This window comes from Homo sapiens, chromosome 4 (assembly GCF_000001405.40).
Source record: "Homo sapiens chromosome 4, GRCh38.p14 Primary Assembly".
Lineage (NCBI taxonomy): Eukaryota > Metazoa > Chordata > Mammalia > Primates > Hominidae > Homo > Homo sapiens.
Window position 1 is genome coordinate 101,636,501 of NC_000004.12, and position 576,716 is coordinate 102,213,216.

The 576,716-nt window shown below is 36.3% G+C and overlaps 1 protein-coding gene, 2 long non-coding RNA genes and 2 pseudogenes across 6 annotated transcripts, besides 8 other annotated features; 4 read left to right on the forward strand and 1 right to left on the reverse strand.

The window, feature by feature from the left end:
• Window positions 1-4,886: 4,886 nt before the first annotated feature.
• LOC124900741 (uncharacterized) lies at window positions 4,887-8,596 on the reverse strand. Its single transcript, XR_007058204.1, has 2 exons — window positions 8,483-8,596; window positions 4,887-5,312 (listed from the first exon to the last, which is right to left on the reverse strand). It is a non-coding gene; the product is annotated as an uncharacterized LOC124900741 (long non-coding RNA).
• A 44,350-nt stretch (window positions 8,597-52,946) lies between these two features.
• On the forward strand, window positions 52,947-117,788 carry LOC107986297 (uncharacterized). Of its 2 annotated transcripts, none has more exons than XR_001741778.1 (3): window positions 52,947-53,033; window positions 53,765-53,870; window positions 117,533-117,788. It is a non-coding gene; the product is annotated as an uncharacterized LOC107986297 (long non-coding RNA). The 2 variants fall into 2 exon arrangements; XR_001741779.1 differs by lacking the exon at window positions 117,533-117,788 and adding an exon at window positions 84,864-84,933.
• RNU6-462P (RNA, U6 small nuclear 462, pseudogene) lies at window positions 87,376-87,480 on the forward strand (annotated as a pseudogene).
• Window positions 94,112-94,406: a silencer, noted in NCBI's record as "tiled region #13477; HepG2 Repressive non-DNase unmatched - State 12:CtcfO, and K562 Repressive DNase matched - State 13:Ctcf". NCBI's record gives its function as "represses a minimal TATA promoter and a strong SV40 promoter by Sharpr-MPRA in HepG2 and K562 cells {active_cell/tissue: HepG2 | K562}" and the evidence as "EXISTENCE:reporter gene assay evidence [ECO:0000049][PMID:27701403]".
• On the forward strand, window positions 154,230-438,312 carry BANK1 (B cell scaffold protein with ankyrin repeats 1). Of its 3 annotated transcripts, none has more exons than NM_017935.5 (17): window positions 154,230-154,450; window positions 193,308-193,706; window positions 218,535-218,689; window positions 226,026-226,164; window positions 234,005-234,144; window positions 258,805-258,910; window positions 281,493-281,689; window positions 385,014-385,092; window positions 388,701-389,009; window positions 393,460-393,765; window positions 407,339-407,407; window positions 423,711-423,889; window positions 426,575-426,638; window positions 434,775-434,804; window positions 435,845-435,900; window positions 437,184-437,248; window positions 437,505-438,312. In NM_017935.5, the coding sequence occupies exons 1-16, from the start codon at window positions 154,381-154,383 to the stop codon at window positions 437,241-437,243; spliced, it is 2,358 nt and encodes a 785-aa protein (NP_060405.5). In that variant the 5' UTR covers window positions 154,230-154,380; the 3' UTR covers window positions 437,244-437,248; window positions 437,505-438,312. The 3 variants fall into 3 exon arrangements, with proteins under 3 accessions (NP_060405.5, NP_001120979.3, NP_001077376.3); NM_001083907.3 differs by lacking the exon at window positions 154,230-154,450 and adding an exon at window positions 177,342-177,438; NM_001127507.3 differs by lacking the exon at window positions 193,308-193,706.
• Window positions 154,317-154,506: a silencer, noted in NCBI's record as "silent region_15594". NCBI's record gives its function as "represses an Ori minimal core promoter by ATAC-STARR-seq in GM12878 lymphoblastoid cells {active_cell/tissue: GM12878}" and the evidence as "EXISTENCE:reporter gene assay evidence [ECO:0000049][PMID:35858748]".
• Window positions 238,019-238,219: a silencer, noted in NCBI's record as "peak5084 fragment used in MPRA reporter construct". NCBI's record gives its function as "represses an SCP1 promoter by STARR-seq MPRAs in K562 erythroleukemia cells {active_cell/tissue: K562}" and the evidence as "EXISTENCE:reporter gene assay evidence [ECO:0000049][PMID:32103011]".
• Window positions 317,304-317,854: an enhancer, noted in NCBI's record as "OCT4-NANOG hESC enhancer chr4:102874961-102875511 (GRCh37/hg19 assembly coordinates)". NCBI's record gives its function as "activates a minimal SCP1, AML or CMV promoter by ChIP-STARR-seq in naive and primed H9 embryonic stem cells {active_cell/tissue: H9 hESC(naive and primed)}" and the evidence as "EXISTENCE:reporter gene assay evidence [ECO:0000049][PMID:30033119]".
• Window positions 317,432-317,726: an enhancer, noted in NCBI's record as "tiled region #773; HepG2 Activating non-DNase unmatched - State 24:Quies". NCBI's record gives its function as "activates a minimal TATA promoter and a strong SV40 promoter by Sharpr-MPRA in HepG2 cells {active_cell/tissue: HepG2}" and the evidence as "EXISTENCE:reporter gene assay evidence [ECO:0000049][PMID:27701403]".
• On the forward strand, window positions 335,922-336,302 carry MTND5P5 (MT-ND5 pseudogene 5; annotated as a pseudogene).
• Window positions 340,639-340,839: a silencer, noted in NCBI's record as "peak5086 fragment used in MPRA reporter construct". NCBI's record gives its function as "represses an SCP1 promoter by STARR-seq MPRAs in K562 erythroleukemia cells {active_cell/tissue: K562}" and the evidence as "EXISTENCE:reporter gene assay evidence [ECO:0000049][PMID:32103011]".
• Window positions 573,551-574,149: an enhancer, noted in NCBI's record as "H3K27ac-H3K4me1 hESC enhancer chr4:103131208-103131806 (GRCh37/hg19 assembly coordinates)". NCBI's record gives its function as "activates a minimal SCP1, AML or CMV promoter by ChIP-STARR-seq in naive H9 embryonic stem cells {active_cell/tissue: H9 hESC(naive)}" and the evidence as "EXISTENCE:reporter gene assay evidence [ECO:0000049][PMID:30033119]".
• Window positions 574,150-574,748: an enhancer, noted in NCBI's record as "H3K27ac-H3K4me1 hESC enhancer chr4:103131807-103132405 (GRCh37/hg19 assembly coordinates)". NCBI's record gives its function as "activates a minimal SCP1, AML or CMV promoter by ChIP-STARR-seq in naive H9 embryonic stem cells {active_cell/tissue: H9 hESC(naive)}" and the evidence as "EXISTENCE:reporter gene assay evidence [ECO:0000049][PMID:30033119]".

Below are 576,716 nucleotides of genomic sequence, written 5' to 3' on the forward strand. Positions count from 1 at the left end.
ATTGGTCCCAATGGCTTAGGATGCATTTCAATGGTGAGCCTGTTGATGCCTGAGTGTTTCCCATCTGAAAGACGGAACTGCCCATGGTTTTGGTTTGTTTGTTTCTCCCCCTGCCCAAGAACCCACAACGGTCCCTGGACCCTGCTGATTGGAATAGTTGCGCTCACCGACGCAGCAGCAGAAACACTAGTTTTCCTCCTAGACCACAAGGAGGACTGAGGAAGGTCAGATTTAGTGGTCCTTACTGACGCATTCTCAAAAACCTCCACCCTTGCCTGTCCTCCTAGACCACAAAGAGGACTGAGAAAAATCAGATTTAGTGACCCTTACCACTGACACATTCTCGAAAACCTGTTAGAGTCCTAAGCATTCTCCTGTTAGTATTGAGACCTTACTCGAGTCAATACCCCAAAAATGAAGTGGAGGGCCATACCCTGAGGGAGGGAATGGATCTTCAGAGTTGGAAGAGTGGAGCCTTTTGTCTTCACTTATATGAATAGGAAGGATATAATTTCTGAGGCTTCCCATATCCTACCTTCAGGAATAGCTGTTGTTAGGCCTGTTTGTCTGAGGAGGGATCCTAAAATTCCAGATAGTCCCCACTATGACAGGGCTTTGGGCAAAAATTATGTCTTTCTGATTGGTGAGCCCAGGTGCCTAAAGAAGGTAACAGAGTCCTGGAGTATATAGTAGAAATCATTCTTATAGGAGAAACTAGAAAAGTACCAGAGACAGGGAGTGGTTTTTAGAAGCGGGACTAGCCTCAGAGAAGAGAGGCGAGAGGAAGTTTGTCTGACAGGCATTAGGACCCAGGAGGCAAGGGTCAGGACAGATAGGATAGATGGGCGAGTCTCGCTTCGGTGACATGACTTTGAGAGTTCTGCTCATGGCCACAGGGTCAACCAAATTGCTGTCAGGACCCCGGAGCTGAATGGCTTTCCTCTCTGTCAACTCTCGGCTCAGCCCAGAAGTACAGGAAAAGTGGAAACTGGTTCCAGGCAAACCAACGCTCTGAACTCCGAAGAGTCAGGGGTTATTAGAGAGCTCTTTCCCAGAAAGCCTGACATCCATGTCTTTAGTCCAGCAGCCACGTTAATCACTTTTAATGGGCTGAGAGATGCCTGATATTTAGCCCCCAAATTCTAAGGAAAAATAAGACAGAATAGCAAGCAAAAGGGTCCGATGGTACTCACTGCTTCGTGATTGTCCCATCTGGGTCACCAAAATGTGTCTGGAATTGGTTCCTTCCGGTGAGTTCTTGGTCTCGCTGACTTCAAGAATGAAGCCACAGACCCTTGCGATGAGTGTTACAGTTCTTGAACATGGTGTGTCTGGAGTTTGTTCCTTCAGATGTTCAGATATGTCCAGAGTTTCTTCCTTCTGGTGGGTTCGTGGTCTCGCTGACTTCAGGAGTAAAGCCACAGACCTTCACAGTGAGTGTTACAGCTCCTAAAGGTGGTGTGTCCAGAGTTGTTCATTCCTCCCAGTTGGTTCATGGTCTCACTGACTTCAGGAGTAAAGCTGCAGATCTTCACAGTGAGTGTTACAGCTCATAAAGGTAATGTGGACCCAAAGAGTGAGCAGCAGCAAGATTTATTTCAAAGAGCGAAAAAACAAAGCTTCCACAGTGTGGAAGGGGACCTGAGCATGTTGCTGCTGCTGGCTCAGGTGGCCAGCTTTTATTCCCTTATTTGGCCCTGCCCATGTCCTGCTGATTGGTCCGTTTTTACAGAGAGCTGATTGGTGCATTTACAAACCTTTAGCTAGACACAGAGTGCTGATTGGTGTGTTTTTACAGAGTGCTGATTGGTGCATTTACAAAGCTTTAGCTAGATGTAGCACTGATTGATGCGTTTACAATCCTTTAGCTAGACAGAAAAGTTCTCCAAGTCCCCACCCGACCCAGAAGCCCAGCCAGTTTCACCTGTCACTCCCACCTCAGCCTTGCCAGTAGATAGAGGTGTGTGCCACCACGCCTGGCTTATTTTTTTATTTTTTGTAGAGGTGGGGTCTTGCTTTTTTCCCTAGGCTGGTCTCAAACTTTTGGCCTCAAATGATCCTCTCATCTCAGCTTTCTAAATTGCTGGGATTACAGGTGTGAGCCTGTGAGCCACTGTGCATGGTGAGTGACCTGATTTTGTATTCCACAATGGAGAAGTGGAACAAAGATATTGGGAGTTTGTCTTATTATAGCAAAAAGCTTGAGTGTGAATATACAGTTCATATTAGTGACATTTGTGTACTTTGATGTGATAGTAAATTCACAGTTCATTGCAATTCTACTTCTAATTTTCATGCACATCAAAGAATAGAATGCTCAAATATCTTCATTTTCTCAGCTAATAACTCTGCTCTGCATAAATCACAATGCTGAGCACAACAAATCTGAGGATAAAAAGAATTTTAATTTCCACATACTTTAAAAATGCATATTCTTTTAACCTGCTAGTGTCATTTGTGCAGTTAGTTATGACTACTTAAGTACAGAGGACTGCTTTAAGTTGTAAAGGCTACAATGGGCCCTCAATAAGGTGGGACAGGTATGCATTACAAAGAAATTATTTTCTATTCACTTAGAACAAAGGCTTTGTTTTGACAGATTATGATTTAAGTTCTGGCTCTACTGTGTACTAGTTGTGGTTTTCTGTGAATTATTTAAACTCTATGGAGATTTAATGAAAAAAATAATACTTTCCCTAAGATTTTCTACTAAGTAATATAGGTAGAAGATATAACCTCGTGACTGGTACTTTATATGGCATTGGTGATTGTCATGATGCCAATTATTGTCATTAATTCTAACATCATGTAAATTATCTGCCATATTGAGTAAGTCTATTTCGACTAGGTTGTCAATTTTGGAATTAAGTAAGGGATTTTTTAAATGTAAACTTGCCTAGGTTCTTCAATTAAAATGTATGCCAACAAGTGGCTAGTAAATGTGTCAGTGTTGGGTGGGGCAGTACTTCTTCCCTACTCTTGATGTCTCCTTTCATGCAGAGATATCTTTAATAGTGGAATTCTCCTGGCCACTCTCTACCTCCTTGCACACTTTGCCCTATGGAGGATGTGTGATTTAATTTGAGGGGTGAGTTTGGTAGCAGGAACTGTGTATGCATATCTCCTCCACTTCTTCTCCTTGGACAGTGAGCTGCATGTAAGGAATACACATTTTCCTTTCTCCATCCACACTGTTCATCCTGTGGGGCAGCCCTGCAGGTAGGGAGGTCTAGTCAGGACCAGTACTGGTATGCTGGTGTGTGCATGTCTATCTTGTTCTGGGTGTCTATGTTAGGTAGCCCACTTGCCCATACATTTAAACCACATTTTTCACTTCTTATCTCGCTGATAGAAATTACACTTTTAGCAGTATTCACCCTTATGTGGGAGACAAATAACAGGTGATTAGTAATCAAAGATTCACATATTAAGGAAATTAGGACTTTTTCTTTTCTTTTCTTTTTCTGAGACAGAGTCTCTCTCTGTCGCCAGGCTGGAGTGCCGTGGCGCAATCTCAGCTCACTGCAACCTCTGCCTCCCAGGTTCAAGCGATTCTCTTGCCTCAGCCTCCCGAGTAGCTGGGACTGCAGGAGCATGCCACCACGCCCAGCTAATTTTTATATGTTTACTAGAGACGGGGTTTACTAGAGACCACGTTGGCCAGGATGGTTTCGATTTCCTGACCTTGTGATCCTCCCACCTTGGCCTCCCTAAGTGCTGGGATTACAGGTGTGAACCACTGTGCCTGGCTAGAAATTAGGACATTTTGAAAAAGCCATAGATGAGTGAGAAACCTTGGACTATGAAAGCATACCAGCGTTCATATTGAGAAACATATCATAGATGTTTCTTCCAATGGAAAGTACTTTATACCTCACCATGTGTCTCATGTAAAAGCAGTTAAAATCTCCAGCCATGGCAATCTTATGTTGCCATTTTGGCCACGGTTTAGAATTTACAAAGTTGACCCATAATTAATGATGTCTTTTGGTATTAACTATATTTCTTCTAAATAGGCACAACAAAAGTAAGCAAGCCGATAGGTGACTGAATTAGCTGTGGTTGCTATTTGTTTTCTATGTTATTTCTCTAATTTCTGTAAGATTCTCCAAGCTGGATAGTGTAAATCCCATTTTACAGATGTTGAAGCTAAGGCTTGAAATGGTTAAATAACTTTATTAAGGAAACAAGTGGATTTTCAAATCAGGATTTTTCAAAAACTCATACCTGACCTGTGTTGTTTTGCTATTTCCATGCTCATGTTCTTTCTATCATACTTTCTCTTTAGAATTAATATGATGTGAATTCAAATCCCATTCTATTTACATTTTTTGATTAGGGCATTGAATTTGTTTACATATCAATGACATTTTGTTTACTTTGCTCTGATAGTAACTTCAGAGTTAATTGTAATTCCAATTCTAATTTTTATACACATCAAAGAATAGAAATATAGAATACTCAAACATCTTAATTTTCTCAGCTAATAACTTTGCTTTGCACAGACTACAATGCTGAGCACAACAAATCGGGGATCAAAAGAATTTTAAATCCGACATACATTAAGAATTCACGTTGTTTTAACTTGCTAGTGTCATTCGTGCAGTTAGTAACATGACTACTTCAGTACAGAGAACTGTTTTAAGTTGTAAAGGCTACAGTGGGCCTTCAATAAGGTGGGACAGGTTTGCATGAGAGAGAAATTATTTTCCAAGGTGGTTGTCAAAAGAGGGATACAAACTAATGGTTCACAAATAGAAGCTGTGATGAATCTAGGATCTAAGGCTGCCCACATACATGGGGTGAATTTCTTAAAAGGAGTGTATAGGCTAAATACAACCATTGTTCTGAGTTCTAAATATACACTGCATTCAAGAAGTAATAAATACAAACAATATCCCTTTTATTTAGCGTTTTAGACCACTTTCATTTCTACTATCTTACAGAAAATGAATGAAAAATACCTCTTCAGATGTGGTGAAATATTTTGAAAAATGTGATAGGGAGAAATCTGATAGTTTTATCATTCTTTCTCTTATCAACTTTGCTATTCTCTTTAGGGTAGCCACCCCTGGGTAGGGTAGTCTTGAAAGCTAACGAAACAGGTTTATATCATGTTTGTTTTTCATACAACGAGTGTTTCCTTCCTTTGTAAATGTCTCTTGAGCCAGATACGTTGAACAGAAGCAGGGATACAGAAGAGTATAGCTCCCAAGAGGACAGGGAATGGCACAGTTTGGGTGCCTGCTCTCTCCTTAGTGACTGTGCAGCCCAAGACAAATTCCTTCTGTTCTCTGAAACTTGTTCCTCATCTGTAGAATGAAAGTAATGATATTACTTATTCAATATTTATGTAGTTATTATCAAGAATAAATGGAAGGCATCTAAAATCTCAAATACATTGCAATGACTTCAAAACATGTTGGATATTATGATGGTAGTTATTGGCTATATTGTTCAAAACTGCCTTTAAAACTGTTATGATTTATGAAGATTTTAAAGAAAACTAGAAAAATTCAGTACCTCTCAAAGTAATCATTAACTTTCATCAACTTATCATCATTGACATTGTTATTCATAATCCTTGATTAGGATTTATGTTTACCAACCACACTTAGATGTCTATATCTGAGTGTTTCTGTCTAACAGAGGAAGTATTTTCATGTGAATCAACTTCAAAGCTTTCCTTTTGCCTTTTCCCAAAATGTATAAGAAGGCTTGCCCAGAATATAAAGATGCTATTAAAGGCAACAAACCCTAGGGCAACCTTCCCTAACACAAATTTTTTGGCTCCTTTTCCTTGTTGGAATATAAATGACAGACCACGTTGTATTCTCACTTTAGCTTTGTCTCTTTTAGCTAGAAATTTGCATATGATGAGGAAACTTGCTAGAACTGTCTCATTTGTCCAAATCCCTTCAATTTAAAGATCAGAAAAGAAGGACTTGAGCACTAAGAGGCTTTGCCAAGGTTGTACAGCCAGTTAGTGAGGGAGCTGAGGTAAGACCCAAACCTTCCCGACTCTCAATCTAGTGCAGTTCCCACGAATTCCCTGATGCCTCTCAGCTGGCTTCCTAGCTGTCATCCTACTACCAGATTTGGCATAGGCACATTTTTGTTAAAACTAGACAAGCAAGAACAGAAGTATTGTCTTATTCACAACATTATTTACCACCCGACTCCTCTCTCTTCATACCATTGTCTGCTGGACATGAGCATAAATTAAGATGTAGGTCTTGAAGGTAGAGCTAACAGTTGCTCTTCCAAAAACTTAGAAATTAGGAATTTTAAGGATGCAAATATAGATGTTTGCTATGGCTCTGAGAAAGTTGCTGGTACATTAAGTTCGTCTCTATACCAGATAAGATCCCTTAGAGCCTTTACTCTCTTCATCCCATTTCCTTGCTATAAGAGCCTTTCAAATCATTGATCAGGACAAATTCTCCCAGCTAAATATAATTAATTAAAAGAAATCTCCATCCATGTATTTAGAACAAATGCATACAAAATTTATCTTTGGGCTTTGGATCCTAATGTATTTTTAAAGGCAAAATAATTTATGGAAGGAACCTGTGGTCACCCTAGCCTTAAACATTTTTGGGGGAGAAATTTTAGATTTTTTTAGTCTGTGTAGAAATTAATTAGAAAAATCAGATTGTTCAAAGTTAATGAAAATGCTGCATTCAACTTTTAAATATTGGTATGTGTTGCTGAATTTCCTCAGCCAAGTTTCTGAGTCAAAGCTGAAGGACATCATTTCCCAGTTCTGGTTTATAAAGTCTCTTCCTCATAAGGTCTTCCTTCAAGAAGAGCAGCTACTCAAAATGAGAAGGGAGGAATATTGAGTAGAAATGATGACTCATTACCGCAACTCCCAGCAATAGAATAATCCATTCACACAGTTCTGTTTTTCTACGCCCTTATGCTAATGAATCACTGCTGTTTACTGTTTGGGGAGTAGCACCTTTCAACACCTGTAAGAAAGAAATGCTGTTTGAAAGCTTGCTTCTTGGGTAGAATGCCAAGATGTTTTGTGACATGCCCTACTTCCAAAAAACCTCATAGCAGAAAGGACTACATTCATATTCTCAACTTGCAGACTTCTCTTAGGTAGGGACTGCATTCCTCCTGGAAGTGTCTTACTGGAGTGAGGTCTGAACATGTTTGCATCACTGTCACTGTCAAGCAAAACAGACTTGATTGGGAATGAATTTGTTCATATTGACTCTGGCTTTTTAAAAGTAAACAAGTACAAATAAGGAGGTATAATATTAATGGTTTTGCATCTTAAGGAGAATTTATTATGTTTTGAATTTATTCTCTTGGCAATATTTGTCATTCATTCTTTGAACTTTCCAAGAAGTTTTGGATCAAGATAGTAGTTATCTCTTTCCTAATTAATCTTGGTCTGCAAATTTAGACATCTGAAATCAATTCTAGAAGCATCCAATTAAAAAAACAAGTTGAAAAATAAGTAATTTGATCTCTGGGAATATCACATCTAGCTATATTAACCTAGAATTGCTCCGTTTTGCTCAGATATTTCGTTCCATCATTTTGATTCTTATGATTGCATAATAAAGAATAACAAACTCTGTCAGGTTTTTTGGAACTGATGAATAAGGTATTTTGCTTCCCAATTTGACAGTTTATCAGAGTATGGTAATTCACTATGATGTTTCTCTAAGAATGTGTATTATTATCTCAATAGAGTTTTTGGTAAGGAAACAGGTCATCAGCATATAGATATTTGAGAATTCTATCTATAAGAAAGTAAATGTGAGTGAAGAGATTCTCTTTGAGAGTAGGATGTGATGTCCTCCAAAGAAATAAATAAGTTTGGAATACAAAATTGGAGACCAGCATAAAAACTGTGTTTCCTTAATGATGCTGGGGCAGTAGTAGCCCTAGAATCCTGACCTCCCAAGTCTCACAACTGGCAGAAAGAATTCTCCTAGAGAAAGGCAGTATCTCCAGTTGGACAGGAAAAAGAGCAAATAATACAATGAAATTGTTGGGGATTAAATGGAGGCTCAAATAATCTCTTTCCTTTTAGGTTGAGTACATTTGTTTTCTAAACAAATGGAAAATTGGTCTTAGAAATATATTTTAGCTAGTGTGGTGTTTCTACTTAGAAACCATTTTAAGCCTAGTCATAGTTCCAGATGGCCATGATGGAAATCATTCAACTCAATCAAGAGGTAAAACTAAAATATACAGCTGGGCCTTTGCCAGGATTTTGTTGTATTCTGGAAATACTGAATGTTTTAGGATCTCTAATATGTGTGGATGTGGTGCAGGGATATAGTACCTAGGCACGATGTGGCTATACTATGACAAAAACAGCTACATCAATGCCTGGTCACTCATAAAGCAAGTGGATCTATGGCAATGTAATATAGTCTCCATTTGTGTTCCTTGGGTGAACTCATTCTATCAGGGACTGCTGGCAAAAACAACAACAAAAGATTGACATACTGACCATTTCCATAGAGCTGTTCTTATTGTTGTAGTCCTGGTGCTCTGGGGATGATGAAAATAGATGGATTTTTGTGGCCCTTGTTCACTGGAAATCCATGATAACACAGCTGCACATCTAAAATTATAGTAATTTAAATCTTTCTTCCTCGTATGCTAGCCAGAGACTAATTCATGTCTAAATTTTCCATAATCACTTGTCATTCCAAGACACATTAAAGCATCTAATGTATTATCTTTGAGGATTACATCCGGTCAAAATATAATGTTCCTCCATAGTTTGGACTTTGATTTTTTAATTGAATTTAATATTTATTTAAAATATATACACACCAGGTATTTGCCAGGTACTGGCAACCTAGGTTTCAGTATTGTGAGCACACTAGAGCATAGGAGTGAGTGAGAATGAGAGGCTTTTTGTCTTTAAAATAGATGTCTTCCTAGGAGTTGCAGGGGCACACAAAATCTCTGAAATATGTTTGAGCTACAGGATCCTTAGTTTTGTAAACTATGGAATATTATTTCCTTTCTCGTGGCCTCATGTTTCTTTGTAAAATGGAGATAATACTTATATTACATGGTGCTTCTTAAGATTAAATTTAATGTATATAAAGCACCCAGTGCCATAACTGACAGAGAAAATGCTCAGTGGAAGGCATTTATTTCCATTGTTACTCTGGTTTTTGAGAGGAACATGCTTTTCTAGAAACTGTAGGATGTTTTTAATACAGCATCAAGATTTTGATTTGTGTGGAACTCTTCGGGCTTATTAACTCAGATTTGAAAAATCTGTGGGGCATAAAGGACCCTGACACCAACCCAAATCCCTCACAAAAAGAAACGGAGATAACAGAGATTCCTCCTGAGTACAGGAGATACAAAAAGATACGTTTCCCTTTGGGAAAATCAAGTGAAGGAGTGCTACTGATAGCATATGGAAGAGTGACACAGCTTTTGCCCCTGGTCCAGCTCCTAGGGACTCATGCATCATTCATTCAGTCCACAAATCTTTGTTGTATGAATGCTACCTACTAGGCATGGTTCCTGGTGCTGAGAATAAAGAAGTAAAAAGGCAATTGATAAAAATCACGGTCCTCATGAAACTTACACTGTAGTGAAGGGAGAAATAAACATGGTAAATAAATAATAATGTATGAAGCTGAGCACCGTGGCTCACACCTGTAATCCCAGCACTTTGGGAGGCTGAGGCAGTGGATCACTTCAGCACAGGAGTTTGAAATCAGCCTGGGCAACATAGCGAAACCCCTCTCTCTACCAAAAATATAAAAAAATTAGCCGGACATTGTGGTGGGGCCTGTGGTCTCAGCTAATTGGGCGGCTGAGGTGGGAGAATTACTTGAGCTTGGGGAGGCAGAGGCTGCAGTGAGCCAAGATCACCCCACTGCACTTCACCCTGGGCAACAGAGTGAGATCCTGTTTCAATGATAATTAGTAACAATAAATATAATAATATATGAGGTATATTAAATCTGATAAGTAGGGTAAGCATAAAGGAAGATTGTTGGAAGAGATGATAGGAAACCAGATCACATAGGACATTGTGGACCCTCATAAGGATTTGGCTGTTCCTCTCAATCATGTGGGGAGCCATTGAAAGGAGCAGATGGGCATTATGCTTTGACTTCATTTGTTTAAGTCTTCCACTAACTACTGTATGGAAACAGACTTAGGGGAGGATGCATAATGGGATGAAGAGCAGAAGTAGGAAGATCTCTTAGAAAGATACTGTTTCTTCTATAGAAGAAATTGTCCACCCACAATAGCCAAGGTATCTTGATATTGTATTATAGGTCAGACCATTTGATGTCAGTAGAAAATCTATTCTGCCTGAGCAAAAGGGCTGTGACTTACAGGAAACATTGAGAATTAAAATTAGATTCTTGAGGATCATGATGTTTGGAGTCCTGGAGGACCATGCTGAGCAACAGTGGTTGCAATGCCTCAGTGCTAAACAGCCACTGAAGCAGTCTTAGAGAGCAAGCAGTGGAACAGGTGGGTAGTGGTGACTTTGTGGGAAAGCAGAGCCTGCAGTGTGACTGCAGCCATGGGCTGTGCACCGTCTGGCCCAGGCTGTGGGTGAAGCTCGGATCACCATCCTGTTTGGATGTATCAGTGTGGTTAGTTTTAGAGTAAATGGAAACAGACATTGTGGCAGGATGGTATTTTGTAGTTTTAACAAGTAATTTGGGTATCTAGAATGTGCAGCATCAGTTGCCTTAGGGAAGGAATGTTATAGCAGAAGCTCAGTGGAATTTCAAAAGCCCTGTACCCCAGGAGACCTCAGGGCAGAGACAGTGTTTGGTAAGTCAGAACAAGTCTTGCAACTCCCTGAGGATTGTGTGTGTGTGTGTGTGTGTGTGTGTGTGTGTGTGGTGTGTGTGGTGGCCGCGGAAGTGAGAAGAGGCAAAGGTGAAGCAAGAGGGGCCACAGTGTGGGTATCTGAGAAAGGGGAGACCTGTTCCCTGCTCCACAGGAGTGTGCTGAGATTTAACAGGCATGACCAAACCCTAGAGAAATTTGGGGAGGAATGTGATAGCAGAAGGTGTGTCTCTTTTGCCAGATAGAGCCCAGGGAGATTAGAAGACCCCTGAGAGGAAAGGCTTGAGCAGTGTGTTTGGGCTGACTGGGGGTGGGAATAGGGAGAGACCCAGAGAAAGGGAGAGACAGAGACCAAAAGGAAGGAAGGAAAGAAGGAAGGAAGGAAGGAAGGAAGGAAGGAAGGAAGGAAGGAAGGAAGGAAGGAAGAGAGGAGAAGGGAAGGAGAGTGAGAAAGGGAGAGGGACAGAGAGGGAGTGAGGAGGGTAGTGAGAGAGGAACTCAGAGGGAGAGGGAGAGATTGTGAGTAGAGGCCTGCTGAGCTCTGAGCCCTGCTCTGCCTCCTGGATAGAGAAAAGAAAGAATGCATCTGTGACTTTGTGGGACAATCACTGAAGTCAGGGATGGTGGGCATCTCAGAAAGTGGTAATTAAGGGTCTGATGTCTCCCATCTCCCAGAACATAGATCCTCCTCCTCCCTCTGCCCTGGCCTGTCTGCCCTGCCCCACTTTCCCCCGAAAAAAGGAATCCCATGGAGCTGGGAAGAGTGTCAGATTTCCCCCTCTATTCTCAGGTAAAAGGACTTCACCTAGACACAGAATTTCTTATATAATTCAATTTTTGAATTCAGACTTAAATTTGTGATACATTTGTAGAACTCAATTGCATTTTAACCCTCAGGACTAATAAATACGGAAATAGAAAATATCTTTTTCCTAACTATTCACATTTACTACATAGAACCCCAAACCAGCCACTACTAAAAATAAACAAACAAAACTGGGTGGATGCTTCAGGCAGAGATTTCATAGATTATAATTTAGGCTTTGATATTTTTTTCCCAGAAGTGAGAAAAGAGGGTGGGGGTTGTGGAAGAAAGTGTGATTCTGTTAAAGGTAGAAAGCACATGTATAAGGGAAGACTGGAGATGCTAGTGGGGAAGGGTAAAATGAGGGCACAAAGTGCCCCAAATGAGGGAGGAGCAGGTGGAGTAGGAAATAGAGGGGTGTGAGAACGGAGTGTGGGGGTCAATGAGGGAATCCGTGCTGCTTGCGCCCTGCTTCTCTGGTGGGGCAGGAGTCAGGTCATCTGCTGAAAACTGGGGTGAGGTGGGAAGAAGGGGGCTGGCACAAGCAGGATTGGGATCTAAGGAAAACAGAAAGATCAGAACAGCTGCTCTACAAAATGGGTTATGAAATGAACAAGGAAGGAAAGTTTGCCAAGCACCAGTGAAAGCACCTTTGAAATAAGATAACATGAATTTATAATATGCCAAGGTAGCTATTCGTCTCTTTAGTTCTGTATTCAACTTTTGTCTTATTCTAATAGCAGAAATTTGACCTGTTTTTGTAACACAAGAAAACTATTGGGTCACTTTAATTTTTCTTTTTAAATATACTTTTTTGTTCTACAAGAACTTTGCAACCAAATTATCTGTTTTAATTCATTGAAAAATCATAAGATACAGGCCTTAGGAATATTTCATATAGTGTTATTAGCTTTGGTATGTAATAAATTTATATAGACCACATTTATCTTTTAAATATATTTGCCATGTTATCTTTGTGAGCAGTACTGTGAGGACCTGGGGAGAAATGGAAGGGAAGAGAAGGGAAAAGGAGAGGAGGAGAGGAGCAGGGAGGAGAAGGAAATAAAAGGAAGGAAAGGAAAAAGAGAAGTAGCGTGGCCCAGGAGTTTGAGGCATCCTCCTCACAACTGTCCTCTTGTATATACACATAAGCATGAGACAGTTGAAATGTCTGAGGAGTCCTTGGGTAAAGGAACCTTTTCAATTTTCTGCTGCCCTGCCTTAAAAAAATACCTATAGCCTACAAAGAGATATTGACCAAAAATAGTACATGTGGTTCCAAAGCAAGAGAAGAGCTTTTGGAATTGGGTGGACCTGAGGCAGGCACATAATAGGCTTTCAATAAACAACTATTGTTGCTAATTTATAACAGTTTGTCAAGCTGGCTTTTCTAAGGCCAGCTCTTGTATAGCAGGAGTTGAGGCCAAGAAGAGGACTAGGAAGTGAGGGTTCTATAGTTAGTATCCTGGGTGCCACTCATGACATATCAGGGGCTGATCCCCCCTATTATAAGAGGCAGAGGCAGAGGCATTAGTCAAAGCTGTGGGAAGAGAAAGGTGGGTGGATGTTGTTTGTCTGTTTTTAGTAGTGACTGATTTGGGGTTCTATGTAGCACAAGGCAAAATGACAAAGAGAGTAGAATTGATCATTGATGGATTTTTATTGCAACAACTTCCCTCTGTCAAAAATTTTTTTTTAAAAAAAGAGCAAAAAGAGGAAAAAACCCTTTCACATTAATACACTCTTTTCTTCTATTTATATCATATTCACAGAATCCACATACCTCTTGTCTTTCCATTCTTCAGTTTCTTGCGAAACTTATTTAACAGCAACTGAGATCATGTTGTAGCACCGTACAACCAGGGCAGTCTTGTCTGTGGGGTGCACTGCCTTTCTTCCTCACCTGGCTCAGTACATTGCTTTTGTCTTGTTTTGAGCAGATTCTGGGAAAATGTAGCTTATCTTCACCCACATTTTTAAGGGTGGAGGAAGAGAGCCTTAATACCATTTTGTACTTCCTCCTTGAATCATAATCATCTTAGCTAGATAGACAGCCTAGTAGGAGTCCAGCATTCCCTGCTTGTTCATACTCGCCCTTCCTCTGCTCACTTCACAGCCCTGCCAAGTCCTAGTCTCTATGCAGCTTGCTTTCATTTGAAGGCAAAAAAAACACTGAAGCTCAGCCTTTAGCAGCTCATGACTATACAGAGGAAGCCTTTGGTCTGGCAAATCCATCACTCTCATTTGGTTTCCAAAAGTCACTGGAACCTTGACAGAGAAGACTTAAAGCCTCTAGAAGCTATACTGGAAACAAAACAGTTTTTCACTAGAGCTGTTGCTGTTTTATGAAGAGCATTCTGCAAAATGCCTTATGAGTACATACTAATAATGTCTAGTATGTAAATAAATTATACCTAATAAATTCTCAGAGGGCTGTTAGCTTCTCTCTAATCCAATCAAAGCTGCCTGATTCTTGCACTGGGCACAAATGATGATGTTCCTTGGAAATTTTCCAGGTAAAATAGTTTGGAATTATGGAAAGGGCTCTCATGGCATTAATAATGCCTCCCATTAATTCTGGGAGCTTCTCATTTCATAGCCACCTCTCATTTGACTAATTTTAAAAAGATATTTTTTTCTGAAAATATATTGAATGTAAGTCACATATCTAAATAACAGCACATAAAAATGCTTATGATATAGTAAGTGCAAGAAAAATAAAATTATATGCCATGATTACAACTATTTAAAATTCTGCATGGATAAGGACAAGGATTAGAAGAAAGCATGACAGGTCACCTGGGACATTGAAGGTTGCCAATAAATATTGATGAGTGAATTCTCAATGTACATAAATAACAATTACTGGATTTGATAAAATTATTCAGTTTTCTCTTGAATATTACATTTATAAAATGAGTAAGTTCCTAAAAACTGGTTAGATGCAGTTGTTATTAAAACACTCTATCTTCTTTATAACTTCCAATTTTTCTCTATCTGAAGTTTTCCCTACCTGTTGATCTTATAGTCATTCTCTGGTACTAGAAAAGCAGATCTGAGCATTCTAAAAATGTCAGGGTTGTTCAGCTGATGCAAAGCAAAATATTATCAGATTATATCAGAATATAGCAGATATTATCACTGTCTTCTCAAATCCAACACTGGCCAATAGGATGGCCTAATTCAGGTGATGTGGTTTCAAAGACTGTTGGTCCCCCAGCTACCTACCAGTAATTTAATAGTGATGCTTCAATTTAGACTTCTATAGATACATTCCATTTTTAAGGTTTGGTCCCCAATAAATACAAATACCTGGAGAAATAATACTTCAAAGAATCTTGGTTATTTGTATCTGAGCTTAAAAAAGATTACTGGATTTTTTTTTTTTTTTTTTTTTTTTTGTGAGACGGAGTCTTGCTTACAGGCATGTGCCACCACACCTAGCTAATTTTTGCATTTTTAGTAGAGACAGGGTTTCACCATGTTGGCCAGGATGGTCTTGATCTCCTGACCTTGTGATCCGCCTCCCTTGGTCTCCCAAAGTGCTGGGATTACAGGAGTGAGCCACCACGCCCAGCCAAAAAAGATTACTGGATACTTTCTAGACATTAAGTTTTGGTCAGGGAGATGAAAGATGACATAAGAATTCTGAAGGGGGAGGTGGGTTTCGGAGATGGCTTGTTCAAGGGAAAAAGTGGCAAAGAAAGGAGAGATGACCAAAGTGCCATTTGCCTGCCCAGAGCTGATCCTTCTGTCTAAGGGTGAGTGTCATGACTGAGGGGCAGCTGGGACTGCTTAAGTGGCTGCCACTATATTCAGTCATTGAAAGCATGCTCCGGGAATTCAGGTTTGGCTGCAGCTGTGACAGTGGGTGAGGGCAATCATATCCAAGCTGCCATGTGGTCTGTGAGATTCCTGAGTCAATAGTGAGTCTATTTAGGGATTAGGACCTTGCATTCTCATACGAGATTTAGTAGTCATAATACACAGCCAGGATCATGGCACATTTAACAGGTATTAAGAGAGTACTAGGAGAATATGAAGATCAAATGTCAGGGCTTTTAATATGGTTTTTTTGTTTGTTTGCTCGCTTTTGCTGTAGATTGTGAATATATAGATTCCAACCTTTCACTCTTGATAACAGAAAAAAAATCTTTGATATCAATTACAAGTTTTTGCCTGCGTTATTAACCAGCCTCCAAGCAATCCAAATTGTTTCCTTCTAGTAATTGTTCAGCTGTACTATTTTAAAAAATTAAATGAACATTTTCTGTTGAACAGAAACAATCTGTTGGGTTTACTTGAAAGAAATTCGTACTTAGGGCCAGGCACAGTGGCTCACACCTGTAATCCCAGCACTTCGGGAGGCCAAGGCAGGCGGATCATGAAGTCAAGAGATCGAGACCATCCTGGCCAACATGGTGAAACCCCGTCTCTACTAAAAACACAAAAATTACCTGGATGTGGTGGCGCGCTTGTAGTCCCAGCTACTCGGGACAGGCTGAGGCAAGAGAATTGCTTGAACCCGGGAGGCAGAGGTTGCCGTGAGCCAAGATTGCACCACTGCACTCCAGCCTGGCAACAGAGCAGGATTCCGTCTCAGAAAAAAAAAAAAAGAAGAAGAAAAAGAAATTCATACTTACCTGCTTAATTAATGATATAACTGGCCCTTGTTTGAAGTAATCAAGAGTGAGACCTGGGGAGAGCTCATGCATCAAGGATCCTGTAAGAGTTGTGTTCCTTAGTTTAAAGAAAGTCAGCATGTATTCAGGTCTATGTGATCACACACATACATACTCAAAAGTGTGGGCATTAGGATGAGAAAACAAGACAGATGTAATACGTAGTAACATTTTAAGTGCTTATCATTTGCAAGGCGTTGTTTTAAGGGCTTTTCTCATTAAATTCTTAGATTATCATCATAGCTAACTACTATTATTATTCCCATTTCATAGATTATCAAAGTGAATAGTTAAGTCCTATGAGTATTTTTTTTTAATTACAGAAAAGGAGAGAGAAAAACAAGAGAAATTAGAAGGGAAAGAGAGAAGAAACTGTCATTTTCTGTCTTTCGGAGCCATTTCTAGTCATGAGAAAAAGAAAGGCAATAGATTTTCAAGGAGCAATAGCCCATCTCATGGTCAATATTGAAAAACTAAGTAAGTTCTACATGGCTTTTGAGTACCAAGTTGACTTCCTTATCCATTTTATTTAAATGCCACTGAAATAGTTCCATAGTTGTTTTATTTCTTTTGTGGTAGATGATATTGCTTATGACATGACATTAATCCATATCAACTGAGAACGTTGCCCATAATTATAATGTTGCTTTTGATAGAAATATCCTATAAGACTGAAATAAGTGAAATATTGCTTTCAGAAGAAAGAAAAAACACCTTGTATTAATGTAGTGCTACATCAAGAAATTGTATCCCAAGGCTTGGCTCCAAGTCTGTAAATGTGGTATTCAGTGAATATGTTTTGTTGTTTATTGTCAGACAAGCAAGCATATACATAATAAATATATAGTGTTTGATTCCATTTAACACATAACACACACACGTATACACATATGTGTATGTGTGAGTGTGTATGCCTCTGTGTGTGTGTATCTATAAAAAAGACTACACCATCAAAAATACTGAGTGGTGGCTGGGCGAGTTGGCTCACGCCTGTAATCCCAGCACTTTGGCAGGCGGAGGCAGGCAGATCACGAGGTCAGGAGTTTGAGACCAGTCTGGCCAACGTGGCACAACCCCGTGTCTACTGAAAATACAAAAATTGGCCGGGCATGGTCACGGGCACCTATAATCCCAGCTACTCAGGAGGTTGAGGCAGGATAATCACTTGAACCCGGGAGTCGGGGGTTGAAGTGAGCCGAGATCATGCCATTGCACTCCAGACCGGGCGACAAGAGTGAAATTCTGTTTAAAAAAATAAAAAGGCCGAGCGCGGTAGCTCATGCCTGAAATCCTAGCACTTTGGGAGGCTGAGGCAGGCAGATCACAAGGTCAGGAGATCGAGACCATCCTGGCTAACACGGTGAAACCCCGTCTCTACTAAAAATACAAAAAAATTAGCCGGGCGTAGTGGCAGGTGCCTGTAGTCTCAGCCACTCAGGAGGCTGAGGCAGGAGAATGGCGTGAACCCGGGAGCAGAGGTTGTAGTGAGCCGAGATCACGCCACTGCGCTCCAGCCTGGGCGACAGAGCGAGACTCCATATCAATAATAATAATAATAATAATAATAATAATAATAATAATAATAATGTATTATGTAAACTTCCTGCCTTCTAGAAATTGCTTATGTATTGTAGAGTTAAGCATGAAAATCGAAGGTATTACGTGAGTGTCATGGATACTTATTTCTTCATAACAGGAGGGAGCAATCTCTAAGAATTGGGTTGTTAGGGGAAATTTCAAAGGGGAAAATGAATCAGATTAAACTTGAAAGATAGGTGCAGTCCAAGAGGACATATGAGTAGGAGACAGGGAATGCCTGCTGGATGTAATGACTTTTATTTAAAAAGAGATTAAAAAGTTCTACATTTCTTTGAAACTGAGAAATGGAATTAGTGGTAAAGAGAAATAGTAAGATTGATTCCAAAGATGGCAGCCCTTGAAAGTCAGATTAATATTTGCTAAGAGCAACCTTTTAAAATACTTCTAGCATGCCCTCTTCAAGAACACATAAACCAGATAGGATAATCCCATATTCTCAGAAGTTTTCAAGTCTTTATTCTCCCCACCTACATCACTTTTAAATTTTCTCCTTTGTCCAATCTCTCTGTTTTTTCCATTTGAAAACAGCATGTTAATTTCAAATTGTCTACTTTGTCTTCACCTGCAACTTCCTTAAGACACTGCTTCTTGAAACTACTTCTGGTTGCGACAGGTTAGCAATGTCATACTTCTACACCTGGCCCAGGAATATAACATGCTGTACACCAGCCAAAGCCTTATTTTGTCCTAGCATGTACTTGCCAAAGGAAGGAGATAAGAAAGTATATTTGTTATTTTTGATATGTAACAAATTACCCCAAGGCTTAGCAGTTGGAAACAACAAATATTACGTCACCAATTTCTGAGGGCCAGGAATCTAGTGGTACCTTACCCTGGTGGTTGTGGCTATGGTCCCTCAAGCTGCTGGTGTTGCCTGCTGTCTCTGGAGACCTGACCAGGACTGGAGGATCTGTTTCCAAGTTCATTCAAGGGTCTATTGGCAGGACTTTCAGTACCTTGCTATGTGAGCCTCTCCATAGGGCTGCTGACACATGACTTCTCCCAGAACAAATGAATGAGAGGAAAAGCACCAAGAGAAGTAACAAAAATGGAAGCCACAATATATTTTATAATCGAATTTTAGAATTTACATATCACCACTCTGCCTTATTCTGTGGGTCACATAGATCAAGCCTGGCATAGAATAAGAGGAGACTGCACACCAGTGTGAATACCAGGAGGCGAGGATTATCAGGAGCCATCATGGAGCCTAGTTACTGCAGACAGGTATTTTTGTCTAAACCAGATTATGGTGCACACAGATCATTTAGAAAGATGAATTTGACAACTGCGTGTGTATTTCTGCATTTAACATGATGAAACAAAGTCTTTAAAGAGTTATATATCTTATCTATTTAGTATTACTTAGTTACACTGAGAGACACATGCTTCCTTAAAATACCAGTTTCCAGAAGAGTGATACAGTGTTATGTGCAGAAATGTCCACTATGAAGGAAAACCTATATTGTGGTGTGTATCTAAGCAAAAGAACTCTTCACTGCTTCCTGAGATGGAGCATACTTTATGGAAACATGGGCCTGGAGAAAGTCTGATTATGCAGCACAGCCCATGGAAGAACGCTACACTGTGACAGAGCACTAGGTCAGGAGGTCAAACTCCATGCTACTCTGTGACACTTAGTCACCTAATAAATAATTTATAAATTGGCATAGATAAAACATTTACTCCTTTAACTACTTGGGATGTCTGCCCTTTCTGCTCATCAAATGACCTCTGTAGCAGAGGATTGGTTTCTATAGTTTTGGAGATACATGAGTCACCCTGCAGGGCTAATGGGGCAAGTAGGCTGCCCTACTTATTCTTTTGGCTTATGAGTTTGATAATGGAAGTGAAAATTGAGAATTGAAGAAATAAGAAATTGAGACCCAGAAAGATAAGAATAAGGTAACTCTTTTTTTTGGAAATGGAGTCCATGCTGGAGTGTAGGTGACACAGTCTCAGCTCACTGCAACCTCTGCCTCCCAGGTTCAAGCGATTCTCCCGCCTCAGTCTCTTGAGTAGTTGGGACTACAGGCATGTGCAACCATGCCCAGCTAATTTTTTGTATTTTAGTAGAGACAGGGCTTCACCATGTTGCCCAGGCTTGTCTTGAACTCCTGAGCTCAGGCAATCTGCCCACCTTCACCTCCCAAAGTGCTGGGATTATAGGCGTGAGCCACTGTGCCCGGCTGGTAACTCTTGAATTTCAAAAATTAAAGAGAAAAGAATACTACAAAGAACTTCTTACACTCAGAGAAGTCAATTAGATTATAAATAAACAAGTAAATTTTTTTAAGTTTAGAATCTACTTGAATAAATGACATTTATTTTTATATGTAATTTCCATAAAAGTAATGGCTTCAAAATAATTTCTCTCTCATATATGTAATAGAGTTCTGTGACTAGGTTAAGTTTTGCATTGTCAGAGATTAATTTATTCTTAAATATTTGAAAAATATGACTCATGGGCCAAGTATGGTGGCTCATGCCTGTAATCCCAGCACTTTGGGAGGCCGAGGTGGGTGGATCACGAGGTCAGGAGATCAAGACCATCCTGGCTAACACGGTGAAAACGCGTCTCTACTAAAAAAATACAAAAATATTAGCTGGACGTGGTGGTGGGCACCTGTAGTCCCAGCTACTTGGGAGGCTGAGGCAGGAGAATGGCATGAACCTGGGAGGCGGAGCGTGCAGTGAGCCAAGATCGCATCACTGCACTCCAGCCTAGGCAACAGAGCGAGACTCAGTCTCAACAACAACAAAAAAATCTGACTCATGGTCCTATTCCATATCTCATTTGGAAGGCTAGTATCTTTCCTCTAAATTCTGGACATTTTCAGGATTTGTGTGCCCCATTACAATTCCCAGTCCCCACCTCAGTCTGACCAGCATGTCCTTCCGTGGCTTGTGTTGATCTCTCCATCCCAGATCAGCACAGACATGGACCGTGAGCCCTCTGCTGTGATTTTTACAAAGCATACAGGAGAAACAGTATGCAGTATGGATTTTTCTGGATATTATTTGGAAGGGGAAGGGGGACAGGTACAAACTGGAGAGGTTAAATACCATCACATAGCTGAGAAAAAATTTAAATTTAAGAGTTTTCTTAAAATATTCTGCAGGGTTTCCTACTACTAAGGTATCCATTGACTGCAGCCTGCATGTCGCTGGGCCAATTTCCTTTACAGCTACTCATGATAGACCCCTCACTTCTGCCTCTCCTGTTGTGACTTATTCCTGTGTTCTTCTTGACTCGGTAAGCCTCCCTTCTCCCCATGTTCATCCTCCTTTTTATTTTTAAGAGACAGTGCCTCGCTCTGTTGCCCAGGCTGGAGTACAGTGGTGTGGTCCTAACTCACTGCAGCCTCAAACTCCTGGGCTCAGATGATCTTCCTTCCTCAGCCTCCCAAGTAGCTGGGAGTACAGGTGCATGTCACCATGCCTGGTTAATTTTTAATTTTTTTGTAGAGATAGTGTCTCAATATGTTCCTCAGCCTGGTATTGAACTCCTGACTTCAGGCAATCCTCCCACCTCAGCCTCCCAAAGTGTTGGGGTACAGGCATGAGCCACCTGCACCCAGCCCTCAATTTTTTTTTGTTCTGTGTTCGTCTTCAAGAATAGTGCGCAAATTCATGAAAGGTTTCTTTTATACCATACAAAGTGGCCACCAAGTATTCTCCTGAACAAAAGTCCATTTCTGAAATCCACTGCAATCTATTCTTATAGAGCAATTTTTCTTTATTCCCAAATGTAATAGAAAAATATGAAATTGTAAGCAAAAATTAAGATACATATTAGTATATATGATTAAAGTTCTATTATTCGTAACACTGGTACTTAATACTATTATTTTATCAATAAGAATTCATTGAAGCTACTTAAGCTCATTGGAAGTACAGCACTTTGAACATTTTACCTGGTTTGACAAGAATAAGCCTTTTGAACAGTTGACAACTTAACATAATTGCAAGTACCTAACAACTTATTCCTATTTTGAATAACCATGCATTATTACTTTAAATCCAGCGTGTAAAGTCACACAAAAGGAAGTAATTGACAGTGAAGTACCATAGAACAGTTTTTTATTATTTGTTACAATAATTCTTTTAAATGTACACTCACCTGCTAATGTATAGCATTTATTCAGTACATTTCATCTTCAAAATACTTCATCCATATGAATTAATTCATTTCCATAAACACCTCAGTGAAACAGATGATAACTTTTATCCTATTTTCCAAGTGGGAGTATGAGACAGAGATAACTGTCTAATATCATACAAAGAGAGAATTAGGACAAAGATATAAGCAAGACTTTCTACTCTGTTCTAACACTGGTTATTATACATATGTAGTCTTCTTTTTACATAAAAGAGAGGGTTAGTTTGGAGATTAGAGTTTAGTGCAGAGATAATGATGTTGGCTCCATTTTGTGATTCTTCCTTGGATTTTCTTTACAATATTGCTTATCCCCAACATTCACCTTGCCTTAATTAACAAGAGTTAATTAAGGAAGAGTAACAGTTTTAGATCCTTATGCATGTGTGTTTATCTGTGAAGATACACATAAAAAAGCAGAAGACAAATTTGATTATATGTAAAGCTTCCAAAAACATCCTAGGAAACTCCCTGTGCCTCAAGAGCTCATGGGAAGCTCATCAAGAGCAAATGGGAAGACCCCAAACCAGGTGATCGCTAAGGTCTAGCCTGTCATAGCTGTGCTTGTAAATAATTTTTTGTATGACTTGAAACCCTCTCTTCATTTGAATATCAGTAATTCTTCAACTATCAAATTTTAATTTTTATTGTGTAAGTAAGTGATTTCAGAGACAGAAAAGCTTATAATTTTTTCACTCAGGTAGCTAATAATTGATGATCATTTTGAACATTTGCTATATTTAATAAATTTCAAGTCAGATTATCTTACTCATCCCAAAATCCTCTGATGACTTACCATTCCACTCAGAATAAAATTTATACTTTTTCCACAGCCTATGAATTCCTCCTACAGGTCTCCCTTTGTCTCCTGCATTATGGTCACATAGATTTTCTTGCCCATCCTCAGAAATGAAGAGCACATCCCTCCTCCTCCACTTGGTTTTCCCTTTGCTCGGATTCTCTAACAATGGTCTTGTTTTGGGGGGTACTCTGAACACTGACAAGTGAGTCTGCACTAAATACATGTTGAGCTGTGTTTCCTGACACGAAGTGCTGATAAATAGTCCTTAACTTTTGACAATCCTACTTATGTCTGGTTGTCTAAATGTAGCACTATGGGCTTGTAGTGTAAACATGCACCTAGAAAGAATAGCATTTCCACCTAATTATGAAAATCATATCCTTTAAAAAATACAAACGGGACACTCAAGTAGTATACACAGTTTCCCCCTTAACCCATATTTTAACACCTAGGCATAGAAAATACTAGAAGGGATTTTCTAGTTCTCCCCCAAATTCCATAAAACATTTACAAATGGGGGCCAGGCACGATGGCTCACGCCTGTAATCCCAGCACTTTGGGAGGATGAGGCGGGCAGATCACGAGGTCAGGAGATTGAGACCATCCTGGCCAACATGGTGAAACCCCGTCTCTACTAAAAATACAAAAATTAGCCAGGCGTGGTGGCATGTGCCAGTAGTCTCAGCTACTCAGGAGGTTGAGGCAGGAGAATCACTTGAACCCAGGAGGCAGAGGCTGCAGTGAGCTGAGATCATGCCACTGCACTCCAGCCTGAGCGAGACTCTGTCTCAAAACAAAAAACAAAACAAAACTTGCAAGTGGGCCAATCAGTCAATCTCTGCACACAAATCAGAATATTCTTTGAACTTAATGTTCAAGTGTTCAAAGTGAAGAAATAAAAGCCACAAGTCTGCCTTCAATGTCTATTTCCCTTTCAAGTTACTGACCATTCAGTGACTTAACATAAAAAGCACATAAATAATCAGAGATCCTTCCACCCTTCTCCTCTAATCCCAGTATCAATGATAAAAATGTTCTAATAGTCTTAAAGATTGACTTTATCTTTGAACATCTGTCAAGGATAAAAATTACCTGTGCTTACTCATTCAGGTATATGAGACCAAAACCATTTAGAACATATTTAATGACCTTTTATACAATTTAATTTAATTGGAAGGTTTGTTTCTAGATATTGCAGTTGTATTCTATCAGTATACTTGCATATATTTATAATGCCCTGAAAATGTGAATTCAACACAGTAAAAATATCAATTACCACAATGTTCTAACTACACTACACATGGTACGTGGGCAAATGACTAGCACAGATACTTGTAAAAGTCAAGTTTGCAATAGCAATAGCTTCTTATTCATTCCTACAAATCCCAAGGGATGCTGTAGCTGTAATGTAATGCCAAGTAATGTAATGCTGTTCTGCCCTTTCCTTGAAATTACTGCTATTATAGACCCATTAGCACTGCAGGTATTTCTATTCTGCTTTTCAAAAGGCTCAAAAGATGTGTGCCAAGAGTTCCTTGAATGAACTGAGCAGCATCTTCCAGCATGTTTCAGAATGTCAGTTGCAATATGACAGATTTTATTGTTCAGGAAAGTGGAAATGTTTACTTGGTTAATGATGTTTCTTTAAAGGAAGATCAGATGTAATGTGGAATTTTTCTAGGGAGCCTACCCTCAGAAACAGAAGAAAAGTCCTAATTTTATTAGTTAATGGGAGAAGGAGCAGTTTAATCAGCTCTAATATCTTCAGAAATTAACAAATTACTGAGTAAAATTTCTCAACTTTTGCTTTTCCCCATTGAGACCTTAATCATGTCCTAGATATATCAGTAAACTGGGATTAAGAAGATGGGTTCAGGCCAGGTGCAGTGGATCATGCCAGCACTTTGGAATGCCAAAGTGGTTGGATCACCTGAGGTCAGGAGTTTGAGACCAGCCTAGACAACATGGTGAAACCCCATCTCTGCTAAAAATACAAACAATTAGCTGGGTGTGGTGGCACACACCTGTAATCCCAGCTACTCTGGAGGCCGAGGCAGGAGAATCACTCTAGGCAGGAGAAACTTGGGAGGTGGAGGTTGCAGAGAGCCAAGATCGTGCCACTGCACTTTAACCTGAGCAACAGAGTAAGATTCCATCTCCAAAAAAAAAAAAAAAAGATGGGTTCAGACAGCAAGATTCAGTGATAACTACTCTGTAATGATCTTCCTGAAGAGCTGAAGAATGGAAATACTGGTGATTTTAGGGTCATACAAATAACAATGCCAGGAATCTCATCTATAATTCATAGGTTGAAAACAAAATAAAATTATATCTGAGAGAGTAGAAAATAGTACTTGCAAAGATGACAGTGGTTACCAAATCCTCTTCTTAGACTTCTTTTTCAAATAAAGTTTTGCTCTAAAAACAAAAGAATAAATATTTTTTACTAAATACTTTTAGCTAATTTTAATGGTATTGCATATCCATACTTCATAAATATATCTGCTTAATAAATCAAAATGAAATTGCTTTAACGATGAATTTAGCACTGGGGGCTAGTGTCTGACAGGATTTCTGCAATTTCAAAATATGGTGAAACCTCTCTCTGAGATTTGACACCGGCCCTGGGTTGAGAATATCACAGAATTGTTGGAGATCTTACAATTGTGCCATTATGGAGTTTTCTGAATGGCCATGGAGAAGAGATGATGTTGAGGTAATTAGATGGTGTATTTATCTTGAGGAAATTTGGTAGCATGGTTTCACCATTATTCCTAGGCATGTGTTGAAGCACACCATGAGTGAAATCAGCGGGATGATAACAGAGGTAAAAGAAACAGAGATCTAGAAAAGTTTAGGAGCTATTTCTGTTAATTTTTGTCATTTTCTCAAGGGTTCCATTTATGGGGTTCTTATGTCATCAATAGGGTTGGGATTCTTAAAGAAATTTGCCAAAGTAGACAACTCTACACACTGGGGAGACATCCATGCGGTCTAGGACAGAAGAAAATTTCCTAGGTGTTTTTTTGTCAGGGGTTAGGGGAGGGTGGATGCTGCTGTTATAACACTGGGTGTCTCTGGAATCTTGGCTGAGCTTCAGCCTGTACCAACCTCCCCCCAGTCAGATAGTTCACTTGAATTCTACAATCCTAAGAAAACTAATATCAAGTATTCCAAGTTTCTTTCTTCAAGAGACAGAGTGGTTCATAGGAAATTTATTAGATTGCTTTAGGCTGCAAGTAACAGAAAATCCATGTAGCAATGAGAAAATGATAAGGAAAGTCTCTTATGATAAGAAAATTTAGGGACATGGCATTTCCAAAGTTGATTAATTCAGCAGCTTAGTGACAATGTCAAAGACCCAGGTTTTCTCCATTTTTTTCTTTTTTTTTGAGTTGGAGTCTGACTCTGTCACCCAGCTGGAGTGCAATGGTGCAATCTTGGCTCACTGCAACCTCTGCCTTCCGGGTTCCAGTGATTCTTCTGCCTCAGCCTCCCGAGTAGCTGGGACTACAGGCACATGTCACCACGCCCAGCTAATTTTTGTATTTTCAGTAGAGATGGGGTTTCACCATGTTGGTCAGGCTGGTCTCGAACTCCTGACCTCATGATCTGCCCACCTCGGCCTCCCAAAGTGCTGGGATTACAGGCGTGAGCTACCGTGCCTGGCCTGGTTTTCTCCATTTTTACATTTTGTGATTTTCAGCTTGTCATCTGTCTTCTCCATGGTGGCAAGGCATTTACACCAACTCAGGTATCACATCCAACAAAACAACATCCACAGGTCAGAAGAGAAGAAAGTGCATCCTGTTTTTCAGGAGTGAGGGAAATTTTCCCAGAAGCCTCTCAGCATTTCCACTCTTATATCTTATTTAATGGAATTTTACTTTTTCCCTTGTGCTAAACCAGTGCAATGGAAAAGGAATTGGTAAAATTGGCTTAGACTGGTCAAAGGGCCAAGAATCCACTGAAGTTTTTCTTATACTTAAGAAAATGAGGATTCTTTTGGCAGAAATGAGGGATGAAATGGATACTATGTCAGCTAACAAAAGTGGCAGGCCATAAGCTTAGTTTCCATTATTCTCAGCATAACACAGAGGAGTAGAAAGATATAGGACAGGGCTTCTCAACCCTTGCTTTGTGGACATCTTGGGCCAGATAATTCTTTATTGGGAGGACTGTCCTGTGCCTTGTAGGATGTCTAGCAGTAGCCCTGACCTCTACTTACTAGGTGCCACTAGCATTCACTGCCCAATTTGTGACAACCAAGTTATATGCCCTAGGAGGTGTTAGGGGATAAAACCACCTCCACTGAGCTGTCCTGATGTAGTAAATAGACATGGGAGAGAGGAACTGCCCATGAGTAGAGTATTGCACTAGGCTTGACCAGGAGTCTATTACCCTGAGCATAAACTGGACTAGGTTATCCATGAGTGACTTGAGGCAAGGTATGCCTGGTGTGTCCTCCTGAAGGCCTCTGGCTAGTGTATGGGGCTTGCTGGTCACAGACTCACATCTTTCTTGACTCCATGTAAGGTGACCTATGAACCCTCTCATGTGTGGGAAAATTTTCCAGGTATTAGTCGAAGCCAGGAAATATTCTAGTGCAGGGGTCAATGGGGGAAAAGGCAGAGGCTGAAATCATGATTTCAGGGGGACAAATATACTCTGGATGGGAATGTAAAGTGAATTGTTATAATGTAATTCCATTTAGGGGAGGTATTTGGCCTGTTTAACTTATCAGTAAGAGTCATAGTACCTAATGAATTATCCTAGTAAATTATTTAAATGCTGTAAAATGGGCATACCTGAACTAAAGAACTTTAAAAATGCCCTTCCAAAATTAAAGCAGGACCTGGGGTTTTGGGTTTGAGACACCTTAACCAGAATTGGTAGAGTTTAAAAGTCCGAATTTCTTGAGCTTGATGGTGAAAATAGTCAATGTATTAGATAAGTTGAATAGCTTAAATGAGCCTGTTATTTAGAGGGGATTTTACTTCAAACTAACTAATAATTCTGACTACAATGGATCCCCTCCCCTTTTTATGACATTTTATCTATTTTTTCAGTAGAAGAAAGCAATTTAAGTTTAAATTTTCACTTCAGTAGTGTCCTCTACTCTTTTCAGTTAAGAAGAGAAACACTAAGTATATGTTTTATTAGTGGAGAGTGCTGGCATAATTATACTGACTGTACATAATTGTGGAAAGTTCGAAAGGGAGACATTTGGGGAATAGAAAACAGCAGAGATATCTCATAAGAAAAGAAAAAGAGGCAGGGCGTGGTGGTGGGTGCCTGTAGTCCCAGCTACTCGGGAGGCTGAGGCAGGAGAATGGTGACACTGGGAGACGGAGGTTATTGTGAGGCGAGATTGCGCCACTGCAGTCCAGCCTGGGCAATAGAGTGAAACTCCGTCTCAAAAAAGGAAAAAAAAAAAAAAAAGAAAAGAAAAAAAAAAGAAAAGGAAGAGAGACATAAAAAAATAGAAAGGATGAGAGAAGATACATGGAGAGGCACACAGCAAACTAGCAATGGTACCACCCAGTGCATAATTTATTCAGTTAAATTCACATATGTTTTTAAAATGTTGGCATTTATATTTTACAAATAATAATCTACTACATGTTCTGTGCATCAACAAGAAAGATAGTTGCTCCATGAATTTGTTTTAATATTCAGTTATGTATGGAATAGTGGATAACAGTGGAGTGTAAAGCAGTATCATCACCACTTAATAGCTGTGTGACACTGGGAAAATTGCATATAATTTTGTCTTAAGTCTTTCATCTCCAAAATGAGGCTGCTAATAAAACCTAGTCCACAGGGCTGTTGTGGGCATTACCTGAGTTATTTCAGGGTGAATTGCTTATAACACTGGATAACATAGAGAAAATGTTTTAAAATGTTGTTTGTGTTTTGCTATTATTTAAATTCTTGATTCTCACTATCCAGCTGATCTTGATACTTATCTAAATTTAATCACAACTAAAGGTGCCAGCAATCTCCACTAATCGAATATATACTTAGTGTTTCTCTTCTTAACTGAAAAGAGTAGAAAACATCCCTGAAATAAAAATGGCCAAACAGAAAATATTAAAAGTCACCGAATCAACAGTAATTAAAGTTTGGAACACAAACCAAACTTTGGTTTGACCAAATACCAGTTTGTGAAGAGGTAATAGAAGCTTAAGAAAAAAAAAGAATTACTCTGCTACTTATTTAGATAATTGAATATATATATATATATGGTACGTGTATATATATATGGTATATATATATATATGGTATATATAAGGTACAAAGACTAATAAAACCAGCAGCACCCATGTTCTCATAATAGTTTCTTCCTTTTTTTTTTTTTTTTTTTTTTCAGAGGCAGATTCTCACTCTGTCACCCAGGCTGGAATGCAATGGTGCGATCTCTGCTCACTGCAACCTCCGCCTCCCAGGTTTAAGTTATTCTCCTGCCTCAGCCTCCTGAGTAGCTGGGATTGCAGGCGCCCACCATGCCTGGCTAAATTTTGTTTTTAGTAGAGACGGAGTTTTGCCATGTTGTCAGGCTGGTCTCAAACCCCTGACCTTCAGGTGATCTGCCCGCTTCAGCCTCCCAAAGTGCTGGGATTAAAGGCATTAGCCACCATGCCCGGCCTCATAATACAGTTTTAAAAAATAATGCACAGCATTGTAGTTCAAGACCCCATGTGTTCCTCAGTGAATTTTGTGCTTAACATTCTGTTGCTTTTCTTTATAAATTTACAATATATTAGTAACCTGTGACTTAATTGCTTCATTGTACTTTTATTTGAACTTTGTATAATGGTATCTGCTCTATGCATTTTTCTGAGACCTGCCTTTATTTAAAAATTCACATTATATTTTTGACATTCATCCATTTGGGTATGTAGAGATGTCATTCATTCATTATTACTGCTATAAATATTTTATTTTGTGACTGTACCACTTCTTATGTATCTGTTCACAATTTGATGGACATATGGAGTTTTTCCAGTCATGTGTTTTCACAAAACCACCGTATATATCTTTGGAAACACATGAGCAAGAGGTTTTGGAGTAAAACTGCTGGGTCAAAGAATGTAAACATCTTTTTGGGTACAAGATAATGTCAATTGTTTTCCAGTGTGATATGGTTTGGCTGTGTCCCCACCCAAATCTCAGCTTGACTTGTATCTCCCAGAATTCCCACGTGTATGTGAGGGACCCAGGGGGAGGTAATTGAAACACGGGAGCTGGTCTTTTCTGTGCTATTCTTATGATAGTGAATAAGTCTCACAAGCTCTGATGGATTTATCAGGGGTTTCCACTTTTGCTTCTTCCTCATTTTCTCTTGCTGCTGCCATGTAAGAAGTTCCTTTCACCTTGCACCGTAATTCTGAGTCCTCCCCAGCCATGTGGAACTGTAAGTCCAATCAAACCTCTTTTTCTTCCCAGTCTCGTGCATGTCTTTATCAGCAGTGTGAAAACAGACTAATACTCAGTGTAAATACACTAATTTACACTCCCACCAGTAATGTAGTGAGTTTCAATTTCTCTACATTCTTAACACTTAGTATTGTAAGACTTTTTAAGTTTTGCAAATATGAAGATGTGATATGCAGTCTTATTTTGGCTTCTCTGCAATAAATTTGACCTTTTTTAAAAAAAAATCACTGGCATATTTTCTTTTCTATAAAATGCATGTGTTTTGCCCATTTTAAATCATATTGTTGGTTTCTCTATCAATTTGTAAAAATAAGGTTTTTTAAAAGATATTTGAGGGACTAATTCATAGTTATATGTGGCAAATATCTTCACCCAAATTTTGGCTTGCTTTTCATATGGTTTGAGGTGTGTGTGGTTGATAAGAATATTGGTGTCAATTCATCAATCCCCTGTAATACAGTCATACCCTTTGCCTTGTAACTGTGCGCCCACCTCTAGAGTAGTGAGAGTATGATGTTCTTCCACATGAATGTTGACTTGGTCAAATATCTTGCTTTGGCTAATGAGATTTAAAAGATGTGACACAAGTATGGACATTAAATGTGCATATGAGGTTCAGCTTGACATCTTGTTTTCCTACCATTCTCCATAACAACAGGCCCTAGTTAGCCACTGGTCCAAGGAGGACACATGGAGCAGCCTCAACCCAGTCCCGAGTCTGGAACCAAGCCCAGCTGACTTGGAGCCTGACCCATGGATTGAGGCTACAGGCCCGTGAACAGGAAAAATAATGCTTGTGGTTATAAGTCATCCGATTGTGATGTGATTTGTTACACCGCATTATTACAACAAAAGCAGACTAAGTCAGAACTAATGGACAGAAGTCCTTAATTTAATATAGTTGAATTTATCATTGTTTTCCCTGAGGGTTTGCACACTTTTTGTGTTGTTTAAATTTAGTTTTTGGAATTCTTCCAAAGTCATAAATATGTTCTTTGCATGTTGTTCACAAACATGTTTTCTGTCCCAAGGTAATCAAGATTATGCATTAACGTTTACTAACAGCATGGAATTGAATTTATTTAGTGTTTGTGTGAAATAGGACTCAATTTTATTTATATTTTTACATGAATACCATAATTATCTCAGCGCAAGTGTTCATGCATCCCCCACTAACATAGAATGTTATCTTATTTCCGCAATGTGTTATCTATACCTGTGCCACTACCACATTGTCATAATTCCTGTAGCTTTTTAGTAAGTCTTTCTATCTGGTAGGGCAAGTCTTCTGTTCTTCTTACTTCAGGATGTGTTAGCTACGTTCGATCCTTCATTTTTCATATGCAGCTTAATTGACAGTAAGTCAAATTCCTTAAAAACCCAGATACATGTTGGATGTATGAATGTATTTGGAAATCTGTGACAATTTTGTAGCATGGTTATACTATCCAGAAGAATCATCTTTTTATGTTGTTTATATTTTATTTAACACGTCTTCATAAAGTTTTATAATTTACTTAAGCTCTTGCACATTTTATTTTAAAAGATTTTTTCCTGATTACCCTATACTGTGTCTCTATTTTACAAAGTATCTTTTTAAAGTTACTAAATGTTTGTAGTTATCATATGGAAATACAATTAAGTTTCATATTGATTTTTATCCAATAATTTTCTTAAAATTCATGATTAATTATAATAATTTATCTATATGGTCTTTTAGATTTTCTGATCAGAAATTTATGTCATCCAAGGTTAATAACTAGATTTTTAAAACTCCTTTCCAATATTTATAATGTTCATTTCTTTCTCTTTTTTCTTATCGTCAAGGGGCCCTCCAGTACAATGTTGAACAGTAGTAAAATTGTGACCCTCTTTCTTATTCATTAATTTAAAGAAAGTGAATTTAATCTTTCACTATTTAGTATGTTTTCTGTATGATTTTTGTTTTTATTTATATCAAATTAAATATTTGATATATATTTCTATTTCTATTCTAGGCGCTCTGCAGAGTTGATGAATTTTATTAAATGCTTTTACTGCATCTATTCAAGTGATGGCATGGGTTTCCCCCTTTAATTTGTAAATGTGGTGAATTACATTAATAGATGTTTTTATAATGTTGACTCAACCCTTCATTCCTTGAATAAAATTAATTTGGTCATGACATTGGCTATATGTTATATATATTGCTGAGTCTTGTTAAATCAAGTTTAACCTAAAGCTGCCTCCTTATATTTTAAGTTTGGCTTAAAGGCTTCTCTGTATATGGTGAAATATAGCCTAAATGGAAGTGTAAACAGACGGTAGTCTATGCTTGTGCCAATCACCAAGTTTTGGCTGATCAAATGTGGCCAACTCTTTGAACCATATTCAAATAAGGCAAACACTGAGCTATAACCAATCCAGCTGTTTCTGTATGTCACTTCCATTTTCTGTACATCACTTTCCTTTTTCTGTTCATAAATTTTCTTTCACCACGTGGCTGTGCTGGAATCTCTGAGCCTACTCTGGCTCAGGAGGCTGCCTGACTCATGAATTGTTCATTGCTCAATTAAACACTTTTAAAGTTAATTCAGCTGAAGTTTTTCTTTTAACAGATGGTTTCTGAAGTGAGATCAGAAGTAGAGCTTCTAATGACCCCCAGAAGCACTGAGTGACCAAGTGACATACCTGCCAGGCCCATTGTGTCCATCGCTCTCAGAGCAGCTGGGGATTGTGGTAAGTTCTTTCTCAGATTCCAAAGCTCTATGGATTTGTGTTTTGAGCTCTCCGAATTTATTTGAGCAAATTTCTAATCCAAACTGGCTTGGAAGTCATGACAGAAACTGGACTAGGTCTAGGATTGGATTGGATCCAGTGATTAACTGACTTGGATCCAGTTAGAGGCCTCTTACATCTGACTGGGTCAGAAAGAAACCAGTAGTATATGGCAATATTGCATGGGGTGTAAAATTTGGCTTTTGGAAATTCACAGGAATTTTTGTGTTCTATCCCTTTGTTTCATTTTTCATGTGTACTTAGGTAGGAAAAAAAATCATTGGCTAAATTGATCAAGGGAACCTGAGCGCAAAACCAGTATCTTAGCTAAAAATGGGATCCTTAATTTCTGAAGAACTAATTTCCTTTTGGCTGATACATGCATAAGTGTTAGGCCCTGGAAGCAGCAAAGTCTTACAGAAATGGTGAAATCTTACTAAAGATAACTTAGAATGGAATGTTCCAATTGAACAACACTGAACTGAAGTGCATTTAAAAATGAGGGCTCCCAAATTAGTCTTATCTAGGGATGCCTATTGATATGCAGAAACTTCTAAAAAGATTTCAGTATTTCTATTTAAAATTTCTATTTAAATTTCTATTTACAAAAGGCAAATGAAAATCTTAAACAACTGATTTTTTAAAAAATTAAATCTGCTAAACTTTTGACTTGGTTACTATCCTAACCCAAATAAATAGACTGCAGTACCAATTGGCTGACTTTGGGTAAATGGTGGGGTATATTTTACCCAGGTAAAGGATGGGAGTGGATCAGAGGCCCAAATTGGGAAGTTTTAGAGTCCCTCCTAAGACATAGCTGGGATTAGAGGGCCCTCCCCTCAGTAAAGTCTCTGTTAGTTAAAAATGGATTTGACATTATGGGACGTTAACCACTATTCTCTTTGGATTAATCTGCCTTGCTTTCTTTGCTGCTGGCAGTGGATGACAGGATTAGGCAAGTACAGGATCATGGGACATGGGGAACCTTTTCTCCCCAATCGGGGAAACTTGAGAGCTGATGGGACTGCTGAAAATGATCCCTCCCTTCGTGACAGACAAGCAGTTGCATGCAATTTTGTTTCAGTGTTGCTGCAATGGGTGGACCTTTCTCTGGCCTCCCTGAGCTCTTTGCCTTCCCCACCACACCACAGAGATTGCTTTTCTTTCTTTCTTTCTCTCCTTTCCCTTTCCCGTCTTTTCTGTTATTCAGGGCAACCATCTTGCCCAGAGACTACATGTTGAAACTCCTGGCTGCAGGTCATTCCACCCCACTCTAAATGGATTAAAGATGACACAGCCCAACCAGGGGCAAGTTTGAGCCTTGCCAGTTTGATGGGCACCAAGAGCAGAGGCTAATGTCTATTTTGTCACACCCATTTTGCTCTGGCCAGAATGGAAAATGTTAATTGGGTTACCCCATGCAATCCCTCAGGCAGCATCTTACAAAATTGAGAGGCTTTTGCCTGTGGTTCCACGAAACAAAAAAGGATAATTTTCCTTTGTGTTGCAGCTTGGCTCCCAGAGCTATGGTGCAAAAGGCGGGGTCGCTAGGGCCACTCAGGGAAAGAGAACCCAGAAACATGGCATGCTGACAAAAGGGTAAGAATTTCTTAATAGTCAGACTTCTGGCCTCTCTCCCTTTGTGCAATTGTAGGAATGGTAAAAATTACTATCTCCTCTGCAAAGCTTTAATTAATGAGAAAAAGGATTTGTGAGGCTAGTCTTAAGTTGTAGTGAATCTGGTGTAGTTTATGCTGTGAATTTGTCTTTCTGTGTTGTTCTGTCATAAAAAACGGGTACCATAGGATAGAATGTGGGCCTACGACCCCCATAAGCTCCCTGTTTAAGCCATCCTGGCAAACTGGTCAGTTACAAACTTTGTGGCAAGTCTCTGAAACAAAAATAAAACTGGACGTCTTGTTTTATATCCTCGGGAGCTTGACCTTGTAACCACATGGCAGTACTTTCTCTTGGTCTCGTCCATCCAGGGAACAGGAATTTTGGGGTTCATGTCATAGCTGGCTCTAAAATATCTTGAGCAGTTAAAAGCCGTTGCAAGATCAAAATTGACTGCTCTAGACTCCTTCTGGGAAGAGCAATGGAAACTGCCCAGTGCTGTAGCTTAGTGCCTAAGGCTTTGTCTTTTCCCAGTGACAGTCAAGGTTCAATTCCTGGCTTAAGGAATGAGTCTTTTTGGTTTGATATCTTTGTGACCTTTGCCACTTATTGAGTCTCTTCCCCACCATGAACAACTTCTCTTCTTGTCTTGAATTTTCCTTTCTCTGAGCACCTGGGAGGTTACCTTTGGTAAAGGTCAAAAGCAAGAAATATTTGCTGCTTGTTCTGGCTAAAGTCTGGTAATAAGATATTTGGTTTAAAACTCAGCTTAATTAAAAACAGATATTCAAGCTATAAATATATGTAAAAGTGCTTTACAGTTTTTTCTCTTCTTAGATCTTGTTTTTCTGGGGAAAAATAGTTTCATTGCTTTTCAGTCAATTGAATTGTTTTTCTCCATTTTGCCTTTTTGCCACTCTTCATGCACACATGAGAGGACCTAGGATAATTTCTCACACTCTGGGACTCCTTGGGAAAAACAAAGGAGGCACCACAGACCCCGTTTTGGGAAAAACCTCTGTTTTCCTCATGAAACCCCAGGAATTAAAGCAGATAAATCCCTCTCACAATCTAAAGCTAAATATACTTTTGGGGATGGCAAATGGCAGTGATAGGAGGATACTCGGCTCTTTGCTAGTTTGGGTCAGAGAAGCATGCTCTTGGCCACCTATTGAAATGTCCCCATCCCCATCCCCCACCGAGAGATAAGACTGCAAAGGGAGATGGACTGATCACAGAGTGCGCTGATCGGCTTTCAAATGCTTTGCAATGAAATGCACACTAAAATCATTGCACTGTCTTGTTCCATAGCATTTCTCCTTTGGGGATCCAGGATCTGGTGTAAAAGTAGGACCCTGAATTTGGGGGGATCTATTTTGCCTTGCATCTATGCGTGCCTATTAGGCCCTAGAAACTGCATGTTTTCCTCATTCTGTTTCTCAGAGGACCCCACCATGAAGCCAGTAATCCAATTAAGAAGTTTAAAAACTGGCAAATAAAAACTCCTGGCCAGGTGAGGTGGCTCACACCTGTAATCCCAGCACTTTGGGAGGCCGAGGCGAGCAGATCATGAGGTCAGGATATCAAGACCATCCTGGCTAACACGGTGAAACCCCATCTCTACTAAAAATACAAAATTTAGCTGGGCATGGTGGTGGGCGCCTGTAGTCCCAGCTACTCGGGAGGCTGAGGCAGGAGAATGGTGTGAACCTGGGAGTGGAGTTTGCAGTGAGCCGAGATAGTGCCACTGTACTTCAGCCTGGGCAAGACTCCCTCTCAAAAAAAAAAAAAAAAAAAAAAAAACACTTGCAAATACTGCTGGATCTTCTTCTGTATATGTATTTATATGTGTCATGCATGTGATGTTTATATGAAAAAGGTCTGATTAATTGGCTTAAAAATAATAAGCAATTAAATATTTTGTCAGAAAAATAAAAACTGTACTGCCTTTAAGTTCACATGACTTTAATAAGCTTTGGGAAATAAAGAGTTTTAAAGATTACTGGTAAAATAAAGACATTTGGTCTAAATTAGGCAGGTCAGATACTAGGTTTCCTAAATGCTTAAAGGTCATAAACTGCCTCTCTGACTTCAACTTTACCTGCTTTGGAACATTAGATTCTAGGTAAGACGTGGGGACATGTGGAGTTAGCCATGCCCCCTGGCTATGCTGGAAAGAATCAAACCTTATCTGCATTTCTCTCTGGTATCATAGGCTGCACACCTACTGCACATTAAAATTACTTACTTATCAGGTTTTTCAACAAAAATAAAAATTGCTAAGAATTATCATTGTAATATGTAATTGAGACTACTAAAATAACAATTTTATAAGCAAGGTATGTGAGGAAAGTGAAATGTGCTTTTGGTAAAAGACTAAGAAGGCCTGGGAACATGGATTTTTATTGCCTAGATTAAAGGGTTAAAAGATTATTTTAAGTTAGATAGAATTAAGCTGAAGGTTTGAGCAGGTTGTAGAAATTTGTGAAAGATTTTCTTGTAAAAGAAGTTTTGTGTGTGAACAGATTGCTTAAAGTTAAAGAGGTATTATTCAGTTTTCCCATAAATTGAACATTAAAATAAAAGCACACTGATGCAAGGCTTGAATCAGGGCCTACTTTTCTGAATGACAGGGTTTTCTTAGAGCATTGTTTTGCTTTTTAACATAAAATTGTAAAGAGTTATAGATGGTTTATGAGAATCTTACCTCATGGTCAAACTGATTAAAATTGGATAGATTTGTCTATAAGATTTTATTAAAAATTGGGGTTGAAATTAAAAGTATACTAATCCAAGGGTAAAATTTGACTTTCTCTCTTGAACAAGATTTTCATGTCATATTAAAGGATAATGAAATATTTTTGTTTGCCTTTTGAATAAACTATAGGAAAAAGGAAAGAAAGACAAGAGACATTGTTTGGAAAGTGAAGTCTTCCCTCTATCAATGAACAAAGGTTTTTGACTTTTTAAAATTTTTGAGTTATCATTTTGACTAAATGAATGACTTATGGTGACCTGGAATTCTATTTCATATTATCAAGTGTTTTAAGCCTTTAACATATTTGACAGGCTTCCCATAATCAAATTTTAGCTTCAACATTAAGTCTTTTTTGACCTCTAACCCTGGGATGCTGCGGAGGGCCCCTGAAGCATCCAAAAGAGAGAGAAACAGTGTTATTTGACATGTTAAGTTCCATGGGAAGCATTGTCAAAATAAGAAATAATACTTGGCTGAGCATGGTGGCTCATGCCTGTAATCCCAACACTTCGGGAGGCTGAAGTGGGTGGATCATGAGGTCAGGAGTTCAAGACCAGCCTAGACAAGATGGTGAAACCGTGTCTCCACTAAAAATACAAAAATTAGCTGGGTATGATGGTGGGTGCCTGTAATCCCAGCTACTCAGGAGGCTGAGGCAGAGAATTGCTTGAACCCAGGAGGCGGAAGTTGTAATGAGCTGAGATTGCGCCACTGCACTCCAACCTGAGCAACAGAGCAAGACTCCATCTCAAAAAGAAAAAGAAAGAACACTTAACCTTCAGGATATATATATATATAACATATATACAATTTATATATATATATAATATATATAATTTATATAATATATAAATTATATATATATGTAATTTTTTTTTTTTTGAGACAGAGTCTTGGTCTGACACCCAGGCTGAAGTGCAGTGGCATGATCTTGGCTCACTGCAACCTCCACCTGCCAGATTCAAGTGATTCTCATGCCTCAGCCTCCCTAGTAGATGGGATTACAGGAGCTCACTACCACTCCTGGAAAATTTTTGTACTTTTTTAGTAGAGACAGGGTTTTGCTGTGTTGGCCAGGCTGGTCTCAAATTCCTGAGTTCAAGCAATCCACCTGCCTCAATCTCCCAAAGTGCTGGGATTACAGGCATGAGCCATTGCACCCAGCCTAGGTTATATTTTAGTGAATGATATTAATATATGTTCCAAAATTGTATGAGATTTCTAAAATACTAGTATGTCTGAGTATATGCTATCAATCATAATTATGTTTATTATGTTATTGTAGACTACAGAAATCACCAAATTTCCTTGTCAAATGTGTCTTTAGCTGTGACTATTTAAAGTCATTTCTATAGTTAATTGCTTAATTCTGATGCAGTTTCTGAAAACTTCAAAGCACACAAAATCCTAGAATATGGTATATTTTAGGAGGTTCCTGAATGGATGGAAAGGACCCTGAAAAGTACTCTTGAATACAGGTTTCTGACAATTTTAGGATCATATCATTTGGACTGGGTAAGAATTCCTGGAACTTTAATGAAAAAAAACTGACTGTTTTATAAAACTGCTAACCCAAGTAGAACAAAAACTAATTGAATACCACGAAAATATTTTGCCACATTTTCATGCTAAATCAGCCAGTACTGAAATGGTTTATATATACAAGTTGAAAGACCTCCATGATCTAAGGCAAATTACCTATGATAACCCATCGGTTTCAGTGCTATGCACCTAAATTGGAGAGACAACTGGTATTCTCTGCAAGAGGACACAAATCCAGTGTTAATGATGGACTCATAGAGAACCTGGACAGCTGCCTCATCCTTCCTGAGTACTTAAAGCTTCTGTTATTAAAAGTTCTGCATTCCATGACTCATCATGGAAGAGATAAAATAATCCAAATTAAATACATATTGGTGTGATGGCTTCTAAATTGCTAAAATAGTTTATGACCAATGTTTGGTTTGTCAAACCCATATTCCTGGGAAGACAATCAAAGCTTCAAGTAGATTCTGCTACCTGATGGGCCACTTAAACATTTATAGAGGGATTTCATTCAATTGTCATTTTCAAAGCATATGTTCTGGTTGTATAAAAGCTTTCCCATGCAAGAGAGCCGATGTTATAACAGATTATTATGCCACAGTGTATTTCACCAGGTAAAGAAAGCTTTTTATGGTTCACTGACTGAATATAATCAATCAACCCCTTCACAGTCTAGAACACGAAGATTGGATCTTCTGAGAACATCAGAGAAAGACTGCCCTTGCCGTCCACACCACAGTAAAACTTTGGGACCTTGAACCTTGGGTTCATAATCTCGCAACTGACAAGGGCCCTTCCGCATTCTTGGAACTGTACACCCATTGGCACTCTTAAGCTAAAGCTAACCAGAGGAGTTTCTTTTCAGAAAAAGATGGCATCCTTGATGTGAACAGCTTTTTCCCAAGACTACAGATCAAGACTTCTCTACCACCATGAGACACTTATCTTTGATTTTTTCCCTTGGTTATGCCTCTATGAACAATAAAAGTGGAAAGGGGGTCTGTTGTGTGCACTCATGGGGTGTAGTTTTATTTGTGAAGGATTTTTCAGCCAGCCTTATACATGGATAACCTTATAACTCGATAGATGGAAGGTGAAGGCCCAATGTAGATGAGAAATTTTAATGGTGCCTATGTTGCCTCATAGGCAGTCAAAAACAGAGCATTGGCTCACTCCTCATTTTTTTTTTTTTTTTTTGAGACGAAGTCTCATTCTTCTCACCCAGGCTGGAGTGCAATGGCACGATCTCGGCTCAGTGTAACCTCTGCCTCCTGGGTTCAAGCGATTCTCCTGCCTCAGCCTCCTGAGTAGCTGGGATTACAGCCACCTGCCACTACACCCAGCTAATTTTTGTATTTTTAGTAGAGACGGGGTTTCACCATGTTGGCCAGGCTGGTCTCGAACTCCTGACCTCAGGTGATCTACCCGCCTCGGCCTCCCAAAGTGCTGGGATTACAGGCATGAGCCACCGCGCCTGGCTGTCTCACTCCTTTTAACCTATGTCATGGGTTAAAGAGCACATTGCCTCCAGGCAATGTTCTCTTCTAGAAGGGCATCATTTATTAGGTCATTTTTTCCATTATTTGGAGAAAAAGAGGCAACGATTAGAAATGTATCCCTCATGATAGGCTCCATAGCAGATTCTACTGTAAGGGCTATGGATACGCAAGATACTTTAAATTCTCTTGTGAAAGTTATGCTAAGTAATAGAATTTCTCTAGATTACTTACTGGCTAAACACAGAAGTATCCGTTCAGCTGCTGGCCCTTGTGGCCTATGGAAAAATACATCACATCCAATATATTATAGGGATTCAATTGTAAGATATTAATGCAGAGACTGTTAAGTGAGTAGACTTTTTAGCTCATTCTTTGATCCATTTGATTTTAGATGGTTTGGTTTATGGGGACCCTGGGTAAGACACATACTCCAAACTCGTGATATTATCCTCCCCAATGATAGTAGTATATAGTACTAATAGTAATAATAACAGTAATAATAGTAACAGTAACTAACAGTAATAATAGTAGTCTCCTTGGTGCGCTGTATTCTTTCAAAGTTTTTAAATGTTTGTATGCAGCCGTCTCTAGAATGTCCAATGGTCTCTCTTCAATTGGAAAGACAAGAGCTGAAAGAATGTGTGACCATGAGGGCACCATAACCTATGAATGACTGGAAACCAAAAATGATGGTGACTGAGGGTGGTGCTAAGACCCTAAGTTTTGGTCACACTCTCACCTAAATGAGAACCTGACAAAAAGGGGGAAATTTTTAAACAAAATTATGGGAGGCCATTGTTTTGGACTGAGCTTATGCACTAGGTCCAAAAAGACCAGACCAAACCAAAATGGAGTCACTTGTGCTAAATATGACATAATCAAAGTAAGACTTTAAGGAAACTCCTAGATCCTAGAACAAACCAGGTTTTGTTTTTTCTCTTGTAAACAGGACGTTCCAGCATAAGGAGGTACTCTCTACTGTAACCCTTAAAAAAATAAGCTGAAGCACACCCAGCTTGCAAAAACCCACTGTTCTTCTGTTTCCCAGTGGGTGTCAAGACTGAATAAGTACTTTTATGATGGCAATAATGACATCAGTGACTTGAGTCAATTTTGAGAGGATGACCATAAGGGGGGAATTGTTAATTCAAGTTTAACCTGAAGCTGCCTCTTACATATTTTAAGTTGAGCCTAAAGATTTTCCTGTACATAGTGAACTATAGCCTAAATGGAAGTGTAAACAGACTCTAGTCTACTCATGCCAATCACTAAGTTTTGGCCAATCCAATGTGGCCAACTGTTTGAACCATGTTCAAATAAACCCTGAGCTATAACCAATCCAGCTGTTTCTGTATGTCACTTCCGTTTTCTGTCCATAAATCTTCCACCACGTGGCTGTGCTGGAGTCTCTGAGTCTACTCTGTGTCCGGAGGCTGCCCAATTTGTGAATCATTCTTTGCTCAATTAAACTCTTCTAAATTTTATTCAGCTGAAGTTTTTCTTTTAACAGTCTGTTTTGCTCATATGTTTACAATATTGGTTTATAATTTTTTTCTTTTACTGTCCTCTAGTTTTTGAATCAGAGTTATGTTAGCCTAACCAAATAAGTGAACTATTTCCCTTCTCTTTCTAGTTCTGAGAATAATTGGTGTAAAACTGGAATTATTTCTTCCTTGAATGTGTGGCAGAATATATTTGAAAAGACATTTGGGCCTGCTGTTTCCTTTATGGAAATATTTTAAAATATTGATGAAATATCTTTAAAGTTTATAGTATTATTCAGGTTTTCTATTTATTTTTCACTTTTTTTATTAAATCCTATTTTTCTAGGCATCTGTTCATATTATATTAACTTTCAAATCAATTGACTTAAACTGATTTTTAAAAAAATCTCTGCTGCATTTGCGATTATATCTTCAATTTACTCACCAAATTTTGTTTGGCTGTTTAACAACTTTAATATTTTTTCTCTAAAAAAACAACTTTTGACTTATTTGATGTTGTAATTTATTTTATTTCATGTATTTTATATTTGCTATTTCATTAATTTCCCCCGGGACCTGTTTTACATGTATGTGCTATAAATATCACTTAGGTGATTCTTACAGTTGATGTAAAATATCTGAGAATCTTAAATCCTTACTCAAAATATTCACATTTCATTGTGTTCTCTGATATGTTTGGACTTATTTCTATCATCTTATTTTATGCTTTCTGTTTTTCTTGCCTGCTTTATTTTTTCTCGCAAAGATTATTTTGCATTAATATTGCCCTCCTATCATTACATTTTTTCCTTCTATTTGTTTGAAAGTTATACAGTATCTTAAATATTTTTATGGGTTATGCTAGAAATTATAATGTTTCATAGATAACTCTGTGAACCTAAATTTAATAAATGTATTTGCCCTTTTTTTCTAGAGTGCTTTAGGTACAAATAACCTATCTAGACTTCTAAGCTATAGGTTTTTAATTCAGTTCTATTTTTTAATACCCATAAGTTTTTTGTTATTACTTTTCTTTTTTTTTTTTTTTTTTTTTTTTGAGACAGAATTTCACTCTTGTTGCCCAGGCTGGAGAGCAGTGGTGCAATCTCGGCTCACTGCAAACTCCGCCTCCCAAGTTCAAGCAGTTCTCCTGCCTCAGCCTCCCGAGTAGCTGGGATTACAGGCATGTGCCACCATGCCTGGCTAATTTTGTATTTTTAGTAGAGGTGGGGATTCTTCATGTTGGTCAGGCTGGTCTTGAACCCCCGACCTTACTATTTTTATATGTTGCTTTAGATTTAACAATATCCATATTTTTTTAAATTCACCATATCTTCTTGCATTACAAACCTATGTCCTGGGATCATATTCCTTCTTCATAAAGTATATTTCTTATAAATTATATTAAATCACTTTTGGTGGTAAACACTCAGGTTTATATTGTTTTTCTTATTGTTTACAAATATCTTTTGTTGTATATATGATTTTAGGTTGACAGTTATTTTTTTCCCAATACTTTAAAGAAATGTTTGCATTGTTTCCTAGTTTTCATGCAGTTAAGAAATCAGCTGTCATTCAAATTTTGATTTGTTGTAGGTAATCTGTCTTTTCCTTCTGGCTGCTTATAAAACCATTTACTGGCTGGGTGCGGTGGCTCAAGCCTGTAATCCTAGCACTTTGGGAGTCCGAGCCATGAGAATCACTTGAGTTCAGGAGTTCGAGACCAGCCTGGGAAACATAGTAATACCTCATCTCTATAAAAATAGAAATTTAAATTAAATTAAAAAATAAAACCCTTAGCTTGTTATTTGTGTTTTGGAATCCATGCTATGTTATGTCTAGGTGAAGATTGTTAAAAATATATATATCTTGCTAGGAATTTTCTGTCCTCTAAATTTAAACACTTATTCTTTAATCAGTTATGGAAAATTACTAATATCTTCTCAAATGTTACCATTTTTCAATTTTCTGCATTATCACTTTCCAGATCCCCAGGCAGAGGTTTGTTACATCATTTTATATACTTTTCCTGCATCACTTAATCTCTCTTCCATGATTACTATTGTTGCTGTTTTAAATTCTGGGTTATTTTCGAAATTGAATTTCATGTTTCCTTATTATTTTTCAGATATGTTTAATCAGATATTTAAGATTTTATTGAAGTAATACACATATTCAAGGAAAATACCAATTATTCATTTCAATAAATTATCCCATCCAGTGGCGTTTTTTTAAATAGACCTTATTTTTTAGAGCAGTTTTAGGTTCACAACAAACTTGAGCACAAGGTACAGAGATTTCCCATATACTCTCTATGCCTACATATGCACAGCTTCCCCCATTGTCAATATCCCCCACCAGAGTAGTACCTTTGTTATGTTAGATGAAACTACATTGAAACATAATTATCATTGAAGGTTCATAGTTCCTTTGGCATTCATTCTTGGTGTGCATTCTATGGATTTTTACAGACATGTCATGATATATATCCACCATTATAGTATCATAACAAAAGAGTTTCTCTGCCCTAAAAATTCTCTGTGCCTCTGGTGGGAATATTGATAATGGGGAAGACTAGGCATGCTTAGGGGTAGGGAGTATATGGAAAATCTCTGTACCTTCCTCTTACTTTTGCTGTGAACCTAAAATTATTCTAAAATAAAGTCTATTAAAAAAAAATCTCTGTGCCCTGCCTATTGATCCCTGGAAGCCACTGATCTTTTTACTGCCTCCATAGTTTCACCTTTTCCAGAATGTCATATAGTAATAAGAAATATAATCTAACAGTATGCAGCCTTTCAGATTGGCTTGTTTCACTTAGTAATATGCATTTAATGTTCTATGTCTTTTCATGGCTTGATAGCTCATGTCTTTTGCATGCTGAACAATATTCCATTGTCTTGCCGTCCAAAGTTTATTTATCCATTCTCCTACTGAAAGACATCTTGGTTGCTTCCAAGTTTTGGCAAGAATGAATAAAGCTTCTATAAACACTTGTGTGCTGGGTTTCGTATGGTCAAGGTTTTCAATTTGTTCAGGTAAATGCCAAGGAGTACAATTGCTGAATTGTATGGCAAGAATGTTTTGTTTTGTCGGTCGTGCGCAGTGGCTTATGCCTCTAATCACAGCACTTTGGGAGGCTGAGGTGGGCAGATCACCTGAGGCCAGGAGTTCGAGACCAGCCTGGCCAACATAGCAAAACCCTGTCTCTACTAAAAATACCAAAAACTAGCTGGGTGTGGTGGTGCATGCCTGTAGTCCCAGCTACTCAGAAAGCTGAGGCACAAGAATTGCTTGAACCTGGGAGGTGGAGGTTGCAGCGAGCTGAGATCGTGCCACCGTACTCCAGCCTGTGTGACAGAGTGAGACTGTCTCAAAAAAAAAAAAAAAAGTTTTCTTTAAAAAAGAAAACCTGGGTATTTCCCTTCCTCCAGGTTTGTTAGGCTCTAATAAAACCCCAGTAGTTTAAGCTTGGTAAATAGTTTGTCGCTAAGTCAGGCCTTGTTATGAAGGATAGAATTTTCTGGTGTATTTCAAAGTTGTTTCCATTTCTTTCCTCCTGATAGATGCATGAGAGGACTTTTCTTCACTAGTCACTACGACAGCCTAGTTGAGTTCCTGGAGGTAAAACTCACAAAAGTGTGGGGATATCCAATGACTTTTATCTCTCAGTCTTGTCCACATTGAACCTCTAGCAATTGATTACAGTTCATGCATCCCTACACTGGCATTGGCTCCAAAGGGTATTTCTGCTGGAGGGTTGATATGATGGCTCGTGGTGGGGTGGAGGAGTGTGTTCTGCTTCTGCAAATTATGGTTCTCTGTATTCACTTGTCTGCCCTTCCAATTGGGGTAGTGTCTTGCCCTGTGATATATGACTTCTCTCATGGACCTAAGAAGAGTTTATTTTTCAGTTTCTTCAGCTTTTTACTTGTTGTTCAGAGGAGTGACAACTTCCAAGCTTCTGCATGGTGGACGGGAGCCTGGAAGCCTGGAGTTCTCTCCATCTAGTGAATTTTAAGTTTCACATATATTTTTTATTTCTATAATTTCTATTTGTTCCTTTTCAAACTTTTCGTGCTCATTTCTTATTACATTTTTATTGCCTTATTATTTTGTTAGACATGATAAGCATGCTAATTTTGCTTTCAAAATTTAACGTTTTGGAAAATCTGAAATATTTATGGATCTACCTCTATTTACTTAATCTAGTATCCTTGCTCATGTACTCTTGTCATCTTACATCTTAAAGAAAACATCTCATTGCAAACCTATGGTTACTGGAACTTGCTTTGTGAGGATTTTCGAGACTTTGATAGAGTGTATATTCCTGCAGAGATGATTTGCTTCTAACCTCTGCCAGCAACGCAGATTCCTTTCACATTTGGGCCACCTTAATTTCTTTCCTTGGTGTTTTTTGGGGTCATGTAGATACTGTAATTTCAGACCTACAATTACTATATAACGATTGACTGATATTCATAAAGTTTCAGAGAGTTCCTCAACTACTCCATCTTTCCACCTCACATACCCAGAGCTGAAATTACCGTAGACAAGATTCTCTGCTGAATTCTCTCCTGAGGCAGTTTTATTCTAGTTTATCTTTTCACAGAGGATGTAGCACATTAGGGCTTCTAGACTTATGGCTGAGTGCCCAATAGAACACTCCAAATATCTTTTCTTTTGTCTCTCATGTGGCTTTTGAAATTACAATTCTGTGTTGCTGGAGATTGGCAGATGCCATATGGCAGCTGCTGCTGGGTTTAAAGCCCGCTTTCCTCTCAGATTCATAATGCTACTTCATTTTTGGCCTTTGAGAATTAATTTTCTTCATTTTCTGCTAGATATATAGTTTTGATATAGACTAAAATATCGTTTTAAAAATACTTTGTACACCAATTTTAGGTCTATTATACTGACAATGTTTTTCAGATATATAGTGGCATATTTAACTTGAAAGGAACACTTGAAAATTTAATTTTGAGCTTGAGTATTTAATTTTTATGTAGTAAAGAATAAATCATTCTATAAAGCAGGTATTTAAACAGAGTAACTCCCTATTTACCAATAGTTTTAGATGTATTTTGGATTTCCTTCTCCTTAACTCTCTATGTGCTTAAGTGATTGCTTTTTTCCAACACACACACAGACACACAAACACAAGCACATGTGAATGCATAATTTTTTTCTCACTGATTAAAAGTACTTCTATTACTAGAACTGAATAGACTTGACTTTTTGACCTGCATCGGTATTGAAGAGTTGGCTTTCATATCCTAAAATCCCTAGTGCAAAATTTAGATACTTATTGAAAAAGTTATGTATTAAGTACATATTTGATGTGTTTAACTTTGGAACTAAGAATAATTTGTTGTACACAGTAAAAAACAATATATTTGGAATATTATTGTGCCTCCAACATTTATATAAATTAAGTGGATAGTTTAAAATATAGAAATGTAATATTTCATTTTTTTTGGCCTTGATTAGTTTGTTGGTTGTAGAATTTGGTGTATGTGAGAGGAAATCTGTGGATATTTATTATAGAAGCAATAATACAAGATAGCAGCATTTAAGAGGGATAGGGATGTTTTAACCCTGATTAATGTAGAAGTAATCAGGATAATTTTTATGGAAATACAATTGAAAAACAGCAGAAACCTTCCTTAAAGTCCATTAAGTATTCTTTAATATATGTGATAAAGAACTATCAAAGAACATTTTAAAATATATTATATTTTTAGAAATTATTTTCAAGGCAGGCAAGTTTAGTGACATCTCCTTATGAAAAATCTGTATTTTGTACATATTTTTAGAAAAAACACTATATTGACTACTCAGTATTTGATAGTGTGATAGGCATTCGCCAATGTCAATTTCTCTTCTATTTCCTGGCATTGGAAGACTTTGCTTCCTCGCCCTCTCAAATTTATACAGGGCAGGATGACTTGCCTTGGCCAGTAGAATGTGCGCAGGAATGAGTTATGTCACTTCCAGGCAGAAATGTTTAGTTGCTTGTGCTCTCTCTCCCCTATCAAATGATGCTCATAGGAATGTAGGATGATACCCAACTACCATGAGATGGGTACAACCCAGAATTCTGAACCAACACAGCACAGCCACCCTGAGAGTTACCCAGATCTGCACCTTTGCCTGGGAAATAATTATACTTTTGTCGTGTAACAGCACAATTATTTGAAGTTGTTTGTAACTGCAGCATAACCTAGACCACCCTGGCCAATACTAAGTAGTAAAACATGAAGTACTTTAGACAAATACAAAAAGAAAAATTGAGAAATGTAGACAAATTGAGAACAAATGAGGTAAAGTATTTCATACTGAGGCATTACACAAGTCTTAAAATGCACCAAATTTCAGATAAAATTAGTTTATTTTTTAGAGTGCTTATTAAAGCAAGTTGAAATCTAGTTCATTCCATTTGCTTTTTGCTATATTGTGATATTTTATTCTCAGATGAGTTCTAAGCATATGGATTAAGTATTTTTATGCTAGTATTCTTTGTTAGGCACAATAATTATTTATTGAATTTAATTATTCTGATCTGTCACTATATATCATATTCTTTCCAGCCTGGAGTTAACATTGGAACAAACCTCAAATGAAATTTTGGAGGGCGTGTGTGGGAAACAATGTGATTTTGTAATTATGTACAGGTGGAGGGGACATTTATTTTCAATTTGTTTTATTTGTTTTATGTTTTGCTTGCTTGCCTGCTTGGCATTTAATTCTCTTGTTCATGTTGGGAACTTCTTCACCCTCAGTGTCTTGCTGGGAGAGATTTATTTGCAGGGATAGTACAGTGCCGGCTGGAACTTCCAGTGACAAACAGTGGGACAACATGGTTCCTGTTGCTGGAAGTCAGCTATTGTTTCCTACTATTTTGGCCTCCCCTCCATCTGCCACCTATTCTTCAAGCCTGCTTCTCTAGCCATGCAAATGGCTTTTGAAGCCTATTCTGTCAATAAATTCCACTTCTTAGTCAATTTCAGTTTTTTAACTAAGCACACTTACTAATAAAAGATAGCACTCAGAATTTCTTTCAGTTTCTATGTTGACAAAATATTGAGATTTTTTTCACTTTCGTGCAGAACAAATAATGCTTTGGCTTTTACAGTTATGTGTCTCATTTCACATGTGTTATGTTTCCCTTATTTAACCACTTATTTTGTCGTACATTACTATGCTCTGTTGGGACACAAGAATGGCATATAATATCATATATATTATATAATAATACATAATATGTAATTATAATGTGGGTAAGGGAGGCACGTGTGGCAATTTGGAGAAAAATTCTATATGTGCGTGTTAATATGTGTGTTTGGGGGGTCATTACATGTAGCACCTTCAGTATTAACATGATATGGTAAATTTTTTATTAAATGGATCTCCGTTTAAAGTGAGAAAATGATCTTTAACCTCATATAAATCTCTAAGGACATAGCTACCCTTAGGAGAAACCTTAAGACCTAATTGGGAGCAGATTTGATTCAGTTATCAGTCTATTTGTAAAAGCTGATACAAATCAGTGAAGAAAATATTAATAGTCCCTAGAAAGATAACGTTGAAAGAGTAGAACTATTGGTGCTTCATATTAATTGGAGTTCTGATTCCATGCTGTGAGGAGAGAAAAAAGTAGGAAATGTAAAATTGTAGTAAAATCTAGTTCTTCAGTTTAATTCAACAAATATGTATTGGTTGCCTACTAAGTATAAGCTACTGTTGTGAGTGCTATGGTAATCCAAAAGAGGAGTGATCCCTGCCCTTGAGCAGTGTATTATTCAATTGAATAAGTGCTTGAGCCATATGTTTGCCAAGTACTAGTTAGTGGCAATACCAATATATATGAGAAAAAATCTCATCTCTCAAAGAGCATACAGACTTCAAGATGAAATAAATACATAAGCCAAAATCTATAATATAAAGTGATGATATTATCCTAGACATGTCATAGTTATGGGGACATCTTTAACTGCTAGATATAATTACTATACAATAACAATAGGATCAATAAAATAATCTCTTTTCAGCTGCCAAAGGAAACATTGGATATACATGCCGCTTCTTTTCCCAGGCACACACTTACTTCCTAGCTCATTCTTTCCTTCATTCATACATGTGTTCATTTAAGACTATGTGTTAAAGGTCCACTAAATATCTTTTTGTTGGGAGTAAAATGATGAACAAGATAGACAAGCTGGAGTTTACAGACATTTTCAGGTTCTTAACTGTGCTTTTTTTTTACTTAAAGTGTATTTATATGATACACCTTCTACTTGTACTGTCTCTGTGCACCACTGCTATTTTTACACCTAGACATACAATGCTTTTTGTACATCATTTCTATCCTTGTAACTGGTAAACTCCATTTCATCCATCAAATCTTAGCACTAAGAGAAACCATTTCTAATGGTTCATTGTGCCCTGCAAATTTCATTCATAGCACTTTAGACATTCAATTGTATACATGTGGATTATTTTTTATTCCCTTCCACGTTCCCCTTTTGCTCATCATATCCTCTCTCCCTAGCAAAACAATAGCTTTCATGTAAGTATACAAACAATATTTGTTCAGAAAACAAAGGCAATACACAGTCATAATACATGCTATGCTACAGGGTCCTGTGGATTCACATAGATGGTCACCTAACCCAGCCTTCAGGGATCAATGATGTATCACATGAGAAGTAAGTAGTGAATCAGGCAGGTAAAGCCAGTGGAGTGGGGGAGGAGTGGAAATAAACGTGTCTTCCAGGTAAAGGAAACAACATGCAGAAAGGCCAGGAAGTGAGATACTTGGAATTTTATGGGACTCCGCAGAACATACCACATTCAGTTACCCCCGGGGATGTACTTTGGGCACATACTCAGGGTCGGGGGTGGGATAGTGAGCTCACATGCCCATGATAGAGCCCACATTCATCTTAGCACAGCGTAGAAACAAATGTCCTACGTCAGTCCCAGCCAAGTTGCTGTGGCTTCTCCCTGCAATGATGGTTGCTTCTGCTTTCTCTGATCTTCTCACTCAATAAAATTGGGAAAAGACAAATATCTGCAGCTATGAAATTGGTAGCAAAGGTGCAAACCTGGCTAGTCCTCTGCCTCGTGAAAGAGCCTAAGATTCTTGCCACTTTTCTCCAGGATGACATGATGATTAAACTATTATAGATCCTCTCCTTCAGCACTGCACTTGCTCTCGCAGGCAGGCATCAATGCCCAGTTTAGGCAGCCCATACACATGAATGATGGTGTTTCTTGGTCTCTATCTCCTTTTCTTCTGTTGGAAATTCTGGGATTTATTTTCCATTTAATTCCTTTCATGTATCTATATATGTTGTATATCAAAATTTATAGTTCATATTTTAGTAGTGGCTTTTCATTTTCAATTTTATTTCTAAATTGAAGTATTGAACACATAGTAATTATAGTGTGATTTTTGTTTGGTCAGGCATCTTACATCTTCCTGTCAACTTATTGACCATAATAAATATCCATGCTACAAGTCAGCAAGCCTGTAATTGACTCAGAGTTTTCAGTGATTTCCCAGTGAAGAATAAGCAGGAGGTTTTTTAGTACAAGTAGCCAAATTCTTTACCTATTGGCATACTTCACCTGGCGTTCTGAAGCTTACCAATGTCTTCTATATGCATGTTGAGTTTTCTCTTTTCTTCTACACAAAGGGAGGCAGGGTTGAGTGACTAAATGAGTAGTTAGAAGATCTGTTTTAAAATATTATGCATGCTGTAATCTTTGCCAGAGGGTGTGTGCCAGGATCCACAGTTCTCTTACCTGCAGAAGGAGATAAGGGAATAATCCCATGTGCATCACAAAAATTAAATGAAAAGTTCTAACACATAGTAGGTATGTAACTAACTTGTTGCCTTCTTTGTCTTATTATTAATATTTTGACTAATCCACATATAAAATTTACCAATATGGGCATTCATTTTGTCAAAATTAAAAAATAATTCATCATAAAATATATTTCCAGAATTTCACACTGTGGTTATGGAGTTCCTCAGGCTCATAAGTAGAAGGTTCATTGTTTAAAAATAGACTCAGTCTCAATTTCTCTAGAATAAGGTTCTGGTACTTGGGATGTTATTTTTTTTTTACTCTCCCACTTTTTTTGGGCACTGTTTTCCATGATTCATTTCCATGGCTTTAAAGACCAAATATTGATAGACAGAATCTTTATTTCTGTACCAGTTTTAACCTTATATTTCTTTAAGCCTGATACTGGTTGGTAAATACACATGGTAGTGAAAAAGTACATTCTCCTGAGAAAAAGAACCTCATTGTCTATGGTTATATTTTTCAGTTAATAACAAATAGAAAAGTGATTTGCATTTAGAAGACCTTTGTTTTAGACCCATCGTCCTTCTTAACCATCTCTAAAGCCACAGACACATTCCTACCCTCTCTGAAATTCAGTTTCTTTCTCTGTATACTTAGCACTCATGCAATTGTTTTTAACAGAGTAGTGTATATCAGAACTTTTTGACTTAGAAATTACTACATAAATGTTAGTGTCTATTATTATGAAAGTAATAATTGGCCTATGTTGTTAAATAAAATGAAAGTAGAAAAAGACTGAATTAGTCTTTTGTTTGGTTGGAATATTGTTCTGATCAGAATTGGAAAGCAAGCCCAGTGAATAACTTATTACCAATTTTGCATTTTCTCAATTTTCTATTTTTACTTTGTTTTAATAGAACCAAGATATTGTATTTATCAGGGACAAGGTCAATTGTAAGAGCTCTGTAAGGCTAATTTATCACCAGCGCCTTCAATCTCTATTTCTTTTTGGCTTGTTTACCCTGGAATACCAGTATTTTTAGGTGTACTTTCAACCCTCAGGGTTTTCCACTCTGGCACTGTAGCTGAAATAATATCCTTATTTTCCTCCTTAGGTGAGCTAAAAATTAACCTTCCTATTTGGCAACTGAGAGCTGATTCAGTCAACTAGTCTGTTGAATGGACTTTGTCAAGGTGTTAAGACAGGCTCATCCTAGAAATAGAGGAAGAATAGTATTAGGTGCAGAAGGTAAGTCCTTTGTGAGGGTGGATGTGGTTAATATTGGTAAAGATTATTCAGATTCATGGAGAATGTGAGGAGATCTAGAATTTCTAAAGATAGAATTGTATTTGAATACAATTTGATCTTCTAAGTATTTGATGGTTAACATCTTACTTGTGAAGATGGAGAAAAAATATTTTACCAGTGGAAAGTGTGAGAGAATATTGTTGAAACCACAACATCATTGAGAAGATGCTTTACTAAGCCTGTCTCGGGGTGGAAGCTGAACTGCTAGGCTTTTAATGTGAGCTAAACTCTTTTGCTTGAGTCCAGGTGAATGCTTTGCTTGTTATACTAGAAAAAAGAAGAGAAAACTTGTGAAATGTGGGAGTGCAGCTAGTAAGATAAGAAAATGGGGAACTTCTACATGATGCCTTTGGTCCTTCCCTTGCTTGCTGAATCGGGTTACTAAGTTCACAAAATGCTTGAAGTTTTGGGGGTTAAGACATAGATCTTGCACTTAGTCTAATATTGGTGATCTGAGGCATCATGTCCCCACCCACCCGAAAACATGAGTTAGAACCATGAGGAAGTTAGTGGCTGAGAACTCACAAAAATCACAAGCCAAGCTCTTGACCTTTCCATGGAAGGAAGACCAACTAATTAGAAGGCAAGCTAAGTTTAACCAGGCCATAGGGAGCCAGTGGACCCCTGGATAGCATCTAAACAACAATAGTAAAAGTTATTTCTGCCTGCAGGTTGCAAGGTTCTATCTATTTTTTTGAAGACAAGAAACTGGAGACCTAAGTGTGTGACATGTTTTAATTCACAACACTGCACTTCTGGTCCAGAAATACAATGAAGGTAAACATAATTCATTCATGTACTTTTTCCAATAAGTGAGGAGAGTCCTGCAGATGAAGTGAGCTGATCCCATCCTGACTGGCTTATCAGTTCTGGGACTTTCTCTAAAGGTAAAGTGATCCAGGGTGGTCCTCAACCCTCATTCCAACTTGAAACTAATGTTTTTGATAACCGGCTGTTGTTCTTAAAACACTTTATCTCACATCTTTATCCTTTGGGCACCCTTATTTGTCCATCACTGCCCCTCTCTCAGGCCCTTTGTCTTCTGCAGTTCTCCTTCCTGGTTCGACCCAACCTGCTTTCCTTTCTCCTCCAAGTCTTTCCCTTCCTAAGTCCCTCTTTTGCAGTGAACCGATGTTCCTGAATCCTAAAACTACCCTGAATACTTCTACTTTCTGCCTTAACCAACTCCTCTCCTCTGTTATACTTCTTGGTTTGCTGCAACCTGGCTTCTACCCCAGTCTACTGGAAGCATTCTTACAGGAATGGTTGCATTTGCAATAGAAACTAACAATAATTCTATGAGTTAGTTACCATTATTCTCATCTTATCATGGAGATAATAATAGAACTGAATTCACAGGGTCTGTGTGAGCTTCCAATAGTATGCACTTAGTTTTCAAAGGACACTCTGTCAATTGAAATAGTCTCGCTCTGTCACCCAGGCTGGAGTGTAGTGGTGTGATCATAGCTTACTGCAACCTTGAACTCTAGGGCTCAAGTGATCCTCCCACCTCAGCCTCCAGAGGAGTTTGGACTACAGGCGTGCATCACCACGCCCAACTAAATTTTTTTTATGTTTTTATAGAGATGGGGTATCACTGTGTTTCCTAGGTTGTTCTAGAACTCCTGGGCTCAACCAATCCTCCTGCCTCAACTGCTCAAAATACTGGGATTATAGCCATGAGCCATGGCACTCAGCCTGTTGCTACTATTCTTATTACTATCATGTTGTTGTGTGTTTTAATTTTTTACTTTTTCCTTCTTTGGAAATGCTCTTTTTCCTTATTTCTGGAGCAAGTTTATTTTTGGATTTTCATTCTTCTTATCTGGACACTTCCTGTGTTTCCCTTATAGCTCTTCTTCCTTTACCATTCCTTGGAAATTTAATGTGTTTTGGAGCTCTTCCTGGGCCAAAGGCCGTAGAAGAAATATCTTCTTCTTTCACCATTTCTACTATTATCTACTTGTTAGTTATTCTCAACCCTTTACCTCCAGATGGTAACTTCACTGAGTTCCAGAATCATTCATGTAATCACTATTTCTCTATTTTTCCCATCTCAGTGAATGGAAACATTTGCCAGTTGCCCAGGACAAAAACTGGATATCATTAATGACTCTCCATCATATTTAATCAATCAATAAGAAAAGAAAGAATAAAAAACGTTGAGATCAGATTGCAAAAGGCCTTTAATACAGGGAATAAAATTTAGAAGTAGAGGACTAGAGATATGTGTAGCTGAGTTTGAGTCCTGGTTTAGTCTCTCACTGTTTAAGCTTAGACAACACAAACAAGAGAGAAAGAGAGAGGAACTTTCCTGAGCTGCAGTCAGTTTTCTGATTGACAGATTTGGGCAAATAGCATTGTTAGGAAGATTGAAGAAAATATACTGCAGGCACTTGAAACACAAAAGCTATTATTGTAACAATCTGTAGGTGATAGTTCCTGTTATCTGCAATTGTATTTCTATATTTATTGGAAAGTTAGAGACTATTGAACTAAAGTTGCATAGAAACAGATTATCCCTCTTCCCTGCGAGTATATAGAGACCTGCCTTGGGACTCTCTATGTCTATAGTGTAATCAGGAATTTAGTATAATGAAGACACTCTTAACTGGAGTAAGTGGCCCTGTGACTCCTGAGACATTCTCAGAGGTACTTAAGGATTTATGGAGATGCTTAACCTGCAATTTCTGCTTTAAGCCACATCTGGCCCAGCTGTGTTTCCAAACAGGGTGCTAGAGCCCTGTTAAACTCTAACTCGGAGCAACTCCTATTAACGGTAATTAAGCTCTTTACCACTTTAATAAACACAGAAAATATACTTTTAAAAGTCTTCACCAGCCTATTTATTTTGTTTTTAAGAATGATAACTCAGTTCCTTATTTGCTTTCCTTTTAGAGAGAGCCTATAAATTATATTACAGTTGCATTTTTAAATCTTTTCTATAAAAAAATTACAAATCATATGAGCCAAGAAATTATAACAGTTTGAAGCTGGAAGAAAGTAAATCTTCAAACGTTTTTGGGAATAGTATGGCTTGGTCTAATATTGCCTCTAAAGTTTTGTAATGAATCACTTTTCCATTGTCCTGGAGGATGGAATTTTGCCTGACTTCTGTTCAAGAGTATTCTGGAGTTAGTAACCTAACTACTAACTCATTTTTTGTCTCTTTGAGATATTTCTCCTGACAGTCTATATTTTCTTTTCTGAATTTCATATCTGGCCCTATTCCCTTGAACCAAACAAAATGACTAATTTCTTCCCCATTTTAACTTTTTTTGTAACATATGACCTGTTATTCTACTCCCAGTTTGTTCTACCTTAACCAAACTGTCCACATTTAGGGGCTTGAATCTTCCTTTATTTCCTTCATTGTTTTATTCTTGATTGTGTTACTGGTACTACTGATAACTACAGTGTAAAAAGCACGGAGTTTTCCAAGTTTGAAAATTAATTTGGTAGCTATCGTTGCCAAGGAAACTACTTTTACTGTATATCAGTTTTATTTAGCACATAGAGTCCACTATGAGATAGATTTAAAAGAATCACAGCCAAATTTCTTTGTCTCTCTATTATTTTTTTTCTCTCTGTAATTCAGAAAATTGGGCCTCAGTTCCAAGAAGAAGCTGAGGAAAATAATAACTTCCCTGAGCACCAACTTTAAATATACACATTGTTTATGAAATACCAGTGGTAAACTGAGACAGTCGCTGGTGAGATTCCTAAAATAGGAGCTGGGGAACCCATATTTAACACTGGATTACTGAATGAGCCTGTAAGGATTTAAGTTTTGCAATATTATTTATGTTTTATTTTACAATATGGTCTGTCTCAAAAAACTATACTCCATAAAGGTAACCCATTCTTTGGCATAAGAGCAGAACAGTTTTCCCCATAAATACATGCTTCCTGTTACTAAATTTTAGGAAATGTTAAATGATTATGAAAATGCTATGTAATTATATATTTGCATATTTATATTTATATACTACACTCATTAATTTAAAATTTACCATGCTTAGTTTTAAATTAGTTCAGTTAACTGACCAGATGGTAACAATGCTATTTCTGTCAAATCCTTAGGAGAATACTTGATACATCTAAGAAGATATATCAAACACACGTGAAAAGGATAGTTATTGAGTGCGGTGTCTTCTCATGAAACAAATCACTATTTTCAGCCTTTAGCAGCCCAGATTTTTAATGTATCTGCCTCAAATAGCCAGAGGCAGGCAGGATTAAAAACAAATGAGATCAGCCTTCTTCAGTTATCACTAAACACGAGTAGCTGTTCACCACGGGCAAGTGGCTACTTGCAAAGCGGAAGTCCCATCCTGCCATCCTCATCACACCTCCCTCCCTTTATTATTCCTGTTAATAGGCTTGCATGAATAGTCAGGCAGGGGAGATATTTTTGCTCACAGCGTCTATTTGTTTTTGCACAGATGACTATTTAGATAAACCAGCAGGTCCTTGTTAAAACTGTGAAGGAGTCGATATTTATCTATTTTCTTCCTGCTTTGACTCATCTGTGGCATACCCACCCACCCTTTTCTGACTACCTTCTGCCAATCCATTCCCCCTAATAAAACAAGAACATTACACTTTGATTGTCATACCTTCCCACCATACAATACAATTACCCCCAAGGTATTCGCCTTAATTTAAATGTTTACTTTTCAGTACCAGAAAAATTTCACTTCCCTAGCTGCTTTGTCACTGATACTTTCACATCTGTTTATCAGTGAGATGATGAGGAAATAGTTTATCTCCATTTAAAAAAGATAATACTTCTAAAAATATTTTTCAGAAGCTAGCAAACTGGAACCACTCAAGTGAATATTTCTTCCTTTCTCCTGCTTTCCCTTTTCTCCGAAACTCAAACATCTAAGTATTTGGGTAGTTTGTGGAAAAATCCACCCTCTAATTGTTTTTGCCTTGGTTTCTTTTTTTATTTATTTTTTTGAGACAAAGTCCCGCTCTGTTGCCCAGGCTGGTGTGCAATGGTGCGACCTCTGCTCTCTGCAACCTCGCCTCCTGGGTTCAAGCAATTCTTCTGTCTCAGCCTCCTGAGTTGCTGGGATTACAGGCACATGCCACCACACCTGGCTAATTTTTTTGTATTTTTAGTAGAGACAGGGCATCACCATATTGGTCAGGCTGGTCTTAAACTCCTGACCTCAGGTGATCCACCCATCTCGGCCTCCCAAAGTGCTGGGATTTCAGGCGTGAGCCACCGCGCCCGGCCATTTTTGCCTTGGTTTCTTAGAAAACTGTACAGGAGCGAGTAATGTTCTCTGAGCCTTTCCCTACTCCTGACCCAGAAACTACTTCTCAGGGAATGATAAACCTCAGATGTAACTGTTTACAGCCCCTTTCCCAGGAGCTGATGGATACACAGGAATATATCTTAGCGTCTAGTCTCAGAGTATTTTGACTGGGCCTTGCCTTTCTGTTGTCTCTTTAAATCCGTATACTCTTATATGCACCTACTCACTATTTGTTTTCTCATTTTTCTGTGCCAGACAACTAGCAGCATTTAATCAGTAGGACCTTGCTTCAGGTACTGTGCTGACACTGGCAGTTATAAGGACAAAAAAGAAAATTTGGTCCCACCCCCATGAAATTGACAGTATAATGGAAGACAGGCACATAAGTAGGTATTTAAAATGTCTTATACAATGATAGGAATAAATTCAGAGAGCTATGGGAGCTGACTTGATATGAGTCATGGAACATCAGTTAAAGCTAGCAAGAAAAGGGGGCAGAGAATTGAGGGGCATGGTCAGGAGGATCCTGAAGAGTGAAACAGCACATACAACTGCCTAGGAGGGGTGAGTCAGTGGGCAAATTGGCAGGAGTTGGAGGTATTTCACTATGGCTTAGGCTTTTGCATTTTACCATGAGAGAATGTCAATGTGAGGATGGTAATGATGATTAATTACTAATGTTCAAAGTAATTGCAGATGCTAGAAAAAAACTTTAATCTAGAATAGTTATACAAAAGTAATACTAAATATAGATATTTATAATAACTTTTATACTTTGTATCTAATTAGAATAGATCATGTGTGTTGAGAATCATGCTTCTAGATCTAAAAGGGACCTTGTGGATCAACTAAGCCACTTACTCAGTTTACAGATAAAGAAAACGAGGGTCAATAGTAATAAGTGACAATTTCAAGGTTGGCCTGCTAAAAGCAGAATGAGGATACTGGATTATTTAACATGTACACTATCAACTTAGTTGTAGTATAATTTTACTATAATCATAAACTCTATTTACATTTATTTCAATAAATGGTATTATTCATGGGGCACATTTACTTGTTCACCTTCAATTACTCCTATACTTCAATTGAAGTTTTCAGGGCTTTGGTTATAACATAATGATCAGTCATAGAGCCTATTTTATGTTATTCCTATTCCAGTTTTCTATATAGGAATTTGGATAACTAAAATACTTCCACTAAGTTTTCGGAGAATATGTGGACCATGACTTATCAAAATAAATCTGTACATATATAGAATAGTGAGAATCCACATAACACAATTCTGAAATTAATCAGTTCATTGTTGGGCTTTGTAAAGATAAAAGCTAGTGTTTGCATTATTTAAGCATTATCATCATTGGCAAATGTATTATAGTGTGCTCCAAACAGGATTCACCCTAATAGACAATGAGATAAATCATTTATTGAAGCAGTAAAGATAGTACTGCACTAGAGAGAACAAATGGAAATCTCAAGAGAAACTGAATGGGTATTACACAGGCTGATACCACAGTTTAATCCTCCCCTGTTCAATCACCAAATGCAAATGGAAAGTTGTTTTAAGGCAAAATTTAATCTCTTTTGCATCTGTTCTCTAAAGCCTTGTGTTAGACGGATATCTCACCGCAGAGCTGACATCCAAACAGGTTCAGAAGAATGCAAATCTAGCAGTAGAATGAAACCAAAGAACTCTGAAATTCGATTATTATTTCCTCCATTGTCATATTTCAGATTTCAATTTCCTGAATTGAGGAAGCAAGACAGCAAAATTCTCAATATCATCATTAGTGGAGAAGGTTACATAACTCCTGAAATGTCTTTTCCTCAGTAGAAGTATATTGAAAATCTAGAGAGAGAGGAACACAGGGCCTCAGTTACAGAATAACAGAATATCAGGTTTCTATCCTTGACTAGCCACATACCACATTGTTCAGTCTCAAACTATATGTACACACACAAAAAAGAAGACAAGAATAACACAATGCTTCTTTGTTAGATGGGACATTACCTTAAGTCCCAATTAAGTTTCCCAAAAGCTAGTCTGGACCATGTGGAAACCCCTTTTTGCTTTGGTAGAGGTGCTTTTTACCTAAAACCAAATTTTTTCAAGTGGAGTACTTTGTATTTCTTTTAAGCTCACTCTGAATCTCAACTCTTCACATTCCAACTGTGAGAAAAAGCTGGCCTAGAAAGAAAAAAAAAAAAACTGGTAGCAAGAAAGAACCGCAAAGAAGTGCAAAGGAGCTGGGACAGATGCTAGGACTCTTCTCAAGTGTGACCTCTTTGTAAGGCACTGGAGTGCTACCCTGCTGGAGAGGAGAGCATTCAGAGAGCCAGAAAGAAACAATTGTCTTCACGCAGGCTTCGTTATACCTGTAGTACTTTGGTCAATAAAATGTTCTTGGCATCTAACCATGATTATCCTCAGGGCAAGAAGCAGGAAGATCCTCAATCTCTCTCCCCTAAGGACTACTGGAGTACAAGATGTGATCAGCAAGATACCAATTAGTGGTTATCAAAATCTTCTGCCATCAAGTTTGTTTTACCGTAAGCTAAGTTTGCATAAGATCTCTAGCACTGGCTAGCATCTGGTGTGGGGGCCTGTGGATCACTCTTCCACCTACTTACTTCTGGAATTAGAAGCATAGGTTCACAGTATGTTGGAGTTGGAAGGGACCCTGGAAGGTAGTCTAATTTATTAAATGTTTGAATCCCTTTCACTCCATTCTGGCAAGGTGGTTATCATTACTCCTTGAATACCTCATGAAGAGTGAATGAAGGATGGAAAGATGGAAGGAAAAGAACATTGATTAATAGATACTATGTAGCAAGCTGTGTGCCAAGAAGTTGTACATATTTTATCATTTAAAATTTACATCAGTTTTGTGGATTATTTTATTTAATAAGTTTCAACAGATAAGAAGAAAAGTTCAACTTGCCAAGAGGTCCAAGTATAAGTAGTCATTCTAAGATTTGTTATCCAGTCTTTCTGGACTCCAAATGTCATTTTTTACACAGCAACTTTTACATTTTTAATCTGAGGAACACCGTTTACTTGGCATGTTTAAGGTATTGTTGAAAAAGGATAATGAAGCAATTTTGATAAACACTGAGACGAACACATCAGAATACCATGTATATATATTTTAAATCACAGTATTTATTGGGTAAGTGTTCTCTGTGTTTCTCTCTATTTAACGTTTGTTGACTGTTTATGAAGGCACTGTTCTAAGGATTTTAAGAGTGTTATTTCATTTACTATTCACTGCAGTTTTATCATTAGGTGATGTCATCACAGGCACAGGGGTTGATTAACTTGCCCGGGGTCGCCCTGTTGGTAAATGGTAAAGCCATGATGTTTAACCTAGGGTTACTCAGTAGTGTAAACTTTTAGCCACTACACTATACTGACCCCCTGGATGGTATTCTCTGTTTCCTTAGCTAAATGTACCACAAATATGAGGACTACTATTCCCTATGTCACCTCCAGTGCCCAAAGTAATACCAGAGAAAATCTTGAAGGATAGAAAATACCAATATATTCAATAGTATCCACAGAGGATAGCAGAGACTGTGATAGATACTTACTATTTAATATTTTATCAAGTGGCTGACCATTTTTAACATATGTTAATAGTTATATTTGCAGAAGAGAAAATTATTGTGATAAAAATTAAAAGCAGAATGCTTAATGTAACAATTATTTAAGGAAGCAAGTATTTTACTAGTTAACTATTCTTTTTGCTATGATTAAGAATTAATTTTAATAAAAATGGAGGCAAGTAATATTTAATTGGAACTTCTGAAAGATTATTTTAAATTTTGACTAAAAATGTGATACAAGTATTTTATAAAGTTAAAAAAATTCTACAATACAAAGGCAACTGCTTCAAATCTACTTTTATTTAAAATATAATTAATAATTATTATAGCAACTATTTGTTGAGCTCTTACTAGTTGCAAAGCACAATGAAAGTTGCTTTCAGAAAATCTCTATAAAGTTGCTATTTTATCCCTGTTTTGCAGATGAGGAATCAGGCCAATAATTTGTTTGTTTTGTTTTTTTAAATAAGTATGAGGGAGAGCTGGGAATCAAGTTCAGATCTCTTTGAGAGAGCACTTAAGTTTGTCTACGGAAGGATAATTGATGTCCTAATTGGGAGTGGAAGGTGCTAAATTTAGTTCTAAATGAAGTGTGTTTGTGGTTCATGTGAAACTTGCTGGTGGAGATCCTTAGTGGGAACTTGAAATGTGAATCTGGATTTAGGAGATTGTTTGATGAGTGCTTAGCATATAAATGGTGATAAAAACCCTGAGTTCAATTGTAAGAATCATGAGAAGTGTGGGAGCAGAAATGAAGATCAGACTCTAAGAAGAATGAACTCATTAAATTGTATACTTTCATATAGAACAATTGATGAATAATACTATGTACAGATAGTGTGCAACCAAAGAGAAGCTGGTTACAATATGCAATTCATGTTACATAAATATGTTACATAATTCTTTTATTCACAATAAAATATGCTCAGGAAAGAAAACATATGGGGTTTTAACTTTCACACCCAGTAAGTCTTCAGTAAAATAATAAAAACATAAAAGCTCAATATCTTTAATTCATTTTCAGTAAACCATATATAATCAAAGTAAAAACGTAGGTGTAGTTACATCAACCATGAATAGGAAACATAACTTAAAATTTCCAACCAACATCGGCGTGAGATAACCAAAAGAAAGAGGAACTCATTTTACAATATTTTTAGTTTTCAATGCAAATCGTAAAATAACAGCAGATCTCTTGCTCGAGTCTAGCCTAATCACAACACAATGGCCACAATGCTTCTTTAAAAATTTAAGTCAGATTTTCTTCCTCCTCTTCTTCTCAAATCCCTTAGTGGCTTTTCTGGCTATATCCAAAGTCCTTACATCTACCTATCAGGTCCCACGTAATTGGCTTCCCATTACTTCTCTGCCTTCTTCCCTTTCTCTCCTTCTTCTTCAATATTCTCCAGCTACAGTGCTGAGTTTGCTGTTGTCTCGAAAATGTCACGTGGGTTTTTGCCTGAGTGCCTTTCCCCTAGCTGCTCTAACTGGCTGAATTATCTTCCCCAGGTATCTGCTTGTCTACCTCCTGCACATCTTCAAGGCTTTGCTCACATGTCAGTTTTTTAAAAAGTCAGGGTAAGATTTATTTAAAAAGACCCAAACTACCACTACCAGTTGCCCCTTCTGTCTGTCTTCAGCCTTCATCCCCTTACCTTACTCAACTTTTTTTGGTACCATTAATATCTTTAATATACTATATAATTTATTTGTAGTATTTTATCAGATTTAAGAATCAACAATTTTAAGCCATTTTTATTTTATGTACAACTAAGGAAGAAAAAAAACTGCCTATGAAACCATGATATTCCATCAATGTTTAGATAAACCTAGGTTCTATAGATGTTAAAATGTGAAAAATTCATCTAGGACTTAATGAAATGCATATTTATTATGTCTCTTTTTTTTCTCCATTTCCCTATGCCAGAATGTAAGTCCATAATGGCAAAGATCTTTGTCGTTTTTTTTAATCCACTAATATATACCCCAGATGCTTAGAATAATGCTTGGCAAGTAATAGGTTCTCAATACATATTTGTTAAATGAGTTATTATTTAGAGAGAAGTCACCTTGGACTAAGTAAAAATCAAATAAGAGGAAGAATAGATGTCACCCAGAAATTATAAGCTGGTAGCAAAGGGGCTTAAAGATATTTCTTTTGGATGAATCATCTCATGACTTTAGATAATTGCCTTACAAAGTTGAGGATGAGCACAGTTATAGTAGTATATGAAAATGGTAAATCATGTTATCTACATTAATTTCTACATTAGTTATCTATTGCTGCATAACAAGTTGCCCCAAAACTTAGCAACTTAATACACATTTCTTACCACATACTTTTGTGGGTTATGAATCTGGGCCTCGCTAATAATATGGCAACTTGCTATATCGAAACATGCAAACCAAGAAAATAGTAGAGAGAATCTCTTGGCAAGATGAAAGTCATAATCTTTTGTAATCTAATTATGGAAACATCATTCCATCACCTTTGTTGTAGTCTATGGGTTAGAAACAATTACTAAATTCAGCTTACACTCAAAGAGACAGATTATACAAGGTCATGAACAGCAGGAGATGGGGATCATTGAGATCTATCTTAGAAGTCTGCCTACAACATTAGGTAAAGACATCCAAATTACATGTACAGGAAGGAGGGTGTGTTTGCCTATGGAAGTTCTAGGAAGATGCTTTAGTCGACACATCCTAGAGTACATATTGAAAGATGTTCTAAGTGGGCCTCTTCTCCCTCACTTTCCATCGTTAGTGGTGAGTTTCTGATATTAATCCCTCTCTGACCGTAGTTGATTGAATGATGGGCAGATACCTGACTCAAACCAGGCTGGTTAAATTCTGGCCAATAGATTTTGAATTCAGACTAACAAACTCAGTATTGCTCTGAGAGGTGCCATAAACTTGGGAATTGTGACTTGATAATCCTCTGTCACATGGAATGAGAAGCCAGAAAAAGATTTGCAGAAAGGAAAAGACAAAAATGTTTAGATAAACCTAGAGACAAAAAAAGTGTCTAATGGATTTCCCATTCACATTTTTAGCCATTTCTGTAATAAGTTTTCGTGAGATCCTTCTATTTTGTCACACATTTCCACTTTCTTTTAAACTAAAGCAATCTCAAGTTGGTTTTGTAACTCGCAACTAGAGTTCATACTAATTATCTCTTTAGAAAGACCTTCAAGATGCCTTTGTTACCATCACTGTGAATATGGCACACTGTGGTGCCATTCCCTGACAAAGGCATAGGAAAATCTTGAAGAGAAAAGAAGGCCTTGAGCCTTCAGTCTAAATTACAGCACAATTTAAATTCTCAGCAAAGTGGTTATTTTGTTTCTTTACTTCACTCTTTATAAGATTTTGAAAGAGAGCATGTCAAGCAGGAATAGGTTAATAGGTTTTTAAGACCCCCTGTGGAATTAAATAGATAGGAGTCTGAATGGTGGAATTGTCTCAAGGCACAACTAAAGCATAATGGCTTCTGTCTAGTCATCTCTTATGCATGCAATACATTTGTTTACTCAAAACTGGAAACAAAAGAAAAATAATATAATATATGGTTCTTAAAAATTGGCTTAAACTAACAAAATAATATTTGTAGGGTTGAATGCAAACTTTATCTGTAACCATGATTCTGTAAAGGTTTTTCAGATTTTCTGCACTGCAGGAAAAAAAAATCACAGAATGTTCTAGGAATCTGAAAATACATAGACTATAAAAGAATGAGTAATACATGAAGTGTTGTCTACATTGCCATTTCCATTTGAATTGTTTAATCAGCCTCTAATCTTTTTCCAAAACATTCTTAAATACCAAGTCCCCTCTCTAACCAATATTGAGCCAAAAACTGAGTTTGGAGCCATTGTACTAAAGTGTCAACTCTGTTTATTTTCTTTCTTTTATGTGTGTGGCTCATATTTTATGCTCAGTTGCTCTTATGAATACTAGGTGCCTATCTTTACATGCAGCAATCTTCCATATCTTTGGCCAGTGATTTCCAAGACAATGATAGCTGCATAGTATTGATTTGCTTTGATATTGTTGACCCAGAAGAGATCTTGTCAAAAAGGTCAGATTACATGCCAAGACAAAATAAAATACTGAGAAAGGCAATTTTAAAAAAAGAACACTTAGAACTCAGTGAGGTATGTTAGAGAACTTTTCCCATCATTCATATTCCCATTTAGGACAAAAGGGTTGTCCTTGGTGAAAGGGGTCAACTAAGCCAAGAACTGAAGTTTCAATGAACAGATCTTGTATTTACTGTGTGTTCCTGAGCAAGTTACTTCAGGAAAAAGTTTTTGTGGGAAAAAAAATCTCTGGGCTTAATTCACTGATGATTGACATAATCACATTAGTGGAGGAAATTTGCCATCTGTAAGTGGCATCCGCTGGGATGCGTAGGTGTGTGTGGGTTGCCCACAGGCCTCATGGGCAAGTTTCTGCTGAGCTGTCTTCAGCTCAGAGGCTAATTAAAGATGAGAAACTGCCATATTGAAATAGAGCCATGGAAAGATCAGAAAATATTATTAGCTTCATCATAAATCAAAATTGTTATGGAACATGGCAATATTACTTTAATACAATAGTATCTTGAAGCATATAATGAATTTCTGTAAATTCACAATTTTCTATCAACTTTCAGTGCTACCACCTTAGATTAGTTTCTGGTGATTCCACATATACATCACTACAGACATCCTAGTGGTTATACCGACCTTTAATTTCTGGTGTTTCTAGTGCATTTTGCAGGATTCTACCAGATTATTCCACATTTATGAGAGCTACTTCTCAATTGAGGATCACCATTTACTTTCAAAGAATAACAGCATCATACACAAGGGCTCACCTTTGTATTAAACTCCTCTTCCTCTCCTCCCTGTTCACTTTCTTTTTCTTCACTGTTTATCTTTCCCACTCCTTTTCCTCTTTCCTCTTCTCTCCTCCCTTTTTTTCCTTGCCCTTCCCTTTTTGTGTTATTTCCACTTATACTATGTCTTGTCTTTCTTTCTTTCTTTTATGTAATATGGTCATTACACTGCCTTTTATTTAGAAAAAATTTCCTTCCTTTTTCAAAATTCTAAAACTGAAAAACTGAAAACCAAAATAAATTTCCAAAAAATGCTTTTGGAGCAAAACTAAACTGATGTGTCTATTTTTCATCCTTATTTATCTCACTGAGCGTGAATAGTCAGACACTATTCCTGCAGAAATACAGATATGTTTGACTACTTAAACTTCACTTAAGCCTCTGAGGTAAGCACACTCTGCTACCTTTATAAAATTGAAAAAATCTGAGTTCTAAAAGACATCTGGCCTGGAGAATTTGATAGTAAATTTTCGATCTATCATCCAAACAGTTTTTACGATTGTTACTGCTACTGTCATGCATCACTTAGTGGTAAGGATATGTTCTGAGAAATGCAACCTTAGGTGATTTATATGATATCTTGAGAACATCATAGAGTATACTTCCACAAACGTAGACGGAATAGCCTACTACTAACCAAGGCTATATGGTATAGCTTATTGCTCCTAGGCCACAAACCTATACAGCAAATTTCTGTACTGAATATTGTAGACAATTGTAACACAATGGTATTTATGTATCTAACCATATCTAAACATAGAAAAGATACAGTAAAATACAGTATAAATGCTAAAAAAAAAAAAAAAAGTGATACACATGCATAGGGCACTTACCTTGAATGGAGCTTGCAGGACTGGAAGTTGCTCTGGGTGTCAGTGAGTGAGTGGTGACTGAATGCGAAGGCCTAGGACTTTACTGTACTCTACTGTAGACTTTATAATTACTAGATACTTAGACTACATTAAATTTATAACAATTTTTCTTCAATAATAAATTAACCTTAGCTTACTGAGCTTACTATAAATTTTGTATTTTATTAATTTAATTTTTTTTAACTTTTTGACTCTTTTGTAATAGCATTTAACTTAAAACACAAATGAAAATACTTTATTTATTTATATCCTTATTCTACAAGCTTTTTTTCTATTTCAATATTTTTTTTTCTTTTTACACTTTTTTTTTGGTTAAAAACAAAGACACCAACACATATTAGCCTAGGCCTACACAGTGTCAGGATCATCAGTATCACTGTCTTCCACCTCCACATCTTGTCTCACTGGAAGGTCTTCAGGGGCAGTAACTTGCATGGAGCTGTCATCTCCTGTGGTAACAATGCCTTCTTCTGGATGCCTCCTGAAGGACCTGCCTGAGGTTGTTTTATAGTTAGCTTTTAAAGATATATAAGTAGAAGGATTATGCTCTAAAATAATCATAAAAGTATAGTATATTAGATACATAAACTGGTAACATAGCCATTTATTATCATTATCAATAATTTTGTATTATACATAAATATATGTGCTATACTTTTATACAGTAGGTTTGTTTACATAAGCATCACCAGTAACGTGTGTAATGCCTTGTGCTACAACATTAGGATGGCCTACAATATCATTAGGCAATAGGAATTTTCCAACCTCATTATAATCTTATGGGGCCACCATTGTTTATGCAGTATGTTGTTGACCAAAATGCTGTTACGTAGTGCATGACTGTGATTCTAAACTGTCCATTGCTTCCTTTTTTCCACTAGCATATTACATTTCTATCCAAACATCATTTACATTATAAAATGAATAACATCTCTCCACAAACATAAGGGGGAAACCACCCATAATTACACAACATTTTAATACAATAATAAGCAAAAGGCCAACATAGAAATAATAATAGTATAAAAGAGAGCAGGAGGAAACTTTTGGAGGTGATAGCTAGCTTTATGGCACAGATTATTATGATGGCTCCACAGGTGTGTAGTTCTCTCCAAACTCGTCAAGTTGTATACATTAATTATATACAGGTTTTAATATGTCAATCATAACTCAATAAAGAGGTCTTTTTTTAAAAAAGTAGGCAAAAGGCTAAATGCTACCCAACCAGAGTAATTACTGCAAGAGTTTGGAATGTAGCTTTTTAGTTTCCCCAAGTTTGCATAACAGTATGTCTATGAGTTATACATACTCTAACATATACACATATTTATAATGAAAACTTATGACTGTGCTATTTGTGGTTTCATATGATATTATTTTATAATCTTTCAAACTTAGCACCAACAGATCCCCACAGTTCCTTTTAATGACTGCACAGCATTCTAATATTGCAGTTGCAGCATAATTTATTTTTTCTCTCACAGATGAACAGAATATACTATTATACTGTGTAAACACCCTTAAACATATATCTCTCTAATGAGAATAGACTTATAAAAGGAAAACTGCTTAGTGAAATAATAGGTAAATTTTAAATGTTAACATTTAATTACAATATTTCAAAATATTGTATTAATTTGCATCCTTACTAATAGTATATTAGAGGGCCTAACACCCTGAAAGCACTTGATGTTGTGAAACTTTTTATCCCCTGCCAATCTGATAAGTGGAAAAAGAAGTCTCATCTTTATTTTTATTAACATTTTCCTGTTTACAACTCAGGCCAACCATATTTTCATTTTTTCTGCTCATGCTCTTGTTCCAACTCCTTCTCTTTCTTGCATTTCTAGTTTCTTTATCAGAGCATTCTCCTTTCATTAAAAAAATTAATTTGTGGAAGCACTTGGTAAAGTACAAATACCAACCCTTTTCCATCTTTTGCAAAATAAGATTCTCATAGACTTTCTGTTGCCTTAAACATTCTTTATGTTGTTTATAGATACTTTCTTCTGACTGACATAGTCAAGCTCTCTATTTTTCCCTCTTGATAGCATTTTGATTTTCTGTTTTATTTGAGGTCACTTCTCAGAACTTTTATAACTATTCTCCTATATTTCATTCAAATATATTTTTAGTTTTATTTTTAAAATTTGGACCTTTAATTTATCTGGAATTTAACCTTTTATATTGTGTAAGGATTTTTTTTTTAAAACAGCATCAGGTGGAGGTTTAACTTCTTCCAATCTTCAAATCAATTATCCAGCTGTCTCAATAACATAAGAAACCAGTCCAATAGTCCTATAGACATATTTTTGGATAAACATAGAAATGGACCCTTCTGGTCTTAAAATTTGAAACTCACATTTGTTTTACCTGAGTTCCTTCCTCAGGAAATAACCTTCAGATCTTTCAAAAACCATCAAATAATGAAACTCTTTGTATCAGCACATCCAGACAATGAGATGCCAGATTCCTCAATCATCATGATTGCTTCTTTACCCCTCCATAGTTCCTATTTTCCCACACATAGTTACATTTCTTCCCTGCTATATAAACCCCTAATTTAGTCTGTCAGCGAGATAGACTTGAGATTGATCTCTCATCTTCTTGGCTGCTGCACCTAATTAAAGCCTTCTTCCTTGGCAATACTTGTTGTCTCAGTGATTGGCTTTCTGTGCAGCAAGCAGCAGGACCCAAAGCTAACCCCTCATGTTTCAGTAACACCTATATGGAATAATCCAAATTTCTTCAGTAATTTGACTTGCCACATTTATGAAATAATATATTTCCTGCTACAATGAGTTACTTGTTTGATCTTATTCTAGTAATCCATTTATTAGGATAGCTTCATAAAGTATTTTACAATATGTTAGGTCACATTATTTTTCAAGATTTTCTTGAGATTCACATAATTTATAAACATAAAAAGTTAACTTTGACTAATTAAAATATAGAATTTTATTTAATACAGTGTTGTGTGTATATATTATTTTTCTTAATTTTTGATATTTTTATGAAAAATATCATTTCGTGAATTTTTTCAGGTCATGCTTTGTGTCCTTAATTTGCATGGTTTTTCTCTTGATAAATATATTTTAATTTTAATATATTTAGTATTTTATTGCTATTGTGGAAGTATATCTCCAGCTTTATTTTTTTTTGAGTGGCTATTGAAAGAGTAAATTAAAGCTGTAGCTCCTTGTAAATGTATTTTATGTACATTTGTATTACCATATTCTTTAAAGTTCTATTTTTGTTGTTTAGAGTCATTTAGATTTTCTAGCTATATAATTTGATTGATGAGAATGGATAATGATTTTGCTTCCTCTTTTGCAAAGCATATATTCCTTGTGACCAACAGAGTAGCCTAGTTTACTGTGCAGTAACAAATAACTACAAAATTTCAGTGACTTGAAACAGCAAAAAGATACTGTTCACTCAAGCTACATTTCCATTTTGAGGAGCTGTGCTTGGCATTATTCTCACTGAGACCTGTGTAAAAAAGGTAACCACAATCTTGAATAGCTTTGAGCTCTGTGTCAGAGGGAAATAGAACCATCGAGAGTCATGTGTTTTCTCTCAAATTACCAACTGGAAGTAGTATATATGGCTTCTGTTTACATTCCATTAGCTTAAGCAAGTCACATGTCCACATCTAATTTCAAGGTTGTAGGAAATCCAATTCCTGTGCCCAAATGGAAAACTTGATAATTAAAACAGAAACTATTCGGGAGTGAACAACAATGAATACATTGCGTATTATAATTTGTAGATTGCAGCTAAATAAAAATTTACAGGAAGTATTTCTTAGGCAAGCAAATGAATTAAGCATTTAGTTAAAAATCTATAAGCTCAAAAGTAATGAAAACATGTGTCCATATAAAAAACTGTACATGTGTTCTGGTCAGTATTATTCATAGTAACCAAAAAGTAGAACAAACCCAAATGACCATTAACTGATAAATAGATAATTAAAATGTGGCTTATCCATATAATGCAATGTTATTTGGCAATAAAAAGAAATGAAGTACTGATACATGCTACAACATTAATTAACCTTAAAAATATATGACAAGTGACAGAAGCTATATTCAAGGACCATATATTGTATGATTCTATTTATATGGAAGTCTAGAATCAGAAATCTATAGAGACAGAAAGTAGATGGCAGTTACCTAGGCCTGGTGGAGGTTGAAGGGAATGGAGAATGACTGTTAAGGGGTTTGCTTTTGTGGTGACAAGAATGTTCTGAGATTGATTGTGGTGATTGTTGCACAATTCCAAATATATTAAAAGCCTATGAATTGTGTAATTAAAGTGGGTGAATTGTATGGTATGTGAACTATCTGTCAATATAGCTGTTACTTAAAAACTATAAAAGGGATAGTGTATCTAAATAAAGTAGATGAAGGATACTATGAATATGACAGAGATAATAAATAAAACCAAAGTGCACTGCTTGAAAAGATGCAGAATGTAGTCTAGCGAAACTGAACAAAATAGGGGAAAGGAGAGAGGGAAGACACAAAGAGAAAACACTAGAACTTAAAATAAGACTTGGAGAGCTATATGGATAATAAACATATAAACTATGCCCAACTGCATTAGTCATCAAGGAAATGCAATTTAAAACTGCAATCTGATACTACTTATGGATTCATGAGATTGGCTAAAATGATAAAATAGAGTACCAAATGTTATTGAGAATACAGAGAAAATGAGACTCTTATATGCTGTGATGGGAGAGCAAAGGCATAACTTCTTTGGAAAATTTCATTAATATTATACATTAAAACTAAATATTTGCATAGCCAATGATCTGGAAAATCTATTCTCAGGAGTCTATTTATTTTCCCATTAGCCTATGATTTAAGTGGTTTTTTGTTTCTTTTCTTTTTTTATTTAAATTTCCAGACATATACATTAATAAGTATATTATTATGATTTATTTTTAGTTTTATAGTATAGCAATCAGAGAATGCATTCTACATTACCTTAATTCTTTGGAATTTATTCTCTTGTAGCCTAATACATGGTCAAATTTTGTAAAAGTTTCATGTATTATAGAAAAAAATGTATCTTTGTTCAGTGGAAGATTCATTATATAGCTATTAGATCAAACATTTTCCTCTTCCAGTATTATTAATTTTTTGTTTTCTCATTAGCTAAAATGATTTCTTTTAGAAACAAAGTGTTGGCCAGGCCTGGTGGCTCAGGCCTGTAATCCCAGCACTTTGAGAGGCTGAAGTGGGCAGATCACTTGAGGCCAGGAGATTGAGACCAGCCTGGACAACATGACAAAACTCCATTTCTACTAAAAATGCAACAAATTAGCCAGGCATGTGGTGCACACCTCCAATCCCAGCTACTTGGGTGGCTGAGGCACGAGAATTGTTTGAACCTGGGAGGTGAAGGTTGTAGTTTGCCAAGATCACGCCACTGCACTCCAGTCTGGGTGACAGAGTGAGATTCAGTCTCAAAAAAAAAAAGCAAAGTATCAAATTGTTACTGTGATTGATTATACATTTGCCCATACTTCGTTTCTTTTCTTTTCTTTTTCTTTTTTGAGACTGAGTCTTGCTCTGTTGCACAAGCTGGAGTGCAGCGGCTCAGTCTCAGCTCTCTGCAACCTCCGCCTCCTGGGCTCAAGCAATTCTCCTTCCTCAGCCTCCTGAGTAGCTGAGATTACAGGCACACACCATTGTGCCCAGCTAATTTTTGTATTTTTAGTAGAGACAAGGTTTCACCATGTTGCCCAGGCTGGTCTTGAACTCCTGACCTCAGGCAATCCACCTGCCTCAGCCTCCCAAAGTGCTGGGATTACAGGCATGAGCCACTGCGCCCAGCCTTTCTGTTTGTTTTCTTATTTTATAGTCCCAGATTATGTAATTGGGAATCATGTACCTTCATGTTTTCCACAAATTCTTGATCGATTGTCCCCTTTATTGGTATTATGAAAGATCCCTCCATCTCCCTGTAAAGGTTACTCAACTGAAGTTGTTTTGTATTTATTATGTTGGTGTTATTGTATGCATGTATATATGGGCAATATTTCCTAATATAGTAAATATATAGAATAATATATTACTATAGGCAAATATATGCTGTTCCTGCATATATATATATATATATATATATATATATATATATGTGTGTGTGTGTGTGTGTGCGTGTGTGTGTATATGGGATTATATATATATGGGATTATATATATATGAGATTATATATATAATATATATATCCTTCTCCCTTTATCTATACATAAATATATATATGGAAATATATGTTTCCCAACAAAGATATATTTTGTACATTACAAAGTATACATTTCCCTCTCCCTTATTTGTCTCCTACAAATAGCCAAAGCTGGATTTTATCTTTTTATTTGGCTTTAGAAGTTCCATCTTTTAATCGGAAATTTTCACCTATATGCATTTAATATTATTATTAACACACTGAGGCTTATCCCTCTAATTTTATTTTATGCTTTATATTTGCCATATTTTTTCTTCTTTTTTTATTATCTTTATTTCTCCTCTTCTAGTTGAGAAATTATACATAATATTTTTATTCTTCTAGTATCATCCCAAACTTTTGTAACAGAAATATTTAAATTTATATTTATCTACCCAAATCTAAAGTCTATAAATATCTATATCCTTTTCCTGAATAAACAAACACTTCAGCATTAAGGTTTAGAAAGTTTAAATTTAGGGCAATCTCTGAAGGGTCATCTCAGCTTCAGAGCTCTGTGTGACATTGACTAAGGCTGCTGTTGCAAAAGAATTTCAGCTTAACTTCTCCCTTTGCCCAATCCTACTTTCATTGTTTCCTCATGGCACTTTTCAACAAACATCAAAACACAAATCTTAGCAACTCAGAATATGCCTCCTAGGAAAGCTGACCTGCAATATAGAGGCGGTCTTTAATCTGAGCACATTTTTATCCTGTGCTTTTAATGATTTGCACCTAATTCAGCATTTGAGTTAATTCCCTAAAATACACAATTTACTGCTTTGAAGTTTTTTTTTTTAATTTCAGTTTTTATTTTAGATACAGGAGGTACATTTATAGGATTGTTACATGGATATATTTGACCCAGATGGTGGGCATGGTACCCAATAGGTAATTTTTCAATCAACGCACCCCTCTCTCTCTCTTGCCCCCTCGTCCAGTAATACCCAGTGTCTATTGTTCCCATGTTTATGTCCATGTCTGTTCAATATTTAGCTCCCACTTATAAGTGAGAACATGCGGTATTTGGTTTTCTGTTCCTGCATTAATTTGCTTAGGATTATGTTTCTAAGTTTAATATGACACAAACTCTTCAGACTTGATCGTTTTACTCTATGAACAAAAAGAAAAAAAAGGTGCAATTTAAAATATATTCATATTTTAAAGAAAGTGTTTAAAGATAAGTTTATTTTTATGTTTAACATTATTTCCAAAGATTTAATACTGCACACAAAGTACATATAATAGGGGAAGATCAGCAAATATATAAAACAAAATAATTTGATTTACAGTAATAGCAGATGGTGGCCACCTGCCGTTTGTGTTAAATATGAGTCATGTTCAGCAATGCCATCATTTATGAAACTAGAGATAGTCCCTATTTTCTATTTCTAATTTGCAGAATAGGCATAAATGAATAAAGACATGACAGGTTTGGTGATTAAAAGAGTGGCAGAGTTTTAAATTCACTACATTAGTGAGTTCATTATGAGTTGCTTCATTGCAGCTTAGTAATGCAGGGACAGTTGGTATGGATTAAATTGGATATTGTATAGTTATCATCCTTTTGACATATGGGCTCCCTGGTGGGGTAACACCTGCTTGACTTTATTCAAGGAAATCTAAAGAAAATATGGAAGAATAGGCATAAAAGCATACTGAACACTAAAATGTAGATTAAATATGATTTTAGTCATGCTACTTGGCATTTGGAGACCCGTCAAGCACCAGGGGGTGTGATCATTGTGACTAAGATACCAGAGTAGTGGATGTCAAATTACCCATAATATAAAATATCTTCAAAACATAAGTAAAGTCTTCCTGTAATAAGCCTCAATTCTACTATGTAGATGTAAAATTAATCTGAGTTAATTCCAAAGACAGCTGTTGGTGGATATAATGACAAGAGCATGGGACTTCGCAGTTCTGCCCACCGAAGATAAAGTTCTGTTCCACAGGTGAATTTTACATCTCTGGCAATTTGTTTGCTATAAAATATATGGAACCTAAATTACTGCAGAATTTTGGTGGGTGAAATAATATTGTATGTATCACACCTCCTACAACAAACTGGGGACCCATCAACTATTTCTTTAAATTATATTATGAAAATAAGGAAATATTTATGTATTACCAACCTTTTCCAGAATAGGACTGTACTTTACAGTGATGCATAAAATATGACTGAAGAGCATGTATTGGAACTTAATGAAAGATATTTAAAAACAAACAAGAAAATGGAGAAAAACAGAAAGCAAGAAGAAGACTATGATGAAAATTTTAGCAGCCTACAAATAACCTATATTTATGCCTCAAATTTTCTGAAGCTTACATGCAAAAGGAGACCCTGTTGGTTATACAGTACAATATTATTTACTCGGGGTAGTACGGAATATCTGTTCTTGGTATAAGAGCGGGAAAAGATTTCTCTTGAGGGTCTTCATAAAGAGAACATTGTTGGAAATGATAAACAGCATCCTCAATGGAATTCTTAAAATAGATGCAGTAGCAAGAGCTTTATAGAATTGTTCTAAATAGGTTTCTTGAATTATTTCAAGGGGTAACTCAATAAACATACTTCTGTACATGGAAAGGCGAGGGCAAGTCTAAGTCTTGCTTATCTGCTGAAGGGTACTGAGAAAGGGCAAAAGAAGCAATTGCAATCTAGGTAACTGGCTTAAAATAAAGACATATTTTAGGATATCTGAAAGAGTGAATGGCTTGTGCCCTGCATATAATTTATCATGAATTTGTTTCTTTCACAGATAAATTTTGAACAAATATAAAAGGGCAGTGAACTTAAAATTGTAATTTTTAGAAAATTCAAAATGAGGAGCTACTCTGTTGCTTGTTCTTTTTATGTAACAAAAGTTTGAGCCCCTACTATAATCCAAGTACTGTGCTGGGGACATACAGGACAATACTGTGATTTTGAATACTATATTTATCTATATGTGTATGCACATATGCCTATACATGTCAATGTATATCTATGCATCTACCACCCACAGATACCCCAAAGCCACTGCCTTTGTTGTCCCATAAAGCTGAAATTTAGTGTCCTTTGTCTACTGCAAGGCTGTTGTCCCATTTTTTACTACTGTCATATGAGTCACCCTTTAGCCCTTGTTAGCTGGGAAATCAATGGCAATCTTTTAAAAACCATACAAAACAGATTAAGAGGATCTAAAAGACTATGGAAGAGGCTCTCTTGTAACAACAACATGAGATTTGTGCATCAATATTGGCTTCCCAAAGACATTTTATATTTTCTCACTTGATGGGCTCTACACAGTTAGTGTGTATACAAATATAGTCAGACATATTAGATGAAAGATGTTTGGGTAATTTAAGTTTTATCCTTATTATAGTTGCATATTTTTCTTAACTTTGAGATTTGTTACTTATTTTGCTAAGGAGTAAAGAATGAAATTAATATAAACTTTTAGGGAATAGAAGTTGCTAAAAAAGATATTTATACATAAGATTATAATGAAAATGAAATTGATAATGATGGCTAGCATGTGCCACACACTTTAACTTTCAAATTTTCATTAATTCTCCCTAAATACACAGATTTATATCCTTTGTCTAAAAATGTCCTTGTATCATTCTCATTCTCAAGGACAGTTAGTTACTGAGTACACAATGCTAGGTGACATTTACTATAAGTTAGTTTTGCTGAATGTAAAAATACAAATCCCTTATGGCCAATGTGTCCTATTATCCATACAAAAGGTGCATACAATAAGACTTTATAAATATAGCATATGGCCTCTTTAATTCAGTATAATCCTGTGAGATTCATCTGTCTTATTGCATGTATCAATAATTTATTGTTAATGAGCAATGTTTCACAATAAGAATATATCACAAAAATTTTTTTCATTTTTATGACAATAGATATTTGAATTATTTCTAGTTTCTAGCTGTTATGAATAACATTTTTGTGAATTCCCAGTCTGCCAATCCACTATGAGACCACATCCATGGCCAGAGAAACAGGTCAATAGAGATGCCCCAGCAGACCCACTCATAAGTAGCCAAATAGCTATGTGCCCATGCCCCAAGCCACAGAAAGAGCCTAGTGGCCTCACTCTGTAAGCCAGTCTCCAAAGACTCACCATATGCATGTATGTATCACTGGCCTGAGAATCAGCATGACAAGCCCACCCCTGGCAAAGATGTGTCACCATTGCCCAAACTCCCAAAGCCTTGGCCACTGAGGCACTCATAAATATAGCTAGTATAGTTTAGAGCTGCAGAAACTACACAGAGCATATTACTATGTGCATCTAGAAACATAGCCAATCCACCCTACCCGACTAGATCACAGGACACATCTACAGGAATAAGTCTTTCTCTATGAAAGCTACTCCATAAAACTGGAAGAGGTGAGTGTTCCACCACATGCACAGATATCAATGTAGGGGCACAAGAGACATGAAAAAGCAAGAAACAATAATTATTTAGTAACAGAACACAACAATTCTTTAGTAACAGAGTTAGTAACACCCCCAAAGGAAATTTACAAAATGACAAAAAGGAATTCAAAATAATGATATTAAGGAAACTCAGTAAGATACAATACAATAGATATAGATAATTCAACAAAATTAGTAAAGCAATTCATGATCTGAATGACGTATCATTAAAAAAACTCCAGAAATCATGGAGCTGAAGAATTCAATAAATGAAATGAAAAATAAAGTCAAGAGCCTCAAGTGGAAAAAAGAATTTCTGAATTTGAAGAGAGGTCTTTTAAAATAACTCAGGCAGGCTGGGCACGGTGGCTCATGCCTATAATCCCAGCACTTTGGGAGGCCAAGGCAGGCGGATGACCTGAGGTCAGGAGTTTGAGACCAGCCTGACCAACATGGAGAAACCCTGTCTCTACTAAAAATACAAAATTGGCCGGACATGGTGGTAAAAGCCTTTAATCCCAGCTACTTGGGAGGCTGAGGCAGGAGAATTGCTTGAACCCAGGAGGCAGAGGTTGCAGTGAGCTGAGATCATGCCATTGCACTCCAGCCTGGGCAACAATAGTGAAACTCCATCTCAAAAAAAAAAAAAAAAAAAAAAAGAAAGAAAAAAGAATTTTTAGCAAACCCAAAGAAAGAAGCCTACAGGGATTGTGGGACACCATTAAATGAACAAATGTTTGCATTATTATGAAAGTTCCAGAAGAATAGCAGGAAAAAAATGTAGAAAACCTACTTGATAAAATAATAGCTGAAAACTCCCTATGTTTTGGGAGAGATATGGATACCCAGATCCAGGAACCCCAAATAGAATCAACCTAAAAATGTTCCCTCTGAGGAACATTATAGTCAAATTGTCAAAAGTCAAAGACAAAGAGAAATGTGCACAATAGGAAGAGAAAAGTGTCCAGTCACATATAGGGGAATCCCCTTTCAACTTAGAGCAGATTTCACAGCAGAAAATTTACAGGCCAATAATTGGGATGATATATTCAAAATGATAAAAGGAAAAAACCTGCTAGGCAAGGATACCATACCCAGCCAAGCTATCTTTCAAAAATGAAGGAGAAATAAAATCTTTCCCAGATCAGCAAAAATTGAAGATATTTATCACCAATAGATTTGCCTGACAAGAAATGCTTAAGGGAGTCTTACATATTGAAGAAAAAGGACTGTAACTACCACCATGAAAACACACAAAAACTATAAAATTCAATGGTAGAGCAGATGCACAAATGAAAAAGAGAAAGGAATTGTGCACTGTCACTACCGAAAACCTCCAAACCACAACGATAAACAATAAAAAAGGAAGAAAGAAACAAAGGATATATAACACAACCAGATATGATAGGAGTAAGTCCTCACCTATCAAAAATAAACTTGAATGTGGCCAGACATTGTGGCTATGAGCCAGATTCAAGATTTTATTTGATAGGTAAGGACTTACTCCTATCAAACACTTTGGGAGGCTCAGGTGACAGGATTGCTGAGCCAAGGATTTCAAGACCAGCCTGTGCAGCATAATGAGACCTCATCAAAAAATACAAAAAAAATTAGCCAGATGTGGTGGTACTTGTTTATAGTCCCAGCTACTCAGGAGGCCAAGGTGGGAGAATTGCTTGAGCTGATGAGATCATCAAGGCTGCAGAGAGCATTGATTGTACCACTGCACTCCAGCCTGGGCAACGAGGTGACGTGCTGTCTCTCGTCAACAACAAACAACAACAAAACCTAAAACTTGAATATAAATAGATTAAATTCCTAAGTAAAAAATATCACCTAGATAAAAAAGCAGGACCCAACTATATGCTGTCTATAAGAAACTCACTTCACCTGAAAAGAAACAAACAGTCTGAAAGTGAAGGGATAGAAAAGATATTCCACACAAACAGAAACCAAAAGCAAGCAGGAGTAGCTATACTTATATCAGATAAAGCAAACTTTAAGTCAAAACTGTAAAAACTGACAAATAAGATCATTATATAATGATAAAGGAATCAATTAAGCAAGAGGATATGACAATTGTAAATATATATGCACTCGGCAATGGAACACCAGATAAATAAAGCAAATGTCATTAGATCTAAAGGGAGAGAGAGATTTCTATACAACTTTAGGTGGGGACTTCGACATCCTACTTTAAGCTTTGGACAGATCATCTAGCCAGAAACTGAATAAAGATACATTAGTTTAAACTGCACCATAGAAAAAATGGATTTAACAGACTTTAAAGAACATTTGATCCAACAGCTGCAGATATAGATTATTTTTATCAGCACATGAAATATTCTGCAGGATTGACTGCATGTTAAGCCACAAAACAAATCTCAACAAATTTTCAAAAATTCAAACCATATCAAGTATCCTTCACAGTTAGAATATTCTAAAACTAGAAATTAATATAAAAGGAATTTTTAAATTATATAAATAATGGAATTTAGACAACACAGTCCTGAATGACAAAGAAACTAGGAAGGAAATACAAAAATGTATTGAAACAAATGGAAATATAACATGACATACCAAAACCTATGGAATACAGCAAAAGCAGTGCTAAGAGGGGAGTATAAAAGCAAGAACAACCCAAGCCCCGCAAATAGAAAGATATTCTATGGTTCATAAATTGGAAGGAATAATACTGTTAAAATGAACATACTACCCAAAGAGATCTACAGATTCAAGGCAATCCCTAATAATATACCAATAACGTTTTTCACAGAAATAGAAAAAACAATCTTAAAATCTGCATAGAACCACGAAAGACTCAAATAGTCAAAGCCATTCTGAGAAAAAGAGCAGAGCTGGACACATCACTCTACCTGACCTTAAAATATACTACAAAGCTGTAGTAACCAAAACTGAATGGTGTTGGCATAAAATCAGACACATAGACCAATGTAATGGAATAGATAACTCAGAAATAAATCACATATTTACAGCCAACTAATTTTTGACAAATGTACTAAGAGCATTAATTGAGGAAAGGACCGTTTCTTCAATAACTAATGCTGGGAAAACTGGATATCCAAATGCAGAAGAATGAAACTAGAGCCCCCATGTCTCACCATATACAAAAATCAACCCAAAATGGATACAGACTTAAAGGTAATACCAGAAACTATGAAATGACTAGACAAAAAAACATAGAGGAAATGCTTCAGGATATTGGTCTGGGCAAATATTTTATAGAAAAGACTTCAAAAACACAGGCAACTTAATCAAAAATAGACAAATTGGACCTTATAAAACCAAAATCATACTGCATAGCAAAGAGAACGATCAACAGAGTGAAGAGATAACCTTCAGAATGGGAGAAAATACTGTAACCTGTTCATCTGGCAATAAATTAATACCCAGAATATACAAAGTACTCAAACAACTCAGCAGCAACAAACAAACAAACATAAAAACAATCCAATTAAAAAATGGGAAAATTATCTTAGTATATTTTGTGTTGCTATAAAGAATACTTGAGACTAGGTAATTTATAAAGAAAAGAGGTTTATTTAGCTCATGGTTCTACTGGCTGGGAAATTCAAAGGCATGTCCTTGGCTTCTAGAGAGGGCTTTCATGCTGTGTCATAATACGGTAGAGAAGATCAAAGGGGAAACAGACACTTATGAAGAAAAAAAACCCAAGGGGCATTTTGACTTTATTACAACCAACTCTCATAGAAACATTCCCAAGAGAATGAATTGAATTGAGAGAGAGTGAGCGCGAGAGAGAATTCACTCACTCCCACAAGAATATCACAAGCCATTCATGAGGTATTCACTCCTATAACTCAAAAACCTCCCATTAGGCCCCACATTCCAATGCTGTCACATTGGAAATCAAATTCCAACCTGAGTTTTGCTGACGACAAACATCAACCATAGCACGATTGAATAGACATTTCTTAAAAGAAGATATACAAATGACCAATAAGCATATTAAAAAATACTCAGCATCACTAATTGTCAGAGAAATGCAAACCAAAACAACAAGGAGATATCATCTCACTCTGGTTAGAATGGCTATTATCAAAAAGACAAAAAAAAATAACAAATGCTGTCAAGGAAGCAGAGAAAGGGGAACTCATACACTGTTGATGAGAATGCAAATTAGTGTAGCCATCACAGAAAACAGTATGATGGTTCCTCAAAAACCTAAAATTAGAACTATCATTTGATCCACGAATCCCAATATTTGATATATATCTTAAAAAAGAAAATCAGTGTGTTAAAGAGACAACTGTACTTCCACGTTTATTGCAGGACTATTTACAATAGCTAAGATATGGGATCAACCTATGTGTCCATCAGCAGACGAATAGAAAAATAAAATTCGGTATATGTACACAATGGAATACTACTTAGCCATAAAATAGAATGAAATCCAGTTATTTGCAGCAACATCAATGATCCTGGAGCACATTAAGTGAAATAACTCTGGCACAGAAAAATAAATACTGTATGTTCTCACTTATATGTGGTAGTTTAAAAAGTTGATCTCATATAAGTAGAGAGACAAGTGGTTACTAGAGGCTAGGAAGGGTAGGGTTAAAGGAGATATAAGGAGAGGTTGGTTAAAAGATACATGATTATAGCTAAATAGGGGGAATAAGTTCTAGTGTTCTATAGCACCGTGAGTGATTATAGTTAATAACAATTTATTGTATATTTTCAAATAGCTAGAAGCCAAGATTTTGAATGCTCCCAACACAAAGAAGTGATAAATGTTTGAGGTGATGGATTTTCTAATGACCTTCATTTGATTATCACATATTGTACACATGTATCAAAATATCACACTGTGCCCTATAATTATGTACAATTATTATGTGTTGATTAAAAATAGTATTTTAAGAAAAAGAATAGTAGTTCACACCTCAGAAAATTATTGTAAAAATAAAGTGACTAAATATTTAGGAACTGCATGATCTGTTCATAGATAGCACATTGTAAGTATAAGTATGTATCCCTGTATTTTTCTGGAGAAATTTTTAATGAATTCTGACTACTGTGAACATTTTACTTACTAGATTCTATATGATGATACCTAAAGATTTTTTTGTAATTAATTATGCTTTGGGTCCAGTAAGGTGGATCCATGCCTAAAAAGTAATCAGAAACATGTATTAGCATTCAGTAGATTCTAATATTTAAAATGATACTAAATTAGTCTGGAGAGGAAAAATCTTTAAATATCAGTTGCATAGCATGAGGAACTCTTATGAAAAGCAGATGGAACTTTACAAAAATGGTGCCTGATTGCTTTGGTCTACAGAGGCTGGATTGCTAAGCCTACCAGATATCAGTGGCCGCAGACTACCATTTCACTCACTAGATTTGCGTTTTGTGTCACTATGACCCCAAATCTGCTTTTATTGCCTAATTATTTGGTTGCTGCCATATAACCACATGATACAAGAATATTAAAGTTTTTGTTTCTCTTTTGAGAAATAGATAAATTTACAATTAAAATCTATAAAGTCTGAAGCAATTATTACTGATTTTTGTTTCAAATGGAACCATACTGAAGTTTTTGTTTGCTTGTGCTTTTGCTTTAAATGACTCAAGAAACCTTTTCAAACCAGGACCTAGGAAAGTGAGAGTGCTGTTTTCAGTGACATTTAGGGCTTACATGAGATATTATATATCTCTGAACTGCTGGGGAAACAGATGACAACTTTGTCTGAAAACCAGATTTTATAAAAACTGGGAATATGGGAGTTAATATAAAACCCGATTTCTTATAAACATATATAATGTTAAATTCCTTCAAACAGTCTGAACTTGAGATCCTTAACTCTGGAGCCAAAATTGATCAGGTTTTAATAGAAGAATCTTAATCTTTGTGGCAAATACTCCAGTAGATTTTAAAATGTGCATGTATGGATGAATATCTTGTCACTTTTCAACTCTTGTATTGTACGGAATGTCCTTTTATTCCTTAAAACCCCATCTTTGCTCACAAAATCCCAATTTTGTTCCAATACAGGAACAAAATTGGGATATGGATCACTCCTTAGGATGTGGATCTACATTAGTCTAACAATCAAAACAATTCCACAATAATCCTTTTTTCCAGTGTCTGGTTTAGGTGGAGGAAAGTGAATGGAATGCAATTATGCCCACTGGAATGTAAAGAGAAGTTTGGTGAGAGGCTTCTAGGAGGTTTTCTTTACTCTTAAAAAGAGACTAAAGCAAAATATTCACTGTCTTCTGGCCTTCAGAAATTACTGTGCAGTGAACTAATGCCTTAAATTGCTGCAGCCTTCTTGCAACCATGTAGGAATTAGCTATTTAATTTCAGACAGCAGAGCAGAGAGGTCAAATGATGACATTGTGGAGTCATTACATTATTGAATTTTTTAATTGTCTTACCTTCTGGACTTCTTGTTATGTTTATGTTATGTTATGCTTTTTTTGTTTATGTACAGTAGTCTCTGCTTATCCAGCTTCACTTTCTGCTGATTTAGTTACCCATGGTCAACTGCCATCTGAAAATAGGTGAGTGCTATACAGTAACATATTTTGAGAAAGATAGAGCGACCACCTTTACATAACTTATTTAGAGTATATTGTTACAATTGTTCCATTTTACTACTAGTTATTGTTGTTAATATCTTGCTGTGCCTGAGTTAAAATTAAACTTCATCATATGTCTGCATGTATAGAGTTCAGGACTATCCATGGTTTCAGGCATCCATTGGAGGTCTTGAACAGTATCCACCTGGCATAAGGCGGGCACTATCATATTTTTTTGGGTCTTTTGCTTTTTGAAGTCAATTGCATTCTAAATAACACAAAAATAACAAAATAACTCTGTGTTTTATACTATATGTAGGGAAAAATGAAATGCAAGGCCTGACCAAGTCAGATACGTGACAGGTTTTGAAAATTTGCATAAGCTATTTACTTAGGAACTTATTGCATCTGGCATACTGATACAGTCATAATTCTTAAAAACATTTTTAATAAATATTAAATTAAAGCATTTAATGTAGGAAATAAAATATCAAACAAAGAAAGAGGAAGATTTTTTTGCTTATTACATTTTTAAGAAAGATTTCCTTTAAAACTTAATGGCAGCAAAATATTGGGGATTATTTTTTAAAATTCACAGTCTTGAAATATTTGGGTATGTCTAGATACATTTAATATTGTAATTAGGACTTTTCTTTTTCTCCAAGAACATTGGAATGCACATGGGCTTTTTCTGGGTCATGATGGGTTTTAGGGATTTCCTGAAGTCTTACTTGAGGTTAAGGGCTACACCAGATAATCAGAGTTGCATATTCCATTAGGCAAAATCACTCAGGCAGATTTCACATGAACACTTCCATTTTAAGAGAAAAATTTTAAACTGAAGGGTAATGGTAAGACCATTCCTTGCCATTTACACCACTGTAAAAAAATGCTAATTATGTAGGCTGCAGTAATGGTGAATGGATTTGTGGAGATTATAGGAACCTGTATATAACATTTTCTGCTCATATATGACAATAGCAGTCTATTCCACACAAAACAAAGTTAATGATCCTCAGCCCAACTTTCAAAGTTTTCCACAATTTGAACTCTATTAATCTATCCCCTTGAGAGAGTGTATGTATGTGTGTGTGTGTGTGTGTGTGTGTGTGTATCCTTTACCACAGCCCATAAGTCCACTGTCACTTCATAATCTCACTGTACTTTAAACTAACCTCTCCAACATACTCCTGCACCTGCTGCCTTGTCATCCTTATTAGCCCAGGTTGAAGTTCTATCTTAACAAAAGGTCAGCCATTAATTAAACTCTGTTTTCAAGAAATACAGTTTATAACTAATTTTCTTTATGCAAAATTATATACAGAATTTGGGGGCAGCAGCAGAGAGAAATAGTGTTGAGAGATTTGCCATCATTGGGCAACCAAAGGAGATTCATAATAAAGCAATTTTAAAATTTATGAAGTTAATCATTAAGATTTTTCTATTTTTGTTTACAATTGTTTTCTGAACTTAGCTTATCAGAGTATGGAATCATTGTTTTTCTTCCTAAATAAAATGAGGAATAATTTAATAAAGAGCAAATTCCAGGTTGTTCAATAAGTTATTGATCACAAATGTTATGGATATATGAGCAGATACTACGTACCAGGAATATGTTACAATTTATAAAACAATCTATTTTCCATTTGAAAGCAGGTTAGACTTCATTGCTTTACTTCTTTCATGATTTTCCCTATTTAAATACAGGAGAGTAAAACAAAATGTTGAACACATTTTTCATAAGCCCTCCCTGATACTGTATACTGCATGTACTACTACTTGTTTCTTCGGAGTCCAGAGGTTAAAAAAAAGAAAAAGAAAAGCTTTCCCTATATCAGACTAACAGTAATAATTAATACTTTTTTACCAGTAAAGTTGAAGACATCCATGGAAATGTAAACCTCCTACTTTCATTTAGAAATAAAGGAAATATGTAACATAATTATTCTCAAATGAGTCTAACATTGAATTTCAGAAACTTAAAGTCCAATGTTTTATCTTAAAGTAGCTTGTAGGAACAAATTTAAAAGTTATCCATAGTTAAAATTTGAAAATACCAAATCCTTTGAGTGCCACTTTAATCCCAGATCAAACAAGGCCTGCTGGTCCAAGAACTAAAATTGATTTTGTTACTCATATCAGAGGCAGCTCATGATTCCTTCCATCCTTTGCTGAAAGCAGATAGTATAGGTAGAAGATAATTATTCCTTTAATGCTAACTTTGTAATGCCTAGATGGAATCAGTGCTTCAAACAATTTCTGTTTCCTATTTACATTTATAAATGCCCTTTGCCCCCTAAGTTTCCCCATATGTAAGAATTAATTTAATAAAGGAAAGTGTCCATAGCTCTGCAGAAAAAAATTTCTCTTCATAACAGTGTTAGTCGTTTATCTGTTACCTTTTTCTGAGAAGTTTTATTGTAGCTTGGTATTATTAAGAGAGCAATGAAAATTGGAACAATACAGAAAAGATTAGCATGGCCCCTGTACAAGGAGGACATGCAAATTTGTGAAGTGCTCCATATTTTTTAAGTAAAATATAAAATTATATAAAAAAACAGAGTGCATTGCAGCCATGTAACTGGGGCCATGGATGAAGTGATATAATCTAGGCTGCAGACATCAAAGGTAATGGAGGGAGTATGCTAGGTGGTAGCAGAACTATAACTGGACTGGGACAGTGCACATCAATTCCTCTTCCTTTTTCTGAAGTTGTGCAGAGTGGCAACAGGGCTGTCAAAGTCAAAGCATTGTTCACAGGGTAGAGGGAGGATCATGGATGCAGCCTTGTCGGTAAAACTGAGCTGTCAGTTGAGGAGTTGTCTCCAACGCTATCACCTGCCTTAGAAAATGAAAGCTTAACTCCCACCTGTCTTTCAGGAAGTGATTTCTTCACATTCTAAATGTCAGTAAGGTGTGATGTCAGTAATGAGGGCTTGGCTCTTTCTTTACTCTGAATGGCTATGAGACAGCTGTGAAGAGATGGCTGTGAACAGAGAGCCCTGCACAAAGTTGTGAATTACAGGTTTATTTTCAGTGCAATGTTCTCACGTTCTTAAGGCTCTGTGTTCCAATGTTCTCTCTTGCAAAGTCACATTCAAGCTTATTTCTCACCCATCAACTGACCTCTACCATTTCTCAATTCCCAGAGCCCCTGTGTCTTTCACATACACTAATCTGTCAAGATAATTATTAATAAATATTAGCATTCACAGTTCTATTACTGCTGGAGGGAATTTAGATACTCTTTAGCTCCACACTCTCATTTTACAGATAAGGTGAATTGGTATGCATATGACCACATGGTTACATGAGAGGGGAGGGGAATGGTTATTATTATTAGTAGCAGCAACATCATAAGGCATATGTAGTTAAACAATAACTTGTTGAAATTGAAAGAAAGCAGAGACAAAATTAGGTGTTATCAGGGAAGGTTGACGGAATGGCTAACCAGAGACCTCTCTCATACCCGAGATATATATATATATATATCTATATATATATATATATATTTTTTTTTTTTTTGAGATGGAGTCTCGCTCTGTCGCCCAGGCTGGAGTGCAGTGGCGCTATCTCGGCTCACTGGAGGCTCTGCCCCCCAGAGTTCACGCCATTCTCCTGCCTCAGCCTCCTGAGTAGCTGGGACTACAGGCGCCCGCCACCTCGCCAGGCTAATTTTTTGTATTTTTAGTAGAGACGGGGTTTCACAGTGTTAGCCAGGATGGTCTCGATCTCATGACCTCGTGATCCGCCCGCCTCGGCCTCCCAAAGTGCTGGAATTACAGACGTCAGCCACCGCGCCCAGCCTTTAATTAATTAATGGCAATACAGAGTCTTCTTAGCTTTGCAGAATCTCAGTGCTGCAAGGGTCAAAGAGTTGACTAAATTCAGGGCTTCTGGGTTACACCTGCCAAAATCACAGAAGACTCAAGTAGAAAGTTGAATGTCAATGTATTAATTAATAAACAGAAACACAAATGTCAAGTCAAGTGTAAAGAATCATTGGTCTGTCAGACAGTATGAGGTAAGTGAAATTAGTAATCATATCATTGTTAATTCCAAATTTTAATAAAACATTATGTACCAGGTCTTTATTGCTGAGCTTTATAAAAGTTGTCATTGAATCTTCTCAACAAACACCTATAAAGTAGATGTCATTCTCACCACATTATAAATAAGAATAGCCGAAGCACAGAGAAGTCAAGAAACTTGACCATGGCCATATAACTAATAAATGGCACAGTTAGATTGTGAACCCAAGTAATCTGCTTTTACCCACTCTTCAATGGTAATTTAGTAGATGGCTCAGTAAGCACAAAAACAGAACCATTGTTTAGATCATTGGTTCAACTCCTTAGTGACTGGTATAAGGCAATGGTTCTCAAGCCGGAGAGAATTTGCCCCCAAGGGAACATTTGACAATGTCTAAAGGCAGTTTAGATTGATACAACTGGAAGAGGGGATTGCTACTGACATAGCAGGTAGACGCCTGGAATGCTATTAAGTATTCTGCAGCACATAGGACAGCCCCCAACAACAACAAAAAATCCCATCTGAAATGTCAATAGTGCTGAAGCTAACAAACCCTGGTACAAGGCAGCAAGAGCTGCATCCCCCTGCACAGTAGGGTTTCATTTCCCATTAGGGCTTGCTTGTTGAGTTCTTGGGCTATAGTGCCCTGTTATTTGTGTAGTATTTGAATGTGCACTCAATTTATCTTTGACTTGTTTTTTCATGTTTCAAACTTGTTAACTCCCATTATTGTCAATAATTTATCTTATTAGACATATATAAGCAATACTGTGCCCCCTCCATTTCCCTCCTAAATTTATTTGCAACTCAAATACTAAAACTATTAAAATCAGCTACAAATACTGAAATCAGCTACATGTACTATGTAATTTAAGCCATGTTTTTTCATCAGGATGGAAAAAAACAAAACAAAGAACACTTTAACAACATTCAACCTAGGACATTTCATCCATGTAATCTATACCATGCTGGTGTTTTCCCCTCCAGACTGCAAATTTTGTTGGCTCATATTGCGACCTATCCAGCTTTACATCATTGTTTGGTGGACAAATGTACTTTTCTGCTCTAGTTATCTAATATTGCTGCTATGCTCAATTTTGATTGCCTTCTTTTTAAACATCATTATTTTTAAATTGTGGCAAAAAGTGATATGATAATTTTCACCAAAATTTATAAAATTTTGTTAGTGAGTCAAAGGATTATACCAAATTGCTCTCAAAAAGATTTCAACATTTATATTTCCCCTGAGAGTACAGAAAAATACAGTAAGACTTTAGTATGCTAACACACATTATTAATCTCTGAAAAACAGGCATATTAGAAAGAATTTTTCCAGGTTTATTTGACCATAGAATCATTTCACCATTGGATACTTATTAATATTTTCAGTGAGACACGATGATCTCCATTAGACAATTTGAAAATTTTTGATGAGAAATGAAAAAATCCTGAAATAGTCCTATTACTATTGAAAAATCCTGAAATAGTCCCATTACTACCTTGTAGAATATTGTTCCATCTTGAATAGACTAGAAAAATTTCAAAACATTTGTAAGCTAAGAAAAGTCATAATCTCCAGAACTTTCAGTACTTTATTTCATTCTATTTTTTAAATTTTAATTGACACATAATAATTGTACATATTTATGGGGTAAAATGTGATACTTTGATATATGTATACATTATGCAATGAAGAAATCAGGGTAATTAGCATATTCAAACATTTACCATTTCTTTGTGGTGAGAACATACACAATCTTCTCTTCTAGGTATTTTGAGATATGCTATATCTTATTGTTGACTATGGTCACTCTACTATGCAATAGGACACCAGCATCTATCCTTCTTTTTTAATTGTAACTTTGTGTTCCTTGACTATACTCCCCAAGCTCCCTTCCACCCACCCTCTTCAGTCTTTGGTAACCACTGTTCTATTTACTATTTCTATGAGATCACCTTTTTAGGATTTTGCATATGAGTGAGAACATGTAGTATTTGTCTTTTTGTGCCTGGCCCATTTTGCTTAACATAATGCCTCTAGGTTCATTCATGTTGTTCCAGATGACAAGATTTCATTCTAATCATCATGGAAATTAAAATCAAAACCACAATGAGATACCACCTTACTCCACATAGAATGGCTTTTATTAAAAAGAGGAAAAGAAGGTTGGTGCAAAAGTAACTGCGGTTTTTGCCATTAAAAGCAATGCAATAGTTAACAAATGTTAAATAATAACAAACGTCAGTGAGAATGTGAAGACAAGGGAACCTTTACACACCGTTGGTAGGATGTAAATTATTACACTCATGGAAAACACTACAAAGGTCCCTCAAAAAATTAAAAATAGAACTATATGATACAGCAATCCTACTACTGGGTAAATGTGTTAAGGAAATGAAATCAGTATATTGAAGAGATATTTGCACTCCTATGTTTATTGCAACACTATTTAAAATAATCAAGATAAGAAATCAATCTAAGAGTCCAACAGTAGGTAAAATTGATAAAGAAAACGTGGTATATATATACAATGGAATAATATTCAGCCATAAAATAATTAACTAGTTTATTTTAAAATGACTTTAAAACATACATCATCAGGAACTTCTGTAAGTTTTATCAAACACAGAGGTGGCTGGTGAATTGAGTATTTTGTCGATATCAGTTTTCAAATTTGAGTTCATTTCTATATCAAGTGCTAAGTTTTACAAAAATATATTTAATGACCTAAACTGTAAAGATTATAGTTTTTATTTCCATTTAAGAGCTGAAAATATGCTTTTAAAAAAATCATCTCCAGCACTTTGGGAGGCTGAGGCAGGCGGATCACCTGAGATCAGGAGTTCAAGACCAGCCTGGCCAACATGGTGAAACCCCGTCTCTACTAAAAATACAATAATTAGCTGGCCATGGTGGCAGGCGCCTGTAATCCTAGCTACCTGGGAGGCTGAGACAGGAGAAACGCTTGAACTCAGGAGGCGGAGGTTACAGTGAGCCGAGATTGCACTCCAGCCTGGGCGACCACGAAACTTTGTCTCAAAAAAAAAAAAAAAAAAATTAGTTGAGAAAACAACAATTTTAGAATTATTTGACAAGGTAAGGAAGAGGTAGGTCAAAAAGAATCTATGTTCTCCAGGTTCATCTACATTGTTACAATTGACAGCATTTCCCTCTTTTCAGGGGCTGAATAGTATTTCGTTGTGTATATATACAACGTTTTTTTCATCCATTCATCTGTTGATGGACATTTAGATTGATTCCATATCTTGGCTATAATAAGCCAGAAACAGAAAGACATTACTGCATAGTCTCACTTATATTTGGAATCTAAAAACGTCATCAAATGCATAGAAACAGAGTAAAATTGGCTGGGCGCGGTGGCTTACGCCTGTAATTCCAGCACTTTGGGAGGCCGAGGTGGGCGGATGACGAGGGCAGGAGTTCAAGACCATCCTGGCTAACACGGTGAAACCCCGTCTCTACTAAAAAAAAATATAAAAAATTAGCCGGGCATGGTGGCGGGCGCCTGTAGTCCCACCTACTCGGGAGGCTGAGGCAGGAGAATGGCCTGAATCCGGGAAGCGGAGCTTGCAGTGAGCCGAGATTGCGCTACTGCACTCCAGCCTGGGCGACAGAGCGAGACTCCGTCTCAAAAACAACAACAAAAAAAGAAACAGAGTAAAATTATGGTTACCAGAGGCTTGGAGTTGGGGGATGTTGGTCAAAGACACAAAATTCATAGGAGGAATAAGTTCAATAGATCTATTTTACATCAAGGTTAAAAACAATATATTGTATACTTGAAAATTGTATACTTGAAAATTTTAAGTGTTTTCATCACAAAAAATGACAAGCAGGTGAGGTAATGCATACGTTAAATAGCCTTATTTAGCCATTCTGCAAGGTATACATATATAAAAACATCACATTATATACCATAAATGCATACAATTTTTATTTGTCAATTTTTAAGTCTTTAATTAGGGATATTAAAACAAAATTCTTCCCTTAGAGCTACACTTTCAGCTATATGGTAGATTAGTTTAACTATAAGTCCCTCTCACTACAAACCCCTACATTCTGAGTAAAATATACTTCTTAGTACATTGTTAAGGTTATAAAAAGAAAGGGAAATCTCTAAGCTCACCCCCAAAATATTTATGAGTAGAAACCAGAGCTGTGATCTCAGACCAATGAGCCGACAGAAAAGGCAGGGTTGACCTTAGCTAAGCACTTCAGTAAAAGCAAGGTAAGGAACTCAGCCTCAGACTCTCATTGAGCCTGGATTTTCACAGAAAGAAAAGTGGTCCCAGAAGAGCCATGTCCTCTGGCTATAAATAAAAGCAAATTCAAGTAATCTTGCAGAAAAGCATTTCCAATTTCAACTCTAGAGATTTCCATAGATTAAGAACAAATAACTGTGAGCTCAAAACAAAAAAAAATAATAATAAAAAGCACAAGGATATGAGGTAACTTTTCTCTCTTGGTTTTTCTTAATGGTTTTTGGATGTTAAGAAAGACTACTTAAATCAAAATCATTTTTTCCCTGTTTTTCTTCTGTCCATAGCTAGACTGAAGTTGCCAGCCGTCCCCCTAGTAGTTAGTTATGGCCTTGTGACTAAGTTCTAGCCCCTATAACGTGAGCAGAAGCAATTTATACAACCTCTGGGCCTTCCATATGCCCTCCTCCATGTTCTTTCTTCCTCTAGCAGACACTGATACCAATAACAAGATGACCTTAAAAGCCATTAAATATAGATAACAAAGGCTCCATTTCCACTTTCCTGACAAGTGATCATGTTGGGACAGAGCAGGGAGTCTTCACAATACCTACTCAGCAGATGGATGTGACCAATGGGTAAGGTTCATTCTTCCCTTGGGGAACCTTCATTGTGTTTATTCTTCCCATACTCCCTCATTATCAGACCGTAAGGATCTGTTCCTGTTCCTGTACCTGATGCAGAACAGTGATGGTTTCGAAGATATCTGAACATTTGGCTGGATGGGGTGGCTCTTCAGGACAGAGTGAATATGTTCTAAATGAAGCAAGAAAAGCATGCATAGATTCTGTTGGTTAGAGCTCTGGCAAAGACTGCTAGCTGTCCACTAAAATCTCTCACTTATCTTCTTGAGCATGCAGTAAATTGGCCCTTCCCAGCATCCCTGGCCATGTGGCCTTGTGACTAAGTTCCCACCCCATGGGATATGAACAGAGGTTAGGCATGCCACCTGCTGGCCTGACCTATAATAACTTCCTACATGCACTTGTCCTCTTTCTCTCTTCTGGTTAACCTGGATAGAGAAAAATCCCAGGGTGAATTTGAAAACTACTTGTTGAAAATGGTACATCTATCATTAAGCAGAGCTGCCACAGACTGGGAACCTCTACCGCCGATCTGGGGACTGTGACAAAAAAGAAATACTGTACATTTTTTTTTCCTTTCTTTTAGCTAACAAAATAGTTTTGTTGATTAAAGTTGTTTAGCTTTCTCTATTGCATACAAATTTCTTACCTAAGCTTATTATGTGTTATATTTTAGTGGAACTCAAGTTTCAAGATTGTTTGCTTGTATTCTAGCTTACAATTTAAATGCCTTACATTTGTATATTACTCTTACATTTCATAAATTCTATTTTATTTGATGTATACCATAACCCTCTGAGATAGGCATGAATTAACATCTATATTTTAATATGTGTTCATTATAATACATGTTTAAATAACTCAGAAATCTACATAAAAGCATATCACCAGTCAGAGAGATAGATATGCTATCATCAGATAGCATGCAAATGTTTGACCATACATTTTTAATAAAGTGAAGCCAAATGCATGTAATTAATTCTATGTGTACTTTTACTTAACAATACATTTTTTTCAATATTAATATTCTATTCCATCATTGGAATGCTTAGTATCCTAAAAATGTAATCACAAACATTTGTATACATACATCTTTATTAGCTTATCTACTTATTGTTTCTTTACGCTATCACAAAATTGTACGGTCAAATGGCATGTTTACAGCTGTGATGTACATTGCCAAATTGTTCTGTAAAAAGGCATGAGTCAAAAGTTCTAACAATGTTTGCTATATTTCCTTATTCCATTTCTAATACTAGAAATTATTAATCATTTTAATACTTGGCAATTGTTAGAAGATAATAATACTTCTTTTTTACTGTGAATGTTTACTATTAGTAATTCTGAATATTATTTCTTTTTCATAGGCAATTTATACTTACTTTTAAAATTAATTTCCTAATATTCCCAAATTTCTTTAGCTTTTTTATTTCTATAAATTCATTTGGTTTGATTAGTTTACTGTAGTTCTGTATATTTTAAGAATAATAAAATCTTTGCGTTTTGCATATCACAGATTTCATCTTTGACTTACATAAAAGAAAGTAAGGTTTAAAGAGGTTAATTGACATGTCTAACATATATGCTGCAAAATCATGACTCTATGCTAGGTGTTCTGACGCATGTTTTGTTTTTAATTAACCTTCGTCATCACCTTTCTTATAAAGAGGCAACTAGAAATAAGGTAAATAGATGAGAGAATGATTGCACTTTGAATATGTGTTCCTTTGAAAATATTCTTAGTGTATTTATTCAAGTAGAATTTATTCTACTCCATAGGAAACTAATCTTTCTTGCTTTTTCCTGAAGACCTGATATAATTCCTGGCACATAGTAGGTACTTTACAAATATTTGTGAATGGGTGAATGAATGTACTGTATCCTGTGGTGACAGAAAAATGAGTCACAATCTCTGAATTAAAATAACTCTCGATCTTGTGGAGGTGAGAAAACAGACAAAATAGCACAAAATAGAAATAGGCATAGGATGCATCTGATGTCTAAGTAAATATTAGAAACAAAGACTCCTTAATCCTCTTCCTCAAATATATTAGCTAGGAGCACATTATCTTATAATGTGACTTGTTTCTTCTTTTTTTAGTGAGAAGTCATGAGGGAATGGAAACCATACTGGTATTGGGGCTTTGGATTCAGATATACTTGGGCTTATGATCAGCTTTACCACATTACCATGTTCTATCTAAATAATCCTGGATGGAGTAGTCTCTGTGAATCTAAATTTCTTTACCTGTAAATGTCATTAAAATGTCTAAATCCTCAACAACTGGGGGGGTGTCTAACTGACAATATATATAAAGTGCTTAGCTCTTACAAGGTACTCTAGAGGCATTGGCTCTTTTCAATGTTCCTCAGATAAACTATCTTATAAGTTATACAATATTAAAGATTATTTACCATTTTATGCCCGTGATCATAGCCTTTTGAAATCCATTAATAGTTTATTATCCAAATTTAATCTTCATAATTAGCAGAGCTTTGGACAATCAGCAGCATACTTTTACCATGACACTGTGTACCCCTGTCTTAAACAGAATAATTTAGAGGAAGATATTATGTACTGAGAGTTTAAATTATTTATTTATTATTTATTTATTTATTATTATTATTTTTGAAATGGAGTTTCGCTCTTGTTGCCCAGGCTGGAGTGCAATGGCACGACTTGGCTCACCGCAACCTTCACCTCTCAGGTTCAAGCAATTCTCCTGCCTCAGCCTCCCGAGTAGCTGGGATTACAGGCATGCACCACCAAGCCCAGCTAATTTTGTATTTTTAGTAGAGACAGGGTTTCTCCATATTGGTCAGGCTGGTCTTGAACTCCCGACCTCAGGTGATCTGCCCACCTTGGCCTCCCAAAGTGCTGGGATTACAAGTGTGAGCCACCGCGCCTGGCCAAGAGTTTAAATTCTTAAAAACATAAATATACATATGACACAAACTTTTAAGTTTCCCAGAACATAGAAAACACCAAGTAATAATATAAAATACTGATATGCTGTTTATTTAAGAGAAATTATATGTAAATGCTGAAGAGATGACTTTTAATAAAGATTATATGGTATTACACTGCCTGTTCTTAGACCATAATTTTATTTTCCAAGTGGGTGTTAGACACATATTATTGATCAGGGCATGCTATTCAGAATAAGTAATAATTGGCAATTCACTGAAGCTTGTGTGTGTGTTGAAATTTTATGCACTTCCCTGCTGTGGGAGTGTGACAAGGATAGCCCTTGGGAGCCAATGTTCACATTCCCCAAGATGTAATTCTTCTCACTCACGAGGAACTACCCTCCTTCCCACTTTGGTACTGAATAATGACCAATTCTTTTCTAATTTCTGTCATTTTTCCAGGAAACTTTGGACTAACCTGATTTATGTTATGTTCAATTACTTGTGATTCATGTTGCAATATTGAAAACGGGAATTTTATCAGCTTTAGATAAAAGATGTAGAGAGTACATCGAGTGTTCCTGAAATCACTAAATAGCTTACTAATTTTGTGGTAGAGGAAATAAAGATAATGCTTTTTTTAAAAAGCATGTAACTCATTATCTTAAACTGAGCTGGTCTTATCAAATTTTCTATATTCATTTTTTCTTAAGCTTCACAAGTCTTAATTTTCAAATTATTTGCTTCTTTACTAAAGGAAAGTTGTTCTGGATTTCTTTCTCTGCTATGATATGGTTAAAAGAGTTACAGTGGGATCTAGTACTTATGAAATATTTTAAAAATTGTGTTTACCAATATAAAAGCATGATATGCTGTCTTCATACTTTGAAATATTATTCTTTAGGAAATTTCATTTTTTGGTTTAAACAAACTTCATTGACAATAACCTTAATACCTCAAATTTGTGATGATTACGCCGATGTTGATGAAGGAAGAAAAGATTATGAAACTGTCCTTCAAAAAAAAGCTTAAAAATTTCTTATTACCCTTTTATTTGAAGTCTGTAAAATGCATTCCTTTAATGATATAAAATTTAAAAAAATCTCAATTATTGAAGCAAATGACCAGCTTTCTTCTTTTCCGGTAAAGACAAAGTATCAGAAATAAGGTAGAATGAAAGGGTTTTTCTTCCTCTATCACCAACAAACACAGTACAAAAGTTATAAACAAGTAATAAATCATAATGTAGTCAATCAGGGCAGCACAGGGACCATGTGTCACATGTAAATGTTTTTTCTCTGTTACTAAAATAAAAATCTTGTCCAGTTTTCTCTGTAATGTAAGAATTAGCTTTCCCTCCTTCTATTTGTCTTTCCTACATTTAACTTGAGTTAGATATTTTTGTTTGTTTGTTTGTTTGTTTGTTTTTTGAGCTAAAAGAGGTAGATAAGGTAGGTAGATATGGAAAAGCTCCAGATCTCAATTCATAGTGGTTGTCTTGTCCTGGGTACTACCCAGAGGAAGTGGAACAATGGGACTTTTGAAAACTTGTACAAACTATCAAAAATCAAGCACAAAGAGAAATATAACAAAAATTGAGAATGGAGTCTCAAGTGGTCTACCATGTATGAAATTTAAGTTCCATGTATGAAATAAAGAGTGGGAGAAAGGGAGTTTCTTTCTACATTGTTTCTACATTGTTTCTACAATTGTTTCTACATTGTTTCATTTGTAGAAACAATGAACAGCTGAAAAACTTCCAATTTTTATTAAAACTGTAAGCCCTCAGATCCAAGAAGTAGAATAAATATCAACAAGAACAAACAGAATAAATAGCATACCCGAATATAATGTAATCAAATTTATGACAACCTCTTAGTCATAAAAAGAAAATATTAAAAGCATTCAGAGAAAAAAAAACTACATTACAAACAAAATAACAATCATAGACTTCACATCATAAAACATGCAAGCCAGAAGGCATAATATCTATCATTAAAGCACTGAAAGATATTGTTAACCTATAATTCTATTTCCTGCAGTTCTTACAAAGTATAATATAGTCTTACCATTAATCCAGAAATTGTACTTGTAGATTTTTTGTTTGTTTGTTTGTTTTCTTTTCTTTTAGACGGAGTCTCGCTCTTGGCCCAGGCTGGAGTGCAGAGGCGCGATCTCGTTTTACTGCAAACTCCGCCTCCTGGGTTCAAGCGATTCTCGTGCCTCAGCCTACCAAGTAGCTGGGATTACAGGCGTGTGCCACCACGCTCAGCTAATTTTTGTATTTTTAGTAGAGAAGGAGTTTTACCATGTTGGTCAGGCTGGTCTTGAACTCCTGACATCAAGTGATTCACTCGCCTCGGCCTCCCAAAATACTTGTAAATTTTTTGTGGAAAATTTATCTCCACATAAAAATCTCACAAATGTTTATAGCAGCTTTATTGATAGTTTCCCAAACCTGGTAGCCACTGAGATATTCTTCAATAAATGAACCAATCAACAAACTGTGGTGTATACATAGAATGGAATATTATTCAGTGATAAAAAACAGAAATGCATTATCAAGCCATGAAAGAACATGCAGGAACCTTAAATGCATATTGCTAAATGACATCAAATCAACCTGAAAAGGCTACACACTGTATCACTCCATCTATATATCTAATATTCTGGAAAAGGCAAAACTATAGGAAGAGTAAAAAGATATATGGTTGTCAGGGCAGTGGTGGTGGGCTAGGGATGAGTATTAAAGAATCCCAGGGAATGCATAGAGTGGTAAAATTAATCTGTGTGATACAGTACTGATAGATAAATAATATTATGCATTTGTCAAACAATGTAGAACTGTACAACACAAAGAGCAAACCTTAATATTACCTATTGGCTTTAGTTAGTGATAATATATCAATATTGGTTTGTTAATTATAATAAATGTACCTCACTAATATAAGATATTACCATTAGGACAAACTATGTATGTTTGGGGTAAGGGTGTATATGGTAACTCTGAACAGTCTGCTTTTAAATTAAAGAATTAAAAAAATAAATGAGAGTGGAAGTTATAGGTTCACTGTGCTAATAGGAAGGTAAGGATTATGACTTCCTTTAGAATTTAGTAAAACTTTTTCATAAATCCACTTGAGTGCTATTTCTTATATATATTTTGATTATAGATAGAAGATCTTTAACAATCATTGATCTATTAAAATTTTCCATTACAAATAGAAATTTTTGGTAATCTACACTTCTTCTAAAAAACAATACAAAAAAACTCCTCCTCTTTGGAAGCCCACCATAAAGAAAATGAGTCAAGCCACAGACAAAGTTATTTAATACAACTTTTTGTATTAAATAACTTGTTTCCAGAATATATAAAAAAGTACAAACAACCCAGATTTTTAAAAAATGGACGAAAATTTAAACAAATACTTTAAAAAAATACACAAGAGGCCAAAAAGCATGAAAAAGCACTAACATCATTACTCACATCAATTAAAATTAAAGCCAAAAGTGAGAGGCCACTGCGTGCCCATTAGAACAGCTAAAATTAAACTTGACAACACCAAGTTTTGATGAAGATGTTCAACAATTGTAATATTCATACATTTTATATGGTAATATATAATGACACAGTCTCTAGACACAGTTGGCAGTTTCTTGCAAGTTACCATATGACTCCACAATTCTACTCCTAGATTCTTCCCAATAGAAATTACAGCATAAGTCCATACAAAGGTTTTCCATGAATATTTGTGCTACCTTTTTCATCATAGTCAAGTGCTGGAAGTGACTCAAATGTTCATCAACAAGTGAATAAATAAACCATAATAAAATTTTAATCATCCATAACAAGGAGAAATTATTAACATATACAGTAACATAGATAAATCTCAAAAACTGAATGCTGAGCCAGACACAAAAGAATACATATAGTTCAATTTACATGAAACTTACAGGAAGGCAAAACTATTTTTCATAATAAAGAACATATTAGTGGTTAACTGAGTCCAGAAGAAGGGATTGATTGGCAAGGGGCACATAAAATCTTTTAGGATGGTTTTGGTGAGAGTTACACAAGTGTATTCTTTGTTAAAACTTGTCAAACTTTGCACTTACGCTGAGTTCATTTAATTGCATGCTAATTAGACCTTAATACATTTAATTTGACATAGGCAATTAACAGTATTATTTACATCTTAGATTGGTAATAAAAGGTTTAACAATAAATAGCAATATCATAATATGGGAAAACAAACACTTTAACACATTAATGCAGATTGTTGTATGGAGGACTATTTAGCAATATCTATCAAGTTAGCTCAGTCTTCATTTTATTCTAAGAACAGATAATGAAGTTTCAGATATACTTTGTATGAACTTTGTATATACAAGAATGAAATTTACAGTTATAGCTCTAAAAGATATTTTAATCTAATAGGGATATTTTTAAAAAGTTAGGAATAGTCTTGTACATAGAAAGTAGTGGCTGAATGAAAACAGAACCAGCACATGAAGCTTCAGCTTTGAAATTTGGAGTGCTCCAGCTATTAGAAAGTAAGATGATTTCTGAAGATATAGATGTAGATGTAGGGAATTAATGACCTATTATTGGGTCATCCTTTTTCACCTGAGCTCTGACTTTTCATAAAGAGTAACAGCTAACATGTATAGAGTGATTACTTGAAACAGGCACCACACATTGATTTAAATGCATTTTTATCTCACTCAACTTTCACAGCTCTAAAAAATACTCACTATATTCTTATACATACCTATTTTATGCATGAGAAGTAGAAGCTCAACTAAATTCTATAACAAGTCTAAGAAATCACACTTATACAAGTGGTAGAGCTGTCATTCAAAGCTAGGATGTTTAAGCCTAAAGCCACTGCCCCTAAGATGATGGCTCATTGCTATAATTTCTCATCTTAAATGATCAGACATGCCGACTTGAGAGGAGAGGTGAAATAATTCAATGATGAATTAATGATTATTGATGTTAGGGAAAACAGTTTCTGTAAGTCGTGTACTTCTAGTAAGGCCATATTTATATCTCTAGAATTTAATATGGGAACTAATATGATAAAGCCACATTAACTGTTTTGGGGAATTGTGTTTACGATTGCATTTAGTTTTCCTTCTTTATGTTCTTGTCCCAGTGTTTCCTCTAAATTGACACTGATTAAAAATCTTAACTGATACTTCCAGATGAAACCCTATCTCTAAAGGCATAAAACTAATAATCTTTATTAGATTACTAAAATAAAATTTGTATTGAATTTCCAATTTGAGTTATATTCAAATTAGGTACACTTCATTCAAGGTCTATTTCAACTGTTTTGGATTTTCTGGCTTTATAATATTTCCATTATCCATAATTTTTATGGTTTTTTATAATCCAAAAACCAAAGAGTCCCAAAGTAGAGAAAATTTATTTTGCTAGTTATGAAGATTTAACATATTTATATACTTTTCTCTAAACTGGTATTAAAAAGTAGAATACCAAATATATTGATAATAGGCAAGAGACTTGGAAGTTGAGAGAAAATTTTTAAATTATTTTGTTATGCAGTGCTTAACAAATAATTAAATTATATCAGAGACTTTGAAACACTGATTACCTCACTTAGACTTGTACAATATTTAATCTATTAAGACTTCTTTTGTATTATTATACTTTAATTTCTAGGGTACATGTGCGCAACATGCAGGTTTGTTACATATGTATACATATGCCATGTTGGTGTGCTGCACCCATTATCTCATCATTTACATTAGGTATATCTCCTAATGCTATCACTCCCCTCTCCCGCCACCCCACAACAGGCCCCGGTGTGTGATGTTCCCCTTCCTGTGTCCAAATCCTATTGTTCAATTCCCACCTATGAGTGAGAACATGCGGTGTGTGCTTTTTGGTCCTTGCGATAGTTTGCTGAGAATGATGGTTTCCAGCTTCATCCATGTCCCTACAGAGGACATGAACTCATCATTTTTTATGGCTGCATTGTATTCCATGGTGTATATGTGCCACATTTTCTTAATCCAGTCTATCACTGATGGACATTTGGGTTGGTTCCAAGTCTTTGCTATTGTGAATAGTGCCACAATAAATATACGTATGCATGTGTCTTTATAACAGCATGATTTATAATCCTTTGGGTATATACCCAGTAATGGGATGGCTGGGTCAAATGGTATTTCTAGTTCTAGATCCTTGAGGAATCACCACACTGTCTTCCACAATGGTTGAACTAGTTTACAGTCCCACCAATAGTGTAAAAGTGTTCCTATTTCTCCACATCCTCTCCAGCATCTGTTGTTTCCTGACTTTTTAATGATTGCCATTCTAACTGGTGTGAGATGGTATCTCATTGTGGATTTGATTTGCATTTCTCTGATGGCCGGTGATGATGAGCATTTTTTCATGTGTCTGTTGGCTGCATAAATGTCTTCTTTTGAGAAGTATCTGTTCATATCGTTTGCCCACTTTGTGATGGGGTTGTTTTTGTCTTGTAAATTTGTTTGAGTTCATTGTAGATTCTGGATATTAGCCCTTTGTCAGAAGAGTAGATAGCAAAAATTTTCTCCCATTCTGTAGGTTGCCTATTCACTCTGATGGTAGTTTCTTTTGCTGTGCAGAAGCTCTTTAGTTTAATTAGATCCCATTTGTCAATTTTGGCTTTTGTTGCCATTGCTTTTGGTGTTTTAGACATGAAGTCCTTACCCATGCCTATGTCCTGAATGGTATTGCCTAGGTTTTCTTCTGGCATTTTTATGGTTTTAGGTCTCACATTTAAGTCTTTAATCCATCTTGAATTAATTTTTGTGTAAGGTGTAAAGAAGGGATCCAGTTTCAGCTTTCTACATATGGCTAGCCAGTTTTCCCAGCACCATTTATTAAATAGGGAATCCCTTCCCCATTTCTTGTTTCTGTCAAGGTTGTAGATTTGTGGTATTATTTCTGAGGGCTCTGTTCTGTTCTATTGGTCTATATCTCTGTTTTGGTACCAGTACCATGCTGTTTTGGTTACTGTAGCCTTTTAGTATAGTTTGAAGTCAGGTAGTGTGATGCCTCCAGCTTTGTTCTTTTGGCTTAGGATTGTCTTGGCAATGTGGGCCCTTTTTTGGTTCCATATGGACTTTAAAGTAGTTTTTCCCGATTTTGTGAAGAAAGTCATTGGTAGCTTGATGGGGATGGCATTGAAACTATAAATTACCTTGGGCAGTATGGCCATTTTCACGATATTGATTCTTCCTATCCGTGAGCATGGGACGTTCTTCCATTTGTTTGTGTCCTCTTTTATTTCATTGAGCAGTGGTTTGTAGTTCTCCTTGAAGAGGTCCTTCACGTCCCTTGTAAGTTGGATTCCTAGATATTTTATTCTCTTTGAAGCAATTGTGAATGTGAGTTCACTCATGATTTGGCTCTCTGCTTGTCTCTAATTGGTGTATAAGAATGCTTGTGATTTTTGCACATTGATTTTGTATCCTGAGACTTTGCTGAAGTTGCTTATCAGCTTAAGGAGATTTGGGGCTGAGACAGTGGGGTTTTCTAAATATACAATCATGTCATCTGTAAACAGGGACAATTTGACTTCCTCTTTTCCTAATTGAATACCCTTTATTTCTTTCTCCTGCCTGACTGCCCTGGCCAGAACTTCCAACACTATGTTGAATAGGAGTGGTGAGAGAGGGCATCCCTGTCTTGAGTCAGTTTTCAAAGGGAATGCTTCCAGTTTTTGCCCATTCAGTATGATATTGGCTGTGGGTTTGTCATAAACAGCTCTTATTATTTTGACATACGTCCCATGAATACCTAATATATTGAGAGTTTTTAGCATAAAGAGCTGTTGAATTTTGTCAAAGGCCTTTTCTGCATATATTGAGACAATCATGTGGTTTTTGTCTTTGGTTCTGTTTATATGATGGATTACGTGTATTGATTTGCATATGTTGAACCAGCCTTGCATCCCAGGGATGAAGCCCACTTGATCATGGTGGATAAACTTTTTGATGTGCTGCTGGATTCACTTTTCCAGTATTTTATTGAGGATTTTTGCATCGATGTTCATCAGGGATATTGGTCTTAAATACTCTTTTTTTTTTGTTGCGTCTCTGCCAGGCTTTGGCATCAGGATGATGCTGGCCTCATAAAATGATTTAGGGAGGATTCCCTCTTTTTGTATTGATTGCAGTAGTTTCAGAAGGAATGGTACCAGCTCTTCCTTGTCCCTATGGTAGAATTCCGCTGTGAATTCATCTGGTCCTGGACTTTTTTTGGTTGGTAGGCTATTAATTATTGCCTCAATTTCAGAGCCTGTTATTGGTGTATTCAGGGATTCAACTTCTTCCTGGTTTAGTCTTGGGAGGGTGTATGTGTCCAGGAATTTATCCATTTCTTCTAGGTTTTCTACTTTATTTGCATAGAGGTGTTTATAGTATTCTCTGATGTAGTTTGTATTTCTGTGGGATCGGTAGTGATATCCCCTTTATCATTTTTTATTGCGTCTATTTGATCCTTCTCTCTTTTATTCTTTATTAGTTTTGCTAGCAGTCTGTCACTTTTGTTGATCTTTTCATAAAACCAGCTCCTGGATTCATTGATTTTTTGAGGGGTTTTTTGTGTCTCTATCTCCTTCAATTCTACTCTGATCTTAGTTATTTCTTACCTTCTGCTAGCTTTTGAATGTGTTTGCTCTTGCTTCTCTAGTTCTTTTAATTGTGATGTTAGGGTGTCAATTTTAGATCTTTCCTGCTTTCTCTTGTGGGCATTTAGCACTATAAATTTCCCTCTACACACTGCTTTAAATGTATCCCAAAGATTCTGTTATGTTGTGTCTTTGTTCTCATTGGTTTCAAAGAACATCTTTATTTCTGCCTTCATTTCGTTATGTACCCAGTAGTCATTCAGGAGCAAGTTGTTCAGTTTCCATGTAGTTGAGCGGTTTTGAGTGAGATTCTTAATCCTGAGTTCTTGTTTGAGTGCACTGTGGTCTGAGAGACAGTTTGTTATAATTTCTTTTCTTTTACATTTGCTGAGGAGTGCTATACTTCCAACTATGTGGTCAATTTTCGAATAAGTGTGATGTGGTGCTGAGAAGAATGTATATTCTGTTGATTTGGGGTGGAGAGTTCTGTAGATGTCTATTAGGTCCACTTGGTGCAGAGCTGAGTTCAATTCCTGGATATCCTTGTTCACTTTCTGTCTCGTTGATCTGTCTAATGTTGACAGTAGGGTGTTAAAGTCTCCCATTATTATTGTGTGGGAGTCTAAGTCTCTTTGTAGTCTCTAAGGTCTTGCTTTATGAATCTGGTTGCTCCTGTATTGGGTGCATATATGTTTAGGATAGTTAGCTCTTCTTGTTAAATTGATCCCTTTACCATTATGTAGTGACCTTCTTTGTCTCTTTTGATCTTTGTTGGTTTAAAGTCTGTTTTATCAGAGACTAGGATTGCAATCCCTGCCTTTTTTGTTTTCCATTTGCTTGGTAGATCTTCCTCCATCCTTTTATTTTGAGCCTATGTGTGTCTTTGCATGTGAGACAGGTTTCCTGAATACAGCACACTGATGGGTCTTGACTCTCTATCCAATTTGCCAGTCTGTGTCTTTTAATTGGAGCATTTAGCCCATTTACATTTAAGGTTAATATTGTTATGTGTGAATTTGATCCTGTCATTATAATGTTAGCTGGTTATTTTGCTCATTAGTCGATGCAGTTTCTTCCTAGCCTCAATGGTCTTTACAATTTGGCATGTTTTTGCAGTGGCTGGTACTGGTTTTTCCTTTCCATGTTTAGTGCTTCCTTCAGGAGCTCTTTTAGGGCAGGCCTGGTGGTGACAAAATCTCTCAGCATTGGCTAGTCTGTAAAGGATTTTATTTCTCCTTCACTTATGTAGCTTAGTTTGGCTGGATATGAAATGCTGGGTTGAAAATTCTTTCCTTTAGGAATGTTGAATATTGGCCCCCCTCTCTTCTGGCTTGTAGGGTTTCTGCCGAGAGATCTGCTGTTAGTCTGATGGGCTTCCCTTTGTGGGTAACCCAACCTATCTCTCTGGCTGCTCTTGACATTTTTTCTTTCATTTCAACTTTGGTGAATCTGACAATTATGTGTCTTGGAGTTGCTCTTCTCGAGGAGTATCTTTGTGGCGTTCTCTGTATTTCCTGAATTTGAATGTTGGCCTGCCTTGCTAGGTTGGGGAAGTTCTCCTGGATAATATCCTGCAGAGTGTTTTCCAACTTGGTTCCATTCTCCCCGTCACTTTCAGGTACACCAATCAGATGTAGATTTGGTCTTTTCATATAGTCCCATATTTCTTGGAGGCTTTGTTCATTTCTTTTCACTCTTTTTTCTGTAAACTTCTCCTCTCACTTCATTTCATTCATTTGATCTTCAATCGCTGATACCCTTTCTTCCAGTTTATCGAATGAGCTACTGAAGCTTGTGCATTTGTCACGTAGTCCTTGTGCCATGTTTTTCAGCTCCATCAGGTCATTTAAGGACTTCTCCATATTGATTATTCTAGTTAGCCATTCATCTAATCTTTTTTCAAGGTTTTTAGCTTCTTTGCAATGGGTTCGAACTTCCTCCTTTAGCTCGGAGAAGTTTGATCATCTAAAACCTTCTTCTCTCAACTCGTCAAAGTCATTCTCCATCCAGCCTTGTTCCATTGCTGGCGAGGAGCTGCTTTCCTTTGGAGGGGGAGAGGCGCTCCGATTTTTAGAATTTTCAACTTTTCTGCTCTGTTTTTTCCGCATCTTTGTGGTTTTATCTACCTTTGGTCTTTGATGATGGTGACCTACAGATGGGGTTTTGGTGTGGATGTCCTTTCTGTTTGTCAGTTTTCCTTCTAGCAGTCAGGACCCTTAGCTGCAGGTCTGTTGGAGTTTGCTAAGACCATCGGAAAAATGCAGTATTAGGGTGGGAGTGACTTGATTTTCCAGGTGCCGTCTGTCACCCCTTTCCTTGTCTAGGAAAGGGAATTCCCTGACCCCTTGCGCTTCCCGGGTGAGGCAATGCCTCACCCTGCTTCAGCTCACGCTCAGTGGGCTGCATCCACTGTCCTGCCCCCACTGTCCGACAAGCCCCAGTGAGATGAACCCGGTACCTCAGTTGGAAATGCCGAAATCACCTGTCTTCTGCATCGCTCATACTGGGAGCTGTAGACTGGAGCCATTCCTATTCGGCCATCTTAGAACCTCTATTAAGATATTTTACTCAGTCTTTTTTTATTAGAAAAAGTGTAACAATTTTAATAAACCTTTTAGTTCAGATCTAATGAAGTGCATCACTAAAAGAATTCTTTTATTTAAAAAATGGTGTATTTCTTTTCTAAAAATTACTTTTCCCTCAACTTTTACTACTTTTAATCATGTTTTAAAAGAAATTTTGTATTTCTCATTAAATAAGATGTATGAAAAACTGTGATAAACAAGGTATCAGAAAAACCAGGCAAATTAAAACTGTCATTTGAATCATTTGGGAACTGTTAGGTTTCTAGATTCTTAAGAGTCTGCCCTAACTTCCTCTCTTTTCTTTACTGACCTCTGTCCACAAACAAATAAATGCAGTGAAACCCAAATCCATCCACTTTTTACAAGATTTTCATTTTCTTAGGCATTGCATCGCATTGCATTTCCTAGGCATGTCTAGTCACTTAACCTGTTCTGATGTGGGTGAACTCCTTAGAGAAGTATATCATTTTAACTAAAGTCTCATCATCAACACTCTTTGCTTTTCTCTACCGGACTCAGTGTCTTTGTTCTGACATCTGGTGGCACCAGCCTGGACTTTCTCTTCCTTTTGACTCCTCTTTCACAAATGGCTACAACTTGACTGACTTTCTTCCTTGCTTTTCCTTTTTCTGCTGAGTCTTCATGGCTATAGAACACATAGATGATTCAGACCTTCCAAACTACTCTGCCTCATAGTGTTTATCCAAATGCTGGACCTTCGTTGTTTTTTTGTTTTGTTTTGTTTTTTGAGATGGAGTCTTGCTCTGTCACCCAGCCTGGAGTGCAGTGGCGCGATCTCAGCTCACTGCAAGCTCCACCTCCTGGATTCATTTCATTCTCCTGCCTTAGCCTCCTGAGTAGCTGGGACTACAGGCACCTGCCACCATGCCCAGCTAATTTTTTGTAGTTTTACTAGAGATGGGGTTTCACTGTGTTAGCCAGGATGGTCGTTTCTGTTTTGATCACTGGACTTCCAGTTGTACCAAACTTTTCTGCCAATGTCCTTGCTTGGCTGCTTCCTTTGCCATTACTGACTGGGTTCATTCATTGTCTCTTTGGTCTTAAATATTACATTTTTGTACAAATCCTAGCAAAAGATTAAATTGGAAAATGACGGGTTGAAAAATAACAGTTATCGTAGATAAATGAAATTTCTTGTTTTCATAAATGAAATTCAGACTTTGGATGACAATGATGCTGCCTGAAATTATAGTTATTTCTTTCCCAATTGGAATGGTCAGATTCCTGGACATACCTTAAGGTAGGAAAACATAGTTGATAAATGTAAGAATTTATGATGAAAAAAATAACAGTAAGGGAGTAGACATCATAAATGAAAGCTTTTAGAGTATTAAAGTATTATTTATAATCATTAAAAAGATAGCACACAAAATCAATATAATGTTGGTGACATTTTACACATATCAGATGGCTAAAAACAATACCTACAAAATTACTTCCATTTATCATCTCTTGCTTTCTATAAAGCATAAAGATTTATTCTTCTAAAGTCTGCATGTGCTCCTAATAAAGTTGTTCCATTATTACATTGTTTTCTTAAATATTGGGAGGTTTCAATTTTTTTTTCTATACTTTTTGTCTAAATATCCAATGCTTGTACCAGCTCTAATCTTCCTTAGTAGGCACTTAAAGTGCCTTTATCAATAGTCCAGTGAGTCAGTATTAAGACAATTTTACTATTTCTTTTTATAAACTTATCCTCCAATTCAACAATAGGGTTTCCATAATACCTTAATTCTGTGATCACAGGCTTAAAAAAAAATCCCAGGTGTATGGATTGACTTTCTACCTTATTCCCCTTGTACATGATTCTGGACCTTTATAACCTGCTTATATCCTTTTATTTTCGAAATTTGGTCCTATCTTGCTTTCTCCAGGCTCTCCCTGAGCCTTCTTTTTGTTGTCATATGTCCTCTATGTCCTCGCCCCCCTTACTCCTTAGGTAATTGCCCATTATCTCCACCCAGACTCTGCAAATATTCCCCTCCTCACGATTATCTCTAAATGATATGGTTTGACTCTGTGTCCCCACCCAAATCTCACCTCAAATTGTAATCCCTACATGTTAGGGAGGGACCTGGTGGGAGGTGATTGTGGGTGGCTTCCCCCATGCTCTTCTCATGATAGTGAGTTCTCAGGAGATCTGATGGTTAAAAAGTGTGGTACTTCCTCCCTCATTCTCTCCTGCTGGCTCTTGAAGAAGTGCTTGCTTCCCCTTCCCCTTCTGCCATGATTGTAAGTTTCCTGAGGTCTCCCCAGCCATGAAGAACTGTGAGTTAATTAAAGCTCTTTTATTTATAAATTATCCAGTCTCACATAGCTCTTTATAACAATGTGAAAACGGACTAATACACTAATTCTATTACAACTCCCTTCCCATCTATTGGCAATGCACATAGTAGCGCCTTTAGATCACACTGGATTTAGCCTATGACCATGAGAGAATACCAGGCTTCAGATAAAGAGAAAATAGGATTTAAAATTGTAACTGTTTTGGCTTTCCAACATGCTCAAGAGGCAGGAGGTGACTCTGACTTTTCACTATATTCCAGTGAAGTGATAGCAGGTGTGAAAAAGAAAGGATGGATTCAATTTCTGTTTAGGACGTTACCTTGACAGAACTTGGTGATGGTTTCAATGAGGGAGAGGAAGAAGTTGAGGATGACACAGGTTTCTGGTTTGGGGAACTGGGCGGATACTGGCTCACCTCTTATTTAGAACGTGACTTCCTATTTAGTGTTACCCTCTGCTACTCTTGTATTACCTTTCTAAATCACATTTCTTGCATTTACTTTTTAAATCACATATTTCCTGCATTGAAACCTCCAATGGTTTCATACTTGCAGGATAAAATCTAAATTCTCTGTAACAACTGAGTTTCCTCACAATCCAGTGCTAAACATAATGTCCTACCCCACACATATCATTATACTATAACCAAATCACCTTCTGAGTATACACTCTCATATCTTTGTGCTTTTGAACATGGCCATCCTTCTGTCTGGAATATTCTCGCCACCATCACTGCTCCCTCTTCAAATCCTAGCCATCTTTCAAGGTCTAGTTCAAGCGTCACTCAGGTTGAAGTAGTGTCTCCATCATCTCCATCATGTTCTAATATTTCTGTGTGTAGAGTTTTATTATTGGTTTTCTGATATCACATCAAATTTTTTTTGCTTACATATCTCTATTATAACTTGATGTAATTAATTTGTAATTTTATTCTCAAAGGAAAATTTTAGAGCATTTTTAGGTCTACTAGTCCTGTACTATCATATGTTATTAGTGATTTCATATATACATCTAAATGGCTCATTCAAAATTTTCAAAAATTAAATATATAAATAGACTCATTGCAATAATGAAATTTATACAATTATTTATTGCCCTACTGTATTAAATTTTGGATGTTATTGTTTGCTAAATAGCATAGGGATAGAGTCACTGATCTGGCACATAGGGAGGACATTTTAAAGAGCAACCTCCAAGTAATAGGGACTCCTACCCCATTTTTTGTGGCTGGATTCTGAGAAATAAGCTTATCTGTGAATCTATAATAAGATATATTTGTAATAGGATTAATTTGCACCTGAAAGATGTGGAAGAAAGGGGGATTGAAACAAAAATTCATGTCTAAAAATATGCAAGGAGTCAAGAAGAGAAATGCGGAGTTTGTAACTGAGACAAGAAAATTGAAGCATGTAGCTTTAAAAAGGCAAACTTGAATTTGTGCTAGGAGAGATTTTTTCTGAAATTTCTGATGAAGGAAACTTAGAGAGTGTTTGCAATGCTCATGGATGGAGGAGAGTGAGCTGCTAAGAAAGTGATCATGCAGTTCATAAGAGGTCAAGGGTGACATATTTCTGTATCAGGAAGGAAGCTTCTTTCATTTCTAACAGCAAAGTGTGCTGTGACCATTAATCATGATGTTCAGTCAATTTCATGTTCCTGTGGCTTCGTAGAAGTACTCCCATTCTTTGGTAAAGAATAGTGGCTTATTACAATTACCCAGGTAAGAGGGGTAAGAGGTGGTGTTGAATTGGCCTAGAATGTGGCAAGAGCAAGTTAGATAAGTGGTTCAAGTAAAGAAATATTTGGCAGTTTTAATTCACATAAATTAGTGATTAATTGTATGTACGAATGTGTATGTGTGTATGACTATGTGTATATAGGTGTCTGTGTATATATATATACACAAATATATACATATATACACATATATACATATATACACATATATACATATATACACATATGTATACATATATAGACATATATACATATATACACATGTATACATATACACACATATATACATATATACACATATGTGTATATATGTATATATACACATATATGTATATATGTATATATACACATATATGTACGCATAGGTACACATATGTGTACATATATACACACATATATACATATATACACATATATACATATATACACATATATAATATATATTATATATACACACATATGTAATATATATTTACATATATATATCATTATATTTTTATATATTATTTATATATATATAAATAATATATAAATATATATATAATATAAATAATATATAAATATAATATAATAATATATAATATATAAAGTAAATATAATATAATAATATATATAATATTTATATATAAATATGTATATTATATATGTGTATATATAATATATAAATATGTATATTATATATGTGTATATATACTATATATTATATAGTATATATGTATTATATATTATATTGTATATATTATATACAATATAGTATATAATATATATAATATATGTATATATAATATACGTATAATATATGTATATATAATATACGTACAATATATGTATATATAATATACGTACAATATATGTATATATAATATACGTACAATATATGTATATATAATATACGTACAATATATGTATATATAATATACGTACAATATATGTATATATAATATACGTACAATATATGTATATATAATATACGTACAATATATGTATATATAATATACGTACAATATATGTATATATAATATACGTACAATATATGTATATATAATATACGTACAATATATGTATATATAATATACGTACAATATATGTATATATAATATACGTATAATATATGTATATATAATATACGTATAATATATGTATATATAATATACGTATAATATATGTATATATAATATACGTATAATATATGTATATATAATATACGTATAATATATGTATATATAATATACGTATAATATATGTATATATAATATACGTATAATATATGTATATATAATATACGTATAATATATGTATATATAATATACGTATAATATATGTATATATAATATACGTATAATATATGTATATATAATATACGTATAATATATGTATATATAATATACGTATAATATATGTATATATAATATACGTATAATATATGTATATATAATATACGTATAATATATGTATATATAATATACGTATAATATATGTATATATAATATACGTATAATATATGTATATATAATATACATATATGTGTATATATATTATATATTATATATGTATATATAATATACATATATGTGTATATATAATATACATATATGTGTATATATAATATATATATTATATATGTATATATAATATATATAATTATATATATATTTCCTCTTAATCACTGAAGTAATATGTACTCAAATCAGAAAATTTCAAATACAATGAAAAGCACAAAGATTAAGAGAAAACTCTGTAATGCCTTTCATATGCATTGTTAGAGTTTTGACATGTTTTCTTTTTTTCTATCACTCTTTTTGGGTATACAATTTTTTAAAAATATATATATTAAATACCATGTAGAATTTCAAACTGCTTCCAGAGCTTGCCTTCTTTTTCCCTCTTTACTTAGCTATCTCAAATATTTTCCTGCATCAGTAAGTATTCTTCCATTTATGGCATTTAGATTTTTCCATAAGTATAAAAATACTTTGAAATAAATAAAAATATCTGTAGAAAATTTAAACATTTTTCTTAAGGATTTAAGACACTCAAACCTTTATCGAATGAAGACAAAGATTATCAAATCTTTATCTGAGAGTCTGCTTTTTGAGTAATTCAATTTAAGATTTACTTTCTCTCTTCCTGTATCTCTAAACTTCTGTTAGCTATATCATTTCTGCATTGTTGGGCATGTTACTCACTTTTATTTTAGTCTTAGACTGACAGCTATAAACAGAGGCAATGCTTACCACTTTAATATTTCATTTATCTCTTAGTTGGCCAGAGTTAACATGCAACTAGTTTCTTCAAGCAGGTATCAGTGCAGCAATACTACCTAAGTGCTTTCATTTGGATAAATATGTATTTGTTGCCTTTATATTAAGAATGGTTTGGCTGTGTTGACATTTTTGAGTCAAAATTAAATGCATAGCTCCATGGTCTTGTGTTTAATATTGCTGAGGAAAGGTATGAGGGCAGCCTGATATTCTCCATCCCTTTTTATGTGTATTAGTCTTTAAAGAAACTTATCCTTGAAGTTTAAAAATTTTAAAATTTTATTACAAAACAATTAATTTTTATCAGTCTAAGACATGATATGCTATTTAAACATGTAGCTTCAACACTTCTTTGAAAGACAGAATTATTTATTTATTTATTTTTTGAGACAGAGTCCAGAGTCCTGCTCTGTTGTCCAGGCTGGAATGCAGTGGCCCGATCTCGGCTCACCACAACCGCTGCCTCCCAGGCTCAAGCAATTCTTGTGCCTCAGCCTCCTGAGAAGTTGGGATTACAGGCATGCACCACCATGCCCAGCTAATTTTTGTACTTTTAGTAGAGACAGGGTTTCACCATTTTGGCCAGGCTGGTCTCGAACTCTTGGCCTCAAGTGATCCAGCTGCCTGGGCCTCCCAAAGTACTGGGATTACAGGCGTGAACCCTGAACCTGGCCCAGAAATTTTTTATAAGTACTTATTTGGGTTTTTTTTGGTTAATTTAAATTTATTTATTTATTTTATATATAGATATATATTTTTATTATACTTTAAGTTCTAGGGTACATGCGCACAACATGCAGGTTTGTTACGTATGTATACATGTGCCATGTTGGTGTGCTGCACCCATTAACTCGTCATTTACATTAGGTATTTCTCCTAATGCTATCCCTTCCCCCTCCCCCCACCCCACAACAAGCCCCGGTGTGTGATGTTCCCCTTCCTGTGTCCAAGTGCTCTCATTGTTCAATTCCCACCTATGAGTGAGAACATGTGGTGTTTGGTTTTTTTTGTCCTTGCGATAGTTGGCTGAGAATGATGGTTTCCAGCTTCATCCATGTCCCTACAGAGGACATGAACTCATCATTTTTTATGGCTGCATTGTATTCCATGGTGTATATGTGCCACATTTTCTTAATCCAGTCTATCAATGTTGGACATTTGGGTTGGTCCAAGTCTTTACTATTGTGAATAGTGCCTCAATAAACATACGTGTGCATGTGTCTTTAGAGCAGCATGATTTATAATCCTTTGGGTATATACCCAGTAATGGGATGGCTGGGTCAAATGGTTTTTCTAGTTCTAGATCCTTGAGGAATCACCACACTGTCTTCCACAATGGTTGAACTAGTTTACAGTCCCACCAATAGTGTAAAAGTGTTCCTATTTCTCCACATCCTGTCCAGTACCTGTTGTTTCCTGACTTTTTAATGATCGCCATTCTAACTGGTGTGAGATGGTATCTCACTGTGGTTTTGATTTGCATTTCTCTGATGGCCGGTGATGATGAGCATTTTTTCATGTGTCTGTTGGCTGCATAAATGTCTTCTTTTGAGAAGTATCTGTTCTTGTCCTTCGTCCACTTTTTGATGGGGTTGTTTGTTTTTTCTTGTAAATTTGTTTGAGTTCATTGTAGATTCTGGATATTAGCCCTTTGTCAGAAGAGTAGATTGCAAAAATTTTCTCCCATTCTGTAGGTTGCCTGTTCACTCTGATGGTAGTTTCTTTTGCTGTGCAGAAGCTCTTTAGTTTAATTAGATCCCATTTGTCAATTTTGGCTTTTGTTGCCATTGCTTTTGGTGTTTTAGACATGAAGTCCTTACCCATGCCTATGTCCTGAATAGTATTGCCTAGGTCTTCTTCTAGCATTTTTATGGTTTTATGTCTAAGATTTAAGTCTTTAATCCATCTTGAATTAATTTTTGTGTAAGGTATAAGGAAGGCATCCAGTTTCAGCTTTCTACATATGGTTAGCCAGTTTTCCCAGCACCATTTGTTGAATAAGGAATCCTTTCCCCATTTCTTGTTTTTGTCAGGTTTGTCAAAGATCAGAGAGTTGTAGATGTGTGGTATTATTTCTGAGGGCTCTGTTCTGTTCTATTGGTCTATATCTCTGTTTTGGTACCAGTATCATGCTGTTTTGGTTACTGTAGCCTTGTAGTATAGTTTGAAGTCCGGTAGCATGATGCCTCCAGCTTTGTTCTTTAATTTACTTTGATTTTATTCCTTTGGAACTCCTCTCATGCCTGTATTTGAATATTTTTCTTGAAGCTTCCCTAACTAAATATTTTCTATTACATTTTGACTCTTTATTTCCATTCTGTTTATTTTACTTTTCTTAATTCAGTCCTAGATGTTTCTTATATATCTTCAACAGTTTCTCTTTTCGTTTTCTTTTATTTTTAAGACAAGGTCTTGCTGTCCCACTGTTGCCAAGGCTGGAGTACAGTGGTATGATCATAGCTCCTTTGCAGCCTCGAACTCCTTGGCTCAAGCAATCCTCCCTCCTCAACCTCCAATTAGCTGGGACTAAATGCACATGCCACCATGCCTGGCTAAGTTAATTTATTTTTATTTTTATTTTTATTTTTTATTTTTTGGTAGAGACAGGGTCTGGCTTTGCTGCCCAGGCTGGTCTTGAACTCCTGGCTTCAAGTGATCCTCCTGCCTTGGCCTTCCAAAGTGTTGGGATTATAGGCGTGAGCCACCGCACCCAGCCCAGATTCTCTTTCCTTTTATTGCTTTCAATTTTACTTTTATTTCCATTATGATTTGTCATTCTCCTCCTACCTCTTTTCTTAGCATGAACAACCTCATTTTATCTTTCCCTCATATCTTAATATCTCTTTTCTGGGGTTCTGTATCCATTCATTGTACTCTTAATATATAAGGGAGATATTAGGTGTCTGGAATATTAATGACAAGATATCTGGTTTCAATTTTCATTTTTTCCATGGCAATATTTTTCTAATGAGTGTTTGCCATCTGTCTTGCTTTCTGGTTCTTTCCTCCTTTTTTTCTCTTAATATTTTGTACTTACTCAGCTTCACATGACATGATTTTTCCCGTTTAAATATTTGAAGAATTTCACTTGAGGAGTGACTATAAATTCAGAAGTTTTCCACTTGCGCAATTCCCTAGAAGTTGAAGGAAACACTACTCAACATACTACTGGAAAATCTATCTAATATGTTATTAAAATCAATCCTTCTATGTGTTTTTGGCTTCCTCAGACATGCTGAATGTTGACAGAAGGACCACAAGATATGCTGATGGATCAGATGTGTAATGTGAGTTACCCCAAGGAACTATGTTCATGATAGTTTAATTCTCTAAGATAGAAAATTCTGAACGAGAAACAAGGAAACAACATTTTGTTGGGGGCTAATACAGAGTTTTCTTTTGAACATGGTAACAGGATGACAAAAAAGGGATTAACATCTTTATGTGGTTTTGATGTATTGGAAATTGAAAAATACAAAACACATTGATACACATAAGCTTATTAAAATTCAAGAACAGTGCAAAATATAAAAAAATACATAAACTGTCACAATGTAGAAGTGTTCAAATTTCAAATGTGCAGATCAAAAAATAATGGAGAGACATAAGGAAAAATGTTTCTTTGACTGGATAGCATGGTAAGTTTCTTTTGATTATTGCTGTTCTTTCTGGCCCAAACGGTCTGGTTGCCAAGGTGGCCAGCATTCAATTACTGGCTTTCTACTGGGGTACTTGTGTGGACACTTTGGAAACCCTTATGTGAGGTCTCCCAACAGTACAGTTCCTTGATGAGAGATATTTGGCTTTGGCTTCAACTCTTCCACAAGCTCTCACCCCCAGCTTCAGTTACAGATGGTCCACCTATAGTCATTCATTATTGAGTTCTATCACCTAGTGGGCAACTTTCTTGAAGGGTAATGAAACAATGGTTTGAGCTCCACTCAGATCCTTGACATCCTCTCAACTTTTGCAAAATTTTGCTTGTATAATAAACAGATGGAACTCAGGATGCTTCCTTGTCACCTCTTTTTGACTCTGCCTCTTCTGATGCCTTATCCCAGAAGCATTAGTCACTCTGCAGGTTGACTGATGTGCCACATTTCAGAGGGAAGATAACCACTCTCCTTGACCTAGTAGAGGATGGAAGTGATTGAGGTTTTCACGTAATTTCGGGTAAGAAAGAGCCCCACGGGAAAAAGTAAGGGGAGGAAATACTGTTCTCCCTCTCAGTTCTCCTTTATTGTTTAGAGTGGGAGTGGGGTGGGGATAAGGATGATTGAGAGTGGTGGGACCAGACTCTGCCCAAGTACATCTCAGAAAGCCCAGCTGGGTGATGGAGTTGCCCTCAACTGTTCAAAGCTCTTTGAACTTGTTACTTTTGCTATGTCTCAGCTTTGAACTTTAGCCACAATTAATGAATATATAAGCAACATTACCTTTTAATAGTCTATCATAAATGTTTTATGATTTCAATGAGATGATCTATAGTGGTAGAATAATTATCTGTTTGTCTAGCTGCCAATTTCGTTCTTCTGTGTATGTTCTCCTCATGTTAATTTAAAACCATCTTAAAACTCTTGTGACTTATAATGACAATTCCCAATTATTAAATAATAGAAAATATTACAAACATGTAATTATTTTTTCTACCATAAAGTACAAGAAGTATAATCTGAAATAAAAATTATTTAACTCTTTTTTAACTCTTTCATATCACCTCATGTTATAGATATACAGAACTATAATCATGTGGTTTTTAAACATATAATTCCTTAGTAGTATTTATTGAGTCATTCTGCCATTTTATTTGAAATAAAACATCTTATAAGCCATCCTTCAATGTTTTGAAACTATTAGTTAACATTTTAAAACTCTGTATTAATATTGTCTAAACTATATATTGTACCTACATATTATTTTCTGTTATAAGATGATTTCAAAAACTAATACTGAGCCTGTCAGTAGAGTATGCTAGGTTGAATTCCCTGATGGCCACATTTCTATGCTTTAAATTAATGTACTGATTTACAAAGATTAGTTTCTTGGTAATTGGAATGGGGATATCTAAAAGGAGGCAGATAAACTAAGAAGTCTTTATACCTGTGCTCTTTCAAGATATTTCTCAGAGATACCACTGCCCAGAGCTCTAAGTGAAGCACTATTCTACATTATATGGCAAAATAAATAAATAAAATACAAGTAACTAAATTTCCAAGAAGAGAGAACTATATATAATGACAGAATAAGATAAAAGATTCCATGTGACTTAACTCTAGGCCTTTGTTTCACCAAGGGAGCCATGAGGAATCAGTTTTAAATGGAAGGATAATACATAAAAAGGAGTATTGTGTGTGTGTGTGTGTGTGTGTGTGTGTGTGTGTATGCCCACACACAGATGGCATATATGATTGATCATTCTAGAATTGTGACTGTTGTTATGGATTAATAGCGTAAGGAAGTGTTCCAAGCACAACTCAATGCCTTTCCTGTATTAACAAGAAAAACCCTGTGCTCAACACAAAACATTCTGTCAAGCTAATAAATTGTATTGTATGCAAAGAGCTCAAAGCACAGCCAGTACATTCTTGTTCCCTCTGCAAGCTGCACAGGTAAACTCTTTTCAGAACTGCCTAGTTATGTGTGCATTCATGACCCTCAGACACACACCCAGCTTTCTGTATTTCAGATCTCGTGGGGTAAGTCCTTCTACTGCAGCACAAAGTGGAATGCATATAACCACACCACCCACACATTGGCTATGGATCTGATCTGCTAGCCATGGGTTATTGATGCATTGCAAGGGGCTGGACCTATGTACTCTCTCCTCTTTCTGTAAGTAAACTCTGTACTCCTTGAGCCTGGTATGCAAGTTTTCTGTTCTCAGCAATCTCTAGTCTTGCACTGGAAGAGGCAGAGGAAGGTGTATTTGATTGAGACAACTTTATCTAGTTGTATTCCACTCTGCACATCCCTGCTGATGAAATAAGAGATATTAAGGCAGAAATGAGGGGCACTGTCAAAGAAGAGTCCCTAGTGGAAAAAGGGACCTATACCTTACTACCATTCTACCTTGACTTGACCCCCTTCAATAAAACAGATTGGCATGGAGCCAAAGTTTCTGGGCCCCACAAGGGAAAACAACCCTATTCCTCAGTAAAAGTAGAAGAAGAAAAGGGTGGCATGAATACTTTAATGGGTATCTTAGAGACAGGGCTCAGGTAACCATCATTCCTGGCCCCTACCATGGGTGGAAACAGCAGATGTCCCTAGGGACTTTAAAAACTAATATTGTCACATATGGAAAGGAAGTGACCATGTGCTTAGCTATTGACTTCTTTGGCCCTTTTTGCATGACAGTGATGGTGGTTTTCACTACTGAATGAATAATAGGTATATATGTATAACTGCTGTGTACAAGGCATCTATCACTGACTTTGAAGTTACACTCCACCTAATTCAGACAATTACAGTGGAGCACATTGCCTCCTGAGACTCCCTTAAGCTGTGCACATCGTAAAGAGTGGTCTAAATAATATTTCATCCAGGGTGGAGAAAAGGAAATAACTGCCCTGATTCAAGAATTAATGGATGCTGGGGTTTTGAGATCTACCATTTCCCAATACAATAGGCCAGTTTGGCCTATAAAGAAGACATTCAACATATAGTGGCCCAAGATATACTACCACCAGTTCAACTGCCAGTTAGCATCATTTGCCCTATCTGTACTGGACGTTATTTCAGTCAAGGAGCAACTGGCAAAACATGACAGCATTTGGTATGCTATTGTTAACCTGGTCAAAATGTTTTTCTCCGTTTTGATGAGGGAAGAGAACCAGACCAAGTTGCCTTTACATAGCTGGGGATGCGATATATGTTTACTGTCCTTCCTTAGGGATATGTCAGTTCTACTGCTATTTGCCATCTGTAGATAGGGCTGGATTTACAAAAGTCTGATCTCCAAGCCTCAGTTTTCTGCCTATATTACATTGATGACATTATTCTGGTTGGACCAGATAAGAGCATAATTAAAAGGGCCCTGGACAATGCAATCCAGGCAATGATCTCAGATGACTGGATTACTGACACTGATAAAATCTAGGGATGGCCCAATACATCACCTTTCTAGGTGTGATTTGGGCCAAGGCCCAATGGGACATTACCACCAAGATTAAGGAGAAATTTCTGACTTCAACACCCCTGAATTCAAAGAAACAATCTCAATGATTAATGGGGCTGTTTAGGTACTGAAGACAGCACACTTGACATCTGGGAATTTTGCAGTCTCCCTTCAGTGTCTCTGAATAGCAGCTGCTGCCACACTAGTAGGCACTAATAAAGATGGAACAAATTATCCTTGAATCTACTGTGTTGCTGAGGACTTATCTATTAATTTTGAACTGAGTTAGCACCCTCCCAACAAATAAAGTATGGCAAGCACAATGAAACTCCATCATCAAACAGAAAAGGTATATTCAACATAGAGACTGACCAGGACCCCAAGGGAGTCACCTGGTTAGAAAAACTCATGGCTGACACCCCAAAAAGTACCCCCACTGGATGCTGCAGAGGCCCCAGTGTCCCTGATAGTACACCAGGGATGCTGTCTTTAGAAAGTACCCCTAGAGGTATTGTGACTTTGTTCACATATGGGTTTGCCAAATGGAAAGCCAATAGATTCCACTGGGAAGTAGCTACCATCTGCCCCTAGGATGAATACATCATCATTGACCAAGGTTGAGGCAGGTTGGCTCAATGGGCAGAACTGGCACCTATATGGTTAGGCATGTAGGCTACTCCCAAACTTCATTGTGTTATGTCTTCACAGACTCCTAGGCTATAGCCAACAGCAACCCAGTGTGTGTACAAGAGCAATGAGATATTAGCTTAATGGGAAGTTACAATATTCATCACATATGTGGATAGGCATAAGAAAGGCTTTTACCAAACAGGGAATGACTTGGATGAGCAAGTAGTCACAGCCTACACCAGAATGATAGCCACAATAACCACTGGATTTACCAGTGAACTGGGCACATACCCATTTCCTTCCCCTAGAGGAAGCTGAACAGTCTATAGTCACATCGTATTCATGCAAGAAAGTTCAATAAAGGAAAGAAAGTGAACTGGGTCACATTTGTTGTAGACTAGCCCCAATACAAGTCTAGCAAATGGACCATGCCCAACTGATGCCCTTTAATTGGGGCTTTCAGTGGTCTGATAATTGTAAGTATCTATTTCAAGCTTTGTGCTGCAATCTTGGTGTACTTCGTAGACTCAGGAACCACGATATTGGCCATCAAGAACCTTTTTGCCATGTAAGCTATCCTGACATTATGTAAACAGACCAAGAAACAGCCTTCACAGTGAAGGCCATGCAACAGTGGACAGCATCCCACATCACTAGGTGGATTCTGCACACCCCACAACACCCTCAAGCCACCTGCCTGATAGAACAGCAGCTGTGATAGGAAACACCAGAGTGTACTCTCTACAACCATACAGCAGAAGAAAACCACAGCAATAAATGACTTGCTTGGTAATGAGAGTAGGAGTAGGCAGGAGAGGCCAAGTCCTGTCTGTATGTGAGTCCTGTCACCTACACTCAGTATCCCTACTTTTTCCTTTTACCCTTTGAAATTGAATAGAAACAGATGGGTAATAGGTGGTCCTAGTGGCAACCCTGCCAGATAGTCAAGTCACAGCCAACCTAGAATTCATGCTACCTGAGGGCACTTCTTTGCTCTGTACCCTCCACACCCCAAGGAGGGATCTATGAAATGTCACAGGGAGGAAGGCATTCCTAACCAGGCCCACTGAAGGGAATGACACTATAGGTGCAGTTACGAGTTACATTGGGGTGATTAGCCTCAATGTTAACCACCTGGTGGGCCTCCAGGATCATGGATGTAAGGTACGGGTATTCATGGTCAAATGCTGGGTACCCAGTGAAATCGTCACTCCCAGATAGAGCCAAATAAACTAGATTGTGCAGAACAGCTGGGAAATCTCCATATTGTTGGACTGAGACACCTGAGACCTCGAGAAGCGTGTGTGTGTGTGTGTGTGTGTGTGTGTGTGTGCACACGCACATGCAGGGGGAATAACTAACCTTCCACATCCTTTTACCTCCAGGTTCCCTTGGATTAGTCATGGTGGGACAAAGCAATGGTTAACATTAGCCAGGCAGTAGCCCAGGAGGCATTCTGATGAGGTATTGGGTTTGTCACCTTTGGATCCAGTGGGTGCTGCCAAACTTCCCACTGTGCTGGAATAGCCAATCATCAACATCATTGGTGTCCCCCTGCCGTCCACGTCTTTGAGCGATGTGTGATGCTCCTGCTTTGCATCCACATTTAATGACCACCCAGTATCCTATGCATTAATACCTTTTTGAGGTAGGACATAATGCTAAAGAAGACTTTAAACATTGTTGACACTTTGGGAAGACCAACACTCTTCAGAATTTTTAATGCCCACCTATGTATGCATGAATGCCTCTACAACTGGATTAGTATTACTTATAACAACTGCTCTTTTATCAGGGTAATGTGAGCTCCTTTTGCTACGTGTTTCTTTGCAGGATACATTGACCACAGAGTGCTTGCCCCCAGAGGAGGAAGCCTGTTTTGTAGAGGTTTGGGTACCCAAGGTGTTCTACACAATAACATCTATTGGTGAACGAGGCCCACCCTACTTGCCCACTGGGTATCCTGCAGGTTCCACCTCCCTCAGGGCCAAACAAATAGCTTTTTACATTCCACTGCATTTTCATACCCAGGATGGGTGCCTATACCTTGGAGACTGTGGTGCAGTATCTATCTCTAAGTATGACAGCTGTGGCTAACACTACACCTGTTGCAATGCAAAAACAACAGGACTCATTGAAATTCCTAGTAAAAGTGATCTCGGACAACCACATTGCCCTAGACTAGTTTCTAGTTGAACAAGAAGAGGTATATGTCAGAGCTAACACATCTTGCTGTGTGTACTTCAATAACACTAAGGTAATTAACATTAATACATAACACTAAGGTACTAAGGCCATAAAAATTTAAAAAAAGAAAAGAAAAACAGCCACAATTTATGTCCTTGAGTCCCTCCACTCAAGGACATAAACATCAGTAACTTTATTTTATAGTAAAAACTACATAGGTAACTTTCTTTTTGTTTCTACCCCCAAATAAAATTTTTACTCTTTTTTAATGACTGCATATGCTTATGTGTGTTAAATTATTAGAATATAAAAATGAATTATTTGTTTTTCTTTTTCTTTTTTTTTTGAGACAGAGTCTCGCTCTGTCACCCAGGCTGGAGTGCAGTGGTGTGATCTCTGCTCACTGCAAGCTCCGCCTCCGGGGTTCACGCCATTCTCCTGCCTCAGCCTCCCGAGTAGCTGAGACTACAGGTGCCTGCCACTACGCCCAGCTAATTTTTTTGTATTTTCAGTAGAGATGGGGTTTCATCGTGTTAGCCAGGATGGACTCAATCTCCTGACCTCATAATCTGCCCGCCTCGGCCTCCCAAAGTGCTGGGATTACAGGCGTGAGCCACCGCGCCTGGCTGAATTATTTCTTTTTTGATGTTCCATCTTATTTTTATCTGTAACTATACCCTATTTATAATAGAGTCAGAGTTATTTCTCCTTATCCTACTTCTTTGGCTAATAAAATCTTATCATCTTGTTAATGGAGTTTTAATTCTTGCACAACTAACCTGCTCTCAGAATGCTCACACAGAGTTATTTTGCTTCAGGCCTCACCCAGTTCCCACCCAGCCCAAAAGGCTGGTCTTACTTGGACCATGCCTCCTGCAACAGCACCAACTTCCTTTTCCAGGCAGCCGGTGAGCAGGGTGAGAATTTTCTCCAGGCTACAAGCCTCCCTGGGGAGAAAGCAAGCAGGGCTTTCAGGTTTTGTGCCTTCCTGCCTGCTGTGACTTCTGTGTTTGTATCTGCACTCCCTGTTCACCCCTTCCCCAGATTCTGCCCAGGAAACTTCACATTTGGTTGAAATTGTTACAAGGTTCAGCTGGAAGTTTCCTTCTTCCTGTGATCTTTCCCAATTCCACTGTCAGCCCTCCCCAAGGACCCCTGCGAGATGAAGTCAGAAATGGCTTCCCTGGGGACGGAGAGTGCCGACAGAGTTCTTCCTGGTGCTTCCTCTACTCCTATACTTCACCCGGCGCCCCAAATTCATCTCAGCTTCAAAAAAAATCAATTCCTTCTTTTGTGATCTGGACCTTCAGGTTCCCCAGTGAGGATGTGTGTTCAGAAGTGGACGTTCCCCCTTTCACGCTTTGGGCACTCACAGTTTTTCAGCCATTTCCTGGAGCCTGCAGTGGCAAGTTGCTTCTTTCAAAAATTCTGTGGATTCTCTTGGCTTTCCTGGTATGTTGCTGTGGTAGTTCTTGGAGCAAAAGTTCATGTTGTGAGTCTCCACACACTGCTCTCTTGGGGATCTCTTTCAGTCAGATGGTTCCAAAGTTGTTAAATGGCTCAGTTCTAAATATTATTTTTTCTTTAATATAGTTGGAGCAATCAATAGACTGAGCAATACCTTTGTCAGCTACATGGCTATCTTGTTTCAAAAAATCTGTGTTCTTTTAACAATCTCCATGATTATCTGCAGATTAAGCTCTAACCTTTCTGCTAATTGTAATTATTGTGTCCATTTAGTTTCTGATGGCTAACGTGCTGGATTGATTATTTTGGGGTTGTATAATCCCCTTTGATGTCCGGGATTCTTGTTATGCAAAAGCCCTGGTATACAGTTAACTGTAGCTACAAAGCTGCTTAAGAATTCTGGTTTCCTTCTCAGTAGGGCATTTTTTATCACTTTGATAAGCAGAGCATACTCTGGGTATCCTCACAAAATGTAGTCATCTCTTGAGTTTTCTGTTTTCTGTAATAGCTCTTCTCTAGCAATCCTATCTGAAATTTTAATCTCTTTACTCTGCCATTTGCCTTAGCAGTTTTACTTTATGGAGTAGAGGTCATAAATTTTTCCAAGCTTCTAAGTGCCAACTAAGTATATTAGCACTGTGTCTCTCTCCTGAGACGTTGCCAGAATGTTAAATCCTATATACATCACAGGAAAGTGATCCCATTTGATAAACCCTATGTTATCCAACTTTATGTTTTACTTGACTTGATTCGTCTCCTTCATGATCCAGTCCTATTTATACTTTTCTAAATCTTGTAGGACATGTTGACTAGATATTTCTACTTTTATGATTTATAGAATCTTTTTTCCTTTAGGAGATCCAACTGTTTCTTTACCTGGTCATATTGTAGTTGGTAGTGAATTATTAATCTGATGCCCAAGAGGGGAGAGAGGAAAAGAACTGAGGGGGAAGGTATATTGAGTCTTGTAAGGCATAAGCTTGTGCATTGGTGTTAAGCAAGGAGCAAGTGCTGGCATTTCACACGGAGAAGAGGTGTCCTTCTCCAGGCACAGAATTTGGAGAAATCTGGGCACAAAAAATTTTCAGGTGCATAGACCCAGAGACCCAGATATCATCACCACCCCATGTTTCAGGATCTGTTCTCTTCCAATCAGGGCCCTGATCTTGGCATAGCAGGCTCATTGGGGTTGAGAATTTGAACTTCTCTAGAGCTCTGATACCCATAAAATTAAGTCTTGGCCCTGATCTTTAGCCTTTTCTGAACTCCAGCTACAGGAAGAGAGAATCCCTTTATTTTTTATATGCTGCCAGGAGGCTCTCTTTCACATTTGTTTTACATTGGTGATTACTCACCCTTAGCCATTTGTTGTATTCCTCCATGAAGCAATGGCCCTTGCCATTGTCATTCAGTCCCATACTCCTTATAATTACTATTTTTCCCAAACCTCTCATATGCCTGAGTTACTGGATCTGTCAATTCATTTCTTTCTATTTGGCATCCCATCCTAGTTCGCCACTGTAAACAGTTATATCAATGACACTGAAAACCATATGCCAGGAACTATCAGTGCCAGCAATGATGTCCTGAAGTCCAACTGACTGGAGTGGGATGCAGCTCCAGATCTTATTATAGAGTCTGCTTCCTGATACTACACCTGCTACCAACTGTTGCAAGTTCCTTGGGAAACAAATCCTGATATTTACATGCAGTAAATTTTTTGAGAAATATTCTCAGGAACAAAACATGTAAAGGGTAAAGGAAGTAATATTGGGCAAAGGGAAAAGTCAGACAAAGAAGCAGTTGCAGTAGAAACCGCAGGCCATACTTTGGAGGGTCCTTGAGCTAGATGACCTTTCAGAATTGTCTCAACTGGGTAAGGGACCTAGCAGTTGTCTTCCCATATTAACAACTTATTGGATGCAGATTGCCTCATTGGAAAGTAAGTAACCCTGAGCAAGGCAGTTTCTTTTGATGAAGGGCAGTTCCTGAAGAGAATGCAGTTGGGAGTTGTCACTAGCCAAGATTCCCAGGAGCTTGGCTAGAGTTGAATAATAGAACTGAAGAGGTGTCTATGCAGTATACCACAGTATGAATTCCTTGAACCCACTGCTGGAGTCATATGTGGACTTTTCTAGTTGGTCTCTTATAGTGCACATGTATTTTTCAATCTACCCACACTTCTCTCTTTTTTCTGTTTATAACCACCATGTTTTTTTCCTGGAAAAATGTTTTTCTCCTAATTTAACTATGTGATCTGGGTTTGTGAGGCCATGTTCCTATATATCTTATCCCTCCAACACAATCATTGTTTATGGACCCAAAGATGAACACTTCGACCCAGCAAGATAAATCAGCATGCTTCACATCTCCTCTTCCAACTGAAAAGATTGGTTTTTGAATCCATCTATATCAATTAAAGCCTTTCCTCATGAATTTTTTTTGCAACTTTTAGATTCAAAGGGTACATGTGCAGGTTTGTTACACGGGTATATTGCACTCAGGTAGTGAGCATACTACCTAATAGGTACTATTTCAACCCATTTCCCCTTCCCTCTCTCCCTCTATAGTAGTCCACGGTGTCTATTATTCTCATGCTATGCCCATGGGTTCTCAATGTTTAGCTCCCATTTGTAAGAGATAACATCCAATATTTCATTTTCTGTTCCTGTGTTAATTCACTTGGGATTATGGCCTCCAGATCTATCTATGTTGCTGCAAAGGACAAGATTACATTCTTTTTTTATGGCTGGGTAGTATTCCATGGTGTATATGTACCACAGTTTCTTTATCCAATCCACCAGTCATGGGCTCTTGACTCCATGACTTTGCTACTGTGACTAGCATGGCAATGAACATACAAGTGCATGTGTGTTTTTGGTATCATAATATATTTTCCTTTTGATACATACTCAGTAATGGGATTGCTGAATTGAATGATAGCTCTGGTCTAAGTTCTTTGAAAAATTTCCAAACTGCTTTCCACAGTGGCTGAGCTAATTTCATTCCCACTAACAGTGTATAAGCATTCCCTTTTCTCTGCAACCTCACTGGCATCTGTTGATTTTTGACTTTTCAATAATAAGCATTCTGACTGGTGTGAGATGGTACCTCATTATGATTTTGATTTGCTCTTCTCTAATGACTAGTGGTGATGAGCATTTTTTCATATGTTTTTTGGCCAGTTGTATGTCTTCTTTTGAGAAGTGTCTGTTCAAGTCCTTTGCCCATTTTTATGGGGTTGTTTTTTGCTTGTTGACTAGTTTAAGCTACTTATAGATTCTGGATAGTAGATGTTTGCCAGATGCATATATTTTATTCTGTTCTGTAAATAGATTGTCTGTTTATTGATATTCTTTCTTGCTGTGCAGAAGCTCTTTAGTTTAATTAGTACCACTTGTCAATTTTTGTTTTTGTTCCAATTGCTTTTGGGAACTCCACCAAAAATTATTTGCCAAGGATGGTGTCAAGAAGAGTATTTCCTAGGTTTACTTACATTTAAATCTCTAATCCATCTTAAGTTAACTTTTGTATATGGTGAAAGATAAGGGCACAGTTTCAACCTTCTGCGCTTACCTATCCATTTATCCTAGCACCATTTATTGAATAAAGTCCTTTTCCCATTGCTTCTTATTGTCAACTGTGTCAAAGATCAGATAAGTGTGTTATAAATGTGATGCTTTATTTCTGAGTTTTTACTCTGTTCCTTTGGTATATGTGTCTGTTTTTGTACCAATACCATGCTGTTTTGGTTGGTATAGCCTTATAGCTTAGTTTGAAGTCAGATAATGTGATGCCTCCAGCTTTGGTCTTTTTTTCTTAGGATTGCTTTGCTTGTTTGGGCTCTTTGTTGGTACCATATGAATTTTAGAATAGTTTTTCCTAATTCTGTGAAGAACGATGTTGGTAGTTTGGTAGAAATAGTGTTGAATCTGTACATTTCTTTGGGCAATATGGCCATTTTTTTCTATGTTAGCTTTCAACTTTTTAATTTTTTTAATTTTGAGGGGTACATAATAGGTGTATATATTTATGGGATACATGAGGTATTTTGATACAGGAATGCAATGTGTAATATTCACATCATGTAAAATGGGGTATCCATTCCCTCAAGTATTTATCCTTCGTATTACAAACAATCCAATTATACTCTTTAGTTATTTTAATATGTACAATTACATTATTATTGACTATAGCCATGCTATTGGGCTATCAAATACTAAGTCTTATTCATTCCTTCTATGTATTTGTACCCATTAACTATCCCCATCTCCCCTCAATCCTCTCTGCTACCCTTCTCAGCCTCTGGTAACCATCCTTTTGCTTTCTGTCTCCATGAGTTCAATTGTTTTGATTTTTAGCTCCCACAAATAAATGAGAACATACAATTTCTTTGCCTTTGCCTTTCTGTGCCTGACTTATTTTACTTAACATAATGACCTCTAGTTCCACTTATGTTGTTGAAGATGACAGGATATCATTCTTTTTTATGGCTGAATAGTACTCCACTATGTATAAGCACACTACACTTTCTTTATCTATTCATCTGTTAATGGACACTTAGATTATTTCTAAATCTTGGCTATTGTGATGAGTGCTGCAACAAACATGGGAGGGCAGATATCTCTTTGATATACTGATTTCCTTTATTTTGGATATATACCTAGAAATGGGATTGCTAGATCATATAGTAGCTCTATCTGTAGTTTTCTGAGGAACGTCCAACCTGTTACCCAAGGTAATTGTACTAATTTACATTCCCAACAACAGTGAGCAAGGGTTCCTTTTTCTCCACATCCTCACCAGCATTTGTTATTGCCTGTCTTTTTGATATAAGCCATTTTAACTGGGGTGAGATGATATCTCATTGTAGTTTTGATTTGCATTTCTCTGATGATCAGTGATGTTGAGTACATTTCATATGCCTGTTTTCCATTTGTATGTCTTCTTATGAGAAATGTCCATTCAAATCTTTTGCCCATTTTCTTACTGGATTATTAGACTTATTCCCATAGTGTTGTTTGAGCTCCTTATATATTCTGGTTATTAATCCCTTGTCAGATAGGTAGTTTGCAAATATTTTCTTTCATCCTGTGGGCTGTCTCTTCACGTTGTTTTTTCCTTTGTTGTGCAGAAGCTTTTTAACTTGATGTAATCCCATCTGTCCATTTTGCCTTGGTTGTCTGTGCTTGTGGTGTATTACTCAATAAATTATTGCCCAGACCAATGTTCTGGGGAGTTTCCTGGATGTTTTCTTCTAGTATTTCCAAAGTTTCAGGTCTTAGATTTAATTTTTTAATCCACTTTCATTTGATTTTTTAACATGGTGAGAGACAGGAGTTTCATTTCAATCTTCTGCATATGAATATCTTGTTTTTCCAGCACCATTTTGAAGAGGCTGTCTTTTTCCCAGTGTATATTCTTGGCACCTTTGTCAAAAATGAGTTCACTGCAGGTGTGTGGATTTGTTTTTGGGTTCTCTATTCTATTCCACTGTTCTATGCATCTGTGTTTATGCTAGTGCTATGCAGTTTTGCTTACTATAGCTCTGTAGTATATTTTGAAGTCAGTTAATGTGATTCTTCCAGTGTTTTTCTTTTTGCCTAGAACAACTCTGGATATTCTAGGTCTTTTGTGGTTTCATATAAATTTTAGGATTTTTTTTTTTATTTCTGTAAAGAATGTCATTGGTATTTTGAAAGGGATACATTGAATCTGTAGATTGCTTTGGGTAATACAAACATTTTAACTTCATTGGTTCTTCCAGTTCATGAACATGGAATATCTTTCCATTTTTTGGCATCCTATTCAATTTATTTCATCAATGTTTTATAGTTTTCATTGTAAAAATCTTTCACTTCTTTGGTTAATTCCTAGGTATTTATTTGTGCCTATTGTAAATGGGATTACTTTTTAAATTTCTTTTTCAGATTGTTCACTGTTGGCATATAGGAATGCTACTGATTTCTGCATGTTGATTTTGTATCCTGCAACTTTACTGAATTTATTTATCATTTCTAATAGTTTTTTGGTGGAGTCTTTAGGTTTTTCCAAACATAAGATCTTATCATCTGCAAATAAGGATAATTTGACTTCTCCCTTTCCAATATTGATGCCCTTTATTTCTTTCCCTTGTGTGATTGCTCTAGCTAGGACTTCCAGTACTATGCTGAATAGTAGTGGTAAAAGTGGCCATCCTTGTCATGTTCTGGATCTTAAAGGAAAGTCTTTCAGGTTTTCCCCATTTATTATGATACTAGCTGTGGGTCTGTCATTTATGGCTTTTATTATATTGAGATATGTTCTTTCTAACCCTAGTTTTTTGAGTGTTTTTATCATGATGAAATGATGAATCTTATCAAATGCCTTTCATCATCAATTGAAATAACCATATGGTTTTTATCCTTCGTTCTGTTGATATGTTGTGTCACATTGATTAATTTGTATATGCTGAACTATCCTTGGGTGTCTGGGATAAATCTCAGTATGACCATTTTAATAATATTGGTTCTTCAAATCTACAAGCAGAGCATATTTTCCCATTTATTTGTGTCATCTCTAATTTCTTTCATCAGTGTTTTGTAGTTCTCCTTGAAGAGATCTTTCACCTCCTTGGTTAGCTGTATTCCTAGATATTTCATTTTCTTTGTGGCTATTGTAAATGGGATTGTGTTCTTGATTTGATTCTCAGCCTGGACATTATTGGTGTATAGAAGTGCTACTGGATTTTGTACATTGACTTTGTACCCTGAAACCTTACTAAAGTCATTTATCACTTCTAATGGTCTTTTACCAAATTCTTTAGGGTTTTCCAGGTATAAAATCATACATCAGCAAAGACAGATAGTTTGATTTCCTCTCTTCCTATTTAGATATCTTTTATTTCTTTCTCTTGCTTATTTATTTCTCTGCTAGGACTACCAGTACTATGTTGAATAGGAGTGGTGAGAGTGAGCATCCTTGTCCTATTCCAGTTCTCAAGGAAAATGCTTCCAGCTTTCACCTGTTCAGTATGGTGTTGGCTATCACTGTGTCATAGATGGCTCTTATTATTCTGAGGTATTTTGAGATTCCTTTGATACCTAGTTTGTTGAGGGTTTTTTATTATGAAGGGTTGTTGGATTTTATTGAAAAAATTTTCCACATTTATTGAGGTAATTATATAGTTGTACTTTTTAATTCTATTTATGCCATGGATTGCTTTTATTAATTTACATATGTTGAAACAACCTTGCACCCCAGGAATAAAGCCTACTTGATTGTGGTGTATTATCTTTTTGGTATGCTGCTGGATTTGGCTTGCTAGTACATCAATGAGGATTTTTTCATCTATGTTTATCAGAGATATTAGCCTGTAGTTTTCTTTTTTTATTGTGTCTCTGCCAGATTTTGGTATTAGGCTGATGCAGGCTTCATATAATGAGTTAGGGAGGAGCCCCTCCTCCTCAAGTTTTTATAATAGTTTCAGTAGGATAGGTACCAGTTCATCCTTGCACATCTGGTAAAATTCAGCTGAGTCCATTTGGTCCAGGGCTGTATTTGTCTGGTAGATTTTTTATTACTGATTGAATTTCAGGACTTGATATTTGTCTGTTCAGAGATTCAATCCCTTCCTGACTCAATCATGGGAGATTGTGTGTGTCCGGTAATTTATCCATTTCCTCTGGATTTTCTAATTTGTGTGCATAGAGTTGTTCATAGTATTCTCTGAGGATCTTTTGTATTTCCGTGGGATCGGTTTTAATGCCATCTTTGTCATTTCTGATTATACTTATTTGAATCATGTCTTTCTTTTCTTTTTGTTTGTTAATCTAACTAGTGGTCTATCAATGCTGCTTATATTTTCTGAAGAACTGACTCTTGGCTTCACTTATCTTTCATGTAGATTTTTGCAGCTCAATTTCATTCAGTTCATTTCTAATTTTAGTTATTTCCTTTTTTCTGCTAGCGTTGGGGTAGATTTGTTCTTTTTAACTGGTTCCTTTAGGTGCAAAATTAGATTGTTAATTTGAGATCTTTCTAAGTTCTTGATGAAGGCATTTAGTGCTATAAACTTTCCCCTTAACACTGCTTTAGCTGTCTCCCACAAGAAGATTTTGGTAGTTTCTGTCCCTACTTTCATTAATTTGAAAGCATTTTAAAATAATTTTCGCCATAATTTCAATGTTCATGCATGAGTTATTCTGGAGTAAGTCATTTGATTTCCATGAATTTATATAGTTTTGAGAGATTTTCTTGATATTGATTTTGATTTTTATTGCATTGTGGCCTGAGAGTGTGCTTGGGATGATTTCAATTTTTTGAATTTATTGAGACTTGCTTTATGACCAAGCATGTGCTTGATATTAGAATATATTACATGTGCAGATGAGAAAAATGTATATTTTAGGGTTGTTGGGTGGAGTGTTCTGTAGATGTCTTTTAGGTCCAATTGATCAAGTATCAAGTTTAAGTGCCAAATTTCTTTATTAGTTTTCTGCCTCAATTTATTTTACACTTAGTGGGATGTCGGAGTCTCCCACTGTTATTGTGAACTTGTATAAGTCTTTTCATAGGCCAAGAACTTGTTTTATGAATCTAGGTGTTCCAATGTTGCATGTGTATATATTTAGGAGTGCATATATATTTAGTTCATATACAATTACACTTAACTACATGTATTTGTTGCATTGTAAACTTTATCATTATGTACTATCTTAATTTTTGTTTGTTTATAATAAGTCATCTTATAAGAATAGTGACCCCTGCTCTTTGTTGTTTTTCATTTACATGATACATCTAACTTCATCCTTTTACTTTGAGTGTATGGGTGTCATTACATGTGAGATGGGTCTCTTTAAAAGAGCAGATGGTTGGGTCTTGACTTTCTATCCAGATTGCTACTCTAAGTCTTTTAAGTGGGCTGTTTAGCCCATTTACATTCAGGGTTAATATAGATAGGTAAGGTTTTGATCCTGTCATCTTTTTGTTATCTGGCTATTGTGTAGACTTGATTATGTGACTGCTTTATAATGCTTGTGGATTATGTGCTTTGGTGTGTTTTTGTGGTAGCAGGTGTCATTTTTTCAGTTCCATGTTTAATACTTCCTTAAAGACCTCTTGTAAGGCTGGTCTAGATAAAATGTATTCCCTCAGCATTTGTTTGCCTGAGAAGAATTTTATTTCTCCATCACTTATGAAGCTTGGTTTGGTGGGATATGAAATTCTTGCTTGGAATTTCTTCTCTTTAAGGTGCTGAGGATAGACCCCCAATTTCTTTTGGCTTGTAAGGTTTCTGCTGAAAGTTTTGCCACTATCCTGATGAGGTTCCCTTTGGATGTGACTTGACCCTTCTCTCTAGCTGCATTTAAGATTTTTTTTTCTTTTGCATTGACCTTTGATGAATCTGATGACTATGTGCCTTGGGGATGGTCATCTTATATAGGATCTTGCCAGTGTTCTCTGTATTTTTTTGATTTGCACGTCTACCTCTCTTGCAAAATTAAGGAAATTTTCATGGACTATATTTTCAAATATATTTTTCTGAGTTGTTTGTTCTCTCATTTTCTCTCTCAGGAATGCCATTGAGTCATAGATTTGGTCTCTTCATAATCTCATATTTCTCCAAGGTTTTGTTCACTTTTTAAAATTATTTTTTATGCATGCTTGTTTAAATTTATTTGAAGAACTGGTCTCCAAGCTCAGAGATTATTTTCTCAGCTTGGTCTATTATGCTGTTAATACTTTCAATTGTATGATGACATTCTTGTATTGAGGTTTTTAGCTCTAGGAGATCAGTTGGTCCTTTCTTAAAATGGCTCCTTTGTCCTTCAGTTATTGGATCATTTTACTGGAGTCCTTAGATTGCTTGATGATACGGTTTGGCTGTGTTCCCACCCAAATCTCATCTTGGTTTCCCATGTGTTGTGAGAAAAAACTGGTGGGAGGTGGTTGAATCATGGGGGTGTTTTTTTCCTGTGCTGTTCCCATGGTGGTGAGTGGGTATCATGAGATATGATGGTTTTAATGGGGGGAGTTTTCCCTGCACAAGCTCTCTTTGCATACTGCCATCTATATAAGATGTGACTCACTCCTTCTTGCCTTCCACCATGATCATAAGGCCTCCCTAGCCATGTGGAATTGTAAGTCCATTAAACCTCTTTTTCTTCCCAGTCTCAGGTATGTCTTTATCAGCAGTGTGAAAACAGACTAATAGACTTGATTAGGTTTTAACTTTCTCCTAAATCTCAATGAGTTTCCTTGCCATCCAGATTCTGAATTCTGTCTCTTATTTTAGTCATTTCTGACTCATTAAGAACCATTGCTGGGGAGTTAGTGAACTCATTTGTAGGTAAGGGGACACTTTGGCTTTTTGAATGCCAGAGTTCCTGCTCTGATCCTTTTTCATTGGTGAATAATATTTTATTGTGTGGTTATACCACATTTGTCTGTCCATTCATCAATTGATGGACATTTGAGTTGTTCCCACTTTTTGACCATAAAAATAATGCTGCTATAAATTTTTCTGCCTTTTTTTATTTGATACCAGAGAAAACAACTCTTAATCTTACTCAGTTTGCCTCAGTTTGAACACATTTTTGACTTTTTGAGGGAACTGTTATAGAAGAAGAAAAAAAAAGTGGAGGGAGAATTTTTATTTCTATTTCCCCAATGTCCAGTTATATCATTCCCCTTCCCATAGATTAGTTACATACCCTACTATTAAATCTATTAATAGTTGCCTCTGGGAACTCCACCCCAGAGAGACACAGAGATACTGCCTCAGGTTAATGAGTTGGGGGTTGGGTGGCTGCACTGTAGGCTCAAGCCAGGGGTCTTGCCTGGTGCAGAGCAGGGGAAACAGAGGGCTTACAGGGAAGACAGTCTGTCATCTCTCCATAGGACAACTGTGGTGTGCTGGAAATAAAAGCAAAGGAATCAGGGTCTTTGTTTCTTCCCCAGCTTGTGGAGAGCAAGAGTGGGTATCACAGACATGGCAGTGGCACAGGGCCTGTTGGTTTTCTCTGAGAACTTCACCACAGAGAAACACGGAGCTGGTGCCAACTGAAGTGATCAGGTGGGGGTAGGGCAGTTGTGCTGGTGGCTCAAGCCAGGTGGCCCTACCCAGTTAGGAGTAGCAGGAGCAGGGACTCAGGTGGAAAACAGTCTGGCTGCATTTCCACATGGCAGCTGGGTACACTGGAGGCCCAGAATGGTTCTAAGGCTCTTCACTTCCTCCCCAGCCTGAGAGTAGTAGGGGCAGGGAGCACAGAAGCAGCAATCAGCAATTGCAGCAGGTTTGTAGGTTACCTCTGGGAGCTCCCACTCAGAGAAATGGAGAGCCATGACCAACCATAGTGCTTAGGCAGGGGTGGGATGGTTGCACTGGGGTCCCAGGTCAGTGAGCTTTGCCTGGCAAAGTGCAATGCAGGTGGGGTCTGTGGTCTGTCTGCTGCTCAGCACCATGGATATGGCTCCATTCTGGGGGTGTATGAGAAAGCCTGGCCTCCCTTGTTCGTTGGGCTATGGCAGGTGGTGCTGAGGTGCTCAGGGATCCAAGGCCCCTGGAGCTCCATGTGGGCCTGAGCAGTGGCTCTGTGCAGTCTCCCAGAAGTTCTCTGTGTCAATCTGGAGGGTCTGAGGGGTCAGGGGAATCTCCCATGCCCAGGATTGCAAAGGTCCATGGCAGAAGTGTGGGTACCAGGGAACACTCACTCATTCACCCTTTCCTTGCAGTAGGGAGCCTCCTCTGGCTCCACACCAAGCCCGGGTGGGTGGCTGTCCTTCCTTGCTCCTCTCTGCTCTCCATGAGTTGCTGTGGCTTCCTTGATGAATCCCAACGTAGCCTCTCAGTTAATCCACTTGGAGAACTAGTATTTAGTTGCCAGTCTCTCTCCTCTCTATCACAGCAGTTCACACTAGCTGATTCTAGTCAGCCGTCTTGGCCAAGACTACTATGAATCTTTTTTAACAGTTTTATTGAGATATAATATGCATACCATAAATTCATCCCTTTCAGGTGTGCAATTCAGTAAGATGTGCAATTTAGCTTATTAGTATAGTCACCTAGTACCACAGCCACCACTACTATCTAATTTTAGAATATTTAATCACCTCCAAAATTACTCCATAGTTATTAGCAGTCACTCTCCATTTGTCTCAAACCCACAACCTTTGGCAATCACTAATCTACTTTCTGTTTCTAAAAATTTGCTATTCTCAATATTTCTTATGAATGGAATCATACAATATGTGATATAAGTAGCTTCTTTTACTTGGTGTAATGTTTTCATGTTGTAGCAGGTATCAGTACTTCATTCTTTTTCATTGATGAATAATATTTTATTGTATGGTTATACCACATTTGTCTATCCATTCATCAATTGATGGACATTTGAGTTGTTCCCACTTTTTGACCATAAAAATAATGCTGCTATAAATATTTCTGCCTATGTTTTTAAAATTTGATACCAGAGAAAACAACTCTTAATCTTACTCAGTTTGCCTCAGTTTGAGCACATTTTTAACTTTTTGAGGGAACTGTTATAGAAGAATAAAAAAAAAAGTGGAGAGAGAATTTTTATTTCTATTTCCCCAAGGTCCAGGTACATCACTCCCCTTCCCATAGATTAGTTACATACCCTACTATTAAATCTATTAAAATACCCCACTTTACATAAGCTACTTCAAAACAGCTTTCTATTATGTACATACAAAAATTCAGACTAAAACATGACTTCTGATGAAACCTTAAACAACCGCACATCTGAAGCTACTTAAATAATAAAAGTCCAAAGTTTAGAAGTGACTCACAGCTGTTTCCTCATTCTACTCACCATTATCTCTCTATGGAAATAATCTGCCTATTATTGCCTCCCTATGGAATCTGCCTCTTTATGGAAATAATCCCCAACATAAAGCAGCAACTCCAAAACCTACTTTGCTCTCAGAAGGCTCCCTGATGATATTTAATCACCTCTTCTGTTTTTAAGCTTAAACAATTTGCTTTGCACCTTTATTTGGAACTTATTTCCATTTGAATTATTCATTTACATATATGCCTTCTTTATTAGACTGGAAGATTTTTTGAGACCTGGGATTTTTCTTGTCCAATTTTGGGTTTCAGTTTATGTGTGTGTGTGCATGTGTGTGTGTGTGTGTGTATGCATATATATATATATGCATATATATAAATATAATATATATATATTTATATATATACTATATATATAAATTCTGTACTAGAAATTATGATAGACCTGGGAATAAGGAAAAAGATCCTTTGGTGGGTATATTAGTCAGGGTTCTCCAGAGAGACAGAACAAATAGAGGATAGATAAATAGATAGCTAAGAGGAGGTTTATTAGGGGAATTGGCATGTGATTATGGAGGCTCAGAAGTCCCACAACAGATCATCTGCAAGCTGGGATGCTGGTAGCATGACTGAGTTTGAGTCTGAAAGTTTCAGAACCAGGGAAGCCAATGGTATATGCTCAGTCTGAGGCAGAAGGCTTGAGAACTTTTGGGTCACTGGTATAAGTCCCAGAGTCCTAAAGGCAGACAGTCTGGGATTCTGATGTCCAAGATCTGAGACAGAGAGAGAGAGAAAGAAAATGGAAATCCTGTTCTCTGTCTTTTTATTCTGCCTTGACCCCCAGCTGAATGAACCCACATCAGTCTCTAAAGGAGATAGATGTGTGAGTCAGTGAATGGAGTGGGGGAAGATCCCCCACTACATTGAGGGTGGATCTTCCCCAACTCCGTTCACTGAGTCACAAATCATCTCCTCTAGAAACACCTTCACAGACACACCCACAAGTAATGCTTTACCAGTTTTCTAGGTTTCCATTAATCCATTCAAGTTGACATCTAAAATTCATCATTACAAGTCCACCACTTGTCAACTTAGCACCCATGAATCTCTTTAAACCATACTTAATCTCCAAATAAAGACAAAAACAAGGTAATATGAAACAACTCTCTTGTGTACAACCAAAAACACATTAATCCCTTCCCCCGAAGAGAAGGTTAGGTCTCTGGGTAATGTTTACTCTTCTCCTGATATGCAATAACATAAATACTATGATAAAAAATTAACAGTACACTCATGTATAGGAAATGAGACTGGCCAACAATGAACCATATATATGATGGTGGTCCTGTAAGATTATAATACCATTTCTATAATTATATATGTTTGGATACACAAATATTTATCATTTTGTTACAATTGCCCACGCTATTCAGTACAGTAACATGCTGTATAAGTTTGTAGCCTAGGAGTAATAGGTTATGTCATATAGCCTAGGTATGTAGTAGGCTATGCCGTCTAGGTTTGTGTAAGTACCTTTGTTATGTTCACACCATTACAAAATCATGCAAGGATGCATTTCTCAGAGCATATGCCAGTTGTTAAGCAACATATGACTATAGATAAATACTGATACTAAGTCAACTTATTTTATGTTACGTGATAAAGAAATGAGAGGAACAAAACCAACATATTTGCTTAATGTGATGGTTAATATTGAATGTCAACTTGATTGGATTGGAGGATGCAAAGTATGGTTACTGGGTATTCCTGGTGTGTGTCTGTGAGGGTGTTAATCTGCCAAAGGAGATTAACATTTGAATCAGTGGACTGGGAGAAGCAGACCCACCCTCAATCTGAGTGGGCACAATCTAATCAGCTGCCAGTGTGGCCAGAATAAAAGCAGGCAGTAGACTAGAGTGGCTGAGTCTTCTGGCCCACATCGTCCTCTGTGCTGGATGTTTCCTGCCCTCAAACATTACACTCCAAGTTCTTCAGCTTTAGGACTCTTGGACCTTTGACCACAGACTGAAGGCTGCATTGTTGGCTTCCCTACCTGAGGTTTTGGGACTTGGACTGGCTTCCTTGCTCCTCAGCTTGCAGATGGCCTATTATGAGACCTCACCTTGTGATTGTGTGAGTCAATACTCCTTAGTAAACTCCCTTATTAGTTCTGTCCCTCTAGAGAACCCTGACTGATACACTTAATATACGTGTATATACACACAAATGTATTTTTAACAAAATGTGGAAGAAATTACTCATGACACAGTTATTATTTCTGTAATGGATCACATGGTCATGGTTGGTATTTATAAGTACCTTTTCTTACTACCCATTCTGTATTCCTTTGCCTTCAGCAAACTTCTCAGCTGGTCATAGTTCTTTACATGGTAGGGCAACCCAGATCTTCATCCCTGAAGTGTCTGGATCATTTGTAGTCCTGCCTGGATTGGGTTGTTTTAATTTCCTATTAACCTTAATCATGGGGCATGGTAACACTAAGAGATGCCCTAAGGGATCATCTGTATTCTAAACATATTCTTTCTTACCATTCTGCAGTAGTAGTCCAATTTCCCCTGGGTAATCTGTATCAATCACCCTAACAAATACGGTAACCCCCTTGGCCTGTTGACTCAGATGCATGAGGAACTCTGTGACCAGGTGTCAGCCTTAACTTTCAGATAATAGATTCATTGTTGTGTCTTCTGGTCTCTGGAACTAAGCTTTCTAGGCCAGCAGAGCACAGAGTTGTAGAAACAAAAAGCATAAATTTTGCTTTTGGGTCACTAAGGGTAAGGGTAAGTGGTACTATTCCCATTTCCACCCCTTGATTTCTGGACCCATAAATCCTGGATATGAAACAAACAGTGCCATACATAAGATGCTTATTAGAGAATATACAGCTTTCTGGAGGATGTTGTCCCAGTCCTGCAAAGTAATTTTACCTAGCTGGTACTTTAAATGTGAGTTCAAAAGGCTATCCCACCATTCTATAAAGCCAGCTGCTTCAGGGTTACAGGAAACTTGCTAAGACTAGTGAATTCTATGCATATGAGCTCATGCCACACTTTTTTTTTTTTTTTTTGGCTGTGAAGTGAGTCCCTTTGTTAGAAGTAATGTTGTGCAGAATACAATGGTAGAGAAGGCATTCTCTAGGTCCATGGATGGTAGTTTTTCCAGAAGCATACAGGGAAGAAAAATCCGTATTTTGTAAGTGCCTATTCCAGTAACGACAAACTGCTACCCCTTCCTTGATGGAAGTGGTTCAACGTAATCAATCTGCCACCAGATAGCTGGGTGATCACCCCAGTGAATGATGCCAAATAGGAAATGTAGTGTTGGTCTCTGCTGCTCGCAGATCAAGCACTCAGCGGTGGCCATAGCCAGACTGGCCTTGGTGCATGAAAGTCCATGTGGCTGAACCCATGCATAACTTCCATCCCTGCCACAATGACCAGTTTGTTCATGAGCCCACTGGGCAATGACAGGAGTGGCTGGGGAAAGAGGCTGATTGGTGTCCACAGAACAGGTTATCCTATCCACCTGGTTATTAAAGTCCTCCTCTAGGGTTCACATGGGACAGAAATATCTTAGCATCTTTTGCCAATTCAGAGAGGTCTATCTACATACTATTCCCCAAATTTCTTTGATACCAAATTTCCAAACATGTTCCTTCCAAATCCCTGATCATATGGCTAAACCATTGGCTATTGCCCACGAATCAGGATATAATTGCATGTCTGGCCATTTCTCCTTCCACACAAAGTGCACAAGCATGTGTACTGCCTGAAGTTCTGTCCACTGAGAAGATATCATTTTACCATGCTCCTTCAGGGATGTTCTAGAAAGGGGCTGTAGTGCTGCAGCTCTCCACCTTCAAGTGGTGCCTGAATATTCTGTAAAGCCATGTGTAAATCAGGCCCTAGTCTTTTTCTCTGCCAGATGATCATAGAGTGCTTTCCATAAGGCTATAGATGCTGTCTGGGAGAGAGAAGTCAGCGTAGCAGAAGAAACCATGAGCCTCTGGGCCACTTCTTCACGTGACTTACGCTTGGTACCAATCGTATATATACCACTTCCACTTGATGATGTAGTGCTGCTGTGCATGGCGAACTTTATGGATTGATGGGTCAGATAACACCCAGTTTATGATAGGCAGCTCAAACTGCATGGTAGCTTGGTGACCCATGTTCAAGTGTTCAGTTTCTACTAAGGACTTGTAGCAGGCCAAGAACTGTTTCTCAAAAAGAAAGTAGCAATCTGCAGATGATGTCAGGGCCTTGTGCCCAAAATCCTAAGGACCTTGCCTGTGATTCACCTCTGAGAGTCTGCCAAGTGTTCCAGCCAGCATCCCTATCTGCCACTCACACCTCAAGTACCATTAAAACTGATGAATTATATGGCCCAAGTGGCAGAGAAGCTTGCACAGCAGCCTGAACCTGTGGAAGAGCATTCTCTTATTGTAGACCCTACTCAGATCTAGCAACTTTTTGAGTCACTGGGTAGGTGGGCAGGAGTAACAAAGTGAAATGGGGAATGTGTTGCCTAAAAAAAAATCTAAATCGGCCTGCTGGGTACTGTGCCTCTTTCTTGCTTGTTGGAGGTGTCTGATGCTACAACTCATCTTTCACCTTAGAAGGGATAACTCAACATGTGCCACACCATTGGACCACTAGAAATTTCACTGAGGCAGGAAACCTATAAATTTTAGTTGGATTTATATTCCAACTAAACACAGAAATGTCATCAATAAATCCAGAGTAGTTGCTACTTCGTGCTCACTGGGCCCAATCAGCATAATGTCATCAATGCATTGGACCAGTGTGATATCTGTGGAAGGGGAAGGCAATCAGGATCCCTGCAAACTAAACTGTGATTTAGGACTACAGAGTTGATATAGTCCTGAGGTAGGACAGCAAAGGTATATTTCTGACCCTGACAACTGAAAGCAAATTGTTTCTGGTGGGGAGTTATGGACAAGTACGGGGAAAAAGGCATTTGCCTGATCAATAGCTGTGTTCCATGCACCAGGCGGTGTGTTAATTTGCTCAGGCAAAGAAACCATATCTGGTTCAGCTGCAACTTGGAGTCACCACTGATTAAGCTTACAATAAACCACTGTCGTTCTCCAGGACGCATCTTTCTTCTGCACAAACAAATAGGATAGTTTAACGGGGATGTGGTTCAATCACCAACCCTGCATCTTTCAACTTTTTGATGGTGTCACAATTCTCTGCCATCCATCCAGGGACATGGTATCATTTTTGATTTGCTGTTTTCCTAGGTAGAGGCAGCTATCATGTCTTCTATTTGGCCTTTTCCAGCACAATAGCCCTCACCAAACAGGTCAGAGAATCAATGTGGGGATTCCGCCAGCTGCTAAGTGTGTCTATTTCAATTATGCGCCTGGAACTGGGGAAATAACCATAGGATGGTTTTGGGGACCCACTGTGAGATGAAGCTGAGCTAAAACTCCACTGATCACGTGACCTCCACATACGCCTACTCTAACTAGAGGGCCACAGTGACATGTCAGGTCTCCTGAATCAATGTCAATTCGGAGCCAGTGTCCAGCAGTCCTCAAAAGGTCTGATTATTTTCATTTCCCCAATACAGTTACCATGGTAAAAAGCTGTAGATCCCTCTGGGGAAGGGTAGAAGAAAGATTAACAATATAAATGTTTTGGTAATTACTGGGTCCTTCCTGGAGGTGAGCTGGCAACCTCTCCATTCAAAGGGTTCGGGGTCAGTAAACTGGCTTGATTCTTGGAACTGATTGAGGGGCTGTAATTCTCTGTTTTTATGATTCAAGTTTGCCTTGTGTTCACTTGACCTGAAAGTTTTCTGCTCATACAGATTAAGTAATAATTCAATAGGCTTTCTATCTATTTCACTTCTAGGAGCACCATGGCTAACTAGCCAACTCCACAGTGAGAGTCAGACTATTCTAATTGTTGCTTTGCCTCTGCTTTCCATTATGGTAACAATACCCCCCTTGCCTTTGGGTTGAGTGTTACTATTTGGCCCCTGTCACTCTGGGATTCAATTACTAAGTTTTCCAATTGAGTGACTGTGGTTCCCACTGTAAGATCTGGCTTACAGAGAAGAGCAATCACAGAGCTCTTCAGGGATACTGTGGTTCCCCTCACAAATCTATTTCTCAAAGTGCTGTTGAAAGGACTCTCCCAGTGTGGGTGAGTAGGTTGTAAGTGACATGTCCACTCTAGCATTCCAATCTTCCTAAGCCTTTGAATCCTTTCGTGTACATTAAATCAAGAGAGATTGGACATTTCCAAATAGTGCACAGTGGGCCATCTTGATCCATGTCTTAGCCAACCAAAGAAACTGTTAGCACCTTTCCTAATTTCCCAAGCTGCAACACTGAATGCAAATTATGTGCTTAGTGGGCCCATATCAACAAATTTGGCCTGATTCAACTTTATGTTCCTTCTACTATTACTCCATGACTTTATTATACACACATATTCCCTGGATTTCTGCTTGTATAAATTGAAAAACTCAGGTAGCTCTTTTGGAGCATGGTGCAGCTCCTCATGGGCCACACTTTGTACCTCACCTTAGGGTCCTGCTAGGACTTGACTCCAGTTACAAGTCTAGAAGCAAAGAAGGGTGGTGGGGGTGGGTCCTGAGGAGAATCAGCATTGTCTTTCTTGGCAACTGACTCAGGGGAGGCATTACTGTTTCCTCAGGCAATGCAGGGTTAACCCTTCAGAGGTGGAATGGCCAATACCACTGTGGGTAGATATGCTACTGGCACTTGAAGTAGGGAAGCCACTTCTGCTGGCAAAGTAGACTTATCAGAATATAGGAGCTCAATGCCCTCCGTCTCATCAAGGTCTTCCCACATATCCTCACCCCAGCATACAGGATCCCATTCTTCCCTAACGAATGCCCTCACATTAACAGTAGACACTGAGAAGCTGAGAGCCCGTCTTTCATTTTAATTCAGCCAATCAAATGACCAGGGCTTGCATTTGACTTTCAGCAATTTCAGCCCTATGACTACAGGAGAGAAGATTCTGGATCAGGGCACACTTAATAAGCTCTTAGGCTATTTATGTGGGACTGGAGCCAGAAATTTGAATACCTGAGCTCATCTTTTTTTTCCATCATTTTTTCCAGTAACATTAGAAGCAACCAACCAACATCATTGTATTCCTTGGTTTTCCACAAATATTCAAAAGTATCGTATATAGTTACCAAGTCCTTGCCTCTTATAAGTGACTGATTAGGAGTATCACAGGCAGATAGATATTTTATATTTCCATAAACAATTCATACCATGGGCTATGAGTGCTCTCTGTACTGTTAACAGTAGAGTCCTTAGCATTTTTAGGTCTAATCAGACTACAGAGCCAACTCCAGAATCCCTGAAACCAATAAAGGAAACTCATTCTTAAATTCTGTTCCTCTAGATCACTTTTGGTACCAAAATCTGTATTAGCCAGGGTTCTTCACAGAGATAGAACAAACAGAATAAGATATATAGATAGATGATAGACAATAGATAGATAGATAGATAGATAGATAGATAGATAGATAGATAGATAGATACATAGATAAATGAGAGGAGATTTATTCGGGGAATAGGTTCTTGTGATCATAAAAGCTGAGAAGTCCCACAACAGACTATCTGTAAGCTGCAGAACCAGGAATTCTGGTAGTATGACTCAATCCAAATCTGAAAGTCTCAGAACTAGAGAAGCTGATGAAGCTGATAGTGTAATTCTCAGGCTGAGACCAAAGCCCTGAGAACCTGGTGGGGGAAGGGGCAGCTGGTGTGAGTCCTGGAGTCCTAGGGCCAGAAAGCCTGGGGCTCTGATGTCCAAGGGCAGGAGGAGGAGAGTGTCCTACGTCCAGGAGAGGAAAGAAAAAACCCTTTTTTTCTCCTTTTCTTTTTTTTTTTGTTCTATCTGGGTACCCAGCTGAATGAATGGTGCCTGTCCACATTGAAAGTAGACCTTCCGCACTCAGTCCATGGACTCACATGCCAATCTCCTCTGGAAAACTCTCACACACATACCTAGAAGTAATGCTTCACAAATTATCTAGGTACTCCTTAATCCAGTCAAGTTGACCTCTAAAATCAACCATCACAAGGGGCTTACAGTTTATTACAAGAAGACTATATTAAACAAGTAAAAATAAACTATGTAAGTGGTGCTACTATAAAAACATCAATAATTACAGGGGATAGGAAAGTCACCAGAATAGGGGATCAGTTCATAGAATCTTGGATTTAGAGGCAAATCCACTGTTAAGCCCATGGAGGTAAGCCTTTAAGTTTCTGACAAATGTAATATAATAAAAATACAATGCTTAAATCAGGATTAATCTTACTAGTTCATTTCAGATTCACAAAGTGTCCACAAGTCTCAAACTTATCTATAGTATGATTCTAGTTAATCTGGACACCTATCAGAGAATGAGATCTCTTTTGTGTCTGTATGAGAATCAGGTAGCTAGGCCTCCTCCTGGGAAGAGCAGGCTTACTGGTTATATTTGTGTAGGAGGAATTACCCCGATCCTTGAGTAATAGGTACTTATGCAAAGGGTAAAAAAATGACAAGCTTATCTCACATGTCGGTTTTTCCTGTCTCCTTTAAGGTACTATTTCTGATTATTTTAAAAAGTGGCAGACAAGATAGAAATTGCAATCTATCAGTGACTGAAAACAGAGCCATTTTTACAAAGCATGAAAGGTATAAAAGAAGAAAACTCCCAACATAGTTGGTATTCGTCCATTCTACTTCAGAGTTTGAAGAGAAGGCTGAAGAAATAATTACCCCTTGCTAATTGTACTACAATATTGACAAAATATAGCAAATATTTTAAAAATAACGTGCCTTAAAAGTGTTCTACACAATACCTTTACCGATTTATCACACACACACTCACACACACACACAAACACACTAGTGTAGGTTAAAGTTCACTTGTAAAAAGAGTTTTGATGCATGAAGGGGCACTTGTCTTTTCCTGAATTGAGACTATTTGAGTGACTATATTTTAATTAATTTAAATTGTTCCTCAGTAAGGAACAGGGAACATTTCTCTTATTCTAAGGCCAGGCTAACTTCCATTTGTCCTGCCCTAACCTGCAAAGTATTGTATATAGTCCAGTACTTTCTCTATTATATTATCCCTTCTCTATTATAATATTGGAATACTCTATTACAATTACTTTATTACAATTGCTCTTTTTTGTCTTTTTTTAAAAACTCTAAGGATAAAAACTGTGGTACATAGTAAATAATATTTCATTCCAGAATGGCTACATAATAATCTCTCATAATTTTTTTTAAATATTTACTTTTTAAAAATATTGTAGTACAATTTCATGGCAAGTATTCACTGAGTCTATATATTGAGATTCATTTATTTTCAAGTGGAATTTTTACTGTGTCTAATGATTATACCATTAAGGTTTCATTATAAATTATGTCTTTTAGTGCATAAAATGTCCATCTTTTAAATGCCATTATTAGAATATTATACACATAGAAGATGCTCGGTAAATATTTACAGAGTAAAAACTTTTGTTTTTAATCTTACATTTCTAAATTTCTTTTCTATTACTTTTAAGTATTATTTTTAGTTTGTTCCAACATTTTTTCAACAGGAAACAAATGTAACACAATTTATACAAAGTATATTCAATGCCACTCATGAAATTAAATGTTTTCTAGATCCCTCAGCAGAATTTTTCAAAGTACTCTTCCACTCACCTTTGTGCCATTAGACAAATTCACCATACCCCTCAATTTCTCTGTATTTTTACCTATTCAAGCTATCACCTAAGAGGTAGCTAGACTTATAAGCTAAACTCTTATTTATCCTTCAATGTAATTTTAAACATCCTTCTCCTATGCACATTTGACCTAGACTCAGAAAGACATCACCCCTAAGTAATGTCTTCTCTTTCCTTCAAGCACATACATGATGTTTCTGGTACCAAGATCTTTATGAAGAAGTACTTTTCATTGGTCCCAATAAAGATGGCCTGAGCATTCCTCAATGGCTCAGCATCCATGAACTCTAAACAATGTCTTGAAACAGGGTATAGAGCCTGAGCCACTGAGAGCCCTCTATCCTGAAATCTTATGATGGCTTACTAGGGCAGCAGGAGCTTTCCATAGGTGTCCTCTTCAAAAGACTAATTGTTACCACACAGCTGGTCCCTCAGAGGGTGGGGAATGCACTGTAAACTAGCCACAGGAAAGGAGCAAGAGAAGCATTCAGAAGATCTGCAGGAGATGCTATTTTCTTGGCATTGGTTTTTTGTTTCAAACATTTCTGTAATTTGTTTTCAGTGAGAATTTTCACCATAAAAATGTCGCTTTCTGCTTGTATTTCCTTTCTTAGTGCTTTGGAAAAGTGTTCATTATGCTAACTGCATTTTCTTCTCTGAATGGGTGTTTCAGATAGTGACTACAATAGCTTTTGTTTTTCAGGTCATAGTTCACTATGATTTGAAAAGAAACTAACTTCACTTGCCTCAAGTAAATGTCTGCATTTTTTTTCTCCTAAACTATTAACAGGCTACTCACTACCCTATGAAATTATGAGGTAGATATTCTATATTCTCTTCCAATTCTTAGATCATGTCAAGAGGTACAGTTCTTGGAACCTGCCCTAAGCACAATAGTAGCTAGTTACATCACTGACTGAAACACATTATCTTTGTTTCTCTTCCTGTTGAAATTTTTCTCCAACCGCTTCCTGTTGCTATCTTCTGGTTCCAAACACTCCCACTTTCAATGTTTCTTTAGTATGAATTATTTATAATGGAACCTGCCCTAACAATCACATTACTTACAAGAATATTCTTGATCCTTCTAATGGTCCAAAAGTATTTTTCATTTATCATAGAACTATTTAGTATTATTTTACCCTACACAATTTTCCACAAAAACTGAAGCAGAATTTCTAGAAGGAAGATACTTTTGGAAGCAAGGGCTATATCTTATTATCATTGTATGCTCAGTGCCCAACATATAGTAGGTATTTACTAAACTCTTTTTGAATGAATTAATGAATAATAAAAATATGAAGAGCAATGCTGTTTTATCAATCCTGTTGATGAATGAAGCTAATAAGTTTGGAATAGAGAGCTCTGTGTTATTATATGTTAGGTAAAGAGTGGGGCTGAAACTCTAATAAAATCAATAATTATAGGGTAAAAATGGAAGTAACTTACCATAGCTTACAAAAAACAACTAAAAAGAGAAATGGAGATTTTAGCTTTCTTGACATTCAAGTGTTTTATAGTATTGTCTGTTAAAAGTCAGATCTAGGCCGGGCGCGGTGGCTCACGCTTGTAATCCTAGCACTTTGGGAGGCCGAGGCGGGTGGATCACGAGATCAGCAGATCGAGACCATCCTGGCTAACACGGTGAAACCCCGTCTCTACTAAACATACAAAAAATTAGCCGGGCATGGTGGCGGGCGCCTGTAGTCCCAGCTACTTGGGAGGCTGAAGCACGAGAATGACCTGAACCCGGGAGGCAGAGCTTGCAGTGAGCCGAGATTGCGCCACTGCACTCCAGCCTGGGCTACAGAGCGAGACTCCGCCTCAAAAAAAAAAAAAAAAAAAAAAAAAAAAGTCAGATCTACGGAGCAAGGTTCCTTCCAGCAAACTCACTGTTGCTTGTTAGCACAGCCAGGAGTCTAACTGGAGGGGCAGTGGTGGTGGTGTGTGCTATGGTATAAGCAGAAAACCTGCTTACTTCTACAAGTCAGACTCAATATACTTGAAAAGAGAAGAATCAGCACATTTATACAATCACTAGAGAACAAAAGCAAGTATATAATGCAAACAGCCATGCAGGAAGGAATATCAAATAGCTACCACAATCACCAATTAACAATGAGATATTGCTCCATGGGGACTTAGAACATGAATGGTGAAGGGAATTAAATGTTCTTTAATGTATGTTTAGTTAGAAGAATGCACAAAGATTTACCCTATTAATGAATCTTCCTCCAAACTCATCACTGTGAATTATGTGTTAGCTTCCTATCACCATAAATTAACGTATTAGCTAGCTACTGCTGCAACGCATTACTACAATTTAGTGGCTTAAAGCAAACTAAATTTATTATATTAGAATTATAGATGTAATAAGTCCAAAATCAGTCTCACTTGGCTAAAAGCCAAGATGTCAACAGGGCTGGTTCCTTCTGTAGGCTCTGCAGGAGAATTCATTTCTTTGCCTTTAGGCTACCTGTATTCCTTGGCTTGTGGCCCCTTCCTCCATATTCTAAGCATATTCCTCCAATCTCTGTTTTCTCATCACACCTCCTCTCTAACTTTCACTTTTCTGCCCCCATCTTATAAAGACTCTTGTGATTACACTGGGCCCACCTGGATAATCCAAGATAATCTTCCCATCTCAAGATCCTTAATTTAATTCCACCTTCCAGGTAAATACATATATACACAGGTTCTGCAGATGAGAATGTGGACCTCTTTGGGGGGTTGCTACACAGATTAGTATTAAAGAATTCAATTAAATGTGAGGAAGCAAAAGAAAATAAAGCCTCCCAGTAATGACAAAAAAAAATTGCTAAAAATTCCTTCAGACATCCCTGGTATTTGGTTTAGTTTTGAGGGAGTAAATAAGAAGTGTAGTTAACACCCTGGGGGAATAATATAATTCAATGTCTAAAAATCCAGACATGATTGTCAAGAGGAATATTCCCCAATTAACAAATAGCCATGAAGAAGCAACTATTTCACTTTTACAATAGATTACTGCTTTAGAAAAGAACCAGTTTTGTTCTTTAAACATATCCAGAATCTAAAGGCAGAAATAAAGCCATTAGCATGCACAACAGCATCTGGTCTGCAAAGGACACAAGAAATCAGCCATGGCAACTGCAGGGCAACACCAAACAGCTTTAGCTGTCCATTTATTGGAACACAGGGCCAGTGTGAGGCTTTTATAATCTTCACAGAGTGGGGTAATAATATTGAGGCTGTCAATATGCCGCTAAAAAAAATAATGCAAGGGAAGAAGTCAATGGATCCAAGAGTTTGATATATTGAGAAATGAGAAACCTACTGTGACTAGCATTTTCTTGTCATTCTGTAACAGAGGTAAAATCAGAAACCTGCGATTACACACTGCTGGTGGTATTTTGCCTGAAAAAGCCTCTCGGTGTGAGAATTGCTAAGTGCCTCTTTCCTGAGAACAAGTATGAACCAAGAGATAACCCAACATTCCAGATGGTATCATCTCCTTAAGGGAGAAAGCAGGGGAAAAATAAAGTCAACTGTGATTAAAGACGTACTTGACACAGAAACAAGACCAAAATGAGTAAAAAATCTTTTAAAATATATTTTTATAAATGCATCAGCAAAGTATGAAAACATGTAGACTTAAGTTATCACGTGTATGTGTGTGTGTGCGCGTGTGTGAACATCTATATATCCTCAACCAAATAGCACCAAAATTGTAATAAATTATAAGTACAGTTCATACCTATTTTTAAGGATATTAGTATTTAATTGTATGGGCTTATAGTTCTGTGGAAAAGTGGATAGGGAAACAAAAAACGTTTTCAACACATATATGTATAACCTATCCTATTATGTTCATGTAATCTTTAGCAAGGGCCTTATGTGACCTTAAAAGGAAGCGGTGGGGAGGGGGGCAGTTATAATTAAGAGGGCAGGCTATGAAATCAGATCTAGGATTGAATTCCAGCTCTGCCACTTACAGTTTTCAACGCCCAGATTCTTCATTTGTAAAATATGGTTAAACCTTCCTTGTTTTGAGAACCAAATGACATGAATATTGTGAAACTCTTACATAGAACATAGGATATAGAATACTTAAAAAAAGAGTAGTTGTTGACTGCAAACAGTAAAACAAAAGAATAAATAAGTCAGTCAATGGGGTAGTCAATGGCTATTTTCTTATTCAAAAGAAAAGTGAAGCTAGAATAATTTTAATGGGAGATTTTAAAGATTTTCTAACACATAATCTTATTTTTTTTAAAAAAAAAACAGCCCACAATTTTCAGCAGTTTTTACTTTCTTTTTTCTATTTACTAGCATCATTTGACATAAGTAGTGGAAATGAGCTTCTGAAAATATACTTAATTTTCATATTATAAATCTTATTTTCTATAGTTTTATTAGGAGACAGTGTTATAACATTTTATATCTGGCAGAAACTCGAATACAGTAATTTTAATTTATTCATTAATAATGAATAAATTAGATGAGATACGCAAGGCTCAGAAATATTAAGAATTGCTCCAAACACCCAGATATTGTGGAGCAGAGTCAGGATGGCAGCTGCAACCTTCTGACTTCCAATCCAGGGCTCTTCATACAAGAAGGCTGTCCTGTATATGTGACAGATACAAGTTCCTATCTGAACACTGTCTTTATTAACAAGTTTTCGTGTGCATAAATGGGTGCCTTTGAAGATCTGGATACTTAATTGGGGAGCATCATCTGGAGTGTTCATGTTGGCTAAAGTAGCTCTTGTCAGGAATACGTATACCAGCAGATGCATCAGTTAGAATATTCTTTTCTCCAATGGGTTTAAGACATACTTTCCTAAGAATTGAGTTTCTGAAACACTGAACAACACCCAAACCCTGCAATCCAAATTTGTTTTTGCCTATTACACTGAAGTCTCTCTGTTAACAGGCATATATAGAAGACAACCATTTTTTTCAATATAATATTTCATAAGTTAGATGAAATCTTTTGTTCCATTATATAAAGTTCAGAAAATCAACATAAAATTAATAATGATGTTAAAGAAACTACTGGAAACCAGATAAATACAATACAATCTATAATTGTTTTCAAGTTTTTTGGACATTTCGCATACTTCTCCAAGTTTTCTACATTATGTTATAAAGTTCTAATAAGTTCATTTATGTGAAAAAATTAACTTTTTTTGATACTTGATATTTATATTATTACTAAAAAGCACTTCATCCGAGAGAAAGTTTCAAAGAAAGCCTTCCTTTTATAGGAAGAGGAGAGGAACATTTAAACTATGTATTATTACCAAATTGATATTCAAAAAATATATTCAACTTCAAAAGGCAAATGACTAGTTTAGACATGCTTGAGAGAGAGACATTCACTTTAAGGTTCTGGGACAACTCCTTTGATATATCTCCATCTTAAAAACAAGCAAACAAACTCTTGTTTGGAGAGGGTATTTAGAGCCATAAATAATTTTTTACTGGGTCTATTTTTGAGTTGGAGCAGGAGTAAGAAATACATTTTATATGGAATTTTAAATCACTTTTCAATTTATGAACCTAGCCTAGAAAGTCTGTGTAAAATGAAATATTTTAAAAGTTACAGTATTATCTGTATCTTCATTTCTATATGTATGTATCTATCATCTGTGTACCTACTCATCTATCTATCTAATTATTCTTTCTTTCCAGCAAATGTTCACTTCTGGTTTCCCTACGTCTGCCTGGAAGTGGGGGCAGTATGGCAGTATGGAAGACCTAGAAAGGGACAAGGAGAGCTACAATAACAGCGGTCTAAATATATCCTAGGATGAAAAGGTGAGGAAGGAAACAGGCGCAGAAGTGTTATAAGAAACCAAAGCGGCCTTTTGAGAAGGGATGTAAGAGCAGGCCCCTGAGCAGTTTCACTTCCTCTGGGCGCCCAGCAGAGCGGAGCCCTGGCCTTGCGGGCATGAGCCCCGGGGCTGCGTTTCCTGAGACCTGGCCGCAGCCTCCGCGGGTGGCAAGCGGGCTGGGGAGAGCCGAGGGCCAAAGGAAGAGAAAATCGCGGGGAGTCTCTGGCCGGGAGAGTCCAGGTAGCGCTCGGCGGGCAGCAGTGCGCAGGCCCCTCGGCTTCAACCGCCACAATGCTGCCAGCAGCGCCAGGCAAGGGGCTTGGGAGCCCGGACCCCGCCCCCTGCGGCCCAGCGCCCCCAGGTGGGTAGTCGCGCATTCGGAGGGGCTTGACGCCGAGGCCGGGCTACGGGGCTCTGCGGAGACCACGGGCCATCGTTAGACAACTGCACTCGGGCACTGAGGCCAGGGCGTCCCTGAGACAGGGCTTCTCCTTTTTATCCTGCCGCCAGGCAGCCCAGAGGGTTCTTCTGTCCCTGACTTCTCTGAGGGGCATCTGGACGCCACGAGGAGGGAGCGCGCTGGGAGTTCTGGCCAGCGGGCTACCCTCAGTGTCTGCAACTTCTGAGGAGCTGGAACTTTCCCCAGCACCCGGGTCAGGGTCCTGTAGTTTCTAAAATCACTTTGCAACCTGTTTTAAAGCAATGCGCGTTTAAAATTATACGTAATTATTTTCAACAGTCGGTAAGCACAGAAAAACCGCTCATGTGTAGCGTCACGCATTTACCTGCCCGGCCTGACAAATCCCAGCCTGGTGAATTGGTAGCCCTGCTTCTTGGCAGGTGGCTTTGCAGAGAAACTCTACCAACACCACCTCCCTACTCCACTGGCTTTACTAACTTGGTCAAAGGAAAACGGTCAACTTGGTTGAATGCAGAAGTAGATTTATATTTTCAAATGGACGTTAAGGCAGTTTTATTTAGTTCTTTTTGAAGCATTTCAAATGCATTTGCAAATTACTCAGTGATATAAAAATGTTTTTTAAATTAAAAAACTTCACTTAGGTATTAATATTACTGGAGTGTTCGTGGTGAGAAATGCAACAAGAAAGTATATTCTGAGTGAAAGTTTCTTAATTTGCTGAATAGAAATAAATTTCTCATACCTTTCTAGAATTTTTTAGGTAATGTAATTTTGGTTGTAGCTATTTCTGTTGGCTAGTGCATTTTTACATAAATAAGCTTTAGGGATTGCTTTCAGTTAAATAAGAAGTATATTTGTGTCAATGAAAAGTGACAAGAAAGGACTTAGAGCCCATAACTTAATATTATTAATATTTTAACTATTGCATATTGACATTCTTGAAAACTGTGGCTCTGATGGTCTTCAGCAGAGCAGACTTTGCTAGCATCTATAAATAAACCAACCATGTCTTTCAAACTTTGAGCAGGTTACCTCTTTTGTAATTTCAGTTTAACAATTTTGTTAGAGAATGGGGTACAGTTTGTTTCAAACTTCTAGATTAAACAGTTTAGGCAGAAAATGCCTTTTATTTCACTTGATACTAAGCAATACTTTGAGGCACTTGCTATTGTGAATAATGCAAGAGTAATGTGAATCAATATTTATAGCATTCCAATTATTCTTGTTCCTCCCATGCATTCCGCTCCCCCCCCGCCCCGCCCCTCCCAACTCCTTGGGTCCTTCTCCATGCAGTATTTATCACTTGCTTCAGTTACTTCCTTTTCTGGCCAACATAATGAAACTTTTCTAAAAACGAATTGTCTTTTGACATTATCCCATGCCCATATTCTTGATATGAGTAATCTTCTAGCTTTTATAAATCCAGTGGTTTGTGTGTGTGTGTGTGTGTGTGTGTGTGTTTTTTTTTTTTTAATGAAGAGCTCCCTCTCTCTCCAACAACTATCTTAATATGGCACATTGGGGGTCAATTGGTCCAACTGCCTCATTTAGAGAAGAGAGCACTGAGATCCAGAGTGTGAGTTGCTCATGGTTTCATAACTAGTAATTATTTGAAGGTCACCCATTCATTAACTTAACAAACTTTTATTCCCTGCCAAGAGTCATGTAGTAGTAATAAGAATGTAAAATGGTAAACACAGTTTCATGCCCAGGAAGGTATATTTCTAGCAGGAGATAGAATGTACTGCTAGACAACATTAGTGTATACTGCCATCAGAGATTTATTAACTGTTGAGTATCGACTTGTTCTTTAATGGAAGCAAGAAAAATAGAATACCCAGTTCTCTAAAACAAGGTAAAAATGATGCACAATGGGTGAAAGTTCTAGTTAGAATGTATTTTCTGGTTTGTATTTAACTATATATTACTATCAATGTCCAAAAGAGAGATTCTTCCTGTTGTATTCCAAAACTAATGATTTTAAAAATTTAATTTTAACTGCTGTTTTAATTAGGGAGTGATTATTTATTAAATCACAGATTTTTCTCCACACCATAGTTTTTTTTAAATTTTTATTGATATTATTGGATGCATCTGATGAAACTTTAATAAATGATTTGCTTAAGAACAGAAAGCATGAAAGGGTGGAATTAGCATTTAGACTGTTTCACCTTACGCTGGATGCTTATACTTGTAAGGAACATGGTTTGTCTAGGTCTCTGCTCTCTAGCTTGAAGTTCTTAAAGATTTGAAGCTTTTTGCTTTGACTGCAATCTTCCAACATAGCCAACGTCCTACACTTGTTCCACTAAGGAAATAACCTGGTTCCATGCTGGTGGCTGGAAAAACTTGCTTTCTTCAGACCAATCTGGAAATGTTCTGATAAGGTCACTTTTGCTAGGATTTTAAAGACAAGGAGTGCTTTCAGGATATCTTCACCATAATAAGGAATAATTCTGAAAAATGCAATTGCTGAAGATTTCAAGGTTAAATATCAGCATATTCAAAGTTACACTTGGGACAGTAGAGGAACCTTTTCTGCAATATCTATCTGAGGATGTATTGTAGGTGGTTATGCCCTACTTATGATGGTCTTTTGACTCATACTGCCTCAGATCTAGTCCCAGCTTCATTGCCTGTCTCATCTGTGACCTTGAATAAATAATGAAATCTGTCACTGTCTTAGTTTTTTATTTTGTTTATTAAAAAGCAAAATCCAAGAGAAGAAATCCTGTATATGAAAGTTGTTTAGGGGATTAAATGGGTAAATGCAGGTGAAGTCCTTTTCAGGGTCTTATAACAAATAGTAACTGCTTTATACATGCTAGTTGTTATATTAATTCTTAGGTCATTGATCAGTAGTGTCATATTAGCTTATATAAGAGTGGGAGTTCTTAGTGAAAAACTGCCTCATACTGATTGCCTCATACTGACTTGAAGGACAACTTGATGGGTGAAGGAATCAAGCTCTCGTATCAAAAAAAATAGGAGATATGGCCTCTTGTATAAAGATACTGCAATATCCTTGGGGATATATTGTGGTTAATAGTTCTGAAAGGAGAAAAGAATTCATAATGAGAAGAACTAAGGATAGGTTGATTAAAAGGGAATTAAACTATAGCAGTTGCAGGAAAGAATAAAGAAGGAATTTAATAGGACAAAATGAGAGCGTGCTCTGTTTTCTCATATCTCAGAGTACCAGTTGTGACTCAGTTTACATAATATATAAATATATTTGAAAAAAATAAGCATCAAACAGAAAAACTGTGGAGTATTTCAACTTACAAGAAGATGAGAATCTATTTTACCAAAATATTTACTACTGGGTTAAAACAAAATTACAATATAAAATGAGGAACATCATTCCTGACAAAAATAAATGACATGTTTTAAGAGTTTAAATGGTTGTTGCTTAATCACCTAAGTTACACTTATTAATTTACTGCTTTCTTCATAGAATATAGAGTATCTTGCAGTAATTTTGGAGATAGCTATGAAATAAGAATAGAAAAGGCAAACATTTCATAAGTCATCATTTAAAAAGTAAGTTATTATTTGGCCTTGTAATCCTTTCCTTTCCTGTTTTAAATATAAAGAATGGTATCTAAGTTTTAGTGCAGACATTGAAATAGTCCCAGTGGTGGAAATATCAGATATCATATGGAATTATACCCCTGCAGTAATTAGTTTTTAGTCAGAGAAAAACAATGAGCCTTTTAGGCATTTACCCCTGAATTGAAATCTCTTTGTTGTTTCTAAGTGTTCTGCACTGAAATAATCCAGAAAGATGACTTCCCTCTTTAATCATGAAGAGTAATTAATCAATGCTTTTGATCTTTTACAAGATTTCCTTTATATCTGGTTCATTAAAATATGTTTTTATGTTTCATCATACTATGTGTCATATCTTTGTTTCTTCTAAGTGTCTCTGCCATTTTCCCATATTATTAATTCCCATTGCCTTGTTTTCACATGTGTTCTACATTATAGAGACACACTGAAAAGTATAAGAACAGTCTCTGACTTGGAATTCCATTTACTATATGCCTCATTTTTTTTTTCATCTGATACATGCTGAGAATAAAGCCTCCTTTGGTCGGGAACAATATTCTCATTCCTTTTTTGTTACAGGATCATGTCTAATTTTCAGAGGAATAATATAGTGTCAAGACCACTTGAAATTTTAGCCTTCTTGTAATAGCTTCCGTTTATTGTGTTTCTACTTTGAATTCATATGAAATGGGAATCATACTAGTTGATAAGTAAGGGTGTCAGAAGAGTAGTGTCTACTCTGGACAACAAGTCATATTGTTCAGTATAGTCATATGAAAATATTTAATAATTCACTGTGTTCTTTTATCTATGGAGGCTTTTCTAAACTGTTAAAGGTGAAACTTTTAAGTCACCATGTTTTTTTTTCTAGGATGGGGAGTGGAGAAACACAAAAGGGCATGATTCTATAAAATCATTGAAATGGCAATTGTAGAATATTTATTGTTACTGTCTGAAGAATCTCTAAGGTTACACATTTTCTATTGATTGCATTTTATTTAGATTTAATATATTGATACAGTTTAAAATATTGGGAGAGGAGTGTGTTTTTAGTACAGTTAGTAAATTATTAGGTCACTATTGTAAAAAAGTGAGTGACATAAAATTGAGGCAAAATCTACTCTGGTTTCAATTAATGGGATAATTTCTTTAATTCTCTCATGATTTCTCAGTAAAAATGTAGAACTTTCACTACTTTAAGTACTTATTTGTAGGTCAGAGACCTTTCCTTTATCACTTCCTATAGATCCACAGCCATGTAAATCAAGTAGAATGAGGACAATTATTCAGATTCCCAGAAACAGTCACCTGGGCCAAGAATAGGCACATGATGCAAGCCAGCCAACTGGTTGCTTAATGGCCAGTGCCCTGTGTTGTCAGGCTTATACAGAGTTGTTGAATCTGTGTAAGTATAAGCCACATATATCATCTGTATAAGCCACAAAGTCCTTTTGTCTTATTAAATGAAAGAATAAAGATTCTTATCAGTAGAAGATTGATGAAAGATGAGATTATTGTCAGTGGAAGATCCAGTATACAGTTTAAGATGACAGTTAGTTGCCTCATGTTTAAGATGCATAAGTAGAAAGAAACTGTGATGAAAAAACTGAGGAGACCGAAAGACAAAGAGAGTAGTCTCAATTTCTGATTTCTAGTGACGGAGCAGCTGCACTTGTTTTTCTGATCTTATTTGCCCATGAAATTGTTTATAGTATCCTTACATGAATTTCTCCTTACATGAACTACTTTGAGTGAATTTCTCTTTTTGGGAGGAAAAAAAAAGTTTGGGCTAGCATACCTTTATTTATCAAAAACTGCCAGCTATCAGCTTCTCTTTTCAAAAGTTGTTATTGTTAAAATGATGTCTTCTACGTATCTTCCATTGAAAATTAAACAATCTGAGAATGAAATCTGTTCCTTTCATGCACTAGGAATAGAGTATGAGTAAGTCTGGTGGTCCTGCAGATGAGCATATTTCGAGAGTCCTGCCTTTATTAGTGAAATTTGAAGAAAGTCCATGCATTTATTTTTAGGTTTTCAAACTTAAATCCTTAGAGCTGGAGAGAAAATAATTCACCCAAAGGTTAGTATTATAAGAATTAAGCACTGTTAAAAGGTTTAGAGCTTTGAATTATGTAGCTATAGATTTATAACAACAACGTTTTCCCATGTTTTGTTAACAGGATATTTTTACTTATCTGAAAATTTTATAGCATACTGTTTCTGGCAAGTTTTTAATATACATTTCAATTGAGGCATACATTAGTGAGAGAATGGTTGGGGCATTTATCTTAGTAAATGTCACAAAACATATTTACTTAGTAAAACAGGAAGTAAAAGAGTAAGATGAGATATAAAACTAGGGATTATCTTCAACTCCTCTGGTATATGAAGAAATATGGCACCATTAACAGGCCATTAATAAAACTTTATATACAATCTCAGTGGATTAATATCAGTATGAAGCAATACAATACTGTGTTTTAGAGATTAGTCTTTTACCAGCCTATTTTTCTGCAATGGAGTAGAAAGTATAGTATCTCCATTAAGTTATACATAGTGTGTTATTAATGTTCACCTTAGAAAACAAGAATTCAATGTGTTCTTGCTAAACTTCAGTGACAGGAACAAATTAATAAAGTTCAGATGTGATCAATTAAGTCCAATGATGTCAGTGAAGAAATGAGACACAGAAAGACAAAATTTTTTCAAGATGTGACAAGGTTACACTCACAATGTTATTATAATGAGTGAGGAGAAGAATCTGAAAAGTAAACCAAAACCTAATTGCATAAATTTGTGTAAAAAATTCCCCAAGTATAATGAGGAGCTCTTGAAGAGTTTTTAATGAGGGATGGCACATGATTAGATTTTGTGTTAGAAGATCACATGAGCTGCTCTTGATACAATTAATTGGAAAAGGGCAGCAATGGAAGTTAGTGAACAATTAGGGGTTTGCAATGAGTAAAAATACAGGGAGAAGTGGACAGATTTATTAAGAACTATTACTTACATACCTTTTGTGATATAGTAGATTTGGAGTCTGAAGGGGACAAAAATGTGAAGAATGACACCAAGGGTTGTGGTCTGTAAACCTAAGAGAATCAAGAATGTGTCATTTACTCCATTGGAAAGGAGTGAAGGAACAAGAGGACACCGGGAGGGCATGAGAGAATGTCATTTCAATTTCAGATCTGTTACATTTGAGGAGCATGAGAAATAGTCACATTAAGATGTCAAGTAAGCAGTTCGATTTTAGGATCTGGATATCAGAAAGGCAGTTCAGACTGGAGATATAAAATTAAGAAAAACATTGTATTTAAAACTACAACAATGAATAGGATAACATAGATAAGGTGACTCAGGATAGAGACCTGTGGAAAACAAACATTTCAGTGTTGGTAGAGAAGGAGGAGTTGCTCAATATGACTGAGGAGAGGCTAAAAAGAAGGAAAACGAAGATACAGTGAGAAGAATTCAAAAATAGAATGTTTCAGGAAGGTAAGAATGGTGAACTGGCCCAAATTCTTTTGATAGGTCAGGCAAATTGAAGCCTGAAATTTAGCCAATGGATTTGGCATCATGAAACTTACAGATGACCTTAGAGAAGTAAGTAGCTTTAGTAAAGAGGATGAGAGCTGAATGGGAATGAGTGGAAGAAGGTAAGGTGATGGAGGCCATGGAGACGCCCTTTAGAAATATGGCTGTCTGATAAGCAGCTGAAGATGTGGCATCAAGGAAAGGATTTTACTTTCATTGTTGCTTTAAGATCAGTGTCACGGCAGCAATTTAATTGTTCTCAAAAGCCGATGGCGTCACACCAAAGGGGGGTTTTCTGCTATGAAAACTTATAGAGAACAGCTCCATGAATTCCATTAGTAATACATTTTAATGTGTAGATTTTCTTATGTGTTTAAGAATTTCTGTCTCTTCAAATGGTATTTCTAGTTCTAGATCCTTGAGGAATCGCCATACTATCTTCCACAATGGTTGGACTAGTTTACAGTCCCACCAACAGTGTAAAAGTGTTCCTATTTCTCCATATCCTCTCCAGCATCTGTTGTTTCCTGACTTTTTAGTGATTGCTATTCTAACTGGTGTGAGATGGTATCTCACTGTGGTTTTGATTTGTATTTCTCTGATGGCCAATGATGATGAGCATTTTTTCATGTGTCTGTTGGCTGCATAAATGTATTCTTTTGAGAAGTGTGTGTTCATATCCTTTGCCCACTTTTTGATGGGGTTGTTTGATTTTTTCTTGTAAATTTGTGTAAGTTCTTTGTAGATTCTGGATATTAGCCCTTTGTCAGATGGGTAGATTGTAAAACTTTTCTCCCATTCTGTAGGTTGCCTGTTCACTCTGATGGTAGTTTCTTTTGCTGTGCAGAAGCTCTTTAGTTTAATTAGATCCCATTTGTCAATTTTGGCTTTTGTTGCCATTGCTTTTGGTGTTTTAGTCATGAAGTCCTTGCCCATGCCTATGTCCTGAATGGTATTGCCTAGGTTTTCTTCTCAGGTTTTTACGGTTTTAGGTCTAACATTTAAGTCTTTAATCCATCTTGAATTAATTTTTGTGTAAGGTGTAAGGAAGGGATCCAGTTTCAGCTCTCTATATATGGCTAGCCAGTTTTCCCAGCACCATTTATTAAATAGGGAATCCTTTCCCCATTTCTTGTTTTTGTCAGGTTTGTCAAAGATGAGATGGTTATAGATGTGTGGTATTATTTCTGAGGGCTCTGTTCTGTTCCATTGGTCTATATCTCTGTTTTGGTACCAGTACCATACTGTTTTGGTTACTGTAGCCTTGTAGTATAGTTTGAAGTCAGGTAGCATGATGCCTCCAATTTTGTTCTTTTGGCTTAGGATTGTCTTGGCAATGCAGGCTCTGGGTATATACCCAAAGGATTATAAATCATGCTGCTATAAAGACACATGCACACGTATGTTTATTGTGGCACTATTCACAATAGCAAAGACTTGGAACCAACCCAAATGTCCATTAATGACAGACCGGATTAAGAAAATTTGGTGGCCGGGCCTGGTGGCTCATGCCTGTAATCCCAGCACTTTGGGAGGCCAAGGTGGGCGGATCACGAGGTCAGGAGATCGAGGCCATCCTGGCTAACACGGTGAAACCCCATCTCTACTAAAAACACAAAAAATTAGCCGGGCGTGCTGGTGGGTGCCTGTAGTCCCAGCTACTTGGGAGGCTGAGGCAGGAGAATGGCATGAACCTGGGAGGCGGAGCTTGCAGTGAGCTGAGATCGCACCACTGCACTCCAGCCTGGGTGACAGAGTGAGATTCCATCTCAAAAATAAGTAAATAAATAAATAAAATAAAATAAGGAAAATGTTGCACGTATACACCATGGAATAATACTATGCAGCCATGAAAAGGATGAGTTCATGTCCTTTGTAGGGACATGGATGAAGCTGGAAACAATCATTCTGAGCAAACTATCACAAGGACAGAAAACTAAACACTGCATGTCCTCACTCATAGGTGGGAATTGAGCAATGAGAATACTTGGACGCAGGATGCGGAACATCACACACCAGGGTTTGTTGTTGGGTGGGGGGAGGGGGGAGGGATAGCATTAGGAGATATATCTAATGTAAATGACAAGTTAATGGGTGCAGCACACCAACATGGCACATGTATACATATGTAACAAACCTGCATGTTGTGCACATGTACCCTAGAACTTGAAGTATAATTTAAAAAAAAAAAGAAAAGAAAAAGAATTTCTGTCTCGTATTTTTCATTCCTTCTTCTATGTTTCTGGAGCTCCTCCTTCTCTTCTTCCCATTCCTCTCCTCTTTCCTTTTTTCTTTTTTTGTTTTTTTGGTATTGATCTTAATGGAGAATAAATAGTTGACACTTCTTTCTGTGAAAGCCTTGGTACAGTGTTGAATTATTCCTTAGCTTTACTTTCTATATATCATCCCTTCCTTTTTATCCATATTGGAATCCATTCATTCTCGTTAAAATCCTGTTTTTGCATTTGCTTAGTAGTTACTGTCACAACTACTTGATAAAGCTCTACTCCTGAATAAATCTTTCTGGCTCTATTCTTCCTGTGTGAATCTAAGAGACTGACTATTGCTAGATAAAAACACATTCAAACAGGTTGGTAATATAAATTTAGGCAATTCTTGTTACACGTTACTTGTTTCAGACAAGATTTGTTTTTAAATTTTTCAAATTTTTTGAGATGGTTTCTCGCTCTTGTCACCCAGCCTGGAGTGCAATGGTACAATCTCAGCTCACTGCAAACTCCACCTCCTGGGTTCAAGCGATTCTCCTGCTTCAGCCTCTCAGATAGCTGGGATTACAGGCGGCTGCCAACACACCTGGCTAACTTTTGTATTTTTAGTAGAGACGGGGTTTCACCATTTTGGCCAGGCTGGTCTTGAACTCCTGACCTTAGATGATCCACCTGCCTTGGCCTCCCAAGGTGCGGATGTTTCTGTCATGTCAGATTGCTATAATCTTACATGTTTTCTATATTCTGATGGGCAAAAAACTGTATGCTTTGCTACCTAACACTGTACCCTCTAGACATGTGGCTGTTGAGGACTTAAAATATGTCTGGTTCAAATTGTGATGTGCTGTAAATGTAAAATGCACACCAGTTTTCAAAGACTGAGCACAAAAAATAGAATGTAAAATCTCTCAAGAATGTTTATATTAATTGCATGTTAAGATGATACTATTTTGAATTTATTTGATGAAATAAAATTAGTATTATTGTAATTAACTTACTTTTTATTTGTTGCAATATGGTTGCTAAAAACATTAAAATGACATATGTGCCGTGCATTTGTGATTTGAATTAAATTTTCTGTTAGATAGCAATGCACTCAGCTTTCAGAAAAAAAATTCCAATGAAATAAATTAGAAATTTTATTTCTCTCTCATGACATATTGTTGAATATGTATTATGAGATTACTCTCATAAAAATGTGAGCAAAATTCACAGTTCCTCCAGCAGTTGAGAGAGAACCTCTGTCTATTCATGCTCACCACACAAGGCATTTTCATAGTGATATTTTGCTACTATTTTAATTAGCATTTGTCTCTTGAAATTGAGTGTTTTTCATATATTTCTTTGGCATTTTGATTTCATCTGTGTGTTATATATTCACATGATTTATTCATATTTCTCTTGTGCTTTTTGTCTTAAAAACTTATAAGACCACATTACATATTTAAAATGTAAACTTTGTCTTATGCATCACAAATATTTTTCTTTTATCACTTATTTGTTAAATAATTTTGATTGTAATATTTGCTGCTGTTGAACACTTTTTAACACTCATTGTGTCAAATATACTTTTCTTTCATAGCTTCTGTTTCTTGTCTTGGCTGAAGACACCAGTGCGTTCCTCTTGAAGTCCAGCCACCTGCCTGCTAGGGTCTAAGGGTCTTTTATAGGCACAGGATGGGGGCGTGGCAAGCCAGGGTGGTCTTGGAAAATGCAATATTTGGGCAGGAAAACAAAAATGCCTGTCCTTACTTAGGTCTGTGGGCATAGGCCCGGGGATAGAGCCCTAGCCAGGGACCACACCCTCCTCTACCCAGTACTTCCCTTCCCACTTTCAGTATCATTTAAAGGACCACGCCCTTCCCAGTACTTCCCTTCTGTATCAGTGTCTTAATGATTTTTGTGATGAAGGCATTTCTAACATCATCATACAGGTAAAAGAGTAATAGTTGATATAGTTCTATGAATAAAGCTTTAGTGACATAATCAGAATTGCCTAATTGATGCCTGAAGTAATTTATTCCCTACAGGTTATAAATATATACAATGTCTCACCTAGATCTGTGAAGGTCAACAGAATAGTAGAAAGCTTCCATTAAGCAAATTTCTATTTCTGAGCAACATATGGGTAATTAGGAAGCATTTATAATTATGGAAAGAAAACGGGCTGCTTTTTTATATATCTTTTATGAGGACTAGTCTGCTAAGAAGTTAGCAATTAGCACACATTACATTTCTGCTTTCACTAAGGATGTATTTTGTGTTTGTATGTAGTAATGACCTCTTAGAGTCATATTCTGATCTGTTGCAGAAATGATCTAATGGCTGCTTTACTTAGTGGTTGTAGGACCGTATGTAACTTCATTATAAGACCTCTCTATACCTCACGTTTTTTTCTTTTGGAAAAGATGAAAAAACAAATAGTATACTTGGAATAAAATTGGTGCTCTGTAATTGACAGTTATGGCTGTTGCTGGGTGAGTAGGTGAGTTACCATGTGGGACATTACGAAAGTTGACTTGTACTTTTGTTACCTGATAGTCAATTCCTGAAATATGTGGACACAGACTTCCATGGCTTTATTCCTTTAGTACTCTGTTGCCCAAACCGTGTTCTGTAGCATATACTGTGTGTTCTTTGGAAAAAAAATTTCTGTGGTGAAATGTTCTGAATATGCATATTAGGATATTTAAATGTGTGAGAGATTCTGCAACAATGTCTCTTCAATTTCCTCTAAGACATTGTTTCACAAATATTTATTTAACTATGGGATGCATTGTTGTCTCAACATTGATAGAGAAATAAGTTCTTTTGAACAAATTTGTCATCTCTATTAAATGGCAACTAGTTCTTGAGAGAATGATTGTTTCAGGCAGAAATTGGTAGTACTGCTTTCAGTTATATTTTCTTTAGTGTTATGCATGCCATAGTGTAAATAAAGTTATGATCCAGTCTTGGTGGCCATATTTTCATTGAGTGAGAGGGAGGGAATTAACAGGAACAGAAAATTAAGGGGCTATAGTATAGGGAAATTGGCATTGGTAGGCTGAGTAGTGGGGCACACACAATTTTTCTATTTCTTAAATTCCTTTAGATTAATTCCAGCTATTTAGTTGGGGTAAGTTAGGGTTGTGCTAGCGAAAATGAGAGGAAAATGAGAAAGTGGTTATCTATTAGGGAAAGTAAAGTGTGTGTGAATGAAATAGAAGTAGGAAAGCACACAGAGAATTGTAAATACAGTTGACTCTTGAAAACACAGATTTGAACTTCATGGGTCTACTTATATGTGGATTTTTTTCAATAAATATATTGGAAATTTTTTGGATATTTGCAACAATTTGAAAAAACTTGCTGATGAACTGGGTAGCCTAGAAATATATAAAAAGGCCGGGCGCGGTGGCTCACGCCTGTAATCCCAGCACTTTGGGAGGCCGAGGCGGGCGGATCACGAGGTCAGGAGATCGAGACCATCCCGGCTAAAACGGTGAAACCCCGTCTCTACTAAAAATACAAAAAAATTAGCCGGGCGTAGTGGCGGGCGCCTGTAGTCCCAGCTACTTGGGAGGCTGAGGCAGGAGAATGGCGTGAACCCGGGAAGCGGAGCTTGCAGTGAGCCGAGATCCCGCCACTGCACTCCAGCCTGGGCGACAGAGCGAGACTCCGTCTCAAAAAAAAAAAAAAAAAAAAAAAAAAAAGAAATATATAAAAAAAAGAAAAAATTAGACATGTCATGAATGCATAAAATTATGTCGATACTAGTCTGTTTTATTATTTACTACCTTAAAATACATACAAATCTGAAAAAGCTAACATTTATCAAAACATAGTCACAAAAATACAGACCATACATGTTGTTATTCACATTTAAGAAGAATGTAGACAACTATAAAGATGCAGTATTAAATCATAACTGCATAAAATTAACTGTAGTAAATACTGTCCTGCTGTAATAATTTTGTGGCCACCTCCTGTTGCTACTGCAGTGAGATCAAGTGTTGGGAGTATCTGCTAAAATGGTGTATGATGACAGTCATCTCTGAGTGAGTAGTTTGTCTGTCTAGGAAATTACATATTACAGTACAAAGAGATGTCTCATGGTTCTTGTATGTTCTTCATCTTGTAAACCTTGAATAATGCCATGGGACTCATGGGAAGTACCACTAGTGATGCTGGTAGTACTCCCAAGAAGAAGAGAAAAGTCATGACATTACAAGCAAAAGGTGATTTGCTTGATACATACTGTAGATTGAGGTCTGCAGCTGCAGTTGCCCACCATTTCAAATGGTGGGCAATTCATCCTGTAAACAGATGATGTAAACTTACAGTATTGATAAATACAGTACAGTATTGTAAATGTGTTTTATCTTCCTTATGATTTTCTTAATAACACTTTCTTTTCTCTAGCTTACTTTATTGTAAGAATATAGTATATCAGACATATAAGATACAAAGTATGTGTTGATAAATCGTTTATGTTATTGGTAAAGCTTCTAGTCAGCAGTAGTTGAGTTTTTGAGGAATCAAAGTTATATGGGGATTTTCAACTGCTCAGGGGTCATTGTCCCAACCCCTGCATCGTTCAAGCATCAATTGTGTAAGAATATTTTGAATGTGTGTGTTTATGCAGTTAAATAGCATGTGTGCATCTCAACTAATCAAATTATTTTGAAGGTATTTCACATGTTAGACTATATAAATCTGCCACTATGTCAATAATCATGTGAACTATGTAAGTGACATCTCATTTAAATATTGGGATTTCATACATCAAAATGTTCTAAAATTAAGAACTATTTGACTGCAGTGGCTATAAACAGATTTTTTTCATGTTAGAAATGTTTGTCAATGAAACATATTTAAAGCAAACATATGGGCTGTTAAGAGTCATCTAAGCAAATTATTGTTGAAATATTTTTCTATCTAAAATGACATTAACTTACATAAATGCAAGTAATTTAGACAAGAATGAATTTTATGTCTTTGAGGTTAACTAACTTAACAGGACATATAGAAAACAACATTAATATGACAGTAGCTTTAGTACTCAGGTGGGATGCTCTTTAAAGAAAAGGGTAACCTCTGGCATCAGTTCAGTAGACATAAGCATGTTAATAGATGCTGGCTGACTAGTTAGTACCAAGAGTGACATTAGAGTAGCTAATTAAGTATCTGAAAAAGGACAAATAAAGCTGTAGCCGTTTCTGAATGCCACATGAACAGCCTCAGATAAATAAATAATAAATATACAAATATTTATTATTTGTATAATAATACATTATATACATTATGTATTATATACATATAAATAATATACAAATAAGTTTGTATATTATTTATATGTACAGCCTCAGATAAATATACAAATAAAGTCGTAGCCATTTCTGAATGCCACATGAACAGCCTCAGAGTTCTTATGTCCAATCTTAAACTAACACCCTGGTTTTGGCAATCTTTTTCAAACTCTTTGGTTTGTGGAAGAGCTTCATTTGATTATGAAAAAAAATCTTTAAAATTCATGAAGCCTTTTACACAAAGATAATCTTAAGGTATTTTCCAATATGAAATTAACTTTTAATCTGATAACAAGTAGTATATTTTGGCTAAGATTCCTACAGCCTTTTAATATAACTTTGAATATTTAGTGAACTATAATATCTTCTAGGGCAAGTAGAGAGAAAAAGTGTGATTAGGGTCTAAAAGCAAATAAAACTTAATATCCTCTATGTGTGCCTAGAATATTAATATATTTTCTTTTATTTTTCTTTTTCTAAAATAATACATGAACATAATTGAAAATATGTAATAAAAACAAAAAACTGGAAAAAACTGTCATATATGTACTTCTAGGTTTTTTATACATTACTTTTATTAGTTTTACTTGTTCAGTTTTGTAGCTTTAATATATTTAATATTTGTACATGCTTTAATGTTACATTTTCATGGCTATTTGGTGAGGTGTCATTTTTCAATATTTTAGTTTTGCTCTCGCTCCATATAAATCTATTATACAATGTTTAAAAAAAAATAAAAAATTAAGATCCTTGATGACTTATTGAATAATAGGATAGATCATCCTCCATATAAGACGACTATTAATTAATCTACAGAAAGACTGAGTAGTTCTTAATAACATAGAAATACGTTGCACTGGATTTGAAGTTGAATAAGTACAGGATGAAGCCTTGGCTCTGTCACTAACAGAACTTCACTTTTTGCCAGCTATGCAACCTCTCTGATGCCTAGGAGAGGCAATATTATGTATATTGATACTCACATTAATTATCCATGAGAATACTTGGTTCATAATACATGGTGCATAATAGTAATGCAATTAATATCTCTGATCTGAACAAAAACACTGCAGAGATGAAAATAGCTTTTGCTCAGCACTTGGAATTTAGTATATTCATTGAGAAAGAGTAGACTAAAGGCCCCATAATCTTATGCAGGGATAATTATCCATCATTCATTTATTCTTCAACCATTTATTCTTGTACTCCTGTGCTCAATTCAGGGGATACACAAAAGGTGGCTACTCCCATCAGGGACTGTATTTAAGTGAAATAGGAATAGAACAAGTTGAACAGCTCTATTTCATTTTATCTTTACCCTAACCCAATATCAGATGACTCAAATACCCTAAGTTCACAAAAGTCTGAATAATTCAGCCATGAGAACTAGTTAGCAAGGAGAAGCAACAGCTAAGAGTGTTTTCTTTAGCAACCGGGGGTGACTACTGATGCATAACTGCTGTTCCAGAAAATCACCAGTCATTTCAGAAGGCAGTCATGAGTACAGTCCCCTGGGACAGTGCTTTGCAAATTTCAGTTATTCTCATAAGACCTTCCTCAATTTTTGTTATTCTACCTGTCCTCTTGTACAAGAAAAATTTTTCTTAGACTGACTTTCTTTTTTAGCTTAAATGTCAGATATTTTAAAGGAGCACTTTATATCACTGCCGTAGATAAGAAAATCACTACTGCCATAAGTAGAAGGTAAACATACAAACATACAGATTGAAAATAAAATGGTTGAAAAAATTATAGCTAAGGACAGGCTCTGGGCATAAAGTTCACTCTCTTTGATAGTGTTGGAATTCATGAGGAACCAGAGCTCCAAACCGAGACATTGTCCTGGAAGTCATCAGGATTGGATAAGTATTCTAAAAAGAAACTGACTTTCTCCCTCTGTGACTGCCTGCCACTATGTCTCCTGGAGATTGGATCCCTTCCACTGTTCTCCAAAAGGAGGTTTCACTTTCCAGAAAGTTGAAACAAAGTTTTGTTAGCAGCAGGTGTCAGGCACTATGATAAATGCTCTACATGCTTTATCTTCCTTAATTCTCACACTGATTCCATAGGTGGTGTTATCCACGTGTTACAAGCAGGAAATCTAGGCACAACAAGGTTCATTATTTGCTTCAGGCCATATAGTTAGTCAGTGATAGACCTGGATTTTTAAAATTCAGGGCCGGGCGTGGTGGCTCACGCCTGTAATCCCAGCAGTTTGGGAGACTGAGGTGGGTGGATCACCTGAGGTCAGGAGTTCAAGACCAGCCTGGCCAACATGGTGAAACCCCGTCTCTACTAAAAATAAAAAAAAAAATTAGCTGGCTGTGGTGGCGCACACCTGTAGTCCCAGCTACTCGGGAGAGTGAGGCAGGAGAATCGCTTGAACCCGGGATGTGGAGGTTGCAGTGAGTGGAGATCACACGCCACTGCACTCCAGCCGGGGTGACAGAGCAAGACTCTCAAAAAAAAAAAAAAGAAATGAAATTTAAAAAAATAAAAAATAAAATCCAAGACAGCCTGACTTGAAAGCCTGGCCTCTTAACCACTATATGTTTATCTGAAATAAACTTATTTAATTCTCTTGCAAATATATATTTGTGCTCATACCAGAAAGGTTTTCCTCCCGTGTAGACATTTCTGTTTTTTAGATAAATAAGGTTCTAGTTTTTTAATAGAAAAATATGTAATATAAAATATTGATATTGTCACCTACTAATAGATCAACATAGAGACATTCTTTCCAAGGGATAGAACAGAGAAGCACAATTTCCAGTTGATAAAAGTAAAAATTTATAGAGTTTTGCTACTTTCAAGGTCCTTGGAGGTGAACAGGAAGCAAAATATCTACAATGTAAGCTAGAAAAATTGTGTCTTTAATGATCACCATTAGGTTATTTAAAAATCATCAAAGCTGTAATACAGTTGTGATTAATCACTAGAGTAAACAAACAATCCACAGCGTGGGAGAAAATATTTGCAAACTATGCGTCTGACAAAGGACTAATATCCAGAATGCACAAGGAACTCAAATCAGCAAGAAAAAAAAAAATCCCATCAAAAAGGGGGCAAAGGACATGAATAGACAGTTACCAAAAGAAGATATATAAATAGCCAACAAACATATGAAAAATGCTCAACATCACTAATTATCAGGGAAATGCAAATTAAAACCACAATGAGATACCACCTTATTCCTTCAAGAATGGCCATAATTAAAAAGTTAAAAAAATAGATGTTGGAGTCCATGTGAAAAGTGAACACTTTTACACTGGTAGTGGGAATGTAAACTAGTATAACCACTATGGAAAACAGTATGGAGAGTCCTTAAAGAACTAAAAGTAGATCTACCATTTGATCCAGCAATCCCACTACTGGGTATCTACCCAAAGGAAAAGAAGTCATTATATGAAAAAGACACATGGACACATCTGTTTATAGCAGCACAATTTGCAATTGCAAAAATAGGTAACCAACATAAATGCCCATCAATCAATGAGTGGGTAAAGAAAACTGGTATATATACACCATGGAATACTGCTTGCTCATAAAACAGAATGAAATAATGGCCTTTCCAGCAAACTCGATGGAGCTGGAGGCCATTATTCTAAGTGAAGTAACTCGGGAATGGAAAAACAAATATTGTTTGTTCTCAGTTATAAATGGGGGCTAAGCTATGAGGATGCAAAGGCATAAGAATGATATGATGGACTTTGGCAACTCGGGCAGAAGGGTTGGAGGGGGATGAGGGATAAAAGACTACATATTAGGTACAGTGTACACTGCTTAGGTGATGGATGCACCAAAACCACTAAAGAACTTCTCCATGTAACCAAAAACTACCTGTTCCCCCCAAAACTACTGAAATAAATATATATAAAAAATAAAAAATAGTGGATACTGTTACAAATACATATTATAAAATGCCAGTAATAAAGAGTACTTTAAAAATGGAAAGATAATAATTTGCATTTCCCTAATGCTTCGCATTCTCAAAGGAACTTTCAAGCTCCCACTAATTGACTCCTAGAAAATTTTTCTAATGTGTTATTTGCTTTGACTCATGGAGAAATCTAAACAATGATCATATAAGCCACTTAATCAGGGCTATGCTACAAATACTGTGTGAAGTGAAGCAGAAAGTATACTGCACATATATCCATTTTACTTCAAAAGGCTTTAGGAAAGGAAGAGAAGGAACTATAGCTGAAAGCAGTGTTCGGATGGTGTGGTAGACAGAACAATGGTACCTCAAAAGTGTCTGTGTCCTAAGCCCCAGACCTGTGAATATGTTATGTTTTATGGCAGAGAAGAATTAAGGTTGCAGATAGAATTAAGATTGCTAATCAGCTGACTTTGAGATAGGGAGATTATCATGGATTGTCCAGTTGGGCCCAATATAATCACAATGATCCTAAGAGTGAAAAGGGAGGCAGAAGAGTGAGCACCAGAGAAATGGCAGCATGAGAAGGACTTGGCCCAGTATCACTGGCTTGAAGCTGGAGGAATGGGACCATTGGTCAAGAACTGTGGGTAGCCTTCAGAAGCTGAAAAATGCAAGTAAATATATTGATTCCTAAGGCCTATAGAAATAATGTAGCCCTGCAAATATCTGGATTATTGTCAAGTTGAGACCCATTTCAAACTCCTAACTTTCAGAACTGTAAGATAATAGCTTGTGTTGCTTTAAACCCACTAAATTTGTGATTAATTTTTTTACAGGAGCATTAGGAAACATACAGATATCTAAACACATGTGGGCTATGCAAAAGCAAGAGTACCATAAATACTGCAGATAGGACCTTCCGCATCAGGCATTTATACACCATCAGTCTAGTTAAAAAGAAAAATAGATGTAACCATGAAGAAATAAGCTTTTATAAAGTGTGAAGAACATATCAATGTTACCCTTAGGTAGTCATCTTTGGCAAGATATATATTTATACATTATTGGAACATCTTTCAGGAATTCACTGTTATATTTTATTGACCAAACAAAATAAATAAGAATGTCCCATTATTGTTTATTTACAATCAGTGGTTTTATCAATTTAATTATTCTCATCAATAATACTGTTGGCTACTGCTGCTGTTATAATTCTTACTAGTACAAATATGTATTTATTTTATCAGTGGTTCATTTTCCACAAGTGCCAAAGGGGATACAAAGAGCACAGGATTGCTATGAAGTTAAAGTAAATTAATGCTTATAAAGCATCAGAACATTCATTAGCATATATTAGGCATTTACTGCATTTTGGTAGCCTTTATTATAGGTATCATGATCATTATCATCATTATTACTGCTGTACGTATCAATGATTGCTGGTCACCAGGTCTTAAACCAGGCATGCGGGCTTCATATTTTATCTCTACGAATGAGGGATCAGTATCTCCATTTCTTCAGCTCAAGCAACTGAAGCTCAGAGTATAGGAAGTCACCTAACTAAAATTAAAGAGCTTTTAAATGACAGGGTCAGGACTGTTCCTGAAATGTTTTGTGAAACTTCTATGAGTCTTTGTGCTAGCTGCTGTGTGCTTCCATTAAATAAGGCCCCATTCCAACCCAAGCCCCCAAACAAAATTTCTAAGACAGACAACTTGTTAGATGTACAAGTATTATTCTAATCTTTTTAAAAGGTCAGCAATATTATTTTATGGTCTCACTTTATTTTAATATCTTAGAACATGAACCATTTTTAACCCTGGTAGGGAATTTTTTTGAGACCATTTTCTCCTAGTGGTAAAATTTCAGTTGGGATAGGATCATATGGAACCATAAGGCATAATTTAAAAGCTACTCTCTTATAAAAATAATGTTTACACATTCTAGAATATTTGAGGAATAAAAAATGTAAGAATAATATTATAATATACTGCAGCCCTCCACTCAGAAATATTGATAATATTTGTCTTGAATTGTATTAGTTTTTGTGTATATACATAAAGAAGCTCATATTGTGTTTATGGTTTTGTAATTCTCAATATTGTGTACCCATTCATTCATGATACATTTTAAAAATGCCAAACCGTGAAAAATCAGGGCCATTTGTCAAACAGGGACATTTTATAAAATTCAGATCTTTTTGATTTGTAAATTTTTCAGTTCTGCACTTTGTGATACTTAAAGATTTATTGACACTTTCCTTCCAAGACAATACTTTTACATGAACCCTGGGATAAATAAGATAAGAAGATTCCTTCACCACAGGTCTTAATGAGATATTAGAATAAACTACTTTGTGTTAAAGTAATTTATAGAAGTCCATTTCCTTTTTATAATATGCAAGTTTTTTTAAGGGCAGGAATTGGGCTTTATAATCTTTTATCTCTTAAAGTCTGAAAAATTGTTCTTTATAATAATCATTAAATAACTATTACATAAACATATAAACAAAAGTTTAAGTGATTAGAGAATTAATATTGAGGTTTTTTATCAACATTATAATACTTATGAATGATTATGGTAAGTTATCTTGTTGAATTTTAAAATACCTGGTCTGAAAATTCCAGTGATGTGTGAGAACTAAAAAATGTTAAGGTAATGAAGATTAGAGTCATAGATGGGTAAAGAAGATTATTCTGTGAAATATAACTGGAATTAGTAAGAAGTTCCAAAGAATAAACTGTATCTTTAATTATATATATTTTTAAGTGTCTGTTGCTGATTTTCAACTTTGATTACAATTATAAAGTACATTAACATAAAGGAATATCTTCAAGTTCAAGTGGTGAAATGTTAAAATAATAGTATCTTATTTTTACAAACTCAGATTAAAAAATCTAGGGAAACATTTAATATTTGGATTGCTATTTCTCTACACTATATTTAAAGGTAAATAATTAAGCAGTGAGATTCATTAAATAAAATGAATTACTAAAATTTAAGAATAAATGTAAAACGTTTATTTTTATATATTCTTGACATAGCTCTATCTTTAAGACATTTATATGATGTAGAGCTTCGGTTTTTGATGATACTATTCTATGCATTTTAATAGGAGAGAAGAAAATATAAATGATTGGAATATTTCTCCCTGGTTCTTCATATTCTAAAATCATTTTTTAGAGGTTCACATTTTTTATTAAAATTATGCCTAGATATTATTATATTGCATACTTCTAAGTGTCAAATATTAATCAAAGCAACCCCACCAGGAATTTCCAATGCTTCATTATTTCAGTTCAGAAAAGAGTTTGGTATTCAATCTTGTACAAAATGTTACCCAGGGACAAAAATAATTGAACATTAATTTTTTTAACTTTGGCTTTTGTAAACAGGTTAGTGCCTAAATTCTGAACTGTGAATTTTCCTAATATGACACCTGGAATGTGGGAATTAATAATAGTAAAAAAGTAATCTTTGTTAAAGTTAGTATGAATTTAAATACTCTTTAAAAATTGCTTTTATTTAATCACATACTGTATTATAAACACCCCCCTGAATCACCATTGATATTATTTTTTATAGTTTTGGATAAACATCATATTTGTATTTATATACAATATTCACTTCAGAATTGCAATCTAAGTTTTAGATACATAATGTTAAATATTGTGTTCTTTGTCCGTAAATAGATGATTTGGCCCTCATCTAACAAAAATCACTTTGGTGAATTAAGGTAGATTTTGGGCAAGTTAATGATTTTAGTGAATTTAATAAGTCACATGTATTTGGTTCCTTAATAAATAACATTTGAGCTATTTCAATTTATTTTCCTCAAAGAAAAAATCCTAAAATATTTATTTTCTTTTTTCACATTAGCAAAACTTGAGAAATAAAAAAAATTGTGACTGTAATCATCTACTATGATACTGGAAATACTGTCAGTATAAAAAAGCCACTATGGTGATTCTCAAACTTGAGTGGACTTAAGAATTACCAAAGTGCTTAGTTACTTGATAATCCTTTCCTGAACCCCAATTCTGGAAATTCTGATTTGATCAAGTGCCCAAAAGTGGTTCTGATGGGTGTGCGTCCTTGACCGCATTATGTAAAGACAATGTCACTCTAGGAGAAATGTAGTCGTGACCAAGTGCTGCAGCAGAACTGAGGATTGTTTTAGAGTTACCTAGAATTTTTAGCCCTTGCTATCTTGTAAACTCCATGCAGAAGTTATGTTTACTGTGAACATAGGCCGCAGGAGGCCTTGGGGAGCTTCTGCGGGTGGTAGGAGACACACTTTGCTAGGTCTGCAATTTCCCTTCTGGCCAACAAGGGCTGCAGAGGATGCACACATCAGGAAGAGGGTGGGGGACTACTTGCTTGCTGGTTTTGCTTGCATCTGATGAGTAGAAATTCAGCCTATTCTTTGTTTTGGTATGTATATATCTTCTAGTATATAGCTATTTCTAAGATATTTTACCATTGATACGTATGATATAAATTTTGAGATGATATTTCTTTAGAGGGGTTTGCTAAAGTTATGTTTTAATCAGTTATGTTTCCAAAGTGTGACATCCCATGTAACTCTGTACATAAAAAAGCCCTTGAAAGATATTAGTGTCACTGTACACAAATACTTGCCAATGTAATTAATTGCAAGATCTCATTGCAGTTAGTTAGGAGTGTATTTATTACATCCCTAACTTACATGCTTTAGTAATACAGGCTAAAAAGCATTCATTTTACAGTTAAATCTGCCTAAAGCCCATGAAAAGTATTCAGGCAGGTAAAACAAATTTTAGATCTTTTAAGTACTCTGTTTGGGTCATTGCTCTCAAGTCATGATTATGCTTACTGTCTTTTTTCCACCACTGCCACCATCTTGTGTTCTGGAAAGAAGCTGTTGAATTAAGTAGAGAGAAAGAACAAGGAAACAAGGGAAATGCCAACAGAGTTTTCTTTTTCTCGGAACTAGGAAAGCAAAATTAGATTTGCTGGTGAAACTAAAGTTATTCTCTTTTTAATCTGATCAGCTGGTCATATGCTTTATCCGTTGAGAACCTCAAGAAACGGACTGGAGTTTTATTTCATTTTGTCAATAATACTGCCTGTGGTATGGTTTGATACTTGAAGTAGAGTTGGCAATAGATGATGTGAATTTAAGTCCAGCTTAATGACTTACTATTGGTGTGACCTTGGGCAAGTCTCTTAAACTTTCTAGCTGTGGCTTTAACGTTTTTGTTTAACATTTTTGTTTTTTCATTAACTTGAGTTAAAATTCTTTCCTTAAAACTGTAATACTAAGAATGGTATAAAAACACACCATAATATTCATGTGAATGTACTTTGTATATTATTACTATTGAATGGAATTCAGTGTACTTTGAAATGTGGCACATTTATTATATAATAGAATGTAAAGACACTTTTCAGCATAAGAGTTCAGGGACATGTATTGGGTATAGGGGTGAGGATTGAGCAATAAATAACCCTCTTCAATGTTTGAGTTGTTAAGCAGTATTAAGAAATATGACAAAGAATAAGGGAAGGGGGAAATCAAATATTGCCTTTGTTACTGATGAAGTTGATAATTGGCTCAAATGGCTTATATCTGTGAGAAAGTGGAGTTTATAATGTGAAATCCTAGAATTAGAGAGATATACCCACCCAGCCACAGGAGACCCCGGACCATAGGTCAGGAACTGTCAGAACATATGCCCTCATGCTACAGGAGCTTAACAAAACAATTACAGGTAAAATTGGGGGACTGACTACAAGCATATTCTGAATCCTGCCCCTCCAGGGTATTTGCCATCTTTTATATGGATGTAATAAAACTGGAAATATAAAAATTGAGGAGTAAGTAGAAACTACTACTAATTTATCACAAAATAAAATTGTAAGTATTGCACCTGGGATTTTTAAACATATGTCATTTTGAGGTCTGAGTACTATAATCTACATTTATTATTGGTTAAAATGTCAATTATTTCTTCAAGAAATAATTTTCACTTTTAAATTACACCAACATCCACTAAGTAATTTAAAGAAGATTCTATTTTCAAATCAGAGATGTACTGAAATTATTATTGATAGATATAATAGATTTGGATCAAGTTCTGACTTTATACATTTTTAGGTTTACAAAAGATATTTAAAAATTAATAGGTTTTAAAATGTATTTTAAATACTTTAAGTACTCTGTTAAGGAGTTGCCACCAGAGCTCTAGACATGTTTTTTTAAATCCAATTTTATGATTTTTACTAATTTTTGTCACACTCTTGTTTTTTATAGTCAAGAATATTAAGGTATAATCTACATAAATAAACTTCACTTTTAAAAGTGTACTTCTAAAGGATTTTTAGAAATTTATACACTTTACAAACTATTACAAGTATTTAAAATTAGTCCATTAGCATAATAATGTCTCTGTTCCATGTATTCAAAATATCTACCCTAACTACCCTAACTTTTATGTAATTATATGTTTTTTCCTTGAAATGAACTTTTATGTGTTTGTGGAAAGTGCTTTGCCAGAGGACAAGGAATTTCCAAGATGAGTTTTCTTACAACCATATAAAACCTATGAAACTTTGATCCTATTGCAGCCTCATCTGTAGCTCTAAAAGTTTTCAGTGGGCATTTGTTGATCACCGATGTGGTCAAAGGCTTGTTATGCAGGTATAATTGCTCGCAAAGGAAAACTGAGAAACATGAGTTCAAGTCTAATTTTCCTTTGTATGTCACAAAAGGCATAGGCTCATGTTTCCTAGCTATCTTTTCTTGTTTAGTAATTTAGTTTGTATATTTAATTCTGAAATGAAATGAACATGTCCTTTCCTATTTCTTCTTAGTTTGTTCAATGTAGTTCCATCCATAGCTCAAGCCATCTTTTCTCTAAATCAAAGTGGTCTCTCAAATATATTACATGAACTTCCATCAACTGGAAGAATTTCCTTTCACCATGAGTGGGGCTGTGATGTAGCAACCATTCACTTTGGACTGGTGCTGGCATATTTTTCAGAATGATCTGGAAACTAATGCCATGCTTCTTTTTTTTTTTTTTTCTGTTAACAGGTTTAGTAATTCCTCATGAGGTTACAGATGTATGTTGAGGGAGGAGTGGTAAAGCGGTAAGATTTGGTGTCACAGAAGCTTAAGCTACAGGCTCATGGCACTTACTTGTCCCATCCAGAATTGCCTGAGTCTGGTTTTGTATATATCATACTTTTTTCTAATGGAATATTATTTCTTACAACCAAATTATAATTTGCTAGATCACATAACACCCAGTTTATTAATGGCCAGTTAGACTACATAAACACTTGGTATAATATAAGCAGACATTAATCTCAGTCTGGATCCAATAATAACTCACAAGTTAATTTTCAAATAGAAAGGAGTCAACGGAAGAATAAGGAATGGTATTCCTCCAAAATCTCAGGGGTATGTGTTGTGGATCTCCTATTGAGAGTTGCCAGAAATTTAATAAAGCTTTGTTATAAAGCTCAAAGGACAGTGTAGTGTGCATTGCAGCCTGACTGTGTAGTAGAGCCCTTTTTTGCTCCTACTCAAAACTGGTATTGTTACTGGCTACCCGGTAAATGGGCCCAAATATGTTTGTTTCCTTCAAAATGCAAAGAGGCCCATCTAATGGTGAGATTCAATAATTTATATACCCAAAGGAGTGTAAATTGTTCTATTATAAAGACACATGCATATTTTATGTTCATCGCAGCATTATTCACAATAGTAAATTTATGAAATCAACCCAAATGCCCATCAATGATAGACTGGATAAAGAAAGTGTGGTACATGTACACCATGGAATTCTATGCAGCCATAAAAAGGAATGCGATTATGTCCTTTGCAGAGAAATGGATGGTGCTGAAGGCCATCATCCTTAGCAAACTAATGCATGAGCAGAAAACCAAATACCGAATGTTCTTACTTATAAGTGGGAGCTAAATGATGAGAAAACATGGACACATAGAGGTGAGCAACACACACCGGGCCTGTTGGAGGGTGAGGGGTGGGAGGAGGGAGAGGATCAGGAAGAATAACTAATGGATGCTGGGTGATTAATGCCTGGGTGATTGGATGATCTATGCAGCAAACCATCATGGCACACGTTTACCTATGTAACAAACCTGCACATCTCGCACACGTGCCCCTGAACTTAAAAGTTGGAAATAAAAAAAATTGTCTTTCGGTATACAGGGCTATCCTGATATGCCTTAAAGGAAGCTTGTGCAACCTGAGACCCAGGATGGCTTTGAATGTAGCCCAACATAGATTTGTAAACTTTCTTAAAACATTATGAGATTTTTTTTTTTTGCAATTTTTTTTTAGCTCATCAGCTGTCATTAGTGTATTTTATATGTGGCCCGAGACAATTCTTCTTCCAATGTGGTCCAGGGAAGTCAAAAGATTGGATACCCCTGCTATACCATTGGCTGTCTAGAAAGACGGATGATATTTCAGGTTCCTGAACTTCAATATGGTTTATCCTTCACACTCTGGCACAAATGTATCATATTATGACAACTAGAGCATTTGCTCTTTTGCTATGAGCAAGTTTATTTAATCAATTTTATATTTTACATATAAAATTATATACTGTATGGCATATAGATATGGTCAGTATTTATACAGATGTTATTATGACATGGGGCATAGCCTTGAGGTAAGTCAGGGAAAGGTTACTGCTGTTTCTACCAAGTGACTGCAAACTGATTATTATCTTTATTCATTGCAATTATAAAGAAAATAATGACTTGATCAATATCCGTTTATAGTTTACATAGGCTAGTTGATTTGCTCCAGTAAATATATCATCTGTGGAATAGCAGTTAATATGAATACCTGGTTATGTTTATGAAAATCAGCAGTTATTTTACAAGACCCTTTGGCTTTTGTACTGGCAAACTAGAGAGTAAAGCAGAGTTGTGAAGAAATAACCACCATTATATCTTCATCTCCCAAGTCTTTGTTGATGGCAATAATCTGTAATTCCTTCAGGAATGTAGTACAGTAGTCCCCCTTCTCTGTGGTTTTGCTTCCTGTGGTTTTAGTTATCCGTGGTCAGCCATGGTCCAAAAATAGTAATATATTTTGAAAGGAAGAGAAAGAGAAACCACATTTTCACATAACTTTTACTATAATATACTGTTACAGTTGTTCTATTTTATTAATAATTATTGTTGCTATGCTCCTACCGTGCCTACTTTATAAATTAAACTTTATCATAGACATACATTTATAGCAAAAAAGCTTAGTATATATAGAGTTCTATGCTATCTGTAGTTTCAGGGATCCGCTGGGGGTCTTGGAAGGTATTCTCCACGAATAAAGAAAGATTACTGTATTTTTTTTTTTTTTTTTTAGTTTACTGTGAGAATGGGATTCGACAGTTTCAGATACATATATTTTGCCTTTCCTACAATAATAGTCCTCATTCTCTGGTAGGATTCTGACATTTGCTATGTATATGCATTATCACCAAACATTTCTGGCATAAAAAATACCCACAGGATACCTCTGTGGTACTCACATGGGCCCACTGGAATCATTATCATATATATACTCAAGGCAAGATGTCATTTATTATTACACCTGACTTCTATAAATTCCCAAAAAATACCATGGTGGTATTTTCAGTCTTTGGGAATTTTTTATCAGTTAAGACTAGTAACTAATAATTGCTAGAAGATATTCCTGAGTATTCTGAGTATTATTTTTTCCCTAGTACACGTGCCTTTAGGTCACTCTGACAAAGGCTTGGAGGAAGATTTATGGTACCCATGCTTAGCAGCATAGAAAACCCCTTTTTCAAAGGGACCTGAGCTCCCCTCAGTCAAAGTCCTCTAAGTCTATAAATTAGGGTGCAGTCTATGAATTTCCATTATAGCAACTTAAGTAAGTTTTTGCACCCCAAACAAGAATTGTTTTGTTTATAAAGATGATATAGAACCTTCATAGGCTATACATTTCAGGTTTACATTACATTTGTAATCTGTATTACAAATATATACCCTATATATTTCATTCCTAAGGACCCTCAGATCAATTAGATACCACCACAATACCTGCAGTGAAAAACACTTTGATTATTTATATTGTCTCTAATGATTGAGTGTTACCATTTGTTCTCTACCAACTCAGACTTCATTATTCTCCATCGACATCAAAAGTTCAGTTCAAAGGTCTAAACCTAATCATTGTGTCTATGCTGCAGAAGACAGACATCACAGCACTTTTCATGAATACATTTCTTAATGCTAGCGAAGGGAACATCAGAACACTCTAGAGTAGAGGTCAGCAAATGATAGTCAGTAGACGAAATCCAGCTGGTGTCCTATTTGTGTATCATCTGTGAGCTAAGAATGGTTTTTACACATTTAAAGTTGTAGAAAAGAAGAGGAGAAGGATAAGGAGGAGAAGAAGGAGAAGGAGATTCCAAGAGTGCCACAAAGCCTAAAGTATTTACAGAAAGTTTGTCTACTGACTCCTGCTCTATGTCATAGCAGGGAAATTCTGGCATTGCAGCCTCATTGACTGTAGGCCACCATGGAATCCAAGCTTTAATTAACCATTCTAATAGGCTGTTAATACTACCACAGGTACTTGAGATAACACATTAAATCCTGAATGCTGTTAAAATACAACCATATTGATAAATTCAGTCAGATCCAATCTTCTGATTCATCTTTCTCAGTCTAATAACCCTTAAAATTCATTCCATACATACTTTCCAAACTCATGCTGATACATATTGGCAATATCCATGAACAATTTCTGAGTATTAAATCGTTTTTTGTGGAATTTTCTCCCTTCCCTTGTGGGATCTAACTCTAGTTACTGATTCAAGAGGCAACCAGTGAGGGATGTTGGCATCTGTACTAAGAAAAGTTGACATTACTTGTAAGGCAATTGCCTCAAGTGAAGTTTTTAAAAATGTTCCTTTTTTAAAAACTTTTATTTTAGTTTAGGGCCTACATGTGATGGTTTGTTACATAGGTAAACTCATGTCATGGGGGTCTGTTGTACAGATTATTTCATCACCCAGGAATTAAGGCCAGTACCCAATAGTTATCTTTTCTGCTCCTCTCCCTCCTCCCACCCTCCACCTTCAAGCATACCCCAGTGACTGTTGTTTCCTTTTTTGTGTTCATAAATTCTTATCATTTAGCTCCCACTTATAAGTGAGAACATGTGGTATTTGGTTTTCTGTTCCTGAATTAGTTTGCTGAGAATAATAGCCTCCAGCTTCATTCATGTTCCCACAAGACGTTATCTCATTCTTTTTTATGGGTGCATAGTATTCCATGGTGTGTATGTACCACATTCTTTTTATCCAATCTGTCATTGATGGGCTCTTAGGTTGATACCATGTCTTTGCTATTGTGAATTGTGCTGCAGTGAACATTCACGTGCATGTGTCTTTATGGTAGAATGATTTATATTCCTCTGGGTGGGTCGAATGCCATTACTGTCTTTAGGTCTTTGAGGAATTGCCATACTGCATTCCACAGTGGTTGAACTAATTTACATTCCCACCAACACTGTATAAGTTTTCCGTTTTCTCGACAGCCTCGCCAGCATCTGTTATTTTTTGACTTTTTATTAATAGCCCTTCTAACTGATGTGAGACGATATCTCATTGGGCTTTTGATTTTCATTTCTCTAATGATCAGTGATATTGAGGTTTTTTCCATATGATTGTTGGCCACATGTATGTCTTCTTTTGAAAAGTGTCTATTCATGTCCTTTGCCCACTTTTTAATGGAGTTGTTTGCTTTTTTCTCTTGGAAATGTGTTTAAGTTCCTTATAGGTGCTCGATATTTGACCTTTGTCAGATGCGTAGTTTGCAAAATTTTTCTCCCATTCTGTACGTTGTCTGTTCACTGTTGATACTTTCTTTTGCTGTTCAGAAACTCTTGTTTAATTAGATCCCATTTGTCAATTTTCACTTTTGTTGCGATTGCTTTTGGTGTCTTTGTCATGAAGTCTTTGCCCATTTCTATGTCTAGGATGGTATTGCCTAGGTTGTCTTCCAGGGTTTTTGTAGTTTTGGGTTTTGCATTTAAGTCTTTAATCCATCATGAGCTGATTTTTGTATATGGTATATGTTTGGTTTGGGTTTTTTTGTTTGTTTGTTTGTTTGCTTGATTTTTTGAATCGAGGAGGGATAGTGAAGCATTCAAACTAACAACAAAAATTCTTTACTACACTAGTGAGATAAGGGAAAGGAAGATGGTTATTGGAATTGCATGAAAACTGGACCCATGAAAGAAAAGTCGTAGAAAAATGGCCATACAGGAAAGCAGCCACTGTCCAAACTAAAATGGAGGAGTGGGTGGAGGGCCAATAAAAAACCCTATCATTCTTTCTTCTCATCTGATATTCTGATGGTGCTTTCAATCAAGGTAGGCATGGGAGCCTAGGTGATGTAATCCATAAGGGCCATCCTCCGGGAAAGAAATCAGTCTGGGGGGAATCATAGAAAATAATAAGATTCTGAGGAGATCATTCTTGATGTTGAATTGGAGAAATGAGAAGCACTTGGCAAGGCGTGGTGGCTCATGCCTGTAATCCTAGCACTTTGGGAGGCCTAGGTGGGTGGATCACTTGAGCCCAGCAGTTTGAGACCAGTCTGGTCAACATGGGGAAACCCTGTCTCTACCATTAAAAAAATACAAAAAATACAAAAAATTAACTTGGCATGGTGGTGCATACCTGTGGTCCCAGCTACTCGGGAGGCTGAGATGGGACGATCGCTTAAGCCTGGGAGGCGGAGGTTGAACTGAGCCCCAAGATCACGCCACTGCACTCCAGCCTTAGTGAGACCTCAGAAAAAAAGAAAAAAAAAAGGCACTTAAGAGACTGTATGAGATAGTAATGTTACTGATTCTGACAATTTATTTTATTATTCAAATTCTCTAAAGTTACCATATTTCATTGATTCTGACAATTTATTATTCAAATGCTCTAAAGTTAAAATTTATCTTTAAATTTGTAGTACATTATAGTTTTTTGATCACAGCATTCTCTTCTTAAAGAAACAAAATAATGGGTGGTCTTATGGTCAGTGTTGTCTTGGAATCAATACTTTTTTTTTTTTTTTTGAGACAGAGTCTCGCTCTGTTGCCCAGGCTGGAGTGCGGTGGTGCAATCTCCCTTCACTTCAAGCTCCACCTCCCAAGTTCATGTCATTCTCCTGCCTCAGCCTCCCGAGTAGCTGGGACTACAGGTGTCCGCCACCACGCCCCACTAATTTTTTGTATTTTTAGTAGAGGCGGGGTTTCGCCACGTTAGCCAGGCTGGTCTCAATCTCCTGACCTCGTGATCCGCCCGCCTCGGCCTCCCAGAGTGCTGGGATTACACATATGAGCCACCGCGTCTGGCCACCACATTTTCTTTATCCAGCCTATCATTGATGGTATTTAGGTTGATTGCATGTCTTTGCTATTGTGAATTGTGCTGCAGTGAACATTTATGTGCATGTGTCTTTATGGTTGTCTTTGTACTCTGTTGATAGTTTATTTTGCAGTGCAGAAGCTGTTTAGTTTAATTAGACCCTATTTGTCATTTTTTGTATTTGCTGCAATTGCTTCCTAAAACCCATTTCTAACACAATACCTTTCCCAAATCATCATTCACATTTTTTCTTCCCTTAATACAAATTATTGGTAAACTTGGAAAGGTGCAAGATGTTCTCAACCATGATATCTATGACTTGATAAAAAATATATTTTCAAAAAATTTTCTTTTAATTCCCATTCCAATGTATATAAATCATGTAGACAATATAGAGACTTAAGAAATAATCACGTATTTTATGAATATATATACTTACCTTTGTATACCTTATTATTGTGGTAATATTTTGAGAAACTTTTGAGTATGGCCTTCCTGCTCTCAGATGTAGACAGTCTTACTGGTAAGATCTAATATTTCCTGACTCCTATTGGCCATGCGTGTGATAAGCACATTGTATGAATTTTTTCAGTTGGTACTTTCAACAACCCTATTTAGGTACTTGTGTTTTATTCAATTTTATGAATGGGCCAACTAGACATAAAAAGTGATTAGAGGTGGGATTAGAACATTTTCAGTTTATATATCCAGGGTTAGGAAGACTTCACAAAATAATACTGTAACAATTAATGCCAAGCTTTTTTATATAGAAAAAAATCCCTTCCATGGTTGCTCTATGAGACATAAAAGTATCTGTTTGCATCTTAAAAGAAGAAAGTGGAAAATTCTGAATTTGCATAAAAATTTTTGCTGGTTGTTCTTCACCATAGCTGAAAAGCATAATCTTAAAATTATGTGTTGGTACCTTCCTGCATTTGAAAGAAAGAACTAAGTTAAATAATGTATATGCATAGAAGAGTCCTGTAGAAGATTTGTAAAAATGGACTTGAGTACAGGTATTTGATCATGAGCCCATGAAGCTCTAGTGAGGAAATGGAGAAAGATAAGAAAGGGAGAAAAGACAATGTGTGTATTAATAAGTAGAATAACACAGCGAGGAGTTACAATTCAATACCATTGGGACTCTCTGGTTACTGTGTAGAACAAACCTCAGAATTGCCCCATTGCAGGTTGGATAAGCTGAGTTATTTACACATTTACTTCTGTTCCTCACTGCCTGAGGTTGTCTCCCTATTCTTGGTACACTAAATCCCTGGAGCTAATGAGCTGCTGGGCAGGTGCACAGACTGAGGAAGTACTCTTAGCACCAGCGAAAGTCCTCAGTCAGTAAAGCAGAGGTCAGAAGTGGTCAATAATAACTGACCACTAAGCAGTAGCTGGTGTCCAGGAAGATGTGGGATGTACATCCACAGCATCCACTACACAGATATATACAGATTATACAGGAAACACTTCATATATGAATGTCCCACTATGAATAAGTGGAATTAGCCACTTTCCCAGAGGAGAAATATGAGTTATGATGTTTCACTACATTCAAACCTTTGAAAAATCCCCAGTTTTGTTCTCATGTTGTACTAGAAATAACAGTACAAAGTTGGAATGTAAACTCAATTGAGTTATACTTACTGTGTAATGTAAGTAATGATATATGTGTGTGTGATTATATTAAGATTAATGTTCTTGTTGTTATTGCTGAATCCATTATGGCTGTAACTCATTTTTTTTTTTTTGTAATTTTTGGCTTTCTTTTCTTCTGCCTTTTGGTTACCAGTTAGAAAAATGTAATACTGGAAGGATGCATTATGCAATCTTTTTCCATTATGCACAATCAAAACATGGGTATGAGATTGGATTTTATTCAAAAAGAAGAAAATCTGCCATTTGAAGCTGTGCATATGGAATAAGAAGAATTTTAATATATGTTTAGTCTCATTCTTTTGGTAATATGTAATGTAGTCTGGTTTTGGTGGAAAAGCAATTGTTGATATAAATTATTGATAAATATTTCTTTCAGGTTTAAACATTTGTTATAGTGTATTTAAGACAAATAAGGCATTATTGAATCTGAAAGAATATAGTAAATTTATAAAAATTAATATGGCTGTATTTTGTTCCTACAGAACCATTGTATAATGCTGTCACTTTATGATGCAAGACTGAAGATGTACATTTAAAATAATTTATTTGCAGATCTTGATTCCATCTTCAATAGTAATGTCTTTTTATTATGATGCAACTTTCCAGGAATGGAAATTTTATATTTCTGTGCTTCAAGTTTATCATTTATTGTTTCATTGCAAAGCCTATAATGACAGTAACCCTCCTTAAATGGGGAGAATTACTTAGGGTTGATTTAATTCAAATGTATAAAATGAAGTGCAGTTCAAGGCCACTGGGCTACTTTTGAGAATTTATCAAGAACTATTTTGGGGTCTGTGGTCCTAGATATTATTCAGTTACAAACTTCTATTTTCTAGAAAAAGGGAAAAGAAAACCATGGCTTATTAAAAGAGTTTTTATTAACTTTTATATTTCAACACAACTTAGCTTCATATGAAAAGAAAGAAAGTCAGCATAAAGATCAACAACTATCTTTGTGGCTCTGATAAGTAACTTAACCCCTCTGAGCCTCGATGAGAACATCAGTAAAATAAGACTAACAGGACCAACTTCCTGCAGTTTGGTGAGGATTAAATGAGGTAATACATGTCAACTGCTTAGCAACATGCCTGGTACATAGAAAGTCTCAGTAAATAATAATTGAGAAAACTAAAGATTAAAATACTGAAATGATTTCATCTGTAGAGAAGAAAGGAATGATATTTGATGTCAAATTCAGGTTTTTGAGAATTGTCATATGAGGTTATTGACAAAATATAAGTCAAATAAAAAGGCTCAATTTTCAACATAAGTAAAAATGCATCTAGAGTATTGAGAAAGACTACCTGTGTAATTTTCTTGGGCTTTGAAAGACAGGTTATGATTGTCTCTATTTTTGATTTCATATAGTTGTCTGCCAATTGTGATACCAAGCCAAATAACGTGGGAGTATTTATTCTTTACATTAACATCTACTCATAGCTTATTCTACAATTTTCTTGATTTAAATTATAGAGTCAAAAAGTCAATTCTGTAAATTCTTCATAGATTACTCTACTGTTAGAGTACATGATATGTTCTGTTTCCTCTTTCTCCTTGGTAGGAACCCAGACTCCCAGTAAGCCTTCACATACTGTGCATAGTTAAGACTACCCCATAGGCTGCTTGATATTGACTAATCTAACTCATATCCCTGCAAATAATCTACTGTAATCTTTTAAATAATATTATTGTGTCCTTTGCTGTTAGAAGTTAAAAGTATAGGGTATAGGGCAGACTGCCCGCATTGGAGTCCTGATTCTAATACCACTTCAGTTTTCCCATCTGTAAAATGAGGAAAACATTAGTACTTACTTAAGAGTGTAATTGTGAGAATTAAATGAAACAGCATGTGTGAAACACATAGAGACCTAATTTATTTTAAATGCTTGATAATTTTAATTATTATTAATTTTATTTATACTCCTACTATTTTTATAACTGTAGACCAGCTTATTCTGGCTATATGCAATATGAAGAAAACCCTCCTCCTACCGTTCCTCAAACATAAAAATACTGAATTATGGCATAATATTTCTGTTTGTTAAACAAGTTATTTAGCATCCAGGCTAGATGAGATACTACACTACTATACACAGAATAACAGAACTATATTGATGATTCATATACAACTTACGTGTGATTCCCATATGTTTTCTGCCAGATGTTTTTTTCTCATTCTACATACATAAATATGTAAAAAAAAGTTGTTGAATATCTGTTCAAGAAATTGTGCTTGGCATTGTGTAGGAATTTGGATTGAAAAATAAAGCATCTGCCCTCAGAGATAATATTTATATCACGAGAAAAGACAGAAATACATAAACCCAATAATTCAATAAAATACAAAAGCTCTCAGAATCATTATGGTTTTCTTCACCACATCAGTGGTGTAGAAAATACATGCTCTGTTTTCAGAGGAAGAAGATGACAAGAGTTTGGCGTTTCACTCTTTGTACTCATGATAATACTGTACAAACTGATCTTTAAAAATGATTATGTTTTGTAAAATAATATAAGTTTATTATAAAAATATAAGCAATATGGAAGAGTGAAGAAAAAGAAAGCCATATATCTCTCAAAGTCCTCTCTCTCACATAAACAATTGTTGCTAATGATAGAATTATTTTAGGTAGATAGGCATGGAGGTACTATTTTATTAAAAATGAGATTTGGGTTTACATGCTATCTTTAAATATAAAGTTAATTTAAAGTAAAACTAATGATATATTTTAAGATAAAAATTTCTTTGACTACTTTTTAGATTATTTATTATTGTTTAGGGAAAAATGATACAAAAAATATTGAATGAAGTCATTATTTTAAATTAATGTTTCAAATTTAGGCAGTGTTAAAGGATTAAATTCTATTAAAGATGAGGTTAGAATGTTTTACTTTCTCCTCCCCAAATGCTCAGTTTTTCCCACTGTGTAATCACTTTTATTTCATCAAGTTAAAATGTGCGTTTTGTAGTGCAATCATAATGCCCTCAGCATTTGGTTGTTGTTCTATATGTACGTGTATTCAACTCACCCTATTCTTTTTCCAAAGTTTTTTTAATTTCTGTTTACTTTACTTTGGTTCTGCTATTTTTTGGCTGGATTTTCCTCTATTATTTAAATTTTGATTACAGTTACACTTTCATATAAAACAATGATAAAACATAGTGAAAATCAACAGTTCTTCACTTTCCCTTTCCCCAAATACTATTCCACACTTCTAAGAACCTTAAAAGCCATAGTTTTTTCAAAGTTTCTTTTTTTATTCCTTTGCATATTTCAAAAAGATACATTTATATTATGATTTCTTGATTTACTAATTTTAGCTATTATCTATTGTCTTCCTATAAAACATAAGATAAGTATTTGTATACTTTTGTTAGTCTGACTCTTCTCTTATTCTCCAGGATATTTAAATCTCAACTTGTCATTAATTAATCAATTTTTATATTATTATAACTATAAACACATGCACACTATTGTTCCAAATAGTCTATAATTATCCTGCTTTCTTTCATAAATTTTGGGGCTTTTTTCCAGAATTAATATTTACTTCATTTTTGTTTTTTATGCAAAATATTGAAATGTACCTATCTTTAATTCTTTTTGTAAATGCCCTATTAGACCTGTCCAACCTCCATTATTAGCATATTTTCTCTAATTTTCAAATACATGTGATAATGTTACAAATGCTTTATTTATTTCCTATGTCTTTCCCTCCCCAAGTCATATAGCTTTTGCAGGTGTATTGCAGTATAACTTACAAACACAATCTAAGATATGTAGATGAGTGAATTTATATATATATATATATATATATATATCTCCATATATATCTACCACCTAGATCAAGATATAGACCATATCCAGAACTCCAGCAGGCTCTCTCATACCTATTTTGTTAATTCTACCCTAAAATATTCAGATCTGTATCACTGTGAATCAAGTTTTCTGCTTTGGAACTTTACATAAATACAATTATGCAATATATACTCTTTCTTCTTTCACTCAATATTATGTCTTTCGATTCATCCATGTTGCATGTAGCATTGTTACATTCTTTTTCATTGTTATGCAATATTTTATAGTATGAATATACTGTGAAAATTAGTTTTGTAAAAATTTTCTTATAATTCATCTGGCCTTGAAAATGCTCTAAAGAAATCAAGACCAACCTCACATTTCTCTTATTGTGGTGACTTTGTTTTCTTTCCTGGATATGTGAAGAAATTTTATAATTATCATTAAGTTAAGGACAATTTAATCAAGATCTGTTTTCTCTTCTTTTTTTTTTGAGACAGAGTCTCACTCTGTTGCCCAGGCTGGAGTGCAGTGGCATAATCTCCGCTCACTGCAAACTCCGCCTCCTGGGTTCAAGCCATTCTCCTGACTCAGCCTCCCAAGTGCCTGGGACTACAGGCACCCACCACCACACCCAGCTAATTTTTTGTATTTTTAGTAGAGATGGGGTTTCACTGTGTTAGCTAGAATGGTCTCGATCTCCTGACCTCGTGATCAGCCCGCCTCAGCCTCCCAAAGTGCTGGGATTACAGGTGTGAGCCACCGCGCCGGGCAAGATCTGTTTTCTTTAACAGTTTTAGCTGGAGCCTGATTGTTTCACATTGATCCATAGAGCTGGTTCCTTTATCTTTCTTATTTCAAGGATTTTAAAAATTATTAAAAATTACATGTTTTACAGTGTTTTAATGTGTATATTATTCTCTTCTACGTCAGGCTTTTGGATCATCCTTATACTGAATCTTTTCTGTTTTTGACTCTCAACTAAATATATCGTATTTTCAACAATTGTGTTAGCCTTGTTCTGTTTCTCCTCCTTTGTTTTTTTTTGATTTACTATGAAAATATCAAGCTTTTCTTTTGGGCCAGAAATTAAAATATTATCTATAACATTATCTATGTCTAATCTACTTATTTCTTTTTCTAATTTATTTATTATCTGGGTAATGGTATTGTTTTGGCTCGTTTCCTTATTTATTATACTCTTTCATATCATTCTTTTTAAAATTTAAATCAACTTGTCTTTGAATTCTAGTTTTATTTAATCTATGATTTTTTATACTATGAAGGACTTTCATAGAGTTTTTCTCTGGTATAAGCAAATTAATATATTGCCTAGTGAGCATATTAAAATTTTTGAGAAATAATAATTTAACCTGCTGATAGCATTGCAAATATAAGAAAATATTTTTTCTTTTTCCAGGAAATACAAAAGATATAATAATGATATATGAAGAAGATGCTGAGGAATGGGCTCTGTACTTGACAGAAGTATTTTTACATGTTGTGAAAAGGGAAGCCATCCTGTTATATCGCTTGGAGAATTTCTCTTTTCGGCATTTGGAGTTGCTGAACTTAACGTCTTACAAATGTAAACTTTTGATATTATCAAATAGCCTGCTTAGAGACCTAACTCCAAAGAAATGTCAGTTTCTGGAAAAGATACTTCATTCACCAAAAAGTGTAGTTACTTTGCTTTGTGGAGTGAAGAGTTCAGATCAGCTCTATGAATTACTAAATATCTCTCAAAGCAGATGGGAGATCTCAACTGAACAGGAACCTGAAGACTACATCTCTGTAATCCAGAGTATCATATTCAAAGGTAGTGTTGCCAAACCTTGTTTGTTTTATTTTTATTTGTTTTTTTTTTTTTGTAATTAAAGAATTGCAAGTTGTTTTAGAACCAATAACTGGTGTCAGGATAGGAATAAGAAAAATGAGAGCTGATTTTATTCAACAGTATGTTGTACTGTCCACAAAATACATTAAGTTTCTTAATTTTTAGCTCTATTCCAATCAAGGCTTATTCCTTGTTCTAAACATGGCTTATAAATATATTCTTTAGGGCAGCCTGGATGAGATCATGGCAGAACAAGTATGGTATGCTCAAGTCATATGACAGTTTGGTTCTGGAAGCTGGTTTCTTATGTAACTGGTGAGGCATGAGTTAATATACTCTAGTGGTGTTACCAGTCAGTAGCAGTTCAAGGTTTGAAGGTCTGGGTTACAATTACAGAGCTTTTAAAATTTTAAGCATGTAACCTTTAGATAAAAGAAAATACCAGGTCCCATTAATTAATTAATTACATTTCCATGTAATAATAAAAATGCTGCAGCTTACAATGTTAAAGCTTCTCCCTTCCACAGTTTTATTCTGCTAGGTGTGAAAGGGGTGCTGTGGTCAGCTGCTTCCCTGGTTTCCTTAGTCTGCCCTTTGCTCTCAACTCCCAGTCTTCTAACTATGGTTTCATGGCTTAAAGGGAAGGAGTGAAGCTATCATTTTATCTTGGCCACACCAGATTAAAAGTTGGCTATTTTTTTTGGAGCAAATTTCTGAGTTTTGGGAAATTCCTTATTCGCTGGGAATGTCTCTCTTGCAGTTTCTTAATAAGTCAAATAGTCCCTCTTCTCTAAGATCATAGCTGTGGTTGTCTAATGCATATAGATTCTTACTGTTGAGTTCTATGGCTCCTTCATGTGTCTCTCATGATGAAAATGGCACTGAGATACCTCCTGGCTGGGTGTTTCTCCTACCTTGTCCACATCTATCTGAAGATAAACCTTCCTTTATCTTCATTTATCTTTTTCCGGACAAACTCTGGGCATACAAGCCATTCCCAGAGTAGCTATCACCATCCTGCCCTCAGAGCAGCAGTACAGCCACAGTCTCTTGCCTTTAGTAATTTCCAAACCTGGATCCAGCATAAGTGTTGGAGTTCTGTAAATCCAGGGAACCTATATCAACCCCAAATGGTTCGCTGGAAGCTTTTCTCACTATACTTCTTCCCTGGTGGAAAACAACTTTCTTCTTACCAAAATTCCTTCTTATTTTCCAGTATTGTAACCTCTTCAAATTCAATGGTTTTTTTGTTTGTTTTGTTTTGTTTTGAGACAGAGTCTCGCTCTGTCATCCAGGGTGGAGTGCAGTGGCATGAACTTGGTTCATGGCAACCTCTGCCTCCCAGGCTAAAGCAATTCTCGTGCCTCAGCCTCCTGAGTAGCTGATATTACAGACACGCACCACCATGCCTGGCTAATTTTTGTATTTTTAGAGGAGATGAGGTTTTACCATGTTGGCCAGGCTGGTCTCAAACTCCTAACCTCAAGTGATCAGCCCACCTTGGCCTCCTAAAGTGTTGGGATTACAGGTGTGATTAAAGCATTGTCTTAGTTGTCTATTGTTGCATAACAAGTTTCTCTAAATTTTAGCAACTTATACATAATGGTTATATCAGTTTCTATGATTCAGGAATCTAGAGGGGTTTAGCTGGGAGGTTCTGGAGCAGGATTTGTCATGAGGATGCAGTCAAGCTGTCCAGAGCTAAGATCCTCTGAAGCCTCCACTAAGTGAAGATCTGCTAACAGGGCTTACATTGTTGACAGTTTCCTTTGTTATTGTGATTTTAATAATCCCTTGGTTGGCTGAAGGTCACTTCTAATCATTCCTGAGGAAGGTGCCTTGGAAGCAATGTTTCTGAATTGCTGAATGTTTAAGAGTTTGTCTCTTGTCTTACACTGAAGGTAGAGTTTGTCTGAGGACAGTATTGCTCTTGCTCTTCTGTCTCTAGCACTGCAGAATTTACAGAATTTTTATTTGCCTAGCTGACTAAAGGATTCTTCATTTATAGTTGAAGTTTAGTGACTTTACTAGAATATTTTAGTGCTGACTATTCTGGATTATTTTTCCCAGGGACATGCTTTCTTATTTTTGTTTGTATCTTTTTCCCAAAATGTAGAGTCAAGTCTTCTTTTATTTCATGAAGAATTTCTTAACTTATATCTAAGTTTACGGTTTATTTTTCAGGGACTCCTTTTTTATGTATTTTGGATTTCTTTAGTCTGCACTGCACTCTACAATTTCTCTCTAATCCCTTTGAGTCTATTAATATCTAATTAACTTAGTTTGCATTTTCACTTTAACTTTTGCTACCATTTTATACTTTCATGAGTTTCTCTTTCTCTGTATTACTTCCAATCTCTTTCGTTTTCATAGTACTTTTACTTTTTCTCATTGTACCTTTTGGTTGAGCACTTATAACTTAAAATTCATCTCTTGTTCTTAATTCACTCACCTCTCTCTAACTTCTTGCATATCTGCACTATATAATTGCTTTCAAAAGGTGATTTCTATTCATTACATTTTAAAAATTCACGGTGAAATGTTTGGTTACAATTTTCAACTTTGTTTATGGTAACGTGTTTAGTTTTTGCTCCCCATCTCCATTGGTTTTCTCCTTTCCTCTTTTCCTCCCTCCCTCCCTTCCTTCTTTGCTTTCTTTTTCCCTCCCTTCCTCCCTTCCTTCCCTCCCTCTCTCCTTCCCTTTCTCACTTTTTCTCTTTTAGTATCTTTATATAGATTCTATGCTTGTTCAGGTTTCTTTCTTTTTTTTTTGAGACGGAGTTTTGCTCTTGTTGCCCAGGCTGGAGTGCAATGGCACAATCTCAGCTCACTGCAACCTCCACCTCCCAGGTTCAAGCAATTCTCCTGCCTCAGCCTCCTGAGTAGCTGGGATTACAGGTGTGTGCCACCATACCCGGCTAATTTTGTATTTTTAGTAGAGATTCGGTTTCTCCATGTTGGTCTGGCTGGTCTTGAACTCCCGACCTCAGGTGACCCACCCACCTCAACCGCCCAAAGTGCGGGGACTACAGGCGTGAGCCACTGCACCTGGCCTCAAGTTTTCTTATGTGTCACTGAGAAAAGTGAGTTTTTTTTGGTCCAGCCAATGGAGATAGACAGAGTGGGTTTTGTTGTTTGTTCTGTTTTGTTATTGTTGTTGTTATTTTACAATAAAAGACTGTACTTCTCTGCTTCCACAGATGTAGACTGCTTTCTGTAATATGATTTTTCTGTATAGCTCTTAATTTAGCCTCACTTTGTCTGCTTTTTAGAACCAAACTGCTTCCATAGATGCTTCTCCCTCAAATTGTTGCCTCATATCTACAAGGTACCCTTAGCCTTATAGGAAGTAAGTTTGCCGGCTCTTTTTTAAAATCTGCAGCTTCTGGACTGTTTCTTCAAAGTGTCTTTTCTCTGTTTCCTCCTGTACACCCTCATGCTGTATCATCACTGTTTTAGGAAACAGTTCATTGAATTTGGGTCTAGGATTTCACTGTTTCCTATTTCCTCTAAGTAGGACATTTGCATAATATTTCCTCATTGTCTATGTGTTGGGATGATTTCCAAGAATAAAAAGGGGAAATATTCACAGTACACCATAATGTTCAAACTGGAAGTTTTCAAGTTTCTTATGATCTCTTTTTCTCTCTCTCTTTTTAGTATTCCTCAAGTATATTAAACTTTTTTGACTGAAAAGAAAAAAGTGTTACAATAGGAAAATTATTTTTTTAAATCACAGTAAAGCACAAGTAAGTTTATGCTACTCTTCTCCCTGAAGATTGTTAGTAAAATTTTAGATGGCTCTCCACACCCATAATTTCTATTTATTCAAAGAACTCATGTTGTTTTGGCCACTTGAGCTATAATGTCACTATTATGTAAAAATATTTGATATATACCTTTTTGTTGTTTCAGTTGTTTTGTTTTATGATGAGTATTTTTAGGTGGATATGAAAGTGGTATTCTGCTATGTCTTCAAATTATATTTCTATTCATGCTCGGTAAGAGGAAAAACTCACACCTTATAGACAACACAGCACTATTTTGGAGACACTATTATCTCTCATCTGCCCACATTGATTTTGGACTCTGATTTCTTAGAGTAACTTAGATGTGCCAATTGGAAAATATAACCATCTTATTTGGAAAAGGGTGTTCAAATATAGTGCATTTTTGTCTGAGGTACAAGAATGCAACCAGAAGCATATAGTTGTATTTCCAAGTCTACAAATGGTAGCAATCTCCAAACTGCATAAAATAACTTTTATATGTGGGTTGTGTCCTTTGAAGAAATTGGTTCTATTTGCTGTAGTCTATGCAGTGATAAATTTGCTTAAGTGCTCTGCTAAATTATTTTATGTTTATGTTGCCAATCATGTTGAAGACATAAAGTCTTGTATTTAAATTGAGATCAGTACAAAAAAAAATGGGTGAAATAGGACAAAGAATGTGGAATTCAGATTTTACTGTCCCTTTTCTATTTTTCCTCATTCCATAAAGAAATTATACAAAGAATAAGGGAAACTTATTATTCAGAAACAGGCTATGAAAAAGAGAATGATAACAATGCCAGGAAAGTCATGGAAATAATTAAATGTTCTAATATATTAATATAACACAAAGAAAAATCAGAGGAAATTTTAAGAAAGAGAAAGCTATTTTATAATTAATCAAGGCTCCAGAGAAAAGTTTTTAACATTAAAATTTTTTTAAAAGACACAGTAATTTATATTTTCTCCTAGTATTTTATTTCCTTTAAAGGAATTAAGAAAACCAAATTTCCTGTCTTCTTAATTCCCAAATTGGGAGTAACACAAATCCAGCTGTATTTACTCTTTTCTGTGTGTTTTATAATCGTTTGTATGACATTCCTTCCTTTTTCTGTCTTCTATTTGTTAGTTTTGGTGTTTTACCTAACTTGCTTTTCTAGTCTTTCCACATTTATAGGCTTCATACAGCATTGTTTATATGTGATATAAATAAGCTGATCTGAAATTGTTATAAAATCAACTGCCGTTTCTGAATATCACCAACATGTACTTGAATCCTTCTGGTTTTCAGGATCCTGGCACCTCTCCAAGGCCTCTGTCCTCCCTTGTTCTTTGTTCTCAACTCTGCCCCCGTCACTTCTGGACCAGGCATGCTGGTTTGCTTGCAACCCCTGAGCTACCCTTTACCAACAGCTCTCTCCATGGCTTATTTTCTCATATTTTCTTCATTGTCCATTAACAGGAAAAACTTCTCTTTCTTGAAGAACCTTAACATTTCCATTTTGTTTTTCTGTTACCAAACCAAGGATTTCAAATTTTTAGCTTTATTTTACACTTTTTAAAAGAAGGACAAAATGAATAGTAATGTAACAGTAGAATTATTGGAAAGGCAAAACAAAACAAACAACAGAACAGAAACAAACTATGCAGAAGCATTGTTTTCCTTTCTTTCTGTCTGTGCTGTGTATTGCTTAAGAACTCTGACTCACTGGACCTTCCTAGAACTAGTCAGTGAGATGTTGTAGCCTTTCAAATGAAGTCCTTCCTTTTTGCATGGTCTTTCAGCTCTTTGAAGGTATGGCTCCAGCATGGGTGTCCAGGCCATTTCTGTCACCAGCATTAGTGTAGACATACTGTATACTAGGGTAATTGTATCATTCACCATTGAACAAACACAGCCTTTCCATTTTTGCGTTCACTCCATTGTTTTTTCACTTTTCTCTTCATCTGGAGTATCCTTCCACATATTTTCAGTTGAAATCTCAACCATCCTTCAAAGTCAGTTGACAAGTTGCTTTATTAATAAATTCATGTCATATCGTTTCTGCTTGAAAAATATTTTCCTCATCTAATTCTATTAATTTTGATTATTGCATACTTATGACTCTCGTTACATTCTATATTCTCCGTAACTATTTTTTTAACCATTTCTTTTCTTCTCCTTATTGCTGTTTTACAAATGGAATGTTGTTAACTTTCTTTTATGCCTGGCGCGGTGGCTCACGCCTGTAATCCAAGCACTTTGGGAGGCTGAGGCAGGCAGATCACTTGAGGTCAGGAGTCGAGACCAGGCTGGCCAACATGGTGAAACCCAGTCTCTACTGAAAATACAAAAATTAGCTGGGCATGGTGGTGCACACCTGTAATCCCAGTTACTCAGGAGGCTGAGGTAGGTGAATCACTTAAACCTGGGAGGCAGAGGCTGCCGTGAGCCCAGATGGTGCCACTGCACTCCAACCTGGGCGACAGAGCGAGACTCTGTCTCAAACAAAACAAACAGAAACAAAAACAAAAAAATTTCATTTTAAAAATATTTCAGCATTCTCAACCTCAAAAAAACCCCACAAACCTAGAAAGGACAAATTGTGTTTTTAAGTACAGATTTATAAATGTTTCTGGTACAGTTTGGTTTTTCTCTTTATTGAAACCTCTTGATGAAAGGTTTACTGTGGGATTCTTGTCAAGAATACATAACCTCAATCTAATCATGAGGAAATATCAGACAAATCAAACTGGGAGATTTTTGTGGAATCAAGGAAGATTCTACAAAATAATTGCTCTGTACTCTTCAACAGTATTAAAATCAAGAGGTTAAAAGAAAGGGTGAATTATTATTTCACAATAAACTAATCCAAAGCCATCGGCTCGGCACTATCCCAGAGCTTTCCCCATCTTCTACATTCAATTAATTTCTGTGGCTTAGAACTGTATCTCCGTGCCCATTTCTCATCCATTGGCCTAGATCTTCATCTTCCATTTCACAGTCTACTACTAGAACCTCCCAGCTGGTGGCCTTTTTCCTCCCAATTTTTCTAAAACACATACTAAATTATGGGGCTCTACGTCACCTATGGAATAAAGTCAAAATACCTTAAAGTAGCAGGCAAGGCCTCTCATAATCAAATATTATGTACAATTTTTTTTAAATTAGCAGGATTTAAAACACTTACTTTGATTGTTCACAAATTTAGACAATAATCAATTCTATCAGTAAATGTGTAATGATAATTTAGTATATTTAGGACTAAGACCGGTACAACTGTTTTTGTGCTTCTAGAATTTATTAAGGTTTGAAAAATTGTTAGCTGCCAACTTTAAGATTCAGGGATTGAATACTGACTTTTTTTCTTTCTCTAAGAAACTAATAGTTCATTATAACTTCAGAATTCCAATTAAAGTGATGGATTGTTTGAAAAGAATATTACTCAAAAAGTCTGAATTATAAATTGAGTTCAGGTATCTGATACTTTACACAAGGGTTTTATTTTGTCCCAAAGAGTTTCTCTGGCTTGCATGATTTAATAATGTCACTCAAATTATTTCTGAGACTGTAAGGACTAAGGTTTCAAGGATTTTTCCCTCAATGTATGGTACATATTCAATTTCTCTTTAAAGAAGCTTTTTATATATTAATCAATTTATCTTTTTAAATTCTATTTTTAATTCTTTCATTTTGTTTTTTAAAATATCATGTTTGGTCATTCTCATGTATATTGAAGAATGAAACTCAAACAACAAAATGGTTAGTAAACATTTATTAGTCCTAGGCAGCAGACTGTAATTATGATTTATTTATTGCTAATAAAATAAGATAAAGACATTTGATCAGGATATTTTTAGCTGTGTTTGTAAAAGCATTCTGTATACGACTCTGGATAGCTTTTCTCCTCTCCCTCTCCCTCTCCCTCTCCCCCTTCTCTCTCCCCCTTTCCCTCTTCTCTCTCCCTCTCCCTCCCCTCTCTCTTCTCTTTCTCTTCTTTTTTGAGACAGGGTCTTGCTCTGTCACCCAGGCTGGAGTGCAGTGGTGGGACCTGGGCTCACTGCAACCTCCACCTCCAGAGTTCAAATGATTCTTGTGCCTCAGCCTCCTGAGTAGCTGGGATTACAGGTGTGTGCTACGCCCGGCTAATTCTTTTGGATTTTTAGTAGACACGGGGTTTCACCATGTTGCACAGACTGGTTTTGAACTCCTGGCTTCAAGTGATCCACCCACCTCGGCCTTCCAAAGTGGTGGGATTACAGGCATGAACCATCATGCCCAGCCTCTGGGTAGCTTTTAAACATATTCTTATTATGAATGTATACACCCTATTTCTGAGTTCTACTGCCTCCTTTTTTGAATCAAAAACTAAGGTACACTGTTTTATTACTCAGGATCATTGTGTTATTAACAACTTAGAAGTTAGCTTATATTATTCTTTGCTTTCCAAAAATCTTACCTTTCTTTAGATGATTTCCTCTTTATTTTTGCTAAAAGCTGATTTTTTTTTAACATTTCAATTCCACATGGGAAATGATCATCTGCTGCATAAACAGCATGATTCCAAGGCTTTTCTGAAAATTAACTCTAGTGTTAAAGGGCAGAAACTATGTACAGAGCCCAGGAAAAAACAAAATTTTACTGTCTCTTATTATAAAATATCTAGTTCTGAAATCTATGCCAAGACAGTTGGTATCCTGAAGTCTACCTGTAATCCAAGGTCCAAAGAAATCTACCCTTATGTGATGATTGAGCCATTGGAGGGAGATCATACCTTTGAGCTGTGTTTGACTTGAACATGCTCTCCCTTAGCTGGTGACCAGCCACTTGGTAACCTCAGTAATTATTTTTCAAGACAGACACTTTAAACTTTATTTTCTTAACATCAGTAACATTTTCTTGTTCACACGTATTTATGCTGGAAGTTAAGGTATAGGATCATGTGAGATTAGTTAACAGCTTGATTCAAGATGATGTATCTGACACTGTTTTGCCATATTTTTATATTTCACACAGGAATAGAGTGAGAAACTTATATATTTTAACTTTATTCTTGACTGAGAAACACAATAGGTAGTTTAAACTAAATTAAAAAATAAAGATTTTAAAAGTCAGACATTTTATGATATCACCAAATGAGAATTCACTTACATTCATTTATTGAGGATATGTATTTTTAACCTTGAGTTTTCATGAGTGATTTCAAATTACTTTTACTAGTGTCTTAATATTCTCATATGTTGAGAGAGCTGAAATTTTTAGTATCCCATTTTATAAGTTGCATAATAGAAGGGTTGAAATTACATGGTTTTTTTCAGGAACTATATTCATTAAATGTTTATGGTTGTACTCTTTACTAGGCAATTATGATTTCCTTTTGACAGTAAGAGAAATATTAAGATATGTGGAAATCATCACAAGTGCTCCTCTAAAGCTCATCTCATACTTGTATTTTTTTGACTGTTAGTAGCATCATAATGCTACAAAATGTATTTCTAGGGAGGTAAGTAATGCTCGTCAATCCATTTAATAGCTTCCCATATGAGGAAGCTTACTCTTATTCAACATTACTTTTTATTCAAGTACTTTTGCAGGAATTCAATTTGACTAACATTATGGAAATTGAGAACCTATATTTTTCAGCCCCGTTATTATGCTACCCTATCCCCTAATAAATGCTCTATCATCCCTTCAATTCTTAAGCAGGGAGGATTTGTCTGAATCATTGCTTCATTATTCACAATGACCAGCACCATATACAATAATAATTTTTTTATTCAACTGGCCAAATTCTTTACAACTCTTGAACTTCTTTTGGAATATGAGAAAGTGTGATTTATATCTAATGTGTAATTGTTTCTTAGGCTTTCATAGCTTTTTAGAAACTAAGACAAAGGAGATATACAATTGCTTTTTTTCCATATTCTTTCCAAGATAGCTACTATATAATTTCAAATATTTAATTTTTTTTTTTTTTTTTTTTTTTTTTTTTTTTTTTTTTTTTTTTTTTTTGAGACAGAGTCTCGCTCTGTCGCCCAGGCTGGAGTGCAGTGGCGGGATCTCGGCTCACTGCAAGCTCCGCCTCCCGGGTTCACGCCATTCTCCTGCCTCAGCCTCCCAAGTAGCTGGGACTACAGGCGCCCGCCACTACGCCCGGCTAATTTTTTGTATTTTTAGTAGAGACGGGGTTTCACCGTTTTAGCCGGGATGGTCTCGATCTCCTGACCTCGTGATCCGCCCGCCTCGGCCTCCCGAAGTGCTGGCATCACAGGCGTGAGCCACCGCGCCCGGCCAAATATTTAATTTTATAGTGTGTTTAATCTCAATAAATATATGATGCCTGACTTTGAATTATGGACAATAATTTTTAAATTTAAAGAAAAAAATATATTTTTGTTGGGAACAGGCCCCCCAAAATCTGGCCATAAACTTGCGCCAAAACTGGCCATAAACAAAATCTCTGAAGCACTGTGACTTGTTTGTGATGACCGTGACACACATGCTGAAGGTTGTGTGTTTACCAGAATGAGGGTAAGAAGCACCTGGCCCACTCAGGGCGGAAAACCACTTAAAGGCATTCTTGTGCCTTAAGGACATGCTCCTGCTGCAGATAACTAGCCTAAGCCCATCCCTTTATTTCAGCCCATCCCTTTGTTTCCCATAAGGAATACTTTTAGTTAATCTATAATCTATAGAAACAATGCTCATCACTGGCTTGCTGTTAATAAATACATGGGTAAATCTCTGTTCGAGGCTCTCAGCTCTGAAGGCTGTGAGACCCCTGATTTCCCACTTCACACCTCTGTATTTCTGTGTGTGTGTCTTGAAATCCTCTAGCACCTCTAGGTTAGGGTCTCCCCCACCGAGCTGGTCTCAGCATATTTTGAGTGAGGGTCTCACTCTAGAATGCAGTGGTGCGATCTCAGCTCACTCTAAATTCTACCTTGCAGGTTCAACCAATTATACCTCAGCCTCCCAAGTAGCTAGGACCACAGGCATGCGCCGTCACGCCCAGCTAATTTTTTTATTTTTAGTAGAGAAAGTGTTTCACCATATTGGCCAGGCTGGTCTCAAACTCCTGGCCTACGTGATCCACCTGCCTCAACCTCCCAAAGTGCTGGGATTGCGGTCATGAGCCACCGTGCCCAGCCTAAAATTAAAACATGTATATATTTAAAAGCTTTTTATTTTTCTAATTATAAAAATAATACTCATTGTAAAAAAAAATCTGAATAGTACAGAGAACATAAAAGAAGCAGGAAGAAAATGTCACTTAGAATGACAATACCCAGAGGCAGTCACTGTTAACATTTTGGCATATTTCATTCCATATATAATTCTGATTGTGCAGAATATAAACTGTTTAAAAGTTGAGAGAATCATAATATGTTAGAGGAAAAAGCAAGGCATAAATTATAAGTATAGGACTAAACTTAAATGAATATATGAGTATCTTTTTTTAAATTAAACAAAATCTGAAATGATAGGCCAAGATTTCATATGGCCCAGAGATGATATATTGACAACTATTCCATGGGAAATGAAAATCTCACTGAAATCAACAGTGAACTCCAATGAATGATTCCAGTTTGGAATGAATAATTCAAAATAATGAAAGCATAGATTCTAATGGTAATAATCTTTTATTATTATTATTATTATTATTATACTTTAAGTTTTAGGGTACATGTGCACAATGTGCAGGTTAGTTACATATGTATACATGTGCCATGCTGGTGTGCTGCACCCACTAACTCGTCATCTAGCATTAGGTATATCTCCCAATGCTATCCCTCCCCCCTCCCCCCACCCCACAACAGTCCCCAGAGTGCAATGTTCCCCTTCCTGTGTCCATGTGTTCTCATTGTTCAATTCCCACCTATGAGTGAGAATATGCGGTGTTTGGTTTTTTGGTAATAATCTTAATTACACAGAATTGTTCAATATGTTGATGTAGGGAGGAGCAAAAATTTTATAGATAAGCTACTCACAGATGAATTATTATGAAAAATAGAATAACATAAATGAATATGAAGAATTTTCTGGTACTTCATATGAAGAAATTTAAAAAACCTTTCTTATAAATAATTAAACCAGTTATAGCATTAAAAGTGGTCTCAAATAATATCTCCTCAAACATTGTTATTTGACAGATTGTGAAATTGAAATTCTGACACCTTGCATTCTTTGTGCAAGACCTATGGTCCAGAAGTGGGGAAGAATCTGGTAGAACCCATGTTGCGTCAGAACACTGGCTTCTCCTTTCCAAAGTTCTAAGCCAAATGGCAATAGCACTTAGACAAGAGATTATATGATTTCTCTTCCATTATTTGTTCACGATTGATCAATTCCTTTATTCCTTCCATTTAAAAATTAATTTCTAACATTCATTAATAAATTCTATGAGCCAACCACCAATAAAAGAACTTTCTACACATTTTAAAGTTTAATTGTCACAAAAACATTAGGTGCAGTTACTAGTACTATTCTCATTTTTAAGTAAAAACACAAACAGAGGAGGCAACTAGAAAATAACAGAACTGGAATGTGGACCAAATACTTCTAGCATCCCCATTTCAAATAACTATACTCTTGGACAAATTTTGGTTTGACTTTGAAAAAATAATTTTTAGGCTACTTGCAGAGAACTAGATCATTTCTAATTTCTTAGATATATACGTACTCAAGTCTAATCTATGTGTTTGGGTTTTTATATTTCAGAGTCTAGGATGAAATCTGAGGTGATAATATTGTCATCTTGAAATATAAAAACCCGGGCACATGGACAGCTGAGCTAATGCTGTCACAGGTGGTGAATTTTCCCTTTCCTCATCACCTATATTTTCAGTCATGAGAGATTCTCAGCTTTTATTTGCACCTCTGCATTCTAGGTTTCACAAGAGTGTCACAATTTAACATATTTAATGTCTTAGACATCATTTCTTGATTTACACGTATAAACTTGCAATTTATTTTATTTGAATCCAATTTCAGTTATCTTCTCATGCTAAATGAGCTTTAGAAAGTTTTTCTGTCTGGAACAGTATAGTGATACTTAGAAAAATTAAAACTTTTAAAGTAAATGATTTTCTGAATTTTCTGTTGGAAACATTTTCTTTTTCATACAGAAAAATGTATTTCCTTTCATTTTAGGCTTTACATTTCAGAATTTCAAACAAAAAACAGTGTCCACTTTTTTAATGTACCATCTTCTTAGTACACCTACTTTCCCCTTTGGTCTTATTATAGTAAGGTTTAGTTTCACTTTTCCTTATCAGTATTACTTCCCTATTTTGTACTTTTTTGATAAATATTCCACTATATTAATCTTGATTCAATGACGTAAAATGGTGCCCCATAGTGCCTTCTTCAAGAGCATATTAATCATACCAAATTACTCTGCTCAAAATGCATTCAGGCACTTTCTTCATATTATCCTTTTGATCTCTGGGATGTATTTTCCCATTGTTAATTGAAACATTAGTGTTACACATTTTATCATTTTTTCCTTTATTATTATATTCAAATGTTAGGAATGCTTTCCCATAACCCTGGAACCCACTTAGATATTAGTGATGCTTTGTCCATCAACCAGAAAATTCATATTTTCTGTGTCTAGTATATTGTCTTTGCGTAATTTTCTTTTAAATATATGGCTACAGCCAGGTTTGGTGGCTCATGCCTGTAATCCCAGCACTTTGGGAGGCCGAGGTGGGTGGATCACGAGGTCAGGAGTTTGAGACCAGCCTGGCCAACAAGGTGAAACCCCATCTCTACTAAATATACAAAAAAAAAAGATTAGCTGGGCGTGCTGGCACGCACCTGTAATGCCAGCTACTTGGGAGGCTAAGGCAGGAGAATCGCTGGAATCTGGGAGGCGGAGGTTGAAGTGAGGTGATACCACACCGTTGCACTCCAGCCTGGGTGACAGGGCAAGACTCGGTCTCAAAAAAAATAAAAATAAAAATTAATAAATAAATATATGGCTACAAGAATAATTACATTCTTTTGGAATACATATATTCCCCTTTGGCTTGGCTGCTTATCCACTAAATAATGGTTTTAGCTAAATCAGTGGATTTTATTGAGCTTCTACTATGTGGCAGGCCTTTAATCCATGGAGTTGAGGTAGATGTAAAGATTATTGATTATGGACATCCAGATATCACTATCTAATGAAAGGGACAGGAAAGTAAATAATATGTAAATAATGTAATGCAGTGTGACAATAGTTCTAATGAGGTGCAGTGCATCCAAAGAGCTATTGCCAAGTGGGAGATAGGAAGGATCTTCCACTAGAAGCAACCATTGATGTGAATGTTGTAAAGTAATTAGAGGGAAAAATGGGGTTAGGCACAATAGGCGAAACAGAAGAGCCTATATGAAGGAATGAAAGATTGTGGTTTCAGGAACTGGTGAGAAGATTGGAAAGACTGCAATGGCAAACCAGGTGGGTCATGAGGGCCTTTCCTATCTCAGAACACAAGCAAGTCTGCTGACAAGGCCCACTTGCTAGAACTTCTCTTGTGTGAGGCTGAGGAAGGACAAGATGTAGGTGGATCTGCCAAAGGTCTTTTACCCTCAGTGCAAAGTATGACTTTGTGACCAAGAGCAGAGGGTTTGGAGTCAGACAGACCTGGGTTTAAGTGAAGCTTTGTGACTTATGACAATTTATTTAACTTTTTAAAAACTCAATTCTTAGTAAAATCATAATTCTTCTCAGAAGATAATGGTTGCATCCCTTGGGATGAGTGTGAGGATTAAATATGATTATGGATATAAATTTCTACATAGGGCATTTGAGACATAGTCAAAACTCAGTACTTACTAGCTTACTTTTACACCAACCCCAAACAAGCTTCTTTTAGGGCTTTATCTATCAATAGAGTGATCCTCAAGGAAAGTTTTCCTAGACCTAACTGGGAAGGGTCCTTTTTTAATTTAACATACCCTACTGAATAAATGGGGTGATAAACAAAACTTATTTCTGTCTCAAAGGTGAGTAGACTCAGTTTCTACAATTTTTTAAGCTGAGGATCGGATATACTTATATATAATATTTCTGAGAAAGTGAAAGGAAATTAAAATATTATTTAGAAGGTTGCTTTATATGGAAGCAAGCAGTTTCAAAATCATTTTACCTAGTCATATGAAAATATGAAACTAAATACTATTCCGTTCCATGATGTGATTATTATGTATTGCATGCTTGTACCAAAATAGCTCACATACCCCATAAATATATATACCTACTATGTACCAACAAAAGTTAAAAATTAAAAAATTAAAAAAGATACTACATCACCAATTTATTTATGTACATATAGCAGTCAGATATTTTAAATTTACAAGTTAAAATCCTCAGATATAGCATCCCTGAAATTTTATGAAAATATTCCTAAATATATCAGATTAATATGTTGATTAATATTCTGAAAAACATGCCAAAAAAAGCCTGCTGTCAAAATTCAAGTACTACCTCTTAGATAACTGTAAAGAATTTGAAGCTACTTGAGAGAAAACAACTGAGATATTTACCTGTCTTTTTCAAATCCATTTTAGACCAAGAAGAATCATTATTACCTATTGGTAAGGATTACACATTTGACACAATAAAAATAATCATTTTCTCTAGCAGTGAAAACCAATTGACAACATATAGCTGCCTCTGGGAATTCTTTGTAAAGTAAATCATCCTTGTGAGATATTTCAGTGAGAAACAAGAACTGATAAGCATACTGACTTACTCATAAATTGTCATTTCTATGTAAATTAGCAATCCTAACTGAAACATCAATGCAATGTCAAATAAGGTATAATCTTATGCTATGGTAAGAATTAATGCCTTAGACATTTTTACTAGAGATTTGGGCCATAGGGTTTTTGTTTTTGTTTTTGTTTTTATTATACTTTAAGTTTTAAGGTACAGGTGCACAACGTGCAGGTTTGTTACATATGTATACATGTGCCATGTTGGTGTGCTGCACCCATTAACTCGTCATTTACCATTAGGTATACCTCCTAATGCTATCCCTCCCCCCTTCCCCCACCCCACAACAGGCCCCAGTGTATGATGTTCCCTTTCCTGTGTCCATGTGTTCCTATTGTTCAATTCCCACCTATGAGTGAGAACATGTGGTGTTTGGCACACGTATGTTTATTGCCGCACTGTTCACAATAGCAAAGACTGGGAACCAACCCAAATGTCCAACAATGATAGACTGGATTAAGAAAATGTGGCACATATATACCATGGAATACTATGCAGCCATACAAAATGATGAGTTCATGTCCTTTGTAGGGACATGGATGAAGCTGGAAACCATCATTCTCAGCAAACTATTGCAAGGATATGTTGTTTTTAACAGCTCTGAAAATTTTGTGTTTTTGATTCCATCAGATAATTCCTGTGATAAATTGACTGCTGTATGCATGGATAAAACTGTGGGTTGGGAAACAGTATAGGGTAGTGTATTAGTCTGTTTTCACACTGCTATAAAGAACACTCAAGACTGGGTAATTTTTAAGACTGGGTAATTTTTAAGAAGACTGGGTAATTTTTAAGACTGGGTAATTTAAATAACTCACAGTTCTGCATGGCCAAGAAGGCCTCAGGAAACTTAAAATCATGGTGGAAGGTGAAGGGGAAGCAAGGAATATCTTACATGGCAGCAGGAGATAGAGAGGGCAGGGGAAGTGCTACAGTTTTAAACAAGCAGATCTTGTGAGAACTGACTCACTATCATGAGAACAGCATGGGGGAAACCACCCCCGTGATCTAGTCACCTCCTACCAGATTCCTCCCTTAACACCTGGGGATTACAATTCGAGATGAGATTTGTGTAGGAACACAGAGCCAAACCATATCTAGTAGTGATCAAGGTTCTCTGAAGTCTGACTAGCTAGGTATTCTCCTGACTTCAGCAATAACTAGCTGTGTGGCCTTGAAGAGTTCATTTATTGCTCAGAACCTTATTTTCCTTATTAAAAATGGCAACTTCCATCCCTTTTCCTCACCCTCCCTGTCAGCATCTGCTGCGCTCCAGATTTTACTCATATATCGTTTGCCTCCCCTCATTAGATTGCAAGTCGTATGAAGGAAGGCTTACCACCATGTCCTCTGCATCCTGAATAGCACCTGGTACATAGTTGGCTGGTAAATATTTGTTCAAAGAAATCCATATAACAAGGATAATATTATTGCCTGCCTCTTGGGTTGGCAGAGTGTGTGTGTGTGTGTGTGTGTGTGTGTGTGTGTGTGTATGTATATAGTGAGTTAATATATGCAAGGCACTAAGAATAGTACTGGCACATAGTCAATGTTCAGTAGTTGTTAGTTGTTATTCATATTCATGAGAAGTTTGGGGTATTTATTTTTGTATTTTGTCTCTTTTTAGTTTTTTTTACTATTATTATTTTTAATTTTTCCATAAGTTATTGGGGTGCAGGTGGTATTTGGTTACATGTGTAAGTTCTTTAGTGGTGATCTGTAAGATTTTGGTGCACCCATCACCCAAGCAATATACACTGCACCATATTTGTAGTCTTCTATCCCTCACTCCCACAGGTCCCTCAAATCCATTGCATCATTCTTATGCCTTTGTCTCCTCGCAGCTTAGCTCCCAGATATCATTGAGAACATACGATGTTTGGTTTTCCACTCCTGAGTTACTTCACTTAGAATAATAGTCTCCAATCTCATCCAGGTCACTGCAAATGCTGTTAATTCATTCCTTTTTATGTCTGCGTAGTATTCCATCATACACACACACACACACACACACACACACACACACACACATATGTCTCACACAGTTTCTTTATCCACTCGTTGATTGATGGGCATTTGGGTTGGTTCCACGATTTTGCCGGATTCGCTCCCTCCCCTGAGTTCTGGCCAGGAAGCTTCTTGCCCCGTTCAAATTGTTACAAAGTTCAGCTAGAGAATTCCTTCTCCCTGTGGAGTTTTACCCCCTGCTCCTCTGGCCATCTTCCTGATGGATCCCTTTGGCGCCAGCGAGGAATGGCTGCCTGGGAACCCAGTGAGCTCCCAGGGCCTTTCTGCTACCTCCTCTACCTCGGTGTTTTGCTCTGCTCTCCAAATTGACTCAGTCAGGGAAAGTTAGACACTTCTCCCGCAAACAGATCTTCAGCTTCTCCAGTGGGGCTGTGTGTTCGGGAGAGGAGGGTCTCTCTTTCCCACTTCCGCAGTTGGGGCACTCATAGTTTTGGGGGGGGTCTCCTGGGTCCTGTAGGAGCAGTCCGCTTCCTCCAGAGGGTCTGTGGGTCCTCTCGGGATTGCTGGTTTGTTCTTGTAGTTAATCTGGAGCTAAAATTCACAATGCGAGCCCCCGCTTGCTGCTCTGTCTGGAGTTGCACTCTAGTCCTGCCTCCTCCTGTCCGCCATGATCTCCGGTATTCATTTTAGGTCAAACCCATATTTTAATTTTTTTTCTTTTAGGCAATAAATTAATTATGGCTTCCATTTCACTTGCTAGCTAGAAGTCATCACTAAAAACACTCCAGTTTCTACACAGTAACTTAAGGTTTACCTTGCTACACTGGGAAAGGAAAGATTAGGCACTAGATCCATTTGCTAAGATAATACAGTCATGCACTTGAGATATAAGAGAAATACAATCCAGTGTCAAGGGCATGCAGTTTAAAGTGAAGAGTAATATTATTTTGTTAATTGCTTCATGCTTTATTATTTAATTTAGCTATTCAATCGTGATAGTAAAAACAAAACAGAACAAAACAATTCTATTGTTACTTAAACATAGGTAATTTTAATATACAGCCTCTTTTTCATACTTTTTGCAATGGCAAGGGTCTCTAACTTTTAGGCATTAGAGATGGATGTCCCTTCATTCTCTTCCTAGTCTCTCATTCCAGGATCTTGTTTATGCCCTTCTAGCATCCTCCCACCTCTCCCTTTCAGCGATGCAATCACTCCCCAAGTTCTAGCTGCATCATAGGCTTATCCCCTTATCTGCTGAGCCACGGAGGCAACTGGGGCTGGACATACATGCCTTGCTCTTACTTCCCTGCACTTAGCCCCCTTGTACTTTACTTAAGCCTATCACACTAGGTTCCACAGTTACATGTAAAAACCTGTAGTGTACTGAAGGCAATACCAGAAATTGAAACATTAAAGTTGTCATTACTTCCTGGAGTCTCATGGCAATTGCAGGTAGGCCTTTCTCAAAGAGAGGTTTGGTACTTTTTTACTCTTAATCCGCTTCTTCCAACCTCATCTCCTTGAAGTATGTTCAGTTGATATACAATAATGCATTTATTTTACCAATAGTTATTGAGTGCTGGTCACTTCCTGGATCTCATGGAGACTGGAGAAAGGAGTTATGAGAATATAGGTCCAATGGCTAGAATGTTCTCTCTCTTCTCTTCACCATTTTAAGTTTCAGACCCACTTCTGAGGAGGCCAACCTGAATGCCCAATACATGTCTTTAGCTTAACAATGAACATACAGTGGTGGTGGCGTTTTTAGTTAGGACATGGAGATACACACGCACACACACACATATACACACACACACAAATATATAAGCATATATATGTATACACACACTCATATTCTTAGGACATGGAAATATAGGTAATTTGTATGTATTAACACATACTATATAAAAAAATTTATGTGTGTGTATATATACACAATAAAATTTGTGTGTGTGTATATATATGATTATGTCTATCTAATTACCTTCTAAACTATTTAAAGCTTATATAAAAAGGAAAATTAACTCAAATTGTTATCTAAACATCAGTGAAGTTTCATTTTCTACCCAAGGGCCGGAAAAACTTCGTCATTTATTTACTTTGGAAAATTTGGGATTTTTCTATTGAATTTACTACTTATGGCTCTGTTACTTTATTCCTAGGTTAATTCTATCTGCTTTTTAGTTTTCTATGTCTGTTTGATACAAAATACTATATTCTCTGCACATTTTAGAAAAGTGTTAGAAGAGGAAAGAAAGATTCTATTTGGCTTCACATTTTATTGAGGAGGAACAGTTTCTCACTCACAGAATATAAGAGCTGTCTACAAATAGTTTTAAATGTTTGACAGAAATTCAGTAATCCATCACTGGATAGGGATTATATTTTTAAGGGTGTGTTCAGAATGAAATACAATGTCAGTAAAAGTCTTGATAAACTGTAAAAACTCATTAGAGTATAAAATATTTTTATTATTGCACTTAATATGAGCATACCTTGATTTGTTCTGCTTTGAATTTGTGTTTGGGTGTCTTTTTGTTTGTTTGTTTGTTTGGTTGGTTGGTTTGTTTTTTTGAGAGGGAGTCTTGCTTTGTCACCCAGGCTGGAGTACAGTGGTGTGATCTAGGCTCACTGCAACCTCTGCTTCCTGGGCCCAAGCAATTCTCCTGTCTCAGCCTCCCAAGTAGCTGGGATTACAGGCGTGTGCCATGACACCCAACTAATTTTTTTTTTTTTTTGTATTTTTTGGTAGGGACGGGGTTTCACCATGTTGGCCAGGCTGGTCTCGAACTCTTGACCTCAAGTGATCTGCCTGCCCCAGCCTCCCAAAGTGCTGGTATTACAGGCATAAGCCACCGTGCCCGGCCTGTGCTTTGCTTTTTTGTGCTACACAGACACTGCATTTTTTACAAATTGAAGGTTTGTGGCAACCTTTTGTTGAGCAAGTCTATTGGCACCATTCTTCCAACAGTATGCACTTGCCTCATGTTTCTGTGTCACATTTTGGTGATTCTTGCACTATTTCAAACTTTTTTCATTATCATTATGTCTGTTGTGGTGATCTGTGACAAATGATCTTTGGTGTTACCATTGTGATTGTTTTGGGTGCCATGGACTGCACCCATACAAGACAGTGAATTTAAGCAATAGACGTTTTGTGTATTCTGACTGCTTCACTGACTGGGTATTCCCCCATCTCTCTCCCTCTGCTTGGGCCTCCCTATTCCCTGAGACAAAACACTATTGAAATTAGGCCAATGAATAAGCCTACAATGGCCTCCAAGTGTTCAAGTGAAAGAAAGAGTCACACATCTCTCGCTTAAAATAAAAAGCTAAAAATAATTAAGCTTAGTGAGAAAGGCATGTTAAAAGCCAATATAGGTAGAAAGCTAGGATTCTTTCTTCAAACAATTAGCCAAGTTGTGAGTGCAAAGGAAAAGTTCTTGAAGAAAATTAAAAGTGCTACTCCAGTGAACACACAAATGATAAGAAAGCAAAACAACTTTATTGCTGATGTGGAGAAAGTTTGAATGATCTGGATAGAACATCAAAACAGCCATAATATGTCCTTAAGCCTTTTTCAGAGCAAGGCATGTGGTAGATAGAATAAAGTACTGTCCTTGAGATATAAATCATTTAAAAAAACCTAACTAGGCGTGGATTTATTTGATTATTAAACCAGGCAACAAGTATTTATTAAGCCTCTACCATGTGCCAGGCACAACTGTATGCACTAGAGATATAGAGGTGTCAAGTTCGACTAAGGTGTTGGTAAGAAAAGGTGCCTCAAAGGAATAATGAGTGAATTTGGGTGGGAGATAGAGTAGAAGGAGAGGGGAAGGATAATCTTGGGTGGCGGTTTATATTTTTAGTTGAGAATCACTGTCAGTTAATAGTTGTTGCTCCTATGAATATCCTGGTCAAAACACCTACAAAGCAGAGAGCCAAGCCTACACATTTAACCCTTGGAAAAAAATTGCTGGAGTTAGCCCTTCTCTTATCAGTTTTTCTTTCTCTGTTGTCTTTGGGAAGGGTGGTAAGTGCAGGTTCCATTCTGTTCCCTTATTCAGTCCCAGTACTAGCTAATTTTGTTTTATAAAATAGGCTTCTTTTATTCTTAGGGCAAAAGCAAAACTTCCTTTTGCTCAGTAGAAGTAGCAGCTGGGAAAGTCCCAGTTATCTCTGTTCCAAATTAGGTTTTAACTTATTAACATTATCTTTGTCCCAGGACCTTCTTCTGCTCTTTGAATTTTGAGTTCGTGGTTTCTTCAGTTTTGGAAAGTAATTAGTTTTGGAAAACGAATTTTCTATTTGAAGTTGTCTTTTCCAAACATGTTTTGGACTCCGTTTTCTCTGTTGTGATGTCTCTGTTCATTTAGTTCCAGATTAACTTTTATCTTTGAGAAACTCCTCAAAATTTGTTCTTATGTAATTGCACCATTTATCAATTTCTAGTGCTTTAATACATTCATTATCTTAAAAGCAATCTTTTCTATTATTGCATTTATATGTTGTAGAGTAGGAAAATAGATACATGTTCTCAGTCTGCAATCTTCATCATTTCATTCCTCTACTTGAATTAAATATACATACATAATTTAAACCTGTAAAATAAATACATTTTCAGTGTAGAAAAATCAGAATATGTATTACATATACTGTATTATTAGATGTTATTAATATTATATATTTATATCTATTTAGTAAATTACACATGACCCACAAGCCAGAAAGAACCACTCAATATTTTTCGGCTATATATATATATATATATATATATATATATATACACACACACATATAGTCTATTCTCATTCATTCAAGCCTATGTCTTTAATTCCTACCACATAGCTCTGTATATGTACAGTTTTTATTTTACTAGAATAGGAGCCTACTAAATTGACAGTTTTGTAACTTGAATTTTTTCAGTTATATCGTAAACTTCTTGCTGCCTGTTAAATACTCTTTGATAGAATTATTAGTTTTATCAATTACAACTTTTATCGCATAAGATATTTTTATCTTATTCCTTATTTCTTAGATTGCTTCCAATTTTCTCCATTACAAACACTACTTCTGTGAATATTCATAGAGATAAATCTTTTTGTACATTTGTGATTATGTCCCCAGGGTAAATAAAATAACTTTTTTTTACCTAATATCACAGAAGAATTAGCAGAAAATCCTGGATACTGCCATGGTGGAATGACTTCTCCTTCTTTTAAGGTGTATTAAATAAAATCCATTTCTTAGTTTTTCTACAAACTCACAAAAGTATTGAGCCAGTTTTATACAACCTTTCACTGTTTTGATTTGTGTATGTCTATGTGTGTGTGTATAAGCCAGGAGGAAGAGAGAGAGAGAGAAAGAAAGAAAGAGATTGCTTATGAAAGTGTTTTAAATTGTTAGTGAAATAAGGACTGTTTTTCATTTCAAACAAGACTAGTACTGAGAGGAAGCTGGAAGTCCTAGGTACTGTTGTGCCTTAGTTCTGCAACTTTCATAAGACAGAAGAAAACAAGAAAACTTTTCTTCTCAGAAACAGCGTGGAGACAGCTCCTCCCTCTCAAGGGAGGCTCTCTTTTGTTACTCTGCTTTTCTGATAGAATTACCTATATGGAGCTGGTGACTTCTCTTTTTTTTGGATACAGTGAGACCAATATTCTAACTACTTCCAAATCTACTGCCTTTGACTCTTTCTTTTTACCCTGTCAATGCTGCTTAGCCAAAGAGCACCAGGAATGTACCTGCACTTGAAGTATTTGGATTTTTTTTCTTGTTGCAATAAAGAGAAGGCACATCAGGGAGAACCATGGGGTATCTCAGGAAAAGGGCATTAGAAAGGACTTGGAAGATTTAGACTTGTGTTCAGTGATTTGAGGAGGGTTCAAGGAAGCAGGGCTTGGATATAGTTTGCCTGCTATCAAGAAGCAGGCGTAATTTTATGATTTGACATATTAATGGAATATTAATGACTCTACTTGGAAGTAACGGACCAACTTTTCTGGTCTGCTTGAGACTGAGGGGTCTCCTGGGGCAAGGCATTTTCAGAACCCAAACCAGGAAATTCCCAGACAAACTAGGAGGAGTGGATCACACCGCGTAGAGGGCAGGAGAAATGAGATGAGGCTACAGCTGGAATTGCTAAAGAAGCAGTCATTCATACTAGCCAGGATTTGCTCATTTTTGTGGTTTGGGCAATGTTCATTATTTTGTCTAGATTCTGACATGATTACAACGTGGTCTTGTCACTCTCTTGGTTCATCATGGTGACAGAGTGGCCTTGTCTAATTTCGATGTTGTTGGTGCTCAGTAGAAAACCAGATTCCGCCTCTGAGTAGCAGGCTAACTTCCGGAAAAGCAAGGCATTCTCATGTTGCCAGCCTAGTTTCTAACTGTCAGGGGCTGCTTTTCTTTTTTCCAGTTCCCTTCTTGGGGGGTTTCAGGGCTGCTTTTGGGTGGGCATGAGTTTATAGATGTGACCTTCTCATTTCAAGAGTTTTAATTTTAGCCACATTGGTTCTGTGCCATAGTGAAACATTTTGGGCTTTGAGACACTGAATAATAATAAAACATGATCTATTTCTCTTAACACATTTTTTCAAATAGAGAACAATGTTTTAATGATTAAGACTAAATGCTAAATTACTGTTAAAATTTTTAAAATCAGATGCTATGCTGCTTCTTTGAGATTCAAAATTTACATTAGCATATTTCAGTGTTCTTAGTAATACTGCTATAAGGAAACCCAATTTATTTGATATAGACACTTATTTCCATAGAATGCATTAACATTTTGGTAAGTACTAGTATTTCACTATTAAACCAGTATTTCCTAGAAATAAATACTAGTCTAATTTATTTAGTGATTGTCCCATAATTGTGCTTTCTGTTTTTTTTTTAAATTAGAAATATGTAAGGGGCAAATAACTATTCTGATTTAAATTGTTCTGACTTAAAATAAATGTCCTTAATAACCGTCATGGAAAACAAATGGTTTTATGTTTTACAGATCTACTGTTTTAATATTAAGAGAAAATAGATATGGTGACTGGATTCTATTTTTTGGAAAACACTTAACTAGTAGATGAACATAGTATTACATAGTTGATTTAGTTTAGTCATAAAGATTATAAAACTAGTTAAATTGTGAAGTATTATTTTAATTATTAACATTGGTTCAATTATTTCAGCTATCTTAAACTCAGTTCGGTTTCCCGTATATTAAATTGGTTGTTTAGCAATTAGTCTTTATAGCAATGGAGGAAATACTGTGGCTTTAGTTATATTATAATCTACATTCATAAAATTTTCTCTAGATTCTGAAGACTACTTTGAGGTCAACATTCCAACAGACCTACGAGCAAAACATTCTGGGGAAATAAGTGAGAGAAAGGAAATTGAAGAACTATCAGAAGCTTCAAGAAACACCATACCACTAGCAGTGGTGCTTCCCACTGAAATTCCATGTGAGGTCAGTAAAGATACCTTGTTATTTAAGTGACCCCATTGTGTTATGGTGGTGGTGGTGGTTGTTGTTGTTTGGAGAGACAGGGTCTCATTAGGTTGCCCAGGCTGGTCTTTAACTCCTGGCCTCAAGAGATCCTCCTGCCTCAGCCTCCCAAAATGTTGAGATTGCAGGCATGAGCCACCGCATCCAGCCCACCTGTTATTTTTTTAATAGATATTGTATTTCACAAGAATGCAAGCTCCAACATAGCTGTCATTTTTGTCTGCTTTGTTCATGGCTATCCTCTGAACCTAGGCAATTAGCAGGCATTTGATACACACTGGATGATAGTTGAATTAATAGGCATTTGTTACATAATTGTTGAAAAATTAAATAGTGAAGGTTATATGGAAGCTTAATTTTATCAACTGTGACTTCACATTTTGCAAATAGATGTACAATTGCAATAGCTCTCAAGCTAGTCAAAAGAAATTTAGATTCACAGTAAATAGGTTAAGGATCTATTTTCCTAAAGGGAAACATACCCTTGGATAGAATTTTAAAATACTTTATTTTTAGGACCACACCATATTTTCAATGAAGAAACATGTATTAAAGGCTGACATTAAGTGGAAATACCATAAAAGTTAGAAGAGATAGTCCTTCAGGAAATAAGAGTATAATGTGGGGGGATGATTTCTGGGCAGGTGACTGTGGGAATATATGTTCCTAGCATGTCTTCCTCCTAAATCTTGCTTGGAATGAACCACTAAAATAAGCCTTTCCAAATATCTGACTATATAATCTTAGGACATGAAAAAGATGCTGGGCCTCAGTTTGTGGCATCCTTGAGTATAAAGAGCCAGAGATACAGGAGAGCGTTATGGGAGTTGCCTGAAGGAGTCTTTCTGATAGAAGCCAGTGACAGGGGCTCACTGACCTTTGGGTGGGTCTCCTGATCCTACTGGTACCAGTGGTCCTGATGGAGGTGGAATATCCTGTGTAGAAGGGTATAGTTTAGTTTCCTCACCCTCACTCTCTAGACCCTTACCCCATGCCTAAGCAGAAGAATTGCTGTTTTAAGCTATTTGCTGTCAGTTCCAGAGGAACAAAAAAATGCTTTGACACTACCTTAGAGACCCCAGGAAACGGAACTATACAGGTATGAGGAAACTGACACAGATGATCAGGCAAAGAAAAATTACAAGGGCTCAGAACTTAAAGGAAGGAGATCAGGCTGAACAGTCAGAACTCGTGGCTCCTACTGAGTCAGAAACAATGGAAAAGACAGAAAATAAGTGTAATAAAAGAAAAATGGCAACTACTCTCAAGTAGATGAAATCAAAGCAGAAAAAAGAAAACCCTCTGAAACTAAAAGTAGCTCAACAGGAGTTATACAGTGAGTCTAAATAGCTGCTTTTAAAAATATCTGCAACAGTAAAATTCGAGCACTGTAAGACCCTTCTCTTACTAAATTTTCAAAGAAATCAGTCCCAAAATCAAACCTCACTGCTATCTAAGCAAAGATGTGTTATTTAGATAGCTAGTTAGATAAGGGTTTTTTCAATAGGAGAATCATGGACTGTTTTTTATTGACATTGATATAATTCTTTCAGACTCTTGGATTTAAATTATTTCAATATAAAATTTCTTTTAGGTACCCCACTTTTTAAAGAATCCTAAACATTTAAAAGGTTATACAAAGTTATTTTAGTGCCAGCCCCACATTCTAATCAAAGTAAGCTAATCATTGGACCAAAAATAGTTATCCCAGACAAGATTTTTTGTTTTCAGAACCTAGATTTTAGTATAGTCTGAATCCATAAGACTATTGCCAACCACCAGAGAAAAGACCACTTTTACCCACTGAGTGGAAATCATGTTTCAGACTTGCCACGACAACTTTCAGCCTATGTCAACTGTCTGAAAGCACAACCTTTGAATTCAAATTCATTTCTGAGAAGTTTTCCAAGTAGTCCGTGAATAGAGACCACTTAAGATTACTGCCTTAAGGAAATGATAGTTGAGGCTTCCCTATCATCCTAAAAAATCTAGAAATTTTACCATACTACCTCAGTCAGTCACCAGGTCTTCCTTAAGATGTGCCTGATTCATACCCAGTATCTTCAAACTGTGTTAATTTCTCTTTTTAGTTTTGTGTTTCCAGCATGCTAACACTGGGTTGACTATGAGCTCTTTATAGTTGCGTAATTTTCATTCTCTCTGATGAAAAGGGAGTTAGTTTAAATTTTTCCTGCTGCTGCCTCTTGCTGTGGAATTGCTGAGGTCTATGGACCTGCCTCCTAGAGAAATTCTCTTCTTTCTGCCCTCATCTGCTCTGCAGCATTAACTTTAGTCTATCGTTAATTAAGGCAGTGGGTGCTGTTGCTACTACCTATGACCCTTGGAGCTTGGGAATATTGATTCCTCTGCCTTGTCACTCTTCCTAGCACTGCTCTTTTCCACAGATTTGGATTTCCTAGACCTTGAAAATTATGTGCCACTTCTCAAACAGCAGAAAAATATTTTACTTTATTTCTTTAACTTTTTTTCCCCATGCACTAGTGAAGATATCCCTCCATTGTCCTATTTATGTAAGTTAATTATCTGTGTCTTTGAGAAATACCTAGGTGAGTTTTAGTAGTTCCAATCTGTTTCTTAATTTGACCTCTTCTTTTACTTTCTATAAGACTGGCACACTTTTTCTATTTTAGTATTTTTTGGACTTTTCTTTGTTTATGGGCCAAGACATTTGTTTTTCTAGCATATGCCTCTTGGTTTTTTTGTGTGGGTCAATTGACCATGAGAGATGTGAGTTCTAGGTCTCCCAAATGCATCCACTGTTCAAACGAACCTCATCCAATTTTATCTCCCTGATGAAAAATCCAACTGTGAGGTACTCTCCCGTTGGAATTACAACAAAACCAGAACTTGACCTGATCTATTTTTTAGTAACTTCTCTTCCCTGTGCAGTCCATTACACCGGCAAACTCCCTCAAAGAAGTGGCTCTCCACTGCAGGTGATTTTGACCCTCTCTACCCAGTGGATATTTGGCAAAGCTTGCAGAGATTTTTGATTGTCATAACTAGGGGGTTGCTACTAGCATTTAGTGGGTAGAACTCTGAAAGCTGCTAAACTTCCTGTAATGCACACAACAGCTCCCACAACAGTGACACATTTGGTCCAAAAATATCAACAGTGTCAAGTTTAAATCTTATTTTTGTGATCCCTAGTCACAGATTCAGAAATGACTTCCATATTTTCTCAGCAGTAGCTCCATCCTATAGAACAATTAGGAGTGAGCTTATTTTCTTTATCTCTTTTTTTCTTTAAACCCAGATCTTTAAATATATCATTTTCCCTTCCTTTTGGTAGAATCTGCCCACTGTAATCTCAACTTTCCTTCTCCCCAAATCTCTTACTTCCTTTAATATAATCAACCCTAATTCTTTTATTTTTATTTTATTTTCCCACTGCTGCTATCCTGATGTTAAGATAGAGACATTTGAAAAACCAGTTGAGTCACTTATTGATTTCTTGAGAAAATTTAATTCTGAAAGTCATCGTGCAACCACAAAAGACCGTTAAAGTGGCTTTATCAGCATTTGGATCTATATTAATTTTATTGAATGTTTTTACAATCAGAATCCTACCACATACCATATTCCCTAATAAAGGTCTTTATTTTATATGACCTGTTCATTGACACACTTCTAAGGCTAAAACCCTAATATGAGTCTTCAGCCCTTCGACAGACCATGGATTATGTAATAAACAAATATAGAGATAAATTGAGATGACATGAAAGAATGTAACTCTTAAAGGCCATAAGAATCTCAGAGATTACCTTTTTGCCCGTTCATCCCTTGACTCTGAATACAATTTAAAACAGTGTACAAAAGCTAACAGCACTACCCACTTACTTCTGATACCAAATCACAAACTAGTCCTTGGTAACCAACCTTAACTTAAAGCCCAATCCTGTGATTTAATTGGAAAATACAGTAAAAGCAGCAAAAGATGCTTGTGTGCATTAATGCCTGAAAAGTCTGTATTGTGAAGTGATGCCTTCTCAGAGGTGAAGTTTTACAGTGACCAAAAGATGTCTCTTTCTTTTAAATAGGTGGTTATCAAAAACTAAGCTACATACAGGGACTATTAGGGGAGTTTTCATACACACAAAATAATGCCTGTGTCCTACCTCAGAGATTCGGATATAAATGCCACATTGCAGACCAGATTTCACCTCTTTTGTTAGGTCTCAAGGCTTATGACCAATGTAGCCAAGCTTTAAAGTTTGGAAGTGATAATTGTCATAAACCTTTGTTTCCCTGAATGCTCTGACCTAAATAAGGGATTCACAGAGGAGTCAGAAAGATTGGGAGCAAAACAATAGCTTCGTAAGTGGTAAAACTAATTTATGACCACTTGAGGATCCTAATATTTTCTCCATTGAATTAAATTAGCTAATGTAATTAAGAGCCAGTGCTTACTCCCGGGAGTTGAGGAAGCTTTGAGTACTGAGAGAAGTATGGAACAGAGCTGAGCATGCTCAATGTTAAAGTGTCATATTTTTACAGACTTACTTCACCTTAATTTAAAAATATATATACAGAATGTTTTTACGTGAATAATTTTTGAAAGGTGCTACGATAATATAAGAAAATAAAAACACCCTTAGGATGTTTAACATCTAGCTAGAAAGGCAAGACACAGACATGAAAAACTAATCAGGAGTAGAGAGCATGACTCTTAGAAACAGTCAAATGATGGTTATGGATATGCAGTGCAGAAACAGTCAAATGATGGTTATGGATATGCAGTGCTTTAGTGTTCCTTTGAAAGTTCTAAAACTCTTTGTGAGCTGAAGTTGCAGGAGGATTTTGTGGAGCTGGTGAGACCTGAGTTGGACATTGTTGGAGAGGATAAATATGGGGATATAGAAGGAGAAAAGGAATTAAATATCATGCCAACATTATGTTCAAGCAAGCCCAGCTGCCTAGTTTACGGTGCAAAATGAAAATACAAAGTACCATGTTCAAATTATTATAATGTCAAGGTAATTACAGCAGAATATTAAACCAAATACAGGGCCTTCTAAGTGTGGGGCCCTGTGTGACGGTAAGGTCATGGGCCCATGAAGCTGGCCATGGGTACAAATGAAGATGTGAGTGCCTCATTTGGGGTGGTCAGTGTGTTTGTCTTTTGCTTAGAACATTTCTCTGGAAATGGTTGAAAGGTGGAGTCCTGACTTTCTTTTTTTTTTATTTTTATTTTTTTTCGACACAGAGACTTGCTCTGTCGCCCAGGCTGGAGTGCAGTGGCGTGATCTCGGCTCACTGCAACTTCTGCCTCCCGGGCTCAAGCAATTTTCTTGCCTCAGCCTCCTGAGGAGCTGGGATTACAGGTGTGCACCACCATGCCCGGGTAATTTTCATGTCTTTAGTAGAGATGGGGTTTCACCATGTTGGCCAAGCTGGTCTTGAACTCCTGACCTCAGGTGATCCACCTGCCTCGGCCGCCCAAAGTGCTGGGATTACAGGCATGAGCCACCGCACCCGGCCCTGAGTGAGGAATCTCCTGTGTCAGAAGCAGTCATGAGTTGGGAGTCGGTTGGGTGGATAAAACACTGGGAGAGTGCATGTGTACTATCCAAATGTGGAAAGCCATAAGTCAAAGTTAAACAAGGAATGATGCACACACAGGAAAGATCTTTGAACTTTAAAGCAGAGGATCTTGACTAACTGAGCCCAAGTGAAATGGAAAGACATTATTTGGCTCTTAAAGATTTGAGGTAAGGGGCAGATATGAGAAACAAAAGGAACAAAAGAACTGTACTAGAAGCGAGGCCCTGTGAGGAGGAGGTTGCAGATGTGAGGAACAGGAGGGCTTACACTCCGGCTTTTCTGACACATTGCATGTGTGGGGCAAGAGCAACAAGTGGAATAGTGGGAGTTCCTTTGAAATAGGATCCTTTCCCGATGAGCGTTGTAAATTCTGAGGAGAAATTTAGTTTTCCCTGTGGAAAAATATTTAGGAGTATTAGACTCTGGTGGAAAATGCCTGAAGTAGATTTTTGTGTGAGCTGAAATGATTCTATAACATCAACATAATTAGAAACTCTTTTGGATAAAGCATAAAGATGTAAGTTTTATTGGTGAGTAATTTATACTTAGGGGCATTTAAGAGAATCTTGAAATTAGTAACTTTTTGAGAAACATGATTTTATAAGAGCATATAAATGGGATCCCTGTTTTTTTTAAGTATGGAATTGAAACTTATTATGACTTGAAGAAAGCTTTTGAAGGGTGATATCTAAGATAATCATAAAAAGAATGTTTTATTTTAATTTTTTCATGGGGTTCGACAGCATGATATAAGGATTAGTGTGGATTTGGAAATTAAATATTTCTGATTAGTCTTCAGAATGTAATTCTGTATATTAGTTGTCCTTTTCCTAAAAGAGAAAAAGAAATAGCCTTATCCATTTATTTTGGTATGTGTATGTGTGTGTGTGTGTGTTTGTCTTTCTGTATGTCTTTGTGTTTATCTGTTTCAGTTAGGTTTAGAGGAAATATATTTATTTAAAAAGTGCTGAGTATAATTTCTAGTATAAAATAGATAATAAATGTTTATGCCTTTCTTTTCTCTGTATTAACCCCAATCTTTCATTCCTAGTATTTTTTCTCAATATTTTTTCACAAAGTTATTCAATAACCTTTTTCACCTTATACATTTGGCCTCTCCATCTTAATTAAATCTAGAAACTTTAGATTTATAACCTTTAGTCAACTCAAAAACCATGGCAGACACTTACCACAAATAAAGAGTGGCCACTGAACTTCTACTACATAAAATATAAAACTATTGGACTTCTTAAAAGTCATTATATTTAAATTGTAAGAGATCTTAAACTTTTTCAATTCTATCATTTATAGATAAAGGAACCAAGTTATATAAAGGACTAAAAAAGGGATTTGGAAAAATGATTTGGTTAACAGCTGAATTATAGCCTTCTGCTGGTCTGCGAAATGATGCTTATACCCTGGTACAGAGAGCCATATTGAGGAAGACGCAAGAAGAAAAGGAAGAGGCTATATTCATACTGTTTCTTTAAGTTGCAAAATATGGCATTAGAGGGAAAAAAAGAGCGTACAATAAAAAGAAATTTGATACTATTTAAAATGTAGTGAGAATCACATTTATGTATTTTATTTCTGGATACAGTTGAAAATACAAACACCATAGAAGACTTATTCAATAATAGTGTATTACCTTAATTATAAAGAAATGTAATGGGTTCTTTGGTTAATGTAAACTTTTCCAAATGCTTAAATGGGTTACATTTTCATCTTACAGAATCCTGGTGAAATATTCATAATTTTGAGAGATGAAGTAATTGGTGATACTGTAGAGGTTGAATTTACATCAAGTAATAAGCGCATTAGAACACGGCCAGCCCTTTGGAATAAGAAAGTCTGGTGCATGAAAGCTTTAGGTAAGAATGTTTATGATTTAATAAGCATAAAACATTATCCTGAGTTCCTTCCAATAAATTTATAATAAATGGTTTCACTTCCTTACAAAAACTAATATTGTTCTGCAGGTGTTTCCTGTGTTTAGTTTTCACATACCCAAGGTTGTTATTATTAATCTGGATTTGCAAAAGTAAGAACATGTAAATTATGAGAAATTAGTTTGTATACTGTGTAATGAAATGACATCCAGTAACATCATACATTTTTAAATATGTCAGCAGAGAGCATTTTAATTTATGGCAACCACTAAACATATGACTAAAATTGTTTGCTTTTTTGTGACATTTGGATTAGCAATTTATTTTGAGTTTTATTAATAAACTCTATTTTTTTCCCTTTCTTTCTTTTTTCCCCCAAGTCTCTGGTATATTTTTGTTACTCTGAAAAGCATTTTTTCCCATTATTTTATCAGTATGGTGCAATTTGTACATATAATCTTCTCATCTTTTCCTCATCTCACTTACAAAGCTAATCATTTGATTATCCAGCTTTGCTTATAGCATGATAAATTGTATCAGATTTAAAATTCCAGATGGAATAACCATAATTGCAACAATAATTGTATTAAAATCAAAATCTAATATTAATCTAATACTAATTTCTGGATATTTTAATATAAATGTAAAACTGCTTGGTTTTTACATTTATGATGTCTTTTCCTGATCAGAGAATAAAATCATCTTATTAAACCTCATAAATGTGAACTTTATAAAATATTTTGAAATAAAAAGATGCTCAATCTTGTTATGAATTTGGAAATGTGGCAAAAATATTTTAAATTAAAGATCATGTCAAACACATTTTGAACATTTTTTCCTTTTAAAATATAGTGATTATGCAGTCTATTTACAAAGCATTTACAGACTTCTGTTTGTGTGGAAGGCATGTGTATGGATTTCCTTGCACAGCTTAGACTGAAGTTGGATTATAAGAAGGAAAAACTCCATACTAAACATTTATAAACATTTCAGACACTGCTTTCTGTCATGGATAAGCATGTGTAGAAGTGAAATGAGAAAAACTCTGTCTCTTTCCTTTTCTTTCTTTCTTGTCTCAATGCCCCCTACTTCATTATGTCACATTCTTAAGTGGTTTAATGAATAAAATTTTCTAACTAATTAGTTTCAGAATTTAAATTTAGTTAGACTAAAGACACTATAGAAATATCAATATTGCAAATTAAGAAGCACTTAAATAATATTTCCCAAATAGCAGATCAAGATGTCAAATATAATTATTCACATTACTTAAGAATTTTTGCTCAGTATACCTACTGGGTGAGAGCAGTATAAAGAATAAAACATGTCAAAGTTCAAATTAATTATAAGAAAAGCAGAAAATGAATATGCCATGCTTCCAAGATATACCAAGACATACTATTGTCTTCATGATTAAACAACAAATCTGTAATAAATAAATAAACCACTGTTTACCAACTATCATAATTAAACTTATTTAAGTATTCGTTTCAACTGTTGTATTCTTTAAATTGATGAGAAATTTTCTCCCAAAATGTTGGCTGCTTTGTAGCAATATTCAAGATGGTTACCTGAACCTGTTTGGTTGGATGGAAACTGCCTTGGCAGAAATGGGCCCAGAGCCTTATTTTCTCTGCTTCATGTCACTGTATTTTGAAATGTTTTGAACCCTACTAAGAACAACTAGTAAGAACTACATTTTACATCATGACCCAGTACATATGCACAGATATATAAGGAAAACAAAGGTTTTACAAGTAATATTTAGATGAATGGTTTTAGCTCGAACAGTAAAGAGCCCATTTTTACAAGAAAAAGCTGAACCACTACAAAATCGACCACGTTTCTTGAACCCATTAGAGAACTAAAGTTGCAAGGTGTTAGATGCAGGTGTGATACCTTTCCTCACCATCATAAGGGTCACAGTTGTCACTCCTGTAATAAAAGAGAGATTAACAAGAGAAAAGCCTAACAAATTTATTTAATCAAAGATTTATGGGAGCCTTCAGAAATGAAGACCCAAGGACCAATGGGAAACTGTCCATTTTTATGCTTAGGTTCAACGAAGAATAAACAGCCGTGTAGGACAGTGATTGAACAAAAGAATATGAACTAGTGGTAACAGGCTTGAGGGGAGGAGGACCCAGTAAGTCCTGTCTGTCCAGATTTTTGCTGGCTTCTCTATGTCACATTCTTTCCTCCCAGGTATGGAGCAGGCTTTCTCTGAAATGAGGATCTTTAAGGCAGAAGAGAGAAGGGAGACCTTTTTTGGTTTTGTGGTTTTCTTTGGGAAAGAGGAGCTCTAGTTTCTATGACCTGCCTTGGGGAAGAGGAATTCTGGCTTCTATGACTTGATCAGGGGCAGGAAGAAGGGTTGGAGACAGGAGGATGGAAGGTCAGAAAGACCTTGCTTCTGAGGCCCTTTAGTCTTCATTAGTTCAAAGTATGCAGCACACCAACACGTCATACTTTGGGGTATTGTCTTCTGAACTCTGACAAGGACAATCCACTATTCCAAAAGCTGGAGAAAACGATGAACTAAGAGAGTGTCATTTGAAATCTGCTTACCTAGAGCAGAAGCCACTGGAGCCACAAACTAGTAGGAGCACTTAAGTGTTAATTTTGATGAATGTCTGAAAGCTGAATATGGATTAGTTTGAGAGTGAGAAACTCCTGGGGGTAGTAGTTTTAGGATGTCCCCACACTTTTGTAGGATTTACCTCCATGAATCCCACCAGGTTTTTACAATGAAGATCTGAGAAAGAGCCCATGGAACCTCTGGTGGGGTCAGAGGAAGGATAATCGTGGTGAAATACTCCCAGCATGTTCTCCATAGCACAGGCCTACTCTCCAGAAGAAAACACCTCACCAGAGCCTCATTCCAGCTGGGAAAGGACATCATCTCACTGTGGCTCCCTCTGGCCTTCCTGTCTCACTTAAAGGGGATTAGGGGAAGGTATGCCACAGCAAAAACCCTTGTAAAGTCACAACGAAGAGTCACTGAAAGACTAAGACTTAATCATAAGAATGTAGAATGCTTTCCTTCCCTACCACCTTATGGTTACCACAACAGGATTCCAGCATAATGACAGTGGATTACTGTTTAAAAAAGCAAACAACCAACCAAAAAAACCCAGCAAGATTCAGACTCTGTCTCGGTAAAGTACTTAGAAAAGTACATAATCAAAAAGAGAGACAGAAACAAGAATGCTAGAGGAATTTAAAGCTGCTAGCACTGATAGCTACAACAAACATTAAATACAGTCCAACTCCTAAACGGATTCCTATAAATTCTTTCACTACAGGAGTATTTACCTTACATCTAGTCATAAACCAAACATTGCAAGGCATTCCTAAAGACAAGATAAAACACAATTTAAAGAGACAAAGCATGCATCAGACTAGAATTAGATATGACATACATGGAAAATGTATGAAAGAACATATTGATTATATAAAAAGAGATAAACTTTGAGAAAGAATCAACAGGAAATTCTAGAAATCAAAACCACCGTATCAAAAATTAAAAAATAACTTTAATAGGTTTACTAGTAGAGTTGACAAAGGTCAGAAAAGAATCATTGAATTTGAAGACAGGTCAATGAAAACTTCCCAAACTTAAATGGTAAAGAGAAAAAAGTTTTTTTGTCTGTTTGTTTTTTAAAGAAAGGACAAAACATCTAAGAAATGTGGGATGATTTCAGAAGGTCTAACATACATGTAATTGGAATACAAGAAGAATGACAAAATGAAGCACAATAAATATTCGCATATTAATGACAGATCAAAATACAGATATAGGAAGCTCAAGTAACATGAAGAAAGATAAATATAAAATATTGACACCTATTCATATTACATTCGAACTGTAGAAAACTGAAAACAAAAGAGAAAATCTTGTCAGAAGCCAGAGAAAACGAATACCTTACCTGTAGAGAAATGAGTATAGGAATACCATTTGACCCAGCCATCCCATTACTGGGTATATACCCAAAGGACTATAAATCATGCTGCTATAAAGACACATGCACACGTATGTTTATTGCAGCACTATTCACAATAGCAAAGACTTGGAACCAACCCAAATGTCCAACAATGATAGACTGGATTAAGAAAATGTGGCACATATACACCATGGAATACTATGCAGCCATAAAAAATGATGAGTTCATATCCTTTGTAGGGACATGGATGAAATTGGAAACCATCATTCTCAGTAAACTATCGCAAGAACAAAAAACCAAACGCCGCATATTCTCACTCATAGGTGGGAATTGAACAATGAGATCACATGGACACAGGAAGGGGAATATCACACTCTGGGGACTGTGGTGGGGTCGGGGGAGGGGGGAGGGATAGCATTGGGAGATATACCTAATGCTAGATGACACATTAGTGGGTGCAGTGCACCAGCATGGCACATGTATACATATGTAACTAACCTGCACAATGTGCACATGTACCCTAAAACTTAGAGTATAATAAAAAAAATTTAAAAAAAAAAAAAAAAAAAAGAATTACGTTGAATTTCTCTTCAGAAACCACACAAGCAAGAAAATAGTGGAGTAAAATATTTTAAGTATTGTGAAAAAAAGGAACCCACCAATCTAAAATTCTATATTCAGTGAAATTATCCTTAATATAGAATGAAGTAGAAATAAGGATTTTTTCAAACAGAAAAATGAAGGAGTTCATTACCAGCAGACCTGCCCTGCAAGAAATTTTAAAAGAAGTTCTTTGGGAAAGAAGGGAAATAATGTAGGTCAGAAACTTAGATCTACGTAAAGAAAGAGCATAGAGAATAAATGAATGAAGGTAAAAACACAATATTTCATTTTCCTTATTTTTAATTGATCTAAAAGATAAATGTGTGTCTGAAGTAAACACTGTCAATGTGTTGGGTGATTACAGCATATGGATAAGTGAAAGTAATGACAGCAATATCATAAGGGACAGGAGGGACTTAGGTTTGTTAAAAATGTATATTTCAAACTCTAGGACAATTACTAAAAATTTTTTAAAAGCTATAAATGTGCCATGCACATGTACCCTAAAACTTAAAGTATAATTAAAAAAAATAAATATAAATAAATAAATAAATAAATAAAAGCTATAAATGGTAGGCTAAGAAGAGAGAAAATAGAATCCTATAAAATTCTCAAGTAATTTTGACAGAGAGCAGAAAAGGTTGGGGTAGAGAGCGGGAACAAAGAAAAATGTAGGGAATAATAAAAATTACAAGTATGAGAGATATAACCCAACCACGTTAGTGAAGCCAAGTAAGAACTACTTAAGTTTAGTGAATAGTCTAAGAACGCCAATTAAAAGACAGAGATTGCCAGAATGGATAACAAGCAAGACCCAATAATATGTTGTCTATAAAAAACTCAATTTAAATATTAAGACACGGGTAAATCAAAAGTGAAAAGTGAAAGGGTTGGAGCAAGGTAGGTTGGAGGTTGGTGCAAAAGTAATTGCGGTTTTGCAAATGGCATTGAAAGTAATGTAATGAAATTGAAATACAAGAAGAATGAGAAAATGAAGCACAAGAAATATTCAAATATTAATGACAGAGATCAAAACACAGATACACCAACCTAATACCATGCTAACACTAATCAAAGTAGAGCTGGAAAGTTGTACTAATTTCAGAGAAAGAAGATTTTAGAAAAAGAAAAATTATCATGAATGAACAGAAGCATTATATAATGATAAAGATATATTCTCCAAGAAAACAGAAAACTCTTAAACAGGTATGCACTTAACAACAGAGTGTCACAATATGTAAAGCAAAAGCTGCTGGAATTGAAAAGAGCAATAGACAAGTCCACTATTGTATAAGATTTGTGATATACTTGCTTGGTTTGGAGATCTTGACCTGTATTTGTGTGTACTTACAGGGTTAGGTGTTGCCTGACTACTTTCATCTAGATGGTAAACAGCAACATTTAATTTTACTCTCTTCTATTTGAGTCCTTACATTAATTGGATTTTATTTTTACTGAGAGGCTGTAAAATACAGTCATCATAGTGAACCAAAATTAAAGTTAAATAATGTGGAAGCAGAACAGAGTACTGCTCATGTGAAGGTCAGTTCAATAATATATTACTGAGGGGGCCTTCCAACCAGATGAATCTATAAGACATTCTCTCTGACATACAGTTGAGAGCAGTAATTAAGTATTGATTTAATAACTGCCATTTAACAAATATGAGAATGTATACAGAAAACACAATCCTTTAAAAGGCATCTCATTGGAGGATTACTCTAAAATCGACATCATTATCGGTAGATCCACCAGTAAAATTTTGAGTTAACTAAGGATTCAATATATAAGAAATAAATCAGTTCAGTTTCATGTTAGATTAAAAATATATAGAATATTTATCTACTCTGTATCAAAAAACTACCAAGCAAATCTCACCATATACCTCTCCTGATTCATTACCGATTTTCTTTCAAAAAGTTAACTCCCCATGGTAAAACTCCTAATCTCTTTTGTGATAAACAAAATTAATATCTTATTTCAAAATAATTTTTATGACTTATCATAACATTTAAATTTAAATTTATCTTTATAAAATCTACTGAAATTGATTTCATTTGACTCCAATAACTCCAGAACTTCCATTACCATATGCGTACTGCTGTAGCTGATGAGATGTGCTTTAAAACTTTCATTTTTGTTTGTTGTAATTTCTCTTACATTCTCTATTGGATGGATACTTCTTTGGGAAGAGAGAGCTCCTATTTTTCTACATGCATCTTCTTTGTAATACAGGCGAGGTGTCTACTCAAGAAATATGAGGAAGAAATTTCAGCTCCTTGACCTAGTTAAGCTTAAGATTGCTTTCGTTGCATTTAAGTTTCCCTCAGCAATATTATAAGAAGTCCTTTAACAGCTTCATGAGATAAAGTGAAATTAATACTTAATCCTTAAAAACTTTTAAATATTCAAAGCTCTTATATTTAATGACCTATTCCTAACCCTAGATATTTGAGTGACAGTTTTCTGGGAGAATTTGGGAAATATCTCAATGACAGATTAAAAGCACTTAAAATTTGTTCCACAGATGAATTTAAAGAATTACATTTTGTTTAGTATTCTTACACTAAAACACAATAACTTTTTTATTGAAATGATTGTTTATTGATATTCTTTCATAGAAAGTCCTAAATTCTTATATAACTTTAATTCTGCTCATATATTACAGCACAATTCACAATGTAGTGTATCATTCATTTTGAACAACTTGTTCTCAAAAAGGCTTTGGATGAATGTATGATGTAAACAGTACTTCAGTATCAGGGGATTAAACCTTGCCTTTCCCAGGATTTTTCATTGCAGTCAATTGAATACAAATTGTATCATTTAAATCAGCTGTACTCTTTCAAATTACTATTTTTGAGACACTTGCCTGTAATTAATTAAATTGTTTTCATAAGATAAATAATAAATACCTAACTTTTGATAAATGGCTATACTTTTCCAAATTCTAAAGAATTATGTAAAGATTATAGATTATTACAAAGAAAAGTTATACTAGTAAGTAAGTAGGGACAAATAATTTAGTGCTTTACTTTTATTGTTATTTTAACATGTTTTTATATTTTAAGTTTATTTTTAAGCAAATAAGTCTAAAATTGTACATTTCATTTTGTGTTTTCCAACTACCAAGAATTTTAAAAATGATTTTAAGTGCTAGAGATGAGTAAAAGTGTTATGAATTTTTAAAGGCTTCTTTTATATTCTCTAAAAGATGTAATAGTATGAATATGCATTATATACTCTGCCCCTAACCCTTGTTTGTTTTTCATAAGAGTTTCCTGCTGGTTCAGTCCATGTCAATGTCTACTGTGATGGAATCGTTAAAGCTACAACCAAAATTAAGTACTACCCAACAGCAAAGGCAAAGGAATGCCTATTCAGAATGGCAGATTCAGGAGAGAGTTTGTGCCAGGTAAGTTAATCTTTCCACGAAGTTAATCATAATGTAAGCTGAAGAGCTAATGAAGGATAAGAGGATTCATGCTTTGGTATAAGTTTGAATGTGGATTGAATAACAGTGAATTACTACCAATCAATAGGAAGGGAAGAGGCAACCTCTGTTGTGCCAAAATGCAGACAAATTACTTTGCCTAGGTCAAAAAAAAACAGATAATGTCAATGGAAAACAGCTTATTCATTACAAGGTAGCCATTGTGATGGGCTCATTTTAAAGCTGTTACAAGCAGATAAAGGGAGAGCAATTAGAAAGAACTCCTAAGAAATGAATTCCTTCTTTATTCAGATCTGCATAACACAAAGTAAAATGAAAGTCTAATCATCTGTCTCATGCTTTGAGATTAAGGAGTTAGACAAACCAAAATATCACCAAAAAGGGAACGTGTGGTGTCAATCTAGAAATTGTTACTTTCATGTGGACACATCTAAGCTCAGTGTATGTTTTTCTTAGTTTCATTTATCATTGTTATCTGATTGTGAAAATTATTTTTTCTTTGTGATGTTTATTGGGAATATGTGCTTATTCCATCAAATTTTCAGAGTGAAATGCCATTTCTATTTATAACAATTTGATAACTAGAATTGTAACTTTGCTTATTTGTCTCAGTTTTTTGCGTGGGTGAGAGGTAGAAGAGGGTAGAGAAAGGAAGTCGAAGTATCTTCAAATTTACCATAAAATTTACCATAAAAACCTATCTTCAAATTTACCATAAAAACCTGTAAGGTTTTTAACAAAACTGTCAATGATAATGTAGCTGACAAGTTTTCATGAAGCTTTATGTGTTTAAACTAGTTTAGAATTGGAGGATTTGTTATTTCATGTGACACATTTTTCTATTAGGGTTTTATTTTTATATTATATGAACGACATATTTTAGAACAACAGAAAAGGTAAACATTAAGACAGGTAGTGAAATAACATTTGTCAAAATGGAGAGTCTGAGGACATTTGACAAAATGTCTATATTGTAATTCCAAAGCAAGTAGAAAAGTAATAGCTTAAAAAACAGACTGTTTCATTTTCTTGTGACAAGTCCACCTTATCCTCTACTTAAAAATTATATTCATAACAAAAAAGATTAATAAAGGTAATATATTGCATTGTGACTATCCAGTCAGTGTAGAAGTAAAGTAGTCTCCAAACATATTTTCTGTTGGTCTTTCTGTTGTGGGTGGGGATCTTTGAATATAGTAAAAATTAAATGTAATTTATGACTCCTGGACAATTGGTCAGGATGCTATAAATACACAAGTCATGATTTCTTTTACAGCTTGAAGTGAAAACAAAAAGTGAGTTTGCTAGTTTTTAGATAAGTAGAAAAATGCTGTTTCATTTTTACCCTCTGTACTGGAAATGAGGGGAAAGAAAGGGTCATTGCTTTTCTCAAGGATTTTTCTCTACCACCAAGCTCTGGCGGCCTGTAGAAGGGAGAATGTTGGGCAGGCACAGGATGATTCAGGTTTTACCATCAGGAGAGAGCCATTTTAAGTCAGAGGTCTGAGTAATGATGGACAGAATTACTCTAACCCAGTGGCAGCAAACCATGGCATGGCAAGGAGAGACATTAAGAGATTGTTTAATTTATGTAATTTAAGGCAGGTTTAGAGGTTTTGCAACTGTCATGAGGGCACCTAGAAGTATTGTGGGATTAGAGAAAACAAAATCTGAGACTGGGATCTCAGACCAGATCAAGCTGTACTGTAACAGGGGATAGAAGGAAAGGCTGCACTTGAGTCAGTCTCCCAAACATCTTGGACTAAGTGTGACATGGGGTTTGTCTAAATCTTCTGGCATCTGGACCACACAGGGTATCTGTGAACTCACTGAGAAGTTGAAAAGCACTTTCTACCCCTGAGGAAGCAACTGCAGAGGCATTGCCATGGTGTATTTTAGATTTGTTTGACCTCGAGGGAGTTGTCCTAGCCCACACTGTGTTTCTCCTTCAGGGCATTTGGTTTTCCTTTCTGTATTTGCCTTTGCTCCCACATAGATTATATATATTTAACAAATTTTGTGGTCGGGCATGGTAACTCACGCCTGTGGTCTCAGTACTTTAGGAGTTCGAGGCAGGTGGATCACTTGAGGCCAAGAGTTCAAGACCAGCATGGCTGACAATGGCAAAACCCCATCTCTACTAAAAATACAAAAATTAGCCGAGCATGGTGATGTATGCCTGTAATCCCATCTACTCAGGTGCTTGAGGCAAGAGAATCGCTTGAACCCGGGAGGTAGAGGTTGCAATGAGCTGAAATCACGCCACAGCACTCCAGCCTGGGTGACAGAATAAGTCTCTGTCTCAAAAACTAAAGAAAAAAAAAAAAAGAAAAGTAAAAAGAAAAAAAAACCCAGCATTTTGTGGAAAGCTGTACATTTCTTTTCCAGGTTAGAACATTTCAGTAATTGTTTCTTTCATGGGCTACTCAGCCATTTTTTTTAAGAAATGTGAATATTTTGCCCGTGGTTCACTCTGAACATCTGTATTGAAAACACAATGTAAATTGTAATTTTATTTAGCATAGTTACTGTTTATATGTCAGAATATATGCCAGAAGATTTGAATTTTTAAAATAACCTACTTACTTAGCTGAAATGTTATATTGTAAGAACTTTCCTGAGTTTTCTAGTAAATTTTAATGGCAGATGTGATTTCAGTAATCCTAAAAATTAGTAGTAAGATCTTTCTCATGAGCATTTAAAAGCTATTGGGCATGTAATAACATGAACATTGTGTGAATTTGAGGAAAGAATTACTAATGAGAAATCTGCAGGATTTAAGTTTCAGCAATTGTTGAGTTTGTAATAAGAGACCTTGTATTATCATTTTAAAAAAACTGCGCATATAGCAAAATGAGCGTTCTGTGAATTTGAGAAAAGAAGTAATAATGAGAAATCTGGCTTTCTAATTTAATTTTTAATGATGTCTATTAGGTTTTAGAACACTAATCTGAATGGTTTAATTATCTATCTGCTTTTTTAATCATTTCATCTTTGTTAGATAAACACTGAATCCCAGAACATAGCCTCATAAAGGTGAAATTTCCAGAACATCACTTAAAACAGTGAATATAAGAGAGATTCAAATGAAAGAAATCCAAAGCCCAGTTTGGGATGATAATTAGAATTGAAGTGCTAGTGTTAGAAATACTGGTAACTCCTATTGAACTAAGGTAATTAAAATCTTTGAGACTTTCATCCTATTTACAAAAATGTCTTGGGGAAATAATAAAGTTAACTTTGTAACTAGATAACAATATAAAAGGGAAATAACATCGAAAGGCTAAAAGAACACAGTAATTATTAATTTAAGTAGTAGGATCCTTTTCAGTAAAAGATTTTTGAAATGACACCAAATAATTCTTCTTAGTTATATTGCTTATTAGTAAAAAGGTATCTTTGTTTTGCACGTATTTATCCTTTTGCATATTTTACTTTACACATATTGAAATATTATTTTCATTTTCATGTCAGGTACACTTCTGTTTTTATTCAATTGCATGTATTATTCAATCTTTGATTTGCTGCCTGCAAATATTTGATACAATGTAAAGCCAAATGGGTTTTGAATTAGGAAAGGTACGGACTTAGGGAACTCTCATCGTGAAGAACTTCTCCCTGTGCTTCTGTTAATAGTTCCCTGAAAGGTTAATTTCTTCATTGAATTAAAGCTTAGATGTTAGCAGTTGTCTCCCTTAATGAATTCTTCAGGAGATTCTTCCCATCGAGAGATACTGGGAAGTCTCCTGCCTTTCAGAAATGCTTTTAGGTCCCTATCTTTCTCAAAAGCTTAATGGAAACCTTCTTTTCTCTTCACCAGCTCCTATTGATAAGAGGTACAAATGCGTCTAGTCTCTAAGCTTTACCATACATCAGTGTTATCTAAGATACTTCCTTGCTACAAACTTTCAGTGGCTTACTGGATAAGAAGGTTCAAACTTCTTTGAATGTCACACAGACTGCAGGTTCCCAAGTGTTTTCCAGAATCAACTCCTTTCACAGGCGCATCTTTTCCATGTCTTCTTAACTCTATGATTGCTATGTTCTAGCCACTCTTTTAGAGCATATTATGCTCTTTTCTTCAGGCCTCTCCCTTCTTTAATGCATGAACACTGTGTTTTTCATGTTTGCATGCCCAGTATCTTTCACACAACTAGTTCCTGATACAAGGGGGCAACTAATATTTGTTGCTTAAAAAGTGGGGAAAACACAAACAGTTGCTTTTTACAGTGCTAATTGAGTAGATAAGTGAAAACTTATAGAACAGGAATTTAAATAAAGATAGAAAGTGAGAGGAAGGGGTGGAGCAAATTGGCAGAATAGAAGGCTCTACCAATTGTCCCCCTGCAAGGATTTATCAACTGTCTATATAAGAAAACCACCTTCATAAGAACAAAAAATCAGGTGAGCACTTAAAGAATCTGGTTTAACGTTATATCACTGAAAGAGGCACTGAAGAGGTAGGAAAAAATCTTGAGTCAACAATGCCAACCTTCACTGATCCTCTGGGAGCAGGTGTGGTGCAGAGACTGTTTCTGTGTGTTGGGGAGAGGGAGAGCACAGCAATTATGAGGCATTGAACCCTGAGCTGCCCTATTATAACAGAAAATAAAACAGGACCAAACTCAGCTGACATTCACTGTATTAATCCATTCTCACACTGCTATAAAGAACTACCTGATACTGGGTAATTTATAAAGAAAAGAGGTTTAATTGACTCACAGTTCTTGTGGCGGGAGAGGCCTCAGGAAACTTACAATCATGGTGGAAGATGAAGGGGAAGCAAGGTACATTTTACATGTTGGCAGGAGGTGGTTGGGGGGACTGCCACACATTTTTAAACCATCAGATCTCATTAGAACTCACTCACTATCATGGGAACAGCATGTAGGAGAAACCACCCCCATGATCCAATCACCTCCCACCAGGGTCCCCCCCTAGATACATGGGGATTACAATTCAAGATGAGATTTGGGTGGGGACACAGAGCTAAACCATATAACCCACTTGTGGAGAGAGCATGTAAACCAGCCCTAGCCAGAGAATTATTGATTCCAGCACTCTGAAGTTGAGTTCCTGCAAGCCTTTCCACTACTGGCTAAAGTGGTCTGTGGCACAAAATAAACTTGAAAGGCAATCTAGGCCAAAAGGATTGCAACTCCTAGGCAACTCCTAGTGCTCAACTGTGCCCAGTGACAGTGGACTTGGGGGCACACAACCCAGTGAAACACAAGCTGGAGTGGCTAAAGGAGTGACGGTATCACCCCTCTCCTAACCCCAGACTCAAAAGCTCATGGCTCCAAAAGAGACCCCTTCCCTCTGCTTTAGGAAAGGAATGGAAGAGTGGGGAGGACTTTGTGTGGCATATAGGATACCAGCTCAGCCGCAACAGGATAGGACACTGGTCAGAATAGGGAACCCACTGCCTTGAAGGAAAGGATCCAGTCCTGGCAGCATTCATCACCTGCTAACTGAAGAGCCCTTGGCCCTGAATAAACAGCAGTGATATCCAGGTACTACATCAAGGGCCTTGGGTGAGACTTGCTGGCTTCAGGTGAGACTCATCACATTCCCAGCTGTAGTGGCTAAGAGGGAAGACTTTCTATGCTTGAGAAAAGTGAGGGAAAAGTAAAGGGAACCTTGTCTATCCCCAGGTCCAGGTGGCACAGAACAGAGGGAGGCTTTGTTTGGGCCAAAGTAAGGGAAGAGAATAAGAGTCTCTGCCTGGTAATCCAGAGAATTCTTCCAGTTCTTGTCCAAGACCATCAAGGCAGTACCTCTATGAGTCTGGAAGAACTACAATGTTACTAGGCTTAGGATGCCCCCTAAAACAGATACGGCTTAGATCACAACACACAAGTCTTTAAAATCTGGAAACCCTTCCCAAGAAGGATGGATACAAACAAGCCCAGATTGAGAAGGCTTCAATAAATACCTAACTCTTCAATGCCCAGACATAGGCAAACATCTATAAATATCAAGACCCTCTAGGAAAATATGACCTCACCAAATGAACTAAATAAGGCACCAGGGACTAATCATGAAGAAACATAGATATGTGACCTTTCAAAGAACTCAAAATAGCTGTTTTGAGGAAACGCAAAGAAATTCAAGGAACACAGAGAGGGAGTTAAGAATTCTGTCAGAGAAATTTAATAAATAGATTCAAATAATGAAAAAGAGTAAGGAGAAATTCTGGAGCTGAAAAATGAAGTTGGCATAATGAAGAATGCCTCAGAGTCTTTTAATAGCAGAATTGGTCATGCAGAAGAAAGAACTAGTGAGCTTGAAGACAGGCTATTTGAAGATATGCAGTCAGAGGAGAAAAAGAAAAAAAAAAAGAAACCATCAGGCACACTTATGGGATCTGGAAAATAGTCCCAAATGGGCAAATCTAGGGGTTAGTGGCCTTAAGGAGGAGGTAAAGAAAGATACAGGGGTAGAAAGTTTATTCAAAGGGGTAATAACAGATAATTTCCCAACCTAGAGAAAGATATCAATGTCCAAACATGAGAAAGTTATAGAACAGCAAGCAGATTTAACCCAAAGAAGACTACCTCAAGGCATTTAATTCACAAACTCCCTAAGGTTAAAGATGAGTCCTTCAATCAGAAAGAAAAGGATGTCTGTGAGCAATAAGAAAGCATCTGAAGGTACAAAACTTACTAGTAATAGTAAGTACACAGAGAAACACAGAGAACTGTAACACTGTAAGTGTGGTGTGTAAACTACTCTTATTTCAATTAGAAAGAGTAAGCGATGAACCAATCAAAAATAGTAACTACAACAACTTTTTAAGACATAGTCTAATAAGATATAAATAGAAACAACAAAAAGTTTAAAAGCAGGGGATGAACTTAAGGTGTAGATCCTGTATTAGTTTTATTTTTGCTCGTATGTTTGTTAGTATTAAATTATTATCGGCTTAAAATAATGGGGTATAAAATAATATTTGCTTTGGGAGGCAGAGGTTGGCAGATCACTATAGGTCAGGAGTTTGAGTCCAGCCTGGCCATCATGGTGAAACTCCATCTCTACTAAAAATACAAAAATTAGCCAGGCATGGTGGCGGGTGCCTGTAATCCCAGCTACTTGGGAGGCTGAGGCAGGAGACTTGCTTGAACCCAGGAGGCAGAGGTTGCAGTGAGCCAAGATTGCGCCACTGCACTCCAGCCTGGGTGACCAAGCAAGACTCTGTCTCTAAATAAATAAATAAAATAGTACTTTCAATCCTCTTGGTTACTTCAAACCAAAATAAATACAATGGGCACACAAAACAAATACAAAACAAGAAACTAAATTATATCACAGAGGAAATTACTTTCACTAAAAGGAAGAGAGACAAAAAGAAAGAAGGACAAAAAGGCCACAAAACAACCAAAAAAACAAATATCAAAATAGCAGGATTAAGTCCTTACTTATCAGTAAAAACCTTAAATGTAAATGGACTAAACTCTTCAATCAAAAGACAGAATGGCTGAATGGATTAAAAACAAAAAAAAAGACCTAGTGATCTGTTGACTACAAGAAATGCACTCTATAAAGACACACATAGACTGAAAATGAAAGGATGAAAAAAGATATCCCATGCCAATGGAAACCAAAAAAGAGCAGGGGTAGTTACACTGATAACAGAGAAAATAGATTTCAAGACAAAAACTATGAAAAGCGACAGAAAAGTTCACTGTATAATGATAAAGGATTCAATTCGGTAACAGTATATGACAATTTTAAATATATATTTACCCAACACTGGAGCAACCAGATATAAAATCAAATATTACTAGACCTAAGGAGAGAAATAGTCCTCAATATAATAATAGCTTGAGACTCCAACACCTCAATTTCAGCATCGGACAGATATTCCACACAGAAAATGAACAAAGAAGCATTGGACTTAATCTGCACTATACCAAATGGACTTAATAAATATTTACAGAATGTTTCATTCAAGAGCTGTAGAATACACATTCTTTTCCTCAGCACATGACCATTCTCAAAAATAGACCATATGTTAGGTCACAAAACAAGTTTTAGAGCAGTCAAAAATTTGAGATAGTATCAAACATTTTCTCTGACCACAATGGAGTAAAATTAGAAATCAATAACAAGAGGAAATTTGAAAACTTACAAATACATGGAAATTAAACAATATGCTTTTGAATGGCCAGTGGATCAATAAGGACATTAAGAAGGAAACTGAAAAATGTATTGAAACAAATGATATGGCAGTACAACATACCAAAATCTATGAGATACAGCAAAAGCAGTACTAAGAGGGAAGTTTATATCTATAAGTGCCTATGTCAAAAAAAAAGAAAAGAAAAATGTTAAATAAACAATGTACCGATACATCTTAAAGAACTAGAAAAGCAAGAACAAACCAAACCCAAAATTAGTAGAAGAAAAGAAGTAATAAAGATCAGAGCAGAAATAAATGAAAATTGAAATGAAGAAAACAATATAAAAGATCAATGAAAAAGTTTTCTTTTGAGAAGTTAAGCAAAATTGACAAACCTTTAGCAAAACTAGCTAATGGTAAAGAGAGAAGATACTAATAAATAAAATCAGAGGTGAAAAATGAGACATTACAACCAATACCTAGAAATCCAAAGGATCGTTAGTGGCTACTGTGAGCAACTATATACCAACAAAGTGGAAAATCTAGAAGAAATGCACAAAGTCCTAGATACACACAAACTACCAAGATTGAACCATGAAGAAAACCAAAACCTTAACAGACCAATAACAAGTAACTAAATTGAAGCCTAAAAAGTCTCAGTAAAGAAAAGCTTGTGACTCAGTGGCTTCACAGCTGAATTATAGCAAATACTTAAAGAAGGTTGAATACTAATCCTAATCAAACTATTCTGAAAAATAGAGGGGGAAGGAACACTTCCAAACTAATTCTACGAGCCCTGTATTACCCTAATCCAGACAAACACACATCAAAAAAAAGAAAACTACAGGCCAATATCTTTGATGAATATTGATGCAAAAATCCTCAACAAAATACTAGCAAACTGAATTCAGCAATACATTAGAAAGATCATTCATCATGACTAAATGGGATTTATTCTTGGGATGTAAGGATGTTTCAAAATATGCAAATAAACCAATGTGATATATCGTATCAACAGAATGAAGGACAAAAACCATATGATCATTTCAATTGATGCTGAAAAAGTATTTGGTAAAATTCAACATCCTTTCATGGTAAAGACCCTCCAAAAACTGGGGATAGGAGGAACATACCTTGACATAGAAAAGCCATGTATGACAAACCTACAGCTACTATCATACTGAATGGGTAAAAACTCAAATACTTTTCTCTAAGATCTGGAAGATGACAAAGATGCCCACTTTCACCATTGTTATTCAACATAGTACTGAAAGTCCTAGCTAGAGCAATAAGAGAAAAGAAATAAATAAAGGCATCCAAACTGGAAAGGAAGAAGTCAAATTATCCTTGTTTGCGGATGAAATAATCTTATATTTGGAAAAAAACTAAAGACTTCACCAAAAACTATTAGAACTGATAAACAAATTCAGTAAAGTTGCAGGATATAAAATCAGCATACAAAAAACAATGATATTTCTGTATGCCAACAGTGAACAATCTGAACAAGAAATAAAAAAAAGTCCCATTTACTGTAGCCACAAATAAAATTAAGTACCTAGGAATTAACCAAAAAAGTGAAAGATATCTATAATTAAAACTATAAAACACTGATGAAATAAAATGAAGAGATGAAAAAATAAAAAGACAGTTCATGCTCATGGATTGGAAGAACCTATGTTAGTATGTCCATACTACACAAAGCAATCTACAGATTCAATGCAATCCTATCAAAATACCAATCACATTCTTTACAGAAATAGAAAAAAAACTATCCTAAAGTTTATATGAAACCACGAAAGACTCAGAATAGCCAAAGCAACTCTAAGCAAAAGAAATTGGATGAATAACATTACCTAACTTCAAATATACTACAGAGCTATAGTAACAAAAAACAGCATGATATTGGCGTTAAAACAGGTACATAGACCAAAGCAACAGAATAGAGAACTCATAAACAAATCCAAACACCTACAGTGAACTCATTTTCGACAAAGGTGTCAAGAACACACAGTGGGGAAAAGACACTCTGTTGAATGAATAGTGCTGGGAAAATTGCATATCCATATTGGAAGAGTGAAACTAGACCCACATTTCTCACCGCATACAAAAATCAAATCAAAATGGATTAGAGACTTAAATCTAAGACCTCATACTCTGAAACTACTGAAAGAAAACATTGGAACAACTCTCCAGGACATTGGTTTGGGCAAAAATTTCTTGACAAATATCCGACAAGCACAGGCAACCAAAGCAAAAACGGACAAATATGATAATATTGAGTTAAAAAGTTTCTGCACAGCAAAGGAAACAATCAACAAGGTGAAGAGACTACTCACAGAATTGGAGAACATATTTGCAAACTACCTATCTAACAAGGGATTAATAACCAGGATATATAAGGAGCTCAAACAACCCTATGGAAAAAAAAATCTAGTAATCCAGTTTAAAAAAACAAGGGCAAAAAATCTAAATAGACATTTCTCAAAAGAAGACGTACAGATGGCAAACAGGCATACAAAAAGGTGCTTAACATCATTAATCATTAGAGAAGTGCAAATCAAAACTACCATGAGATATCATCTCACCCCAGTTAAAATAGCTTATATTCCAAAAGACAGGCAATAACAAATGCTGGTGAGGATGTGGAGAAAACTGTTTGTCGGAAAGTAAATTAGTACAACCACTATGGAGAATAGTTTGGAGGTTCCTGAAGAAACTAAAAGTCAAGCCACCATGTGATCCAGTAATCCCACTGCTGGGTATATACCCAAAAGAAAGGAAATCAGTATATCAAAGAGATATCTGCACTCCCATGTTTGTTGCAGCACTGTTCAAAATAGCCAAAATTTGGAAGCAACCTAAGTGTCCATCAACAAATGAATGGATAAAGCAAATGTCATACTTATACACAAGGGAGTACTATTCAGCCACAAAATAGAATGAGATCCTCTCATTTGCAACAACATGGATAGAACTGGAGGACGGTATGCTTAGTGAATTAAACCAGGCACAGAAAGACAAACATCGCATGTTCTCATTTATATGTGTTGATTTAATAGTCAAAACAATTGAACTCATGGAGCTAGAGAGTAGAAGGATGGTTACCAGAGGCTGGAATGATTAGTGGGGGTTTGGGTGGGGGAGGTGGGGATGGTTAATGGGTCCAAAAAAAAAGAAGAATGAATAAGACCTAATATTTGATAACACAACAGAGTGATTTTAGTCAACAGTAATTTCATTGTACATTTTAGAGTAACTAAAAAAGTGTCATGGGATTGTTTGTAACACAAAGGATAAATGCTTGAGGGGATGGATACCCCATTTTACACGATGTGATTATTACACGTTGTATGCCTGTATCAAAACATCTCATGTCCCCCATAAATATATATACCTAATATGTACCCACAGAAATCAAAATTTAAAATTTAAAAAACAAAACAAAAAAAGATAGAAAGTGAAATGAAAGCTGCCCTCTTAAAATACTTTGTTTTTTATTTATGAAATTGAATAAATGATCTGATGCTTAAGAAAGTGTTGAACTCTAAGAAGTGTCAGGTACTAGAAAAATTAAGAACTTATTCTGTACACTTTTCTTCATTTTCTACCTTAGTAATACACCATGTTAATACATTTCTTTACTGACTTTTAACAGCATACAATTCTAGTCCTACCTTTAAGGAAATATTTGCTATTCAAAAAGGCCTGAGATAGTACCACTCTTTCAAAAGACTGCATATTGTTTTTCCTTTAATGGAAAGTGGCTGCATGGCATAGGTGCATTAGTTCTGAATGAGGCAGGAGCAAGAGTTAGATTCTTTTACTAAATCAGCAGTCACATACTTCATGGAAGCTCTGTTTCCTTAGGGCTAAAGGAATGTCCTTATGTGTACAATGAAGATGCTAGAATATATTATCACCAAGATCACTTTCAACTCAAGTATTCCATAATTCTATGCCAAAAAAATTCTTAGATTGGGAATTACAACCACTCTCTATTCTGGAAGATCGACTTACAAATATGTGGGCACTCTGTGTATGCTTTATTTCACTTTTATTTGCATTTCTTCTTAGCTGTCCGTCCAAAGGAGAAGCAAATCGTCCAAGTTCTGTGTATCTTCCATCACTTTTATTACTTGTTCCATATTCCTGATGGAAGGTTTGAGATGAGTGGAGAAAGAACAGTCAATAAAATGCAATTTGGTGATTTACTTCTGGATTCACTTTTTCATATTATTTGTGTCCCTTATTAGAATGGGTCAATAAGAATAAGGCATATCTATTGAAGCTTGTATTTTACTGATAACATAAGTGACATTTCTTTTGTGCTGCATTTCCACCTGTAATAATAGTCAAAGGAAAATAATTCCAAATTGGGGTAGTTCAGATTTAATGATTATATTCACTTCAGTTACAAATCATTGAACTAAACAGAAGCATACCACTTAGTACACTTATGCATTTATTAAAAAATAATAAATTGGTTAAATTTAACAGCAGATATACTAGCTGTTGTGAGAAGACAATGTGTATTTCTGAGTACAATTACTTAGCCATTAATACAACCTTAATATTGATTCTCTACAATTTTTTAAATCTTATAAGTCATCTTCGTCTATTTTCATAGTTATTGCCCCCATATGTTATAACTTATATTTAGCTACTGTTAAGAATACATTTCACTAATGACTTATTAATTTATAGTTTCTTATCACTCAGTGGCAATGAATACTCTTCATTTTTTATTTATCCCAAACTAAAGCATCTTCATGCTTCTTATGTGGCCCTGTCTCATTGGCTGAGGTTGGCTTTGATCACCCGTGCAGAGGATGACTGTGTGCTGATGTGAGTGCTGCCTGTAACCAACCCCATTCAAGGGAAGTCTCTGGTTTTTACTACCTGCTTTTTTAGAGGATTCATGTCTTAAACAAGAAGAAACGTTTTAAAACAATCCAGAAAAACAAAGCACAAGTCAAACACAGTTAATAATGTTTCTTTACAACTACTATTCCATAATAAGATAATTAGAGAAAATTAGACGATCTGCTTCTGATAGGAACAAACCTCAAATCATCAATAACTCTTTGGAAATTAGAAGACTGAAAAATTCCCGGGCCAAAAATATGCTTGCTTGTATTTTCTAAAAGTCACCATGCAATCTTGTGGGCCTCTGTACTAATAACAGTTATAGTACAGTATCAATAATAAGATAAAGAAATAAAGTAGATATGTAATTTGGAAACTCTAAACTCTCTTTGGAATTCTTAAATTATGCTTTTACAGTAAACCAAATCATGACATGGGAAATAAGTAAAAGAAGTATTTGAAAAGGAAAATGTAACTTCTAAGAATGCTTCCCCACCAATTCCCTATAGTTCAGCCATTTAATTTTGTTAACCTTGGTACCTTAGGTAGCAAAACACAAACGAGTATACATCAGTTATGCTCAAGTCTTTCCTAATAAATCCAATGGACGTTTTTTGTGTCAATTTAACTTGAGTTTTCAGCAGCAATTAACACCATTGACCAAAGTTACTGTCCTGATTCAATTTTTTTTTGTTTTCTTTGCTTCCATGAGCCATCTTTTCCTGGTTTTCCTCTCACTTCTGTGATGCTTCCTTCTCAATATTCTTTGTAGTTTCTTCATTCTGTTACCTATAAAATAAAGTTACTAATTGATCAAGTTTTGATTCTTAGACTCTCTTTATTCCTTGATAAATATTCCCTCTACATGTTATCTCATTGGTTCTTAAGATATATTTCAAATGTGGTTTCCCTTTAAACCCCATTTTTTCAGTGCTCTCTAACTCAGGAAATGCATCTTCATCAGTCCAGTTTAAAAACCGCAAACATAAGAGTCTCCTTAATATCTTCTTACATACTTACTCTACAAATTCAATCCATACTAATACATATCAATGTTACTTACTAAATATTGGTCACCTCTCTTCATATCTCAACAGTTCTAACACTTTAGTCCATCGATTTTTCTTTTGCCTAAACTACTATAATAGTCTCCTTATTGGTCCTCCACCTTAAGTTCTTGCACACCTCCTACTATCTCAAATTCATAGTCTGGAAGGTTTTTGTTTGTTTGTTTGTTTTGTTTTGTTTTTTTCTGAGACGGAGTTTCACTCTTGTCACTCAGGCTGGAGTGCAGTGGCGCGATCTGGGTTCACTGCAACCTCCGCGCCCTCTCCCCTTCTGGTTGAAGCGATTCTCCTGCCTCAGTCTCCCGAGTAGCTGGGGTTACAGGCGCCTGCCTCCACGCCCGACTAATTTTTGTATTCTTAATAGAGACGGGGTTTCGCCATGTTGGCAGGCTAGTCTGGAACGCCTGACCTCAGGTGATCCACCGACCTCGGCTTCCCAAAGTGCTGGGATTACAGGCGTGAGCCACCGCACCCAGCCTGGGAGGTTCTTTTACAAACAAAGTTCTCAGCATGTAATTCTGCTCCAACATTTCAATGGATTACAATTTTGGGGTGAATTAAAATATTTGACATGAGCCATGTAGCCCTGCAGAGACTGTCCCTTCTCCTTCTCTCCAGTTTAATCTCACTTTTCTCCCTCTCCCTGTGCATTCCAGGCACAGTTGTCTGCTTATTTCCCAGACCATGCCATGCAGTCTACTACAGGGAACTTTGCATGTGCTCCTCTATCTAACTGAAGTACTTTTCCAGTTCCCCCTTTATTCTCACTACTTTCACCTAGTTAATTCTAATTGCTCCTCTAAATTCTTTATTCTAGTATCTCTTCCTCAGTGAATCCTTCCCTCATCTTATACAACTCCCTGTATATCTCTTTGTAAAACTGATCACATTCTAATTTGACATCTATGTGTGTGACATGTCTCAAATTAATGCCTGCCTTTCATGACCACGGTCAATAAGGGCAAAGCTACTATCTACAGTTGTGCATTGGCTAACAATGGGAACATGTTCTGAGAAATGCATTGTTAAGCAATTTCATCATTGTGCAAACACCATGTGCAAACATCACTCAGTGTACTTATCCAAACCTAGGCTAGGAGTATAGCCTGCTACACACCTAGGCCTAGTATAGCCTGTTGCTCCTAGACCTCAAACGTGTATAGAACATTAATGTACTGAATAGTGTAGGCAACTATAACACAATAGGAAGTAGTTGTATATCTGAACATATCTAAGCATAGAAAATACAATTAAAATGTAATATAAAATATTTTTAAAAAGTGCATCCATAGGCAGCTCTGTTATAATTTGGGACCACTGTTGTATATGAGGTCTGTCATTGACCAAAATATTCTTATGCATTACAAGGCTGTATTTAGTTCTCTGTTTTATCTCCAGGACCAAGGGTACTGTAAGACACATGGCTGCTCAATAAATATTTTGTTGGGCAAATAGGAGGTGAAAAAATTTTATACATTAAGTTTCCCACCCAGTTTCAAGTGATCCACTTATTAGAGCCCTTTGTTCCAGTTGCCACTAGCACAGGCACAGCCCCTTTTTGAGGAGGCAGTGGGACTTCTGGCTGAAGCAGAAACAGCAAGGCAAAGAAGGGAAGGGCCAGAAAGGAAAGAATCAAATGAATATAAACAAGATGGATTCTGTCACATAACTTGGAACCTGGCTCCCAAAACAAACTAAAAAAGAAATTTCTGAAATGTTTTCAATAAATCATGGCATCATTTATAGAAAGCATTTTTGAGAGACATTGTTTTGAGTATGTTATTGCTATATTTGTTTTAAAACTTCTTATATTTAACAGTACGTTGTTACAAAATGGTTACTAAAAAGAGGCAAAGGTAAGAAAGGGCATGGTTCTTTTGATTTCTTTAATGCCTACAATAGAAACACTTTGATTTGTCTCTTACATTATGAATGTCATTAAGTATCTCCATTAATGAGTCTGTTCAAGTTTGCTCAAGTTAAAACTTTGAGACCTTTTGACATTAGGAATTAACAATATATTGGGGGGGGGGGCATGTTGAAAAACTGAGCACAATCAAGCTTCAGTCATTACTCCAGAAGTGTATTAAGAAAACTTTTATCAGATTGTCTTTACATAAATTATGATGTTCATGGATTTTGCATGATTGATGGGGATGCTAGTCGTTCCCCAGTATTTTTTTTTCCTTTCTTACAGCATAATATAACATTCATCTGAGGACATGGCAATATTGCATTTCCTCCCTTGAAGCTAGGTGTAGCCATATGACTAAGTGTTGCCCAATGGCATGGCATGGCAGTGGAAGCAATATGTGCAAATTTATGAGCATGTCCTTAAAAGATGGGTGGAGTCATGCTCTCTCCCTCACTGGCTTTTTCTTTTGACTGGTTTGAATTCCGACAAGGAAGTGATGGATGAACCTTCTTGTACCATGAAGATGATATATAACAGTGAAACTCTAGACAGAAAGGGCCTCGATGCCTAAATCCAGGGTTTCTTTCTTGTTTAAGCCACTATCACTTTGGGTCTCTGTATTGCAATAGCAAAATCTACATTCTAACTAATTTAAAAGTTATGCGTTATTTAATTTAAGAATTTAAAAATAATAAACAGACTATGTGTTTTGTCAGTGGAAAAGCCAGTTTGGAGGGTCACATCTCCTTATTGCTAGACTTACATGCTCTTCTTATATCATGATTACATTTCATGAGTTTTTGTATCTAAGAGTTCACATAATAGTATTTAGAGAAAATAGAATTTTTACTGGAAATTTTGCATATCTACACTTACAAGATTACATTTAATATTTACATTTAAACTTCTAAAAAATTCTGTCAGTTAATTATTATTGAGATTCATAGCTAATGAGTCCTGGAGCAGGCATTTAAATGCAGATTCCTTGAATCTCAAAACATATTTTCTTCATGTAATAATACCACTTGCAAGTATTTAAAGAGATTCTACAACTATATGAAAACCTAATCAATAATACATATAAAATCATTTTCATTGTTTTATATGTTTGTTTTTATATTTATAGTCACAGATATTGCAATTCAAAGAAATGATTCATTCAAAACAGAAAATTAAGTTGATAAAAGAAAATATCTCTTTTAGATTTATACATTTACATTATTATTTTAAATTAACTGCTTTGAGCTGAGCACGTATAAAGTTTTTAAAAAATCTTTGCATAACCCTAGAAAACATTTGCTTTGCTCTTTTTTTCTATCATTTTCTTTACAAGCTGCAGTAAGATTTTTTTAAAGATATGTAAACTATTTATCAAATTTCACTTTAAACGGCTGTTTTGGCTCTCTTTCATGGCACACATTTAAGAACAGAGCAACAAATGAGATGACCTTTCTTTTACTAGTGAAACTTAAACAAGCACAGCAATTTGTTATAAGAAGAAGAGCAAGGCTGTTTTCAGCTCAACCGTTGACTTTCCTTTTAGATACTTCTTGGCCTACCTCCATTTATGGAAGCTAGAAAGACCAGATTCCAACATTTTTAACTAACCTTGCAGTTAGACATATCACGTGAGAGAGTTTTCAACAACGAGACACAAGGGGACATCTTTGAAACTTTTGCTTTTCTGGTTAAACAGAGAAAAAGAATAGATATGGTTGGCTGTAGCCCCCTCTCCCAGTACCCCTACCTCCCACACACATCACTTTCCTCCCTCTTTCTGGCTAAACATCAGTATAATGTTGGGAACTGCAGTGGTGATCTTGAAGCCATGGGAGCATAATTTATTCTTTACTTAAATACTATTTCAGATTTTATCCTTCTCTCCACGATTAGAATGTAGGATTAAATTTACTGTGTTTAGAATGTAAAGATCTAAGTTAGAATCTTTATTTACCACTTATTAGCTCTGCCAATTTGCGTGTTACTGAATTTTTTGTATCATGCTTATCACCTCTATAAAAGTAGACATTTAGAAAAATCTACCTTGCAGGATGTTATAAAAGTTAGAGATAGCTTATATAGAGCCTGGCACATTAGCAGTGCTCCGCATGTGGTAGTTATTACTATTAGTTAAACTGTTTGAATCCGTTCATTGCATGCTTATTCCTATAACATATCCTTTTACAGCACTCCAGTGATCTGAAATACTTCCCAGCTATTTACATTATGTAATACTGTCCTAAAATGCTTTCAAATACAGCCTCTCGATGCCATTTTGCTCAGTGTTCACACCCCTCATCAAAGAGAGGAGTGAAATCCAACTTCGAAGGGGTGCTTTTATATAAGTATCTATATATCTCAAGGAATTCAGTTTTGTGTAATAAATATTTGGGGGGATCGTTAGTATTTAATTAAACTTATTTTTTAGATAATTGTACATTCATATATAGTTGTAGGTTATATAGAAAGGGACTGTGTATTATGGTAGTTTGTGTTTTTCAAGGACTTGGTTCATTTCATCTAAATCATCAAACTCATGTATGTAGAATTGTTCATATACTCCCTTTTATTCTTTTGATGTCTGCAGGGTTTGTATTGATATCTTTTTTTTCATTTGTGATATTTGTAATCTGCATTTTCTCCCTATTTTTCTTTGTAAGTCTTGCTAGAAGTTTGTCAATTTTATTGATCTTTTAAAAGAATCACAGGCCGAGGCGGGTGGATCATGAGGTCAGGAGATCGAGACCATCCTGGCTAACAAGGTGAAACCCCGTCTCTACTAAAAATACAAAAAATTAGCCGGGCGCGGTGGCGGGCGCCTGTAGTCCCAGCTACTCGGGAGGCTGAGGCAGGAGAATGGCGTGAACCCGGGAAGCGGAGCTTGCAGTGAGCCGAGATTGCGCCACTGCAGTCCGCAGTCCGGCCTGGGCGACAGAGCGAGACTCCGTCTCAAAAAAAAAAAAAAAAAAAAAAAAGAATCACTTGTTACTATAGTTTTTCTTTATTGTTTTCATACTTTCAATTTTGAGTTCAGCTGTTATACTTTTTGTTCTCTTGTTCTGCTTGCTTTGAGATTGTTATGTTCTTTTTCTGAATTCTTGAAGTAGGAACCTAGATAATTGATTTGAGACTTTCTCTCTTTTCCAATGTATTATAAAATTTTCTCAGCCCTCCTTTAGCTATGTTCCAAAAATTTTGATATGTTGTATTTCACTTTCATTCAGTTTAATGTATTTTTAAAATTCTGTTCAGAGTTTCCTTTTGACCCACAGATTACTTAGTAGCATTGTTGTTTGGTTTCTTAATATTTGGACACTTTCCTATGATCTTTCTGTTATGGATTTCTAGTTTGATTCCATGCGGTCAGAAAAGACACTGTATGATTTAAATTATTCTAAATTTGTTAATATTTGTTTTATGCCTCAGGATATGATCTATCTTGGTATAAGTTTCTCAAACCCTTGGAAAGAATGTATTCTGCTGTTACTGGATGGAGTGGTCTATGTATGTGGATTGATGCTGATTGGTTAGATCATTGGGATGATGGTGTGTTTGAATTTTTTTATTTTTTCCTGATTTTCTGTCTACCAATTGTAGAAAGAGAGATATTTAAGTCATCACTGTCATTGTGGAGTTGTCTGTTTCTCCTTTCAGTTCTGTCCATTTTTCCTTCACATTTTTTGAAGTTTTGTTTTTTGGTGCATATGTATTCAGGATTACTATGTCCTCTTGATGGATTGACTCTATCATTATATAAGGTCCCTTTCTGTCTCCTGTAAATTTTTTTGCTCTGATGTCTATTTTATTGATATTAATATAGCCATTTTTGCTTTCCTTTGTAATTTTTGCATGCTATATCTGTTTTATTCTTCTACTTAAACCTGCTAATTTTACTTATTATAAATATTATTAAAGTATAATTTTATTTATTATAAAAACCTGATTTTATTTATTATAAAAAATAAATAAATTTTATAATTATTATTATAAAGAGAACATATAGTTAAATCATATTTTTAAATCCACTCTATTTTTTGTTTTTAATTTTCTCTGTTTTCATTTGTTATTTTTTTTTTCTTGCTTTCCTGTGTGTTACTTATTTTTTTTTTAAAGAAATTCACTTTGATGTATCTCTTGTATTTTAAATGCACCTATTTGCACAACTTTTTAAGTTGTTGATGTAGGTATTATATTATATATACAAAACTTATAGTCTAGCGCTGTCTTCATTTTACCAGTTTGAGTGAAGTATAAAAATCCTACCTCCTTTGACTTCTCTTTACCCATCCCCCATTTATAATATAAATGTCTTAGATATTTTGACTACATACATTTAGAACACATAAGACAGTGTTATACCTTATCTTTAACTGTCAAGTATGAGTTAGAAAACTCAAGAGAAGAAGGAAAGTCTATCATACTTACCTATACTTTTGCTTATTGTGTTCTTGCTCTCTGATGTGCCAAAAGGTCTTCTTTCATTATAACCTTATACTTTAGAGAACTTTTCTTTTTCCATTATTTTAGGCCACATCTGCTGATAACAGATTCCCTTAGTTTTTCTTTATCAGAAATGCTTTGATTTTCTCTTCAGTCCTGAAGGGTATTTTTTGCTGGGCATAAGATTCTGGGTTGATAGTTCTTTTAACACTTGACAAATATTTTGCCACTTCTTTCTGTCCTTCATAGCTGCTTCTAGCAATCTAATTGTTTTTACCATATAGATAAAGTTTTATTTATTTTTCACTTTTTTCAAAATATTTTCTTTGTATTTAGTTTCCAGAAGTTTTATGATTAGTCTTGGCATGGAATTGGAGGGGTTTATCCTGTTTTTGCTTTTCACAGCTTGCTCCGTCTATAGGTTTATGCCTCTTGCCAAATTCAGGAAGTTTCTAGGAATTATTTCCTTGTGTGCTTTTTCATCCCCACCCTGTTTCTCATCTCTTCCTGGGACTCTGATCACAAGAATGTTCAATCTTTTGTTATAGTCTTAAAAGTGCTTGAAACTGCTTATTACTTTCAGTGTATTTTCTTCCTATTGTTCAGATTGAGTAATTTTTATTGTTCTGTCTTCAAGTTCATTGATTGTTTCCTCTGTTCTCTTCATGTCACTGTTAAGCCTACCCAGTGAGGTATAATTTTGATTACTGTATTTTCAGTTCTAAAAATTCTAGTTGGTTCTTCTTTGTATCTTCTATTTATTTGCTGAGAATTTCTGTTTTCCTGATAAAGCTTTCTATTTTTTATTTGTTTCAAGCATGATTATAATTGCTTGCTGAACTACTTTTTTTACCAGAGCTGTTTTCAAACCTTTGACAGATAATTCTAACATCTTTGTCCTCTTGGTGTTGGCATTTTTATTGGTTGTTTCTTTACAATCAATTTGCGATCGTCCAGGTACTTCATATAAAAAGTGATTTTCTACTGAAAGTTGGACATTTTATTTGTATTTAGGGAGAGGAAAAAGGAAAGTAGGACTACTACATCTTTCCAGAAGTAAATTCCATAATTCTGAATATTATTTAAAATATAATTTATATCTTTATTATATTTATATTTTCTAGTTAGGAAGAAATAGTTATAATAATAAAGTTATTTATCAGAAATAAGTGTAAATTTATATAACACTTTCAGATTCAAATAGAGTTGTGATTTATAAATACATATGCAAATGATTTTTAAGTTACATTCATCAATCCCTTATTCCCTCATCTGGAACTAAAAAAATTTTCTTGGGAGTAGTCTAACACTTTCTTCATGAACATAAAGCATTGTTTTTTAACCAGCCTTCTGGTTATTTCATTTCTCAGTCTGTTTTCTGTTTTCTTTTTCCAATATTGTCAATAAATACAGATGCATGTATGCATGTATATGTATATATATATATGTATATATTATGGATATGTGTTTAATTTGTTCAATAACAAAATAATAACACTAATATAATTTCATCATTTTGTTCTATTCTTAATTTCACATCAAGTTCATTAACTAAAGTCTTAGGATAAATGTGATTTTTTGATGAGCAAACTTTATACTATTTTATTTCAATCTTTCTTTTTGAAAGATTTGTACAATTGTATCAACTTCATCAAATGTTCTTTGGGTTGCACAATTTATTATAAGAAGAGAAAAATTCTAATTTATGTCATTTTAAAATTTCAATGCCAATGTTTAGAAAGGATACATATTGTGTCTTTGAAACATAATTTTAAAAGGAGCATAACTACTCCAGTCAGATATTTTTGGTTAGGTTGTCTTCTAAGGAGAAATCTTGGAATTATTTTTCATAGCCATTTCTGTGATTTTTCACATCTTTGTTTTGTGTTATATACCACTTATTTATGTGCAAGCATAATACTAGGAGTATGATTATTAAATTAAAATAGAAGTGGTTAGATTCAACTAACTATGGTGGGCTGGAATATTAAGAGTTATCCATATTCTTTCCTAATTAATTGTCTTTGTCTATGTGGTGACCTTTTTTTCTCATTCTGAATACATTGCTACTTTATTTTTAAAATTTAACTATATTATCTATGGCATTTCTCTCATTAAAGTGCTGTGGTACCCTCCATGAGAAATGGTAGTTTTCATATTCCTAGTGGGAACTCTTGCTGTTTTGAATTCTCATCTGTGTTTTAGAGTCTCAGATCTGGAAGGAATCCCAGAAGCTATTTTATGCCTAACTTATACGTGAGTGTAATAACTCTATGCCACATCAATCTCTACCCACTAGATTTTGTATATTTTTAAAAAGAAATGGCGATGGAGCTCCTCATGTAAAAATGTCAATGGCTAGATAATATGCTATACAGAACTGTCATGGCCATTGACACAAATTTTAAAGAAAATTTACAAACTAATGTTATGATTTTCATATATTTAAAATTTCTTTCATCAGTTTGTATCACTAAAACACTTTTTTTAGCTTTAGTATAAAGTGTCAACATATTACCAATAATTTTTTGCCCCACTGCTCCTTTCAAAGGCTTCCTGAAGAGATTAAAACAGTAATAACAACTAATATAAAATTGTGTCATCTTCATTTATAGGATAGGTTCCACTGAATATAAATACTCAACTACATAAACAATCATAATTATGCTAAAACCTAAATAAGTTTAATTTATTTCACATTATAGATGTTTCCACATTAAGCATTATAGGCCTGAAACAATTACTCATTGAGTACAAAATGAATTGCAAACTTATCAGGTGTTCAAGGCCTTATTTGAAATCCCCACTTCTTTTTTATCTCTCACTCTTCTTTTTCTTATGGAAGTACCTAGAGTCCTTAACCAGGCCATGCATATGATACCTACATGCCTATATGCAATTTGTTTGTTTAGTCTAGAATGCTCCTTGTGTGTATGGTCATCTCAATTTGGAGCATGTCTTCCATAAAGCCTTTGCTGGCCAGTTCTTTCTTCGTGCAATTGAGGCAGTTTCCTTTTGCCCACCCTACACCTAACTCACAGTGACTTTCAACATGGTATCTGGGACTCTTCATTGCCCATATGTGATTACATTACTGAATTTTTGGAAGGCAGAGCTTTTTGTCACATTTTCCCTTCTTTTTTAAAAAAATGTAATCCAGAGCTAAGAGCTTTGCACAATCTGTGGTGTTTACTAGATGCTTATGAATGCTGGGTTTTGTTATGCATTACATAGCTACAAGTTGAGAAAACGATTTTTCATTCCTTCTTTTCACTTCTTAGCACGACTTTCAAGAAATCCAGGGAGACCTAAACCACTTTATTACTTGCACCCTGAATTCTGAAAAATTAAGAAATAAATGAACAAAAATATCTTTTTTTCAGTACAGTTATTTAATTTGTGACTATGTCTTGACAATATTTATAGTTTTATTTTTGGAAATCCTTTCAAAACTCTTAATTAGAAACTTTTGTTCCACAGTTCCCTCTTCATCCCATGACTTTGTTGATTGGCCCACCTCCTTAGCTATAATCACCTGTGTCTTGAGCAATTTCGTCCCAGTCATAGCATGACATAAGACAACTTGAAAAGAATACTGGTTTTTGTAACAGGTTATATCATGGGCAGTAGAACACTTGAATACTGGATGGCTCCTCCCAAGATGCTTAGGTTAGAGAAATAGAGTAGAATATAGTTACTCTGTATCTGCAGGGGTAAAGAAAGGCCAAGATAAATATTTTCCCTCACTTAGACACAGCAATAATATAATTTAAACCATTTCACTTCTGATCCTTAAGTTGAAGAAAAAGACTGATCATTTTATCATTTCATTTATTAAACTGCAAAATATATTTTTACCAAAATTTATTATTGAAACAAATTTCATGGTTATCCTTGACCTATTGTAATTCTCTTTTAAAATTTATATTTTATAGTTATAAAATATAAAGTTATATTTTCTTATCCAAAGTTATAGTTTCTTATCCAAAAGCAGAGACTTTTATTTCTTGAATCCATTTTTCTGTTATCTTAGTAATTGGTTTTTAGGCAAGGCCCTTATGTTTTGATTTATTCTTTCTAAAAAGTTATCAGTATTACTAAAGATTAGCCATTGTTTACTCCAGTTAATAAATTTTTGTTAAATTGCACTAAAATGAGTTTCTATGTAAATAATTAACCTAGTGAAAATTTTCTTTTTCACTTGAAAACAGAATAGCATTGAAGAACTTGATGGTGTCCTTACATCCATATTCAAACATGAGATACCATATTATGAGTTCCAGTCTCTTCAAACTGAAATTTGTTCTCAAAACAAATGTGAGTATTTTCCAGCTGCATCAATTATTCTTTTTATCACATTCCATTCTATGTAACTCTTTAATGAATGTTATAACCAAAAATATAGGTAGCTGCACTGCTGATGAGATGATTTAGACAACTCCTGACTCCTGGTGAAAGGGTACATTAGTACAAACTTCTGAATGTTCGTTTGGTAATTTTTTTTATCTCAGGCCTTAAAAATGCACGTAACTTTTGCAATTAAAAAGCTTACTTCTTGACTTTTACTCTAAGGAAATGTTTGGGCAACTTCATTTAGGATAGAAATTATTCATCATGTCATTGTTTATAATAACCAAAAAGTGGAAATATTTTACAAAGATAAGTAATTGATTATACATATTTTCATACATCTATTAACGTGACCACCAGAAATTAATATTATTATAAATTTATGCTTCCCGGGGTGATGTTTTGGTGTATACTTAAGTGAATAAAAAGCAGGCTATGTAGCAGAGAGAGAGTGTGATCATCTGTTTAAAAAAGTACGTGTACATTTAACAGCATATAAGTTTATATATATAAATTGATGGTCTGGACAGATAAGTTTATATATGTAAATTGATGTTCACAGTAGTTATGTTTGGGTTGTGCAATTTCAAATATTACATCTTGTTTCACCTTATTGAGTCTGTATTTTCTACAACTGTGTATTATATATGTGGTTAAAAATATACAAATATCAAGAAAAGTATATGTAGGAGATATACATGAAAAATTATATTTCCAGATGTCATCGTGAGGTCAGTAGTATATTTTAGAATTTTTTTTTGTTCCTGCATAGTTTGTTGACATACTGTTTATAATTCATTTATATGCCTATGTGTGAAACACTGAAGTAGAGATGTAATGGTGAATATGACAGACATGAAGCTAAAGAATGTAAGAAGTCTAATGTTGACATATTAAAAATTAATGAGCAGAGTTTTATTTTCTGTAGGGTTTCTGTGCTATTTAAAGCAGTTTTGTCATCAGCCTGGAAGGCTTCAAGACAGTAATAAGAAAAGAGTAGGAATCCTAAGGCACAACTGCTTGTGATTCACCTAGATTTGTGAGAAGCTGCATAATGGTGAGGTTCCGTTAGGAAGAAAAGCCAATGGTATGCTAACTGTGAATAAGTAGTCTTGTGAAATTAGCGACATTTTATTTTTGTTTCCAATATACATTTTTAACAATATGTAATTCACTTACAAAATTAAATACTAGATGAGAATAGAAAAGGAGCATATGATTCTTTACATATGACACATAATTTAATTGGAAAAACAAATAATATACATGTATTTATAGAAAGAATCAATGAGATAAACTTGGTGGTAGTGATTATATTAACAATAGAATTTTAGATAAAGGGTACATTATTTTTCAAGATGTGCTTCAAAAAGGAAGTGGGATTTTACCTAGGTCTTAAATAATTATAGTTGCCAAAAGAATGAAAATAATCTTCCAAAGATAGATAATTGATTACATAAATTTTGGTGCATCTATTAATACAACCATCAGAAATTAATGTTATTGTAAATGTATTTTCTGGCTTGAATAATGTTCCAATGTATACTTAATTGAATAAAAAGCAGGCTAGGTAACAGGTTAGTTCTATTTGGAAATTATTTCAAAAGTCTTAATTAGGAACTTTTGTTCCACAAACCACTCCTCACCTCATGGTTTTGGTAATTGACCCATCTCCTCATCTCCTGTAATCGTTTGTCTTGAGTGATTTGATACTAGTCATAACCTTCATTCAAGCTAGGGAACCAATGAAGACAGAGAAAGGAAAAAGGAATTCTAGGCAAGAGAAAGTGCATACAATGGTGTGAAGATGGAATTATGACACAATTTTACAAATTTCCTCAGCATTATATTTGCTTAGATTTCTGGAATCAAAATTGTGGAGATGGAGAAGATGGCATGGTTTTGGTTTCCTGTTTTTATATGTAAAGAATTCCAGATAAGATTAAAACTGCCTCTCGGTATACTGTTTAGGTTGTGGAATATGAATTTTAGAGCTAAAAAAGCTGAGACAATTGTGGCCCCTTATTTTTATAGATGGAGAACTCTGGATGGGTTATATCGGAGTCCCTGAAAATATGAATCTGGTTCAGCAGGGCTGGGGTACATTCTAAGTGTTTGCCTTTTAAGAAGCTTCCAGGTGAAGCTGATGCTGCTACACCTCATACCTCTCACTAGGTACTAAGACTTTAGAGCAATTGTTCTCAAACTTGGCTGCATATTGCAATCACCTGTGTAGCTTTTAAAACATCCTATGTCCAAGCCATACCCTATACCAATTTATTAATCTGGGAGTAGGTCCCAGCCATCAGTAGTTGTTACAGTTTCCCAGGTGATTTCAATGGGCAGTCAAATTTACTAGCCCCTAATTGCTTCAATGTATTATAGACCAGCAAAATAATTCTTCCTTATATTGAATTTTGACACAGAAAAAAATATTACCCTCTCTTAACAAAGGTTATAAAGATAGTAGTATATGAAAGTTTTGAACCATCACTATAATTTAATGGTAATTTTGTATCTGAAAAAAATTATAAAATTAAAAAAAAACTTAAAGCTAAAAATGAAAAGTTTACTATAATCCAGATAACTCATTCAGAAGCATTATTGCTGGGTATTATTGCATAACAGATGTCATAAAACCTATATATAACAGAGCCAAAGAATCTCCATAACATTAAGCTCTAATTTCTAATTAAAATACAAAATAACATAATATATATAATAAGAATATGCAGTAAAGACATGAATATGACTCAGCTAGGGTTTTGCTTGCCTCCTTGATCCAATAGTCTTGGATCAATGTCAGCTTCAGAATATCTAGCCTTTAAGACTTTGCACCTGTGTTTCATAATGTTCAAGTTGATAGGGTTTAAGTTACCTTTATACATATATTAATCAAGGGAATTGGAAAGAGAAATGGTGGGTTGCTGAAGAACCTACTAGAGGCATTCTGAGAGGTGAATTCAGCAAACCATGAATCAGGTGTTACCCCAGGTATCTATCCTGAGGACAGGTCTTTATTTGGTGAACTATTTTATTTATTAAACAATTATTATTTATTTCTCTGTATGTTAGCTATGGGAAATTGAGAAATTGAGTCTCTCTCAGAGAACATAATCATAAGGAATTGAAAAAGTATACATTAAGATTGACCTACCGTAAGGATTTGTCATGGAATTACCTGCAGATACCTATGGTTCTTTAAAAGTATGGAGTGAAATGCTATATCAACCAAAAAATCTTATTATTGCCGCATCCTCAATTTAGAGTTATTTTGGTAAATTCTGGGTTTAGTTTCCTGCCACTTCATTTATAATAAGTAAAATACCATTCCATGTCAATAGGTCTTGGTCATTTTTTATTCCTCTCTAGACAATACACTCATGTTTTCTTGCATTATATGGGTGGGTGGAAATAAGAGGGAAAATACATAACAAATAATATTCTATAATATTGGGATGAAACCAAATATTATATAATGTATCATGGCTCTACAGAGAAAGAAGACTTTTAGCAAGTGAGGAATTACTACTCTCTGAAAAGAAAATTAAGAAAAGATAAAATCAACACTGAGGAGATTTTATAAGAAATCTTTTTGAGATATTTTTCCAGTATACAAATTTTGCGAAGCATGAAGTTTTACGGACCTGTTCCGTTTGCATTTTAAACCCCCTGAGAAGAAAATCAGAAGCTGTGAAGAAATCAATGTAAAAGAAAAAAAAAATGGGCAAGAGTATTTTTTCTGGGATGAAAAGTAATAGATGGTAGGGAAAAATGTAGTCCTGTAAATTCATTTCAAATTAGTAACAAACACATCATCATTAAGTAAACACACTAAATTAGGGATTGATGTATACATAAGACATTATAAAAACTTCTAGTGATTAAATTGGAGATTTGGCATGTAAATTGACTGTAAAATTATAGATTTTTCCACTCCATTTTTTTGCTAATACAACCCACAAGTACAAATTTTCGCATCTCTTGCCAATAATAATTTTAGCATATTCTCAAGCTAATTTTATGAACTGATGCTTCAGTTTGAATCAAATAATACAAAATAAAACAGCCAGTTTGAATCTTCCAAATTTTTTTTACCTGCGTAACCAAAAAAAGATTTTTTCAAAATTATACTATTGTTATTCACGTTTACAGTGTTTCTTCAAAGATTCTATATTTCCCCAGATGTGAATTTTGAAAAGGTATGCTTACAAACATACTGTGGTTGGAGGCTGTGAGTACAAAACAGGAAGGAAAGAAGAAGGGAGAGAAAAAAGGAAAAAAACTAAACAACAAGGTTGATACCAGGATGAGAATTTGGCCTTCGTCATCCTAGAATCACTCCCCAGACAAGGAATTACCTCTGGCCTGAGTATACAAGGAGCATAGATAGAGAAGACAGGACATTCTTACAGAGTCAAAGAAATCTTTTGGCCTCAGGATGCAATCTAACACTGCGAAGCATAGGCAATGTGCTATCCTGAGTCCAGCTTTAAGGAATAAGCATTTAGGAATGGTAAGCCCTTCTCCACTTTTCAATGACCTTTATAATCCCCTCTCAGCCCAATTCCATTACCATAACAACACATATTCTGAAATAATAGAGGACCCTGTAATTATAGATGAAAAAGGTAAGCCTGTGGACATAGTATTTTCTCCCAATTAGAACACCTTGATGTGAAAGATTATTAAGCAATCTTATTCATTCATTTATGTAACAAGTACAAACTAAGAGCCACTCTTCTAGGTGCTCCAGAAACAGGCGGCCTGTATAGGAAAGCTCTTCTTCATGAAACTTATTTAAGTCACTGAGAGTAACAGAGTAATAAAACAGTAGCAACAAAATAAGACCATTGCAAATAGTGATAAGGGTTATGAGAAAAATAAAGTGAGAAGATAGTTAGGAAGTGATGAAAAGCCATGTGAGGATTTTACACATCGCTTAATATCATCTAATTACATAAGACAAAATATTACTCTTGCTGTTACGCAGAGAATAGATGATGGTGTGTAAAAATGAAAGTAGGAACACCAGATGGGAGGCTGTCTTAGTAGTGACAGGAGAGGCTTGAAGGTGGCTGTCACCTGGGTGTTAGCAGTGGAGGTGAAGAGATTTGCTTGAGCTTGGTAGCTCTTTGAAAGTAAGGATTGTGGGACATACTGATAGATTGCAGATGAAGGAAAGAGAGGACGGGTCTGTGTGTAACTAAAGACATGTTTATAAAAATATAAATAAAATAAATATCAATGCTGTTAACTGAAATAGAGGTGCTATGGCAAGAATAGTTTTGACAGTGTGATCAAAAGTTCTACTTTGGCTATGTTAATTAAAAGATAATACATTGGTTGGTATTAAGTATATAAGTCAAACACCCAGGAAGGAGCTCATATGTGATATTCAGAGCCATAGCCTGAATGAGATTATTCTGCAGAGAGGGCAGAGCAGGGCAAACATCTGAGTCCTACGCATTGTTGTATTTAGAGGCCTGGGAGAGAAATTTCCATAAAGAGACTGAGAAGAAGCAGCCACTCAAGGTCTTTTAAAAGCCAACTGAAGATAAAGTTTCTGAGAGAAGAAAATTATCAACCATGTCATGTCCTACTCCAGAGAGAAGTGAAAAAAGCCCACAAAATAACTTGTGATATACACAACACCATCCATTAATGCTAGAAATGTACCCCCATGGATCTAGGTACTCCCAATTCTTTGTGCCATGAAAATAATGTAGATATATTGGTTTCTCGTGAAACTCAGTACCAATAGGTATTATTTATAGAGCAAATGCCTGGGAAGATAAAGAATTATAATTCTGATTCATTATGTACCCCAAATATATAAAGCCACAAAATATCTAAAAACAGATGGGAATGCAGACTGATTGAGACAATGCAAAGTGTTAATGAGTAGAGAGGAAAAAGAGCTATCCAGATAAAACGTAGAACAGGTCTATGTAAAATTTCAATTGACTGCTTTTTTGCTCATTTTCCAATGTAGTGAACCTCAGTTTCATTTGCTGTATACCTTTTCCCTATTTTAAGCATCTCCAGAGTTTATATCAGATAAATAAGACTGAGTTAAGATGCACAGATATTGGGAAAGGTATGACTAGAAGCTATAGGACAAATTATGAACAAGTTCATGTGAAATACAAAGGACAGAATAGCAGATGCATCAAAAAAAAGTAACAGATTAGGCAAAGAACTCAAAAACTCAAAAAGTGGGAGAACACCAGCATTAAGAGGCAGATGATAAAAAGCAAACAAGGCTTGAAAGCTGAAGTAGTTGGCTGCATTATCTCCAGACGCTTTTTGTTTTTTTGTTTTTGTTTTTTTTTGAAACAGAGTCTTGCTCTGTCGCCCAGGCTGGAGTGCAGTGGTGCAATCTCAGCTCACTGCAAGCTCTGCCTCCTAGGTTCACACCATTCTCCTGCCTCAGCCTCCTGAGTAGCCGGGACTACAGGCGCCCGCCAACACACCTGGCTATTTTTTTGTATTTTTAGTAGAGACAGGGTTTCACCGTGTTAGCCAGGATGGTCTCGATTTCCTGACCTCGTGATCTGCCCACCTCGGCCTCCCAAAGTTCTGGGATTACAGGTGTGAGCCACCACGCCTGGCCCATCTCCAGCCAATTTTACACCATTCCTATCTGGCTAAGTATCCGTTTCTGACTTGTGTCATCTTGGAAGCTGAAAATGTGACCTGGAAAGATGAGAATTATTCATACATTCTTACAGAACAAACTTTTGACAATAACAGAAATCTGAAAAATAAGCATGACCTCTATCTACCCATGACACCTGGTTGACTATAAGAAATTATCTTCCTCGTGATCATTATCTACAAGATGCAAATGGAAATTACTTTTGTAGGAATATAATGGGTAATGTTTAGTTGAAATATTATTCTAACAATACTGTTTTTCTAAAAATGCTATTAAGGTTTTATATTTCTCTAAGAAATAAATTATTATAAATATTGTTTAGCATGTAATTTTCAATTTGTTTTGTATAAAGGGTATTTGGAAGTTAGCATGATGTGGGCTTTAGTTGGGATTGCAATTTTAAAATATTTTTAAAGTAGATGATTTAATCTATACTTACTAATTTGACTGATGTTTATTCCCTTTTTACTTTCATCTGATATTTACAAAGGTCTGTGCTGTTGTTCTAATGGTATCTTTTATAATTGTCCATTTATATACTTTTTTACATCTTTGAAATTTATTGAGCCTTGCTTTAAGTTCAACATATGATCAGTTCTTCCAAATAAATATTCCTTAGTGCTGTATCTGCATTTGAGATCAGAGGCATTAACATGGGTTAAATTGTGAAAATGTCTAGCATTAGATATTGCATTAGCAACTAGGAGATCAGCCATGTGATTCCCTTTAGTCAAAGGTCCTGGAAGAGGTGTATGAGCCCTAATGTGAGTGATGTAAAAAGGGTGCATTCTACTTCTAACTGCTGTTTGCAGTTGGGTAAATAAAGTCATCAGTTGTTCATCTGTATGAAATCGTAACTGAGTAGTTTCAATTAACTGTGTGGAATGAACCACGAATGAAGAATCAGAAATCACATTAATGGGCATATAAAAAGAAGTGAATACCTTAATTACAGTTACAAGCTCTGCTTTTTGAGCTGAAGTATAGGGCGTCTGGAAAACTTTACTTTTTGAGCCAGAATAAGAAGCTTTACCATTATTAGCCCCATCTGTAAAAACATTCTCAGCACCTTCAATTGGTTTGGATTTAGTTATTTTAGGGAGAATCCAATTAGTTAATTTCAAAACCTGAAACACCTTCATTTTAGGAAAATGATTATGGAGAATACCCACAAAGTCAGCTAAATGGGTTTGGCAAGTAAGACTATTTATACAAGCTAGCTGTATTTGTGCCTTCATGAGAGGGACAATAATTTTTCCATGATCATAACCATGTAATTTAACAATCTGAGTTCTCCCAATTCTTATCATAGTAGCAATTTGATGTAAATAAGGAGTTAGAGTCTGTGAATTAGTATGTGGAAGAAAAAGCCAGTCTACTACGTCATGTTCTTGGACAATAACACCAGTAGGTGAATGCTGAGTTGAAAAAATTAGCAAATCTAGAGTCTTCTCTGGATCTATTCAATTTATTTGAGCTCTATGGACTTGCTTTGCAATTAGTTGTAACTCTGCCTCAGCCTCCTTTGTGAATTGCCAAGGGCTAATAAGACTAGGATTTCCTCTAAGGATAGAAAACAGATTACTCATGGCATAGGTAGGAATGCCTAGAGCAGGTCGTATGCAATTAATGTCCCCTAGTAATTTCTGAAAGTCATTTAATGTTTTTAGTTGATCCCTACGTATGGTTACTTTCTGTGGCACAATGGTAGTGTCATTTACTAAGGTCCCCAAGTAGGAGTAAGGAGTAGCAGTCTCAATTTTATCAGGAGCTGTAATTAAACCAGCACGAGAAATTGAATTTTGCAAGTGACCAAAACATTGGAGTAAAATTTCTCGAGTGGTGGCAGCACAAAGTATATCATCCATATAGTGAATAATGTAACACTGTGAAAATTTTTTATGAGTAGGTTCAATTGCTTGCCCCACAAACGTCTGGAAAATTATGGGACTGTTTAACATGCCCTGTGGCAACACTTTCCAGTGATAACGTTTAGCAGGCTACAGGTTGTTTACTGCAGGAATTGTAAATGCAAACTGTTCACAGTCTTGCTCAGCTAAAACGATAGTAAAGAAACAGTCTTTTAAATCTATGACTACTAAAGGCCAGTTTTTTGGAATTATAGCAGGAGAAGGCAATCTTGGCTGTAATGCTCCCATAGGTTGTATGACTGAATTGATAGCTCTTAAGTCAGTTAACATTCTCCATTTGCCTGATTTTTTCTTAATTACAAGAACTGGAGAATTCCAAGGGGAAAATGTTGGAGCTATGTGCCCATTTTCTAATTGTTCAGTAACTAATTTCTCTAAAGCCTCCAGTTTCTCTTTACTTAGTGGCCATTGTTCTATCCAAATTTGCTTATCTGTTAACCATTTTAAAGGTATAGGTTCTGGAGGCTTAACAATGGCCTCCATCAAAAATTATTTCCTAATCTTTGGCAGGAACTTTGTTTTTCCTCTTGAAGTGGTTCTTTCAAACCTTGCAAATTTTTTTCTAGACCCATACCAGGGACATACCCCATTTCATGCATTGTATGTTGACTTTGAGGGCTATGTAATTGTTCTGGAATTAGAACTTGTGTTCCCATTGTTGTAATAAATCTCTTCCCCATAAATTTATAGGTACAGAAGTTATAATTGGTCGAATAGTCCCAGGTCGTCCATCAGGCCCTTCACAATGCAAAATATAACTACTTTGATATACTTCAGGGGCTTTATTAACTCCAACTATGTTAAATTGAGTGGGTTGAATTGGCCATGCAGACGTCCAGTGCTGTAGAGAAATGATTGAAATGTCCACTCCTGTATCTACCAAACCTTTAAATTTCTTTCCCTGAATAGTTATTTCACAGGTAGGACATTTATCAGTAATTTGATTTACCCAATAAGCTGCTTTGCCTTGTTTATTTGTGCTTCCAAATCCTCCTGTTCGTTTAATTTCACTTTTTCCCATTTCCACAAATGGCACAATCAGGAACTGTGCTATGTGTTCTCCTGGCTCTGCTTTCCAGGGAACAGAAGTAGATACAACAATTTGAATTTCTCCATTATAATCTGAATCAATGACTCCTGTATGTATTTGTACCCCTTTTAAACCTAAACTAGACTTTCCTAAAAGTAATCCTGTTGTCCCTGCTGGCAAGGGTCCACAGACTCCTGTTGGGACCTTTTGCGGGGGTTCCCCAGGCAGAAGGCTCACAGCTTTTGTGCAGCATAAATCTACTGTGGCACTACCAGCTGTGGTGGGGGACAGACATTGCACGGGAGCGAGGGAATGGCCTGAGCTGGAAATGCCCCCGTTTAGAATGGGACGGCCCCCTCACGGTGTTTCCCGAAATCGGGTTCCCATCTTTATCAAACTTAGAGTGACACTGATTAGCCCAATGTTTTCCTTTTTTACATTGTGGACATATTTCAGGATCAGCAGTTTTCTTTTTTCCCTATCTGGCGGCCTGACTCGCTGATTTTTTCTACATTCTTTTTTAGTATGACCATGCTTCCCACAGTTAAAACAAGCCCCAGGAAATGGGGTATTTCCTTTATCCACCCTCAGTCCTGCCATTGCCTGTGCTAGCAGAGTAGCTTTATGCAAATTGCCTCCGATACCATCACAGGCCTTGATATAATCAACTAAATGTGCTTTCCCTCTGAGAGGTCACAGAGCAGCCTGGCAAACAGTATTAGCATTGTCAAAAGCTCATAACTGCAGCACTATATCCTGAGCAGCCGAATCTGCAGTCATCTTTTTAAGAGATTCCTGTAACCAAACTATAAAATCAACGTATGGTTCTCTTGGTCCCTGTTTTATAGCACTAAAGGAAGGGTATTGTTCCCCACTTGAAGTGATTTTTTCCCAAGCTCTAATGCACACTCTGCTAAGCTGTTCTATGGCATCATCCTGCATGACCAATTGTGCATCTAAACCAGCCCAGGTGCCAACCCCCAAAAGTTGGTCTGCAGTTATATTAATTTGAGGTTGGGCCTGGGCATTGCGAGCAGCCTGAATGGAAGTTTTATCTGCCCATCAAGTTTTAAATTGTAAGAACAGAGCAGGAGTAAGACAAGCTCGTGTAAGAGTGTCCCAGTCAGTAGGAATCATCCAACTGGAAACAGCAACATTCTTTAACAGTCCCATTACAAAAGGAGAACCTGGTCCATACTGATTTATAGCTTGTGGAAATTATTTGAGTAATTTAAAAGGAAAAGGCTCAAATGTAGCTATAATATTTCCCTGTTGATCGGGGGGTATATTCTAAAAGGGAACTGCCAAGCCTCTAAATCACCCTCTCATCTAGCTTGCTGAATTCCTGCCTGAATAGAACTAAGAGTGGTCGTTCAAGGCGCTGCTCAGTCACTGGGGCAACCACTTTTTGCCCAGTGTCCTCTGGAAAATAAAGATCTGGAGGGTCTTTTTCTTCAAATAATAAGGAGGGGGTGCAGAAGGGTAGGGATGAACCTTTCCCTTCCTTTGCCGCTTTAGCTTTAGCTGGTAAATAAACATGCTGTGTAACCTCTTCTGTTACTTTGCTATACTCTCATTCCTCCTCATCATCAGTGTGAAAAAGTTCCAAAGTGAAACGAACCAGACCCCACACCTGTACCATTGTTACCCTGATGCTTCTGAGCTCCCCTTCTTACTCACCACGGGGATTGCTTTAAGAGTACTAGGGTGTCTTCCAGCTAGTTTTCTGTTCCAACTGTTGCTCTGAGACCCATCAACTTGGATTCGAGCCCCCACAATGGACGCCACTTGCCAAGACCACCTCAGTTGGGGAGACCCTAACCCAGTGGCACTAGAGGAATTAAAGATGCACCCACAGAAATATACAGGTGTGAAGTGGGAAATCAGGGGTCTCACAGCCTTCAGAGCTGAGAGCCCCGAACAGAGATTTACCCACATATTTATTAACAACAAACCAGTCATTAGCATTGTTTCCATAGATATTAAATTAAAAGTATCCCTTATGGGAAACGAAGGGATGGGCTGAATTAAAGGAATAGGTTGGGCTAGTTAACTGCAGCAGGAACATGTCCTTAAGGCACAGATCACTCATGCTATTGTTTGTGGCTTAAGAATGCCTTTATCAAAAAGCTTATCCACCATGATCAAGTGGGCTTCATCCCTGGGATGCAAGGCTGGTTCAACATATGCAAGTCAATAAATGTAATCCAGCATATAAACAGAACCAAAGACAAAAACCACATGGTTATCTCAATAGATGCAGAAAAGGCCTTTGACAAAATTCAACAGCACTTCATGCTGAAAACTCTCAATAAATTAGGTATTAATGGAACATATCTCAAAATAATAAGAGCTATTTATGACAGACCCACAGCCAATATCATACTGAATGGGGAAAAACTGGAAGCATTCCCTTTGAAAACTGGCAAAAGACAGGGATGCCCTCTCTCACCACTCCTATTCAACATAGTGTTGGAAGTTCTGGCCAGGGCAATCAGGCAGGAGAAAGAAATAAAGGGTATTCAATTAGGAAAAGAGGAAGTCAAATTGTCCCTGTTTGCAGATGACATGATTGTATATTTAGAAAACCCCATCATCTCAGCCCCAAATCTCCTTAAGCTGATAAGCAACTTCAGCAAAGTCTCAGGATACAAAATCAATGTGCAAAAATCACAAGCATTCTTATACACCAATAACAGACAAACAGAGAGCAAAATCATGAGTGAACTCCCATTCACAGTTACTTCAAAGAGAATAAAATACCTAGGAATCCAACTTACAAGGGATGTGAAGGACCTCTTCAAGGAGAACTACAAACCACTGCTCAATGAAATAAAAGAGGACACAAACAAAGGGAAGAACATTCCATGCTCATGGGTAGGAAGAATCAGTATCGTGAAAATAGCCATACTGCCCAAGGTAATTTATAGATTCAATGCCATCCCCATCAAGCTACCAATGACTTTCTTCACAGAATTGGAAAAAACTACTTTAAAGGTCATATGGAACCAAAAAAGAGCCCGCATTGCCAAGTCAATCCTAAACCAAATGAACAAAGCCGGAGGCATCACACTACCTGACTTCAAACTGTCCTACAAGGCTACAGTAACCAAAACAGCATGGTACTGGTACCAAAACAGAGATATAGACCAATGGAACGGAACAGAGCCCTCAGAAATAAGACCACACATCTACAGCCATCTGATCTTTGACAAACCTGACAAAAACAAGAAATGGGGAAAGGATTCCCTATTTAATAAATGGTGCTGGGAAAACTGGCCAGCCATATGTAGAAAGCTGAAACTGGATCCCTTCCTTATACCTTATACAAAAATTAAATCAAGATGGATTAAAGACTTAAATGTGAGACGTAAAACCATAAAAACCCTAGAAGAAAACCTAAGCAATACCATTCAGGACATAGGCATGGGCAAGGACTTCATGACTAAAACACCAAAAGCAATGGCAACAAAAGCCAAAATTGACAAATGGTATCTAATTAAACCAAAGAGCTTCTGCACAGCAAAAGAAACTACCATCAGAGTGAACAGGCAACCTACAGAATGGGAGAAAATTTTTGCAATCTACTCATCTGACAAACGGTTAATATCCAGAATCTACAATGAACTCAAACAAATTTACAAGAAAAAAACAAACAACCCCATCAAAAAGTGGGCGAAGGATATGAACAGATACTTCTCAAAAGAAGAAATTTATGCAGCCAACAGACACATGAGAAAATGCTCATCATCACTGGCCATCAGAGAAATTCAAATCAAAACCACAATAAGATACCATCTCACACCAGTTAGAATGGTGATCATTAAAAAGTCAGGAAACAACAGGTGCTGGAGAGGATGTGGAGAAACAGGAACACTTTTACACTGTTGGTGGGACTGTAAACTGGTTTGACCATTGTGGAAGACAGTGTGGTGATTCCTCAAGGATCTAGAACTAGAAATACTATTTGACCCAGCCATCCCATTACTGGGTGTATACCCTAAGGATTATAAATCATGCTGCTAGAAAGACACATGCACACGTATGCTTATTGCAGCAAAGACTTGGAACCAACCCAAATGTCCATCAATGATAGGCTGGATTAAGAAAATGTGGCAAATATACACCATGGAATACTATGCAGCCATAAAAAAGGATGAGTTCATGTCCTTTGTAGGGACATGGATGAAGCTGGAAACCATCATTCTCAGCAAACTATCACAAGGGCAAAAAACCAAACACTGCACGTTCTCACTCATAGGTGAGAATTGAACAATGAGAACACTTGGACACAGGAAGAGGAACATCACACACCGGGGCCTGTCGTGGGGTGGGGGTAGGGAGGAGGGATAGCATTAGGAGATATACCTAATGTAAATGTCGAGTTAATGGGTGCAGCACACCAACATGGCACATGTATACATATGTGACAAACCTGCACGTTGTGCACATGTACCCTAGAACTTAAAGTATAACACACACACACACAAAAAAATGCCTTTAAGCGGTTTTCTCCCCTGGGTGGGCCAGGTTTTCCTTGCCCTCATTCCTGTAAACCTACAACCTTCCAGCGTGGGCATTAGGGCCATTATGAACATGTTACAATGCTGCAGAGATTTTGTTTATTGCCAGTTTTGGGGCCAGTTTATGCCCAGATTTTGGGGGGCCTGCTCCCAACAACATATATAAAAATATCACATTGTACACACTAAATATATATAATTTTTATTTGTCAATCATACCATCATAAAATGTAAAAAGACATGGGGCAAATATAATACACATAATTTTCACTTCTATTATAGTCTTTTCCATTTACTCTATTGAAAATGTATTTTAAAATATGTAAACCATGACAGAAGAGGGAAGTTTTCTTACAGAAACTGTGAACAGAATGGAGAGAAAGTCCACTACTTTGTACACTTTGCAGTTTTATTTAGTTCTCTGTGAGGTTAACCCCAATTTTCTTGTCTATCCACTTTTTTTTAGTTGTTAGAACCAAGCCCCTGTTCTTTCTTTTATTTAATGCCATGGTTCTCAAACTTTAGCAGGCTTCAGAGTCACTTGAAGGATATGTTAAAATTCAGATTGCTGCCATCTCTCTTCACATTTCTGATACAGTAGATCTGGGTTGGGTACAAGAATTTACATTTCTCACAAATTTTTATATGATGCTGATTCTACTCCTGTGAATCACCAATGAGAACCACTGAGTGAACAGTAATTGATTGGCATCATTGTTATGTACATAACTAAAATTGACATATATCAAATTAAAGTCAAGATAGATTTTTTATTCCATCTGTGTCCTTGAATTAAAATCATGGGTGCAGAGGCTGTGTGTGATGGCTTATGCCTGTAATCCCAGCACTTTGGGAGGCCGAGGCGGGCTGATCACCTGAGGTCGGGAGTTCGAGACCAGCCTGACCAACATGGAGAAACCCCATCTCTACTAAATTTTCTACTAAAAATAGAAAAATTAGCCTGGTGTGGTGGTGCATGCCTGTAATCCCAGCTACTCAGGAGGCTGAGGCAGGAGAATCACTTGAACCCGGGAGGCAGAGGTTGCTGTGAGCCGAGATCGCACCATTGCACTCCAGCCTGGGCGACAGAGCTAGACTCCGTCTCGAAAAAAAAAAAAAAAAAAAACCATGGGTGCAGAATGAAGTAGTCTTAGAGTGACTGTTCATCTAAAAATATGTTTTCCCATACCATTTTTTTAAAACCCTCAGAAATGCTTACAAAAAGTTTAATATACTCCACTTCATAGTAGGTACTCTTCTAGATACTGAAGGAAAGTAGAAGAGTGTGGGATAAACAGGACACAGCCCACACTCTCAGAGGGCACAGAAGCCAAGGAACAAGAAAACAGAACTACAAAAATAAGTGCCATGAATACAGTGTGTGCACTACACATAGTACTTAACATGCGTTTTGCTTACTCTGTCAAACAGGTCTAAGCACTTTACTTATGTTGTTATTTACTTCCTGACAATGATCCTGAGGTAGGTACCATTTAAATCTCCACTTTACAGATGAGAAGTTGCATACTTTGCCCAGATGGTAAGTGGCAGAGCTGGGACTTGGATCCAGGCAGCCTAGCTCCAGTGGCCACTTTGCTAGTCCCCAGACGACTGTGCCTCGGTACACTATAGTGAGCATGAGCTCGGGGTGTCATTGAAGTGAAAAAGAAAGAGAACAGTCAGAGGAAACTTTACAGGGCAGATTATCTTAAATTTAAAGGAAGGACTCTCAAGTTTTCCTGCCTAATTATATAAATTACTATTACAATGAATAACTTATAACAAGTTTGAAATAACCTCAGATACTCTTTTCATTATTTTTGCAATCCTAGAAACATTGTAATTTTTGTTTCCTAGTATATGATTTCCTACATATCAGCCATTTTGTCCTTATGGGTAAATACTGCCCTTTAGGAAGAAGCCCCATTGGGTTCACAGATTAATTCCCAGTCCCTAGAAGAATATCTAGTGCTCAGTAAAAATTTATTATATTAATTACTTAGCTAATGGTAACCAGGTTAACCATAGACTAAAATAAAACCCTGGTATCAATAGATACAAATTATTAATATTTGAGCTCCCCAAATAAAATGATTCTTGTTTGTTGGACTAAGGCAGCAATTTAGATTGTCATGGTTTTGTTTTTCATTTTATTTTGTTCTTCTTATTCATGGCATCTGCTATTAGCAGAATGAAAAATTGGCATGTGTGCCTTCTGAATATGCTGCACTGAACTGTCTGTGCTCAAGTACCAAGGCACATATGTTTGTCTTCTCTGGACCAACACACAAATTGTAGGTTTTTCAGGGTCAACAGTAATAAGCATCTATAATTATAGAGTTAGGAAAAGAAACATAAATAGTATCTATTAGTAACTGATAACAGGAAATAGGCTCTCTAATATCCATTCATTTTAATTAGGAAAATATGCATGGGTTGGCCTCAATTAGAAACACACACACACATACACACACACACAGAGGAGGTAGGGCAGAATGGGCTTTTTAATTAATGTCTTGAATAAGTTATGACTTAGGAAACTTCCTCTTACTTTTGCAGTTGTTATGTAGTAATGATCCTCAAACGTCTGAAATTCTTTGAAATTCTAGAGAGGTTCAGAAACCACTGTATACCACACTCTATTATTAATCCACCCTAAAAACACCTCCCTCCCCTTTCTAAAAGGACCCATTTGCTTACTGGATTCTGCCATTACCAAATAGTTATTTTTAAAAATCTTAAGGTTTGAAAACTCACATTACATTATTCTGAAAAGGAAAGAGACTTAGATGTAGAACTTGTTTTTATGCCTTCTTTCTGTAAGTTATGGTTTGCCAAAGCCGCCACAGCATCTGCCTCACTGTATTGGTCACGGTTCTCAAGAGAAACCAATAAAATGTGTGTGTATATGTGTGTTGAAAGATAGATAGAGATAGGTTCATAGAAATACATATTATCTATAATAAATCTCTATAACATATATATAAAATATGTATTGAATATATAGATTAAATTATTAAATATATACATAATATATATTAATAAATATATAAATAAATATAAAATATAAATATTGGCAGGTCTGAAATATGCAGGGCAGGTTGGCACTTAGGGGTTTCCCTAATCATTCTCATATTCCATTTTCATTTTGTCCCTATAATACATATGGCAGTGCTTCCAAAGGCGTCTTAAGTTCTCCCCACTCCTTTTACTGCCCAAAAGATTTCCTAGATTTACTTCCTTGTCTTTGTGCATTTTATTATCAAATCATTTAATATTTTAAAAGAATGACTCCAGTGCTCAAGACTAAAAGGAATTCCTTTTAAAATGCTGAAATAGTCCTTACTAATGAAGTAAAGTTTCCTTGGCCGACATGTTGATTTACTGCTTTGTGGCCCTGATTTCTTGAATGTCTGTGTGAAACCCATATAAAGGCCAATAGGTAGCATTCTACCTGTAAGCCATGGCCCTGTGCTAGAGTGCCCAACCATCTGATCCCAACCCAGCCCATCTGGTTTGTGCACTTTTACTGTTCAACTTTTCCTGGATCTTTTCCTGGTTCTTGGTTCTTGTCTTGTCAAGACACAGCAGAGACAAAGTTGGTAATTTTCAAAAGGAATTTTTTTTAATGAATGTAGAGGAAAAGAATGCAAACACATTTGTATAGAAATAAAATTTCTAGAGGCTTCTTATTTTAACCAGAGTTTAGCTACAGATTGGATGGATTGGATAAACAGGAAACTGTCCAGCTCTTTTTATTGCCTTAACATTGTCTGGGTTTTCTAGTAGAAAATGGAAAATAAACGTATTTAAATATTGTGAGATTTAATTTTATTTGATGTCAATTCTAGAAACCTCTAACAAACACTTCACATCTCCCTTTGCTTCCTAGAATTACCTCCACACATGGACCGCAAGCTCCCAGGCTGTTTGTCTGTGGCCTTAAGCCCTGCTTCAACCTTGTTTTGCTCATTGCCTACTTCTCTCTGGCGATCCCTAGCCCACAGCCCTAGATAAGAAGGCACTTCATAGTGTGTCCTCAAAGACTCTTTTTCTGAAATCAGAGCATCTTTCGCCACCTGCCACATCCTTGTTCTGTTGCTCTTCTCTTGCTCAATCTGCCACTAGGTACCTGAAACCCCCACCTCTCCAATTCCATTTGTTAACCACTATATTTTCTTCTTCCTTTTCCTCCTCCTCCTATCATTACTGCTGCTAATTTTAGGGTGAATTCCATCCACTAGGATATTCAGAAAGCAATGAGTCCCTTCTGGGTTTGAGATGACATGCTCCATTTATTTCTCATACTTGTCAACTCATCATGCAGGTGCTTTGGATGACAGAATATTGACATTCTAGAACTCAATTTTTACAATTTTACAAAACTTTCAAATCTTAAGCGTACAATTCAACAAAATGAAGAATTTCTATCAAAAATTTTCAAATGTACAGTCTTTCAAAGAAATTATCTGAGAACAACAGAGTAACTATTCATCTTTATCCCAAGTTTTTCCTGTTGTTTGTCTATGCCTGACAATAAGAATAAACAACAGAGAATCAAGGCTCTAGAACTGCTCTTTCTTTCTACTTGCAAGATGGTTGTGGAAGTGGATTCTAACCATTCCCAGTTTGGATTTTAACTGAGTGGGCCCAGAACACAGAGATAGCCCGGGAGAAGCTCTCATAAGTCATAGACTTGAATGGTCACAGTTGCCTCCCCCAGCTCCACAGCTTTTCTGGCCTCACCCCGAGGAGCAGTACACAGGGGCCATAGCTTCTCTCAGAGCCTCCCTGAGTGTATGGAGGAGCAAAGAAAATAAGGCACCGTAAGTCAGAAAATAACTGGCCATGCTGCAATGGGAAACCAATTTTGAACTCCCTCTCCAAAATTAAAAGGGGCCTCTAGATTGCTTTAAAATGCACTTGATTCTCATTATTTGCAGTAGTTATGTTCTATAAAGTAATCGAATAAGTCAATGCTGAACCTTTGCTCCTAGGAGAGTTATAGGGTTAGGTTCCTGTGAGCTTCTGGTCACAATGTTTTGATCAACCAATTGATACATAACCTTGCTTTATGTGTGTTTCTGTTTAAAAATACCTTATTTAATATACACTGTTGATTCAAAGTGAACTCACCATCAACACTGTAACTCAGGCCTGAATGAATTTATCTAATACATATATTTTCTCCATAAGGCATGCCACTGCTTTCAAGTGCTTAGAAATACTACACAGCACTTCAGCACTGTACTTGGGGGCCATTTTAAACAGCTAATTCACCAAAATAAACCACAAAAACTGTGACAGTTGTGGCACCAAATGGACTGCAAACAGGACATTTGTTTACAGTTTGAGAGCTGAAATAAGAAGGCATATGGTTGCCTTGTTTGACCCCAGCTGGGAATGTGTGCTTTGGGTGACTCAAATTTTTCATTGCTATACATATGTCTGCAAATGACTGGGAAAGTGCCTTAAGGTGTTACAAACAAATTTTGTGAGTAAATGAATTTGCACAAACAGAATTCCCAAATAATGAGGACCAACAGTACTTATTTGCATGGAAGAATACATTGGACATAGGTTTAATAACCGATTGAGTAGATGTTATGGTCACCAATTGAATATTGAGAAAAATAAGATGCATAAGTTCAAGTAGCTTGTGCAAATGACACTATGACTAAATACTAGAATTAAATTAAATTTTATAGGTTTAATGCATACAATCTGGCTCCAAAGTCCTAATGCTTAAGTGCTACACTATATTGCTTCTCATGAAAGATAAATATTAAGTTTTAGAATTTTGGTATTTAAGTAATAAAAGGCATTATTTTGAAGTTTATTTAGCAAGAAGAAATTAAGACTCATTTGAATATTATGCAGATTAGGACATAACCTATTCAACTAAAACATTTGAAAGACAGAGTATCTTGTATGAAGTTTCTTGAGACAATTAACAAGAGAAATACCAAGTAGATGTAAATTCTAATTTTTTCTCTTATTTAAGAGAATATTTTAGTAACAAGAATTCAATTACAACAGTTAATGAGGTAGATTCAATATTGAGTTTAATAGTAAAGTATGTATCTACTTGTGAATTTTCCACTACGATATTTTATGTAATATGAGAGGTAACAACAAAACTGTAGCATAGGGCTTTGATGGACTATTTCCTTTGTGCATTTTGTTTACATTATCAAGGTTTTAGAAGCATGATAACCTTGGCAGCATTTTTTTGTTTCTTAAAATTCCAAATAGAATTATATGTCTAATCTTTTGACAGGATTGGAAGAGTAACACCTCACATGTTATATAATGGTTCTCCTGTCAGAGAGCAAAAGGTTTCATAAACACAGCAATGCTCTGTTTTTACAGATCCACAGAAATAATAACATTTCATCAGATTTCAAATACTATTATGAAAGGAATGAAAATTGTTGTTTCTTCAACTTTTCAGCTACCTTCCCTACTCTAATTGGTGTCTGATTAAAACCCAGGAAAAATTACCTTCCAGAGAGTTTCTTGGCTTAAAGCATTTGTGACATGGCATCAAGCCCAGAAGAATATCAGAAGTTCTATAATTTTGACCCCCAACCCTTTCATTTCATAAATTAGGAAACTGAGGTCCACAAGATGAATTCTTAAGAACCACAGATTTAGTGGCTGAGCTGGGATTAGAATGCAGATTTCCTGATTTTTAATCTTCTCTTTATTGTGTGCTTTATTGTTTTGCCCCAAAGTAGCCACCCCAAAGTGGTCATTCTACTCTGAATGAATATTTACTATTCCAGATAATGATTTATGAGAACAAATGGATTGCATGGTCATGAATTTCCAGTTTTAATACTCATCTTACTGTTAAATTCTTGTTTAATGCTTATATTCTAAACTTGAGTATATTTTCATTTTATTATTCTAGTGAGCTAGGTTAATCTTTTGAAATCGTTGGTTTGATTACTTCAATTTAATTATCAGCCATCTTTGTAGAGACTGCCTCAGAAAGTTTAGGAGCAACTCTGCACAAACAAATGTATGACTTGATTTCTTTGCTATGTGCTAATTCACCTGTTTATTTGTATTTGTAAAACAAGTGACATTGGACTTCTCTTTAAAAAATTTCCCCCAGACATTTTATTCTATTCTCATGAAATTACTGTTTGAAAGACATTGGCTGAAACAACTGAAAACTAAAAATGTATCTGGTCTAGAAGAAAATGAAAAGTAAATTTGCCACACCTTGGTTTGAATTATGGCTTCTCTATTTACACCTTGGTAATAAAAACAGATGCAGTTAATCTAGATTAATTAAATGAAAATTGCCATGAAATGAAACAAATGTACACTGTAGATTAAACACATGCTAAACGTTTATTGTATCTCCTAAACAAATCTATTATTTTAACCTAACAAGTGAGACTGTAAATTGTTTGCAAAGTAAATGTGTGCATTTAAGAAAATAACTACATAGTGTATGAACTAAGATGATTAAAGCAAATTGACAGTTTTCAAAAAAGCAATGAGATGGCTGTTTTCCATTGCTTTAAAAGTTTGCTGGAAGACAGTTGACTTTGGTTTTGATTCCTTTGATTCTGTGGCTATAAGACTTCACCTTACTTCTGATAATGCCACAGCTATTATGTTGGTGTGTAATTTCTATAACTTTTTCTCAGCTAAGTGCAAAAGTATAGAATAATAACAAACCATCATTCATTTGTGTTTTATTTTGTTTGTCATTGGGATACAGGTTGCATTCATCATTTTACAGTGATATAAAATTAATAAATATCTTCTAATTGATAGTTAATAATTATGAAAAATCAAACTCTAAGACATTGATAAAAAAGTTGTAAAATCCAGATGGAAATTTCCACACTGAAGTTATTTATGAAAGCACTCACCTGTATTTTCTGATGCAGTTAGTTTTTGAAAGAAAAATTTTATATAGAAATCTAATATAACCCCTCAAAGAATTTCATGTTCATTTCAACTTTGGAAGGAAGCAAACTAGGCAAGGAGGTAGAATATAAAATTATTTTATAGATGAACTTGCAGAATTTCGTTATTTAGCGTTTGGTTAATGTCTAAGTACATTCAAAAGGAGTTATTACAGCATGTTTTTCTTTCTTTTTTTTTCATTTAAGAGGTTGATGTGGCTTTTTAAATTAAACTTACCTCACAAGTAAGATTGGTGCATTAATGCTAGTGAGAATATTAGTTTATATTTATTTTAATATAGGTAATTGAGCGAGGGGAAGATTCTAAATTTCTAGAACTATTGATAGTTTCTTACACAAAAAGTCTGCTGTGCTTTATGGGAATTACTTTTAGGAGCAGATTGTGTTAGACCTTTTAATGAGATTGCCAATAAAATGAAAACATTAAATCCTACTACTTCTTATGCTTACAGATACTCATTTCAAAGAACTTCCAACTCTTCTCCACTGTGCAGCAAAATTTGGCTTAAAGAACCTGGCTATTCATTTGCTTCAATGTTCAGGAGCAACCTGGGCATCTAAGATGAAAAATATGGAGGGTTCAGACCCCGCACATATTGCTGAAAGGCATGGTCACAAAGAACTCAAGAAAATCTTCGAAGACTTTTCAGTAAGTTTTTTTTTTAAATTATATCTCTGTATATTCTGTTTGATATTGTAGAAGAGACTGTAAGAAGAAAAAACCTATTACCTTTACCGTTTTCTTTAAGACTCTAGTTAAGGCACTATTAGGCACATGAAAACATATCAATAATCGTTAGGTTGCAGAAAAACAATTTGATAATAATTCAAAAAGTCTACCCAATAAAAAGTTAATTTATGTTGCTTAAATTTGTTTTCCTTAAGTGATTCCTTCTCCTTCTCCCTGTTAAGTCCCAGTTCTGTCTTATGAAGGTTGAAGCCCCAAATTTCAGAACACTTTTTGAAGAATGTTAGTTTTGTAAGAATGTAACCAAAGAAGATTTTAAGAAGGAGGGGATACTATCTCAGTACATAAAACACACTTTGTGTTTCCATAATCATGTTTAGAAAAGCAATTGTTTTTCTGGTTGTAACAAAGATATGCACATTTTGCTCCAGAAAGTGAATTATACTCTGATGGCTCTTTGGAAAATATAATGGGACAATGATTATGCTGATAAATTATCAAAATTTGTCCCTGAGTATTTAAAACAAATAATTTTGTTGTCAAGGAAGAGTTGATATAGAATATGTAAATCCTGTAAGCTTCTGGCTATTTTGGCATTTATTCTGATTGTCAGATTAAGCCAATCTAATTAATATTGGACTTCAGAAACAATCATTGGTATTTGAGATTTCCAGAGAGTATATTTAAAATAAATATAGCACATGAAGTATTATGATAAAATTAATAAACTACTAATTTTTTGTCTTATGTCCTTCAAATCAGAAATAACCATTATTTTTATTGCTGGAAGGATTTTAGACAGTGATTGTCATATATGCTAGTTTTTAACTAGTTATCATTCTTTATCTGATGAGGGCATTCATTTTCATAATTGTTCACTGTATGCAGGCATTGAATAGGGCAGCATGGTATCTATCTGGGGTAAGTCAGTAAGTCAATTCAGCCTTGGATATTTTCCATTAATACTGTTATTTAATACATTTTAGTTGCCTGTCTTTAACTCTATACAACTCTAGTCTTTAATTTTTAGCCACTGGTACACTGGGTTAAAATTTTCCCTGGAAGTCCTAGCATCTAGGGATGCTTTCTAAAATAATCCCTGATTTTCAAAAAGTCATTCTTCCACTTCTTGCTCTCCAGTAAAGACTCAGCTTTTGACAGATTCAACCCCATGCACACTTCAGGTGCTCCATAAGTAACAAAATAATACATAATGATGACAGTAGATATGAAAGTAAGTACAATGGTAGGATATGAGGTTTGATGGATGTGGGATATAATTTTTTTTCTCTTACACCCTCTCAGTATTTATACCTCTGCTCCTGCAATAACAGCACTGATAGAATTTGATTGCTATCATTGTATCTAGGTGACAATCACTTTTTCGTAGTCGCTGCATTCTAATTTTACAGTTATACTTGATAATTCTTGTGTGAAATATGTTACATAATTTTCTATAGTATCTTTGTAAGCTGTTATTTCTGCCTGAATGTCTACAGTAAATGTTACCATTATAGTTAAGATAGATCAATTATTTTGTGAATGTTCTGCTGTCAGTAAGGAATTGACTGTAGCTGTTGCAAGTGCCAACAGATCTGTCAATGCGTTTTCATGACCATGGATAATTTTATATACAATAATTTTGCAAGCTACGAAGGCCTTTTTGCAAATGTGTAGTTAAGAAAATGAAACATATGTATTATATTTTGACCCTCATGGAAAAATGTTTCCTGTCAATTTATATGACACATAAATTATTCTTCTAATTATCAATTTTATCTAAAATAAATTTGGAAGTCATATCTTCTGAGTGAAGGTATGCTAGATAACCATATGTTGACACTGTCATGGATGAAGCTGGAAACCATCATGCTCAGCAAACTATCGCAAGGACAAAAAACCAAACACCGCATGTTCTCACCCGTAGGTGGGAATTGAACAGTGAGAACCCTTGGACACAGGAAGGGAAGCATCACACACCAGGGCCTGTCATGGGGTTGTAGGAGGGGGCAGAGATAGCATTAGGAGATATATCTAATATAAATGATGAGTTAATGGGTGCAGCACACCAACATGGCACATGTATACATATGTAAGAAACCTGTGTGTTGTGCACATGTACCCTAGAACTTAAAGTATAATAAAAAAGACACTATCTATTCTAAATACTGTTATTTAAGTCTTTTAAAGAGTGTATGTAAACCTGATGGAGAAAAATGGAATCTCATTATACTACTAAAATACTTTACTGTTGCTTTAAAAGCCTCTATATCACTTCAGTGTTATAATGACTTAGATTCTGATAAATCTAAGATCCTCACAAATGCATTCAAATTTTTCATGAACTATTGTTTCAGAATAGTTTAAAGGAGCAGATATTTTTAAGTTTGAGGTTTACAATCTACTAGTGGACTACACTTCTACTGAAGAAATATCTATTTTTAAATTCCAACATATTTTGCTCCTAACTAATTTACTGATTTGCTCAGTACTTCCTAATCCCCCATCAATAAAACATTGCTCATTTTAGAATTTCACAGGGAGTTACAATACAGTGATTTGGGTCATCACTAAATAAAGTGGGTAGAAGGAAAAAAGAAATTATGATTTTAGAAAAATACAGAGAAAACACAAAAGCATTAGCAAGCATTCATAAACCAAGTGGCACCATGTCTTATTGTTAGGTATATGAAGGAGGAGGATGAAGATAAAGAGAAGAATGAGGAAGGAGGGGAGGAAGAGAAAGGAGAGAAGGAGGAGAGTAGGAGAAGAAGGGGGCCTGAAATCACATTTCTTACATTGCTTCATGACATTTTTTATTTGAGAGGTTAATAATTTATACACAGTCTATGAATAGAGCCTCTTCATTATGAATGAATAGCTTTCATGTTTTGATAAAGTTATGTAATTAACATCTGTACTTCATTTATGTTTTCAGTGCTATTACTGGATAATAATATCATATATTTCTATAATCCATAAAGTATTTCAAATATCTACTCATTTTTCAGTTTCTAACAATATCACCTGAGAGAATTAATATGAAAAGTAAATGGGAAAATGGCAAAAGATTTGGTACTTAAATTCACAACTGCGTATGAACAACGATTTGCTTAGCATTATTCATAAGGAAAGCCCAGGACATTTTAAATAGTAAATAGTGACATTGATGATTGATTCAGCCTTCAGAAACTTATCTCTTAAATAAAACGTGCATGAAAAGTTGAAAACAAACTGGAACTTGGCCTCAGATTGAGGTGCTTTGAGATTTAAGATAAAGTGTACAAGACTAGTCTGTACTTTAAGCAAACAGATATAAATAATATTTGCTTGTATTAGCTCACATATGTCACCCCATCCATTCCCATCCGTTTAGAACCCTTAACAAAATGATTACATCAATGTGTAAATAGACAAGGAAAAGTACATTCTCCTCGTTGGCCAGCTATGGAATTGGAGACAGGTGTTCACTTATCTTAGAAACAATATCCAGAAAATATCTTTTTCCTTCCACCACTGTGTTCACTTGTAGTTTGGTTTAAATATTTAAGTATCTTAAATTTTCTTCATGAATATAATAAGTTGTTAATTATAAATATTGATGAAGAAAATTTAAGAAATGGGAAAATCAGCTTTCCATGCACATTCTCTAACTGGCTTTTCAGAAGTACTCCTGATTGGGAATCTTTCTATTGCTCATGTGTGCGATGGGATTCCTGTGGCATCAGGCTCTCCTTAATCTATCCCTACACTGCTCTTTGTCCCTGTGGACACTGGGCCCGTGTGTGTGTGTGTGTGTGTGTGTGTGTGTGTGTGTGTGTGTGTGTGAGACAGAGAGATTTTGTTGCCCTCCAGTATCTGACTGACAGGCCCTAATCTTTTTCAGATAGTCAAGGGCTTGGGTTTAAAATACAGGTATGGAGGGGTAGGTGTTGAAGCATTTACAATATCCCTAATATAAAGCAATAATTGACTGGGTAATATAGAGAACCAATTACTCAGAAGTTAGGTTTTGTGTTTAGGCTAGTAAACATTCACTCTTCCTGGCTCTTTATTTCTCTCATTCTCAGCATTGCCCTCTCAGTATTTTACAAGTAGATTGTTCCATTTAATTCAGTATATATCCATGTTATATAATTTAGTTTAAATGGCAGCATATCCTGCTTTGCTTATGTAGTTTTTCCTTTCTTATAAGTCTGGAAGCTTGTGATGGATAGTGGGCTCTCCTCCCCTCCCACCATCAGGTACACTAAAGGTGCTCAGCATGTATTTTTCTCGTTGATGGTACAGAAGGTTGGTGTCCAATTGAAAGACTTGTCTTATTTCACTTTCCCAATCATATACTTAACTAGGTCCCATATGGTAAATAAAATAATTGGTCATATTTCCTATACTTGGAATTTTTTTAAAGTTTAGTTTCGGAGACTTCATAGACAGCCCTACTGCTTGTCTTCAGCATATATTTTAATAGGCCCAACTAGTATGAATTTTGGAATTCTGGCTTTTATTCAATATTGATGTTCTGTTCTGTTAGAATTGAAGAAACTAGAATAAGTCACATAATTGCATTTGACTGCATGCATTATAAATTTATGTGTCAGTTTTGTGCTTGAAACTACTTGGGAATCTCTTTCAAAAATCTGGCTATCACAGAATTTTTCTCTTCTCCAAGTCCTCAGACCCAGTTTTGATGCCCTAACTCTGCAGCTCTAAACATGCTATGTAAACTCCCTTAAATCTTTTTGCTTTATTGTCAAATTTTCCATTTTCCTTTACTCCTAGAGTCTTGGAATTCAGCCAGGTCTGGATTTTAAACCTAACTTCATCAAAAACTAAGTTTGCATCCTTGGAAAAAATAATTCCTCATAGAGCACTTTAGGATTTGATGAAATGAATGTAAAATTATTAAATATATAGAAGACCCACAAAAAATATTGCATTCACCTTATTTTCTGTTGGCTTATTGTTATTCATATCAAATTTAGACTTCACTGTCAATCATACCTTCTCTTTTCTTGCATCATTAATCTCTCTCATTATACTGACTCTTCCCTGAAAAAGTGTTTCAAGAATATATATGTACATGCTTTACATAGACATATAGTTTTGTATTGTTTAAAGACTATATATATATATGTGTGTGTGTGTGTGCTTTGCATTTAGCTCACTACTAAAGCTGCTCTGTCAAAAGCCATAAATAATCAACCATGTATCAGATCCAGTGGATTTCTTTCAGACATCTTTTGGCACAACCTTTGACATTGCTTTCTTTGACCCTGCCCTCTTTCTGAAGGTCCACTGACCCCTTGTGACTTTCTTGTCTTCCCCATCAGGAAAGGTTCTTTCTGCACTCTCTTCACTTGTGATTAAAAGGCAGTGTCATAGCTGGAACAAATGAAATCATGTGGAATTTGTGTGAAGCAGAAGAAAATTTATAAACAGGATTTTAAATAAGCACTTAATGGGAAAGGTGAAGGATGCATATGGTGAAAGAAATGGGATGTGCAGTTGTGTGAAGAAGGCAGAGTAGGTAAACTCTGACTTCTTAGGCCAGAAAACCAAATCTTGTTATTGACTTTTTTTCATAGAATGCATATTGTTTTTTAACTTATGATAATGACCTACAAAAGACTATGCATCTATTAAAAGAAAACTTAACATTTGATATGGGATTTTGGTAAAATATATACTAAGAAATGTTTGTAGAGCCCCAAAGAGCTCATACACAACTTAATGGTAAGTACATAAAAACCTAGTTGTTTGCGGTATTTTTGCCTACTCATACTGTAAGAAAATACTTGATTTTTAATTATTTATTTACACGCTTTGCACAGGTTGTATGCTTAATGCAACGTGTATGATATAACTAGATTCAAATAGAAAAATCTGTAAAAATAAATTTCCCAAATTAATTTTATGAGATGTAATATATTATTTAGAAAAACTGTCCTTAGGCTATTCATCAGTAGAATGTTCATTAGGAAAGAGATTTCTCATGTCTACTAAGCCCAGTGTGTGAGACTGCTTAAAGTAATCTCTTTCTCCCAGAAATCATGTTAGTTTGGTTTAACAGAGTAAAGCAAAAACCCCATTTGTAATTCTCAGGAATAACTATTCTCAGATGTCACAGCCGCTGTTTTCTCAGTGTTTTGCTATGTAATAAATGATTTATATTTTCATAAAGTTGCTAGAATAGCAATCAGTGTCTGTACACTCTCTTTCCATATACACAGAATATAGTTTTTTAAAAGCTTTCCTGGGTTCTCATTCATTACTCTGCCTCAGCAGAGTAGGAAACAGAAGCAGAAAGGGTCAGGATGATGTACAGCTAGCCTCCACAGCAGTATAATCATTTGGCGGTGCGTTGGGAAGGGGAGCAGGCATCACTGGGAAAAGCAAGATGAGTAAAATATCTGAATAGTCCTTGAACGTTTCTTACAACTCAGACACATAAACAGATTATTGCATTATCAATTTACATCACCAAAAGATAAATTAGCCCTAAAATTCAACAAAATAGAGGTTTTGTAAAATGAATATAGTGTGTGATTTGTATTTCCAATTTCTCGAATAAGCATAATGTATTATATTCATCACTCAGGTTTTTTATATCAGAAATGTTATATTCTCATAAAAACAGGAGACACACATTTTTCATAATGTAGACATTTGTTATCCTTTTTATTCCAAGATCTATTAACTCCTTTACTTCATAACTTCCCTCAATTGAATAATTAGTATTTTAAAAAATAACTTATTGTTAAAAATTTTTCTGAGAATAATGACCCTTTTGATAAACCTTAGAGGGCACTTTGTCCTAGCAACAGCTGAACTCTGAAAAGCCACATCTTATTTTCCCAGGCAGAAGGGAATCTTGTTTTTGGGAGCTATCATAATTTTATTCCTAAATGAGATTTACCTTGTAGTATTTATTTGAATATCTATTCTCACTTTTGAAAAAATATTATTTAGAGTTAGGGTAAGGCCCTCTATCTACACTTTAAGCCCATTTCCCACTGTTCTCAGATATATGGAACAGAGCTAGGGTAGAAAATTTAGATATAACAGCTATATAGTTCAGAAGAATTTATAATATATTTGCTTTTATCTTCATTGTACCAAATGCCATAGCTGCTATGAATGCAATCATGGTATATGAGGACAAGTGATGATATGATTTTGATTACCTATGCCTCAGTAGGTAATGATTTTTATGCTCATTGCATTAAAATTAATTCAATACCCACAGATAAGGCAATTTATGAAAGTAATAGAGGGAAATAATATACATGTGCTTACAGTTCTTTTCCAATAGAGATCCTTAATACATCATTAAATAATTTTTTAAAGTTGAAACAGTATCTTATTCTAAATAGGTAATTTGTTATCTTTTATACATTTGCTTCACATGCTGGCAGTCTCCAGGATCCTATTAAGAGTCACATCCTTGCCTATGGGGGCTAAATCGTCTTTAAAGACCCTTGGATACCTAAGTTTTTGTAATTTTTAGAGTTCTGATTTCTCAGAAGCCTTCTAAACTTTAGTTCTTTCATTTTTTTCTGGCTTCTTTCAAACCAATTAGCTTGTGTAGAACAGGGTAACCTAGAGCTCTCACTTACATGCCTGCTGGTCAAAAGGAAATGCAATTTCAGAGAATGCAAAATTAATCACTAATGGTAATTAAAGCAATCAGTATTGACACCATATCTGTCGAGCGTGGCCCTCATGAAATAAACACACGGCATTGTCCTTTCAGAAGGAAAATATGCAAAGGCAATTGAATTAAAATTTCATTGGAAAAATATTGTTCCTGGAAATTCTTCTCCATTAACTGGCTTTGAATTTCCATCATTCTTGATTCTTGAAGATAGGAAAGGGTATTTAATATAATCCAATGTAGATTGGGTATATACTTTTCTACTAGTATCATGAAATGGTTTTTACTTTAAATTCATGTAAAGGCCTCTCCAGGCATATGAAAAGAATCAGACTTATGAAAAAACAAGAATATTCATCAAATATTACAGCTCTGAGCCTCAACAATATATTTTTTTCATTTCTCCTTATGTAGCAACACTCTCTTTGTGATATATATATAGATGTGAGAAAGTAAAGATTATGATTGACTTATTCTGCCTCTAAAAAATACAGTATAAAAAGAAAATAAATGGCACCAGTTGAAGGCTAAATTTTGGGTTTGTTTTACATAAATTAATCAACTCTCGCTTAAGCCAGAAAACAGTCTCCATTTTAGTTTAACAAATAGATTGATTGACTCAACGAATATTTATTGACTATCTGTTAGGTGCCAAGCATTGTTCTAAACACTGGAAATCCAGAACAGACCAAAACTCCTACCCTAATGGGAAATAAGACTATAAATAAATAAAGATATACAATGTGTCCAGTGGAAATTAAAGTTTAAGGCCAGGAAGAAATAGAAAGAACCACATTGCATAAAGTGGTGCGTAAAAGGAGATGGGAGGGGGAACAATTTTGAAACGAGTAGTCAGGGAAGTATTCACTGAGGAGTACTTTTTGGTAACTGTCTAAAACTATGAAAGAGAAATTCATGCATTTATATGGACAGGTATTCCAATAAGAGAAAATGGCACAACAAGGGCAAAGGCTCTGGTAGGATGTGGATATCCACAAAAGAGCCAGTTGGTCAATGTTACTGAAGCAAAGTAAGTGAGAAATAAAAGAAACAGTAATTAGATGGCATCAGAAAGATAAGTAAGGCCGGATCTGTAGGGCTGTATAGGTAATGATGAGAATTTGGTATTTTGGAGAAAGGCATTAGAGAATTCTGAGAGGCATTGTATTTGTCTGTTTACACACTGCTATAAAGAATTGCCGGAAACTGGGTAATTTATAAAGAAAAGAGGTTTAATTCACTCACAGTTCCACATGACTGGGGAGACCCCAGGAAACTTACAATCATGGCGGAAGGGGAAGCAGTCGCGTCTTATATGGCCGCGGGTGAAAGGAGAGAAGGAGGAATTGTCAAACACTTACAAGACCATCAGATCTTATGAGAACTCATTAGCTTTCACAAGAACAGCATGGGGGAAAACTGCCTCATGATCTGATCACCTCCCACCTGGTCCCACCCTGGACATATGGGGATTATGGGGATTATGGGGATTACAATTCAAGATGAGATTTGGGTGGGGACAAAGAGCCAAACCATATCAGGCATCATATGATTTAAATTGATCAGAGTCACAACTATATTGATCACAGACCATACAGGGCAAGAAGGACAGATAAGACCTGACTGGCAACTACTCCCATAGTCCAGATGATAGATGATAAAAAGATGCTAGTTTCCACTAGGATGACAGCAGCAAAGACAACCAGAAGTGGTTAGGTTTGAAATATGCCATTGTTTTTTAGTATAGGCAATGGAATTTACTGACTTTGGTGGTGGAATATAAAAGAAAGTGTGTAGTTACTGATATTTCCAAGTATGTTGGTAGAAGCGGAGGATGGAATTAATTGCCATTTACTGAGATGAGGAAGATTGAATGAAGAAATGGTTTGTTAAGAAAAATCAGGAGTTTGGCTTGGGACACGTTAAATTTGAAATGCCTACTATGTTCCAAAGTTTGGAAGTAGAGGTTATAGGGAGTACCAACAGAAAAAGCCAACAACGAGCAGCATTTGAGGTAGGAAGAGAATCAAGAAATCTATTGACCTGGATGCCAAGTAAAAGAAAGATTTTCACAGATGAGGTAGTGGACAGCCACATTAAATGCTACTGACAGGTCAACTAAGATAGGACAGATAATCAAATTTTTGATTTAACAACATGTGTATGTATATTTGTATGTGCATATTTATGTATTTCTCCTTAAAAATTAGTTATCATAATAATAAGCCTTTCCAAATATTGGAAAGATGATTTACTGGGAGAGGAGAGAGATTAAGATAAATTTTGTAATGAAGCATGAGCTCTATGATACTTTGGGGACAATTCTGATGAATATTTTGCTCTAATTTAGTTTGTCCCAAATACGTCTTATTAGCTGTTTGTGGAAACAAGAGTGAAGCATGATGCTATTTTAGAAACACATTTCCTGACATGTGGTTTGGAATCCTTCAAGAAAATGTAGAGGAGGAGACAACATTCAGTCTCCAGCTGGTATGAGTGTCTTGTGGAGAAAGTGAACTGTCAGGGAAAAAAAAATCAGAGCATTTTTATCTGTCAGACATTAAGGTCCATTCATAGTGAAAAATCGTAAACTCAGATCCCTGATTTGAGCCTGTGGCTGAGATTTCAGCCTAAGCAAGAACACTTCTCCCTTTGTTAGTGTTTAATTTTCTTTTCTCAGTACTGCCGAGTTCACTTATTCAAATTTGGCTCTTGGTAAAATATCAGCAAGCCAATTAATCCATTTCCTTAATGAGAACTCTCTATTATAAGAATGGGTAACTGCATAGACTTATATTGAACCTATCAATCTTGAATTTGAAGGGGAGAATGCCAATTATCCAGTCAATCTGGTTCATTACTGCAGTATTGGACCACGTCGCTAAATAAGCCCACAGTGCAACTACAATAGCATTGTGGGAGTGGAGAGCAGCGCCTGGCGCTGAACATTTGTTCACGGCCCATTATATGCCAGATTGGGTTAGAAACTTTATGCACACCCTCTGGTTCCATGTTCTCTGCCACCCTCTGAGGAATTTCTACTTAGTTTACATTTTGAGAAACTGAGGCTAACAAGTTGGAGAGTTAGTGAGCTGTGAAGCCACCAAATAGCCTCCAAAAGATGGCTACTCATAACAACCTGCTAACTTTATGGTCTCACTTCTTGAATTCTGTAATGATTCAAATGATTCTTTCCAATTTTGGCTTCTCCTTTGTTCTTTTCTTGACATTTCAACCTGATGTCCATACAATGCCTCTGAATAAAATATCACTCTCATCACTATACTATTATCATAATAATTCCCAAATATTTAGCAAGCACTCAGTCTACATCTGATGTGTTAGGAATTGTTGGTGAGGGAGGGAGAAAGGAGGGAACCTTGTACTTTGACTCCTCTCTAAAATCTACTTCATGAAACATCAGATTGTTGGAAGGTCCAAATTATATGTATGAAAGGCCTTTAGGATTTGTAAAGCTTCAGCACCATTTTTAATATTATCATCACCATTTTAAAACTTCCCATAAATAAATTTTAATATTTTAAACACTTTGAAAGTGAATTATTTTAATACTTAAGTCATTTCTAATTTTAAAAAACTATATGACACATGAATTTTTCTCTCTTTTCTACTGTATATGGCTTTCAAAACGAATGTAGGAAACAATATTTATCAAATTTTCTCCTTAAATGGGTTAAACTGTAACATTTTCTCAGGGAATGAATATATGTACTATCCTTTATTTTTTGTCTGCTTTCTACTTATTAAGTCAATGGAGTTTTTCAGTTCTCAGAAAAATTTAAGTTGCAATCATTTAAAGTAGCCAGAGATTGCATTTAGCAACATTCAGCTAATGTTGATAACCCTTCCTGGTGCTTATATTGTATTAATAGTTTGTTGGGGGGGGACTAAAAATGAATAAACACACAAAGTAATTTCAGAAAGTGATAAATGCTGCAATTTTTTTAATTAGTAAAAAAAATTTAATTGAAGTCTAGTTACAAGAAATAATGATATATTTGTTACACCATGCTCAATATCACGTTATATAAATAAAACATTCATTTAATATTAGTTTTTCCTTCTCTCATGACATCTTCATAACACTTCTAATCAGGTATTAATATGTAATAATTAATATATTAATAAATTCAAATCTAGAATGTTTCCTTTATTAGACTATAAATTTGATGAGAACATATCAGAGTTTATAGTTCCATAGTAATTATATGTATGTGGATATTGGTTGAATATCTCTCCCACAGAACTGTAAATTTTATGAGAGTGTGTGTTCATCATTGTATCTGCCATGTTCAGCAGTGACTATCTCTGAGTAGATGCTCTCTACCTTCCCCCATTCTCTCTTTGTGTGTGGGTGTGTGTGTTTATGTGTGTATATATGAATATATATATATTCATTTACCTATTCATTCTTTTATATTGTATAAAAAGAATAAATTCTTTCTAAAATTATTGGGCATGTACTATTCGTTGAGTATTGTTACAGTTACAGTAACATAAGACAGACAAGTCACTGGTCTCATGAGCTCACATTTGAAAGTGATAAACAAGGGAGGGAGTGTTCTTTATTATCTGTCCTTCTTCAAAATTCTAACTTTACCCCCATAGCCATTCGCCAGTGAAATATCAGATAGTAGTTAAGTACTCTGGAAAAAAATAACATGTTAGTATAAAATCCAAAAACAATAAAATTAGCAAAAAATTTTATAGTACTTGCTATGTACTAGTATCTGTTTTTGCTGCTTTGTAACAGCTCAGTCCTACTATCCAGGTTTTACAAATGAGGAAACTAAAGCACAGAGTGTTTAAGTTCTTGCCCAAGGTCACACATTTGGTAATAAGTAGAGATGAGTTTTGAACCCAGGCAGTGTAGCTCTACATGCTTTAACATGGCACTAGATTACATCTAATACTTAGAAAAGGCACACTTAACCATTTTTAGTATATTCTCTAACAGTTTGTCCCACTGCAAATCTGACAGACCATCTTTCTATGTAAAATCATTGCTAAACATCACAAAGGATTCAATTCAGATGGAAGTCTGGGTCCAAATTCAGTTTTACCTGTGTTTTATGCAGATGGACTAAAGCACCTCTCAGAATCCAGTAAAAGAAAATACCAAATTCTAGTTTTTATAGGTTGAGTTAAATTTAGTTATGGCTGTCATGTACCTAACTTTTTAACACTGTCCTTTGCTCTGTTCTTTGGCTGCTTTATTGCCACAGTTTTATTGACTCTCAAGAGTATTGTGATAGTTAATTTTAGGTACCTACTTTCCTGGGCCACAGGATGCCCAAATATTTGGTCAAACATTATTCTGGGTGTTTCTGTGGGGATAATTTGAATGAGATTAACATTTAAATTTGTAGTCTGAGCAAAGCAGATTGCTTTTCCAAATATCAGTGAGCTTCATCCAATGAGTTGAGTGCCTGAATAGAACACAACTGGAACCTTTCCTTGAACTGGAATGTCTGTGTTTTCCTGCCTTTGGTCTTGAACTTAAGAACCAGCCCTTTCTGTATTTCCTTCTGCTAGCCTTTGGACTAGAACTATACCATGGGATCTCCTAGTTCTCAGGCCTTTGGACTTAAATTAAAACCACACCATTGGCTTTCCTGGGTCTCTAGCTTGCCAGCTGCAGATGTGGGGACTTACGAGTCTCCATAATTGCAAAAGTCAGTTCCTTATCATTAATCTCTTTCTATATAACATATGTACATCCTATTGGTTCTGTTACTCTGGTGAACTTTGAATAGCACAAGTATTGATTTGATTTTAAATCTCTATGACATTTTCTTCCCTCAGTCTTTCAATGGTAAAATCAAGATGAGGAAATAATCTGAATGCTAGTTTAATCATATCGTGTTACAGTTTGTTGTTGGAGCTGAAACTGAGTGTGGAATATTGACATGGAGAGAGGGCTGGAGGGCTGGAGATGAAGTGAGAGATATGCAGAGCCCTAGAAGGCAGACAGAGAGGAGCAGAAACATGGGCCATGGCAAAGCTATAAAAATCCATAACAATTCAGGAGTAACTAACTAAAGTTGTTTTAGGAAAATAACATGAAAATGATTAAAATATTCCTTCATGAGAAAATGTAGTTTGTTTAAGATCCTGTGGTAATTTTCAAGTACTTCCTAGGAAGTATTTTAAGAAAGTAAAGGGACCTGTTTTAATGGGTGAAAAGTTCTACTGACTGTTAGTAGATGAATGTTAAATGCCTTGCAATGTGGAGGACAATCCCTCCCTGTGAAGAACTGGCCTATCCAAAACATCGGTGGATCCTTCCTTAAGAAATAGTAGCAAAAGATTTTCCACCAATCCCACTCTAACCTTAATAAACCTAGAATTCAACTGTTTCCTGATTTCCTTATCCCTTTGGCAAGTAGATCTATTAAATAGAATTTGAATAATGTTTTTATATATGTGTGCATATGCCTATATATGTTTGTGTATGTACATAAAATTTCTGTTTCACTAACTATGAAGTCAAAATTTGGACTTTTTAAAGGGGACTTTTCTTTAAATTTCACCTTAGTTGTCCTGTTGTAAGTTTGTTTTCTTAAATATTTATATGTAAAAATTTTAATAATTGGTAGTATGTCAGAAAATGGAGGACTTCCATGTTGCTAGAGACAGCTATCACCCTATTACCAGAGAGCACAGCTTGGATAGCTTCTAAAAGGAAAACTGAAGATAAAATTATAGCTGATGTATTATATGCCATCTGCTAAATGTCTATCTCCTACTTTAATGAGATATTACTCTTCCTTGTGAGTAACATTTTTACACTTCTGAAAGAAGAAATATTGTGAGACCGCTCATTCCTCTGGGAAAATATATACATGTACTGGATGAGACGGAACAGAGAGGTGCTCTTTTCAACAAACCAACCTCTCACAGATAGATTAAAAACAAAACAATAGATTTTGTGCATGGGTAAAAATTACAGACTAAAACTAAATTTATCTTTAGTGTATAGCTCTGTAGCTATATTTTAGCTTTGTAAAATGGATCTGGCAAAGGTGTTTATATAGGGCTGTCTGATATTACTGTCTTTTCCCTGTGGTTTTGAAATGGCTTATATTTTGGCAATACCATATTATCACCCGGAAAATGTACACTGAAAAATATTCTTGTTTCCACAACTTGTAGTGTGAATTAGTTACACTGCAAACTCTCTTCCTGTTCAAATGCAAGCATGAGTTTTAGACATAATAATGGCATGAATACTTAGCAAATGGCTATTTTGAAATTTACCAAAAACAATGGCCCATGGTAGGGATAGGACCATAGAAAGGGAGATTATTTGGAGAAACTAGTGGAAATAAGATTTAGAGTTTTATTTATGTTGGAGTGACAGGTAGCGTATTCAATGGCCACCAGAGAGACCGGTAAGAAAGGAGAAAAAAAAAAAAAAAAGCTAAGCATGAGAGCATTCACTGGCAGTAATTTCTTTTCAGAAAAAGCAAGTCAGTGGAAGAAAAGCATATTAAAGGGGTATGGAGTTTTACATGGCTATGCCACTGGCACCTTCTGCCCATTACACAAGGGTTGTTATGTCTGTAGCCTAATAAAGGTGAGTATTTTCCAGGGCAGTGGTTCTCACTATTGTGTTGCAGTCTCTTCACAAGTATATCATCATATTTGATTTCATAAGTTATTTTAAAATATAATTTAGCATATATAATGTTATACTGATGACTGTCAAAGAAAATGTTGAGCTAGGTAGCACAATGCAATATAGATACAGGAACAAATTATTGTAAAAATCAGCATTCAGAAAGTAGCATCAACTGTGTAGCAGTGGAAGGTCAAACATTTATTGAAAGAGTGAGAATTCTGTCTCACAGTCTAGTGGAAGGTGGTCAGGGCAGTAAACAGCTCTATTCAGATCTCATGACAGTGCTGAAGGGCTACCGAACTGATAGTGCCCTAACTGTGTATAGTTTTATAAATTCTATGAGACACTGTCGTTTAGGAGTCCAGATTACCCCATAATTATTGCTGGCTTTTTTAGAGTGATTTGAGTCTTTTCATCCATTTGGTTTGCTGCCAAACAGACAAACAAAAAACCCTGGTGTCTGAACGCATATTTCACTGCAACCACGTAAATATTGTGAACCCTGCCTTAGGGTCTGGGTGCCACTAGCAAGCTTCACAGGGTATGAAGACAAAAGATAAGGGTAAAGCTATTAAGCACATAGGATAGGATCTCTTACTACTAGAAAGAAGGCCAAACATGTATTAGCAATAACTGATGAAATTTCCAGAGTAGATAAAAACTCTTGTTAGCAGCCTAAGGGTATGCTGAATATTTTGAAACAGCTTAGTATTAATTTTTTTTTTAAAAGACTGCAGTCCTACAACTTACTTGTTTGAAATGAGCCTCTCAATATCTTTCTACTCATGGTTTACTAGGGGCGTAGACTGAATTGTGTATGTGACCTTGACATACTAAGAAGCTACGATGAGAAACAGACAATTGGGAGGAATAGAGGGGAAATGATGACTGTGGTCACTGAAGGAGAAACTCTTCATCCCTTTGATGGAAATAAAAGAAAATTATGAGCAGTGAGAGCCTCCATCACATGCATCCCAAATGAATTTTAGAAACCAGAGCTACTCCTTTGTCTTGAGATTTATGATGAGATCTCCTTGTGTCATTTCTGTCAAAACAAGACAATCAAGAATTAATAAGCCTCCTAACTAATGTAGTCAGTAACCTTATGACCATAGCTGGAACATAACCAAACAAAAAGCCAAAACAAAACCACTGACTTACCTGTAAACTATCAGAACAATTCATAAATAAATGGACAATTCCCTAGGGAGCACTGTAACAAGCACTATTATGACTGCGCTGATATTCTAATGCCATTTCAAAACACTTTTACTAGGAGGAATTCTTTTGAATTTCATACACATTTACCAATGCCACAATTCTTCATTGCACACTTATTTTATGAGCCGTGTTTACCTGCCCTTTTCACAGCAGTACCATGGCTAACTCTCTTGCTGAAATGTCATCTTCTTCATGAGGTCTCCTCTGACCATACTATTTAAAATTGCCAATACCCACCCCACTTCATCTGCCATTCTAATTCCCATTTATTTTAGTTCAACTTTTTCTTTTTGCATAGCACTTATCACTTTCTAGAATACCTCATGGTACCCTTTATTGTCTGCCTTTACCTCACCCCAACCCATCCCCAGAATATAAGTACCATGAGGACAGGGATCTTTGTTTTGTTTTTATTTAATTAACAATCTTTTTATAGTTGAAGAAAGCAGGTTACCCAAATTAACATAGTAAAACTGAACACTCACACTGCAATTCTAAAAGCAAAGCAATGAAAAAAGTTATAAGAAAAGTTCTTAAGTAGTCAATCAGGAAAACAGCTGTGTCAGAAAATTGCCTTGTGAAGGCAAATTGAAATGTAAATCTTTCTGTGGGCTGTTAACTTGCTGAAAAATACATTTGGCTCATTAGTGGGGCACTGGGACTACTCATTAGTTAAGTGGAGAGAAATATACAGTTAATGTCTTAACCCAAGACCCATAATCTACTTTTTGAGCAGGTATTTATTTTAACTTTTGAAATCACTTATCAAGAATTTCTTGAAAGTGGGGGAGTTAAAAGGAATCTTTTCTGAATTCAACACATTTATTATTTAATTTATCATCAAATGCTATTGAAAATCTTATCTATGTGTAACACCGTAATTGATAGAATCTGTCATCTTTCCCTCAAGTAATTAGTTTAGGGGTGTGCCTAGGGAATATATGAAACATGGAATAAATCCTCTCTCTACATTCATATTAAGAAGTTTAATTACCAGAAATAAATCCATACATCTACAGTGAACTCATTTTTCACAAAGGTGCTAAGAATATACCTTGGAGAAAAGACAGTCTCTTCAATAGATGGTCCTGGGAAAGCTGGATATTCATATGCAGAAGAATGAAACTAGAACCCTGTCTCTCACCATATACAAAAATCAACTGAAAATGGATTAAAGACTTAAATCTAACACGTCAAGCTATGAATCTATTAAAAGAAAACATGGTGAAACCCTCCAGCACATTGGTCAGGGCAAAGATTTCTTGAGTAAACCCCGCACAGACAAACAAAGCAAAATTGGACCACACCAAGTTAAAAGGTTCTATACAGCAAAGGAAACAATAAGCAAAGTGAAGGGACAACCCACAGAATGGGAGAAAATATTTGCAAACTGCTCATCTGACAAGAGACTTATAACCAGAAAAAAATATATATGATATATATATTTTTTATATATCATATATGTACATGTACACATATATGATATGTATACATATATGACACACATACATGTATGCATACATGTATATGTACACATATATGCACACATACATGCATATGTACACATATGTATCCATACATATATATGTACATATACATGTATACATACATGCATATATGTGTGCATACATGCATACATGCATGTATATATGTGCGTATGCATGTATACATGCATGTATAAGATGTATACATGTTTGCATATACTTTATATGTATGATATATACACATACATGTGTATACATATATGTATAAGATGTATACATGTATACTAGACATATAAGATGATACACATACACGTATACATATATGTATATGTATACGTGTATGTGTGTGTATATATATAACCAGAAACACTCTATAGGAAAAAAAATTAATTATCCAACTAAAAAATAGACAAAAGATTTGAATAGCGACTCCTCAAAAGAAGACATACAAATAACAGACATATGAAAAGTTGCTCAATATCATTGATCATTAGAAAAATGCAAATCAAGACTACAATGAGATGTTATCTCACCCCAGTTAAAATGGCATATATCCAAAAGACAGGCAATAACAAATACTGGTAAGAATGTAGAGAAAAGGGAGCTCTCATACACTGTTGGTGGGAATGTAGATTAGTACAACCACTATGGAGAACAGTTTGGAGGTTCTTCAACAAACTAAAAATAGAGCTACCATATGATCCAGCAATCCCGCTGGATCCCAAAAGAAAGGAAATCAGTATTTTGAAGAGATAACTGCACTTCCATGTTTATTGCAGTACTGTTCACAATAGCCAATATTTGGAAGCTACCTAAGTGTCCCTCAACAGACAAATGGATAAAGAAAATGGGGTATGTGTTCACAGTGAAGTACTATTCAGCCATAAAAAAGAATGCAGTCCTGTCATTTGCAACACCATAGACAGAACTGGAGGACATTATGTTAAGTGAAAGAAACCAGGCATTGAAAAACAAACTTTGCATATTCTCACACATTTGTGGGAGCTAATTAAACTAAAGAGCTTCTGCACAGCAAAATAAACTATCATCAGAGTGAACAGACAACCTATAGAATAGGAGAAAATTTTTGCAATCTATCCATTTGACAAAGGGCTAATATCCAGAATCTACAAGGAACTTAAACAAATTTACAAGAATAAAAAAACAAACAACTCCATCGAAAAGTGGACAAAGGATATGAACAGACACCTCTCAAAAGAAAACATTTATGTGGCCAACAAACATATGAAAAAATGTTCATCATCACTGGTCATTAGAGAAATGCAAGTCAAAACCACAATGAGATACCATCTCATGCCAGTTAGAATGGCTATCATTAAAAAGTCAGGAAACAACAGATGTGGAGAGGATGTGGAGAAATAGGAACACTTTTATACTGTTGATGGAAATGTAAATTAGTTCAACCATTGTGGAAGACAACGTGGTGATCCCTCAAGGATCTAGGACCAGAAATGCCATTTGACCCAGCAATCCCCATTACTGGTATATACCCAGAGGATTATAAATCATTCTACTATGAAGACACATGCACACATATGTTTACTGCAGCAGTATTCACAATAGCAAAGACTTTGAACCAACCCAAATGCCCATCAATGATAGACTGGATAAAAGAAATATGGCACATATACACCATGGAATACTATGCAGCCATAAAAAAGGATGAGTTCATGTCCTTTGCAGGGACATGGATGAAGCTGGAAACCATAATTCTCAGCAGACTAACACAGGAACAGAAAAGCAAACACCACATGTTCTCACCCATAAGTGATAGTTGAACAATGAGAACACATGGACACAGGGAGGGGAACATGACACACTGGGGCCTGTCAGGGGTGGGGGTCTAGGGGAGGGTTAGCATTAGGAGGAATACCTAATGTAGATGACAGGTTGATGGGTGCAGCAAACCACCATGGCACGTGTATACCTATGTAACAAACCTGCACGTTCTGCACACGTATCCCAGAGTTTAAAATATAATAATAATAATAAAACAATTGAACACATAGAGATAGGAATAAAATGATGGTTACCAGAGACTGGAAAAGGTAGTGAGGATGGGGGAAAGTGGGGATGACTAATGGGTAAAAAGATATAGTTAAACAAAATGAATAAGATCTAGTATTTTGTAGCACAACAGGGTTACTACAGTCAATAATAATTGTACATTTCAAAATAACTAAAAAAGTATAACTGGAATGTTTATAACACAAATAAATGATACATGCTTGAGGTGATGGATACCCCATTTACCCTGATATGATTATTATACAATGCATGCCTATATCAAAATATTTCATGTACCCCTTAAATATATATACCTACTATGTACCCCAAAAGATTAAAAGTAAAAAAGTTACCAGGAGAAATAAAAAACATAACAACACATATATCAAGCTTGAGTATATGAATGAAAGATAGCTCTTGGAGAACTTCAGTCCATAAAAGCTATTTACTGTAATGATAATGACTAATGGCAATGCATCCCAAGCTTGTCTGCAAGGCCTTTGCATGCAGACTGTGAATATATGTTCTCTGTTCATATCCCCATATTTTATAAAAATTATACAAAGCAAATTATCCTCAGTCCCCAAAATACTTTAAACTACATTCAGTCAACTCTCATCTCTCCCTATCTCAGGCAATAATAACATGGTCTAAGTTGCAAAAGCTGTGGTTTATTCACCCCACATTTCTGAAAGTCACAGGCCAAGCAGTAGCTGTGATTTATCACCCCTCTACCTGAGACGCAGCATTTCCTGAAATACTATCTGATGAAATCTTAATCTATTGCCAAAATCCCCATTCTTCCAATATTTTGAATTTTTGTCATTTTTCCTAGTTTTGCAAGAATCCATTTCTTTCCCAAATGGGTTCTGCAGTCAGAGCTATTTCCAGTCAGAACTTCTAGACGTGTTCCCTTTTAAATTAGATGTTTTAAAGGGGATGAAGTACTGTGATTTTGGATCTGTGGAAAGCAATCTTTATAGTAATCTCAAAAGCTACTTCTGACTACCTATAACAAGACCGTCTAAAATGCAAAATTTGTTTCTTAAAATATATGCAATTTGCATTGCAAGTTGTAAAATAATTAACACTAAATATAGCAACAAACTCCAATGACTTAGGGCATCACATAGTATGTAATATATATTACATGTTCAACAAAGGTTGGCAGGATGTGAGGAGAGATGTCTTCCCAACAAAATAACTCAGAAACTTGGACTAGTGGATGCCTCCATCTTGTAGCAGCATTACCTGGAAACGTGTTTCTGAAGTTGCAATGGCAGGGGAGTAGAGAGACAGAGGTTGAGAGAGACATGGGCTTTTAACTGCCTCTGCCCCAAAGTGACTAACATCACTTTCTCTCACAAATCATTGGCCTAAACCAGCCACATGGTCCCAGCTTAGCTACAAGGAATGAGAAATGTAGGGGAGTATAAGGAATATTTGATGAGAACTCTCTCTGCCACACACAATTTGCACATCAGCTTTGGGCACTGACATGATAAATTAAACTTCAAAGTTGACATGATTTTAATAAAACCACATTTTGAATGTGTCCAGATATTCTGAAGGCATAAGCAAAGAAAAAAAAATACATCAATAAGAAAATAATCTTCAAATATCATATTAAAATTATGGAAACAGAGCTTCTCTGACAAGTTAGCTTTTCTGGTGCTATTCAAATATCTTCTAAATGACACCATTAACTTGAGCAAGAGCAAATTCATCTCCTAGCTTCCCTATTGACCATTTGATGCATCCATAAACCAAACTACATAGAGCTCATTCATCTTTTGTCAACTCATGCTAATTCATTTCTTTGATTATTGTTCCTAAGAGATGTGTTCTTTCAGATTTCTCTCCCTTGGACATGATTATGAGATATTTACTTATTTCTCTAGATAAATGAATATAATTAGAATGATTAATGTTTTGTATATTAAATATTGCAATGGTAGGGACTTTTCCCTTAACTTTTCTAAGCAGGAAAAAAAAAACAGATTCGAAAGTCATTAAGTTTTTTAAAAATCAACTTAGTATTTTAGAATAGTTTTAGATTTAAAAAAAGTTGTAAACATAGAACAGAGTTTCCATATACTCCCCAAGTATGTTTTTTCTGTTGTTAACATCTTACATTATTATAGTATGCTTGCCTCAATTAATGAACCAATATTGATACATTACCATTAACTAAATCACACATTTTGCTTAGTTTTCTGTCATTTTTACCTATGTCCTTTTTCTGTTTCAAGGTCCCATTCAACATGCCATATTGCATTTGTTTGTCATTATCTCTTTACACTCCTTTTGTCTGTGACAGTTTCTCAGACTTTCCTTGTGTTTGATGACTTAATACAGTGTTAAGGAGTGCTGGTCAGATATTTTGCAGAACGTCCCCCAAGAGGGACTTGTCTAATATTTTTCTCACGATTAAACTGAAGTTAAGGGTTCTGAGGAGAAAGACCATGGAGGTGGAGGACCATTCTTATCACATCACATCATCTCATGATATTTCCTATCAACATAACTCATCATTGCTGATGGATGTTTCCCTCGATCACCTGGCTGAGGTAATGTTTGTCACGTTTCTCCACTGTAAAGATATTCCCCCTCCTCTAACCTTTTCATGTTGAACTTTTTGGAAGGACGTCACTAAGCACAATCCACACTTAGGGAGTGGGGGTTTATGCTCCACCTCCTTGAGGACAAAGACTGTAAAGTATGTGGAATCCTTCTACACAGGAGGCTTGCCTACTCTCCCCCCTTTACTTATTTTATGCAATCATTTATTTATATCTGTATGAACTCATGGACATTTATATTTTGGATTATAATCCAAAACTACTTTATTTTTTGCTCAAATTATTCCAGCTTTGGCCATTGGGAGCTGTTTCAGTTGGTTCCTTTATCCTTCTGATACACCCCATCATTGTGTTTCTGTGTGTGGTGGGGCGGGGGTGGAGTTGGATAATTCTTTACTTTTCAGCACTGTGTTTTGTATATTTAACATGTGTATTTTCTGCCCCTGTCCTAGTATCAATCATTTCTCAAGGAGCTCTGATTCCTTTAAGTGGAGAATAGTAGAAATTAAGATCTGGGTGCTAGAGGTGCTCACTGCTACTAGGTATTACCTCTAGACCCTGTCAGCTGACAAGACAAAGAGAGATATGTGTTTTTCATTCAGTTTTGATGGAGGTCAACCTCAGGCTTACTGGGATTTCCTACATTCCTTGTCTAGAATAAAAGACTTTTTCTTCTTATATGAGTTATGTTGACAGTTGTGGAAACCTACAAGAGGATAAAGAATCACCAATTCTGAAAAATGAATGTGGGAGCTTTGTCCCAGAGGCTGACATCATTCGTCAGAGGTATAGGTGGCCCTATGTTAATTAAAGACAGTGTGAAAAGTCTGATCTCTTACTATACATATATATGCATACCCACTATAAATATATATATATGCTTTCAGATGTGTGTGTACACACACACACACACACATATGCTTTCTAATAAAAGTTAGGAGGTTTGAATTGTATTCCATATTTTTCATTTTGACAATTGAGTACTGCTATAGTTTCCCCAGGGTTTCTTCACCATTGACTTTCCTCTTCATTTTGTTGTTTTTATTACTGACCCTCATGATGATCCACTTGTGTGGGGTAACTGAGACTGAAACTCCTCAACCATGAAAATAGAACAGTAGAGCACATTTTCTATTGTACCATTTTGAGCCACTTCAGTAATTGGACTTCATGGAAGAGAGTAAGAACAATAGCTATTTATATCAGGAGGTAAGCCCAAGAACCAAAGAGAGATCAGGAAGAATGAACACTGATGTGCCAGTCAGCAGGACTGAAACATCTGGGTGACTACCAGCCTCAGCATTTTGCATTTTTCTGCTATTACTAAAATTGGCAACCAAGGACCCTATTCAGCCTTAATTGATTCTGCAGCTGCATCAAACAAAGTCATTCCATAAAATTTATCTCACTTCACAACCTTAGAGCCAGCTTTTAATGCATATGAAAGTTCTATGCCACCAGGCAGCCTTCTTCATCGACACAGTGGGAAATTCCTCTAATAAACCACAGAGCACAGAGCCTGTAGTGGGCATCTTGAACCTGTTCTTCAGAGAGAGCTCTAGAGGCCCAAAGTCCTCTGTAGACGATTCTATGTTAAGAGTTGAACTAGAAAGTTAGAATTGAGAAAATAACATGAATAAGTGCACACATCTTGACAATGCTCTCTTATGGAAAATAAATAAATGGGCAAGCTCTAAGGAATTCTGAAATTGTGTTACATTTTAAAGTTAGGTCACTGTACAGAGAAATATTGAGCTCTTTCTTTACAAAAGGAATCCTGAAGAATTTACAATTCTCTTACATAAAATTATATAATTTAGGGTCAGTGTCAATGTAAAATCAGACTTTGTAGCTAATTCCATGCACAGAAAGGGAAGATAAAGTCCTGGGTGGTAAATGAGAGAAAAGGTAGAAAAATAGCAAAGTATCATTATAAATATTTAAGATGTTGTATCTATTAAAAATAAAATGTTTAATTCAACAAATATTTATTAAATATCAAATTAGGCTGCTGGTACTGTGGCATGCTTTAAGGATACAAACATTAATGAAATGGACTCTGCCTTGAATGACATGATAATCTGGTATGATTGTAAGAAGTATGGTAAGTATTGTTAATAAGGGTATATTATCAGAACACTCAGAAATGCCATTCTACCTCTAAATTGAATTCCAATGAGCCAATGGTAGTTAGCCAAGAGGAGTAAAGAATGGACCTTCCAGGCACAAAGAGTAAGATGAGCAGAGGCTAAAGGTGAGAGAGAATGTGATGAATCTGAAAAACTTCAAGTAACTTTAATAGCATTTAAATAGGTATGTGACATATGACAGGAGAATTTGCAAGAAATAAGGTCATAGAAGTAAGCTTGAAGTCATATTAGCAAATTAGTGCCTTGCCCTCAAGGCAATGGAGAATATTAAAGGGGTTTATGCAGGGTAGTGGCATGATAGTAATCAAAACTTAGAACATCCTAGCCACAGGATGGAGAACGTTGTCAGGGAACATCAAACGCAAGAGATCCATTAGATGACTGCTTCTGAGGAGCTGAACTGAGGTAGTGACAGAGGGGAAGGAGGGAAGCAGTCCAGCCAGAGAGGCATTAAGGTAACAGGACAACAGGTCATGGTGGGTGGATTGGTGTGGGGATGGAAGGGACAGAAGGCTTCTGGCTTAAGTGTCTAAGTAAATAAATGGTGGGGCTCCTAACTGGTACAGTGAATGAAGGGGAAGGAGGAGATCTGAGGGAGAAATATGAGCTCAATTTAGGACAGATTGAGTTGAAATACTTATTTCATATCTAAATGTAGATGCTAGTAGGCAGTTCTGGGCTGCAAGTAGAGGTATAGTGGATATAGTAGAGATAGTGGGAATGGAAGGGGAACCTTAACAGAGCACAGTTTAAAAGAATTAATTTTGAAAAACCATAAGATATTTCATAGCATTTTGTATTCATTGTTATGAAATGCTCAAGCTCTGAAACTATACTGCCCGATTTTCTGGATTTGAATACTACTTGACGGTTTTTATTCTTGAGAGATAGGTACTTACCATCTTTAGTCTTTCGTGTCCTCTGTAAAATGGTAATAATAGTTAAGAGGATTAAAAAAATAGTATATGCAGTTTGCTTTAAATAGTGCCTGGTATTTGTAGATAACCAGTAAATGTGTGTGTGTGTTTGTGTGTGTGTGTGTGTGAGAGAGAGAGAGAGAGAGAGAGAGACAGACAGACAGAGAGAGAGAGAAGCAGTGTGTGAATGTGTGTGTGTACAGATCCAACTGATTTAATACTCCTCAGTAAGCCGGTTTTCCTTATAGTCAATGTATCAGTCGAGAAATTTTAGCATATGGTATGCTGGTAAAAGCTATGTGAGGAGCATAAAACATGCAAAGTAACCAGGAAACTCACCATTTACAAGGGTTGCAAAAAGAGTGTGTAAAACTATAGTGAATAATAAAACATTCTCCCAGTCTTCCCTCAGCTTCAGCCATTTGGACCTCCCTTGGCTCATCCAATATCTCCATGATCTCCCTTTTCTTAGGTATGGGCCTTAGGATGTTCACCCCTGTTTCCTAAAATTTTTGCTAACCCTTTACACTTGGTCAATTTCCACCATCCATATCTCAGCTTAAACATCACTTTCTCTGACCCCAGATTACATTAGTTCCCCTGTTAGGTTTTCCATAGCATCCTATTCTCTCTCAAAGCACTTTTGTTTTCATAGTTATTCAAGAACTCTAGAGAAGGAAAAAAAAATCAGTGGGAACAAGAGTGACCAGGAAAATCTTTCAAGAGCAGAGCCCTTCAAAGGACATACACACTTATGGACAGATTAGGAACACTTCCCAGAGATTGTAGAAGTGATTAATTAGAGCCAGCAGGTTTTGTTGATCTGTGATTCCAATGGACAGCAGCCTTTTTAAATATTGGACAATGTGCTGAAGAGCTGAATGCAGTTGTGTGACCCTATGGTAAAGTGAGATCACAATGTACCTCAAGAGTGATTAAAGTTTGCATGTGGAGTGAGTGTTTGCATTCCAAAGACCTGATGCTGGGAATGCTCTTGTGCATGACCAAACAGAAGCAAGTGTGTGCGGAAAATAAAAGCATTTCAAATGAATAGCAATAGTCAGGTCCTAGATACTTTCTAAAAAGATGCTTCAGTTTTCTAAAGGGTGGGGCAAACTTGTAGATGGAAAGTTTACCCAAGTGCTTATAAGGGTGCTTTATTATACCTCTCCTCTAGCTATTGAGTTTGGGTGCTGTTGATATTTGTACAATTTACCTTTTGCATTTTAGTTAAATCAAAAGATGCCCCCTTTGGAGACTTTAAATAAGTATAATACTATGATAACCTCATTCATGGTTAAACATAATTTTTATTATGACAAATGGATTTAACTTGAATTGATACTAGGAAGGCCATATCTGTTACTGATTAAATTATTTTTTTCCTTATCATTGCTCAGGTTATTACTATAAACTTTCATTTGTCTTTGGAGCATGAGGGGCAAACATTTTCTTGCATCCTTGCTATGTTCCAGGAAATATGCTATTCACCATGCACATGCCATTTTATTTACTGTTCAAAAAATAGTGATGAGGTATTATTATCTCAATTTTACAGATAAAGCTCACATCTTTTCTTAAATAATATAGTATTTATACTGGAAAGATTAACTATTTCAAGTAAAAAATGACTTAGTAGACCATGAATCAATAGAATCCATGAATCAACAGAAGAAAACAAGAAACAGCACCAGAGTGAGTTGAACATGTGGGCTACATGTTCCTACTCAACTCAGAGAAATTCTGCAAGTACAGAACTCCTGCTCCTTTATGTTCATGGTTGTATCCTGAGTATTTAGAACCACGTCTGGCACAGAGTAGACTCTCAGTACATATTTGCTAAATGAATGGATGAAAATTCGAAAGCTGAGTAGAAGCCTATTGAAATGTATTTCAGTGAGCATAAGAGAGGATAGAAACACCAATGACATCAGGACATATACTACATACCCCCCAATCAGAAGAAGAATGTGCAATATGCTTTTCTAGTAAATATTACAAAATTGGCAAAAATACAACTTATATTAGTGAGAGGGGGCTACGTTTATCCAGATATCATTGGGAACCTGCTCCTTTAAAAGTAACACAGGATATAGTCTTACTTTACCTTGTAGAAAATTCATCTCTCAGAAGTTTGAACGAATAAGAATAAGTAAACTTAATTTTGGATTATTAACTTTGGATCTTGACAATAATCAAACAAATGATAAACATAATCCAATAATAAACACAAACCAATAAAATTTTAACTTTCCACACAATAAGAAGACATCAGATCTTTTATAAAGAAATGAAGTTTTATAATGTTATGCGATGAGATAATATTTAAAAAGAACATGCAGAGAAGATTACAGGAATAGTGACCAAGCCAGTATGGCCAAATATAAACAAAAAGTCATGATGTGAGTCTACGTTTGTTCCACCTTGTGTTGGCACGTAATAGATACTTTGAAAGATCTGTTGTTATATTACTTAATCCTATGTTTGGGAAAATATTAAAGCCGAGCAGAGAAAGTTCTTTACCTATGTTTAGAATTAGAATAATAAAGAATGGCCAGGTATCCTGCATGAAGTAGTCATGCACTAATATTAGCAGACGGCAAAATGCAGACGCCTTTTGTTTCCATCCCTCCTGAAATGAAGCATATTCAAACTAGAAAAGTCAAAGGAACATGAAGGATTTGAAAACCGAGATGGATTAAAGACTATCTCACTCTTTTAAATGAGTCCAAGTTTGCAGCCTCAGTCATATTACATATCTGGTCATTAAAACATAGGGACTACTCCTGGTGATCTTCAAGAAATAATGGACATTTGAAAGCTGCCAAGTTAGATAAATACCTTTATTTCCCGAAAACAGATGAAAGATCTGCCTTAAACCTATGGAATAACAAATTTAATACCAATCCCCGCTGAAATTCTAGAAGGTCATGTGGTTTATGAATACTTAGGAGAGAAGAGCCATTTAACAATAAACTCATTCTATATAAAATTAGAAATGTAAAGCAATGCATTTTCTTTATTTTCTTTTATGATGAACTTAGTAGTTTGGTAGACATTCTATGAGTTGGGCATTTTTTTCTCCAATTACATTTTGGGCAAAGAGAAGTAAGTCATAAATGAAAGAAAACCTGGCTCAACACTCACAGGACAGATTTGAGATACCATACTCACCTGAGGACTAAGCATTTCTGCAATGTGCTTGAGTATTTGTGGAGAAATGTGTCCTAAATTTATGATCTCAGTAAATTCTGAATATTCATTAGGGTTTTACATTTTCTCAAATGTAGGTGTACTCTAAAGAGAACCCTATAAAAATTAAGGACTGGTTTCAGGGGAAGTGAGAGAGGGTTGTGTTTGAAGAAGTTGTAAATATATATATATATATATATATATATATGTATATGTATTATGTATTATATTCTTCATCATATTCAGGAGTGACACTCTTCATCTGGTAAAGGATTGAATTGATCAGTGTATGAAACCTGGGATGCCCATGAGTCTAGAAACTCTCATGGGCACCCAAGATAACTTAACTGAAGAATACATCATTTAATTGAATTTATTAAAGATGTCTGATAGGTTCAAGTAGAAACATAGAAGCTTGAAGTCTAATTTACTAGATCTCCAGATGGTATTATTTTACATTATCTTTCCATGTGCACTTTAGATTCAGTGTTTGCAAATTTATTCTTTATGATTCATTAATTCAGCCCATAAACCAATAAAATATAATCCATAAGATTAAATTATGAATATCCAAAGAAATATATATAATTATGTTAATATCCAGTCTTCTGAATAATCCCACTGACCTTTGTTCTCCAAATTATTTTCTTTTACCCCTACCAACTGAAATTGTAAGAATTTCAAGTTTAGTCATGTTCACTTATCATTCTCCTTCATTACAACAAATGAATCAATCATATAAAATATTTTTGAAAAATTCATTTCTCCCTTTCTGTAAGGGATTTTCTTTGAAAATCTCCTGAGACTGATGTAAATTTACAACTACTATATTTTCTAAGCAACAGTTCTTTTCTTCTCAGGATTATTCATCCCTTTTTAAACATGAATATGTCCTTAATATATGCTATGTACTGGAAATAATCACAACTATTGTAATTCTATTGTTAATTTTGACACTGCAATTTAACATGTTAAATAAAACAATGAATGTATGTCATTTGTTACTTTAATAAGTGTACTTGGTTTTTAAGAAATCCTGTTATGAACATTTTGCAAGGAAAAGAGCAGAGTATGAGACTAGCCCTACAAAAGAGGAAGATCACATAATTTTTAAATTGTAGTAATTGTGGGGGTGGCTACCACCAGACTGACACTCAAGGCTACCTGAATTTGTACAGTGATGCTATTGGTGTCATGCTCAGATGTTATTTCCCTGGCCTGTGCACCATCCTCAGCCAAATTTCCTGTGAATTAGAACTTCCTTTCTCAGGAGGTTAAATAATCATGTAACAGGTTGCAAAATTTCCTAATTGACACTCAGATCTGCAAATAATACATTTGATTTAGATTTTATCTTCTTTACAATGGCTTCATCCTAAAGGGCAAAGAAGGGAGTTATTTATTGTAGTCTAAAAATCAAAGCAATAATTTTAGGAAACTCAGTCTCTGTGAATGACTCTGTTTTTTATATTTTCTCCCCACCCTTTTTCTTCTATCTAAAATGGCATTTCAAAATCTGGGAGGTGCTGTGGATATTGCCTTGTCACAGTAGAGGTAGACTAGAGTCTTAGATCCAAATATTTTTCCCTCAAGTATTACTGTGAGACCTTTAAATTAATCCCTATGGGTATGCTACTAATGTGTAAGAAACATCCCAAAATGTAGTAGCTTAAAGCAAAAATCACTTGTTATTTTTATGAGTTCTTGGGTCCTGCTGAACAGAGCTTTGCCATCCTGTATTGGTATCTGACACAGGAGGAAAAATAGTAATATTTGCCTTGCCTTTATTTAAAATTTTGATATTTTGTTAATCATGGATGACTTGTTGCATTAATTTTTATTTTTATGAATTTCTACCTTAAAATATTGTTTATTCTTATTTCTGAGTTTGTGGGTGACCCCTTAAATTTTGCAAGTGCCTCATTTGTCTCACCTTGGTCCTGGTCCTGTCGCTGAGGCTTGGGCTTGCTCTTATTTCTGTGGCCAGCTGACAGGTCAGCTGGGATCTGGCTTGTTTAGGATGGTTTCAAGATGACCCTAGGATGACGTGGCTCTGCTCTATGCAATCTCTCATATACATGTAGCTCCTGTATCTTCCCAGCAAGCTAAACAAGCATATTCTCATCCTAACCTGGACATGTTATCTTGAAGAACACAGAGAAGCAAAAAAGAAAGCAAAGATATGCAAACTCTTTTTCAAACCTCTGCTTTGCCAGTGAACTGTGGCCAAACCAATACACAAGGACAGAATCAGTATGAGAGGGGACTACAAAGTTACAAGACAAAAGACAGGGATATCGGGATGCCTTAATTAGAACCCTAATGCAGTCAATCTAAGATACTCTCTAAGCCTTGACTTCCTCAAATGTAAAATGAGAATACTACTAGAACCCACTACTTAACATTGCTGGGCGCACTTAATGAAATATTACGTAAAGCTCTTAGTATAATTCCTGGCATGTGGTAAGTTTTCAATAAAACTATTATTTTATTGTGTATGTAAATATATGTTAAACTCTGAAATAATGTTTTGAACAACAGAGAACAGAATTATCCCTTAGTATGGGAAAAGAACATACTATGCCTCTATTTTCTTATCTACATGAAAAAGTAATAAATGTACAAGATCAACATGTTAGATTTAAAAATATAGGATAAACGTACAGGAAAATGTTCATCAGAGTGCCTCTCATTACACAAGCACTCAGTGTTAATTGAAATTGAGCCTAAATTTCTTTATCAATAAGTACATGTCACTTATCAAAGTTACATTCTAGAGAAAATAAAAGAGTAAGAATATAACCCATAGGAGAAGCCTTGACCTATCTAAGATGACATTGTCTCAAGAGCATCTTATTGGTTTAACTATGGGCAAGGATGCCTATAAACTACATTTAGTTTAAGGAAGTAAGGGGTGTGTGTGTGTGTGTGTGTGTGTGTGTGTGTGTGTGTGTGTGCGCGTGCGCGCGCATGTGCCTACACAAATGAGACCCTAAGAAATATCATTTCTGGTGCTTCTCAGATTGCTGAGCTCCTTGCCTCTATATGACCTAATTGATAAAGTTAGCTGAAGGATATGACTGGCTGGATCTGCTGGTAGAGGTTTTCTATTATTATTCTGTTTCTACTTTCTTGCAGTAGTAGCTCTAAAATATATAAGCCACACAAGACAGGCAATTACTATTAAATTTAAGAAAGATGATTGTTACAATATACACTGTGGGTAAACGTTTGAAGAGTAAAGTAAGAGGTACTATTTGCATATAAAAGCTCTATGCAAATTCCTGAGATTCCACAGATTTAAAGAGAACTAAGATCTAAATGAATAAAATTCTTGAGAATGGAAATTATCCAGTGAGTCCTATCACCATTTGGAACATCACTCCCAGCTGAGTGCTTCACTCAGGAAGGAGACCATTGTCTTTGCATGAATTTTCAAATGCTCTTTCTTTGAAAACCAAATATTTCCAAATTTACTTAATTACAGTTTCATATTGGGAAAAATTCATAACAAACATAAAGTTTAAAAAACGTGAGTTCCACTCTTAAATGTAAGCTGTACATAATGACTTCCTTTCAAAGAGTAAAGTTTGAAGGGAGTGGTGGAGACCACCTTCACAGTGGAAAACCTGACAAACACTACCTCAGCCAGGTGATCAAAGATAAGATGAGGAATGATGAGTCATGTTGATAATATGTAACATTGATTTGATGTGATGTGATGTGTTAAAAATGGTGGCTCCACCATTGAGGTCTTCCGCCCCAAAACTCATAACCTCAGTCTAATCATGAGAAAAACATTAAGTCTCTCTGGTCAGACAATACCTGACCAGCAGTCCTTAACACTGTGAAAGTCATCAAAGACAAAGAAACTGTCGCAGACAAGAAGATCTTAAAAAGACATGACAACCAAATGTAATGTAGTATCCTGGATGGAACCTTGGAACAGAAAAAGGCCATTAGGTAAAAACTAAGGAAATCTGAGTAAAATATGGATGTTAGTTAACAGTAATGTATCATTATTGCTTTGCTCAGCATTACAAAGGTACTGTATTTATGTAAGATGCTAATAATGGGGGAAACTGGGTGTGAAATATAAGGAACTCTCTGCATTATCTTTACAAATTTTCTGTGAATCTTAAATTAGTCTAAAATTAAAAGGTTATTTTTAAAAACCTAATCTAACTTACTGCTTTGTTAAGAACTTAGAGCTTTTTTAAAAAACAGAGGAAATGTCTTTTTATAAAAATATGTACAATTTTATATTCAATAATCATGTTGTTTTTCTATTCAAGGACCATTTTCAAAAACTTTAGCCCAAACACCAGTTTACAGGGAAAAGTTAGAGATAACTAAAAACAGTTGCTTTAACAATTAACACTGAAAGCTGAAATACTTTATAACTGCATTGTTATTCCACAATACCTTGAACAAAATCTCAAACATTTTTGTAATTCAAAGGATCTTAGATTAGACTGTTTCTTTGTAAGAAAAACAAATCCTTAGATTTACTCATATATATAATGCGGATGTTTATGGACTACAATGAGAAATTAAACAAAAATGTTGGTTTTTACATTTTTTAAAAAATTTGTTTTTGCTCTGATAAACCCAAAACTGCATATGAAGCAATAGAATTAAACCTATAAATATTTTGGGGGAGTTTCCTTCAGCCATGTAGCTTAAATTAAATAACTATCAATATAAATAATTTTGATTTTTAGTTTTTATTTTTTGTACTCAGAACCCATTTAGATTTATAAAACAAAAAAAATAAAGAATGTGTGCTCATAAGTAGAAAAATTTGAAACTTGTTTAATCATCCTTGAGCTCAGTTATAGCAAGCAAATGGCCACATGCTGTTTTACTATATTTTCTTTGATAATAAAATGTGTGCCTGATGGATGATTTTAAGTAACTATCTGGTTGCTAGGTCATGTACTCATGGCTTTTACCTATTAATAAATAAATAAATGCATAAATAAATAAATAAATTGCAGAAATAAATGAAGTATTAGAGTAAGTCTTCACTTGATGTTGTTGATAGGTATTTGGAAACTGTGACTTTAAGCAAAATGATGTACAGCAGGTCCTTGAATAATGTCATTTTGTTCAATGTTTTGTTGTAACATTGTTGAGAAAAAAATAAAAATGGCTTGGTTATATGTTTTTTCGCTTAAAGTAGCAATTTCCAAGACCCTTTTGACAACATTGAGAACTTATTGTAAATCAAATCTAAGTAAGCCTTTGTGTACTAGAAATGTTCTAATTACTGTGACTACCTGTGTTTATCTTAAGAGTGAAGTTTTCTAAAGACAAGAACCATCTCATGCATGCAATAGATTCTCTGCTGTCAATGGAAAATAAAACTTAAGCGAAAGGACATTTATATTTAGTAATTCAATAATTGTTACAATGATCATAGTTATAACAATAGAAATAACATTTATTGAGTGCTTGGCATATGATTATAATTTGGTAAAACATCCATTATATTGTAGACTCCAAGAAGACAGAAATTTAACCTAAAACATTGGCTCATAATAGGTACTTAGTAAGCATTTGTCAAATAAATCAATGCCAGACCTTGATTACGGCAAATCCATGAGGCAGGAGTCGTATGCTGGGCATATTAGCAAAAGAGGCATGAGAGCTGTTAATAAACTTTTTCACAGTTAAGAAATGGCAAAGTAGATTTTCAAATCCAAGACTTGAGTCTGCGCCCTTACCACACTCCAGCATTGCCATGTCCCTTTCATGCCAGGAGATAGTAGGATATAATTAATGAAACAAAACCAGTAATTTTGACATTACCAGCTTTTTTTCTGTCGTAATAACCAACGGAAAATAACAAATACCCTTGCAGTAATGATTAACGATCAGTGAGAAGAACTAGACAAGGGCTTTTGCCGACATCTGCACCAATAGAGGACACCCTACACCTATGTGAACAGGTGAAATGGTAAGGGTAGAGGCGAGTCAAGGTTAATTCTTACACCAAGGCTGAGATGATGGAAATGAAATGAAAAAAGAAATTGTATTACTTGAAACTTTGCCATGTGCAAGAACCCTGGAGGTGATCGTGCTCTTTCATCCATAAACTTGATGTTTATTTAGCTGACAGCAAAGATAGCATAAATAATAGGTAAGTAGTGGACGAAATGTTCCCAACTGTTTTTTCTCCATCTTTTGTCATATTTCTAGATAATGCCTTCTACAGAACACTTAATGTTGAAACAGTGAACAAAAAGCAATTTTCCCACAACTGAGGCATCTCTGTTCTTGATCAGTAAATATCAAAATTAGTAGATGGCAGAATTGCATGGAGAGAACAGACTGTCTTGAAGAAATATGTAGAACAAATTATGCTAGTACTTGGAAATTTTGCAGCAGACTTGCAACACTGTATCATTGCTTGTTTTCTGGATCTATTTAGTAAAAAAAAAAAAATCAAGTGTTTCAAAGTAGGGTGCACAAAAAATTATGATGCTAAGTATCTTTCTGCTAGCACGATTACCTCCCTCCCTGACTTGATGCTCACTTCACTGATAGTTCAATTTTCATATGAATTTGTAAGTTGTGACTTTTCTATTAAGTGCAGAAATTGCCTTCTGGAAATCTCATGGTCTCAGTGATATTTTAACTAAAACCCCACTGAGTCATGAGCCTAAATTTTATTGTCAGTTGATATGTTTTGTGAATGATAAGATAGTACATATATTGCATATTGTGCGTAATATTTCTTGTACCTCCATTTATCTTGTACCTCTTGCCTTCTGTATTTGTTTTCTAGGGCTGTTGTAGCAAATTACCACAAACTGGGTAGCTAAAAGCAACAGAAATTTGTTTTTTCATAGTACTGCAGGCTAGAAGTCTGAAATCAAGGTGTGTCTGCAGAGTTTGTTCTTTCTGGAGACCCGAGGAAGAATCTATTCCTTGCCTCTCTCCTAGCTTCCGGTGGTTGCCAGTAATTCTTGACATTCCTTGAATTCCAGCTGCATTGCCTCGGTCTTCACAATATGTTTTCCCTGTGTGTATCTCTGTGTCCGTGTCTTCACAAGGCTCTCTTAAAAGGACATCAGTCAATGAACTCAGCACATTCTCATCTGGTATGACCTCATCTTCATTTGATTACATCTGCAAAGACTCTATCTTCAAATAAGGTTACATTCAGAGGTACCAGGAATTAGGACTCCAGCATACCTTTTAGGAAGAGACAGTTCAACTCACAACATGTTGGTCAGGAAACCTCACTTAGTAGAAATAATCAAGGTGATTTTTATATTCTGGAATAGTTAGTGTTCATTTGTGGAGTCCTGCTCTTCACATTTAGCAAGAAGATCAAATCTAAACGAAGCCAGGTAAACATTAGTAGGCCTAGAAAAGGTGGTAGTAAACCCCATGGTACCAGAACTCTCTTTTGTTAAGCAGTCAGCCAGTGAGGTGATTGGATTGATGAGGGAAGAGACATGACAAGCACTTGGAGGGCTGGCATGCTGACAAAAAAAATGTACCAAGATAATAGTAGGGAAAAATATATACCCAGGAGCTTATAGTCATGGAATTTTGTGGATTGTTCTAAGTTGATTGTTACCACAGTTTGCCAACATGCCATCATTTTTGTAAGTAGAATTTTTGAAAACCATGTGCAATTACTGAAACATAAGTATTTTATGTAATGCTACACACATTGAAATTACAAAGGGAAGAAAATTTGTGGTTCACCAAAAAGGAATCTTTTACTGCTAGATGAGACAGCAGTTTTGAGCACCTTAGGAACATTTTCCAAATTTTTGTTCGTTTTTCTCAGAGAGCAAGGTATGGCTTGTAGAGGCAAACATTAGAAATATAAAGGTCAGTGATAGGTAAGCATGAGTTAAATTAATTAATGAAAAGAAAAAAACCTTTCTTAATGAAAGATTATGTTCATGTGTTAGTTCTGTGGGCATAAGCTGTGCAGTCCTCATTTACAACTCATAAAAGCTACAGTGACAGGTGCTGTAGAAAGGGGATGATAGATTAGCTGTTGCTCATGCGAGCAATGAAGCAGCAAGAGAGAGCACATTAGACCAAGCGAGCAGCCAGAAACAGCAATAAAATCATTACTAAAAGAGATGATACGGTTAACATGGGAATATATATCTTTCTGGCACTGGCATTGTATTTACTGGTGTACTACACATTCAAATAGATTGTTCAAAAGATTCATTTCTGGATTGAGATAAGAAAAAAGAAATTTATCAGGTCTTAGACTAGATCTCTTTCTTGTCTCTCAGTGTTGCTGACATAACTTGATTTTCATTTCCTAGTGCAGTTTAGATGCCCTTCCTTCTATCTATAATACTGCCACATAGTTAGAGCCAGTGTCTTTTTTTTTCCTTTGATGCCATGAATTTTGCCACTTAAGTTGTTATTCCATCATATAAAACAAGACAAATGATGTCCTGTATATTATTCTACCATCAACCTCTTGAAAGATAATGCAGCATAGTTATGTAACAGGAATTTGATACTCGGTTTCTTGCTCAGGGGAAAATTGTCTCTTTAATGATTGTTTCCTTGGTTAAAATTATTGATATAAGATCATTGACATTTTTGAGTTGTAAAATTCTCCAAAAGTCCCATGTAAAAACCTATATTTAATGAAAAATAAGCTACAAATTTGTTTCATAGTAACTTAACTTTATGATTATGAGTCTGTGCTTACATCCAAGTTCCATCAATTAGCCATAAATGTTTCCTGAGGCACAGCACTGTTTTTTACTCTGTAAAACGAGCACAGTAGTGTAGTGCTTATTTATATCTTGTTGTGGAGGTTAAATGAAATAATTGGAAATAATTGATGTAGAACATACAGCACAATATTTGTATAGTGACTACTCAGTAACTTTCAACCCAAAAAGAAAAATAAAATATTTCCAAAATAAGTGTTTTCAGAATAACTCCTATAGATTTTTTTAGAAAATGCCACTACCCTTTTCATTAAACGTAAGATTATTTTAAAATAGAGTTTTCTATGTGATCTTTTGGAAATACAAAAAAAATATAATTTGGGACTCAAAACAAGGAAGACTGCTCCTTGACTATGTTTTTTGTCACTGGATTGTTTGAGCAAAGGCAGGCAGCCACCTGTTGGACTCCTGCATGGAAAAAAAGTGAACTAAGTGACCTCTACTTCCTCAAGGCTCTATCCTGTATTTCCATGGAAACCGGGCATATCATTTTGTTTCTTATCATGTCTTTGCCTTCAGAAAATTCCCACTATGCAGGCAATTGTAATACTACCCCATTTTGTGTTTTGTTTTTTATTCTTTTAAATTGTGGTTGCAAACTCAGAGCAGAGAGTTAAAATAAAAGATCCTCGCTCATCCAAAAGTCCTAGACATCATCTATTTCAGGCAGTTTAGGCAGTCCCCTTGGTAATACCCTAACCTCTAAAAGCACATCACACTGGTAACAGATCTAGAATGTAGCACTTGAGGATGATATCCAGACTTGGAGAAGCGGCAGGCTAACAATGAAGCTTAAACTCTCTGCTTATCTGGAGAGGAAACCAAGAACATTTCAGCACTCATCCCTTATCCTCAGTTCCCACCTTGCTCTGCCTTCCTGCCAATGTAGAACAAAGAGAATAAAAAAAATGCTCCCTTGAAATTTGTAATGAAACTGATTGATCATTTTGTTTGTTTGTTTTTTCTCCTCTTAGGCATAGAATTATATAGAAGGGAGAAAGCTCAGGGTCCTCATAGTACAGATAGAAAATTGACAATTTAAGGAATGCAAGTGAATTACTCAACATCAGATAATTTAAAAATAGGGTCCTTGCCAGAACCCAGTTTTCATATCTTGATCTTGCCCAGGCCTTGCTGCCGCTCAGTACAAAAAGATTATGCCCATCATCTCCTTCCTAAGTTCCTACGACCATTTTTATTTTCCTATGATAGTATAGCGAGTGAATCCATTCCCTTCTATCAGTTATAAGCTTAATTTCACCAGAACACATACTAATGAGAAGATACAGAATCTCCTTTAGTTAACGCAAGAAATGCCTTTGCTGATCTAACCTGTCTAAGCTATATCTCTGCATTTTACCTTTCTTTAGGTTAAGTAGTATGGCTACCTTGGTCTCAGCTGTTCATCCTTTCCCTCCTTCAGTCTCATAGCCACTCTTTCAGGATTCCATAGACTGGGAATATTACTACTTAGCTGTCTTACCTATCTTCCTATGGCCCCTAGCTCCTGTTACCTACCATTGAAACAGGCTTTATTCTTCTAAGAAGCAAACTACTGTCTTGTGATTATTTGGGGCCTACCAGACACTATCCTCTCTCAGAAGAAGCCACTATTTGGGTAACACACAGCCTTTTCTCGATTGAGTTCTCGTCTATGAGTCCACAAAGACTCACAAGCTTAGGGGAAGTTTATACATCATCAAGAAAATACTGGTTGGACTCATCCTGGAAACTTAGAAGGGAAAACTCTTGGGACACTGACCTTCCACTTTTTGAATATTTCCAAATTATATGAAAAATTTGAAAGTGTTTGCATTTTCCACTTAAAGAGAGAAAAAGTCTTGAATTTTATTTAATGTATTAAGCTTTGGTTTGAAGATCCTGATGCTGTAAGCATAACTGGAAACACAAACTTTGAAGCCAAACTTCTTTCTCCACTCTGTGTTTGTGAAAACTATCTTTAGGTTTGTTGTTGTTGTGTTTTTGTTTTTTGTTTTTTGTTTTTTGCTTTTTTTTTTTTTTTTTTGAGACGGAGTCTCGCTCTGTCGCCCAGGCTGGAATGCAGTGGCCTGATCTCAGCTCACTGAAAGCTCCGCCTCCCAGGTTCACACCATTCTCCTGCCTCAGCCTCCCGAGTAGCTGGGACTATAGGTGCCTGCCACCACGTCTGGCTAATTTTGTTTGTATTTTTAGTAGAGACAGGGCTTCACCGTGTTAGCCAGGATGGTCTCGCTCTCCTGACCCCGTGATCTGCCCACCTCGGCCTCCCAAAGTGCTGGGATTACAGGTGTGAGCCACCGCTCCTGGCCTAGGTTTGTTATTTAGGCGTCAATGTTTGTTTATACTTAACCATCTATTTATTATCTGATATGTGCTGGACACTAGGCTAGGTGTTTGATTTACTGAATCCTTACAGTAATTCTGCAAGAAAGACACTACCATCCCCATTTTATAGATATTTTTTTAAATTGAGACTCAAAGTTGCTACACAGTTTTCCAAAATGGAATAGTAAATTAAATAGCTGGGATTTAAAAACAAGTCTGAGATTAAAACCCATGCCCTTTTTACTGTCATGCTACAAACACTTTTTTTTTTTTTGTCTTTGCTTTGCAGACTGCCCCCCATGCTTTTTTTTTTTTTTTTTTTCTTAAAATATTTCTTGCTGTTTGTGATAGTTGGATGCCAGCTTGGCCCATCTGCTGCTATTTTTCCAGAATTTCAAAGGACTACTTTTCTATTCAAAGACATACTTCATCATTTCCTTAAAACATTTATTGTGCTCACCTGGCAGTGATCACTCTACTATGGCCACCTTGCCGCAAAATGAATTCTGATGAGCTAAGCATGTGGACATAAGGATGTCAGCAGGATCCCATGCAATTGTGTGGATAATGGATACTGACATCCATCCTCTCTACACATGCTCTTCTCGGCAGAGTTCTTGATGCAGCAAGTGCTGCTTTGCTGCTAGCACAGTGGCTGCAGTCCAAAACTCTAGTGGTAGACTGAATGACAGTGCAGGTATTTTGGGAAACTCTTACACCTCAACTAGCTGAGAATATAGATGATCAAGTATTTGAGAGGATTATGTGAAAGCTTTACGTGTGTTGATAATTTCACTTTGGTGTAAAAAACTTGCGGATGGTCCTGTAAAATCAGCTCTCCCATATGGATTCATGATTATAGCAAGAAAGTTGAAGGCAGACACTATGCACCAGGAAAACCTTATTTCCAGCTGAAGATGTTTACTTTCAGTACTAAAAACTATTATTATTCTGCTTCCTAGAGAGTAGTTTGTTTGTTTTTGTTTTTTTTTTGAGACAGAGTCTCACTCTGTCGCCCAGGCTGCTGGAGTGCAATGGCGCAATTTCAGCTCACTGCAACCTCCACCTCCTGGGTTCAAGCAATTCTTATGCCTCGGCCTCCCAAGTAGCTGGGATTACAGGTGCCTGCCACCACGCCCGGCTAATTTTTGTATTTTTAGTAGAGAAGACATTTCACCATATTGGCCAGGCTGGTCTCAAACTCCTGATCTTGTGATCTGCCCTCCTCGGCCTCCCAAAGTGCTGGGATTACAGGCGTGAGCCACCATGCCTGGCCCTAGAGAGTAGATTTCTGAGGTTCTGATGTATACAGACAAGGAAAATTGAGATAGGACATCTATTTGGAATTTGAAAAATTCAACTATAGCATGAAAATGCCAAGGCAAGGCTAAAAGTATAACGAATAGTGGCAATATCCATGCAAAGATTATAAAAGTATCATAAGTAATTTCTCTAATATATTCACCTGTGTTATCTGCAAGCACCTTTAGCAATAATTGGAAAGGCAGTCTTACTGGTGAGTTAATCAAATGTGGTCAGTCAGTCTACAGAATAGAAGTGATGCCTGCTCTCCCAGGGTTTCTTTGATCAAGGCTGGAGGAGCAGAGATTCATCTGTCATGAGCTACGTTGACGAGAAGAAATTGTTTGTGGCTAAACTGCTATATAATTTTTTTAAAAAATCATGAATTATGGTTTAAGTTGTCAGAGAATTTAAAGTTCTATATCCTCTGTCCCAAGTAGCACTCAGTGTCATTTTTAGAAAATGTGGTCATTACCTTCCCTGATCTCATCCTCAAGCGTCAGGATTCTGACATTGACCCATTTACGTTAGAACAAGAAGGGACTTGAGAAATGGGTGGGTGCACTCCTTCACTTTATGGAAGAAAACATGAAGTCCAGATGAATGATTATAGGCAGATCTAGAAATAAAACCTCCAATTCTCATTTATCATTCCTTTTATTTAAAAAACTAGGAGGGCATTTTTACTGGAAATCACCAAATTACCATAGTCTAAAAATGCAAGTGGAATTTATTAAGGGACCCCTGGGTGCACAGCACTATATTCACTTGTAAGGAAAATGGATGAAAAAGGTTGGGTCATCATGGCCCTTCTGCTTAAGGACCTTATTCTATACTCAAGGTAGATGTAGATAATTTACAGTCATATACAAGTTAAAAATTGATAACGTAAGATTAAAGGCCAAAAACAGTAAGAATGACTGGGCCACTGAGAGACTTTTGTCACTTGGTTAAGAATGCTAGAAGTCACAATGAATTCTTTATTGATGTGTGTTTTTAACCCACAAGTAGAGTGTTTGACAATTATGCAGCTAATTATTTAGTGGGTAGTGGGGAACTAGAAAGATCTGAAGTGGCTACAAGCTGAGATAACATGCAATGGAGAACTTAGTAGCGGGCAAGCAGAAGGAAAGGGAAATTGTTTTTAACTGTGGTGAAAGAACATGGAGATGGTTAGTGGCATCTGTCTTCCTCATTTGATTCAAAGCTTTCTTTTCGTTGTTTCGTCTTGCTTTGCTCAGACGTACCAAAACTTCATGAATCAGTAAGCAATTTTAAAAGCATAACTATGTGCTATTAAGTCACCAACAAGTTAAGTAACTGTTCAATTAATCCATATATGTAAGGAGCAAAGACTGAGAGTAAAGCAGCAGGATTTTTAGCTCCGCCTCTTCTACTAACAAGTTCTCTGATTCTAGGTAAGTCACCTCTCAGGTTCTCAATTTTTCCAAGATGGAAGGAATTAACTAGATGATCACAAAAGCCTTTTTTTAAAACCAACTTACCTCCATCTTTCTGACTTGAGAAGCAAGAGAAAAGGAGTTAATATTAGTCAGATGCTGAAAATATGTAAGGGGAGGAAATGATGTCCCCTCTAAAATCTCCTTTCCCAGTTTTTGATCACTGATTTAGGATTACATGGAAAAACATTATTGGCCAGTAAATGCAAATAAAAGTATTGAGTGGAAGATATCCAGAGATGAAGCTAAAATCTTACATAATGAACAGAATTATATTGAGATTCTATCATCAGTGTACAATATTTAAGGAAGTTTTGATTAGTGGACACACATGTTTAATAAAATGGTGACAGTGACATCATTCTTGTGAGAAGGAAAAGTTAGCGTCAGCCATGTCCAGACTCTCATGTTACTGACTGAGCCTATTATGCTGAGTTGCATCCTTATTAGCTTACTCAGCCACTCCAGGGAGTCTCACACATGAAGGGCCACTGGCACTAAGCTGCCAACTTGGAAAGGACTTGACAGATTCAATTCTCTGATGAGTGAAATCATATTTGTTTTGGTCATTCTCCTTTCATTTAACTGAGAACATTTCCACTTTTCTTAGAATCTTAATCCTCCTCATTGTCAGTTTCCCTGTTTTTCTTGTGGTCACATTGGTTTTACTGTCAAACTATTATTTTTTAGTCGTTTATTTTAAGGCAATTCTACAGCAAATAAATGAAATTTTGAAAGTCAGCTTGCTTTAGGTGAAGAAGGAAACCAAAGGTTTCAAATAGATTAGAGAAATGTATCTCATATCATTTATGTTCTTTACTAAAGAGAGAAAGTAAATACAGCCCTTTCAGTGCTATTTAAAATATTGTCATCCTTTGCCTTACCCTTCATCTCTCAACTCTGTCCAATGGGGTCCCTTAAGGATGGGGAGCAAATTACCCTGCTAAGTGTTATATTGAAGTGTTTACTGAACACATTAGAAAATGTTTAGGTAGGCCTGTAAGTGCTTGCTTATATAAGTTCAGTCACCAGGAATAATTTCACTGTCACTGCCGTTTCATTCTTCTAATTTCAGTTCATTTTTTTCGTGCCTCCCTGGTGAAATAATTAGAAAGGTTACAAAGCAAGTTGGAGATATAAATCAAATGTATAGTGGGGTGCTATCACCCACTCCTTTGTAATCTGTCTTTTCTTATCACACATTCCTGGAGATTGTTCTCTCACAAATTATCAATAACTCTATGTCAATCACCTTTGCTCAGATTTCCTTCTGAAGAACTTCTTTCCTTACCAAGTGACATGGTTCAACCCCTTCAGACTCTCCATCTTAGCCCCACGGCATCATGCAGACCAAGTTTTCCCCCATTGACTCTGATTCTCTGAGTCTTTATTCTTTCCTGCCATTCTCTTCTTGCCTAAACACAGGCATTGTCAAATCTTTTGCCTTTGGGCAATATTTCTTTTCTGTTTTCCCTTCCACTGGAAGCTCTTCCACTGTGATCAAACTCTCATCTTTATGTAGATGACCCCAAATATTCATGTTTCCCAAAATCTCCACTGACCAACAATTCTCTTTCAACCACCTGCTTAACAAATTCATCAGTCTGTTCTATTGACATTTTAAAATGTAGTTCATCATCTTCAAGCCAACTGCTTGCTCCCCTTTCCTTCTTTCTTTTACTAGTTCTGCTATTTTCCCTGTCATCTGAAGTTGAATGGTTACTTTTGAACTGTCTTTGATTCTTGTGTATTTCCACACTAGCCTTAACCAATTAAAACCATGCTGTAAGGAATATTCTGCGATATACATTCGTTTCTATTTAAATATATGGTCAATATATTTTTAAAATATATTTTAGTGGTTGTATAGTGTTCTAGTATGGCACTTCCTTTAATCTCTTGTTGGTATATATTACATGGTTTCCAGACATTTTTTAATTAAAAGCAATGCTACAATTAGGTCATCATTGATATATGTATTTGAAATTGCTGCATCTAAAGCTATTAAGAGTTAAATTGTGAGCATACTCTCAAATTAAGCCTCAAAATGTACAAATTTGCTCTTGTTCCAACAGTGCATTTGTTATATATACATTCTCTGGTAATTTAAAATATCATTTTGTGTCCCAACATATATGATGATTTTTTAATTGTTTTGGACTTGCGGTATATTTCCATTGATCTTTACTAAGATTTTCACCAGTGCCATACAATCTTATTTACTGAATTTTATAGCATTTTGATATCCACTTAGGCATATCCCCTCCTATTAGTCTTTCTTTCCAAAAGCTTCATGGCTATTCTCACACTTCTATTCTCCCAATAAAAGTTGGGCATTTCTAAGACTGTATAAGTTCTCCTGCACTTACAACTACCAATTAATATTTGTATTTACCTGTATTAAATTTACATATTTTGGACATCATTACAAAATGAAATCTCTCCATTTGGAAACAAGATATTTATCTCTCCAATTATTTTACTTGTTTTAACATCCCTGAATAATATGTATAATTTTCTTCATTTCGGCCTTGGACACTTAACAGAATCCTCTCTAGCAACATAGTTGTTTACACATATGCCATTTTTATTATATTTTCTAACTGGGTATTAGTAGCCAGCTTTTGATATTGCCTGTTTAATTTTAGATTAAAGATTGGTTGTGTGGATCTACCACTCAACCAAAGTGTACTATTTATTCATTAATTCATTTAGGCTTCCATATTTTGCATTATAAGATTTCTGTGTTATTTTAGTTTGAGATACAATGCTTTTCAAACCATAAGCACAACAGAAACAATTTTCACTTCGAAAGAAACACATCTTCAGCCAAATCATTTACCCGAGGCCTTTTCTCGCACCTGGTACTCAATTGACCCTCCTGTATCTGTGCACTCCATCCACCTGAAAGGCCTTTCCTTCACTTTTTCATTTCAGTCTGCCAACAATCTGTCCATCCTTCAATTTCTATCTCTTCCAAAACTACTTTTCTGATAATCTTAACATCATTTTAGTTTTTCCTCCACAGAAACCTCCTCCTACATTGACAGCTCCAATAGCATTTTTTTGTGTGTGTGCAAATCATTTGATGTGAACTGTTAAGACTGTATATGAATTGGAAGTGGGAACTATCATTTTGTCATCTTTATATCTTCTGCAGCATGTAGTGCTGCTTCTTCATATGTTGTTGAAGAGCTCAATATATATGCTTTTATTCAATCGAATATATCAAGTCTGGAGCCTAGAATCTTAGCTAAGGGGTTTCATTTTCTATTCATTGCATTGCTCTGTATTAATAATGGATGGACTAAAGTTTGGTGGGCCATCCGTCACTGATGGGGTCAACAGAACATGGGGGAATTGGCTTCTTATGTGCTTATAAAACATGCTATTTCATTTCTTCCTGACGAATAGTACTGCCACTTTGCCCTAAACATGCACCATCCCACAGCCCCACAGAAACAACAGAATTCTGAAAAAAACCGTAACTGATCTATAGAACTGGAGTTGTAATTTCTTTCTTTTCTGGCTGTTAGAATGTCCTACTTTGGGAAAAAAAGTGTTCATTTTATTTTTATAATTTAATTTTATATTTTATAGGTACATAATGTTACTTTATATTACAGTTTTAACTAGCATGTACCTTTAAGTTCAATTATGAAACTTACAAAATCCATTTATATTAAAAGCTATAACAGGGTGTCATTTTTCACAAAGGCTCCTTATTAAATGACTTCTTTACTGAAATGACTTTTTCTTCCTCCTTAGGGATGGAGAAGCTCAGCTATTTTTTCCATTAAAGATGAGATTAACTTAAAATAAATTAAAGAGAAGTATTCTTTTTTATTATTATTATTATACTCTAAGTTTTAGGGTACATGTGCACAATGTGCAGGTTAGTTACATATGTATACATGTGCCATGCTGGTGTGCTGCACCCACTAACTTGTCATCTAGCATTAGGTATATCTCCCAATGCGATCCCTCCCCCCTCCCCCCGCCCCACAACAGTCCCCAGAGTGTGATGTTCCCCTTCCTGTGTCCATGTGTTCTCATTGTTCAATTCCCACCTATGAGTGAGAATATGCGGTGTTTGGTTTTTTGTTCTTGCGATAGTTTACTGAGAATGATGATTTCCAATTTCATCCATGTCCCTACAAAGGACATGAACTCATCATTTTTTATGGTTGCATAGTATTCCATGGTGTATATGTGCCACATAAAGAACAGACACACAAAATACTGACCTATTCCTATGTCTAATATTTGAAATCCCTCTACCTTTTGATCTGCACTTTTACTCAAAAACAGAAAGAATTTTCGATCTGAAATGATAGGCACTTTGAAGTCCAGAAGAAACTAAATGCCTTTTACCACTCTCCATTGCAATATGTCTGCATTTATAACCACCTAAATAAAAAAAAAAAAACAGTGACACAAAACTAGTATACAAACTACTAGGCCTGGACTCAAGCAAATGCGACATGCAGTGTTATAAACCCTGGATAATGTTAAAGCCTGTGTCTTCTTAATTAAAGAGTACAGTACCATTAGAAAAAAGTTTATCTGATATCTAAAGAGTATTTCAAACTGGTTTTATTTCTCGTAACCTTTTGTTACAAAACAGCATCTTGGCTAAGACACTGAAAAAACTAGGCATACATCTCTGTGAAGCCACACACAATGCCTATAAAGCCACAGTCTTTATGGTGTGTGAACCTCAAGTCTCAGAAAGTAGTTCCTATTATACCATAGTATTGTGGAACTTCTCTGCAAAAACCACAGCTCTCATATTAGTTGGACATTCACTGAGGTAGGCCTAGATGCTTGGGTACCACTGAGTTTTCTGTTTGCCAATATGTCATATATATTCCAGTAATTCCCAGTTGTTGTACTGATGTAGCCTTTCTTCAGGAATTTTCATTTGATAATAGTGTGAAACATGCTAAACTAGGCACTTTGAACTAATTCATAGCCTTATGATATTCAGGAAGCTTTGATAATCCTCTTGTCCCCATGGGCAATGTCTGTTCACTTTGTGGCTTGCTGCTTAACCAAACCCAAATGAAGTTATCAACATAAAATGCCATGAGAACATTTGTTTTATCAGAAGCCTTTCCTAACATAAGGTTACTGTTCTTACTCATTTGTTCTTCTGTTCTATTAGATTGGCTTATTGATTTTTAAAAAACAAATTTATTTTTTGTGAACCACTTCAAGGAGGCTATTCAAACACAGTATCTGTAACCATTTCCTTAATGGCTTATGCTACTTTTCCTTTTTCTAACAAACATTTTCTCCATCTTCCCCTCCTCTTCCTTCTTCCTTTTTGCAAAATAGAGGACAAGATTTAGGGAAGCTTTTAAAAAATACCTGATTTTGGTTTTAGAAAATTTTTATTAAGCCTCCTTTCAATGCCAGGGAGCAAGGCATTGGTTTGTTATCTATGAAAATAATAGTTGGACCACAAGTGTGTCATTTGATTGTCAATAATAATAATAATAAATTATTGAATCTGGTTGTGATAGACATCTTGGAGAGTAGTTAATATAGAGTATGGTTAGTGCAATTTTTGAGTTTTTACAGGCTTCTAAAAGGGTAAAGAGGAAAAAAGCAAGTAGCTTGCCATTTGTTTATCAAGGACTTATGCCTTTTAATTCAAAGATAATTAATTAGACTTTGATTTAGAAATAGATTGGAACCTTAAATTATCGTTGACTATTGCTGCTCTCAGGCACATTTCAAACTATCAGCCACCTCATGCCTTGGCTCCCAAGTGAGAATAAATCACATAAAGACAACTTCAAGGATAAGAAATATTTACCATTGGCCAGGATGAGAGACTTGGGATTTGTGGGCTTAAGACCCATAGTCAGCTCAGGAAGCAGCATATCTTAGCCTAATGTTGGTAACACCTGGATTTCAGTACATCTGACTCCCACCCAAGGAGGCTGCTGAATACACAGCTTTTCTGTGACAAACTTTCTCTAAATCAGAATAACAGTGCTTATTCATCCAGAAGGGAAATTATTAAAAGTTGTCACAAGGAAAACAAACATTTCCCAAGTGTCCTAAATGAACCAGAAAGCATTCAAGATAGTTTTACTCGTTAGTCCAATTTATTAATCGTTAATTGAGCACTTACTGTATTCAAGGTAATACGCGTACTGCTTTTAGGAGAAATAAATGAGTGGAACTGAAATGTTGCCATCAAAGGGGTCGCAGTTAAATGGGAGTCATGTTTTCTAAGCAATTACTGTGTGTGACACTGTTTTGTCTTTTGCATGTGTCAACTAATTTATTCTAACAATAGTCATATGACATCAGTACTATTGCAATTCTCATTTTATAGATGAGGGAACTGAGACATAGACAGTCCAAGAAAATTGCAAAGGATATTAAAAAATTTAGATCCAGGATTCATGCCCAAGTTTATGGCTCCAGAATCCACATCACAGTCTGTTCTGTCTCTAGAGAAAGAATTATAATGGGATGGTGTCTGTGTAGAAAACTTGAAAGGTACAGAGCAGCACATAAAAGAGAATAATAGATTTAAACAAATTGAGAAAGGGGGTGTGGAATAGGTATTTAGAGAAAATAAATATATGGGAAGTTCAGACAAAATTACATTCAATTCAATAAACCCACCAGGTCTCTGTAATTTATACTAACTTTGTCGCTTTTTTTTACTGAAAAAACGATGCTCTGAAGGATTTAAGGTCACACAGCTCATATATAGCAGAATCAGGTTTCATATCCCAGACTTTGTGAATTCCACTCTTACATGCTTCTTCTTTTGGATTAAACCTTAACTTAATTATTACTCCCAAGAAAGGACCAATCTGAAGTAGCAAGTATAAAAGGTAACATGGGAAATAAAAAGAAGAAGAGTATTAGAAGAAGTGAGGTTGAAATTAAACAGCCATATGGAAACAAAGGACTTTTAGGATGACTCAGAATAAGATTCAACAGCATAAAACTTAACTGTTTTCAATCAACCAACTGCAGTAACATAGAATTAGAAGAAACAAGAGATGGGAAAACTCTGACCAAGTCTTGGCATAGAAGGAACAGGAATCTCTAGTAAGTGAGGGAAAGCATATTGGTCTCTGAAGGAGGGAAGAAAATGTGCACAGAAAAGTGAACAATGATTTCTTATCCATGGAAGGTACCCACAGATGATAAGAAGAAATGCCCACACAGGAGGCTACAGAGGGGAGAGGGCGGGGCATTAGTTACTCATTGAGTCTTACGTCAAAAGATTTATTTACTGTAATTTAGATTGTCAGCAAGAAATAGCTTGATTTAACCTTTGGGAAGGGAATGTTATATGACAAATGTTAAAATAAATATATAAGGAAGCCACAAAATTGCTGGGAGGCATTTGCAGAGAAACTGTTAAACAGCCACAGGACAAAAATGGCATATTCAATGTAGGCATAGAAGATAAAGAACATTGTGATATGTCTGCTGAAATGGCACTCTAATATTTCAGACTGTCCAAAGGAAGTTTCAGATAGATTTGGGTCTACATAGAAAAATTCAAGTGTGAAGTAGAGTTGTACAGAAAACTTTTTTTTTTCTAGTGTCTGAAATGTGGTCTCAAAGGGAGGTGTAGAGAGGAGAGTAACAATGCCCCGTTGGTTGCAGTTAGAGGGGCAGACAAGTAAGAAGGTGATGGGTGGGGCTCTGCTCCCAGAGAACGAAAGTACAAGGGCACTGCTGAAGAAGGAAATGAGGCCAATTGAAATGTGAAATGAAATGTTTTAAAACTGCAGGGGACTACAGAGAAAAAGATAAAAATTAGCAAGAATTCTTCCCTCATGTATCATACAAATGTTAGAAAATTTCTTATGCAGGAGGTGGAGAGAGGGAAATCCAAACAAATAGATACCTTACTCCTGAGAAGAAAACAGAAAAGTTGACTGCAAAATAATGAAAGACTATTTTGAACATGATGTGATGCTAAAATGTTATTGAGAATGGGAACACCCAAAGGTGATGGTGGTAATACAGTCTAGATGAGAAACCATGTCCCTTTCCCAGACCTTTGTTAGTTTCGGGTTTCAGAAAACAAAGAATGCTGTTGTGAGATAATGGCTGAGATCTGAGCTCATTGGAAGGAGAGTCGTCTCTACCATAGACTCTTCTCAGTATGCTTTAGTATGACTTGGAGCTTCTTGTATTTGATAAAGATTGGATGCTGTGCCTCCTCTGGGAATCAGATCAAAACACAGAGAACAGGGTCAGACCAGAGTCCTGAACTATAGCTTTCTCTATACCTGACCTTGAAGAAATGGAAAAGCAAAGATCTTTTTTTTAAAAAAATCAAACTAGAAAGCGAAGTCATCTGAAATACTTAAGGAGTTCATACTATACCATTAGCTATTATAAGTGAAATGGGAAGGAAATTGTGTCTCTGGCTAATGAAAATGCCTAGGCAACTAATTATGAATTAGTTTAAAAGTTTGCATAATGAGAAACACTTGATAAAAGTGAAGTTTCAGATATTATTTGATTAATGTGCATAGCCAAAAGAGTCTTGATAAATGTTACATAAACTAAGAAAAATTTTGGTTAGTTATTAAAAGTTTTGGTAATTTTATAACAACACACTGCCTTCCATTCCAAAGTAAAATATTTCCAAATCCCTAAAAGTTTCTTTGTAAAAAAAAAAGTTTACTGAGGAAAATATTTATTTGAATAAAAAATGACCCTCTCACTAAATTTGCTGTCCAAATGTATTTGGGATAAGTATACATGTGCAGATGATGTCTAGAGAATTATAGGATGAATGAAATGGACACCCTATTTGTTACTATGGATAGACTGGAAACCAATCTTCCTCAGCAGGGAGAGTAGTGGTGTTCCCCCGCTCCACACCAGCAAAGCAAATGGTAGGAGACCATTTCAGATTTCCTCTTTTCAGGCTAATTTTCAAATAAAATTAATATAATCAGAGATCAGTAAAATTATTTATTATTTTCCAATGAAGGCTTCCTATAGGGAGTGTGTATTTAGGACCCATTATTTGTACAGAATGGTTTTCAATGCCACAATAGTTTCAATCAATAAGATACCTGTTTTGCCTCTGCAAAGTCAGTAAGACAGTCTTGAGTTTTAAAGGATTTTACCAGCTGCTTGATCTTGGGTAAGTTATTTCACCTCTCTAATCCTCTGTTTCCTCCTCTAAGTTCCCATCATTCCAGCTGACTCTAGGTTGAACTTTTTATTGAATTCCTTCTGCGTGTCAGGCACTGTTATCCCAGAGGACTGTTGTGAAGATTCGAGGCGCTGGCGCATAGTACGGATTCAATAGGTAGCTACTATTACCATGGATATTGTTATAGTTAAGCAATTGAGACGAGTGTCAGAGTAATGCAGACAATAAATGGAAAGTTGAGGAAAGAAAGTTTGGCAATTGCATAATGAACTATGGTTTGAATATTTAGGAATTACCTGTAAGAATCAGAAGTGGGAAAGTTAAAGTAACTGTGAAAAAGTTTCAGAAATGAGAAATCCCCAATTTCTTTCATCAATTTCTTTCATTTTATTCTGTCTTTGTCCTATCACCACCACTCTCCTGGAGGGGAGAGGAAGCAACAACAACCAAACAGCAAACAAGCTTGGACGTAAGATACTCTTAACTTTGTTTCAGATGAACATTCACTTTAGGAAAGTCGTGTTAGCCTGCACAGCTTGGCATGATAATTAAATAGAAAATGAGAAAGGCTGCAGTGGATGTCAGCTCACTCACTCATAGCCTTCCAGCCAGTCTCCACAGTCCCCACTGGGAAATCTGTCATGACCCTGTCATGCTCCCCAGATAGATGTTTGCTTAGAGAAAACCAAACATCTGATAAGGGAAGATCAGTAGAATCTGGTTTTATGTTCCCTAGGGTCAACCCAGAGTGAAATATAAGAAGTAAACATGATTTCCTTAGGATTTCAGCTATGATCATTTAAAAATTTTCTGTTTAGCAGGATTCTAAACATACAGCCCCAAGTAACTGGCCCGTTGTTTGTCACACTTGTGTCATAGCGTGCAGGCGTGTAATGAGGCTTCACAGATGTGCTGCCAAAGATGAATGACCAGGTGGAATGTTGGGATGAACTCTTCATGCAACATAATTTGAACTGTACTATGAATTAAGAAAAGGAAATAGCAAGAAATATAGCATAACTTAAAGGTGTTACCTGATAAACTTCGAGCTTTCTCAGTATACAGATCACTCTCTGGGCAATAAATAATGCTAAAGGACAATTAAATATATTAGGGTGAAAACTAGATGCATTTATAAACTCCAGGGGATACTGAGGTATTTTGTGGCTTTTAATCAAGTGTGTCTCCAAATATTCTATTAAGAAAATGTGTAAAAAACAGAAAAATAAGTGAGAATCTATTTGGTGGAAATTCTGATAACAGCATAGACATATGGTAAGACTTGAGATACAGCCAGAAATCATTCTCTCATAAAAAACAATAAGATGAACATAGCTAGTATTTTCACATCTAAAACTATCCTAGGTCATCTCTCCACACTTAATTATTTCCTTTGCTGTGCAGAACCTGTTTAGTTTGATGTGATTCTGTTTGTCTATTTATGCTTATGTTGCCTGTGTTTTGGGGGTCAAATCCAAAAAAGTCATTGCCCAAATCAATGTCATGTAGTTTTCCCCTGGCAGTTTACAGTTTCTGGTTTTACATTTAAGTATTTATAATCCACTTTGAGTTGATTTTTGTATATAGTATGAGATATTTCATTCTTCTGCATGTAGCTGCATCCAGTTTTCCCAAAACCATTTATTGAAATGACTGTTCTTTTCCCATTATGTATTCTTGGCAGCTTTGTTGAAAATCAATTGACCATACTTGCATGGGTTCACTTCTGGGCTATCTGTTCTGTTCCATTCGTTGATACCTTTCTTTTTCTTGCCAGTGCCGTGCTGTTTAATTACCACAGATTTGTAGTATAATTTGAAGTCAGGTAGTGTGATACTTTTACTTTGTTCTTTTTGTACAATATTGCCTTGGCTATTTGGGGTTCTTTGTGTTTTCATGTTAACTTTAGGATCGTTTTTTCTACTCCTATGAAAAATGACAATAATTTTGATAGGAATGGTATTGAATCTGTAAATTGCTTTGAATAGTATGGACATTTTAACAATATTAATTATTTAAACCCGTGAACGTGGGATGTCTCAATTTATTTGTCTTCCTCAGTTGTTTTTGTGAATCTTTGATAGTTTTCAGTATATAGGTCTTTCACCTTTTTGATTAAATTTATTCCTAAGTCTTTTCTTATAGCTATTGTAGTTAGGATTCTTCCCTTGATTTCTCTTTTGGATAGTTCATTGAATAAACGTATTCATTGGCTAGTTCCTTTTTGGATAGTTTATTCTATAAATACATTTGTATAGAAATGCTACAGATTTTTGTGTGTTGATATTGTATCCTGCAACTTTACTGTATTTGTTTATTGGTTCTAACAGAGAGTCTTTACTCTAAAGACCTTATTATTGAAACTGCAAACATGTAATATACTAACACCTGAGCCCTCTTAATTACACTCATTGCCACCTCACTAAAAGCTGTCCACAGTACTAGAATTATTGTCTTTGCATTCTTAGGACAACCTAGCTTCACAATCCTATTCATCATCAATGAAAATCATCCCCCTTCTAATCAACTCAATTAAATGTTTAGCAGTCAGTAGTATTCCTGCCCGATCTCTTATCTCCAGCAACATTACTGTCATATCTATTCCCCAGATATGCCCTTATACCTAAAATTCACAGCTCTTGTCATAACTCATCTAGAATTTACAGAGGCAATAGAACTTAACCTTATAACAAATAATCTCAAATTTGAGTCCCCCTCACGTGCACATAAAGTAGGATTGCCAGCAATGGACTGATAATTACAAACTTCCACTGTGACAAATAATTCTGTGTTTTGTTTGTTGTAAGGTAACAGAAATAAGCCAAGCACCAAAAGACAAATACTGCATGTTCTCACATGTGGAGAGAGTAGAATAGTGGTTATGCAGGATGTGGGTTGGGGAAAAGGGCAGCTGATGGTCACATGATGATCACAAGGTACAAAATCTCAGACAGGAGGAATCTGTGGTGGTTTTTTTTTTAGCTCTATTACCCAACGTGGTAAATATAGTTAATAATAGAGTATTGTACATTCCAAATTTTCTAAGAGACTAAATTTCAAATGCTCTCACCACAACCAATGTCAAGTATTTGAGGTGATGGATATGTTAACTAGTTTAATTTAATTATTCCACATTGTATTAATAATTCATAATACCACTTTGTGCCTTATAAATTTACATAATTATATATTATCTATTTATAATTAAAAACTACAGCCATCATAGATTTTTACTTTATTTATACAAATAACATTCAAAAAAACTTAGAGTAGATTTTATGATCTTTATTTTACAGAATAGGAAACTTCAGCTTATATTAAGTAAGTTGCTCAAAGCCATACAGTCAATATGTTGCATAGTTGAAATGTAAACATGACTGAGTCCAGAGCTTTCTTCCTGAGCCTCTAAATTCTACTGCCTTAGTCACTAAACTTTCCTGCCTGAAGTATTTTTATAGGAATAGAAGATCAGTAAATAAACTATTTTATGATGTGGAAATTCCAGGAAATGCTAAATTTTCCTCTAATGGTGGAAAATAGTCATTTTGCATTACTTTCATAAGTTTTTGAGTTCCCTGGCTCTTTTTCACATTATGAAAAAATCCCCAGAGTCACATATAATATAACTCATTTCGGGGTTGTTAATGTTATGAAATGTTGAGTTTTATAAATGGAAACAAAAGTAATATTATCTTTTGCATATAAAACATTTCTACATAGTCTATGAAATAGAAAAGACAATCATATTATAGTTGGTCCTTTTTTTAAATGGCAAAATTGAGTGAGAGGGCTCATTGACTTCCCTAATCCTAACTAGCTACTGAATTTCAGACCAATGCTCTGTTAAAAAGTGATATTCCAATTATTATTAATCATTTAACACTGAAAGGTTTTAACAACATAGCTTTTTACCTGGTATTAATTATTATTGTTGTGTTAATTGAACCCAGTACCTGGCGTAGGGTGGGTGTTCAGTAAATACTTATTGTCTCAAGGAGAAAAAGAATGTATTATTAAATGAATTTAAATAATAAATATTCCTATTTAGAAATATTTAAATACTTTCTCTGCTTCTTTTCCATGTAATAATCTTGTTTTATGTCAAAAAACCTAACTGAGTGGAGACAATTGAACTGAAACAACTATTTGTTTATTCTTCTATTCTTCAGTTATGGAGGGCAGCATTTAGCTATTAGCCGCTTTCACTCCTTTTACTTTAATCATTTCCCTCTCAAAATCATAAACATGTTTGTAAACAACCTGCCTAAATACTATAAAATTTCTGCCACATTGGATAAAAAGCAGAGAGAGGAGTTGTAATGTTCATAATACCTCCTACCTTTTCATCAGTTTAATCACTAGAGCAGTGCAAGTTTATCTCATGTCATCACTAGCTTCTTAGATTGAAAGTAAGATTGCCAGCAATGGACTGATAATAACAACCTTCCACTGTGCCAAATAATTCCATGGTCTCCAATAGTTTGTTGTGCAGTAACAGATTTTTGCCAGTAATGTTATATGGCCCTAAATCTAATACATTTTAAACTGTAGCTCTTGTGTTATGTCTTATTGAGATTCTACTCTACCCTTTGTGATACTGACTTTTTCATTATGAGTTTCATCTTGAGAACATAGCTCTATACCTGATGTCAGGAGTTCGAGACCAGCCTGGCCAACATGGTGAAACCCCATCTTTACTAAAAATACAAAAAAAAAAAAAATTAGCTGGGCACGGTGGCAGGTGCCTGTAATCCCAGCTACTCGGGAGGCTGAGGCAGGAGAATCACTTGAACCTGGGAAGTGGAGGTTGCAGTGAGCCAAGATCATGCCGTTGCACTCCAGCCTGAGCAACAAGAGTGAAACTCCGTCTCAGAATAAATAAATAAACTGAAACATTTAGGTGCAGTGTGCTCATTGTAACCTACAAGCCAAACTAATAAACATGGCTTCCCAATTGCTTAACAAAAGAGAGAGAGGGACTGGGGGAAAAAAATCTGCTTTATTCTAAAGCCATTTTCAGAGATGTCAGTGGAAAAATTCTCCAAAATCCTTAGAAGGAAGAACTGACTTCACAAGTAGTTTCTTCTATGATAGGAGAGTTCATCTAAGCTTGTTTTAAATAAATCATATAAGCAGATTTGGAGATAACATTTAGATTGTCATTAAACACATTTAGCTAACTCTTTTTTCCTTTTATTCAGACTGAGAGCAATGATATAAATTATTTAACTTCATCAGATCTCCAGTTAAAGATGAGTTGTTCATGTAAGTCTAGACTATCTAAATTATGCCCATCATAAAGGCTTACTGCTTTTTATATTTCCTCTGGTCTTGAAGCCATTACAGTTCATTAGAGAGATTGTAGAATATGGTGGTTAGAGCATGGAATGTGCAGGCAGACTTCTTTGGTTCAAAACTTTGCTCTGCCTCTTTCTAGTTATTTGTCCAGAGACAGTTCTCTCTGTGTCTGTTTCCTCATCTGTAAAATGGCAGTGCTAATAATAAAATCACCACCTTCATAAGATTATTGCAAGGACTAAATGAGTTAATGCATTAAAAGTGGTTTTATTAGTGGCTAGCAATAACACTCAATGTTAGCTGGAATTATTATCATTTGTTTTATTTGCTGGATTTTCTGATAAGCTGAAATCTTTTTGAGTGCTGTTTCTGCTCTTTATCCTTAGTAATGAGCACAGATCAAGGATGTGGCAAATGATCAATCACTTTATTAAATGAATAAATAAATGAATATTCATATTGTTATAATGAGAATGGAACCAGTGACTGATTATAACCACCAATAGTGTTTGATAACTTCCGTCCTTTCTCTGTGCGAATTTCCGCATTCAGATATGCTATCCTTTCTTTTAGACTCTCAAAGGTCTTTTCTCAAAGACCTTTTCCTACAACATATCCTCCCCAAACCAGGGGAAGAAGCTGATTAGAAATTAATTCATTCAGTAAATAATTTTCAGCACCTTGTATGTGTATAAACTAGCGCTGAAAGGCATTTAAAGAAACATCTCAGGTTTCCAGTTTGTCCAAAGATCTGAAGTTCCTGTGGTCATAAGCAGTGAATTAGAGATATTGCTCTTTGTTGCCTCTTTTCAGTATTCTAAATACAGCTTGGCTGTCTCTGGATCTATACTTCAATGCCACAGGGAAAATCGATAGTAATAACACAAGATGCTGAGAGTAGGGGTTAGGTTTCTCCATTTTCTAAACTAATCTTCTAAGTCTGAGACTTTCCTGTGAAGTGGGAAAGTATTGAACTATCCAGGATTCTGATTAATGCTGGCAAAGAATACACAAAAATAATACACAAAAAGATGGCTGAAGAGATTTTGAGTTATTTTAATGGCATATTTAATTCAGAGAGTACATGTAGAATTGGCATCCTGACATTTTCTTTAATTTTCTAGCCAGAGTAAAGTATTGATTAGACAATTTTCTGCTTTGAGCATTAATATATCTAAATGGAAATTTTGGATAATAAAGAGTCCAGGTTTGCTCCCTTCACATGCCAGATAAACATCATATTTTAATTTGCAATTATAAATTTCATTTGATTATCACTAGAATGCCATATGCTTCCTATGAATATCATAAAATTTATCTGAGTTTAGTCAGTTTTATAACTGGTGCTTCTGAAAATCTTATTCTTTAGAACAACAATGTTAAGAAAATAAATCATCTGCAAACTTAGTCAAAACAGGCATGTCATGTGGGCAACTTGTAAAAGATTTAAAAGTATCAGAGATTTTGTATGCAAGCTGAATCTTACGGTGGAATATTCAGGTAGCATTATTTTACAGGATGCAGTATTCAATTTATTTCTATTATAACAAAAGTAATAATATGAATCAGCAAATATTATGAATTAGAAAGTAAAATTACTTTAGTGTTGTGAAAGTCATCCAGATTTTGTGCATCTAATTAAGTCTGATGCATGTAGTCAGGGATGAAGAAAGTCCCTGAATTCCAAGAGATGCTGTTTCAGTCAGGATAGGCTAGCTGCAATAACAGAAAACACAGAATTCTCAGTGGCTAAAGATGACACTCATTTACACTGCACATTGAAAGCAGTTCAGCTTGGGGCTTCTGCTCATCATAATCACTAAGGACCCAGCCTGGCAGACTTCATCATTACTCATATTTCCATGCTTCTTGCAGCATAAGGAAGGGAATGTGGTGAATCACACACTGGTTCTTAAAGCTTCCTGACAAAGCCAGGCACATGGCCAAGCCTAACTCAAGGAGGAGAGAGAAGTGTAGTCCAACTTTATGATGTGCCCAAAAGAGGAGCATCAAAATATTTTAAACAGCACTAATGACGCAGATTAGCCCCAAAATTGTTCTTGTCACTGTGGTCGTTAAATGTGACTATTTGTATCTTTTTCATCATAAACTGTGTTGTTATTTATTAAATCAAGATATTCCTGTGATGTGGCCCATTCTTCCACTTTATTGGCTATTAACTTAATTGGAGCATCAGGACCACAATTCTTAAGAATACAATTATTTCCAGACAAATGTAGTCTCTGAGTTCTTCTAATTTCTTTCTTTCATGTATTTTCTGACCTTATATCAATAAGATTACATGAATTACCATCCTGAGTGAGATCCATGGTCATTCCAGCCAAAAATCCTATCTTTAACAAAAAATGAGTCACTTATATTATTTCTCCATTGTTCTTAAAGACAAAAATGATAGAACTATTACAAGAATTGCTATTTTAAAAATACCTGATTCTATTTAGTGTGCATGAAGATGTATACTCACCACAAATCAAATATTTCTTCCTCAAATTTCAACAAATACCAATGAAAATTAGTATTAAATGTTTTAAAATTTAGGGGTTTTGTTTGTTTGTTTGTTTGTTTGTTTGTTTTTTGAGACGGAGTCTCACCCTGTCTCCCAGGCTGGAGTGCAATGGTGCAATCTTGGCTCACTGCAACCTCTGCCTCCCAGGTTCAAGCAATTCTCCTGCCTTAGCCTCCCGTGTAGCTGGGAGTATTTTCCAAAACATTTTTGAAAGTAATAATAAAAAAGTAGGTACTTAAAAAAAAAAAGAAAAAAAGAAAACAATGAAACTCTAATGATTTCATTTACTCAATTTTGTAATTCCAGATCAGAAAATGATGAACTTTATTTTTAGAATCACAGTATTTTAAAGCAGTTCTTCAAAGATCATACAACTCAACCTGATCATTTTATAAATGGGGAAACTGAAACCTGAGAAGTATACTAATAAACAGAGAGACTAAATTCTTGTCTCTGTAATATTAAATTCTGTAGAGGGAGATATTAAACAATTTAATTGCAATAATATATATGATGTACCTGGAAGGTAGTAAGTACTCAATAAACATTAGTTGCTATTATTACAATTATCGTTTGAAGGTAGTCCCCTATTCCAATTTTTCTCCCAATATTTAATTACCAGGCATTCTTAATACGTACATTTAGCTCTTGATCAAATAGTTCCAGATCTATAGAGCTTTTCAAGACACTTAGAAAGCTTTCTTGTTGTGTTTCTGAAATATGTTAGGAAAACTTAGGTATCAGTGACCGACCGTAATTTGTCATAGTTTCTTTCCATTGAAAAAAAAAGAATTGTGGCTTGACCACAATAATAGTTTTGATTGATTTTCTTATTTAATGCCACAGATTTTTGCTTAAAATATCTTTCCCATTGAAATACAGACTTAAATACAATATATTCCGTAGAAACACCAAATTTATGTCACACTTAACTAACATCACCAAATTTCAAAAATTAAGATACTGTGATATTTGTTTTTATCAATGTAATGATACATCCTTTAAGGTTTAGCTTTCCTACTTGTATTTAAAATTGGTAGATGTCATTTGCCAAAGAGGCTGGCTGATAATTAGATTTGGAATAACACATGACTTTTGCATCTTATTATCTTTATTATAAATTGTCAAAGAGTATAGGACATGCATAAAGAAGCAGTAATGCAAATGTTAGGCACAATCCATTTTATAAAATAAAGATCCAATATACCTGTGAAATATAAGATGAGAAGAAATAAATTTAAGATAAAGTTTGCAAGATAATACCTGATGTAATGTTCTATTCTCTGAAAAGAATGGTAGCATTGTTATATTTCACTGCAGCAAAGGCTTTCTTAAGAAAAAAAACAGACTGCCTCTGGTAGTGTTTAAAATTGTATAACATTAGTTTTTGACCATAAAAAATTAATTTGTATAAATTATTCCAGTGGAAACCAATAAAGCTGTGAATATAATCCAGAAAGAGAAAGAACAGTAAACAACCTGTTATTGTTCTGAGTAGAAAAACTCCCTGTTTCTTATTGAAATGTTGCAAATGACTCACAATACTATTAAATGTTTCCTTTTCATTGAGTCAATATTCAACATTTTTTTGAGAATAAGTTGTTTTCAGAAAGACATATAAACTGAGAGAAAATCATAAAGGGTTAATAAATTATATGAAATTTGCTATTTCAGTTAGATCACTAAAACAAAATCGTGACTATCTATGTCTATCTCTCTATATGTATGATTTTGATTCTCACATTCTTAAGGACTGCTAACATACATTTACATATGTGTATATGTAAGAAATTTAGATTTGTGTAAGTATATAAATAAATATGTATATTTTGATAGGGACTGCCAAGTTGCCCTCCTAGGTGGTGAACCAATTCACACTTTTACAAATTAATGAAGATTAGTGCCCAATTTCTTGGCTATAAATTGTCAAACATAGAATTTTGCCATTTTTTATGGGAGTAAATTGGTATCTGACTTCTCTTAGTATTACTCAGATGAAACATATTTTCCTATTGTTTCAAACTATTTGTATTACTTTTTCTATAAACACTTGATATTCCTTGCCCAATTTTGTGGTTGTTTTGTTGACTTGTTAGTCCTTTACTTCTTCATTTTGAAAAATTCTCTAGATTTTGGGGAGATTACCACTTTATAAGTGGCAAAAGTTTTTTTCTTATTTTTCTTTTGAGTTTGATTGCATTAAGTTTCTTCTTGTGAAGAAATTTATCATTTTTGTGTTGCCAAGTTCATTAACTATTTTTTGTGGTTTATAGATTTCTGTGTCAATGTTAGAAAATTACTCAAGAGACTCTAAAGAATTCTGCTAGGTTTTTCATAATTTTGTTTTCATTTTTAACATTTAAATCGTTTATCCATTTTGAATTTATCTTGGTTGAGTAAGTGAGGATTGGATTTTATTTTTTTCCTGAGTATCAATTGTCCCAAAAATTGCTAGTTTTATTTTTTCCCAGTGATTTTCTGTGTCATTATTTTTACATAATAAAATGCCATATATATTTGAGTTATTTTTTTTTTACTTTCTCTTGTTCTGTTGTTCTCTTTTTCTGTTCATAAATGAGTCGTGACAGTGTGTTTTAATCTGATAAGGCTGCTCCCCTCCTCCCGTTGCTCTTCTTTTGCAGAAGCTTTTTGGATATTCTTATTTATATTGTCTTGACATTCAAACTTTAGAAAAACCTTGTGTATTTATGAAAAATAAAATGTTACTGGGATTGCTTTTATTTATAAATTAAATTGAAACAGTTTATGTCCTTGTGATGTTGAGTCTTTCTCTCCAAAGAAACAGTATGTCATCCCACTTACCTTCATCTTCTTTCATGTTTGCAAAGATGGTTTTACATTCTTCTTTCTTTTTTCTTCTCTTTCTTTGAGCATTTTTGTTAAGTTTATTTCTCTGCATTTGATTATTTGTTGCTATCATGAATTGGTCTTCATCAGGATCTTCTAACAGATTATTGTTTACATGTAATCAAGGCTATTAATTTAAGTGTGCTGCTACTGGCATCTTACTAAATAACTTTGATGGTTGTATTAAATTTGTACTTGATTTTCATGAGCTTCCCAAGCATATGAGACATCATCTGCAAATATAGTGATAGTTTCTCCTCTTCTTTCCAATTTTAATATCTCTAATTTTGTCCTCTTGTGAATTGTAACTATTCACTGAGTGAAGTGTTATTTAATAGTTGATAGTGGGCATCCTTGCCTTGTTTCCAACTTTAGTGAAAATGCCTCTATTATTCTCCCATTGAGCCTGATACTCTCTCTGTGACTGAAATAGATGTGTTTATCAGGTTATATAACTTTTCATTGATTACTATTCTGAGAATTAATTTTTATTTGTCAAGAATGCATGTTGAATTTGGTCAAATACCATTTTAGTGTCAATGGAGAGAGGAATATTCTTTTTCTCTTTAGACTAATTAATATAATAAAGTAGTTGAATAGATTTAATAATATTGACCTGATTTTGTGTTCTAGGAATAAATTCCCCTTGGTCATGATATATTTTTCTCGTAATGTGCTGACGGCTTCTGATTAATAAATTTTATTATTTTAACATTGAAATGCATGAGTTAAAATGTTCTGTAGCATATGTTTTTCTGAAATCATTGATGATTTTAGCTATACATGTTTCAAATAGGATTTGGATATACTTTTTTATATGCCTTGGCACATTTTAGTAACACTGGAATTATATATTTAAATATTTATCCTGATCTATGGCAGAGGGTTCCTGGTGGGAGTTCCCTCATCGGTTAAAATGTTCTGCTTTCTTCATCATTTTTTCTTTCTATACCTTTTCTAAGCTACTATACTAGTTCTTTCATTAATACATGATATTCAGTGAGTCAGCTTTGAAGATATCCATCTACTGTCAAAGGAGCCAGGTTGTTTTACAGGTTCACCAAGTTTTGGCTGCCACAAAATAAGAAGGCTTCCTGAAAGCACTGCTGCTTGGCATACTTCTTGTAGTAACCCTGTCACCGTCTGCTTTTTGAAGCTAAACTAGGTATGTGGTAGGGTGTGTGTGGGTAGGGATTGTGGTTCTGCTCCCACTCAGTTCCCCCATGCCTCTCTTATTACCAGCAAGGCTTTAACCCCCTGGATGGGCCCCTTGCCATGAGGAAGTGTACTTGTGCTCTTCCTCCCTGGGTCTGCTGCAGCTGCACTCTCTTTGCAGGGATCTCTTCTAAGCTTCCCTCATTTTCCTTCTGTTGGCTCCTATAATGAATTAGTAGCAGCTTTGGCAACCTTTTATATTTTATGGTGTCTTTTTTCTAGTTTCATTAACAATATTTTAAATATTTTAAAGATATTTTAATCTATATAATAAAAACATATTTTAATAATAATATTTTAAGACAGAACTTTAACAACCCATATAAATTGGCATTGATGGTCTATGACTCTGACATTGGTCAATCTTTTTGTAGAAATAAAAATTATTAGGCCTATTAGTGGCCTGAAATGCCTATCATTATGAAGTTTAGTAGAGAATTCTTTTTCTATTTATTGTGCTATTTATCATACCTAAGGAATACTTCAGCTAAGTAGGTATACATTTGTTTGACAATAAGCAAATATGATTTATTTAAATATTAGATTCTCTTTAACACATATTGTAGGCAATCAATAACTTTTTAAAGCACTTTTTTATTCGGCAAAAGTACTTACTATAGTACTTACTATAACACTCATAACATATACAGCTCCTATCACACCTTTGGATTATCATATATTTTACTATATCTGATTTGTTTCTGATTATGTCAAGAATACATCATTATTATGTAAAGAGAGCAGCAGTTGTATCATATTTCATTCCATTGACAAATATATTCAATGAATATAATCATTAAGTATAATTTAAAAATGCCGCCCAACCAATGCATCAAGTTAAACCGGTTTTACATATTTAATAATTTTATTCTAAGGCTATATATATATATGTATATACGCATGGAATTTCACCAAGATTATGTAGAAGCTTTCCCTAAATTCCCTAAAATTTAATCTCTTTAAGTAATGAAAATTTGTCCTTGAAGAATTTTCTGATAACAATTTTTAAAGATTTATTTTACTTTATTTTTATGCTATCATTTCCCAAGGCGCAGTATAACTATCCCCTAACAAATTGTAGTTTGGTTAGGCTTCAAGTTTAGTTTTAGGTTTGCTTTTCTTCTTATGCCTAATAAGTAATGGAAATATTTATCTTTAAAATTTTCTGTATGTGAAGCGCAAAGCCAAGTTATGGATAAAATGAAGTTAATATTTAAATTTTAAAATACACATTTATGACTTACTCTCAAATACAGCACTGACATTTAGCCATATTATATGCTAGAGGAAAATGTATGGAAATCTTTTAGAAGTTATTAGCAATTTAGTGCAGTGTTCAAAAGATCAGACTCTGGGATCATACTACCTGGACTTGAATCTTGTCTTTACCACGTAGTAGCTGTTGTGACTTTAAGCAAATTATTAAAGTTCTGCTCCTTAATTTCCTCATCCATAAAACAGTCTCTTCCACAATTTGTTCAAAACAAACTGTTGTGAGGATAAAGTGAGTTAATGTAATAAAGTGCTTACAACAATGCCTGGCAGCCATTATAATTTCAGTACAGCCCCTTCAGAAAATTGTTGGAAGACAAGATTATGAATAACTGACCTATTTGAAGTGTAGCATAGTATTCACAGATATTTAAAAGCTAACCATAAGATTAAAAGAAACAAATGGACCTGATTAAAGACTTCCTATCACAAAGGATTTTTTGGAAGAAGGGAGAAAAGATGTTCCAGATATTTAACACAGAGCAAAATTATTTAGCTGAAAGCATTAGATTTGTCAGTGCTTCAAAGCCTCCCCAAATTAGCTTATTTACTTTCAATATTATTTTAATTAATTTGTCAAAAAGTAATCCAAATAACATATTGGATAGCATTAATGCTTTGGCAAGGGCATAATAGCAAAGAATAGTACTGAGAGGATAATATGAAAGCCTGAAGTGCACAAGAAAAAAAATTCCAGAGCCAATCATAATATGTTCTGACTGTATTAAATCACAATGTTTACATAGATAAGAGAGGGGAATGTATAACTAGCTCAAGACATGCTGATATCAGATATGAAATGCATCTAGTGTAGATAAGCAGAGAATTTCATTTATATTACAAGAAACTAAACATTTATTAGTCACAATTTTACTAAAATACTATGTAAGGCTTAAGTTGCCACACTTCCAAAAGGACATAAAAGACCTAAGAAAGCTCGAAAAAGAGGAATGAAAAGTTAAGAAACCTTTAGTAAAGAAGCCCTGGGAAGAAAGTTAAGGATTAGGGTAGTTAGCCTAAAAAGTAGAGGCCAAGATCAATATTATCCTCCCTTTTAGAATATGGTGGGATTTTATGAAAATGACACTAAGTAGTTATTCTCTTTATAGAAAAGATAGCTAGCTTCAGCTTTAAGACCACTAACTTACCAGGAAAAGCTTTTTGTTTTGATGAAGATTTTCTATCCAGAAAATAAGGATATTATCTCATTTACCATTGACCTCTCAGAATTATTATACACATAACATGCAATTTGCAATAAAAGTGCTAAGTAGTTTTGAAGTAAAAGCACTAAGGGATGTTATCATTGCTGTCATTGATAGTGTTATGGAATAACAGTAATTCTTAGGGAACCAACTTAATTAAAGACAGAATTTCAATTAGATCTAAGAACAAACTTGCTGATTATCACTGTGATAAATGTGAAAATGAGATTCTGTGGGGAGGAATAAATGCCATCTTCATTCTCAGAGACCTTTCAAAACAAAAAGAAAACCATCATCCTAGGTTATTTTAAATAGCTATCTGCATAAGAAAAAGGGGGCAGGTAGAACAAAATCCTTTGAGTCTTTTTGGCAGTTCTGAGATAATGTAATCACGAATGCGACCTGAAGTGACAACTACTAGGAAAAGATAAAAGCCTATAACAATCATTGATCCTATGAAGAGTGGAGCAGGATATTTAACCATGTATACAATCTGTATTAGATTAGGTTCTCCAGAGAACAGAACCAATAGGAGATTTCAACAAGAGAGAGAGAGAGATTGATTTACTATGAGGAATTGGCTCACATTATTATGAAGGATGCAGTCAGCAAGCTAGAGACCCAGGAGAGTTGCTAGTGTGGTTCCAGTCCAAATCTGAAGGTCTGAGAACCAGGAGAGCCAATGGTGTAAGTTCCAATTCGAGTCCAAGTTTAAAGAGAAGATCAACATCCCAACTCAGAAACAGACAGGCAAGACAAAGAATACTTTCTTGTTCAGCCTTTTATTCTATTCAGGTCTCAACAGATTGGATGTGGTTCACACACGTTGGAGGAGGGTAATTTGCTTTACTCAGTTTACCAATTCAAATGTTAATTTCATCCAAAAACGCCTTCACAGATCCATCCAGAAATAATGTTAACCAACTATCTGGGCACCATGTGGCCTAGGCAAGTTGATACATAAAATTAACAATCACTAAATCTGGTTTTTTTTAATTTAGTTTTCAAAATTTATTACTACTTAATAGTTATTAAATCCCCATAGTAGGATTTCATAATATTGGGTAAAGGGTGTTAAATTTTAACTTGTGTTCTAGAAATGAGTGCTACTTGCTAATGTTATTATTTAATTGCTGCAGTATTCATTGACTTGCTTTATACCTTGGAAACATTTTTCAAGTTGATGCATGTAAAAATATTGCATGTTCAATCATGTTTCCATTTATGTCTGTTATAATCAGTGTAAACTTTCTTCCAAAATGAAAATAACATGAAATTAAAAAAAATAAAAATCTACATTCAACATCTAATAGATTTCCAATGTCAGATTTCTGACATTAATTATAAATAACATCTACCTCTAGCAAAATGAGTCTTTGTTTACTTTATGCATTTATTGAAGATTTATATTTTGTCAGATTTCAAAGGATTTGAGAGAATCCTTAGTAAGCTAAGAATCAAGGAAACATTTAAGGATAAAAGAGAACTGCATTCCGAAAGCATTAATTCACTTACTCCATTCAGAAAATATGTATTTAATGTCTACCAATCATTGTAATGGGATCTTAGGAATATGAAGGTGAATAAAGCATAGTTCTTCCCTTGGAGAAACTCAAAACTCTCTTACTGATCCATAAACAAGTAATTTAAAGTGCTCCAGTGAATATTTGTGTAAGGGCTAATGTATGTGAGAAAGGCACCAATAAATGTGCATATAAAGTGCTATGGGACCTTTGAGACAGGTATTTTAGGCATTCAAGACACACATGTTCCTAAAATAGAGCTTAAGTATTAGACAACAGAAACATACAGTTTTAATGCATGGAATAGACCTTCTTAATTACATTCCTGCTAACTCCCTAGATACCAAATGGCTCAAGCAAACCAGGTTGCTCACTGTTTCTGTCTTACTCCTTACTTTCCTCCCTCTTCATGAAATAACATGAATGAAAAAACTCACTGCCTTCTGGGGTCAGACAAAATAGGATTCAAATTACATGGATCTTGCTGAGCTTCAGTTTCCTTACTTTAAAAATATGGATGATAATTTATCTCTTTGAATTTTTTCGATGACAAGAAATAGTAAGAGTAAATGTACTTGGCATTTTTAAGCATTCAGTAATTGGTAATTATTATTATTATTCAGATGCTCTCATGCCATACTCTGAACTGGGCTACCCTATCACCAATACCACCTCATAAAATTATTTCTGCTTTTGAAGCTCTATATTTCATGTCAAACTTATTTCTCATTTACTCTTTCTTCTAATGTGATTGATCCTCTGCTACATAGGAAGGTTTTAAATTATATATGTGTGTATATATATGTGTATATATATGTATATATATGTGTATATATATGTATATATATGTGTATATATATGTATATATATATGTGTGTATGTGTGTGTGTGTGTGTGTGTGTGTGTATATATATATATATATATATATATATATATAGTAGGCTTGCCAGTAAATATATTTTTTAAGTTAAGTAACCTCAACTTGTCTAGAAAGAACAAAAGAAAAAAAAAAAGGAAAGAAAAGCTATGTCAAGAAAATATTGTGATCTACCAGAAGTTGCCCAACCAATTAGAGACAAAAGTATGAGGCTGGAGCTGGGCTTCCTGATGTTTAGTATACATGCTGTTGTCTTTAGGAAAGATGGTTGCTTATCTTTACAAACAAAATTGGTCCTCAATCCTTCACTTTCCCAGTCCATGTAAGGAATTAGCCAAATGGGTAATCAGTCCAGTTAATTATAGAAAACACTTATTATAATATTTACTAGGGATTACTAAGTGTTCTGTGTGTGTGTACTCATTCAGTCTTCAAAGAATCTCATAAGTGAGGTGGACATTAATACTATACCCTCATTTATAAGTGAGGAAACTGAGTCACAGAGAGTTTATGTTACATTTTCAAGGTCTTGCTGATAATAAGTGGCAGAACCAGGATTCAAACCCAGCCTTGATGGCTTTAACCACCCAGTATACTCCCTCTTATTTTTCATATATTTTGATATACTCATTTAAAGCATATAAATACTAAAATATTCCATACCAATTACCAATTAAGCTTATCTCATTGGGAATTGTTCTTCCTCAACAACCTTGGCAGGAGTGTATCTTTGTATGATCAGTCCATGCCACTTGTTCAAGTAATTCTGAGAACTTTCTAAATGCAAAGAAGCTCCTCTGTTCATGACAAATATTAAAAAAAGAGCAGAAATCTTATTCTACCTCTGTTATCTTACTTTCATTTGCATCTGATACAGGTTTGTGAGAGTCATTAGACATCTTTATCAAAAATGTCCAATCCTCTTTCTGAACCTATGGTATCATTATACTTCCTGTATCCTGATGTTGGTATGGACACCAGGGTTGGTTTGGGCAACGAAACATGAGTAGCAGTCATGTGCGTTGCCTGTGGGAGAAAGCATGAAAAGCCAGTGCAAGATTCTCCACATCCCCTTCCCACTGCAGAAGTGATCATAGAAGCACTGGTTGAGCTAAAGCCTGAGTCCCAGAATAACCATGAAGAGCAGAGGCCTGGTGCACATCACAGTGACACATTGAGTGAGCAAGGAATAAATACTTCTTGAGTTAAGCCCCTGAGATGTTTGTGGTTGCTACCAAAACCGAGCTGTTTCTGTGTCTTTCAAGGATCAGTTATCATTAGAGATCCTTCATATGGTTTATGTTTAACGAAAATAGTTTAATTTTAGAATAGTTCTCAAATCCCGTGGTATTGTTTGACTCAAATTTTATGCTTTGTGAGTTTTCACAATATATGTTTTCTATAAATGTAAAGCATGAAAATATTTCCTAGGTGTTAAAACAGCTTTTAGAGTTCTAATTAGCACTGAAATTGCCTATAATTTCGCTTGTAGGGATGCTCCCTGAGAAATTTGAAGTTATTCATAATTACACATATGGTAGTGTCATTAATGTTCTGTTTTTGTTATTGTTGCTTTGAGTTGTTGTGAATGTTTTGTTCACTCTTCTCTTTTATTTGTAGACTGCTGGACATAATGTGCCTCAACAAAGTATTTTTGAAAATATTTTAGTACAACTCTTCATTAAGTTTTCAACTACAACATTTCCTTCCCACTATTATATTAGCTGTTCACTATAGAGGTTACAGATAATATGTGTATGTGTTCATCACAGTCTCTAAATAATTGTATTTTGACCAGTCCTTAGGAAACTTTTCCAAGGACTGTATTAGTCTTTGAATCATTCTAGCTTGGATTATTCTTGAATTTCATTTTTATAATGATCAAGCCCTTGATTATTCAAACTCACAGAAGAAAACAGCATGGTACATAAATTCAAAACTAGAACTGATCCAAGATATTAATTGGCTCTGAAAATTATTATGTAACGTTTTATTAAGGAAGCATCTTACATTTCAGACTTACAGAAAGTTACAAAAATATACTAAGAAATTACCATATACCCTCACCTAGCTTTACTGAAAGGTTAACATCTTATATAACATTCTTTATATAACATTATATAACATTCCTTATATAACATTATATAACAGTTTCCAAAACCAAGAAAGTAGCTGGCCACAATGGCACCCACCTGAAGTTCCAGCTGTTCAGGAAGCTGAGGCAGAAGGACTGCTTGAGCCAGCCTGGGCCAACATAGCAAGAACCCCCTGTTTCTTATAAAGCTCTTCTTGGCCAGGCACTGTGGCTCATGCCTGTAATCCCAGCACTTTGGGAGGCCGAGGCGGGCGGATGACAAGGTCAGGAGTTCGAGACCAGCCTGGTCAACATGGCAATACCCCGTCTCTATTAAAAATACAAAAATGTGGTGAGCACCTGTAATCCCAGCTACTCAGGAGGCTGAGGCAGGAGAATCGCTTGAACCCAGGAGGCAGAGGTTGCAGTGAGCCGAGATCATGCCATTGCACTCCAGCCTGGGGTACAAGAGCAAGACTCCGTCTCAAAAAAAAAAAAAAAAAAAAAAGCTTTTCTTGAATTTAAAAACCAGAAAAGCCAGAAAAGTAATATTGATACACTATTATTAATTAATCTAAAGAACTTATTTCAATTTTGTCAATTCCTGCTAATATACTTTTTGGGGGCCAAGATTCAAACTGGACAGAATACATTTAGCGTCGTGTCTCCTGAGTCTCATTTCATCTGGGACAGCTTTTTTTTTTCTCTGTCTCTCTTTCATGACTGACACTTTTGAAAATAGTTACTCTGTATAGACAGCCTCTCCATTTGGGGCTGTCTGACATTTTCCTCATGATTAAATCCAGGTTATGTATTTTTTATAAGAATGCCAGAGACGTGATGTCATGCCTTTCTAAGTGCATTATATCAAGAGACATGATGTTGTTATATCTCATTACTGTTGATGTGAACTTTGATCACTAAAACAACACACTGTCTTCTAGATTTCTCCACTACACAGTTGTTCTTATTCAACCAAAGATACTTTTAAATGGTTTCACATGCCTTCTCTCCTACCTTTCTTTTTTTCCCTCTTTCCCAAATATCATGTGAAGTGGTGATAGTAGAAAATTAGAAAGACACTAATTAAGCTGATGGATTCCCAGTATTAATTCTCCAATCCATTTTGTATTTTTCAGACTGTAATAATTAATGACTGCACTAGTGAAAAAGCAAAATGTTTGACTATGACTTTAGAGAATATTGGCATATAATCAAAAAGCATCTGAGGTACTATTTGGATATACAAGACAAATCTAATTATTTTCCTTGTTCAGCTTATAAAAAACAAAACAAGCAAAACAGCAAACAAAAGCAATACTCTGGCTCTAACTGTGAATTAGCATGAATGACTTTATGATTATACATTTTTCTCATGTAAAGAATTTTTGTTTTGATGTCCCTAAATGCTTCAAAATATATTGCATTCTGTGGTTACTCTGCAAATCTAATAAACAAGAAGCCTTTCCCCTATGACTTCCAAGATACCTTCCTTAATTTTCACCATGGTCACGTTAAAACTTATTGCTATTGTATTCTTCACAGAACAAGCATTGTCATTTGCAAACTTTCTGGAAAATGAATTGTCATTTGCAAACTGTTTTGACATGTGAAAGATGGAGTACATTTTTCCTTATAAATCTTTTTCTTAGGAGAATTTTAGGAGCTGCAGAAGCAGTCTACCTGTGGTAAAGCAAGGAAGATCTATATCCAAAAATCCCATGTTTGAATCCTGGCCTTACTTCCTACAAACTGCTGTTATACCTCTATCAGCTTTTACAAAGTAGATCATAGAATGCAATATATTTTGAAACATTCAACATCATCAAAATATAAGTTCTTTATGCAGAAAATTTAGGCAAATTATTTATCTTTGCCTCCATTTTCTCATACATAAAATTGAGATGATGATGGTATTTAACTCATACCGTTTTGTGAGGATAATAAGTTAAATCACGTAAAGTGCTTTAACAGTGCTTGGCATGCAGTAGGTATTCAATAAAATTAACTAAAAATGCTGTCTCTAATAATAGCTTCCATATGTTGAAGACTTCCTCAATGTAAGGTACCATGCTGGGAGTTTTCATGTATTAGGCCATTAATCTTTATTACAATCATTAGTTAAAAAGTATTATCCCCGTTTTGTATATGAGAAAATGAAGGCTTACAATAGTCATGTAACTCACCAAACCCCACACAGCTGGTGAAGGACTGAGTTGGGATTTGAATCCTGTTCTCTGAGACTCCAAAGTCAATTCTCTTAAGCCCTGTGCTATACTTGCCTTCCTTAGGGTGTGAACCCATAAGAACCCTTCTCATTTAGAACTTCAAAGAAAACAAACCTAGAGTTGATTATAGTAGCTTTTAAAACTGTAGTTGATTACAAGTTAAAGTATGAATAACTTGCAAGATAAATACTACTAGCAGGCAAGCCTGCTCACACTGTCTCAAATAAGCTCTTTATATTCCTGGGTGGATAAGTTGTTTTTGTTTTTGTTTTGTTTGTTTTTTACTTTTTACATGAGTAGATTTAATTGGGTAAGGGTTAAAAAGATATAGAGATAAAGTTGAAAATGTCTTCTACATTCCACAGGATTATCATTTTTTTGACACTCTGACTTTAAAAATGAGCCCAGGAGGTGGTTTAATTAGCCTATGGACAAGTGACCTTGTGGAACTGTATCTAATTCATACAAGCCTCATGCCATAAGGCCCTGTTAGCCTTTCCAAGCATTCCACATGTGCATTACACAAAACAATTCCATGTATATCTGGGGGCAGTGGGGGTGGGGAAGAACCAGCAAGTAGAACTTTTCAAAGATGAACAGAAACTATGGATTTGTCTATGTGTATGTTTGTGTTTGTACACATACGTGTGTATTTGCACATACATGTACATGTCTGGTTGGGTCATCTCTTTCTCATCGCAGACCTAGTCTTTAAGGGATACACAGAGAGAAGGTTTCCATGAAATACTCACCACCACCTACAAACATGTAAAATTCTGCCTGAAGCCTGAGAGCAAATGAACCACTGCCTTTTGGTTCATGTGGGTATGTAGGACATAAGAAATGCTTTCAACCCATGTTACGGAAACCCTTCAATTTGCAGATGAAAAATAGGAGGCTCAGGGATGTTTAGAGGCTTGTTAAAATTATTTGGCTAGTAGATTGTCATGCTAAAAATTGAACTCAGTTTTTATTATCACTCTAATCATGTGCTTTTCTTACTGAACCATGTTGACATTTTAGTTCAATGGGAAGAACAAAGAACAATGACTTTTAAAACTATAAATCAACAAGAATGTTTGTGAAATCATGCATTGATGACCAGTGGATTTCTCAATAAAATCAACTATGAATATAATTTTAAAAAGAAGGGCTACAAAATAATGTAGATATTTGTAAGTAAAACCTCCCAACCAAAATCACAAAATCATGGCATAGGAAATATGGGCACAATAATATTTTTTTGTTCAGACAAAAATATCTTGGATTATGTACTTTTAAATTCAAAATTTTTTTACCATTATCTTACCAGTCTTTTTATACAGCTTGTGTTTAGACATAAGCGTGATGTGTGCAGCAGTTCATAGAAACCATGTTAGAAAAGTTCATAGAAACCATGTTAGAAAAGCACATAGAAACATTATTCAGGATTTTTCTTTTTACATATCTCTTTGGAGTATGACTAATTCTGCACACAACTTCTCCCCACCTGGCTTCATTTAAATTGCAAATAAATAAAGAACAAGATGATACATTTCCCAAAGTTCATAACATATGCTAGATGACCTGCTAAACATCAAAAGATAATGGAAGTAAATATCTATTACTTAAGCTTCAAGCATGTTTTTATTTTGTGTCAAAATATTATCTGATTCCTCAAATACTCGGAGATCTAAAAAAGGTACTTAAGAAGCACCACCACCACAATGGTGAACCAACTATCTCTGTCGCCCAGAACTGAGGGTTTTCCTAGGATTCAGGACTTTCAGAGCTAAAATTTAGACAGTCTCAGGTCGATCACCCTACAGTCGTCCTAAATGTGTAGGTTCACAAGCCCTTTAGGAACTGTTGTTGATCCCCTGGACAGCTAATCCAGACCACTCTTAACGGCACAGTTGGCTCTCATGGAGACCATAAGTTATTTTCCATCTTTCTGGGTCAGGATTTTATGTAATCTGTTAACTGTGAATCTAGTCATTGATTCTGTACTGGACCTGCCTAAGTGAGTGGCTGTAAGTATGCATGTCTGCATGCTCTAGTTTTGAAAGAAATGGGAAGTAATTCTAAAACAGGAGGCCTAAAACAGCTGGAAAAAGTTGTACATCGTTTTCTCATACTTTCTGGTTAGGCTTTCACCAGCAGTAGCAATCATCAGTAGCTTTTTGGCAATTTACTTTCTTCTCTCCTGAACTACTAGCCTAGTGAATCTCCATGAAACCCTTTCATTTTTCTGATTCTAGAATGCTTTGTTACAGAAAGCAACAGCAAGAGGGAAGTACAGCTTAGGGAGTAAATGTGGTAAACTGGGGCGTGGAGGTATACAGACTTTCAGGGCCTGACATTTTTAAATACATTGCCAAAGCTGACCAAGCATATTTCCTTTCCAGCATTAATAATTACTTGGCACTGAAGAAATGCATGCTGATAGAGCACTTTATGGTATGATATTTTATTATCTCTGTCTTGAAAAATTGTAGCCACTGATAATCTAATAGAGAGAAGAAACTCACTTCATTAATTTATTATAGCCCAGAATCCTGGGCAGGGCGTTTGATTACGGAGAATATTCCTTTATTTCTGCCAAATTAAAAAGCTGGCACAACACAGTAGATGATGTAAAGCTTTTGGCTAAATGCCTTCCAGATTCCATTTTCCAAAAGATCTACCAAGAATTTGCAGTTTAAGCTTTTCTTACCAATTTTATATTTGCTTGGTTTCTCCTGATTTATTTTTACTTTAATAACAAGCTCACACTGGCTCTATTAGATATTGTTGTCTTTGTCTACATGGTGCCATACAGTCAGAGGCCTAGGCCCTGACCCTGTCAGTACTGCTAATCCTTGAGTCTGTGACCTTGTGCATAGCACCTCATCGCACTGGGCTTCTGTTTCTTTATCTGTGAGATGGAGCATTTGGACTAAGGTCTCCTCCAGGCTTAATATCTTATGATTCATTTTGGATTAAAAGTTGAGGAAAAATAAGTATGACGTATTTTTTTCAGAGACTTTAACAAAAGGAACATATCTAAGTTTTGTTAAATTCCAATTAAAGAATGAGTTATCTGATCCAGTCTTCAGTTTGCAGTGTACAGTATTTAGAGCCCAGGAGCTATTATGATGGATGCTACAGAAATGCTTATTGTATTCACAGACTATTCCTGATGGAAACAAAACATCTGGAGGATTTCTGCAAGGCGAGGATTCACTCATAAATGACCCTTTTGCTTTTGGACAGGGTTGTACATTATTTTGTCTGCCCTACTTTGAGAGAGTTTCACCATCTGTCTAATGTTAGCAATTATTTGTTTTCCTAATTAATTGATAGAATCTGTTTTTTTAAAAAATATAATTGCATCATGTCAATTTAAGAAAAAGGAAGTGGCTACATGCTGTTGTACATGGTGCATGAAAATGGAATCAGAAAAGCAGTATGTTAGGGCTGATAGGGGCCTTAGAGATCAATTATTCCAACTCCCTCATTTTGTAGATGAGGAAAAACACTCAGCTCATTGTTAGCAAAGCAGGAAACCTGTATCTTTTGATTCCTATCGTATCTTTCTCATTCATGGTAGTACATTTCTTGTGATATTTAAAATTCTTCAATTTCAAAATGAGAGTGAAACTAGAAAAATCACTTTATTGCACAGAGAAGTTTCATGGGGTCACAGCTGAGAAGCCAATCATTTTACAAGGTTTATAACAACAACAAAAAAAGTTGTCTCTTTTTTTATCCCAACTTTTGAATTCTTATTGTCATAATTTACTTTTTGATATTGCCTCTTTTTTAAAATTATACTTTAAGTTTTGGGAGACATGTGCAGAACGTGCCAGTTTGTTGCATAGGTATACATGTGCCATGGTGGTTTGCTGCACCCATCAACCCGTCATCTACATTAGGTATTTCTCCTAATGCTATCCTTCCCCTAACCCCCCACCACCTGACAGGCCCTGGTGTGTGATGTTCCCCTCCCTGTGTCCATGCGTTCTGATTCAGCTCCCTCTTATGAGTGAGAACATGTGGTATTTGGTTTTCTGTTCCTGTGTTAGTTTGCTGAGAATGATGGTTTCCAACTTCACCTATGTCCCTGCAAAGGACATGAACTCATTCTTCTTTATGGCTGCATAGTACTCCATGTTGTATATGTGTCACATTTGCTTTATCCAGTCTATCATTAATGGGCATTTTGGTTGGTTACAAATCTTTGCTATTATAAATAGTGCTGCAATAAACATGTATGTGCATGTGTCTTTATAGTAGAATTATTTATAATACTTTGGGTATATACCCAGTAATGGGATTGCTGGGTCAAATGGTATTTCCAGTTCTAGATCCCTGAGGAATCGCCACACTGACTTCCACAATGGTTGAACTAGTTTACAGTCCCACCAACAGTGTAAAAGTGTTCCTATTTCTCCACATCCTCTCCAGCATCGTTGTTTCCTGACTTTTTAATGATCTCCATTCTAACTAGCATGAGATGGTATCTCATTGTGATTTTGGTTTGCATTTCTCTAATGACCAGTGATGATGAGCTTTTTTTCATATGTTTTTTGGCCACATAAATGTCTTCCTTTGTGAAGTGTCTGTTCATATCCTTCACCCACTTTTTGATGGGGTTGTTTGTTTCATTCTTTTAAATTTGTTTAAGTTCCTTGTAGATTCTGGATATTAGCCCTTTGTCAGATGGATAGATTGCAAAAATTTTCTCCCATTCTGTAGGTTTCCTTTTCACTCTGATGATAGTTTTTTTGCTGTGCAGAAGTTTAGTTTAGTTTAATTAGATCCCATTTGTCACTTTTGGCTTTTGTTGCCATTGCTTTTGGTGTTTTAGTCACGAAGTCTTTGCCCATACCTATGTCCTGCAGGGTATTGCCTAGGTTTTCTTCTGGGGTTACATTTAAGTCTTTAATCCATCTTGTATAATTTTTGTATAAGGTGTAAGGAAGGGGTCCAGTTTCAGTTTTCTGCATATGGCTAGCCAGTTTTCCCAACACCATTTATTAAATAGGGAATCCTTTCCCCATTGCTTATTTTTTCGAGGTTTGTCAAAGATCAGATGGTTGTAGATGTGTAGTGTTATTTCTGAGGCCTCTGTTCTGTTCCATTGGTCCATATATCTGTTTGGTACAAGTACCATGCTGTTTTGGTTCCTGTAGCCTTGTAGTATAGTTTGAATTCAGGTAGCATGATGCCTCCAGCTTTGTTCTTTTTGCTTAGGATTGTCTTAGCTATATGGGCTCTTTTTTGATTTCACATGAAATTTAAAGTAGTGTTTTTCTAATTCTGTGAAGAAAGTCAATGGTAGCTTGATGGGGATAGCATCGGATCTATAAATTACTTTGGGCAGTATGACCATTTTCATTATATTGATTCTTCCTTTCTATGAGCATGGAATGTTTTTCCATTTGTTTGTGTGCTCCCTTATTTCCTTGAGCAGTGTTTTGTAGTTCTCCTTGAAGAGAGGTCCTTCACATCCCTTGTAAGTTGTATTCCTAGGTATTTTATTCTCTTTGTAGCAATCGTGAATGGGAGTTCACTCATGATTTTGCTCTCTGTTTGTCTGTTCTTAGTGTATAGGAATGCTTGTGATTTTTGCACATTGATTTTGTATCCTGACACTTTACTAAGTTGCTTATCAGCTTAAGGAGATTTTGGGCTGAGACGATGGGGTTTTCTAAATATACAATCATGTCATCTGCAAACAGAGACAATTTGACTTCCTCTTTTCCTATTTGAATACCCTTTTTTTCTTTCTCTTGCTTGATTGCCCTGGCCAGAACTTCCAATACTATATTGAATAGGAGTGGTGAGAGAGGGCATCCTTGTCTTTTGCCTGTTTTCAAAGGGAATGCTTCCAGCTTTTGCCCATTCAGTATGAAAATGGCTGTGTGTTTGTCATAAATAGCTCTTATTATTTTGAGATACATTCCATCAATACCTAGTTTTTTGAGAGTTTTTACCATGAAAGGGTGTTGAATTTTTTTGAAGGTCCTTTCTGCGTCTATTGAGATAATCAAGTGGTTCTTGTCATTGGTTCTGTTTATGTGATGGATTATGTTTATTGATTTCCATATATTGAACCAGTCTTGCATCCCAGTGACGAAGCCGACTTGTTCGTGGTGGATAAGCTTTTTGATGTACTGCTGGATTCAGTTTGCCAGTATTTTATTGAGAATTATTGCACTGATGTTCATCAGTGATATTGGCCTGAAATTTTCTTTTTTTGTTGTGTCTCTGCCAGGTTTTGGTATCAGGATCATGTTGGCCTCATAAAATGAGTTAGGGAGGACTCCCTCTTTTTCTATTGTGTGGAATAGTTTCGGAAGGAATGGTACCAGCTCCTCTTGTAGAATTTAGCTGTGAATCCATCTGGTACTAGGCTTTTTTTTTATTGTTAGGCTATTAATTACTGCCTCAATTTCAGAACTTGTTATTGATCTATTCAGGGATTCGACTTCTTCCTGGTTTAGTCTTGGGATGGTGTATGTGTCCAGGAATTTATCAATTGCTTCTAGATTTTCTAGTTTATTTGCATAGAGGTGTTTATAGTATTCTCTGATGGTAGTTTGTATTTCTGTGGGATCAGTGGTAATATCCCCTTTGTCATTTTTGATTGTGTCTATTTGATTCTTCTCTCTTTTCTTCTTAATTATTCTGGCTAGTAGTCTATTTTGCTAATTTTTTAAAAAAACCAGCTCCTGGATTCATTGATTTTTGAAAGTTTTTTTGTGCCTCTATCTCCTTCAGTTCTGCTCTGATCTTAGTTATTTCTTGTCTTCTGCTAGCTTTTGAATTTGTTTGCTTTTGTTTCTCTAGTTCTGTTAATTGCGATGTAAGAGTGGCGATTTTAGATCTTTCCCACTTTCTCCTGTGGACATTTGGTGCTAAAAATTCCCCTGTAAACACTGCTTTACTTGTTTCCCAGACATTTTGGTACATTGTTTCTTTGTTCCCATTGGTTTCAAATAATTTATTTATTTATGCCTTAATTTCGTTATTTACCCAGTAGTCATTCAGGAGCACATTGTTCCATTTCCATATAGTTGTGTGGTTTTGAGTGAGTTTCTTAATCCTGAGTTCTAATTTGACTGCACTATTTTCTGAGAGACGGTTTGTTATTATTTCTGTTCTTTTTCATTTGCTGAGGAGTGTTTTGCTTCCAATTATGTGATCAATTTTAGAATAAGTGCGGTGTGGTGCTGAGAAGAATGTATATTCTGTTGATTTCCAGTGGAGAGTTCTGTAGATGTCTATTAGGTCCGTTTGGTCCAGAGCCCTCAAGTCCTGAATATCCTTGTTAACTATCTGTCTTGTTGATCTGTCTACTATTGACAGTGGAGTGTTAAATTTTCCCACTATTTTTGTGTGGGAGTTTAAGTGTCTTTGTAGGTTTCTAAGAACTTGTTTTATGAATCTGGGTGCTCCTGTAGTGGGTGCATGTATATTTAGGATTGTTAGTTCTTCTTGTTGCATTGATCCCTTTACCATTATATAGTGCCCTTGTCTTTTTTGATCTTTGTTGGTCTAAAGTCCATTTTATCAGAGAATCCTCTCTTTTTCTACTTTTTACTTATATTGTGATGCCACAAAAGCACACACATTCAATTCTTTAGCTGTTCTTTTTGCTATTTGCTTTCACAATGGTAAATAAATATTTTATAGTATTGGCCCTTGATTATTAGTTGTCTCTCTGGTGTTTGAATTCTCTGTTTCCTGGGTCCCATGTCCTACTGCCTCCTAGTTTACTTTTGTATTTGGATGTCTGCTTGCTTTATTAACAGCCTGATAAAGGGTGCAAAGAACATAGAATATTTTGAAAAACATAAGACTGAAAATACATTCTGAGCTCACCTTTGCTTGATAGTTTGGCTGAACATAAAAATCTAGTTTGGAAATCTTTTTTGCCTAGAAATTTTATGACATTTTCCCCATTGTCTTCTACCTTCTGGTGGTCTTCCAGATTTCACTGTGAAATGCTGTGGTTTGTATCTTTACTTGTCACTTTTACTGCACACTCAGTTGAATACTCTCAATATTAAAGCTCATGCCCTCCAGTTTGGGCATATTTTGATGAATTATTTTGTGAAAATTCCTTGCCTTTTCCAACTTCTAGAAGCTGCCTCTACACTTTGATTCTTTGGCTCTTTTCTTTTTTTCTCCACCTTCAAAGCCAGCAGCATAGCACTTCCAAATTTCTCTCTGCTTCTGCCCTAGTACTAATATTAAGTGAGGTCTCCTTGTTTCAAAGAAAATGGATGTCAATAAAGCACTGATGCATCAGCAAATAGTTTTAAACTCCCTGGATGTATATCTAGTCTTCCAGAATACCTCTCTTCTCTACTAGAGTTTAGATTTATTCATTTACTCATCACTCAATCATTTAAAAAACATTTTCTAAGAAACTGCTTTGCCTTTGGGACTGCCCTAGGCACTGGAATATAATAGTGAGCATGACATTGTTTGAACTTTTAAAGCAGCTTACAGTTAAATAGGTGAAACAAACCAATATACAAGGACTTGCCATATATAACAAATACTTTTGTAGAGCTAAGTATAGAATGTAAAAGAAAGGAAATAGCTCAGTCTTGGAGGGGGAAAGGAGATTTCTCAGTGACCTGGGACACTTGAAGAATAAGTAGGAGTCATCCAAACAAAGAACAGGCAAAGCTATTGATATAGCATGTACAAAGACCCAGAAGTGAAAGAAGGTATAGTATTTTCAGAGAAATTACTCATGTAATCTGAGACTTAGACAAGTAGAGACAGAGATGAATCTGGAGAGGCAAAGTAATGAAGGACCTTATGAATTGGGTGACCATAGAATATACTATCCAAACCTATACACTTTTGAAAATGAAAGAGATACCCGGGTGCAGTGGCTCATGCCTGTAATCCCAGCACTTTGGGAGGCCAAGCAAGACAGGCCGATCATCTGAGGTCAGGAGTTTGAGACCAGCCTGACCAACATGGTGAAACCCCATCACTACTAACATTACAAAATTAGCCAGGCATGGTAGCTCACACCTGTATTCCCAGCTACTCAGGAGGCTGAGGTAGTAGAATCGCTTGAACCCGGGAAGTGGAAGTTGCAGTGAGCCAAGATTGTGCCATTGCACTCTAGCCTGGGTGGCAGAGCGAAACTCTGTCTCAAAAAAAAAAAAAAAAAAAAAAAACAGTGAAAGAGATTATATTAATAATTGTCACATAAGGAAGCAAATTGGGAATTGCAACAAATTGGGACTGTCCTAGGCAAGCCAAGACATATGACTACCCTACCTATAAACCATGTAAATCTTTTCTTTATCCTGTTGAAGATACTGAGGAAAATGGAAAGATCTTCAGTAAGAGGGTGGGAAGGTGACATAGTTAGACATTCATTTAACAAATATTACTTTTGCTGTGGTATGGATTGCTTGCAGATTGGGAAGTGGGTATGCAAAAGGAGAAAAAGAAAAAAGGAAACTGATACATGTGTTGCAATAATTCAGGTAAGCAATTAGGCTTCTTCTAAACTAGCAATGTAGTAATGGAGGTGGCAAAAAGCTGATGAATTCTATACATATTTAGGAAGTAGAATTAATTAGATGTGCTGATTGAGTATAGTGAAGAAATAAGTTGCAAACACCAAGCACAGTTTCCATGTTTTCACCTTGTGCAAATCGATTGGACTATAGGATCCAACACATAATAGAGCATCCCCTGATGGTGTTGCTTATAAGTGACCTGCACTGTGTTTTGTGTATAGGTTTTTTGAGGGCCAGGGTAGTGGAGTTTTTTCTGTTGTTGTTCCAAAGTATTAAACTAAGCTCTAAATGATCTGAGCCGTCACAGCGAATGGCTACAGTGAGTGCTGGAATGGGAAAGACAAAGACCAAATCCAATTGGTGGACTGCAAAGCCCATGAAGAACACTAAAAATAAGGGCATGCAGCAGCAGCAGTGTGTATGGTCACAGGCTGGTTTCTAGAATATCAAAGGAGCAACACTGAAGTCTATGTGAATAAAGGCTGTACGTTCATTTCCCTGGCATGGGGACACTTCAGGTAATTTGAGCAAAATCTTAGACAACATATACTGAAGTCCCTTAAGAAAGCCCAAAGTGTTTTATTCTGTTACCACTTCCTCTCTTAAAAATTAAAGACACCTGGGCTGGGCGCAGTGGCTCACGACTGTAATCCCAGTGTTTTGGGAGGCCGAGATGGGCGGATCACGAGGTCAAGAGATCCAGACCATCTTGGCCAACGTGGTGAAACCCAGTCTCTACTAAGAATACAAAAATTAGCTGGGCATGGTGGCACACGCCTGTAGTCCCAGCTGCTTGGGAGGCTGAGGCAGGAGAATTGCTTGAACCCGGGAGGCGGAGGTTGCAGTGAGCCGAGATTGTGCCACTGCACTCCAGCCTGGCACAGATAACATAGAGGTGTAGATAACAGAACAGGTTTCAAGAAACCATAACAATGAAAAAAATTAAAAATCAGAGTGAAGGGCGCAGTCAACCACAGCTGATCATCATGAGCCTCCAATGAGGTTGAGGCAGACAATACAGAGTTAAAAATCATAAACAGAGAATTGTGGCCAGATTGCCTCAGAAGCCAGGACCTGCAGGGGTAAAATAGGAGCCAGCAGGGACAAAAAAATTGGGCAGCATTCATCATGAAATCAGTCTAGGTGATAGGGTGCCACAGGCTGATACCAGCCCAAAGCCAAGGAAACAGAATTTGGAAGCTTAACAATGTTACTTAAGTAATTCATACAGTGTGGTAAAACCAAGATAGGAACACTGTGCTTCATTCTTGGTTCTCCAACCCATCTCTGAAGCCCTACTCTTCAGAGCAAGAAGACTGCATTGCGGCAGCCTGTCTCCCAACACCTCCATGTTTTTGGCTTCATGCCATATAAACATAGAACTGGCAGTGCCTGCAGCACCCAACATTTCCAAATTCTCATTTCATTTCCTGTAACACGACTGCTCCTCCTATATGTACCATCTTATCCTGCTGTCTTGTCTGTTTCCATGTTTTCAGCACTTTACCTCTTTCACACGTATGATCTTATTGGATGTGACACATAGTGGTTATGAGACCTGCCTCTGCTAGCAGAAAGGCTTCGTTTTTAAATCCCATTCCAATATTTCATGTTTGATCTTGGGCAAGTTACTTAATCTCTTTGTAAGTCAGTTTCTTCCTTTGTGGAAAAAAAAAAAGAGGTAACAATAGTACCAAAGAAAGTGTGTAGTTTTGAAGAAAAAAAATGTGTGAAAAGCACATAGTGCAGTGCCTACTACATAGTATGCACTCCAAAATATTAGTAATCATTATTATTACTATTATTAAGCCTCACAATTTTTGATGGTAGACAATATTAATACAAATACACACACACACACACACACACACACACACACACACACACACACATATATATATACCTACTCATATACAAAAAGATTTTTAAAGGTAAAATGACTTGCTCAAGATATACACCTATAACTCACAGAGCTTCAATCCACAGCTTTCGGCCTCAGAATCAGTGTCTCACTGGACAAACCTGGACAGAGAACTCAAATTCAGGGAAACTATTCAGATCATCTGTCAGGATTCAATCTAACAGAGCCATCAAAGCAGGTAACTCTAGTAAAATGGGCCATACTAGAGTGCAGTGGTGCAGTCTTGGCTAACTGCAACCTCTGCCTCCTAGGTTCAAGTGATTCTCATGTCCAGCTTCCCAAGTAGCTGGGATTATAGGCATGTGCCACCATGCCCAGCTAATTTTGGTATTTTATGTAGAGATGGGGGCCACACTGGTCTCAAACTCCTGGCCTCAAGTGATCCGCCCACCTCGGCCTCCCAAAGTACTGGGATTACAGGTGTGAGCTACCGTGCCCAGCCTGCTAGTGTTCTTAGTAGCTAAGGTCGGCAGCACAGTGGTCCCTTTTTCAAGACACCCAAGTTAGTTTCAAGTTGTTTATTTGTCATCTCATCCTGAAAATTGGAAGGAATACACTAAGTAGAGGTTTAACCAAACCAGTTACACCTAGTTGTATGTATTGCCCAGGCTATATATTGTTGTGTAAAAAAGCCATCCTAAAACTCAGTGGATTAAAACCATGACAGTGATTGAGTTTTACTCATAATCATGCAATTTGAGCAGGATTTAGCAGGGGAGGCTCATCTTTGCTCCAGCTGACTTCAGTTAGGGCAGCTCAAAAGAGAACTGGAGGATTACACTTTAAAAATGGATTATTCCCATGTCTGGCAATTGGAGGTCTGGGCTGAGGTCAGCTGGGACTGTGAACCAGGGACTCTATTTCTCTCCATGTGGTGAGGCTGTACCTTTTCCTGGACTACCTCACAGCATGGTGGCTGGGTTCTAAGGGTGAACATTCAGAGAGAGGGAGACCAGGCAAAATTGTATCATTTCTGTGACCTAGTTGCAGAAGTCATATTGAGGCACTTGTGCCCTTTTTTTAGTCAAGGTGATCACAAAGGTCCACCCTTTCTCAAGGAGAGAGAACATAAATATTTGCTATTGGTGGGAAGTAGCAAGGCTCTGGAAGAGCATGTTGAAGGAGAAGTAGAGGGCATGGGAAATATACATATGCATACACACAGATATAAATATGTAAATATATATTTCACATGCATATATATATTTACTTATGTATATATATATGCCTATTTCATATTTAAATATATTTCATGTTCATATATGTATATACATATATGTGTGTATATATGTATGTATACATATATGTATATGTGTATATACGTATATATACACACATATATGTGTATACATCTATATACATACACATATACATATATGTATATATAACCTATTTGAGCTATGTAAAATGACAACCCCAGTCTGGCACTGCCTATTCCTTTTTTTTTCCACAGCAACTATAATCACCTGGCCTGTTATATATTTGTTTATCATCTATCTGCCCTCCACTAGAATGAATTACCACAGAGGCAGGAACTTTATCATATTTTATATACTGCTATATCCTTATTACCAAGAGCATTGCCTGGCACATAGTAGGTGCCCAATTTATTTGTTGAATGAATGAATGTATGTGTGAATAGATACAACCTATAATATCTAGGACTATAAATTCACCAGCATAAATGCTGGCTCTCAGGCTAGACTCTGAGGCATCAGGTAAATGAGGGGTTCATGACATTCTCTTCCATACATAGCACAATTTGCACATGACAAAGAAAGAATGTCACTGAGACTCCTGACATCTGCATTTCCAATCACGTCAAAAATATAACTTCTATAACCACTTTTCTTCTGCATTTTATTTATTTTTTCATCGACCAGCCATTGCTAGGATCTTTGGCAGAGAGAATTTTTGGATGGCAGCTGTGAAGTATTATGAAAAACTCAGTGCCAGATGTAAGGATTTTATTTGCCTTCCACAAGATGGAATCTGTGAAGCCTCATAAAGTCATAGTTAATAAGTTGCCTGCTTTGCCTTAAGGTGGTTTTAGTAGCTCATAATAGCATTTATTTCAGAAAGTATGAGAGTTGTTACTCCCAAATATCTTTTGGCACATTAAGGGTCAAGTAAAAATCATGAGAAAATACCTTGTGTGGCTTTAGAAAAATTAAAGCCCTCACAGCATAGAAAGCAATAAAAGATTATTATGTGCCTTTTGTCAGGTATGAGATACATTATATGAATCCCTGTGACAAGTACCTCCACTGCTTTAGTTGTAAATACCTTATATTGAATGCTACGTGTAATATTCAGCAGATCCTTGACACTAATATGTGATCTCCTACATAGACATCATTTTGGCTCTGATAAAACACTACCTAATAGCTAGAGTGGGAATAAAAAAATTAGAAAAGTCATGAATTACACAATGTTTCTGTGGCACGGCATTTAAAAAATCTTAAATTTTGATTATAGAAGAAGCCAAAAGAATAATATTAAATGCTAAAATAGATGTTCAATGGTCTCTGGGGAAAAGAAAACTTCTCTGTTCTTAAAATGTTATCAAGAATATTTCTATTGAAGTCTTAAAAAGAGGCTTTTGTATAAGAATTTCAACATGACAATAATCTATGAATTCTCTTAATTTTTTTCTGTTATCAACATCAATCTGTGATCATGTATAAGCATATGATAAATGATTAAAAAATTATAAAATAAATGCATGAACAAAGAAGATGCTACTTGTTAACCATCAATAGGACATGTTTTTCAATCCATTTTTAAGAAGTGGTTATGGATATGAATCATTAATTCCAAAGGTTCTGTGAACTAGCAGAAAAGAGAGATGTAAACCTTGCCCTTGAAAACTTTATACTTCACAGTTGGTTCTAGTGGACACAGTGTGGGAGAACAGCTAAGAAGGATGGAAAGAACTGGTTAGCGCATTGTTAGATTGTTTTCATTCATGGAAAATAGACATCATTGGTTGAAACATCAGTAAATGAGTTCGCTAACACCATTATTATTATTTGCATTATGATAGAAAATATTTATTGAGCATTTACAATGAGCAAGGAATATATTAAGTGCTTTATATATATTAATGCATTCACTCATGACAACATTCTTTTTCTTTTGAGGCAGGTACTGTTAATACCCCATTTTACAGATAAGCAAACTGAGGGACAGATAATTTAAGTGTTTGCACAATGTCACAGAATTAACCAATTGCACTGTCAGGAATTAAACTTGGCTGCTGGCTCCAGAATTCATTCTCTCAACCACACTGTTGTATTTCTTCAAAAAGGCACAATATTGCGTATAAAGAAAAAATTTAAGTAAGTTTTAATTGAGTATATAATAATGGAAATCTGGAATGCCATCAGGTATTGGGGCACAAGAACTACAATGCAGTTTCAGAGATTAGCATACACTACTACACTTTACCTGCACACGAAATGGCTTTTCCCCCATTGTATAATACTAATGATATCTAATCTATGCCAAGAACTAGTTCATCTAATCCTTGAAACAACCCAAAGAAACAGATGAAAACTAGTTCTGAGAAAGATTAAATAACTTGTTCATCATCAGTCATCAGGAGCCACTTTGAATTTAGGATATCTGACCTTAAGTATTTGTTTTTAATCTCTGTTCTCATGTTTCTCCCTCATGGATGCACAGTAGAATTCCCAGCAGAGTTATTAATAAATGCCAGTGACTGGGTCCCACTTCTAGAGATTCTAACTTAATTGGTTTTGAGTGGGGCTTGGGAATAGGTAGTTTATAAAAGCTCCCCACATAAATTTAATGTGCATTCAGGGCAAAGAACCACTACACTATCTGATGCTGTTCCTCATCTTAAAATTGTCTTTGGTATCAACCTCCTAAAGCACCACAATCTAGATTATTCTTTCCAGGATGGTGTAAAGTATGAACAGAAAACTTAAGTGATTGGAAACCTTACATGTTTTCTTATTTGGGGGGTTTTAAGACACAAGGCATGGATGTTAAATGTGAAATAGCTTTCTTTACCCATTCACAAACAATTAGATAGTTCTGGATAGGATTTCATAATTTTTAATTCCATTTTTTTCTCACCTTCATGACAGACAATCTTTCATAAGATACGATCTATTTAATTTGCTGGCCCTTACTGTAATTTTATCTTTAGTAAACCTGGCCCACACTTGTTTAGCTAGTGCAGTTCTGATTCACAAAAGTATAACATAGGGGTAACTGGAATCATGCCACATGTGTCTCATCAATCTACAGTGTGGATGGCAATGAAGATTTGTCAACTTGTTATGTAAAAGAACATCTTTCTGTGGCCTGTATTTATTTTTTTAAAGTAAAAAAAAAGAAAGGAAGCATTGAGCTAGTGAGCAAGTCAGAAAAAGAATACTATCTTAATGGTAAATATATATATATATAAAATATATAATTTTATATATATATAAATATATATATAATATATTTATATATATATAAATATATATTTTATATATATATAAAAAATATATTTTATATATATATATATATATATATAAAATCCCTAAAATAGAATGCCTGACATCTGGATCACAATGTGTTAGGTACCTGAAAAAAAATGAAAATGTATATCTGGACAGATTTGTTGACCAGGTAAAACGAATTAGAAGAAACAAGCACAGATCAACAACTCTGTTTTAGCAAATGAGCATCAGTAGGCTTTGTGCTAGAGGAGTTATACTGATTACAAACATTTGTCAAATAGCAACTGGGTATTAGGTTCAAGAGACAAATCAGTGCTAAAAGTTTAAATTCTTTGGCCGTTTTTGAAATGTTGGCTAAAAATTCAGAAAATAAGAAAGAAAGGATATGAAATTTGCTATGTTAATAGGGGGCCAGGGAAACAAGGTAATCTGAAGCCACAAATTAAAATGAGTTTTAACTTTTCTGTCACAAAACGTAGACAAATGTAAAAATAATATGTGGAATTTTGCTTTTCCCTTTTTAGTACATCTATCAGAAAATAGCTAAATTCTACCTGATAAAAAATGTTTCTCCTCTGAAAACGGTAACATGTTCTAGAAAATTCAACTGCTGTAAATAAAGACAGTGAAATAAAGAATTTTCTATATTTCTATTGATCAGGAATATTCAGAATCATATTTTAATGTCCTTGAAGTCATAGTGGTCATCCTTCATCCTGAACTGTATCACACAATTTTAAATGATTACTAAATTTTGTTGAATTAATTCCATAATTTTCTCCATTATTCAAACTCTGTAGAATATAACACTATTAGTCAAAGCTAGAGGATATGAAGTTCAAATATGCTTTTACCACCAACATAAATTTTTAAACTTTCATTTTCATTTATAGAGTAGAAGAACTTTAAACTGTAGTCAAATATGATTCCTTCATTGAGTAAGAAGTTTCATTTCCCAATATCTATTATCTTTTATGTCTCTTATGTGTCATCTGCCCACAGTGCAGATGGTTTTGACAGGGAAAGATAGCACCATGTTGTAGTACAAAGAGATGTGGACTTAGATTAGAGACATATGAATCCCAATGCCCTAAATTATCTTAGATTTGAATCTCTGCTTTATATACTGCAAACTGTAGACAAACCAACATCTCTTCATCTTAATGTCTTCATCTGTAGGATGAAGGCCAGTGCCTGCCTTGCTGGATTCATATGAGGATCACGATATCGGTGAAACTCCTTTGAAAAACATGAATTGTTTTATAAATAAACAGAACTGTAATCAAGGTCTCACATCATGAATCTGCATCTCTCATTTAACAGCAAAACAGAGAGTACTGCTGCTAGCTGCATAGCACATATATCTTAGAAAGGAGTTGTAAATAAAATTGTAATTACAACAAACTCAATTTCATCTAGTGACCATGAACAAATCATTTATCTGTTATCCCATTTGTGATATGAGTATAGTGAAAGGTAATTGGGTATATTGCGTTAGGTAGATTTAGAAGGAATAGCCAGGCACATTTTAGTTCTGTCCTACCAAGGAGAAACAGCCCATTAAGTTATCAAACTATATTACTGTGAAACTTATATTTTCTTACTTGTAACATTTTCAGCTTACAACATTTTTTTTTGAAAGACTGGGCCTAAAGCAACATTCTCGGGTTATAACATATCTCCATTCACCCCATTTTTTATTTCTCAGAACAAAAGAAACATTTCTAAGATACTTTTACCATATTTGTATCCAAGCCAGATGTCAAAATGTAGCTGTCTCCTGTTTCTCAAAAAACACATAGCTCTTGTGCAAGCAAGTTCAGCGGAGAAAAACGAACAGGGAAGCCTGAAGTCATGTTTCCTGAAGTTCACTTGTTTTCTCTGGCCCCTGGCCCCAGTAGCTTCATCAGCACTCCTCTGTTGGCATCCATATGACATGGTTTTATAATGTCTTACTTGTGCTTTCAAATGCCAGGATTGCTGTGTTGCCCATCTCTTCTTTGGGGATTGAGAGTAGGCCTTCTGTTGTTTTTCATAATTCAGACAACAGTCAATACGGTACTTATCCCCATGTGTGCTCCATAGGCAGCTTTGACAGACATCCTGGCTCCTGCTGCCCAACTTGAGTGTTGGAAAGTGGTGAGGAAAGAACTATACAACTGGGGTTTCCCCGTGCCCTGTAGGCAGATATCTATTGCCCCTACCCTCTAGTCAATCTGGCCGACTTGTTTCCCAACTGAGCATGGCCTATACTCTCCCACGTCCACATTTTGATTATTTTAATTATGTTGCTTTGACTGCCCAGATGCCCTACCTCTGCCTCTACTCCTGCTTTTGAATATTTTATTGTCTTTCAAAGATGTCTCAAATGCTGCCACCCTGAGGCTTGCACATTCTTGCAAAATGTTGTCAGCTGTCTCTCTTATGAACATGATTCTTGATTTATAGTAATTGTTAGGTGACTTGCCACATTCCTCCTTGTAAATGCTTGCTTACTTATTTTCCTTATTGTTTGGCCACTCCACTAAAAGATACTAGCTGTATAACCTTGGACAAGTTATTTAACCCCATTGTGCCTTTTTTCGGTTCATTAAATGAGGATTAAAAATAGTAAACCTACCTCATAAAATTGTTTTAAAATTAAATGTTAACATAAGTACAGAACTTAGATCGGTGACTGGTAAATAGTAAATGTTATGTAAGTTATTGTTTTTATATTATTATTATGTATATCATATAAATTATACATATGGATGTGCATGTCTGTGTTTTCTAAGAGAAAATTAACTTATCCTTCCTTATATTCTCATTTGCCTAACCTACTCTCTGATATTGAGAAGATTCTGAGTAAATGTTTTTGAATAAGTAAGTTAAAAATTGAAGTCTGTGGCTGGGTGCCGTGGCTCACGCCTGTAATCCCAGCACTTTGGGAGGCTAAGGTGGGCAGATCACGAAGTCAGGAGATCGAGACCATCCTGGCTAACACGGTGAAACCCGTCTCTACTAAAAATACAAAAAATTAGCCAGGTGTGGTGGCGGGCGCCTGTAGTCCCAGCTACTCGGGAGGCTGAGGCAGGAGAATGGCGTGAACCCGGGAGGCAGAGCTTGCAGTGAGCAGAGATCCAGCCACTGCACTCCAGCCTGGGCGACAGAGTGAAACTCCATCTCAAAAACAAACAAACAAGCAAACAAAGAAACAAACAAAACAATTGAAGTCCTTTTACCAGTGCTGCCGTTCTCAAGAGATTGAGCTTTGCCTGAACAGAGTTGACATTGCTTTAGTTTGATTAATTTCTTTTTTTTTTTTTTTTTTGGGACGGAGTTTCACTTTTGTCAGCCAGGCTGGAGTGCAATGGCGCCATCTGGGCTCACTGCAGCTTCCGCCTCCCGGGTTCCAGCAACTCTCCTGCCTCAGCCTCCCAAGTAGCTGAGATTACAAGCAGCCACCACCACGCCCGGCTAATTTTTGTGTTTTTAGTAGAGACAGGGTTTCACCATGTTGGCCAGGCTGGTCTCGAACTCCTGAACTCAGGTGATCCATCCACTTTGGCCTCCCAAAGGCCTGGGATTACAGGCATGAGCCACCACACCTGGCAACTTTTTAGTGAGAAACAAATCATTATAAAACCAAAATGTCTACAAATACAGGGCATAATAATTACTTTTTTATTCATTCACTTAGTTTATCACTTAGTTCATGTTATTCATTCACTTAGTTAATAAATGCAAATTCCAGAAAAAGTAACTGAATCCTTACTTTACTGTTTTAATTACATGATTCATAACAATGTAAAATTGTTCAAATATCTAAACAGAATGTTAGTAGAGTATGATAAGAAACTAGATAACCCAGTGTTTCAATATTATGTTTATATGTGCAATTTTACCTTAAACAGTTTCAGAAGCACTTTCAAACAAACTAAATAGCATGAAATCCTCTCTTAGGAATTTTGTTTTTAATTTAAAGCAATTGTTTTAAACTTACACATATCTTACTATGAAATCATCCTTCCATCAAATGCCTCCACCTTACCTTCGGGAAATGAATAGCCTTCTACATTTGGAACAAGGAAAATTTCCCCAAAGGTATGTAAAGCTAAAGCTGAAGGAATACTGTAGTAGACAAATTTCTTCAAAGTTTGCTTAAGGCATTCACAGGAGTTGCTTCTAAATTAAAATAAATATCAGATACTCCCTGATTTCGATTTGACCAGTCCTGATTTCTTTTAGGCAATGTCTATGAAGATTAGAAATTATTTTCACAAGTGACCGAAATCTACCTAATAAATCACTTGAAGTTTTAAATGCTAACCTATCACTTCACAACAAGGAGGTATGCAATTCTCAGGGGCAGAATGAAGTCAGATGAGGCTCATTGTGCAGTACTGATAGAATATGAATAGCAACACCCTTCGCGCCTTGGGTAGGGCCTCACAAAATAAAATTTATTTCATTATTATAAGCTAAAAACTTTTGGATTTCTGGGATGAAGAAAAGGAAGTTTACCTTCCAACATGAGCTTATTAGTTTTATTGATTCCCTTCTATTTTGATCTTACGTCCCGATGTGGGGGGAAGTATGTTTCTTTAATAACAATATTGTTTCTTCTACCAGAAAAGTTTTCCATTTTATTTCACCTTAAATACACTGCAAATTTATATTTTAAGAGGTTCATTTTTTATCAACTTATCACATTTATTCTACTACAGATTTTCACTGGTTTGGGTTCATGAAATGTATTTCTTGTCTAGAAATAATTTTTAATAGGTCTGTATTTAGGTAAGATCTAAGTGTGTACCTCCTGCTGATAAACTCATCGAAGTTCAGTGAAACATAAAGGCCTTCTGATAACTGATATGAATGGAATCTGGCAAACTGAGAAGAGATGAATATGATGGCTTTTAATAAGGAAAATTATTCATGAAGGATATGTATGTATGTCTCCTAGTTTTCTTTATTTTTTTAAATGAGATACTTCTCTGCTTAATGATACATGCATTCTTACAAGTTAAATTTCATAATTTAAATGTAAAATTGTAAAAGGAAAAGAAATACTTAGGGTACTATGGTGTGTTGCATTGTATCAAATATAATATTGAATACCCTTATGAAGGTACATTTGTATACTTTTATCTATCTTGACTTACTCCACAGGAACAACCTGCACTGGATGTTACCTGCCCTCAAGTTGAAGCCGTCAGGCTAAAAATTGTATTTATTTTCCCACCATGTTTTCACTGAATTTACAATTCACATTTTCCGTTTTTAGGTCTTTTATGTTGTAAACACTTTGGTCAATAAAAAATAACTCTCTTAATTCTGTACTTGGAAGGGAGGGATTATTCCAGCCATATGAACACCTACTGGAAATAGATTTGCAACAATATAAACTTTAAGACTCTGTTTAATTTGTCAAATAACACTTATTTTCTGATAGTAATAATAGAAACTTAAAAGGTCTTTTGTTTCATTTGTCAAATAACACTTATCTAACAACAAAAGAGTATAATCTGTGTGGGAAATTGCTAGGTGTTCAAGTAGTATTATATGTTTGCTTCTAGCTTGGATTTCAGAAGTTGCTTGCTCCTCTGTGTTTAGATAAATGCAATGTCCAACAACTTGTGGTGATGACAATTCTAGTCTTTTATTACTCAGCTTGTTTTTGTTTGTTTGTTTGTTTTACCATTTGGTTTTCTTTGACCCGTAATCAAATTATCAAAGACTTGGAAGAAAGAACAAAAAAAAAATTGCCTCTTAGTTTTATAAATGTAAACCTGGGTTCCTGTTCACTAACTTCAATCTGCCAACCTGGAAACATGTAAATTCATTCATTATTTAGTTTCTATGTAGTTTTTTTCCAAATTAAAGCAACTTTTTGAACAATTATATTGAGGTATTCAAAGCAGCAAGATGATTTGTACTGTGGACATAGTGTTACTTTGCATTTCCTCTATAGACTTTTATTAACATGATTTTGAAACTAAAACTGATTTCAAGATTTTAGAATGCTCAAAAGCAAAGTTTTTTGCTACTATCTGGTACACCCCGTTGTTATAGGGATAGAAAACCTGAGTTAGGTTCTGAATGCAGCAATTATAGATTCGTGTATTGAGCCAAGTTCCTTAATCAATTATTCGCTATTCTCTTATATACTCTGTATCTCATCCATAGCCAACTTCTTTTTCCCTACTCTTGGTGCTCCTGGAATGAAACACCCTTCTGAGTCAGCACTGGTCCTCTCTTATATCATTTTATGCTGGGAGAAGGCCAGCTAGTTTTAATGTTAGCCTAAAGAAGTTCTTGTTATAATATCAACATTATAAAATCAAATATAAGCCATTTGGGAATTAAACCGCTTGTAGAATCATCTGAGAGTCTTCTGTCCCCAACCCTGCTGACATTCAGCTCTTAGAGTACCTTACATATCATAGTCTATAGGAATGGTGGCCCCAGGAGAATTTCCATTTATAGCCCTCCTTAATTTCTGCTAGTTCAAATGGTCCACTATTGACCCATCATCACATCTGTCAGGTGTGATTTCTCGCACCTGAAAATAGGGATTTTTTTTAAATCATAGTAAGCTATGAAAAGGAGGAGGTCTTTTTTTTTAATCTTTTGAAGATTTGGAGGTCTTTATTTTTAATCTTTATATTCCAATTTGAACACATCTGATCTTCACTCAACATTATAATTGAATATAAATTTTCACATAAACACAATTTGGTCATATTAAAAAATAGGGCAACATAAAAATTATTTTTTAACAAAACGACAATTTTAAGGCAGATAATAGAGATAATTTTCGAGTGTTTTCTATGTACAAAGTTCTGTGCTAAGCACTTGATAGGTCTTATTTAATTTTCACAAAAACCCTGCGAGATAAGGTACATTTATGGTCATTTTCACATCCAGAGAGGCCAAGAGAGAAGGATGTCCTTCAGTTCATGTAATTAATAAGGCAAAGAGTAAGAATTGAATCCAAGTCTGACAATATCCCTAATCTCAAACTCTTAACCTATACAACCTAAAGATGTTTAAATGGGATATTTAACAGCAATATCAGTTATGATTATCATCATTATCATAATTGAGATACGTCTAATACTCCACAACTAGAGTATAGTAAAAATTGTTGACTTCACTCTTCCTATCAAAATGTACATCTTCTCCCAAAATCCACCTGCTTCTTTGATTGGGTAACTTTGCTCTTTGCCATTTGCATATGGCCTGCTCAACTTTGCTTTTGCTTGCTCCATTCTCCTTACCAAGAAAACCCACATTGTTCCCTCCTCCACCAACTCATGTACTGTCTGTTCATCTGTTAGATAAATAAACATGCGTTAGCTATTGGAACCAGATTCAGAAATTATCTCTTAGATTCTACTCATCCTTCTAAACTCAGGCCTAATTATTCCAAGTAGAATTATTACAAGTTTACTCTCTATTGCACTATTTAGTCAAATGAGTCAAATTTAGTCAAAATTAAAGGACTATAATTTCTTCGTGGTTGTCACTTTGATTTTCCCAGCTAAATATTCAGCATCCTGGGAGTATTTCACATCTCTTGTATACCCCTGGAAACTTGCCTAGTATTATAGTATTATACACACAGGAAACATTTACAAGGTATTTTCGACTAATTTAGCAGTATTGGTGTTGTCATGCCTAAATATGTTAGATGGAATGTCTGAAGTACATACTAAGAATTTCCCAGGGCTCAGTTTTTGCATGTTTTGGTAAAGTTATCTACACCAGAAATTCACTCTTAATATCTTATTCAAGGTGTTTTATCTGAGTTCTGAATACCATTCTGAAATCAAGGAAGGCAAATTCAGGATGATTCTGTCTTTTAGCTTCAACCTTTGACTTATGTAATTATGTCATCTTTCTGACTATCTCTGACATTTTTCTATCTTTCTTGTTTTCTTTTTTGCTAAACCCCTTCTTTTTCCTATCTTCTCACCATCCAACTTCATTTATAAATGGTAGACATAACTATGTGGCTTTTGTTTGATTTTAGTGTATTGTTTAGGAGTGTCTGATACCCAATTAATTAGTTTGATTCCATGTCAGGCTTATTTAAATTTTTTTTAATTTTTATAAAGGAATATAGCAATATTTGAATAAATATAATTTATAGTTTGAAATTCAGTTTCTTCTATCTATGCTTTTTTTGGTATCTTTTTGACTTAATTTTGACTTTGTACTTTGTTATTCTGCAATTTAATTCTTACTGATCAAATTAATAGTTTACTTGGTCATCATACAACTAACTACCTTCTGCCCTTCTGCCTTCCAAGTTGGTAAATACCATGACTTCATAAAGAAATTGAAAGAGTCACCATTTTATAGTTACATCCCCACTCCAAATTTAATTTCAAATATTCCAGAAAGCAATGCAAAAAGACTTAAGATGTAGATTAAATTGACCTCAAACTTCTCATCAAATTGCATAGAAAATGTGATTTTAATCAGTGTCTTTATCTCTAAATAACAAAAGTTCTTTGGAGGAGTGTCCTGGAAAAGACGGTTGTAAACAATAGTACTGGTTACCAGACAGTGAGCTGAGCAGAAACTTACATGCCATGTTTGACCCCTTTCCTCCAGCCTTTGGCATCAAAGCTGTGAAAAATCGTGTTCATACTCTCTCCTGGTTATTTCTTATATTTGCATTCTCCAGTAAATATTTTCTTCCACTAATCCTCATTACCCTTTGCTTTGACTATCAATATAGCCCTTCTCCCTCTTACCCACTGTTACTAGAATTATTTTTCTAAAATACGGGCAGGAACATGCTACTTTCCACTTCTTAAGAAACAATTACATACACCAAAGTCGTTTGAACTTTATAAAATAAAACCTTAATGCACCAACATATCTTCACACTCAAATATATCCTTCCATGCAACCTAACCAAACCAACTAAAACCATCCACGAAGTATTCTTGCTGTTTTGTTCATGGTCCCCCATTGGCCGCTAATATTTCATCCTTTTCTTTGCAGATTAAAACTGAACATATTTTAAGACTCAGATTTAATATCATCTATTCTTTGAAATTGTCTATCCCACCCACTCAGTGGAAATGATTGCATGTTTCTATCTTATAGTATTTTGCAAGCATATGCATATTTTAAATGTATGTTTCATTTTGCCTAATCTATATTGTTTGTCTTCTCCACTAATTATAAAATATTGGAAGTTGGGGATCATGAAACCTTCATATGTGGGTATCCTGTATTTCCTGGTATAGTGTTTTGTGCATGTGACCTCCGGATATTATCACCTTCCATCTCCATAGCCCTTGCCTGTAATGAAGCACTCTCCAACATTTTTTATTCATTTTTGAAAAATCAAATCTGAAGCAAAATTGTCCTATACCCCCTCTTCACATTATGGCTCCTGAAAAGAAACTCTATACATGATGCATTGGATTCATCACCCTCGTTTAACTTTTTTAAGCTTCATCAATCCAGTATGAATTCACACAATTCCATTGTAATTTCCATCATCAGGGTCACCGGTGACTTGGACTGGAAGACCTGATTAACTATTTTCAGGACTTTGCTTTTTCACACTTGGTGATGCAGTTAACATTTGTGATTTACTTAAAACCTTCTCTCCTGATTTTTCTGACATATCTCCCTTCTGGTTTTTCCCTTTGCTTCCATAACTGTTTTCTTCTAATATCCTTTTCTGAATCCTAGAATCTAGACCTCAGAAAAGCCAGGAGCTAAAGACACGCCCACGAATAATAAGGTTAGAGATATAAATTAAGGGCAGCAGAGAGGATAAGATGACTCTTATCCACTGTGGATAAGAATGGATACAGGGAGAGTGCATTCTGTAAAAAGAAAGGAGGGACAAAGATGAAACCCAGGAAAAGCAAATTTATAAAGATAGTTGGCCAGTGCAGACCATAGACTACATTTAAAAACAACTTTTTCCTGGAAAAATATTCAAATTATTACAAGTTTTAGTGTGATACATTGTTTTAATATTATATCACTGTATGAAAAATAGAATAAACAAGTTGTTATCTACAGGTTATTTTCAGACTTGGGGTTCCATCATTTTAAACGAAGGTAGTTATCTTTTACATTTATAGTTACAGTCTTAACAAAGAACTGGATTTTAATTTTTCATTCCATTTTAGTGACAGAGATGGTCAGAGGCATTTGGCCCAATAAAGGTGCTGACACCTCACAGATACAGCCACAACTATGGTGGGCTTGAAACAAAGAGTATTAAAATAGGGCTAGAATATCTTTTAAAAGGACAGGTCCTCAAGCCTGATATTCATAACTGTAGTTAAAGCTGAATCATGGGCAAAGATTAAGGCCAAGAGCTTTCAGCACTGGGACCAGGGGTCCTATGGGTCACCACCACCAGAGGTCAGCTGGAATGTGGCCTCAGAGGGAGAGAGAAGCCTGGGGTGAGCACAGGTCAGAATGAGAGATGTGCCAGTCACAGAAGCCAACCCTCCATCGACATTTTGAAAGCTAACCATTTTCAATTCTGCCTTCCTAAGATTGAGAGACAAGGTCACAATATGCCTACTGCTTCTTTCTCCATTTCTACAAAGCAGGGGATCAAACCACAATTAGAAAATTGCATTTCCTGTTGTGCTGAATGAGACTTTGTTCACCTGATCACAATATCTTTTCATAACTTTAGTTTTCTATAATAAGATCCTGTCTGAAAAATAGTGTATGTATACTCAGGTTATTCTAATGAAATTTTAACCCATACAAAGAAAATTTCTACTTTTATTTTCCTTGAGTTTAACAGCTTTATTTCTATTTTATTCCTTTTCATTCCTCTCTCAACTGTGGATGGAGTTCCTCCTTAATTTTACACTCAGCATTTCAATTCCTGTAATATAAAAAGAAACTTTCATGGGAAATTATATGAATGTGCTTTTAGGTCATATCCATAGATAGCCTAAGGAAAAACATTAAAAGATGTAATTAGAACTAAGACATTACTCTCCTATAATGTGCCCTTCAAGTTTTGTTTTTGAAAATGTGTTTTCTGTTATTTATGGTTTTAGTATAACATTGATCATTACTTTTAATATTTAGTAAGAATAATATATATTTTTCTATTCAAATATTATCTCTAATTCTTCAGCCTAGTACATTTATTTGGGGTAATACATAGAATGTTACAAGGTCAACTTGTCACTCTTCAAACATATATTTGTCTTCATATTCTCATCCCATGGGCTTCAATGTGCTTTATAAAAGCTGGTAAAAATCACTCATAACCAACACTGTGGAAAGTTGTGCAAGAGTTGGGGCAATTACAATATCTTCAGAATCTCATAAAATGATTTGGAAACCAACTGCCATGTGAAGATTGTTTTTATTCACTTCCTCGAAATCAGAATATTATGATCAATTTGTACAGGACCAGATGTCAAAGCCATGTGGAACTTCATATACCTCAGTCAACAAGATATTCTCTTTTTAATTTATCTTTGATAATGAATGATTTTAATTTATTACATTAAACATTCTGTGCTACAAGGACTATCTGTGGGTTGAAATATTACATTAAGCATGTTCAGCTAATAGATTCTGTCATTTAATCTTAATCTTTCATTTAGAGAAGTGAGAATCAATGTGTGTGTCAAGATAATTTTTTAATCCAATCTCCAAACCCAAAAGCAAATGAATAAAACTTTTGCTCTGATCATCTATTTCTTTTCTTTCTTTCTTTCCTTTTTTTTTTTTTTTTGAGACAGAGTCTCGCTCTGTCGGCCAGGCTGGAGTGCAGTGGTGCGATCTCGGCTCACTGCAACCTCTGCCTCCGGGCTCAAGCAATTCTCCTGCCTCAGCCTCCCGAGTAGCTGGGATTACACAGGTGTGCCACCATGCCCAACTAATTTTTGTATTTTTAGTAGAGACAGAGTTTCACCATGTTGGCCAGGCTGGTCTTGAACTCCTGACCTCAGGTAATCCACCATGCCTGGCCTGCTCTGATCATCTGTTTCTTAATTCTCTATTTCACCTCTAAGGACTGAGTTTGTTGTTGTGAAATAAATAAAATATTGTATTCTAATAATTTTTTATTTATCTTCCTCTTCCAATAAAAATGTGATTATTTTTAAAATGGGAAATATATCTCTTTTTCTATTTTCAATTTACTTTCCCCAATAGTTAACAGAGTATTTAGCAGATAGTAGGCCTACAAAAATATTTGACGAATGAATGAATAAAAGAAACATGCTTGCTTAAAAGTAGGCGTATAGCTTAGATGAAGGAAGATCAAATATGCAGATTACATTTATTGAGCAGTTACTATGTGGTAGATGTGATATGTGTCTTGCTTACATTATTCTGATTTAATTCTCCCATCAAACTGATGACATAGATATTACTATCCACATTTTGCAGGATATAATATTGAGGCTTAGAGTTAAGTGTCTGGCCTAATGTCACACAGCTAATATATGATAGAGCTGCGATTTGTACTTAAATTGACTCCAAAGTCTATGTTCTGTCTACTCCATCACACAGCCAAGGATTAAAATGATTAGATGTCAGAATGTCTTCAGACTCATCTTTGAAGCCATCATTGATTTTATTGAAGAATCATTAATATATTATTAGATCTGGCATGTTTTTCAAAATAAATATGATTGTAAGTGTAGGGAACCTAAGTAAGAAGCATTGGTTTTTTAGCATAAATATTTCTACAGAGCATTTTATTCTGGAGAAAACAATTACTCCCTGCATAGTCTGATTATATAAAATATCAATTGTACATAATATTTATGAAAGTTTTCAAATCAACCTAGACTTTTTTCTTAATTTAGAGGCAGATTCTTTTGAGACATTATTGGGTTCAGGGTATTTGGCTTTTTGTACAAATGTCATATGGCTTCAGTTATGACACAAAAACAATTCCATTAGGTTTCAGCCTCAGTACATACACATCCATCCACATACTTGCCTAATGTCAGTTTATTAATTCACAGTGATTTTGAGCTCATAATGCCCAAGCTTGTGAATAATATATAGGAATTTTTGCATAATTCTCAAAATCTTTGTAAACCATTGCTACTAATAAATTAGTAAAAAAAAATCCTTGAAGTGGTTTTGGGAGTACTATGGGTTTTCAAAATATATTTTTGACCTACCTTATGAAATATATAGGTGAAGCTAATTGGAAACAAAGATTAGCTATATTAAACAATGATTTTAATACCAAAGCATACAAATATCAATCAAAATGTCAAACCTCCTACTAAAACTACACAATTTTTCATATTAGAATTTAGTGGAGTCCATCAAAGGGAAAATATAATTGAAATATAAAATGAGTTATTGCATCAGGCTCAGTAAAAAATACTGAAAATATTTCATTTTCAAAATTCCATGGGAAATTAGGGACTGTTTTGCTTCTCTGGATGACATTAGTGTTTAAAAAAAAATTAATGAGTTCCATTGGGCTCTCTTTGGCCAAAGTGGGTGATAAACTTAATTGATGAAGTCAAAATGCAGGTGAAATACCTTTGCATATCAAAGCTACTATAAATTTCAAAATGCTTTAATATGGATGCTTCTAATTTTTGAAGGGACATTTCAAATGCAGAACAAATGGCCTAAATTATTTCAATTAATTTTTTAAGAACAGAAACGTAAGTCATTTGAATAATCCCTTGGAGTTCCTGGTAACAAAACACATCCTATGTGAAATCCAGTCAATCTCCATCCCTTTCCCTAGATGCTTTTGCACAAATAGAACCATCACTAGTATTAGCTTTCTCTCTGAGCACCAGTATGCACCACAACTGTAAACTCCATGTCTCTTTAGAGATTATAAACAAAGACTAGCAATTCTGGAGATAAGAGGTTTCTGTCATTTCTCAGTTAATTCTGCCTTTGAAGTACATATAGTGGAACTGTTTTCAGAAAGACAAATAAAGAGAAGTACCCTTACTGGATTTATTTCTTTTTTGTAAAGATGGAGAATAAACCACTTTATAATTTCATTGTCTTTCACTGTATTACAGTAATTGTAATTAAGAATATCTTTTGAACTGTAAAAGATATAGAATGTTCAAAAGGAAGAAAAGCTCATAGTTTTCAAGAGAAATAGTTGTGTTCAATTTTATTCAGAACTTCTTTATTACACTTAAACTTAACGATTATTGCCTCCTTTGCATCTTAAAGCTATTTCAATAGGTTTTATTTTTAAAGCAATTCATTGTTTATTATAAATGTACTATTTCCCTCGTTATACTTTTAGTACTATGTGCCATTGAGCATTTATAGATGGCACAAATATATTATCCAAGATCTGTAATATAATATTTAAATAAAAACAAAAACTATTTCTTATTTGCACAGGCATCCAGTGCATATTTATTAAGATTAATGCATATTATTAAAAATTACATTTTTTTCAGATCCAAGAAATTGACATAAATAATGAGCAAGAAAATGATTATGAAGAGGATATTGCCTCATTTTCCACATATATTCCTTGTAAGTTTTTCCATGTTATATATATATATGACATATTCATATATATATCACATATATATGTGACTTATGGAAGATGTAACTGAAAAAGCAAGACTGAAGAGAATGTGGCACGGTATTTAATTAACTGATTGGCTTTTAATTTGTAATAGAGACACTACTACATCATATTCCTAATTTAAATACTTTTAATAAGTTCAAGTTTTAAAAATCAAATACTGATTTTTCCTACCCAGAGGGAATACACAAATAACTCTGTTATGACTATGTGGACTATTTGACAACTACATTTTTAAAGTTTTTTAAAAACTCATAACCACATTATTTGCAGACCTTAGTTTTCTCAGCTATGAAATGAGAATATTGAACTAGAATACTCTCTAAGGTCCTCCCTGGCCCTAATATCTGTGATTCTACATTCTAATGTCTGAAGAATAATTCAGGATGTTCCTACATGTATATAAACGTATATGTGTATATAAATGTATATATATACACATATATACATGTATATATAAACGTGTATATATACGCGTTTATATGTGTACGTAAACTCCACCCATTATGCCAGGCTTTATTGGCATACAGCTCAACAGCTTCACCAGCATGTTTGGTAGGAATCTCACATCCAACATTTTTGAAAGTTCGGATTCCTGCCATTGCCAAACCTCTCCACCTGCTGACTTCCCCATCTCAGTAAGTGAAAACTCCTTCCCTCCTTTGTTCAAGTCAGTTAAAAAATGCTTGAAAGTCATCCTTGGCATTTTTACTTTCTCTCCTACCCCATATGCAATCAGTCTTACAATACTGTTGACTCTGCCTTCAAAACATTCCCAGCATTCAGCCATTTCTCTCCCCTTTCATTATCCTAGTCCACACCATCATCAGTTCTCCCCTTGTTTACTGCAATAACACAGTGGAGAACTGGAGGGTCATTGTCACTTCCTACATTGCAAGCTTGGCAATGAACGGAAATTGTTCTATTGTTATGACTCAGGAGGGAGGATTGCTACTGGTATTTATTGGGTAGAGATAGAAGGACTGCTGCTAAATAATGTATAGGACGCCTTCAATAGCAACTTCCACATTTGTTGCCTCTGATATTCTACACTTCATGAAAGGACTAAACACCTTTCATGAAGGACTAAACACTCTTCTGCTCCAAATCCTCCAATATCTCCCCATTGTACTCATAACCTTTCTCATCCCCTACAAGGCCCTAATCTTTGTGTTCCCATCTCTCACCATTATCTTACTCATTCACAAACCAATAATGTGCCTGCCTCAGGGCATTTGCACTTTCTATTCCTTCTGTACACTTTCTCCTTATATGCTCAATAGTTGCTTCATCACTTCTTTCTTCGTTTTATGACACCCTACTCTTCATTTCACTTTACCTGCTCCTTTTCTTCATTGCACTTATCAACATTTAATATGATATATTATTTATCTGGTTGTTGTTTATTGCCTGTATTCTCTTTCTAAATCACATGCTCAAAGGGATTAGGGCTTTTTATTCACTGTTTTGATTGTATCCCCAGTACCTGTAACAGAACATAGTCTATGCCCAATGAAACATTATTGACCACAAGTTTTTCAAATGATGGGGACCTGCAAATCAAATAAAGTTAAATACAAGTAAATGCCTTCACTAGCATACTTTGGCAAAATTAGTAAACTCTTCAAGTTATTGCAGGACACAAAAAATGCTAAATATTAAATTAATGGATTAATGCACCAAGCTTTAAAGTTATACATCTTATCATTTAAATTATAATAAAAGTGATTATAAAGGCCATGATTGAAAATGACCATATATTTATCATGACGTTTAATTTTCAGAAGAATTGACTGTAATAATAAAACATTATTTCAATTCTTTATAAAGAAAAATTTCACTTTTGCAGTTTGAAACTACAAACTCTCTTGTATATGAAACTGTGTGTGACTGGGCTCAAGCCAGTCTCTTTCATGAGTGAGAGGGTGAAGCACAGAACCCTAGCTCAGTGGATTTCCATTGGTATTACCATTACAACAAAGCATGCTAAAACACACCAACTCATTAAATCTGACTTTCCGGGGCTGAAACCCAAGTTTGGGCATATTTGATGACAAGTACCATTCAGATTCTGTTGCTTATTCAGTATTAAGAAACACTGAATATATAAGCAGAAGTGTGGCTAAGAATAATTTCCTATAGCGTGAATGTAATTCTGAGTTGATGACTGATTTGCCCATACAGAAATAATAAAGTTCCTTTGCTAGCCTGAGCAATAATTTTTTCCATCCATTCCATCATCTACTCCATCAGCATTTCTAGAGACTACTTCATTTCAGGCTTAGTGTTTTGTGTTAAGGATAGAAAAATGAATGAGATCTGTGCAGATAGATTGTACAAAAACAAATAACTATCCACTCTGCCCATGCTGGTAATTAAAGAATCTTGGTTTAGTTTTAGTACTGGAAACTGTATCTTTCTTCTTTCTCACATGAAAGAATAGAAAAACAAAAAAAGAAAATTCCATATAATAATATGGGCTACCATCATGGGCATGATTTTTCTACATTCTACAGTGTAATTCTTCATTTTAAAGAAGTCTTTCTTCTCTACATTGTGCTGTTTGGGATTTTAAGCTATATTTTAGCTTAGCAACATTTTAATACAGCAATATCTTGCCTTGACAAGGAAAACAATTCACATATTCAAAGGTCTGTTACAGAGGTTCCAAAGTCTGTTTAGAAATTCCAAAAGACTGTTTTAAATTTTTTGAATCCTTTATTTAGAGAATATTTTTATAAAGAAAATTTAATAAAAGTTTTTTCTGAAGATTTAAAGTCATTGCATTATAATTTCTTTTTTTCTGCTTTCTTCCTGAGTGTTTAAAGAGCATTTACTGTATATAATATAAAAACAAATAATGGTATGGTTGTCAGAGTAGAGGGAATTTGGATCATTTGGTTAAATTTCTGGGTAGAATGCATTTATAGGTAAAGAACTGATCCTCAGAAAGATTTACCTACTGTTGGTGATTTACATGCCTTTTTCACCAAAAAAAAATTAACTTTTCCCAAGTAATAGCTCCAAAGTTAATACAGTATCTGTAAATGATTTACTATAAGGAATTATAAAATTATTATAGTTATCTGTAAAGATCAATATATATTAAAATAACTAAATAAGAGTCAGATTCATTTCTATTTATTATTTACAAGCAAGTAAAGGTTTGTGTCTTTTTTCTTTACGTTTTCCATCATTTATTATTTTATTGGGTCAGTTATATTGTTTTCTAATAAAAATGCAAGGATGCTATCAAATATATGAATTTGTTCAAACAATAACTCTAAAGAATCAGAATATCGTTATCTGCATGAGTGTGTCATATACACAGATAGCAAGACATAATGGAGCTTTGACTGTTCATTTGGTAAGTATTTTAAAAACCCAGAAATAAATGACTGTTCACTAAAAGTTACACATTTGACAGCTTTTCACTATATCAGGTCATAAAAGTTTTATTAGCAGTACTACTATTTCTGTACAATTTTATAAAATATGAAATGCCTTCAGATGGTGTGTTTAAATGAAATCATGCAATCTTCATCATAAACAGCCACACAGAACCCAGCATTTCATCATGAAAGCAGGAAGACATACGGGCAGAGTGCAGATGGAGCTGAGGCAAATGAAATGGAAGGGGAAGGAAAACAGAATGGATCAGGCATGGAGACCAAACACAGCCCACTAGAGGTTGGCAGTGAGAGTTCTGAAGACCAGTATGATGACTTGTATGTGTTCATTCCTGGTGCTGATCCAGAAAATAATTCACAAGAGCCACTCATGAGCAGCAGACCTCCTCTCCCCCCGCCGCGACCTGTAGCTAATGCCTTCCAACTGGAAAGACCTCACTTCACCTTACCAGGTAAGTTTAAGGTTAGAAAAAAACAAAACAAAACAAAGACAAATCTTTGACAGGCTTACATAGCAAATAGTGCAGTGGCAAATCTATACAGAGCAGATCAGCTTTTGAAACCAATAGCAACATTCTTCCTATTCTTTAAAAACTAAGGCCTGGGAAATGAGGCAAGAGATACCTACCTCTACCTTGTTCTTTTGTTTCTTATTTCCTTGCTTCCTTCCTTCCTTCCTCCCTCCCTCCCTCCTTCCCTTTCTTCCTTCCTTCTCCCACTTTTTCTCTGTTTCTCTCTTTCTTTCTTCCTTGTCTTATTACAAAGCTTTAAGAGAATAAAACTTGGAAGGAGTCTGTAGTTCTTCACATAAAATGAACCTCAGGCATTCTGTGGAAAAGGAAATACAACATTGCTTTTAAAACATACTCTCAGTCTTCAGACAAAAAGTGAAATGCTAATGATCGACAATTTTCAGATGAACTTGGGTACTTTAATCACTTGGTAGCTGTGGGAGAATTAAGCGTTAAAGGGTTTGTCGCACACTGCACTGACACCAAAGTTTAAAAACACTCTATACACTACCCAAGTGGAAGAAGAGTCAACATAGCTATCACTGGCATTTGTTCCCAGACGAAGGAATTGGGGTGTGGAAAGTGGGTGTGGGGAATCTGTCCTTGCGGAGGGCATGAAGAGGAGCTTCCACATTAGGTTTATCTGCCTGGAGTGTTCAACAGCCTGACAAACTCCCAGCTCCAGGCTCACTCTTACAGTCACAAATTATCATCTACTTTTTGATCATTATTTCATATGTACTTTCCAAATTTATATTTATTTTCCAAATAAAATGTTCTTAAGAAGACAATTTAGTTAAAAAAAAAAAACTCCTTATCAAAACCCCATTTTCACTATAATTTAGTTGTTGGGTCCTAGAAGGCTACAAACCCCATTTTCACTATAATTTAGTTGTTGGGTCCTAGAAGGCTACAAAGTACAAAAACATGACCTTGTTTCAAAAAGTAAATTTTTACGCAATGAAATTTAGTATTTGGGCTGGGCACAGTGGCTCATGCCTGTAATCCCAGCACTTTGGGAGGCCGAGGCAGGCGATTCACCTGAGGTCAGGAGTTCGAGACCAGTCTGACCAACATGGTGAAACCCCCATCTCTACTAAAAATACAAAAATTAGCTGGGCGTGCACCTGTAATGCCAGCAACTGGGGAGGCTGAGGCAGGAGAATCGCTTGAGCCCGGGAGGCGGAGGTTGCAGTGAGCCAAGATCATGCCGCTGCACCCCAGCCTGGGCAACAAGAGTGAGACTCCATCTCAAAAAAAAAAAAAAAAAAAGGAATTTAGCATTTGTGTCATTGAAGGCTCTCTATGAAGACCCAAGTTTACCAACATAAGCTTTATTAAGCTTATGCACTGTATTTAGAGATGGAAAGTACTGCTTAATTGAAAGCTCTGAAGCCTAGTGGATATTCCTCTGATTCATTCATTCATTCAACAGATATTTATTACCTACTATATTTGAAGGTCTTGTGGACCCTCAACATTTATCCATGAAGTAGATATATTAATATTTAGCTATGAGGGGAGAAAACATCATAAGTTAGTAGTACACTGACTACAAAATTCTGGCATATTTTTCTCATTTTTTCAGATCTGAATAATTTGTTATAACAAAATTAATTGTCAAGAAGGTAAAATTGTCTTGTGTCAGATTATTTCTCTTAAAAGTGCTAATATTAAATCATATTTTTCCTAATGTTAATTTCTATATATGGTATGTTGGTTAGCAGGTCTAAAACGACTCTATCAAGGGTCTTCATGAGTTGTCTAAGATCAGAAATGTAATCTTGGATAACATGTCTCCTGAAAACTAGCAAATATAAAAAGCAAAATAAAATAAAAACTCACTTATTTAATTTAAAAACCCTATTTTTACATTTTATATTCAGTGTTACTTTTATCTTTTGATAGTACTGATATTAGAAATGGATAATAAAATGCCGGTATTTTTTCTTAAAAATGTTTTATTGGCCTTTAAATGCAAGGCTGTAAGCTATCACTTATTTGTTTGCCAGAGACTTTGTATGTCTTTGACTTTGGCTAGTGATACCTTCAGGAGTTGTTCTTTATGAGTAGCTTCCATCTGCCATCAAGTTACTGAAGGAAAAAAAAAAAAAAGCCTTCTCCTCAGTGCTGTAGGCATCAAATTCCTCACAGTGGATTTACGGACTTCTTCATTGGAGAAACTAATAACATATAATACTATAGAGCACTTTACAGTTTATAAAGAACCCATGGTTTCTTTTTAACCCAAGAATCCTGGAAAGTAATTATCGGATCCCTCCTTGACTCAGTTCCAAGAAGCCCTATAATTAGAATGTGTCAGTTGCTTCTATTAACAGGTCTCCTAGGCTATTAGGATTTTTCTCTTTTTTATACAGTCTTGACCCAATTACTTCAAAAGTTGGAATTATGGAAGTGATTTGTTTTAATCTTTCTTTATTGATATACCACCTGAATTCAGAAAGCTTAGGTCCCACTCTTAACTGAAAAGTATTATCTGATACTTTGGAAAATAAAAAGTAAAATGTATTATTTCTAGTGCAAGCCCAACTTTAGAAATGTTGGGAAGGGAGGTGGGTGGGGAAACAAAGAGAGTTAAGAGCTCAGGAAATCGGTTCATAAACGTAAGATGGTTGACACATTCCGCTAAAAATGAAACACTGAAAAAGTGGTTCCCACACACTTAATCTGTTTTCACCTGTGTTGCTGTCAGTGAACCAGAAGTCATAAAGTCAAAATCTTAAAACCATATTATTCATAGGATAAAAGGCAAGCCGTGGTGAATTGAAAGTTAGTGCTAGGCACATCGGTAATTAATACTTCTTAAGTTAAACTAAATGAAACTATAAGAGTTAAGACTCTGTTGGGAGATTATCTTAATCTCGCCTCATAATCTTACCCAAGGCAATTGCTGAATCTTTCTATAATATCCTTTTATTCTGCTCTGCTACTTGTCTTTCCCCTTTTAAGTTTTTCCACTAAAATCTTCATAAGTAAACTAATTTTAGGAGTATCAGATTCTCGAAGGGCAAATTCAAAAAAGAATGAAAATGAAAGAAAAAGCCTTCATTGGCCTTGTAGAGAGCCATTAAAATTCTTTTTAATTTACTTGTTAATCAAAGCATATTATATCTGTTATTAATAACTGCTACAAAAATATTTTAACATATTCTTATAAAAATATGTCAAGATATTACTGTATGGAAAAATCATCAAAGACTCTGAAACCTATAATTTTATTCTTTTCATGTGAATTCATTCTCACACCATTGATCATCCATGCTGTCTTTTATGTCATGAACTCTACTTTCAGTGTCTTTCATCTGTTTTTTATTTGTTTTTTTTTTGTTTGTTTTTATTTTTGAGGCACGATCTTGCTCTGTTGCCCAGTCTGGAGTGCAATGGCATGCCTATAGCTCACTATAGCCTCAAACTCTTGGGCTAAAGCAATCCTTTCTCCTCAATTTCTGGAGTAGCTAGGAGTACTCGCCACCTAGCTAATTCTTTTATTTTTGTAGATACTAGGTCTCACTAGGCTGCTCTCAAATTCCTGGCCTCCAGCTATCCTCTTACCTCAGCCTCCCAAAGCATTGGGATTAGGCACAGAAGCCATTGGCCAGTGTCCTTTATCTATGAATAAGGCCCATGTTGGCTTGTAGAAAACAAAAGCTGCATTTCTGAAGGTCAGTTTGTCATAGTCAAAGACCGACTGCTATGAAACCAACTAATGGTGCCTTTGGCTATTTCTCCCTGTCATTTTCAGAGAAATTAAATTTTAGGTGAAATATCCAGTGCAAGCAATATGAAACATGAAACAACTTCAAATGAAAAAAAAAATCTAAGAATATTATGCTTGAAAAACACAAGTTTTCAAAGCTGTGGAGTTTCAGACATAGATTTATAACTTGATTTTCTGATATGAAATCATTCTTTATATGTAAAAGTATATATAATATATAAAATAATATATAAAGGTATATTTAATACATATAATTATATTTTATACATTAAATATTTATATATGAAATAATATATAAAAATAATATATATATATTGCTCTCTCTCTACACAAAATAATATGGAAAGTATTTAAATGTTTTAAAAAATTCCATGTCTTAAGCACATGGATTTTTTTACTACACGTATTTGTCTTAATACAATTTAAACTACAAAGTGCAGGATGATTTATTAGTAAGTTACACAGCTCACTTTTTCTGCATTTAGGGGGTGACATATAAATTATTCTCCTGGAGTCACGAGCTCTTCTCTAATACTGTTTCCTACGGCACTTGACTAAGCCACCTTGGGAAGCTCAAAAAAGTGACAGATGGACACCAATAATGTTGCATGTAACAGAAGAGTAAACACCATGTAAATATTTCATAAACAGGGACAATGGTGGAAGGCCAAATGGAAAGAAGTCAAAACTGGGGTCATCCTGGTGTTAGACAAGAAACAGGAGATGAACCCAAAGGAGAAAAAGAGAAGAAAGAAGAGGAAAAAGAGCAGGAGGAGGAAGAAGACCCATATACTTTTGCTGAGATTGATGACAGTGAATATGACATGATATTGGCCAATCTGAGTATAAAGAAAAAAACTGGGAGTCGGTCTTTCATTATAAATAGACCTCCTGCCCCCACACCCCGACCCACAAGTATACCTCCAAAAGAGGAAACTACACCTTACATAGCTCAAGGTAATTATCATTGTTGTTTGTTTACTTGTTAATTTTTTTTGTCCAAAATTTTGAGGATGGGAGGAGGGGATAAGGTGATGCAATTAATGCTCTAAAACTCCAAAGAGTAAACATTTTTTTTCAAGTCACAGCTAAGCTATACTGGCTCATTTTTTTTCCACTAAGAGTATTTTTTTATTATTATTATACTTTAAGTTCTGGGGTACATGTGCAGAACGTGCAGTCTTGTTACTAGGTATGTGCATGCCATGGTAGTCTGCTGTACCCATCAACCCGTCACCTACATTGGGTATTTCTCCTAATGTTATCTCTCCCCCAGCCCCCCACCCCGCAACAGGCCCCAGTGTGTGATATTCATATTCCCCACCCTGTGTCCATGTGTTCTCATCTTTCAACTCCCACTTATGAGTGAGAACATGCAGTGTTTGGTTTTCTGTTCTCGTGATAGTTTGCTGAGAATGATGGTTTCCAGCATCATCCATGTCCCTGCAAAGGACATGAACTCATCCTTTTTTATGGCTGCATAGTATTCCATGGTGTATATATGCCACATTTTCTTTATCCAGTCTACTATTGATGGACATTTGGGTTGGTTCCAAGTCTTTGCTATTATGAATAGTGCCACAATAAACATACATGTGCATGTGTCTTTATAGTAGAATGATTTATAATACTTTGGGTATATACCCAGTAATGGGATTGCTGGGTCAAATGGTATTTCTAGTTCTAGATCCTTGAGGAATCGCCACACTGTCTTCCACAATGATTGAACTAATTTACACTCCCACCAACAGTGTAAAAGCATCCCTGTTTCTCCACATCCTCACCAGCATCTGTTGTTTCCTGACTTTTTAATGGTTGCCATTCTAACTGGTGTGAGATGGTATCTCACTGTGGTTTCGATTTGCATTTCTCTGATGACCAGTGATGATGAGCATTTTTTCAAGTGTCCGTTGGCTGCATAAATGTCTTCTTTTGAGAAGTATCTGTTCATATCCTTTGCCCACTTTTTTGATGGGGGGTTGTTTTTTCTTGTAAATTTGTTTAAGTTCTTTGTAGATTCTGGATATTAGCCCTTTGTCAGGTGGATAAATTGCCAAAATTTTCTCCCACTCTGTAGGTTGCGTGTTCACTCTGATGATAGTTTCTTTTGCTGTGCAGAAGCGCTTTAGTTTAATTAGATCCCATTTGTCAATTTTGTCTTTTGTTGTCATTGCTTTTGGTGTTTTAGACATGAAGTCCTTGCCCATGTACTGGCTCATTTTTAAATTTAGAAACATAGTGAGTAAAGAAAATAAGAATGATGGATTGAGTTCCGGTTTCTACTTCCTCATTAAAAAGGATAATGACAAGTCTTTCAGGGAACATGAAACCATAGGATATATGTAGAAATTCTCCTTGATACTTCCTTCCTAATTCTATAAGAAAGATGCTCAACTCCTATAAATAATATGCAACACAAGAACATTTAAATATATACCACAGATCCACCTAAGAGAAACATAATTACTCATATATACTTAATATTTTCAAAAGAAACCATTCTGTTCCTTAAGCTGCATGTATGTATTAAGAGATTCATATAAGAAAATTTAGCAAGCACGTATAAAGTATTTATCAGTATAAAATACACTTATTTAATGATGATCTTCTCTTGATATTGTTCAAGAAACTATAACAAATTAGGAAACTATAGCAAATTAATCAACTGTTTCAGCTGAAATAAAACATGAATTGGAACAGTTGTCTAGATTATAGATTATAAAGTCAGGGAATGAACTTTTGCTAGAAATTCTCAGGTTGTCTCTCATAGTTTAATATCTCTAGGGTATTACTATCTCCTTGACAAAGTTGCTAAATACCAGTAAATACTTTTAAAAGAGAAAGTGGATATAGCTTGATACAAAAAGTTAGTTATACTCTAGAAATTTTTGAAGAAATACCTCATCTTCTATATTCCAATGCCTAGGGAGTTTCTCAGGACAAGAATGGAATCCCATGTTGTGTTCGTCTACCGTTTGGCCGTTATCTTCCCATCCTTCTATTGATGGTCATATTCTTGTTCTCCAAGATCTCTGTCTTGTTCTCTGTTGTTCTTTTTTGTAGAATTCTTTTCTCTTTTAGGTGGGTACAGAGAGATATAATTCAATATCTTTGTTACTGATTTTGCTTCATTGTGTTTTGATTTGTTTTTAAATTTCTTTTGTTCTTACTTTTCCTTCTGCTCTCATATTGTCTCTGTTGTCTTTACTTGTTTGTTCTGCCTGTAACATTTGATACTTCCATCAAATATGGCTATTCTTAGCTATGTTTTCATGTTTAACAATGAAGCACCGGCCGGGCATGGTGGATCATGTCTGTAATCCCAGCACTTTGGGAGGCCGAGGCAGGTGGATCACCTGAGGTCAGGAATTCAAGACCAGCCTGGCTAACATGATGAAACCCCGTCTCTACTAAAAATACAAAAAAGTTACCCAGGCATGGTGGCAGGTACCTGTAATGTCAGCTACTCAGGAGGCTGAGGCAGGAGAATAGCTTGAACCCAGGAGTCGGAGGTTGTAGTGAGCCAACATCGCACCACTCCACTCCAGCCTGAGCGACAGAGTGAGACTCCATCAAAAAATATAAAAATAAAAAAAAAAAATGAAGCACCAAATGCCTCAATGGAAACTCTACTTTTTAACTTATGGACAGCATTGTAGGGTAATTAGGAAGTAGGTAACCAGCTTTTTCATTGGATGGCCCCAAAATATTATTTATGTAAGTCTATTCACCTATGCTTTTAACTTTTTCTAGAATACTCTTCAACTAACTGTAGTCTGCACTTACATATCCAGTTCCCAGCATGCTGAGATTAGAATGCGGGAAAAAGACTGGGAAATTTCACCATTCAGAATGCACAATTTAACTTGTTCTCCCTGTTTTCCGTCTCGTATGTAATTCCTGCCACCCAGTGTGCCTTGTGTACCATGTCCAAAACTACTTCTGTTCAATTTCTCTAATGAAGAACCCTCCCATTATGGGTGAGTGCTTCAATTCACAGGACTGGAGAAAGAACTTGGGGCCATGACTGGTTTAGGCTTTCAACCCATCCCTAAGTAAAATAAGTACATTTGGATGGTTTTCCTTTCATTGATTTATTTATTAGTTACATAAACATCGATTGAGTGCCAATGATAAAACCTGTGTACTAAGTTTATTTATTAGTTACATAAACATCGATTGAGTGCCAATGATAAAACCTGTGTCCTAAGTATGTAAATTTTGTACATGCAATGTTGCAATTTGTCCTGTAGGTATATGCACACGTAGAAACATTAAAGAATCTTAAAGATCTTCAGTTTCTAATAAATTTTAAAGTTTACTTATCTCACCCATCCCAAGACTGGCACCCTTCAATATTTATAAGTTGTCGTTCTAATTCAATGATAACAATATAATTTACTCTCATTATATTTGTATTACATGGAGATGAAAACTAGTGCTATAATTTTTTTTGGCAATTAAGTATATAAAATAGGTATGGTTATTTACCCTGTATCCCAAATAAGTAGCAAAAGCTGGACTACAAATAATGTCACCAAAATCCTTTTCCATTTTTTATTTCCTTTTCTCTTTCACTGGGATATACTTGCCTGCCTTTTTCTTTTATGCAATTGATTGTTGATCATTCTGTTCCCACATTAGGAAGAGATTACCTCATCAGCTAATTCATTCTTGGTGTTCTTTGCATTTCACAGAGTAAGAGCCTTTCCTCACATCTTTCCTTTTTTTTTTCCCCTAGCTTGGGCAGATCTATTAAGTCAAGTTGCCACCATTTCCCAGAAAACCATTCACTCAATTAGAAGATTAATTTCTGGCCCCATTGCTTGCCAGAGCCCAAAAATGGTATCAGTATATTGGTGTATTCAGGGTGTGTTAATAGCCAGAATGGAAAGATTGGGAATAGAAGATAGAGGAAAAATACAGGAATGCAGAATCCCATCTTACTATTTCAGAAACTGAAGAAGTAATGGCAAAGGAACTAGGCAAAGGAAAACCATGCTGGCTTTGCAGAAAGACTTGTGTCCAAATTTAGCTGATATTACCCAAGCAAGCAAATTCACGTATCTGAGACTGAATTTCCTCACTGTAAGCTGGGGATACAAATATATATTTCAAAGATTTTTAATCTCTAAATGAGATAAAATTAGAAAATACCCAGCACAATACTTGACATGTGGTATATGTTCAATGCATTATAATTAAAACAATTCTACTTTTTCTTTTCTCAGTTTAGTGTCTGTTTCTTGGATTCTGGTGGAATCAGAAGTTAGGGAAAATAGTAGTGCTGGAGTGTGTGAGGGAAGGAAGACCCTGTATTCTAACAGAACAAGTTGGCTTAGTCATCTTCTTATAATAATTATCATTAGGCAGCTTTCATGATAATTGCTAATTCATGCAATAACCCCACATAGTTGGCATTGATAACTTCATTTTAGAGATAAAGAAACTAATGCTCAGTAAGTGCCAACGTCTTTCCCAAAGTGATAAAACCAGGAAGAGGAAGAGGCAGGATTTGGACCCAGATTAATCTGGATCTCATGCCTGAGTACATGGCACCACAAATTTCCATCACTGATATATTTATTCCTGGATTACTTGTTAATATTTATTTCTTCCTTCTAACCTATAAGATCCATGAAGGAAGAGACCAAACTAATCTGTTTTCCCCATTGTATCTCTGGTGCCAAGATCAGTGCTGAATTCATAGTAGAAACTCTGAATATTTGGTGAATATTAACTGAATGAAATGATAGAAGTGACAAGATCCACATCAGTGTGGGTAGAACAGAAGACTTCATTAACACTCTGGAATCAGAAGACTATATCAGTCTACTGATTCCTAAATTTATCCTGCTTTAAACCATCTTATGTCCAAAACACTACCAATTTGAAGGGAAGAGCCCACACAGAACTGGACAAAGCTCTAGGTTATTCATATACAGCTAAGCACTCTAACTGCTTCCGCAAAGCTTAAAACATGAAGCTCTATTTCACCATCATCATCATCCCCTTACCCCAGAGACATAACTTATTAATGCAAAACTGAACCCATGTTGGCCAGGCACGGTGGCTCACGCCTGTAATCCCAGTACTTTGGGAGGCCGAGGCGGGCGGATCACGAGGTCAGGAGAGTGAGACCATCCTGGCTAACACGGTGAAACCCCGTCTCTACTAAAAATACAAAAAATTAGCCGGGCATGGTGGCGGGTGCCTGTAGTCCCAGCTACTTGGGAGGCTGAGGCAGGAGAATGGCATGAACCCGGGAGGCAGAGCTTGCAGTGATCCGAGATCGCGCCACTGCACTCCAGCCTGGGTGACAGAGCGAGACTCCGTCTCAAAAAAAAAAAAAAAAAACTGAACCCATGTTGATTTTTTTTATCAAGATATATGTTTCTGATTTTTTATCCCATTGCTGTTGTACTAAGCCAGATCTTAGGTTAACAATCACAAGAATAACTCATTTTTCATAAGTAAAATTTTTTGAAGTCTACCTGTTTTCAGATATATTTTCCTCTACTTTTTTTTTTATCCCTGTAATATTGAAGAGGATCGGGTTCATTAAGCTTGAAGAATACAGAGGAATTAACATGGATGTATGGTCTTTAGTGACAGAATTCTTGATTTAAGACAAATCAGGGAAAGAAAATGAGCACTTGGCATGGCATAGATACATTGGTAGTGAAACTACGTCCATAAATCATGCAAAGAGATGAATGCCTATTGGGTAAAATTTTTCAGCATCAATGGGCAATTTTCTATTTTCCTCACACACAATTAATAGAACAAAGATCTTTCTTCAGAATCCATGTGACTGATTTCTGGTAGAATATAATTTCCCTTTCAATTTCCAATTGCTACTGAGTTGCCCTTGGCATTTTGCAGTGCAACAAAGTTGTATGTGACCTTTTTGAGAGCTACTCAGCTACAGGGAACCCAAAATGTCAAGTGCAACTCACTTGCTCTCAGAAGTTTTCCACTTGCAATTCACTTGTACTTGAAATTGATCACATACAATGCAATTGAAATGCAAAAAGAGAAAAAAGACCTTGTAGAAACTGTTAGGAAAATTTATTCATATCATTGTAAACGTGACAGAGTATAATGGTCTCTGTCCTCATTAGTAAAATACGGTCAAGTGGATTGAAGTAGGTCTTAGATCAACTGCCTTGGATCCTCCTCCCTGGATAGGTGACCTTGTCCAAACCATTTAGTTTAAGGACATAGTATGTATATCACAGGTGCTCTCAGAATAGTGACATATTTATCATTATTTGTAAGCCTCATGTTCCTGTTTTTCTCCCTTGACTCTGCCTCATTCTTTTCCATGAGAGAGTGCTGGTGTAGCTCTGCAAAGGAGAAATTATTCTGACCTGTGTTCATACTGTCCATTGAAGAGAAGCAAGTCAGCTCGTGTAACCCAGGTGTTCTTGTTTGCTCTTTCTGTCATTCTCACAGTAGAACATCATGATCCCCTGGCTTCTTCACAGAAATACTGAATGAAACCTGAGAAGTGCTTTGCAGACCATCTGTTAGCATGTTGACGTAATGACGATGAAATTTTCCAGCCTCATCTTCCAAGAATTCAATTCCTTTATATTAGTGAAAATGGGAAGGAGGCAGTAATCAGCTGTAGCGTGAACTGACATTAAAAGATTTTCATTACACAAGACAATGAATGCAAATATTATCAAGCACTTAGATTTTCATTCGACAGCACAATGAATTCTGGTCTTTTTCCACTTAACATATGATGTTACTATTTGTTAAAAGCATCTGTAGGAAGAAGTTTAATTGACCTATAAAAGTAGTTCTTAACTGGCAGTGATTTGCTTCTCATAAGACATTTGTCAATGTCTGGAGACATTTTGATTGTCAAGACTAAGAACAGTACTAGTGACATCTGCTAGGCAGAGACCAAGAATGCTGCTAAATGTCTTACATGCACTGGACAGCCCCATAACAAAGAATTATCCAGTCTAAAGTGTCAACAGTAACACTGTTAAGAAACTCTTACTTGGATTATTTCCATTGTTAAGCCAGAGTAAAGAAATACTTTAGAGAATGATTATTTATAGATGAAATCACAGGTGCATCGAACAACCATATGAAACAGCTATCCACAACTACTGTCTTTTTAGTCACTTTAGATTTCTTGAATTCAGAATATTTTCCACCAGGACTTTTAACACGTGATTCTTTGTAATCTAAATAAGTAGCTCTTCGAGAAAAATAAGATGCTTCCTGAGGTTGGAAAATTGAAAAGAGTCTCCCCTAACGGACCAGCAGCATTGTGTAGTGAAATTCATGAGGATTATGAAGCCAGATGGAACGGAATTTTACTGAAGACTGACACTTACAGTTGTGTAACTTTGTGAAAATTACATAACCTTGCTTCATGTGTTTTTGGTTTTGGTTTTGGTTTTAAAGAAATGTAATACCTACTTCACAGGGTTTTCATGAGAACTAAAACCATATATGTACAGTGGCCTGCACAGGGTAGCATGTAGGAAATGATAGTTCCTGTGATGGAAGGTATTCTGTAGACACAGAGGTGAAAGTAGACCTGGCATATCACCCCAGTTAGGATGCCTTTTGCTTCTTCCCTTTTGCATGGGTTTCATATGCCAACACATCACCTTGCATGACTTTTTCAAAGTATTTATTAACTTCCACTATTGAATACTATCTAGAACAAAGGGGCCAGCCCTATCCTTTTTGAGAGCTTTTTGGAATCCTTTTTGAAATCCTTTTGGAATTTTCAATCTGCATTTATGTAATTTGAATCTTGTTAGCAGAATTAAACTCTAATGTTTGTTCAAAGTGAGCATAATCAAATAGCTGATCTTTAAATTTAAGGGAGAACAAAATATTAGAGTACCAAGTTTTATCATCCTGTGAAATATAACAGTGCAAATCATGATCCCAATGCTACTTCTTGGGACAGCAACATTTCTTGATTGAGGGAGAGGGAGGCAAGTTACTTTTGATAATCACTAAGCATGAACCAAAAAGTAAACTCATTATAGTTTGCAGAGTCTTCCATTGGCTGCCCAAACTACTTCTCTTTGAAACAAAAGAAAATTGCTCAGAATGTTACTAGAGTTATGTCCATACTTATACCATTTCCTTATTGAATACAAATGGGTAATAAGAGAATTAAATAGATGATCCCAAATGAAGTCTCATGGGAGGAGACTAACCCCCAGTCCAGTGCTATACAAGCAATAGTTGTTCAATACATGCTGCCTCCTGCTAACAGGAGGGAGGAAGACTGCTCACCCAGTGGTGACTGGAGGTTTTACTAATAAACGCATTGCCATGGTCTCAAGCTATAATTAGAGCAAGCTCCACAAACCAATTGTCATCACTCAGAATGGCTCACCTTCCTGGATTATAAAAGTTTCTAGAATGTAAATATTTGTGTTTGTATCGAAAGATGACATATGCAAATGAAAACAATTTGTGTTCTACTCTGGTAAAAGTTAGGTCCCTTAGTAGTAGAAAAAAAGATTTATAGTGGGATTTCCCAAATCTTCCTTTAGGAGATGCTTTCAATGATAACACTTCTATCAAACCAAGTTTTTGTTACAACTTGAAAGGAAAATTAATGTTTTCTCCTCTGGAAACTAAAGCAGTTATTAATACCACCACTGAATTAGAATTTTTACGCCATTTTCCTTCATGCAGCAGTGTGTTTTCCACCTTTCCATCTCTGCTTATCTGAATAGTAAGCCGTAACCCAAGTCAGTGATCTCATATATTCTGGCTGACCATTTACAGATTCTTCTTAAAAAAATAATGCCACAACTCCACCTACATACGTCTGCCATGCAGTAAACTGGTTTCAGGTGAAAGATTTTTATACTATGTGGCTGATGTGGCTGTCTGTGTCCACACCTTGAATGTACCCGTTGAAATGTAATGGCCTGTATTTGATAAGGTTTCTCAAGTTAATAACCTATAAATACTGCTAGCACAATTAAATGGTGGCTTTGAACTAACTGGAGCACTCAGTCTGTCTTGGTGAATTTGCAAAGAGGCTACCTACATACATCTTTCCTCTAAGCTTCAGATTAATCAACATGACTGCTTATACGGTTAAAACATTCTGTGTTTCCTGTATTTGCTGGCTAGACAAAGGGTTTATTTACACTGTGGTTGCTTGTTTGTTTGTTTTTTACTTTATTGAGCCTTTTTGTGATTAGATTTAAACAGTATAAATTGGGAAGCTGGGGGAAACAAGGCAGGGAGAATAGAGAGCTACAAGGATTGAGTTATGATTCTGACCCTTCCTGATGGTTCCTCATCCCTATCCCCTCTTATCAGTAAGCAGTAATGGCACATTTGACCTTTATTTAAATGAACACACCAAAACAGAGGACAGTATGAAAACTATGACTGTGTCTTATTTACCTTTGCACCCTCACGACTTGGCCATGTAGTTAGCAACCTAATGAAAGGTGTTTTGGTGAAAAATAAACACACTGCTACCATCCTGTACTGCATCATCCCCTGAAAGCCCAGAGCACAATACGAATCTATGTATTTTATTTTATATAAAGTCTCTATTTTCAAGCATTATCATCAATGATAGCTGTACAGCTCTAAATAACATTTCACTGTTCACATCTAATGGACAACCATCAAGGGGGTTGTGGTTTATCATTCACAAAATGAATGTTGTTGTTAATTGCACAGATTTTTATCACTATAGCCACTTATGAAATAATTCAAAATAAGATTTATCAGATTTTCTAAGAAGGGCAGCTATGGAAGGGTCCCTTTGCTTGAAATAGACCACAAATGAGGTTGACATGAAGAATATTCTCGCAGATGCAGCCTGGAAAGACAAGTAGTGCAAGTGAACTCATTAAATTTCACCTTCTCCTCCTCCTCTGCTCTTCTGCTAGTTCTGCTTTACTTAACATTTTGAATATTTAATGATATGCTAATTTTCCATTCAATGTCATATTCTAGAGAAAATTTTACAGAAGTCATTCTACCAATGTTTAAAATAAAAAAGGGTATTATTTGGGAAATTTGTATTCTTTGGGATTATTTTAAACCGCAAAAATTGTTTTGTTTTGTCTGTGGACTTTTTATGTTTAAAGGTGGTGACAACGACTAATAATGCATTCATATTTCTTTCTTCTCAAATTTCAGTTTTAGGTAGGAGGAGAAAAATAAGATTTCACTGGGGAGAGAGTCAGCAAAGTTGACATATATCCTAATTACTTTGATAGCATGTTTTGAACATTTATGAGGTAAATTTTTTAAGAATTCAAACACATAGGGAAAGGATTGTCTCAATATATGATAAAAAATTACCACTGGCCTATGATTTAAAACTTTCTCATTTTTATGTTAGTCTAAGCCCCCCAGGTTATAAATAATATTTTCCTCAAAACATAGCATTCCACTTAAATTCATACTCACTTAAGAATTTTTCCCAGCACCGTTGGACCTGGAGTGTCTTGGGAAAGAAGAATTGGTAACATCTCAGAATGTTAGAGCTGAGTGAAACATTAGAGATCGTCACATCTAAGCCCTAACTTTATTGGCAAGAAAATAAAGGCCAGAAGGGTGTTGGGGAGAAAGAGGGAAAAGCCGTTTTTCCATGTCACTCATGTGGTTGATATGAAGAGAAAACTATAGCCCATCTTCTGTGCCAAGTTGGCTAGTATTCTGGTATACAACTTTTTGGTTACAATACATTTAAAACAAATTCTCGTCTAACTAACCACAACTCTTGCTTTACAAAATAATGTACTTTTGTATATAAATCTGAGTGACCTATAACCCTACACTCAGTTCTCACCCTGTTATGGATTTTATATCTACCTCTTGTAAAGGTGGTGTGGGGTGGCTGAACATAGTAAATATAAAGTACATAAAGTCTTTTAGAACAAAGGTTTTGCTAGTTGAAGCAATTTTAAATGTTTCAGCTAATAGGAACTATAAAGATAGAAAGATGAACAGATTCTGAAATTTTACTTGTATCTATTCTAATGGAATATGTGTCCTTGACAGGTGTGTTTGCTTCAGTGATAATTTTGATGGGCTAGTGCTTTCTTCAGGAAATAAGATAGGTCTTTTCCCAAGGTTGCCTCATATTTAAAAATACCTCCCCAACTGAAAGCGATGAGAAGACAGTGTGTTTGGCAATATGCTAATTGCTAGTTGTTTTCTTTTTAGAAAGTGAGACTCATCTGTAGGTGGGAGAAAGGGAACCTAGAGGTATGGGTGCAGCTGCAAGTGAATTAAAAGAGAACTCAGAGGTGGGTAAAGCAGGTAGAGGGAACCTTTAAACTCTGGGCATGACCTACTACACGTCTGCTTTTAAAGAGTCGTATTATCAGCATTTTCACAATTACCCCACTCATAGTATCCTACAGCCTCATCCCAATATTCTGCCCTTGTCCCCAGCTGTTCCGAATATAAGCCCTGGTGAAATCGCGACAATAAATATCCTTGTAACTTCTTAATCTAGTAACTGAAAGACAGCATTTATTTGTTTAACATTTACTGTTATTTCACACAGGCTGAGCATTTGTTATCAGCAAAAAGGATTCCAGTAACATATAAGGTGTAAAGTGATTTGTAACAAATTAATGCCAAAAAGCTGGAAAAATAATTTCATTTCCAAGTACTTTGTAGCTTCAAACCTCAGCAGAATTTTAAAAACTTATCAATTAATGTAATTTTTATTTGAAGAATTTATTATCTGAATAGATCTTTGGATTCAGGTCATTTCCCATATGAATGACGCCAGCTTTTTCCTCTTAACCATTCTCAGTTATATCTTAACAATATTGGCAAAAAAGCATAGAGACCACGTTATTAAAATTTTTAAAGCATTGCATTTTAAAGACTTTTAAAACTAGCAAATAGAAAAAAATCAAGTACCTCTTACAACATTTATTTTAATATCCTAACGTATAGTCATACATTATATATTCCTCAATATATTTTATTTTAGAAAAAATGTAAGTAAGCCACAAACCCAGAACTTGCCAGTTAGTTATATTTAGCATGTTTTCCATGTACTAACTTGAAGCAGAAAACTGGTTTTCAACCAAAAATATGATTTTATGTGTATACTTTTTCTCAAACACGTCAAACTTTGAAACATATTTTGCCTCTTCTGTTTAAAAGAGCACAGTTGAAGGGAGTACTCTTTGTCTTGACAGCATCTGGCAAATCATACATTTTTAATTACTAATTTTTGATCAGATGGGGGGAAATTTTCATCTAAAAAACGTCTCCGGGGTTAATCACAGATATGTCCTTGATCTTATATTGGTTTAAATAATATAAAAACCAAAGACAGAAATCTAGGATAACTGTCGGGATGTTTCTGCCAATCACAGTGGTCCAGCACCATCCAGTTAAAACACGTTCACTCCCACAGGCCTCAGCTCAATTATCCCAGGAAATTCTGTCGAACTGCTAAAAGGAACAAGAGATACAACTGTGTTGGAAATGTTCTAATTTCCCTTTTAATCCTCTCCCTCTATCTCCTTCTTTACCTTTATAAGATAATAGTTATGGAGGGGAAGTGGCAGTAGTGCTGTAAGGAACCACGCAATAGATTGAAGTTCAAGGCTTCTCGGTTTAAATCACATCTCTGCTAACAACAACTCTGAGATCATTGCAAAATTACTTAGCCTTTTTACAAGCTAGTTACTTCCAACTCCCTCATCTATAAACATATGAGGTTGGACTAAATCTCCAAAGCCTTTTCCAGTTCCCAAACCCTGTAATTCACACTGCCCATAAAAAATAAATGTAACTCTGGGATGTTCATTTTCTAAAGTAAAGTTGTAAAGAGTCTGGACTTTTTTATTAACAAATGCCAGAAGCTATATGGAACTTTGTGGGTCCTCAATAAATATCAAACAATCAACTTTATCTTTCATCTGCAAAATGGGGTGAGTAATGCTGACTTGTCTCCCAGAATTTCGTGTGAGAAATAATAAATGAGAACAAAGCACTTTTCAGATAATGAAGTAATTCGAATAAGCTGTTTTAATAAGTCTGCGGTCTAGATAGATGATGCAAGAATAAAGTGTCTTTTTTATTATTACATCTCTGAAATACAAGAGTCTTTTTACCTATTTAAGGAGAAACAGTCATTATCCTTGCTTATCATCAAAAAGTCAGCATGGGTAATTTCTGTGCAAATGGAATTTTTCATATGATTTTAACATTTATCGCTTTTAACACAATGCAGCTTTTATTCTTACCTGATATCAAAATGGAATCATATCTTGATTTAAATAGTTTAATGAGGCATTGCATCAGCATTATACTACTCTGCTCAATGAAAATGCTTTCTGAAATGACTGATAAGCTGCACAAATGAGAAAATTGTAAATTTGATAATCTTCCTACTCAAAAGTAATACAATTCAGGAACTGATACTCAGGAAAATGATATATTGCATTCTGGCTTCCTGGAGACTTCTACAGTATGGATTTTTTGAACGTTTATGTTCAGTAAATAATATGTTCTATACTTTTTACAGTGTTTCAACAAAAGACAGCCAGAAGACAATCTGATGATGACAAGTTCTGTGGTCTTCCTAAGAAACAAGGTACTAACACTAACTTCAATCTATTTAGTAATCTCTAGGTAAAATATCAAGAAATCTTATGAATACAGAGTAAAGCCTCCTAGGACAGAAGTATGTAATTGTGTGCTTTATAAATCTTACTCTTTTTTTTATTATTATTATACTTTAAGTTTTAGGGTACATGTGCACATTGTGCAAGTTAGTTACATATGTATACATGTGCCATACTGGTGTGCTGCACCCACTAACTTGTCATCTAGCATTAGGTATATCTCCCGATGCTATCCCTCCCCACTCCCCTCACCCCACAACAGTCCCCAGAGTGTGATATTCCCCTTCCTGTGTCCATGTGATCTCATTGTTCAATTCCCACCTATGAGTGAGAACATGCGGTGTTTGGTTTTTTGTTCTTGCGACAGTTTACTGAGAATGATGATTTCCAATTTCATCCATGTCCCTACAGAGGATATGAACTCATCATTTTTTATGGCTGCATAGTATTCCACTGTGTGTATGTGCCACATTTTCTTAATCCAGTCTATCATTGTTGGACATTTGGGTTGGTTCCAAGTCTTTGCTATTGTGAATAATGCCGCAATAAACATACGTGTGCATGTGTCTTTATAGCAGCATGATTTATAGTCCTTTGGGTATATACCCAGTAATGGGATGGCTGGGTCAAATGGTATTTCCAGTTCTAGATCCCTGAGGAATCGCCACACTGACTTCCACAATGGTTGAACTAGTTTACAGTCCCACCAACAGTGTAAAAGTGTTCCTATTTCTCCACATCCTCTCCAGCACCTGTTGTTTCCTGACTTTTTAATGATTGCCATTCTAACTGGTGTGAGATGGTATCTCATTGTGGTTTTGATTTGCATTTCTCTGATGGCCAGTGATGGTGAGCATTTTTTCATGTGTTTTTTGGCTGCATAAATGTCTTCTTTTGAGAAGTGTCTGTTCATGTCCTTCGCCCACTTTTTGATGGGGTTGTTTGTTTTTTTCTTGTAAATTTGTTTGAGTTCATTGTAGATTCTGGATATTAGCCCTTTGTCAGATGAGTAGGTTGCGAAAATTTTCTCCCATTTTGTAGGTTGCCTGTTCACTCTGATGGTAGTTTCTTTTGCTGTGCAGAAGCTCTTTAGTTTAATTAGATCCCATTTGTCAATTTTGGCTTTTGTTGCCATTGCTTTGGTGTTTTATACATGAAGTCCTTGCCCATGCCTATGTCCTGAATGGTAATGCCTAGGTTTTCTTCTAGGGTTTTTATGGTTTTAGGTCTAACGTTTAAGCCTTTAATCCATCTTGATTATCTCAATATTTGCAGAAAAAGCCTTTGACAAAATTCAACAACGCTTCATGCTAAAAAATCTCAGTAAATTAGGTATTGATGGGACATATCTCAAAATAATAAGAGCGTATCTATGACAAACCCACAGCCAATATCATACTGAATGGGCAAAAACTGGAAGCATTCCCTTTGAAAACTGGCACAAGACAGGGATGCCCTCTCTCACCACTCCTATTCAACATAGTGTTGGAAGTTCTGGCCAAGGCAATGAGGCAGGAGAAGGAAATAAAGGGTATTCAATTGGGAAAAAGAGGAAGTCAAATTGTCCCTGTTTGCAGACGACATGATTGTATATCTAGAAAACCCCATTGTCTCAGCCCAAAATCTCCTTAAGCTGATAAGCAGCTTCAGCAAAGTCTCAGGATACAAAATCAATGTACAAAAATCACAAGCATTCTTATACACCAACATCAGACAAACAGAGAGCCAAATCATGAGTGAACTCCCATTCACAATTGCTTCAAAGAGAATAAAATACCTAGGAATCCAACTTACAAGGGATGTGAAGGACCTCTTCAAGGAGAACTACAAACCACTGCTCAAGGAAATAAAAGAGGATACAAACAAATGGAAGAACATTTCATGCTCATGGGTAGGAAGAATCAATATCGTGAAAATGGCCGTACTGCCCAAGGTAATTTATACATTCAATGCCATCCCCATCAAGCTACCAATGACTTTCTTCACAGAATTGGAAAAAACTACTTTAAAGTTCATATGGAACCAAAAAAGAGCCCGCATTGCCAAGTCAATCCTAAGCCAAAAGAACAAAGCTGGAGGCATCACGCTACCTGACTTCAAACTATACTACAAGGCTACAGTAACCAAAACAGCATGGTACTGGTACCAAAACAGAGATATAGATCAATGGAACAGAACAGAGCCCTCAGAAATAACGCCGCATATCTACAACTATCTGATCTTTGAGAAACCTGAGAAAAACAAGCAATGGGGAAAGGATTCCCTATTTAATAAATGGTGCTGGGAAAACTGGCCAGCCATATGTAGAAAGCTGAAACTGGATCCCTTCCTTATACCTTATACAAAAATCAATTCAAGATGGATTAAAGACATAAATCTTACTCTTAATCTCACACAATATAATTTTGCCATAATACAATTAATACAAGAAAATTATTTTAATTAACAAAGGCATGAAATAACCTTATCAGAATGTTTGTGATAGTGTTGTCGATGTTATCATGAGGGTTCCAGGAAGGTCAAGTAAGAAAAATTATCTAAGATGCATCAGAGGCTGTGTTTTCATAGACCTATAAGGGAAGCCTCTGGAACCTAACTTGGTAGGAGTGGCAAATGATTTGATTCCTCCAAAGAAAGGGGCTAGCATGAGTTTTCTATGGTTTGCACTAAATGCCAATCAAAGACTGCATCCTTTTTAACTGTTCTCTTGCCTTCAGCACTTGATCTAACATTTCTTGAACAATTATTTGTTATGCAGAGAAGAGCTGAAAACTGTAGCCACAGAAACATCTTCCACAGACAGAATATTTTCTGCCTCCAGTTTTCCCTAAAATGTTTGTCTTCTGCTGAAAAGAAAGACTGTAGCAGATCATGTATTATGATTTTTTGTCTGACAATAAGGCCTTATTCAATGTTCAAAAATGAAAAACATTAAAGGTGGCAGAGGTAGGGGGTAACATTAGCTGCCCATGATAATGAATGTGTACATACAGGCCCATCTTTGAAATAACTTCAGTCCAAACTAATATTTCCTTGAAAATGGTGCCGGTAAATTGTTGAAAGAGACACTGGAATAAAACCAGGAAATTGTTTCACAGCAACTACTAACCACTCCCAGTCAGGCTCCTTTTTTGCCATTGTGAAGATGGCTGGGAATGGATTGCACCAAATTCTAACACCCACTGAACTATTAAATACAGACCTTCAATGGACCTGCTCCTAGGACATTATGAATCATCCTTCAAACAAGGGTGCATTCTTAAATGAGTGATCCTCACCCATCACTTCAAGTGGCATTTTTTCACAACAGCAAGGTGGTACTTAGATCATCTTCCAGTTAATACACGGTGTTTGAATGCAACACATGATGAAGCTGAACTTTTATTCTCTCATGAAACACTTTAATACACTGCTTGTAAATTTACATGCAAAAAACTCTTTATTTGACAGTTTTCCATTTTTAGTGATTTCATATTTAAGGAGAAAGATAGATCTTTTTTAAGTCTACTATTATCCTCCCACTGTGCCTTTAGCTCTCTCAAGAAATAAATGCAAAGCTACATGTAAGATCATTGTACAATTAGGATCAGAACAGCTACGAAAGAATTAAACAAAGTAGATAAGATTATTTCTACCTGGCCTCCCATACATACCTCACAGAGCTTTGGAAAGAATGAAGAGAGGAGATTTTTGGGAGAAAAATCCCTGAAGTGTTTTTCTTATAAATTATTCAATTACCATGTTTTTAATTAAATTATGTTAGAATTAAAGGGAAAATGCAAAGAAGGCCACAGGAGATGAAGAGAAATGACGAGTATCAAGTGTAATGAAGAGATCCTTGGAATGTTTGATCTTATCAGTTATCCTGGCTGTCCCACAGAGAGCAATGCAAGGAAGGGCTGCTAGTATCTGTTAAGCTTAGAAGAGCCCTGTCATTATTCTACCATGTATAGACAATTAGTACCCATCTGCCCACAGAAAAAGGGGAGGAGAGGGTGGTAAAGGGAAACGAGGACCTAATTATGCAATATTGTATTGATTACTATCTGTCCATATCTTGTTACCTAATTTGCATAATCAAGGTCAATTACCTCTAGATTTTTAAAAATTCTGTAGGGACTCAGATACTAACATTTTAATCATATTTTGTCTGTAATATTTTTTCTGTGTACATACTTAAATACAACTTATTGATGATATTTTTGATTAGTCATCTTAGAGCAGTTTCTTTAGATTCCTTTATTCCTGAACATCAGTAATGTACCAGAAGGGAACAGCATATTGTTTTATTTGTAAGGACTAAGGAAACATCAATCCTTATCAAATGTTTCTTTAAAAACCTCCCTGATGACTATAGTGTGCAGGGAAATCAGCAGTTAGCATGAAAACAAGATAATTTGGAATACTTAGTAATAAAAGAATTAAGTACCTAAATAGCTAACAAGGTTGATTTCATCCAACCATATTTCTCTAAACTGTTGCAGATATTATGATCATTCAGTCCATGTAACATACTATGCAATGAAAACTGCTTATTACCTAATTAATGAATATTCTTCAAATATCCTGGGATTTCATGGTGTACTAGGAAAAGCAGTACATACTTCACCAGTGATACTCTCTTTATTTGGTAGAACAATAAAAAGGGCCTTTTATATAATGTTTGTCAGAGGCAAGATTTTCTAAAGGGACTAGACAAGTTCTCTAAAGAAGGTAAAAAGGAATTATTATTTAACTCTTCCTCTATATGCTGGAGGGAAAAGGGATGATGAGAGCCAACTGTTTTCCCATTGAAAGTATAAGCATTTCAAGTGCACTAAGTTTAAGACTGGCAAGGGATTGCCAGGAAGTTACATTATTGCTAAGTCAAGGAATTTTCCTAAGGAAGAAAAAAATAATTAATTGGCACCATTTCCATGGAAACTCAACAGATTCTTCAACTCAGTTTCCACATTTTGAAAAAATGTAAGGAAAAATGCTGAGGACTTTGGATCACAGATAAAATTTTCCATCAAAACAGTTTTAAAGTCAATTTTCCCAATTTGGATTTGAAATTAGAAAATACTAGTGCTAGAAATTAGAAATTTCTAGTCAGAAAACTGCATTTGCCAGTGTGTTTGGAATTGATCAGGATTTTGAAGTCTGGCTTATGTTATCGAAGCTCACAGAGGACTGATTCATACCCCCAATTCCAATCATTAAACCTATAATAAGGGAAGATGGCTTTCCAGTGACTGGATTGCTTGCATTATTTGGTCTCTGCCAGATAATAAAGTTTCTATAAAATATACTTAGTCATTAGAAGATTTCTAAGTGAACATGATCAAGTCAAAAATGTTGAAAGAATTTAAGGGCTCCTTATTCAAAGATGGAAATATCTGGCTAATTTTCCTTGTTTTACAAAATCATATATAGTCTAGGGTCAAGTTTGTTCACATCTTGGACTGTACAGAAGGGCCTTTTCTATCTATATCAAGATCATCCCCATCTTACCGTGGATATGACACGTGGCAACTGATGAGGTTCAAGCATTCTTAACAAGCTGCCTCCCTGTAATCATAGATTACATCCACAGATCTCCTCAGCCATATAGTCAAATGAACCTTATCAAGGGTGTGTTGTTGCTCTCACTCTTAGAGGGCAAAAGGGTAGTGTAGGCAGCTAGGCAGACACGAGCAGGGCAGGAGAGGGCCACCCACCCAGGAATGTCAGACGACCACCAGGTGATGGTTAGGTAGTTGTTAAACTGTCTCTTTAAAACCGTAATTGGTCACAGCCAGTGCCAGTGAAAGGCAGTCTCTTAATAGACAGAAAACACCTGAAGCTGGTCATCAGCAGCTTCCCAGTAAGATCGCAGGAGTTGGGCAAGTGGGCGCAAGCATGTGCACTAAGAGGCAAAATGGTAGGGTTTAACTGGTATGTGACTTTTCTCTAGGAATGCTCAACTGGTAAGGGAAAAACACCTAAATGAGCATATGCACAACTTCAGTAAACATACTGCACATGGGCTCCTCCCAAGTGCTGGCAGGGCTCTGCGTTTGCAGATAGCCCACCCCAAGGAAAAACCAAGGGAGGAGAGACACTAACCCCATAACCATACCAATGTTTAAAACCTCATGTCAAGTGTTGAACAGTGCACTTGGATCTCTCAAGTTGCCCACTTGGCCCTCTTCCAAGTGTACCTTAGTTCCTTTCATTCCTGCTCTAAAACCTTTTAATAAACTTTCAATACTACTCTATCTAAAACTTGCCTTGCTCTCTCCTGTGCCTTATGCCCCTCAGCTGAATTCTTGCCTCCAAAGAGGCAAGAATCAAGTTGCTGCAGATCTGTACGGATTGGCTGTTGCTAACAAAACCATGTCTTTGAAGGGTAAGTTTCTGTGGGTAGGAGGAGCACATCCACCCTAACCAACTGCCTATACCAGTCACTTCCAACTCTAGATGAGCATAAGAATTATTTGCAGAGCTTTTAAACTTTGGTTGCCTAAGCCCTATCTTAGATATGGACTAAAAGTCGAATAGATGAGATAGTAATCAGCAATAATCTCAAAATCAACATGTGAAAAAATCCCACCAAAAGAAACTATGTTTCAGAGACCACATGTGGTCAAATTTAGCCCCTAAGTAAATTATATTTTAGCAATAATCCACACAATACAATTTAAAACTTTTGCCAGCATTTAAGACCATGCTTCCTGAAATATTCAAATTTCCAACCACTCCCTATTATATAAATGTATAACTTGCAACAAATGACTATTACCATTTGTTATCATGCTTTCTGTGTTGTTTTCTTATATTTGGAACACATTTCTCTAAAGTCATAATTCTATCAAAAGTGAGTAAAGGGATATAGAGTCAGGTTATGAAAAAAATGAAAGAACATTTATTTTTGCTAATGAAAACTATTCAAATGTATTTAATAAGCAGGTACTAAATATTATTTGCTCAGTAATTTTATCTGCATGGCCCCTATAGTTTATGAGCTTGTAACCCCTAGTATAGTCCCTGCCCACCAATTCCTCACTCGAGACTACAAAATCATTATTGGCTGGTCTTTTGTAGGGCAGGAGTGTGCCTACTCATGGGAAAGAGGTAGTCAGGCAACATATCCTTTCTGTGTTCTATAAGTGTGCATTGCTGTAGCACTTTGATAAATGTTAAATAATAAAATTGTCTAGAAGCAGGAGACCTGGAGAAATGGGGAAGATATTACCCTTACATGGGGAAAAGAGAATGCTGATCTCTGAGGTATTTTCATCAGGCTGTTTTTGCCAGTACTGGATATATTAAACAGAAAAGAGGGAAAATTGTCAAAATGTGGTCATTTGTACTCCATAAAAGAATAATGGCCTCAGTTCCCTTTTCCAGTATACTTACATTTCCATTTGTCATATTGCTCACAAAAGTTTTTTGTTGTTGTTAAAGTCATACCTTGAAAATTTTGTGTAATAGCTCAGTTTTTGTCTAAGATAGCAATATGTTCGCAACCCACAGTGTTGTCTCTCAGAAATGAAATCAAAGCACACACAAAAAAGATGAAATTCTTAATAATAGGGAGAACAAAGACTGGAAAATAAGCTTACTGGAATCTAGAACTAATTCTAATTAATTCTAAGGTTGAGAAAAGTTAATTGAGACAAATTAAAAAATCAGTAGTCTACCCCTACTGTCTATGAAACAAATCAGTCCTTTGCTCATAATAGGAGGTAGAAAGATATTTAATCCCTCCCTTACCTCCTGACCCCAGCTACCTCTCTGCTACATAAATGTTAATTTTTACAAGTGCTCTGTGTCCCAGCTCTGATCTTTCCATATACATGCAGAAAATATTCCTTCCAGTTGAAAGTGGGGGTAGGAGGGTAATGCTACACTTGGCTGGTCCTGGGACTCTAAAGTAAAGCTCTAAAATGGAGGGATGGGAAGGTCAAGAAGTCTGTTAGAAATTTATGCATGGACTTAGATACATAGTGCCAGGGAATCATGTCCCGCCTCTATCGTGGCAGCTGCATTAGACAAAACCTGCTAAATCCTGGGATCTTGAGTTGCGAACTGCACCTATTAAAGTTTTCTGCAGTCCCAGGAATTTGACCTGAACACAAGGAAAGAGCCAAAGGACACATAAACACCAAAAGCCTTGGTGAACAATGATTCCATAGATGTGTTCTTTTTTTCTTTTTTTTTTTTTTTTTTTTTTTGAGACAGAGTCTCGCTCTGTTGCCAGGCTGGAATAGAGTGACACGATCTTGGCTCACTGCAGCCTCCGCCTCCCGTGTTCATCCGATTCTCCTGCCTCAGCCTCCTGAGTAGCTGGGACTACAGGCGTGTGCTACCACGACCAGCTAATTTTTGTATTTTTAGTAGAGATAGGGTTTCACCATGTTGGCCAGGATGGTCTGGATCTCTTGACCTCATGATCCACCCACCTCGGCCTCCCAAAGTGCTGGGATTACAGGCATGAGCCACCACGCCAGAAGGATTAAAGATGAGAACAAACAAGTAATATGAAAAGTTCATAAACTAAAACTACTCCAGAAGAAGGGAAGGAGAGTTTTTTTTGTAAAGACTCAGAATAATTATACTTCTGTTAATGATTTATTTATTTAATGAGTAAGGTTGCCAGATATCATATCAAAAGCACCAAGCTATCAACATGGAAATAATGGGAAATACACACACACACACTAAGCACTGAGCATTTTTCAGCTAACAATTCATAACTGCTTAAATATGAAGCTTTTTATAAATATTTTAACTTTTTCAGAAGTTCTAAGGCGGTATGTGTTAATTTGAACTTAAGTGTCCCACTTTCAGGTTCAGTACTAGGCAGTTGGCAACAAAATGCAGGGGCCAAAAAAGAAAATGTCAGAAAAGTTTGAACTCATAAACAAATGGAAAATATGGAGAGGAAATAGCAGCAGAAATTTGAGGTTAGGCTGAGATGAAAGCAAAATATGTGAAAGACATTTTAGATGAGATACCAGAATGAGATTAAACATGCGACATGAAGAAAAGGTATTGACAAGAGGAAGTATGATAAAAATAAAATAAACTAAGAAGCTAAAGTTTCAACAGCAAATTAAAATCCACATTGGTCACAACAAAAGGGACTCACACTAGGTGAAAATAAATCAGTGACGTAGAGAACATATTGAAGAAGGGTTTGTTCTCAGTACATGGAAAGACCGAAAACAGTAATAAGATGTGGAGAACAGAGATACAACTCAAGTATGACAGGTTTTTAAAAACTAGAATAGAAAATACGATCAATGACTTTATTAAGCTAATCTTTGGAGAAGTGGGAAGCTGGAGGATGAATAATGCAGATTGAGTGGGCTCACTATGAGACAGGAAAAAGTAAGGAGAGTTGCTCATGTTTAAAAGCACCCTAGCAAATCTTTTTGATTATAAGGAAAAAGAAACAATCTTAAAAGTATTGAGCAAGTACTTTAACTTACATTTTCTACTAAAATAAATCAGAATCCATTAAAAAATTAGAGAATCTGTGTGACAGAAACTTGAGATAATGGACTACCAAGTTTATTTGAGAAAAAACTTCAACTTAAGAAGTTTATATTTAGTCAGGTATTTTGCTCATGTAAGAAGAAAATAAATATAAGAATTTTTGGATATCCAAAATTTTAGAGAAGATAGCCATTCTGTCATTATGAAAGTATTAACCAAAACATATTCTAACCAATGAGGAATTAAACAAAATAAAAAGCTTAAAAAGAAATTACATTATTAAAATTACTGAAGTAAACTTAAATAATTATTGTAAATTTATTTATAAGACATGAATGTAAAATATTGGTAATAAAGAAAAATACGTAATGTAACATAATTATTGCTAATTTAGTAGCAATAATCTGGTTACAATGACCAAATAATATAAAAATACTTAGGAACTAGAAAAAAATGTTTTTTCATTCATTACTTTATTAATAAAAAAAGATAAAAAATCTGAAATTTTAAAAAGTAACCACTACTTTCAAATTCCTTCATATATATGTATATATGTATATACAAATACATATATATGTCTTTATAACCACATACAAAACAAGATTATGTATAACAGCAGTCATCACAATAAATTCATATCAGTTAAAACATTCTCACAGAGCAGTAACAGTCATTGAGGACAAATGGTGCTGTGTTAATCATCTGCATAACGATAGTTCATTAAAACCTCAAAGATATCTTATGAGATATTATTTTCCTTTTTAAAATGGATTGATTATTTGTAACCAAGGACACAGAGCTAAGAAATGGTAGAGGTGAAATTTGAACTCAATTCTGTTATACTCTGAAGGCCAAACTTGTAATCACCTTCTGTACTATTCACGTAATCGTATTAACAACTCTCACTACAACTTTCCTGAGCTTTAACAGAAGCCTGAAACACGACAAAGCACATTACATATATTAGCTCCTTTAACTCTTGCAACAACTCTGTTAGAAGGGGATTATTTACCTTCATTTTATAGACAAAGAAACTGGAGTTTACAAAAATGGAATGAGAAAGAGCTTTGAGCCCTCATCTACCTGGCTCCAAATACCATGTTATACAATCTCCCTCATAAAAAGATACAGACTGAAATGTGGACAAAAGACTGTAGCGGCAGAAAAACTCCACCTCTATCTTCTTAGGATACCAGCCAGGACTGAGAATTAAATTGATGTAAAATAGATTAACAAGAGAAAAGCATAATAGTTTCACATGGCACTGGAGTCCTCAAAGAAAATGAAGACTCAAAGAAGCAGTTAGTCGGTTACTTACCTACTGAATTAGACAAGAATAGTAAACTGTGAAAATGGGGAGGCTTAAAAGATAAGAGTTATTCTACCAAGGTCTGTACAGAATTCTTTTAGTCTCAACTTCTCCTCTGTGAAGATAAGGATATTGCTTTTCCTTCTTGTATAGAGTGAGTGTCTTTACCGTGGGAATTTAGTCTTCTGCTTTTGGGAAACAACTGAAAGGTCAGAATCATCTTTCTTGCACCTGCTTTTTTTCAATTTAAATAGTTGATGTGCCAGAGTGGTATATTTTTAACTTCTTCAAGCCAAAATAAAACTATGTTCTGCTTTAAAAAGATACATCCCCGAAAATACCAAGGAAATACTCATTAATAAAATTATGTCAAGTGATAAATAAAAAGTAAAAATATCACTAGACTAATGACCAAGGAATGTTTGTATACATTTTTAACTCAATAGTTAACCAGGATAAGTTTTGCCAGTGAGTTATTTCAAATTCAAATAAGAGAATTTTTATATTATATGAACCATCTCATGGAGTAGAACTATTAATGTACTAGTTATTTTATTTTAAAAAACATGATGATTTCAGTTGATGAAAAAGACAAAATTATAGTTCAACTATTCATAATTTTTAAAAAATCTTATAAAATAGAAAGAGAATAATTTCTCAACATTATCAGAAATTTCTTATTAGTTCAGAAGTAGAGGTATTCGTGTTAGGGATAGAAACAAGATAAGGATGCCTACTATTAATATTTTTACTTACCATTATCCTGGAAGTTTCTAGCAACTGCAATAACATGCATCTAAAATAAAACGTGTAATTATTGGGAAGGAGATACTTTCTCCATTATTTTTAGATGATATACGTACATGCCAGAAAACCTGAAAACATCAACTATAAGACTCTTAAAAATTATTTTAACTAGCTGGATATAATTAATACATAATTCACTTTTTTATATACCAGAAATATTAGTTTGGCGACATCATGAAAGAAAAGAAATTATTCACTGTAAATTCAAAACATACACAAAAAGTACCTATTAAAAAGATAGAATAATGCTATTTTCCTAACGGGAAATTAAATCCTCTCAACTCTTTCTATAATAACTTATACATGTAAGGGAATCCCAGTCATTTTGATAATTTACTTTTCCTTTAGGGAGAGAGATGACAGTTTGAAAGAATGTTTCTAAATTGATAGAGAAGATAATTAAGAAGAATTGAAAGGTAATCACTTGGGAAAAAAAAAGATTAGGGCAGGACTAGTGGCCATATGTGATATTAAAGTCTGTTACTTACTCAATGCTCTAAGCTACAGGACTCAGTGTTATAATGACACAAGAATCACTGGCAATGAGAGAAAGGTTTAGATTATAAAATTATTATAAAGCTTGTGTACTTATTTGAATTGAATAATGCAAAATGCTATCAAAAGTGAAACAGTACAAACACTCCCTCATCCTACTGGTGAGACTGTACATGACAACACATTCCAGGAAAGGAGATTGACACTAAGTATACATCAATAGCTTTAAAAGTGATCATACTCAAAAATTATATTTTTATGAGTCTATGCCAACCAAATAAATAATGCAGCCAGTGATTCACATAAAAGACTTAGAAGCTCCAACAACATATAATTGTGGAGAAAAGTGGAAACAATAAAAAATCCCTTAGTAAGAGAATGATTAAATACTTTATTGAATATACAAACTTTGGAATATAATGCTCCCATTAAAAACCATTTTTCAAAGAATATTTAATGTTATGGAAAGATTCTTAGGCTACATGACTAAGAGAAAAGAGCAGGAACTATGTCAGTATAACCCTAATTCAGAAAAAAGGAAAGAAATGGATACTTAAAAAGGACCACCAAGACGTTTACGATACCTGTTTCTGAAGAGTATAATAATGAGTGGCAGTTATTTCAGTTTTCAGTACTCTTCTGTATTTTCTAAGTGGTGGAGAAAAAAAATCATGTTCTAAAATCACAATCATTAAAATAAAACATCAAATACCAGGTGTGGTGGCTCACACCTGTAATCCCAGCACTTTGGGAGGCCAAGGCAGGCAGATCACTTGAGGCCAGGAGTTCGAGACCAGCCTGGCCAATATTGCGAGACCCCATCTTTACTAAAAATACAAAAACTAGCCAGTTATGGTGGCGCACGCCTGTAATCCCTCTACTCAAGAGGCTGAGACAGGAGAATCACTTGAACTCAGGAGGCGGAGATTGCAGTGAGCCGAGATCACGCCACTGCACTCCAGCCAGGGAGATGGAGACTGCCTCAAAACAAAAACAAAAACAAAATGAAACAAAACAAAACAAACAAACAAATCTCAAAGAATATATGCAACCCTAAAGTTAAGGGGATGCAGAGGCCTTACTTGGAACTTACAAATAAATCGATAGACCAAGCATCTCCTAATGGACCTGAGCTTATATACCTACCAAGTCCCAAATTAAATAACAAAAAATAACTTAAGCTTTAAATCTTTGTCACTAGTTCTCGCTCTCTCTCTCTCTCTCTTGCTCTCTCTCTCTTTCTCTTTCTCTCTCTCTCTCCTGCTCTCTCTCTCTTTCTCTCTTTCTCTCTCCCTGTTTCTCTATTTCTCTCTCTCTCTCTCTTTCTCTCTCTCTCGCTTTCTCTCTCTCTCTCTTTTTTTTTCTTAAGCAAGGTCTGCTCTGTCACCTAGGCTGGAATTCAGTGGCGATCTCAGCTCACTGCAGCCTTGATCTTCCAGGCTCAAGCAATCCTCCCACCTCAGCCTCCCGAGTAGCTGGGACTACAGGCTAATTTTTGTAGAGATGGGATCTCTCCATGTTACCCAGGCTGGTCTGGAACTCCTTGGCTCAACCAATCCACCTGCATCGGCCTCCCAAAGTGCCGGGGTTACAGGTGTCAGCCACTGCACCTGGACCCTAGTTATTTAAGTCCTATTACTGAAAAGTTCTTTCCAAGTGCCATAAACTAATTTGGTATGATGGTACAGTATGGTGTGACATCACATTGATACTTATAGTATGACATAGTACTTACAGCATGGTATATCTGGCATGGATTGAAATGGTATGCATTCCATGGGAAAGCCTAATTATAAAGTGGCAGAAATTTTTTATATTGTAAAAGCAATATAGTATTATTATAGAAAGTTAGAGATCATAAGAAAATAATTACATATGTAATATGGCATCACAATAGAATAACACATATTTTAAAATTTCTTTTCATGCTTTATTATATATACAACTTTGATACTGCTAAAATTTTAACGTGTATATAATTTTGTATCCTGCTTTTGTACTTGTTATAATATAATAAGCACTTTCTATGTTGCCACAATCTTTATTTTTTAAATGACTACGTGATTTTTATTAAGTAAATATTTTCTATTTTAATTACTTTTTGTTGGGCAATCAAGTTGTTTTCTTTCAAATTTTCAATAAAGTCCTTCCAGCCAGTCTCCTAGTAAATAATTTTAATGAAAAGCCCAATTTACATTCTTACCTACTCTGTAGATTTATATACTCACTACAATGGGTTGGTTGATGTTTATATGACCAATATTTGATCAAATGTAAATACTTGTAAAGAGAAATTTTTTAAAAGGAATTAATTTTAAAAACTGTAGTTTACCTTAAAGCTTTTACACTAAAAGACAAGAGTCTACCATACATACAGTTAGCTGTCTGACAAATGCTTTTTAATGAAAATTATATTAAATTCATACTAACTCTTCTGAAGGTAAACTAAAAAAAATACAAAATTAGGAAGACAGAAAACCTTTCATTACTTCTTTTTACCCATCAAATTCTTATCTAAATGCAATAAAGAAATCTTGTAAACCCTACCAAAAATTACAGGTTGCATGTTTTGGTTTGACTTGTATACCCTTAGAATAAAAGGTAGTAAAGTGCCTAAATCATTTTTCTTTGCAGCTTCTCATGCTAATCCTAATTTATCAAGACAAATGCTTTAATCTCTTTACTCTTAAAAAAAAAAAAGGTAAAAGCAGATTTATGTAAAAATAGATTCTGAAGAGAAAAGACAAGTCAAGAAAGCCTCTCTGTTGAATGGAAATGGTGAGAAGGGAAAAAGTAAAAAAAAAATAATAATAATAAAAATAAAGAAGAAAGAAAGAAAGCCCCCGTGGGAATCAGAATTATTGGCCACAGAGAAATTTTCTGTGCACGTGAATCTTTTTGGAAAGAAACCCTCTCCATGTCCCTGTTCCAAGATTCACTGTTACAGTCCTTCTCAAAACTGAGAGGAACACTACAGGCCATTCCAGAACAATCCCAAGGCTCAAGTCCTCTTCAGACATATAACATTTGCTATCAAATACTTGAAACCTCTTTTCCAGAACAATCAATCCTAGTTATATCAACAAATTCTTATTACTGTAGAATTTGAATGCCCTCCCCATTTCCCAAATCCTTGTTAATATCGTCTGGATAGTCAAATTCATCTGTTTCTTTCTTGAAGAGGCAGTCCCAGAAATGGGCATATCCCTCCAGGGATAGCTCACTGGTATACAGTTAGGTAGGACTGGCTATTCTCTCCTTTCAGACTCTGTGGGCATATTTAGATTTGATAGTATATTAAGATGTGTTACCTACCCCTCCTGAAATAATACAAAAAGTATGTTGCACTTAATGGAAATATGTAAATGAGAAGGTACAAACTCAAATGAGTTCCAGCAGCCAGGCAGGTAGCAGACATGTGTTGTCATCCAGGAACTCTAACGTGTGGCAAGGATTGCAGTAACCTAGAGAGTACATAGCATCCTTAAAGTCATGCAGGCCTATTTATGTCTTTAAACACCATGGCAGACAAGGGAAACACTGAGTTCACCCATGGTCTGCCAGTTTGCTACCACTGTGCCTCAAGCCAGGCCACAAATTCCTTTTGTGCTGAGCAAATAATACATAGCATGCTCCAAAATAAACTCTTTTGAAAAGGAAGCATTTCACTACAAAATGACCAATTATTTATTTAAAATCTTTCAGAAATAAATTTTCAAATGATCCTAAGCCTTTTGTGACATTTGGATGTTGGTTAACGTCTCCTTTCCCAAAGATAGAAAGACTGTTTATTCTAAAGATATTTATTGTTAGTATTAATGTTAACATTTATCTAGCTTACTGTGTGGCAGGCACTATGCTAAGTATTTTGTGCACGTGATCTCTGATAAACCTCAGAAACAGAAGACAAAATTGGCACTGCCATCAACTAGCGAAGTATATAACCTTTGCTACTGCCCTTTCTCTCCTTGTCCTTTTCTGTCTTAGTAATGAGACACTTTTTTTTCACCCATAAGACTAGTTTCCAGGCACCTCCATCCTTAGAAAGAAACTCATTAAAAGTGTGCTGGTTTATTCTTTAACTGCTCATAGAGAGTTAAGAAGAAGCTACTCCAATGGCTTATTTGTAGAGTGCTTTTGTTCCCAGTTGTCTACACCTGGACTTTCTGTTAATGCACCCTCCCCTTGTATTTTAGACAGAGCTCGGATAGAGAGTCCAGCCTTTTCTACTCTCAGGGGCTGTCTAACTGATGGTCAGGAAGAACTCATCCTCCTGCAGGAGAAAGTAAAGAATGGGAAAATGTCTATGGATGAAGCTCTGGAGAAATTTAAACACTGGCAGATGGGAAAAAGTGGCCTGGAAATGATTCAGCAGGTAATATTGGCCCAGTGTTTTCTGGGACATTCCCTCACTTGTGGAGCCCCTAGTTTGTTAATGTTTAATTTTCATGAGGAATACAGGTAACTGTTCTTTCATTTTTAACTAGCCACTAAGGAAGATACTTCAAGAAATCAAATAATGTTTGAAAATATCCAGATATTATGTTCACCAGCCATTGGTGAAGTCAATCCTCTAACCCAGTATACCAAAGCTAATACCTAATCAGCTTATAATACCTGTCTTTAGTAGAGTGAGTGTTTTTTGAATCTTGTTGCTGAAATTAAGGTAAAGCATCTTTACACTGAAGGGTGTATTATGTATGCCAGGCTTAAAAGGAAAGGGGAGTGAGACAATGATTAAAATCACACTAAGCAACAGTCCTAAATAAAATGCAATAAGTATTTATCTTCTTTCTCCTTAAACATTTATTTTTATATACGTACACATACACACATTTACATATATATGTTCAAATATTAAGTTAAAATAAGCTCATCTTCTGTAAATATAACTTACCTCCTGAGATGGGATTGGAGGACATGGTTCTGAGATGAGAATGAAAACAAAATATACCACACACACCCCTTGATATTCCTTAGTGAGAGATAACACGGTCATATTCCCATATTCCATCTTTCACTCCAAAAATATTTTAACAATTTTTTTCTTCTTATCACAGAAATCCCATTGCTTCAGAACCCAGTTCTAGATAGCTGTTTGATTAAACACATTTAATAAGCAAATTTAGGCCAAAGTATAAATAATTGATAATAGCTTAATATTGTAACTTTCCCAAGAGATAATTTTTGTTTAAAAGACGATGCTTAGGAAAACATTTTTAAACAATAAAAAAGAATCAAAATAGAGAAATTTCACACAATATAGTAGATGGGCCAGGGGACTTTCCCAGTACATCTGAGATCATGCCTTGTTAGAAACCACCTGTCTCTAAGGGCAGTTATGGTTGTGGGTTGGTGGCTGAACCTCATCCAGATTTTGTGACACTAAGCAAAGGCAGTTGTTATGTTGCCAAATAAATGCTAAAGAATACTGATTGTAGAGTTCTGCAACTCTTCATTGTTCATGATCAGAATTACAATATTGCTTCTCAATCATGTCAATGTCATCACCAATACACATGTGTTTAGGTGCAGACCTACAAATCACTTTCCTAGCAATGTTAGATTTTATAGATTTTGTTGAAGTAAGTCAATTGTATTTCATCCTCCTAAGACCCTTAAATAATAACGTTTTCCATTTAGAGTTATCCAACCTAAATATCATTTTGGAAATTATTTCACTAGTTGTTTCATCAAACCCTGGTTGTTTCTATTTTGTTTGTATATTTAAATTTAATCTTGTTTTTAGGAAGAATTTAAGGTGCTTCATACTCACTACTTAGAGACTGATCTGACTCACCTAATAATAAGGTTATAATGGGATAATGAATATTGTTCATGCTTATTTTAAAAAATTATTTTTTTAAATAAAGGCCAACAGATACTAAGATTACTTTCCATAAGCAACAAAGTTTAATGACTTGGTCTGAATTCTGTCAGAGGAATCAGTCAGTCCTTAACATAAGGGACTGGGCCAAAATCCAAACAACAAAAAGATGAATATTCCTCCTGTTTCCTCAACACACACACGTGCAAACAAAGATGCATTCCTATGTACTTTTCAATATTTTTCTTGCAGCTTGGAAAAGTATTTGTTTGTATCCTATGAATATAAATGAAGTTATCAGAGGTAACTGAAGTCATATTATTATTGATGAAGGAATTAATCTAGGAAACTAAGAAAAAAATGGCACAAACATGGAGTTAATAGGGGAAGCTGGTTTCCAGAATAACTAAGAATCATGTAGAATCCCTGGCGTTGAAGATGAAATGGTGGAGAAGGGAAAACCTTGCCCTTCACTGTCCTCACCCCTACTCACAGTCACAGAGTAAGAAGAAGAGTTTGGCACCACTGGTAGGAGAGATCTGTAAGGCAATGGAAACAATTAAATAGGAAAAGTGGTTTCTAGGTTTCCAGGAAAATCCTGAGGAAAGAGTGCTATTCTTAAGTTCTGTTCTAAAACAAGATTATTAAATGTTAGCTTGTTTTACATTTTGCTTAAAAAGATAATGTTCAATATTTGGAAATCAAAGAAAGATCACAGATGTGCTAAGAAGAGGAATCCTGTTATGTTCATCTGCTTTTAAGTCTCTGATTTTTAGAATTAGAACACTGGGAAGGAATGTGCCATACAGAGGCTGAGATGGGCTCAGGCAGCAGCAAACCATCACTATGTAGCCCTTCTGCTTTTGGACACCAAATAGCCAATACAGACCCCACAAGAATTGGGTTGGCAAAACAACTTCCCAAAGAATTGCACTCTAGGATCCAATCTTGACTCTACCACTTATAACTATGAATTGGGAAAGTTACTGTACCTCTCTGTACCTCAGTTTCCATATCTACAACATGGAATGACGACATTTTACATCCACTTCATTAAGCTGTGAGAATTAAGTAAGATAACGTGGAAAGTATCAAGGATGGCAATTGAGACATCATAAGTAGCAAATTAATATCAAGTAGCAGCATTGGTATTGCTAATAGTAGTTGATGTTTTCATCTTGATCCATAAAAATTTGAAAATCATAACTATGTCCTGGTTGTTTCCACATTAAGGAGAAATTACGACAACTACGAGACTGCATTATTGGGAAAAGGCCAGAAGAAGAAAATGTCTATAGTAAGTAAGATTCGCCTGCTATTCAAAAATAATAGAGTGATTACGTTGAAAATTCAAGGACTGTGGAGATGATTGGGCCTGAGTTCAAATCTAAACCTCAACAATTCCCAGCTGTCTAACCTGGAGAGGGTCTTAATCTCTGGTAGTCAAATTCCTTGTCTGCAAAATATGCATCTATAATTATATATGCATCTGAGGGTGCTTGTGTAAGTTAACATATAAAATACTTATCATATTCTCTGGTTCATAATGAAAGTTCATAATGAACCAGAGAATATGATAAGTATTTTATATGTTATAAATATAATAAATGCTTGTTACTCTCTTTCTTTTGATGTCTATGTAAGTTGCAAATAGGACAACTCTGCTCAATTTTTTAATGATCCATTATATAAGAAATCAAGGCCAGGCATGATGGCCCCCACCTGTAATCCCAGCACTTTGGGAGGCCGAGGCGGATGGATCACTTGAGGATAGGAGTTCAAGACCAGCCTGCCAAATGGTGAAACCCCATCTCTACTAAAAATATAAAAATTAGCCGGCCATGATGGTGCATGCCTGTAATCCCAGCTACTCGGGATGCTGAGGCAGGAGAACCCCCCCGGAAGGCACAGAGATTGCAGTGAGCCAAGATCACAGCATTACACGCCAGCCTGGGTGACAGAGCAAGACTCTATCTCAAAAAAAAAAAAAAAAAGAAATGAAATGATTAAAGAGACATGCTTTTTAATAAGTTAAAATATTAATACAGTGAATTCTCACAATTGTCAACATGTGTATCATTTTAAAATTTCTAATAATTGAAAGTTGCTTTGGCAGTGGAGGTTAGGGGAGGGGATACTAAGCCAATCAAACATTATTAAGAAGGTAAAACTTTTGCTAAAATAAACAACACATTCCAAAATTAAAAATAAATTACGTTATCACTATCTGACCACTGTTTCCCCAAGACTCTCCCCCTGCACAGATAATTAAAAACTAGCAGCCACTAAAAGAGTGTGAAAGCTTCCATCTCTTCCATTTTCATTAATATTGCATAGCTTTTAGCTAGTCCTTCGTGTTGAAATTCATTTCTCTTCATATTATACAGTTATCTTTTTTTCTAGAGAGAATTCTTAAGCACTTTAAAATGTTTTCTAAAACACAAATATACTTTCTAAAATAATTAAGGTCATAAAGACAGGGCCATCTTACAGACACCTCCATTCTAATATGAGTAAGATTAAAATTTTAATGATTTATAAAATTACAAGTTATATAAATAATTTTACCAAGGAGCATTAAAAAGCTAACATTTATTATCACCTATACATTATTGTTTCTTACAATAACTCTATGAGGTGGGCAATATTTCCAGTTTATAAATAAGGAAACTGAGGCCCTGAGAAACTGAAAAATTAAAGGACACATATTAAGTGAGAAGCCATTCTGTTTAATTCAAAATCAATGCTCTTAATTATCAGTGCCTTAATTATGAATCAATTAGTTCTCCTTTCAGCCGCACTGGAATAAATAATACTACACAAATCTTTCTATTGCACAGGACACTATTACCAGGCAAATATATGAAGCAAGTGATATTAGGAGGCAGACAGTAGGTAGCCAAAGACTATGAATAATTCTAGAGACAAGCAGTACTCCTGAGGTGGGTCTCATTATGGCCCTGGTCTCTGCCAGAGGAATATTTCCTGACTACACTCTGAGCAAAACAAAGAAGTTCTGTTGAACTGAGAAGACAGAGATCTTAGTTCAGGGCAGCTGAAGCTGCTAGAATATGTGTGGTGGGTCTCTGAGAGCAGGTGGCTGTGTAGAGAGGTAGCCTAAGAGGTCCATGGGAAGGATTCCACAAGTCTGTGGCTGAGAGATGAGCTGTACATGTGTAAAGCAAAACAGTCAAAGCATGCAAGACAGCAACTTCTAGGGTATTGAAAGCAAAAGAGAGACACTAGAGGTTGAGCAGAGTTGAGGAAAAAGCCAGCCTGGGAGTGTTTAAGTTCTGGCCCTGTCAAATTAGGGAGATCTTAACACCTCCATAAAATACCTGACATTCTGCTGTGACACCCAAAAGATGTAATGAGTAAGAACTATGATTTAGAGTAAGATCTACTCTAGACATGCCCTAACAAAATCTCAAACCAAGCCCCAACAAGATCTATCTGGGAGACAGAGTTTGTAGGCTGACTGAATCTACAAACTCAGGGCCTTAAAAAGAAAACACCTTGGGCTTTCTATCACAAAAAGCCCATGGTGAAAAAGAATAAAATTAAGTCTATACAAGTTCTTGACAGTAATTGAGTTGCCTACTAAAACGAGAACTACCGTCATCAGAAGAATATTCTAGAATCCAGAATATACAACACATTATCTATAATGTCCAGTGTTCAATTAAAAAAAGAAGACATACAAAGATACAGGAAACTGTAATCTTAATGAAGAAAAAGAAACTATAGACGGAACCTGAGATGTTGGATGTTGTTGATCTTAGCAAACAGACTTTAAAGCACCTTAAACACTGAATTAGTGAAAAATGTGGTTTAAAGGAGAGAATAAATAGGGAATCTCAGCAGAAAAAAAAATGAAACTATATAAAAGAACCAAGTAGAAAGTATAGAAAGTAAAAGTACAATAAAATATATAAAAATTAATCAGATGAACTTATTATCAAATTGGAGATGACAAATTAAGAGTTAGTAAACAAAATTAAGACAGACCAATAGAAATTATCCAATTTGATTTTCAGAGAGATAAAAAGACTTTGAAAATGAACAGAGTCCCAGCGACATTTAGGACAATATAATGCATTCTAAAATGCATGTAATTAGAACCCAAAAGGAGAAAAGAGTGAAAAGAGCCAAAATATTTTTTAAAAAATGATGACCAAAAACTTGCCAAATTTAATGCAAACCACTTGCATATTGCTGAAAAAACTTTTAAAAACCAAACTTAGCATAACTGTTAAAAGAAGGACTTCTAGGCAATTTATTTTCAAGCTACTTTAAGCCAAGGTAAAAAGAAATTCTTGAAAGCAGCCAGAGAAAACACACGTTACATATAAAGGAAAAAAAAATTCAATAATTTATTATCAGAAACAATGGAGGATTAAAAATACAATAACATCTTTTTTTTTTTTTTTCTCAAGACAGAGTCTCGCTCTGTCGCCCAGGCTGGAGTGCAGTGGCACGATCTCGGCTCACTGCAAGCTCCGCCTCCTGGGATCACGCTATTCTCCTGCCTCAGCCTCCCGAGTAGCTGAGACTACAGGCACCCGCCACTACGCCCGGCTAATTTTTTCTATTTTTTAGTAGAGACGGGGTTTCACCATGTTAGCCAGGATGGTCTCGATCTCCTGACCTCGTGATCCGCCCGCCTCGGCCTCCCAAAGTGCTGGGATTACAGGCGTGAGCCAATGCGACCAGCCAATAACATCTTTAAAGTCCTAAAAAATTTAGAATTCTAAATCCAGAGGAAATATACCTCAAAAATGTGATAAAATAAAGACATTTAAGATAAATGAAATGAGATAATTCATAGCAAAATTACAGTAGAATAAATGCTTAAAAATATCATACAAGGTGAAGGGATATTAACAAACTCAGATTCTCACTGAGGGAATCTGTGGGAAAAAGAATACTGAAATTATACAAAGCAGGTAGATATAAAATATTATGTTTTCCTTTTTCTCATAAATTACTTCAAAGACAATTGTTTAAAGCAAAAATAATGAAACTTAAGTTAGAAGTTATATAATATGAAGAAGGAAATATGAAAGCAATCATGCAAAGGACAGTGGAGGCAGATAAATAGAATTATATGTTTCCAAAATTGTTACGTGGTAAAGTTTAAAGATTCAGTTACAAAGTAGGAAGAGGAGAGAGAGGGTAAAGTAAGCAGTCTGATGTGTCAACTATAAGGCATGAAGTACTAAGGGGTATACTACTGTCTCAAAATCTAAGTTAAAGATTCATGTTTTATTTTAAAAATAGAAAGAAATCAGTTAAAAAATAGATAAAAAGAACTATATTTAGGAAACCTATAGAGGAAATAAAATAGATTATTAAAAAACTATTTGATTCGCCAAAAATAAAGCAGGAAAGTAGAAAAAGAGGAACATAAAAAAATGGAAAAGTGAGGAACCAAGAACAAGATGGTAGTATTTAACTAAGCCATGTCATAATTATATTAAAGGTGACTGAATTAAATGCTTCTTTTAAAAAGCAGACATTTTCAGACTGGAAACAAAAGCAATATCCAACCTTATGCTGTCTAAAAGACATATATTTTAGATATAAAACACAGATAGATAGTTTGAAAGTAAAGTATGGTAAAAGGTTCCTATGACAATAGTAAACATAAGCATAAGAAAGCTGGCATGGCTATATCAATGTAAGACAAGATAAATTTCAAAATAGAGAGTATTACAAAAGATAAACAAGGATATTACATACAGATAAAAAGGCAGTTCACTAGAAAGATAGAGCGATTCTAAATATCTGCGTTATATAAAATAATTTTATATTATATATATGAATTTTACTAAAACTCCTGAAGCAAAATCTGACAGCACTCAGAGATGTTTTCACTTCTTTCTTAGTAATTAATAGAACAAATAGACAAAAATCATTAAAGATACAGAAGACCTAAACAACACTATCAGCTAACTTGACCCAATTGACATTTACATAAATAATTTTTTAAGTCAGAATACATATTTATTAAAGGTATACATGGAGGTTCACCAAGATGAAACATAGGCTAGATGATCAAAAAAGTTTCAGTAAATTTCTAAAGACTGAAACCTTCAGAGTATATTCTCTAAAAGATTTCAGTCTTTTAGAATCTTATATTCTCTTACCACAACAGAAGTAATTTAGAAATCAATTAAGAATTATATATCTAGAACATCTCCCAATATATTTAGGAATTAAACACAACATTCAAAATAACATGAGGGTCAAATAAGAAATCATAAGAAAGTATTTCAACCTGAATAATAATGAAAAAATATCAAAATTTGTGAAATGCAGGTGAAACAAGTATGTAGTTAACAGTTCTAACTAAAGGGAAATGTATTACTATAAATATTATACTAGAAAATAACAAAAAGCTTTAAGTCAATGATTTAAGTTTCCACTTTAGAAAAATAGAAAATGAAAAGCAAACCTTCAAAAAGAGGTAAGAGGAGAGAAATAATTAAGATCAGAAATCAGTAAAAAAGGAAAGAGATAAACAAGAAAATAAAATCAAAAGTAAGTTGTTTGAAAACATAAATAAATTTGATAAGCCCATGGGAAGAATGATCAAGGAAAAAAAAAGACAACAAGATACCTAAATTAGGAATTAAATTGGGTTACTACAACAGATCCTACAGACATTAAAAACATACTAAGGGCCAGGCACAGTGGCTCTGGCCGGGTATGGTGGCTCACGCCTGTGATCCCAGCACTTTGGGAGGCTGAGGCAGGTGGATCACCTGAGGTCAAGAGTTCAAGACCAGCCTGGCCAACATGGTGAAACCCTGTCTCTTATAAAAATACAAAAAATTAGCGAGGCGTGGTGGCATGCACCTGTAATCCCAACTATTCTGGAGGCTGAGGCTGGAGAATTGCTTGAACCTAGGAGGTGGAGGTTGCAGTGAGCCAAGATTTCTCCACTGCACTCCAGCCTGGGCAACACAGCAAGACTCCATCTCAAAAAAAAAAAAAAGATACTAAGAAAATATGTAGTTAACTTTCTGCCAATACATTTAACAACTTAGACCAAAAAGGACAAATTACTTGAAAAACAAAACTTGCCAAAATTGACTCAAAAAATAAAATTCCACACTCCTCTGAGTATACCTCTTTGTACAATTCTCACTTTTAGAACTTTGTTAATATTTTACTTATTCAGTAAATGAGGACAAGGCAGATACAGGAGGCAAAATGGAATATAAGCAAAAAAAATGTATTATGGATAATGAGAGCCAGGTTTTTTATTGTCTGAGAAATCAGTTATAATTAAGGAAAGAAGAAGGGCTAGAATGAATGTTATGGTATTGCACTGGAATTGGAAGTAAAAGTATAACAAATAATTACAGAGAGATAAATATGGAAATATAGTTGTATGTACAAGTATGTATATTTCTTTAACTCTTTCAGCTGAGAGGACCTAGAGGCAGTGACGGCCCAGCATCAAGGAGCACATCTAGTACCCACGTCTTAGTTTATGAAAGCAAATGGCCCAGAAGCATGTGAAAAGATGCTCAATATCATTAACCATTAGCAAAAGGCAAATTCAACTACACTGATATACCAATACATAAAAAGTATAATGAATTACCATTTGAGAAGACTGTTGGTTAGGATGTGGAACTGGATATGCATTGTATGCATTGCTTATGGGAATATAAAGTGGAGTGATAACTGTGGAGAAGTCAAATATGCACTTACCATATGACCTAGTCATTCCATTCCAGGTTTTTTTCCAAGACAGATAAATGCTTGTGTTCACACAAAGACTTGTTCACAAAAGTTCGTGGCAGTTTCATTCATAATATCCAAACTGGAAACAATTAAACTGGGTTATTACAACAAATGCAAATGTCCAATGGAAGAATACATGCTTATACTGTGATATATTTATACTATGGAATACTATTTAGCAATAAAAAGGAATACTTACTATTATAACAACAATATAAATGAATCTCACAAACATTACACATACTGAGTGAAAGATAACAGATAAAAAGGATGGATCAGACACAAGGGAATCAGACACAAAGGAATACTACATGCTGTAGTATTCCATCTATCTGGAATTCTAGATAAAACTAATCTAGACAAAATTGTAGAAGTAGAAATTCTTAGGGGTGGCAAATATCCAGGTTACCAGCAGCAAATCCATACAGGCCTGCAGCAACCCCAATTCTTGTCTCCTCAGAAGAAAGAATTTGACAGAGGGGCATAAGGCAGCAAAAGAGACTGAGGCAAGTTTCAGAGCAGGAGTGGAAATTTATTAAAAAGCTTTAGAGCAGGAAGGAAAGAAAAGCATATTTGAAAGAGACCCAAGCAGGCACTGTGGAGGTCAAGCTCCCTGTTTAACCTTGATCCTAAGACTTTATATGCTGGCCAACTTCCAGCATCTTGCACCCCTTTCCCTTCATTCTTCCCTAAGGGTGAACTGCCCACATGCACGGTGTCCGCCTTACACTTGGGAAGTGAGCATGCGCAGTGTGTTCAGAAAGTTGTATGCATGCCCACATAAGGCTTTCTTTTCTTTTCCAGTGGAATGCCCCTGGAAGGTCATACTCCACCATTTTATCTCTTAATGTGCATGCTGGAGCTCACTCACCTAATTACTGAGAATTTATTGGAAGTTGATTACCAATTTCAAGTGTTTTTATCTGATTGGGAAATTGCCTCTGCCTGGCACCTGTGATCAATTATCACTTTAGTGAGGCAACTCTGGACCATCAGCAAATTCCCTCTCCCCGGCACAGGCTGCCAATTATCATTTTTAGAAAGGCAGTGTGATAACTGCTGAACCATCACCTAATGGTCGCCTGACATTCCTGGTGGGTGGTGTGGAGCCCTCTCCCACCTCGCTCATGCCTGGCTAGCTACCTACCTGCAACAAAATCAGATCGGGGGTGCCATGAGTAATGTTTGAGTGAAGGTTGACATAAGGGAGAATTAGGGAATATTCTACGGAGATAAAATGGTCTCTATCCTAATTAAGTTGGTGGGTACATGGCCATATGTATTTCTCAAAAATCATCAACCTCTTTCCTTATAAATAATTGAATTGTATGTAATTATTCCTGAATAAAGTTGATTTTTAAAAAGAATGAAGTAGCTCAAGCTAGCGGAATATCAAGGCAGGGCAGCAAGCTTGTGTTAATGTCAAACATATCTAAAATCATAATACCTTGAGACAAAGGTTGGGAGAGGAAAGGACAAAAGTAATAAAAGGCATGGTTTCACTCACAGTGGCTGGAGGTAGAGAAATTTGGGGTTGATATTTTTAGATCAGAATGTGAGATTTCATAGCAACCTCAAAGACAAGAAGTAGTCCAACAATTAAAAAAATAAGAGAGAGAATTTAAGATAAATATTGAACAAAACTCAGTAGAACATGCTTTTTTTTGTCTTCCAGATAAACTCACCATTGTGCACCATCCAGGTGGTAAGTGCTTGGTATTTATTGAAGGATCTAAGACTAAAACAAAGTACAGAGTAAATCAATTTCAATATTAATGTAAACCTAATGTGATTAAGCAAGTCAGTGTAAACATTCACATAGATTTTATATTTATATGCAAAACAACTTGACATCCAAAATAAACGTGAAGCGACTATAAAATAGAAACACTGAAGGCACCATAACGTAATAAAAGGACCGTGAGTTTGGAATTCTTGATTGATCCTGCTGTTCTCAACTTACTAATTGTGACCTGTGGCAAGTCACTTACGCTCTGTGGGCCTCGGTTTTCTCATATGCAAAACGTAGATAAGCATTGTACCATGGGGAATTGCTATAAAGACTGATAATGATATATGTAAATGGAAGCTCGTGCTTGATACTTGGGAGTTACTGATAAAGCAAATGAAATTTGAGAAACATTTGAGAGGGTAACTCATTTCCATGTGATGGGGGGATTGTGTGCTGATGGGATAGTAAGGAGGAGCTAGACGTCAGCTAGGGAGCTGTTGAATATTCTAGAAGCAACTCTCCATAGCCTGGACCAAACCACTGACTGTGAGAATGAAGAAGCCATAGAACTGAGCCCTGTGGCTGGGATGAGAAATGGAATGCCAGTGATAAAGGCAGGAGGAGCAGTAGTCTAGGAGAGCAGGGAGTAGAAGGCGCAGGTTTTTGTGGAAAAGTGTGTTTTGTAATTGGCCAATCCTGGTGAATGTGGAAAAGAAAAGGAAGAAGGAGTAATCAAGTGGAGGTTGTTACTCAGAGGTGTTGGAAAGATTGTTTCTAAACTCAAGTGACTCCTGTAGGTCCTCAGTATCCTACCCAAGTCAATCCACATGGGCAGGAGAAATTAACAGCACATGCCAAGGGTGCCTTTTCGGTATCCCCCTTTTATCTTCCTAATAATTTTTCTTTTCACCCATATCTTACCTTTGTAGAAATCATTTTTAAGAAGTACTGAATAAATAAATCATCAAATTTGTGAATGAATAAAGAGGTAATAACTGAGTTTGTATTTCTAGGTAAGGAAACTGCCCACAATGAAAATAAGTTTTATAATGTACACTTCAGCAATAAGGTAGGTTGTATTTATTTTGATTTCTATAAAATGCAAAGAAATAACTTCGTTAAAAAAGAACATGAGAGCCTTCTATCCTGTCTATGCTTTTAGACATTCTAACAGATATGAACAAAATAGGTTAGGTGTGCCTTTGTGTGCAAAATCTATGAGCATTTATTTAAGGAAATTATTTGGAAAAAAAACAAAGAGGGAACTCAAAGGAAAAAGCCACTGAGGCCAAAGTGTGGCTAAATTCAACATGTACAGACCAAAAAAATCTTAGAGGAATTATCAATACATGTGTTTTAACAATAGAAATATGATAAGTCTACTGTGTTTGAATCACAATGTATACAGTCCTTAAACTCTAGGACATTAGTAGGGAAAGTATAGCCCCAAAATATTATTGATTTAAATATGCATTACTTCACATCATAGAGTTAACTGAAAATAAATTGCTAACGAGAAGCTAATGATAACACTAAGCAAAGACAACAGCAATGGAAAACCAAGACCAATCCAAGACAACACTGATAATGTCCTGACTACAATTTTTCTTCATAAAAATAATGTTATTCCAACTATCTGCATATATAATGTAACACACTTGCGCTGCTACCAAGAGTCATGTAGCAGCTGGATTTCTTGCTAAAATCCTGAATTAGAGTCTTTGCTAACTTCTTATAATGAACGAATTTTAATTTTCCAAAGTTTAATAACCCTTTAAGTTCCTTGTATATTTCAAATAAGTCATAAGTAATCATAAAAATCATTCACCCTTAAAAACGAATTGAAGCAGTTGCATTTTTTATTCTTCTGTAGCCCACCACCAAGCTGTGTGTATGTGCATATATGTATATATATATATACACTATATAATATATAGATATATATTATAGACTCATTAGACTCATTCAAATGTAGCAAAAGTGGGTGCATTATGGCCTTAGGGCTTATGAAAATATCAACCAAAGATTCTTCTATAAGAGCTGAAGGATTGCACAAACAGGGCATATATTTTGGAGAGGAGATTTTGAATAAGAGGAAAAGAATACAAATTCCCAATGCTTAAAATGTTCTGCAAAATGGAAAGAAAATTTGAATTCAAGGACTCGGATGCAGTTGAACTTTACAATGATTCTGTTTCCTTTTAAAATGGAAGATTGTCTTGCCAGTTTTCTCTGCAAAGCTGTTTTTCCATGGCTGTGAAAGGCAACTATAACTTTGTCATATTTCTTTGTTCAACCTTAAAATAGGGACAAATCGAGAAATACTAGCTCTATATCTTTATTTTTTTTCAGCTTCCTGCTCGACCCCAAGTTGAAAAGGAATTTGGTTTCTGTTGCAAGAAAGATCATTAAAGAAGGTAAAATATTAGCTGTGTATATTTTTTAGAAAATCTAAAGCAGCCTTGTTAGGGACTTGAAGGTATCATTTGTCTAAAAAACAGAATTTTTTAAAGATTTCATTGTCTTCTCCTGAAAGGATTAACATGTATTTTTCAAGCTAAAGGTGATTGCTCTGTAGAAAGATTTATGTACAGGGGTGATTTAATGCCAATTAATCAATTTAAATTGATGAGCTATTATTCACTAATACATTTCCTATTTTCTCATTTCCAGGTTATTATAATGAAACTCACGAATCTACGGACATTTTGCTTTCAGGGTGAAGCAAGCTTGAATTTGGATTGCCTGCTCTCTTTAAAGCGAATTCATACTATGACAGCAGAAACAAAACTTCAGATTTCAGAATTTGTTATTGGCAAAATTTATTCTCATTATACCTGCTTCATATGGGTATATTACTATTAAAACAGAATACCATAGAGTAATTGCATTATTTGAAAATTCTCTCATTTTACAATGCACTTCACCAATGAAACAGCTAATTTCCATTTTGAAAATTAAAAGAAAACAGCACAGAGAAGTTAAATGCGGTGTAGCAAAGTTATGGGGTCTGCTTGAGGGCACTAACCTCAACAGATTATTCCTCCTCTCCTTAGAATAACCATGAAAATACAAATTTACTTAGCACATTTTTGCTTTTTAAGTAGCTGGTTCATTTTCTGAATTTCTCACATTCAGAGTTCCAGTCATTATTGTTACATCATGTTTGCAGAAACCTTGTCTTATTTAGTGTCTATTTGCATATAACCCTGAAAACATTATTATTTGAAAACTTTTCTATATCTCAAATTAATATACATTTTCATAACCTACCTTTGTATTAAGACTTGCAATTTTATCAATCTATTATTTCTTAGAAACAATTTACTAGCTTAGAATAGAAAGCAATGTTATCGTCATATAATTTTCATGTACAAATGCCACAAATAAATTGAATGTTTAAAGCTATGTCTGAGTTTTTAAAGTAAATTTATAAGAATTAGCCAATAAAATTGCTTCTCGGCCTTTTGGCTAAGATCAAGTGGAGTATTGGCCAATAAATTTTTCTGCTTACCGGTTTAAAGGGAGAAGTCTACCAAAAATTGTTTAAAATAAATAAACTTGATTAATATTACTATATAGGGCTCATATAAACACAATTTTTTTTCTAGCTTCTAAACAGTGACAAGAATATACATTTAAAGCCATGCTACAAAACACTTATCATGGGTTTCTTATAACTGTTAACACTCTCAAAATAAGCTCAAGTTTTAAAAAATAATACAGTAGCTTGATTAATCCCTAACAAAAAGTGCTTTTGATTATGATATTTGGAAATTCAGTCCACAGTTTTACATCCAACATTTCAAGAACTGACATGTCCTTTTACACACTAAGCCTCCATTTCTGTGGGTTGTCCCATCCAAAGATAAGAAAAAGAAATAAGACATTTCCTTGGAGATTTGGAGCATTTCTAAAAGAGCCATAGCCACTGCCAGAAAGGAAAGGCCCAAATGTAAAATCTTCTGAAGACTTTGAATTGAATTTTCAGAGTTCGTGTATCTTATCTTTTTCATCATCCCTTCTTCAAATTAAATATATTCCCAAGCCATTACTCCTAACTTAAGCCAAGAGCTATCCCCTTCCTTAGGTTATTAATTTACCAGCACTCTGAGTTCTAGAGAAGTTTGAACTGGTATTGAATGTTATCAAAAGAGTTTTATTTTGAATATTAACTTGCTTATTTTCTACCTAGTCAATTTTCTAGGATAACAAAGAGGAAGCATTTAAACTGGTAGATTCTTAAGTGAGATAATTATGCTGCTCTGGACATTTGGCAATATCTGGAGACATTTATTATTTTCATGACTGGGGAAGAGGTGCTCCTGGAATCTAGTATGTATAGACCAGGGATGCTGATGAACATCCTATAATATGCAAGACAAAGAATTATCCAGCCCAAACTGTCAAGAGTTTTGAGACTGGGAAACCTTGATTTACACTATAAAGTAAAATGGGACTCATACTTAAAGCTATGTTGTTAAAATAAAATCAGTTAACTTTATACAGAATTTTCTGAAGGTAGAAAGTGCTATGTTAGGATAAGTGAATGTCATTATTTTGAAGTGCATATGGCTTAAGTTTAAATGGATCATTAAAAACAGTATTCAAAAAATGGATGAGTCTAATACATTTTCATAAATCAACATTAGAAGTATTCTGCCAATGGAACCTCTAATTTTTAGAACATGAGACTATTCTCAGTATTTTCTAATGAGAATGACCTTGTAATCTGAGTCATTATATTCTATTTGTGCACTAAGTATTTGCTCATCTGAGTTCCTTCTTGTTTTCTCTAATGCTCAGGGTGTCTGATTTTAATAACTTGGACTTACCTGAATTTTTTCTTCATACTGCTTTTCTAAAGGATAAATATTTAGCGGAGAGCTCTGCATCATAAGCCTAATTTAGTGAATCCCAGCTGATTAGCACAGAGCTGATATGAGCCCCTATTCATAGCCCTCTCTGTAGCTATACCTGCCAGCTACACTTTTTGGCCTGCCTTATTTTGTGGAGTTCACCTTTAAAAGTAGGGCAACCACATAAAAGAACGCAAAGGGTAAGATTCTCAATACCTTAGACTTCAAATTTATAAATGATAGTGTATCATTTCCTCAATATTCTCATCTTCACAATGCAGATGATAATGTTCCTTACATAATTTTGTGGGTATTTAGTGACATTATGTATTTAAATGAGCAGTTACTACATTCAAGAGCATGAACTTTGAAATAAGACCAAACTAGTTTGAATCTTGTCTCAGCTATGCACTAGCTGTGTGAACAAAGAGTTTTTCCATATCCTGAGCCCTATTTTATCTTTGGTAAAATGGGAGTAATAATACCAACATTAGCATAAATCGTTTGAGAATTAAAGGTAGGGAGGTCACTTAATTAATTTACCATCCAAGGAGGACACTTTGGATCATAAAAGGGAGTACTGTTAATGATTACAATGAAAAACCAGGCATAAACTGGAACTGCCTCAGGCATAAACAGAGATGTCTCATCACTCTACTGAAATGTGATGTAAGTTCTTAGAACACTTTGGCTCAGTGTAAATGGTCAAGGAAGATAGTTTGCAAAAAATAATCATCTTTGAAATGTTAGTACTGTGTGACATTTTAGGCTGGCTTTTTTTCTGAGTGGCTCTTATACACAGCCTTACAGCATTTAATTCAAATCTATACCATTACAAAAAAAATAATGATTACAAAATATTGAATGACCACCTGGATCACCAATAAACATCAGAAGCAGCAAGTAGAAAACTCCAGGACTGGTAAGGTACTCTAGCAATATCTCCCAAGTTATTTTCCAAGGAATTAATGGGCATGGTGGGTGACAGGTATTGCATTAAAATGGGATTCTGTGATCATGTGGGTTATTGCAGTACTAAGTATTTTATTTCATTATAAATAGCATATTATATGTGTATCAAAGTATTGAAAACTAATCCTGAAATAAAGAAACCCATTAAGTTTGAGAAACACTGGCTTACATTTTACATATATGTAAGTTGGCCTCATTTTCCACTGAGTGAGAAAAGAAAGACTGGCTGAGGAGTGACTGGAGTGATGTGTTGAAATGGAGTGGGTTCAGTGGGAACCTGTGTCATGATCAACTAGTGATGTCTGCCATGGATAACAGTGTGGAGGGTGGGAGGAGTGGTGGCATGCATGACATTTATTTGGCATTCAAGATTTGCACCTGGTTAACATAAAGTGAAAGATTAAGTTCTGAATTTTGCAAATATTAAAGTTAGGTTCTCTCAGAATAAAATTAAGCTGATAGGTATCTTTTATCTTCAGACAAATGAATTAGTAAACATGTTCCTAGATAAAACACTATAATTTCTGCTATATGATCCTTTTTATTACGTCTTCAAGTCAATGTCAAGCTTGGTTCCACTCAGACTTGGTGTGAGACCATTAAGAAATGCTCTACATTGAAATGTAGAACACAATGTTCTTCAGTGTTCATCAAACACTGAAGCAATTTCCCACTCCATGGAATCTGGTGTCATAGTTGCTTTGTTCAGATTGCCTTTTTGCCCTGTATAGCAATAGGTGACCCTCAGAGAGAGGTATTCTCCATCGTCAAATCAACCAACAATTTCTGAAAGATTGTCTCTTTCATTTCTTTTTTTTTTTTTTTTTTTTGAGACGGAGTCTCGCTCTGTCGCCCAGGCTGGAGTGCAGTGGCGGGATCTCGGCTCACTGCAAGCTCCGCCTCCCGGGTTCACGCCATTCTCCTGCCTCAGCCTCCCAAGTAGCTGGGACTACAGGCGCCCGCCACTACGCCCGGCTAATTTTTTTTGTATTTTTAGTAGAGACGGGGTTTCACCGTTTTTAGCCGGGATGGTCTCGATCTCCTGACCTCGTGATCCGCCCGCCTCGGCCTCCCAAAGTGCTGGGATTACAGGCGTGAGCCACCGCGCCCGGCCTGTCTCTTTCATTTCTTAAGATGGAGATGGACATGTCATATGAAAGGTGATAAAGGTGCCTCAGTTTTGCCCCTAATGTTTTCTCTTGTCTTCGTTCAAGCAAAAGAAAGACAAGGGATTCAGGGAAGTGTGAACTGATGTCTTGGCATTCAGCCTGGCACTAAAATGAAAGCGTTTGCTAAGGACCCCTGAGCTCTCTTGCAAGACATTGGCATTTGTCATAATGTAAAATGAGGTGTTCAGTAATTCAGACATGGCAAGTCATTCCCCGTACCTCCCAGGTCTTCTGCATCAGCTGACTAGGGGAATCCTGGCAGATGACCTGCCATTAACAGTGACATGGAAAGGCATAAGAAACTTACTTATGATCTCCATTTGTGCTCCTCCCTCTAGCTTCTATAAACTGTGTTACTTTCACAGAGATATTTGTACACCTTCACATTTGAATATTGGTCATGATTGATCTCTTTGTATTTAACATAAAGAACCATGCCAAAAAATGGCAAACAATCCATCTATGACTATAAAACTATCTGCTTCCTCACCTTTTTGAAAATATGCAAGCATTATGCTTTCCTGAAAACAAGCCATTTCTGCAGCCAGAAAAGAAAACATTTGTGAAATTTTAGCCTCTAAAATGAGATTGGAAGAAAGAGCAACCTTCTTTGGAATATGGCAGAACATTTATTTGAAAAACAGTTAAAACCATGAAAAATGATGGAAGTAGCACCATTGGTCCTAGAAAAAGAGAGATATAGATAATACTCTATAGGATACATATAGAATAATATATACAGAATATGTTTATTTCTAGGAACAATGGTGCTACTTCTATTATTTACATTTATGGTAAACATATATAAAAGTAAACTTCCAATAAATATATATAAATATATTAATATAAACTATATATCTACATATAATACATTCTTCCACTCAACAGGAAGGTAACATCCACATGTCTCAGGCAGCTGTGCTCATCAGGCTGCCATGCAAGTAAACAGACAACAAATGCCCTCCAGGAACACACCATGCATTCATTTCCACTTAATATGTATGTATGGATCACCTTCCATAGGAGGAAGCATGCGGTACTGCTAAATCCTCAGTTAGGATATTTAAGTAATGATGTGAGCTGCAAATGCCTGGACTCAAATCCCAACTCTAATACTGGTTGTGTGACCTTAGAAAATTGACTTATTCTCTTTCTATTTCAGTTTCTAATCTGCAAATATTAATAGTATATTAATCTATACCTTCCTTATATATTTTATATTATTAAAGTGGGTTGATATGGTTTTCAATGAATGCTATTTATTACTATAATTATTTGAATATTTTATTAATCTTTGCAGGGCAAAACACTAGGTGCAAGGGGTATAGGAATAAAATGGTAAACCAAAACAGAAACAGTTGCTTGCTTTCATGGGAATATGAAAAACAATAAGCACAATAATGAATGTAAAATTTTAGTTGTATGAATAGCCATGAAGAAGAGTATATGGTGCTGTGAGAGTTATGGAAGTGGGTATTGACCTAATTAGGAAATTCAGGGTAATAATCTCCTAAGGAAAAGACAGTGGAGATATGAAGAAAGGATGAGAAGAATAAATGATAATTAAGTGAGGGAAGGCGTAGAAAAGAATGTTGCAGGCAGAGAGAACAGCAAGTGCCAAGGCCTTGTGGCAGAAGAAAATTAAAGGGCATCTGAGAACCTAAAATAAGGCCAATATGACTAGAGCACAGACAACAAAGGGAAACATGGAGTGTAAGGACAAACCTTGCAGGGCAATATTGACAATTCCATTTTCTCTGGAAATCATAAATGAGTTTTAAGGAAAGCAGATGTCATATTTGCATTTTTAAAAAATGAACACTCCAGCTGCACTAGGCAAAACAAAGTGGAGAGGATGTAGCAAACCAGATAGGAATCAATTGTCCAAATACAAGGCCTCTTAATTTTGAAGCTATGCGTATTAGTTTTCTATGCTGCATAAAAATTTGTCATAAAGTTAGTTAGCAGCTTAAAGTTACACATTTATTATCTGAAAGTACCGTGGGTCATGTGTCTAGGCATAGCTTATGCAGATCCTCTGCCCAGGGTTTCACAGGCTGCAATCAGGGTGTTGACCAGGCTGGATTTTCATATGGAGGCTCAACTGGGGAATAACTGTCTTTCAAGCTTATTCAGGTTATTGACAGAATTCATTTTTTTGTGTGTGTGGCCTTAGGACTGAGGGTTCCAGGTTTTTCCTGGCTTGAAACCATCCTCAGGTCCTAGGGACCTTGTGGAATTACCTCCCACCCATGTAGGCTCCTCAATATGGCTGCTTACTTCATGAAACTCATAGGAAGAGGCCCAGGCCCGCCCACAGTTATATGCCTTTTTATTATTCTAGAATCAACTAATTTGTAACCTTAATTACATCTGAAAAATCCCTAGATACTCTGTCATCTAGAAGCAAGTCAAAGGTCACACCCACACCCAAGGAGGGGAGTTTACAAGGGGATAAATACCGGGGGCAGAAATCATGAGTGCCACCTCAGAATTTTGCCTATTTTACTATAAAACACTTAAATTTTACATTACAAACTTTTGAAAATAAGTTCTGGGTACCAGTAGGACCTTCCTACACAGACATTTTTTTTTTTTTTTTTTTTTGAGACGGAGTCTCCCTCTGTTGCCCATGCTGGAGTTCAATGGCAGGATCTCGGCTCACTGCAATCTCAAAATCCCAGGTTCAACCAATTCTCCTGCCTCAGCCTCCCGAGTAGCTGGGACTACAGGTGTCTGCCACCATGCCCGGCTATTTTTTGTATATTAGTAGAGATGGGGTTTCACCGTATTAGCCAGGATGGTCTCGATCTTCTGACCTTGTGATCTTCCCACCTCGTCCTCCCAAAGTGTTGGGATTACAGGCGTGAGCTACCGCGCCTGGCCACAGATCTTATTTTTACATGTGAATGAGAACATTGCTAAGAGAAGATACCTTTCTTTGAGATCTTCATAATGCCCTCTCCATACTACCAATCAGCTTAGTTTCTTATAGTGCTTACCAAGAAATGTGAATACTCTTTAATCCTTCACTATTTTTCAGTACTGTAAATTGGAATATCTCCTCCAGTATTTTCTGGTTGTATTTCCACCTCCATCTGCTTTTATATCAGGGTGTTGAGCTAAGTGGTTTTCTTCGACACCACAACTTGCTCAGCATAGATCTCTTTTTGGCAAGCAAGAAGAAGAAAGGAAGAAAGAAGAAATGAAGAGAAGAAAGAAAAAGAGAAAGAAAGAAAGAGAGACAGAGGGAAGGAAGGAAGGAAGGAAGGGGAAGGGAAGGAAAGGGAGGAAGGAAGGAGAGGAGGGAAGGGAAGGGAGAAAAGGAAGGAAGGAGAGAGAGAAGAAAAGAAAAAAGAGAAAGAAAGAAAGAGGGAGGGAGGAGGGAGGGAGGAAGGAAGGAAGGAAGAGAGGAAGGGAGGGAGGGAGGAAGGGAAAAGAAGAAACAAAAAATAAATGGCTTTAGGCCAGGTATGGTGGCTCATGCCTATAATCCCAGCACTTTATGAGGCTGAGGCAGAATTGCTTGAGGCCAGGAGTTCAAGACCAGTCTGGCCAACATAGCTAGACCCTGTCTCTATAATCTTTTTTTAAAATTAGCCAGGTGTGGTGGCAAATGCCTGTAGTTTCAGCTACTTGAGAGGCTGAGGCTGGAAGATCCCTTGAGCCCAGGAGTTTGAGACCACAGTGAGCTATGATTGTGCCACTGCACTCCAGCCTGAGCTACAGAGCAAGACTCTGTCTCTGAAAACACAAACAAACTCTATTAGGGTTCTCTAGAGGGACAGAACTAACAGGATAAATATATATATAAAAGGAGTTTATTAAGGAGTATTGACTCACATGATCACAAGGTGAGGTCCCACATTAGGCCACCTACAAGCTGAGGAGCAAAGAAGTCAGTCCGTCAGTCCAAGTCCCAAAGCTCAAGAACCTGGAGTCCGATGTTTGAGGGCAGGTAGCAGGCAGCATGGGAAAAGATGAGGGCCGGAAGACTAAACCAGCCTAATCTTTCCACATTTTTCTGCCTGCTTTTATTCTGGCCATGCTGGCAGCTGACTAGATTGTGCCCACCCAGACTGAGGTTAGGTCTGCCTTTCCCAGTCCACTGACACAAATGTTAATCTCCTCTGGCAACACCCTCACAGACACACCCAGGAACAATACTTTACATCCTTCAATCCAATCAAGTTGACTCCCAATGTTAACCATCACACAAGCCAACCCTAAAATAAATGGCTTAAATAATAAGCTCTTTGTATGACTTTCTTGAACTTAGCAGGTTGCATTACATTTACCAAGTTGGGGATTCTTCTCAAAATTATGAAGACTCATCATGGAATCTAACACTACTAGCAATGATACCCAGAAACCAACCAAAAACTCCAGAAAATCAAATTTTATCTTCTGAACTTTAAATCACTGATTATGTCCCTGATAAAGTGATACTTTAAATTCTATTTAATACTTGGAGCACATTTTTTATTTTTATTTTGGCAGAAGCCCACTGGTGAAAATGTAGGAGTGAGGTAGATCTAGATTTGAATGTCTCCTCTCTCCCACCCTCCCTCCCTCCATCTCCTCCTCTCTCTATGTCATTAATTATCTCATTTTACTTCCCCTGTGCCAGGTCAGGCACTGTTTTAGGTGCTGGGAAAAAAAACAGTGAACAAGATAGTCAAGGTATCTGCCCTCATATAGCTTACATTCTAGTAAGGTTCAGGAAGAATAGATAATAAGCAACATACAAAGGAACAAATAGAAAATATCAGAAAATGATAAGTGCTGCTCAAAAATATAAAATTGATTGATGAGAAAGAAAGTAATTCAGTGGCTACTTCAGTTTAGGTGACCAGGGAAGATCTCTTTAAGAGGAGACATCTGACTGGGTGCAGTGGCTCATGCTTATAATCCCAGCACTTTGGGAGGCCAAGGCAGGCAGATCGCTTGAGGTCAGGAGTTCAGGACCAGCCTGGCCAACATTGGCCAATGCTTGTCTCCACAAAAATGCAAAAATTAGCCAGGCATGTGATGCGAATCTGTAATCCCAGCACTTTGGGAGGCAGAGGCGAGTGGATCACAAGATCAGGAGTTCAAGACCAGGCTGGCCAAGATGGTGAAACCCCATCTCTACTAAAAATACAAGTTAGCTGGGCGTGGTGGTGGGTGCCTGTAATCCCAGCTACTTGGGAGGCTGAGGCAGAGAATTGCTTGAACCCAGGAAGTGGAGGTTGCAGGGAGCCAAGATCACTCCACTGTACTCCAGCCTGGATGACAGAGTGAGACTCCATCTAAAAAAAAAAAAGAAGAAGAAGAGACATCTGAGACACCAGCAACCATGAGAAGTGAGAATAGCATTAAAGTTAGAGGATACAGCTAGTGCAAAGGCCACAAGGTGGGAAATGAGCTGAACATTTTCTGCAAACTGAAAAATCAATTTTATGGTCTGAATTGTGTCTCCCGAAAAATTCATGTTGACGTCCTAACCCACAGTACCTCAGAATGTGGCCATATTTGGAGATACAGCCTTTAAAGTGGGATGTAAGTCAACGTGGCATCATTCAGGAGAATCCTAACATAATATGACTGGTGTTTTTATAAGAAAAGGAAATTTGGACATGGGCACATACCAAGAATAGGTGATGTGAAAACACAGGCAGATCATGGCCATCTACAAGCCAAGAAGAAAGGTCTCAAACACATATTTTCCTCAAGGCCCTCAGAGGAAACTAACACTGCTGACATCTTGATATCCAATTTCTAGTCTTCGGAACTGTGAGAAAATTAATTTCTGTTGTTTAAGGCACCCAGTTTGCATGACTCTTATTGTTATGGCTTCCCTAGCAAATCACTACAACCAATGTGACTGGAATGTAGTGGATTAGGATGACAGAGATGAAATGAGTTTACAGTGGTGAGTAACAGCCACGTTTTTTAAGAAGTTTGGATATTTTTCTAGGTCTAGTGAGAAGCCATTGACTGGTTTTAACCAGAAAAAGTCAAACTTATCGCAGAATGGAGAATGGACTGTAGAGTCAAGAGTAGAGGAAAGTGACCAGTAAGGAACACATGTGGTATTCAAGAGATAATGGCAGGTTAGGCTAAAGTGATACAAGAAATGATAGAGGAAGTATATTTTAAACATATTTTGGTAATATAGTCAACAGGACTTGCTGACAGTGGAAAATTTAAATGCTAGTACTGTATTACCACAGGTAGAACTAAAATTTTATTCATTGACTACCTAGTTGTGGAACCTAGATTCTGTTTAAGTAATTTTTCTAAGGATATTTCATCAAATCAAATGACCTTCATTAAACACATCTTTCATCAAAATCTAAAAGTAGCAAATCACAAGTTCAGGAAGAATTTCACTTACATCTGTAATCAAGGCATCATTATTAAATTATTCATTGATTGGTTCTTTTTTGTTTGCTCTGTTCTTGACATAAAAATTTTAGACTGTGATCAATATGATTATTTCTTTTTAAAATATGTTTAGACCCTCATTGTTAATAACCTTATGAGATCATATCCTTTTTATGACTCACCTAAAATTTTGACAGAAGCAAGTAAACAAGTTATTAACCGTACCAGAGTCTCCTTTCAATTGTTATAGGCTTGCTGATGTTCTATGCTAATGTTGTGAATTCAGAAAGGAGTTTAGCTGCTAGAATCTTAGGATAGTTTACTGACCTTAACATGTTTTCCTACATTATGAGACGAGCTGTGTTGTTATAAGCCTAACTCAGCACTAGACACCAAGTTTTTCTTAAGACCAGGGGGCCATTGCAGGTTTGGTGAAGAAACCACAGACAGCTGGAATTAATCTTTTTTTTTTTTTTTTTTTTTAATTTTTGAGACAAAGTCTCACTCTGTTGCCCAGGCTGGAGTACCGTGGCATGATCTCGGCTCACTGCAACCCTCGCCTCCCAGGCTCAAGTGATTCTCGTGCCTCAGCCTCCAGAGTAGCTAGGATTACAGGCGTCCGCCACCACATCCAGCTAATTTTTGTATTTCTAGTAGAGACGAGGTTTCACCATGTTGGTCAGGCTGGTCTTAAACTCCTGACCTCAGGTGATCCACCCACCTTGGCCTCCCAAAGCGCTGGGATTAAGGCACGAGCTACCATGCCCAGCCATTAAGCTCTTCTTGAAATGAGACTAGTTACTTGACTGTCACTGAGTACCATGGGCTGATGTCTGTAGGGAGAAGGGCATGATTTTGCTGATCATGCTGGTAGTCAGCTGGCTGTGCTGATCTAGGATGGCCTGGGCCAGGACTTTACAACCTGGCTCTGCACAATGTGTCTCCCTTCTACCAGCAGTGGAGCCCAGGCACAGTCTCTTGGCAACTACAGGGAACAAGAGAGACATAGCAATTGCACAAGTAATTTCCCAGCCTCTATAGTTGTCATATTGATTTTGGACATGTCACCACCCAAAATAAGTCACATGGCTGACCCACAGTCAGTGTGGGAGAGAATAAAAAAGTACATGGCAAAGGATGTGGATACAGGGAAGGGTGAAATTCAGATCTCAATGCAATCAAACACAGACATTTCTTGATGTTAGTTCATCCACTAAATCGCATACAAAACCACAAAGAAAAGCTATATAATAAAAAGTGGCAAACCCAAAATTAAAATAATGGCACATTGAGAGACATATTTGCATTTCTAATATATAAGGATCACATTCAAATTTATAAGAAAAAAAAAAGATTCCAGTGGTAAATTCCCAAAGGACAGGAAACAATGTTCCTTTAAGAAGAAATATAAGAAGTGAACAAGTACATGAAACAAATGTCTATCTTCATTTGTGATACAACAATTAAAGCTAACCTAAGATAGAATTTGCACTTAATAAATTAGCAGAAAAATGAAAGTTTTAAACAAGTGCAAATAAAATGGATGAGTTACAATTCCATTGGAACATAATATGGCAATATACAGAAAATATTTATTGCAACATAATTTTGCTCTTGCTGTTCTGTCTACTTCATCTATTCATATGCCTCAACTCCTTATTTCATTTAAAAATTCTCTCCAAAGTTACCTTCTCCAAAAGGCCTCCCCTGAGATCCCTGTCTAAAATAGTGTAACTTTCTGTCACCTTTTAGGTTTTCTCCATAGCACCTATTACTATCTGATCATCTATTATAAATTTAATTGTGATGATGGGCTTTTTTTCATATGTTTCTTGGCCGCATAAATGTCTTCTTTTGAGAAGTGTCTTTTCATATCCTTTGCAAACCACCATGGCATGTGTATACCTATGTAGCAAGCCTGCACATTCTGCACACATATCCCAAAACTTAAAGTATAATAAAAAAAATGGCTAGATATGTTGTTTTAGATTAAAAAAAATTTTTAATTGTTTATTTCTTGTAGGTCTCCCTCACTAGAATAAAAACTCAATAAAGACAAGAACTTCGTTCACCGTTTTCACAGCTTTGTCTCCAGACATAAAACAATGGCCAACACAGACGCTTAAATACTTGGTAAATCAATGAATAAATGAGTAAATAGATGGCTAAATAAAAAGAGCGAACAAATATATATATTCTTTTTATCAGTATAATCATAAAGAAAAAATTCAAAAGAAACAAAAGCTACATTCTATAAGATGTTCGTAAGTGCATTAACTGTAATAGCAGAAGAGCAAACCCCATCTAAACATCTAATGACAGGGCTTTAGCCATTTATTAATCCATTTATTCAAGAAATGTTTTTTGAGTGCTCACTAGATGCTAGGAACTCTATTTGCCTTTCTACACTGAATTTATTCTAGTGAGAGAAATAGCCATTAAAGACATCAGTATGTACTACGATGCCAGGCAATGATAAATGCTGGGAAAAGAAAAATCAGGAAAGTTTAAAGAGTGAGGGAATAGGGTATTCAATGTTACCTTATTATTAGGAGATTTATGTAGAAAAGTGTTTATAATTCAATGTGTGAAATACAACACAACATTATATAGTGAACATTTTAATAGCTATGTAGAAATATATAGTCATGGTAACATGAATTGGAAAATCAAAGAAATAATAATTAGGTAATAAAACTATGGAAATTTTTAATTTTTAAATTCTTTATTATTGCACTTCTCCATTAAAAAAAAAGCAACATGGAAAAAAAGAAAAGCAACTTGAACAAGAAAACCTAAAGTTTAGAACTTCTGGAACATACTGTTCACGCTGTCTTTTGGACAAGCCCCTTAATCTGTATACAAAATAGTTGGGAGGTAGGCTGAAACTTTGGCGTTTTGGACCTCCTTTTCTAGAAAATCAACAATATCATTTGCTCCACTTCTTGTTTCAATGAATCATCTGAGTTATCTAGATTTTCTGTTGGGCACAAAAACATTCATTCCTATCGAAAATAAAACATTCTACAGAAATAATCTACCACCATTTACAATTGAGGTAATTTATTATAATGCCTGAATTCTATATTTTAAAGCCAAATTTTCTCTGTCATTCATTTTGGAAAGCTTCAATTATTTTTTCAAGAACTACACAAATTAAAATTCTCTGTGTAAAAGTGAAATACCATCCTTCTTTGAAACAACTAATAACTATCACTTGGAGGTTGTCTTCTTTTTTCACAGTCATTGTAAAAGCTACTTTATATATCTTATCTTCACAATAATCTTAGATGGATGGCTTCATTGACATAGAAACAGGTTCAAAATGCTAAATGTTTGTTACTGGTATGCCTTCTAGTACTGGTGACCAATGGGTAACTAAGAAGATGGCAAAGCCCAATCTAACTTATTTATGAACTTGAGGATATTCTTAAACCCAGAGAAATTTGTCATTTTAGTTTGCTGCCATAGAGATTATCTTCCTGCAGCAGACATTTGTCATATTTGGCCACCCACTGTCTGAATCCCTCTTGCCTTTCCTATTGGCATTGCCATCATGATTTTGGTAAATTTGTCATTGATTAATAGTTTTGACAAGAAAGGAATTTCAGCTGCCTGACTCTCACTGTATAAGCCAAGGGTGGCAGATTCTTCTTCCACCCACCCTTCGCACATCCAGAATCCTAAACTCAATCAATGAGACACTTATTCCTGGGATGCTGATTCAATAGTTGAGACCAGATTAATCATGGGGCAGAAGCAGAATGGAGGTCAGAATGGGGGTCAATTTTGCCTACCCACCCCCCAGAGGATCCCTTGTTCTTATCTAATCTCCTAATTCCATCCTCCAGAATCCCATCTATTATGTAAATCCCAAATATCCTCATGACAAATTTCCTTTGGCTAAGATAGCCAGGGTTGTTTCTGTTCTTATAGCCAACACCCTGGACTGGAGAAATCAAAACATATATGTTATGAGTTGAATTGTGTCCTCTATAAAAGACAACTGAAGTCCTAATCCCCAGTACCTGTGAATGTAACCTTATTTTTGGAAATAAAGTCTCTGCAGACATAACCAGCATAAGATAAGGTCACACTGGAGTAGAGTGGGCCCTTAATCCAATATGACTGGGGTCCTTATAGGAAGAAGACGGGGAGGAATACAGGGAGGAGAATGCCATGTGGAGCCCAAACATAGAGAAAAGAGTGTCATCTAAGTGCTGCATAAGTCAAAAGCCAAGGTGATATGGTTTTCTGTGTCCTCATCCAAAGTTTGTCTTGAATTATAGCTCTCACAGTTCCCACGTCATAGGAGGGACCCAGTGGAAGGTAATTGAATCATGGGGATGGGTTTTTCTCATGCTGTTCTCATGATAGTGAATAAGTCTCACAAGATGCAGTGGTTTTATAAAGGGGAGTTTCCCTGCACAAGTTCTCTTCTCTTGTCTGCCACCATATGAGACATGCCTTCTATCACGATTGTGAGGACTCCCCAGCCACATGGAACTGTGAGTCCATTAAACTTCTTTCTTTTGTAAATTGCCCAGTCTCGGGTGTGACTTTATCAGTAGCATGAAAATGGACTAATACACAAGGATTGCTAACAAAACACAGAAGGTAGAAACCAGGAAAGTATCCCCCCAACAGGGTCCAGAAATGGCATGGCCCTGGAAACACCTCAGACTTCTGGCTCCCAGAACCATGAAAGATGAAGTTCTGTTGTTTTAAGGCACTTTGTTATGGCAGCCCTAGGAAATATCTAAACTATTGCTAAAGACACTTATAAACCATTAGTCATATTATTTGCTTAAGAAATTCATTATGTATCTGTAACATGGAAATCCTTTCCTAGATAACTGGTCATAAGATTTTTTTCACCCACCCAAACCAAGTTTTGCATATAGTAGGCATAAAAATAAGAACTCAGTACATTTAAGCATGCAAATGAACAGAAAGCATAGTTCAAGGTGGGATTACACTAAGAAGTTATTTATTTTCCAATTAATTCTCATCTCCTCAATACTTCGCTTATTTTGTTATCTACTCATGAACCCAATGTCCCTTCTATCATCAACCAGGTCACTTTCTGAATATTCTATAAATGTTTACCAAAATAAATCTAGTCCTTGACAAACCAAGAATTAGGTATCATATAGTAGCATGAGATTTTTGGGAGTTTCACCACGACAACATTATTAGAACCCTGAAATGTACATAAATAAGGAAAGCAGATTATGACATTTCTTTTATATTTATGTTCAATGTACTGTGAATGATTATGACAGGTAAAGTGGAAGAGAATTAAAACAGAAAGGACATTGAGATACACATCAAAAGGATACTATCCAGAAAGTGCTTAAATACTGCATGCAACTGCCTTATCAGTTGACCAGACAGAAATCAGTGCGGTTAACGTGGGCTGTGATTAGATATTTTAACTGCTTTAATGTTCTGTTATATTTTATTCAACAAAGTCATATTTGACTGCAGAATAGTGGGCAAACCAAAATGTGTGTTACAGGTATTATGTTGGCATTTTTATTTTCTACTGGAACTTTCATTATATATTAGCTTTTCAGTCATTTCAAAAGTCCTCAAATTTCTTTCTGGTACTGCCTTTTGATTTAGCAACTGGATAGAAACAGCTGAAAGCATTTCTTGGTCTTAAATTAGAGTTGGCCATGACAAATGTTTCTGCAAGAATATAGGATGAATCCCACACATTTATCACGGCATCTGGGCCATGTTTGTTTCTGTAGGACAGAGGAGAGGGTAGGAAGTATTCTTATGTTGGTAAACTGGAAGTCTAAGAATTACACTTGCCATCTGGGATTGTTTTGACGAGAATACTGGCCTGTTCTTCCCACTTAATTACCAAAATCAAATATCATGATGCAAAGACAATGGTTTTGGTGATCTAGACTTAAGTAAAACCAGTAAGAATAAACACTTTCACTTAAATATGGTTGTATTTATTTACTATGATATTCAACAAGCTTTTAGAGTTTATAGAAAAATTTCATGCATACATTTAGCCTATACAAATACGAAGAAGTTACATAAACCCAACATAATTAAAGCAATTTATATAGGGCATAAACTTCATGACATTTACAGTCAACTTGCAAGGAAAGAAGGCAACTAACAGAAATAACTTCTCCCAGCAAAAACACTTTTGTGGTTTGCACAGTTCCAAAATACCAGTCTTTAAATATGTACTATTCCACCGAAGTGCCAAAAGGAGAATAGCAAACTAAATAAAAAAAAATATGGCCCCAGTTTAGAAATTTGGTAAGAAAGTAACAAGAAGACCTACTTTTATACATGCAAGAGCAAAGAATCAACTTAATTTCTCAAACATTATAATTTCTTTAACTTTATTAGGGAATATAATTTCAAATAAATCCCAGATTCACCTAGCTGTATCGAAAATTAATACAATTGAAATACTTCTGGTGTCAAAGCTACTGAGTGCCAAAAATATTCAAACTTTTCCACTAAAGAATCTCCCCAGCCCGGCCCGGTAGCTCACGCTTGTAATCCCCGCACTATGGGAGGCAGAGGCAGGTGGATCACAAGGTCAGGAGTTCAAGACCAGGCTGGGAAGATAGTGAAACCCCATCTCTACTAAAAATACAAAAATTAGCTGTGGGAGGTGGCGGGTGCCTATAATCCCAGCTACTCCAGAGGCTAAGGCAGAGAATTGCTTGAACCTGGGAGGTGGAGGTTGCAGTGAGCCGAGATCGCACTGCTGCACTCCAGCCTGGGCGACAGAGCGAGACTCCGTCTCAAAATTAATTAATTAATTAATTAATTAAATTTAAAAAAATTTTTTAAAAATCTCCCTTGTTAAATAGCAGAAGTACTGTGTTTTCAATGCCAAACGGGCAACTAAGAAGCAGGCTAAGTGGCTGCCTGGGATCATAATCAGAACATGAACTCTCAAGCGCTGCCGCTGATGAAAATAGCACTACATCAAGTTTCTTCCTATTAGCCGGATGTCCGAGTAAATCTTAGCACACAGACCCATACTCACAGCCCAGTATCAAGCACCAACAATTTTTCAGTGAATGTGCTGTCCAGCCCCAAATTTGCTCTTGACAGAATTGTTACAACAGTAAACATTTGCCCTGGGCACCAACCTGACACAATTCTTTGACAAGTAGTTTTCCTGCTGCAGTGGAGAGAACAGATGGTTTGATTCCTGCCTAATAGACTTAGTGGTTGCCTAATTTAAGGAATAATATGGATAAAAACTAGTAGTGGCAGCAACTGATTTTCTGATTCTGCATTCTGAAACAGTATTTTGGAATCAGTGTTTTTTATTAGCGGTACTCCTTCCAATACCACTTGTAAGGACACTAGTCATCCTGAGGCTCACAGTAATTTATTTTAACCCAAGCATTTTCATCTTTGGAAAGCATCCTTATCTCTGCAGAAGGGAATGGTGAAGTCATTTGTTGAAAACCCTTAGCAAAAGGTCCACACAAATAAGCACAATCAGATTTGATTCTGGGATGAGGGATGGAAGGGATATGAGACTAAATTCTGAACGTTGGGCTGGGGTGAGCTCCTTAAAAGCAGTCACGCCAAAGTCAGTTTCTCTAATTCCCTTTCCTCAAACTACCCACAATATATATCTTTTTATTTTTAATCCAGAAACGTGTCACGTCAATGTTAACAATGCCTTCCTAAAGCTTCTTCACAGTTCTTCCCCCTCAGAGTGAAAATATCCTGTTCTGATGAGTCCTTGGAGGAAGAAGTAAGCAAAGCCCCAGAGTTACTCCAGGGAAACTTGTTTCTGCCTTGCTGTCTGGGTTGACTGATTGATTGTATTTTAGAAGCTGGTGAAATGCTGTAGGTGTCTGCAGGCTGAGCATCCCCCTCAGACACGCAAGCCCGATGGGTGCTTGGATTTAGAGCTGTGTTTGTAAGGTTTTGGACACTTCCTCTCTATGGGATTATCTTAGAATTTTAATGCTGCTATCATTATCTTGGGGAGGTGACTGGGCTTGTAAATAGAAAAACCATCAATCTTCCTTCCATTCACAGCCAACATTGCTTCCTTGCCCCAACACACATCCTCCCAAATAGGCTCAAGGTAGAGGGTGCACCTCCTAACAACTTGCTTTTATCTTAGGGAAAAGGATAAACTTTAAACAGTGTGTGACACACTTTGAGGAAGATGTTTAAGAAATACACTAGCAAAAAGTGTCAGAAATAGTACATATTTTGCACAAGCTCAGCCATAGAACAGAGATCAGTCACGACTCTCAGACAAATTTCTTTAAGTCCCACATCTCATGGAAACAGGCAGCCCAAATGAGCAGAGTCATCTGAGTATAGACGTCAGTTACAGAGCAATAAATGGATGCAGTTTAAGAAATATTTTCTAAAACTGCCAGGCCTTGATATAGGAACATAGAGACGACTTCAAAAATGCTTAAGAAAGGGACAAAGTTGCCAGAATTCAAATAGTGATTGCTATGGTCTGAATATTTGTGTCCTCCCCAAATGTTATATGTTAGAATCCTAACCCCAAAGTGATGGTTTAGGAGGTTAGGTTTGGGGAAGGTGATTAGGTCATGCGGGGAGAGCCTTCATGAATGGGATCAGTGCCCTTATAAAAGCAGCCCAAGAGACATCCCTTGCTCCTTCCATCAGCAGAGGACACAGCAAGCAGGCATTGTCTAAGAGCCAGAAAGCAGGCCCTCACCAGACACTGAATCAGCCTTGATCTTGCACTTCTCAGCCTATACGGCTATAAGAAATAGACTTCTGTTGTTTATAAACTACCCAGTTTTTGTTATAGCAGCTTACAGTGGCCAACATACAATAACAGTGTGGTAGCCACAGACGTGCACCGCTCAGTTTGGCCAAGACAGGACCTGCTACAGAGTGTGGTGAGCCAACAGTTCCAGATCCACCATCTTCAAGATCCACTTCAGCACTGTTCCTGGACTTCTCCCAGCCAATACCTGGGCACAGAGTGGGTACTGGAGCCAGGCCATGTCTGCTCAATCAGGATTCCTTCAATGGACAACCTTTGCTTTGAGCATCCCATTAGCTTCACCAAGTCTTTCTCAAGGAACACTGCAGTCTTCAGTTCTTCCAACCGAATCAGTTGTCTGTCTCCCTCTCTTTCTGCAGGAATGAGACATGTACTGCCATGTAAAGCCTCTCCTTAACTGCCCCTGCTCCCCATACCCATTGTCATTCATAGGTGTTTCCTCCAATAAGTCTCTTTCACTTCTAATTCCATCATGGTGTTCACTTCCTGGAGGACCTAAACTGCTACCAACAAATATATAAATCAATGCAGTTCTGGCTCATCTCCCTGGGAGATAAAATAATGCTGAAAGTCTAAGTGAATATTAACTATGGAGAGAAAAAACTAATAATCAAAAGCCCACTCCTGCTATAGCTAACCCAGTCCCTCCATAATAACATTAATACATTCATGAGGGTGGATCCCTCATGACCTAATCAGCTCTAAAAGTCTCCAGTTCTCAACAATGTTACAATGGCAATTAAATTTCAATGTGAGTTTTGAAGGGGACATTCAAACCATAGAAACAACTCTCAAATAAAGTCTGCATTAGAAAACATCCAGGATTGTGAATTTGCTCTTTGGAAGGCCTTTCGGAGGCAATTCCATTCTTCTTTACCAATGATTTCTCAAGCTTCAATTCACTCCAGGTTTGTGTACTTCATCAAGCTTCCTTTCCTGCATGGTTCATGACTCTAAATTATTTACTTGCATCACCTCCATATAAATGTTTATTTTCTTTGTAAAGGGAGAGAATGGAGGCATAGTATAATTAACCTTCCCATGATGTTGTAGATACTGAGAATGAATTTTTATTAGAGGGTAGGGTGGGAGGCAAGAGAAAAAGCAAGTGCCTGCTTCATCCCCTGAGTGCCACCTGCATTTAAGGGCACAGACAGTGCCTACCCGAGAGCATCTTGCCCACAGATCAGCCCACACACAGTGCCACTGACAGCTGTGAGGAGAGAACACAAAGGCTGAGATAAATGTGGCACACACTTTAAGACTGCACATATTGGTCATCAAAAGATGCAGAATAAGCCCCAAAGGAACAGAAATATGAGGCTTATTTTAAGTTTTGAAATCAGCTTTTAAACTCCCCTAGCAAAAATGAGAGATCTTTTTTCCTTTTTAAAGCCTACAGAACCTCTAATTCTCAATCTGTTGAGAGTTTTACCTCCTTTTACAAACTAACAAAAATAGGCATGCAACCAAGCTCTGAAACTCAGTATAAGAAATTGAAATTGTTTTTTCAGAGTTTCTTTGTGGATCAGCATCTTAAATCAGATATTAGGGAACAGGTCACCTTCTCTATCCTTTAAGAAAGGAGAAAAGATGCTGTTGGAGTTGGTATAAGAAATCCCATTCTTCCTGATTCTAAAGCAGGAAAGATAGCACTAGCAGATACAGGAAAAGCCTGAAAAAATTTATAGAAGAAGTCGGGAGAAGAGGAAAAGCAAGAAAGAGAGAGAAAGGAATAGGAAACAAACACTTATGGTGCACATTGTTTATATTTTATATAACATCTCACTTAGTTCTTGCAATTGTCCTAAGACATGGATGGTGCTGCTTCCATGAGGAAAACAAGACTGAAAGAGAAAAAATCACTTTCCCAAACAAACACATAGATCATGGCAGAACTGAAAGATTTGAAAGAATAGAAAAAGCATCCATTGTTCATTTAGAAAGCAGTAATTTTGAAAGGTGTGAATATTGAAAAATTTCTTATAAGTTTAGCAAGAAATAAGAAATGGGCATGTTCTAATAGTAATTCATAGAATCCATTGTATTGACAGATTTGGATTAATAAACAGCTCATTTCTGAAAAAATATATTTCCCTCATCTCAAAAGGCCTTTCAAAAAGCTTCTCAAATGAAATGGCCTTGACATTTGCCCAGGTGAGGTAAACTTCACTAAACTTAGTAAATGAGTCAGTACCAACTGGGACGCCACGTTAATCTCATTTTCTTGATCCAGAAGAGCTCTCCGCAATGACTAGGTAGTTGGAGGATGGGATGATACTCAAAATATTAAATGTCATTTTATTTCCAGGAATTGTGCTAGTAGGCAAACTGTCTTCACATATCAGTGAGGAATTTTTCTGGTATCAAAGTTGATGTGAAGCAGTTTAGCAAATTCTTTGCATACTGACTTCTCCCACTTGGAGCCCAGCTGCTGCCCAGTTTGGATATGGTTTGTTTGATCCCTCCAAATCTCGTTTTAAAATGTGATTCTCAGTGTTGAAGGTTGGGCCTAATGGGAGATATTTGGGTCATGGGGGTCTTGGATCTCTCATGAATGGCATCCTGCCACCCTTGCAGTAATGAGTAAGTTCTCGCTCTATTAGCTCCTGTGAGAGATGGTTGTTAAAAACAGCCTGGCACCTCACCCACCCTCTCTGCTGCTTCTCTCCCAATGTGATCTCCACACACTGGCCCCCTTTGCCTTCTACCATGAGTGGAAGTAGCTTGAGACCCTCATCAGAAGCAGATGGTGGTGCCATGCTTCCTGTACAGCCTGCAGAACCATGAGCCAATTAAGCTCTTTTCTTTATAAGTTACTCAGCCTTAGGTACTCCTTTACAGCCACACAGACTAAGACACCAGCTAAATCTCTTTTGAAGACAGTGTAATATGTAAGCTTATAGTGCAAAAGTTGGTAAGTTAAAAGCTGCATTTCCCAGACTGCCCTGAGATAGGGTTCTGGGAGTGGTTTAAGTTATGACACTCAGTAATCCTCGCACAAGTCATGAATTGAAAACTGAGTTAACCAGCGGAAAAGGCCATGGCAGACTTCTGATGTTTTGTTGGTGCAAATCTAGCAGGCACAGTATGTTCCCAGAGTTCAAAATTATAGCACAAATTTTCTGACATTCAGATTAAGCTAAGGTGGAGTAATCTTGAAAACAGAGCCAGCAGTGGGGCCAGTGGCTTATCTAATTCCTGCTGTAGCATAGGAGAGTTCAAAGGAGTTCAAAAGAGTCAATCCCCAAAGTTTAGCCTGGAGCCCACAAGCACCCACTTCCCCATTTCAAATCAGTTCATGCTTTAAAATAGCTAGAAAAGTTTATCTGTAACAACAGCCTGACTGACATTTAAAAGGCATCCATCTCAGTAAAACAGTTTCAACAATTGAACAGTTCCTTAGGACAAAATATTTATTCTTTGCTAATTTACAGACCCTATCCATCACAAAATCTTACCAGCACTATTTTCAACATGTCTTCTACATCATGGCTTTTCTTATCACCATCCCCTGCCCATAGGGATACTAACTCCTTTCCATGGACCCCCCAAAAAGATCACAATATTTAGAAGAATCAGAAAAACAGTTTTTTCTTTGGAAAATATTGACTGTTAAGTGGAGAGTAATATTAGATAAGTATTCGAATGAGAACAAGATAATACAGCCTTTAAGAAACCGCCATAGAATACTAAAAACTATAAAATAAACTGAAAAAAGTTAAGAAATACCTAAAATAATGGAGATATAATCATGTTTATGGTCAAGAGATTTAATATTGTTAATATGTCAATTCTCCAAAATTTATCTACAGATTCAAAGTAATCCTCATCAAGAAAGTAGCAGCTTCTGAATAAATAAAATTTGAAAAGCTAAATCTAAAATCAATTTAGAAAAGCAAACAACCTGGAATAGCCAAAATGATATGATATTTTAAAAGGAAAACAAAGATATCAGGCCTTATACTACCTAATTTTATTTACTATAAAGTTTCAGATATCAAAATAAATCTAAAATCAATTTAGAAAAGCAAACAACCTGGAATAGCCAAAATGATATGATATTTTAAAAGAAAAACAAAGATATCAGGCCTTATACTACCTGATTTTATTTACTATAAAGTTTCAGATATCAAAATAATGGGGTGTTGGCTTAAAAATAATTATATAGCTCAAGAGAACAAAATAAGTATTCCAAAAAGTAGGCTTAGAAATATCAGGTAAATTGGTGTGATGTTTAATATTAAGTGTCAACTTGATTGGACTGAGGGATGCCTAGATGGTTAGTAATGTGTTGTTTCTGGGTGTGTTTGTGAGGCCATTGCCAGAGAATATTGACATTTGAGGTGGTGGACTGGGAGAAGAAGACCCACCCTCAATGTGGGTGGGCACTATCCAATGGGTCGCCAGCCAGCTAGAACAGAGCAGGTGGAAGAAGATGGGGTAGCATTGCTTGCTGAGTCTCCTGGCTTCCTTCCTTTTCCCATGCTGGATGCTTGCTTCCGCTTCTCCTGCCCTTGGACGTTAGACTCCAGGTTCTTCAGCCTTTGGACTCTGGGACTTGCACCAATGACTTCCCCAGGCTCTTGGGCCTTCAGCAGCAGACTAAAGGTTATGCTGTTGGCTTCCCTGATTTTGAGGCATTTGGACTTGGAGTGAGCCATTCTTTTCTTTCCCCAGCTTGCAGACAGTCTAACATGGGATTTCGCCTTGTAATTGCATGAGGTAATTCTCCCTAATAAACTCCCTTTTATATATACATATATCCCATTGATTCTGTCCCTGTGGAGAACCATGACTAGTGCAATCAGTATTTGACAATGATGCCAAGCATTTAGTAAAGAAGACATTCTCTTTAATAATTATGCAGGAAAATCTAAATACCCGTATGAAAAGGAAATGCATTTCAATCCTACTTCATAATACAAACAAATATTAATGTGAAATAAAACATAGTGCTAATTATAAAAGCTAAATCGACAAAACTTCTTGAAGAAACTATAAAACGTCTTTGGTTTCTTGGGTTAATCATAAACTTCTTAGAGCACAATAAGCAAAAAACATAAAAGAGAGACATCGATGAATTGGAGTTCATCAGAACTTCTTCTCTGCAAAAGACACTGTCTTAGACAATGAAAAGATGAGCGTCAAACTGAGGGGGAGGAAGTATTTACAAAATACATAGCAATAGTATTAACAAAAAAAAATAATAAAAATGGGTAAAAAAAAATAATAAAAATGAACAGTCTTCACCAAAACAGATATACAGATGACCAATTCCCACATCAAAGAGTGCTCATTATCATTAGTCATCAGACTAATGCAAATAGAAATCACCATGAGACACCACTTCATACCCACTAGAGCAATTAAAAATCTCATATATTGTTGATAAGAATGCAAAATGATAAACCATTTTAAAAAACACATTTTTACAATTACCTATAAAGCTAAACATACACTTAAAATACGACCCAGCAATTTTGTTCTTAGATATTTACCTAAGAAAAATGAGAACAAATGTCCACACAAAGATTGCTATATGAATGTTCAGAGCAGTTTAATTCCTAATGGTCAAAATTCAAAACAACCCAAATGTTCATCACCGATGAAGGGATAAACTAAGTGTTTGTTTCATGCAATGGAATGCTATTCAGCAGTTTAAAGGAACAAACTGCTGATACATGTAACAACATGGATGCTTTGCAAAATGCTAAATGATGAAAGACAAACAAAAATTGGTACTATCATATTGGGGTTATATGACCTTCTAGAAAAAGCAAAGCTAAAGGAACAGAAAGCATATCAATAGTTGCCATTGACTAAGGGTAGGCAGAAAAGATTGACTGCATAGGTGCATTAGATAACTTTTTTAGAAGACAGAATTTTCTATACCTTGATTGTGGCAGTTATGTGATTGTATACATTCAATAGTCATCATCAAAGTGTACACTTAAAAGGATAAATCTTATATGTGCATTATACCTCAATGCTTCATATGAAAAATAAAAGAACAAAAAGCTTGCTGGGAAGCCACTGTGAAACTCATAGGAGTACTTGCATTGGGTCATATTTGCATCCAAAAATAATGGCTTCTATTATTCATTTTGTCTCAAAGACTTAGGCATAAGAAGATACTGTTTTACTTTGGACTCTGATAAATACAGGAATAAAGGTTGAAAACATAAAGTTAACTTCTAGTCTAGGCATCATCAATTTAAATACCTCCACCGGCCAGGACAATAACCCAAATGGGTGAACTAAGCTAAGAAAAGGAAGAGTCCAGGTGTGATGGTACATGGCAATTGACTTAACCCCAGTGACAATGAAGAGTTGTTAAAACCTTGACAATGTGGAAAGTGTATATGCTCAGGGCATGTGATCAGCTCCTGTGGATTGCTGGTGTGCAGGATGCAGGCCCAGTTGTATTATTTTTCCAATTTTTTGAGAATTAATAAGTTTAGATTTTGGATGTTAAGGCTCTTAAGCTAACCATGAATTAAAGTTTTCTGCAAGTCAGTATGTGGAATCCAAACCAAATGTGTTTGCATAACAGATTGAGCGATGTGCCATCAGTCTGGCACATAAGCAGCATCAGTCTGCACCAATGGAATTAAAAATAGGGAATACACATCCAAACACCAAAGAAGAAAAAGTACAGAGAAAATATATTAATATAAATATATAGAATTTAAAAAATGGTGACAGCTAACCTCCCCAAAACAGAAAGCGTATAACAACATAAAAATGGTAAGACTAAATAGTTATAAAAATTAGTATTAACTTGTCAGATAGCTTTATTAATCTCAAAGATGTTAAGTTGGCTCAAAATAAACATGAAAATAAAGACCTTATACCAGGAAGTTCATTTTAAACAAACCCTAGAAGTAATTACAAGAATGAGTAAAAAATAAAAAAGAAGTTTGTCAAAGAAAAAAACCAAAATCCTTGGTGTTATATCAATATAAGAAAAAAATAAAATATAATATTAATATCAGAAAAGTTAATATATGGAAAATGACTTATTTTACATACACAGAGTTTAAAATAATAATATGATTGCTAACCCCAAATAAAAATATTTCAATGTTTAAAAAAGAATAAAAAAGAAATTTAAGCTTTTAAAAAATATAGTGAGATGGGAAACACTTTTAAAAATCATATTGTCAAACCCTAAATTTATAAAGAAGAAAGAAAATGAGAGTAAATTTAACTACATAAAGATTAAAGGCAAAAACTTTTGTAAACAATTAAAACTGAAAGTGTATTTACAAAGTGACACAGAGTTGTTAACATCTTTAAAATACAAGCAACTGCTCCCAAATCTAATAGGAAATGGGCAAATGTACCAATAAAATAGATTTAAAATATTGGCAGGAATTTAATATTTCTTAAAAGAAGAGGGTTTAGTAAATAAATGTGCATCCAATTGATAGATTATTATTCACATTGAAAATTATGGTTGAAAGAATGATGAAAAACATTGGAATATTAATTATAATAAAAAACTTTTTTAAACTAATATTATAAAACTTTTACTGTCATCAATCACTGTTTTAGGGGCTGTCCCAGTTGAACATCTTGATATAATACATTACAGATCTTCCACATCATCATCTTCCACTGTTAAAATTCTACAAACTATGGAACAAGTACAATAGAATTGGATTATGATTTCTAAACATAGCACTGCTAACACATCAATTTGATGTTAAGGATACTTAATATCCCACACTAGTGTATGTAAAAATCCATGTTTGTTTTCTACTCCTAAAATGACATAAAAACACATCTAGATCATGTCAACTAACTACATTATTTATAAAAGGATTTTCCAATTCTCTGTAACAATATATGACTTAAATTTATCTGTGAATTTAAATTTTTAAACAAATAACCCTTGTTTTGATCATTATGCTACTTAATTTTTATTTCTTCAGAAGAAGGCTAAAATATACCAAAAAGATATTATCTTTATCTTGAGGAGGAAGAAGCAAGAAGAAGTTCAGAAATAAAATCAACGTCCAAGTACATATTCTGAATCAGCAGAAGATATGAATCAAGAACCCAGAACTAACTCTGTTGGACTTAGACACAGCCATAGGAAGACTGAACAAGGAGACAAACATTAATGACAATCATATGCTACTTCACTAATAGAGTAATTTTGCCCTATGTGTAAACTTATTCTAGTAGCTGCCCTTTCTATTCATTAGCTCCATCTGGACATCAGTAGTGGATACAATTACTCCCCAGCTAAGATGCTTGAGACTTAAGACAGTACAGAGATGAATATTGATGCAAAGCTAAAAGCTCTTATAAAAATTATCACGGCCATTGTTCAACTTTTCCCCTGAATATTGATGAAACAAAACTGAAGGCTACCCTCTTACCTAAACTTGATTCTATGCCAGACAATAATAAATTGATTTCCTTTCTGGGAAAAGAATGCATGGTAACACAGTAAATGATCATTTTCCATTTGAAAGAAGTAGAAATGTTATTTGGTCTGTCACGTGGCGTCTTCCCACCGGTTTCATAAGTCCTAATTCTGCCCAATATCTATGACCTGACCAAAGCCTCCTTAGGTGTATGTTATGATTACATCCTTACTACGACTGGATAGCTAATGCCACAATAGTCACTATTAATCACTCAGTAAGTACTTCTGAGTACCAGTAATGCCAGAGACAGACCACCAGCAGAACTAGATTGCAGACTTTAAGTCCTGTCTCATCAGTACATTAGTTCAGCAGCAAAAAAATGGTTTATCAAAGGAAATATTAATCATCTGAATTATCTGAACAAATTCCTATGAGTTAATAATTATCTGAATTATTTTAGAATGTTATTAATGTTAGTACTTGTATTTTATTATTATAAGTTCTCTAGATTATAAAGAATGAAGTTCCAGCAAAAGGAAATATCAAAAGAGGTGGGTATGGGAGTGATGTGGCAGCTGTAAACATTGAGAAATAAACCATCAGCAACGTGGTGTCTTATGCATGGGAAAAACCTAAATATAGGAAAAGTCATAAAGACAATCATGCCTACTTCACATTTCTCACTAATTTTTCTTCTATAGCAAATCATTCACACTCATTATCTGTTTTAAATTCAAGTGCTTAAAGTACAATTTTCTGAGAGCTGCTTATATAGAACTACTTTGTGTTCTCTTTCATTTTTAAGGGGACTCTAAATTGAAAGTAAAATGTCTTTATCATTGGTTTCAAATAAAATTACAAATTTGCATGTGAGAACAGAATGCACTTTGTCCCCTCCTTTTTTGTTTACTTAATTAGTGACCTGAAAACAAAATAAAAATTGTGATACATTCATAGAACAAGGTGATATATTGAGTTTGGAATCCTTGCTACAATCCAAAGTGAAGAATTGCAGAAAATAATATTGGCAGATTTTGCAAATAGACATCTAATGAAGGACAACATTAAGTTAATCTACTCATTAAGTAATTCAATTGAAATGCAGAAAAACAACCAGAGGAAGAGAATAGAAATGACAGGGCTGCCATTTTATATATAGTGGTCATGGGAGGATGGTAAAAAGCTGAACAGAATGAGGGTCCAAGCCTTCCAATTACCTAAAGAACATTCTAGGCCAGGAAATAGTAAGTCCACTGGCCCTAGTTGGGAATGTACTTGAGATGTTTGATGAACACGCTTGAAGTGAGGTGAGTGAGGGGGAGAGTATAAAAATGTTGTCAGAAAAGTACCAAAACGGCAAATCCCCTAATCCTTGAAAGCCATAATGTACGACATAGGGTAATAACTAAGGCTATATATTTCAGAAGAAAGCCACACAAAGTAAATTTCTGTGAGGATCTCCAGCTGCTACTGTGATCAAAAGTCCTCACACTTTAAAAGTTGACCTTTTAACATTTGTGATAAGCTATAGCAAGGAAGACAGAGAAGTAGAAGGGAAAATTCAGGAGAGGAAACATGCTTGGATTCGTGGTAGAACACACTTTCCTCACTGCTCTCGTTGTTAGGAAAGGTATTTCCAACAAGGGAAGGTATTTCTTATAAGATGTATTTGCTTTACACTCTAGAATCTGGTCTTACTGACGTCAGGCCTTCCAGGGCTTTTCAACTAAGCCAACAACCTGGTTCTCTCCCTCAACAGAATTATGTAATCCAGTCAGCATAGGTTGAAACCATTAGCTCTGTGTTCCTATTTAATATCCATTTCTATACATCATAGAGAACCATATCATAATGGTGGTAGCAGGAATTACAATGCTGGTTCAAGCTGAAAGTGCACTAAAATATCCTACTTACATGATAAATTAATATGATGATTTAGAATCTAGTCTTTGAATAAGAGAGAAGAAAATGTGGTTCCTTACAATACCTCTCAAGCTCTGATCTTTTCTTCTGTAGGGGTGACATCTCTTCAATCCAATTTGAATCACCAAGTCTCTTTCCTCATTTATATGCTCTAGAGTGCTTCAGTAACAACACTAAATGAACATGAACTACAACAACACATTTTGCCAGTGATTGCAGAACCTCATTGAAAAATTGCATAAAATATAGGCTTTTGCTTATGGAAAATAAAACTCGTTCCATACATCGTGCACTCTGTGTATTAAATTTGAAAGAGAAGCCTAAGGCCACTAATTTTCCTATCTGATTCAGAAAGCAAGCACATCAGTTAAAAACAACTTTCATCTGCTAACAACGAGTGTTTGCCAATTACCCAGTATAAATATCAAACCTCTTTAATAATGTGATTTTTTTTTTTTTTGGAGAATGCTCTCTCCAAACTAAGTCCCTAGTGCACAAGTGATAGTAAGAGCTAATGAAAACAGCTACTGTACTGTAGGCATACTAAATCAGGATGTATTAATGTCAGGCTAAGTGAGCCCTAGTTACATTCACAAGGCAGCAATGTCAGCTTTCCACAAATATCAGGTACTCCTCCTTGCCACATATTTATCCTGAGAATGTTGCTCTCCCACAGACTGTGGTTGCTTAGGTTATGCATGTTTGTACTGTATGACCCTGCCCCACTGCTGGTCATATCTTACTGGACCAAGTTATAACCTAACCAAAGAGAGATAACTTATTGGCTTGTCAGAAGCCAGTGGGAATCTGTTTAGATCTTTAAAGTGAGACACAAACAGAGTTGGGAGATGAGCCCAGCATTAGAATGAAAATCCAAGAGCATCCTTGGACTAATGAAATATTCCTGCAGCCTTATATTTCAATATTTCCTTATATTCCATAAGCTACTATAAGAGTGTTGCTTTTATTTAATTTGTATTTAAGTTATTCTGAAATGCATTTCTGTGATTCAAAGCAACAAAGTTTTGATAGAGAATGCCACCACAAAAAAAAAACACAGAAATCATGTTCTAACTAACAACATCACTCATTGAGTAACTGACAAATTGCTGGATGCTCAGGGCTGACAAATGTGAGAAATTTTCAAGATTTTTTCAAAACTTTCAGTAAACTAGGAATATAGAGAACTTCTCCAATTTGATAAAGAGCATCTACAAAAAATCCTACAGCTAACACCATACTTAATAGTGAGAAACATGAAGTGTTTCCACTAAGATGAGGAACATAGCAAAAATATTCCCTTTCATCACTGTTTTTCAACATTGTACTAGAAGTCCTAGCCAATGCAATAAGACAGGAAAGGAAAGAAAAGGTAAACAGATCAGGAAAAAAAGAAATAAAACTTTCTTGAAATATTCAACAAAAATCTCCTGGAACTGATAAGTGATTGTAGCAAGGTTGCAGCATACAAAGTTAACATACAAAAGTAAATCACTTTCTTATATACCAGCAATGAACAAGTGGACTTTGAAGTTAAAAATACAATACTGATATACTGACTTCCACTTCCAAAATGGCACTGTAGAAACAAGCTGGCTTCACTCCCCCTCACAGAAAACAAACAAATATACAGCACTGAGATTATCACCGGCAATACCTCCACAACTCAAATGTGATGAGTCAGTTCCCAGGGCCACAGAGAAGAAAAAAGAAAAAAAAAAATCTCTAAGCAGATGATAAGAGAATTGGATTTTCATATTTGTGATGCCCCTCTCTCCAATCCCCCTGGCACCAAGCATGCAGAAAATTTCCTCCAACTCAGCTTCTACACTGCAAAAAGTGAGATCAAGGTGGACAACCAGTTTTCCCACCATCTTGGGTTCTTTGGCAGAAGGTCTGTGAATGCTTATACCCACAGGAAATATTATGAGTGCCTAAAGGAAAACATAACCCTGAGGACAGCCAGAAACAAAGAGCGAAGGTGGGACTATCATCCCCAGCCCTGGAAACTCTGATCTGTAACTCAACCAAAGGAGACACCAAATCAGAGTGGCTGTTGAGAAGCACCACATCTTAGGAGGTACATTCCACAGATCACCTGGGCATTAACCCCTAGTCAGTCATTCCACACTGCCAGGATATCCTCTTTGGGACCTCCCCCATTCTGGATAGTCAGCACTCTGTTTGCTACAGGTGAGGCAAATCTGGATGTTAGGCTCAATGCAGTGCTGAAAAGCAGACAGTGACCTAGTGGAAAAAAATATAAGAAGTTCAACAGGAAATTATGCAGACTCTCTAAACAAACATAACCAATACAAAACAAAACAAGCCAGACAGAGAAGAATGGAATAAATAATCTTTCAGTGCTGAGACGTAGATGTACAACCACAAGAAACAACAACAAACAGGGAGCCATGACCTCCTCAAACAGACAAAACAAATAACCAGTGACTAACCCTAATAATACAGTGATAAGTGGGCTCTCTGACCAAGAATTCAAAAGAGCACTTAAAAGGAAACTCAGTAATCTCCAGGATAACACAGAAAAGCAATTCAGAAATTTATCAGAGAAATTTAACAAAGAGATTGAAACAAATTTAAAAACTAAAACAGAAACCTTGAAATTGAGAAATACATTCAGTGAACTGAAAAATCTACTGGAGGTTCTCAACAGCAGAATGAATCAAGCAGAGGACAGAATTGGTGAGGTCAAAGACAGGTTATTTAAAATTACACAGTGAGGCTAGGTGCAGTGGCTTATGCCTGTAATCCCAGCATTTTGTGGGGGCCAAGGCAGGCAGATCATGAGGTCAGGAGTTCGAGACCAGCCTGACCAACATGGTGAAACCCCGTTTCTACTAAAAAACACACACACAAAAAAAAAAGTTAGCCAGCTGTGGTGGCAGGCACCTGTAATCTCAGCTACTCGGGAAGGTGAGGCAGGAGAATTGCTTGAACTTGGGAGGTAGAGGTTGAAGTGAGTTGAGATCACACCATTGCACTCCAGCCTGGGTGACAGTGTGAGACTCCCTCTCAAAAAAAAAAAAAAAAAAAATTACACAATGAGAGGGAGAAGAAAAGAAAAAACTAGGAAAAGGAATGAAGATTGCCTATAAGATACAGACAACTATAAAGATCAAATTTAAGAATTACTGGTGTTCAAGAGGGAGTTGAGTAAGGGAGATAAAGCATATACAAAGAAATAATAACAAGATTTTAATAACAAAATTCAAGAAAGGTACACATATCCACATATAGGAAGGTCAGAGAGAACCAATCAAATTCAACCCAAATTGGCCTAATGCAAGGCTTATAATAGTCAAACTCTCAAAGTCAAGGACAAAGAGAAGACCTTAAAAACAGCAAGAAGAAAGAAGCGAGTAACAGTATGTTTATTGCAGCACTGTTCACAATAGCAAAGACTTGGAACCAACCCAAATGCCCATCAATGATAGACTGGATAAAGAAAATGTGGCACATATACACCATGGAATACTATGCAGCCATACAAAAGGATGATTCATGTCTTTTGCAGGGACATGGATGAATCTGGAAACCAAACACCACATGTTCTCACTCATAAGTGGGAGTTGAACATTGAGAACACATCGACACAGGGAGGGGAACATCACACACTGGGGCCTGTCAGAGGGTGGGAGGCTATGGGAAGGATAGCCTTAGGAGAAATACCTACTGTAGATGACAGGTTGATGGGTGCAGCAAACCACCATGGCATGTGTATACCTATGTAACAAATCTGCATGTTCTGCACATGTATCTCAGAACTTAAAGTAAAATAATAATAACAATAATAATAACAATAATGGAGCCCCAGTTCATCTGGCAACAGACTTCTTAATGGAAACCATACAGGCCAAAAGGGAAAGTGAATTTTCAAAATGCTAAATGAAAAAAACACTGTTATCCAAGAATACTTTATCCTGCAAAGCTATCCTTCAAATATGAAGAAGAGATAAAGTCTTTCTCAGACAAACAAAAGATAAGACAATTCACCACCACCAGACCCATCTTACAAGAAATGCTAAAGGGAGTTCTTCAAAGTGACAAGAGAAAACACTAATGTCCAAAAAGGAAATTTTTTTTCCAATTTTACAGTTTATTATATGTCAATTATATTTCTTTTTTATCTTTTAGGTTCAGTGGGATATGTGCAGGTTTGTTATGTAGGTAAACTTGTGTTATGGGGTTTTTGTACAGATTATTTCATCACCCAGGTGTTAAGCCTACTACCCATTAGTTGGTTTTCTTGATCCTCTCCCTCATCCCATCCTCCACCCTCCAATAGAACCCAATATCTATTGTTCCCCTCTATGTGTCCACATATTCTTATCATTGAGCCTCCACTTATAAGTAAGAATGCTCAGTATTTGGTTTCCCATTTCTGCATTAGTTTGCTAGGGATAATGGCCTCCCCCTCCATCCATGTTCCTGCAAAGGACATGACCTCATTCTTTTTTATGGCTGCATAATATTCCATGGTGTATATGTATCACATTTTCTTTATCCAGTCTACCATTGATGGGCATTTAGGTTGATTCTACATCCTTGCTAAGAAACATTTAAAGGTATAAAATCAACTTGTACAATTAGGTACAAAGATAAACCAAGAATACACCAATAGTGTAATTGTGGTGTATAATCTACTTATAACTCTAGTATGAAACCTAATGACAAGTCTATCAAAAATAATAGCTACAGCAACTTGTTAAGAGATAGGCAGTATAAAAATATGCAAACTGAGATAACCAATAGTCAAAATCTGAGGGGATGAAGTTAAAATGTAGAGGGTTTTTTAGTTAGTTCTTTGTTTTTATTCCTTTTTTGGTGATCTAAGATAAGTTTCCATCTCTTTAAAATAATTTTTATAACTTTAAGATATTTTTCTTAAGCCTCATGGTAACCACAATACAAAAACCTGTAACAGATACACTGAAAATGACAAAACAATGTTAAAACATACTACTAGAGGAAATTATTTAGCCATAAAGGATGACAGTAAGAAAGGAAGAAAAATGAGAGGGTTTATAAAACAAGAGAACAAGCAAAAAATTGTAGAAATAAGTGCTTACATATCAATAATAACACTGAATGTATATGGACTCAATTCTCCAACTAAAATACATAAAGTGACTGAATGGATGAAAAAACAAGATCCAACTCTATGCCATCTACAAGAAACTAACCTCACCTCTAAAGATACACACAGGCTGAAAGTGAAAGGGTGGAAAAAAGATATCCCATGCAAGTGAAAAGCAAAAAAGGAAAGAGTAGCTATATTTATATCACATAAAATAGACTACAAGTCAAAAGCTATGAAAAGAGATGACGAAGTTCACTATATAATGACAAAGGGATCAACAAAGCAGGAGAATATAAAAATTACAAATATCTATATACCCAACACCAGAGCTCCCGTGTAGATAAAGCAAACATTAATAGATATAAAGAGGGAGACAGACTGCAATATAATAATAGTAGGTGACTTTAACATCCCACTGTCAGTAATGGACAAATCATTTAGACAGAAAATAAACAAAGAATCATTGAAATTAAACTACACACATGGCCAAATAGCTTTAACTGACATTTATGAAACATTTCACCCAACTGCAGCAGATTATATATGTTTTTTTTCATTAGCACATGGAACATTCTCCAGAATAGACCATACATTAGGCCACAAAACAAGTCTCAATAAATTTAAAAAGTAGAAATCATATCAAGTATATTTTCTGCTCACAATGAAATAAAACTGGAAATCAATAATAAGAGAAGGCTTGGAAAATACACAAACACATGGAAATTAAACAATGTGCTCTTGAACTACCAATGGGTCAATAAAGAAACTAAGAAGGAAATTTAAAAATTTATCAAAAAAACGAAAATGGAAATACAAAATATCAAAATCTATGGAACACAGCAAAAGCAATACTAAGAGTGAAGTTCATAGCAATAAATGTCTACATCAAAGTAATTTGAAACAACTCCAAATAAACAACCTAATGATGCACCTCAAGAACTATAAAAGCAAGAACAAACCAAACATTAGAAAAATGAAAGAAATATTAAAAATGAGAGCAAAAGTAAATGAAATGGAAACTTTAAAAATGCAAAATTTCGATGAAATAAAATATTGTATTTTTGAAAAGTTATAAAAATCTACAAATCTTTAGCTAGACTAAGAAAAAAAGACAGAATACCCCCCCCCAAAAAAAAACAGAAACAAAAAAGGGGCTATAACAATTGAAACCACAGAAAGAAAAAGAATCATTAGAAACTATTACAAACAACTATATGCCAACAAATTGGGAAACCTATAAAAATTGATAAACTCCTAGACACATACAACCTACTAAGATTGAACCATGAAGAAATTTTAAAACCTCAAGAAATCAATAAAAAGTAACAATATCAAAACCATAATAAAGTCTCCCATCAAACAAAAGCCCAGGACTGGATGACTTCACTGCTGAGTTCTACCAAACATTTAAAGAAGAACTAATAGCAACTCTACTCAAACTATTCCAAAAAATAGAGGAGGGAATACGTCCAAACTCATTCTACCAGGCCAGCAATTACCCAGATACAAAAAAAACAGACAAGAACACACAAAAAAAGAAAACTTCAGGCCAATATCACCGATGAACACAGGTGCAAAAATCCTCAACAAAAACCAGCAAACAGAATTCAACAACACAATAAACAGATAATTGACCATGATCAAGTTGGATTTATCCCAGTGATGCAAAGAGGGTTCAACATACACAGATCGCTAAATGTGATACATACATCACATTGACAGAACCAAGAACAAAAAACATATGATCATTTTGAGCAATGCAGAAAAATGATTTGATTAGAGTCAACATTCTTTTCTGATCAAAACCCTAAACAAACTGGGTGTTGAAAGAACACGCTTCAAAATACTGAAGGTCATATATGACAAAACCAAAGTCAACAACAAATGGCACAGGGTAAAATTGCCAAGGATGCCCACTTTCACCATTTTATTCAACATAATACTGGAAGGCCTGGCGAGAGGAAGTCAAATTATCCTTGTTTGCAGATGATAGATCTTATATTTAGAAAAACCTAAAGAATTCACATTAAAAAAACTGTTAAAACTGTTAAGTTCAGTAAACTTGCAGGATACAAAATCAGCATACAAAAGCAGTAGCATTTATATATCCCAACCACAAACAATCTGAAAAAGAAATTTTTAAAAATCTCATTTACAATAGCTACAAAGAATATAAAATACCTAGGAATCAACTAAATCAAAGATGTGAAAGATCTAAAAGGGAAAACTATAACATTCTCACTAAAGAAATTGAAGAGTACATTGAAATAAATAGAAAGTTATTCCATGCTCATGGATTAAAAGAATTAATATTGTTGAAATGACAATGCTACCCAAAGCAATTAACAGATTCAATGCAATTCCTGTCAAAATATCAATGAAATGTTCCATGTAAATAGAAAAAAAAATCCTGAAGATTGTATGGCACCACCCAGAATAGCCAAAGCAATCCTGAGGAAAAAGATTAAAGCTGGAAACATCACACTTCTCAACTTCAAAATATACTACCAAACTATAGCAATCAAATCAGCATGGTATCAGCATAAAAACAGACACATGGACCAATGTAATAGAGTACAGGACTCATATAAACCTACACATTTACAGACTACTCATTTTTGACAAAGATACCAAGAACATTCAATAGGGGAAAGACAGTGTCTTCAATAAATTGTGCTGGAAAAACTGAATGACCATATGCAGAAGAATAAAACAGACCCCTATCTCTCATCATATAAAAAAATTAAATCAAAATTGATTAAAGACTTAAATATAAGACCTGAAACTATGAAAGTGCTAGCAGAAAACATTGGGTGAATACTCCAGGACATTGGTATGGATAAAGACTTTTGGTGGTGGGGGGGTAAAACCTCAAAAGCACAAGCAACAAAAGCAAAAATATACAAATAAGATTACATCAAGTTAAAAAGCTTCTACATTGCAAAGAAAACAATGAACAAAATGAAGACCCAAACCACAGAACTGGAGAAAATATTTGCAAACTATTCACCTGATAGGAATTAATAACCAAAATATATAAGGAACTCAAGAGATACAATAACAAAAAAAAATCAGATTTTTTAATGGGCAAAAGTTCTGAATGGACACTTGTCAAAAGAAGACATACAAAATGGCAAACAGGTATATTGAAACATGCTCAGCATCACGGATCACCAAAGAAATGCAAATCAAAACTACAATGAGGCATCATCTCACTCCAGTTAGGATGGCTTTTATCAAAAAGACAGGGAATAACAGATGCTGGCAAGGATGTGGAGAAAGAGGATCCCTTGTACAATGTTGGTAAGAATGTAAAATAGTATCACCACTACGAAAAACAGTGTGGAGGTTCCCCAACAAACGGAAAATAGAACTATCATATGATCCAGCAATCTCATTACTGGGTATATATCCAAAAGAAAGTAAATCAATGTACCGAGGAGATATCTGCACTCCCATATTTATTGTAGCACTATTCACAATAGCCAAGATATGGAACAACCTAAGTGTACATTGATGGATGAATGAATAAGGAAATTTGATATATAGACATAATGGAATATTGTTTGCCCATTAAAAAGTATGAAATCCTGTCATTTACAGCAACTTGGATGGAACTGAAGATCATTGTGTTAAGTGAAATAAGCCAAGCCCAGAAAGACAATATCACATGTTCTCACTCATATGTGGGAACTAAAAAAGTGGATCTCATGAAGATAGAGAGTTGAGTGGCAGTTACTGGAGGCTACACAGGGGAGAAGGAAGGATAAAGGAAGATTGATTAATGCTTACAAAATATACACTTAGAAGAAACAAAACCTGGTGTTCAATGGATCAGTAGGGTGAGTATAGTTAACTGTAATCAATTGTACATTTCAAAATAGCTGAAAGAGAATAATTTTAATGTTCCTAGTGTAAACAAAAGATAAATATTTATGGTAATGGATATCCCAGTTACCCTGATGTGATTATATAAATGTATCAAAGTATCACATATACCCCCAAAATATGTATATCTAATATATATTAATTTTTTAAAATAAAATCATTAAAAACTAAAAATTAAATAAAAATACAGTTTACATTATCAAACAATTAGGTATAAGTCTAACAAACTGTGTACAAGATCTGTATAAGGAAAACTACAAAACCCTCATGAACAAAATCAAATAACTAAATTAATGGAGAGATATTCCACATACATGGGTAGGCAGACTCAATATTGTCAAGATGTTAGTTCTTCCCAACTTGACCTAAAGATTTAATGCTAACCCAACCAAAATTTTAGCAAGTTCTTTTGCAGATATCAACAAATTTATTCTAAAGTTCATATGGAGAGGCAAAAGACCCAGAATAGCCAACATAAATTTGTTTTGTTTTGTTTTTTTAGATGGAGTCTCGCTCTGTCGCCCAGGCTGGAGTGCAGTGGCACAATCTCGGCCCCCTGCAACCTCTACCTCCCCGGTTCAAGCGATTCTCCTGCCTCAGCCTCCCGAGTAGCTGGGACTACAGGTGCGGGCCACCATGCCTGGCTAATTTTTTGTATTTTTAGTAGAGACAGGGTTTCACCGTGTTAGCCAGGATGGTCTTGATCTCCTGACCTCGTGATCCGCCAGCCTCGGCCTCCCAAAGTGCTAGGATTACAGGCGTGAGCCATCGTGCCCGGCCAGGTAACATAATTTTTAACATACCTATGCGGACAACTGCCAAGACTAAAGAGAAGGGCTCAAAGTGAATGGATTCCTAAATGTACTTAGCAGAAATTGCTCGGAACTGAATAAAGGAAACCTCTCAGCTATGACATTCCTCTAAGAGTATTTCACCAAAGGGACAAATCTTTTTTTTTTCTTTTAAATCGCATTTTAAAAAAAATCAGTTTTACCACTCATGCAGAACACCAAACCTATCAAGGTACCTGAAAAATCCTTTTGGTGATTAAGACGTGATTGGCTTTACCCAAAGAGCCTCACAGCAGCCCCCAATGTTGACTGTAGAATTAGAATGGTTTCTGTAGAATTCTTTAGAATGGTTCTGTAGAATGGTTGACTGTAGAATTAGAATGGACTGTAGAATTAGAATTAACAGCTTAGAGACTGGCACTCTCAAGTAACTGATCTTGTACCTCAGAGCTGGTGTCATTAACCTGTTAGGTTCAGGCTTCTTTGCACATACACCTTGAACTCTTTCACTATCAAAATGTATGGATTTAAATATATTAGAGCACAGTAATCACAAAATTGAATTAAAATGAGTCCATAAATGGCTCCCTGGTTTAAAGTGGGATGTTAGTGCCATTCTGAGAGTGGCCGGTACCACTTCACACCTGTCAGGAGAATTGAATTATCCGATCTAGAAAGGCATCTACCTGAGTGTGACTGTTAAGGTTTTAAATAGTCACTCCTCCCAGATCTCCTCATCTATGATGGAGTTTAACATTCCAGCCGTGTTACAAATGCTTTAAGGTCCTTTCTGAATGAGAGCATTCTGGCTAAGTTTTCTAGGGCTGCCTGCCAGAGTCAATCTCAGCTAACATCCTCAGGATACACTTGGATCTCTTAATAATGCTGCCCCCATAAGAAGAGAATGTCTTGTGCATTGCCAAGTTCAGGAGAGGAACTGTTCTCTTGTCCATCTCTGTCACATTAGATCAGGCTAGTGGCCAAAGCTTTCTTAAATTGGTTTCAGAAATCCACAATTATTCCTTAGATTAGTTCCTTCCAACTCACAGATTACTACTGTTTTCTATTAAAACAAAGGGAAAATGTATATTTTATTTTGTCTAAGCTCCCAACATTATTAACACAGAAGATTTCCTACTATGTGTAGGATGGCAGGACATGCCATATTCCAGCCTTTATTTGACTTAACTGCCATAGAGCTACATTTGATGTAAAGTCTTATTTCATATAACTGACAGGTGGGGTCAGATGTAAGAAAAAGCCTTATTTATTTTAGTAAAGAAAAGGAAAAAAGCATATGAAGGAATAGGAAGAATAAAATTATACAATAAATGCTGCATTACTAATCTAACCTGTCTAATCCTGAGTAGTCAAGCACTTGCTTCTCATCAGTGTGACATTAAACCATGTTCCTATAGTATAAGTAGATTTACTTTCTTTAAATTCCATAAAGCTATGAATTACTTAGATAGAAAAATAGGCTATTTAGATGAGTAAAACAGTACAATCATAAACCATTTTTTTAAATTGCTCTTGGTAGATTAATTACCTTGGAGTTTTCTCTCTCTCTTTCTTCTGAAGTGCCATTTTGAGGAACTGCCTGTAATTTAAGGAAACCTGAAGCCAATGCCTTCCCAGTCTCGATATCTATCTTCAGGATTGCTGGAGACCATACCAACAAACTACCACTTATGTTCTCATCCCAGGCTACTCCCAGGCTTCACTCACAGGCAAAGTTTACATCATCAAAACCTAAGGATATGACTTCACCTATTCCTCTCATGTCTCAAGTGTCGAGGGCATCGAGTTAATGAAATCAAGATTAGAAATCAAGTCTAATCTATGTTGGGACCAGATGTCCTCCCTCTGTTCTATAGCTATAGCTCGCTAAATAAAAAATGCTTTCCCAGAAAAAAATGATGACCAGATGAGAGGGTATGAGTGGATGCATAAAAACTCTCCACTCAGTAGAAAAACAACTCCAGGGTATGCCACAGGCATGGAGCATGCATCAGCAGCAGTTGCAGTAGTTGGCAAAGAGGAAAGTGGGTTGTAACAACCATGGAATGACTTAACCACTGAGAACACAATCCATAGAATAACAACAACAAAAGTCACCTGTCTTTTATGTTAATTACACAATCCGAATTTTAGATATCTTTTTTTCCAAGTGACCATATGAAAAATTGCCTGCAAAGTAATATGTGGTAAATCATAAGTGAGAGAAATGTCAACCTAAATCCTAAGTTCAGCTCTCTTCTACTTTCCCAGAAGGAATCTTGTGATTCCATAGCTCATTATCTTTGACAGCCACACACACACACACACAAACACACACACACACTCATTTGCTTTGCTATTGCAAACACTAATGTAACTAATTCTCTATTTATATATAAAATGCTTACTAAAAGTATAAAGTGTAAAAAGACATATCGGTACCATATTGTATTTTGCTGTAACCTAAATCATTGCTTTATTTTTCATAGTCATAAATGATTCCCTTATGGCTTTGTCATAACCCAAAAGATGAAAATTTCTTTAGATGAATTTCCAATCGCTCTCTAATTTTATTGCTGACTTTTGTCTAGAAGAGAAAATAAATTAAAATACCTTGAAAAAAAAGATATTTTCTTTTCAAAGACTCATTCAACCAGAAACAAAGTGTTTCACCATGACTTGACAGCCACCCATTTCAAATCAGAATCAACTGAACTTGACATTGCCATTAAGCTCTGGCTCCTTCTTATTTCCTAGTGACAGGTGGCTTTAGGGCTTGGAGTCTGGACAACTGTCATCTCTTATATATTGAAACACTGAACTATTGTTCCATAAGAAAATGACTATTTTATTTATACTGCCCAAATATTCACTATATTCTATCGTCCGCAAGAATTCTATATTCATCTTATTTTCTTGATTCTTGTTCATGCAACATTACACAAATATTTATTGAGCCCCTGGGTGTCAGTCACTGTGCTATGTGATACTCTAGCAATAAAAAAATCCTCTTCTCCCCATAAATACCTAGGGAGACAGGTAGAGAAGGAATTACAATGCAGCACAATCCATTACATTATACAACTCGGGAGACTGATCAGCAGTTAATTATTTTTTAACTTTTTAAAATTTTTCATTTATGTGGGTACATAGTAGGTGTACATATTTATGGTGTACATGAGATATTCTGATACAGGCATACAATGCATAATAATCACATCAGAGTAAATGGACTATCCATCACCTCGGGTATTTATCCTGTGTGTTATAAATAATCCAGTTATACTCTTTTAGTTATTTTTAAATGTATAATAAATTATTGTTGATGTTGACTATAGTCATGCTGTTGCACTGTCAAATAATAGATCTTATTCTTTCTATTTTTTTATATCCACTAACCATCCTCACTCCCCACCCCCCACCCACTACCCTTCCCAGCCTCTGATAGCCATCATTCTATCTCTATCTTCATGAGTTTGTTTTAATTTTTACCACAAATAAGTGAGAACATGAGAAGTTTTTCTTTCTGTGCTTAGCTTATTTCACTTAGCATAATGACCTCCAGTCCTATCCATGTTGTTGCAAATGACTGGATCTCATTATTTTTTTATGGCTGAATAGGGTGTATGTACCACATTTCCTTTATCCATTCATCTGACTATGGACACTTAGTTTGCTTCCAGATCTTTGAAGCTATTGGCTATTATGAATACTGCTGCAATAAACATGAGACTTCAGATATGTATTTGATGTACTGATTTCCTTTCTTTGGGGCATATACCCAGTAGCAGGATTACTGGATCATATTGTAGTTCTATTTTTAGTATTTTGAGGAACTTTCAAAAAGTTACCCATAGTGATTGTACTAATTTACATTCCCACCAATAGTGTATGAGTGTTCCATTTTCTCCACATCCTTGCCAGCATTTGTTATTGCCTGTCTTTTGGAGTAACACCATTTTAACTAGGGTGAGATGATATCTCATTGTGGTTTTGATTTGCATGTCTGTGATAATTAATGATGTTGACCATCTTTTCACATACCTGTTACCATTTGTACATCTTCTTTGGAGACATGCCTATTCAGATCTTTTGCCCATAATTAAATCATACTGTTAGATTTTTTTTTCCTGTTGAATTGTTTGAAACCCTTCTATATTCTGCTCATTAATCCCTTGTCAGATGTGTACTTTGCAAATATTTTCTCCCATTATATGGGTTGCCTCTTCACTTTGTTGATTGCTTCCTTTGTTGTGCAGAAGGTTTTCAACTTTAAATGATCCCATTTGTCCATTTTTTGCTTTGATTGCCTGTGCTTCTGGGATATTACTCAAGAAATTTTTGGCCAGAATAATGTCCTCGAGATTTTCCCCAATGTTGTCTTTTAGTCGTTTCATAGCCTGAGCTCTTCTATTTAAGACTTTAATCCATTTTGATTTGATTTTTATATATGGCAAGAGATAAAGATCTAGTTTCATTCTTCTGCATATGGATATCCAGTTTTCCCAGTACCATTTATTGAAGAGACTGTCTTTTCCTCAATGTATGGTCTTGGCACCTTTCTCAAAATGAGTTCACTGAGGATGTATGGATTTGTTTCTTGGTTCTCTATTCTGTTTCATTAGTCTGTGTCTGTCCATGCTGTTTTAGTTAATAAAGCTCTGTAGTATAATTTGAATTTAGGTAATATGATTCATCCATTATTTTTATTTTTGCTCAAGATAGTTTTGGCTATTCTGGGTCTTTTGTGGTTCCATATAAATTTGTGGTTTTTTTCTATTTCTGTGAGGAATGTCATTGATATTTTGATAGGGATTGCATTGAATCTGTAGATTTATTTGGGTAGCATGGACATTTTAACAATATTAATTCTTCCAGTCCACAAGGTGGAACATATTTCCAGTTTTTTGGTGTCCTCTTCAATTTCTTGCATCAATGTTTTATAGTTTTCATTGCAGAGATCTTTCTCTTCTTTGGTTAATTCCTAGGAATTTTATTTTATTTGTAGCTATTGTGAATGGGATTACATTATTTATTTCTTTTTCAGATTGTTCACTGTTGGCATATAAAAGTGCTACTGTTTTTTGTATGTTGATTTTGTATACTGCAACTTTACTGAATTTGTTTATGAATTCTAGTAGTTTTTCAGCGGTCTTTAGATTTTTCCAAATATAAAATTATATGCAAATGAAGATAATTTGGCTTCTTCCTTTCCAATTTGGATGCCCTTTACTTCTTTCTTCTATCTGTTCTAGCTAGGACTTCCAGTATTGTGCTGAGTAAGAGTGGTGAAAGCTGGCAACCTTGTCATGTTCCAGATCATAGAGGAAGGGATTTTAGTTTTTCCCTATTCAGTGTGATACCAGCTATTGGATCTGTCATATATGGCTTTAATTGTGTTAAGGTATGCTCCTTCAATACCCAGTTTTTTAGGGTTTTTATCATGAAGGGATGTTGAATATTCTCAATTTTTTTGCATCAAATGAAATGATCATATGGTTTTTGCCCTTCATTCTATTGATATGATGCATTACATTGATTGATTTGCATATGTTAAACCTTCCTTGCATCCCAAGGATAAATCCCACTTGGTCACGATAAATGTTCTTTTAAATATGTTGTTGAATTCCATTTGCTAGTATTTTGATGAGAATTTTTGCATCAATATTTATCAGGGATACTGCCTGTAGTTTTCTTTCTTTGATGTGTTTTTGTCTGGTTTTGGTATCAGGGTAATACCAGCCCCATAGAATGAGTTTGAAAGTATTCCCTCCTCCTCTATTTTTTGGAATAGTTTGAGTAGAATTAGAATTGTTCTTCTTTAAATGTTTGGTAAAATTCAGCAGTGAATCCATCAAATCCTAGCCTTTTCTTTGCCAGGAAATTTTTATAATAGCATTGATCTCATTATTTGTTATTGGTCTGTTCAGGTTTTGGATTTCTATAGGGGTAAGTTGCATGTGTCTGGAATTTGTTCATTTCTTCTAGGTTTTTCAAATTATTGGCATATAGTTACTCATAGTAGCCTCTAATGATCCTTTGCATTTCTGTGGTATTGGTTGTAATATTCCCGTTTTTATCTCTGATTGTATTTATTTGGGTCTTCCTTTCTTAGTTATTCTGACTAAAGGTTTGTTTTTGTTCCTTTGATCTTTTGTATTGTTTTCTTCTTTTCGATGTCATTTATTTCTGCTTTGATATTTATTATTTATTTTATTTTACTAATTTTAGATGTGGTTTGCTCTTGTTTTTCCAGTTCTTTAAGATGTATTGTTAAGTTGTTTATTTGAAGTTTTAAAAATTTTTATGTAAGTGCTTATAGTCATAAATTTCCCTCTTAGTACTGCTTTCACTGTATCCTATAGATTTTAGTATGTTGTGTTCCCATTACCATTCATTTCAAAAAATTTTAAATTATTCTTCTAAATTTCTTCATTGAAATTCAATTGCTCGTTCAGGATCATATTGTTTAATTTCCATATATTTGGGTGGTTTCTAAAATTCCTTTTGTTACTGATTTCTAGTTTTACTCATTATGTTCAGAGAAAATACTTGATATAATTTAAATTTTTTAAACTTTTTTCTAAGACTTGTTTTGTGGCCTAACATATGGTATCTCCTTGAGAATGATTCATGTGCTTAGGAAAAAAATATGTATTCTGCAGCCATTGGATGAAATACTCTGTAAATATCTATTAGATCCATTTAGTCTATGGTGCAGATTAAGTCCCATGTTTGTTTCTTTGTTGATTTTCTGTCTGGACAATCTGTCCAAGGCTGAAAGTAGGGTATTGAAGTCTCCAGCTATTACTGTATTAGGTTCTCCCTTTCTCATTAGTTCTAATAATATCTGTTTTATATATTTAGATGCCTAAGTGTTGGTTGCGGTGCATATATATTTACAACTGTTACATCTTCTTACTAAATTGACCCCTTTATAATTATACAATGACCTTCTTTGTCTTTTTTTATTTTATTTTATTTTTTGTGAGACGGAGTCTCTCTCTGTCGCCCCAGCTGGAGTGCAGTGGCGCGATCTCAGCTCACTGCAAGCTCTGCCTCCCGGGTTCATGCCATTTTCCTGCCTCAGCCTCCCGAGTAGCTGGGACTACAGGCGCCCGCCACCACGCCTGGCTAATTTTTTGTATTTTTAGTAGAGACAGGGTTTCACCGTGTTAGCCAGGATGGTCTCAAACTCCTGACCTCGTGATCTGCCAGCCTCAGCCTCCCAAAGTGCTGGGATTACAGGCATGAGCCACTGCGCCTGGCCTTCTTTGTCTCTTTTTATAGTTTTTGTCTTGAAACCAATTTTGTCTGATTGAAGTGCAGCTACTCCTGCTCTTTTTTGGTTTACATTGGCATGGAATATCTTTTTCTATCCTTTTATTTTCAGTCTATGTGCATCTTCACAGGTGAAGTGTGTTTCTTTACAAGCAACAGATCAATGGGTCTTGTTTTTTCATGCATTCAGCCACTCTATGTCTTTTGATTGGAGAGTTTAGTCCATTTACATTTAGTGTTATTATGAATAAGTAAGGACTTACTTCTGCCATTTTGTCATTTGTTTTCTGGTTGTATTGTGCTCTTTTCTTCCTTCTTTTCTTCCTTCCTGTCTTCCTTTAAGTGAAGATGATTTCCTGTGGTTGCAAATTTTAATTTCTTGCTTTTTATTTTTTGTGTATCTGTTGTATGTTTTTCAGTTTGAGCTTACTATGAGGCTTGCAATTAATATCTTATAACCTATTATTTTAAACAGATAATGATTGATTGCATAATAAACAAACAACAAACAAGCAAAAAGAAAACAAAATGTCTGTTCTTTAACTTCATCCCCTCCCCACTTTTTAACTTTTTGTTGTTTCTGTTTAGATCTTATTGTACTATGTCTTGAAAAATTGTTGTAGTTATTATTTTTGATCAGTTCATCTTTTAGTCTTTCTATTTAAGATACAAATAGTTTACACAACACAATTACAATGTTATAATATTTTGTGTTTTTCTAGGTACTTACTATTACCAGTGAGTTTTGCACCTTCATTTCTGATTTCTGATTGCTCATTAATGTCCTGTTCTTTCAGATTGGTGATCTCCCTTTAGCATTTCTTATGGGACAGGTCTTTAAAACTCTATGGAAGGATGAAATCCCTCAGCTTTTCTTTGTCTGGGAAAGTGTTTATTTCTCCTTCATGTATGAAATATATTTTTGTCAGATATACTATTCTAGGATAATAGTTGTTTTCCTTCAGCACTTTATATATGTCATGCCATTCTCTCCTGGCCTGTAAGGTTTCCACGGAAAAGTCTGCTGCCAGATGTATTGGAGCTCCATTGTGTGTTATTTGTTTCTTTTCTCTGGCTGCTTTTAGAATCCTTTCTTTATCTTTGACCATTGGGCATTTGAATGTTAAATGTCTTGTGGTAGTCTTCTTTGGATTAAATCTGCTTAGTGTTCTATAACCTTTTTGTACTTGAATATTGATATCGTTCTCTAGATCTGGGAAGTTCTCTGATATTATCTCTTTGAATAAACTTTCTACTCCTATCTCTTTCTCTATCTCCTCTTTAAGGCCAATGACTCTTAGATTTACCCTTTTGAGGCTATTTTCTAGATCTTGTAGGCATACTTCATTTTTCTTTTTTTTTTATTATACTTTAAGTTTTAGGGTACATGTGCACAATGTGCAGGTTAGTTACATATGTATACATGTGACATGCTGGTGCACTGCACCCACTAACTCATCATCTAGCATTAGGTATATCTCCCAATGCTATCCCTCCCCCTTCCCCCCACCCCACAACATTCCCCAGAGTGTGATGTTTCCCTTCCTGTGTCCATGTGTTCTCATTGTTCAATTCCCACCTATGAGAGAGAACATGCAGTGTTTGGTTTTTCTTCTTGCGATAGTTTACCGAGAATGATGATTTCCAATTTCATCCATGTCCCTACAAAGGACATGAACTCATCATTTTTTATGGCTGCATAGTATTCCATGGTGTATATGTGCCACATTTTCTTAATCCAGTCTATCATTGTTGGACATTTGGGTTGTGTCCTCTGACTTGTATTTTCAAATAGCCTACCTTGAGCTTACTAATTCTTTCTTCTGCTTGATTAGTTCTGCTGACAAGAGACTCTGATGCACTCTTTCATATGTCAATTGCATTTTCCACTCCAATATTTCTGCTTGATTCTTTTTAACTATTTCAATCTTTTTGTTTAATTTATCTGACAGGATTCTGTATTCCTTCTCTGTGTTATCTTGAATTTATTTGATTTTACTCAGAACACCTATTTTGAATTCACTGTCTGAATGGTTACATGTCTGTCTCTCCGGGATTGGTCACTAGTGCCTTACTTAGTTCATTTGGCAAGGTCCTATTTTCCTGGATGGTCTTGATGCTTGTGGATGTTCATCAGTGTCTGGACATTGAAGAGTTAGATATTGTAGTCTTTTTAGTCTGATCTTACTTGTACCCATCCTTCTTGGGAAGGCTTTCCAGGTATTTGAAGGGACTTGGGTATTGTAATCCAAGTTTTTGGTCACTGCAGCCATATCCACATTAGGGGCACCATAAGTCCAGTAATGCTGTGGTTCTTGCAAACTCGTAGAGGTACAACCTTGGTGGTATTGGATCAGATTTGGAAGAATTCTCTAAATTACAGGCAGAGACTCTTCCTCTCTTCCCTTACTTCCTCCCAAACTAAAGGAGTCTCTCTCTATGCTAAGCTGCCTGGAGCTGGGGGAAAGGTGATGCATGCACCCATGTGGCCACCTCCACTGGGACTCTGCTGCACCCAGGCCTGCAGTAACCACTGCCTGGAGACTGCTTATGTTCACTCAAGGCCCTAGGGCTCTACAATCAGCAGGTGGCAAAGCCAGCCAGGCTTGTGTCCTTCCCTTTAGGGTAGTAAGTTGTACCTGGTCCTGGGCAGGTCCAGAGATTTCATCTGGAAGCCAGGGCCTAGAGTTGGAAATCTTAGAAATCTACTTGGTGCTCTGTTCTACTGCAGTTGAGCTGATACCCAAGCCACAAGACAAAGTCCTTCCAATTCTTTCCTCCCCTTTCCACAAGGAGAGGAGTCTCTCCCTATGGCCACTACTGCCCTGGGCCAACAGCAAGTTCTGTCTCACAACCACCAACGTTCATTCAAAGCCCAAGGACTCTTCAGTCAGCTTTTGATGAGTGCTGCCAGGCCTGGGATTCTCCCTTCAGGGTAGTGGGCTCCCCTCTGGCCTAGGGCAAGTCCAGAAATGCTGTCCACGAGCCAAGCCCTAGAATCAAAGACCCCAAGAGCCTACTTGGTGCTGTACCCTACTGTGGCTGAGCAGGTGGTATGCTGATTTTTGGTTCTTATAGAGGTGCTCTTTTGTGTGGACAGTTGTTCAATATAGTGTTCCTACAGGAAGGATGATCAGTGAAGGCTTCTATTCAGTGAAGGCTGCTCTGCCTCCTCTCCTAGAAGACTTCATTTCTTCATAACTTCATTTCTGTCTTCTTTATGGTTCAGCACTGTCCAATCGAAATTTCTGTGATCATGGAAATATTCTAGGCTTCACTGTTGAATACAGTAGCCACTAGCCATATGTGACTATTGAGCACTTAAAATGGGGTTAGTGTGACAGAGTACTTAATTTTTAATTTTATTTAATTTTAATCTATTGATTAAAATTTTAATTTAAATATCCTATTGTAGCAAGTGACTACTGTGTTGGACAATGTATGGAAAGGCAGACATCCTTGGCACTATAAGCCACATTACTTGACTTTCAATTATAGAAATCCCAGGGAAATAATTATTATAGGAACTATGTAACACTAGGAGATAAAGTACATCTGATAGTTCAGCTAGATTGAAGGCAGTGTTCTATCTGAACAAAATCTATAGATGTCTTCTGGTAGTAATCCATCCATGGACTGTATACTGTTGAAGGCATAATTCTTTTTGCCAGATTTAGCTATGTCAAGGAAAAATTATCTAAAACATGCAAATGTAAACTAATAGTCTTTATGTTTATCAATAATTTCTGTCAACTCACCTCAAATCCAATAGTCAATTGGTACAACTCTGAATTCACTCAGTTATTGAGCAAAGAACTATTTTATTTAGATAACTGTTAAATGTTAAATGTGTTCTGAAAATGGGAGCATAGGTTTTTGGCCCAGGATTTCAACATTTAAACTACTCATAACCAAAGCAATGATAACATGGAACCAAGGGGAAACTATCACCAGGACTTCAATAAAGGCTGTGAGTCAGCACAGGATAAATAAAGATGCATTATTTTGAGGGGGAGGTGGTGAAGAGAGTGATATGAGAGGAACATGGGCACTGAAGGCAGGCCTTGATGTGACTCCTAGCTGTGACTTGGATAGCTGAGTGACCTTGGGAAATTTGCTTTAGTTTTCTCATCTGTAAAATGATAATAATATCTACCTTGCACATTGCTGAAAGGGCTATAAATAATGTGTTGCAAATGCCTGGTGCATCTCAATGAATGGTAGTTAATATTATTGTGACAGAGTTACAACCATAGCAGCCAGTACTAGCTGCATCCCATCAAGCCATCCTTTAAATTTATAACAGAACAACTTCTTTTTTATAAGGAATCATCTACAAATAAAGTTCTGACCCAAGCCAATAGGAGATTCACAAATGGAAACATTAAGTGAACTACAGAAGACAGACCTCCTTTGTCCACAAGCTTTACCTGTTAAGGTCAAGATTCCTTTCCTCTCCATTAATATTCTCCCAAATTCAATCCAGAATTAGGAAGAAATTAAAGAGCAAAATGTAAAAGGTGACTGACAATTCAAAGAACTGAAACCGCATCCGTTTGTATTGGAAACCCAAATCACATGTAATCTTTGGAGAATGGAATTTGACCTCAAAACCTCAAAGAAAGGATCCACGAAAAGGATGAATTAGAATCAACATTTGAACTCTTCCCTCCACTGCCCCAGCATCTCCACCCATTTTTATCCATTTGATTCCGATACTACAGACTGCCATTTTAGCTTATCAGAACCAGACATTGAGGAGCAACATAAGACAAATAGTTCAGAATGCTCTGATTTGAATGTGTCCCCCCAAAATTGATGGTTAGAAACTTAATCCACAATACAACAGTGTTGGGAAGTTGGGCCTAATAAAAGGTATTTGGGTCTTGAAGGCAGAACCCTCATGAATGGATTAATGTCATTATTGTAGAAGCAGGTTAGTTATAATGAATGTGGGTTGTTATAAAGTGAGCCTGGCCCCTGGTGCCTTTCTGTTTTGCATGCACTCACTTGACCTTCCACCTTTCTGTCATAAAAAGACCCTTGCCAGATGCCAGCACCATGCTCTTGGACTTCCCAGCCTCCAGGAGTGTAAGAAATACATTTCTTTTCTTTACAAATTATCCAACCTGTAATATTCTGTTATAGCACCAGAAAGTGGACTAAGACATAGGACATATGGAAGGCAAATGCACACTCCTATTGACAAAGACAGAGAGGTTTATAAACCTGCCCACAGCTCTTAGCAATATTTCCTCTTTCAAATGGGAATCTTACATTTGTTTCACTAATAATGAAGTTATTTCAGCAGTAACCATGGGATGACAGTTTGCAGGGACAAGAATAATGAGCAAATAGTGCTTCTTACCCATTTCATTTGATAGCCGTTCTTCTCTCTAAAAGGCATTGTAGTTAATGCTACCATTGTACCAAATAATTAAATTATTCTCCAAGTAATTCACATTAAAATTCTCTCTCACTCTCTCCTCAAATTTAAATACAGGTAATTATGTAATATTTTTAGTTACAGGCAAATAAAAATTCCTACCTACCCAAAAAATTACTAAACTCAAGCATACATGCTGCTCATCAATTAAGTGGAACAAATTTGTCAGGATACAAATATATCTAGAGATACAGGGTAATGAGGTGATTATAAAAAACATATTGAGTTAAACAACCTGGGATTGATGATGCCTCAGGTCCACCTTTTACTAGCTAAATGACCTTGGGCAAGTTATGCAAGCGCTTTAAACTTCAAGTCCTTCATCTCCTAAAAATGGAAATAACAATAACACTTATTTCATAAAGTACTTCTGGTTAAAGAAATAATATACATAAAACTTCTTGCATAGAGCCTAACATGCCTGGAATCAATAAATTACAAATGATATTGTTAAATATATGTAATTTTTATTTTGTGCGTGGTAAAAAGACAAATGAAAATTATTTATGCAGGTTAATATATTTGGCATTATGTTCATGCAGCCAAACCACATCGTTTTGTATTTTTCCCATATTCAAAATAAAGAGTGCCAACCAGAATCAACAGGAAAAAAATTCACATCTAAACATATTACTATAAATTACAAGAACAACAAAAGAAAAGGGAAAATTCTGTAAGCTATCCATTAGAGAAAAAAAAAGACCTTTAAAAAAACATAATTAAATTGGCATCACATGTTTCAACAGGGACACTGTAAGGAAGAAGACACTAAAGTGATATTTTTTTCACACTATGAAAGAATGAAAAACTTGAACTTAGAATATATCCTGCTATAGTGAGCCAAGATCATGCCACTGCACTCCAGTCTGGGTGACACAGTGAGACTCCGTCTCAAAAAAAAAAACAAAAAAAAGAATATATCCTGCTATAATGGTAATTTTAAAATGAAATTGAAATAAAGATATATTCAGACATAGAAAGCCTCAGAAAATTTACTATACAGGAATTCACTTTTAAAACATTCTTGAAAGAAGCACTCCTGAAAAAAGAGAAACCAATCTAAAAATTCTTCATAAGCTCCAAGAAGTATGCATGAAAACAAGTTAAAATCTTTTGGGTTTGTGATATGAATAAGCAGTTACCAAACTAGGAACAGAAGACCAAAACATAGGCACAAATGAAAAGGAAGAAAATCTAGAAAATCAAAGTCTAAATGATGCCAAAATCAAAAAAACGTATCTGAAGATGAAAACATAACAAAGGCATTAAGAACATGCCAAGGACAGGGCCTTCTTTAGGAAAAAAATAAGCATGTGTATTATTTTTAATACCTCAGGAAGAACCACTAAAAAATAAACAGAATACACAACTTTCAATGAGTATAAGAAAAATTCACCTATTCAACGAATGCAGAAAAAATACAGAAAATTGTTATACAATTATAAAATAAGACATGAGAAATAAAAAGTAAAGTAGTAACTCATTTAATGTAAGTGAAGTAAGTTGACGAATTAAACTAGAGACCCTCAGATTAGACTAAAGGAGCAGCCATATGCTATCTATATGTCATGCATTTTAAAACAAAAGGATACAAACATGTTTAAGATAAAGGGATGAAGATATTTCAGGCAAATCTGAACTATAAGACAGCAGTGGTAGTGATATTAAAAACAGATAAGAGATATGAAAAACACACAACACCAGAAGGACTCTTATATACCTGAATACGTAAGAATAAATTTAAAACATACATAAATAGATAGATATAGATTGTTATGGTTTAGATGTTTGCCCCTTCCAAATTTCATGTTGAAATATGATTCCCAATGTTGGAGGTGGGGCTTGGTAGGAGGTGATTGGATCATGGGGTCAGACCCCTCATGAATGGTTTAGCACCATCCCCTTGGTGATAAGCGAGTTCTTAGTTCATGCAAGTTCCGGTTGTTTACAAGTCTGACTCTTGGCTCTTTTGCTCCCATTCTCACTATGCCTGCTCCCCCTTCACCTTCCACTATGATAATAAGCGTCCTCTGGTCCTCATCAGAACCAGATGCTGGCCCCATGCTTCCTGTACACTCTGCAGATCTTTGAGCCAATTAAGTCTCTTTTCTTTACAAATTACAAACTCTCAGATATTCCTTTATAGTAACCCAAATGACCTAATACAGAAAATTGGTACTGAGGAGTGGAGTACTACTATAAAAATATCTGAAAATGTGGAAGTGGCTTTGGAACTGGATAACAGGCAGAGATCAGAAGAGTTTGGAGGACTCAGTATCCTGACAACAGGAAGATGAGGAAAAGTTTGGCACTTCTTATAGAGTGGTTAAATGGTTGTGACCAAAATGCTGATAGTGATATGGACAATGAAGTCCAGGCTGATGAGATCTCAGATGGAAATTAGGAACTTATTGGGAACTGAAACAAAATCACTCTTGTTATGCCTTAGCAAAGAACTTGGCTGCATTGTGCTCCTGCCGTAGGGATCTGTGGAAGTTTGAACTTAAGAGTGAAGACTTAGGGTATCTGTCATTGAAATTTCTAAGCAGCAAAGCATTCCAAACGTAGCTTGGCTGCTTCTAACAGTCTATGCTTAGATGTGAGAGAAAATAAATGACTTAAATTTGGAACTTATATTTAAAAGGGAAGAAGAGCATAAAAGTTTGCAAATTTTGCAGCTAGCCATGTGGTAGAAAAGAAAAACCCTTTTTCTGGGGAAGAATCCAAGAGGGCTACAGAGCAACCACTTGTTACAGAGATTTCCACAACTAAATGGGAGCCAGGTACTGATATCCAAGACAATGGGGAAAAGGCCTTGAAGGCATTTCAGAGATCTATGTGGCAGCTCCTCTCAGCACAGGCCTGGAGACCTAGGAGAAAAGAATGGTTTAGGGGGCCAGGCCCAGAAATCCCTGACTTGTGCCACCCCAGGAAACTGTTCCTCACATCCTTGCTTCTCCAGTTACAGCCTCAGATCAAAGGGGCCCAAGAACAGCTCACACCACCACTCCAGAGAGCACATACCATAAGCCTCGGCAGCTTCCATGTGGCATTAAGTCTGCATATGCTCAGAATGCAAGATTTAAGGAGGTATGGCAGCTCCCACCTAGATTCCAAAGGATGTATGAGAAAGACTGAGTGCCCAGGCAGAAGACTACCATGGGGGCAGAGCCCCCACAGAGAAACTCTCCTAGGGCAATGCCAAGGGGAAATGTAGCATTGGAACGTCCACACAAAGTTCCCACAGCAGCACTGCTTAATGGAGCTGTGAGAATGCATCTGCCACCCTCCAGACCTGGGAAAGATAGAGTTATCAGCAGCTTGCACCCTTTTCCTGGAAAAGCTGCAAACAGTCAGCTCCAACCCATGAGAGTAGCCATGGGGCCTGGATCCTTCAAAGGCAGAAGGATGGAGCTGCCAAGGCCTTGGGAGCCCACCCCTTGCACCAGTGTGCCCTGGATGCATGACATGGAGTTGAAGGAGATTATTTTGGAGCTTCAAGATTTAATAACTGCCCTGATGTGTTTCAGACATTCATAGGGCCTATTGCCTCTTCCTTCTGGCCAATTTCTCCCTTTTGGAATGGTAATGTTTACCTAATGCCTGTACTACCATTGTATCTTGGAAGTAAATAACTTGTTTTGATTCTACAGGCTCATAGGTGAAAGGAGATAGGTCTCAGATGAGAGTTAGGACTTTAGACTTGATGCTGATGTAAGTTAAAATTTTGCAGACTATTGGCAGGTGATTGTTGTATTTTGCTATGTAAGAAGGACCTGAGATTTAAGGGGCCAGGGGCAGAACGATATAGTTTGAATGTTTGTCCCCTCCAAATCTCATGTTGAAATATGATTCCAGTGTTGGAAGTGGGGCCTTCTGGGAGGTGGAAGACCCCTCATGAATGGCATAGCACCATCCTATTGGTGATAAGTGAGTTCTCACTCAAGTTAGTTCACACAAGATTTGGTTGCTCAGAAGTCTGGGACCTCTCCCAACCCTGCTCTCTTGCTCCCACTCTCACCATGTGATGTGCCTGCTTCTCCTTCACCTTCCACCATGATTGTAAGCTTCTGTAGGCCCTCACCAGAAGCAGAGGCTGACAGTACACTTCCTTTATACCCTGTAGAACTGTAAGCCAATTAAATCTCTTCTTTACAAATTATCCAGGCTCATGTATTCCTTTATAGTAACATAAGCAGCCTAATATATAGAGAGAAAAGTATAAAATGGTTATAGACATGTGTGTATGCATGTATGAAATAGGTAGAGAAACAGCAGACAGAATTATGAGAAAAAAACAGATAAATCAACATCACTCCTTCATTCCTCTTTCTAACTTTACTGGCCGGGCATGGTGGCTCACGCCTGTAATCCCAGCACTTTGGGAGGCCAAGGCAGGCAGATTACTTCAGGACAGGAGTTCAAGACCTGCTCGGCCAACATAAAGAAATCCATCTCTATTAAAAATACAAAAATTAGCCAGGCATGGTGGCAAGCGCCTGTAATCCAGCTACTCCGGAGGCTGAGGAATGAGAGTCACTTGAACCCAGGAGGCGGAGGCTGCAGTGAGCCGAGACTATGCCACTGCACTCCATCCTGGGGCACGGAGTGAGACTCCATCTCAATAAAAAAATAAATAAATAAATAATTTATTTATTTCCTCACTACTGAATCATTCACATTAAAATAAACAGTTTTTTGATGCCACTTTCCTGCTTTAGTTACCTCTCCTCTCTTTTCCCATTTACAGCAAAAGTCCTCAAAAGGGTGGTCTATATTCTCTGCCTCCCATCCTCTTCTTCTCTTCTCTCTTGAACCCTCTCCAATCAGGTTTTCATCTCCAGCATTCTACCAAGACTGTTTGTTTCAAGGGCCCCAATTACTTCCACAGTGCTAAGGTAGGTGATCCATTGTGAATTTTCATATTCGGCCTAAGCTGATCACTCTTTCCCCCTTGAAACAATTATGTCACCTGGCTTCCTAGACACCACTCTTTCCTCTAGCTTTCTTTCCACTGCCTTAACCGTTCCTCTCAAGATTCTTTGTTGGTTCCTCATAGAAACATTAGTCTAGAGCCCAGGCCCTGGGCTCCAACACTATCCACACTAGTCTCACGACTTTAAATACCACTGACTTGCTAAAATCTTCAAATTCCTATTTCTACCTCAGATATCTTCCTGGAGCTCCAGGCTCATGTATCTGAATTCCTATATGACATCTATACTTGCATATCTAAAAGGCACCTCACATTAATATGTCCAAACTCAAACTCCTGACTTACAGCCACAACATCTGATTCTCCAAGATTCTTTTCCTTCCCAGTAAATATCAATTCTATTCTTCCACTGTTCAGGCCAAAACTCTTTCTCGCTTTCTTAACCCTTCTCTTTCCCTCAAACTACTCATTCAGTATATCAGCAAAATCTGTTTGCCTTTCCTTCAAAATATATACTGAATCCACCCATGTGTAATACTTTTATGACTCCTACCCTCATCCAAGAAACCATCCTATCATTTCTCATCTAAAGTATTGCAATAGCTTCCTACGTGGTTCCTTACAATCTATTCTCATCACAATAGCCACTGTAAGCCTTATAAAATTTAAGTTAGATTATGTGACTCTTTTCATCAAAACTTTCCAATAGGTTCCTACATCTCTGAGAGTAAACCCCAGAGTTCTTAAAATGTTCTCTCTAATTCAATCTCCAATTTCTGCTCTGGTACTGACTGTTACTACACTGGCCTCCTGCTATTCCATACATACCCCTTCTGCCTCAGGGCCTTTGCACCTGCTGTTCCCTCTGCTGGAAATAATTTTCTACTAGACATTCACTCATTTTTGCTTTCTTCTGGTGTTTCCTCAAATTCCATCTTTCCATGAGTGCGGTTTGCTTCAGGAAATTCCTATGGATAAATTTATTGGAGTAAACATTGCACTCACCAGCTGGATGCAGTGGCTCATGCCTGTAATCCCGGCACTTTGGGAGGCCAAGGCAGGCAGATCACGAGGTCAGGAGATCGAGAACATCCTGGCTACACGGTGAAACCCTGTCTCTACTAAAAATACAAAAAATTAGCCGGGCATGGTGGCCGGCGCCTGTAGTCCCAGCTACTTGGGAGGCTGAGGCAGGAGAATGGCATGAACCCGGGAGGTGGAGCTTGCAGTGAGCCGAGATCATGCCACTGCACTCCAGCCTGGGTGACAGAGCGAGACTCCATCTCAAAAAAAAAAAAAAAAAAAAAAAAAAAAAACCAAATTGCACTCACCTGAATAAATAACTTGTTCATCCAACAACAGTTTACTTATCAAGAGTCACTTCAAGATCCTTGCTTTGCTGTATCCACCAAACCTAAACTATATTACAAACCAGCCCAGTCCCTATCAGTTTCCCTCACTGAATGACCCATCTTAAACCACTCTAGCCCAGACCCTAGGGGCCTATAAATATCCTACTTCTGACTTCTCCTTCTGACACTAAGTCTCTGTGAAAATGGCATTCTCCCTTGCGGCAGTAAGTTCAAATGAACAGGTTTTCTGGTGACATTTCGAAGAATTCAAGAAGGAACTAGAGCATTCTTATTCAAGTTGTTCCAAGAAACAGGAAAAGAAAAAAAAAAAACCTGCCCATTCATTTGCGAGGCTAGTTCAACCCTGATTCCATAGAGAGTCTATGTAAGAAAAGAAATATAATCCAAATCACTTATTAACATTGATATTAACATTTCTAGATAAAATATTATCTACACACGTCCAAATTCAAGAAAAAGAAAAGTTCTTTCATCAAATTGGTTTTATCCCAAACCCCTTCATTTCCATCCATATAATAAGTCATATGTAAATATAATTTAACAACAGAAAATATATTAGTAGAGTCGTCACATCTCCAAAAAGATAAAAAATATATAATTAACTCAATAGGTCAGAAATGTTATTATGATTTCAAAATAAAACAAATATATAAAACTAGGAATAGATTCTTAACTTGATTAATCCTGTATGAAAAAAATTACATAAAATATCTCTTCTAGATATATTTTCTTTAAGATCAGAACACAAGATACAAATGTTTACTATTACCTCTACTGTTCAATATTGGTATAGAGAAAAAGTAAAAAAGAAGTATTTAAATTGGGAAACAAGAGAAAACACTATCGCTACTTGCAGATTATATAATCATCTACCACAGAAAGCAGAGTCTACTAGATGTAGTTAAGATTGATCAATAAGCTTATTAGGTATACACGTCAAATGTTAAAACCAATGTCTTTTACACCACAAATAAGAAAACAGAAAATAAAACCAGAACAAAACACCATTCAAATAGCAAAAAATATAAAGCAACCAGAAATCAACCTGGTAAAGAATACACATGACTTTTATGAAGAAAAAGCAAATATCGTTATTAAGCAATATAAATGGACATCTAAATAAATGAAGAGCCACTCCCTTAATCTAAGAAGAAACATTGTTGTTAAGATATCATATTACTCAAATTAATCTTTAAGACATTGCGTTGCAAATCAAAATTCCAGCTGGATATTTTGTACAGATTGACAAATTGATTCTGAAATTTATTGGGAAGAATAAATGTCCTTGAAAAGGAAGAGCAAGTAAGGAGGACTCATATATTTGACAGCCAGATCATAAGTTTTTAAGAGCTGACTCTGCCCTCCTGGTTATGGCTTCTGAAAAATTGTTTAACCTCCTTAAATCTTGCTCTTCTCATATACATGGTGAGGGTGAAAATATTACCTTCCTCAAGGGACTATTGCGAGAAATAAATGAAATAATGTATGTAAAGTGCCTGAAATGTAGTGAGAACTCAGTAAGTTTAAGCTATTGTTATTGCTGCTAGTATTATATTAATATGTAGTTATTTGTATATCTTCGTTGCAACACTAGAACTTCTTTACCCAGAATATTAAGTATTATTCATTTTGTTCACCTGTAATGAATAGCCTTCATATGAGTCATGTTTGTTGGTTTGTTCATTTTTATAATTTATAAAAGCAGAAGAAAAGGAGTTCTCTTTCTTCTCTTATTTAAGATAAGGAAAGTAGAGTCAGAGGTATTCTACTCTTTTCCAGCCCCTAGAATATAATCTCCAATAAAAGCAAAAGCAAAAGAAACGAAGCTTGCAAATAGAGGGCTTTACTGGGATTGGATGATCTATGGCAGAAATATTGTAACTGAAACTCTAAACTGCTGTTTCAGAATTTGGTATGCTTATTTAGAGACAGTAAAACTCAGTCAATAGGAAAATTCAATAAGCTTACTAATAAACTGGAAATCTTAAGGCCTAATATCTTACTTAAGTATTTATAACAAGTTACTTCCCTTCTGTCTTTTGTTTTCCCTATCTGTAAAATGGGAATAATAATTCTTGCATCCCTGGCATAACTATTGAACAGATTGATGAAGATGGTGCTATATAAATGCTTATTTCAAAACATAGGCAAATGGTGGTGGAATAAAAGTCCGACAGAATTCCCGGTGCTCTCTGGGGTTAAATGTGTTGCATATTAAAAAGTTATCATCTGTGTATCAAAGAATACCACCACAAGCAAGCAACATGAAAAAATTATGTATTTTTGTTCCCCACTCACTGGTAAACTTGACCCTTTCTACCTGTAGCTACTAATGCTTAGAACAACTGCTTTTCTCCTTTTGCAGATTCTCCTAGGAGAAAATCGAATATGCCTCTTAAAAATATAAATTATATTGAAACGAGTGGGTCCCATCTGCTAAAAAGCAAACATTGTGAAGAAAACTGTACTTATTTCAATAGCCACAAGGCATCATGGAAATTAAGCAATATAATTCAACTAGATCTTGTTTAGTGATTTCCTTAACAGCCTATATTTCATTATGTTTCCTGGGTTTTCATAAAATGTGTAATTAGACAATGGTGGCAGAGGGGTAGAAGCAGGCACTGAAAAGTGTACAAGAGGGCAGTGCCAAGACTTCGCATCGCTGTTAACGCTGATATTGACATTCAGGAAGCACTAATATTTGGCATTAAGGGTTCTCAGAGTCAATTGTTCCCATTTTTAGCTCTCGTAAAAACAAGTGATAACCAAGAGAAGCACATGATGACAAAAAGTAGCACAAGCAAGGGGCAGAAGGGCAGCAACTAGAAGTCAATGTTTTTAATGGAGGACGGAGCATTAGCCTTGTACTTGGGCAATTCTATTAATTGGGAGGATGAGGAGATCCAATGATGCAAATGATCCCATCAATACCAGACACAAAGGCCACCTGATAGCCAGGAAAATCTTCCTTGACCTCAAGGTTGCCCTGACTCCTCAGCAGAGCATGTAAAGGTCTTCTTGATGTAGACCCCGCTGGTCCTCTGCAGCCCCAGCCACCCAAAGCCACCTGCATTTCTCTTATGTCTGGATCTCTGTGCTTCTTCTGATTTCTGCTTGGATTTTCCCTCTCGCTCTGTTTCCTAATACTTGCATTTTGTGGCCAACTTCTACCAATTGTTTTGGTCTCAAACAGTAGCCTCTGGGGAGCCTTTCCTGTCACTTGTCTATCTGCCATGAACAGTCTTTTCATGCACTTCAGTGGCTCCCTGTGCTACCTCCTAGCAAAGTACCCATCACTCTTTGTTATCTAGTCACATGACCCCCCTCCCCAGGTTATCTGTATGCTCTAAGAGCTCTAGTATGGAGCTATTCTTCCTAGTGTATCTTCTCACCAACTTATACATAGTAAATGCTCAGTAGATAATGGCTGAACATTGTTAACAGAAGAAAACTAACTCAGGTTCTGGAATTAGATAAATCTGTCCTTGCATTCTCACTTTGACATTAAAATTTGTGTGTCAAGATAGTCATCTTTTCTGTAAACTGGGGCATAAATACAGATGGTGTACAGACTGTTGGTGGGCATTATTAGAAGGCAAAATATGAGAAGCATTTAGCAAATACATGGTGGTTGACACATGGTATATTAAGTAGCAGTCATTTTGATAATATTATTAAAGATAGCTAAAATTGGTTTAAGTGTATTTCTCTGCATTATAACCAGTGTTCATTTGAGTCCTAATTTGCAGAGGTTATTATAAATGCATGGGCTTGCTTAAAATTTTTCTTAAGTGAGTTCATTCAGCAGGTTTATGCTTAATTTCATAAGAGCAATCTATACTCATTTCAACCAATAACAAAAAAACTAGAAGGAGTTTGATTTAAAGAAACATATAAAATGAGGAGTACAGGTGGGGTGAAAAAATGAATAGAATCATTTTAGAGAAATCAAAATATCCAGATTTTGAAGTGTATGTCCATGCTTATAGTACCAGAAATCTTAAAACTTCTTTTTCAAGGTTTAGGACATTACCATGTGATAAAAGTGGCAGTTTCTTGGACTAGAATTTAAGCTTAAGTTTAGAAATGGGTAGAAGGATGTAACAAAAACAGCAGTTTAAAATGACAGCTTCACAGGAGGTCAAAGTGGAATTTTCATAGCATTTCCTGTCCGTTAGAGCAATTACCTGACTTACGATCTTTTTCTGTTGATGTTCAAGGAATAGAAATATACTTTTTAAGAACAAGTTTGCTGATCTGTTGTTTAAATTTTTATATGTTGAGACTTACAGTTTGAAAACACTTTTGAGGGAGTTTTGCTGAAATCTATTCCTGTGTTTGTCTAATAGTTGATGTTGTATTTCTGTTAAGTAAAAGCTATCTTCCTCTCTTCTGTCTTGCCCTTAGTAAGTTATAGTCCATCAAAAGGTGTGTGATCATATCGACAATACTATGCCAAGCTCAGTGGCAGTGATGTCAACAAAGTACTACTTAATAGGTGCACTTTTTCCAGTAAGATGCTTATAAATGACAGGCTCAACGAATAGAAATGTAAACTATGCACATATACCAATATACAGTGGTTTGTCCTTATTGCTATAGGTGTTCAGTACACAGGAGAGCTGAACCTTCCTGACTGTTTAGAACCATGAAGCCATACTTGCCTTGTGCCCTGCTGAATCCCCATTCATATCACAGTGCCTGGCACAGAGCCTGGTGCTCAATGAACATTTATGAGATTGACCTGAAATTAGTTGTATTGATTGATTTTGTTCTAAACCACCTGACTCAGCAACTTGCCCAAGGCCTTGTCCAAGGTACTCAACTTCTCTGAGCCTCCATTTCTTTATGGGTGAAATTAAAATAACAGCATCACTCTATAGCTTCTCAATAAGGACTCAAATGAGCTGGTATGTAAAGCAATCAGTGCAGTATATGGTATAGTAGATACTCAGTATGTGGTACTGTTTTCGTTTCGATACTTTCAGATATCAAGAATTGATCATGGACCTTCTGGGCCTCATTTCCAAATCATTCAAATAGGCAAATAAAGCATATTAATAGTTACGAATGTGCAATTGTGAACATCCAAATTAGCTGAAATGGGCAACCCTGAAATAAAATAAGAGGTGCAAAGGTTAGACTAGGTTATATTTGGTAATTGAAGTATTTAGTTAAGGCTTGCATAGAAATGGACCATAACCTCAACTCTAGAAGACCTGCTTTGCACACACTTTCAGCTGCCCAGCCTACAGTTTGGATACAGCTGCTCAATGAATTTATAATTTTCTTTTTTGCCAAACATAATTTTACTGGTAACTCCCTCAGAAAAAAAAAAATCAATAGAGAAAACATGTCATGTAATATAGCATGCAGAATAAGACTATGAGCTTTGAAATGACAAGCCAGTGCCCAAATCTTAACTCCACTGATAAATTGCTGAGCACCATTTTAAGCAGATTAATCTTTCTAAATTTTAAATTTTCATCTTTAACTTGGAAGTAATCATTATCCCCCAAATTGTTGAAAGCAGTAAATTAAATAATGTATATAACACATGTATGAAATAGACTGCCTTTGCACTTGCCAGATAGTAAGTTCTCAATATTCCCTGTCATCATGATCATCATCAACATTGAGAAAATCTTTATTGGTGAGACACTTTGATATTACTCATATTAAGCTGAATCTAGTCTAAGTTTAAAATACTCATATTAATTTTGCTGATAGAGGAGACAAAAGGAGAGAAAGTGTGAGGGTATCTAGATCTTGATTTATCTACTTCATTTTGGCTGACAACTTAACCTTTATCATCTAAAAACAAAATAGAGCCCATCAGTTTGTTTGTGCCATAGAGGCACAATTCTAGAAGAGTCTAGAAGTGTCCAAACAACACTAAACAAGACGAAAGCTGATACTTAGACACACCAGTTTGCATGTGCATGAGAACAAATTCCAGCACATTGCTAAGAATTGCCTATTTTTTCAAATTCAAGGTGTTTTATAATTATAAAATAGTCATAAAATCACTGAAATGTAAAACAAATAGAAAAGGAAACCAACAACAACAATAAATTGATCGCTTCTCTTCCCTACTATCAATTTCCACAGAATGATGCTCCAGCCCCCAAGGTTCTACCTGGTCAGCTCTCCATCTCACACACCATTTCCCCCAAACTCTGTTGCTTTAGAGTCTGTTCCATCAGTCATTCATCCTCCTGCCATCCCACCCACTCCTCCTCCCTGACAGTCTGGCTGTAGATATGAGTGAGGAATGATACGGTAACTAGCTTTTCAGATTTATCTTTAAATTTAAAACAGAAAAGGAAGAAAGAAAAAAACAGAAACATTGAGAAGAGATAATGACGGGGATAGGAGCTGAGAAGTTGTCCACATCTTAGGGAGAAGGAACCTGATTATGCAAAAATACAGAAAATTAAAAGTCCATGCAGGCATAAACATTCAGCTCCAGAAAGAATTTTAGTTCAATCAAATCTGAAGAATGAAGGGCATATAGTACATAAGGAACAAAAGTTTGAAGTTATATGTCATCATCTAAAAAGGGATATTATGCAGGAAACTCTTGGCAGTTCACTTTATATGGTATTTGGTTGAAAAAGTTCAAAGCCATTTGTTGCTGTTGTTGCTGTGTTTTTCCAAAGTCATTTCCTATTGATTCAGCACATCAGGAAACCACGGCTGGGTTTGCCCTGCCAAATATGAGTTTCTACTTTGCTGACTGGATAACATCCAAAAGCCACATTATATTGAAGACAATAAGCACCTTGCCTTTGAAAGGAACCAATTGCATAGACAAACGGGGAATGTCTCACAGATTTCTCATCAGTTCTGGGATTGAGTTATTGCTTTCCATGTGACTCTGCAATTTAGACTGCTGTGGGTTGCACCACTCTGGAGACAAACTCTCTAGTCTGAGTTGGGATGGCCCAGTCTTGCCTACTTCCCTTCCCTATAGTTTCACCAAGAGATCCCCATATCTTGGCACACAAATGTATTTCAGAAATAGATCTTGGATGGGAGAATAACACAGAGGTAGATGCAATATTCAAACATCCCTTTTGTAAAACAGGATGTCTGATAGCATGGGATGGAAGGAGATTAATGTACTAGAGGAACTGAATATGACCCTAAAATAATTTCTGAGTTTTAGAATATTTACTATAAAATTAAGATAATAACCCGTTCTACTCCATACGGTTGTTTGTGAAGAGGAAAGGAAAATGTATACAAAAATCATGATACAGAGTAGACAAAGGGAAGAGATTCTTCTGTTAGCCAGACAAGAATTGCAAGGTTTGATTTTGCCAGCAGGAATTTTTCCCTATTTAGGAAGTGAATATTAGAGGGTAAACATCTTGTTCAACTACATTTTCCCAGCTGGCTGCTTTCACAGATAGACATAGGAATGGCATAATTGTTTTCACTTTTTATAAAACCAGGTAGGTAGAGCTGAGTGGACACTTAGTCATCCCATTGGGAAGTGTAACAGGGACATATCAATCATTCGGAGGTTCCCAGATGAAAAGGTCAGACAAATGACTCAACCCATTTGACAGCTAGCAAATGACAGGTTTGCCAAAATTAAGAGCTTGAAGCACCAGAGAGGATCTGAAGTAAATCTTTGAGACAGCTCCAAATCCAATTCTATCCATTACCAACCACACCTGCCTGCAGCATTATGCCAATGTTATTACCAAGAGCACTGTGGCAGGAAATAAAGGACAAATTACAAAGATACAACTATAACAAAGCAGAAGGGTTGATGCTTCCCAAAGCAAGTTTATCAGTAATTGCAGTGTGCAATTCTACAAGAGTTGACTTCACAACCCTGCCTCCCTCATGTCTCTAGAAAATTATTTGTATTTCCATGTAGAGTTGGCAGCTAAGTACATAATATCCACTTAACAAACTTAATTTAGAAAGAACTTTGTGCTAAACATTGCTTAGTCCTAGGATTGCAAAGGTGACTTTGATTCCAGTGAGGGAGACAGACCTTTATTTGTCTACCAGAAAATAGTTGTATTATGCAGAAGTTACTTTAGCAGCCAAAATCATAGAATTTATCTCTCCCAGGGTATGAACAGAAGTTTAGGAAAGGATTGTTAAAGGAGGTGCCATGAGTTGAATCTTGAAGGATGATCAGGAGTTTGCCAAGCAAATAAAGAGAAAACTGAATTGTAGACAGAGGACATGGGGTGTGCAAAGGCTGGAGAGAGCAAACTACATTGAGGGATCTGAAGATGGTGAGTGTAGTATGTGAAGGTTGGATTAAGCCTTAATTTTTGGTCATGTGTGTCAAGTTTCTCTTGTAAAAAAATTATTTTCTGAAATGCTGGGAGTGGTTATGGTAGGAGTAGTGGGGGCAGGGAAGAGGTGAATGATAGAAGTAGGACAAAGCTAAAGAATAATTTAACTCAATTTTCTAAAAGAAAAGTTTCTGGACAGTACATTGTCTGTAGTGGCTGTTAGAAAGGGCAAGGCTAGATAGCCCCACAGTCCAATAATACAGACAGAACTTGTACTGGGAATGAATTGCTTAACTCTGACACTTGCATGAAATAGTCTCTCCTATGACATTCCTTATACCTCAGCTTCTACCTATGTCAGTTCCTGCATTTGGATGCAAGCCTCCCGTTACACTTGTGCTTATCCTCTGGCCAGCATCTCCTAAATTGTCTAAAATGAAAGCAATTGATAGACAAAGCCATCCAAGTCAAGGGACACCTAGAACTCTAGATGACCTTTGTGTGCTTGGTGGTAAGTAGAGCAATCTGTCTTTTTTCCCCCCAGGTTACCAATGGAACATTGACACAGAGGTGACATTAAATCTAGAAAGATTTCTTAGGAAAAGACTTAAAACAGAATAAAAAATTTGAAAACACAAGTCAACCATTGAATGTAACTTTTGTCCTGCCAAGTCTTTGGCAAAAATAGTAAGATGGGTTATAAAGCAGAAAATAACTCCATCATGTCCACTATGGCTATCCACTCCAAGTTTCTAAAACAAAATTATCTGAAAATAATGGTAAAATAATTTCTTTCTAAATAAAATAAATAAAAAAAAGATAATATGACAGTTTTTTATGGCAACAGAACATACAGGTATAATGAGTTTATTGACTCATTTGTGATATATCATTTGCCTAAATCGTTCTTTTGCATGTACACAAAATATTTAAAATTTTCCTAGAGAAAGTAAACCTTCAATTTAAAAACATCATCATTGGGATTTGAAAATAAAATCATAAGGTTTTTCCCATGTTCAGAAAGGACTGGGGATACTTAAAGAGCTAATCATTGTTCCCAAAGGTGACATTCATCAAATCCAGATGAGCAAAACTGACTTTACCATTTTATCTCCAACTAACACATGTGTGGAAACTTGGAACGCCAAGTGGCAGTTGTAGATACATGGAGAATTGGGTTGGAAAGGATTATAAGGGTGTATCTGGGCCTGGAAGTGATTGCCATGGACTGGGGGGAAGGGCTACAGTCACACATTTACCATCCTTAAGCTAAATTTTTACCTCTCTGAGCTATCTTTTGTTTCCCTTGTCCACTTGTCTCCCAATTAATTCATTTTTTAGTTTCTTTCTCTTTCTGAGTTTTGCTGCTCACGAAACAGTACATCAGCACTGCTCAATGTGTAACTGCTTAAATAAAGTGAAAGCTCTTGAGGGCACAAACTGCTTAGGACATTTTAGGTTTTATTACAGTGCATGCCATGCCATTTAGTGGCAATAAAAGAAAAATTTACTCTCTGCAAAACTCAGCCGTCCAACTCCGGAATACCATAGTAAGAATGTTGCCATAGTATAACAATTACAAGTCGGGTATAGACCAAAATGTAGGTGCCAATAGCTTATGATATAGAAATAAAGCTAGCAAGTATCTGCACTAAAAGGAAAAAAAAAAAGATTTAAATGCAGGGAATATTGTGATAAGCATTAAAAAATGAAGTAAAGGGACTGATGATTGTTAAATACCTTCAGGAACTTCATGTAAATTATCTCATTTAATCCTTGCATTTGTCTTACGAGTAAAAATGGCTAACACTTACTGAGAGCTTACTATATGCCATGTGACTGTTTTTGTTTGTTTGTGTGTTTTGTATTGTGTTGTTTTGTTTTTGAGAGGGAGTGTGGTTCTGTAGCCCAGGCTGGAGTGCAGTGGCGCGATCTCAGCTCACTGCAAGCTCCGCCTCCCGGGTTCACGCCATTCTCCTGCCTCAGCCTCCGGAGTTGCTGGGACTACAGGCGCCCACCACCACGCCCGGCTAATTTTTTGTAATTTTAGTGGAGATGGGATTTCACCGTGTTAGCCAGAATGGTCTTGATCTCCTGACCTCGTGATCCGCCCACCTCCGCCTCCCAAAATGCTGGGATTACAGGCATGAGCCACCGTGCCGGGCCACCATGTGACTATTTTACGTGCTTGTAGTCATTAAGTCGTTTAACAGTCATTTAGTTTCCACAACTCTATGCAGTAGTTCTATTACCATCCCATTTCACAACTAATAAAACTGCATCACAGAAAAACTAAGTAACTTGCCCAGTGTTGTTCAGCTAAGTGGCAAAGCTGGGATATGAATGCAGGCCATTGAATCTGAGGTCAGAGCCCACATTCTTAAGTAACTGACAGCACTTGTTTTTCAGATGAGGAAACTGGGGCTTAGAACAGTGAAGTAACCTAAAAAGCTAGTAAGAAGTACACCCAAGATTAAAACTCAGTTCTTTCTAACTCTAACACTCATATCCAATGTGCCACTTCATCCTGCCAACCACAGAAATAAAAATTTTATAAAGATTCCATTATATTATCCTTAAGAAAATAGTAAAACACCAAGTCTTTATGAGATTTTTTCTTATTAATCATAATTCTATAACTAATCAGATATAAAACAAGTGGAGGAAACTCTCTTCAAGTTTTAAAAAATAATAGGCTTTTATCCCCTGGAGACCAAACCCTAAGTGGTTCTCTGGAACTGAGTCAAAGGGCCAGCTGAGCAGACGATGAGGGAAGAGGAGAGGAGGCACAGGAAAGACCTTAATGACTCTATGATTTCACCTTTCAGATAGGGAATGGAACATGGTTACAGACATTTTTTACTCAGCCTTTCAAACAAAAGTAAACTCCAGGCAACTAGAATCTGAAAATATGTGAAAACAACAAACAGAACAAACTAGAAGTAAGCAAGCCAAGAGTGATAGTATTAGAGAAAGAAGGATTATTTAGGTAAATTGAATATGTTCCCATTCATGTAATGGTATTTTGATGCATAATTTTCTGATTCAGAAGTGTTTACCCAAAAGCTGCAATATAAAGGAAAGTGTACTATTGTTTTAGCAGCACATGGGCGCAAGTCTCTATGGAGTTAAAGTCTTTCTTGTTGTGCCTGGGTCTTCAGGAATCCCAATACAAGAACACTTTAACATCCACAAACTATTATTTATTGACTGTAATCTGTACATAAACAATCAATAACTGAGAACTACATAACAACCAGTAGTCGACTCTGAATTGCTGAATATTGCAACTCCAGATTTTGTTAAACATATGTTGTGAGAATAGAAATCAAGATTAGGTGTTTCAGTGCTGAAGAACTGTTCCTAAGAGCAGAAACAGCAACACCATCCAGTAAAAAAAAATTTATAACAGCTACCAGCATTTCACTCTCTATCAGGATTCAGAAGTGGCCATATCAGTTACCAAACAACAATTACTAAAAAAACAAGAATTCTCCCCAGTCAGTATCACTGAACATAATCAATTGTTCTTCTCCTGTATTTTTTTCTCTTGACTGTTATTTTAGGTTCAGGGGGCACATGTGCAAGTTTGTTACACAGGTAAATTGCGTGTCATTGAGGTTTGATGTATGAATGATCCCATCACCCAGGTAGTGAGCATAGTACCCAATAGGTTGGTTTTTAACCCATGTCTTCCTTCTCACCCATCCCCTCAAGGAGTCCCTAGTGCCTTTTTTCCCATCTTCATGTCTATGTGTATTCAGTGTTTAGCTCCTGCTTATAAGTGAGAACATGTGATATTTGGTTTCCTGCTCCTGCCTTAATTTGCTTAGGATAATGGCCTCCAGCTGCATCCATGTTGCTTCAAAGATGTGATTTCATTCTTTTTTATGGCTGCACAGTGTTCCATGGTACCACATTGTCTTTATCCAGTTCACCATTGATGGGCATCTAGTTGATTCCATGTCTTTGCTATTGTGAATAGTACTGTAATGAACATACAAGTTCATGTGTCTTTATGGTAGAACAATTCATATTCCTTGCATATATACCCAGTAATGGTATTGCTGAGTCAAATGGTATTTCTGTTTTAGATTCTTTGAGGAATCTCTACAGTGCTTTTTCATAGTGGCTGAACTAATTTACATTCCTACCAGCAGTGTATAATAAGTGTTCCCATTTCACCACAACCTCATCAACATCTGTTGTTTTTTTACTTTATAATAATAGCCGTTCTGACTGGTGTTAGATGATATCTCATTGTGGTTTTGATTTGAATTTCTCTACTGATTAGTGATGATGAGAATTTTTTCATATATTTGTTGGCCACATGTATGTCTTCTTTTGAGAAGTGCCCATTTTTTAATGGAATTATTTGTTTTCTGTTCATCAAACTGTTTACGTTCTTTATAGATTCTGGATATTAGACCTTTGTTGGAGTCACAGTTTGTATTTTCTCCCATTCTCTAGGTTATCTGCTTACTCTGTCGATAGTTTCTTTGACCATGCAGAAGCTCTTTAGTATAATTAGGTCCCACTTGTCAATTTTTGTTTTTGTTTCAATTGCTTTTTGGGACCCAGTGAAAATTCTTTACCAAGGCCAATGTCCAAAATGGCATTTCCTAGGTTATCTTCAGGATTTTTTAATGAAGATGTTACTGAGTCCAATACATTGACTCTCATTCAAATACAGTATTGTTTTTAGGTTGTGTGGACTTGATCTAAACAGAGTTGCTGGAACAAAAGTCATTTACTCTTGCCTTTCTGCTTCTCACACTTGGTCTAAAGCATTTCATAAAGGTATGTAAGGTATCATAGCTGCTAGTCCCACTCTTCACTCCCTGTAAGGCAGATTTTGTTTCTCATTTATACCCATAATTTGCCTAGGACTGTCACATGGTATTAGCAACATGGGAGGTAGCGCAGTGATAACTAATTGCTGATATTTAGATGATTCTTATGGGCTGGAAGCAATTTCAAGTTCTTTTTCTATTCGTTTAATCATTACATAAACATACGAGGTAGGCTATTTATGTTATTCTCATTTTACAGACAAATAAACACAGAGAAGTCGGCATTATGGTCAGGGACACAAAGCTCATAAATAAACACACCTCAATGTCAACACAACCATTCTGACTCCAAAAGTAATCTCTTAACTGCTATGCTGTGATGATATTTGGCGACATCTCTCATATAAAAATAGTCAGGACACGTGTATTAGCATGGAAAAGAAAAATAATGTGGTGATTTTACAAACATAGGGAATTATTATAGGGAAATATGTGGATACCAAAATCCTCCAGGAAGCAAGATGGCTCTGGACTGAATGGCATTCTCTCTTTCTCAATCTCTCTCTCTTTCTTTCTCTGGGCCCACCAATGCCACTAAATGTAGAGAAATCCTTACTAAAAAGCTAATGACATTTAAACTACAGTGCCTCTCAATTACACGAGCTCTTGCAAAACTAGGGAGGGGCACCAGCAGTGTGTTCCCATCATCATATATTTTTCACAGATTTGCAAAAGGTATTTTCATATTCTTAAGAGGGCTCTAAAGTTAATCTACTTCAGATCTCACAAAACCTCAACCTATCCCTGACCTGTGGACCCTTCACTGAGGTCTTTACTTCAGGCTGCACTTCTGCCCTGGTTCCCTCTGGCTAGTGGTCAGGTTCCTCTGCCCTCTCATTTGTCCTATTACGGCTGCACTGGCCAGCACCCCACTAACTTTCAGACTCTCTTCATGTCTCTTAGCTCAGATTCCTGAGTGCCGGAAAACAATGATTTAGACAACACTACACTGTTCCTGCCTCTGGAAATGCCAAGGATATAGTCTCTTTTTAATAGAACAATTTCATCCTTTCATTTTTCACTGCTGACATCATTAAGAACTGAAAAGCAAGATATTTAATTCCTGTCTCAGCTTCCACGAAACTCTGGAAGATGTTTAAAGGCCTAGATTATGAGCACAGAAAAACAATGGTGAATTCCCACATTTACATTTTTTTGATATCAAAGTATTCTATTTTTAAAATAATCTAAAGTATTCTATTTTTAAAATAATCCAGCACAGTCTTTTGGCTTCAATGCTCTGGTGTGCCTCTTGGATTTGACAATAAGAACACAGGTATGTTTGTGGACATGTGGAATTGTTGATTATTAAAAAATATATTATTCATTCATTCATGTCCTTATTAACAAATACTTTTTAATCTTTTTTAAGTGCCATACACTAGTCTAAGTATAGGGTATAGCAGTCAACAAAACAGAGAAATTCCCTGGCCTCATGAAGCCTACATTCTGTCTGGTAAAGACAGAAGATAACAAGATACATAAGTAAAAGACATAGTATTCTAGACTGTAATAATTTCTAACAAAACAAAATAAAACAGAGAAATGGATAAAGAGTGTGTAGGTTGATTTTGATACCATTTTACCCCAGCTGTAATGGCCATTACTAAAAAGTCAAAAAACAATAGATGTTGGTGTGGGATGTGGTGAAAACGGAGCGCTTATACACTGCTGGTGGGGTTGTAAATTAGTTCAACCTCTATGGAAAACAGTATGGAGATTTTTCAAAGAATTAAAAGTAGGCCTACCTTTCAATCCAACAATCCCAGTACTGGGTATATACCCAAAGGAAAAGTGGCCACTATATCAAATTGCATGCACATGTTTATCCCAGCAAAATTCACAACTGCAAAGTTATGTAATCAACCTAAGTACCCATCAACTGATGAGTGAATAAAGAAAACATGGTATATACATATCATGGAACACTATTCAGCCATTAAAGAAGGAACAAAATAATGTCTTATGCAGCAACTTGGATGGAATTGGAGGCCATTATCTTAAGTGAGTAACTCAGGAATGGAAAACTAAATACCACATGTTCTTGCTTATAGCAGGACCTAAGCTTTGTGTACAGAAAGCACAGAGAGTGGTATATGAACATTGGAAATTTGAAAACAAGGAGGATGGGATGGGGGTCAGGATGGAAAATTACTTATTGGATATAATGTACTCTACTCGAGTGACAGTTGCACTAAAAGCCCAAACTTCACCACTATACAATTCACCCATGTAACCAAAAACCACTCGTACTCCTAAAGCTATTGAAATAATTTTTAATAGGAGAATGTTTTCTTCTAAACACTTACTAATTACATGAATTTATAGTATAACATTTATTTTTAAATCCCCTAACAAGACGATAATGTATTCTTTCTTTCTCTATGATATATAGTATGGAAAGCTTCAAAGTACCATGGAGACCAAAGATGAAAAATAACTCTAAGGTATCATGCAAAATAAGTCTAAGGTATCAACTTAAAGTTTCTAAGAAGAAAGTAATATGCTCCATACTACTAGGGTGTGCATGTCTTTGATAGCTAAAACTATATTCTGAGTGTCATTCTATATGCACTGCAAACATCTGAAGAAACCCACCCTAAATGTAGCTGGATTGTTTTAACACAAGTGTTGTAGAAGGATATTGACTGGAACTTTTCCATTTTGTCCTTGAATTGCAGCCAAGTCCTAGTACTGAAAATATACAGGTGCTATATACATTTTCTAAACACAACCACCAAAAAGGGGACTAGGGAACTCCCCTCAGGGTTTTCTAAGTGGTAGCAAATTGCTGAGTATGATCACCCAACATCTGAGCTCTCCACACTCAAGTCTATAAAACCAGAGGGCTGGAAAAGAGAGAAAAAGTGTGTTGGGATCCACAGAGGCCTGCAAATTCTGTTGCATGGTGAGAAACAATTCTCTTCCTTCCCTGCGAGTTATCTTCTCCTCCCTAAAGCCAAAACTGTAAAGACCGTGAGTGATCCATTAGAGTAAAACTGTCATCTCATTCCTCTGTTGGCTATCTGCAAAGGCACTAAGCACTCACTGATCTGTCCCTGAATCTACCCCAGGAAAAGAGAGTTGCAGAGCAAGGCAACATCAGAGCAGCGTGCAACACCACCATCTCAATTCTGAAAAAAGTAACCCATCATAAGAAGTCTTGCTGGTTCTTAGCCCAAGATGTCTCCCTATACAGGGAGGAGACCTCAACAGAAAGAGGCTGTAGGGTGGACCATTGACACCAGGAATTAAGACAGGATGGAAGAGGTTGACTAAAATTGGATTCCCCAGGAACTGTGCATAGGAAAATATCTGCAGGATCCTCCAAAAGCCCACACCTATTCCCATGAGTGAGCCAGCCTTTGAATCCTTGCCCCACCAAGGGCACTGAAGCTTGGACAGTGTTAATCATAGGAATATTGACAACCAACCAGGAGAGGTGTGCAAGCTGCAGAAGCTGAATAACAAGATACTTTGCCTGCTTCCTCTCTCTTCCTCCCACTCCAGCACAATACAGGAAGCCTAAAAGGAGCAGAAGTACAGAAGTTTGCTTTAAAAAAATTAATTTTAATTTTTGTGGGTACGTAGTAGGTGTATAAATTTATGAGGTACATGAGATATTTTGATACAGGCATGTAATGCATAATAATCACATCATGTAAAATGGGGTATCCATCCCCTTAAGTATTTTTCTTTTGTTTTACGAGCAATCCAATTATTGTCTTTGAGGTATTTTAAATTATACAATTAAATTATTATTGACTATAGTCACTTTGTTGTGCTATCAAATATTGGGTCTTTTTCATTCATTAACTATTTTACTATACCCAACAACCACCCCCTACCTCCCCGCCACTCTCCCACTACCTTTCCCAGCCTCTGGTAACCATCCTTTTGCTATGTCCATGAGTTCAATTGTTTCAATTTTTAGATCCTACAAATAAGTGAGAACCTGTGATGTTTGTGTTTCAGTGTCTGGCTTATTTCATTTGGCATAAGGACCTCCAGTTCCATCCATATTGTTGCAAATGACAGGATCTCAGTCTTTTTTATGGCCAAATATTAGTCCATTGTGTTATATGTACCACATTTTCTTTATCCATTCATCTGTTGAGGGACACTTAGGTTGCTTCCAAATATTGATTATTGTGAACACTGCTGCAACAAACATGGGAGTGGAGAAGTCTGAATCAAGGTATGTGCTGTGGGACTGGACACAGCTTTAATAAACAAAACAACTGAAGAACTAGAATATCTGCCAAAGATGCCTACAAAGAACCAGCTGCTCAGTAGGAAAAGGGTATTCGTTTTACAATTGAAGGCTTAGAAAGAATACAACACACTTACCAATGAAAATATAACACATATAACTAGTCATGAGAAGATATGAAATAGAGACATGTTCTTGGCTCGAAAACCAAAACAACGTAAGTGCCTGACTCATAGTAGGTGCTTAATAACATTTGTATTGAGTGAATCCATCAATAGGTTGATTTAGGCTCAGTAAGAAATCCATTAATAATTAACAACCGTAGTTGAATTAATGCCCTACACTCTCTTCAATTTATGATATCTCTACAGTCTAATCCTTCCACCCACAATTCCAGTACATTATAAATGCAGGCTGAGTAGTCACAGCTTTCTTTTGAATTTATGAAATTGTTATTTAAGGCATACGTTAAGTTAGTCTGTTAGTGGCTGAAAGAATATCATCCTTTCTAATCAACCTTCAAACCTTTGATATGAGCTGGATGTGGTCCAAATCAGTTTTGGGGTTTTTTTCCCAGTCAAGGGTGGTGCATCTCCTTATTAGTATAAAAACTGAGAAATCCCTGTGAATTTTCTGAAATACCCTCTTTAATCCAGCTTCTATTTTCGGTAGGGTATCTGCATTTGACAACTTCCTCATACAACACTATCTCTAAGAAAGAAGTTAGGTTAGGTATAATCTAAACCTACAGGCATTATTTTATAATTCAAAACCTTGAGACACATAGATATAAGTGATGTGCATAAGATCACATAGCCGGACAGTGATAAAATTGGGACTAGGTTATAACAAGTCACTCCCCCTTCTCACTATGCCACTGCCTCCAACTCAGATCAGTCCATTGCAGTATACTCCCAGCCAGGGTCAACCTGCTCAGTACAACAGCTTATGTTAAAGCTGCTAGGTAAATTTCCACCCTTTCAGATCTTTTTAACCTCGTTTACATTTCACATTACTAGAGCTTTCTCAAGAGATATTAATCACAGATTTTCACATAGATTAAATGGTATGGACCAGGTGCAGTGGCTCATGCCTGTAAAATTCCAGCCCTTTGGGAGATTGAGGCTGGCGGATCACCTGAGATCAGGAGTTCAAGGCCAGCCTGGCCAACATGGTGAAACCTCACCTCTACAAAAAATACAAAAACTAGCCGGGCGTAGTGGCACACACCCAGCTACTCAAGAGGCTGAGGCAGAAGAATCACTTGAACCCAGGAGGCAGAGGTTGCAGTGAGCCGAGATCATGCCACTATACCCCAGCTTGGGGAGAGAGAGAGACTCCGCCTCAAAAAAATAAAAAGAAATAAATAAATAGTATCAATAAATGATAAATGTCTCAGTATAATTTTTCTAATTTTAATCAAAATAAATTATAGATGTCTTGTAGGCAACCACCACACACACCTCTCTTTAGTTTCCACTCCATGATCTAATACTCCAGGATGAAAGATGTTCCCCGAAAGAATTAAGTTATTACAATTTGTTTTTGACTGCAACACAAACAAGTAATTGAGGCAACTGTGCCTTTTTAAGTGTATAAAGAGAGTTTACAGAGTGGGGAGTTTTGAAAGCTACTTATCATGCTCCCATTACTGCGCTGATTCATGGGATAAAACAGCCCAGCATGGAGCTATTCTTCTAGCTTTTCACATACAAAATCATCAGATTGCATTCAACCTTGTTTTCCTATGGTTTTAAAATCAGATTTTATTAAGCTCTATATAGTCCCAAGTCCTTTGCAGCAGGTACCAACATAAATAAATAAACTCCTGCAGATATTCACAGCTCAAGAGGAGAAGGTTTGAATTAGGGCTTTGCCTAAAATCAAAGGCTGCCTTGCTGTAATTACTGACACAACTGAGATAACAAAGTGCATCAACAGATCTGCTAATGTAAGCTCTGTGCTTCCTCTGATTGGTAACACTCCTCTCTTGTTTCTCCTGAATTAACATTGTTCCATATTTCTCTGCAACAGATTTTGAGCAGCTCTAGTTGCCACATGTATGACACTATAAACTTCATCAACAGGAAAGCCCTCGCCAAAAAAGAGCAGTTGAGGAAATTTTAGGCAGGAATATAAAATTATAATAAATCAGAAATGTAGATAAGAATATCTGGGAAGGAACTTTGGCCAAAGACAATGGCTTTGTAAAAGAAAGAACATTTTCTAAAGCTATGGTTGCTGTAACAACTAGCCCAATAAGGTTTACTTTCCAGCAAAAGATTTAAAAGTTCAATAAGCTAGGAAATTACTTTTAGATCCTGAAGTTAAAAGTTAAGGCCCACAGAGATTAAAAGTTAATAATACTAAGAGTCTTAATAAAAATTTATTCAAAAATCTTTTTAAGAACATTTCAACACTAAAAATAGCAGCAAATAAAGTGAGAAGCATGACACAAGCAGAAAGCAAGAAGATGGGTGCAGTTAGGAAGGCACAAACAGCCTGAAAGAAGTTTCAGCTTTCCACAATCTACCTCAAATATACTCTTACAAATTGTAGAGGACAGAGAAGATTGAAGAAAAAAAGCCTGAAGCAAAACTCCACTTAAAATGTCTTTATTCTAATGTGAAGTTGAGGCTATAAAGACATTGCCAGCATCACAGATTCAACAAATTTATTTAGAATTCAGTAAGTGCAAAACATTAAGTGCCGCTGTAATAACAACATCATGTGACACAAATGGCAAGACCACAAAGAACTAGAAAATGTCACTTTTCTAACAAAAATTTCAAGTTATGCCTTGGCAAATAAGGGAAGAATACATATACATGTGAATATAAATACATAAGTGCTGGAAACATGTATAAGCATGCAAACATCCTTTCAGTTACACTCTAGGTTGATACCTCCTGGGGAAATCACACGGGAGAAGTGTTACATGTGTTGGTGTTACACATGTTACATGTGTTAACAACATGGACTTTAAAAATAACTATATATTACTCAGTGCCTTCTCCACACTAAGTATATTTACTTATTTAATTTTTCACAACAGTGCACCAAAACAAGTGCCATTCAGAAATTAAACTTGCTCAATGTCACAAGCTATTAAACGGGAAGTTAAAATATTAACCAGCTCTTTCTGACTCCAGGGTTATCAGTCTTTCCACTATACAATATTACCTCTTTAAATTAATTCACAAGGCATTTCAACAAGTGTAAATGGTGTATACACCTTATTTGTTGATTTGCTTCTTTCTTTTTAAGTGGTACCAACACCCAACTTCAAACAACATACATTAGGCCCATAAAAGGTCAGAATAGTTGACTTACACAGAGAAGGAATAATTTGTGCCTATATACTTTTGGAATCCCTAAAAGAAATTATTCCTTATAGTGATATGATAAAAGAAAAATAACACATACTAAAATATGCTAGTGTCTGAAAAGAATACAGAAAATAAACATGAAGTGTGCAATGAAGTGATGATAGAGAACTGGCATGTAAGACTCTCAGTAAAATTTATTGGTAATAGAATTACAAGTAATTGACTCTACTTTCCGGCCTTGGCCAAGACACTAAACTCCCACTGCTTCCACTGGAGCTGGGCAAGATGGTCATTCATGTAATGTTTACACTTCATTTATGTGATTTTATCCACCATATATTTTTATTTATGACAGATTTTCCCTTAGGGATAAAACACCACAAATTTATTCTGACAAGCTGAAAAGTCAGATCTTCTTCACTGAGTGTATTTGGTACAGAACAGAAAAGAAGAAACTCATCACAGCCACTGTCCCCCACTGTCTTCTCTTCTTTGGCAGGCCCCACATTTCTCCTTAATGCTTTGTGAGCACTAACATTTTAATCTGAATGACAAAATTTCTGTAAAAAACAAAGACTTCTCTCAAGCAGTCAAAACTATCTTATTTTCTTTCCTGTCTCCTAAATTCATGGTTATAGGTTATATAGTTGTAACTTTTTACTTGCTTTCTCTTAGAGTTCATTTCATATACCCTGACAGTGTATTTTCTTTTATTTTCTTTCCATATAAAAGAAGGCCAACTTTTTAAAAATAGGAGAAAAAATGTTAAAATCAGGAAACTTCCAGTGTGGAAGGTGAGTTAAATTTGGTCTGATATAAATTTGAGATTTTCAGTAAACAATTGATAATTAAGGCTTGAAATGGATGAAAACACCTAGAAAATGGGGATGTATGTGTATATAGATAGAATAAACAGGCCAGGTGCGGTGGCTCACGCCTGTAATCCCAGCACTTTGGGAGGCTGAGGTGGGCAGATCATGAGGTCAGGAGTTCGAGACCAGCCTGGCCAACATGGTGAAACCCCGTCTCTACTAAAGATACAAAAAATTAGCTAGGTGTGGTGGCGCGTGCTTGTAATCCCAGCTACTTGGAAGGCTGAGGCAGGAGAATTGCTTGCACCCAGGAGGTGGAGGTTGCAGTGAGCCGAGATCATGCCACTGCACTCCAGCCTGGGTGACAGGCAAGACTCCAGCTCAAAAAAAAAAAAAAAAAAAAGAAGAATAAAGGACAAAGGACTGAACTCTTGGTTCTTGCAACATTAAAAGGTCAAGTTGATATAGAAGAACTAGCAACAGAGACTGAAAAGCAGTGATATAGGAAAAAATGTGAAGAGTATTGGTTTTGAAAGCCAAGCAAATAATGTGTTTTGAAGAAGAATGATCCCCTCTGTAAAATGATACTGACATTTGTCAGGTTCCCTAGAAAATGGACTATGAGGCAAATTCTCTGTTGAGGGGTACAATACCAAGGCATCAAAAGTAAGAAAGGATGTGACAATAGGAGTAGAGAACACATGATAAGGTGGTGCATAACTGAGCCTAACAGAGCTTTGCATGGCCATTGCTCAATCACAAGGGATGTCTGAAGACAGCATATGGAGTTAGTACATTTCAAAGAGTCCACTGGTATAGAAGTTAAGGGTAGGAATGTATCTGCTGGCTCCTTTCTATCTCTTCTCTCTCACTGGTCAAAGTTTGCCCCAGAGGGCATTGATTTTCCGGAACTACCTAGTTTTTACCTGGCCCCATGCACCATTAGGTAGCACTTCATCTGAGTTTAGACACAGCAGGTAGCCCTTCTGTGGTTCTAGCCAGGCCATACCTGGACACAGGAAATACTATGCCTCTTCCCACGATGGACACAATGGAGACCATGAAGAATCCAGCCTTTGGTCTAGGGAATGAGAAGACTACCAGTGGTGTTAAAACATAAGCAGAAGTAGCTGGGGCTCTCCATTAAGGGAGCCTCCAAGGCTTAATGGTGAGAGTGGAGCCATAAGAATCAGGTGAGGTGCATAAATTGCACAAATTGTACTGAGAACTCACTAGTGGATTTAGCAACCTGGAGATATTGTTACTATCTCTTTAGGTGCTCTCAATGACTATTTTTATCAATAAACTTCAATCAGAACTATTTCTTCCATTGGATATTTTCTTAATTTTTTAACCATAAAAGAAAGGGATTAAGATCTTCATCTCGGCCGGGCGTGGTGGCTCACGCCTGTAATCCCACCACTTTGGGAGGCCAAGGTGGGTGGATCACGAGGTCAGGAGATCTAGACCATCCTGGCTAACATGGTGAAACCCCGTCTCTACTAAAAATACAAAAAAATTAGCCGGGCGTGGTGGTGGGTGCCTGTAGTCCCAGCTACTCAGGAGGCTGAGGCTGGAGAATGGTGTGAACCTGGGAGGCGGACTTGCAGTGAGCCAAGATCGGGCCACTGCACTCCAGCCTGGGCGACTGAGTAAGACTCCGTCTCAAAAAAAAAAAAAACAAACAAACAAAAAAAAAAGATCTTCATCTCTTTGCTCTCCAAGTGGCTTCTTGGTCCTCATGCAAATCTTTAAAACTCCTCTACAGAACTATACATACCAAGGATATCGGGAGTAGATGCTGTATTTAGCCACAAAGAAAAAGCAAGTCTCATTATACCTTTCCCTGGGAAACTGGGGGCTACCTGCCTTGCCTTATTGGCACACACATACACACACACACACACACACACAAGGGATTTGGCAAAATTAGTTAATTAAAAGTTTTGTATAATTCAACAGTATGATATATATATATATATTTATATACTATATATATTACATATATATATATACATTTTTTTTTTGAGATGGAGTCTCACTCTGTTGCCCAGGCTGGAGTGCAGTGGCCCAATCTCGGCTCACTGCAAGCTCCGGCTCCTGGGTTCATACCATTCTCCTACCTCAGCCTCCCGAGTAGCTGGGACTACAGGAGCCCGCCACCACACCCAGCTAATTTTTTGTATTTTATTAGAGACGGGGTTACACCATGTTAGCCAGGATTGTTTTGATCTCCCAACCTCGTGATCCACCTGCCTCGGCCTCCCAAAGTGCTGGAATTACAGGCATGAGCCACCGCGCCCAGCTGTATGATATACATTTTTAAAAGGCTAATACAATCTCAGTTTGTATTAAAAAATGACCAATGGCTAGATTTATAAACTGAAATCGATTACCATTTTTAATTCTAAATTCCAGGTTTAAAATGAATCTTTGACAAATTGGAGTATGACATGAATGGTCTGTAAATCATGCTTTAAATGAACACATGACTACACGATGGATAGGCATCTTTCAGAAAAAAGTCTAGGAGAAACTGCAAAGAATTACCATGAAGAAGAATACATGGATTTATTTTACTTTACTACATAAAAAGCTAGACTAGAACCAAAAGATGATCATGAGAATATCAGGCTTAAGTTTAAAATTTGATTCAACACACCTATGAACTTCTGGGAATTACAGCTACTCCAATAATAAAGCAGATGATCCTAGAGAGAATTTATTTTGGCCCATGCAGATATTTGGATGAGTTTGGATACACCGAGTGGGAGGTTACACTAATTCAGTACTTTAGAGTTCTGTTCATCAAAATCATCTAAGAATCTTTTTAAAAACTGATTTGGCTCCATTCCAAACATACTAAGTTAGAATAACTGGGAATAAAGCCTGGCCATCTATAATGAACTGAATATTTATGTTCCCCCCAATAATTTATAAGCTAAAACCCCAAGGTGATGATATAGGAGGTGGGGCCTTTGAGAGGTGATTAAGTCATAAGGACAAGGCCCTCATGAATGGGATTAGGGTCCCTATATTAAAAAAAAGTCCCCAGAGAGCTCATTTGTCCCTTCTACTATGTGAAGACACATCTAGAAAGTTCAGATCTATGAACCAGAAACAGGCCCTCACTAGACACAGAATCTGCTGGCAGTTGGATGTATCAGCCTCCAGAATGCTGAGAAATAAAATTATGTTGTTTACACACCACCTAGTTCAACGGTATTTTGTTATAGCAGCCTGAACAGACAAATACAAGATCTCTATTTTTTTTTTTAATCTCGCCAGGCTATATCTGATAGTGCTGGTCAAATCAGCATTTGAGTCTCCAACAGCAGAGCAACAGATCTACACTGCATGCCCTGTGTCATTATGGTCAAGCATAAAAATCTAGAATCATATAAATGTCCTTTGGTCAAACTCTGTCCTTCAAGAATGAACAACTTCTTCAGTATGTTTATTTAGGATGATGTAGAAATTCATGCAATCGGGCCGGGCGCAGTGGCTCACGCCCGTAATCCCAGCACTTTGGGAGGCCGAGGTGGGCAGACCATGAGGTCAAGAGATCGAGATCATCCTGGCTAACATGGCGAAACCCTGTCTCTGCTAAAAATACAAAAAAATTAGCCAGGCGTGGTGGCAGGCACCTGTAGTCCCAGCTACTCAGGAGGCTGAGGCAGGAGAATCGCTTGAACTCAGGAGGCAGAGGTTGCAGTGAGCCAATATCGCGCCACTGCACTCCAGCCTGGGTGACAGAGTGAGACTCCGTCTCAAAAAAAAAAAAAAAAAAAAAAAGAAAAAGAAAAAGAAAAGAAAGAAAGAAAAGAAAAAGAAAAAAATTCATGCGACCCTTCAGAAACTTCGACCATAGAATTAAATAAACAGTTGCTTAGATAAGCGGCTCCCAACCTTTTGGCACCAGGGACCGGTTTTGTGAAAGACTATTTTTCCATGCTTGGGGGTGCTGGATGGCATTGGGATGAAACTGTTCCACCTCAGATCACCAGGCATTACATTCTCATAAGGAACATGCAATCCAAACCCCTTGCATGCACAGTTCACAATAGGGTTCACGCTCCAATGAGAATCTAATGAGCCTCTGTTCTGACAGAAGGCGGAGCTCAGGCATTAATGTTTGCTCGCCCACCACTCACTTCCTGCTGTGCAACCCAGCTTTTCACAGGCCATGGACAGGTACCGGTCAGCAGCCAGGGTGTTGGGGATCCCTGACTTACATGATACATTTTTAAAACATCCAGCTGTCTTTCAGAAAGTCTTTTCCACTATCAAGAGGGATTTTTTTTTCTTAGAATACAGCTTTCTCTCTGTCTAGCAAATCATTTCATCATATGTGAATTATTTAGGCAAGATCAGTGGTTCTCAATGTGTGATCCCCACACAAGCAGTATCAGCATCACCTGGGAACTTCTCTGGAGGGAGATCCAAGTAATTTGTGTTATAACAAGATTTCCAGGTGATTTTGATGCATACTCTCAAGTTTAAGAACAACAGGCTCAGATTAACACCCAGGGGGGTGGGAGCAGATGTTTCGATAAGATGGAGTTTATCCTTTGACATTCCAAATTCTGCAAAATGGTGGTCAAAGAATGTTACGGACAATTTAAATATATTTTCCTTCCTGATTCCAGCACCACAAGTTATAGGGACTGCTTATTCTATGGATTCTCAATAAAAATCAATTTGAACTTAAAATGAGCATAAGTAAACACACATACACGCATCTTAAAGACAAATATCAATTCTGAGAGACAGAATAAATAAAGCATGCAGTTGCTAGAAATGTTTTTCTAAAGGTCCTTTAATTTGGAAAGACCAATTTTCATAGTAAAATCAGTAGATGTTAGTATTAGGTTGGTGCAAAAGTAATTGTGGTTTTTGCTATTTTTTTTAAGTGTTACAAAAACCACAGTTACTTTTGCACCAATCTAATATGAAAAACAGTCTTTATTCCTTTCCTTCATTCCTGCTTCTAATTCATCAACCCCTCTGAATTAGTCGAAACTAATAAAGAGGCCCATTACTTAATGGACTCTCTCAAAACTATACGAAAACAAGCTCTTCGACTATGAAATTCCAACTGGTTTAAAATTTTAGCCATAAGTCAAGCACACAGTGGCAGGCTCCTGTAGTTCTAGCTACTCAAGAGCCTGAGGTGTGAAGATTGCTTGAGGCCAGGAGTTCAAGATGAACATAGTGAGACCTTTCTGGGCAACACAGTGAGACCTTTCTCAGAAAAGAAAAAAGAAAAAGAAAAAGCCACAATTCATTCTCAATCTCAGTCTTTGACAGGTGAGAAAATGAAGAGAGTATCTCTATTTGGCCTGGGAAAAGACAGCAAATTCAAAATCCTTATGAACATTATTTGAATTAATGAATGAATACTTCTCTGTGTGCATATAAATGCTTGGGAGGCTGTTTGTGTCTCTGTTACACAATTCTGATCTTTTAATTATACTGCTTACATTTTATAAAGAGTGAGAACCTGCCTGCATACAAGAAGGTAGGCATTCATATTTAAAATTATAGTTATGGGCCATTGGGAAAGAGTTTCTTTTTCTGCATGTTTATGAAGCTTAAACACTTATTTTGATAGAGATTAATGTGTGCTCTATAATTAAATACAAACTATATATTCAATCACTGTACCTCCCCAATTATCAGATTATACTTGACTCATTACTAACTTTAGAGGAGCATGTTGATGAAGTATCTTCTGAATGAAGGTTTCACTTTTATAGTGCTCTTAATTATTTTTTCTACTTACTATTTAATTTTTTGTAAATTATAGTTTGATGATTAAAACAATTTTTTGCAGCTATCTTGTGCCAAACTGACCAGTTATTACAGGGATGAAGAATCTTCGGTTGTAAGAAACAGCAAAAGAGGAAATACAAAGCATGTGTGCAATAAGTCTTTGATCCAGATGACTGCCAACATAACTTCTAGCTCTAAAAGTCTAAGGCCCAAAGATATCAAAATAAACATACTGATCCTTACAATACAGCCTTTGGTAAATAACACAAAAGAGGGAAAATAACCTTATGTTTGAGAGACAATAACCTTGGCCAAAAAACTGGATGGTCAGCCAAAAATATGAGAGAGCAATTGTGCGAATAAACGAAGACAAAGAGGTTCTGAGGCTTCCTTAGTGAAAAGATCCTCACTATTGAATCCCAATCTTCTCATTAGATGATTTTTCTGTCAAAGGGTGTTTGGAGTCTTCAAGCTTATTAATTCAACCAGGTGGATCCCACAGATATGAATATAATTGCCCAAATCTGGGAAATAAATTATTCATCAAAAAAACTATAATGGGTAAGGTAGTTATGAAAATAACCCAAATTCTATTGAGAATAGATGGGCAAAGGCTTGTAAATTACTAAAAGCCGTCTAAGAGCAAAAATGTTCAGGAAAGAGCATAGGACATTTAAAAATATCAGAAGGAATGTAGAGAGAGGTAGAAATTCAGTTGATGGACACTGAAGAGAAAAGAAACATATACTAAATAAAAGAAAGTCCCTCAAAGAAGCTCATCTGATTCCAAAACAGAAAGAGGGGAAAGCAGAAATAATGCAAAAACCATAGGCTACAGATTCAGGAAAGGGCCACTGAAATATTTACATAAGATTCTTATCCACATAGATATGCATCTTTTGATTTCTCCCTGTTATAGACTGAATGGTCATTCCCCCCGACCCCAAAACTCATATGTTAAAATCTAACCCCTAATGTATTTGAGTGTGGGGGACTTTAGAAGGCGATTAGGTCGTGAGTGCAGAGCTATCATAAATGAGATTAGCACCTCTATAAAAGAAACCCCAGAGAGCTTCCTTTTCCTTTCCACCAAGTGAAGACAGTGAGAAGACAGCCAACTATGAACCAGAGAGCAGGCTGTCACTAGACACTTATTTGTGTGTACCTTGATCTTCGATTTCCTAGCCTCTAGAAACTGAGAAGTAAACTTCTGTTGTTTATAAGCTGCCTAGCCTATGGTATTTTAGTTATGGAAACCTCAACAGACTAAGACACAACTATTTAAGGCAAATATTGTACTCTCCCCTTACACAGAGAGAAAACTATTATAAGATATTAAGCATATGTAGAACAGTTGAGACAGGCAAGCATATATCACAGAATTTGATTGGCTTGGTATTGTGACTGCAGAGATGAAACTGAAAAAAAAATGTATATGTTACAGAAGAAAAATGGACTGACTGTCTCAAAGAAACTCTGATAATAGCTTACAGATTTTATCTGGTTCAATCATTCATTGGGTGACCAGATCCTTTCAAGACCAATGACCTCCTAGCTACCAGGAGTGGGGTTTTATTTTTTAAAGCACGTCTAAGGTAGAGAGCTCTTATATGAAGTGTTGAGTAAAGCTAAGAGACATACAAAAATGCATAATGGAAGTAATGGTTTAAATATTAAAAGAGAGTAAAAGGCATAAAGTTCAGATGAACCAAGGGCAAGGATTAAGCTTCAAGTCACATAGTCAATCACTCAAAAAACTGGAATGTCTTATGGAATTCCTTAGTGATTTTTAATATAGTCTGTGTGTATAGTTCTCATTTATGGATGAAAGAAGACAGGTACAGTGAATGGATTAAGAAAGATGAAAGTAGTGATTGGAAAGGTGACTTGGCTTAAGAGTCAGTGGTAAGGCACACAAGTTGAGTAGCTTATAGAACATCGCACCACCAACTCCTTTGGCTGCTCCAAATCAACAATCAGTAAAGCTGACATATCATACCTTTAATACTGGTGTTATTTTCCTGATGAGGGACAGCAAGAGCTTGAAAAAAAGATTCCAATACTAACAAAAAAAAAAAAAAGAAGAACCTCCTACCCCAGTAAAGGAATACCTGAACCAAATGTGAACCATCTTCTTTCTAAGGTTAAAAAAATATGGCTTTGTTGGGGTACTTTCCCTATACCAAAGGATCTCAGAACATCTCTTAGAATACATGAAGGAATTTAATCTACAGATACAGATAAAGAATTAGCTGTGTATTAAAAGGCATTTATATAAGAAGAATAGTTTATCTTGCTTTATTTTATGACCAAGTTTCTCAAGCCTTCAAATTACAAACTCATTAGGCTAGACATATCATCAGTTATTCATAAAATGTAAACAGAACATAAACATGTCCCCTAGATGAAGAATATAAATATGATAAATGTTATTTACCTTTGACTATATTTCACAGACAATAAAAGGGGATTATCTTCCACTAGCACTTAATTTGGGAGCACTTTTCCCTTGGCAAGTTAGGGCTTCAAGGCTTGAGAGGGTCATGTAATAAAGGATTAATATATTAATTATATATAGGTTTGTCTGTGAATGACAAAAAATTAAAAAGTATTAACTTTAAAAACAAATAGAAGGTTATTTCTCTCTCAGGTAAAATCCAATAGAATCCTTCTATTTTATGGCCCACCTGGCATGGTTTCCACTGTCAAATTTACCTCATGGTCCAAGATGGCTACTCCAGCTCCAGCCGGCAAGTCCCCATTCCAGCCAGCAAGGTAAGAAAAAAGAAGGTAGGGCCGGGCGCAGTGGCTCAAGCCTGTAATCCCAGCACTTTGGGAGGCCGAGGTGGGTGGATCACAAGGTCAGGAGATCCAGACCATCCTGGCTAACACGGTGAAACCCCGTTTCTACTAAAAATACAAAAAAATTAGCCAGGCGTGGTGGTGGGCGCCTGTAGTCACAGCTACTCCGGAGGCTGAGGCAGGAGAATGGTGTGAACCTGGGAGGCGGAGCTTGCAGTGAGCCAATATCGCGCCACTGCACTTCAGCCTGGGCGACAAAGTGAGACTCTGTCTCAAAATAAATAAATAAATAAATAAATAAATAAATAAATAAATAAAAAGAAAAAAAGAAGGTAAAAGATATCTCCCTGCCCACAAAGACTGCTATGATTTGAATGTGTCCACAAAAGTTTATGTGTTAGAAACATAATACCCAATGCAACAGAGTTAAGAGGCAGGGCCTAATAAGAGGTGGGATCTTTAAGACTTGACTATGTTCCCAGACTGAACCAAGGGTCAGGCTGCTTATTCTCATGGTCCAATAATGAGATGCAAATGAACCGGGAAACAAAAGGGTTTATTTCTATAACCAAGTACAGGGAAAAGTCTGGGAAATTATCGCCAGACCAACTCAAAATTATGAAGTTCTTCAGGGCTTATGTACCTTCTAAGCTGTATGTCTACATGTAAGTGTGCATTCATCTAAAGACATAAGTGATTAATTCCTTCTAATCTATAACTAAGGTCTGAGTCTTGGGAACCTTCCTCCGAAGCCTCAGTAAATTTATTAAACTAGTGTGTCCAGATGCCAAATGTGATTACCCTTATCTTCTGCTAAGTTATGAAGGTTTGGGGAGTTATTTTCAACCCCTAATGAATCTTGTTTAATCCTAAATGGATCCTGGTATGAGGAGTGTGAGCATTCCTTTGTTATCTTGTCATGCTTCAAGGCTCAGGAAGGCCTAGGCAAAACTCTTCCCGGGCCCTTATTACTCGTTCCAGCCTTTGTGTAAGGACACTGGTTCTCTCAGCCTTTAATATTTAACCTAACCATTTAGTCAGTATGAAACAGTTGTTATGGAGGCCTGCCTGTTCAGCTTTTGTGAGACCTGGCCTGCCACAACTAGATTATGTGACCTCTGCCCTCATGAATGCATGGATGCTGTTATCACAGGAGAGGGGTTTGTTGTGACAGGAGTGGGCTCCTAAGAAAAAGTTTGTCTTGATTTCTTCTTTCTGTCTTCAGAATAAAACTTGTTTAATCCTAAATGGGTCCTGGTATGAGGAGTGTGAGTATTCCTTTGTTATCTTGTCATGCTTCAAGGACTACCTGTTCAACTTTTGTGAGACCTGGCCTGCCACAACTAGATTATGTGACCTCTGCCCTCATGAATGCATGCGTGCTGTTATCACAGGAGAGGGGTTTGTTATGACAGGAGTGGGCTCCTAATAAAAAGTTTGTCTTGACTTCTTCTTTCTGTCTTCAGAATAAAACTTGTTTAATCTTAAATGGGTCCTGTTACGAAGAGTGTGAGCACTCCTTTGTTATCTTGTCATGCTTCAAGCCCCAGGAAGACTTGGGCAAGATTCTTGGTGGGCCTTCATAACTTGTTGAACAAAGTTTTATTATTCACTTCCACCTTCCACCATGGTACGACCCTTGCCAGGTGCCAGTGCCATGATCTTGGACTTTCCACTCTCCAGAACTGTGAACTGAATAAAATTCTATTGTTTATAATTTACCTAGTTTGTGGTATTCTGTTATAGCAGCAGAAATCAGACTAAAGCAGAACATTTATACTGAGAAGTGGGGTTGTTACTATAACAAGTATGTGAGAATGTGGGAGACACTTTGGAACTGGGTAATGAGCAGAGGCTGGAAGAGTTTTGAGGATTGGGCTAGAAACAGCCTGTATTGCCATAAATTAAGTGTTAAGGATGACTTTTGTTTGTTTGTTTGTTTGTTTTTTGAGACAGAGTCTCTCTCTGTCACCCAGGCTGGAGTGCAGTGGCATGATATCAGCTCACTGCAAGCTCCACCTCCCAGGTTCATGCCATTCTCCTGCCTCACCCTCCTGAGTAGCTGGGACTACAGGTGCTCACCACCATGCCTGGCTAATTTTTTGTATTTTTAGTAGAGACAGGATTTCACCATGTTAGCCAGGATGAACTCGATCTCCGGACCTTGTGATCTGCCCACTTCAGCCTCCCAAAGTGCTGGGATTACAGGCGTGAGCCACCTCACCCAGCCAAGGATGGCATGATCTCCGCTTACTGCAAGCTCCGCCTCCCGGGTTCACACCATTCTCCTGCCTCAGCCTCCCAAGTAGCTGGGACTACAGGCACCCACCACCATGCCCGGCTAATTTTTTGTGTTTTTAGTAGAGACTGGGTTTCACCATGTTAGCCAGGATGGTATCGATCTCCTGACCTTGTGATCTGCCCATCTCAGCCTCCCAAAGTGCTGGGATTACAGGCATGAGCCACTGTGCTCGGCCAGCCAAGGATGATTCTTATGAGGACTCAGAGAAAGGGAAAGCCTGGAACTTCTTAGAGATTACTTAAGTGGTCATAACCCAATTGTTGATAGAAATATGGACATTAGAGGCCATTCTAATGAGGACTCAAACAGAAATTAGTAACAACATATTAGAAACTAGAGTAAAGGCCATCCTTATTATAAAGTAGCAAAGGCTGCCTGAATTGCATTTGTGTCCTAGGACTTTATGGAATGTAGAACTTAGGAGTGATGAAGTAGGATATCTTGCAGAGGAAATATAATACCTAAGCAGCAAAGCATTCAGGCTGCTGTGTGGTTACTTCCAACCGCATATGTTGAGATCCAACAACAAAGGAATGAATTAAAGATGGAATTTATAATTAAAAGGAGAGTAGAACAGAAATGTTTGGAAAATTTTCACCTTGGCCATGTAAGGAACCAAAACGCATGGGAGAAAACACTAAGAGGATGGCTACACAACCATTTGCTAAAAAGATTCACATGGCTAGGAGGGATTCAGGTGCTATTCACCAAGTCAACAGGAGAAAGACCCGGAAGGCATTTCGGAGTTCTTCCAGGCTGCCCCTCCCCTTACAGCCCTAGAGCTCCAGTAGGGCAAATGGTTTCGTGGGGTGGGCCAGGGCGCCCTCCAAAGGCTCACTTCCCAGAGCTACCGCGAGACTCTGCTCCCTGCATTATAGTACAGCACTCCTCATCCACCCCAGCCATGGCTCAAACAACTCCAGGTGTAACTTAACATACCTAGCTGTAACCTTGCTGGCGTCCACATGGCATTAATTCTGCAGGTGCACAGAATACAAGAGCTGTGGGGGCCTGGCCTCCTCCACATAGATTTCAATGTCCGTGTTGCAGTTAGCCTTGGGGCCCAAGCAGAGATTTGCTACAGGGGCGAAGCCACAGCTGAGAGTCCCCACAAGGGCAATGCCAAACAGAAATGTGGAGTTGTAGCTGCCACAGAGAATCCCCACTGAGTTAATGCCTAGTGGAGCCATGGGAGCAAGACCATCCCTGAGACCTCAGAACTGTAGAGCTACCAGTGTGCAATACTAGCCTGAGAGAGATGCAGCCACAAGACACTAACCTAGAAGATCTAAAGCATGGGCTGAGACCAGCAATGCCATGAAGGCAGAGTTACTTGAGGTCTTGGGGGACCAACTCCTGGCCTAGCATGCCCAGGATGCAGTACATGGAGTCAAAGATTACTCTCCAGCTTTAAGACTTAATGTTGTTTCACTGTTAGGTTTTGGACTTAATTGAGGCCTTTTACTGCTTTCTCTTTTGGAATGAAAACGCTTATCGCATGCCTGTCCTACCATTGTATTTTGGAAGTAGATAACTTGTTTAATTTCACAGACTCACAGTTGGAAGGTATTTGCCTCAAGGTGAATCATGCCTTAAGAGTCTCACCCACATCTTATTTAGATGAGATTTTGGACTTTGGACTTTTGAGTTGATGCTGAAATGAGTTAAGGCTTTGGAACCATTGGGATGAAATCAATGTATTTTGCATTGTGAGAAGGAGGTAAATTTGGGGGTGCAGAGGAGGAATACTATGGTTTGAATGTGTCCTCTAAAAGTTCATGTATTGGAACTTAATCCCTAATACAACAGTGTTGGGAGATGGGGCCTAATAAAATGTGGGACACTTAATCTCTGCTCTCATGCATGGATTAATGCCACTGTCATGGATGTGGGCAGTTATCACATGAGTGGGCTCCTAATAAAAGGATGAAGTTTGGCCCAGTTTTCTGTCTTGTGTGCTCACTTGCACTTTCTGCCTTCCATCATCAGATGACCCTCACTAGACACCAGTGCCATCCTCTTGGACTTCCCAGCCTCTGAAATCATGAGCCAAATAAACTTCTACTGTTTATAATTTACCCAGTCTGTGGTATTCTGTTATAGCAGCAGAAAATGAACCAAGACAATAATATTTCCCAAAAGTTGCCCAACAGTTTCTTTTACATCTTACTGGACAAAATGAACATCTGGCTGCAAAGAATTTACAAAAGAGTCTTTAGTCTGGTTGGCCACAAGCCTAATCCATAGTTGGGAATTCCATTATTGAATAACAAGGGGAGGATTAGGGTAACCATGTAATTTATCTTCCAAACTAAGACACTATTGAGTTATCAGAGAGCACCATCAATAATTAGTCTAGGATGACATATGAAAACTGGAACATAAGGTCACCCGGGGGAGAGCAGATACTAAAGTGTAACAAGCAGTCTGCCATTGTTAATAATACTGGCTACTGTGTTTCAAGGCCAAAAAATGTGTCAGGTATGTAGCACTCACCTAGCTTTTTACTTATTTAGTTGATATTATAACACTCTGAAGTCAATATTTTTATCCTCATTTTAATAGCTAAGAGATCAATGCTCAAAATTAAGTTGCCCATAGCTACACAGATAGTGTCAAATCTGAAAATCAAATTCATTGCTTTTTACGTCTAGTTCCCCTGTTCTTTAACAGCCCTAGTTCCAGCTGCTACTAACTTATGTAAAAAACATGTTCCATGATCTCAAATGCATTATGCTAAGTTAAAGAAGCCAAACATAAATAAATGTATACAGTATGATTCTACATATATAATTATAGAAAAGGCAAAACTAGAATGATAGAAGGCAGATTAGCCCTTGCAGGAGAGGGATCAGAGTTGAGATGAGCTACAAAGGCACAGGACAGCTATTTGGGGGTTGATTTAAATATTCTGTCATGATTGTGCTGGTGGGCATATGGTTGAGCTCATTTATTAAACTCATTGTACTATTCCTCTAATATTAAGAGGAAGAGAAAGAAGAAATATTTAAATCAATCATTCTCTGGTATGGCCACAAAAAAAATGGTGATCAAGTATATCAGAGGTGTGGGAGGTATGAGTTTGCAGTTCTTATAACCCAATATTCTCATTTGTATCACCAGAAGTAGAGACCAAAGAGGATATCCTCCATTTCACTAGCTCCTTGTGTGTTTCTGTGACCCTTCAGATGAGCTGGAGTTATGTATTGGGCCTCTTCAAGAAACCCCAAGAGACATCTTCTCTAATAAGATGATTCTTCTTCTGAGGTCCCACTTGCTTCCACATAACCTCTCCACATGGTTACTTTCTTCAATTTATTTTCTTCTATTTATTTGATTATCTATATGTCTATGATTATTGAATGATCAAAACTATAGATGCTCTGGGAGAAAAGAAACAAGCCCTATAGTAACTGCAAAGCTTCTAAAAATAAAATACCATGACCTTCAGTAGCAGAGTTGCTATTGCTTCATTGTGAAGCATGCTATATAACAGAGAGAAAGTTTTTACCCAATTCAGTAGCTAAAAGAGAGCCATTTGAAGGAATTTCTGTAGATTCTGTGCAGGAGACTGATGTAATGAAAACCATGCTTCAGTAAAATGAATCTGGAAAAGTTATATAGAATAGATTAGAGTAGGGAGAGATTGTAGGAGGCAAGATCAATTAGGAAGCCTTCACAATGGCTCGAGTAAGAGCAAATGAAGGCCTGAACGAAGTTGGGCAGTGGGCGCAGAAAGGCCAGGGTGAAATGTGATTAGGTAGTTGACAGCTGAGGAGGAGAATGCAACCAGAGACTATTCTCCCTCCACCCACCACTCTCTGGCCCAGACCCAGAAGTGCAATGAGGAGGAAAAACAGTACAGTCTAACAAATAAAGGTGTGGGTGGCCCTGGAACAACCTACTGAGGTACTGAAATTGTTATTATTTCCCTGTAATTTTCATTATTTCTATCCTAGTCACAGTATTTATGTATTTGTTTTGTTTTGTACTGCCGTGTACATTTCTGTAACAGCTAGGGAACATTGACATTAAATGCCTTGTAAATTGTTCTTTGTTAAATTCGATTCTAATGTAACTGGCTACCATCAATAAGGTTATTATTATCCTGCTGTCCTCTTTCAGTAATTCTATCTCCTCCCTTTAATTGTTCTGGTTATTCCATATGTCCCTTTTTTTCATTACCTACACAGTTGACAGTTGGCAACTTTTTTTTTTTTTTTTTTGCTTGTGCTTTTTTTTTCTGGTTAGCTATATTTTGTAACAGGTTTATAAAATTTAACTCCCATTATAACTCAGATATGAAGAGAAAATGAAAGTTCTTTATAGTTATACTTAATCTGACCCTCTGTCTTAGTCTCATCCCCATTAGTTAATAGGAAATATTAAGTTTTTAAATCTCATCCAATAGTGCTGACTTCGTCTCTCAAAAAAAAAAAAAATCATTCAGTCCCAAAGCTACCCTTCCTCCCCTGCATTTCTACCTAATGTGGCATATGGTGCCTTGTGGTAAGGGGTGGAAATGAGGCTTTTGAGTCCCCAGGGAAAAGGAAAGAGCCAGCTTTCAGTGCAATGTACTCTGCTTCCCCAGGTCTCCATGGCAACACCCATGGCTCCTGGGAGCTGTTTGCCCTGCTGCTAGGCTGCATAGCTTCACTCTATGTCAGTGGCACTCATGTTTTGGTGTCTCTTGGCTTTGTCAGCCATTGGTAGTATATCCTGGTCAACCCTGGCTCATCCCTGCTCCTACTTGCCACAGATCTCCGAATAACAACTACAACCTCCTTTCAGTCCGTGGGCCTGTGGGGGTCCACCAACCCTCACTCCAGTCCCAGGAACATCACCGGGTGGGCCCACTCTTCCAGATCTAGCTTCTCACTGGAGGCCCTTGCAAGCAGCTCAGGAGAGCCATCCTGTAAGATGTCCCTCTTCTGACCACACTGTACAGCTACATTGCTACAGCTGTGCCTGAGGCTGGTGCCACATGAGGCTCAGAGGTGATTTCTTAATCCTGAATAGGTAACAGGGAGAAAAGCTGCCTGCTCTCTTTGCCATCCACGTTATCCTCACTAACTCATCTTTTTTAGAGCTGGTCGAGCTAAACAGCCTAATTCAGCTCTGCTCTTCATTAGATGCATGATCTCAAATAAGTTATTTAGGGGATCTGTGTCCCAGTTTCCTCAACCGTAAAATAAGAATAAAATAACTCATAGTGTCATTGCGAGGACTGAATGAGCTGATACATACAAGTACTTATACGTACTTGTGTACATGTAAGTCATAACATAGAGAAGGTCTTCAGTATGTTAACTCTTTTTCTTTTCCTGCTCACAAATGTCTTGAGATAGAAAAGGGAAAGGTTTTTAATTATTTCTTATAGATAACCTCTTCTGGACTCCAGCCAATCCTTAATGGCAGACTGTTAAGTCTCCTCTATGCCACAGGACAGCTCAATAAGCTGTACTCTCTGCACTTGGTTGTGGGTATGCTGAAGAAGGAGATCAAGTAAATTGGAAAAGTCTCTCTCAAGACAGAATCCTAGCACTATGATTCTAGGACTATGATTCCCATTACATGATCTGATGATGGAATAATGGAGGCTGAATATTTTCTTGGTCTATTCTTCGTATTCCTTCTCGAACATATTATATTCTTTGCCCCGCTACCCACCCCAGTCCTCCAGGTAGTTAGATTCCTAGATAAATTCACTCACAGATCATGGGAAGGTAAAAGAGAATAACACATTAGAAATTTTAAAAGTTGCTCTTTTTCATTTATATTCCCAGTTTTTCTATATATATATTAAGAGCTGACCAAATAATCAACAGTGTCCAAATTTTTCTGCCCTACCCAGTCTAACATTTGTGTAACATGCCCTCCAGTTTAAAATTTAGCAAACTGCAACTTCATCCATGCATATATTAGAAATTACCTCTTGCTTTTTTCACAAAATATTGTCTCAGTATAATTAAATGTTTTGTTAAAGTGACCTATTCAAAATAAATTATCAAAGAATAGCAAAAGATCTCAACAGATTACCATATACTATGATGATTTAACTTTTGCTAAAAGAAGTAAATCTAATTGCTTATAATATTAACTCAAAGAGAAACAGTACAAAATCCCCAAATCTGTCATGTAAGCTAAAACTCAAGTGTAAATTGTAATGAGCAGTGAACATCACCATATATTGACCACCAATATTAATTTACAGGAGCCTTGATTAACTACATTTATGATATAATGTAGTTATATCATAACTACATACTATACTGTATATATAACTACATACTATATATATACTGTATATATAACTACATACTGTATATATAACTACATACTATAATGTAGTTATAACTACATTATATCTAATTATATATATAATTATATATAACTACATTATATAATATATATAATATATATAACTACATTATATATATATAATATATAATATAACCATCAAACCCGAGTCATGTTTGTTTAGAATGCTGAAGGTTGAATGGCAATGTGTACTGCTAAATGTTAAATTATTACAGAATATGCATTATTGAAGTAAATCACTTTCCTCATATCCTTTGGAAGAGACTGGCCATAAAATGTAGTTGGCCTACTTCAGGGCAGTTTACCCATCCATGAATCCTGAGGGTGCATTAAGCTACATCATAACAGTCTGTGCTGATACAACCAACGTTCTCATGTTCCATTTACTCAGTCAACAGGCCCAATCAGAATAGCTTAACGTAATGGTGACGGTAATTGTCACTATGGAGCAAATTTGGATTTCTTTATTCAATACTATATACAGAAACAAGGAGCACAGAAGGTGAGGGATGGGGTGGGGTAGGGTGGGGGAAGATTCAGGAAACCCATAAATTCATCAAAGGCTTGGAAAATAAAGACTTAAAAAGAAATGGGCCGGGCATGGTGGCTCACGCCTGTAATCCCAGCACTTTGGGAGGCTGAGGCAGGTGGATCACGAGGTCAGGAGTTCAAGATCAACCTGGCCAAGATGGTGAAACCCTGTCTCTACTAAAAATACAAAAAATTAGCCAGGCGTGGTGGTGGGCGCCTGTAATCCCAGCTACTCAGGAGGCTGAGGCAGAGAATGGCGTGAACCTGGAAGGAGGTGGAGGTTGCTATGAGCTGAGATCATGTCACTGCACTCCAGCCTGGGTCACAGAGTGAAACTTCATCTCAAAAAATAAAAATTAAAAAAATGTTATTCAGTCTGTAGAAAAGGATCCTAAGAGCATTTTTAACAGTTGCAAATTTCAGCGTAAACTCCTTTGGAACCACAAAAACTTGAACTTAAATTCTGGCACCTCTGCTTACCAGCTCTATGGGTTGGGGAAAATTACATAAACATGCTAAGCCTCGATTTCCTCAACTGTAATATAGAATACGTATCTCATTGAAGAATGAAATGAAATAATATAGACATAGCAGTATTATCTGTGCCCCCATTATTCCAGCTCAGAGAGCTCCTGTCAGCATCCTCCTGTATGTCTGAGGTCCTATCTTACCATCCTGGGGCTTTGTGGTGATTAGCTGCATAGCACAGCTAAGTGGTAAACAATGAAGACTAGTCACACTCACCAGGCATTGCTCCCTTTTCAAGAGACTTAGCTGTGAAGGGTTCTTAGACTAGGGAAATGCAAATTTAAACCACAATGAGATACCACTCTACCCCTACTAGATTGATGAAAATTTAAAAAATTTAAAAAGTCTCAACAATATCAAATGATACCAAGAATGCAAAGGAACTAGAATTCTCGCACACTGCTGGTAGGAGTACAGAATGGTATTGTTTTTGGAAAACAGTTTGACAGTTACTTTTGGAATTAAATCTACCTTTATTAAATGATGCACAAGTTCTGCTCATGGGTATTTACCTAGGATTAATTAAAACATATGCCAACAAAAGACCTGTATGCTAATGTTACGGCAGCTATATTCATAATAGCCCAAACTGAAAAGTAGCCAAACATCCATCAAATGGAGAAATGATAAAAATCTTGTGGTGTGTTCATACAATCTAATACTACTCAAAAACAAACAAACAAACAAACAAACAAACAAAACTCACTCTTGTAAAAAATAACATGTTTGAAAGCATTATGGTAAATGAAGGAAGCCAGAATGAAAAAGCTACATACTACACGTTCCATTTATATAGAGTTCAGAAAAATACAAAGTCTTAGGGACAGAAATCAGGCAAACATTGCTACAGTCTGGGGGACTGAAAAGGGATTGATTCCATTGGGGCACAAGGAATATTTTAGGGGCAATGGGAATGTTCTATATCATAGTTGTGGTAGTCGTGGTGGTTATATGAATATATATTTATTTCTAAAAATGCACCAAATTATACATTTAAAGTTGTGTAATTTTGTCTTATATAGCTTAGGTCTCTATAAACCTGACTTAAAAAATATTTCATACCAAAAAAAGGCAAGTAAAAAAAGCACAAGACAGAAATTAATAAGTTATATATCTAAACCTAAACTTTTACCACCCTGAGCAATGTGGCAAAACCCCATTTCTAGTAAAAAAAAAAAAAAAAAAAAAAAAAAAAAAACCTATGCTGGATATGGTGGCACAGCACCTGTAGTCCCAGCTACTTGGGAGGTTAATGTGGGAGAATCACGTGAGTTTGGGAGGTTGAAGCTGCAGTGAGCCATAACCACACCACTGCACTCCAGCCTGGACAACCAGAGTGAGAACTTGTCTCAAATAATAAAATAAAATGAATCTAAACTTTGCAAAAGACATACCTAAAACATAGTTATATAGGAACTTGAAATGTAAAAGGATTTTAAAAAAAGATATTTTATACAAATACCAAAAAGGCACAAATTTAAAAAGAAAATTTAAAAATGAAAATACAGACCAATGTAGCCAATAACTGATTCTTAGAAAAGAATAATAAAACTCATAAACTTTTCACAGGATTGATCAAGGAAAAGTGAAAGAAAGCACGAATAATCAGCGTCAGAAATAAACAAGTGGACATCACTACATATCCTGCAATCAATATCAAAAGAAGATATTATAAAGAGCTGTAGGCTAATAGATTCAAACCTGTAGATGGAATTGTCAAGATCTTTGAAAAGCAGCCTTTAACAAAACTGACCAAAGAAGAAATCTAATATTTCTTTTTCTTTTTCTTTTTTTTTCTTTTTTTTTTTTGAGATGGAATCTCGCACTGTCACCCAGGCTGGAGTGCAGTGGCGCGATCTTGGCTCACTGCAACCTCTGCCTCACGGGTTCAAGCGATTCTCCTGCCTCAGCCTCCTGAGTAGCTGGGATTACAGGTGCACACCACCACACCCAGCTACTTTTGTATTTTGACGGGGTTTCACCTTGTTGGTCAGGCTGGCCTGGAATCCCTGACAAGTGATCCACTCGCTTCAGCCTCCCAAAGTGCTGGGATTACAGGCGTGAGCCACCTCACCCGGCTGTAATATTTCTTTCACTACTAAGAAATGGAGTCTAAAAATCTTCCTATGATTTAAAAATTTTTAATTAAATTATCTTGTACCAGATAACTTGAAATACATAGGAAGAAATAACACCAATATTGCACAAAATGTTCCAGAGAATGGAAAAAGAGGTGTGTTTGGAAGCTTCTGAAGTGACTCTCAATGATCCTCACCTCCTGGTATTCATGCTTTTGTGTAACCTCCTCTCCTTGAGTGTGGACTGGACCTGGTGACTTGCTTCTAATGAACAAAAGACAGCAAAATCATGGGAGATCAATTCCAAGATTAAGTTGCAAAAGACCATGACTTCTGTCATGCGAGCAGGCTTTCTCTCCTTACTCACTTAGATAAAGCAAGCTCTCTTGTTGTAAGCTGCCCTAAGGAGAGGCTCACAGGGCCAGGATACTGAGAGTGTCCTTGTGCCAACAGGTCATGAGACACTGAGGTCTTAATCTAAAAGCCACTGACAAACTGCGTGTCACTAACAACCTTGTGAGTGAGCCTGAGGTGGATCTTTCTCAGTGGAGCCTTGAGATGACTGCAGACTTGTGAGAGCCAAAAGATCCAACTAAGCCTTTCCTGACCCACAGAAACCATGAGATTATAAACATTGTTTTAAAACACTAAGTTTTGTTGTTGCACAGGATTAGATGACTAACACAAGGAGGAATGTCTGCAGTTTTATTTTGGGAGCCAACATAACCTTATTACTAAAATAAAGTGATGTGATGATGAAGAAAAGTATAAGCCAATCTCACTCATGGACATAGATGAAAAAATGCTAAGCAAAAAAATAGCCAACAAATCCATTTTTACACAAAAAAGATTATGCAAAATCACTAATTTGGGTTATTCCTCAGGAATACAAGCTTGTGTTAACATTTGAACAGTAATGACATATTTCATTACATTAAGAGAATAAAGGAAGACTATATTATGATGATTTAAACAAATGCAGGAAAAATATTTCATAATATTTAATACCCATTCATGAAAAAATATCCTGCAAACTAGGGACAAAGTGAAGTAATCCTTCCTTGAGAATCCTTAATCCAATAGATTATTGAAAACAAAACCTACATCAAACCTTACTTAATATTGATATGTTGCAAGCTTCCCTAGAGTTCAAAATGAGATAAAGAGTCCCACTAATACCAGGTCTATCCAAATATACGAAAGGTCCTACACTTTTCTTCACTTTTCTTTTTTTTTTTTTTTTTTTTGAGATGGAGTCTTGCTCTGTTGCCCAGGCTGGAGTGCAGTGGTGCAATCTCAGCTCACTGCAATCTCCGCCTCCTGGGTTCATGCCATTCTCCTGCCCCAGCCTCCCCAGTAGCTGGGACTACAGGCACCCGCCACCACACCTGGCTAATTTTTTTGTATTTTTAGTAGAGACAGGGTTTCACTATGTTAGCCAGGATGGTCTTGATCTCCTGACATCGTGGACATCATGATCCGCCTGCCTCGGCCTCCCAAAGTGCTAGGATTACAGGTGTGAGCCACTGCGCCTGGCCTAGACTTTTCAATAAGGAAAAATAAAGAAATAAAACACACAGTTAACCCTTGAACAACATGGGTTTGAACTGCATGGATTCGCTTCTAGGTGGATTTTTTCCAGCAAGCACAGAGGGAAAATACAGTACTTGCAGCATGCGAAACTCACACATGTTAAGGATGGACACTGCAGAACTTTAAGTATTTGAGAATTTTGGTCCTGGAACCAATTCCCAGCCTATACTGAGGGATGACTATATAATGTCTAGTAAGGAAGAGGAAAAAAAAGGTCACTCACAGAAAATATGTTTGCATATGTAGAAAACCAAAACCATACAGATAAAACTTGAAAATATATTAAGTTAGCAACTTTGATAAATGCAAGCTCATTGTACAAAATCCAATTGCATTTCCATAAATCAGGAAAAAAACAATTTTAAAAATTTAAATTTTATAAAAATACTGCAACTATTTGAATTTTCTAGGAAGCAGATTCTGAGAAAGATATTTCCATAACTTACTGGGATGTATTCTCAAAACCAACATATGGAGAGTGAAGAAAGTAGGATTGAGCAAAGGGAAAATTAAATTTCAATGCAGTGACAACAAGGACTCAGCCAATCAATCCTACAGGAGGCTCTGAAGTTGGGATGGTGCTTCAAAGGGTCTCAAATTGGGATAAGGGGACCTCTCAGGCTTTTATATTCTTACATTGAATCCTCTTTGGAAGGTGGGAGTGGTGCGAGGTGACCTTAGGCCAGGTGACTCTCTTCAACTGAAGGCAAGCTCCAGGGAGACTCAGCTGAATGCTGTTAACCCCTAACACTCCCAGCAGCTCCAAGAGGAGGGTTTAGGTGGTACACCATGACATCCACTACAGATGACACACGCATAAGCATCATAAATCTAGCAAAAGTGTGGAAGGACTTAATGCAGAAAACTATAAAATGTTATTGAAAGAAATCAAAACAACCTCAGTAAATGAGAAGATATACCCTGAACATGAACAAAAGGCTCAATATCATAAAGTTGCCAAATCTCACTAATAGATTGAATACAATCCTAATAAAAATTCCAATGTTAAGTATGTGTGTGTGTGTGTGTGTGTGTGTGTGTGTAACTTGACAAACCAATACTAAAAAATGTCTACGAAAATGTAGAAATGTAAAGGCTATGCCTAGCCAAGACATTCTTAAAGAAAAAAATGAGTGAAAGAACTTGCCCCACTGAATATTAGGTTTTATTATAAAAGTACAATTATTAAGAAATTAGGTGCTGGCATAAGAAAAGAAAAAAAGCTGAAAGTGATATAACTGCCTCTCAGTTCCTCCATCCTCCTCTCCTATGATGACTATATCTTCCTAGCTCAGTCATTCTCTCCCACTGTCCTGCTTACAGTCTATATACCTTGTCATAGCCAGTACTAAGCATCACACTCTTGGACCACCATGCCTATATTTCCTCTAGTGCTCTCACTCCAACAGTTCCTTATTTCACCAAGATCTAAAATTCATGAATCAAATACATCTTGTACTGCCCCTCACCTTCCTGTCCTCACTTCCCTACTTGCCCTTCTTAAATTCAGTAGCCCATCATTATAGCCCTCACTCACTTATAGCCTCTCTCTTATACTTCTCTCCCATTCCTCTCTCACTTCATCACATGTAATTGGCAAGATCTCAAACTCCAGAAAAACTGATAATAGCCATAATTTTGCCTATGCCATGTCTGTTCCCAGGCACTTAATGTAAGCTGGAGAAACATAAAACAATGCTGACTCCCTTCACTATAAGTTATCTAATAGAAATGGTAAAACAAGACTTGCAGGTGACAGGTTAGGACACAGTAAGCAAGTAATTTGCCCTTAGTGCAGACCAATTATCCTTCTATGTTTTACTAGTTCGCTAAATTTTGAAGCCTCTTAAAAAACTATCTCCCTCCTCTAATCTCCAATATCTTTTCCCCCATCCTCACTCTTAGATGCAGAATGTATTTCCATTTCAGAAAATAACAAAAGAATTTCCAGTGGTGCCCACACTGCATTTATTCACAAACCAGCATCTGCACCCACATAGTCTGCCTTCCCACCAATTACTTCAGATGGATTGTACCTGCTCCTGTCTAAAGGCAATCCCTCTTGTGCACTAAATCCCATTGTCTCTCACCTACACAAACACATCAGTTAAGTTATTCTCTCATCTGTCTTCCATTATTAATTTTCCACTTTGCAGTGTGACATTCCCATCAGTGTACAAACAAAAACTGCTATAATTTCCACCATCTGCAAAACATGAAAAAACCCTCTCCTTGACCTCATATCCCCTTCCGGTTATCCTCCATGTGGCTGCTCCTTTTTGTTGCAAAGCTCCTTTAAAATTTTCCTATACTTACTACCTCCAACTTATTCTCATTTTTTCTTAAGCTCTCTGTAATATAATAAGGCTTTCACTCTCCATCACCATTTCACTTAAAACTCCTCTTATCAAGGACACCAATGAACGCCTCTTTGACCAAATCACTGGTCAACTCATTGAGGGAAGTTTTCCAAGGGAGCATGGCTGAGCAGTCCGGGAGTTGACTGGTCAGCCATGGAGTTGACCGGTCAGCCATGCTCCCTTGGAAAACGTCCCTCATTTAATTTCTAAATAATACACGGTCTTGATTTTCCTCCAGCTTCACTGGCCATTTCCTATCTTCTTTGCTGCCTCATGCGCACTTCCCAAGTCTAAATAGACTCTCTTAGGATGCAATCTTTATCCATGCTCACTTTCTAGATTTTATTTAGATTTATCCACATGATTGTCTAAAAGACTACTTAAACTTAACACATTCAAGGCAGAACTTCCTTTTAACCTGCCCCTCCCACTCCCTGCCCCATTTCAATAAGGAACACTTCTTCCATCCTGCCAATTCCTCAGACCAAAAACCTTGGAGCCATTTTTGAATGTTCTCTTTTTCTCATATGCCATGTCCAATGAATCAGCAAATCTTATTAGATCTTTCTTCAACATATATCCAGTTATCACCACCCCAACCACTCCCCACCCTGCTCAGAGCCATCACAATCGTTTCCCCAGATTATTATAATGCCATGGACTCCTAGCCAGTTTTCTGTCCCTTAGGCAATTTATTCTCAACTCAGAAACCAGAGTGACCCTTCCAAAACTATGATCAAGCTCTTATCACTCTCTACTCAAGCCCCTCAATGGCTTTATCCCTCTCAGGGAAAAACTCTCATGCCTTACCATGGCCTATGAGGTTCTATGTCATCTGCATCACTGTGACCTCTCTGTCCTCATCTATCACCACTGTCCTCTCTCTCTCTCTCAGCCATATCATACTTGCCTCTTTTCTTTTCTTTTCGTTTTTAGAAGTGAAGTTTCACTACGTTGCCCAGGCTAGCCTCGAACTCCTGGACTCAAGCAATCCTCCTGCCTCAGCCTCCTGAGTAGCTTGGACTACAAGCATACAACATCACACCCAGCTCTGACCCCTTTTCTATCCACCAAGCATAATATTCACTTGCTTCTTCCTTTACCTAGAAACCTCTTTCACCAGAAATTACGATGTCTAACTCTCGCACTTCCTTCAGATATTTAATCAGTGGCTTAATTAATGAGGAATTCCAGGACCACTCTATTTAAAATGACTTCCTCTTCCTTTCTTCCACTTCCTTGGAGATAAGAGTTTTATAGAACTTATCACTATATGAATATGAATATAGATAAAATACATAGAGATCATTATGTCTATTTGTACATATATAGATGTACATACATATACAATGCACATCAATACATATACATAAAATTTTTTATATTTACTACCTATTTCTGCACTCTAGAATGTAAACTACGTGAATACATGATGTTTTGTATATTTTGCTCATTATTCTATTCCCGGCATCTACAACTGTGGCTGGCAAATATCTGGGGTTCAAAAATTATCAGTTGAATAAGTTAATATACACATTCATATTTTTAACAGATGTAAAGTCTTTAGCATTTAAAGACTGACTCTGCTTTATCTAGGCATTCCAACAAAGCCTCCTCCTGCACTTTGATCCCTCACACTTAGATTTAAAAAGAAAACATTTTTATATTATTTTCTACAGTTGGTGGTTTAATGAATGTCCTCTGTGCAGTTGGTTCATTTTAAAGCCACATTATTTCCCTGTCTAATCATTGGCAGTGGCAGGAAGTAGAATTAATCTAATCTTTCAGAAGGATTCCCCTGAAGCCTGAAGCACTATTGCATTAGACAGCAGAGGTTTTTCCTTACTAGGACAGATTTTCATGTCCTAGTGTATATTTAGACACTGAATCCCTTTAAAACTAATGGGAGGTCTGTGGGCCAAACACACTTACAGGAAATGAAAGGAAATGGCACAGTAAAAGCAAGCTGTGAAGAAAGATCTTCACGCTTGCTGTTACCTAATCTGTCACATGAAAGATTTATTTTAAAATTTCTATTAGATAAAATGAACAGAAAAATACCATGTACAGTATTCTTTCAGTATTCCTGCTCTTGTTTCCACAAGTGCCTCCTCTTCATGTGAGTCATGTATTGAGGTAAAGAAAAAAGAGTAGAATAGGATATTTTACTTATCTCAAATCAGAAATGTCATCCTATATTTGAAGAATAATTGCAAAACAACCAAAATGAAAAAAGCAATGCAATTTTGGAAAAGTTGAAGCTATAAATTGTCAGTAAATAACTAAGTTATTTCTATTTTCAATGAAAAATAACATTTGGTCAAATAGGCTGTAGTTTGGTTTATTTTGCTGTTGTTATTGCTATGCTTTGTTTTTTAAGAGACCTAAAGATTAGTTCTAATATTGGGTACTTTCTTAGCTTCAAAATATATTAATATTTAGTTGTGCATCTACTACTTTATATTGCTGCCATATTCACGCTTTTATTATTCTCTATTCTTTAACATATTCTTACCTATATAGGAGTTTACCAAAAGAAGTAAACTTCTTCACTTTTTTCTCCAGCCTTTCTGACTAATACTGTCTGTTGCAAACTTCCTTTGCTTTTCTAAGATAATATTCCAGGCATATCCCAAGCCTTTTTGGTCTCTTTCAGTGACAAGAACAATTTCATTTAAGTAATTGTAATTCACTCTCAGATGCTAAAAAAAAAAAAAAAAATCCAGACTAAATCAGAAGTTCAATCTAACTTCCATTCCAAATCTTCACTCCTCCGCAGAACTGAAACTTGATCTTTGGATGTGATAGCTGCAATAATGAAGTAGTCTTAGTCTGTTTCTCACCTTCCTTTCTCCATCTACATTACCTCTGCTACACGTTCTCCCAGGGTCAAGATAGCAAACAGGGGAGATTAGGAAAATAAGGATATCTTATATGACAGATATTTTATAATTTGCCATAGCACATGCCCAAAGGCAGATGCCCAAATGTTAGTTCTCTCATAGGGCACATTGTATACTCTTTGGTGGTTCCCCTTTGCCCTCTACTTGTCCTGCCATTGCAGGTTGTTCCAGCCAGCTTCATGGCTTGAGAATTCTCCATACTAGGGGCTGGGCAGGGTGGTTCACACCTGTAGCTCACACTAGCACTTTCAGAGGCAGAGGTGGATGGATCACTTGAGTCCAGGAGTTCAAGACCAGCCAGGCCAACATGGTGAATGAAGCCTCATCTCTACTAAAAATACAAAAATTAGCCTGGCATGGTGGCATGTACCTGTAATCCCAGCTACTCCAGGGGTTAAGAAACAAAAAAAACACTTGAACCCAGGAGACAGAGGTCGCAGTGAGCCGAGATTGCGCCACTGCACTCCAGCCTCGGTGGCAGAGCAAGACTCTATCTCAAAAAAAAAAAAAAAAAAAAAAAAAAAAAAAAAAAAAAAAAAATTCTCCATACTAGAAACAGGCAGGAAGCAGGCATCAGTTTCTTTGTTTATGTATGTCTCTGCTCTACTGGGTTTATCAAGGCCTCTGAAGAATTTTCCCACCAAACCCCATCTGGTGAGATTAGGCAAGAGTTAAACATTTCTGTAGCTACATAATCATCCAGTCAGAAAACAAGATTCCAGTCTCTTCTACTTTCCTGGCATCTCCAGATTTTAAAACTTAAATTCTTGGAGACTCATCAAATGACTTGAGATGAGTGCTGGCATCTCAGTCTCTATTCCCTTGGTTGGGGAGAATTTCCATGGTACTCCTAATTACAACAGAGACACACCTATTATAACTATTCTCTCTCCAATCACACTTTAAAGTGCCTGTTCTTATATAAAATAAAAGTTGGTAGCTGGATTAATAGTTTCTAGAGAGATTCTGCTATCTCTCAGTAATTTGGTCATGAATATGTTTACCATCTTTCTTTATAATATATGTGTACTTACCACCTACCATTCTCAGGTTTATGACTCAGTTCACATTCTAAGACATTAGAAAAAAGTTACAGTCTACATCCTATGTCACCTATCTTACCATTGCAGAATCTTTGTCATTCTGCACTATAGTCAAAAGCATTGTGTAGTAGACTGAAAAAGAGTCATCAAAGACATCCATAGCCTAATCTTCAGAAACCATGAATATGTTACCTTAAATGACAAAAGGGACTTTGCAAATGTGGATTGAGGACCCTGAGATGGGAAGCTTATCTTGCATTATCTGGTGAGTCTTAAATGTAATCACAAATGTCATTATAAGAGAGAGGCAGGGGTGAATATTAGATTTTAGAAGTAGGAGATGTGAAAACAGAAGCAAGAGATTAGAGGAGTTCAAGGAAGGGGCCCTGAGCCAAGAAATGCAGGAGCCCATCAGAACCTAGAAAATGCAAGAAAAGGCATCTCCCCTAGAGCCTCCAGAAGGAGCTAGCCTGGCCAACATCTTGACTTTAGCCCAGTGAAACTGATTTCAGACTTCTGGACTCCAGAACCATGAAAGAATAAATTTTTGTTCTTTTAACACACCAAGTTGTGATAAGTTGTTCTAGCAACCACAGCAAATGAATAAACATTATCTCATTTAGGATGCATTTAGCTGAAAATAATAAAAGTCCTGGACTCAAATCAACTGAAGCAATAAGAAAACGTCTCTTTTCACGTATCAAGAAGTGTGGAGTTAAGGCTGGTTTAGGTGTGGTACAATGAAGAGTCTAGTTTCTTTCCAATTCTCTGTGTTATGCCCACTCTGTGTGCAATTTTATTCCTGAGCTTGCTTGTGTAAGGCTCATCAGATGACTACCAGCAACAGTAGGACAATATATTATGTCATTCATTGAAAAAAAGAAAAACTATCATTTTAGTCATGGTCCTGCTTTTTAATCTCATTTGGCCAGATTAGGACCTTTACTCACTCCTGGACCAATCACAATCCAAGAATCCTATGCTCTAATTGACTTGAGCAAGTGTTGCTGAACCAATTTCAAACAAGGGTGAAATTAGCATAATTGTCATTGCCTAATCAGGACCCACTCCTGAAGCTGAGGAATACCTGGGCAAAATTGGCAATAGGGAGATGGCAAAGGATAAGGAGACCATATATCTAATTTATCATTCAACTGGAACACGACTAAGAATGAAAGAAGTCATTATATGAAAAAGATACTTGCTCACGCATGTTTATAGCAGCACAATTCACAATCGCAAAAAATGTAGAACCAACCAAAATGCCCATCGATCAAAAAGTGGATAAAGAAACTGTGGTATCAATACATACAATGGAATACTGCTCAGCCATAAAAAGGAATGAATTAATAGCATTTGCAGCAACTTAGATGGGATTAGAGACGATTATTCTAAGTTAAGTAACTCAGGAATGGAAAACCAAACATCGCATGTTCTCACTCATAAGTGGGAGCTAAGATATGAGGATGCAAAGGCATAAGAATGACACAGTGGACTTTGGGGACTCAGGGGGAAGAGTGGGAGGGGGTAAGGGATAAAAGACTACAAATTAGGTTCAGTGTATACTGTTGGGATGATGGGTGCACCACAGTCTCACAAATCACCACTAAAGAACTTACTCATGTAACCAAATACCACCTGTTCCCCAAAATCCTATGAAAATAAAAAAATTTTAAAAATAAAAATTAAAAAAAAGGTGCCCTATTAAGAATTCCACCAATATAATAGATATAAACAGGTACTGTCCCACTCACCTTGGGACTTATGCTCATCCTATTGGTAGGAGGCCAATAGTGTCACCCACAAGCATTTTGATTAGAGCTGACTAGAACACTAGTCACCAGTTCCTAAGAAGAAAGGATTGGCTGGGTGTCGTGGCTCACACCTGTAATATCAACACTCTGGGAGGTGGAGGTGGGCAGATCATGAGGTCAGGAGATCGAGACCATCCTGGCTAACACAGTGAAACCCTGTCTGTACTAAAAATACAAAAAATTAGCTGGGCATGGTGGCATGTGCCTGTAGTCCCAGCTATTTGGTAGGCTGAGGCAGGAGAATTGCTTGAACCCAGGAGGCGAGCTTGCAGTGAGCAGAGATCATGCCACTTCCTGCCACTGCACTCCAGCCTGGGCGACAGAGTGGGATTCCATCTCAAAAAAAAAAAAAAAAAAAAAAAGACTGCAAAAATGAGGAAACACTTAATCTGCAAGGGTAGAGGACTTGACAAAAGTCATCTAATTGGAAAGTGGAAAAACAAATACCTAAATAACCAAGCCTTTTTAACCTAATTTTACTTTTCTTTCCATATACCACTCATGTAATGTTAAGTCCAATACAGAGGTCAACCTCTAATTAGTTTGCTGGGGCTACAATAACCAAGTACCATAGATTGGGTGGCTTAAACAACGGAACTTTCTCTCACATTTCCAGAGGCTGGAAGTCTAAAATCAAGGTGTTCTCAGTGTTGGTTCTTTTTGAGGCCTGTGAGGGAGAATCTGCTCCAGGCCTCCCTCCTTGGCTTTAGACGGCCATCTTTTCTCCATATCTCTTCACATCGTCTTCCCTGCATGTGTCTCTGTCTACAAATTTCCCCTTTTTATGAAGACACCAGTCATATTGGATTAGGGCCTACCCTGATGACCTCACTTTAACTTGATTACCTCTGTAAAAACCCTTAATTCCAAATAAGTCCACATTATGAAATAGTGGGGCTTAGGATGTCAACATCTGATTTGGAAGAGGGGCTGGGGCACAATTAAATCCATTACACACCACCAAGGGAAATTCCTAATGAGGCAGCCAGACAGGGGAAAGGTCTGTTTATCAGGCCATATGAGGAACTGCTAAGGAAGCAGCAATGCTGTTTCTCAGGGAAAACTTGTGAGAGACAACTTTTGTCTAGTCTCAATTTCTTCAAAAGTCAAATTAGAATCAACTGATATAAATTACATGAAAATAAATTTTTATTCACTTCTATATCTATTTTCCTCTCTTACCAAGCACTTTCTGGCTATGCATTTGAGCCTTTCAGATGATTATTAAAAAAAGAAGGAGGAAGAAATTATTATGGGGTGCAAAAATACTCAATAAAGGAACCAAGCTCAACATTAAAGACAAAAAGTATCACTGTCAGGGCTTTTATATTCACTATAGTGAGGGTCTCCTCCCCACCAATGACTTCAGAGAGGTCCCTCAGGCCTTTCCCTGCTGTCACAGTGTCCTAGGTGAGCAATAGCCCCGCTCTGTCGTTTCCGTGAAGGTTCATGAAAAAAACTCCAAGCTTAGGATTTCAATTTGCATTATAAAACAATCTATAATTAAACTTTGAGTTTCATTTTCAAAAACTCAGCAACATAGCCACAAGAGATATGCATGCATATACACACAACAGACACACACACACACACACACACACACACACACACACCGTTTTCTAGCCCTAGTGAAGCTGTTAACTGCAGTAAGCCCTCAGAGGGCCAATTTTAGGTCAAAGGACCATAGCAGTTTGTGGGAAAGTGAGGGAGAATACCATTTATTTTCGTTCTAAGGACTCCATGATCAATTAGTGAAGTCCAAATGTGTCTGAAAATCAGACTATTCTGGTAACTATTTTGGCTTCTTTGTGCTTTACAGTAACAATAACTCGATTGCCTCTGCTGATTAAATGCCACACTTAGTCCCTGCCACCTAGAACCCCATTGTCTCATTGAACAAGGGAGTTCATTCTGATGGCAGCAGTTACTACTGTCATTTTTGGCCTATAGAGAATAGACCACGGAGCTCTTCCACGGTGATGCTGAGGGGTCCTTCATGAAAGGATTTCTCACAACCTTGGTAAAGTCAGTGTCCTCTGGACTGTCTGAACATAATTAGGGGATGGGTAAGTATGTCTTACATGATAAATTCACTCTAGCATTCCAATTTTTCTAAGCCTTTGAATACCTTTCTCTTCAGTATTCCACAAAAGTTCTGATATTTTAACTTCATTTAGTGTAGGGTGTCTTGGATTCAGGTTTCAGTGAACCAATTATAATTTTTAAAAAACTGTTAAGAGTCACTCTCAGCTGCTCACATTAACACATCGAATCCAAATCTGTGCTCAGTGCATCAACATGAATGAAATCAGTCCTGACATAATTCCTGAAAATCTATTTTGACATATATTCTCCAAATTTCCATCATCATTACAAATTGGCAAAATTTTGCAATTCTTTTCATGTGTGTTTAACTGCTTATGGTTCACATGCTATGCCTCACCCCTGGGATCTTTTGAAACTTAAATCTGGGTATAGTTCTAGAAGTATAACAGATGTCAAGGAGAGGTCTTGAGGAGGATCAGCAATCTCCCACAAGGCAACTACCCCAGGGAAGGCTGTTACAAGTACTTCAAGAAAGAGGAGACTTGGTGCGATAACTCAGAAACAGAAAATCAAATACCACATGTTCTCACTTGCAAGTGGAAGCTAAACACTGGATACACATGGATATAGAGACTGGAATAATAGACACTGTGAGTACAAAGGGATGGTGGGGGAGAGGGCTAAAAACTATCTATTGGGTACAATGTTCATTATTCGGGTGATGAGTACACTAAAAGCCCAGGCTTCACGGCTGTGCAATATATGCGTGTAAGAATCCTGCATTTGTACCAACTAAACATATAAAAATAATTAAAAAGAAAAAAAAGAAAGGGGACGGGCACGGTGGCTCATAATCCTGCATTTGTACCAACTAAATGTATAAAAATAATTAAAAAGAAAAAAAAAGAAAGGGGACGGGCACGGTGGCTCATAATCCTGCATTTGTACCAACTAAACGTATAAAAATAATTAAAAAGAAAAAAAAAGAAAGGGGACGGGCACGGTGGCTCATGCCTGTAATCCCAACACTTTGGGAGGCCGAGGCGGGCAGATTACTTGAGGTCAGGAGTTCGAGACCAGCCTGGCCAACATGGTGAAACCCCATCTCTACAAAAAATACCAAAATTAGCTGGGTATGGTGGCATATGCCTATAATCCCAGCTACTCAGGCGGCTGAGGCAGGAGAGTCTTTTGAACTCAGGAGGCAGAGGTTGCCGTGAGCCGAGATCGCACCACTGTACTCCAGCGTGGGTGACAGAGCAAGACTCCATCTCAAAAAAAAAAAACAAGAAAGAAAAGAAAAGAAAGAGGAGACTAATCTCTTCAGACAGGGGAAGAAGGGCTGCTTCTACTAACAAAGCAGCTTGATGGAATATATGGGTTCAAGGTCTTCAGCTTCCTCAGAATCTACTGATGTCTTTATCCCATTTTTCAGGATCACACTCCTTCCCAAACAATGCTCTAACTTTTACATAAAAGAGCTTTCAAGTTTAAGAATTTATTTATTTATTTATGTATTATTTTATTTTATTTTATTTTTTTGAGACAGAGTCTCGCTCTGTTGCCCAGGCTGGAGTGCAGAGAGGTGCAATCTTGGCTCACTGCAACCCCCACCTCCCAAGTTCAAGTGATTCTCCTGCCTCAGCCTCCCAAGTAGCTGGGATTACAGGTGTACACCACCACGTCTGTCTAATTTTTGTATTTTTAGTAGAGACAGGGTTTCACGATGTTGGTCAGGCTGGTCTCAAACTCCTGACCTTGTGATCCGCCCACCTCAGCCTCCCAAAGTGCTGGGAATACAGGCGTGAGCCACCGCACCCGGCCCAAGTTTAGGAATTTAATTTGCATTATAGAACAACTTTTAATTAGACTTTGAACTTGATTTTCAGAAAACGCAGTAACATAGCTACAAGACATACACACAACAGACACATACATCACACCTGTATACACCAAAAGTTTCTTTTAAGGAAGTCATGGAAGTGTTCTGGTCTCTTACCCACTTTGAGCTGGGAATTTAAAAGCTTAAGCTCAGAAATTTTCTTTCCACAAGTTCTCCAGTGCACTTAAAAGCAACCAGTGAATTCCATCATATTCCTTATTTTTTTCCTAAGTGGTCTATACTAGCAGCTACTTGGTCACCCAAAGTGTTGCCTTCTTTAGGTACATTAACACAGTTGATTCTACATCCGGTGTTGGGCCTGAAGTTGTATGGGTGGGCCTGGCTGGCAGTTGGGAGAAAAAGTGAATGTTAAGTGTGGAAGAGTCGTGACAAACGGGAACCCACAAGGACAAATTGAGTTCTGTGTCTGCTACTGTCTCTAACCTTGATGGAATTGGTGGTCTGCAGGAGAAGTTGGCATCCTTCATCCCTGGGATGAACAGGCACTTGACCCAGGACTTGGAGAAGCTGAAGGAGCAGCCCCTGAAAGCCGAAAGGACCACAGGCTCTGCTGATGCTCCAAGGTGGAGCAGCAGATGCCCCCCAAATTATATGAACAACGGCACCTGTTGTCTTACATAAACTTTTACAATGTAATAGCCACTGCTTTACCACCAACTTCCATATTGCTCTCAAATTTCTCTTGTGTCCAGGTCTAACTCTGAACCATACAGGAAGGGAATTCTGGGAAATATAGTTTCCACTTAGGTAACCCAATATGAAGCCACCATGTTATTCCTCCAATATTCTTTTCTCCTCCATTTCTTTTCTCTGACCCCGTTGCCCTTGCATCAGAATCCTTCCTCTTCCTTCAGTGAAATGAACAAAAGTCTCTATACATTCAGCTCACTCAAAGAATTATCTTGGGGGTAAGGGATTGTTTACAGGATCTCACATGCCTAATCTCTCCTCAAGCTTTAAGCTCCCTGATTGTGTGTGTGTGTGCATACATGTGTCTAGATATACATATATATATAGAGTATATTTGTGTATAAATACAGGTATAGTATGTATGTGCATACATATGTGTGTATGTGTAAGATCAGATCCTTGTTTATTTTGAAATATCATATTCATATTTTATAAATAAAATTTTCCTGTGGAGAAATGAATAAACTAATGCTAAAATTCCAAATAAACATGAAAATATTAAGTGGTGGTTCCATTACAATAATGTAGACACTAGGATGCATTTCTGCCAGTAAGAATCAATTAAATTAAATCAGAGATCAAAAGATCTCATATTATAGTTCTTTACTTTCTTCATTTTTCTCCACTACGGTATAATTATATAAAGTAGAATTCCAAGAGTATGACTGCCAGGAAAGGTTTATTATCAACCTTCGCTGATGTCTCTTTGTTAAATCACTTCTAAAGTGAAGTTCTTATTCATTATTGAGATTCTATTTTATTAAAGATTGATTTTGAAAAAGGTTTCAGATTCTTATAACATTCCATCTTTGGTAATTTCACCTGCATTTGACATTTTATTAAAAAGAAACTAATTTTGCTTCTTGATGACTCACGGAGTTCTTCATATCAGACATTTCTTTGTAGAAATTTGTTTATTTTATGAACTCATGGCCCCACACCATCACCCACACCTGAACACACATAAAAACTTAGTAAATAAATATGGTCTTCTGAGTCCTTCACTCTCCACCATACTGCCACTGGGCCTATGGGCAAGTGTGGCAAAAGGTAGAACTCTACAATAATTACAGGGCAAGCGTCACTCCTTTTCTGTGCTCCTACTTGATTTTTCTCCGTTTTCCCCTTCTGCAACCCCCATTGACTCTGACTTCCTACCAGAAAGAGACTATATCTTCTTTCTGTACATCTTTGTACTTGGCTTAATGAGGCACTCCCCACTCCAGAGTCGTGTGATATGGATTCCTAGTGTTACTGGCATTTGAATTGGGAGCACTTAAAAAAAAATTCAAAACCCCAAATTTCTAGACCTGTAAATGTAGCTCCCGGGCAGTGTGACAAAAAACACTACAAGGCCCTTGTACAGTACAGAGCTCTGCCTTCCCGCTTACTCATAAAGCCGACCCTTCCTATTGTACTTAGCAGGAATTGTGGAACACAACTGCATGGCCAGTGCCCAATTTCCCTAGACTGTGAAGGTAAAATAGGACAATTGTCTTCATAACTCTCTCTAATGAAATAATCCCTGTCCACCACAGTTTTACATATATATATATACACACAAACATACATATATACCAAAAAGTTTACTTCTATGCTGTTTTATAAAGATGCGTGATTTCGTTCAATGCGCTTAAAAATGTATATACAATAACAATGCACAACCGTGAAGATAGATAAGCAGAGGATAGGTTTATCCTCTACCTTTCAACATATGATGTAAGATCAGGGCCTGGATAAAGTACCCATGGTAATAATTTGTAAAAAGTTCTGGCAGCAACACTAGTCTTTGCTGAAAATCGCAAAATTGATTCAAGAGAGATTGCAAGGGCAAAATAAAATGTAAATTTCAACCCAGTAAAAGCTGATTTAACATCTTTTAACATAAAACTTGTGGGACACTCTGCCTCAGCAGGCCATAACACCAGCTGAACATTCTGCATAATTAAAGTCGAGTATTCAAGGTGAGTGTTAACTACTGGATCTGTTTTTAATGTAAATGAATCTGGGTTTTGTTGGAAGCGAGGGCCTTACTGAACATTTATATCCTCTATTAGAAATATCTATTTATTTTAATTTTCACTGTTCTTTCCTTTTTACTATGTTTTATAGAAAACATTGGTGTCTGAAGCCATACAATGAAGAATTTTCATAGATTATACTTGCAAAAGAAATACCAAAGTACCAGAAAGATTCTGTAAGACAAACCTAGGATGCAGACACTCTCTTCATTTCAAAAACTAGATATTTCCAGGGGCCTGAGAATCTAAACACTCCTCAAGCATTCAAGCAGACCAAATCAAGACGCTTCACATCTATGTCTTATTACTATTTTACAAATGAATGCAACGGTCTCATTTACAGACATCCTAGTAACCACCTCCCCTACCCCATTTTTTAAAGATTATTTAGCTCCTGGTTCACTTTCTCTTTCCCCATCATGATTTTCTATCCATATCTATCAGTGGTTATCAACCTTCACTGCAAACTGAATCTCATAAGGAGCTTTTAAAAAGTGATTATAGGCTGGGCACGGTGGCTCACGCCTGTAATCCCAGCACTTTGGGAGGCGGAGGCCCCCGGATCACGAGGTCAGGAGATCGACACCATCCTGGCTAACATGGTGAAACCCCGTCTCTACTAAAAATACAAAAAAATTAGCCAGGTGTGGTGGCTGGCGCCTGTAATCCCAGCTACTCAGGAGACTGAGGCAGGAGAAAGGCGTGAATCCGGGAGGCGGAGGTTGCAGTGAGCCGCGATAGCACCCCTGCACTCCAGCCTGGGCGACAGAGCGAGACTCCGTCTCAAAAAAAAAAAAAAAAGTGATTATAGGTCCCACTCTCAGAAATTCTGTTTTAATTTGTCTGAGATGGTGACTAGACTCTGGTATCTTTTTATGAAAAGCTCTCCAGGTAATTTTAATGAGCAGGCAGGATTGAGAATTGCTGAGGCAGATAATTCTCTCTACACTGGATTCCTTATTCCTAATCTTCCATGCTCCAGATATCACATACTTTACTTACTTCATTCGTCCACTCCCATGGTTATTTTAGGTTGGTGCAAAAGTAATTGTGGTCTTTTAATGGCAAAAACCGCAATTACTTTTGCACCAACCTAATACAATAGAGCTTAGCATTATCTGCAGTCCTCCATAATGTCAATTTTAAGCACTCGACTTCCTTTACTAGATCTTTTTCCAAAATTCTTAGGGCCTACTTTGGCACTCCATTGGCCACCACCTTTAAGCCAAAACTCCCCTCCTCATGTCTTCACTGCCCAGAATAATAATCACTCTTCTGTATAAACCATAACTCTCTTCTCTGTCTCACCTTCCCTTGTTTATGCCTTACAAAACCACAATAATGGATAAATCTTTAAGTTCCCGCGTTGACCTGTATCTCGTGTGGCTGGAGAAAAACACAACTATGTTTGTCTCTCTTTAAATCCTTGACCGCTAACAACAAGTGAGTCCTTAGAACTTTCTAGCAATCCAATTTTATTTCCCTTCTTAATTCACTCTCCTACTGTCCTAGTCGATTATTTTATACTTTTATTCTCCTCACATTTCTAATACCATTTCAATTTTCTTCATTCTCAAGTAATGGCCTTGCTTGTCATTTTAATAAGCAATTAGAAACCATCAGGAAATGAACTTCCACAATGATTATATTTGCCTCTGTATTTGTGTTCTTCGATTTTTTCTTCTTAGTCCTTAGCATCTGATACTGTCTTTTGCACATAATAGGTGCCTAAAAATCATTTGAGTTGAGCTGAACCTGACTGAACTATAGTATAGTCTCCTTGAACACACACTTCCTGGGCATTGAGGTGAGAGTAGACAAGAAACAGAGTAGGGAGACATGGGAAGACAGCCCAGGGCTTGGAGTTTTTTAATTGCTGTGAACAATCAAACAGTCAATTAATGTTACCTTGAGTGTTTGTTGAAGGCTGTCTCAGGAACATATTAGCAATTGCAGCATAAACAGGACACAATATCCTCTGCTTTTTTTTTTTTTTTTTTTTTTTTTTTTTTTTTGAGACAGGGTTTTGTTCTGTTGCCCAAGCTGGAGTGCAATGGCACGATCTTGGCTCACTGCAACATTTGTCTCCCGGGCTCAAATGATTCTGCTGCCTCAGCCTCCTGAGTAGATGGCACTATAGGCACAGGCCACTATGCCCAGATAATACATATATATTTCGTAGACATGGGGTTTCACCATTTTTGTCCAGGCTGGCCTTGAACTCCTAGGCTATAATGATCCTCCTGCATCAACCTTCCAAAGTGCTGGGATTATAGCCATGAGCCATTGCACCCAGCCCATCATCTGCTTTTGTGATTGTTCCTAGCAATTAAAAATTCCAAGTCTTTGATCATGTGCTTTACCTGATTCCAAGTTTCAGTAGTGAAATCCTCTAAGAATTAAAACAAGAAGATTTCTGCTTTTTGTTTTTGTCCTGAGAGAATTTCACCAGTGAAACTCAGAATCAGATAAAGCACATGACCAAGAGACATCATTATTATATAAGCTTATACAAAACTAATTTTGCTGCTGTCAGCATGTGCTTCAGAACTTCCTCTTTCATGTGAAAACAGGGTGAGCACTCCACCAAACTCTTAGGCATCTATTTCTGATCATCGGGGTCTTTTCTCACAATGTACTTTCTTTCAATGTTGGTAAAATTTCTCAATCCAGTATTTTTCAGAACTCTGAGATTAAAGTAGACTGATATCCTTCACAATGTCTTGTTCTTATTTTGGAGTAGATAATGGTCTTAAACCTTTCTTTAAAATGTGTGTTGCTAAAATTTGAACCACTTATCCCAATGATAATGGTCAACATTTATTTCAGAGTCCTAATTTAATCTTCTCAACAACCTTATGAAGCAGCTTATTATTACCATCCTCATTACCATATTATAAATAAGAAAATTGTGAATCAAAGAACTTATCTAATGTGTCTAAGATTACACAACTGAAAACTGGTGACCCTAGAGGTAAACCCAGGTAGTTTGGCTCCAGGGATACCACCCTTACCCCTAAGTAATAGGTGTCCCACATGTCCACCCCAGTTGTGCCTATGTGAGTAATGCGTGCCAGTGGCTAACTAGGACTTGCACTTTCGCTATTTTAAAAGATGAGAGTAGCTATGGAAAGCCTCTTTTAGAAACACTATGTGCCACTTTACTCAAATATCTAGGAAATCACTTATTTTGTGCAGATGCTGAACCTGCCTGAACAATTGCTCTGTCTCTGATTCCCAGTAGGATACCAAAGATGCTCTTGAAATAGAGAATCAGATCCCAAGTGAAACAGAGATCTAGTAGCCCATGCTGAGTAAGCAGGATAGCCAGTGGAATGCACAAACATAGGAGCAGAGATCATAATTCCTGCCTTTTGTGGGAGTCCATCAGACCTATATTGTTAAATGCATGGGATATCTAAAAATAAGGAATAGTAATTGATGCGTCCAGGAAGACTCATCTTTCTCTCCTTTTTAATTGTGCTTCCAAATTCATCTTCCTGAATATTATGATATTTTCTTCTTCATTTGTATTTATTTATTGTTGTTTTTATTCCTAAAGGTTTTCAAAATGGTGTCTTATTTTGGAGCACCCAAGATGTCTTCTTTTTCTCCTTTGATGGATCTCTTTGGAGAAGAGACCAAAAAAAAATAGTTTAGCGCTATTGTTGGGGACACACAATGCATTCTCATCAAAATTCTGAAAAATATTAGGGCAGCTATGGGAAGTTCCACTGTACAAGCTGCTATAATAATTATTTTTAAATATGTCTCTTAAAAATCACAAAGAAAGCTTTATGGAAGATGAATACAAAAATAGCAAAGAAAAAATTTTCTAGAATATTTATCTCAAACGAACATCCCCAGGAGGATGTAGTAGGAAGGAAGAGTTTAACCAGAACCAGTAACTAGAAATATAAACCTTTTTGGTTGTAAAGAAAACCACAAGATAGAATTTAATGCAAAATCACATGAATTGAAGCAGGAAGTTTGACATGAAATAATCTCTACCTGGGCTGCAAACTTCACTTTTTACCTTCATCTTCACAGGAGATCAAATTGACATTGAAATCAAAAGCAGATTTCTCTATAATTCAAAATAATGTCAGTGTATCACATTTAGCCTAATGCTATAACTCTGGTCAAGAATTATTCAGTTATATACCCAGGAGGTATACACAGGAGTACATAAAAGTATTGTTGGTTGATGCTTGCCTGCCTGCATAATCCAGATCTCTTACTCTAAATTTCTCATTCCAACTATAAAATGCAAATGTTAATATGGTTTGGTAAAGATAAAAGTCAGTATAACCTAAATCCAAGGATATCAGCATCTACATTGTCCAGAAATATATCCAGGACATTTCTGAATTTGGCTAGTTATGAAAAACAATTAGATACTGCTATAATTTTCAGTCAGATGACTTTCATTTCTACTTAAAGAGTGAAACATCTTAGAAATTAGAACTGAAGAAAGTTTGTACTTTATGGTACATTTGTAAGACATAAGATGTGTAAAGGATAGCATAAAAGTATTAGGACTTTGCCTCTATGAAAAATAGCGAATTCTTTAATTTTTATATGCAATAGTTCTGAGTGTTCCTTATTGCAAAACAACTTTCAGCAATGTTGTCTGGATTGTGAGGTCCTGAAAATAGATTCCAGACCAAGTTGATGGCAGTGAAAGTATTGAGAAGCAACAAATTCTAGATATATTTTAAAGACAAAGCCACAGTATTTCCTAACAGAAGGAATATGAGATGTAAAGACAAGAAAAGACTCAAAATCACTATAAGATTTTTGTCCTAAGATCCTAGAAGGATGGAGCTGACATCAACAGAGATAGGGAAAGCCACAAATGGAACTGGTTTCAATGGGAAGAGCTGGAGTTCAGTTTTGAATATGTTGACTTTGAAATGTTTGTTTGACATTCAAGTGGAGATGTGGAGGAGACAGTTGAACATACAGGTGTGGAATTTAAGACGTCTAGGAATGGAAATAAAACTTAGAAACTTGTTGGCATATGAACGAAGGATATTTAAAGCTATGAGAATATGTGAAGTTACCAAGGAAGTGAACAGAGATGTTGAAAAGAAAAGAACAAAAAACTGAACCATGAAACACTCTAACATGAAGTGCTCAGGAAAACCAGAAGCACTCAGCAATGAGAATGAGAAGGCACAGTATGTGAGATAGGGAAAGCCAGGAGAGTGAGAACTCTTGGAAGCCAGCTGAAGAATGAGTATTATGGAGAAGGGAGTTGGAGGATAGAGAACTATACATTGTACCTCGAAATGTGGAAGTTATTGATGACATTGATTAAGTTGGAAAAGCAGAAGAAAACGTTTAACATTTAAAATGCTGACTAGTTGTGGTAGGCAGAAAAACAGGCTTTCAAAGATGTCCATGTTCTAATCCCCAGAACCTATAAATATGTTATATAACACAGCCAAGGGGAATTAAAGTTGTAGATGGATTCTAATCAGCTAACCTTAAAAGGAGAGATTATCCTGGATTATCCAAGTGAGCCAGTGTAGCCACGAGCGTGCCTAAAAGTGGAAAAGGAAGGTGGAAAACGAGGTCAGAGTGATGTAGTGTGAGAGGGATGTAACATGCCATTGATGGTTTTGAATGGAGGAAGTGGGCCATGAGTCACAGAATGTGAGCAGCCTTTGGCAGCTGGAGAAGGCAGGGAGATTAATTCTTCTCTAGAGCCTTTTAGAAAAGTACACAACCCTGCCAACACCTTGATTTTAGCCTAATTAAGACCCTTATCCTACTTCTGACCTATATTCCTATAAAATAATAAGTTCATATTATTTTAAGCTACCAAGGATATGGTAATTTGTTATAGTAGCAATAGAGAACGACAATAAGATGTTCATTGTATCACGTACTTGCCTTAATTTTTAGTCTTTAAGGTCTTATGACTTTCACAGTTCAATTGTAAATACATTTGTGGTTTAATGTTGCTGAGGCTACTCTTTCATAATCAATGTAAAAATAAGTTACAAAAACTAAGCAACAGATACATAATAACAATAAAAACTCAACATGAAATAATTATTGCTACACATTTCAAAGTCCAAAATGGATAAGAAATGTAAATTCAAAACAGAGATTTGAGAGAGCAGTTAATAATAGTTTTTCCATGTTCATAGGGCATATGAAAAGTTAAAATGATTAAAAGTAACAACAGAAAATGTTTTGACAAGCAATATTCTTCAGTAGAATAAAAACAAAACACATCGGCTGGGCGCAGTGGCTCATGCCTGTAATCCCAGCACTTTGGGAGGCCGAGGCAGGCAGATCACGAGGTCAGTAGTTCAAGACCAGCCTGGCCAATATGGTGAAACCCCATCTCTACTAAAAATACAAAAATTAGCCGGGCATGGTGGCATGCGCCTGTAGTCCCAGCTACTTGGGAGGCTGAAGCAGGAGAATTGCTTGAACCCAGGAGGCGGAGGTTGCAGTGAGCTGAGATCATGCCATTGCACTCCAGCCTGGGCGATAGAGTGAGACTCCGTCTCAAAAAACAAACAAACAAACAACAACAATAACAAAAATCAGAAGGAGACAAAGTATAGGAAAATAATGGCAGGAGGTCTTAAAATATGATCCAAACTGTGGAGTATGAGGGAGAAAGAATGAGTCCGTGAAACAGAAGGCAATGCAAGCACAATGACAAGCATATAATTCTATTTAAAAACGTCTGTGAGACCATAATCTCCCTTCACTTCTCCCTGTCTCAGAGAATATCATCATCACCCACAGCTTGCCCAAATAACAAATGCTGGCATCAGCTTCAATTTCTCCTTCTTCCTTTGTCATCAACTCCCATCCCTCCAATGCCCTAAAATCTCTCTATCCTCCCAGCTGTGTATCTAGTTTGGGCCACCACCACAATTTACCTGATTTATTGTAAAGCTTCCCAACTTCTCTCCTGGTTCCTGGTCGTCTCCTTTCCATGTTCCATTCTTCAAACCTCTTCCAAGGTGATCATTTTAAAGCACAAATCAAATCATATATCCCTAGTTAAATCCTCCAGTGTCATCCCAGGCCTTTGTCATGAAATTTAAACTCCTTAGTATGGATTATAAAGTAACTCTTAATAATCTAACCTCTTTCTCTCCTTCCTCCAACCCAGTATTTTATTCAATTATAATAAACTTTTTTTTTTTTTTTAGGTGGAGTCTTGCTCTGTCGCCCAGGCTGGAGTGCAGTGGCATGATCTCAGCTCACTGCAAGCTCCGCCTCCCGGGTTCACGACATTCTCCTGCCTCAGCCTCCCGAGTAGCTGGGACTACAGGCGTCCGCCACCACGCCCGGCTAATTTTTGGGTTTTTAGTAGAGATGGGGTTTCACCATATTAGCCAGGATGGTCTCGATCTCCTACCTTGTGATCCACCTGCCTCGGCCTCCCAAAGTGCTGGGATTACAGGCGTGAGCCACCGCACCCAGCCTGTAATAAACTTCTTACAGCTCTCTAGATGCATCACAATTTTTCTAGCCACTGAGCCTGGCACAGGCAGTTTTCTTTGCCTGGAATGCTCCCTCTGTCTGTCCTTGTGGGCCTTCACCTGGCTAATCTTATGCATGCTTCAGATCTTAGCTAAAAATACCACTTTGTCTGAGAATTCTTCCTTGATCACCAAATTTAAGTCAAGTGACACTCATGGGCTCCCATAACATCCCATAACCATATACTATTTTGTAATTGCCTATTTATTTCCCTGTCTCCACTACTAAAATGTTAATTCCTTATAAGGCAGTAACTTGATCCTGAACAGTAAATGAACTATTACACCATGCAAAATGCCTCATACATAGTAGGCTCTCAATAAAGATTTTTCAAACAACAAGTAAAAAATGTATAACATATTTATAAAAAAAAGAAGAAGAAAAAGAAGAGAGTGTAAATCTCACTAATTGTTTCCAACTCTGACTAGATGCTGACATTTTCTAGAATGAATGTCTTAGTGTATTTGGCCTGTTATAGCAAAATGTCATAAACTGCATGGCTTACGAATAACAGAATTTATTCCTCTCAATTCTAGAGGCTGGGAAGTCCTGGAACAAGTTGCCAGCAGAGATGTCTGGTGGGGATTCACTTCCTGGTTCATAGACGGCTGTCTTCTCACTGTGTCCTCACATGGCAGAAGGGATAAGGAAGTTCTCTGTGGTCTCTTTCATAAGGGCACTCATCCCATTCATGAGGGCTTTGCCTTCCCAATCTAATTACTTTCCAAATGCCACACCTCCTAATACCATCACACAGGGGATTAATATTTCCACATATGGATTTTGGTGGGGTGTTGGTGGGGACACAAACATTCAGTATATAGCAATGAGGTAAGTAAAGTTTCGCTTAAGAAACCAACACTAATAAATTTTATAGCTTTTTATCCTCAGCGGAATGCCAAGTAGATGTGCAACACTTAAAGTTACCTTTCTTCAAATGAGCCTCAGCAATATTAACGAATAATCACAAGATTTCCTGCTTTTCCTTCAGGAAGCAGTGCTAAAATGTTAGTCATGTAAAAAAGAGGGCCTCGTTATTTCTCCCCTCTTCCTCTACTGTGTAGGTTTAACACAGCAGATGCTTTTCCCTCCCCCAGCCCACCTTCTATTTCTTCTCTCCTAGCCTACCATTTCCCTAGGTTGAATCTAACTCATTATTGATGCTGACTATATAGCTGAGCCTAACATAGATTTGGCTTCCGAATTCTTCTAAGAAATATACAAAGTATATTTTCTTTTGCCATTTTTACTATGTTAACCAATAGGAAGAGCTTGACCTGATTTCTAGCTAAATATTCTTTGGAAAGTTACAAAACCAGATTTCCCCTAATTCCCTAGCTGTACATTTTCATGACATTAAAGTATTTGGAGGTTTAATTATTTGATTGTGGAAACCATTTGCAGATAAACGAGATACTGAAATGGTTACTATTATAATTTGACTATTCTCTGAATGTTATCTTGTTCTTGCATTACCAGTACAAATGCAGCAGAGTGGTGGAAATTTTGCAGTTCTACAATGTAAACATTCTCAGACATTAAACAACACTGTGAAGGGCCAAAGTGGTGATCAGTCTCAGTAAATACCATTTAGAATGGCTTTTGTTTCACAAGCTCCAACAAACAGAAATGTGCCCCCTATATGACTTTACATTTTAGCACTAAGATACATTATTGGAAGTAGATCTTATTGTTACCGGAAATTAGTAATTATTCTCCAACCACATAGTGCCCATTGTGTATTATGGTTTTTAATCATAAAAACAGGGAAAGTGTTTAGTTCTTATGGTCTGGTTCAAAACTATTGTACATCATACCCAGTAGTTTTCAACCTAATGACAAAAAGTCAAGTAGAACAGAATAAACTTTAGGAAAGAAATCTACCAATACTTTATATAAGCAGTCATGCAATAAAGGACTTATTGGATTATAGCTTCTCTGTGCTTCCTAATTAACTAGTCAACTTATATGCAAAATATGAGACTGAATTTCTCTGTGACTCTACATACATTGTCATCATCTTTGTATCACAGCTGACAGCTCTTTTATGACAAATTTTGTTCTGAAAAAGTTAATCAAAATTCCATTTCCAAAATCATTAATATTTAGTATTGTTGCATTAAGTCTTATTTTTAGTAAGGCAGAAATTTTTTCCATGTAAGAGAATATAAAAGACTCTTTTAAAAATTATCCCAAGAGTTTTATTTCATTCACTAAATCATATTAACAATTTGCTAAGCAAAGTCGCTGCTGGAACAGATCATTAAATAGAAGGTAAAACCTTAGCATGCCCACCTCTGATTCCAGGATGTTGGACATTACTATGATTCTGAATAATTAGCTCAATACAGAAAAAAAAGCACAGTAATAACTATCACTTGACAACTACCATGTCATGTCTATGTTTCCATAGAGATACAGTCATTTAATTCCTTTGCCTAACAGTCACCGTTTTAAAGTCTAATCTGAGCATCTGTCTTTGGATCAATCAGATTTATGCATTTATATTTATTATAATTACTGGTACCTTTGGATTTATTTCTGACAGACTATTTTATATTTCTATTTACCACATTTTCTGATTATTTCCCCCCTCTCCTTTTCTATATTCCACTGGAGAGACTATTCTGCTGCTGCTCTGTTTATATTCTTCCAGTAGTTACCACTAGCTTATTGATAGTACACATCTGTTTACTTTTCCTTACCATTTTAAAGCCTATCCATAGCTAAACTGTGCTTTTTAAAAAATGATAGCTGCTAGCTGAGAGGGTAAATTTCTGTTGATTAGAAAAAGGCAACCCTTCCTCAAGAAAATAATCATTTAAAAATTGTCTAGAGGGTTTTCCAGAGCCCTGGCAGGCAATAGCCTTACCTAGCTAACGTGTCCACACTTGCTAGCATCTCAGCAGCTCAGGCAGCACACAGCAGACCATGCTTCACCCTCGCCCCATTCCACAAGTAAGGCAGTAATGTGAGGGGCAGAAACGAAGGCCCCACTTAGCTCTTTAAGATGTGTCTATCTCAGATGTGACACTCTTGTTCAGCATATGCAGTAGTATGCAGTACTCAAGCATAAACTCACCTCTTTGGTCTCTCCTCCCACTTGTGTGGTCATCACATAAAATAATTCTTTTTATTCCGTATGTATTTTAACTTGTTTTGGTCCTTTATTATTTAAACTGTAAGCTTGATTAAGTTACTTACTCGTCCTAATTTCCCTTATCTCAAAGTATCCTGCATGAATGTCTTTTCTTGTTTAAGTACTTTGTCTTAGCAGAAATTGCTTCTCCTTATTGCAGCTAGGCTTGATGTTCTCCAACTACTCATCGCCAATGCTGCACTGGAAGCAGGTTAGCAACCCAACAGGCAGGTCAAGTTGTGACAATTCTCTGGAATTGTTGGAAAACCAACAATCACACAACTGGGAAGCTAAAGAAAAAGTAATGAACAGGGCAAATTTAAAAACCCAGAAAGTTGAGTGTTCTTACCAAGTTTCAGTTGAGTAAATGCTGAATAAAACTACTCCTCGGATTGTTGCAAGCTTTTAGTTAATGTTCAATGTTTGGAAAAAGTTGATTTTGATATTTTTTGCCAGTATTGTTGTTTTTATGGAAAAATAGGTTTTTGGAGGTCTTTGCTCCATCTTTCTGGAAGTGCTTCTCAGTACATCATATTCTGAATTTCTTTATATAAAAACAAATGTAGGTGTTCCCGGTAACCTATTTTTCTTCAAGTCAAAGATTATTAGCATTACAATTTGAAAAGGTTAAGATAAAATAATTTCAACTATGTTCAACAGTAAGCATTAAAAAAGAAGCAAAGAAGAAAACCTTCATGAATGAATACATAATCTAGGGTGCAACAGTCATCTTTTGATTTTAGTTTCCTTAGAACCTTTCACTTTGGTTTTACTAACATACAAGGAATTTTAGAATTATTCAGATTTTATTCAAAATTATTGTATCTTTGAAGCAAAAACAAATTTTATATTTAATTCTAAATATTTAATATGATTTATATTGAAGTACATTTTTATAAAGCCCTTTACTTTTACCCTAAAGGGGTATGAAATTTTTTCTAAAATATTACTGTTAATATTAATCTGTAGCCAAAAAAGTAGGATATTTGTTAGTTCTTATTACACTTTTGTGAATCCAAGTATTATTAAATTGTTAAAATATTTTAGACACTTAAAAGTGAGTAAACTACAGAAAATCAGATGAATTTGTATTTTGAATACATGAAATAGAAAAACTAAGAACAATACAACTAATACGCAACAAGTTTTCTGAAAAATATATTTGAATGGTAAGTGTTAATCAGAAAGGGAAATCTTCCTTATAGATTCTGGGTATTAGAACTTTGTCAGATGCATAGTTGGCAAATATTTTTCTCCCATTCTGTAGGTTGTCTGTTTACTCTGTTTATAGTTTCTTTTGTTATGCAGAAGATCCTTAGTTTAATTAGGTCCCAATTGTCAATTGTTTTTGTTGCCTTTGTTTTTGAGGACTTAGTCATAAATTCTCAATGTAGTCCAGTGTCCAGAGAGGAACTTAAATAAATCATGGAGAAAAAAATATATATATCAGGAGGCTGAGGTGAGAGGATGTCTTGAGCCCTGGAGGCGGAGGTTGCAGTCGAGCTGAGATTGTGCCACTGCACTCCACCCTGGGTGATAGAGCCAGACCTTGTCTCAAAATAAAATAAAATAACCCCATTAAAACTACACAAAGGATATGAACAGATACTTCTCAAAAGAAGATGTACAACCAGCTAACTAACATATTAAAAAATGCTCAACATCACTAATTATCAGAGAAATGCAAATCAAAACCACAATGAGATACCACCTTACGCTAGTCAGAATGGCTATGAAATGACTAAAAAGTCAAAAAATAACAGATGTGGGCAAGGTTGTAAACAAAAGGGAACACTCATGTACACTGTTGGTGGAATTGTAAATTAGTTCAGCTCCTGTGAAAAGCAGTTTGGAGATATCTTGAAGAACTAAAAACAGAACTACTTTTTCACCCAGCAATTCCATTACTGAGTATGTACCCAAAAGAAAATAAATCATTCTACAAAAAGACACCCACACTAGTGTATTTATCACAGCACCATCCACAATAGCAAAGACATAGAATCAACCTAGATACCCACCAACAGTGGACTGAATAAAGAAAATGTGGTACATGCACACCATGAAATACTACACAGTCATAAAAAAGAACAAAATCAAGTCCTTTGCAGCAACATGGATGCAACTGAAGACCACTGTCCTAAGAAAATTAATGCAGAAACAGAAAACCAAACACTACATGTTCTCACTTAAAAGTGGAAGCAAAATTGGGTACACATGGACATAAAGATGGTAACAATAGACACTGGGGACTCCAAAAGAGGCTAGGGTGGGAAAGGTGCAAGAGCTGAAAAACTACCTATTGGGTACTATGTTTACTATTTGGGCGATGGGTTTAATTGAAACCCAAACCTCAGCATTATGCAATATATCCATATAATATACTTGCACATATACTCCCTGAATCTAAAATTTTTAAAAAATTTTAAAGAAAGGGAAACTTCACTATAGGGGAAGGGGAAAAGCATCAACTTTAGGAACAGAATAAGTTAAATCAGTAACTAAGCTGGCCAGCCATAATTTGGACTGGAAGATCAATACTATGAAGAGAAAACTTGTAAAACTGTGAAATAGTTTATATTCTCATATTCTTTTATGACTGAGAGTGATAAAGGACAAGAACACGGAAGAAATCTGACCAAATTAATGGTCTTAGTCAAGACTGCATTGCACACATTCCATTTCTACTTTTTCTAACAATAGGAAACCTCAACTTCTTACTATGGCATTATAATGAAAAAAGCCACAAGCAAATGTAGCAATCAGTAAATAGGTGCTCAGTGTGATGCAGTCTAGTTAGCAATCTTTTAGTGGAAAATCTGGGGAGGAAGTAGAGGGATTTGTACCCCAGGCAAAGAATGACATTACAATGAGAAAAAATCTGATTTATATGTAAGATTATCATATATCCTGGTTTGCCTGTGGCAAACCTGTTTAAGCCTGTTAACTTGATTTAATTATTTATGGTTTTACATTTAATTATTAATAGTTTCTCTTTTCACTCTCAAATACATCACAATTTGGACACAAATTATATTTGCCAAATATACAGTCACTCTATTTACATGTGACAACTTGAGCCTGACACCTGTTGCTTCTCTGGCTGGCTGCTGTTTGAATCAAGGTGGCTAAAATTCCTGTCACAAGCCATCCTCAATGTCATATCTGGTCTCATACAGGCTACTTGGAAGGAATTCCCAGATGCTCAGAAAACCCAGACTGTATTAGACCATTTTCATGCTGCTGATAAAGACATACCCGAGACTGAGAAGAAAAAGAGGTTTAATGGTCTTACAGTTCCACAGGCTAGGGATGCCTCACAATCATGGCAGAAGGCAAAGAGAAGCAAGTCACGTCTTACATGGATGGCAGCAGGCAAAGAGAGAGAAAGCTTGTGCAGGGAAACTCCCATTTTTATTTTTTTTTATTACTTATTTATTTATTTATTTTATTATTACTATTGTTATTATTTTTTTTTATTATACTTTAAGTTTTAGGGTACATGTGCACATTGTGCAGGTTAGTTACATATGTATACATGTGCCATGCTGGTGCGCTGCACCCACTAACTCGTCATCTAGCCTTAGGTATATCTCCCAATGCTATCCCTCCCCCCTCCCCCCTCCCCACCACAGTCCCCAGAGTGTGATATTCCCCTTCATGTGTCCATGTGATCTCATTGTTCAATTCCCACCTATGAGTGAGAATATGCGGTGTTTGGTTTTTTGTTCTTGCGATAGTTTACTGAGAATGATGGTTTCCAATTTCATCCATGTCCCTACAAAGGACATGAACTCATCATTTTTTATGGCTGCATAGTATTCCATGGTGTATATGTGCCACATTTTCTTAATCCAGTCTATCATTGTTGGACATTTGGGTTGGTTCCAAGTCTTTGCTATTGTGAATAATGCCGCAATAAACACACGTGTGCATGTGTCTTTATAGCAGCATGATTTATAGTCATTTGGGTATATACCCAGTAATGGGATGGCTGGGTCAAATGGTATTTCTAGTTCTAGATCCCTGAGGAATCGCCACACTGACTTCCACAATGGTTGAACTAGTTTACAGTCCCACCAACAGTGTAAAAATGTTCCTATTTCTCTACATCCTCTCCAGCACCTGTTGTTTCCTGACTTTTTAATGATTGCCATTCTAGCTGGTATGAGATGATATCTCATAGTGGTTTTGATTTGCATTTCTCTGATGGCCAGTGATGATGAGCATGTTTTCATGTGTTTTTTGGCTGCATAAATGTCTTCTTTTGAGAAGTGTCTGTTCATGTCCCTCGCCCACTTTTTGATGGGGTTGTTTGTTTTTTTCTTGTAAATTTGTTTGAGTTCATTGTAGATTCTGGATATTAGCCCTTTGTCAGATGAGTAGGTTGCGAAAATTTTCTCCCATGTTGTAGGTTGCCTGTTCACTCTGATGGTAGTTTCTTTTGCTGTGCAGAAGCTCTTTAGTTTAATTAGATCCCATTTGTCAATTTTGGCTTTGGTTGCCATTGCTTTTGGTGTTTTGGACATGAAGTCCTTGCCCACGCCTATGTCCTGAATGGTAATGCCTAGGTTTTCTTCTAGGGTTTTTATGGTTTTAGGTCTAACGTTTAAATCTTTAATCCATCTTGAATTGATTTTTGTATAAGGTGTAAGGAAGGGATCCAGTTTCAGCTTTCTACATATGGCTAGCCAGTTTTCCCAGCACCATTTATTAAATAGGGAATCCTTTCCCCATTGCTTGTTTTTCTCAGGTTCGTCAAAGATCAGATAGTTGTAGGTATGCGGCATTATTTCTGAGGGCTCTGTTCTGTTCCATTGATCTATATCTCTGTTTTGGTACCAGTACCATGCTGTTTTGGTTACTGTAGCTTTGTAGTATAGTTTGAAGTCAGGTAGTGTGATGCCTCCAGCTTTGTTCTTTTGGCTTAGGATTGACTTGGCAATGCGGGCTCTTTTTTGGTTCCATATGAACTTTAAAGTAGTTTTTTCCAATTCTGTGAAGAAAGTCATTGGTAGCTTGATGGGGATGGCATTGAATCTATAAATTACCTTGGGCAGTATGGCCATTTTCACAATATTGATTCTTCCTACCCATGAGCATGGAATGTTCTTCCATTTGTTTGTATCCTCTTTTATTTCCTTGAGCAGTGGTTTGTAGTTCTCCTTGAAGAGGTCCTTCACATCCCTTGTAAGTTGGATTCCTAGGTATTTTATTCTCTTTGAAGCAATTGTGAATGGGAGTTCACTCATGATTTGGCTCTCTGTTTGTGTGTTGTTGGTGTATAGGAATGCTTGTGATTTTTCTACATTGATTTTGTATCCTGAGACTTTGCTGAAGTTGCTTATCAGTTTAAAGAGATTTTGGGCTGAGACAATGGGGTTTTCTAGATAAACAATCATGTCGTCTGCAAACAGGGACAATTTGACTTCCTCTTTTCCTAATTGAATACCCTTTATTTCCTTCTCCTGCCTGATTGCCCTGGCCAGAACTTCCAACACTATGTTGAATAGGAGCGGTGAGAGAGGGCATCCCTGTCTTGTGCCAGTTTTCAAAGGGAATGCTTCCAGTTTTTGCCCAATCAGTATGATATTGGCTGTGGGTTTGTCATAGATAGCTCTTATTATTTTGAGATACGTCCCATCAATACCTAATTTATTGAGAGTTTTTAGCATGAAGGGTTGTTCAATTTTGTCAAAGGCCTTTTCTGCATCTATTGAGATAATCATGTGGTTTTTGTCTTTGGCTCTGTTTATATGCTGGATTACATTTATTGATTTGCGTATATTGAACCAGCTTTGCATCCCAGGGATGAAGCCCACTTGATCATGGTGGATAAGCTTTTTGATGTGCTGCTGGATTCGGTTTGCCAGTATTTTATTGAGGATTTTTGCATCAATGTTCATCAAGGATATTGGTCTAAAATTCTCTTTTTTGGTTGTGTCTCTGCCCAGCTTTGATATCAGAATGATGCTGGCCTCATAAAATGAGTTAGGGAGGATTCCCTCTTTTTCTATTGATTGGAATAGTTTCAGAAGGAATGGTACCAGTTCCTCCTTGTACCTCTGGTAGAATTCGGCTGTGAATCCATCTGGTCCTGGACTCTTTTTGGTTGGTAAACTATTGATTATTGCCACAATTTCAGCTCCTGTTATTGGTCTATTCAGAGATTCAACTTCTTCCTGGTTTAGTCTTGGGAGAGTGTATGTGTCGAGGAATGTATCCATTTCTTCTAGATTTTCTAGTTTATTTGCATAGAGGTGTTTGTAGTATTCTCTGATGGTAGTTTGTATTTTTGTGGGATCGGTGGTGATATCCCCTTTATCATTTTTTATTGTGTCTATTTGATTCTTCTCTCTTTTTTTCTTTATTAGTCTTGCTAGCGGTCTATCAATTTTGTTGATCCTTTCAAAAAACCAGCTCCTGGATTCATTGATTTTTTGAAGGGTTTTTTGTGTCTCTATTTCCTTCAGTTCTGCTCTGATTTTAGTTATTTCTTGCCTTCTGCTAGCTTTTGAATGTGTTTGCTCTTGCTTTTCTAGTTCTTTTAATTGTGATGTTAGGGTGTCAATTTTGGATCTTTCCTGCTTTCTCTTGTACGCATTTAGTGCTATAAATTTCCCTCTACACACTGCTTTGAATGCGTCCCAGAGATTCTGGTAAGTTGTGTCTTTGTTCTCGTTGGTTTCAAAGAACATCTTTATTTCTGCCTTCATTTCGTTATGTACCCAGTAGTCATTCAGGAGCAGGTTGTTCAGTTTCCATGTAGTTGAGTGGCTTTGAGTGAGATTCTTAATCCTGAGTTCTAGTTTGATTGCACTGTGGTCTGAGAGATAGTTTGTTATAATTTCTGTTCTTTTACATTTGCTGAGGAGAGCTTTACTTCCAAGTATGTGGTCAATTTTGAAATAGGTGTGGTGTGGTGCTGAAAAAAATGTATATTCTGTTGATTTGGGGTGGAGAGTTCTGTAGATGCCTATTAGGTCCGCTTGGTGCAGAGTTGAGTTCAATTCCTGGGTATCCTTGTTGACTTTCTGTCTCGTTGATCTGTCTAATGTTGACAGTGGGGTGTTAAAGTCTCCCATTATTAATGTGTGGGAGTCTAAGTCTCTTTGTAGGTCACTCAGGACTTGCTTTATGAATCTGGGTGCTCCTGTATTGGGTGCATATATACTTAGGATAGTTAGCTCCTCTTGTTGAATTGATCCCTTTACCATTATGTAATGGCCTTCTTTGTCTTTTTTGATCTTTGTTGGTTTAAAGTCTGTTTTATCAGAGACTAGGATTGCAACCCCTGCCTTTTTTTGTTTTCCATTGGCTTGGTAGATCTTCCTCCATCCTTTTATTTTGAGCCTATGTGTGTCTCTGCACGTGAGATGGGTTTCCTGAATACAGCACACTGATGGGTCTTGACTCTTTATCCAACTTGCCAGTCTGTGTCTTTTAATTGGAGCATTTAGTCCATTTACATTTAAAGTTAATATTGTTATGTGTGAATTTGATCCTGTCATTATGATGTTAGCTGGTGATTTTGCTCGTTAGTTGATGCAGTTTCTTCCTAGTCTCGATGGTCTTTACATTTTGGCATGATTTTGCAGTGGCTGGTACCGGTTGTTCCTTTCCATGTTTAGCGCTTCCTTCAGGAGCTCTTTTAGGGCAGGCCTGGTGGTGACAAAATCTCTCAGCATTTGCTTGTCTGTAAAGTATTTTATTTCTCCTTCACTTATGAAGCTTAGTTTGGCTGGATATGAAATCCTGGGTTGAAAATTCTTTTCTTTAAGAATGTTGAATATTGGCCCCCACTCTCTTCTGGCTTGTAGGGTTTCTGCCGAGAGATCCGCTGTTAGTCTGATGGGCTTCCCTTTGAGGGTAACTCGACCTTTCTCTCTGGCTGCCCTTAACATTTTTTCCTTCATTTCAACTTTGGTGAATCTGACAATTATGTGTCTTGGAGTTGCTCTTCTCGAGGAGTATCTTTGTGGCGTTCTCTGTATTTCCTGAATCTGAACGTTGGCCTGCCTTGCTAGATTGGGGAAGTTCTCCTGGATAATATCCTGCAGAGTGTTTTCCAACTTGGTTCCATTCTCCGCATCACTTTCAGGTACACCAATCAGACGTAGATTTTGTCTTTTCACATAGTCCCATATTTCTTGGAGGCTTTGCTCATTTCTTTTTATTCTTTTTTCTCTAAACTTCCCTTCTCACTTCATTTCATTCATTTCATCTTCCATTGCTGATACCCTTTCTTCCAGTTGATCGCATCAGCTCCTGAGGCTTCTGCATTCTTCACGTAGTTCTCGAGCCTTGGTTTTCAGCTCCATCAGCTCCTTTAAGCACTTCTCTGTATTGGTTATTCTAGTTATACATTCTTCTAAATTTTTTTCAAAGTTTTCAACTTCTTTGCCTTTGGTTTGAATGTCCTCCCGTAGCTCAGAGTAATTTGATCGTCTGAAGCCTTCCTCTCTCAGCTCGTCAAAATCATTCTCCATCCAGCTTTGTTCCGTTGCTGGTGAGGAACTGCGTTCCTTTGGAGGAGGAGAGGCGCTCTGCGTTTTAGAGTTTCCAGTTTTTCTGTTCTGTTTTTTCCCCATCTTTGTGGTTTTATTTACTTTTGGTCTTTGATGATGGTAATGTACAGATGGGTTTTCGGTGTGGATGTCCTTTCTGTTTGTTAGTTTTCCTTCTAACAGACAGGACCCTCAGCTGCAGGTCTGTTGGAATACCCTGCCGTGTGAGGTGTCAGTGTGCCCCTGCTGGGGGGTGCCTCCCAGTTAGGCTGCTCGGGGGTCAGGGGTCAGGGACCCACTTGAGGAGGCAGTCTGCCCATTCTCAGATCTCCAGCTGCGTGCTGGGAGAACCACTGCTCTCTTCAAAGCTGTCAGACAGGGACATTTAAGTCTGCAGAGGTTACTGCTGTCTTTTTGTTTGTCTGTGCCCTGCCCCCAGAGGTGGAGCCTACAGAGGCAGGCAGGCCTCCTTGAGCTGTGGTGGGCTCCACCCAGTTCGAGCTTCCCGGCTGCTTTGTTTACCTAAGCAAGCCTGGACAATGGCGGGCGCCCCTCCCCCAGCCTCGCTGCCGCCTTGCAGTTTGATCTCAGACTGCTGTGCTAGCAATCAGCGAGATTCCGTGGGCGTAGGACCCTCCGAGCCAGGTGTGGGATATAGTCTCGTGGTGCGCCGCTTTTTAAACCGGTCTGAAAAGCACAATATTCGGGTGGGAGTGACCCGATTTTCCAGGTGCGTCCATCACCCCTTTCTTTGACTCGGAAAGGGAACTCCCTGACCCCTTGGGCTTCCCAGGTGAGGCAATGCCTCGCCCTGCTTCGGCTCGTGCATGGTGCGTGCACCCACTGGCCTGAGCCCACTGTCTGGCACTCCCTAGTGAGATGAACCCAGTACCTCAGATGGAAATGCAGAAATCACCCGTCTTCTGTGTCGCTCACGCTGGGAGCTGTAGACCGGAGCTGTTCCTATTCGGCCATCTTGGCTCCTCCCCCGGAAACTCCCATTTTTAAAACCATCAGATCTCATGAGACTTATTCACTATCATGAGAACAGCAAGAGAAAGACCCACCCCCATGATTCAATTACTTCCCACCAGGTTCCTCCCACAACACTTGGGAATTTTGGGAGTTACAACTCAATATGAGATTTGGGTGGGGACACAGAGCCAAACCATATCACAGACTGAAAGAAGACAGAAGCTAACTCCCTCATGCTTTGAGCAGGGGTTCAAAACCATCAGGAAGCTCACTGCTGGACTTCCTTTCTCTTCTCAGCCCTCCCATCATCCTGGAGACTAAGCAGGAGAGACAGGCAGCAAAGAGATGGGAGGGGAAGCCAAGAGGAAGTCAATGAGCACATTCTCCAAAAATGCAATGCTTTAGTTTTTCAGACATCTGAGAGAGAAATGGGGACACATTTCATTCTGAGCTGAGACACTGTTTTCAGGTTTAAGTATATATGTGATTAAATGATATTTAATGATTTTGTACTCCTTTCCACTTAGTTCTCCCATGGGCTCCATAAAATTATTTCTTTTTCTCTTTAACCCACTGTTAAAAACCTGTTTGGACACACTCTCTCATAAGAACTTATGTGTAGGATGTGTAATTTTCTTTTTCTATTTTTTTTTTTTTTTTGAGACAGAGTCTCGCAGTTGCCCAGGCTGGAGTGCAGTGGCACGATCTAGGCTCACTGCAACCTCCACCTCCTGGGTTCAAGCAATTCTCCTGCCTCAGCCTTCTGAGTAGCTGGAATTACAGACACCCATCACCATGGTGAGCTAATTTTTTGTATTTTTAGTAGAGACAGGGTTTCATCATGTTGGCCAGGCTGGTCTTAAACTCCTCACATCGTGATTTGCCTGCCTCAGCCTCCCAAAGTACTGGGATTACAGGCTTGAGCCATCGCGCCAGGCCAAGACGTGTCATTTTCAATAAATCATTGAAGTTGTACGGACTTACTGGTAAAATGAGGTTCTGTCTTGTCCCCATTTGCCCTGCTGGGTGCGTCTATCGAAGTTACTTTGATCTACTTTATGCTTCCTCCTTCCTTGGTGCTTTTCAGAGTGCAACACAAAACACACTGGGTTATCACAGTTCAGCTCTAATTCTGTGAGAATGCCAATAATGAGGATGATCGATTGATGGGTAATAGAACAAAGCCTTGCATTTGAAATGTAGGAGACACCTTACAATAGTAAAAACTTAAGAGGACTCAAAGGTCCTACAAGATGAACTCAAGCACTTTTTCTTAGAAAACATACCATATTATCATCAGTTTTAATTACAAAATAATAAATATTAGCGTTATTATAAATTGTTCAAATTTACAACCATTCTGTTAACATGTGATAACTTGAGCCTGACACATAGCTGTAGTTTTGCAGCAACATAGATGTGGCTGGAGGCCATTATCCTAAGTGAATTACTCAGAAACAGAAAACCAAATAGTTTATAAGTAAAAGTTTTATAAAATATAAACTATTTTATAGATAGTATACTTCATTGCAATTACAACAAAGAGTATGTTTTCTTTAAATGGAGGGAATATCATTGCAGTTCTCCTTTCAAAACAAAGGCTTCAGAGAAATGATTAACCAAAAGATCTATATAATAGAAATCAATTGTTTCTTAAAACACTGAGTTGAGTTGATTCTGGGCAATTTGGAAGAGAAGCTACCATAGAAATTCAAATTTCCCTTAAAACAAAAAGGCAGGGAATACATAAAGAAAAAATTGTAATGAATATGTGAACAAAGAAATATTAATTTCAATTCTAGTACAAAGTAAAGAAGTTTTTAAAACAATTTTTTAGCCCACTAGTATTGTGATGATCAATATTTTCCTCATTGTTTATACACTCTTGTAGTAACACTGCATGCCTGTATCTTCTACATGAATGAAACACAAATGCTGGAACTTAAATATTTTAGTAAATATTTGGTCCAATCTATTATTAAAGCAAAAAAATAGTCAATAACACAAATTTTGGGACAAATTTGGAAAAGTCTGAGAGGATTAAATTATCTAATCAATCAAGTTCTTTCCTTATATATCGCTTTTATTTTGAAGCAAAACCTATAATTCAGGATAGAACTTTCTCTATTAAAAGCCAAAGCTAAAAAATGGTCATATTCAACCTAAAGGAAGGCATATGATCTCATTTTGACAGCTGTCTACAGTACCCTTATGTGTAAGGCTCCAGTCAGGACATCAGCAAGAGTAAAATATGTACAACATTTGGCCATGCC

Coding starts and splice junctions, on each gene's coding strand:
- BANK1 (NM_017935.5), top strand. CDS start 154,381: ATGCTGCCAGCAGCGCCAGGCAAGGGGCTTGGGAGCCCGGACCCCGCC. Junction 385,093..388,700: donor ATTTTCCACATATATTCCTT/GTAAGTTTTTCC, acceptor CATCATAAACAG/CCACACAGAACCCAGCATTT. Junction 426,639..434,774: donor AGAAGAAGAAAATGTCTATA/GTAAGTAAGATT, acceptor TTTGTCTTCCAG/ATAAACTCACCATTGTGCAC.